At 37.2% G+C, this 555,390-nt stretch overlaps 1 protein-coding gene and 2 long non-coding RNA genes across 9 annotated transcripts; 2 read left to right on the forward strand and 1 right to left on the reverse strand.

Annotated features, from left to right (window-relative positions):
- Positions 1–43,572: 43,572 nt before the first annotated feature.
- On the reverse strand, positions 43,573–261,403 carry TOX (thymocyte selection associated high mobility group box). 3 transcript variants are annotated; one of them, XM_054633558.2, is made up of 9 exons: positions 261,262–261,403; positions 147,934–147,999; positions 131,775–132,017; positions 88,447–88,725; positions 81,656–81,886; positions 69,718–69,798; positions 56,813–57,199; positions 47,708–47,859; positions 43,573–45,834 (listed from the first exon to the last, which is right to left on the reverse strand). In XM_054633558.2, the coding sequence occupies exons 1-9, from the start codon at positions 261,361–261,363 to the stop codon at positions 45,798–45,800; spliced, it is 1,578 nt and encodes a 525-aa protein (XP_054489533.1). In that variant the 5' UTR covers positions 261,364–261,403; the 3' UTR covers positions 43,573–45,797. The 3 variants fall into 3 exon arrangements, with proteins under 3 accessions (XP_054489533.1, XP_054489528.1, XP_077041979.1); XM_054633553.2 differs by lacking the exon at positions 261,262–261,403 and adding an exon at positions 259,642–260,060; XM_077185864.1 differs by lacking the exons at positions 88,447–88,725; positions 261,262–261,403 and adding an exon at positions 259,642–260,060.
- Positions 261,404–261,555: 152 nt separating this feature from the next.
- Positions 261,556–419,224, forward strand: LOC129129845 (uncharacterized). Of its 5 annotated transcripts, XR_013184231.1 has the most exons (7): positions 261,556–261,690; positions 267,411–267,564; positions 267,719–267,806; positions 269,060–269,142; positions 397,812–397,955; positions 398,225–398,445; positions 417,545–419,224. It is a non-coding gene; the product is annotated as an uncharacterized LOC129129845 (long non-coding RNA). The 5 variants fall into 5 exon arrangements; XR_013184223.1 differs by having other exon boundaries at positions 397,812–398,445; XR_013184224.1 differs by lacking the exon at positions 417,545–419,224 and adding an exon at positions 411,509–414,007 and having other exon boundaries at positions 397,812–398,445.
- On the forward strand, positions 354,616–383,185 carry LOC143695196 (uncharacterized). The gene is made up of 3 exons (XR_013184232.1): positions 354,616–354,806; positions 355,135–355,270; positions 383,161–383,185. It is a non-coding gene; the product is annotated as an uncharacterized LOC143695196 (long non-coding RNA).
- Positions 419,225–555,390: the final 136,166 nt, after the last annotated feature.

Consider the following 555,390-nt stretch of genomic DNA (forward strand, 5'->3'; position numbering starts at 1 on the left):
TATTGTGACAGAAATTTCTGCTCAAAACTGATTCTAACATAATGACATCTAGTTCTCCGCTTTTTCTCCTATATATATAAGTTCTTCTCAGGTATAATATTTTGCCTTAGCCATGAGGATTTAATCTTGCTAACTTTAGACATTTGTCCTAGTAAAGAAACTAGTTTTGAAATTTGATACTGTCTTCTAGCTCTCACAGTGGTGAGAAGGAGGTTTTTTTACATTCTGTTGCATCTTGCAAATCACTAATGAAAATACTGAATAGAACTGAAATGACAGCAGATCCTTATGGGTTCTCATTACAGGTCCTCTCCAAGTCTGATTTTTGTAAACAGTATGCCAATTGCTTGATGCTTTCATGAAAATTATGTTTCTTTTGCTTTTTGTTTTAATGGAGCTGTCATGGGACAGTGTCTAAATGATACTAAACTCAAGAACTATGACAGTTACTGTTTCTCTTTTTCTACAGAATCAGTGAAATTGATTGTAAAAAAGGGCATTAGAGCAATGTGAGAGCATCTGTTCCTGACAACCTTATGGTAACTTCTTAATTGTGGAACTTATTCTAGATTATTCCCTGACATGAAAATAAATTTGGATTGCTTTAGACCAGCTTTCCTTAGATAGATGAATTTTAACCTTTTCTTATCTCTTTAAACCTATATAGTCTTTTAGTAATTCAGAGATTGTTTTTGTTAAGTAAATTTCTTTAGGCCCTATTAACTTGATTACATAAAATTTATATAGTTTTTAGCTCATTCCTTCTTTAAGCTGTGTGGTAAGATAAATTAAACTAAGTATCTGGGCACTTCTAATGTATTTCCAGAATTTTTTTTTCCCAGAATATTTTATTGTTGCATTTTATACTCCTTTTTACCTGTCACTCATTTTGTACTGTAGGCTTTGTAATTTTATTCTTTTATTCATATTCTTTTATGTTACCCTTCAGTTATGTCCCCTTATTGTGACTTCTTTCTTCAAATCTTTGAAGAGCTTTTAATGTGATGTTAATACAGTCTACTTAAGCTTCCTTTCCTTCCTTTTGTTCACATCAAGATAGCTTGCTATTGTATGTTTAATTAAAAATGAGTCTATTGTTCTCTGTAGAAAATCTAGGTTAGCTTTAAATGACTGAACTCAGGCCTAGACTGCACAGAAAGGAGGTTAATTAACTCATATGGAATGGCATGCTGTTATGATGAGCCTGCTTTTAGTACCTAGACTAGCTTGATTAAAGCTAGCTTAACTATTTCTACATAACAATGCAATCCATAGTTGGCAGTGCTGACATGCTTTTTCTTCCTCTTTTTCGCAGAGCAGGGAAGTCTATTTTGGTCAAATGTGTCATGATCACTTTCACTCAGTTTACTTTCTGCCTTTAAAATCAAAGTGAGCTCCTCTCTACTTGTCATGCAGTTCCAGTTGGTAATGCCTCCTGTAACTTCCTCTGTATTGTGAAGCAAAAATTCATCGCTACAATACTACAAGAACTTGATGAACATTTTGTGTCCTGCCATATTGTTCTTCAAACTGATATTCAAGTGATTGAAATCCATTGTTATCTCATGGGCAAGCTTCTTGAATACCTTCATTAGTTGCTCAGAATACATCAGAAAAAACCACCAACTTCCTGCTTTTGCGTACAGCTGTAGTCTATTATGGAAAATAGACCTGAATCATAATGTAATTTTGCTTCCTCCTTTTAATTTTCAGCAGGAAAGGTATCTTTTTGTCTCTTCCTGAATTCAATACACATTGAATCATTATCCCCTGATTTACTGTGCCCTTTTTCCCTAGCATTCCTATATACAGCTATCATTCATTATATGCTACCATATCTCTGGGGTACTACTAAACCTTTATTTTTTCCATAGTCTCACTGGATCCATGGCATTTGACTTCAAATTTTTGGTTTCTGGCAGGTATTTCCCATGGTATTTAACCACTAAAGCTTTGTCTTTCAGGTATCTAAAGAGCTTCATTAAATACAATCTTCAAGTGTTTCTTGTCAATCCATTCCATTCTATTGGGCATTTTTAAACATGTTCAGAGTAGGCTTAAACTCAGCTGTTGAAGTCAGTGGTGAAGTTCCTGTTGGGAGTGTATAAAAGACTCCTGAGTGTAGTTCAAGGATTCATCCAGTAATATATTTATTCTGAAAGATATGTCAGTAGCCAACCTATGACACATTAATCAAAGGCAAAACTATTAAAGAGTACTTTAGCTTATTGTTAGTAGAACTAGTCAGAAAAGAGAAACACATTTTTTTCATGGCTAAAAAAAACCAACCTTGTTACCTCTCATTGCAGTGACATTTAAACTATTTAATATAAGTTTGCACTTTTGTAAAGAAAACATTTTTTGAAAGATATGAATGAATAGTTTTGCTTTCAGGAGAAGTTTAGGACAGAATAACTTCTGCAAGAGGAACACTGGCCCTAGTTTTCTGTAACACACAAAGTCTTTTCTCTGTGTGTGCACTCAGAGCCTAGAATAATACATAAATCCTTATCTGGTACATCTTGCTTCTACTACAGTAACGATAATAAAATCAACAGCAATTAGACGTGTCATGGTTTACTTTTTGCCCTGATCTGAGTGACATTCTGGAGGTACATGCAGAAACTTCACTAGATTAAAAACAATCATGTAAAGTTTACCCTCATGATGGAATTGCCAGCTCCATTCTGAACACATTTAAACTAGTTTGTAATCATCTTTCTTGTACTAAATTCTGCTAAGATTTTTTGAGCAAGTTGTAAGTCAATTTATATGCGTACACAATATGTGTTGGATTTAAAATCAATTTTAGTTAAACCAATTTTTATCAATAAACAAATGTGTAATTCACCATTTTCCACGGAGAAAAAAATAATCCTAGAGGCAGATTTAAAGTGTCAACATTTAAAGATGTTGTATAAGTCAAATTGGAAAGGCAAGGATGATAGAAACTTGTACAATTATTTTACATGTCAATTTAAATTTAAGATTTTATGTAAAATAAATGTTTCTAGTGAAATCTTTCTAAACCACATCCATTCTGAAATACAGTACTTGATTATAAATTGGTTTGGTTTTAGTACTCCTTGAAGGATTACATCTCCTTTAGGTCTCTGTACTCCTTTGCTAACATTACTAAGCTCGTTTTCATACGTTAATCTCCCTAGAATTTGAGGGCTGGGTTTTCAGCCACTGGTTTGGTACACACTGTGTATACAGATCCCTGCACTTCATTTTGGAAGCATCCTGAAGAGGACTCATAAAATAAGGCAGAGTGCATGGTAATCCAGAAATAATCTGGTACACTTTTATATATCTGCACTGCTGAGAAAGAAAATAATACTAATTTAGTCTCTTTAAAGGCATGTAAATTTTAAAGATCAGAGACAAATTTGTAACAGAAAAGAATATATTTACTTTATTAAAGCAGATTTGGAACACATGTGAATGATATGGAAAAAACAGCCGAAAGTGTTCATCGAGTAAGATACTCCCACACCTCTTCAGAGTTCCAGCTACTTTATGGAGCTGATGACTTGGCTTCCCTCCAACACCCATACATACTTCAAGTCATTAGATGCATGAGTCACTCTGCTCTGCTGTAGAGCTGCTAAATGTGGTGCCACAAATGTTCATTTGAAAAATGGATGAGCCCTTGAGTCATATTTCAGTATAGCTGGTGTTTTAAGGAAAGGCCTTTTAGTAAACTTGTTACATATAGTCCACAGGACAATGGAGCTGTAATTTATCATAGTAATGAAAATAAACATGGATGGTGGTGGTGAGAGAAAACCTGAAAAGTCTTAGGGAAGGAGGAAGCATCTATTAAGGATAGATATTCTCTGCAAAAGAAGTATTCAAAAAACCTTACAGACTAAACAGCAGTTTCCATTTTATCCACCACTACAACATGTCTTTTAAATGTAAATTTAAAAAGTGACTTGTAATGTCATTGGGTTTTCCCTCACTTTGAATGGGCACAGTTAAGTTGTTGGCAGAACATTAGTTAGCTGATGAATACATGGTTTCATTCCTTTGCTCATGAGCAAGGGCATGTGACTAGATGTCGATGAGTATATGTGTATAAAACTCAAAGGGATGTTTAAATCCTACTTGATAAATGGTAAAACCACAAGTTTCATTTTTTGTGGTCTATGGGTTCAGTGTTCTGGCAGAGAGTGCTTTTCTTGGATATAAGGAAGGGAAAATAAAGCAGAAGAATTGAGATGCAGAACTAAACTGTTTAATTTGCTTACGTAGTTGGCCTTTAAAACACTTAAAATGTTTCAGCTAAGAATATTTAAAATGCCTGTACTTTTTGCATAGGTAAGAGTCCCAGATGTGTTAGGACATTTATGTAGTAGATACTTCAACTCCATGTCCAACAGCATTCTTGCTGCAAAGAAGAACTAAAGAATAATATTCATGCTTCCATTTTAAATCAATAAAACAAATGCATAATTTAGATTAATTTTCAGACATGCATACAAATGAATTATTTTTTTGACATATATTCTTGTGTATTGGTTGACTTTATCCCGCTTTCCCTAAACCTAAAAAGATAAAGAGCAAACCTATGTTATCATAAATCCTGTCTAAAAGCTAAGACTTGTGATCAACTGGGGATATACAAGATCAGCACAGCTAAGACCTGCATAAACAACTTAGACTGTTTTTCATACATTGGAGAACATACAACAAATATATAAAGGCCTTTCCTTCTTCTTTCCCATCTAGAAAACTTGGCATGCTTTGTATGATGTATAGTAGAGAAGTCCTATGACTATATTTCTGAATATAAGATTTTTTTCTAGAGTGGAAAATGCTTTCTCCTCTGTCACCAGTCAATAGAGTTATATATATATGTTTATAGCAGCTGGATAAGTGACAAATGAATACAAACAACACTTCTTTTCAGAGCAGTTGTTTAGAACAGAATTTCTTCAGGAAATAATTGCACTTAAAGCACTAAGGATGAGTTTTTCTCATCTAAATTTAGCCAATATGCAAGTTAAGCCTTTAGTCTAAGGTAGTCTCCCATGCTTCTGCTGTGCATCATGGAGAGAGATGAGTGATTCACTGTTCTTACCTTGGACATCACACCTAAAGGGAATGGATTGCTTCCTATAGGATCTCTGCTCACTCTGGGGAGAGTCCAGATGACTGTCTTAGGTTAGACATTCAGTTTTAAGGTACTACAGCTGAGTGAAATGAACCATCTGCATTATTTGCTAACAGCAACCCCAAATTTGCCCTGAATATTAAACTTATCCATTGCCATATTCACACACATGCAAGAGCAACTTTAGCACATTTTCAGCATTTCAAAATCTCTATGACCATGTCGATCTAATAGTAATCAGACATGCCTGGACAGGCTGGACACCGGGCAGTATTGTGGAGGAAAAGTTCCCTGGACATGAAGCACACTGCTCATATAGCTGTTTTGTAAGTTGTGCTTTTAATTGTGGTGGAAACATATCTGCTATCAGCTGACTGGTTGGAAGGAGAGAGGAAAAGCAGTCTTTTGCATTTTAAGAGGAGCAGAGGTGAAATTTTGGGGTTTTGTGTGTTCTGAAAAATTTCCAAAACCAAGGCTTCGAGCTTCTGTTCAGTACTCATAAGCATATGGTAGTTTTTACAGGATCACATTTAGAATTCCTACTTGGTATGATATGAAAGAGAAAATTCAGTATTTGATATTGCCGCCTCATTATAATAGCTTGACTTCAATAGCCTTTTGTTCAAAGAATTGGAACAGAATAGGGTGTGAGAAACTACTTAGGACTGCATCACTCAGCAATATGCAGAAAATAAATTGAACAGCTCCTCATGCTGTATGCCTTCTGATACTTACATTTTTTTGAAACTCCTAAAGCAAAAGACCATTAATGAAAGAAGTTCAAGTTACCTGATCTCTTCTTTTAAAAGGATATTGGAAAGATGGTTTAGACAATGAAGGAGTATTTGGCTTGTCACTTTAATGGATGGACATTAAAGAGGTTAAAGACATTAAAGAGTCCACCTGCTGCAAAGACATACTTCAAGTACCCAAGAATTTTTAGAAATCTAAAGCAAAAGGCACCTACTCTTCCTCTGAGATTTTGAACCTGAAATCCATGCTCCAAGCATGTATGCTCAGCATCTATAATGGTCAGGCATTAAAGGATACAGCGCTCTGGTTGACAACTTAAGCAATGAGCTTGGTGGTTTGGGAAGACAGGAACAGAAGGAAAAAGACAGAAGTATGGTTTTTTATCAATGTATGGATCACCATATCTATATCCTACACATGGCTGCATTCTTTTAGCCAGTTGTACCTGTGTGTTGGATGGTTTTGACTCTGGTTATTTTCCTTCATCTGACTGTAAGGATTTTTTAACTCTTTATGTAAGAAAAAAGTTATTTCTTTGGGAGAAGGAGCATCTCTTGGTTGTATTTGTATAATATGCGACAGGATATTGTGGCCCATGACACTAAACCAATTACAGCAGTAGAGCTACATTAGTCACTGGTGATGGCACCTGGATGATAAGAAGGTCAAGGAAACCAGCAAGACTCCAGAAGTCTAAATTAAGTGATGAGAGCATAAGCAAATGCCATTACCAAAAGGAAATGTTATGATGGACAGGGTAAGATTCTACTAGTCAATTACTGACAGAATTTGATTGACATTCAAGTTTTCCTCTACTCTGACCAGTGTTTTTCAATCAATCACAGTACCAAAACTTTTCCACAGTTTGAAAGTTTATCATTTAGGAGTGATGTTTTAAGGAATTATATTTAAAAAAATATATTTCAATTTTTTTCACCAGAAAATGCATATATCTTTACAGCAGGTGTTTCTTTGGTCTGTACTGTTATCTGTGCTCTTGTCATGTGTCTCCTGGACAACTGGACAACTTTTTTCTCCCCCACCTTTTTCTCAAGATATTTAGAAAGTCTTAACTTATAAATTAGTTTAGTTATAACTTAGTTTTTAACTTATAAATTTTTATAATTTGATAGGAAAGTCAGAAACAAACCCTGAGGAAGTACAATGAATAGATAGGAAGTTATCACATATTTAAATATGCTGCAGTGTCTAAATATATCAATACTGATTACACAGCTCTCCTGCACTTAGGACACTGCCACCCAACACATGAAATACTCTAGAGCTTTCAATTTTTGCAGGGTATTTCTAACTGTAAACCACAAGCTCTTGTGAAATAGCAACACCACAAAGGTTTGTTCTTGCTTATATTTCACCAGAAGCTGTAACCACAAGTGCCAACTGTCTACAGACGATACAGGAATTAATTTGTAAAGGAGGAGATGCAACAAACTATCAAGAAAATACTTTTACAAAATCACCTGTGGTGCTATTTCTGCTATTGGGACTACAAATAACAAATATGATTTGTAGTGATATTTTGCTCTGCTCTCAACCACCGCAAGCCCTGACAGGCCAGTAACCTTGAAGCTTGTTTATTGCACACCAAGGCATGAGCTGGGACTTTTAAAACACTTCTATTTACTGTCGTGTCTGTGGAAACTCTGCCAACTTCTCCCTTCACTCTCTAGTGTGTTTAGTAAAGTGTTTGCATTTCTTTTCTTCCAGTTCTAGGCCTTAAGTTTATCTGGTGGCTGATACACATCTCTGTCTTCTGGTGGGAAATCAGTGTGATAAGACAAGATAAAACAAACTCACTCCACCTTAAATTGATGCTTCTAAGGTTGTTTCCATCCTAATAAATCAGAAATGTATAATGTATTCATCTTCTACATTGATGAGTGTTTGAAATTTATTTACATTTATTTTAGACAGACAAAATCGGGAAAAATAATTTCCAGAAATATTTTCTTAGAAGTTTACATTACCTGTGCTTGTTTGTGCAAAGTTTGATCACACAATAAGTGGACATATTAAAACCTAAACATTTTCCTTGGTCCATCCATTTCAATCCATTTAAGATTCTTGTTTCTGACAGAGATAGCTACTGCATTTCAGAAAACAAAATAAAGATTGATACACACAGTTTATGACGTCCTTCATTAAAAAACCCTCTATCCAAGCCTTTGGATACCACCGTACAATAAAAAACTGTTATGAGTTTTCACCTTGGAGAGATCTTCTATTGAGTTCTATACAGCAAAGATTTCAGCCAGAGGTGAGTCAAGTGCTTCAAACCTCATAAACCTCATAAACAGAGGAGACCTTGAGGTATCAATGTGTGGAGGAAATTTTGAAACTAACTTTAGAATTTTTACTTGAAAATTTCATTCTTGAAATGCCCTAAATGTAGATGATAAACTGCTTGTGTATCTATCTGCATGTGTTTATATCAAAAGGATAACATCTTAGCTTTCTTTAGATTAAAAATAAAACAAAACAAAAAACGTGGAAAAAATAGGAGTGCTGTTTCATATTTTTGGTCACTTGATGGCACTAAACTAACACTGTATACATATTAATCACCAACAGCATAAGAATATTTCTGTGCCGTTTTGTTTTCTTTTTTTAAGACTTGGCCCGATCAAAGTGCTTTGTTTTGTTGAGGGCAGATTTCAGACACAATGAAGATTAAAATAAACAAACATAAACCCAAGAAGCAGTAGTGAAATCTGGCTGGCTGTGTTCCGTCTGTCTTGTTAAAGTTCATGACATACTACAAATACCATGATGGAATGAAATATGTAGCATTTCCAAGAGAAAAAAAAAAGTCAGTTTTTCAAAGTAGTACACCAAATACCGAACCAAGCTTTCCAATGTAAAATCTGAGAGAAGTATGTGCAAACTTTGGACAGTGACATTTACACCAAAGTCTGTGGCCATCAGGTGGCCACCCACATGAGACAGAACATGTGGGCACCCTGGACTTTTTCATATCTCAGTGTCTTTGGGGAAACTGCAAATATTTCAAGGCTAAATGTTGGGTTTATTGTGTGAATTGGAAGTGAAGCAGAGAGAACTTTGCTTGGATGGTCACAGTCATGTAATACAAAGCCTCTGCTGTGATACATGTGTGAAGAAGGGATTGCAGGACCACTCTGTCTCCTAACAAAGGCATGTCCTCACAGACTGTCCAGCAAACTGTCTGTATTGTATTTATTTGTACTGAAATCTGAGAAATCCTCAGTTAAATGGATACTTTTGGGGGGACTTTTCAGGATCTAATAGAGTAGCAAGGGAGCATTTTTATTTAATTGTTGAAAGTTTTGCTCTTTCAACGTATTTTCCTGTTCTACAAAGGAAACAAACCCACATTTTTCAACAATCGTCACAGATCAGCAACCAGAAATGCTTTTTTTGGCTCAAGGAACATATTTCCTCTTCATAATGCTTTTTCTCTGGATGTTTTTAACTTCTTTTTCAACACAAAGTTACTTGCATTTCAAAATCCAACTTCAGTCCTACCTGGACTTTGGCCCTTGTAATTTTCTCCCTGCTGAACCTCATAATATCCTTGTAGTCCTCCTGAGTTGCCTCCCCTTCTTCCAAAGATCATAAAGCCTAATTTTTTTCCTCAGTTCCTGCCAAAGCTCTCTGTTCAGTCAGGCTGATCTTTTTCCCCACCATCTTGTCTTTTGCCCTGTGGGGACAGCCTGCTCCCTTGATTTCCTTCTTGAAGAATTGATCCCTAGATTTCCTTCTTGAAGAATGTCCAGCCTTCCTGAACTTCTTCTTCAGGATTGCCCTTCAACCTCAAGTCTCTTATACAGGCCAAAATCTGCCTGTTGGAAGTCCTAGGTGGCAGTTCTGTTGGCCACTTTCCTTATTTTGAGAACTGAAAACTTAATCATTTTGTGATAGCTGTGCCCCAGATGGCCTCCAACCATCACATCACCCAGCAGTCCTTCTGTGTTCACAACCATAGGTTCAGTGAGTGTGTTCCCTAGTTGGCTCCCTCATCAGCTCTGCCAGGAACTTTTCTTCCACCCACTCCAGGACATTCTGGACTGTTTCATTTCTGCTGTGTTTTATTTCCATCTGGTAAGTTGAATTTGCCTATGAGAACAAGGCCTAGCGATTGTGAGACTTCTCCCAGCTGCTTATAGAATATTTATTCTGCCTCTTCATCCTGATTAGCTTGTCTGTAACACAGTCCCACGAGGATATCTGCCTTGTTGGTCTTCCCTCTGGTTCTTATCCACAAACACTCAACCCTGTCAGCACCATCATTAAGCTCTAGACAATCAAAACCTGTGCTATGTGTTTCCATTCTTATTACCTATTACATTTTCATCTATGTGCAGTATGGGAAACTTGGATGGAACTCATCCTGAAAGGGAAAGTATCCATGATTTCACCACTTCTGGAACAGTGAAGCATTTATCTGCAGGGTTTTTTTCACTGTGTTGTGGTTTAACTGCTGAAGAGATAAGGCCATGATGGGCTTCACTTTCTCATGTACTCATAAGCTCCTATCTTCAATTATTCTGCAACTACGGAGAAATAGATCACAAATCAAAGAATATTCTGAGTTGAATGAGGACCCACAGGGATCAAGTCCAACTGTGAAGGGGCTGAACCAACAACCTTTGTGCTATTAGCACCCTGCTCTAGCCAACTGAGCTAAATAAATATGGTATTTTCTGGGAGTTTTTTGACCTTACAAAGAGTTCAATTAAATTGAAGATTTTCAATTTAATTGAACTCTTTGTAATGAATCCATTTGTGAATGAAATTTAATGGATTCTAGCCAATGAATCCATTGTCAAAATTTTGGTTGCATTTGTCATCTCATATGGTCTAAACCATGATAAGCTTAAGGAAAGGAGTTGCAAAGCAATGAAGCGATTTCCACAGTATGCAAAACCAATTTCAGCTCTCCTTTCTACTCATGAAAGTTAATGGCTTTCCACAGGAGGTAAATGAGGACAAATTTGGCTATCTTGGTTTAAAAAATACCTTGTTTTCATGGCTATCTGCACTAAATTTAATCCAACTACAACAAATGAATCTGTTCACAAAGTTGGATAAATGCGAGCTAAGCTAATATAAGCCATGTGAAAAGTCACCCTGTTCTATGCAGTATCAGTCAAATAGTATTTTAACTTCATATGAAAGTATAGAAATATACATTAAAATCTTCTCAAAAATAGTAGATGAAAGTGTAGTTTTTAGATGCATGTCTATTTTTACATGATAAATAAAATCATAAGATCTCAAATTTGAATTTGCAAGCTTGCTGCCAGAAAAGCAAAGAAGAGAAATGAGGAAAAGCTCAAGAAAATGTCCTTTCAATATCACACTCTGTCATATAAGTTTTTCATTGTTGCATTTCTTAGTCTCTTGTGCTTCATATACATGTGCTGGAATCACATAGAATAGGGATTGGGATGTGGAATCACAAATCCAAATTTTTTGTATGGTAAAAAATCATCATAATTTTAATTTCATGTGAAGGTTTGATTATAGTTGTAAGTATGCAGCTCAGAAACTGCCCTCTCCTTATGTTGTTTTCAAATCATCTTTTGTTCATGCAGCATACAGTTGGTTCTACATCTATAAATTTCTAAAGGGTTTTAAAAACATTGCAAACTTAATCAGTCTGTAAAAATTTTAATCAAAAATCTAGCATTCAATGGAAGAGCTGCTAGAGGGACTTTCAGGAAGACAGACACAGGGAAACTGAGTAGCTCTGCCTGGTGGAGGGGTGAGTGTGCTGCCTGAATGGCATGAGCACTGCTGCCTTGCCTCTCCGTGTCTTCATGGAACCTTCTGATCCCTATTCAAACAATTTGGATACCATTTCTACCTGAATAAAAAGGGATAAAATGCAGAAATGACTGTAACTCAACCAGAAACATTCCTGGAAGCTCCTAGGAAGACTTCCCATGTCCACTAACTCCATTGCTTATCCCTTTTAGCCCTGATCAGCCATTAGCTACCTAACAGGGCAGGCCCACAGTTCTGCTGCATTCAGTTCTGTCTCCTATCTTATAATTATGTACACACAGATACACTAAGATACATGCATCTGATAGATCTATAGCCTAACTCTTTAGGTATAGGCCATCCTTTTTGGACAATGTCCAAATGAAAAGATAAACCTTCCTTTCACAGAGCCTACTAATTTCCAAAAATTCACAAGTCATATTTTAAATTATAAAAATTTTTTTTAAAGGTATCAAGTTACAGACTACAGACAAATTATTAGTTCGTGAATACTGAAGGCTGAGTTGAGTACAAAGAGAAGAAAATGTTGGGAAGCCAGATGCTAAGCTAATGCAACTTGACATAGTTCCCTTAACATCAGTGGAGTTCTTCTGATTTACACTAAATGAGAATCTGGCCCATTAAAATATAAAAATAAATATACAAGTACCTACTAAATTTGAGCTTTGTACTTTGAAATATAAAGCAGAATTTTTATCCACAGGTCTGTGCTGTCCTTGGTTAAAATCCACTGGGATTAAGACATATAATTTTTGGGCACTGGAAAGTGCTAATATTGTTCACTGAAATAAACAGAAATATGTTGTGAATTCAAAAGAAAAATTAATAGAATTTTAAAAAGTCATTATAATAACGAAGCCTAGGGAGTTCAAATGAATCACATTTCTTCAACCCAAATTAATAGTTGTGTGCATGAAGATCTGCTCAAGAAATCAGACTTAATTTATCTGGCTTCCCTTCGCACTTAAATCTGGTAGAAGGAGCAAAGATTTTCTTTCCCCTCATTGGTAACTGCTCATGCCTCTGTTAGTCTCTCAATTCCAGTCCTGAATAATGTGTGAAATTTTGGAAAGACTTAGTCTTTGACAAAGAACCTCAATTGTAGTTGGGTGCATTGCTGGTGCAGTACCTCGATGATGGCCACCCTCTCTCCAAAGGAAGCCTTTGCAGCTTCTGTGCCTGCCTGTGTCCTGCAGCCCCTCCTACAAGCTGCCTGGGAGGCTGGGGGGTCCTAGAGGACACCATGGCAGAGGGCAGGGGGCAGGGGGCAGACAGGGCAGACAGGCACAAAGCTTCTCTAAAGAATAGAATCATTTAGGTTGGAACAGACTCTTCAGATTGTTGAGTGCAATCATGTAACCCACTTCTGTCAAGCCCACCACCACTGAACCATGTCCTTGAGAGTCCTACCTTGAGTGTCCTGTCTACCTTCAAGTCTTTTAAATAACTCCAGGGATGGAAACTCAAGTATATCCTAGCAAATGTTATACAGACCAAAAGAACTGACTTTCCAGATCAATGATGACAGATTGGCCATGTTTATGAAACCAAGTATAGCCCCAGAATTCAGAGCTGAAAATAGGTGTGGCTTTCCAATTATCGTGGGTTAAACTTGACAAAATGGAAGTTTTGACTTTCAGTCACCAGTGGAAATCAGGAATAATTAGATCGAAATCAAAAATCAAAATTAATGACCTCATTTGGAAAACTGATCAGAGGATGTTCTCACCCAAATAAATGCACACACCCGAATTCTGCACTCTTGAATCACTGGAAGCCAGGGAAGTGTGTAACACACACCTACCCAGCTACATAGCAGGAGTCATAGAGAAACTCACACTCTGCTCAGCCAGTAATCTGCGTGATTACTCAGTAGCCTGCTGGCATGATTTTTTCCTGTGCCAACTGGCATGCTCTACCATAAGATCAGAGTCATATTTGGGGTTTGGAGTCATTAAAGACCGTTCCCAAAAGGGCAGTGTCAACAAGAGTGACGCAACTTAGCTCCCTCCACCCTCACCCTCCTCCCTCAACAGTTCTCCCAAACTGTGCTAGCAGCTAGCAGCTTTTAAACTTCAAACATATCAGCATATCATATCCGAATTGTGTAACCCTAATTTTATTTTCATGCAGCAAAAGCATTGTTTTGGTAAGTTGCAGTGCCTTCTGTATTACAGTGAACAGTGTGAGCCCTCACAAATACAATGATAATTGTATGTTAGAGCCTCAGAGGTACCACACTGGCCTGAAGGAGACCTGAAGGACAGGAGATACCTGGTGCAGACAGGATTAGGCCAGGAGATACCTGGTGTAGATAGGATCAGGCCAGGCCATCTCACTTCAGTGCTAGAGAATGGTCCCTGAACAGGTGTTGCTTGGCAGTTCATCCACAGTCACAACCACTGCAGTATCAGGGACAAATAATGGATGTTGGTGTTGCCAAGTAACATGCCTGTGAACTGAAATGCCACCTGACAGAACACAGCAGGTACAAACATAGGAAAGCCCTTTTTCCTATGCATGGTTTAGGTAACCACATAATGTAAAGACATAAAAATAAGCCATGATATCAAAGTATAGATCTGGCATGTACTTTTCATTACAGTAATTCTTAAAAAAAATATCCCTTTTAAAATAAAATCCTAAATATTTAACAAGCACCTCTCATTGGTATGCTGTATTATGCCTAGCAAACCAGAACCCAACAGTAATAAAACCCAATGTTTTATGTGACAGAATGCATAATGCAAACTTTTCCATCTAGAGATGTTCCTTTTTTTCTCACTGGGATGAAGTAAGTATATGAATAATAAACTAGGTGGTATCTGTAAGAGATCAGTGTTCTTTCTTTCTTATATAAGTTAGAAAGGCAGAAAAAAAAAACAACAAACAAACCAGGAAAAGCATCTACTAACCAAGAGATGGCTATTTTTGAAAACATTAGGTAGGAGTACATTTAAGTCCAGGTGGTCATTACTCAGCTATGCTCACACAATTCTTATTGCCTTAAATGTGTATTTAGTGCTGATCTGTGCACTACAACTTCTAAATATTTATGTTCAGTTATTGAGAGTAAATATTCTTGAGACAGAAAGCTCAAGGCCCACTGTAGAAAATCCACTTCAAGCATAGCTGGAAAAACATTACAAATCCTGGGCCTGGAGAGACAGAAAACATCTCAGCAATGAAGAAATCTATATTCAGAATGGCCTTTAAATTAGTATCCATTGTGATGGACATTCACAAAAAGGATCAGATTTTCTTAGGAATTTGGAATCAATCTGACTATGGGCCTGATCCTCATGGGACAATTTAGCTGAAGTGGTGTTGACATCAATACAGAGTGAAACTCACATTTTGTCAGTGTAAGGACCAAAGCAAAGGCTCACTAAATCTATTAGATGACTGGTTTGGGCAATAGTTTGGCTACTTGCTACATGTACATGTGTAAATGTGCTTAGAAAATAATGAAATTCTGTTTGACATTTTATTTAAGATCTTCTGCCATATTGCACAAAAACTTTCTCAGGACTTCTGTCTACTCTCTCCATCTGCAACCTGCAAACAGCATGGAATGTACACAGAAAAGTGCATAGGGAAATTAAAATTCCTGATACACTTTTTCCTCTCAGGGATAGATAAATAGGTAAATTTTTAAAAAATATTAGCTCCTAAATTTAGGCACCTGAGTAGTCTACTTTTAAGATTCTTGGTCCTGGTCTCCCCAGTGAATTTGAGAAGAATCAGTGATACTGTCTAAGGATTAGATGACTGGTCCTTTATTTACTGGGTTTTTAAAAATGCAGACATGTTTCTCCACTGCAAGATGGCTCACTGTTTTGCAGATTAAGTATTCATAGCAGATTGTGCATTCCTAGCAGATTGCATTTGGCCTTCAGTTATCGATTACAAAAGCATGAAAGCAAGTAAGTTTACGTATATAGGTTTAGCAAAAATAACAACAACAACAAAAATCTTTCTTAATCCTGTATAAGGCAGTAAATGTTAACTTAAATAATTTCCATTTGCCATATGGTCTTCAGGTGATTTGATGTAATTCAAAACAGGCATTCAGTAGCCTAATGGTTTTAGTGTACCACAGATGTGTCATTCCCTTGAAATGTATTTTTAGTTTGCTTCTCAGGCCTTGATTCTGCTGGCATTAGAAGTCCAATTACAGAAGCAAAGCAAATTCCAAATTCAGTCCACAAGGCTACATTATCAAAACTCTCTCCACTGGAAAAATATTCATGTCAGGCTTGAAATACCTTAATCATATTTCTCTTCATTACCCAACACAGTATATGAGGATATGATGTAGAAGAGCTAGAAGCTACTCAGGAAAAACTCTTCCCTGTTTTGTCCAAGTCATTTCAGAGAGCTGTGATTTGAGCCTGAGCTTAGGCTCATGGGGTTGCAGTTTTAACATGATTATGCACATGCATGACTAGCACCCATACTTGAGTGCACATACTGCAGATTTTAAGTCAGTGGTTCCAAACACATCTTAGTTTGTTTTGTTGCTGTGTCTAAAGCAGTAATGATAGCTCTGCTATCATTAAAAAACTGCTTTCTGTGAGAGGCTTTAGGGAAGAGGGGTTTTTTTCCCTTTGCTGTCATTATTTCTCACAATAACAGAAGTATTAGAAACATTTGAGCTCAGATGGGAAAATTCTTAAACCGAATTGTAAACTTTATCATAGATACCTGTGAAATATGTGCATGAACCCTTGGGTGAGTAAGTCCACTTCACTTTGTTCTCATTCAACCATATGGATCAAAGGTTGGTGTAGCAGACACCATAGATGGCAATCCCCTTAGAAAGCATGTATTTTCATTCAGTTGCTTTTCTCAGCATTATATCTGTTACATCTAGTATATACTTCAGGTGATTTTGTTTTAAATTACTGGGATTACTTCAAATGACTGGAGGGATGATGGAGTCACTGGCTCCTTAAAAGATTTTCAGATTCCTTCTCAAAAATTTCCAGATCTACCATTAGGAAAGTGGGACTTCACACACACATCTCACCAGTGGCAGCAGTATATACTAAAGCAACTGCAATGAAACTGAACACTGTTTCTAACCTTTCATTAATGAGATCACAGTTGCTAGTTCAAGGAAGGTGAAGCAATAAATATGTAGTTTGAACAGAGAAAGTTAAATGGTACACAGAACTACTTATTACATAAAAAGCAAAAAATTATATCGCAGACATGTTGCTTCTTGCCAAGCTCTTGTTGATGTTCCAAGAAAATTAATAACTGACCTACTATAAAATGCTATTCTTTTATTACTTTCTTGAAGCTTTCATCAAAAATAGATATCTCGAGTGTCTTGGATATTTCTGGTTCTTTTGAGGATTTGCTGCAACGTTAATCTTCACAGTGCGGTTGTGTTAACACCTTCCTGCTGTTAAACCAAATTTCACCTTCAGACACAGGGGGACTGAATTTTTAGACAGGGATAATCCAGGACTCAGCAGCAGTGGGTTTTGGAAAAGAGAGTGAAATATAACCCAAGCTGGGCTGACTCGGTTGGCAGGCTGAAGCTGAGACAGCTTAACAAGAAATGAGTCTTTAAAGATCCTGTGTGTTGATACATCAGGAGTATGTTACTTTTTCTGAAACTTCCAAGGGGCTTTATGAGGACTAGAAAATGTTATTTCATAGCTGCAGAGTAACAAGTTTTTTTCCTTACAAACAAGGGATGTCCATCACAATCAATTATGCCTCATCAGCTGCTTTGACAGGAATAATCATTGGACGTATTAAAATGTCTGCAGATTCCTCTTTCTTCATGAGTACATAGAAACTAGAGTTGAATGTTTGCTCATGTATTACAAGTTACAGACATTACAGTGCTATGCACTGTATAAGATTGATAGATCGATAGGCATGCTGATAAACGTGGAAATGTTCTCAAAAGTTGATGCCATCAGTATGTGTATGACATCAATTAGATGCAGGTGAACCTCTCCTCAGGCTGCAGTCTGGGTAAGGGATTGCTTGGATGACGCCCGACTATCAGAGCTGCAGGTTGTTCACTAGATAAGAGCAATTCCTGAAGGACACAATGGAGGTGAAATCAGAATTCAGGTATTTCTACAGCTATTGCAAATGAGGGGGGAATTTTGTCCAGTTACTGGTACCTCAGCTCTGGTTACAGGAATAAACTGCTATGGTGGTCCATTGACATGGGAGTGTAACTTTTCCATTCAGCTCTTAGAACAGCTCATTATGCTCATACACAGAATCACAGAATCACAGAATCAAAGAATCACAGAATCACAGAACAAGCTGAGTTGAAAGGTACCCACAAGGACCATCAAGTCCAACTCCTGGCCCTGCACAGGACCATATGTTTATATACACAAATATACATATACATAATACATAGCAATGTGTTCTGTGTCAGCCTCTGCTTGGCAAAAAAGTCTAAGCAGAAACTCCAACTACCAAGTTTATTTTGTGTACCTTGTTTGTGCAAAAAGAGTTCTTCCATTCACTTAGTTTTTGAAATAACAGATTGTCAATTAACTTGAAAAGCTCTTTGGCTATGCCTACCTTAGCAAATATGCAGATGAATCCAGCAGTGGCTCTGCAGACATTTTAATTATATACATTTCAGGAGGAGTTACTTTGGGCTTATTCTATTCTGGTCATATAGGCTGAATGCCTGTCAGTGACTGAAGTGCACTAGGTGTGCTGTGGGAGGGGGTCTCTTTGGTTTTTTGTTTGCTTGTTTTGGTTTTTTGTTGTTATTGTTGTTTTAATAAATTTGAGAAGTATCCACAGTTCTCAGTGTCTAACCATTATCCTTTGAACATTTGATGGGTGGATCTCAAGTAGCTTTGTAAATCTTTGCAGCTTCAGAGTGGTTAAGTGCTGTTATCACATTACAGCCAGGGAAAGCAACATACAGAACTATTGCATAACTTGCCACCACAGAAAGTCTTTGTTTGAACCAGGTGTACATGCCATGTCTGTTGACTACCAGCTAATTTTTAAACCTCTCCTCAGTTTTTAAGTACAGCTTCTTTCAGAGCAACAAGCCACTATAGATTTGTACTTCAGCCTGTGCAAAACACTACTGCTCATCACCTAATGAACAAAATGGGCAAGAAATAGCTAGGCTGTATATCAGATTTGTTCTTTGTGATGATATGATGTGAAAGCAAACGCCAAACAGAGCCAAAATAGAATGGTATTTCAGTCAAACCACATTTACCTTGTGTACTTTGAATATCTATGCAATGGGCAGGGTTATATAAATCAGGCATGCAACTTGAAAGCAAAGCTATTCACCAGCAAAATGTAGCAAGTGTCATATCTAAAATGAATAAATAAAAAAGAACCAGGCTGGGCAATAAAATAACACAGATTTTCAACCTCAAAAGCAGCAGTGATGTACCTCTGATTTGCACTTTTTTATAAAGAAAAAAAAACCCTTTTAAATCTTGTCAATGTTAAAACTATACATGCAGTAACTTTTTGTCTTCTGCCAAAAGCCTGCCCTCTATTAGATCAATGACATTTCCTTTGAAAAGCACCTGGCTTCTGAGACTACAGTGTCCATCAATGAAATTCCTGGTTGTGAAAAAGCAACAAGGAGGTGATATAGCAGGTAAGGTTACTGACATATCTCCAAATAGGATTTCCTCTGCAGCAAATCTGAATAGTCAATTTTGAACATTTGTAAAGAGTTTCACAAATAGACAGTGAAACTTCATTATCTTCAACTGGTGAGGAGATAGAGTATTTTAGAGTAAAATAGATGGCTACCCCATTCAATCTATCATCCTGCCTACATATGTGTTTATTGTCTGATTCTGAAATTGTAAAAAAAAGGTCTGCACAACAAAACAAAATACACCTGGTCAGTTGTGAAATGCTGATTTCCTAAAACGTATTGCTTTCTGACTTATATAAGTAATGTGTTTATATCAAGAAGCATGATGTTTCATTACACTTAATTATCTTAGCATAATTATAAATGCTAATGGTCACATAATTATCTAGATCTTTTTAAAATCCAATCACTCAACTCACTATTTCACTCGAAAAGTCTCTTGGGGCTGTAAATCCCATGCTTTGCATGAAATAATATTTCCCTTAATTCGTTCTTCATTTAACTGCCATTAATTACATCATATAACATCTTCTCATATTTTGGAGCACAGAAAGACTGGGTGCTTATTATAGTTTTATATTAATAACACTACATTTCAGTGCTTGTTTTATAAGTTAAAACCATAAAAGAATACATAAAAACCTAGTGAATGAGATGATGACAATAACAGAAAATAACAAACTTTATGAGCTCTGTTACAACCACTACCTTAAATCATCCTACAAGCATTCCTGTTCAAAAATATGTCAGGTCTGCAGTCAGCCCAAAGTCGAAGTGTATAGGTGAATACTGAAGAGACGAGTCCAGACTTCAGGAATGTATGACAAGCTTGTTCTGCAAAAGGCACTATAGAGAGGTCCTGCATAGTCTGAAACTGCCAGGTGTCACAGACCCCAAGACCCCAGACCATCATAATCACAAGTTGATAGTTAGGAAGTTTTACTCACTCCTCCATTTTAATGTCTCAGTTCTGGACAGTCCTCCTCTGGTACCATTGCAGATAACAGTGTTGCCCTTCCTTCCCCCCCTGTGGCTCCATGACACCACTGCTGTCACCACACAAACTGGCTCATCCTCACAGGTCATTGAAATCATGACTTTTTTTCACTTCAGAAATCTGACCCTTACCTTACAGGCCACTATAGGGTCTCTTTTTTAAAATTAGCAGTACAGGGGCCTGCACCAAGCAGAGCAGGGAAGTCTGCATGCTGTCCTGAGATCGTTTTTGCAGCCTGTGAATGCCATCCCTGCTCTCCACTCATAATAACTACATCACCTCGCCTCTTCTTTCCTGCATTTGTACATGTCAGCAGGCAGAATCCTTGTCATCTCATCCTTCTGTGAGGCAGGGCTCTCAGAAGGCACTTCTGAAGACTGTCAAGGCTGAACTCCCATGTTCAAGTAGTCTTGGCTAGAATAGACTGCCTAAGACCATGCCCAGATGGGTTTTAAATGTCTTCTCTCTGCTCTGCTCTCCTATCTTCTAGAAAGAGAGATCCCATTCAGAAGTTGAGAGTCTATGAGGCATCTGGATGCAAAATCTAAGCGTGAATGCAACAGACAAAATATGTTAGCACAGATTTCATTTATGATGGCTTATTGTTATTTTAAATATGATAAAATGTTTGTGAATGGTTGTGGAATCCATTATGTCAGCTGTAGATCTTGAAGCTTCTGTTTTAAGAAGAATTTGCTTATTTTTTTCTTTGTTTTCATGTAAAGTTGTAACAGAGGAATAAGGAATGTGTTAATAAACACATTATACAATAATGTGTTTATTATTATATATGTGGGAATAACATCTTCCCACTGTGTTCCCAATGTATTTATATGTGTATACACATATCCATATCCACATGCACATTTGTATATACACACACATATATGAATATAAAAGGCATTTGCTTTGTGTACATGTGAAAAATATTGTTAAAACCAATTTTACTGCTTTCTCCCTTTCATCAGAAAAAAATAATATTGTTGCTCTGTACACAAAAACACAGAAAAAAACCAGAAACCACAAAATATGCCCAAGCTGCAAATGTTGAACCAGATAAACTTTGAAATAAATTTCATTGCTGTGCTTTGAATAGCACAAAGAAAAAAGTAACCTTCTCCTGATGTCAAGGAGATTTCAGAAGAGGTATGTAAGCTAAAAATGCAGGTTATGTGGTTAAAATGGGACTAAACAAAATCATATAAACAGCATGAGAAGAGCTATTAAACATGTTGTTGATACAATGTCAATATTGTCTCACTCATAAGTACTTCCTTTTGCATTTCTATATTCTGTAGGTTGATCACTGCAAATGTTGATAATCTTAATGCATTCTCTACAGTAAGCAAATTTTTGACATTAATGGTGTGATCATGTATTATCTGTGACCTCTTCCCAGAGAAAATCTTGGTACTGAGTTGTAAGTTATTTTAAAGAGTTTTGCTGAAGATCATTTTCAGTTCTGAAGAAGCATTCAGCTTTATTCAGAAGTTATGCCCCTGATGCTAATTCTGATTAAGAAATATCTAGTCAGAATGCAAGAACTGCTTTCAGATTTATATTCTTTCAAATATACTCATCTCTCACATAGCTGCACTGGCTCCACTTTTGTTTATTATGTTGAAAATAAGATACTTGCATTTGCCTTCATGACTCTCCAAATTCTCTTGATTTTTAGGCCATTAATAATAAACTGATACAAATACTTTATTATATTGCACATTTCCTCTTTATTATATTATGCAGCTGTGTAAATGTACAGTTTGGGAAAGCCAGACATACAGAACTAAGTAATTTCCAAATATTTGCAAAAAAGCTGGTAATAAGTAATTGATGTGAATTATTAATTGCAAACGATTATGAATATTGTATCCAGTAGTCTGGAAACCATATTTTCCAACTGAAAAAGAAAATCCTAAATCAGTTAAACTTACTTAAAAAAAAGATTAAAATTATCCCTCTATATTTTGTGAAAAAGGAGATATTGCTAGTAATAAATATTATTCATAAACGTTGATTTCTGAAATGATCAAAAATTAAAGAACAACGTGTTTCCTTCTGAAACTTACTAATGCAAAAATGTCAAGTTATGACAGTACTATAGCACTGTAAACAAAGGGAAACATTTCTATTTATATGTATGTACAGTATATAGTGTAGAATGTATCAATGTCTAATATATACTCTCCAATTGTAACTGAAGAATATGTCTGAGAACAGCTGTGGAAGAAGGGGGAAGAGGGTGGTTTCAAATCAGCAGTTTGGTCATCCTGTACACATGAGTTTAAAAGAGCTGGCAAAGGTAGTCAATGAACACGAATGCTGAAATTTAGTCAGTATTGAAGCACTAAAAAAATTCCATTAGACACTTATAACAGTTCCCATTGTATTTTAATAGGCAAGAGGTAACAGTCTAGGCAATTATGGACCTATCAGCCCTTTCCTGTTCAAATAATAAGCACAGAATAAGTAAACCTGAGTGCTAATACTATTCTGTGCTATAGTTCCTTTAAAGTGTTAATATGGTACTAATGAAGTTAACATCAAGTCACATGCACAGATGGAAAATAGATCTGGTCTGACCAGCCTGATAGGTTTTTTCAGGGAAGCTGGGTGTAAGTGTAGTGGTGCTTGACTTTTAGAAGTTTTTGACAGAGTTCAGAGCAACCTTAGGGGTGAAAGCTGGAATGATAGAAAGTAACATGGCACATATAACTGAATAGAAAATTTCCTAACTAGTCCTTGCAAATGTGGGAAACATGTTGGGAAGAGTTACTTCCCACTGGGAGCAGATCTGGAACCTTTCCTATGTCTCTCATTGCTGATTGGGTTTGCAGAAGTAAGGGATGCTGTGGGAAAAGGTGAGTGATGAAGAGAAAGGGATGAGCTGCTCATTGTAAACAAGTTTTATTTTTCTGACAGTCACATATGATGTCTCTCAAATTAACCCTCTTTGTGCAAATGAAATCACCAAGTAGTGAAGAAATAGGTCAGCTCAATAGAAGTGCTTATTGTATGGCAGTAGGCTGCAGTGCTGATGTGATCCTTGGACTGTAAACAGAGTGATCTTAAGAGCTGGAAAAATATATTCCCTCTTCATTTGGCATGCATCTGACTGTTACTGCAACCCTGTGATAATGTTTTCTTTGCAGCCTGAGGAAAATGTTTGCAATTTGGAGAGCATTCCGGGAAGAGTCATGACAGATACAGAAGGACAAGTAAACATACCTTAGAGAGAGAGAGAGAGAGAGAGAGAGAGAGAGAATGCAAAAGTTCTGTCTATTTAGCTCAACAAGGAGCAGTTAGGAGGATGCCTTTGGTCACAGTCTACAGCTGACTGCAGGAGGAAAATAGGTTAGAATAGAGGGTTCTTTGGTTTGGATGTAGATGCATGAAAACATCCAGCTTTGGGAAGTTGAGGACACAAACAGCCCATGGTAGTTGGAGACTTTAATTGTTTACCAAAATCCATGGTGAAGTAATTTGGAAATATCTAAGTTGAGATCACATGCTCTTTAAAGTGTTTTTCATTACAGGCAGGAACCAGCTGTGTGAAGCCCAGTGGTCAATATCTGAATGCTGATCTCTGAGTCAGATCCTACCCCAAGACTCTTCTAATCAAGCATATTTAGTTCACTGCTTGGGAGAAGAGGAATACCAGCCATTTCAGTACTTCTCCTGCACCCAGAGAGCCTCTCAGAGCCAGGAGCTGTTATATTTGTATGGGATAAGCAGTTAGTACTGGAGTCATCTCCTGTGCCATCTGCTGATGGCTCAGCACTCAGGACTGTGCCTGCATTGGAGTGTAGATCAAACAGGCTTGTACCACACAGGCAGGACAGCAGGTTAAGTGATCATAGTGCTCTCTTCTCCTTACATAATTTTTCAGTCTAGTTAAATGAGACTGTGTGGCTTTCTTTAGTGTAACTCTTTAGCAGGACTGTGAAAGCAAGTTAAGGTCCATCAGGTCAGTAGCACCAGAGGCAGCCTTATTAGGACAGTCTAACAGAAAAATAACCTTACACACAACAAAACACTTCATATTTATCTGAGTGCACCAGTGGGTTTTAGGTGCCCTTGCTAGACTTAGTGACTTGAAAACATTTTTCCTGATAACTTTTCCCTAACCTGACCATATCTTGGGACATGATTTAGAGTCAGTGGGCAAACCATTTCTGGGAAAAAATAACCCCTGCTTTTAAATCTTTTCACTTTTATCTTTATACTTCCATTGTATTTTTTTTTTTTTCATTTACTAGTTCCAGAAAGTGTTTTATGTAAGCTTTCCTCTCTCACTGTCTGAGTCCAGTTATCATCACATATGATCTTTGTACAGCACATGCATAATAGTGTTTTGGGCATTTAGATTAAGAATTGCTGCTAGTTATCTAGTCCCATCAAATACGAATTTCAGGGAAACACTTAACTGTTGGAATAAAAGGAGATTTTTAAAAAATTCCTGCTCTCTGAATATTGAGTTCATAGTATTACAGAAGCCTGAATTCTCATCAACTATTTGTCTGTACTGTTGTAAAGCCCAGCTGTTCAAAAGACACTAGAAAATAACATAATGTTGCTTCTCCAAATCACTCAGATACAGCCACAAAGGATGGCAAACACACCTCATTGCTTTAGTAAAGGCTTTAATCTCAGAAAGTTGGAAAGGGATCTCTTGAAAAGTTCTGCTCTTTGGCCAAAGCTGTAAAAAGCATTCAGACTGAAAATCAAAAAGGAAGATTACACTGAATTTTGCATAGTTTGGGAAGGAAGATTAGAGGTAGGTAGAAAATTATGTAAGATTCACAGTCCAGCCTAATTTCCAAGTAAAACTCAGCTGTCAGTTATTGTGAAAATGCTGTCTAATCCCAGAGGTACCTGCACACCTTACCACAAATATTTCTTAGAACTTTCCTTCAGAGTCATCATCTCCACTAAAGGAAATCCTTCAGTCCTGTGTTTGGGACATTGTACAACAATGGGTTGGTGTCCTCTTTGGCAACAGCAGGAAATGAACTCAGGTGTTCTGCTCTCTGGACAGAAGGTTGTTGCTGCTGCTGTCACCTGAGAAGAGGAATTTGTCCCTCCTGAATGCTTTTAGAAAGCTGTTTGGAGAAAACCCAGGGAAATCAGTGAGTGTCTCCTGGCAGCACAGAACCAGTTGCCATGGGGCGGGAGATGGGAAGATGTACCACAGGTCCTCAACTTCTCCCAGTAACTGCCTGAACTCTCTCAGGTTGCTGGCTGCTGTGGAAGCTGTTCTGAGACATAAAGCTTGCCCTGTGATCACACTGAGTGCTTACTGCTAACTCCACTTGAAGGCTTTTATTGCAGGAGTCTAGACACATAAAAAGTGGGAACCTTCTTTTGCAAACTGCTGAGCTTTGTAGTCTCAGTCTTCTCATTAAAAGCACTGTAGCAGAAATTGTGCTTGCTTGATATATCAGCATGTAGTTTTTGTACTGTTCAGGTGAATAAAGTGAAGATGATAATCTGGACAACATTTGTTCATACTCTGCAAGGGAATGACCACAGCACTAAAATAAATGGCCATGACATTTCCTCAAATATATGGAAGTGTGTGAAATCCTTACAGCTCTTGTAGAACACAAAACCTTTCCCTACTGTTTTTCAGCTGGGTAGATTCTTTGCTCCAATTCTGCTTTTTTGTTCCAGCAATTTTCTGAAGCTTTCTAAGTTCTTCAACCTTCATGCTCTCTTCCTTTTTATGGACAAAACGTAGGTGTCCACATGACATCTCACCTGCTACTCATGTTGCTTCTTTCTCATGCTCCTATCAAATTTCCACATCATAGTACAAATATGTAATGAAATCTGTTTTGTGTGATTTTTTTTCTACACTGTGGGTGGGATACTCAGTGTGAGAAATCCTTGCTGCAACCTTTCAGGATGATATAGAGCTCCTTCAAGAAGGCCATGGAATAGATAATGACCAACTTTGCCAGCCCACACTTTTTAGACTACTGTCTACCTCCTAAGATTAGTTTTTATGTTCTATGATGACTAATGACTCACAAACACACAAATTTTTACATTAATTCTTTACCCTTTCTGCAGCACCAAACCGTGTGCTGTGTACAGACCCTTGAGCACAGACATGGTGCAGCACTGTCTCTCAGTAACAAAGCCATTAGTGCATGTGGTGATGTTCCCACTGCACAGCCAGGGAGTTAATTTTTCATTGAAAACTACAAATCTCTTTATTTGGATCAGACTTGGATTAATTTGTCAAACTAGACTCACAGGGCTGCTATTATCCTTTCCAGAGGATGGTGATTAGATCTGTACATACGTTGGGGGTCTAATCACTGTCTTATATAGTAATAATAAATATTATAACCTTCTTTGCTTTATGTTTTTTCTCGCTGTGCAATCTGTCAACCAGTTTATCTTCTCCACTAATTAGGCTGGGGGCTTTGGGGGAATTATACTGTAACTCCTAAATCTCCTTTCTGATTATCTCCATGTTTACCTTTTTGATTTGATAATTCTTACTATTATTTTAATACAGAGGAATATAATTATTAATATCTTAGGAGAGAGGGCATTGGTACCTTGACTGGGTAACAGTGGTGTAAATAGCTAAACCCTTGCTAAGCTTTCCTAGTGTTGAAAGTGGCTCTAAATATCAGTAGGAGAACAGCTTCCCTGTGCTTCCAGTGTTTATAAGTAGCTGTCAAGGACAGGGACTGGTTTTTCACTTGCATTACATTTTGGAAGAGAGTAGAGAAACAGGTTTGTGTGGTAGATGTGTGGATTTATCCTCCAAAGCATTAGCAATGGGGAGTGAAAGTCTTTACTCTGCCAGGAGACAAGTTTTCAGAGGGAGTGAAGGCGCTGCCCACCAGACTGCACAGTCTTGATATAAATGACATCCATCATTTAGCTGACCAACAGTTGGTGATAATGGGAATTTCCCTTTGAAGGGAAGTACAAGAAAAGTTTCCCAAGCATAATTCTTGCCTTCTTTCTTTGGGAACTGAGAACTGTAAGCAAGGGACCACATGTTCAAGAAAAAGTAGAAGGTAGAAAAAGCACTCTGAAAATGCATTCTAAGTTTAAATTCTGGGTTTATGACTGAAAATGTCAGACCACACATAAAAAAACCCAAAAACTAGCAAGAAAGTGCTTTCTATTTTTCAAGGGCAGTGTTTTAATGAGGTAAGGAAAGTATGGGTGTGATAAATAGGGCCAGGAGACCAGCTCCTTTAAAAGGCCTTTGTCAAAGACAGCTCTTGGTGGGGAACCTGGGGAGTCGCGCACACCGCCGCTGCGATGATGATGAGGAGGTTGTCTCTTGGCAGAGCAGGGGCTTCTGTCCTCAGGAGAGTCCTTAGAAAAGCAATATTGGCTCGTAGCTCAGGGATATCCTCCAAGCTGGGTCCTATCAAAATTTTGGTGATGGGACAGAATCCGGCTCTGGTCAAGAGTGGGTGACTTAGTGTGGATCTGGTGGGTTAAAGTCAAAGTTTATGTGCTGGTTTGTTGTTTTGAGAGGGTTCATATAGTTCTCACAGCCTCTCATTTGAATTCAGTCTGGGTGCAAGGCCTCTTGGGAGCAGGGGAGCAGGGGAAGTGGTTCCCGATGGGAATGGATACAAATCCAGGGTGAGACAGAAAGGGGTACAAATGCAGAGTATGATGGGAAGAGATACAAATACAAGGTAAAATAGTAACATCTAACAGCGGCAACTAAAGGCAAGTCTTAGAATTCTAACATTCAATGTTTAACAACAGGCTAACACAGTGTACAAATACAGAGTATGATGAGGAGAGATACAAATACAGGGTAAAATGGTAACATTTAACAGCAGCAACTAAAGGCAAGTCTTAGAATTCTAACATTCAATGTCTAACAACAGACCAACACTTCAAATTAAGACTTTATCAACTTCACTAACATCAACTACCAATTACTACACTGGAAAAGAGCTCTCATCTCCAGGATTTCATTCCTCACATGGGCACCATAAAAATGCCCCTTAACTTAGGAGTTCATGTCCAAAGAATCAATAGTTTTCTCAAATCAAATTACTCTACTTTTTTTTTTTTATTTTAAGAAATCCAGCCCAAATCAGGAAATAAAATACAAACCTACAAAATCTGCATAGGAAAAACTTAAAAACTTGAGCGGAGTGAAAATTACATTTCTCACAGGAGCAATGCTTTGGCTGCAGAAGACATATACAAACTCTTCTGTGTGCTCTTTTTCCAGTGTATCTTGATAATGCTGTGTTGCAGTGTGAAGCAATGTCCTGTTTTAGCTATCCCAGTTTCCCAGGTGTGCCAGCCTCTCCCTTCCCCTCCCCCTTGCCCCCTTGCTAAGTGCTGTCCATCAATGTTAACATTCCAGCAAGTGCATCCTCTGGTTGGTCAAGTTCAAAAGATGCCCCTCAGCCCTGGGGTCTTTGGCCAGTCCAGGTGTCATTGTCCCCTGAGACTGCCCCCCCTCCCACCTGGTTGGTGGCACACCTACCCCTTCCCCTCCCCTTTCCCCGGGCTTACAAAGACACAGGACCATGTGGTCGGGATTCTGTTGGAGCTGTTACCAAGGTTCGGAGATCTGTGACCATGGAATAAAACTCTGGATTAACCCTCTGGCAGAATCTGTCTCCTTTTCCTCTTCACCTCACCTAAAGCCTTTCCCTTAGAGGTAAAAACTGAATTCCTGCTTGCCTGGACTTTTTCCAAGTGCCAGCTGCAACATCCAGCCAGCCAGGGGTGTCTCTGAGGTGAAACACCACAGTTGCTGCCTCTGGTCAAGAGCAAGGGCCAGAAGAGCCTAGGCACGTTCCACCTGGTAATATTGGGATCATATTCCAATAATGCTGTACTGTTTTTGTGTGGTCAACAGCTATATGAAACATAATTCAATTGTATTTGAATATGAATGGTGGAAAGCTACCACAATATTACTTAAAATGCTTGGATTTAATAAAGACCTGAAATGACACAGAATCAGATGAATTGTGACAAAGCCTTTTGAGTGGTGCTAATCTACTTTACAGACAAAGGAAATGTGAAAAAGTTGAGGAGCACAAGATCCGAAAATCCTAATTTGGGGAATTTAGATTAATTTTGAACTCAAAAGTGTGACTAGGGTCAGGTCCACCAGCTGAATGAAGGGTTTGCTCTATCCTAAAGGATACTCTGCTAGTTCCAGCAGCAAGTAATTTTGGTTGGCAGCCTGGGAGGCATGGGGCTCTGTGGTAGAGCCAGTGTCAGCATATGCAGGACACTTAGTGCTGCTTTACTCAAAGGGCAGAGAAAAGAGAAAAAGAAAGGCAGTACCTCAACAAAAGAGTGTTGAGTACCGTGCATGCTCAGTAGATTTTAGAGATTTTCTTCTTTGGCTTCAAATTCTAAAGGATTTGCAGTAATTTCAGTTGTGGCAGCTTAAAAAGTGATCAACAGAGCAAGCTTGGGTGTGGATCGATCCTGGAAAGGAAAGATGAGAAAAGGTTCCCAGGACCAGCTTGAGTGTACTCTGCTCAGCTCACTGCCTGTGGAGGTGGGGAGCCAGAGGCAGTGCCTTCCTGCAGGGCAGCAAAAAAAGCACCCTGGGACCAGACAGGAGCAACAGGACTCTGAGCACAGCAAAGGCACCAGAGGGGGTGCAAGCCAAAAGGAGCTGAACATTCAAAACTCTCTGTTTTACTGCCTTGACCCCAGCCAAATCTAGGGATTTCCAGTTAAAAAAAAAAAAAAAAAGAAAAAAAGGAAAAAAAAAAAAAAAGAAAGGGAAAAAAAAAAAGAGAGATTGAACCACCTAAATCTCAGTGTATGTGATAACAAGATTTTGGATAAACAAACAGTTTTGAGAACTTAAGCTTAGGGCATTAGGGAGATGAAATCCTCAGATTTCATCATAATATGTTTGCTCTTTTTAAATTTTTAATATTATATATCATGTAATTGCAGTGTGTGGCTACTCTTGAATGCACTTCAATAGACTGGCATGCTGAGATGGCCATATGTGGGGAAATAAACATCTTGGAAAACTGCTTGGCATGTGACCAGTATTGAGTATAAATCTACAGAACAAGGAAAGGCAGCCCTTTGTGTCAGAAGATTATTTTGAACTTGAGCTATCAGAGATTACCTCTCATCTTTCACAGTGTGAATTTCATGTTTCTATTGATAGAGAGTGCAGAACAATATGGAAAGCAAGAAGGAAGAAAGGAGGAATTAAAGTACCTAAATCAGCTGAGTCATGGCTGAAATACAAAAAGGATTTCTGAAGGGTTGAGATTGAAACAGTAATAAAAAAAATCCCTCATCTATAGCTATGGGGTTACTTACTACAGTGTTTTTGATGGGCATTATGACTCAATTCCTGGAGACTATCTTGCTTCAATTAATTAAACTCACACTGAGAGGACTATTTCAGCCCTGCAATGATTATTTCCTTTTTCATGGGAAAGTAGGAAAAGTGATTTGAAAAGAGTTTGGTGACCCTTTTTTTTTCATTTTCTGATGTTGGTGGCTTTGAGTGGAAACTAGAACTGGAAGCACAGACCTGAGTCTGGGAGCAAAGCTTGGAAAGAGAGGTGGCAAGCATTGAGGGCCATCACAGCAAGAAAACATGGACAAAATCTGTCTAATAACATCACCCCTCATATCAATTTGTTTCCCTTTCATATTTCTTTTCTATATTCCTACTGCTTTTTGCCTCACCCTGAATTCCTTTTTGTTTTTGAGCTCCAAGTTGCTTTTTCCAAAAAAAATAGAAAATTGTTTTGGTTCACTTATTTATTTTAAAGTTAGGGGAAAGGGTAAGTCTTCCACTCTGGCCATAAAGGAATCCCACTAACTCCAGTGACTGCATGGCAGAGTAATAGCTAACTCATGGTCTTTCAAATGGTCTTTCAAAACAGTCTGTTATTCTCCAAGGTATCAGTTTAACTGCTATAGGAGACACCACTGCCCAAATTTTGCTCCTTTCCCTTTTCTCAGAAGAAAACCAGGTTATTTGGAACTATCTTCCATGTTGAAACAAGCCACTCATCACTGCAATGCTCTCTCTTGTTGAAGTTGGATATGCAGTAGTGCCTGTGGTAAGTATGAAAACACCACTGGGTGATAAGAACCCTACAATTAAACCCATGAGTGATAATGAACAGATGCTTCCCTCCCACAAATGTTTTCTCATATCAAATGAAGTGTGGCTGCAAGATTTTATCAATACATGGTGTTTACTCAACTTGAGAGAAAAATGTGACCTACCTCAATAATCCCCCATATGGTTATCTTTCACCCCAGGGCTTTTTTACCTTTCTGAGTAAGTTTTTATTGCTTCTGTTAAACTGATTTTTCTGATCTCAGCAAAATTAAAAACAAAAATGCATGTGATTCCTTCTGGGTTTACAATAGACAAAGCCAGTGCACATGTACTATCTGATGGTGGATCTTCTTCTGCCCTCTTACCAACCACTCCTGAGATATTTTTCCCCTAATGGGAGTGGACAAAGATAAAATCTATCAGTTTGTATCAGTAACATAGCAAGAGATGCTGGAAAAACTTATTTGTCATCATTTTTAATCCAGGGGTGGCCAGGATAGGATGGTTTCCAGGAACAATCTGTCTTTAACATGTTGAAACTTCACTTTGCCCTCTGGTATTGCCACACTAGCATTTACCATGGCACAGCAGGAGTAATCCCAGCACATGCCTCAGAAGTGATTAGGAGCTTTTGCACTGGGCCCTGTGCAGGTCTCAGGCAGGCTGGGAAGCTGTGGCCCCTGCAGCTGTGGGGTGGTCAGTGTGGCCAGGAGGGCAGCACAGCACTGCCAGCTCCCCGGGTCTGCCACTGCTCTGCTTAGAACCCTGGCCAACCATTAACTTCTCTGTGCACCTGCCTCTTTATTCCTTTTTGTCTGCCCTGATGTTTTAGATGGGAACCTCTGTAGGTGAAGGATGCATTTTATCATGTGTCTCTCAAGTGCCAATTTTGGCTGGGAAATCTCAGCACTCCTGTGATATGAATGGTAATTCCAATAATAAAGGCAAAGCCTGGCCATCTGGCTGCTATTATGGTAATGTGCTGCTCTGTGACAGTGGGACAATCTGTGCAGCTGCTTCTCTGTCTCATTCAGTATTGGAAAAGACTGCTCCTAGGCTTTGGGCTAAAACCCCATGGCTTGGAGATAGAAAAGGCCTGTGGTAATGCCACCTGACCCAGGTACAGAGGCTGAAAAGAACCCCACCATCTGGAGAGTATCACTCAGGACTGTATGTCCTGTGGTACTCAACTGCAAGCAACAACTACACCCCTGGGTTTACCCCCAAAGTGAGTGACAGTCACTGCTCACAAGTGATCAGCTTCTCAGACCATTCCATCCATGCCTACCTAGGCAGATAACTTTCTCTTTCTCCAAAGATAAGAACTCTCCTGCTCTTATTTTATTATCTATGATAATGACAGGAATCTCACTTAGTAAACCTCTTCACCTCCCAGACAGCTCTAGATCTGGCTGTGTACCCTGCCCACCTCATTCCATTTGCTGTTTGCAGAATTGATGCATTTCTGGTTGGCATATAGCAGACCCTTCAGGGCTTTGGGTTTGAGGTATCAGTACAGCCACAAATCACTAAATGAACCAAAACATAAATTTGAAATTACTTATTAACTGCATAATTTATGTTGATCAGAGTTTTCAGACATGGCCTTTTTCATATTATAAGATGAAGCATGACTCAGGATAATAATTCACATGGCTGAATATAGTGCTACTGGTAATAATACTTAGTAGAGAGAAACTATCAAATACTTACCCTTGCTATTGTATATTATGTTCTCCCATTCGCTGTTTTATTTTATTCCATCTGGAGTTTCCTTCAGTTTGCATGCTATGTGTGTCTCAACCTGCATTAAAAAAATGATATTGCATTTACAAAAATATTTTTACCTTCTCAGAGAGATAGCTTGCAAACTCAAAATTGAAAGTAAAACTCCTTTGCCCTTATGTCTGCATACAACTCCAGAAGAGGCAGGGACCTAAGCACAGCTGGGTGAGAAAGAATAATTTTAGCAGTCTTTTCTCCGTGGTGCCAGGGACACCAGTCCTCCATCCTATCCCAGTGCCACAACACACAGATCAGTTTGCATGAAGAGATGAGGATTTTGTAGCCTGTTGGAATATATAGCAAGAGAGCCAGGCTGTGTGTGGGAAGGGAACATCCTTAGGGTGATGGTCATTGTGCAGATAGTGCTGGGTTGGTGCAGTCTTGTTCATCCTCAATGACAAAACCAAAGGGTTCTTGTAGGGAAATGGGCTTAAAACCATATCAAGCCTGGAGTGAAGAGAAACTTCTGGACTTCACCAAGGACATGTCCTTCCTGACCAGCCTTCTACAATGGAGTGACTACAGCAGCGGACAAGGGAAGGCCTACAGATGTCATCTACCTGGACTTCTCTAGGGCCTTTGACAGAGTCCCCACAACATCCTCCTTCCTAAATTGGAGAGATGTGGATTTGATGGATGGTCTGCTTGATGGATGACGAATTTGTTGGACACCCCATTCCTGAAACATTCAAGGTCAGGCTTGATGGGGCCTGAGAAGGGATTAGGTCAGGATGGGCTGAAAACTTGTGCCTGCTCACTGCAGGGGAGTTGGACTAGATGACATTTAAAATGCAAGCTATTCAGAGATTCTATGATTCCAAGAAAGAACCCTGAAGTGAGAGGGTTAAGGAGAAACTTAACTACTTAAGAAACACAGATATGAGGGTCCAAGACTGAGCTGGTGAAATAAGTTATTTGGGAGTGCTGCTACACCTTTAAAATCCCAAAGATGTGCTGAAGTGTAATACAGATTTTTTTTAACTTGTGTTTTTTTATCACTGTTCAGACCAAGCTTGCTTATACCCAGAAATCATCACAGGCTGTAAATTTTTAAATCCCTATGGAGATCTTGCTGCAGCAGTGTCCTCTGGAAGGAGGAAGGTTCTCTTCATGGCCCAAAGCAGGTGAAGTATTCATATGTCATATTGCAAATTGGATGCTTATTCCTTTGGGAGCTCTTCCTTTGTGTGAGGCAAATTAAATCTCTGGCTTGTCTGAGGACAAGGAAGGAAGACTCTATTTTGAGGACAATAGGGAAGTTTTTCTCTCTCTTGAAACACAGCTTCATTCATTTTAAGCATTTGCTTCTGTGCCTTTACCTATTTTATGTTTCCCTTTTGGAAAATAGCATACCATACCAGGAATTAAGGCATCCATTCAACACCATTTGGTGCTTGGTTTCACTCATATATTTCTGCAGGCTATATTGGTTTTCTACTTTTTTATTCAGTTGCATTCAAAACAATGGCAAAAGTCCCTTTTATTTTGATGATAGAGAATGAGGTCTTTCTTGAGGAATACCTTCTTAGGCTTCTTCACTTGCATGTGTCTCTCAAGAGGACACCTTCTGATTTATTTTGGAAAGGGCATGAAAATCTCAAGATCAATTTCTTTTCCAAATAAGATAAGAGGAACCATTTGGAAGGTAACCAAAGCAGGCAAATCAGCTGCAACAGATTGTTTCTAAGATGAGTTACATTGTTTTTCTGTTTCAAATATGTTCCGTGAGCCTGGCTTTTAAAGAGATGAGCTGGCTGCTTCTGGAGATGCAGCCCATTCCTGAATGATTCATTGTAATTCAACTCATAGCTCTTGTGAGGGTGCATAGGTCATGGTTTAGGTCCATTTTCTCTGACTGGATACACATTATTCTTTTGGAACCTGTTTCCCTGGTATAAACATTCATCATCACAGACTCACTGTAATGATTATTTGCTGCTGTGATGAGAGTTCCCTTAGAGAACAGGGAGGAAGGGAAGTTCTGCTCATCCAAAGGAATGTGCTGAAAATTTTCCGTATAATTGGAATACAATTCCATAAAATACCAGCCAGGGGGATGGTTACAATTCCATAAAATACCAGCCAGGGGGATGGTTCTTAGTCCACCTCAGTCTTACATGGCATACAATAGTTAATTTTTCAGGTGTGACTGAAAGAGTTGGCAAAGGCTGATGACCCACTTGACTTCAAAGCACAGAAAGAGGAGTGGAGATAAGATCAATGAAATGCTGGAGGAGAAAGATAAATGAAGATGCAACTCAGTAGCTTTGCCCATCCACCTGCTGCTGTGCTGGTGTGCTGATGCAGCATTTTAGGTGTGGAAATCCCCCAAAATGCACTTATTAGACTCCTTACCAGCCTGTGAGAGATATCTCCTATAGTCTAGGTGTCTGCTGTACTCCTGGGGCTGGTGTCTGCGAGGGCAGGCAGTGGGGCCAAGGCATTATGGTGGAGCAGGGAGGCCAAAGGGAGAGACTGATCAAAAAGAAAATAAAACCATGAAACCTTTACCTGCTGTCAAATGGAAAGCTGAGGGTCATCAGTGACAAAAGGAATTCACTAACTTTTAACCTTGGCAAATGGATCCACATCTCACAGTCCATTGAGGAGCATCAGATGGGACAGTAATTTATTCCTGGTGTAAAAAATCTCTGTGGAGTGGAGGTGTCTCATCCAGACCTTAGTACAAGAGATGTGCTTATATCTGTTTGGATTATTTAGTGAGGAAATAAACACCAAAACATCCCCATTTGCCATTTTCCTCTCTAGCTTTTTATCTTGATTCAGGAGGCAGACCATAAAATAAGTCTTGGATCAGCAGCTATTTCTGACCCATGGATTATTTCATTTGCTTTTGTTTCATATCACAGGGGCTTGTGGCTGTCTTGGCCTGGCTTAGATTTTCCTAGTGCTGTTCATTGAAATGTTTTATTTTCTACCATTGCCTGTAGGCACTGACATGGATTAACCTTGGCAACACCATGCAGGGGGCTTACACACCCTGGTGCTCACTAATTACAACCTCCTGAGCATCCGAAGAGCTGTAATAATACAGTGATGTATATATGAAGTCGTGGCCTGTCAATGCATTGCCCCTGTGGTGTAAACCCTGCAAGCAATATACTCATGGCTGGAAATCCCTTTATTGCATGGAGAGTTTTGTTCTTCTGAGTGGTTTCTATTTACATATGCTCGGGTTCTCTGAATGTCCGACAGAATGTGATACTTCACCAACCCACATCTTGAAGACAGATGGGGAATTTATTTCCTTTCTTTTACCCCTTTTTTAAAAATTGCTTTTGACTCCCTTAACTTCATCTTCCCATAGCTACTTGTCAACATTTTTTCTAGCACAGTACCTGAAGTGCCCAGTCCAGGAAAACACATGGAAGGTTTATTTGTTTGTTTTAAATCTCTGTGTTAACAGTTAAAGCATTTAGCTTGCTAAATATCTAAATACTTGTCAGGGTCTAAATGTGAGTTCATCAGCCTAATTGCTGGAGTGTGGATTGCTGAGTTACAGGTGATGAGGTGCAGTGCAGGGGAAGACAGCAAATTTAGTCCTATGTGAAATGCCTGGACTTCATGCAGAGGAGCTGTCAGAGCTTTTGTCTCCTACATTTCTCCAACCAGCTGATCAACTCCCACTCAGCAGAATTCTATCCCAGTGTAGATATAGGTTTTTAAGGTCTCCATGTGTTTTAGAGAATTAGGCAAAAGAGAGAGGATTTTTTCCTACATAATATGGCCCATGGAGGTACTGATCCTTCTCAGGCTGCAAAAGGAGGCCAGATTCCTAAGAGTGTGCCTCCATCAGGTGTTACTGTTAGGTTCTGTTGTTCTGCAGGACCAATGGGCTGGGTGCTGGACAGCCCTGAGCACCTGGAGAGCCCTGCTGAAATGAGATAAAACAGAATGGAATGTCTCACGTGAACCAGCCATCATGACCATGAAGAGATTCTGGTGTTTCCCATGTTCTGCTTCATCCAGTCCCAAAGGATTTCTTTGAATGAAATAGGAAGACCTCACACACCTAAAATTGCTCAGGTATACCCTCCTAACCTCCCCCTAAAAAGTGTAAGCAGAGCTACATTAATTTCAATGCTAGGGGTAATTTCCTATTCCTAGAAACTGGAGAGGATTTTGTATGTGATGGCAATTAGAGAATTAGAGTTTCCAGTAGTGAAACCCCTCTGGTTTTCACACACTGAATGCATTCTCCAAAGTAATGACACCAAGACAAAAAAAAAAGAGGAAGATTAAGAGTTTGCATCATTATGTTTGACAGAACATATACACTGCTTTTGCAGAGATTGAAATAATCATAACTAAGCTAATGGAAAATTGCAAATACATAAAGGTTGTATGAACAGATGCATAAATCAGATTGTGAAGTAATTTTTATGCACTTTTTGGGACATAAATCCCTTTAGAGGAGTCATTAACCACTTTCTCATATGAATCTTATGTAAGGATGATGATTAAAATATTAGACAGCGGTGAAAACGTCTCCACTTCTAAAAAAAAAGTTATATCTAAGCCTTGAGGCAAAAATGTTAAAAATAGACATTTCTTGTATGAAACAATTTGCACAAATGAAACTAATAGGTTTTTATCTAAACCATCTGGTGGAGGGAAAGCATTAAAATGTAAAGTCACATACTGAAGCCCACAGAGATTTATTTTGAATGCTATATGTTCAAAAATATAAAAAAGGAAAACTGTATATTTTTCTTCATTTATCTGAGGCCTTGCTCTGCAGAGTCCAAGCTTTAACCAGTTAGTTTTGCTTGGGCAAAACCAATGCACTCCTTCTGGTCTTTGCTGGAAAGTTATGCTCCCAATAATGCAATCTAAATTCATTTCAGAAAAGTGATTAGTGGACTAGCATTTATGATTTGCTTGGGAGGTTTTTTAAATAAACCTCTACAGGAAACTCAGATACAAATGGCATTCACTTTTGTTTTTTCTGTACATGTAAAACCAGACTGTGAAACTTCAGTTAAAAATAGCACAATTTACTGTAGCATGAGATGTGTAACAGGAAGCAACCAACTCTCACTCCCTTCCACAATTTGAGGCCAAACAACCATGTTCTGCTGGGTTTCTGTCCCATGTGTAGGGGATTTTGTGTGAAACTGAATCACAGACTAGAACTGGAAGGGATCTCTGTGGGTTTTCTGGTCTATCCTTTACCAGAGGCAAAGCTGGTACAACTTAGAAAGGGCTCTTCAGGGCTATCCTGTTGACTTTTGAATGTTTTAAAGTATGGAAATCCCACAGTCTCTTTGGTCTCCTGTTTCAGTGTTTTCAACCTTCCCTCAGTGGTTATTTTTACCATAATGTGCAATCAGGACTTCCCTTATTTCAGCTTGTGTCTGTTGTCTCTTGGCCTTCATATATGGCTCCAGAAAGATTTGGGCTTTGTCTTCTCTGTAAAGACCCACCGTGCACTTAGAGACTGCAGAAGGAATTCCTCTCCTTGAGACTGGCCAGATTCAGCATTCTCAGCCCTCCACCTCTGCCCTGTCTTCCAGTTCCTGACCATCATGGTGGCCTCCTCTGGATTCACACCAGTATGTCAATGTTTTCCTTGTACTGGTGTCACTTCTGGAAAGGTTCCCACTTCCAGAGTCATGTTCTTTAGTCTGAAGGTGACAACAACACAAGATAGGATAGCCTATTTCTGACTTCTGTTGAAATTGTCCTCAAAAAATTCTCCCTTGAGAGTTCAGAAATACTCAGCCTTGAAAATCTATCAGCCATGTAGTGCAGAGGCACAGCCTTCCTGCCAGGAGCTCACACAGTGGCTGCTTCCAGCCTGCTGGCAGAGGGCAGCTTCTGCTGCGGGCTCAGATGCAGGACAGCCCCATTCAGCTGTCATGGCTCTCTCCTGGTGAGGCTAATCAGTTTTCTTGGTGGCAGATACATGTTTGTGTACTGTGCTCTGTCAGGTCTGATGTAGAAAGGTAGGTAAAGAGCTTCATTGACTCCTAGGCAGAAATTCTGAAAAAAAAAAAGAGGAGAAATAAATCAGTTTCAGGCATATGAATGATATAGTCAAAATTCCAGTCTCACAAGCTTTGATATTTTAATCAAAGATTCCAGGAACCTAGAATCAGAGATTACTCAGATGTCTCTCTCTTTTTATTGTACTTTTTAAAAATTAATTTAGAGGAGTTAAGTTTGAAAATAGCACTCAGCTGTCCACATATGACTTAAAAGTGGAAAACTGCGTAAGACAAATAAAACCTGGCAACTTTCCCCTATTTATTATTTGTAAAATCTCACTTAAGTTAAAACTGCCTCTGTGGATCTGAGCACCACTTCACAGATTTTGAACTTTAGTTGTGACTAAAGCAGAAGACTGTTTTTCGAAACTCTCACATCTCAGCTACCTTTCCTCTAAATTACTCTGTGTCCTTGGGCACATCACTTACGTCCTTTCATTTTCATTCTTTAACAAAACCATGTAGCACGTGCTTGTATGCCAGAGGAGAGTCTCTGCTCATTATTTTGAACTCTGAGCAAAACATGAAGGCTTCCTCAGCTAATTAGGGCATCAGCCTTATTTATTCAAGTGGTGACATGTTTTTGAATGAACTTTGGATCTTCATGTTGCTATCTAAGCAGTGCTACATAGACAGCAGGAAAAAAAAATCTTTCTTGTATCTTCAGTATTTAAAAATATGACTGTACTGATGGTGCAAACATGGATCCAGGTGTCTCACTGAAGAAAGTTGGAATTACAAAAGCAGCCTGCAGGCTTTGTGCTAGCACCCTGTGTGCCCCCCACCCCCAGCCCATATCGCAAAGGTTTTGGACTTTTTTTACTTTCCACTGAAACTTGGCATTATGGGAGCACCAAGGTCACCATATATGCTGTGCATAAAGCTGGGAAATTTTTGACTCCATGTATCAAAGTATGAGAAACTTGAATGTTCAGTGGAGGTTTTTTTCATCTTCCTTTTCTATTTTATTTTTTTGAAGGTATTGGAGCCAGGCAGATTGTAAGGCAGAACTTCTTAGAAAGCAGTTTAGAGCAGCATCTGAAATGTGTGATTCTTGGAGCCTTCAGAGACTTCTGCATTACAAAATGTGTGCCCAGCCTTCTGTGAAAAAGTGGTGCATGGAATCACTTACTTGTATGTTTGATTTAGCTAAAGAACACAGTTTATCAAAATGACAGAGACATCCATCCTTGATCTGACTTTTTTTTTTCCTCAGGCAGTTGTGTATACACCCTGATGTTTGGCAAATCCAGAGTTAAAAGGAAAAATATTTTGGTTTGAGTTTGAACTCAACATCCAGCCTCTGGACATGGCTCTGAGTTCTGTGGTTCTGCCTGCTGTGTGCGCTCGGTGTCTGCCGTCCGCATCCTCACTGCTCAGCTGGCCAGCAGTCTGGAAAATGCTGATGTTCCAAGGGTTACTGGATTACAATTGTTCTCTGCAAACAGAATTCACATCTGTTCTGACAACTTATTTCAGCCTGATGCAACTTGAAAAGGTCGAGATTAATCCCAGAAAATCAGACTTCTATTTGAAAGGCCAAATCAACTTTAATTGTAACACATGGCTATTTGTATTGGCATTTAGCTGCAGCCGTTTATCCTTCTTTCCACTGGTATTATTTGTTTCTGAGCTTGCTACTAAAGCCTACAATGCCAGCTGAAATGTTTTAAGTAATGTAACAAAAATAACAGCTGACATCTTTTCTTTTTACAGGTTTCCACTGACCCAGGGTATTTTGTGTGCATGGCTTTTATGACTTTTATTTATCAACAGTCTGGGTAAAAAAGTCATAGCAGAAAAAGCTGGTTCCTTTTATACAGACTAATGGTGGCTACTATACCCTCCTATCCTGTTGGCTTTACCCATCAGAGCCTGAGGCAATGAACCATGTGCTGGGAAGTTCTGCCTCCTACCCAGTTTGGATCCCAGACGTTCAGGGGTTTAAAGCCCCTTGGCATCACACCGGTTGCAAGCTGTGCTTTTCCATGTCGGTGAGGTGACTGAGAGCAGCACCCCTCCCCTAGGCATGGTGAAACACGTCTCCAACTACCCTGCTTCTCCTGGCAGCTGCTATCAGCTCAGTCGTTCAGCCATCAACTGATAGCTGAGCTCTCAGATCCCCTGAAAAGTGACAGGATGAAAGAGACTGATTTGGCAATACTCTGCTCTTGCTGTTTGGCCTGGAGAAAGATACTCTAAGTGGTAAGATTGTTTAGCAACAGCTGGCAAGCACCCGGGTGTGAGCCTGATTTTCAGACATGACAAGCACTTATAGGAATGTTGCCAGATACAGCTGTTTAAAAGCCTTAATAAACAGCAAGTCAATACTAATCTTTGCCAAATTAATCTTTTCCTTGACAGCCCATCAGAGCAATTATACTCAGACTCGTTGTAAACACACAATTGTCAGAGGGTAAGGATCTTCTCTGCAGTATACCGTGGATTTTTGCACACAGATTGTTTTCCAAATAGGTAGGCTTCCTTTTCGTTTCCTCTTCCTCTCTCTCTTTTTTTTTTTTTTTCCTTTTTTTTCCCCTTCTTTCATTTTATTTTCAGGCCGATTATATGATTGCCAGCTTGGTATTAGCCTGAACAAAATTTCTTTGTAAAGTGTCTATCACAGCAAGTCCTTAATAGAATGTGAAATGATGACAGTCACAGGATCCATGCAGATGCACATTTGCTAGTGGGTTTCTCTAATTAGGCAGTAACTGTGACAGACTCTGAACAAGTCATTGTTCTCACTTGTCCTCTTGTTGGTGAAGTAAGAGCTACATTTGAGATGTGATTTAATGTGCTGCTGGGTAATAATAAAATACATGGGTTTGCAAAGGAAAGCAAATGGTGTCTGTGAGACCTGACACAAAGCACCTCCTGTTCTCCAAGGTGCTCAGCACCTCCTGCAGCACTGCCAGCATGCTGCTATACCCACAAAATAATATTTTATTTCAATACAAAAGGGCTTGAAAGCACCAGAAAAAATAATTAACAGGGTAATGGTTGTTTATCTGTCTGCCTGCCTCTCTATCTAGTCTTTTTGACTGTATCTGTACCTATACTCACCTATCAATGGGAGTCTAGGGGAGTAATTCCTCTATGGGCTACGTAACATCTCTTAGATAATTCTCACAGTATGTGCAAAACACAGATTTTTACCTACTCCATTTTCCCAGAGCACAGAAAAATATCTCTGTGGATCTGCCATGTTTACAGGACTGGGGAAGAAACAGGCTTGGAGATGGCAGTTCAGGATGGGGTGATGCCTCAAAAGGCTAAAGAAGGTGGTAAGAACATGTTTTACCTTCCAGTAATGAGCTCTTTTTGTTTGTTGGGTTGCCCGTTTAGAGAGGAGCCTCACAGGGAATATTTGGCAGACACCACTGGAATCAGGAGCTGGTATTTGGTGAGAGAGAGAGAAGTGGGCATGAATACATTACATTTCCCTGTGAATGGCTGGGGCCCTCTATGAATACATTACTTACTGCCTGTGGATGAGTGTGAGGGGAAAATCCTATGGCAGGCCCATTTGAATTAGAATTTGGCTTCTTTGGTCAGAGGCAGCAGCTGGATGAGATTTCTGCTTGGAACACACGTGAGTCTGGGGATAGAGAGACCAGGATATCTCTTGTCACCAGATCATGGCACACTGAGAGAAGCAGTAAAATCAAAGAGCTTTTCCTTTTTAAAACCTCTGCTTACCTTGTGCAAGCAGATGGGATTTACAACTTGCAGAGTGTATATGTTGCCAACTTTGCATTTTGTCCACCATGTTTTAAAAATAATTTTAAAGTATATTATTTTCAATGAATGGCAAACTATTTCCTTTGGTTTCTATCACTCTGACAGATGTTTTTATTATATTTTCTTGTTATTATTGTGTAGCTTCCATGTGCAGGTTGTTTAGCTCCTGTGTGCTTTCTCATTAACATGGTTAGGCCAGATGGTGACTTACAACCAGTGACTGGGGTGTCTGTGTTACTGTGGTGCCTAAGGCACAGTGCTGCAGTGAAGGACAGGGCACATCTTCACCAATTCCACTGGAATTTCACCTGCTTCCAGAAGGATCCCAGCCATCTATTGGCAATTCATATCTGTCAATTCACAGCCAAAACCAAACAGCAGACTGCCCATGGCTGGCAACCATTTATTTTTCTGAGGTCAGACATAAGAATTGACATCTATGGATTGAAGTTGGATCTTTCTTTTGGTAAAAAATGGTTTCAGTATATCCACGGCCAAAACCTGCTGCTCTTCCAGCACAGTTGTTTCGTCTAACCGGACACAGAACCTCACTCAGAGGATGGGTACCAGAACCACACTGGATGGCTAAAGTGCTGCACAGCACACACACCAGAGCTTCCCACGGTGACAGACTGAGAGACACCAACTAGCCAGAGGTTCATACAGAATAAGTATTTTATTCATGATGTATTTTTTTATTTACATTAAAGTTTTCTTGTATTTCGAACTCTGCTTGGATACCGAAATTAACAACTTTATGTGACTGCGCACCTGCTCTATAAGAAATGAAGATAACACAGTTCTTTTCCATAAAAGAAAAAAGAAAACTGCCTGTCGAAATCAAAGTTGATTTTTCTCATTCTCAGTAATTATCTTTTCTCTTTAGAATTAATATGAGTGGAAAATGTAGTTTACTGTAATATAATAAATAGAAGACATTGGGTAATTAGTAGTGCTGGTATATTTCTAAAGTACTAAACAGACAAACAATAAACTCTGAATTTAATCACGAGTTCTCATACAGTTTCAAGACAGGAAAATTAGAGCTCTCAGCTACAGTTATTTGAGTAATCACATCTGATCTGCATTATTTATTAGTTATTACATGCCAAGTGATTCCGATTGTACATTGCCTGAAATCATTCAGAAGCAAGCATGCCTTTGTTTCTGTTTTGTTTTATAAAGAAAAACCAACGGCATTGCCAAATGTGTATTCTATCTGAATTGCTTCCTTTATTTCACACAGAAAATACAAATCAGTGGTAGTGTCCATTAATGGGACAGGCATCTGGGATAAAATAATCCAGAAATATATTTTAAGCACTATCCCTGATCCCAAAAATACCTTCTTTTGGATATTTTTATCCCTTTCCCTGTGGCTGTTGAACTTACCTTTCATTTTAGGATTTATTTCTGATATACTCCCTAAAATTCTGTAGGACTTTTGCATATATAATAAAATGGCTGAAGCATATTTGGTAATATTTCTTTTGGTAATATGTTTATTCCACTTGACAAATTAACAAAACATGATGAAGTTTCAAGAAGCAGTGTTATGTAGCTTTATTCAGTTAGTTTTGTTGGTTCAAGTCTTAGTTTTGGGCAACTTCCTCCTACAATGTTTTAAAAAGGGAATTACTTAAAATACCTTTTTTTTTATTTTCCATAACAACCAAAGAAATAGAGAAATAGTTCTTGGTTACCTTCATTTTCTGCCATTAAAGCAGGTTTGTTGTTATATTTGTCACTGTAAAAACTAAATAAAGTATTCACATCATCAGTTGTGAACAATTTGTGCCAGCAAAAGTTAAAGCGTCAAAGAAACCTCTTTAAAATGCTAACAAATTTACTTACAAACACCTATATTTATTATTTCATAAATAGGCGCAACAGGTTCCATAAAAAAGATTAAATACAGACACAGTATGAAGAAACAATAATACATAGCCATATGTAGAGGTTATAATTTAGCTGTCTCCAATCTGTTTCTGCATCTAATAAAATATCAGGTAAGCATTTGGCAGTTTTATACATAAAAGGACTTAAATGACGTTTACTAACCAGTACACATAAAGTGATTTTCTTTAAAAAAAAAAGCATTTTTTAGGCAGTACAAAATAAATGTGTTTGCTCTTTATCAACATTAGTTTTTTCTCCTAAGTTTTTTGTATTTATTTCATGAGACAAAGCCAATATTTTTAATTAATATAATTTGGGACTACTTTACTTTTTTTCTCCAAATACTTTGAAAATATAGACTATCAGTCAGTTGTTTAAAAATGAAGTAAAAATATGAATGTTTGCCAATTTTACCCTTATTGTGAAATCAATAAACTGGAATGAGCCAGTTTCAATTACAATTAGCTACAAAAACATTCACATTTTATACTCTAGGAGAGTGTAACATAGATGCTATTTACAAACTTGCTATGACTGCTACATCAAGCCATTTAAAAAGTCTTTAGTAGTTTCATATAAACACCCATTATGAAAAACCAATGGAAAATCCAGGACTTTTATCCGAGACATCTACAGTTGCTAAGGCAGTTACTACCGCAGCACTTCACAGCAAAAACCAACATAAAATCTGAATGGTCCAAGTTTCCTTCAGGGAAGAAGAAAAGCAATGTCCGTTATAGGATCTCAGGGAAGGGGTGGAAAGGAGAAAGAAAGAGAAAAAATGGGGAAAAAAACAAAGAAAAGGAAAGAAGCGAGACTATTTTTTCCAGAGTGGGTGACCCACAAGCTCAAATAGTCCTAAGTGCTTAGCAACTTGTATTTTCTAATAAAATGCAGAACTGCCCTGACTGCATAAAGCAATCCATGATGAAAAGACTTCCCTGCATTCCTCAGTGAAAGGAAAGGAGAGGTGTTTCAGATTTTCAGGTAAGGTAGAGTGCTTTGTCCCTCTGCATGCCCCTGTTCAAAGAGAAAAAGAACAAATGTGACTTTTTTTCTTATATTTGAAAAATTTTTAGTTCTATTCTTCAAGAAAAAAAAAAAAAAGATCAGCCCCACAACCCCACTGCATGTCATTAATTCCAAGCATATCACTGAAGTACAGCTGCATTGCCATGGTAATAATAAGAAAAAGTCATAGTAACTTATAGCAACGTGGAGACCACATCTGTTTTTAAAACTGCCCAGGACTGGGACATGGGTTTGAGCACTGGTTTGGGGTAACCTGCACTAGTGGGCTGGTAGCACTATCAAAATCTGCTTGGAGCTCCAGATTTAGCACAGGTCTTGGAATAATGCTCCATAAGTGGCCTATAAGAAGCAGGCAGTTTCCCTAGAGGCAGGAGAGTTTCATTGCATGAACATGGGTGTCTGCCACTTACTGAGCCTCTGGCATATCTGATTTACTGGTACAGATATACCCAATACGTGCTGGATTGGCTGCATTTGCAAGGGGACAGCAGAAGCCAAGCAAAGATTAAGTTCACATGGATTTGCAAAGTCTTCTCTACACAGGGTGGGCTATCTACAGGCATATGTGCTCAGAGAAAGCTGCTGGGGATGGGAAGTTACACCCACTGCACACCTGGAGAGCAATTCTGGGAACAATGACACATTGCTTTGTTCCAGAAGAGACCAGGAATCAAATCCACAGGTGGCTGTGGCTTGTTTGACAGAGGACAGTTTATTCAGAGCTCAGTGTAAGTGGTTGTAAAAGTCTGTGGGCTGGATAGATTTCAATTAGGGCCTGCAGCACGTCTTGACATGGTGGTAGAACACAGAAGTGAAACTGTTCTGCTGAACAAGTGGCAAGTCATGGGGCAATAGGTATGGGATAGGATGGGTATAGGTATGGGAAAGAATGATGCTGCTGTTCAGACTAGCTAAAGTCCGCCTTAGTGTCAGCAGGTTGTAGCAAAGGTGTTATTTTCAACTAGCAGCCAGAAAATTATTTTTATTCAGTTCTAATTTGAGTTCCAGAAACACTTTAAAACAATAAGGCAAGTGAAATTTTCAGTTTAAGTAAATGTAATGGATGAAACTGGTCTTTAGTTCTGCTTTCTGTTCATTTATCTGGGCTAGATTTGGCACTTTGGGAGCAAGGAAGAGCTTTTATCTTCCATTGCCTTGGGGATTCAGGCTAAATCAAGGGGAGGTCAGGCTGGTGGGCATGTTCACAAGGCACAACATCTATAATTTAAAACTGAAAAGATACCTTCTGCTCAGTGTTAAATGTTTCCAGGCAGTTTGTGGCACAGTAACATGGCTCCACAAAAACCAGGGTGCCAGAAGTTGAAGGACTGAAGGGGTTACTAACCTTATATTGAGGACATAGGGCTCCTACAGGTATGGTGTTTTGTTTCTGGTTACAATCATGTGTTCTTCATGCCATTCTCTTCCATGTATCTTGTATCCCAGGTATCAGCCCTGCTTCTCACTGATGTGGTTTTTCATGACCCAGCTAGCTATTTGCATGACCCAGACTAGAAAATAGTTCACGTCATTTGCCTCTCATTGATACACAGTGATCTTAAAACTTCTTTCTTACTCCTTCTCCCTAAGATTTCAGTTCTGATCTTCTATGGAATGCAAGGTTCTCTGAGACCTAGAAACTGTATGTACTGTGAAAAGGTGACAACGATGTCTAATAAATGTATGTATTGAACAATTGCTCTCCCACAACAGACTAACTGCTGAATAAATATGGGGCCATCACAGATACACTTCAGAAACACTGTAGGGAAACGGGAAACAATGCTGTTTCCAAATTCTCTATCATATACTTGTGTCATGAATGTTGCTCAACACAAGGTGGCATTCACTGGCTGCTTACCCATTACTGCAGTAGTCATTATTCCAGTCCACAGTCTGTGCTGGAGGATTTCTGCACCCTGAACGAACATACTCCATTGCTTGGGTAACAACTTGTGCAGCTGTTGATGTTGGATTGATGATATTCTGATAATCAGGCTGAAGAGTAAATCCCTAGAGGAGAAAACAAGTACATTACAAAGAATGGAAAAAGAGTAACAGGTTGGGTGCATTAAAAAAGTATAAATGCAGACTGTACTGTGCAATGGTAGAGAATACTACTTTTCCAGGTGAGATTTTGGTTATAAAACCTAAAATAGGCCAAAATGTGTAGGTGCTTTCTAAGTTTTAAAATCTTTCTTCAGTTTGAGAAATGAAACACTGCCAAAGCTCTGCTCGCAGTTACACAGTCACAGGATGGAACTAAAGGAGACAGAGCAGAAACAATTCAGAACCAAGAGAACAACTCAATCAGCACTGGGACAAAAAGGTCTGTTTGCTCCTTAGAGCTTCCATTTAGATTAAACGTAAGCATACACACTAGTCACTAATTCCCAGAATATGCAACAGAATCTTTTTGAAGGATGTAGGCAGCAGGTGGTTGACTGTTTTATTAGACTACACCTATTCACGTATTGTTCTCAAAACCCTTTTTCTTCATTCAGTCACAAAGGGACCATCTGCCGCTTCTTTTATTTTCACTTCTCTCTCAACTAAACGGAAATTCAACCAAAGGTTTTTAACAGTTGTTGGACTAATGTAGCGAAAGTAGCAGAGAATAACTTGCTTTTGAAACCAAGGAGATGAGAAAAAAAAGTGGAAGTTACAAAGAGACATCTAACCTGCTCCCTGAGTTTTCTGTCATATGAAAAGTCATAATCATTTTTAGCTCTTTTGATATATTCTGATGTTTAAATATTGTGTTTAAAACTGGAGAACAACTGAAATTTCAAGGCTAGCATATCTATTTCACCCTGTGAAACAGATCATCATGTTCCTGTAAAGTAGGAAGAGCTGTACTGGGTAAAATCATGGGAACGTTGTATTAAAGCAATTGATGTCTACTGAAAAAATCCAGACCAAACTTCTTCCTGGGGCAAGGGCATACAATTCCCACTGAAGTAAACTGGATACATAGCTACTAAATGAGAAATGGAACTTGCACCAAGATGCCTAGTTTGGAAACTCACTCCTTCCAGCCAAAGATCACATACAGAATAGACAGAATTAACTCTCATATCTTTTAGTTAATTCAGTGTTTGTGCGTTGTGTGTGATTGCTTTTCTTACACAGCCTTCATTACAACAGGCATTTTGTGGACAGATGTTTTTTTCTGCAGGTTTAAGAAGGCAGCCACCCTACCTTTTGTCAAGATAAATGAATATTCTCAGCTTTCACTTGGCCCCCTTCATCCATAGAAATTGCCTTCCTTCAAATGGAACATTGCTTCCTTCTTCTCATCTCTCTTCCCTGACTATTCCCTGAGATCCTGCAGGTGTTTTGCCCCACCTCTCATGTGCACTGCCACCTTGCTCCACTCATCCTGATCATGGGTTTTAGTCTAGGCCATAAATGACTGCAACTTTATTTCTTATTCTTTTCCATATGGAGAATACCCTGAGTAACACTTCAGTACCTTAAGCACTCTTGGAAACCTCACTTTATCCCTGTTGACACCAAGAAACAGACCATTAGTAGTGAGCAAGTTCACAGCTGAATTCTGCATCTAGTTGCCATGTTATTTATGTACTGCCCTGTTAATGAGACTAAATAAAGCCTTCCCATGGTGGGTTTTACAGCCATGGGGACTGTAACCCCCACGCTCATGCACTGCCTTTTCACCAGGCTCTGAATCTGTGCAGCGAGCTGCAGAGACCCCCATACCTGCAACAGATCCAAAGGAAACAGTAATTGAGCAGATTTCCCAATGACTTTAATTGGAGTTTTGTGTAATTAGAAGGCTGAGAATTTGGGTTTGTATACCATCTTCATCATTTTTACACAAAACACCAACCATAAGACCTTTTTAATTTAGCTGTAAGAGGAAACCAACCACAGAACACATCCTACCCCCAGGCACTTAGATTTACCTTTGGTAGCAAATCCCCTGATCTATCATATGTCCAAGAAAAACACTATATAGGGACAGTAGCCAGTAGCAAAGCATGCAAGTGAGCAGGCACAGAGACTCAAGTACTCCTAAAATCATAGAATGGTTTGGGTTGGAAGGGACCTTAAAGATGATCTGGTGGGCAGGGACAACTTCCACTAAACCAGATTGCTCATAGGTCCATCCAGCCTGGCCTTGAACACCTCCAGGGAGAGGGAGCATCCACAAAGTCTGGACAACACTCATGGAGCAAGGAGACAGTTCCTCCAAATCCAAGGAAGAAACCATCAGTACAATATCCATTCAATTTCTTCTGGAATTAGGATAAATAAATAGCGTAGGTGTCAGAGAATGGTCCTGGGTTTTAATTCAGGAACTGGGTGCAGATGGATTCTCATATTTTTTCAGGTTTTCTGAGTGACCACAGCCAAATTGCCTTTTCCAGCAAAGCACATGTGCACGTGTGTTTGGACTGAATTGGTAACTCTCATGTTAAGGTTGGGGCTGCAGAGCCAAATTTAATTCTTCTACCTGCAAAATAAGGCATAACAATGCTTTCATCTTGTACCTGACAAGTTCTATTTAGTTTATGGCTGCCTGGGATTGGGCTCTGTTTCTTAGGGCACACTCAGGTGATAAATGCTAACATGATGCAGGGATATCTGTGCCAGGCTCCAGTCCTAGAAGGGTCTCAGTGGTCCCTCTGGGGGGTTGAGGGCTACCAGAATACCAGCACTGTGGGTGATGGAAAGCATGCTTGTTACAGCCAAATCATTTAAGCAACCTCAACTCAGTACGAAGGACTGATAAAGTATGGTACTGTTAAAGATGTAAACAAAAATTACTTCAGCTTTTTTATCAAGAGAAAAAACTCTGAAAATACAGATCTGTACAACAGAGGGAAACAGCCTTGTATCAGGCTTGTGGTAAATATTTGGGTATTATTTATGTAAGCCCTTAACAAACAATGATGAAATAAAAAGTGCTCAGAAAATGAGTGCTTCGAGGTCTAATTAAACAATGCTGAATGTTTTTGCATTGTAATGCTCAAGAGAAAATCACCAACTGTTTTGCAACATGCCTAGAATTTTAAATTTCATTTTCTTGTCCCAGATTGAAATAAAAATAGGGAACTTGATAAAGATTAATTTGATGTCAGGAGGGACATTTGCTCTTTAATTAGATTTCTGTAGCCCTAGCAGTTTCGTTGTGCCACTGTAGCAAGTCCTAAAAAGCCTGCAGCAGAACTAAAGAGTGATCCTCATCTCCACACTTTACTGGGAACTAATTTCATTTCCTGCCTGTCTGGAGAGGTATTTTCAACAGGCATCAATGTTTTTGTCTTCACAACTGATTTATTCATCAATCTCAATGTGATATTTTAAACCTTTAAATTATATCCGAATCCTAAAGCATCTGTTTATTACACAAGGAAATTGAAAATCTGCCTGTGTGATATCATACAAAGATTTTTCCTTAAGGTTATAAAGGAAGTTGACAGATATTAATGATTTTTTTTTTTCTCTTGACCTCATTCGAAGACAAAGCTTAACAAAAAAGAAGAAGAAATCTGGACAAATACGGCAGGTTCCTGAGTTTGCTGCATATAAAATATATACCAGAAAAAATGAGGTTATTATTTTTGGCAGGCTATGCAATCATCTTGCTGTATACATTTATTTTCTAAAGGAAAAAAAAAATACCTAAAAGTAGACTAAAATGAGTTATTATTAAAAAAAAAAAAAAAGTGACATACATTAATCTTCTGGTGCTTTGTTATGCATAGGTACTTGCAGCCATGGCTACTAGACATTAAGAATTTAGTTTTGCTTCCTCTACCTGTGAACTGAAATGGGACAGAGTTGGACATGGGACTCACTATCCCATGCAATGCTTGAGTGCAGGATTTTGAGCAGGGAAGGTGATGCTTCCAGTAGGGCTACTTGAAGGGCTCCTTAACAAGATCTGGGTGTATTAAGGAGGGGGTGAATCCTCAGTCTCATCACTCTTCACACCAAAGAGCACAGTGAACAGGCTGGGTAGAGGTGTATGCTCAGAAAGAGGCACAAATCTCCATGTGAGTAGAGAAAGGAAAGAATGACCTTGCAAGTGAAAACAGGCTGCAGCTTCAGCTGCTGTTTCAGCCTGAACTTTGGAGAAATTGTGCTGATTTGAATGACAAGGGTTAATAATCAGATCATCTAAGGCCAACTGAGTAAAAATTAAACATCATGTCAAACCTAAGAAACAGACTGGAGAGAGAAAACTCTGCATCAGTCAAAAAATTATGCAGTGATAAGATGCTCATATGAGCATTTAATGAAAGAAAAATCACACTCTTCAAATCTACTGTGAGTCTACCTGTGTGTCAAAGGTGGATAAAAGAAAAACTACGTCAGAGTGGATTTTGACTTTGAAAAGTAAAACTTTAACACAGCTCCTCTTAATGATATTTAGGAAAAATATAATGAATTTCAGAATTAGAAGTTAATAAAAATCAGGATCTAATTTTGAACTAAGTATGAGAACAGAGATTATGGTCATTTTTTTATAGTTTAAAAGGATTATCACTGTAAACAAGCATCCCAAAGGTCTACAGTAATGACCTTTTTAAACTTTATTAATTAACTGTTGGAATAGAAGAGAAAAAATGACAAAATAATCTACCTCCAAGAAGTTACAATTTAGATAACTCAAAACAGAGATTGTTTAAAAGAAGTTAAAAAATAATTACTTATACTAGGCATATGACCAAAATGCTAATACTGAAATTTTATATTGCATTTCAGACAAATTTGGATGCATTGCATCAGCTGCATACTCCACAGAGTTAATTGATTTTAAAAATAACAGAAATTGTGCAGTCACTGAGGACTTTTGGCTACCAACACTTCTGCTTTTTTTGATGTTCTGTAGTTTTTGTGGATCCTCAAAGGAGACTGCCCTTCCCCAGCTGGCAGTCACTCTTGATTTGGCAGCTGCACACGTGCAGGCAAGGAGTGCTGGATATGGAGAAGGACATGCTGTTCCCTGTAGAGCTGATGAAGACCAGCTCATTGTCCTGGAAGCAGTGGGAACAGAACTCTCTCCTCAGGTCAGCACTTCTTAGCAGACCCTCCTCAAAGTCTGCATAGAAGAGTTTGTGAATTTCACGCACAATGTTTTTTGGAGAACTGTGTTCCTGCCTGCCAGGACTGAAATCTGGATCTCTTTGTGGTTTTTCTTGGAGCTGGCAGTCCTTCAGACATTCTACAAGATGGCCTTTGATAAGAAACTATCCTCCTTTTCCTGGAGAAAATGACTGACCAAATGTCACAGAGCCAGAGTTCAAGCAGGGGATATGTTGAGAGCAGGGATTTGCAGAGCCTGCTACTGTTGAGTGTCCCACTGGTGAGACATGAACTATTTCAAAGAGGGATGTTTGGGGAAAAAAAAGGACAAAAAAAGAAAAGAAAGAGAAAAAGAGGAAAAAAAAAGAAAAAAAAAAAAACAAGAAAAAAAGAAAGAAAAAAAAAAGAGAACCCACAATTGATGATTTCTACTTCTAACATGCCTCCAGCACAGTCTGCAATGAAGGTGCCCAGCCAGGTGAGCCAACACCTGCAGTAGAAAACTGCTCTGCTGGGAAGCTGTTGGCAGACTTACTCTTCTCTTGCCTTCTCTTGCTGCAGTATGACATGACAAAATTTGCCTTTTTTTTCTTATACTGTATTAGTCTAGTTAGTATGAATAGTGCTGAGGCTTCCAAAAAGGAAAATTACTCCTGTTGCAAGTCACTCCCTAGGGAGTGGTATGTTAACTAGTTTCTGTTCTTGCTACCTTCATGGAGTCTTTGGAAAGGTTTATGGTGGCCATACCTAAGCATGGAGGAAATAAAACAACTTGAGGGAAGTGAAAAAAAGTTGGTTTAAAAGCAACTATTGCTCTGCTTTCTCAGAATTAATATTCTTCCATTCTTCTTGGCTTTTTATTCAGGAGAGTGTTCTACACAGTGCTGTTTGGGACTGAACATCACATCCAGACCTCCCCTTCCCTCCTCACCATAGGCCAGACAGACAGTGTGGTGCTTCCTCTTTCTCCTTACTGCTGTTGACTCTGAGCTGCTGGGAGAGCTCAATTTTTCTCCCACTACATCTTTTCCTCTTTAACAAGCTCTGTGATCAGCAGAGTGTTTGCTCTATTTCAACCAGAAGGGAGAGCAGAGTCCTTTGACAATTGAGCCAGAGAGAGGCCCTTACTTTTAGGTTGTAATCTCTTGACTTTTTGCTATTTGCCTCCTGGTGACCAACCTATCTTCTATGCTCTAACACAGTATGAAATCCTGGTGTTGTGTTTTCTATCATTTCTTGACTAAAAAGGGTCATACTTAAGAAACTGAGCAAGATACCACTGTTCTGTTCTGTTCTGTTCTGTTCTGTTCTGTTCTGTTCTGTCATGGCAAATCATGTATTGTCAGTACACCTCTAGCCCTATAATGTAATACATATTTTGCTATATTTAAATTCAATTCACAAACTCTATAAGCTGTTATATGTTAAAAAAAACCCCAAACAAATATTCCAAAGTGAAATGACACAGATTTTCTCGAGCTCAAAAGCTGCATGACTGTAAAGCAAAAGCAGGAGTGTAAGAAATATAAATTGGCTTGTAGATATTACACAATGATTAAAGAGACATGTAGGCAAAGCATGGCAGTGAAGCATTTCAACAAGTAACAAGTACCCTGAGTGAAACAGAAATATCTCACCACAGTATCTTCATTAAAAGCATCAGCCTTTCTAACTAAGGAGTATGAGTTAGTAAAAAGCATTTGACCTAAAATTTTGTGAGTTTAACAGGAATACAGAAGTACAGCATTTTTATTTAACTGTAATTTTCCTTAGTTAAAAAAAAAAAAAGACTCATTATGATAAAGGTCTACATTCTGACTTCTAGAGACCTGTTTTCTACAACCGAGTGTCCTGTATTTTTTCTTAAGCTAGAAACAAGTCAACTGTGTGCCATATATCTCACAGATGACTGAAAGTACTTCCAAACCATGGATGCACACACCTTATGCTACAAGGCTTGCAACTTGGCAAAATAAAACATTAGCAGATTCATACTACATTAGCTTTTCTTTGGTAGAGAGTTTAAAGTATTGCCTAAGTGTTTATCCATACAAAAAATGATAGTTTATGTATAAATAAGTAAGTATCTAACATCTGCATGATATCTTTTGTTAGTCCCAACTCTACTCTTAATTCACTAAATAGAGACAGATTTTCAAATCTATTCAGTAAATTATGCCTAACAATTCTGGAAAAGACATAGGGAATTCTGCATTGGACGACTAATACACAAGTGACACTGAAGCTGGCAAACAATCTGAACTTGGAAGATTGACTCACTGTGCACTAAAAACTCATTGAAATATAGCTATAGGATCTCAACAGGTGGCTGTCACAGATGTAATTTCTCATGTTTGGTAAATGAACCAGAGTATTGCTTTGTCTCTCACTGCTCTGAGACTTCAGGTTCAACCAGGATTCCTCTGGGCTTGGGATCTCCAGTCAGACCCTCCTGGCTCACCTGCCTAGGACTTCCTCTAGCTGATTCCAGCTGCCCGGGTTTGGGGTCAGCTCCTGAGGTTCTCTGAGACTTGAGCGTGGCTCTCCTGGAACACTCACACTAACTGCAGGAAACCTCCATGAATAGATGACTCCACATACGCGTGGTCATAAGTCTGTTGAGTCTATTTTCTCTGATAGTGACAAATTGACCTAGGAAATTTGTCAATTTGACAATTGAACTAGGAAAAAGTTGTGAACACTTCATGACTTTTCCTTTCTGATTACTCCAAATCACTCCTGAGACTAAGATCAAAGTCTCTGAATAAATCCAAATCATCCTGAGCATATCTCCTGAACAACTAAGTTTATCAGTCCAAATTGCTTTCAACACTTTTGGGGTTTTTTTCTGCTTTGGAAAATTTCTTCCCCTGTTAAATTGTTCTCCTGGCAAGAAGTTATGGTTTGTGTTCAAGTATTCTCAATTCTAAAGACCAATCTTGAGATGAAATGTTTCTGGTTTGGAAAGCAAATGCAAATGCCTTGTTAGCAAAGGTGAATTTTTAGAGAAATATAAAACATGGAGCAAGTTCATGACTATGTATTATCAGCCGGTACTGACAAGTTTTGTGTATACAAATTTTGTAGATTCTTGCACTTCCATTCAAAAAAATTTTCATTTTAATGCCACTTTGCAAAGCAAGATATTATTATTGATAGTCAGATCTCATACAATACAAAAGGAAATTTTCTCTCATGCAATCAACAGTTTATCTGCTCTCTTTATATTCCTCTGTAAGCCTGGAAGGCACAATACCATGGATGGTCTGCATTAAATCAGAATTCATAGGAAATGTATTGAGAATCAACTATCTAAAACATTCAGAGTAGGGAAAAAAAAACCAAACAAAAAAGCCCCATATTGGGATGGTGAACACAGCCCATTTCTTTACAGTAAAAAGAAGGAATATTTATTCATCAAAATGAAGTTGTGAATGTGGAGTAATGTAACACACTCATGTTCACTTAATCTAGTACGTTCAGCCCGACCTGGGCTGCTTTACGTTTCCCCTGACAGTTCCACATCACAGTCAGCACAAGGATGACAGCATAAGCTACAATTATATTTTTTCTAGACATGCCTGCCTTTTGTTTGCAAAGTGTGACTCCTGAAGGCTTTGCATTTCACTATTTCAGGGTAGCCACAGACTTGCAGATGGATGTATGGACAGCGATGGACATTGTCGCTAGCACAAACACTTCTACTGCAGTTTTCCATCCTCTAGTTAAACTCGTTCATTTGTTCTTGCCCTTGGAAGACTAAGCCTATACTACCTTGGTTTTGGAACCTGCAAAATTAAAGCTAATCTAAATATCTCTCATTATGCCAACTTCTGGATGACTCCCCTCCCCACACCCTCCCCAAAAATAAAACAATTCCCGAGAGAACGGAAAAGCCCCAGCTTACTTGCTGCATTGTAGGTGAGTGTAAAGCAGACTGGACCTGCATTGGTAGCTGGTTTCCAATGGACTGCTGCATTGGGATCGGCTGGTGCTGCTGGATGTTGAGATGCTGGTGCAGAGGGGGGCTGATCTGAAGCGGTGGAGGAGGGGACACAGCCATGTTTGCTATGGAAACAGTCACTGGCATTTGGTTGTTGGGCTTGGGCGCTATGTTCCTGGGGATATTGGCATGCATGGCGGTGATGTGAGGATTCATTCCTGGTTGTTGGTGGTAGTGGGAACTGAGGTACAGTGCAGAGTGAGCCTGGGCAGGCCCATGAAACACTGACTGCTTTGAATTCATCATCTGAGGTTGTGGGGAGGCTTTAACATCAACAGGTTCACTGTAGCTCTGTTGGAGAAAACAAAAATCAGAAATTGCTTAGAAGTTACCAAATATGGCTGTTCTACCCACCCTGAAGTCTAAGTGCAAATCATAGGCAAACATTTATCTGGACCATCAAATTTTCCTTGAAATGGAGTTTGGTTATTGCTCTAGAAAAATAATTAATCCCTTTTCACCTTGCACTTTTGCCTTCAATATTGTAAAAAACACAAAAAAAAGTAATTTAGGTCCTTCATTTCCTGGTCTAGCCTGGCATTTTCTTTATCCAAACTTGGAACTGCCATCACTGATCTAATATCTTACACAACCAAGGCAACCAAGCCTGACACATTTTTTCACATAAACAGCCACTATTATTGTCCTCAGATTCCATGGCCTAGTTGAAAGGAGAATTAGGAGGGTGGGTTACAGAAAAACTCTGTAGTGATTTTTGACATGCCTTGTTTTTCCATCTGCAAACCATGGACAAGATTTTCAAGGTCTTTTACCATATACATTGATATTGCTAATAGTTATTTATCAGTTAGTTGACATGATGAAGATGCTAAATCCCATCCTCAGCTGTTCTGCTGCATGGAAAAAATACACTAGCTGCTGTGCTAATGCCTTTATTTTGAAATATTTTTGGTTGGAGTGCTATCCATGCCATCAAACATATTACATAGGCCATGCATTAAAAGAAATAGAAATACTCTGAATAATTTCTCTTTTAGCAAAACATGCTTTATTAATCCAAAAATTCTGTTTAAAACTTATAGCTATATAAATGTTAGCCTGCACCAGATATAGGGAAGCTATCTTTAGTCTAAAGCTAGAAGAATACTACATAGAATATGAGAAACTGCAATCTTCAGAAATATTATGGTCTGTCCTGATTTCTTAAAGTTGCTAGTAATAAAACTTCCCCATGAATGAATATGAATTTTAATAACACTTTTTGTTCTAATATTTATAACTTGCTACATTTGGTTAAACTCAATTTACTCAATTGTTTTCATACATTTATTTTCCTAGATAATGCTAACTGTGTGCTCAAATAAATTAGAAAAAATGTAAGAATTAACTCACATATGCTTATAGGTGGCAAACATAATTTGAAGTTAAGTCATACTGGGATTAATAGTCAGTGAAAGGTGAAACATGCTGGGAAAAAAATGGCAGAAATGTCCCTCTGGAGAAAGTCACTTTGTCAAAACAAGGCTTAAAGAGGAATACAAGCCCTTATTCTGTGATCTCCATGTCATGTTTGCTCAGTTTACAAGTCAGAGTAAGTTTCATGTTACTCTCAGCACTCCAGGGTCAGTGAAGTCTATTTGTATTCCTTCTGAAGGATGCACCATCACCAACAATCTGTTGACATGAGCGCTACTGAAATTGCTTCATTATATGCAATGATGAAGATGAGAATGATAACTTCCTTCTCCCTATGTGTAACTGCAGTTCCATTAGCAAAAAAACCCTTGTTTTCTCTAGTAAATTAAGGAAAATTAAATGAATATGAAAAAAATTAATGCAAATCTCTGTCTCTGTGGATCAGCCTAGCTCTGCTCGCATGTGGGTGTACACGTGTGCAATATATATTATGTTCCTGTTTGCAGGATTCAGATGCAGACATAAAAGCCTGAAAGTAGCTGAAAAATCTGCCATTATTTGGATATTATTTTTTAAACATTGAATTAATGTTCATGAAAACATGGGAAGAATTTTCCCCCCCTCTTCCCAGTTGTATTTTTAGAACACTCCTGAGTGTAGAAGCAATGATGGGCAGGTTTACTGAAATTTCAGAAATTCAGAAGGTTTGTTAATTAGCAGCATGGTCAGGAGACTCCTCTTGGGTGTCCCATGCTTATTACACATTACAGGAGATGCAGGCTGTGTTCTTTCTTGAGACACTTGGAAGTTTTCCTGAGAGCACAGTCCTCTCATGGAAACAGTTTGTCTTTCCATGATGCAGCTGACAGGCTCTCTGTGGTCCAAGCAGGGATAATTGCTCCTGAAGTGTCTAAGGGCAAATTGGCTAAACTAATCCTCCTGGAGAGATGAGTGCTGCAAAAAGCCTTTGCTGACATACTGATACACACTTCTATTTCATTTGTAACTACAAAGATGCTGCCATACACACCTTTAACAAAGAAATAGGGAACCCAAGCCAATTATTGGGCAATTCTGAGTTCACACATAAGTGGTGGATGCATGGCCCACACTGATAAAATTACAGACATATAGATAGTATAATTTGATACTTTAAATGCTGAATTGTGTTAAGAGGAATTGCAGAGTCTTTGGTCAGAGATGAATAACACTTATAACACCTCTGAGAAGAGCTCTGCAAAGTGATCAAAAGGGACAGTTTCAGTTGTCTCAAGCTATGAATCAGCTTTCTATATGTTTCACCACCTCTTGATCCAGTACAAAGCACAACACTTCAGTTTAAGAGCAAGTATTTTGCTATAACTTAGGATGCTTTAAGTCATATGTGATCTGAAACCAAATTGTCCAATATCAGTGGAAAACACATCAATATTATCAGTTACTGGAATCTTGATAAATGAACCCATTAAATGCCATTCTTTAGCATACTGCACTTTCAGCTTTTTTCTGCAGATAGGTCAAAACCACATATTTTGTAAGTATTGCTGGACCTAATAAAATAGGTGATATCAAGTATTTCAGCTTTGTGATATCACTCTCTGCTGTGAAATATAACAAGAAGCATGTATGACACAGGTCACACTATGACTTTGGGCTCAATTGCTGTTCTCACAGACTAGAATGGGCCTTGCACTGGTCCAGTGCAGTATCAGACAGCTTTAGACAAGGAATTTTATTATGGGTAAAAATTGGAATTAAGAAAGAATGGATTTAACTTTCCAATAAGGGCTTCAAATGCAGTTACATTCCCTGCTTTGCAGGTTGGATTTCAGCCAATATTCTCTTGACTTATCCAAGGAAAACAGCACACAACTTAAAAAGCTCTCCCAAACCTCTAATTAATCTGTTCCAAACCAAACCAGACAATTTCCATCACTAATTTATAGGATGAAGTTCTAGGACAAAATTCAGATATCTGTAGTGGAGACCAAAATTACAAATCCATACACACAGGCCACCAAACACTGGGGCCTAGTAAATCCTAAATGCTAAAAAGTCTTCTTCTAGACATGAGGTGAGGACATCTTCCATGACAACTAGCTGGAGAATGGTGGTGCACACCCACCACTAGAGGGTGACAGAATATTACATTTAGTTAATGGCAGGTGGTGGTATTTTACACATCCATTAGTGAACATACAATAGGGTGACAAATCAGTTTTTCATAACAGTCCTTTATGGTCTTTGAGTGGCTTATACTTGTTCTGGAGAACAAGCTGAAGCCTTACTGTAAATCTTAACATTCTTCATAGTCTAGGAGAAGGATTTCCTATGGACCTGTCTCTCCTTCTAACATCATCACTCTTGTCTAAAGTAAACAAAAAAAACCCAAAACTCAGAAGGTGAAGACAAGGCAATGGAATGGTACAGAGAAAGTATGACTGCCCTTTAGGCACAACAGAAATCCCCTTCCCATCCCCTCCCCCCCAAAAGAACCTGTTGTTTTTCTGAAACACAAAGAAAAAAGGGAAGATCATTTTGAAATCCCAACAGAAAGATAATGAAAGTAGAAGACATACAGAAAAAGGGGTGGAACAAAATAAGTACTACTGTAACTCTGATGATTACAAGTATAATTATATTAACTAAAATTACTCGTGGTGCATGATCCTTGGTCCATGAAATTATTTTATTTGTATAATATTTTCAAGGAAGTCTGTGATGATGCAGATGAGTACTGTTCTTAACAGAAAGTGTTCAGGGTGGATAATTTTGCACACCTTTGTTAAAGGTGTGTACGGCAGCATCTTTGTAGTTATAAATGAAATAGAAGTGTGTATCAGTATGTCAGCAAAGGCTTTTTGCAGATGCAGATGAGTACTGCTCTTAACAGAAAGTGTTCAAGGTGGATAATTTTGCACAAAGTTTGGGAAGTGCTGAATCAAGTTATTCCCCATGATTTTCACCAAACTCATGACTTGCCTTCCAATTTAGTGCAAAGAGAGCTTTCCCATGCACCTCTATTCCCCCACTGTGTGCCAAAACTCCTTGTGCTTTATTGCCAAATTAAGGAATTAAATTAGGAATAAGGGGTTAGGCATTGCCCACTTAGTTGTGCCATTCTTTCCTGAAGGGAATAGCCCTGGGCCTAGTGATCATTCTTATCACACTGCACTCAGGCACAGGGAGTGTGTCTGCTCCTTAGAGGAAAGTGACATTGGGATTTCACCCTATTCAACTCTCTCCTGTGGTTGAGAAATGATTTTTGGTAAAGACATCCTGCTCAATTTAGCTGTGATATAAAAAAAAAAAAAAAAAAGCCTAGATGATGCCATTTTCATCTCCATATCTTTGGGATATAATCTGAAAACTTGGAAACAATTTGGAAACTCACACTTTAAGCTCTCACCTATGTATCTGTGTAACCAAACAGCTCTTGAAACCTACACATGGGTATTGGTTCTCTTTCTAAATTGTGTCTGCCTTCTGGCTACTGTTGGAGATTGTAATCCCATTTCTGTTGGAACATAAACATCCATGTGGTTGAAAGTAAAGCAAGGACATGTTTTAACAAGGCAGTACTCAAAGGGCCTGGTCTTTAGACTACTGAATTTAAAGGAAAATCTATTATTAATTCAAAGAGAATTTGGATCACAGCCCAACACTGTTACTGTTACTTAAGTATTAATGTCTGGATGTCCATTTTATTTTTAATGAAAAACAGGTAGGATCTGACTAATAGAGGCTGAGAATCACTCGCACTTGATGATCACTACTTTTGACCTCTGATCCATAAGAAACATGCCTGGAATCTACAAGTGCCTACACTTATTTCCATTGTTAACATGTTAATGCAGTTTTTGTTAGAAATGTTGCCAATAAGTAGGACTACAAAGATGTATTCACAGATGATGTATATGGATATCTTCAACTTACATAATTTATACATGCTTCATGTTGAGAATTCTTTTCTACCATAGAATAATACGTGGGAATTAAATAGATTTTTACAATAATTTCACTCTAGTATGGAGTGCTCAACTAATATTGCTTCTTGCAATGTGAAACTAAAAAGTCAGTGTTGTCCCAAAAGAAACCAGAGGTGTTCTATTTAGAGACGAAAAAAGGGGTTTTTTTTTCTTGTTCTATTGTTTTCAGAAAATTAATGATCAAAGCCTTTCAGTTGGAGCAATATAATTTCAGTTGTTTACAGATGAGATATTATCAAAATGCTTCTTTATTAATAACACCAATTAAGCTCTCCTTTGTAGTAAAATACTCAGTAAATACATTCAGAACATTCAGTAAATGCTCCTGGTACTACTGGATGCTTATGTGTCCTTTAAATATATGCTGAGAAACGTCCTCAAGGACAAAGCAAGCCTTATGGCCAATATGCAAACAACAAACAGTGTAAGCAGCTTTACTTGTGGGCAAACACAATATATTACAAATTCACAATTTTTTTTTTTTTTTTACAAAGCCATAATGGTGTGACATAGGTCTATCTTAAATCAGAAACAGGTATTTCTCTTTAAATAAGAAATGGAGGTCTGGCCTCCTCTCTCTGCAGACTGGAACATGCACTATGTGAGGATTTCAAAGCCTGGAAAAGAGCTAAACCTAATTCAGGTTTTACAGTAATATGTATCATAAACCTACGTGGTTGCCACACTGTTGCTTTCCATGACAATGCCAGACTCACACCTGGTGACTGGTGTCTGTCCTTGAGCCATGCTGAGGAGTTCAACCAGCTTCAGACTCTGTGACCAGACTGAAGGTTACATTCAGGAAACAGCAGTGATTATGTCAGCTGGTACCAGGATGGTCCAGGCTGTGCAGGCTGTGATCAAACTTAGGCAGGTCTGACTCAGCTTAAAAATGAGTTATCTTCAGTACTGTGACATTACAGAAGCAGATAGAAGGAAATTGGCTGCATATTTATGCAGCTCCTACAAAGCTTACCTAAGCTTAAGTTTGCATCTGCTGTCTTTGCTGTCTCTTTGGTGGAAAGAGCATCTTGAATTGTTTATTCCTTCTCTCAGCTTTTCCGTGTTTACATAATCCTGTCTGTTTGTAACATTTTGGACATTTTAGGTGACTTCCAACCCCAAGCCTGTCCTTGAGAAGAATCCCTTCTTCTAGCCTGCGTGGGCTCAGCCATTTTATTAATACCCCTGTGAAGATGCTTATGAAAGAATGACTTTTCTCCAGCACTGCTTTCTCTTCCTGCTTAGCTCTTTAACTCCTACAGAGGTCCCTTTGATTTAACTCTATCCACTCCAGTGGATAACTCATATGCATATTTGCAGCTCATCTGCCTTCCTACCTAAGTCACAAGAGGATCTTATCAAATGACATTTCCCATTTTGTTAATTCCAGTCACCTATTGCAATAACAACATCTGGGACCCCAGAGAGTTCAGAAAGCTTTTTGACACATTCTTGATGTTTCAGAAACAAAGGAGTAAGCCATGGGTTGTCATCTATAATTAGTCAAGGTGGCTCAGAAGAACATCTTCAAATCTAAATATACATTTTGTCATCACCTACAGGGGATTGTCATGGATTCATTTAGGATATGTAAGTAAAAATGGATGTTTTATGAATGTAACCTGGGTACATGTGATAAAGGATATGCAACTTTAATTTGATACAAGTGTTTTAATTCCCCAAATGGAAGCACTAGGCTAATAGTGAAATCTAGTTTTATTAACTCACTTCGAAAACAAACACAGTTCCTCTTCAAATCAAAATCTGGCTTCTATCAAGATCAAGACATTTCTGCCACTTTTTGGCAGAAATTATGTGAGAGCATCTCTCAGTTTCTGCACTGCTGAATGTAAAGCATCACATGATATAGCCTCAAATCAAATTCATGGCACTAACTTAAATATAGTTTGCTCTTTATTTTCAGCTGCAGTAGATCATTGGTTTCCTTGCTAGACAAAAAAAAAAAAAAAGTTTGGACTTGTGTTATGATTAGACAATTCTTTCATAAATATATGTTTACTTAGCAGATACTCTGATACATCACATATTTGCACATAAAGGATTTAATTTGAAAATATCTGACTATATCATAATAATTCCAGAAATAATGAAAGAATGAAGTATCACAGAAGCAAGAAGTACCTGCTTTGGAAGCTTTTCATTATAGTTTTTCTATCTAGTAATTCTAATGGAAAAAGGTAAAACTTGTATGTGTGTGTCATCACTCTGGGACTGGTTTTTTGCTTTAAGAGAAATATTGCCATATGCCTTGTTGCACTTATAGCTACCAAAAAAAATGCATAAAACATAACTGTATTTTTTATTTATTCTTTCTCTTATGCTTTCACTGAGAATAGCCTAACTGGTTCATGAAATTCCAAAAACATCTGCATGGACTAGGTTGAGATATAATGTAGGAAAAGCTGTTCTCAGCAGCAGGTGCCTCTTTGCCAGCAGCAGAATGGATGCTGCTCTCCTTGCATGCAATAGCCAACCTGTTAAAGCACTGACCAGGAGACAAGACAGTTCAGTCACTAACTCTTGTCAAGAGATATTAAGAATTTTATTCCCAAAAGAAATGTCCTAAACCCCAGCAGCTGCTTATTTCAGGAAGGACTGAGCCAGGATAAAGTGCCCCCCTACATCTGAAGCTTGGCTGTTATGAAGCTATGCAGTTACAGAAAATTAACTGTGGAGAGAGCACACCTGCACACACGCATTTATTTAGGAGTTGGGAAATGAATAATCAGGGAGACCTATTATATCTTTTTGCTTTTTTATATGTTAGGCAAGTGCTTTCACACATACATATATGAAATTGGAAACTAATACCAATTTTATAATTTTAGTTTTGAGTTATAGTTGGGTTTTGGTTTTGTTTGCTTGTTTGCTTGTTTTTTTGATTATTGTATTTTTATTTTTTCTTCATCATGGTCTCCATATTGCTTTTTACAAGAAGGTCAAATGTTTTCATTTATGTTCACTGCATTTTTAAGAGACTTGAATTCCTTAGGCTGATCATTTTTATTACACCACGGGCAATGTAACAGATACTTTGGGTCCCTGGAACTCTCTGGTTACAAATTGCTGGGCTAATGGCATTAAGGCAATGTCAGCCTTACAGATATGACCTTTAGTTTGCTTATGAACCACAATTGCAAGATGATGGACTAGGAAAAGCTAACTCTGCCATAAGTTTCAAGAAGCAATTTTACATGTCCAAAGGATTTGCAGTGTCCACAAGACTGAAAAATGTCCAATGTGTTCACTTCAAAGTCAAATGAGGACACCACTTTGACTTAGACACTGCATCAGAGTTTTGAAATATGCCTGACTATTTTGATATTGAATAATATTCCCCTTGCTGAGAGGTTTTAGCTTCAGCCATAGTCACTAATATATATCTTCATGAAACTTGAAATTGTGGAGAATTAAAGATTCATCTAGTCAAAAAGAATAAAAAAGGGACAAAAAAAAATCTTTTTTGTACTACTGAAACAGATACAGTTGTACTGTTATAATTTACACATATATATGTATTACTTATATGCACATAAATATGTTATGCATATTGAATACCTAACATGAATATATTTTATAAATATTTCTATAAATTTTATAAGTTTTATAAATATTCATAGATGAGCCTATGTAGTATATGAAAGTATTTTACATTTACCCATATACATCCATGTTAAATATATATATTTGAAAGATGCAGCAAAACCTCTAATGTCAGCCAGAAAAAAGGCTGGTTAAGCTAGAAAAAGTGCTTGTTTTATGAAAAAAAGTAAAATTGCAATTCACAGCATTTTATGTAATGCTGTACAAATTACCAGATACCAGAGACTGCATTTCTGGACCTGAATAGTACTAAAAGTTGCAACTAAGGGCAAATATAAAGGCACTTGTTTACAATGCAAAGGCTTAGTCAGTACTATAAGCAATATGGCAATCTGCATAGCAGAAGATACAATGCCTTGTTATGTGTTTTTACTTTACCTATCAATTCCTACACACATGAACAAATTCAAAAACACATTAATTTCAAGCAATATAAAAAGGAGAAAATACAGGAAATAAACTTATAAATGAATGGGAATTAATGCATACTGACATATTTATACAGTCATATGTTTACCTTATTTACTGTGTGGTAGGCCTACATGTCCTATAAAGACATCATGAAAGCATTTAAAAGTGTACTAGAAATGGGCTGGCAATCCTATTACCAGAGTTGCTGGTGACACTTCCACTCTTTTCAGCTATGATTTAGTCAAATAACACAGTCTGATATGAGACACACTATGGGTGTGTGTCACCTCTGTGTGTGTGTGCCAAACTCCGAACAGAACTGCTCAGCTCTCTAAACAATGAACGGGGAGGGGAGGGGAGGGGAGGGGAGGGGAGGGGAGAAAAAAATCAGAGTAAAGGGGCAAGGAGCTGAGTGTCATGGAGCAGGCCACTCTCTCCACCTGATGCTGCACATCCACCCCAGAGCTTGGTATGAATACCAGTGTGTCTGAATTTCATTATTCTGCTATCAGGCAGAGGCTAGGAAGTGTCCTGGCAGTAGGAGTTCTACCTTGTTCCTCTGTAATCTTCTACTTTGACTATTCTGGAATCTCAAATGGCCAAGGTGGGTGCCATGAATTCAGTTCCAAGTCTGGACTACTGAGGTAGAACATGGCATATGTCCAGTCCTTGCTTTTCAGAAAAGAGAAGACTTGCAAATAAATGCAGAAAAAAACATGCACAGACTCTCATATGCTCACTAGTTTAAAAACCAGTAGTACTTCATGAAAAAGGCAGCAGAATCAGTGTCAAAAGGATAGGAAACAGAAAAGCAGCTGCTCTGGGAGGTGTAAGGCACCTGCTGAGCTGGACAGAGGGGACCTGAGCAGAACCCCTGCCTACTTATGCCTGCCTCTTCCTGCAGACAGAGACCTCTAGGAGGGGATATGAAAGGAAGTTTGATAACTGGATAACTTTTGGATAGCCAAAGCATATCCTGATGGGATATGAAGCATAATTGAGTATCTCATAGCTGCCACCCCAAAGTCATTGGAGCTCTGCTATGAACATGAAGGGCTTAATATTGTTCAAATACTTTGAAAAAAAGATGTTCCAAGGAGAATACACAAAATTAATGAGAACCTGATTTCACAGTTGTGTTTGAAAATATGGACTATATAAACTTCCTGGTCCCAAGTATTACTGAGAATTCCTTTACACCAAAGCACTGTTGGGATGAGCAGCACAGAAAATTCTATAAAGCAGCAAGGTTAAACAACATGCAGTAAATATAACTCAGGAGGATCCAGGGTGAACACCTGATTATAAATGTGAGGTACCACAGAGTGAGGCACAAAGCACAAAATATAACTGTGAGCAAATCATTAATATGGTAATAAAGAATTTTTGGAAAAAGTGTGCTACTTTTGGCATGTCTAAGCTTTTGATAATGAGGTCTTGGAATCTTAATAATACCATCTAAAAGTAGTTTTTATGGATGGTAATGTAACAACATGAACATAAAAGACCATTTTGACTCCAAATAACCTTAATTATGTATTATATATATTCTCTCATGCTTACAGGCTTGTCTAAAAAACCACAACTCTTCTGGTGCCATATAAATATTTAATAATGATAATGTAGAATATACTGATATTATATTACAAATGGTTATTTTACATCCTTATTCCAAAATGGACTTGCTTTTGTTACATGCCAGCTCTTTTAGAATCACTGAGTGTGTTCATGGGAATAAGCAATCAGTACTCAGCTTCATTTAGTTTATATTTTTATACTTTCCACACTAGAGGAAAACATTACATTATGGGCAGAATTTAAATAATTGCTTAAAAGTTAAGAAAATGCTTCAGTGCTTTTCTGACTAACAACAAATTTGAATATTTGCACTAATGGATTAATGCACTGAACTGATCAAGAGCCTTCCAAATTTTTTTCTAAAAAAATATTTCAGAAAATGCCATAACATACTCTTTTATTGTTTAAAAAATCACATTTTTTATATTGTGCATTTCAAAATTAAGCCACATAGAGTGTTACGTAAATAGTCCATGATGTACTGAATAATGATAGCCAAGTTATCTTCTAAAGTGAAAAGCTGGGTTAAAACTGGAATATTTTGAGCTTTTTAGACCTATCTTTTGCCAATAAGCAAGCTATTTCAAAAAGATTTGCTTGTGTTCACATGGTACTCTTTCTGAAGGCAATGATTATTTCTGGAACCAAATAATCCTAATACAGAAATGGAAGGTAATAACTTAAAGTAAAAACTGTAAATAACTTTAATTAAATGCAGGAGTATTTATAATGGCAGATAAAAAATGGAAAGTTATAGGACAAAATCCCCAAAAATGAATTAGGTGGCAGCCATATTTCAGACTTTTAAATTCAGAACAAACACTGACCAAGTACAGAGATAATGCAGAAGCATGCACGAAAAGTCCTTGCATGGCTAATCATATAGCAAACCCCCTGAAAAATTAATATGGTATACAGAGTATCATTGTGTGCAGGGCCCCAAAAATATTTTGAAACTAACCAAGAAGTTCTTCTCATGTCCTATATGCCAGTCCTTCATACTGTGCTCTTTACCTCTAAAATTGAATTTTATTTAAGTAGGAACAAAATTTATCTAAATTTATTTTGACAGTCCCAAAACAAGTGGTTCTAACTGGTATGATTCTGAAGTTGCTCAATGGGTTTTTTCACATTGACACAGTATAGTTATTTCACATTGTTCTGCATTGCAATAGACATTTAATGTAATAGACATTTAAAACTCTATTACAAATTCTAAAGACTCTACTGCAAAATTATGGGTACTGAGAATGTTTGAATAAATCTATTTAGAAAATTGCTAGTGGCTGTATATTTGGTGTGTTCCAGTAAAGAATGTACTTTATTTACTAATGCCTTAGTGGTGACCTACACCATGCTCACAATGGCCTGCTGGACATAAAATGGAAGTTCACATTTCTTATGAAAACCTGCAGTATCATCTGAGCTTGATTATTTCTGTCATGTGATTGCAAGGTAAAAAGCAGTAGTAAAAAAACCCAGAAAACCAAACCCAGGCATTTTGTGTGTAATATATATTTTTCTTCCTTATTGGTAGCACAGTGGCTGCCTGGCATGTTTGTTATATGGAGGTCTGTTTGCCACTACCTCCTTCCCCTGTTGAACTTACATGTTACTCCCAAACTGAAGTGCTGTCTTGATGACCAGGAGGGAAAGGATGTCTTTATGTGGACAGATGACTGTGTTTATTGAGCATTTGCAACTTAAACACAAGTTTAAGGTGATAATAAACAAGGCTATTTGCACTAAATACTGCGGTGCTCAGCTGAAGATGGTTTGCAATATGTCACTATATAGATGTGTGTATGTATATACATCATGTGTTACCTTGGATACAAGGCTTGCTCTGTAGGCAGCTAACTGCTTCAGATACTCCTTCTTGGCAGCTTCAGTTTTCTTTTTGTATACCTAAAAACAAAGAGTGGCACATTGGTAAATTAATCTGGTTTTGTTTTTATATATCACTCGTGTGTCTCTATGTCTTTCTAAGTAAACAGCCTTTACTCCTCATATTGCTTAAAGAGTGAAATAATAAACATCAAATATTTTAAAGAAAATATTATTCCAACTGTGAAACACCATTTAACTAACCAGCAGTACTGAAAAAACAATATCCCTCATTGCACCTCAAGTTAAATTGCTCAAAGTGAAGTGTAGGTTGCACTTTCAAATGGGACCTTTGGGGATGGGGGAAGGTGGGTGTGACCCTCTCTGCTGGCTTCCACCTGTGAGACCAGTTAAAACCCTCTGAGGAAGACAGGAATTTGCAGAAAGACATTTGAGCTAAATGAAGGAGGAGATGACAGCGCCACAGATTAGCCAAGAGAATTCCTCTCTTCCCTGGGTGAACTGTTGGGGGCAGTCAAAGAAGCTCATGGAGCTGCTAAGGATAATAAATGTTAGTCATTATTCCAGTCTTGATCCCATATCGGTCTAATTAACTTCTCAGAAGCATGGATCTATTTCTGTACATTTCTCTCAACTCACCAAATTATTTTAAATGTGGCATGTGCACAATCTCATAATAGATTAAAGACCTTGGAGAATCACTTCAATTTTTCCCAGATTTCAAGACCAAAGACTATCTGCAGGGTTAAGCAGGACTTCATAGCACTACAGTAACGTGATGTTACAAAAGCATGTGTAGATGACCCATGGAGCCTAGCTAATGACTTGCTGTTAGCCATGTCACTGACAGATTTAGGAACAACTCAACATTTCTGTTTGCAAATATTGTCATGAGTTTCTCATTACTTCATGTTTTGGGTTTTTTCCTGAAGGGGTAGATTTAGGAGTCATGCATGCATCTGGGCTTCATGTAACTAAGCAGGACTGACTCCTCATCTTTCTTGTTGAAAGGAGAAGTTTAGAAAATATCTAAAGGTTTAAAAGTGAGGGAGAAAAATAAAGGGAAAGAAAATTTACTTTTTTATTGTTGTAATATTTAATGATTTTTAAGTCACGTGCCAAAGGTTAATCCACATGTGGACGGACATTTGGGGTTCATAATATTGCACAAAATGAAACTGCAGCTTTGTGTATCTGTTGTCCACTTCTCCAGCCAAATGCACAACCTGGGCACCTGAGGAAAGCCCCCACGAGGAAAGTAAAGATTGTCCACCTTCTCCCTCCCATTCCTCACTGCCTGGCTAACTGGGCTATTGATTCAAAGCTAAAAGACAGGCAAAGCTATTTAGGAGGACAATTTTGGGGTGTTCTTCTGAATTCCACAGCTAAAAGCACACATGAACATCTCCTCCCTAGAAAGATAAACTTTATGGAACTTTAAAGTGTTCTCTTTTGATCTTCCAATGCTTCAGTAAAACCTGCAGTCCTGCAAATGGAGAGGACCTGGCAGCACAGAGTGTACACACAGAGGACAATACAGTTGCAGACAACAAAGGGAGAGTGGCAATGTCAGGCTGGAAGGATCCAGTACAAAACCATTTTTATAAAGAATGTACTCGTGAAACAATTTTTTGTTTCACTAACTCTTTACTTTCAGACACAGAACAAATCTCAGATACAGGCTGGCAAAACTCAGAGGCTGCCTAAAAGGATTAAAGATTTTGCTTCCCAGGGAAGCAAAAGATGATAATGGAAACAGAGAAGTCTCAGGCTTCAAAAATTGTAACTATAAAGACAGAGAGGGGAAAAGATTGGTTTTAGCTGTGCAACTGTATCTTTGCACCCTTGTAATTTCTCCAGATTAAGATAAATACGTAGTGTTTGTTGATCTCCTACTGTTCTGCAAATAAAAAAAAAGGTAGCAATTTGCTTCTTAAGTTGTAATCATTTGTGATTATTAGGGGAATTACTATTTGTTTTGAAAACAAATAAGAAATTAGTCAGCAGTCTGTTCCTAGCTGCTAAAATTAATTCAGCTTGACCTACAGAACAAAGACTAAGTTATACTGCTTTGTATATTGCAATGCCTCTGCATCACCCTGATAGCCAACTTAAAAAACAGAGCTGAACAACAAATTTTACACAGAACAACGTTCTTAAAAGAATCATGTATCTACTGCTTCCACATTGGGTTTTATTTTGCATTACACAAATATAAAAAATAGACACTCTTGCTGTGCTCCTACAGTCACAGCATAATTGAAAGAGTCCTCTGGGACCTGACTTTTCCTGCAAATAGTCATACTGCACAAGGTTAACTCAATAATATGAAACTAAGAACAATTCTGCAAATCTCTACCTGAAACATCACTACTTCATAGAAACATCATCAGACAGTTGTTATTTATTTATGTCCTACCTATGCATCTACCATGTTCAGTGTACACACTGCCTTGCCCTCTTCTTTTGAATCTTTTGGTGAATGAATAATAATCACATGAACACCATGTCTTCCCTGGCACAATAAAATTTACTGATGTAACAGGAGGTCATTATAGTAAAAAAGTCCTTACTGGGTGGGAAAAAGTTTTAGATTACCTCAGCCTGCTTTGATTTTAGCATTGGCAAGAATAGCTCCTGCAGGCTGGCTGGCCTGGAAGGTCATCAGCTCACCCCAGTTTGTCCCTGGAAAAGTATTTTGGTGTGTTCTCTGGTTGAGAGGTTGAGCTCTCACTGTGTCCTTCCCCAGGTGCCCACTGCTTAGGTTAGCATACAAGTAGGCTGATGATCCTCATGCTGGTTTTGGAAATTGATTGGTCATAGCCCAGACTAAAAATTAGGGTAAGTTCTGCCTGTCTGGGAAGTAAACACTTGGTAACATAAACAGCAACAAAGTCTGCTCTGGCCATAAATATTTCTCTCTGAAGGTAAATGAATGTGGCCCTGCCAGTGGTACCAATTCACTGGCTCTGTGCTGGACTGGACTTGCACAGGGGGCTTATGAAGGCAGGGCAAGTGGGAAGTGTCTTCTGCATGTGCAGCAGTACCTCAAACAGGTATGAACAAGTCAGCTGCTTCTTTCAAACTATTTGAAATTTTTTTTCCTGCAGCTGTGAGAATTTTTTAGCCCTCAGGCTTAAATAGTTTTGTGTTGTTGTAAGTATAAGACTTGTATCCTCGCAGCACTTTTGGGGAGGAAAGACTTGTGTCATCATTCAAGTGTGCTCTAGTAAACAGCTGAAGGTCTTTTGAGCTTCCTGCTAAAGACGGTGCCAAATTATCAAGCACATCATATCCAGTAATACAATTAACATTTTTCCTGTATCATAAAGCATGGTTCTGTCTCCTGCTTATCTATACTCTAGAGTGGGAACATTTAATTTTATTTATAGCATCTTAGAAATCTCCTATAAGGTCATTTTCTTGTCCTCTATCAAGCAAGCAACAATTATGAAATAAGTAACTTGACAGGAACATATAGTTATGGAATTAAGTAATTTCCATTTTCGTTTAATTCGATTAACATGATAATTGAACATCAACTGATTGTCACTCAGGCAGCAAAGGCCCATTCTGATTCAGCAGCATATTTGTGTCCTTACACAGTATTTTATTTTCTATATTGTCCCAGTTGTGGAAAAAGATGAATGTTGGCAGAAAAAGACATAATTTTGTATATGCAGGGTGGGTCAGTTTAATTTATGCTTTTTCTCTTCAGCATGTTATAGAAACCCCAAAACACCAAGACTGCCTACATTTATCTATAAATGGAACTTGCTGGCATTATTTTCCTACTGTGCTTCACACATACAAATGTAGACAGCATAATACACAGGTCCCCATTTAATTGCTCTTCCAAGGTAGCTTCAAGTTCCCTTACACTGTACTGCCAACTATGTAAAAAGGAGTGAGCACAAACCCCTACTTTGTGCATATAAATATAGATATATTATGTATAAATATAAATGTAAGTAGAAATAGAAATGGAAATAGAAATAAAAATAGAAATTAAATATATAACATATAATAATACAATATATATAATATATAACACATAATATAATATATATCATATATAATTTTAATTAGGCTACCAGGAAAAATTAATGCCCTGGGCTCTCACAGGTTGGTACCAGTCCCCAGGCCATTTCACCAGCAACATTTAGCTCAGGTTTCCTGGGCTGCCCATGTATGTGGGCCACCAGAGCTACTGCAGCAAGGACTGAACTCTACTTATTAACAGTGATACACATCCCTAAACTGAATGCACCCAATATTCCACTTGGAGACAGAGGGGTGGCAAGTTATGGGACAACAACTCACAAATACTAGATTCACCAAATTAAAGCCACAGTAGAACTTAAGCACTTTTGCTTTATGCTGTCAGATTCTGGTCATGTTTTACTTTATGTATTTTAACTGCTTTTTAGTTCTTGTCTTTTTGGATCATAAATTCTTTGAGGCAGGCTTTATGCCTCCTGTGCTTTTCTATGTGTTCTATAATATGAAGTTCATTACTGGTAGATAGATAGATAGATAGATAGATAGATAGATAGATAGATAGATAGATAGATAGATAGATATAGTTGAAATATACCTGTAAAACATCTTAAGCCAGGATTTTGTTCTGGTTAGCCATTTTTTCACAATGAACTTCCTCCCAACTTGCTTGTGGAGGATTATCAACACGTCACAACACAGTAAGCAGCAGGATTACTACCCTGTCACTTGTGGCTTGCACCCCTATTGCCTGAGGGGAACAGGTCTCCCTTCCCCCAGTCATCACAAGAGCTCAAACAGGCACTCAAATGTCTGCAACCACATCCTCAGTTTTGACTATCAGATGATAATGGAAAATTATTGCTTGGGACTACAGTCCCCTTTGATTCTAGAGATGATACTTGGAGATAGTGAACTAAACTGACTCAAAATTTTAGGAGAAAAAGAGACTTTCAGAATTTGTGTTTTATGGAAGTCTGCAAAAGCTCTGTGGCTCCTAGATGACAAAGCAAATTACAAAGAACCATGCTACTTCCCTGGTTTTGCCTAAATAGATGGTACGAGGATGACAAAGAAAGGGAAATCTTCTGTTTATCTTGCAGATATCTCCTTAGAGCTGAGAGTTGCAAGCAAGTTATATTTGTCTTTTTAAAATGATGTAAAAGTGCCCACATTTGTTTTGGTGGAAGTGTTCCAGAAACCCCACAAAACAGTATATGCAAAAACAGTAAATCAAAAAGCAACATGCCTGATTCTGTATTCTTGGTCTCTGCAGTGTTATATCCCATGGGAGTGTCATTTTCACGGACTACAGTTACAGGAATGTCATCTGATAAAATACAGTAGGCTCCAATCCAAAATTAAATTCCACATTCAGATTGTCATTCCTGGCCCTAAATATTTCGGCTCATAGAGAAAGCTTGTATTTTTTTCCAAGTGGGAGACATATCTCTAGTTTTAATCTCCTGATTTTGTATCAAAAGCACCTGGAGCTGCATACACTCATCTAAAATATGGAGAAAGATATTCCCACAGCAGTCAGAAAAAAAAATCCTCAGAATTGCTTAATGGACATTGAAATATATTACCATTTGATTTTCAATCTAAGTACATACAGTAACAAAGAGGCCCAGGGCTAGCTATATGGCTCAGTAGTCTCTTTGACTGTAGAGCATGGAAAAGACACTGATGACATATTAGAGGCTTAGGGGAAAGAATTCTGTCTTTCTGGCATGTGGGGGAAAGATCACAGGCCAAATTCAGCTCTAGCACAAACAATGAGAGTCCTGGAGAACACTGGAAATTGCAGCCATTTGTGCCAGGCCTAAATAATTTGACCTTACAGTCTTGATGCTTTCAGCTTACAGGAACAGGACTGCACACTTTATCAGAAGTACGCTGGATGAAAGTTGAGTACAAAACAAGTGACATTAAACACATGATTTATCTGATGATTATTTTCACCTGCTGGTAGTCTGTTGTTTTTTTTTTTTGGTTTTTTTTTTTTTTTTAAGGATGTGAGCCTGAATGGAGATATAATAATGGGGCCTAAATCCAGTTTTGTATGCAAATGACATAAAAGTCATGTTCCTATGGAAGTCAAATGTAGGGCTAAAAGCTGGGGAAGAAGAATAAGCTGAAAATTAAGGCTATTATTTATGCACATTGCTACAGCAGTATTTGAAACCCATGGTCCTTTTGACCCATCTGCTTCCAAGTACAATAAGAAAGTGGAGTTAAAGTCAACATTTCATAACTCAGGGGACTTGTGCAATATTTCTGTAGGAGCCAAGGTTGTTTTGTGCTGCAAATGAATGTTAGAAATCCACCCAGAGCAGGGGGTGTCTGATGTTCCCTGTGACTTTACAGAGGGCCTGATACATCTCCCCTCTGACCTCAATGGAAGTTAAGGGGTTCAAGGACTGGCCATGTAGAAGCCAGGGTGGAAAAACCTGAAGATATAAATTTACTTATGCATAAATAGACATGAGTTGTATCTGCACATAGTATGTGCCTCTTATTGGCCCATTTGTGTTCCAGCTCATTAATGATGCTTTCATTCCAGATGCTTTCAGAGGAAAGGAGAAGGAGAATACACCAGGATGAGGATCAGTTGTGTTGAAATCTTAACACCCCAGTCTAGACCTTCAAAGGGTAGAGATGCAATGTCAATAGAGGAGGAAACTGAAAAGAAAAACAGTGCATCTCCCAAACACTCCCAAGATGCAAGACTGGTGAAAGCACATAGGTGCAAGTAGCTGGGAGGAGAGATGTAAAGTTGCTGTCTGTTGTGCCTATTCCAGAATCCATTTTGCTTATATTTCACTTTGGCAGTGTGCACACACAGATGTGCCTTCTCTTCCTCTTCTCATTTACAAAAATAAAACAAAGCTAAACCTTGTGTGGTTGTTTATCTACTAAACTGGAGGTACTTTCTCATCCTCTTACAATTGTGTTAGTTATTCCTTGGAGATTGCTTCATTAGCATGGAGCAAGGAAGGGTTTCTAAAGGGAGAATAAGAGATAGATAAACAAATGTCTGTGTGAGTACATCAGCATGTATAAGGGAAGAAATTGAAAATTTGTTTTAAAAATGCTACTGACTGCTTTGACCTCATGGTGTGCACATCTTCTGAAGCTGTTTCAGCAGCCAGTCCCCTGAGCTGCCTGACATCCTGACACCAGGCACCCCACAGGCACGGCAATGCAATGGGGACACAATGGCTCTGCCAGCCATGGGGTGGGTGATCTCATCTGTCATGTCAAGGGATGAGATGCCATTGGGAGGGAGGATACCCTGGGAGGGAGGATCTAGGTTGCATGTTCCCAAGACCTCTTCAATCTTGGATCCACTTTGATCTGACTTGTGGTGTTTCACATCATGACAGAAGTTCTGGAGATATGAGGTGTTGGCCAGCATTGCTTGTAAATCCCCTCCTGATCTACCCGGTTCATCCCAGCAGTGGATAATGTGCTGCTATGTCTAAAACATCCCTGTGGTCACAAGAGAAACTTATAAAACCCTCTTTGTTATTTTTCATGTCCAAATCAGTCTGGGTTCCTTTAGAGACAAAATAAAAAGCCCTGAAATCTTGGGGGTTATAGGGAAATGGTAACAGCACCAAAAACATTGACACTAATGCACAGGGACTTAGTTTTACATAAGTATTGGTAACATACAATCCAAGTTCCATCAGTTATTAAAGAATAAACTGCAGCTTTTATCTAGTGGGTCTTTGAACACCAATGAGGAGTAAATGATTTGATTTTGTGAGCTCAGAGGATTTGTCAGATGCCTCATATGTATAATTCTGGCTCTTCATATTCCTGCTGCTTCTAATTTAGCAGGACAGGCTCATAATTGAAGCAAATTAACTATTTACACTTGCCACTTCTACCAGGGGAAGAGGACACATCAGCAGGAAAGAATGAGTGGGAAATTAAATTCTTCCCACTTGTGTCAGATCTGCCCTTATATAAACACATTAACAGTAATTTCATGAGGCGTCAACCATAGGAATAAATACTGAGGGATAAAATAATGAGGTGTTGCTATTGAGCTGAACTGTTGCAGCTAATATTACTGTCTATGAATTATGCAGCCTGAAAGAAAGCATCTGTCACAGCACTCAAACAGTCACTTCACCTGCTTCTTCTGATTGCTAAGTTTTGGGTGAATCCCTCCTTCTCCCAGCTGTAGGACCAGGGCAATGTTGAAGCAAACACACAGGAACACATACACACACACACACACAAGTATGCACACTGAACTGTTCATAGGAGGTCAAATTAATTCCTACTAGAATTCCAGTTAAGTCACTGAAGTAACACCAGAGATTAATTCTGTTGAATGTTGAATAGACATTCAATTCCATTTTTAGAATAACAGAACATTTATTAAGGTCTTTGGCTGAAGTTTTAAAGTTACACTAATGTAAACAAGAACATTTTGTTTGTAATTTGCCACATCTATTACAGCTTTAGTAGGACTCCAATTAGAAACTTAAGGTTCATTTAGTACATGCACATCTGGTACTGATTTAAAATTACTTTCCTTTTTCATCTAAGGACAGAAAATGACCTAAATAGCCTTTTTACCCAGTTTAAACCAGTGTTTGGTCTGAAAGCCAATGACTCGACCATTTAACATGCTGATCCCTTTTTCCTAGGGGCTGTTTATCTCCCCTTTGCAGTAAAAAAGTGTGCAAAGGGCAAAGATGCACATAGATAAGCTATAGAAATGGGATGCACAGAAGAATAGTACTACAGAGAAAACAGTGTTTGTGATCATAAGAGAAGAACTGGAAAAGTCACTGAAAAAAAATATCCCAGTGCTATGGCTACAGCATTGAGGAGAATGTACCTCAACACACTACTGCTACAGCTGCCTACTGTTCACAGATTTATTAATCTGAACAATTTTAGAAAGCATTTACAGTGAAAAATGAAGCACAGTGCCTGCTCCTGATCACATTTAATTATTGTACTCTATCCAGAATTTGAGAAGTCCATGACAAAGTCCACCATGACCACTGAGCTCCCTTTAACTTCTAGACTCTGTAGATAGAGTTGGACAAATAGAATACAGGCACACACCAGCACTGTTTGCAAATGGGCTTTTTACATACAGAAATTAATGGGAACATATGATCCAAAAATTCAAATATCTTCATATGATAAAATAAGAGGGAAGTACACTGGTATCTGCTTTAGTCTAATGAATTGCATTATTCTCATGGTGAGAGTATCAGAGTGCAATCCATTTTAAGCATAACCCTCCCCTAACTTCAGTAAGGCACCCACAGTCAGGTAGTTCATAACACCATTTCCTTTTTTGTCATTCAAATCCTAGTTTATCAAATAACACTTTCCTAGTTCTTCACAGTTTGAAAGACAGAGGTGGTTATAGCACAAGGCTTTTCAATATGCCAGGTTATCAAAATTTTGTTGCAAATTCTTGGGCATATATTGCCCTTAGGTCATTATTGTACTGAGTTTCTATACTTTTATTTATTCTGTGGTCAATCTTCAGGAATAAACAAGACAAATTCTATGCATTTCAGAAAAAAATGGCTCAGATCACAACAACAAAGAAGATTTCATTTTAGCATGAAAACATGAAGCTATTCTTCTTTCTCAAAAGCTGCATTATGTTCTACTTTCTGATTCATTTATATTTTCTATTTAAATAGGAAAAGGAGTTCCAATTCAGGAAACATAATTTGGAAATATATTTCTATTTAAATTTCAGAATAAGCATTAGCTTCCAAAACATAAGCCAGAAGCTTTATGATAATTGAATCCTTTTCAGCAAGTATAATTCATCAATAAAGTTGTCCTTTAATGATGTTATTGTTTCTTTATTTAACTATTTTTGAATTTCTGAAGCTCCTTCAATGCCAAATACCAAATGCTACATTTATCATTTGTATTTTTAGAGTCCAATTTTCCTACCAGAGACATAGATTTCATAGCAGTTACTAATGCTCTGGATCTGAAAAATTAAGCCTTTAAAATACAGACTATCTAGTCAGTTAAGATGTCTTGTAATCATTACTTTGTACTATTAGATCCCTAATGGGGAAAAAAATTAGTTTAAATTTATTGTAGAAAATAGGATTGCCAATTTTATTTTTTTAAATGGGAACTATCTTTTATTATTTTTGTACAGTACTAAATTAGAAAGGGCTTCAGCCTGGAATTTTAAAAATGTGCTTAATAGATAATAATGAATAGGCAAAATGAGTAAAAAAGCAATGAAGATATGCTAACACAAACTTTTTAAAGAACTGGCTTAAAAACCATAGTTGCAGCCATTTTTACATGCATGTGTCATATGGATTCCACAATGCATCATTCATCTGTGTTTCAACTTACATTAACAGCAACAAGGAAAATAAATTTTATTCTGTTCTTACATCATAAATTTTGCTCTCAACTATGAATAGGAAATTTAAGGTAAGCTGGAAATTTAGGGTTTCATGCATTTTTCTTACACATTTCTATGGAAGAGCTTTAATATTTTGGTGGTAGTACTGACATGACAAGCTCAAAGGAAATGTGCATTCTATGCATTTAACAGTCTTTTAGGATGGCCTTTGCAGGGCATATTAAAAAAGGGAAAGAAAGACACAACACAAGAAAATAACTCTAATGTGCCAGTGCAAGTGACTTTTCTGATATCTGTGTTCAGAAAGTTACTTTTCCTCCAGCTAAACCTTCCAAATGCTGGCCTTATTCATTGATAGATGAAGATAAAAAGAGGTTGTTTTTTTTTTTTTAGTTAGTCAGTGAGTGGCAAATCTTGATTCTTTTTACACTGGTATATTTAGCAAGGATCTGGATGTACTTACACCACCCTGTTATTAGCAAAGTAACCCTTCTTTTTTTTTTTTTTCCAAGCCCAAATAATTTTACCTACCAATAAATCATTAAAAAGTTTGCTTTAATTCTTAGTTTTTTAACTGTAATTTTGTAATAACAGTGCATGAATGAAGGAGATTCAGTTCATTCCCAGTACTTTTCCACTGTCTGTGCTAACATCAACCCCAGTCCAGGTCTCCTGTAGCCAATATAACTCTCACCCAGCACATTCTTTCCTTCCATATCTGTTGCTTTCTTAAAGTTCCCATTCCTTTATCAATCCAATCCATTCTGTTGGCATTTAGTAAAAATGCAACCAACTACAAGAAGAAGAAGAGCAATGCTACAGTGTGGATCCATGTCATTTGCCAGCTGTCACCACTTCAATGTGATGAGCTTCCAGAGTTGCCCATTTTTACGCAGCTTTGCCTGACTTGGAAGGATTTCTGCAACATTTCAGGCCCAGCTCTGCTGGCCTCGTTGCAGAACCAAGGCCTTCCATGGAAGACAGAAGTAACCTTGGGAAGTGATTTCCACAGCCCACATACATGATAGAGGATGCCCATTTGCCTGCATCCACCCTAGGTCTCTTTGGGACAACACATCACTAACTTCTTTCATAAAAGCCAGGTGGTTTGGGAGCAAATGTGAGCCCAGTTTCACTCCTGGCATCATGGGATCATGGGGAAGGGAAACATCTGCAAGTGGGAGCTCAGATATTCTAAGCTTTGGCAGCAAGGACCCCTTATATAGCAGTTCACATACAGGGCAATGACATTGCAAAATCCTAGGCCCACAGATATCAGCATAAAACATTCCTAAATATAATCCTAAAACTTGTGCCACATCCCAAAACAAGGTAAACTCTTTTAGTGGTTTCAAAGAGATAAAATAAAATGATACTCTCCTTATCTCAGCCTCTTTAAATCATATTCCTGAGATGGCACACATTCAAGTTTCATCCTGGCTAACAAAAGAAGCTGCCTACAGTGCTCAGATGACCCTGATAACACTTTCCTGAAACAAAGCCTCTGAGCTACAGCACATATTGTACCTGTTTTTGTTCTTCTCCTAAGCCGTCCCACATTGAAGCTACAATTTTAGAGACTTCACCAAAAGTAGCATTGGGGTTTTGGCCCTTGATGGCTGCTTGAGTGTCTCGAAAGAATAATGCATAGGCAGACACAGGCTTCTGTGGCTCATTTGGGTCCTTCTTCTTCTTCTTTTTGGGAGTTTTGGGTTTCTTTCCTATATCTGAAGCAGGTCTCTTCTCGCCACCATTGACCTGTAACATAAAATTAGGAAAGTACTATTAAAAAGCCAGTTTAATTCACTCCAACCACTGTTACAGCCTCTATGATGCAAAAACTTTGTATTTTGCATGCAGAAATGGAATTTTTGTTGATATCTTTGATAATCCAAATATTGACACTGTCTGCATTAGTCACATGCATAAAATTCACTATAAGTATTTTGGATAATACTTTATATTTCTCTTTCATATAATTGCTATAATCTCTATCCGGTCATCTTTTCACCTTTTCTAAGTTTTATTGCTAGTGGCTATAACAAGAAAATAATGAGAAAATTCAAATGAAATTAGTTTCTCTATAGCCTGAGTATCAGTTCAACAACATGAACCATCTGCAGACAGCAGGAACACTGTCATTTCTACTTTTTGCTTATTCTCATCCTTTCCCAGAATGACCCCAGACTACTGCTCAAATCAATTTCTTCTGCAGCTGGTGGTACATCTTCCAGGGACTTTGAAGAAAATCTGGTTGTCAACGAAGCAATTCAAGTTACAGACAGTCCCCTACACACTTTCTAATTAAAGTCTGAGGAAAAAAACCTTTACCAGTATAGACAGTTTAAAGCCCTTTAAAGGACCAGTTTTGACCTATCTGGATTTGATGATTAGTTTTATATCTGCTCATGTAAAAGCAAATGGTTTGAGGAAAGGAGTGAAAGAGGAATGGTGTATGGAGGAAAGCTCATGTGCTTTATTTATGCACCACCTGAAAAAAAGCCTGCACATGAGCATTTGTGCAAATGCCAAAGCACCCAATTTTCCTAGTGAAGCTGGTGAAGGGTCTGGAGCTCAAGCCTTGTGAGGAGCAGCTGAGGAAACAGAGGTTGTTTAGCCTGGAGAAAAGAAGGCTCAGGAGAGACCTCATCACCCTCTACAACTGCTTGAAAGAAGGTTGCAGCAAGGTGAATGTTGGTCTCTTGACCCAAGTTACAAGCCCCCCCAAGAATGACAAGAAATGGCCTTAAGTTGCCCCTGGGGAAGTTTAGATTGGATATTAGGAAAAAATTCTTCACCAAAAAGATTGTCAAGCATTGGAGCAGGCTGCCCAGGGAAGTGGTGGAGTCACTCTCCCTAGAGGCATCTAAAAGATGTCTAGATATGGGCTCTAGGGCACATGGTTTAGTGGTGAGCTTGGAAATATGAGGTTAACAATTCAACTCCATGATCTTAGGTCTTTTCCAACCTAAATTATTCTAGGATTCTATGACTTACAAGCACATAAAGGGACAATAACCTGATTCTTCAACACATTGGAGCTCCATGGCAAAGTAGCTTTTCTTGATATGATCACTTAATTTACTGTATCTGTAGAAATGGTGTGTGATCTTACAAGTGGGTTCAAAAGCTTTTTACTTTAGTCGGCATGACCAAAGCACTGTGAATCATAAGCATTTTTAAGAGAAGAGAAGATCAAGAGCATAAATGGTATGCTCTAGGCTAAGGATCTACTAGGCATGACTTCTTTCACTTCCTTCTATTATTATTTTTTAATAATGTGTATCAAGTGGCACAGGAGGATACAGGTGTTCAAATCATTGGAACTGCATGAGGAAAATGGCTGGAAATTCACATTTTGAGAAAAATGACTTTTTAATTTTCCTATATGCCTCAATATGTGCTGTCCAACAGAACCCAAGTGACTACAGTGAACAATCTGAATCTCTGTGGCTTTCTAAAAACAGCAACAAAGTGATGACCAGAACTTGAAAATGAAGTTGCTTGTTTTTTTGAGCATTATGTTACAATAGCTGCAACTTTAATACAAAGTTAATAGACATGCAGCCTACTGTCAGGATTTGGAAAATATGGAAAAAAAAAATTGTGCTACCCTTTATTAAGTTATCCAGCTTTTTGTCTCTTGCTGTTTTTAATTCTACAGGATACACAAAACTAGCAGTTAAAGTATAATTAACTAGGGCTCTAATTTGAGAACATTAGTCTAAACTTTTCAGAAGTCCAGGGCAACTGGAACTCCATGAGCAAGAAGACTTCGAAATAATTTGTTCTATAGTTTAAATTTTACCAGTGTGATTCGCTAACATTTTTCTCCTTTTAGTTGATTTTTCAACCAATGTGATTTAAAAGTTCTCTGTATGTTAGGATATCCCATTACTTCAACTACCCTTAAACTAGGTGATATACTACAGAAACTTGTGTAAGTGCCTTCTGGTAAGCTGTTCTGTGAAGAGCTCTAAAAACTTATTCTCCAACCTTAATGATCAAGAGACTTCGAAAACCCACTGTTAAAAACAGAGTACTCACAGGGGAAATTCTGTTTGTCTTATATGAAAATAACGAAATAAAAAGAATACCAGAATTCCAGTACTAATAACCTTGCAAATGGCTGAGATGATGGTCTACCTTATGCTCCCATCAGTCTATCAGCTTCATAGACTCCACTTCTAACCACCAAAGCAGAGACAGATGGAAAATAAAATAAAAACCATATATATTCTGCTAGGCATAGACTTGTGCCTCAAAATCCCTGGAGGTGTAGTTAGCTCATGGTAATCCACCTCCTGTCATGGCTTATTGCTTAATTATGGTGATGTATTTAACTTATTTATCACAAGAAAGCAATAATCTTTCACTTTAAAAAAGTGTATATTAACCATGTTGCACACGTAATAGATCACAAGAATATCTAGTGTAGGATTTAAAACTATCAAGTAAGGCACATCGTTGATATCTAAATGTCCCTTGAGAACCTGGAAAATGTCTAAAAGCATATTTAAAATAAACTGCAATAGTACCAAAGCCTTTAATGGAGCTAGGAGAGCTGTTTTATGCACACTATCTTGCAGTAATCGCTGTAGTTTAAAATAGATTTTAATCAAGCACCATCTGCATAATAGGCTGAACAGACAACACAGAATTCCACTTATAACTCCTATCATATAAAGTAAATATTGTAAAACCTCTGCCACATAAGGAGAATATGCTGCAGCAGTTCTTTAGTAATTGTATTTCTGTTATTTAATTCTTGCTACTTGCACTCCTCTTGCTATCTTTCCTCTAAAATACATTATTTGAATTTCTCTCATAAGTGATATGCAAATTAACACAGAGGAAGACCCTGTTATCCATCTATGAAGAAATACTTATTTACAAACCAGTAATGCTTCCAGCAGCTCACAATTATGCTTGGCAATAACGAAGTACAAGTTTAACGATTCAACAGTGTGAATTATGGCAAGAATTACATAAATATAATATTCCAATGTTGAGATGGTCAAAATAAGGCATGTGCTAAGTGGTCACTTTGTTTAGGATGTTTTTATAGTTACTTACAACTACTAATTTTCAAGTTCTTCCCTTTTTCTGCTACTAATGATAGCCCCACATACGAGATTTGTAAGAATTAAGGAACCTTAGTGATGTGCACTCTTTGCAGAGACAATATCCTTAGTCTGAGGCTACATTTCACAGTTCCATGGTCTTAGCAGCTCCCTGAATGTATATCCAACCTTACAACTATGCTACAGTTGTCACTGATCTCATGGTCAAGCAACCTCAGCTGTCCTGCTTTTAGAGTGGGAAGGGAAACTGAGCCCTCTATAATGCAGCTCCTTTCCCTTTCTTAGAGCAAGGGAATATAGGACAGTTGAAGTCTGAACAGCCTATATGAAAGAGTTTTTATGAGAATGAGTATTGCCAAATAACAGTTAGCAGCTGCTGCCATTAGTTCTGTGTTTGTTGGATAAAGCTTACAACAATTTGAATATTTATCGTGGAATGAACATCCACGAAGCTCAGTACACGAACAATTACATCCGTTTGTAAAGCTTAATACTGGAATGTGGAACATATATATTGAGCTGAAATGGTCATTTCCTTCATTCATGGAAATCAGTGGTTCATAGGGCAACAATTATAGTTTTAGTCCAAATGTGTATGTAAAGTATGCATTTTTTGCACCTTCCATCACACTCTTTCTATAAATTCGTTCAAAAATATTAACAGGCTATAGAGATCTATGCCTTTTTTTTTCTAGATAGAAGTAGGTATCGTTTTTAGGATCTCTACAAAATATTCTATGAAAAGACCAGTGGCTTCTCTTTCACACATTTCAGTTGGTATAAACTGAGAGAGGTCTTTACCCAGTACTCATGGCAGAAACATCTCTGACTGCACAATGTGAACTCCAACAGCAACCCCATCACTGCAGCGTGTGCATTCCTACCAAAGGACTGGCTAATGAGCTCTGGCCCTGATCTATTAAATAATACCACACATCTGCATGATAGTTTATATATCAAAGAGAAGAATCCAGATTTTGCAAAGTTATATTCAGTTAAAAGACAGGTGTTCTCACAAGAGACAGAACAGTTGGTCTATCTGCTCCTGTCCCCATCCAGTGCCTTCTTTCACTTGGAAGAGGATTTCTGGAGTGAGAATTTTCACAGGTCCCTCCAAAGCAACTCTGATAACATGTAATACTGTTGTATCTGGGGAGAAAGATCTCCATAGAAAACTGATTTATTTTGAGTATTCTTGGCCACTCACTGGCAGCTTCCAGGAAGAGCAATGTGCCAAAAAGATACACAGTGGAGAGCTTTAAATCTTGAAGTACAACAAGACACTCAACTCAGGCTAATTATTCAACCCCTCTTGTCTTTTACAGAGGGAACTACAGAACCATTTCATGGGATCAGGTGTGCCAGCCCATGGCCTGTCTCCATTGGTGGCCAGCCTCAGGTGTTTTCACAAAGCCCTAAGAAATCCCACAGAAGACAAGTATAGCATTATCTGCTCCCCATCAAGCTTGCTGATTAAATCATACTTGATGGAGAAGACTTTAAGCCTCTGTCAATATTAACCAAATGTAATATCCTTTTAAACTTTTCTCTTAGCAGTGAAATTATAAATATAGTTTTAAGGCAATGGTATCTACTTTAGCACACTGGATTTAATTTTGTGTCATGCATTGTGCCATTTGTCATCTTTTTCTGCTTAGACTAAGCATGAGAGAATTTTAAAGAGAATTAAAAGTTGAATCCTATATAAACTGGTTTTCACAAAGAAAATAGTCTGCAGTGCTTTGTATTTCTCTATGAAAAACATTAGCTTCAGATAACTACTGCTTGCTTTAAACCACAGCCCTACACTTTTGTTAGCACAAAGTGCTACAGTGAAAAGGTACGTGAAAAATGTAGATTAAGTAACTGAAATACTTGATAGAAGTAGAAAGGAAATCCAAATTATTTGAATGGATATTTTCTCCAGAAGTTTAGAGCATCTTGCACACTCCCAGCAATGTAAAAATATTATCAATGCAAGAGGAGTAGCAAATAAATTATTCTGAAAAAGTAAAGGCTGCCTGGAATTATTTTTACATAGCTGTATTCTGAAGTCTCCCTCAGTAAGGAAGTGCTCATTTAAAACGTATGAATTATTCAGTAATTTTTAAAACCTAAAGTTTGTGAAATCAGGGGAATGTCCTGAAATAAAACTTTTGAATCAGAATTTGTTCATAATGTAGTAAAACTTATGTCTCCAATTACATGATTATTTTATAGCTGGAGGCATGAAAAACAATATAATGTTAAAACAAATCAGACTTACATTTCTTGACTGGATTATACCTCCTCAGTGACTCACAATATGTTTTCTTCACATTCCCTGCAAGTCTGCAACTTTTCCCCACCAGACATGTCTGTGGCACACACTGCACTGCATGTGGCCCACACTGCACTGCAGGAGTGCTCTAACAGGACTGCTTTTTTCTAGTGACCACAAAACAGAGCTAAGGAGGTCCCCAGTTTCAACATGCTTTATTCCTGGTTTAAGGGATGACTTAGTACAAAGTCCCAGTCTTGTGTCTCAGCTTTTCTGTCTGCAAAATTAAGATAATAGACTTGTGTATTTCTGGGGGGTTTTCAGGATTTTGGGAGATTTGGGAGATTTTTGTACGTAAAACCAGCTATATAGATTGACATTTATCCTTTCAAGAAATTTATTATGTAAATTTCTCTTATCACTTCATTCCTGCACTGACATGAAAATGAAGCTTAAACATGTCATGATGAAGTGTCAGCACCTCTCAAAAGTATGAATGCATACAGGGTCTTCCAGATTTTCAAGGTAAGGTTTTTAAAGTTCATAGGATCTTTCTGTTCTGGTTGCTATGATGTTCTGTTTACACATCCTGTGACCAAGTGGCAAAGACTAGCATATTGCACAGACTGTTCATACTTTTTATAGCAGTAATTTGATCTTTAACTGGGAACAAACATCCCTGCTATGCAAGTGAGAAAACTCAACCCTTATATTAAAGTCCTAAAGGAATGACTATCCTTTCAGTGTTCAACAGTATTCCAGTTTGCTCTCACAAAGAGGAATGATGCAATTTACTCAAGCTGCCTGAAGAATTGTCTGGATATTGTAAGTTCTGTATTCATAACCCTTTATTCACTTCAGTGAACCACCAATCATGTATAAAGTATCACCTTAATAACTGTGGCCATATCATCCATTTAGCAGGTCCTAAAAATATCCACCATTTACATAGCAATCCTAGCATCTAAGCCTACCTTAGAGCTATCTTCTCCTTCATCTTCATGGACTGAACTGGATGGTGAAGGAGTTGCAGATTTGCTTCCAGGTGGAGAGGGCGAGTTGTGAGGAACACTGTTTCCACCCATATTCAAACCAAGCTGTGCACTGAGCTGGGACTGGTTAATAGTAGTCAGCTGCCCGTGCTGCATCATTCCTGGCTGCCTAATATCTGCAGGTTGAACCCTTGGCCTCATGGTTGCCATCTGAGGATGGGAACTATACTGGGCTCCTTCTGTATTCCGTAAATCTTGCATCTACAAGAGGAAAAAAACTGTATTAAGCATATCACTAATAAAGTGCTCTGTTCCTTTAGACCTCGGTTGGCCTGATTGGCTTAAAGGAAATGGCAAGTACTTAAATAAACATGTAAATACTGAAAATAAACATAGTAAGGATATGATTGACATTTGCAAAACACTGACTGTTATAAAGAATTCAGGCTCTAGCCTCAGCCCTTGGAAATAGCAAAAAAAAGCAATTAAAGCTCAGGGTTTTTTTCATGGGGGAACAAAAGGGCACTGCTTTCTGTAACTGTGTGTAGAGTATTTCTGAAATGCTAACAAACAGGGACAGCTTTGCACTCTGAAGTTCAGACCTAGACCAGAACAATAACATCCTCAAAAGTCAAGATAATTTCCAGATCCTGCTTTTTTTAACTTAGGATTTTGGTGGTTTTGAGTTGCAATTTGGGAGCTGCAGGGAATTTTCAGACTCTGAATATCTAGTATTGGGTCCAAATCTATTTCACCTGGTGCTGCCCAATGAGAAACTGGATTTTTCAGGATTCAGACCATTGACAAGAAGGATGCATTGACAGACTGATTAAATGATTTCTGAGTCGATTTACTGCTAAGACATATATGAATGGAAAGCTCAGAAATCGCAGGATTGACAAATGAATCCATTGTGCTATGTGGGTCACTGCTTCTTAGCATTAACGAGACATACTATTTGAATGCAAGCAACAGATTCTGCCTCTGCAAGGATAAGAATTAAAAGCACTGGAGGATAAAGCTCCTTTCTTGTCCAGAGGTCAAATGCACCATACACACAGACCTCAGCAGATTGCCTGTAACCTCTTCTCAGTATTCTCATACAGAAGCACGACAAATAGCAGAGTTTCAGAGAGAAGCTCAGATTTAAGCTAAGATGTTCTGTGGGTGATTTAAAATGGAAGTATCAATTCAGAGCTGAAAAGAAATAGATATGGTTGTCTTTCTGTGCATCAGAAAACATGTGTGTACATATAAAGTAGAATCTGACAGAAGCTACCATTGTGTAAGTTCCATTATGATAAGGACATGTGTTATGGTTCAATATATTAACATAGCCACATTTATTCTACTGACAGTCTTTGTTAGACATGTCATCTTAATTGTCTAAAGATCACTCAGATTTTATTTTTTAAAAATCTTTTTATAGCTCATGACTTCTATAACCTACATCTTGCTCATATACACTCCCCCACATATCACAGCAATCTGTAAGATACCTTTCAACCAGTAACACATAGGAAAAAGTAAAGATAAACCCATAACTGCATCTTTTCTCTTATTATTGACAGTGTAAAAATGTAACAATTTTTGGGAGATATTTTATTTTATGATCTTGAGTATTGATTTTCATAAAGGTGATTGGTTGGCAGTAAATCAAGCTAATAATACCATTAGTTATGGCATACTTACCACTTTATAGGTACTTGTATCTCTGAAAGGCATTTGAATTGGCTTCTGACAATGTGACATCACAATTATACCTGTATTTATGTTATTTTAGAAATTAATAGCTTTTGGTAAAAAGACTTATCGATACAAACTTGTTTTCCAAGTTCATTTAATGACTACTAAAGCACTGGAGGAGATGAGCACAGAGAGCACAGTGGATGAAATCAATTGAAGGCTGAAATTTGAATCCTGGTAGACACTTATATTTTTAAATTACTACTGATTTCTTGGTCCCTTCCCTCTTGCCAAGCATATTAGCCTTGAAAGCTATCATTATCTCTGCCTCCAGCAGACAATCTGTATCAAGACAGTTGTGCCCATGCAGCTGTAACTGCTGCTCAGACACTTTGCTCTGGATCCAGCTGCTGAGCTGGGCAGCAGCTGGGGAAAGTGGAGCAGCACTGGGGGGGTCTCCAGGTTCTCTTAGCCAACATAGGGCAAACAGTAAAGGGATGGGAACTCACAGAGTCCCTCATGTGCTGGGCACAGGGAGGCAAAACCCTCCCTTCACCCTGTCTGCAGCACTCAGTGTGGGTGTGTGCCCTCCCCAGGCACCCTTCACCCAGCAGGGGCTGAGCCCTCAGGTTTTCATGGGGCAGCATCTCGTGGTGCAGAATAAACCCTTCCAGAAAAAGCTGGAAAGGCTTGACTGCTTTTTAGGAAGGGTAGGCATCCTAATGATTTTATGAACTCTAGAAATGTAACAACTGCTACATGAAACTCCTAACTCTTATTTTGAATGAACTTCAAAATTATTTATCTCTAAAAGCAGAGCAAGGGCTACCATATTAATTACTTTCCCTCAAATAAAATATGATACAATTGCTTTAACTGATATGCAGGAAGCTCTACCTGGATATGTGGAAGAACTTTACTGTGTGAGGGAGTGGTGACTGTGCACTGGAACAGATTGCCCAGAGAGGTTGTGGAGTCTCCCTCACTGGAGATACTCAAGAACCATCTGGATGCAATCCTGTGCCATGTACTCTGGGATGATCCTGCCTCAGCAGGAAGCCTGGACCAGATGACCCACTGTGGTCCCTTCCAACCTGACCCATTCTGTGATTCTCTGATTCTGCTGTTATTCAAAAAGATCTCTCCTTTAAGAGCATCAAATATCAGATAGATAATACAGAACATTCTGCGTTTGTCTTCTTTATACAACATTTAACAGTCTGTGATACAATTTTAGCTCCAGTATTGAACATAGGCTCTTTTCAGATAATATAACTGAACAGTACTGAATGTATCCCCATACAAAATACATGTGTATATATATTTGCAAGAGAACCCTTCACCAGGGAAATTCTGAGGACTGCAAATGAAGTGGTGGAGTAAAAAACCCCAGTATTTTTCTTTTCACATGAATTCAGCTTCTCTCCTGAATTTTTAAATCAGATGAATACCAGGCTACCTGCAGAAAACCAGGTTTAAGCAGCAAATAAGCTTGTTTAACAGTACATTTTCTCTTTCATATGCTAAGCCAGAAACCCCCACCTAAGGGACCTGCCTGCAGAGAACAAAAAAGTCTAAGTCCATCTCACAGAGCTGTGGCACTCAGGATCCACAGACGTGATTCACATCTGCTGATGAGGCTTCTGGCTCACCTCTTTACCATGTTTACCATGCACTGCAGAGCCTGCCTGCTCCCATCCTGCCTCTACCTGGTGAAAAAGTGGGATTGTCTAAGAAAATGGAAACTGCTCATTCCTTTGGTAAGAATGGGCAACTAATCACATAAATGTAAAAAGTTGTGAGATCACGCCGTGGAAAACATGAACTTGCATGTTCTTAAAGTATCACCAAAACCAAGAACTGGTTGGTCCCACCTCCTCTCTAGGTTCAAGAACACACTCAGCCATGAAAACTACACACTCGGGTCACTGCCGTGGCATAATGGTGTGTCCCTGTCACAGATGCTGTGACAACCTCATCTCTGCAGAATAGTAACACCAATCAGACACACACTCTCTCAAAATGTATGACCAATTTCTTCTAAACTCCTTCAAAATCTGAAACCTCATATTCCTTGCTCCTCCAGATGGAGTTTTACAAAGCCCAGGGCTGTGTGGCTGTGTTAGAGCCATATTCAGGATGCAGAGGCAATACTGAGAACACGCTCCTGCCGAATGCAAAGCTGAACCGAAATCCTGATGGATGGCACAATGCCAAATGGAAGAACAAAGTTAAAGAGTTTTGACTATTACAGAGGATAAGGACAGTCTTAAACTGATGTCTTCAATGGTTTCTGTGATGAGGTAATAATGATAATATCTGGCACTTTAATATCATTCTCCATCTGTCAGTTCCAGGATGTTTCACAACTTGAGTTATATTCAGCTTTAGAAAATGCCTGGTTTTATTTTAGTTTTACTAATGGGGAAGCTATGATACATGTCACGTCTATTTTTTTTTTCTGTTTGCATTTTGCTTATAAGCAGAAAGTGAGCATTTAGCCAAATAAGTGTTTGATTGCAAGTTAAAAGACAGTGCAAGTCCCTAAATCCAAGGTGTGTACCAAACCCTTTATTGGCACATGGGTAGTGCAAAACCAGAACAGGGCTGTCTGGCTGAAGATGAGCTCCTAATGCCCTGCTCAAAGTTCCTGAGGTACTAAGAATAAGGCTAAAGAGCTTTGAACATCAGACTATTGTTCATCCCATCAGCTTACAGTAAAAACAAAGCAAAGCATACAGTGCAGAATTCAGTGATATCATCCCTGTAAAGAAACATCTCACGGCAGGACAATGTGAGTACAGTATCCTAATCACAGAATCACAGAAAATAGTGCTAGAAGGGACCTCAAAAGGTTATTTAGTCCAACATTATCTCACAGCAGGATTAGCTATACCTAAATCATTTCTGACATATGTTTGTCTAACCTCTTCATAACCTCCCTAGGCAATTCTTGTGCTTAACTATCCTTACAGTGGAAAGGGCTTTTTTCCATAATGTCTCACCTAAATCTCCTGTGTTGTAATTTAAACCTACTACTTTTTGCTTTGCTCCCAGTGGACATGAGGAATGTTTTTCTCCTTCTTTACAGAAAAGTTGTACACACTAGAAGGCTGTTATGAATTTCCTTTCAGTTTTTTCTTCTTTAGACTAAACAACTAAACCTGAAGATTGAAAGACTTTGTTCGTATGCTGTGTTTTCTACACCTCTTATCATTCTTTCTGCTATCCTCTGGACTATATCCAATAGCCTTCATATTTCTTGAAAGACTGTGCTCTGAAGTCCACAAAATACAGATATTTTCATCTGACACAGCATTCAGATAGAATCCTTCATCTCTTACAGAAGGTATCACATAGCAATAAAAAACTCCAAAATTAATTATCAGCCTTTTTGATACAAGCAGGTTAACATATGCAAGATGCAGAAAGAGTCAAATTTCAGGACTCTTAACTAATGTCCCAGAATGTAGCTTTAGGAAGCAAATAATTTTTTTTTCTGAGAAGCATCAGACAGGCAGTTTCAAAGGGAATGTGCTGTTAGCAAAATAATTCACGTTATTTTTCTAGGTATAATTAATAACTGTGAGGCAACATCTCTCTGAAAAGCTGCAGAAGTCCCAATTGTCCCTCCCTATTTAGATTCATTTATAATAAATGTTATCACTAAATGAAAGAAGAAAGACAGGTTGCCTTAACAGATCAAAGTAAATACAAGGTCTATGTACAAGCAAGAAACACTAGAGATAATTCACTGGAGATTAAAACATTAAAACATAAGGAGAAATACACATGGCTTACTCACTGAAGCAAGTAAAGTTCACATATCTCACTACTCTGAGAAAATTTGTATCAAGAAGCAGCAGACATTATTACTGTTATCACCATCAATTCTTGAAATGATTTTTGCATAGTATTCTACAAGTTGAATGCTCTTGTGAATATTTTTGATCAACACTGCAGAAGGGGCTGACAGTTCTTTGCTTCTTGTCTGAGTGGTCAAGGCAAGTTAGAGAGTAACAACTTTTCAGACTACACAAAGCAATGGCTCAATCAATTAGTTAAAAAAAAAAGTAGAAAACCCCAGGGGATCTTAAGTGTTATCTATGAGGATACCCAGAGTGTCCTTCTTTCTTCACTGGTATCACCCACCTGAGTCATCAGGTGCCTTGGACATTCTTTGGTAGGCAGAGGGAGTCTCTGTTAATAGTAGTATTCTCATTTATATTCCCAGGAAACTTGTGCTACTACCTGTGCTGTATTAAATCTGAATGTTTCTCTGTTCCCAAATAACACTACATTAAATGCAGTATCAGTCTGGTTGTGCCAACCCCCTGAAAAGCCATGAAATTTGCTTAGAAATGTTACTGCTTTTATTTCAGGCAATTTAATTATCTTCTACCATAAGCCAATGCACATCTGCAAGATGTTTTCCAGTGACAAAGAGATGTTCATTAAAAAAGAGGGGAAAAAAAGTAATTCCTACATAATCACTGATTCTGTAAGTGAAGGCTTCAAAACAGAAGAAAGAAGGGATAGTGTTTGGGAAATGATTTAGGAAATTTAGGATCAAGACACTTGATAAACCAAAAAGACCTAATAATTTTTTTTTTTTTTTTTTTTAGTGCTACAAAATGCAAGCAATGGTCATCATACAAATGATGAACAGGCTCCCCAGGCAAGTGGTCAGAGCACCATGCCTGACAGAGTTCAAAAAGTGTTTGGACAATGCTCTCAGGCACATGGTGTGACTCTTGTTGATGTTTTGTGCAGGACAAGGACTTAGATTAAATGATCCTTGTGGGTCCCTTTCAACACAGGATATTCTATAGTTCTGTACAACCATACATTCAAACTTAAAAGTGTCTAAAACCACAGAAATGTCAATTTTAGACACCTTTTATTCAGTTCATACAGGTGATCAAGCAATGGTACCTCATGGCTGTTCAATGCACATTGATGGTCAGGATCCTAGATTAATGGCAAGGGAATCAGAAGCAAATCACAAATCATGCAGTTTTATCTGTTGTTTTCCACTGTGGTAATGCTTTTTCATGAGAGAGCTTAAAACTTGAGATAACTTGAACATCTGTATTTATACAGCAGAGAAAAACAAAAAAGTGACCCAAATATTTGGAGATCTGAAATCTGACAGGAAGTTTGAGTTTCTTGATTAGACTAAAACTGGTACTTGGTATGTACGTCCTGTCACGAACAAAGAGTGATCAAACCCAAAGATTCACAGCTTATCAGATCTTTGTTTCCATGAAGTTAAAGGAGAAATCATATTTCCAACCAAGTCTTGTTTTAGCAGACCTATAAGTGAACAAGTGCTAAAGAAAGACTTTTTATGAGAGTCAAGATTACTGTGAAATGACCACAGAGAACCATTCAAAACACATTAAAAGGAATAACTCAAAGCACCACCTAACAGAGGGAGGGGAGGTGTGTTTTCATCATCTCATTTTTATAATTCTCTTCTGTATCAGCTAACTGTATAATGAAAGACTAAGTTTTAAAGTAAGTGGGTATTTGGGGAATATTCTAGTGCTATACACAGGAGTATTTTATATACTAAACCCACTGCATTTTTTAGAATAAATTGAAAGGATCATTCAAAATTTCTTTTGATTAGGAAAACAGTCTTAAAATTAAACAGCACAAAACTCACATGTAAAGAGAACCCTAAATGAAAAATAATAAAACCCCCCACTCCTATTAAATCTACTACACTAATCTTTTCAAAATCATTCTGTTAAAAACTAAAACACTTAAGGCTGTTTTATATAGTACTGGATCTGTAAGTGATCTTAAGCCCCTTTAAAGCTATTATATACTCAAAATCTGACTGCAAAATTTTATAGTATGATCACATAATGACAAAAATGCAGTCATATACAGTTTCTATATTTCTTGGTACACAGTTAATTTGGTGACTATTAACATTCTTTTCTACTTTATGTTTTAATATCCTTTGAGCCACACAGGGCCAAGGTCTCAAAACTAATCATAAAAAACTACCGACTGCTATTCACTCTAATATAATAACCCTTTATTTAAAACAACTTCCAATAAATTTCATTATAAGAAGTTATTAAAAGGGTTAAAAACCTATTAAATGTCAAAGAATTTGCCTGACTCAAACTTCTAATAAAGAAACAGAATAGGCTTTCTTTCTGAATTATTTAAATCTTTACTGACTGTGCACTGAACCATGAAATTAGAAAAGTGTTATTAGAAGTGTTCTCTGGTTTTTATAAAAGTTGTAGCATAGAATATATCAAACCACAGTCTTTAACTAGACTAGTTAAAGAAATAGGTTTTTAATCCTGAGTACATGGTTTTCCCTGATATAAAGGGTCATAATTAAAAGTCTGGCCTGGAAGCTGAAGATAATAAAATTATTATTACAGAAGCATCCATGTTCATTTGGTATATTCTGGATGCATGTTTCCATTTTAATTTGGACAAATATCTTCAATTTTGTTTGATCTTGCAAAGTCCACTAATTTAGACCCTCTCAGCAAACAATTAAGCTTTTAATAGTGACTCATTTTAAAGAATTAATGGTGAATAATTTGTGTTATCTTTTTCTCTTTTTTGAAGTGTCTAATGCTTAACAGCAGGTATAGGTTGACAGCAGACAAATGGAATCTAGGAGGTACAAGGCAAATATTCTACCACACAACTCCTGATAACAGTGTTATCACTAAAGTGGTTTTGTTGGTTTGTTTGTTTTTTGGTGGGTTTTTTTTTTTTTTCAAATTACAAAAGACAAAAACAATTTTCTATTTCAGCAGTTATTTGCATAAGGAAAACAATAATGCATTTCACATTTATTTTCATGATGCTAAAGAACTCCTGAGTCAGCAGTATATTCACAGATTCACTCAAACACACCTGAATCAATAGCCTTTCATCAAAAGAAATGAAGTCAGAAAGATGCCTGAGAGACACAATATTGTCTCCCCTTCTTTTATACAATAAAAATAGAGGCATCCAGGGGACATGAAATGATTAAGTCTAGGAATACAAACTAGATCTTTGGAAATAATGTTAACGGTGAGCTTGGTGTAGGGCAGCAGAGAAAAGGGGATGCAGGCAGCTACTGTTGCCTTTGCAATGCTTTGCTCCTGTGACTGACCAACAACAAGAGAGTCACCAGTGTGAGGTTGCTGTAACCTTCGTTCGCTTCTGCTCTATTGTGTCCCGTTCTATTCTGTTCTGCTCTGTTCTGTTCTGGGCTTTTTCCTATGGTGTTCAGCACAGCAGTGACAAACTCTCTTCCTGCAGTGAGTTGGGCAGTGTGACTATTACCTGTCACATGTTGTTTGCTGTTTGCTGTTTGCTGTTTGCTTTAACACACAAAGGTACCCTGACCACACCACCCAAACCTCCCTACCACCAAGAAAAGGAATTTGTATTGGGTACATCTCAGGTAATGTATAGCAATGTATAGTGATGTCCATGTGAGAAGAGTTAAAAAATTCTCTCTGGTTAGAAAATCACATTAAACCAGCTGTGACAGCTGAAAGGTTGGTACAATACTGGGGTGTCTTGTGCCCCCCATCTCTACAGGAAAACCCTGATGATCTAAACTGATCTCTCATCTCAGTCACAAAAAATGCCAATTCCTTCCTGAAGGAGCAGAACATCAACTAGAACAAAGAACTTTTAAAATACTGTCAATGAGATTTAATCTAAGTTTGCTACTTCTCTGAAACTTTTTTGCAAGGGAGGAGTGGCTGTCTTTTCAGTGTTATCCACCTGTTTAGGCACTGAACAGAAATATAGGGCAGAAGGAACCTCAATGGAACCTCAATTTTGAAATTTCATTTTCAAAAAACAAAAATTTCTGTCACACAGAAGGCAGAGAAAGGACTAAAACCAGGGCCTTCTATGTGCTCTAGAAGATATTTGTCCTCTCACTACCCCCATCATTAAGTTTATGAGAATTCCTGCCATTCTGCACAAGCATTTCATGGATCTTTTTACTCCAATGGGATATGAAGCTGGATTTTTGAACCCATAGTCATACAGGCAGATCTAGTATGCCATTTTCTATATTCTTCCTCTTGGGCACTGAGATGTGGAGCATCTTGAAATTATTTCCTTGAGCCATAGGGTCCTGTCTGGGGTTGTGACTTACAGTGACTGCAAAAAAACCCTCCCAGAGCATCAATCATTAAGCAAAGTCTGAGCGTGAGTAACTCTAGGCATGGCTGGCAAAAGGAAGAGTCAGATCAGTGCCCTGAAGGCCCATTCATAAATTCCACCTCTGTCTAAGCAAACTGTTCTGCCAGCCATTTCTGACCTGGGTAGGATCCAGGGTGCTGTGCTCGCTCTTGCATTCCCATATGCAGCAGTTGCATGAAACCAGAGGAACCTTCCTGTAACTCCCTGCCACCCTGGTACTAATGATGAATGCACATTTTTCATCATTCACCTGAAATCCACAGTCATTCAGATTTTGTTTGTGCATTTTGAGTGTTTCTGGACTAAGATAATTTTCCTTGAGAAAGATATTTTTCTGGCTGATACCAGTAGCTATGAAAAACCACACCATATCCCACATGAATCTACTTTTCATTGAGTACAAAATCTTTAAAAAAAGTAATTTAGACTAATAAAAATGAGTTGAATGGTTTAAATAACATTAGTGAAAGAATCTTTCAACAAATATTTCCGCTGCTATGTTGCAGCCCTGTAAATTCTCAGCATGAGTGATAGAACTAATGGAAGTTGAAGCAAAAGGACTGCAAAATGTTTAACTCAGAAAAGATTGCTTTTCATACATATGATCTTGTTATCAAGTGATAAACTTACTGATATTTGTAATTGTATTGTCATAATTTCCTCTGTAATATAAACTTAATGCCATTGTCAAATATTGTGGGTTTTGCAAATGTTAAGCCCATGTGTTACTGCTGGGCAAGATACTTTTTGTGAGCTATGAAAAATATGCTTGGCTCTCAGGGAAAAAGAAATTTAATGATATGCTAATAAGTCCATCATTCTTCTGTATTGTATTATTTACAATTTTGTCTCTAAAACCTATTTAACATCTCCAGTGTAATTATCCATCTGCATCTTGCCAAGTCCAATATTATAATTCTGAAACAGGAAAAATCTCAATTATTTTATTTTCAACTATGTGGTAGATGAACAGATATCCAGCAGTCTCAAAAGCTGAAAATTAGTAAATTTATTTTGCTTGATGTCCATTATATTGGCATGTGACTGAAGATAATCCAGGGAATCATATTTTTAATTTAGAATATATCTTTATTTTGCTGGTTTGATATTTCTAAATGTGGATATCTTACTTAATAAAGCCTGATCAACTTACCAAAACAACTTCAGAGAAAAAAGCAGAACCCATAACTTCTTGAAAAGAAATACTTTGGGCAATCACAACTTCTTATTTCTTTTTAAACTCATTATTCAGTCTATTCTTTTTGATTATGAAGCTCTTATTGTCCCATTATTCTTTAGAATAAAGCAGCAACCTTGGTTTGGCTGAGAAAACTCCCTTTTTTCTCATTCATCTTACAAATTTGTACTTTCAACTGGTTGCTGAGCAGCCACCAACACCTGGGAAACCAATATTTGATGATTATATATACAGTGATTTAATTCCATCCCTGAATGCCAAGGAAGAACAGTGGAGTGTTTGGTAAGAATGTGCTGTGATATAATACTTGTTCTGCATATCCTAACACAGACAATAGAAAAAAATCAAAGAAAATCACCTGTTTTGTATGAAACCCACTACAATACAGAAAGGTTTCATAGTGAAAATTAGGAAGGAATCAATTGCTGTCTGTAAGGTAGAAAATAGTGAATAAAGAAATTTACAGAACATGAGCTCAGGACATTAAAAAAGCCACCCTGAAATACAAGAACTTTCAAGCTTTGGAAATGATGACTTCATGGTGAAGAAAGTGATGGATACAATGATAACATCACAGATTACCTAGATCCTACAAAGCTGGGCTTTAGAAAGAATTCCTTAAGTTAGAGAAGGCTGTACCCACTCTGTGTTGAGAGTGGTGTTGTCCACAGAGATGACAACATGTCAAAGAAATGGCCCTTGTGTTTTCTCAGCATAGACTCACAAGCTCATCAATGTGTTGAAATGCTTTAGTCTGCATTAATAGTTGTTTCATTTTAAAGAAAATCTGAAGACCTCTAGGATGTATTTCAGCTTTCCTTGTCTTTTTGGATGATGATCTATAGTCATATTATATTTCTAACTTCTGTTTGGACCATCTAACCTACTGTTATCTGGAAGGAAACGTGATGATAGTTGATAACATTCATACAGCACAAAACAGAGCTTCTTACATTTCCCAGGCTTGTGAGCACACCAAGCTTGCTCTGAAATCCCTACATTCTTCTGCTGCCCATAAATCAGATTTGTTGACAGAGGCCTTGGTTCTAATTTTCAAAGTAACAGGTCTAATCCAGATTAGTGTAATTGAATAAAATGAACCCAAATATGAGATGGGATCTATGTGCCAAACTTTTACCCTGCCAGGAGGTAACTCTGGAAGCCTCTCTGACCTGGCAAGTACTCACATGCTATGGAAGAGAATAGCTGATAATTTGAAAGCTTAGAATTCATATAATCCTAAAATGACATGACAGAGGAACATCCCAAGTAACACAAAGGCATTTCTGCAGTCTTTTTTCTTGTTCTCAATGCCACTGGCTGCCTTCATGTCAGCTGAGCTATTCATGCCAGTCTACCATTCAACCACTGGCATTAGTACAGCTCTTTTAAGTTTCATTTATAACCTAGAATAGGGTCATCCTTTACTAGTAATCATGAGTTTTGTAACTACATTACCTTCTCATGATTTTCTCAGCAAAGTAATGATTTTAGTCACTTCATGAAGAAATTTTAAAATGTAATTGCGGTGTGTGCAAAACTGCATCCATGACTGTTCACATAATTGCTGCAATTATGAATGCAATTCGGGTAAATATGCAAGCAGACTACTAGCTAAGTCTCTAACTGGTAATTTATGTGTGCCTTTACCCAATTTGCATGGGCAATTTTCATAATTACCTTCCCAGGTTTAGCACATAGATCTTGGGACTAATGAATACTAATAACTAATAACTAATGAAGGAATTATGAAGGCTGCATGAGCAACTAGTGGAATAAGTAAATTAGAAGCATATGAAAAAAATGGAAAAAATTCAACTTCAGCATATACATTTGCCTTTTTGTACATTTTATTTTGAAAGTGGAGTAATGCATGAGTAATGCAACTAGAGAGGTCAAGTTCCTTCAATTATCCTTCTTCTATCAATTTCCTTCTCCTATCTTCAATAAGCAACATACCCTTTCTGGTAGTCAAGAAGCCAAATGATTTTCAGACAGAGAAGCTACATATGTAGTGTAATTTACAGTAAGTGAAATTGTCATTTTAAGTGTCTAACTCTTCATCTGAGAAAGGCAGACGTGCTCCTCATGAATGTAAGGCCAAAACAGGGGCCCAGTGGTGTTTACAGATAAGCAATTGAATGAGTTTACAAGTGTCCTCCTTGAGTGACGAATAAAGGAAATATACTGCATTCAATTGAGAGGCATTTCAAAAAATTATGTATGTGTTGTTACACTTAAAACCATATTAATAATGAAAATCTTGGCTTGTTTGTTTTGCTTTTTAGGAAGACAAGCAAATAAAAGAAGATCATACCTAGATGCTTCTGTTAGCCTTGATCATTAAGTATAAAAGAGATATGTATGTGATGCATTGGCATTACATTTACATCCTAGCATTTTAAGGAGAGCTGTACCAAAATAAATATAAAATATGCATGTTAGAGAAAAGTATGGACCCTAAAGTGCCTTCTGTAACACTGTGTAAAAACTGCATCCCATTATGGAAACCTTAAAATCAAGGCCATGCATTTAATTACTCCTAATCTTTCATAAACCAATTTTTAAGACTTTTAATTCCTATGTCTACAATATTTAGGAAAAATATTGAAAACTTTAAAAAATATATTTATTTAAATGTAGAGAATTTCTAGATTTATTTTGAAAATTCTGAACTGCTTTTATACAGTGCACATGAACCTCTTATGGTTGGCATTTATGGCTCCTGAAAAGACCACTTTTATTCTCAAAGTTGAGCAAACAACATCTGCCACAAGAAGTGTTGGTTTTTAAGAGAGATTGTTCAGATATGGTCATATGTAGAATACTTGCTTCCCTTGATAACTCCAATTAATCTTTTTAGTTTATTAAATTTTACTCCTGCCAGCACTGTAGAATCAACAAAACCATAGGCTGGTAAGTGGGGCTCTATTTTGCTAAGAAATGGTAAACTGAATTCTTAAATAATTTCTCTGCCAGCTAAACCAATCCCATTCCAGCACAAAAAAGAGATAAGGGCTGAACTTTACAAGCAAGCAAACAAACAAACAGTCAAATCCCTGTTCATAAACAAATAATACTTCTGTCTCTTCAAAGTATTGCTAAAATAACTTAGTTTTTAAAGTACTGAATAATTATAAGCATTGCTTTATATCATACTGTATCAGTGGTATTATATTATTCTGAAAAATAACTACACTTTGCACTGTTTAAATAACAGATGCTAAATCTTATGTTGGAATGAAAAATATTTTGCATGTAAGTAACTGCCACTGCTAGTTAGGAAGTACAACAAAAAGAAAAAAAAACCAACATTACGAAAGGAAACAAAAAAGTAGTGTCTTCATCCTTCTACACTGAGGCCTAACATCCTCTGTATCTGTTGCAGTCTGGAGTCTGACAAGCTGTCCTTGCATCCAAAATGTTTTCCTTAATTTTAGAAAAAGATAGCAGATTTGTGACCGATTAATCTTGATATGTTTGCAAACAACGTTGGTAGACTGAACACACTAGAAGTACTTTTGAATTATATCAATGTGATGCTCAAATTTTTCAGCTTGAAATTAATTTTTAAATTTTGGGACTAGCAAAAATAAACATGCTCAAAGGGGAAAAAAGAACTCTACAAGGTGTTAAAATTCATTGGATAATTTTAATTTCCCCAGCCGGTGAGTAGTTGTGCCCACATAAAAGCCACGCTTTTCAATTTTCATGCTTTTCAATTTTCTAATTATTCTGCTTTAATTCTTTTTTCTGACACCTCATTCCATGCTATTTACTAACACTGATATTATGGCAACATTCTAAGACTGAAATTTTAGAACATGTATGTTAAAATTCTGAATCATCAGAGCATCCCTTTATTGCAGTTATATGCAATTTCTACCCTTACTCAGTGGTTGTCACTTGTGATAATCTTTAAATTCTGACTGGTCCACTGTAGCTGGCAACTACTGTGAAAATCTTTACTGACTTTAAAGAAAATGTTCAGTTTTACTGTCAACAATTTAACAAGAGACATCTTTCTGTTACTGCCTTTAGCAAATCCAGATGCTGTAATTAATATTGTAGAAACTACAACAGGAAATTCTCTCCTTCTCCTGGAAGGAACTTACAGAATCTGCAAAAAAAGATGAAATCAGGTAGCCCTGCATCTGAGAATGGTTCTTTAGAGCAGTCTGTGATGTTTTTTAGCATGGAGATTCTGATTCAGGGACAGAAAAAAACCAGCATTTTTTTCTTTCTTTTGACACTGATGGGATGTAAACCAGGGCTATAGTTTCTTATATATTTAGAAATACCAATCTTAATGAGTTATTTGCACGCTATCTTGTGGACATCTTGTTTTCCTAAACATATTGGTGAAATGCAAAGTGCTCTCCCACACAGAGAAATAAATGAGTTTTTTTAAAGAAGCAGAACAAGTACTGTAAATCTACACTCTCTGAATTCACTTCTTGTAACAATAAAGTTACAGGGTTTTCTCATGGGAGAAATAAATATGTTCCAGTACTTAATGTGATTAAATTAGGGAGATCATCAATATAAGAGAGTATTTAAAAAAAGTTATGTATAGAATAATATATACTGATAGCAAGATGAGAGAGGATTCAACTATATCCCATTCTAAATGTAAGGAAAAACTGTTTAAGAAAATGTTTAATAACTAAATTAAGCCTTGACTTTAACAAGGAATTCAGAAATTATGATATAGGTGTACATTTTAAAGAGAGAATTTTGTGCAGTTACGCTCCCACTTAAACTAGGAATAGCAGTAAAATACAGGACATGGAATTAGAACACAGCTTTCAATTTCTGTGATAACTCCTGGAAACTATTTAATTTATGTAGCAGATGTTCACTGAAATGAGTGCCATGCTACTTAGTCTTCTAAAAACTGCTGAATGAAGCAGCTATTCCTAATTGCTATCCCACTGTTACCTAATTTGTTCCTCCCAAACTGCAGTGTGTAGGCTGACCTGAACAATCTATCCATGTGTCCTTCTCAGAGGTGTGGATACATGACACATGGCTTTGGGTTATTTTCCAGTGGAGCTCTGAGATGGCAGGTCTGGCTAGTTAACTCGTGAGCATTTGCAAAGCTTGATCTCATCTGACACGCTTAAGAAGCAAAGCCTCACTGAACTGCATATGAATCAAGGAGCTAAGCTATACTTTGGCTCCCAAGGCCTCAGAAAGTCAGGATCAGAAAATGTATGAACTGCTATGCTATAACATATCAGGATGATCCCCCAACATAACTCACATTTAAATGTACACATTGATTTCACTGTTGTATATGGCTTCGATTTAATCTTAGTCTAAAATATTCTGCAAAACGAACCCTTGTGTTTTGGACTCCAAGCTGCTGCCACTGGTGCCCATCTCCAGAATTCTGTTTAAAAGCAGCCCTATTCTCACCATCTTTTACAAAGATGATTTTTTATTTTTCCCAAAGCTGATTTTCCTGCCTCTTTGGAAGACTGTGTTTCACATACATTTCACACATTACAGCACACATGAGATGCTAGAAGTGAAATCAGCATCTGGTTACCACTGAGCTTTGTAGTAAAAGTGAGCAACTACAGGTCATGGTGCACACGAATGGTGAAGGAGCAAGATTCTTCCCACATTTCCAGAGGTACCATGTGTGCCTCTGGCACTGTCATGCCTGAAGCAAGGAGGGAGGTGACTGCTCCTAGGGGTGCAATATATACCTCCGTTGAGATGTCTGAAAAACATTTATGCTGGATTCAGCCAGACCTCAGGGGATATGGTAGCACACAAGCTGGAGGTTATTCTTGCCTCTTTTCTTCCTGTCACTTTGTGAATCCATAGTGTTAGTTATAATTTAGCATTAAATGTGCACTTTCAAACAAATTCCTTTCAGATGGACACATTCACAAAACTGAAAATGAAACCAAACCCAGTAACAAAACCCAGGTTTCTACCCCAGTGTACAAATTCTCACCAGTACGGTCTCACCTATCCATTTCTTAATCAAAAGCTATATAAGCAAAAAGATGAATTTGAACAACTCCTAAGTTGATAAAATCTCCCTTGCTTTTAATTTGTCAACAAATCTACTTTGGCAACAGAAAATTATATTTTTTGCTTTCAGAGCAGGAGGTACTCAGCAAAAGAATAATTTTAAGACAATGTAATGTGTATGAAGACTACATTTTGTCTACTGAATTTTGAAATTTAATTTCTTTCTCTAGACCATTACATGAGAGGTTAGATATAATTTTCCACTTATTCATACAAAATAACATCTTCAAAGACATTTACAAAATCTATTAATGCTTCAGTTTGCAATGAACATTTGGAAATGATAATTATAGAACTGTGATAACTAACTTAAAGTTCAAGAAGACATGATTGGCACAATAAATAATTGGTTTGCTCCTACTTAATCTACATTAATGTAAACAATAAATCTTCTCTTAAATAAAGATTGTGTGAATCTTCATTTATCTTTTATGACAAGAGAGCAAAGGTTGTAGCTTAATGAATGGAAAGAAGCAACAAGGTCAGATTTAAAAGCCTCAAAGGTCAAATTTCTGACATCTCTGAACACTGAAAAAAAACCCTAACATGGTAATTACTATTTTGGTCAAGCCACTGAAGTCTATTTTGTATTTCAAAAAGAAAGGGAAAAAGCACTATACTTCAGAAACTTGAGAACCAGCACTGGATACATACAGTCTGTAACATTTAACTTCCCTATATTACAGACTCCTTCCATCATAGGAATAAAATACAGGACACACAGCAATGAGAATTCCATTTGAGACATCACATGTCTATTAAGTAGCCAGTGCATATCCACACCTGGAAAGTGTTAGGGAAAAAAAGCAACAAGCAGTCTCTCCTAGAACTGTGACATTGCCTAACTTTGAATATAAAGTACTTCCAGGGATTCCTATTCCTGAAGCACCCCAGCTTTGGTGAAATTACAAGTAGTTCTGAATCTCTGCAGACAATGGGAACATAGGCACTGATAAAAGGTCCAGAAAGCCACATAATTTTATTTTACATATGCATTGATTTTTGCCCAAATGGAAGATCTCTGTCATCTAACAGGGTTATCCATAGATTCAAAGAGTTGATCGGGGTCATTAATAACAATAGTAAACTGATCATCATTCCAATAGGACTTGACAATGGCTTTTTTTCACAATGGATACTAATGTATTGATGCCTCTGAAGTTCATTACAGCAGTAATAAATCATTAGCTTCCAGAAAATGATTTATAAGTTGGTTAAAATGCATTAGAATGGACTGTCAAGCTACTCCACTGAGATGATGAGGCTGGTACTAAAGATTTTCTTCAGGTTCTCTAACAAAAATGGTGATGACTCAAAGTAATCATATCAAAAAGACAAAAATAAAACAAATCACTGTAATGATTTACTTTAATAGCATGTTTCAATCTTCATAAAAGGGTGAGTGAATTTTACTTTGAACTGCTGGATACATTCCTTTTATTCACTGCTGGCAGAAAACTCTTAACCTACAAAGCTCCAGTACTTACCCCAATGATTATATTTGTGTTTACTTTAACCAAAAGAAAGGTACTTGTGTGTGTAACTATGGTTACTCTGCACGGGTGCCTGTGTAATAACAGTTTATTACAATGTATAAGTAGCTTGTCAGGCATGCAGCTCTAAGCCATAAGATTAGCAATGATAATATCACAGGAAGTATATGGGCCACAACTTGATACTCACAATGTTTATGTTATGCAAATCTTTTACTATATCACATACACTACTTCTAGTTACTACTTAAGTAGCTTAACTATAGCTCAGACCTATCAATATGCAACTCCAAATTTTTTTACTTTCACACACGTTTTTAATTAATACCCATTGAACACTGAACAATTTATTCAGCAAACTCCACGTAAAGTCCACCACTCAGTCTCACAGGTTCCTCTGCAACATTCCTGCAGCCATTCTAAAGGCTCCCTGTATTAAACAGGGTATGTGACCAGTCCCCTCCTTGGCTACCACCCACTGCCTCATTCCCAAGGTGCAGTGGGTGGCACCTTGTGTTCTTTCTCATTGCTGCCTGCTGTGAGCATTGCATGGCCACACAGCATGGGAGGTGTGTGGGAAGACCCACTGCCACACAGGACAAGGCAGGATCACAGTCCTGTCATTTGGAGACGCAAAGGCATTGCTCTCTTTCCCTCTGGGACCATGCCCAAGATGACAAAGATGGGTTGGGAGAGACACAGCTGGTCATGCTGCTCCTTTGACCCAGGTGCTGGTGAGTAAAGATAGCACTTGGACAAGCACAAATGCCACAATGGCTCTGAGTTTCCATGAAAACCTATTTCCACTTTGTTTTCTTCTTCTTGCACCGTATTGTGCCTAAGTGTCAGAAATAAGCCCCAAGTGATTTGTCTTTACCCATTTGAACCGTCCTTGCTTGAGCAAGTAGCTCTTACACAAGGAGCTCTTCCAGAATAAATACATTAAAGGCTTGTCTGAAATGCCAAGAATCAAATAAAATAACGTCTTCTGGAAATACATGATAAGAATTATAACCAACTCTACAGAAGACAACACAATAACATGTTATCCTCTCTCTGTAATTCAATTATAAGGGTGCATTGCATAAGGGCCATAAAACATTTAGGACCAGATATTCAAAAGGCCAAGTCTGTATTTTTACAAGCTCAATTTTGTGTTTGCAGTCTGAAATAGTTGTGCTTCTATCTAACTAAACTGGCTCTCTTAAGGTATCATTAGGGGTAGAAGTACTTTGGAAATAAGAATGCCTACAAAGAAAATAACCAGGTGATCTGAATAGCTTTGAATAGTATAGTTAACAGCACCAATGTTATAAGATAATTTCTCTTCCTGTGTTTACAGTGGAATTTCTACAGGCCAATTCTCCTTTCTCTAATTTGTAAGAAATCCCCCACAGGAGGATGACAGGTTCCTTTGAATGCAGAAAGAGAGGGGTGGGCATGTAGTCAAACTTAGAGAAGATTGGGGGATTTTTTAATTGCAAATTAAAAATGCCATTTAGCACAAAATGGAGCTCTCAGACCAGCCAACAGGGATGGGTAGAATTAAAGCATCCCACTAACAATTTCATCCCAAGTAAGCACTTGGTGAGAACCAGAAAAATATAACCTTAAAATATGATCATTTTACTCTTAGTTAACATTTCACTGATGTATTTTAAAAAGCTTTTCCTCCACAGAGGCAAATGGTAAAATAAGGATGCCAAAAGTATAAATGAACACTTGCACATGCTAACAAAGAAATCACCAACTAAGTAACCAGCACAGAAGTCTTCAAAAAGTCATGAAAATATCCTTAAAATCTTCTAAAATTGAGAGTATCCTATTAGAAATGCCAGTAGAAAATGTTTATCTGGTTCTAGTTGGATTCAGTTGATGTGTATGTTTTGGAACAAACCCCGGGTCTTTTACATGGTTATGAAATTACATCTCACAAAGACTCCTTGAAGTACCCTGAGTCAAGGCAGTACTTTAATATTTGATAAGCATAAATTGGCATAGAACAGAACAACTACTAGTGGCCAACACAAGCATATAATGAGAATTTTCACCCATTCAAGACATGGCACATAACTTGCTGGCCAGGTTTCCTTTAGAAAGAATAAAGTAGTACAAATCACACCAGTCTCTATCTGGCAGGAACACTAGCCAAAATTTGACTTAGTCTGTGCTGCTGCTACATCCAGATACAATTCTACCAAACCAAACTTTCCTCTTGGCACTCTGCTCATGTCCAGTCTTTGCAAATGAGTCTGTGGCTGTTCTCAACTCCTTCTACTGGACTGCTCCTCCAGCTAGGAGTGGATGGTTTAGTGAGCTTATAAAAACATACAGGGACTGAAGAACGGGTACAGTTCTCACCATGTGAGTTATAAAATCTTCACAAAAGCATCTTTGTTCATGCCAGAAAAAATCCCAGTGGCAAAATAGACAACAATCTGCCTCACTGCACAAGTGCCTTCCAGAAACCAAGACAATAAATAAATTATTCTCTTGCCAATGTAAAAGTTCTGCTATGGACTGAAGTTGAAAACTCTACAGTCAAACTAAAAGGAAGCAAAGACATTAAATGCCTTTCCATCCTCATCCGTGTAAAACTTGATAAAGCTAGATCAAAGGACAACATCCAAGGTATGCTACTTCTTGCAATTTTTTGGGTCCACTGAAATGCTACCATCAGGATAAAATCTAAAATTATGGACTCTAGAACTATGGAAATGCAAATGATTTCCTGAAAGTATTGTTTACTTCCTCCAGCAAAAAATATGTATGAAGAGCTCAGTGAAAAGACACCACAAGACATCATCTCCTGGCATAAGGAAAGAGTCTGAGCATTACAGGATGGATTTTGGACAGCCCTCCAGCTGCTCAGAGTGTTCCCCTGCAGGCCACCACTACACTTCTCCGTCATGAAGCAGTTTGAAGGATCTCCACTTTTCCCATGCATTTTTTAACCACCATGTGCTCCTTACAGCTGCCACCACAGACCTGTAGCCCCACTTCTTGAACCATGCCAGCAACCAGGAGGATTTTGTTTATGCTGTCCTAAGCCAGCACACCTCTTGAGGAGGATTCTCTGGATATCACATTCAGCCTAAGGAAAGGAGGGAAGGCCCATGAGCAGAAGTGCATAGACATACATCAGGACACAACATTGCACAGATACACAGAGACACAGCATAAATTCTTGCTTGCTTTTATAGCCCATTCTCTCCACAGGGGAAAATTTTGGCCCTTTATACTCTGTCTATCTAATACAGAGACACTTACCACCATCTCCTCCAAGTGGAATGTGCACCTGCAATTGTTGGGTGATAAAAGACATTTATCTCAATCTGCTCTGGAAAAACTGACAATGAATGAAGATGAGAAATCCTTGATTAAGACCTGGGAAGCAGAGACTGACACGAATTTATGAGTTTTTTTTATAATATCTGTATTGTTTGGTGGTTTGGCTTTTTCCCGTACTCAGATACAATAAATGTAATCCTTCAACTCAAATTCTGCATTCAGGAAGAATACAGAAGCAGAATAGCTTCTGCTTTCTCTAACAAAACAAACAGGTATAAGATTAAGGAAATGCATTAACTTCACAATGAGAAAGGTAAAGATAATTTATTTTACAAGGGATCCATAATACAGGATTTTTCACTAAAAAAGACTTTTTACATACAACATTTTGAATTCCAGGACTCTATTTTACCGCACCCTCCAAACCCTATGTGCTGGCAATGCATACAGACATCTTTTCCCCCATTTCAGACAGAGAAACAGAGGTACAGACAGACATTTTTCAAGCAAAAGTAAAAACCAAGATAAGAGCACTTCTATGCATAACAAAGGTTTAACTCTAAGTCCATGAGAAGTATTGCAAGCCTTTCCAAATATTTTTATGGGATTTGAATCATGACCCAGAAGACGTAAGAGTAGCTTTCTCTGTCAGTCATTAAGTCCTCAATCTGATCTCTTCTTCCTTCGTTCACTTTAACCTGTCTCTAGTTTGGACTGTGATCCTGTCAGAGGAACTATGTGAAATGCAGAGAATGATGCCTCAGGTTTTAGCATTTCTATTTTTCACATTCTGTACTGCTTTGGTGTGTAGTTCTGAGCTTCATATTAAGGGATAGTAAGCTCTCTTCAGAGAGTTGGTAGACAAAACAATTCCTTCACTAGCTGGGGACCAAGGACAACTGATCCAAATCTCAGGCCCAAGAGCATAAGCAAAGGTAAAATGAAGAGAGAAAATCAAGAAGGATGGGACTTCATAACCTAAAGTTTAATAACTTAAATTGGACAATTAATTCCAATATGCTAATGGACCAGAACTTATAAAAGTGTGAAACCCTGTGACTGGTCATCCATTTTGTGACCGTTTTGGGTTCATCTTGGGTGTAGCCCTGGCTGGGCTCTTGTACTGACCAAGATGTATCCATTAAAGCTTTCTAATAATTACCTACTTGTTTCTTTAGCTCCATCTAGCCTTTCTTCTAGGTCAGCCTTCACAAGGCATCAAGAAATGCAATGGAAGCATGAGAACTTCTCTGAAAGATCCTTCAGCAGCTCACCAGAGACATCATGTCTCTATTCTGTACTTGGTGCAGTAGACAGTAAAGCTAAAGGTGGAGACAAACACCAGTTCTGAAAAGATCTTAACATGATTTTTCAGCTAAAGGTAGCTTTCCAATTGCATATGCTTGGAAACCTGAAGGTTCAGGGCTGGGAAATCAGGCATGAAAGACCTCATTCCTTCTTTCATATTAACACTTCATTATTTTTTCCATCTTTAACTGTAACTGACAGATTTTTACTTGATCTTCTATACTAACACCCAAGGAATCATCTCTCCTTTCAGATATGTACACACATTATCATCGACTGTAATGTCCGTATGAAGGCAGAATTTAAATCAGTCATTAAACTTGTAAATTCATATTTGACTGTGATACTCTCCTACTCTGCATGTACATGAATCAGTACTGATGAACACACTGATTTTCATTTCCTAGTAGCTGGATGTCCATTGAACTACCTGAAATGCCACATTTAACCATTAGGGCAACTAAGAAACTTATGCAGAAAAACTTGCTACTCTGTGCACTCAACAAATACAGACTGATACTAAGCTGAAAAATGAAAATACAGTCCTATTGTAAAAGGAAAGGAAATATCTCCCTAGGTAAATGGACATTATACCACACACAACTACTTTCTGTGTTTTGGAATAGCTGCTTTTCAAAACCTGACATGGGCAGTTCCTTTGCCTTTCTCCCCACCCTCTGCCGCTGGCCATTGTGTCAGTTTTTGACACATACTCTGAACCAAGGTTGAGATTTTTTTTGTTTTGTCTCCTTCTGAGGGCTAAACAGGCTAGTCTTTTTAGCCAATATTTTAAAGGACTTGGCATAAATCTAAATAGCAATTGTAGAGATGATAAGAGAAAGTTGTCTTTGGCTAAAACCGGAGGCATTAAGACTTGAATCAGCATATATGTTTTCAAGAATTGCACTGAATAGAAATTTCTAATGATTCTTTGCTTACTAGTGAGAACAGTAAGAATGTATTAGCTGCCTATCTGGTCACTGCCCAGAATTTGCCAATGTTTTCTGGTTGGTAATGCAGCACAGCAGCATTTCTTGGCATGTCTGTGTAAAGTGAGAAGAATATCACAAGGTGGTTTTCTTGGCTATGACACTCCCAACAGACTGCAGCATGTGTCAACAGAAAAACCAGAGTGACATGCCTTCCACTTTAAGCGACAGATACATTACATGCCAGAAACCAGCAAAAATATCCCTTTTAATGTAGCCGCTAAAAAGATATCTAAAATTTGATCTATGAAACTGTTCTACCAAATAAACCATGTTCACTCATGATGTGTTTGACTGTATTTAGATTACTCATTATATAAAGATCATTATCCTTGATATAAAACTGTCACATATTAAAAAAGACCCTATATGAAGATAAAGGTTCCCCAGAGAGCATCTCAAACTCACACCGTATTCCAGAGCTCTGTATCTCATATTTGGGGCTTTTGAGTTAACCAGAAGCCATACAAAAGTACATGTAACCAGACAGCTTGTTATTGACTTTGTTTCTGAGGAGGTTTATGCACATTATTTATTCAGGGAGCTGTAAGAAATAGAGTGCTCTTATGCAACATGCTTCACATTTGATGGATTCACATAAATGTATGCAGTGGTTATGTCAGTGCATTTGGGCAAATCACACCCTGATTTCATCATATTCATGCAAAAAAAAAAGCATTAGGCATGTTGCTCTCATATAACAAATTCTTTTGGAAGAGGGCCACAGTCAAAGCATGGCAACAGTTTTGTGGTTACAGCTATATTCACACACAAATATATACTTTGAGTCCTATTTTGGTGCTGTTTATGTCTGGGCATTTCATAAAATAATCCTTCTCTACTCCTTTAACTTTGCTCACTGTTTGACTGCAACAGTGGTTAGTTCCTTGTTCAATAATTCTTGCTGATGTGCAACATCAGACAGGATTTACTATATGTTCTCCAGCTGGCACAACTGTACATTTTTATAAATTACACAAATATAATTCTTTATATAATGTAGCTGTGAGCAAGAACTGCAGACCTGGAACTCTACCTTTTTCCACAAAGCATGAATAATGATTACTTCTTAGGTGGGTGTGAGCACATTCCTGTTTTATTAGATCAGTCTCACAAAAGAAGGACTGCACTGTGAATGCCAAGATTATTTTTACCATAGTATCAAAACCTGGAAAAAGCAGTGGCTATCTGAGGCTACTAATTTATCACATTTTACCTTTATCACTCCCGAATTATTTTCTTTTTTTTCCTAAGTCAATATCTGCAATGTGTCCTAACTAAAATGTCGGGAATCTTACTGACAGGAACAAATTTATAACCTCTACTTGCCCACCTGAGTTAAAAGACTTGAATATGTCCCTGCAGCTGGGCTGGAGAAAAGAGGTCACCAATTCTAATTTTGTAATACTTGCCAGTCATTTGAGATGTTCAGTAGGACTGCAATTCCTTTCCCAAACTGCTATGAATTTCATGTGTTCATACAATTTTTGACTTTCATACAAAAAAAAAAAAAAAATCCATAAATTAAATCCTCCAGAGGGTACTGAGGAGTGAAACAGAACACGGTAAGTAATATTGCTACTAAATCACTGGAATCACAAGTGGAAAAGAAACAAACATCTGTTCTTCTATACATATGAATGGAAACAATGGAACACAGTAAATGAGCATGAAAATATCTCCTTGAGAAGTAGTATTAATCCACCAGCTTCAACTGAATAATCTCCTTATAACACCTTAATACTAATAAGAAAATAAATTATCTGTTTAAATGGAACATTTAGTCTGCATTCAATACAACCTTTTCATGTTGACACTAGTAAGTTAATAAACAAGTGGGTATTAAATTAGAATACAGGAATAAAATATACACTACTTGAATCATCTGAGGGGAAAATACTTGTTTTCAGTCATCATTTTAAATTGTTATAAACCCATTAGACAGTAAGATCACAGTAAATACACAACTTCAATATGCTCTAATTCTGTGCAATTTATGAGATTTAAGCAAATATCAGTGAGAGTTTTAATTTGGATCTCCCAACAGCTAGACAGGATTATTGTGAGTGTAATAGTTTTATGTTCAAGTGGGATTCTGCTGTATTAAACCCTTTGTTAAACAAATCAGTCAAGCTCTCTCTCTGGAATTTTAATTTGCACCTTTGTAGATGACCGGAGTTTCACTTTTAATGTTTGATTATTAGCACATACTTTAAAGAGGCAAGATCTTACTGCTTAATATCAGTTTCCTTTCATTTTCACTTGAGCGAAATTATATTTTAGTCCAAAAAAGGTTATTACTGTCTGTAGTTATGTATCTCCCAGGGCATTTAATTTGCAGTAAAAAATGCTCTCTAAAAATGTTGCCATGTTGTCAACATAACTAAAATCTGTTTTTTGTTCGGCTGCCAACACTTGCTATCATGTTAACAGCAATAGTTCCATCCTTTCCCAAGAGCAGTTGATAGCAGTACTCTCAGCAGCATCACCAGAATCCATATGGAGACAGAAATACAGGTCGAAAATTTCCATGACAAGGCAGCTCACTGCAAGACTCTTCAATTTTTTCAGTGCTGTCTCACACTGATTCTTTCCTGACAGGTAGGTAAGACATAAGTGAGTCATCACATCCTGATTCTTAGATTTGCTTTCTTACTCTAGCCTCAGTCCAGAATTTAAGATACACTTCTAAGACAAGAAGACTTTCTCTACAGCCCTGGCTTCCCAGATATTCCTCTCAGCTGCCACCTGGACTCACCATGCAATCTGCACCCACACAATCAACAGTTTGGGTTAGCAGAGAAGTCAACAGCAAGTCCATGTTGCACCAAGGACTCACAGAGAGCTCAGGAGGCTCTCAACAGGCCACAGTCTACTGGCTTACCATGCAGGAGCAGGGTTATGGTCCCTTCTCACTCAGGTTTTCAACACAACATTTTCAACAGTAAAATAAGTCTGAAGCCTTTTGAAAGACCTTTATTGAATCGTGTAAGAGGAATTATGACATTGTCTTGAGACTCACAGGAAAGACTAAACTATTAACTGATAATAACTAATCATTTGGGCATTCTTATGGGGTACAAACCCAAAAGGTTAAGCTCTTTGTCTAAATAGCGCTGTGCAGAAGCCCAAGATTTGATCTCATATATCCAGTCAGATGTTCTGGGTATTTTAGAATGGGAAGGTCTCACTCTCTTTTGATCTCCCTCATCTCATGTCCTGACCATGCAGACTTGATTCTCAGAAAATATTAACAGTAAAAGATTAAATGCAGCTGATAGTTTCTCCTTGTCTCAACTCTGGTTTCACTGCTCCGGCATTTTCCAACAAAACCCTTTTCTGCCAAAAATGCTCATCCAACTCTGACTGCTGTTGAATGCCCAGAGAGTCTCAGGGGAAAGTGAAGCATCTCCTCACCGTTGGATGGAAGCCTATGGTGAGCACATTTTTAGCACAGAAATAAGTAGTGAATGCTAGATATGAATGCGCAACCGCTTCTGACCTTCTCTGAGACATGACAACCATACCGTCTGGGAAGAGAGAAGAAAACTTACTTCACTCCTGATGAATCCATGAGATCAGTTCCAAACCTCTCCTTTTTGTCACTGCATATTGGCCAACTGTCTCAAACTTTCTCTCAAAGGTAAAATTGAAGTTTAAGTCCTAGCTAATACAATTCTTAATTAGAAATGAGTAATGACATACCTTATATAAGATTCTATTCCCAACTTCAAAAGGAGCTACCTAGGTTTCCTTGGTGTCTTTACTTTGAAGAAAATGTCTTTTATTACTTATTTTAGTACAACACATTAAAATCAAATATCTCCTGTAGCAAAATGATTCAAGTCTCTGGAACTCAAATAATTTTCTAATAAAAAATGCATGAGACAAATAAATGCACTTTATGTTCCACAAGAAAAGGCAGTTTCAACAGGCTAATGCTCAGAGAAAATTCATTTTATCAACCAGCCATTTCATTCTTTGGTGCTGTTACAAGCTCCCCGCGGTTGCTAAGCAACCATAATTCATCGTACCTTTTAATGGATACTCTGCTACTGCTGAGAACATTAAGGTGAAGAGAATAAATGCCTTGGGTGAATCTTGAAATCTTTCATTATGCATGTCATTCTATTTCTGTAATGCTATAATGCTGAAATGTTTCTGTGGCAGGAAACTGAGTTGTGGTAATTGCATATTCCACTCATATATGTTTTGTAAGCAGAGCAGCACGTACTTGTCTAAAATGAGCTATTTCTAACATGATTGAAATTGGACTTTTCTACTTCTAAAGGTAGTAAATAAATCTGAGGGGGAAAAAAAAGAATGAGTCTGGAGGAAAATGTCTTAAAATTTTCAGCAAGAGTGACAAAATCTTGTGGCAAAAATTGAAAGTAATCAAACAGGCTTGATTGTAACACAGAGTGGTATGTGAATATATAGCAGACAACAGAAAATGCAAAAAACATGATGAAGAAACCACATATCCTGTGCAACTTCCATATTTTTAAAACACATGACATTCAAAGACAGACACGTGTGCTAGACCAGGCATCTCTCTCTGAATTATTAAAGCAAACCTCAGGTTTCAGCCAAATGCAAATGTTCAATATTATGTACATTTGCCACCTTGTCAGTTTGGGCCTCTCCTCCTCCTGAGAAATACCTCTTTATACCAGGCAAGGGGGCCCCTGTATGAGCACAATTTCACAATTAGACCTGTATTTTTCAAATACATAGTGAAGACATTATAAGGTAAGATAGAGTGCTCAGATAGTGCCAATGATGCCTATAAGGTAAGATAGAGTGCTCAGATGGTGCCACCACAAAACCCTAAGATGGATCTGTTTCTTTGGGATCAGCCTGCATTTCTTATCCTGATTATCTTCTCCTTCACACCTATATACGCCATGTGACGCGCTCTTAAAAAAGCCACTATGTGCAGGTCAGATGTGGATTATTTTTTCCTTATTTTGAACATTAATCCCAGATATACACTTCCTTTATGTTAGAAAAAAATACAATCAGACTTGGGGAGAATCTGGTTACTTTTTTTTTTTTTGTATGCACTTTTAAATGCCACTTTTCTATTTACATGTGTGGGCTTGTCATTGGAAAAGCTCAGTGACAAGCAGTATTTTAAGTTCTCTTCCTTGATCATTTACAATCTAGCAGAGGATGGTGACCTCAAACTCATGTTGTATCTGCACAGGCAGTAATCCTGTGTTGTCCAGAGAGGACCAGTCAGGGAACTCTTCTGGCCCTGTTTGTTTTGATGTTGGAAAGGAAGGGCAAAGTCAACCCTTTTGCTTACCCTATCAGAAGTGGTTCAGGTGGAATTTAAAATTTCTTTGTTAATCTGTCGTATTTTTATGTGACCACTGAATTTCTGAGTGTTTTGGCAATACAATTCTTCAGCTACATGGTGTGAAGGTGGATGACCTCTGTCTCTGACAAACCTTTTGAAAGCTGTTCCTCAGGAAAATGATCTGGAGGAAAAAGCATATATGCACACAAATGAAGAGAGGAGAAGTGTTGGGCATGCAGTAAGGAGTCAGAGACTCTGCATCAGCTTACTCTGCAGTGATTGTACTTGTTGAAAAGCAGAAGAGGAAACCAACACACAGTTGTAACAGGAAAACTAATATAGAGTAAAGAGGTTTCAACTCAAAGATAATGCAAAGTTAAAACAAATGCATAGTATGTCAGTACAAATTATTTCTTTCCTTTCCTTTCCTCCTTTACTTGAGTATTCATACAACTTCACTTTTCACTAAAAGAAAGCATACTTTGTGGGAAATGGATTTATAGAAAATACTTGACTTTTCTTACTCTTCTTCCCTTTCCCTTCTTATTTTATCTTTTTCAACTACTAGTGAAAAAAACCAAGACTATATGTTTTATACCACTGCCTGATTATTTTTCAGTAAGGAAAATATTGACTTTCCTCAAACCACTGATGTTTCCTCCAAAAATGTCCCCCAGAGTAAAGGAGCAGTAGCATTGCTGACTCATTTTCAAAGACTTTCACTCTTTGCTAATGCAAATCTCTCCTTTCCTTCACTCCAAATAATTTCTGGAGTGGAATTTCACTAGTGGGGTTACATACACCTGAAAAATGTCCCAAAAATTGTGTCTCCTAATGATTCTTCTTGCTCTTTTCTACTTCTTAGAGGGTGGTAATATCAGAGAGAAGTCACAGCCTGAAAAAGTCTTAAGAGGCTGAGCTACTTATGACTTCATATTTTTCTATGTAGTTTATCAAAATTGTGGGAGCAAATGGTGTTTTTCCACACAGTTAGAGTTGATCAAAATTATAATTCCCAAAGTTAAGAACATTCATGCTTAAGTAACTCCACATTTCCTCTGGTGCAAACCTGCTTTGGCCAGTATCATGCAGTTTTAACAATGGTAAAAAATAATATAATAAAAAAATACAAAATTAATGTTTTAAGCTTCACAGTGAGGTAAAAAAAAGAGATACTTAATATCATGTATCAAAGTAGGAAGGGAACAGGAAACTGAGACCTAACCACTGGAAGGTCACAACCAATAACTTTTCTGCAAATGGAAATCGGTTGCAGAAGCATCAAATGATAATTACTGTTTGCTGGAGAATTTTAATAGAGTTCTACGTCACACTATAAAATGTTTAATTGTAACCCCATTTTAATAACACTATCTGATTAAATGAAAAGACGCCTTGCTGATTGCAATTACAATCTGTCAAACTACATATTTATTTACAGTTTGGTTTCCTAAAACCACAAGATAAAAAAAGGAAACTCTATTCAGCTTGTCAGCAAACTATAATTATTGTGTATCCTTCTGTCAGTTTCTGCATAAAACTTTTGGTTCAAAAATGGATCTAATTATAACTACATCAACATTTTTATAAATGCTTGCTTTCCATTCTTTCCCTGTCCTTTCCTCCATCCTTAGCAGTGAAATCTTTGTCACAAATTCAGAAGGAAAAAATTCTTCTAAGTAAATAACACTTGTTTCTCTGTTTCATCCTTTCGATCCTAAATTGCTGTTAGAATACAGAAAACTCTATTCAATGTAAATATTATTTATGGCAGTGCACTGTCCTAGCACTGTGCTCAAGCAAAGCCATGGGATTAGGACTCTATTGGGTTTTTTCTGCTTTGGCATTAACGTTTGGATATGAGCTGAAAAACTCTTTCCAAGAATATCATGTAGCTCATCTTCTGCAAAGTCTATTTATAGTAATTTATAACCTTTCACAAGAAACAATTTGCCAGACAAACAAGTCCAAATATCTGAACACCAGTGTATGTATCAACCAGTTACAGAAATTACATCTCAGAGAAAGGGCTATTAAATCATCCAACCCATCTCTCAGGCAGTGCAGGATTTTCCCATACGTACATGTTCCACTGCTTTAACACTACCTGGCAGACTATTCTGATGCCATTAAAAGGGTTTTTTCCCTTCACCCATTGTTTATTTTTATCCCATTACTTGCAGTGACATTCCTTAGGTATCATAAACATCTACTCCTTCAGCCTACCTTTCTAAGTAATGAATGATGATAAATAAATAAAATATTTAAAATGTGCACATAAACAATTTCATAAAACAACACTATAGCTGAACCTTCAAGAAGAGTTATTTTGCTCAGTGTAGTTCATGGGCTAATACAGTCTGGATCATGATTATATGCTAATAAGACTTGGGGAAAGCTGATTATTTTTCTACTGTTTCTTAAATGGTCAAGCCATCTATGAACCAAAACAGTCTGAGTTAATATACATCTTCTTGATTATTTATTTCCTAGCTGTTCCATCAACATCTATTACCTATCATACATTCTTAAATAAATATAAATATAAATATAAATATAAATATAAATATAAATATAAATATAAATATAAATATAAATATAAATATAAATATATCTAAAAAATCACACCTTAAAAATAAATAACAGACTATTGAAAATATTAAATGATCCTTATTAACCTCCACTGCCTGCTGGATATTATGTATGGTGATTTTTTAAGGGTGAGAACCTCTATCCAGAGCTTGCATGAGGAGTCTAGATGAATTCTCTGAAAAATAAGTTAGATCTGTCAGAAATGACAAACCTATGGAGTATCCTGCTCTCAGTGAGATGACCTTTTAAAATCCTACCTTCAACTACATTAAATGAGGGACCTTACAGTTCCCTCTGGACCAATTTAGGTGATTTGGTAAGTTACACAATATTATGGCTGCACTGAGCCAGGATCTAAGAGGTCAGGTTACTCATGTGACTTTTTTCTGTTGCACAGCTTTCCTATATTGTCTTTAATTATATAATAATCAAAACAATAAAAATGGTTTCCAAACAAGACATTAGATCATGATTTTTCTCTTCAGTCTTGTTGCACCTTGCACTGATTTTCCACATGTTACAAGAAAAATATTTCAGAATTATGATGGCATTATGAGTGTGGATCATTATTGACAAACAATTTTGTTGACACACCTTCTTACATAATGTGAAATCTAAATCCCCACAATTTATAAAGAAATGAAAGCATCTGTTATAGAGCCAGTTTTATTTCTTTTGAAACTCTGGGATAGCCAGAGTAGGACAGGATCAACATTAAGCCAGAATATTTCTAAAAATCCCACTGAGGTTTTCAGTCAGCCACAGAGCTCCTAAAATGTACTTCAGAGGCAGAGGTCACAAATGATGAAATCAGTGCAACAGTGCCAGCCACAATTAAAATTACATAGGCCAGGCCCGGGGCAGAGAACTCCCCTGTTTTGAGTTTTCCTCTCCCTGCATTCAAAAAGCTGATGACAAGTGAGAAGAAACACATGTGCTATGGAACCGGCCTGTAAGGGCTTGGACTGGAGATCTGGGGCAGTGGAGCATCACACTCTGTGGTTAAACAGATACCTCACTTCTCCCCAGAGCTGACTGCATTTCAAGGACAAGCAAAGCAGTGCCTGCATCTTTTTCATGTCTCTTAAATAAGGTTGCTGTATCACTTCCAGGTTGCTTGAGAGCTTAAAAGTCTCAGCTACCATAATATGCAGTCACTGTAAAAACGTTATATTAGACGTGCAGCACATGGCAGTTAAGTCCTGCTTTTATTACATGTGAGGACATCTGCTAGTTCTAATATTGAAAGCTGACTCTCACCACACTGCTAACCACCTTTGTGTTACTGAGCATCAAACATGAAATTAGCTCCTGGTAACACTTTCATTATTACATGTCCCCCTACATAGTCATTTTCATCCTCCTCCTTTAAGACCTTTCTTTTTCAATTTGGGATTCATTTGTCTTTGTATATGGTGAATTAAATTTTGCTAGCTTTAAAATAAAGTAAGTGGTTTTCTCTCCTACAGTATAGTACTTGACAGATAGGAGGGACTGATATTGTGAACATCTACTCGCACTGTTAGGAGTAAACTACCTTCTCAGCTAATTAGTGACTGCAAAGCACTCCAAGGCAGAAGAAAGGTGCTTCAGAAGAGCAGAGTGCTTTTGGCATTATTTTTCAAATGCTGTCAGTTGTTTTGTTATTAAAATTTATTGTTATTAAAAGTTATTTTACATTGTATACTATCTAAAACTGCAGATAAGGATAACCAGATAAGGACCAAGCCTATTGCACTAAATAGTTTTTATGCTCCCACATAAGGAAAGGGAGCATCATAAAATTCATTAAAATGAGATTCCACACTTGAGTATTGAGGCATGTCTTGGAAACTAAAGCTTAGTTACTGAGTTAATCTCTGAAATTCTTTATGTGTGAATGAAAGTAATCTTAAAATGTATTAGAAGGAAGTTGCATCTCCAAATAAAAAAGCATTGCATTCTCAACAAGGGCCTGATCCTGTAAATACTCCATGAGCAGGCCTTTTTTTGGTTAAGAGACCAGCATATCTAGTTTAAAGGTTTTTTTCTGTTTAGATCATTTTTGTAAGGATGAAGTTAAGGTACCTATAACCCAATGTCGTTACTGTCTGGAAGCAGAATTTTGAAGATGTGATAGGAAGTTGTTTCATCTTCATTTTGTTACCCATTAGGTATGCCATGTCTCACTTTAGCAACTAGGCTACTTCCTTCATTAACTCAATTAGCAAAAGTACCGATTATCAAAGTTACTTTCAGGCACTGTAACCTCACTTATAACTCAGGAATTTGGTAAAAATATTGTATAATGCAGCCATGTGCAGTACATTAATTAAATCTGTTGAATCTAGTTCAATAATTTGGCTCTAGTTTCAGTCTCTGTTAAGCAACAACATGGATCCACAATCTGGGGAGAAGGGGGATGTTGCAGATGCTACATCCTGTCTGCTGCACTCCCATTCCAGCAGAGGGCTTCAGTGATCAACAGTGAGGTACATACAGACATATAGATGTTCATATGTATGTATATAGGGTATCCAGGTATAGATGTGTATGCCAGTATGCACTCTGAGCACTGCAGTCCACTTCAGCTCTGGGTCAGGGCAGGCACACAGAGTGCCCATCATGACCTATAAGATCTCCTTCCACTCTTTTATGTCCCTGCATGTTGGTTGAAAGAGGAATTTTGGATACATCCTGATAATATGTAAGATAAAGTGAAATTTCTTTGTTCACTTTAGATGAAAAGCATTCATTGTGGAGATTTTGTAGCTGAAAGATATGCACAAGCATGCCTTAGAGGTGTTCCCCACTCCATAATGCTTCTTGCTGCCACCCTATACCTTAAGTCCTTTTTTCTGACTGCATCCATCCATGATATGCACAGAAAATGAATTAAGGAAATTCATTTTCGTATCTTTAGTGTACAAATACAGAGGCAACAGCATGTGCAATGTGCCAGAAGTGCAGTTCAAAGGTGTGTGAGTGAGACTACAAAGATCCTGGGTCACATGCATGTGCCTGAAGTACAGCATCACAGGAGCAGTGGAGGTTAAAGATTTTACACACTGCCCACAGGCAATCCCAAAGAGGCATTTACATAGAACAGGCTTTGTACAAATGAAGAGGAGGTGGAAGGGGGAACAGAGAGGCAAACATCCATCTAAAATTAATCTTTATGTTATCAAAAGGACTAGGGAAGAGTAGACATCTTTACACTTTTAGCATTTCTTAATTGCCTTGTGAAAGAAGAAGGGATAAAAATAACAAATGAGTTATTTTTCACTTCTGATTATTTCTTCAAATCTCAAAACACAACCATATAGAATATTTTTCTTCCATTCCTCATGTAAAAAGTCACTGGTAAACTCAAACAATGATACTTAAAACTCTGTAAAAACCACAAAAACAGATAAAACCCCCCTGAGATTATTAATTGGACCATTTAAATTCCTTCAACTTGGAAAGTCAAGAATGGGCTTTTTCCCTCAAAATGAAGAAAAAAATTTGCTAAACATCTATGACTTTATATATAAGATTTAAGAAGAATTCATACTCTAGCAGGTGACAGCTGAATTTCCAGCATGCATGTGGCACCTAGAGTTAAGACAGAACACTCTGTAGTGGCGCTGCTTTTGTCCACACACCTTTCTAGTACTGAACAAAACAGGATGAGATGGTGAATGCAGCTCAAATCCATGAGGGATGTGCAGTCTTCTCAGCTGCTTTTGAGTTTCAAAGAATGCAAATTCATGTATTTAAATTATTAAACAGGTGGAAATAGAGGCTACTCCACCTGATGCACAAAGCCCTCCCTTTCATCTGCACTGTGGGCTTCTCCTTCCTTTTTGTCTTCATAGAAGTATGTTCACAGTTTTTGAGAAAGACATTTCACTTCTATTCCATATCCAGGACTTAAGATCACTAAGATTTTTTTTTTGCCAAAGTGTGAGTCTTCAGAAACATTTCATTATCATGCTGTTCTCGACAACTACATGCAATGTTAAAAGCAGCAGATTAAAGTCAACAATCTCTGCTGCTGAAGCCCCTGAATTTCTGACATTTTCTGAGAGCTATGTTTCCTCTATTTGCATACTCTATTATCTGTTTTGTTTGACACTTGCAGCTATGATGCTGCTTATGCATTAATCACTCCTGTGAGTACTTCACATGTGAGGTGTTGTATAATCTACCACCCACAACTGAAGTCTTTCTCTCTGCACCACATTCATCTTGTCTTAGCCTGTGTCTATCTGGTTAAAGTCCAAGTAAAAAATTACTACAACTAAACTTATTTTTCTTACTTTTTATATGTAGCAAATAGATTCCTATCAGACAATGCGTAACCACTGTGAAAAAGGCCACCAAAGTATTTTCTATCGAAGGGTGTTTTCAAAAATAAGATACATGACACCTTGTTTCTTCTTTAAATTATACTGAAGTTGTTTTCTGACTTGAGTTTGTGAAATATGTGAGCCCCATGGATTCTCAAAAACCACACTCAAATGAGCAGGATGCTGTGTTTCCCAACTGACAGTAAATCAACAGCTTCATTTTCAATTTTAAAAATGAGACCTGGAATTATTCTAAAAAGAGTTCAGATCATTGGTGTACAAATATTTTGCAACAGTTATGTGCAAATATTTACTTGATCTATCTTTAAGGCAAGCCCTTAGAGACTGAGAGCATGACTTTACCAGACACTACTGAAGGGTCAAAAAAAAAAAATGCTCCACAAATACTTTCACAGGAATTCTTGTCCTAGTTGACCTGAAGAAGGTGGGGTCCATCAGAGGCCTGCATCCACAGAGTGCTCTCCTTTACTCTGCTGATGTTTCTCTTGGGAGGCAAAAGCCGCAGAGGTGCTGCCAGCGGAGGTGGTACCAGCAATGTTGCCTCTTCTGTGAATGCATGGACCGATGTTTTTTGCTGAGAAGGCCCCAGGGACAAGGTGACCCATGGGAAGGTTCTGGTCCTGCTGCTGTAGTGTGGGGTCTGTAAGTCCAGTCCCAGATAGAGGACATCTTTTTTGAGAGTTATCCCACCTGAATTTAATCCTGAGGCACAGAGAATCAGCCACCTGCCACAGTACACTACAGCTAAATGGCATATCTCTATCACTGCTAAAAATGCATGCTTTGTTTCACTCTGATTTTATACAGCTGTAATTTCTGACATCAAAAGTTTCTTGTAGCACAGTAAAGAGCCTTGTAGTAGCAGATATGCAATATTCAGGTATTTATGAAACCTTGATAGAATAACATCTTAATCAGCTCCTGTACATATCCTTTCTGTTGTCTGATGACAAAAGAATAGAGCAGACATCAGAAGAAAGGAAAGATAAAAATTATGTCTCAGAGTCCTTGATGGAATAAGTAGTCATAATTCTAGTAGAGACAATAAGGGTTATGCTGATGGACATGAGCTGATCAGGGTGTTTGACAAAACATACATTAACTATTGTAACCTTTTTCCATGCAAGGTTTATTTCAGTAAAGAAAAAAAACCCTGCTCAGAAAATATGGTGTTACTTTTTTATAATTGTTTTTTGTTGTTGTTGTAGTTGTTGTTTTGGGTTTTTTGCTTCTTTTTCTTAGGGAAAAGAAGAATACAAAGTTGCTTAATAAGAAAAAAAACACCAAGCAACTTTAACACAAGATGTTCCATGACCTTAGCTTTATGATTTGGTGGTTCTGATGGCAATAACTCACTGCAATAAAATTTGGGGTAGCAGCAGGTCTGTGTAGCATAACAGTAAATTTTGATGTAAACTGAAGACCAAAGACTGGTAATGAGGCACAAATGGGAAGTATTCACCAGAGACAAAATGAATCTGCTACCACTGGCATGCAATACATGCTAGAAAAAAGTATCCAAATATGATTCAAATCTCAACACTTAGGTTAGGAGACACAAATCTCTTTTTTTTTGTTATGAAAGTCATTCATCTTGTTTATCAGAAATAATGAATTTCTGTTTGACTCAGTAGTTTCCACTGACACTTAAAGGTGCAAGAAAAAAGAATCAGCTGTATAGGTCAGCCCCAAGATGAGTCATGAATACTGAATTTAAACTAACATGTATGAAACCAGTAAAACAAAATCTCTTAAATGCATCCCAGATACAACAACAGTCTCCTTTATTGCATTTATTAGCAACTGTACTGTGAATATGAAATACTAACTTCATTCTACCTGAGATTAAAAATGGCAAAAAATAAAAAATAGCTGTCTGCTTTCTTCCTTGTTACACAATGCCACATTTTGTTTAAGATATTAATCTCTCATGGGTTGCAGATCTAAAAATATAATTAATGAAAAAGTATAATGTAATTGCTCAGGCTTTGATGAATTGGGGCATAATGTTAAATAATTATTCATTGCCTTTATTCTTCTGTCTAAGCGTGCAAAAAAAAAAGCAGCTTTTTATTGCTTTTTTTTTTATATAAGGACATGGGCCTTTGTGACATGCATTTTATTTTAAACTAATGCTTCTATTATTCCACATTTGAATAATTATAGCTGACATCATCTACTCTTCCGTGACCTAGAAGATCTTTAGCTCTAGCACACTGTTACATATTTTATGCATTACATGAAATAAAACACCTCAAGATTTCAAAAATATTTATTTTAAAAACAGCATTGAAATTGTCTGTAATCACATTTTCTGCTCTGCTTTGAAAGCAGCATTATTCAATATGCCAGTGGTCTTTTCCATAAGAGCAACATATTAGAAATTCATGCTGCTCTAATATATCTGAATTCCTTGATGTACTGCACTCCCTATAGACCTAAAGAAACATTTTTGCTTCAGTTTCATATGTCCTGCACATTACCTACTGATGTGGTGGTTGTCAAAACAGTTGTACAGTAGCCTTTGAATTCAAAGTGTGCCTTGACTGTATACTAAAAATGACAATAAACCTAAGTACATACATTATGCTGGCTTTTGTTGCCAGCACAAGTAGAGCATTTGGGAAATCAAGCCCCTGATTTTATTGTCTTTTAACATATTTTTCACTTTAAACTTAAAACCCAGAAATTTGAAGCATTTCAAGAAATTTAAATCTTCTATTTATTTCTTGTAAATTTTCTATGGTATACCATCTTGAGCCACATTTTCAAAAAGATCAGCACAAGATTACAAATGAAAGCATTCCAAAAATAGGTTGGGTTTTTTTTTCCAACTATGTAAAAACAGCACTGCAGTTTTTAACCCTGGTTTCTTGCAGAAAAACCAACTATCTATAGGATACACTAAAGAAGCTAGAATGTCTATAATTTTATTGATACATAGAAAAACCCATTTTAGAACACATCCAACACATCCAAATTCTCACACAACATGCATTTTTTGCAAATGTTAGAAGGGTAATTCTTGTGGTCCTTGAAAATATCCTTTGGGATATTTCAGGAAAACTCACATCAACAGAAAAAGGCTGGCAGGTCAAGCCCCAGCTGGGATCTAACCCAACCTACACAGTCTTCAACTGGTAGGAAACCAGGAAGGGATCCCTATTCCATTACGTAGAAGCAAACATGTTAACAGGACTATAAGTATATTTTCATTAAAAAACCACTTCTATCTATATCAAATTGCATCCAATTAAGAAGCAGGAATAGAAGTCATATCCATTTTGAAGGAGGATTTTAAGGGCTCCCATGACAGGGCTGGACTGTGGGTTAATACCACCCTGACTTACATTATGCACAAATTTTGTAGATTTCTGAAGCCCTGATTTCCAGACATAATGAGCACCTAAAGAAATCTGTATGTGACAGCATGATAGAAATTAATGTGAATGTGCATGTGTATATTCTGTATGTCAGCTAAGAATACAGAAATATACAAACATAGAAGTAAATATGTGAACTGACAGCAGAATAATGAGAAGGAAAAATTTTAGTGGTTTTGTTGTTTGATTTCTTTTTTCTTAAATAGTTGGCATGCAGTATGAAAGTCCAATCAATCAAAAAAACTTCAAAGAAGGTTAATTCCAAATTTAAGACACTGTCAATGGCAATGAAAAATTTTCATCTCCTAGCACTGCAAAATTTTTTTAGAAAGAATTCCCACAGTGTAAGAATCTGTAAGAAGCCAATCCCTAGTATGAATTCACTGAGCTGGTAGTGGGCTCTTATTGTGTGTATTTAAGCACTTCTGCAGAGGAGAATTCTTAGAGAGATTGGGGTAAATCCTGCCATCCTTACTGAAAAGGATTTTATCTGCAGCTTGGAGGGAGTACTGCACAGTATGAAACAGAGACTTCTGATGGGGGGAGATTTGAAAGGGTTTTAGGAAGGGTACATCCTCAATTTTCAATCTGTCCAAAATCACAGAAATCCTCATGTGAAAACACCTGGTAGTTGAGATGGAAGAAAAACACTATACTTAGTGTATGAACTATTTTCTAACTGTTTCTGAGCTCACTGATATTCCTTTCTCACATTTGGCTAGTATTAAGTAATGTTTTGTCTATAAGAACACAAACTGAAAAACATTCACTTGTTCTAACACAGATAAAATAGAAGGTATTACTGCTAAAATACCAACATAGGTTAAAAACTAGCTAAAAAGAAGGATGTTTAAGTAAAATAAAATAACCAAATTCTATTAGAGGCACATTGCAATGCAGCTGAATTTGTCCCAACGTAAGTAAAATTTGCTGAACATGTGAAATTAATTAGGGATAGAGAACAGCCAACAGATTTGCTTCTAAGAATATTTTTTCTAAAAATACCCATTAGTGCCCTGAAAAATGAAGTGACACACATGTTTTCCAAGTACACTAAATGGTACTTGATATACTAGAAATTATATGGAACCAAGGGTTTAGATGGGTTGGAGAAACTTATAAATTATGTTCTATATGAGGCAATATAGGAGTGATTTAGACAAGAACTTGCTAAATGGATCAGAGTTTGATGAGATAGTAAAAAGGAAACTTGGAGATGAGTAATACCACAAGAAAAGAGTCATATTGAAAAAAAGGTTAAATGTTCTGGATTATAAAGATTCAAAACTAAGTAAAGAATATTAACTCTACAAAATCCCCAGTTTTTCTTCATCAGTGCAAAGCCAAAAGAACAATGGGGTCATTCTATTAACTGAAGAAGTCACTGAATTCACTGAAGAGTTAAATTACTTCCCTCAAGTTAATTTCTCTCAAGTTATCAAATTCAAATCAGAGAAGCAATAGTGACAAACAGCATTTGAACTGCATGAAATCGAGGTGTTAACATTGTACCAGTTGTACTAACATGAACTCTAGCTTCACCCCCTGCACAGATAAGCCAGCTTGAGTTCAAACTATTGCAAGGTAAGAGGTGCTCCTGTGCAAAAAGGGCATGCAAGTTAGGGATAACAGCTGACTTAGCACATGACACTCCAAGGATCATGCTTTATTTATTGAACAAGTCCTCAGAAATTATTGTAAAAATTCAGCACATATTTTCTTGACATCTGATTTTCATCTCTTCTGATCTTCACTAAGATCCAACAGCAAAATTGCCTACCTATATTATTCAACTTTTTTGTATTTTCCCTCAATGCGATTATTCATTGTGATGATCTACAGACTCTCAAGGCCCTTTGTTCAGGGCTTGTTGCAAAAGGTTAATGTGAAACATCACAACTTAAAAGAATGCATAGTTCTGAGCCATAACCATGGCTCAAAAGAGGTCAATTCAATGAAATACTGCCTGTCTTGACTAGAGTGTCAAGCATTTCTCTTACTTTTCCAAGTCCTTTCATAGCTCTGATTCTCAGAACCCCACACAAGATTTCACTCAAGCTCTTTAATGCATGCCATCAGCTTTGCAGACAAGCAAGGAAAATATAGGCTCTTTCCATAGAGCATATTTCTATTTCTCTATATAAATCTGCCTCTCCTCCACTCCTCCCATTATTGAACATAACCCTGGGGTCAGATTCTGACCTCAAATACAAAGTGTGCAACATCCTAGTAAATCAATAACAACTGTGCAACATATAAGAAGCCAATACTTGTGCCCCTCTGCTTTTTTGAACATCCTCAGAGGGAATGCAGAGCTCCTCAAAATCAAGGTAGCTTTATTTTAATTAAGTTGCAATGAAGCTGTGTGACAAAGCAGATTTTTGTTGTAAACCAAGTCTTTTCCAGACACCATGGCCCCTGGGTCTGAGCCCTTGAGGGTCTGATGGAAGCTGAACCTGGATCCCTGACTACCCAAACAAATGTGTTGTGTCAGCTCTCAGGTTCCCAGGACTGATTTATGTTTTTTAGATAATGTGGTGGGGAGCTAGCAAGTTGGAAAGCCTAAACAGCCTCAGTCACTAAGTTCAGAACTTTTGGTGAGAAGCCCAGACCCTCTATCTCTAGGAACAATAGATTCTTATCTTTGGCTATTGGGATCTGCAGCTCCTGGGCAGCCCATTTAGCCCACCTAGTGCTTGAAGTGCCCTGGGATACACACAATGTCAGGCTCCATCCTCTTTCATGGGATTTTTAACTCTTTGGGTTAGAATTGTACATCAATGTGAAATCTTGTCTGGAGCTTCTATGCAAGAAGTATACTAATTAATTGTAGAGCCCACTTGAAAATGTAACGTGTACAGTAGCTCTGCAGTTGTTGCAAGCAATTTAACATTCAAATAAGTGATTTATAATATCAGGCTTCACAAGATTATGACCATAATGACTATCTGACAGACTTTACAAGCAAGTTGTCCAGTCATTTCAATTGGATTCTGGCTGGCTAAGGACTGGGAACTGTAAAAAGGCTGTAAGATTTGGCCTAGAATCAGAAATAACATTTGCTGTTTTCCAAACGTGCGGTAAACAAGAAAGGAGATATTAAATTTTTGTACATCTCTCAGCACATGCAAATGAGAATGGAAAGAGCCTCATCAGACAAATACAGAACAACAGCCATCTGGATCCAAACCCTGCTCCAGCAGAAGTCAGAGCCTTGAGCCTCGTTCTGTCATTATTTACATCTCTGTAAAGGATAACCTTCTACCCAAGGTGGCAGAAGGTAACAACACTCTGGCTTTCAGGTTCCCCCTCCCCTCTTCTGGGCGGAGGATTTGACACAAGGAATGCAATGTAACACCCAGAGTCAGGCCAGGGCACTCCAAAATTTGAATGGGGCAGGTGTTGTTCCCCTTGAAGAATTTCAGAGGTCTGTATTTCCATGATTTTGCACTTAGAACAGAAGAGAAAGACTAAAAGTGCTTACCACAGAGAGGGAATTGGAAAGCAGTGTCCCGTCTTGGCCAAGCATGTTGGAAACTGTAATTTCAGGTAGATCCATGTTTTGAGGGTGGAAGGGTAGGAGGCCATTGTGGTTCATGGGATGACACAGAGAGTGGTACCCAGACTCTATCTCATTCAAGTGCACCAGGGAGTGGTCAGGCAGTGATGGAGGAGTTATAGGAGGTATGTTAAAATCTTCACTTTCAAGACTTGGGCCAGGAAAAGACTGGAAAAGAAAAACAAGCCAACAAACAGAAATTGCTATGAAAATCATATGAGCACTGGTCAATAATAACAATAAAAGTCATACAAAACAAACAAAAAGACCCAAACTCCTACTTCTAAGCACAATCTACAATTTAATAAAGAATTTTCAAGACCCATATATTATACAAGTGAAGTTTCACCATTATGTATAGAGGAAAAAATGCCTCTAAGGCATAAGAATCTATGATACTTTTCCCTTAGAAATATTTTTTTAAAAGAAGGTGAACTCAAACAGATTTCAAGGGTCCTATTAAAATTTTCCAAGTGTTCATCTAGCTGAATACCTTTTTCATGGGAATTGTGGAAAAGGGAATGCAATTTATAAAATTAATATTGGCACAAAATGGTTCATTTTACTTCCTGCTACTCAGACTAAGAATTACATAGTGAAGAAAGATACCACTTTTATACTTATGGGAGTGCCATGCATTTACTCAGCTAGAAAGAAAAAGAAACAGTACATGCTCAGTATGAATATGCTTTGTATTTATAAAAAAGCATTTGAAGTTTTAAATTTTTTTTTTCTTTCCTAATCTATAAACTGAATTATGCATACATTTTGTCAGTTATCTGAATTAGTAACTCCACCAAACAACTGTTAGTCTTTTGTTGCCTGCTGCCATTAAGTCATCCAACTCAATCTGATCCAAGGAAAAGCCACAGGCAAAGTCAGAGTAATGCACCAAGGTGGATAATTGCTATTATTTATCTACAGTTTTTGTACAGTAGGTAGGCTCCTTTGTGGGAGAAGGTGGGTATGTGCGTATTTCTAAAAAGGAAAAGGTGAGCATAATAAAGGGTTAAAGAGATCAGTTGCAATGGCTCAGCCTGAAAGCCTGCTCTGCTTTTCTGAGAACAGCCAACTCCTTTGCAAAGTGATCAGTCTTTGCACATCCCATGCCCACAGTCAGGAGATTTATAGCACAGTGACTACTCCCACCCTTCCTGCCCCTCTTCAGCACAGCAGTCCTGCTCTGAGTGCTGCTTTTGTTAATTCTGGAAATGCAAGGATTTAAATACATTCTGCTCCTGAAAAGTATCACCAGAAAGGATGAGTATGAGGGCACAATTTCAAAGAACAGCTATTGGAAGAAAATGTTTTCCCCAATATGAGTTTCCAAATGGAGGATAATACAGTGTATGAATTCATGCAGAAGGACAAGGGGAGAATCAATGGCCAATTATAAACAAAGGGGTTTTTCATTAGTCATCATAGTAATAATGTCCTCCTGATGCCTGAGATTACTCTCTGTATGAGCATGTATACGTAAACTTAAATCAGACTAAAACCAAACTGTATTAAGTGTTTTCAGTGAGCTGGTGAACACAAATAAACCTTCGCTAGCACACACTGCCATGGTTTTGGCTGCTTTGTGTTTTTCCCAAAAAGGTTTTAATCTCTTTACCAAATATCTTAGTATAAAATAGAACAGGAAGTCTAGATTGGAAAGGCCAAAGTAAAATCCCCAAAAATGAAAACAAGAGAACAGGGTTTGACAGTGATGTCATCACTGTTATGTGTGAGGACTTTGATTCTACCCATGCATTCCAGCTGTGTTTCTCACCACCAGCACAGGAGTTTGCTCTCCCTCTGCCCCTGCTTTCTTCTTAATGGCAAGCTGGTGCAGGTCTACTGACCTCTGTAAGTTGAATTTTCCCCCACTTTTACAAGCCATGATGCAGCCATTTCTCCAAGGGGAAATACAGTAAAATGGACCCTCACTAAATGGAGAGAAGGCCTTAAACATGGCAAAGAGAAAATCACATTTACTCAATAGCAATGTATAAATTTTGCAAAACCAATTAAAAGTATTAGGGACAATGCATAATCTAGCTAGTTCCTAATTACTGTTATATAAAATCCATGATGAAGGAAAAGGTGTCTAAAGTGAGTTTAAGATCTAATACAACAATTACTAAACAGCAAAGAAGAGAAATGAAGAAAGGGATAACATCCATAATGCTCTCCTGGACCAGTGCGATCCCTGCAGGTACACTTAGACTTGGTAACCGTAATCCCGGTGAGTTTGGATCCATGTAGCCTACAGCTTCCAGGAGGGATTCATTAGCTGAGAAAAGACGACATTTATGTTCAACAGTGTCTTTTCCAATGTCCCAAAAGACTTCAGGCCTCAAAAGAGTTTTCTCTCCTCTGATTTTGCAGGTAGAAAATATTAACATCTATTTTCTGTCTCTTGCACTGTCCTGTGAGACTTCAGTTTGCTACTAAAAGCAAATATTCCTAAATCAAATATTGACAGGATATTGGAAGCACTTAGCATATCTGCTTATTTTTACACCTCTTTTTGCATGTCACATATGGATGGACCAGGCTTTACTTTTGATTCTTTGTGTTTCAAATGTGTCTTTAAGCAGTAATATTTCAAAAATGGTGGAATCAATTAACTGCCAGCAGGACATTAGCTTCGCTTATTAAGAAGGAAGTATAAAGCACTAGCAGCTCCACAATCCAAGATGTGTCATGTGTAGGTATATAATAATGTTATATAAATTATATGGGTTAAGAATTTTAAATAAATGCTTAATAATGCTGATTAATTACAAAAAAAATATCAATGGTTGTTGCTTGTGTACCATTTAACAGTGTATTTGATCCCACATCACCTACAATATCACTGTTCAGTACACTTAAAAGCTTATAAGTAGGATTAGAATTGCAAAAGCTGTAATGACACACATATAATAACATATAATTCAAATTACAGTATTTCCTATGTCTCTCTATTTTTATTTTTTTTCCTTAAGATATAAACTATCATACTATTTCAGTAAAGATAGGCAGAATCCAAGTTATATGCTCATGGTATGGACAGTTATTCAAAGGCACCTGGAGAGCACCCTATTCACCTTACATTTTCAGCCAATTTGACATTTCCATGCTCAGTATTGTGTGCATGTAATGCATATAGACATAACTTCCTCAGGGAAGTTACTTCAACAGTGATTTGCTGGTATTCATTTGTCTCGTCCAGGAGCTTGGTTCAAATGCTTGTAATGACTTAGCACACTGGCATATCAACCCCAAAATTCCTAGATACATCTGCGGCAAACCCAGCATATCCCAGGAACAAGGCTGTTGCAACTAAGCCTGGAGGAAAGGCACGAGGAATGGGACATGTGCTTGTCCTGTGAATAGCAGCTACAAGCTTCAAACAACACCCACTCCTACTTTCCTGCCACCTCTCTCCTTGCCATTGGAAAACCTATTTTAGTAACCATCTGGGGTTCCCTTGATGCAACTTATCCACTGCGAGCAATGGGCTCTCCTGGAATGTTGTATTGTCACCTTCTTCTGTAAAGAGAAATTTTAGGGAAATTTACCAAAAAGGCGGTCTCAAGCTTGACCCTGCAGCAAGAACTCCCACTCCTAGACCAGCTATCATCCTGTCCCAAACTCTAGGCTGCCTTAGAGCACCATTTCTTCCAACACAGGCTGTTTATCTGGAATTTCTAATTAAAGCAGTTATCTAGCATCCAGTGCATCAGGGAGGGCTGTACACCCTGTACCCAATTACAAGCTATAAGTATAGCTCATATGTATTCATAATAAAGAGTGGCCCATAGTTTCACTTCTGCTAGGTTTTTCTTGGGGATGGGGAAGGGTATTTTCCCTCCACTCCAAGGGTTTTTCCTTCAAAGCTGGTTTTCCTATCAGTAGGACTTTCTCTATTCAGAGAGATGTGGAATAGCTTCTTTTTATTCTACTGGTCACAGAAACCTCAGCAAGCTCACCTTTTGACTTTTGAATAACAGAAAAAAAACAAACCCAAAACTCCCAAACAAACAAGCAAACAAAAGTAGCAGAAATTCTTTATTTTCTTTACCACTTTTCCACTAGGAACTTTGCCAGTGATTTCACCTTCAACTCATGACTATAGGAGTGAAAGAGGTGTCAATCAACTCTTCAGTTAAGGGGAGTTTCCTAGGCCTTTATTACATTCCAGAGAGAAAACCCTCTGCAAATTAACACCATTAAACCAACTGCACAGGACTGAACAGACACAGGCTTAAATTTTTCTTTATTTTAAAGAGCATTTTCATTACATCTGTGTTTATTATAAACAGATTTCAGTCTAGTTCAGATGGAATCTACACAGTGGGAACCTCAGAACTGATTATCCTCACATTTGAGCTATCTTATAACACTGTTATGGATGATTTTTGAATTAAGAATGTCTTCCCAAATTTAGAGGACTATATTTTATGTTTCTGGCTAAATATTTGTGACATTTCTGCTTGAAATTATGTAAACTCCATAAAACAGATGATTGATAGGCCCACTATGAGATCAGGAGGCTTATCTATATGCTACCTTGGCATATCATTTTATGAGAAAAGCTTGCCAAAATAAAAATGATATGAACACTGAAACCTGACTCACTGTCGAACCCAAACCCAAGCTTTTGTTTCTGAAAAAGACCCCATTGGTCCTGTTAAATTTATTTTTTAAGCCAATTAGGCTGGTCAAATCCAGCAACAAGCTATGGAATGCGGGGAAAAACTGGGACACTGAGAGGAAGTGTATGTCAGGAATCAGTTCTTTACTTTGGCAACACATAACTCAAATTATGGCTATGCATCCAGCTGTGCTGATAACACAAATACAAAAAAAAATCTAGTATTTACTTTCGAGGTTACTCATTAGGAAAAAAAGGGAAATGCTGGCAGGAGACACAAATACAGCCCCTTTCCTTAAGTACTCTACAGTGAAAACTGCATATTGGCCAGCAAAACTTACTTATGTTTCAAAATAATTTTAATAGAACTTTAAGAAGTGATCAAAGAAGGCAAATCAAAGGAGGAGGCTCAAACAGACTGACCACAGTAGGCAGCAAGCTTTCAAACATCCAGTGTAAATCCCTCTGGGAAGAGCAGAATTGTTCCTATATGACAGCCCAGAAGACAACATTCACTAAGTCTGATTCGTGTGCTCAGCGCTTGCATCAGTCATCATGCATTTACTCAACAGAATCTCATATTAGCAACAGTTCCTTAAAAATTGGGAATTTGCCTATAGATATTTAATTTAAATGATATGAATGGTTCTGCCAACTATGTAGAGCGTGTCTTAATTTTTCATTTGCACCAAGGCTTCTGCGTCTGAACTGTGGAAAGATGCCAGTTTTTAAAAGATAGATGCTTCAGGCTGTCTCCTCTTCTATTATTGAACACGTTGTTACATAACTGAAATACTTATGAATCAAGAGTAATGTAAAAACAATGAGCTCATTAGAAGGGGAAAAACAGCCACGTACCTTATACAAATTTGAAAGTTAGGATAATATATTTGACAGTGGATATTTCCAGGAGTTTTAATAGGATCAAACTTATCTCTAATTTCTAAATGGAAGACCTTCAGAAGCAAGTGTTTTGTAGCTGCTTTTGTCTCTGTATGAACAAGGCTTGATAGCTTGAGACTATAATGCATTACTGTGGAAACCTTCGGTCTGTTACATAAATCATCTTAACACTCAGCAAGAATTGTCCAACAGTGCCATTGATATGTTCAAGTCAATGATCCTGAAAATAATTTTTTTGTGTTTCTTCATATGGTAGACAACAGCAATAAATCATATTCATTTAAAAACACACAATATACTAATTTATCAAGCCACAGCTATCAAAAATGTATTACAGGGGAAGGTATAACTTTTTTGTATTGTGTTAATCAATTTCTCTAATTTGCATTAGTTAAAGGCCAAAGCCTCAAGCAAAACATTAATTTTCCTGTACCAGATGAATTCTGTTTTCAAGAAAGAGAATGGGCTGACAATTATATTATTAATTTTAAACAATCATAATTTTCAAAGTGTACACAACTATGTAAAACAACAAACTCTTTTTAAGATTTCACTCTTGAGAGTCTTTTCATTAATGACATTAAATGTATGCACATAGTGTAGCAGTTTCTTGGGAAATGTTTTTTCAATGGAGGCTTTAAATTCAAATACAGCTTAAAGATGACAATAAGTAGGAGCACAAATATTATAAGGTAAAGGATCTGGGACCTGCAAACACCAACACTATTATTGAAGCAGTTAAACTTCCCTTCAGACAAGAATACAGCTGTGCACTTTTCCTATTTAGAACTTTTGAATAAAATTTAAAGAAAAGTACAAGTCTTTTTTGAACTACTGACCAACTGACCAAAGCAGTTCTTTAAGAATATACAAGAGCTTTAGGCACAAATGGAGCATCCTTAGCACCCAAAGTGGAGTCTTGTCCCTCTAACCTGTGACAATCTTTCGCCTTCCTTAGCATGTCCCCGGTGGGGATCTAAGCGTGGTCATTGTCCAACACCCTTGTCACTCCTCTCTCCTGAAAAGAAAGGTATTTTCTCTCCCACGATGTCTACTACTATTACAACAACTGCTACTACTACTACAACTTCTACACTACTACTACTATCATTATTATTCTTGCTATTATTTTTGTTCTTATTAATTCTATTACTACTATACTACTACTACTATTACTACAACTGCATTTTAATGAAAGCTAAAATTCTTAAGGTAACTAAGGGTCCTATTTGACAACTTTGGTCTGTACTATAATGCAGGCAGCATCATGTATGGTATAATCTTGAACTCAGCACTACAAGACATACTTCCATAAATCAGTTACTATGTGCGCTAAATATTCTTTGTCAACTAGAGATAAAAAGCATATTAGATATAAAAAACTTTTTAGAGACCTTCTCTGCAAAACATACCTAAATTATGCTCAGTACAAAGCTCTGGGTAATAAAACTAGCAATATACATATTTAATAAGCAAAATTGAACTGAAAAAAAAAATAGAAGTCACATCTTCACAAATAGTGCTGCTTGAAAATATAGATGATACACCACATTTAACCTGTCAGAAGCCTCATTAGCATCATAGCATAGACTCTAAACCAGCAATCAAGACAGTGTGCTCTTCACATGTTTACATTTTTAAATGCTCTTAAAATAGCAGTAGTATGGATTTACATTTAAGTATATCTGTTTAGAGGGCAAAAATTCTGTCTAAATTTCCATTTCCCTTCTGAGAAAGACACCAAAAGATAATATTGTACTCAGGGCACACAATGATGAAGGACAAAAAGGATCCTTTTATTTTTTGTTCGTGATTTTTTTCTCCTTCTTTCTCTTTTCTTTCCTTAGAAAAACTCAGAAACAATGGATTGTTTCTCACTATTCAAGAGGAGAGTGGGTCCTACCTGTGCTACACTACTCCTGAATGACTGATGAAATAGCCAGAAAAAAATCTGACTTAATGTAAAATGTCACCACTTGAGAAAAAGAGGATCAAAACAGAGGCATGGCTATTCTTTGCAATTATGATGTAACTTTTGTTTAGTCCCATGCCAATCACAGGAAAAGCTGAAAGCTGAGGCAGATCAAAGCTCCCAATTCCTACCAGTGGTCCCCCTGGCTTTCACACTTAGATTTCGGACCCAGCACTTTACAGTAAAAAGGCCAAGGAAGTGCTCAGTATATGAACGAGTACAGATTATTTAAGCAAGTAAAAGTGGCAGGATCTGGCCCTCTCTTAATAAAGTGTCATGTAAGCTTGGGACTTCTGGGACCCCAGTAATAAGTTCAATCCTACTGATGGCATACAAACTATCAGCAGCATAGTACCTATTAAGACATTTTTATAAACTGCAAGAAATATGCAAGCTATTACAAGATATAATTCTGAAAAACAGACTTCTATGTAAGAAGCCAATTTAAGAGGAAAACAACATAAACAATAGTAACTTGCGTGCTCAAGTGAAGCATCTTTTTAATTTTGAGTAATGAAGATGTCAAGCCAAATGCTAGAGTAGTTTAACTTAATTAGGTGGCCTATTTTTCCAGGCAGCCTTTCATTTCCCATTGAAAACTCAGCTTGTATGCGAAGCAACAAGAGCAATTTTGTCTGTAATGAATACCTCTGGGACTCCACGAAGTGATCATTTGAATGTTACATTGAAGACTGGTTTGAGTAACTAGTTTGGGCTTGTTGAGATGCCAGATTTTGTAAAACTAACTAGATTAATCAAAGACTGGCATCTTATCAGTTTATTCGGTCAGGGGTCAGCAGGTCAAACTGACTCCACTGTGGCAGCCTTTGCCAAAAGGGACAGTATAATAGTAATTGGTCTAATTTGTAGTTCAAATTCACGTAATTCTTCCAGACATTTTATGGACTGAAAAAGGTTCATTTTATGTGAAGCTCAGATGAAAAATACTGCCTTTAACATTTCCCATGGTTACATCCCATAATTCATCCACGCTGCTGACCTGTAGCGTTTCCTGGAAAGGAAACTACATAACTAAAATATATGATGTCTGTAATCTGTTTTCACATGCTAAAAAAGTTGTACATGAAGGAGCAGAGGGAAACATTTTGAAGGATATTTTATACTGGCTGCTCATTAAACAGAAAGTTGTCTCATGACATGAACAGCAAAAGGCAGTGCTTTTTCTCTTGTGATATGTGAAAAAATACCTCTGGCTTTTGGACAGAGAATTCATCATTTGATGATTGATTTTCTGTTTACCTTTTTCATGGTAAAATAATAGCTTTTGTTGTTTTTACTTTATTGATTTATTGTGGGCCTATCACTGAAATTGCTGTCATCCTGATGCCACAGCTAAGACAAGATGCAATGTTTACTTTAATTCCCTCTCATGTGTAACTCTTTGGAAGAATATTTTTAATTGATGCACGGAATCACTGTGTATTCAACAGGGCCAAGTTCACAATTTTAGCATTACTCTAGAAGTATCTGACATTTACTTCTAAATTCCAAAATTCTGTGTCTATGCAATTACCCTCCAAACCTGTTTCATTAAAAAGTTTTCTGCCCACATGGCTGCAAAGAAAATATAAGTGCAAGATTTTACAGCCAGAAGACAAATAGCATGCTGAAAAATTTGTTATACTTGCTGAGGTTTCTGATATGATCTCAATTTTATAGATCCACGCTAATGATTTTTGAAGGCTGGAGAGGGACACTTTTGTTTATACAACTGTAATTATGGGGATGTTTGCTTAGGATCCTTAGGGACTACATTTTGCCCTCTTTAGTGTTTTTATAGCATGTGCTATAGAATAGGCATTAAATGAAAGATGCATTAAGTTAAGGCATGTTTAAATAACTCATTTTTCAGGGATAAGTAGGTGGTATACATTTCTTCTTCTGGTCAGAGTACAAGTTCCACACCTACTGAACATAACTGACTAAAATGAATTTGAGTAAAAAAGGGTAAAGATATTTCACCTGAGTCACATCTTTAAAGTGAAATTTGTGAAAGTTCTTAAATTCCAGCCAACAGGACCTAATTCTGACTTATATTTTTATAAAAGTTGAGGCATTTGATTACAAAAAAATAATCCTTGAATATATACACAGTACATGTTCATACACTTTGCATTAAAGCTGAAGACACTCATACATAATATATTACGTCCCTGTGGAGAAGGGCTAGGGGACACTGATGGATGACAAGCTGGACATAAGCTGGCAATGTGCTTGCAGCCCAGAAAGCCAACCTTGTTCTGGGTTGCATCAAAAGCAGCCTGGCCAGCAGGATGAGGGAGGGGATTCTGCCTGTCTACTCTGCTTTTGGGAGACCCCATCTGGAGTTCTGCATCCAGCTTTGGGGTCTGCAGCACAGGAAAATGTGTACTTGTCAGTTTGGGTCTGGAGAAGACCACAGAGGTCCAAAGGTTGAAGCACCTCTCCTATGATGAAAGGCTGAGTTGGGGCTGTTCAGCCTGGAGGACATTCTAAGGAGACCTGATAACACCTTTAAGTACATAATGGGGCTATAAGAAAGATGGAGAAAAATCCTCTAGTGGGTCTTTTCTGTGGTGTCAGGACAAGCAGCAACAGTTTTAAACAGAGAGGACAGATTTAGACTGGACACAGGAAAAAATTCTTTACTGTGAGGGTGATGAGACACTGTAAGAGATTGTGTAGAGAATTTGTGTGTGCCCCATCACTGGAAGTTTTCAAGGTCATGTTGGATGAGACTTGGAGCAATCTGATTTAGTGAAAGATGCAACTGCTCATGTCAGGGAACTGGACTAGATGATCTTCAAGATGCCTTCCAATTCAAACCATTCTATGATTCTAAATATGTATGTCTATAAATACACTGCCTTGTTAATGCAACTGTTGGTGTATTTTTATCAGGAACTCTGTTCTTTCTGGATTCTGCCTGATGTTAAGATAATACTAAAAGACTGTGTTTTACTCAAAAGTGAAAGGCAGGGTAAAATTATATCTACCTGTAGCTGCTCATTCAGGATCTGAAAGACCTGCCTGGTATTTTTCTTTCCCTGAGGCCATTTTAACCTATGCCCTTTTTTTTTTTTTTTGTGACATTTAGAGATCACTTCAGAGAAATGGAGGACCAATAAGTAGACTCCCTTCTGTTGATAAGCTATTTTTGAAATGAAAAGATAGTAGATCAGGAAGAGGGAGGTGGAATATGATCCAAAACAGGCCTGGACTGTAGCCAGCCAAGACTGACCAGGTAGCATTGCCTTTTCACTGTGGAGCAACCTCTCAAATAATGAGCTTTTCCAAAGCAAAAGCTTTCCAACTTTTGGGCAGGATTGTGCTAGATTTCAGGTCAGGGTAGTGTGTACCCATGGGACTACGTTGGACCATGAAATGATTCTCCATGTGAGAATGCTGTTTTTTCTGAATCCTTTTCAAGGCAGCCAACTCCTGCCCTGCTCTGCTGATGGAGACTGTTGCAGGCAACAAGACTGACGAGCTGTGTCTTCTGGCAGTACCCTGGAATTCTAGCCTACCTACAGGGAAGGACCAACACAGAGCAAGAGAGGGAAGAAGCTATTAGGTAGCATTTATCCATACCTACTTCACATGAGCCATAGTTATGTCATAAATAATCTAAGAAATTATGGTATAAAAATGTAAAAAGTACATGAGGGCTATGTGTAGGACCATGTGCATAAGACAACATTAATATGAAAAAATCTCTCTTTTGGATGTCAATCCATCCTATTTCACCCTGTAGATGTATAGGACAAAACAGTTTTGATACCCATGATACCCCCCTCTATCAAAGAGCATGCAGATATATTTTAGATAGATCTCCCTGGCATAGCTCTGGGAAGCAGGAAAATACCACCTGTGACCAATCAGTATTCCTTCCTCTGCCTCAGATCTTTTCTTCCCAGTGGGACAATAGGGGTACTGCCCCAAATCATCAGCTCCAGGCCCGTTCTCATCCTTTCCCTTTGGACCTTGCAGGGAATTTGGCAGCTGCACTCATTAACCTTAACATTTATCAGGCCTCAGGAAGGCCACAAATGTGTTAAAGCTTTGTGCAACAGAGTCCTGAATTACATTCCATATTGTGACTAGGAAGAAATGTAAAATAAGCAATATAATTTTATACTGTGCTCTGTGGGGCCCACAAATTACAGGAGGAGGAAAAACATAAAGAGTAATTCATGTCCAAGCTTTCAATTATAGGTATGGGAGAAAACAATAATTGGTGGGAATCTCAAATGCAGATCAGTTGGCATAGTTTTATTTCAAAATGATAAATACTTTCAGATCCAAGTGCAATTAGTACTGAAAATGTCACAGTTTTACTGTGTATGTTTGTTAATATGGCTGGCATAACTAATTTAGGAGATGCCTTCAGTGTAGAGTCCTGTATCACATATATTGTAACCAAAAATGCAGTACTTAGCCATATATATAAAATGTACACAGAGACAACATTGCCAAACAGCCTTTTGGGACGCTTTAAAAGAATATCATTAATTTTTACTGTATACTTACTCTTCTGGCTCAGTTCCAGCACTGGCTTTCTGTTAAAATAATTTCAAGTATAGAATTATGCTATTTGCTTGCAGCAACATCACAGGAACAGTAGTGAGCCATATGTTGCTACTTAGCAACTTGGTCTGTAAGTCCCAAAGCATGTACTGATTTGAAAATTGAACAGAAATGATAATTATTGTTGAGGGATGCTGTGAGGCAACTTGTCTTGGATTACCAAACTATGCAGATGTTTGATGTTATACAGCAAAAGGAACAAAACTATATTTTTTCCTGTCTAATGCCTGAGCTTTTATTTATGTTAGCCTAAGGGGGATAAATTGATTAAAACCTGTAAAATATTATAAGGTGATGTTTTTCTGGATAGGAACACTTTGGAGCAAACAGAAGAACCAAGGTGCTTGTCAGCAGGTATCTGGACCCCAGCAATCCTGCCTCTATGGTCACCTAGTCCTGAAGACAGCAAAGTGGAAACCCCTTGGTCCTTGGTGTTACATACCATGACTCAGTCTGCCAGCCCACTTCCCAAATAAGTTATGTCAGACTCTGAAATTAAAAAATGATGCTCATGCCTGACTCAGCATGACCAGAGCTTCAATAAAAGTTTCTGACAGGACTATGTATGTCCTTACATGTGGGATTCATATTTTAGTTAGCAGATGTGAATGCATCAAGAAAAGCAGAGTAATTTACTCACTTCTCATTTTGACAGGATTCAACCCCTATCTCTGATCTTGTGAGGGAACAGCCAAGTTATTAAGGGTGGGAAGGAGCCTGCATTCCTCACACTGAGGTCATGCAATGGCAAGACTCATGAGCACAGGTGCAAAATAGACACAGGACAAAATTATGATTAGAGTAACTATGCTGTCATCTGAGAGAAACATTTCCTCACATTTCCTCCTCTCTTTTTACATCCAGTAACAGTGACAGGAAAATGAACAAACAGTCCTAAAACTATGGTCAGAAAATATAATTGCATCCTTTACTGTTCCTCTCCCTAGCCCTGTAAGTTACACAGTCTTTTGTGCTTTGTTTTCGGAGCAGGAAATACTTTTTTTTTTTTCCAGTTTTAACCACCAGACTGGATTTTGAAATGGTAGTCAGTTCACCAGTTTTGGCTGACCACCAGATGCTTATGCCCAAGAAAGAAACACACCCCATTACGGTCAGTGAAGACCTCACAGACATTGCCAATGAAGAGTTGTTTGTTTTGCTCCTTTGAGGAACGACAAGCAGCTGTCTATGTCAGGAACAGGTTTGGGAAGGCTCCTCTCACAGTTGTAGGTTCTTGATGAAACATGAGAGACAGGTTTCCATCACACCCCATATTCCTGTTCTCAGAGAAGTTGTTTTGTCTCTTTCTTTTTTCTTCTTTTTTTCAAATACTGTTATTATTACAGGCTTTCACATATGCTCCAGCCCACACAGAGCTGGAACACCTCTTCTGTGAAGGCAAGAAGGCAGGCTAAAAATGCTGGGGTTGTTCAGCTTGGAAAAGAGAAGGCTCCAGGGAGATCTTAGAGAGCTTTCCAGTACCTAAAGGGAGCCAACAAGAAAGCTGGAGAGGAACTTTTCACCACGGCCTGCAGTGATAGGTCAGGGAGGAATGGCCTTAAGCTGCAGGAGGATAGGTTTAGATTAGACATTAGAAAGAAGCTCTTCGCTACAAGAGTGGTGAGGCACTGGCACAGGTTGCCCAGAGAGGTTGTGGACTTCCTATATTTGGAAGTTTTCAAGGCCAGGCTGAGTGGGGCTCTGAGCAACCAGGACTAGCGGAAGGTTCCCTGCCCCTGACCTGGTGGAAGGAACTGGATGATCTTTAAGGTCCATTCCAACCCAGTCCATTCTATGATTCTGTATATTCACTTAAAACCACTGCAACAGTGTAAGCACCAGGAGAAAATCCCAGAAAGAGAAAGGAGGTTGTGACAGCCCAAGGCTGACAGCTACTCTCAACCAGGCACAGAAGGCTGTTTGACTGGTGCACACTTAGTAACAACTTAAAACACTCTGCCTGGCAACTGAGCTGCTTCTTGCCACATGGGTCCCCCAGCAAAAGACAGAGGTTGCCTTTGGGTTTTGAACTCCACCTGGGAGCCAGACATCCCAGAGTTCAGTTTTGCCATGGTCAGATTTTAAGTCTATAAGCCTTTTCTTGATTCCAGCCCTCAGTAAGAATTCAGGGTTTTCTGACATCTTTGAATTTGGAAACGTCACATTTGATAGGATTTTTTTTCCTTGAAGACAAAGTAATTTGCATTTAAAATACCTAGGCCTGGCTCTTAAAAGGTACTATAAGAACCTTACTTTCACTTCAACCAGTCAGTGTTAGATGCCTAAATATCTCTGAGAATCTGGGCCTTGTTAGCACATGTAGAAACCACATAAAAGATTAAAACTTATACTCTTAATTTTTCAATATGCCATTTAAATTATTTAAACTACATGCATACACAGTACAAAAATATCAACAGAAGAAAAATAATTCTGATGCATAATGTGGACTTGCAATTCTTTATTCAAAAGTATTTAAGACAGACATAATGATTCTCTGAAAGGTAGCAGCTGCCTGATAACAGCAATCATTCACAGAGTTTGTATTTCTACTGTTTCAAACAAATTCAATTAGCCCTTGCACTTCAAAACCCTTAAGGCAAGAATGAGATGATACTAGGCTGCTTTAATCTAATAGTAATACTAAAACTTGTCAGTACAGTTTTTGGATTAATGGTTAGAGAAAAATTAATAATATAATTTTTCATTTTTTAATCAAACAGTTCTATTCTAAACTACCTCTGGATCTTGGAGGGTTCTTAGCTGAATAAGTTCAATTATGCACAACTCCTAAATGCAAAGTACTATTGGTCTCTAAAGGTATTTCAGAATGACTTCAACAGAAAGCTGAGAAGCAACATGGTGGAACACTTTAAAGATGGTCTTTTTGATTGAACCATGTACTCATCTCACACAACCTCCTGCTTCTCAGCCCCCAAGGAACCGGTGTACCTGAAGAGGATCACTTCATGAAGACATTTAGTTTTGAATGCACACTTTCCAAAGCTGTTGATTCCTAAATTACATCCAGGTTATCTGAACATAATTACTATTCATTCAAACTTCCCACCTAGTGAGAGTTTTGCACATAAGCCTCCTGGTTTTGTCAGACCAGACACCACTGGCCTGAAATATTGCACGACATAGACCACAAGTCTGGTTATTCAGGACAATTTCTGACACAATCTAACTGATCTGCAGAACTATTCCCACCACTTACTGGTGCAAAGTTAAACTGAAACACATGAAGTAAGTGAAAAATTCCCCCCTGCATATAGATGTAGGAACAGGTAGACAACCCAAAACTTTCAAAACTATCTTTGCTTTTTAAGGAGTTATTACAATTGGAATTCTTAAAAATCCATTGGATCTTTGAGGTCAAGTGGAAAGGTGGAAGATATTTTAATATACATCCAGTATCAAAATTTAGTGTGTATGGTCCCCCAAAAGGAAAAGTGCTCAAAAATACCTTTAAAGAATGAACATCACGTTAAGCCTTTTGGCCTGTAGGCTACAGAAGGTTAAGTCATTGCCTTAACCCCACAGTTAATTGTGTAATAATAACAACATTCCTCAGACACAGGATTAGTGCTAAAAATGCAACTCTTCAACTGTTCTATGAGTGATAATTAAAGATATTTGTGACATGTATAGCTTATAATGATTAACTTGTCTGCAGTCAAATAAACAAATAACCTGCACCTGTAAAGACTTTATTTCCTGAAGGTAAAACAACTGTTTAGGAAAGCTCATGCTGGCAAAACAGCTGCTTGCATTCTGGAGAGGAAACAAGGTAGTATCTTTCAACAAACGCCAACTCTGGTGTTTTATCAGCTCTATCTCATTAACTGGAAACAAGGCTTAAATGCTTTGTTTATAAATTATGATTATTCCTGATTGCAGCAGTTACTGATAGTGCCACTCATTTGCAATGCAACTCTTTGAATTTTTTTAATTACAATTTGAAACAAGGCAGAGAAGATTAATTAACCCACCTGGCTGGCTGGCACGTAGTCCTGGCTTGGTTCTGTCATGCTCATATACATGTTCTCACCGTCAAACTGCAAAGGAAATAATAGTAAACATTCAGCAAACTCGATTTTTTAGCATTGACTGAAAAAAACAGTTGCTATAAAATAATATTACAGCCTGGTTTTAGAGACTTGTAATTGCATGTGTGCATCTTGTCTTTGATGTTCCTGTTGTCATCCTTATTGACCCTGGATGTCAGTGATTTGGAGTAATTAGCGCTCTAGTAATTACAGCTAGCAAGGAAGAAATGAATGGTTTCCTTTCATCTGCAATCTGTTTTAAAACAAAATGCCTCATTTTGTGCACCATGTATACATATTGCTGTTGGTTGCAATGAAGTACTAAGTGAATTGCACACTTACTGAGAAAAGAAAGATGAGAATAGAATCTGCACTAAAATGCATCTTAATGGATTCCAACTTCAGCTTCTGAGCAGAACAAGAGTTGAGATTTCAAAACAAATTAAACCCCCTCCAACTGAAATGTTCCCATGTCAGAAAGTAAGAAATACATTTCCAGACAGCTTTCAGACATCCGAATGTATGAAAGAGTATATCTCCTGTCCGTATGGTGTAAGAGGATAGTTTGCTTGATGTGTGAATAAAGTAAACATTCATAATCAGAACTGCAAAAATAACCATCTGTAAATGATAAATACCATTCCTGGAAATATATAAAACATATAAAAAGCTTATTTCCTTTTCTCCTTTCCTTTTTATTTCTTTTTTTTTGTTCTCTTCTCAACTGCAGTTAAGAAGTAACGGAAATGTCATAGAAAGGAGCTGATTAAAATCTGAAGGTCTAGATGGAGAAAAACTGTCAGATCTGAAGCCTCATCCTGTACCAGCACAAAGAAGTGTAAAACTACTGATTTTTTACATAGTCTGGAAAATGTTCCCACAGAACTCTCATCACACCCACTCAAGTGGCAGTACCAACAGGGCAATGACAGTCCCAGTGTCTGCTCAGGAGCTAGGGAAAATCTTTTCAAACCTTTTAAGCAGAAATGAACAACAGCAGGAATTCCTATCTCCAGTCATGAACCACAAATTTCCAGCTGTTACGAGGTCTGTTTGAAATAACTTGCACCTGACCCCTTGTGTGAATGCTTAGAGTGACATATTTTGGACATCAGCCATTGTTTTGCATGACACAGCAGCTTTTTTTAAGAAGTCCCTACTACAGAGATTGTTCTGCTCCCACAGAAGCTGCCAGTGAAATATTCCATGGACATTTTCTGATCAGTGTTGGGCTTCTGGGGATATTCCATCTGCAAGGTGCAGTAAAATCAACTAGCCCAAGGTGGCAAAGTTAAACTGTGTCTTTGGCAGATAGCACTACCAGTTTTTGCTGAGATGGCTGAAAAGGTTTCTGCTTCCAGCTGTTCATCCTCTTTCTCTGCCAGAGGCTACAAGGCTTCTAACAGCAGCAGTAACATGAACAAGTGCCAGCTCCTGGCACAGCAGCTGATGGTCTGCCCTTCCTGGCCAGAGATATTTAATAGTCACAGACTATCTGTCAGAATAGTCCTAGTTTCATGGGAGGGAAAGGATTATGCCACAGACACAGATCTGCCATAGGGAATAGAGTATTTCCCAATTTTGACAGAATAGAGATAGTTAGATTAGATCATAATATAGAGATTGATGCTTGTTCCTTTTTTGTTTCTTGTTGGCATGCACCATGTCTTTTAGCTTTCTCAATCATTCAAAGTAGAGTTCTGGAGAAAAAAAAAATTTAGTATCTGGTTTGGAAAAAAATGCATTGTTTCTTCTACTCAGATGAACAGGTGAAATTCTGAAGAGAGATTTCACAGCCAGTAGTTGGAAAGCAAGCACTCCAGTGCTAGGCCTACAGGAGCTCAACTTATTCAGCTTGTCAGACGAAAGGCTGAAAGGTGCCTTGATCACTGTGATTGGTACTTACACCCTGGAAAGATGTCTGATAGCAAGGTGTCAGCCTTCCTGACAGTGGTATAATGAGATCTAGTGTTGAGAAATGGAAGTTACAGAAATTCAGCCCTGAAATAAGATACAAGTTCCTACTTTAGGAGGTAATTAAGCATTATGTCAACAGCAAACTCATAATTTCTCAGACATTTTAGAATGAGGTTTGATATCTTCTTTGGAACAGACGCAATCCATATCATATTTTTAAGAAATACCACAGACAGGATAGTTACACTTGCTGGTTATGGGAGTCCTATCTGCCCTGGAAACCATCATTCCTTGAGTCTCCTCTTTTGAATTTCCCTTGTTATCTTCATATATTTGTTGTGATACATTGCAAGCGTTGCTATAATTCAAATACTGTGTTGCAGGTGTTTAGTTGCAGTGAATATGGAGAAATTTCTTTTCTGCCTACTAGCTAGATACAGTCGAGGATCATTTCAATTTATTTTGCCTTCCATAATGCATGAGACTATGATTTAAGAATCTTTATGAAGTAAACTTTAATATAATTCTCTTTAATATAATGCCCTCTTTTGAATGTTTGGTCATCTGTCCTTGCTCCCAAGCTTACAATCACCAAATCTGCATTCTTTGAATAATTTCCCTAAGGTATTTTTCCATGAATACTGAAATTTTTATAATTCTGTGTGTTGTTCTTGGATTATCTGCCTACCTAATCAGTGCCTTGCTATTAGCGGTCCCCCTGGCATGACAGGATCTTGGATCTCAGCATCTCCTGTGTGTTGTTTGTGGCCCTCTATTTAGCTCTGAAATATTTTTTTATTTCTGCCATAGTCTGTGGGCTTTATATGAACATGTTTCAGAGAAATCAAAACAGAAAAAATATGTGTAAATTTAAACTTTGTGGCCTTTTGACCTTACATTACAAATGTACAGGGATTGATGCTTACATGAGAAATGACCTTCTCCAACATTTTGGATTAATTTGTTAGGGTAAGTTTTCAGAAAAATAAATCGATGCATAATGTTTGTAAAATCTGAGTGACCTGTTAACATCTAAAAATACCGAGCAGCTGTCTGATTTGTTACTTAATTTCTTCAATATTCAAGCATGGAATTTAGACACTGCAATATTTAGCATCTGCTTGTCAGAAGTATGTGCAAGATGTTGTGTAATAGGTTATACAGGTCAGCAAGATTTGATGGGATGTGTATTTTTTGTAGTGTTTATATATGCAGATTGTGGACAGTAATGCATCAGCTGACAATAACACTCTTGCCATGTTGGTGTTTGTACTACATTTACTGCTGTTTAAATTATTATCTGCCCTCAGTCCAGTGCAGTGTGGTGCATGGCTACTTGGCAGTTCCTAAGACTTTGGATATGACCCTGAAAAACACCCATAAACTCAATGGATGAGGCATATAAACATGCATTTTGTCCAGCAGGTATTGCCAGGAGATACCTCCTTCACGTTCTCAATGTTTACTAAAATGTTTAAAAAAGAGTGAAAATATGATCTTTGTATATCAGAATAAAACAAAATATTTACTTCAATGCTGATTTGTTTATTCATCATCCCCTTTCCCAACTACCAAAGCAGTGCAAAATAGAGATGACCTGTACATCCCACCCCAGCCAAAAAAGGGTACACAAACCTTCAATAACAAAAAATTCAGAAAAATTGATGCAGCACACATACAACGCTCACCTTGCCCAAATGTGATGATCCCACATCAAAACAATAAACTGAGAAAAAAATGCAAACAATTGGATCAACTGGAAAGTTCTATTCATATTTTTTCCCCATCTGTTTAGAAGCTTCCAAAATATGCCCCTAAACCCCAGAAATTAATATTGAATCATTTCACCTTTGATAGATTGCTTTGTACCATGCAGGCTTTACAGCATGGCACCTTTCAACAAGTCTCCTCCTGGACCCTTTAATTCATGCTATGTCTAGCTGGAATTCAGCTTTACAAGCAAGGTGATGTATGCAACAACAGTTCAAGCAACCTATCTGGATCAGAGTGAGCCTAAAGATGAGCAGATTTGGCTCAAAGATGTCTTCAACTACCAGAGTGTCCTTCCAGGTTATACTCTATGCCTCCAAAATTGTCTTAATGTACTCATCATTCTCAGGTTGGCAATTTCAGCTTGTATTCCCTAAGCTTTCCTGCCACTCACTGTGCTTGATTTCAAGCAAAGAAACTGCACAAGCATCACTTAACCCGTGGATGATTCATCCCAACAGAACAGAAGAAACACAAAGGCAGGCAGTTAAATGAACTGTCTTTTATGAACCTATGAATGATGTATATATATCATATGACATTTCATATAAAGCTTTCCCAATGTGTCTTCAAGATCCCTCAGTATCATTAAGACCAGATTTCAAAATCTTTCATTTTAATCTATTAAATGTGAATGCTAATACAATATTCTGGTGTGTGATAATAACTACTCTTGACAACATTTCTTTTCACATTAAAGTGTAACTGCACGAGAAGTTTGGGTGAGAGCAAACGAAGAGTATTGACTGCATTGTAATATGAAAAGAAATATAACTGGGAACTAGTTCTAATATAAATTCAGGATTGCATAATATTATTTACTTAAATTAATATTATAAATAAAACATACAGACAACACTATGGCATGGTCAGATAGAAGCCCCCTTTAGAATGACCCTTTGTAAGACAAGTTGTAATATTCAACAACCCATATGCACAAAATACCCAACTGTTGTTATTAAATACAATTTACTCATAGAAGTTAGGGATGTAATTACATAAGCACTGGCTGACTGTAACTGATGCAAGAGGTGTGACAGAGTTTAGCAAATGCCCAGAGTGGTAAAGGTGTTTTAAGGGATCCAAGGCTGGCTTCTGCTTTCCATTAATGTGGCATCATACCAGAGTGACACAATGTATGGCCAGGAACCTGTTTTCATCTTCCCATTTAAATTGCAGTAAACTTTATCAGCATTTATAACAGTGATTATGAAGTAGCAAAGCTTGCAAGAATAGTATTTTTTTATTCATTCTTAATGTGCTTTAAATTAAAAACACCCTGCATGGACTATGTCACAAAGATACTATAAACAGGTTGAACAGACAAAAAAATTTCTCATGGTGACACCAATGTAGAGAATGTTTATTTGATCACCTAACTAGACAGAAAGCATTGAAATACAAAAAGGAAGGTGCAAGATGGCAGAAAAAGCTAGAAGGGCTTGAGAACCAAAGAGGATAACTGGAAATAAAATATATTTATATAGTGGTGTGCACATACAGTGATTGTAAATGCAGATTAATATCTGCATTAGCTTCAGGTAGCTTGTTCAGATGACAGCTACCACATAGACATATATGTTAAACAAGCCTTCAGCCTAGCTTCGAGTTCTCCCCTCAACTTAAACTACCTTCCCCTGTACCAAGTCACTCTGTTTTCATTGCCAGGATCACCTGGCTGTCTGGATTACAGGGAGAATGACATTTCTCCCCTCTGCATCTCTCTTCTTGCTTTGTGACACTTCTTTGCTGTTGTTGTGAAATGAAGGGCTTATTTTGCTCCTTTATCATCCAGTTTTTGACTTCTGGGGTATTGCATAATTGCTCTCTCTTTCTATGCATATATATAATGTGTGCCCTAAGTTCTTCAAGCACAGTTATATGAGCTATGGGAAAGAAAAAAATCAAGCACATGAATGTTTCAGCTTTCTCCCATTCATACTGAAGAGGAGCACAATGTGCCAGTACTGCATCTCATCCAGCTGCAGTGTGGGCAGGGAAGCACAAGGAACATGAACCCAAATTGCTTTTGATGCTGAAACATGCTTGGGACAGGGGTGTGGAGGGGGAACAGCTTTGGACAATGCTCTGGGCACAAATAAATCCCAAAAGTGATATCCTAAAATGCAAAGATTAAAGGAAGAGAAGCAAGGGGAGAGATGATTATATTGGTGAAAGGTGCTATGTTTAATAAGTTCATCTTCTGGATAAAGCCACTTGGACTTGACATTCCAATTTCTTCAAAGGATCTTACAGATCTTCAAAGCATGTGTTATTAATCACATAATCTAAATACAAATTTCTCCCATCCTAGATTTGAACTGGAAGATAGATTTAGGTTTAAATATAAACTTTAGTTATATCATTAAACCATAGTTTACCTTACTCTGATGGTGCCCCAGCACAATTTATTATACTTTATTTTAAGGAGTTGCAATAGCATTGTGTAAAACGATTATTTATTTCGAGTGATTTTGTGATTTTACTGCTTACAGGTTATATATATCATTTGTAACTTACATTACCTAAAAGCCACTAATCCTGAAAAATCTTTAAAGCTAGGTAATTTTGTTTATTTTAAACCAAATGCCAAGAGTGGATATTGTCTCATGTTGCTTGATGACAAAGAGTGATATTTTGTTTTACTCAGAGCTGCTGAAAAGACACTAAAATAATAATGGGATACAACATAAATCATCAAATTGCTATGCTAAAGAAACAGTTGATCTTGTTATGGCAACCATTAAAGATAAAACCAGAGATGCTCTATAAACATTACACACAGTGGAAAATCCCTTTCTTGACACGGTTTGGCAAAGCGGTACATTTGTATTAAATTGAAACTCCATTTTGTCTCCTAAACTCCATTTTGTATGCTGTACTTGAACACGTTTAAATTTGCCCAAGACAGGTTACAGTAATGCATTCCAGACAGGCACCCTTCCCAGGAAAGAGGCTTGACACTTCACTGAAGGACTATCACAGGAAAATTGTCAAAAAACAATCTAGTACTATCAACTTTGATTGTTCTGCCGTCTTCCCTCCCTCCTCCCATAAACCTTGTTTATCAGCAGAGGAGTGTACTGAAAAACCATGAGATTGGGTGAAAATGACTGAATGGCAAAAAGAAGTCAAGTTCTTTGCAGAACTGGATGTCCCTCTGTGGCCAAAGCAAGGTGATTAGTGCAGACTGGCAGGAGCTGGAGGAGTCCTGTCCCATCTGGAACACTAGGAGCCCTCCAGGATACAGAAAGTTTGATGAGTCAAGCCATAGAGTAGAGATTGCATGTCTCAAGACAATTATTATTATTAATAATAATAATAATAATAATAATAATAATAATAATAATAATAATAATTCTGCTACTAGTTTTCAGGAAAAAAGTATGAGGAAAATCCTTTATGTCTCCAGTCCTTTCATCTTCTTCCAGGTTGCTGAAGATTCTGAACCAGGAGTATGGGTTATGTTATCTTTATGTGGTCTGAGTACAGTGATGTGTGGACAGGGTAGATTAGAGTTGGGAAGGAATCTGCCCCAGAATCTGCAGCCACAAGGTGTGTGAGAGCACTGGGAGCAGCCTCAGAGCAGGAAGCAAGGGTGCTGCTTCACAAGGAAACACTGTCAGACATTTCCTATCTTAGAAAAAGCCACAGACAGCAATGAAACTCTCTTTGCCCACAGCACCCCACAGACTTGGACCCATTTGGTGTTTGGATCCAAGTGTGATACGGCTTGCAGAGTAGCACCGCCTTTTCTACTACCTGGCTTTCAAAGACAAAATGTTTTGTAAATACACTGCTTGATTCTCCTCAAATGAGACCAATTTTTTCTCATTTTTCATTTATAACACCTGCTATTGCCTCATAAAAGTACAGACAGTGCTGCCAAAGTTTTCTCTCAGATTTTCATGCCTGTGTCATAAATGCCCAATCCACCATTGCATTCCTCAAGCTTACTCACTATTCCCCTCTCTCATTGGGAGAACGGGAGGAGACAGAATGTTTGCTGAGTATGTCCTCATAGGTGGAGAGCTGGCTGAATATCTAAATACACACTAGTAGTTAAAACCTGAATAATGGCACTACAGCATTTGTGTTTTCCCTGCACTTAATAGAGGTTAATGTGAAACTGCAGGAAAGGTGAAGGGGAGTGTTTAGCTTCCCGCTTGGAGCCTGCATGTGTCAATGCCTGACAGAGCCTTGAAGTTGTTAGCCTGCATGCAGAGCACTAGCTGAATGAGGTTACAGTGCTGAGCACAGCAGGCTAAAAGAAGTAGGATCAGACTGATAGGAGGAGTGGCAGAGTCCAGGCACAGCAGAGTGTATCAAAGACAGCCCAGGGGAGAGCGGGTACTGTATTAGTCCTTTGTGTACATTTAAATGGAAGGCAGTGAACATGCAGAGATGAACTCTGAACTCTCTCAGCTGGGCTCCTGCTCCTTTTAACCTTGGCTCTGTAAATAAAATAAAATATTATAAAATAATAATAAAAAAACTAAAAAGAAAGAAGGTAAAATAAAATAAACCCAGCACACTGCGGCCTGGACTCTTATGCTCAGCTATTTTTTGCATATTGAACACTCATTAAATAAACATACTGAGATCAAAGTAGCAAGTGCTTTTGTTATTATTTTACTCAATTCACACTAAATTATAGATGTAGACACCCACTGGGAAAATTGGGTGATAAGGTGGAAAGGTTTGAACAACTAAGATAAGACCCTTCTTTTTCTGCCCACAGCAGCTGAGGAAATTTGTTTAACCTGGTAGGCTGGTAACATTTTCCAACACCAATGGACCTGATCAATTTCATTACAAGGTCTGATCCTGCATCATAGAAGGTGTAGGGAATTGTGCCATTGCCAGTTGGGCAAGAACTGGATCAGGAAGCAGTAGACTGGTAAGGGAATAGGGATGGATCTTCTTCGAGTTTCAGAGTAATTTTTGTGAATGTTCATCTCTGCCTCATTGTGTAAAGTGGTAGATTATGTAATGAAACATGGGAAATCTTAATAAAAAGGATCTACAGAGGGCAAAGAGATTACTAAAAAGCAGTTGTTATATATCCAGATAGACAACTCCTGTGCTGGAGTATAGCAGAAGGGAGGTTCCACGGACCATAGTCAACAAGTTTTGCACAACTAGGACAGAACCACTGCCTTGCATGAGTACAGTTGGAATATTGTAGGGATCCACGGACAGAGCTCTATCTACTGTGTTATTTATAGTGAATGGGATACATATAGTTCCTAAGGGTAAGTACATATCCTTCTGCACAGCAGAATCTTAGAAATAAAAAGGGACAGAACAACATCAACCAAAAAACACACTACTATTCTGAAAATCCTATGAAAGAGGATCTTGAGAAGCAAATAAAGGTAACAATTGCCAGATAAATAAACAACCTTGCCTGAATGAATCATGTTTGAAAGAGTAAGTGGGAAAAAACACATGCATATGTAGAAATTTTTTAACCTATGCCATATTTAAAAATCCAATTTTAAATAGCATCACCTAAGAACTTAAGTGCTCTAGACTAATGCAGCAGGTCATTTGGATCACATGTACAACATATATTAAAATTATCCTGTTGAAAGGAATGACAATGCAAAAATACTTAAAATCAAGCACCCATTCAAATATGCAATAAAATAGGACCCAAGAGCTCAGACATTTACAGAAACAGGAATAAAATATTTAGGAATGTACCAAACTCAGATGGAAAAAATCATCTTAAATTTCTGATAGACCAAATTATTTAGCACAGTCTGATGGGATCTCATTAGATAGAACTAATTCAGACCTGGAGAGAGTGTTAACAGAAATGACTAATTGCAAGGACTTAGGAAAACATGGACATCTGTTAAATGACAAGAGTGTTGTAGGGCTGATATACAATCATAGTTTACCAAAACAGCTACTGTGGCAGCCATGTGGACAATCTTACTTCCATCCACAGTTACTCTGGTACTTCTTTAATTTCAAGAGGATTATTTTCATTAAGAATGTCACACATGTTTATTTCTCTGTCTGCATCAAATAAGGAGAGGGAGCCCCATGAATGTTCATAAGAATAATCTGAACCACCATGGATTTTTACACTTACAGTTGCAACAGATTCAGAACCTTGACAAGGCTTGTAGCTTGGCTAACTCCTTTGCTAAGATTGTCTACAGATCAAACTGAGATACCCTGGCAGAGCAATGTAGAGAACTTAGCAGTATTCTATCCTAAAATAGGTCATTTGGGAGTAGATGGGGTTAGAAATGTTCAAAATATTACTCAAAAGCAGAGGAGGAAAAGTTGTTTTACTTTTTTTCTTACCAACTTCAGTGAAGACATGTCCTTGATGTGAGATCACTTATCTGTTTTCAAAAATTCTAAGTGTTCGCTACACCTTTTAAGATAAAACTTGACCTTCAAGTTCACTTTATGACTAAATTATTCCATGACTGTTTTCATCTTTTCTTTGTATTCCACCAAGTTGCACTCATAATAGATTTTTAAAGAGTCTGCCAGCACTTGATATGTTTTTTTAACAGAAAAGTCCATGGAAATGTATTTCAATTTTTTCTAAGTTTTGAAGGTAAAGAGCTAAAATATAAAGCTACAGTTGTACCTGCCACTTTGTTATCAAAACCCTCTAAAGACAAAAATTGTCCCACCTCCTCCTCCCTCCTGCTTGAAGAACAGGTGCCATGCTCAGCACTGGCTGCTGCTTTTCCCATCAATATACTATGAATCTATTAATGCTGAGCACTCCTCACAACAAATCAGAAAGTTACTCAAACCTGGCATTACCAGCACCATGGCTGTTGTCTTTCTGAGAGGCTGTGCCTGTCAGCATGAGACAGTCACATTAGTGCTGGGAGGAAGCTCCTCAAGCAGGCAAAGCCATCCCCTGAATAACAGCAGAACAAGTTTCACAGAGCATCCACAAAAACTTATTGTCGATTCCTGCCTTACAACTCCAGCAATGGCACTTTCATACATTTTCCTCTTTTGGTTCAAACCCTTCAGCCATTTTGCTGTTTTATCTCAAGGTCTTTTTCCATCCCTCCAGTCTGCTGAGACTAATGACTTCTACCTTTTACTAACCTTTGTGAACACAAAGACAGATACTCTGTCCTCCTCTCCAGAAAGACAATTTAAATTCCTTTAACCTTCTCTGGAAACATGCTTTTTTCCAAGCATTTGTGATCGTTTAAGTGCTTCCCTGATGTCCATTTCACCATCTCATGTGCTGTCCAAAATGAATGTAGTGCTCCAGTTAGACATGGATAATCCTGAACAGGTTCTTTATCCCAGGCTTCATCCAGACCCTGGGTATTCATCAACCTCTTTCTTCCTGTACACATTATTATTTAGAAAACGCTTTGCTTTTTGCCAGCCCTTAATAAACAAAATCTTTGAAAGCTTATCCTGATTTATACAGTAGTATGGAAAGTTGCCAGATAATTAGGGTACATAGCATCTATGACAAATGACAAAAACATCTATGACAAATGGTGAACACCTAAGCTCCATGGATTTTGGCCTAAGCCAGAGCTCTATGGATTTTTCAAATAAAGCATTTTCAAGGTGAATCTTATGATGAAGATGACTTTGAAACATTTACATGAGAAATGAAAAGACACTTTCACCAGAAGAATGTGGCAGTTCAAGCACACAGTAGCACTGTAAGAAACCTGGTTCCAGTCCTGCTCTGCCACTCCTTCACACATCACCTGCACATCAAGGCCATAGGCTGGGTATTCCCGTATCACTTATGTGGCTGTCAACTTCCTAAAAATATGTTGATGAAGACTTGAATTCATCTCTCTCATATCTAGTGCAGTGTTCTCACTCACAAGACATTATTTACTGGTATCAGTCTTTCTAGCTTTAAGCAGAAATAATTTCAGACCCTTAGAAATTCCTCTTAAGAGCAGAAAATAAATTGGCAATTATCATCTTGTCAAATTAATATTGGCAAGACTCTGTCACTTCAACATTTGCAGCATGATTTACTTCAGAAGTCCCTGAGTGCAGTGAAATAAGCTGAATTCTGTTACACTGGCCATGCAGAGACACGAGGGGAGTGCTTCATTTTTACCACTTACCACGAATGGAGCACCAGGCTGGGCTCGCTGCTGGCCAGCCAGGGCTCTGATTCACTGGCAGTGATTCTCCACCTGCAGCTGCCCAGAAAGACACAGGTAGTCCCAACCCCATGGCTAGAAGAGAGTTATGGACAAGGTCAACACAGGCTTCCCTCATTTCAGTTGAAATTAAACTAGCCAGCTCTTGCAAAGTACATGGCAGCAGTTTTGAACTGGACCATGACACCAATGTAAAAAAAACCCTCTTGAAATACAGATAATCCTATGATTCACACAGTGCAGCCTGTGCTTCAGTGCACTGAAATAGAAGCAGAACTCTGTATTTGTTAATCCTACTCTAATTATAACAATCTGTGTTATAACCCCTGCTAATGAGCTAACATAATTTTTTTTAAGTGTGTATTATAACGATGTGATTAAAGCTTGATGGAGCTGTTCTTATGCTTTTATGTATAAAAATGGTTTCTTATTAGCTTTTGATGTTTCATTTTCCCCACAGCATCACAATATCTGCTTCTGTTTTACCCAATTGTATAATAACTGTTGTTTAAATTCAGGAAACTCATAGCCTAGTCAGACTCTAGCCATTTGATAAATCAATGAAAATATTCTATAACAGTAATGCCATGGAAAACATGCCTTATCATTTTAGTGTTCCATATTATATTCTCTCACTTTTCTCTACAAGCTACTGAAATATTAATACACTGTCCTCAAGATTTGATAAAACGTGTGATGAAAATTATGTTGTTTTATGCCTAAAGACCATTAAATTAGTGCACATTAAACTCGAAATAAATGGATTCAGTAATTTTTGTTTAAATGTGTTCTTTTTGTTTGGATGACATGCATGTTGAAATTTTTAAATTTATGGAGGAACCTACTAAAAATTACAGTTTCAATGGTCATGCCTAAGATTATGTCTCTGCTGTACATACACAGAATAAGCTTTCTTGACATAGTCAAACTCATTTCCAAACTAAACTTTCCCAATCTAGAATAACTTAATTCTGTGTTTATTAGGTAAAAAATCCTCCAAGCCAAACCAGTAAAGAGGAAACAAAGAAAATCAAATGGGCAAATTGTACTCAGATTTGCAGATATACAACTCCAGCAGAAACACAACAGCTGCATAAATATTTCCAAACCCATATTTGGCTCCTTCCCTCCCACATTAAAAGGCAAACTCAGCACAAGTTGAAATAATCATGTTTTTCCTGATGGAGCAAAATGTCCTTGATTTGAATGCAATTCAGAATTAAACACCTTTTCACAGATGGTGTCGGTACCAGGACACTGGTCGGGTCTATATTGGTATAATCCAATTGCTTTCAAGACTGAAACTGATCAGTCTCAGAAAATCTAACTCTTATTGAGGTGCAGTTTTCTTTTTTTCTCATTTTTAGGAAAGCCATTACATGGGCTCATGCATTCAGCACACAACCTCTTTTGGTGTCAGCAACAATCTGTTTTGTGATATTCTTCTAGGAGAAGTATTAAGAGACTCCAGGGTTTGGCAGAGGCTCCTGAGTCTTAACAGCTGCATTCATAAATTGCTAGTGATACTGTATGACTGCTTCTTCCTGTGCTTTAGAGATCATTTAATACTCCCCAATTTCCTTTATGTCAGTGCCTACACGTCAAAAGTTCAGAAATAATAATAGAGTACAGATATGTGCCGTCATTAGATTAGTGTTTTGATAGAAAATTAATTTGGTGCTTTATTCATTTGTTTGAAATAGTAACTACTGCCTTGAAAAGTATAAGGTGATTAATTTCCAATATTTTCAGATCATATTAGCAATACACAAGTGTTTTGACACGTCTAGTAGTTGTACTCATAATCAAGATTTTGCAGTTCAGAAATTCTTTTAGCTACATGAGCCAGAACCTTACAAGCTAAAATAGTCAGAACATTGATTTAAAAGCTGGGGAAGTATTTTAAGCACTACAGGGCATCACTGAAGATCTTTTGTTAACACAGACAGCAATGTGAAGTATTTATGTGATTTTATTTCTTACTGTTAAACACAGCTTATTGGAAATGCATAACCAGGTCCTTTTTAAGGATACACAGCAAAAACAATGTCATGTATTATGCTACAGCAGGTAGTTCAGTTCCTTAGATAGGATTAGCCAACAGATTTATCAAGCAGTCTCTAAGGAAAGCAGAGTTCAAGTCTAGGCTCATCAATAATACATAAATAAACTGAACAATTAGGTACAAAGTGGCTATCTTGTCAGACAACTTATTAACCAATAAATGATATACTCACTGCAGACAGTGTAAAAAGGGGAGATATATAAAGATAGGCAAGACCTGAAAAGGGAGAGCAAGGTACTGTACTCCTCAGTGTGTTTGTGGACTTGATAATTCCCTCCAACTCTCCGTTTCGAGCTATGATGTCTGGACAAAGGTGGTTCAGCAACACTTCACTACCAGGAATCACTTGGGGTTTTTTCTGATAGCGAAACACAAATATATTCCTTTTCTCTTTATCCAGTGTTCTAAGGAAAAATATATATAACTTTTCCGGTGCCTCAACTTCAACTTAATCTGCAAGTTTTACATAAGAAAAATTACATAAGTACAGTCATCCCCAGTGTGTAATGTCACCACTGGGCATTGCTGTGGTACAGTCCTACTACTTAGATGCATCAGCTCCTAGAAAGGGTAGATGGAAGCAGTCAGGCTTACATCTGGTTTACACAACCACAGCAACAGGTCTTAAAGGCATATCCATCGTGTTAAATATCAAAATAGAGGACATTTGGTCCTTCTTTACTATCAACAAATTCAAATTATATTTTCTTTTCTGTGCTGCCCTGCACTTTTCAGACAGAAAACAAGAAAACCAGAGGTAGGAAGGACTGTTGCTTTTTTTTTCTCCCCTCAGCCAGGCAAAACAAAATAAAAAAATAGTCTTCTTTTCATTTAGGATCAACAAGTAATCAAACAAACTTAGTCCAAATAAAATCTTTTCATATGCACATATCTGCCTCGGCTCAGAAATCATGAACATTTGAAGTAGAGATTTCAGGATTTAACTCAGAATGAAACAAATATTTACCCAATATGATGTTTTTCATGCTCAAGTACTCCAAAGTGCTTTGCAAATATTGATAAAATTCTGCCTTTTTTTCTGTGTTCAGCACCCCTTGACTCCAGTAGCCATTTTCAGGGATATATGGGAAAAGATGAGTAAGGCCTAACACGCTTTGCTAATGGAAATGCAAATTATCAGTGAAACACAGCCACTTCTGTAGCGAAAAGGGGACATTACCCAGAATACCCTCCAGAGCAGTATAAATTCAGGAATTTATAAATATCCTTGCCAGATGGAAAAGTAATGTGGATGAACTGAAGAAATCTGTGGTGACTTCACTCCATGGCCGTTGTGCCTCAGCTAAACAACATGGACAATTTTAACAATACTCACTGTCATTTTACTCTAGATTCATTTGAGTGAAGAGTCCTTCCATTTTGCATCTGAGTACCTTTGAAAATGCACTTTTATGCCTTGTACAAAGACAGGCAGAGCCTGAAGAATAATGTTCCCCTCCTACTTACAGAGTAAACTAGTTCTCAGACCCAGAACATCAACCCTATGGGCTCCTGAACCTCCTCCTGTGTTCATGCTGGGCCTCCCCAAAGTAGGCAGATGACAGATAATGCAAGCACAGCACCTGCAGAAAGACTGGCATGCAAGCTGGACTAAAGGAGGATGCACACCCAGGTAGGAAAGACCACATCTTTCCCGGGGAGTGAAACAAAAGATGAAAAGAGAAGGAAGACAGGTAATAGAGCTGATTTTCCATCTCTGGAAGCAGGTTTCCATGACAGACCAGCTGACCTGTCTATATGATTTGCATATTTTTTCTTCTGCTAAGAATAAAAGGACTCTAGGGCAAATGTATAAAAATTCAGATGTGTAAAAGTTGTGAGCCAAACCCCAAACAGTGCACACGACAAAGTGAATGGGGTGGTGTAAAGCGTGCATTAACTACCTCTGGGACCAGATGTCCTCTGTGTCCTCCATCCCTGAGGAGCTGCAATGGCATCACTGAGGCATTGTGAACCACATCAGAATCCAGTTCTCTGCTTATTCTGGAGATCAGGGCTAGGGATTATGAAGAACCAATGGGATGATTTTGCCTGCTGTATTAAAGGGTTCCCTTGTCTGAGGGTGACAGTTTTGTACGTGCGCCATTTTTCCCAAGAGCAGAAAATAATAAAGAGTGGGTTGGATTGTGGGATATGGATGCAGGCTTTTTTTTGCAGGACTACCTGCAGACTTAAACTTGAAAAAGAAGTCATGAAGTGAAAAATTTTCATAGTTGCAGTCAATCTATGGACAGGCGGATGGCACTGCAGCATGAAAATATTGCAATCCTGCCCGCAAACGCAACCCATTATTTATTAGTTCAGACTGTTAGCGAAAGAAGAAACAATTTAGCACAATGCTTGGAAGTAAAATGGACTTCTGAATTGCTATGGGATAATTTGCAACCAATTTATGAGTTTTTGCAGAGCTATGAGATGCTTTGATCTGTTTCATATAAAACTTGGTTGAAAATATGTTTCTTAGAGTGAAGTATGAGGCAATAAAAATGTGATTAAGGTGTTCTAGCAATTTTATTTTGGCAACTTTATGCTGTGCCTTTGAATTCCAGTATATATAAAGTTTGGCTCTTTTTCAATTGATAGCCTATCAGCTGAAGACTCTACATGCACAAACATTAATAAACTCACAGACAATAAAATAAAAGCAGTCTAAAACTACATGCTATAATCTCTCTCTTTAAAATAAATGTAGGAAGTCATAATGTATAGTTTATAATTACGATATCCAAAGAATTTTAGCTCAGTGAAGCTAAAGGAAATTGCTTACTATGGAACTAAGAATGTGATAAAAAGAAAATTAGGCACTGGCCCTGAAGCTCCAAACCAAACTAAATCACATATTTCCTCAAGCAGAAAGGGAGTCTCATTTTTCATGGGGAAAAACTTACACAATAATGTTAAAACACAGAAGTCCAACTACTAATCAGAAGATACACATTAAAAGTGAACAAAACCAGTTCTAAAATCCCTTAAATTGTAAACACATTTCTTTAAACCCCAACAGTGATAAGTCTAAAGTAATTGTGGAAATCACTTTCAAATTCTAAACTTGGACTTTTCTTTCCTACACAGAAAATTCACCCCAGTCAGAGTACTGCTTTAATTAATAGCTGACATAAGACAAGATATCTTTCAAAGTTTCTTGTCCCTATATCCCTGTAAAATGTAAATGAAAATTAACACTCACAGGGTTATAGTAAACAAATGTTCAGTGGAGGCAAAAAAAAAAAAGTTTACATGTAAAACTATCACTTTCATATCTGTATGTGTAAAAATACTTTATCCTCTAACAAAGAGCTAATCCATGAAAAGCTTCACTAAACATTTTCTTGTACTATTCACATTTATGTAAGTGATTTCTGGAGCCTTAAGGAAGGTTAATGCACTCTCTGACTCTAATAAATGAAAACAGTGTGATTTACACAATCTATGTTCTTTGTCAAATTTAAGCAGTGTATCATTGCAGAAAATCTTTTGCTGACAGGAGCTTACTGTATGATGGAGATGCTGGAATCCTCCTTACACTGGTTGGTGCCTGGCATACCATGCTGTGCCTGTGCAATGATAAAATTAAAACTTGCAGGACAACCTCAGGCTATCCATCTCTGATGCTCAAACCAGCAGATATAGCTCACCAAAGACATGTAGAAAGAGTTTTTTTCACTGAAGTAAAATGGAATTAAAACAGAATTTGACAAGTATGGGTTACCTCAGAATTATGTTACTGAAACCTAAGAATAAAAAATTCAGTCCCTCGGATCATTACAATTAAATCGAGATTACAGACAATTTGTAAGTTCCTGCCTCCTTTCACTCAGTACCTATACACAAGGACTATTACCATAAGCACAGTGTATCTAATGACTGACCGAGTTCCTTGATTTGAAAATGGTATTAAAAAAAATTTAAGTATTTCACAGAGCTCATCCATTTCCCATCTCTACTAGGAAAAAAAATGAAACCTGTCCACGCAGTTTGTGTTTTCTGGACAACTTTTGCCATCACAAACAACTGCTTGCCCAAGGTGCAATGTAGGTAAAGCAGATATACATTCACAGCCTGACTAGCTTACCTGAAGCTAGTGCATCATTCATACTTCTACATGCCTATGCCAGCTGACATACTGAACCCATAAAACACTTGGGACACCATGCAAACAGAAAAGGTGTATCTCTGGAAAGTCATGTGAGGCTAGAGAACTTTTTTTTCCCCAGTTGCTCCAGAAAATGCAGGATTACTTATGTAAGAAAATATTGTTGTGAAAAGTTGTAACAAGACATAAGAAAGGTTCACTTGGAAATTACATTATGTCCTATTGAACAAATAGCAACTCCTATTAATGACCTTGAAGTCAGTGAATTATGCTAATCTAAGTGATTAAAACATTTTAGTCTAACTAGAAGGAAGCACTGTATATTTAACTGTTCTGCAGTGTATCTGTTACTCTTTAACCAAACCTAAAGGCTGCCATGAAGGTTTTATGTGTCTGCTTGGTCATTTCACTCCCTATTAGAACCTTTGCATGTTCCAATATTCAGATAAAAACAGAAAGTAAGCAGTGCAATCACTTTAGGTAGAAGAAATTCCAAAGTAGGAGATAACTTAGAAATGGTTGCAAAGATAGTTTCTAAAAAAGATAATATACATCTTAGGATTTTAAGCAACACATTCTGAATGATGGGATAAGGGCTTGTTAGAGAGGAGGTGAAATTCTTCCTCTTCTAATCTGGTTAGCATTTTCTGAAGAAAGCCACAGGGAGTACTTAGGTATGGAATTTGCACAATAGGAATTGTGCTATCTGCTACAGCGTTCATCCTTGTGTGAACCATTACACACCCTAAGTAAAGTAAATGAGCAAGGAATCATGGTGTGGTTTTATGGTGGGAACTGAGAATTATTTTGCTTGACACATCTAAACCATTGTTTTTAATCAATTTTTCCTTGACTTGTCTTGACTCTTCATTCCTCAGTGGAAGGCATGTAAGCCTTTGAATTTTCTGGGAAAACTAATTTCCACAAGAACATATTCAGATAAGGACTTAAAACTGAATACACATTAAGTTATATTTAGGTCTTCAAGTCTTAACACTGAAAATGAACTAGTAAACAAGGACAAAGCATCTCCATAAGTTCTACAGACACATGAGAAAAAAGCCCAAATAAAGCTTATGGATAGGGTGGAAGGTTAATAATAATGGTAACAGGAAGGCAAATTATTTTTATGATATAATGTAATGGGTTCAGAAGTTCACTGAGAGAAATACAGCAAAAAAGGAGATCAGACATTCAAACTGATCTTTCACATATCGCACATCTCATGTAAATCTTTGCCATACAGTCATTAAGATTCTACTGCTAGAAAAAGACACATTCTAGAGGTGCACATTTCAGTGGCTCTTAGATCTGATGCATTTCTCCCTCTATTCATCACTGTGTAAGCTTAGGAGGTATGTGTACACACACAAATTACAGGAAATATTTTTCACATTGTACTAATAACTCCCATAGATTTTTTTGGCAAATACAACAATATGACACATTTGGGAAGGAGTGCATTCAATTCCATTTGAAAATGAAGCCCTATCAGTCAAAATAAAATGAAATTTATAAAGGTTATATCATATTTATGCATTTACTAAATATAAAAGTCAACATATGGTGCAATGTTACCATATGCTTGATTTTGTAAGAGCAGATTTCCAATGTAGTAGGAGAGTTCCCCACAATAACAGATCATTAGCTTTGCATTTCCTTTAAAGCACTTCTGGAAAAATAACAGCCAAAAAGTATCCAAGTATAAGACACATGATCTATATGCATACCTACAATAGATTCAAAACACAAAATGGACCCTACAACATTTATTTGCACAATGTACATATAATGTCTATTTATTACTACTTAATAAGCTCTTATTGCTCACAATACAGCAGAAGTTAATGAGTGTTTTCTGATCTACTAGGTGTGTGAATTTGAAAAAGATGTCAAAAGAAACAAAGTTCTGATAAAAAACAAGAAATATGAAAAACCACTTTCAGAATAAAATCACAAGGAAATAATATTTTTTTCTTGTTCACTGAGAGATTATATAAAAGCCATAGTTTGATATGGTCAATTTTGGTTTGGACCCCTGCCATAAATTACCTCTAATGTAGTTTAGATATTCTGCAATAAATGTAACTGCACTTAAAATTTAAGAATAAATTACAAGCTGTCAAATATTTTACAGAAAAATGATGGCATATATCAGAAATCTAAATATTTCAGTGGAAACACTGTTGATCTGCTAGGTTACACTGCTGTACACCTGGTTCTGGTTGCTTTAAAAGGCACCTCAGCTCCTTCTTTCTAAAGAGATAAATATTGCCACTGGACAACCAGTGAAAAATGTGGAAATTCCATTCTTGGTCCTGTTTTTGATTTCCCAGTGTGAACTTAGGTTAAATATTTCTTTATGCCAATGTCAGCAAAATAATATAAAAATACAACATCAATCCCTATTTTGAGTGCTTTGTGGAAGACGTATTTTTAAACATCTCTTGAAAGCTTTTTGATCTCCAGTGCCAAGCTGTCAGAAAAGAAGCCAAATAAATGCCAAAAAATACCCTGTTACTAGTTTTCCTTTGGTGTTAGCACTGTCTAAAATGGGTCTATTTATCTATTCTGCTAGTATTTAGCAATGTCTGTAAAGCATTACAGGTGAGTGCACTGGAGGTAATGTTTGTGGATCCAGCTTGGCTAATTGAAGCTGGACAAACTCAATTTTAAGTGGTGAAGAAAACATTCATTGAGAGATTGAGACATGTATTCTAAAAGACAAAGCAGTAAAACTGCAACAGACATAGAAAGAAAAGCAGTATCACTCTCATACAGAAGCGACTCAAAAGGTGAAACTCGGGCCTTTTCTTGAATGGGTGTCTTCCCTCTATGGTACAGAACAGGCAAACAAGCAAAGGATTCACTCAAGCAAGGACCAGTCATGACTGTAGCACAACCAGAGGCTGTGACAGTAGTTGACTATTGCATATAAAATACCATGAGCATTTTTCAAAACAGAAGAAGAAAAGGCCTTCATCACCCCACATATGCACTCTCACAACACTGAGATTAAGGCCAGCTTCACTTTGGGTTTGTAAGACTAATATTTCCAAAATTATACACAGCCAGATAGACTATAGTCTCCACAAAAGGGAACATAAGGATCAGAGTAAAGATTGGAGAGGCTTAACACCTGAAAAAAGGAATAATAATGGCTCCTGAAAAGTAGTTGGCATCATGCCCTTTGATAGATTCCAAAATGGCCCCTGAGCCTCTCCGTTTGTCTGCACTTACCAATAATTTATTCTACAGATCATAGCTAGAAAGTGCTCCTTTACATCTTGTGTTTGAAGATGTAACATTTGATGATATCGAGGAATAGTCATCTCCAACTTTGTCAAGCTTAACTTTGTTGGCATGACTGCAGATAAGGCCCCTGAGATCTGGATCACCCAATCTACAAAAATATTTTAACCTTTTTTTAGCAAGAAGTGTTCAAATCTGCTGCCAAATGCTACTAGGGTACTCTTAGATCATGAATCTGTTCAATGCTACAGCAGTGAGAAGAAAATATCTCTGCATCTTGTGCATATGCTAAATGATTGGAAAGACTCCCACATTTACTTCTATGGACTTAACATAAAGCCTTGAATGTTAAAGAGGTTAACCAGATTTGCAGGGAAATAGCATTAAACTAATACTTCTGAAGAATGGACTCTCAACAATTTGTTCAGACAAAAAGGATGGAATAAGAAACAAAACAGTGAGAATTTATAGTATGCAGTGAAAAAGCAGGGAAAGTAAATTCACTGGAAAATTATCATTAAAAGGATACAAAAAATGGAAAATGTTTTGCTAACTTCTAACTCATAAAAACTAAGAAATTAATATAAATTCACTCTTCCAGTGAGTTCTGCTTATAACATTTGGCTTCAAATTACAGATTTCAACATTGTAAAATTCAGACATGATTTTACCACCATTCACTTCAGCCACAGACTTGAGTGCAGTTAACTCAGACAAAATCTTACAGAGGTTCTGTTGATCAGTCAACTTGACATAAACCAAAAAACACTTGGCTTTTAAGAGTATTGTCCACAAAGAGTTAATACATACATTATTTGTAGTTTGTATGTATATATATATATAAAAAAAACTACATGCACACAAAAATAGCCACTGTAAAAGCTGTATGGAGTTTTCTTTTCTCACTCCCATGTCACATTTACTCAATTTACCAATCAAAACAGCATCTCTACAATTTCAAGCCTGTAGGGTTAACAGAGTCAGTGTAAAGAAAACTGTCTTTTGTCTTCCTGCATCACCGCTAATGACAATCATTCTATATAATTTTCTTTTTCAAAAGAGAAATAACAATGTTCAAAATAGAATGAGAACCAAAACAAACAAGAAAGTGTAGTGCTGAAAGTCTAAGCCATTTCTTAGGTTTCTTACACCTACAAGAACAATGGATAATAAGTAATAAATGCTATTTGGCAGTAATGCAAATAGACCATGGTGTTCACATTAACTTCACTGCAGTTCCTCTGCAACTCCACCTGGAGTCAGAGGGGCTTTGCTTCCCATCCTGCCACCTTCTTCTACAATGCACACAACAACAGTGGCAAGCACAGCAGGCATATCAAGGACTACTTAGCAGCAGAGACCTTGCTTGCTGCCTGAACAGGCCATTCTCCACCTCCAAGACAGACATGTCAGATTCTCTTTTACATTACATTTTTGACTCAAATGTCATACCTGAACCGTGTCCATTTCATATAATCCTTTACCAAAGGTACCCACACTAATCAGCTCTAACAGTTATAAAGAATAGGAATGATTTCAAGAAAGAATAGGAAAATGAAACATTTCTTAAATAAAAAAGCCATCCTTAAATACCTAAGTTAAACAGCATTAAGTTACTAAATGAGTTATTCAACCAGGCATAAGTTTTACTTGAAGAATGTTCACAGTAATTATTTAGTCAGCAATTTACTCATGTCATATACTGAATAAGACTGCAATAGCTTCTTTTAGTAATGATCACTTTAAAAAGTGTGCAAGGGATCTCTGGATTTGTAGCTGACACTCAGTAGAAAATCTACTGACTGACCATTGACTGAAGCAAGATATCTGTGAAGACACCCAAATCCACTGTATTTTGCTGTCACTAGTCCCAAGAATGTTCACACTGGTCCTTGGAAATTCTCATGACTATATTTAATTACAAACCATTGAAGAAAACATAAGATTCATGAAGTGCTGGCAATATAAAATATGAGTGGCAAGCTCCCTGAACCTGTACAGACTTGTCTGGGTTCACATCACAGACACATTCAGGTTGGAAGGGACCTCAGCATGGAACTTGTCCAGCCTCCTGCCCAAGGCAGGGTCAACACTACTCAGATGAAGTTGCTCAGAACTTTGATCAGCTCAGTCTTGAATACCTACAGCAACCAAGATTCCACAGTATCTCCAAGTAACTGGTTGCATGGGCTTAATTATCCCCAGAGAGAATTTTCTTTTCTGTCTATCCAATAGGAACATCTCATGTTTCTGTTTATAAACACCCTGTCAACCCACTGCACACCTCAGTAAGAACATGGCTGTGTCTTCTCAGAAATTCTTTGTGGATTCTGGGAGGGGGTCGGCTCTTGTACCTCAAATCTACCTCTTATTTGGGTTAAAAAAATCTTGGTCTCTGGATCTCTCTCTGACAACTTTGGTGGCTTTTCATTAAAATTGTTCCAGTTTACAAAGTGTTTCTATACTGATGAGTCCAAACCTGGACAAGTTATTAAATTATTATTAAAAATGCTCTAATTACTATGAAGAAAAAGGAATAAAGACACACTTTGATCTACTGCCAACAGACTTGTTGGTACAGCCCAGTAACCTGTTAGCCTCTCCCACTTCTACAGCACATTGCTGGCTAGTGTTTAGCCCACTGTCCCCATCAGGACCCCCAGATCATTTTCAGCAGCATCCCAATCAACCAGATCCTTGCTGATGAGTCCATAGCCCATACCAATGCAGGGGTTGGTTCAGCCCAAGTGCAAGACTTTGCATTTCACTTTTGTTGAATTCCTGAGGTTCTTGTTGGATGATTGTTCCAGCCTGTGTAGGTGCCTCTGAGTGGTGATGCTGCCTCCAAGAATATCAACTAGTCTTTTAAATTCTGTGCCATTTCCATACCTGACAAGATTGTGTCAACTATGAACCCCCCCAAGTCTTTGAAAAAGATGCTGAACAGAGTAGGTCCCAGAAGGGACCTGTAAAGACCTCTGCTTTTAATGAAACTCAAGGCAGTATGTGGACCAATAACTGCTACACGTGGAGTCTGATGAGCCATCCAGCTCCTCATGCATCTGTCTCCAGTCATTAGGAATCTCTTCCAGCCCCTCAACAACAAAGGAGAATGGCCTCGCAATGCTTTCAGCCAGTCCTCTGTGTCCTGGCTGCTCCCCATCCAATTCTACGGACTTCTATGGGTCAAAATTTCTCAAGAGATCCGTGACTTGATCCTCTCCTACTGCTGGTAAATCCTCTTTTCCTCTAGCCTCAAAGAACAATGAAATTTTGTCAGTGGACACTGAGGTAAAGGTAGCAGTGATCACAGGTTTATCGTCCTTCACTTTTACTATCCACTTTCACAATCAGGATTCAGTAGCACCCCCACATTTTCCTTGGGTTTTTAAAATTTTTTTTCTTTCTTATTGTTATTGCAATGACAGAAGCTCATCTCACTGTCACTCTTTGCCACTTTAGGTGTGTTAAATTTTTCTCAACACCTCACTCGTAACATCTCTTGAGATTTGCAGCATAAGCTCCTAAAAGTATCCACCAAATGCCAGAGATATTCTAGGAAGCATTAAGAATCAATAACATATTCATTTTGAAATTCAATGACTAAAGCTTAGATAGTTCCAAGAGGCTTATCATAAAACTCTTGAATCAAAACTTGTATTACTGTTTTTCTCTTAAAAAACTCAAACCCTTAAACACAAACACACTGCAACAATTGAAATAAATGACAGGTGGAAGAATTACTCTTCAACAGGAGCAAGTTCTCCAACAAATCTCCCTTACAAATGCAACACTGCAAGTCTTACAGTTGATCAATACATCCTGCATGCAATGGTTGTATATGGGAACCCAGAGGCATGATTTGGTGTTAAGCAGCAGGTTACAGAGGCAGTCTACAGCAATTCCACCAAAAGCATCAGGAACTGCTCCCAAATCAAACTGCTCCCAGTGCAAAGAAAGAAGCTGCACATTAATTATGCCATTCTCCTTAGCTCCTACTTCATCTTCATTGCCCTCTCCACAAGCTGGCACTGGATTTGTTTACTTTGTTGTTTAACTCTGATGAGAAATGAATTTTCATAGCAATTTCTCAGCATAAAGGTATTGAGAAGTACACAAACAGATTACTCTTGGATGAAACAAAACTGCCAGATGTACTACAACTGTTAATGAGTGTTAGATCCCTTGGACCAGCCAAATTTGAGCGGATACAAAGTCACACATCTCTAAAAAACATATGTAACAACAAAATGCAGCAAGCCCATGCCTGGTCCTGAGCACCATCTGTTTAATTCCACAGACCTGTTAACCTGCTGCTGCAGGGGTTTTTTAAGCCCTAATAGCTTAATCTACCACTCTAGACTAAAAGCAGTAAAGTTAAGGCACTCTCTTGCCACGCCTGATGACTCTGAAGTCATAGGCTATCACAGAATTATGGATTTTCAATTAAAACATCTCGCTGTTCAAGATTATGCCCAGAAAATATGCATCCCATGCAATTATTCATGTTTTCAACTTAATTTTTTGAGGTACATTTTCTGATGTCAAAAAGCCTGAACCTGCTTTCCACTTAATATTCTTTGTAAAATGGCATTTTGGGCAATGAAAATTGACACTTTCATTGTTCTGAAGCACAGCCTTGCTAGGAATGAAAATATTAAAATTTATTTTAAAATATCACCTCTGGAATGAAAATATTAAAATTTGTGTTAAAATATCACTACTGTTTTTTGTTTGTATGATGAAAATACAGCCTTCCCTATTAAGTTTTAGAAATAGCAATATGACAATTGGTCACTCCTAAATACAGAATAGTATACAAAAAATTTAATAAAATACAGAACCCTATAAATGAGCTCATTACACATCCCAAAGATGCCATGAATCTGAGATGCTGGGACTCAGTAATATAAAATAAATCCTGGATTTAACACTATATCCTCAATCCCAAATAAAAAAAAGTTTTAAATTTTTCATGTAATTATTCATATGAAATAGGAATTCCATAGCAATAACACCTTATGGACATACTCTTGGCAAATTGTATAGATTTCTAAATTTGCATTAACTACTATAACATTTTCAGTTCCTTTTTTTTGAACAGAAAAATTCTATTTGTTCAATCTGAAAAGTATACAATTACTTTCATCATTTTTAATTCATTTTTAATTCATTTTTAAATTGAAATTAAATGACTATGTACTATAAAACACACAGATATTAGTTTTGCAGCTCTATTATTCTGGAAGAGTGTCAAATGTTCGGGGTTTTTTTAATAAATAAAGTGTGAAATGACAAGAATACAAGTACAGTGCTGAAAAGATAGTATTTTCTTACCATGAAGAAACTTTTCACTGCAAGTGGAAACTGGATACTAAACAAAATGGACTGTCAGGACTAAATTACAGTTTGGGTAAATTCAACATGCTCATTCTATCATCAACTCATATACAGCAATATCTTTGTACTTTTGCCACTGCCACACATTTGCATTCTAGTTAGAGTCAGGTAGAAAGACCTGTGCATTTCCCCAGTTTAATACAGGAGGAACTTGCTGCTACAGCTGCTCTGAAAGTGACCCATATAAATGTCTGATCCTCACTTCTAAACAGCCTTTGCAACTGCTAGCAATTCATTTATCGGTTTAGACTCACAACAAAGAAAACAATCCAAAGTTTTGTCAAGAAGGAAAAGAAAATAAATGTTTGTGATGTTAATCAGCATGCTACAGCTGGTTTAAAAGCTGGTATCACAATATTTGTTTAAATTATAAGAGAATAATGTATTTGACAAGCTCTGAGAAGAAGACAAATGGTATTGGAAATTATATCCATGATGATCCCCTTTTGTAGTCTGTAGTCTTGTTAGGACACATGTTGGGCATATTCTAGCAGATCCTGAGAGAAGATACAGAACTACCATCATTTAATGAACTTCAGCATTTTTTGTTAAGTTCATTGAACAGCTCATCATTGTGCAAGGCAGAAAAAAAATACTCAGTTACTTAGTTATGCTACATTGATGAACAAAACAAGGGAAAGAACAGGAAATTATTCATAGCCATCTTTAAGCTCTAATGGTAAAAGAGCCTTGTCTGAATCTAGAACCACCATTCTCACCATAATAGAAAATTGAAAAACACACTTGAAAAGCCAAGTGAACTTTTATCTTGCAAAAATTAATAGTTCTTATTTTATATGCTGATCAACCTGTAAAGGGAAGTGAAATATACATTCTAATACTTTATATGACTATCTGCCTAATGATGAAGACAAGAATTTGTGGGAAGTGGTGAGTCTTAAATTTAGTTGGATCACATTAATCAAAGACTTGCAAGTATTCTGTGCTTAAGTGGACGAATTGCAGTCATAGCTCTGCTAAAAATCAGTTTGCACAAATACTGAGTTATCTCATACATTCATCTACTGAGATTACAGTTTTCTGTTTTCTACAGTAATAATAAACCTTATTAAATGCTCAGCTTTGTTAGCTGGAGTCATGGGAAGATCTCCCCTCTTCTTGGAAGAGAGAACACAAAGTTTGAATGTGAACCTATAGTTCTGGCATAGTCAGATCTGTGACTAAATGTTACTCTTTCAACTTAATTGCCATATGGAACAGCTTCCTAAGGATGGAGCCTGATCAGTAAAAAAGAAATATTCAGGAACAGAGTAAATCATGTCCTACTCAGTCTTAAACACTCCCTTCATTAAACAATTATTTTCAAATATTTTAATCATATTTTGATTGGTTTTATTGGGGATTGTGTGAAACCATGTGAGATTTTTTCATAGAAATACTTAGGGAAAATAATTAACTGTCCAAAATGCCTATTTTTTAGTAGTAATAGAATCATAGACTGATAGACTTGTTTAGGCTGGAAAAGACCTTCAAGATCAAGTCCAGTCATTAACTGAACACTGCCAAGTCCACCACTAAACCATGTCTGCAAGTGCTCTATTAAGACATCTTTGGAGTACCTCCAGGGATGGTGAATCCTCCATTTCCCTCGGCAGCCACTTCCAATGCTTGACTACACTGTCAATGATGAAATTTATCCTAATATACAATCTAAACCTCCCCTGGTGCCACTTGAGACCATTTCCTCTTGGTCTGTTGCTTGTTTCTTGGGAGAAGAGACCAACCCTCACCAAACTACAACATCCTTTCAGGCAGTTCTAGAGAGTGATAATGTAATCCTTGCATCTTTGCTGCCATGGGGATTTCCATTCCCTACCTCCAGACAGCACACCTAAGGATCTCACTATCCCTCTGTCCATCAAACTTCAGCATGCTGCCCCCAAATTTAGCTTTAGTGAGAGAGGTTTTAGCCCTTTCACCCTTCTAATCTAGTTTAAAACTCTCTCAATGAGCCTTGCTAACTCCTGTGCAAAGACTCCCCCATTTGACACAAGTGCACACCCATATTTTGCCAGCGATTTGCTGTCGTGCAGAATGACCTATGACCTCTCCCTTCAGAAAAAAGCGAACTGGAAAAATCACTACAGTGATTGCCAGAGAAACTGTTTCACAAGTCTGGTACAGAACTGACAATCTTAGTTGAAAGATATCTTCCAATATGAGCCAAGGTTGGTGACAACAGAAAGTGTATGACGATAACTCTGGACTCCAGAGTTCTAAGATAAATGCAGAAATGAAAAGATGGATTCAAAGTTCATTAGTTTTAACTTTCAAATATCCCTAGAGCACCATATTAGGGTTTCCAGGCATTCAGTTCTTTTGCAGACATTTTTGATAAGAACAAACAACTTTTGCTGAAAAAAAATTATATGAATACATAGTTAGCTATGTTTATAAAGGCTAATATAAATCCATGAAAGATCTTCTGTGTTACGGCACTGCCATGGTTTAAACCCAGCTGGCAACTATGTACCACACAGCTTCTCACTCATCCCCCATCCTCCTGGGTAGGGAGAATTGGAAAAGAAAAATCAAATGCTGTGGTTTGAGATAAGAACTATTTAACAATTGAAGCAAAATAAAATATTCTAACAATAGCTATTATTGTTTTTGTTATTGCTGTTGTAATGGAAAGAAGAGAGGAACAAGACAGGTAAGTGATACCCAGCACAATTGCTCACCACCCAAAGACTGATGCTCAGCCCATCCCCACGCTGTGATCAGCGGCATGATGTTCAGTGGTTTGAAATATGATTTTTCCTAGTTTGGTTTACATGTCCTGTCCATGTTACCCTACCCTCCCAAGCTTCTAATGCACCTGCTCATTGGCAGTGCATGGGAAACCAAAAATTCACTGCTTTACAGTGAGCCCTACTGAGCAACAACTAGAACCTCAGAGTGTTATCACCATTCTCTTAATAAATTGAAAACAAAACAGTGTATCAGCTGTTAGGAAGAAAATTAACTCCATCTCAGCTGAAACCAGGTCAGGCACTAAAACTGGCACACATGAGTCTGGAATCTGAAGAATAATTTTTCAGCTAGATCTTATTTCAGGGCTTGCTGCTCTATAAGCTCGGCCTGGCCAGGATCAAGCCCCAGCTAATGACAGACACCTTAGGCAGACTGGGGAATGCCTAGCATAGCAGAGGAAACAATTTTTATGTTGTGCTTGTAGGGGTTTGACACTTTTCTGTGTAAAGCTGAATCACATTTTTGCCCGTCTGTCATGAGCACCATGAAGGCTGCAAGTTCCTCGGGGCAAGAGCCTGTTAAACACTTAGCACAACACAGGAGCTCTGAGCTAATAATTACCATTGCTATTAAATACACTGTGGCATAGCTGTTTCAGTAGCCTTACCCTCTTATTTCTGTAAGGCTGTCAGTATAATAATGTTATACTGAATTCAATAGAGAGGTTTGGGGAATGTGAGGAAATGCTCTATCAGTTTTCCTGATCTCCTGCAGTGCTAGGCAGCACTTTTGACACCAATAATCTACAGCCCCACTGCTGTCAAGAATGAAAAAATGCGTTCACACAATTAACATGTGACATCACACGGAATCACCCATCAGGAAAACTCTTAGCTTCTGTGCATATTATGACTGAAAAGCAAAAACATTTGCTCCCAAAATTAAAAGCACCAGATCCTTCCTTGTGCAATTTAACCTCCTTCAGCTCAAACTGAAATCACAATTCCCAGCTCCATTTCTCCCTCATGCAAGACAACTCTTTGATGGACTAATATAGATAGGCATCACCAGATGAGATCTAGGCATGAAATGCATCATTTATACTCAGACTTTCGTCCTGTGTACACAAAGAGGAGAAGTATACTGCCTTTTCCAGAATCATCCATTAGAGCTTTCCAAAACCAGGGCAGTGTGGAGGACACTGGGGGAGCAAATGCAGTCAAAGCCAAATGTTGAGGACCATAATAGCCCTTGTCACATGTATGAAGTAAGGAACTTACACTCATTGTGAAGACATTGCTTGGATGAAAGTACGTGATGTGCAAACTGAGAATCCTACTGCAGAAAATCAAGGATTTTTTAAGATCTCAGGCTTTGTTGCTCTTCAACTTAGGCTTTTATAGGTGGGACATATGGAATTAGGAAGACGTAAAAAAAGTCATTTTAGAAGTATATTTTCCAAACAAAATTTTGATTGGACACCACCTGTACATCTCAAATCTGTGTCATTGTTTTAATACAGAAGTATTATTAAAATTCTAAAAAGCATTTTTCTGTCCTTTGTTTACACACCAAATCTTACTTATACAGATAGACATTCCACACAGAGAACTAAAAATGTTAAAGGAGGCTAATATTTTCTTACATGCTTTTTACATGACTGCATGACTACATAAAGGAACCCCTCCACATATACACATATTGCAAATATGCAAGCTAAAGCCTATGTGGATTTTTTTAATAATAAAATAAAAATTCCAGGTTTGGAGATACTAAATTATTGACAGATTTTCTATTTAAATGTAAATTTGACTTTTGGTTTTAATGGAATAAGTACTATTTCCAAAATTTTTCAGTAACATTGTGAAACATGGGAGAAAGTTGCCAGTATGAGATCTGTCAAGATTTGCTTGGTATTATTCTTAGTAAGATAATGTTGGTGCATTTTCTTTTATCGATTCATCCAAGTTTTTTATCATTCATTTTTGAAAAGAAAATGAAATGCGTTGTACACCTTCCAGGTTAAGTAAAAAAGAAGACAGTTTATTTGTAGATTTTTGTGCTTATGGGGTGGGAAGGAAAGTGGATTTTGCAAAATAATGATCTCCTGGTAGTGTAAAATACAGGGAAAAGCAATGAGAGTTCAAGAGTAACATTATGACCAAAATTCACGATGTGTTTTTTATTATGTCAGAAAAAACTCTTTTAAGAAATGGAAATCACTACATTCTATTGATTCATGCACAGAATCTTCAGGCATAAGTCATCAGTGTTGACACTTTCAAATACATAAAACGTGACATCTGCTCCTACAAACTCACTACATAGGCTGTAAATCATCAAAGAGAAAAACAGTTCAATGTCATTTCAGCCACTGTAAGCTATGGTTTACAACTGAGATAAAAATAGTCATACTGTCTCTATGACATCTAAACCACTTTTCTACTGCAGTATTCTATGTTCTGATTTATCTTTCTGGTTGAACAACACACAATCAATTGTAAGCAACTAGTGTAGTTTGATTCCAGTCAACAGCAATTTTCTCCAGCTTTATCTTTTTTACCCCTCACTGCACTGACTTTAAGTGATCTCCCGAACCCACCTTTTTTCATGCAGTGTTTTGTGGAGACTCTGAGGACTTAAATTCATCATTTTAAAGTGTAAAAGTACAAGAAAAATGCATAACATATTTAATGGTTTCCAAATACTTGTAAAATTCTTTTTGTGTTACACCACATCTGCGTTCACACTAATGAAGAATGTATGTATGCATTTTTCAACACCGATAGCAGGGATCACAGTACAAGGTACTTTTAACATGCACCATTCCTCACCAAAGAAAGCAGTATCAAGTATCTTGATCCTTCCTTGAAAGAAATGCTAAATTGCTTCCTATAGCTACTTTGTCAACCTAATTATTATTCAAACCAATATTCAATTTGCATAAAGTACTAAAACAGTTTTTCAAACCTTCAGTGATTTACTTCATTTAATTATGAAGTGAGAACATGACTATTGCAAGTGGCATATTTTGTTATTATTAGCACCTAAGAGATCACAACATGCATTAGGATTCAAATATTTCTTGAACAAGAAAAAGCCCAAGGAGGTGAAATATTTTAACCACAAGTATTTAGTCTTAGAAGTAGAAATTTAGCCTTTGCAGTAGAAATAAAACATTTATATGGCTAATGAAAACGTAAAGAATAGGCCCATCACCACAACAAGTGACACAGTGATCTTGCAATACACCACACATGGGTAACTGCCAGCAAGCAGAAAGCAACAGAGCAGCACATTATAGAGCTGTAAGTCCAGCATGAGCCAGAAATAGCTTTTTCCATTTCCAGGTTGTAAAATCTTCCTAATGTCCATGAAGACATAATCACATTCCTTTCAATTTTATTTTACTTTACTTACAGACTTAGTTTTCTGGGCACACCTCCTTTTCTGGGAAGGACATGATCTTTACCCTTGGAAGACCAATGTCCAGAATCTCACCTTTAAACTATCAGGCAGCCACCCTAGAATCTATTTCTACAAGCATGCACTCACCCAAAGTATCAAAGAATCCTTCTCACATAGAATTTCACCCAAACAACAACACTAATGTAAAAAATAGTTTTACTAGTGAATAAGTGAACAGTTTTCGAATGACAGGTAGTACAACTAGTTCTTGTAACAGTGTAAATGTGTTGTGAGTTTAAGTATGAAGACTATGAGAATTTTATCATCTTCTCTTCCTGTTTAATGCACTGTTTCTTGAATTTTGATTCCATAAGCTGTTTTTTAGATGTCAACATAACTTCTCACTTAATTCACCACACAGGTGTACATGAATGAAGTGGGGAAGGCATTCCCAACTTTCAAATTTAATAATTACAAGTTAGATACACACACCTGTGAACTTGCAGAACCACAGCCCTCAACAGTTTCCTTCAGGAGTGCTCCTGAAAAAACCCCCAAAAGCCAGTACAGCGTGAGCAGCACTGCCTGCCTCAACCTGTTGTTAGGGCTATCCCCTTTTGTGCACTCAACCTGTAATTAACCCAGGGAAACTCACTGTGTTTTCTGGCTAAATGCACTATCTATTCTTCAAACCATATACTGGTGGCAATAACGTATATTCTGCTGCATTAGTGATTGAAACCTGATAGCAAACTCATTTGCACTATTACATGTATATGCTATCATGCACATACACACCATCTGCTGACTTTGTCTCCCTAACCTGTCTGTAAATTCTACAGCCATTGCACTTTGGTTTTATAAATCCCAGCTTCCAAAACCAGATTTCAAAGATTTGGCTGCAGCACTGTCCAGAACTTATCCCATTTACTGTTTTGTTCTTACTAAATACTATCTTGCACATTCCCAAAATACAGTCTGCTGTCAGCCAAGAAGCCTAGAAAGCTAAATCACATTTCAGACGTTTGCACCAGCGGTTCTTTCCAACTCTCTAACATAGTCATATGGTCTAGCTCATAGCAAGATTAGAAAGGCAACATTTTTTCACACATTTCCACGTAAAATCTTGATTTGTCATGTGCGTGCGCACATACACGTAGAGGAAATGAAGGCGCGTGTGTGTGCACACGCATGCACATAAAAGCAGATTAGCAGATCTTATCTCTATCCACTGAAATGTTTCTTTTCTTTCCAACTGTTCCTCTGCTGAATGCTACTTGATGACATGCAAAGTGTTCTCAGTTCTCACTGAAACTCAATAAAACTATGGGGACACTCAACAGTTTCAAAATATCTGAGGCACAGACACACGTATAACTACATAGAAGAGAAAGAACAGTATAATTTATGGTTGTGGAATGGGATAGGTCTGCACCTGAAAATATTTATTAACCTGATGAATAGTCTGTTTTTTGAAAGCTAATCTAATTATGTAATCCATTCCAAAACCATAAATTATCCCCCCATACACACCATGCCTCTATGCTAAGAATAAAGAGATGTCTTATAATTTGTAACTGGATATTTAAAAACATTAAAATACTAACTATAACATTATCAGAACTAGTAGGAGTACTGTAAAAATTATTTTACTTTCATTGGAAAAATTTACTATATATTTGAATGTTTGTTTCTATATTTTACTGGATGGCAGAGATGCATATTAATAACCCTCTCTCATGAGGGACAGTCCCAATGGCATTTCAAAGAAAAACATCTATGTTTTTTTCAATTTTGTAGTTCCAAAAAGCTTTCCTAGATGGATGAGTTTTGAAAAAGTTTATACATCAGCTTCACCAATTGCCATAAATATCCAGGATTTACCAAAATTTAGCTGCTTCAAGCTGTAAAAGCCTGGTAGATATCTTTGATAGGGGCTGCATGAATTTAGAAACACCAATCCTTAGACGTAGCAGTGATTTTGGAAATCTCCACCTAACACTGGATCTGTGAACACGCAAAAGCATCAAAGAATTCACCTACTTAGGCTACAAAAATAAATCCTCTAACGTCACTGGCTTCCATAGTTGCTTCCTAATATGCAACGCTAAAAATTATCTCTATTCTAAAAATTACTGTATTCACAGAGTAAGGCAAAGGTACTTTGTATTATCAAGTCCCTCATCACTTGCTAACAGTTCCATGGCAAATCCTTCTGCCCATAAAGTGGAAGAGAAATTCTTCCATATGCTGCTCTATTTGCAGCTAGTTTCAACAAAAACTTATATGCAGGAGAAGGGACAGTTGTGTCAGAGAAGTACTGAATGAACAGACTCACTACTTTTTCTCCTGCATGAACTCTTGGAGCCCAGTTATTGAGGAAAACCTCCCCACCACCTTCATTAGGAGAACTTGGCACCTTGTGACAAAAGGCCCATGGGGCAGCCCTCTCCTATCCATGAAAAGTAACAAAATGCAAGCAGTCTCACTGTGGCCAATGGGCTTACCTGCACAAGTAATTTGTTCAATGACAAAATAAAGGCTGAAGAGTGAGCCATCACATACAGGTGATGGGAAATCGAGGATAAAAAGCAAAAGGTATATCAAATGTAATTTATCTAGCATTACGTGTTATCTTTATTATTTTCATTTTGTTGCTGAATTGGTAGAACTAGCATATAACTGGAAAAAAATTACTAGTGACAAATCTATTAGTGTATAAAGGGAGATATTTCTTACAAGTACCTAGAGTTATATACAATCCTAATGCTATACACTGAACTCCCACTGACAGAAATGAAAGTTTTGCACAAAGAGTAAGTACAGAATGCATTCCTCAGTTTGTATGCAAAAATCTGCAGCTGAGGAAATATTTTACCTAACATAGGAAATAGATGACTGGGAGCATCTGGGGAACAGACAACTCACATCTAAAATACAGGAGCGCATTTGCAAAATAATGGCTATTCTTTTTTCCATTCACAACACATGCATTGACACGGACACTATGTAAAAAAACAAACGTTATCAATATATTATTCACAATTTAAAAATGGGTTTCTGTGATTTCACCCCTTCTTTGGATAATACAGAATACTGTCAGTACTGGCTATTTTTTCACCATAAAAATACTTGACAAGGGGATTTAGAATGTGGGGTTTTGACTGAAACAGATAAACTGAAGAAGATCTGGAGTTTATGTGGTAGTAGTTTTGTGCTTTCCAGAAATATACTTCTTCCTTCAGAAATTAAGTCTCTTAAATGATATCGCAAAGAAAAAAGAAAAGCGTACATCCTACACCTAACAAGTTTAACCACTGAATACTTAATTCACCGTCAAAACCATGTGGAAAAATGAAAGATGTAAAAAGTTATATTGTGAGACACTAAAAACAACTAACAGTAAGAAAAGTGTTTCTTTGTTCACTATATGCCTGCAACAGGCTCAAAAATTTACATGTACAGGCAGCAACAAGAGCTTATGGTTTCCAGGGACAGACTCTCCTGAAAGAACCTCAGCTATTTGTCCTTTGCAATTTCTAGCCCATTTTACTCCAAAAAGCCTTGGCATCATCTCACCACATTTCCTCATGAAATCACATATGGCCATGCAAACAGAATATTTCTCTCCTTGAAATCTGCCATGTTCTGTGACTGTGTGTGCAAAGACCTAGGCTTTTTTACCATCCAGCCCAGTTAAACTTCCCTTGGCTCTCCTTGTAGGTGTTTCTAAAAGGGCTGTCAGACACTGAGCTAGGCCAGGTTGTAGTGCCCCAAACCAGACACCCGTTCCAGGCTTCTGGGCAAAGAGCTTCCCTACTCAGTGGCAGAAGTCTTTAACACAGTCCAAACCTTCTGCTCTTTACCAAGTCTGCATTTTGCTCTATCCATCTGTAAAATAAGGAACACGGACATTTTTGCATTTCCTGACTACTGATGGCTGACCTGAAGTATTTCACGCCAAACTACATGGGCACGCTGTTGGCTTCTTTGGCAACTGCTGTTTTCTCTCCTTTCTCTATTGGCATCCTGCTGGCACCAATGAGGTGCATGGAGTTTAATAAAAGCACGGTGATAACACATCTGTTTTGCTTGCTGTAACAGCTCTGCCTAGCTGTCAATACATCAAAAACTTGCTCTTCCTAATTCAAAACCTAAAAATCATACAAGAAACAAATTAAAGTTTTGTATGCATATTACATTATTAGTCAGTGATTAGGCTTGTATATGATTTTGAGGAAAAATCCAAGATCACTTACTAGGGGCTCTTAATGACACTCCCAGTCTCATAAAATGATCATGCATCAGCATATTCTCAACCATACATGAATGCTCAGATTCCATGCAATAAGGTTACTATGTTGCCAAATTTAGGATTGAGTTTATGGCTCTTAATGGGATTACAGATAATTTTGAGACTTTGGGGTATATTTTCACAGTAATGTGATTTGGCCACTGCAAAAGTTTAGTTTAATTCAGTTTAAGACTGCATTCTCATTGGGGGTTTAATTACCTATTGATTTCAGCAGAACTGCTGCCCATCATCATAGTAGACATCTTTTGTGTAAAATCAATAGCAATATTAAGTCTCTTTTCAGTGTAAGGTCTGGACTGCAGGCTAAAGAAGTTTGTTTTCCGTTTCACTGTTCTTACTCAGATTTTTTCAGATATTTCTTCGAGAACTGTACCAGAATCCGGAAGCTGTTATCCACACAAAATGTTCCTATTAAAGACTCATTTAGATCAACAACACTTTTAAATGGGTTAAAATTTCCTACTCTTGACCTGACAGTTTCAGCAACTTCTGGTTCGATCTGTCTTGGGATTTCTACAAAACAAACCTGCAAGAGAGAGGAATTTACCCGTGCACCAGTGCAGTGAATTGTTCCATGCATTTTTAGTGTTTTTATACCATCTGAAGCCAATTCTGAGTAAGAAGCATTCTTTACCTAATCCAATTTATTTAGTCAGACTAAGCAAGAAAAATGAAGTCATCTAGATTTTTTGTGTTTGTTTGGCTTACATGATTAAGGAGAAAGGAATAGAAATGGTATTCCTTTTGGGAGTAAATTCAATTCAATAGTATTGAACAACTTCTGTACTTTTAAGGCATCTTCCAAGAAAGCATTCCTTACACATTTTCATTTATCATTTTATGTTTCTCTAAACCCTCTTTTTTCAAGTTACATTGGGGCAGAAATTGATTTAAACCAAACCCATAACTTTCATGAGGCTCATTAAATGGTAAAATGCATTCTTCACTCTTGTTTGTAAAACTAAGTTTTTAGTACAGGTACTAAATTGTTCTCAGAGCCCACCAATATTTTACAGGATTTCCTCTGTATATAAGCTATGAAAAAAAACCAAGTGAGTTAAGCTATGAAATATTTGTTAGAGAAACTTTACTCCCACAGAGCACTTTTGCAAAATTTGTGATATTCTCAAAGTTTAATGTTCAAAGATCCCCTTGTGTTACTTCTGACTCTACTTTTTCTTACATCACTGATACTCTTGAGATTTCTTGGCACACATATTTAATAGCTTTCCTACTCTTAACTTCCTAATCTTTGAGCAGGACAAGAAAGCAAAACCACAGATTAATTTCAAGTAGGCTGCGATCTCAGTCCAACTGATGGTACTTGAAAAAGCAATAGGAAAAATACAAACATCTCCATTTCATCAGAAAAATAATCCTATTTAAACAAAAAGCTTGGGAAGGATCAGCAAAAAACAGTGGTGAATAAAAGAGTAACTGACCCTGTGGCAGATATAACATTTGTATGATGATGAGAAATAGACACCAGTTAATCTGGGCTATATTCCTAAAATTTATTTTACACTGCTTTTAGGTTTTGGGCTTAATATTCGCTGAATATGCCCAGAAAAAGGCAGCTTGTTATTACACGTAACAGTTGCACTCTATGGATGAGTGGTGCTACAGTACTTAAAATTACACATGCACAAACATGATGGAAATTAGTATTACTGCAGATATCAAAAGCAAACAGACCTAATTAAAGAAATAACTGCAACAAACCCAGATGCAACCCAAAACAAAAAAGGACAACTCCAAATCTAATGAATCCTTTGAATATTAATTACAGAATTCCTAACAATACACTGGGAAAGCTCTCTTGGAGAATTCAGTTTACTGTTTAACAGTTTCTGACTAATTTTATTAACCTGTACATCTGAGAGGATCAACCCCCTCTGGGTTTAATTAGAAGAAAATTCAATTTAAATCTAAATGTCAACAGTGGTTACTAATTATGGCAGGGCCCTGGACGAGACATCCAGTCTGTAATCAGGCAGTTCTCTGCTAACAATTAACAGTTTCTTTCTGAGTTATGAGTGCATTAGGATTTTCCTTTTTCTAAATAAATATGATTCAGCATGGGGCACGACTAATATTAACAGCACCTACTGCTACGTGCAGACATGCAGAAGAGGTTGCCAAATTAAATTACAGAGATTTCTCAAACATATAGCTGAATAATAAGCAGCTACAAAACTAGGTCAGGGTCGCAAGCAGTCAACCACAGCCCCTCCCCCCAACATGCAAAATAAATATACCCACTATCTCTGAATAGAAATCAGTCTTTTGTTATGCCCTTTGTCAGGAATATGTTACTGCAAAATGATATTTATTTCCACAGTCTTCGCAGCTGTGAGCAGTACTGAATTAATCTTTCGAGAACTGATTTCCTCTTCAATTTCATGTTTATGATTATGAAATGTAAATGTATTACTCTAAAGAAAAAATTATAACAAAAGGCATAGATTTAAGAAAGGCAGCTTTATATCCACAGCTTTCATTTGCCCTTTACTAATGAAGAAAACAGCCAACTAACTCTTAAATAAAAACAGACATTGTAGGGAATGTGTAGTAAATGCATTGTAGAGAATGTGTAGAAACATAAAAACTGGGGAGACCCCTAAAATGAAATAATCTGAAAATCTAACCTGAGCAAAAAACGTACGACCTAAGACAATTACCAGAAACCAGAAACATGACCAAAACTAGAGTGAGGTTAAAGGGCTTAGTCATTTAACTTCTAACCAGCCCCCACACTCTCAATGCTGCTGCTGAGGACAATACTGAAAATGCTGATTACAGCTGAGAATTGCAATTTCTCAACTTGGCAATAGCTTTTCACAGAAATGACAATAGTCTTTTCCAAACCATTTCGTTTTGATGACCTACTAATTAATTACATCCATAGCCATAAAATAGTAACCATGCTGGGTTTTGTGGAAGTTGTTGACAAATTTGTGTCATTTCATCTTGGGACTTACCAGCCATCATCCTCAAATATTCCAGGCAAACATATTTTGGGATTTGTTAGTGGTAATTTCTCAAGATGACTATCTATGACAGGGAAAGCAGAAATCAGAGGGTATCTGTATGGAAATACTGAGGCAGTTCTATGAATAGTTTTAGTTTACACAGTATAACCATAGCAATCAAACACGCAGGACTTGGGCTGTTCTTTGCTAAACAGGAAAGCTGTTTTCTTTCTATGCTAAAACCCAAACCAATATAAAATAATATTAATAAAAAAACTCTTTAAACATATTAAAAATATTCATTGGATTTTACTTTTGTCATTTTTTTGCACCATTTTTTGACCAGACGTCAAAAAATGGCAAGTGGCAAATGAACATGCTAGCATCATTGTTGATAAAAGCTTGTATAAAATACCATAATTACAGCTTCAGATACATTCTTAGTAGTAAAGACATACCAATCACTTTAGATGGTGTGAATACAGTTCTTTAATTTATATTTATATAAATTTATATTAAATTTATATAAATTTATATTTTTCAAATTAAACCCTAAACCCAAAATTCCATAGGCATGTGCTTGATTTTAAACCTGTAAACAGTTTTATGTCCCCACCAAGAGTATTCACAGAACAAAAATCAAGTAAATATGCATATATGAATGAAACACTTCTAAACGTGTAAGCAGGTGGTTATTGCTAAGAAATAAGTAAGCACCTCTATTTAAGAAACTACTTATGGATATTAACCACTGCATATTACATATATTATGTAAGGCTTTCCTGAATAATGTTAAATCAAGCACATCTGAAAAATTAAGCATCTTATTTCCCCTATTTCTGAACCAATGTGGCATTTTTTTTCCTCAATAATGAAAGGATTATTCACATTTTAAAGTATAATGGAGAATATGGCTCTTAAAACCTTATGATGAAGTGAGTGGTTGCTGAAGATGTTCTACAAATGTAACACTTGAACCTGACAAGAAAATTACGCAACCATGACTACATTTGGATGCTCCAACTCAGATTAACTGCATGCTCTCCATACACACCAAAGCCTGTTGATACTGGCAGCTCTCTATGCAAGTGAACTTTTGCAGTCAGATTGAAAGTGGGTGTTTTAAGCCTATTTTTGTCATAACGAACATTATGATACCTGGCCTCCCTTGCACTACTGGCTTCACTCCAGCTCCTCTACAAATGGTATGTCTTTATCCAGCAAGAAAAAGGGGATCAGGACACCTCACATCCTAACCTTACTGTCTGAATAAACATGTGAAAAAAGGCAGGATTGATAGCATGAAATAATTTGCAGCTGACATCTGAATTTGTAACTTAGCTCCTGGGGACAGGGGAGGAAAAAGGAAGAAAGGGACTTTCCTCCTTCACTGCTTAAGCTGTATTAAAAAAAAAAAGAAAAAGTCCCCAAGATTAGTAAGGCCATAGATGAATTGCCAAAGGGTAACTCTGCATCTCATTGGGACCCAGGTCCTGGTCTCCCACCTCTTTATTCACTGTCTCCTGCACTCTGGAACAACCCAGGAACTCCAAGCACCAGCACAAATCTAGGATTTATGTGATGTTATTTTGTCTCCACATTTTTCAGTCAATGGATATTTGTTTTAAGGTGAAAAAATCATGTTTTTACTTGAACTAAGCTTTGCCCTCCTCCTACCCCTGGATGATTATTAAATTTCTCAGGTGGTTAAATTCATGCCTACTTTAGTTTCATGTCTTGTATTTCTTCCTGAAACATGTAACAGCCACCCAAAAATACTCAGCTGGCTGTTCTTTCTTATTTTGTTGTAAAGTTTGTGCAAAATTTTGGCCTCCATAAAGTAAGCAGAAGTTTTGCTCTCAACTAGAACAGGGCAGGGCTTCACACTTCATGTTTCTAAAATACTCTGTTTTCAGTTCCTTTAGTATTTCTATTTTAAACTACTATTGCTAAAATTGCAGAGTGTGATAACCAATGATGTAAAATATTTTGTATGCTCAAAGTTTCAACATTAAATCAAGCTAAGGAACAAAAAGAAACATTTCTGTCTTCTGCCATGCCAAAATGTAATTTAGAAAAACTATCCAATCATAACTAACATTAGTTTTCAGACTTCATTATGCAAAGGCAATGTATGTATTTTCCCATCCCTGAAAGCATCTATTTCTTGTCCATGTTCAGCTGAAGATATAGTTGAGATCTTTTTGATAGTAACAAAAAGGAAGTTCTTTTAACCACAGCTCAATAATAAGATGAATGGAAAAACAGTTAGTTTCCTTCTGCTTCAACTGTTTACCTTGATCTATTTTCAACAAAGAGAAGAGAGCCTGTATATATTCTTCATTACATAACAACCACAAGCTACACAAACAAAAAAAAAAACCCAACACCATAAAATAGTTTTGTTTTCATGTTTGAACTCCTACAGTTGTAATTTTTCTAAGCAATACCACTCCAGAGCAAGAGACTTAAGCACTTAAAATTACCATCTAAAATACATGCTAAAGGGGCCCTTAATACCTAGCTATGAGGTGGAGACCTGACGGAAAATCACTGAAAACAAATTAAAGTAAGGAGAGCTTTAAATTGTTCTGTGAGTAACAAAGAGAAATTAGAACCTACAGTTATATGTTTGCGAAATAGAATTTGACATGATTTGGTAGGACTGAAACCTGGTATGACAATTCACATGACAGAACCTTATTAGTGAAACCTAATAGGAAAGACATCCAGGAGGAGCAGAAATGTGGGACTCCACATTAAAAGTGTTATTTACATGCTTAAAAACAACAGGCTAATTCAGGATAGTTGTACGTGATTGACAAAAATATCATGTTGTTTCTAGCTGCCAACACAGATGACAAAATAGAAGGAGCAAGCCTCTAAAAAGTACTCCTAAGTGCCTGTAAATATGTAGAAATTCACACAGGTTTCTGAAGACATATTTTTGATGCTACTGATAAAACATTTTTGAAATATCTAAAAATAACACATCTATTCCAAACGTAAAAAGCAAATCAGACAATTTAAAATCATTCTGTGCTAGATCTCAGTGTGCTAGATAAAAGATCATTGCCTCTAACTGGCTATGCTAGAACACTCACAAATTAATTTCAGCATGCAGGAATTATGACATAGGTTTTTTTTATGACATGACATAGGTTTTTTTCTCTGAAAGAAATCAGTATTCCCAAATAATTTAAAAGAAATTTAAAAACAAAACTGAACATTGTAGGTATTATAATGCAAAAAAAATGCTCAAAATCAAACTATAAAAACTTTGCAATTCTGCATCATGAAAGTAGGAAATTTTTTGGTGAATACCCATCTCAACTGAGAGGAAAAGCAGTTAGAGCAATTTTTTCTCTTTCAAACGTGACAAAAGTGAAAATGAGGAATCTTACAGAAGTAAATGAAAATCATCAGTTTACAAACACAGAATATTGATAATGGAAGCCATAAGTCTGAAGAAGAAAAGTAATTTCTAGTATGATCAAATAGTGTCAGTAACCAATGAAATCTAGACAACAGCACAGCTCTGGTCCCAAAAGTTGATAATGAGATTAACTGTTGTGGTACAGAAGATAAGTGAATCTAATACATATTTCAGAAAGTGATACATTCACCATTTGCAGTGACAACTGAACAATTGTGATTTCCTTTCTAACTATGTAGGATACTAAACACTAAAGTAAAGTGAAGTAAGATATATAATGACAGTGGATCAGAGAGCTTACACCCAAGCGTTTGGAAAGGATCGGCTCAGGAGATCTTGAGCGCTTCCTTGACTTATTTTTTGACTAGATTTTGAAACACTGGAAAAGTTCCAGTGGACTCAGGACAGAAACCATAATACATCAATATTTCAGAAGCATAAATAAGATAAAATACATGTTAGCCTGAATCTGGAATCATTAGACCCTATTAAACAATACAACAATAAATAGTAAAACGGCAAGTGAACCAATGGTATTGAATTTTATTTTACAGAAAAAGGGTCTTCCCAGAAAATCTGTTTGTTATGACACCACAAGCCTGACTAGAAAGGACCAAATGATACAAGAAATACAACTACTTAATGTAGTTGTATTTCTCGTATCATTTAGATTTCAGCCCACATTTTTTTAAATAATGTACGAACTCAATATAACCCACAATATACAGCAAAACCCTGCTAACTGACAGACCACTAAAAATAACTGCAGTTGTGGAAATATCATTGTGAGAAATGCTTCAAGGCATGAAGTTCTCAACCCGATGCTCTGAAGTATCTTTATCTCTCACCCAGTAAAATCTGGAGGAAATGTAAAGAGCTGATGAAGTCACAGATACCAAATGGGGAAGATGAGCCATAGAAAAGCATCTGAACACTGCACTCACTTGAACTGCATTTGAACACAGTTTTGTACATGTTGCATTCATAAATGAACAATGGCAGACTGGAAAATGATTAACATGTAAACTCACCTGCACATGAGCTCCCAGAGTAATTTAGGTAAGAGTCAAGAAGTCAAGAGCAAGAAAACAGTCTACTGTAAGAAAGGGAGTAAAGAATGCTAGCAGCTCTGCAACAAGTCACCAGTAAGACCAGTACTGGAATCCCATGTCCAATTCTGGCATGTCTATGTTTCAAATAATATCCAAAAGCATTAAGAAACAGCTGGGAGCCAAAAGAATAATGCAGTGTCAAACCACATGAATCTAACTTTCAATAATTTACCTTGAAACAATGTTATGAGATGCTTTCAACACAAACTGCAAATATCAACTCAAGATATCTGTGCTACTGACAGTTTCTTTATTGATCAACAGAGGAAGATAAACAGCCAAATGTTTGAAACAGGTAATTCATGCCAAAGAGAAAACACACATATTTGATTGAGAATAACACCTCACAGAAGCAACTTATCTAGGAAAGTGAAATATTCTCCATAAATAGGACCTCTAAATTCAGACTATACATACAAAGCAGAAGTTCTGATGCAGAAGTTTCCCATTGTGGTTGTTTTCTTGGCCTCTGTGTGAGCTTGAGGTCAGCCTATATATGAGAACAGCACCTTGTAATTCTAAAAGTCTATGCCTAAACCACAGATTAGAGTTACCAACAAAAGCTGATCTATTATCCAGGGTGATATGTACCAGCTCATCTGTACTGCTGAGCGTAACAAATTCAAGACGACAAGAGTTTTGTCAGGTAGACAAAACCTTAGCCAAGGTTAGAAAGCTAAGTGTTAAAAGTTGCAATTTGCATCCTTTGAGACTGCACATAAAAGCTCTGCTATTACTTAGCAATGGATCATCTTAAAAAGTTCTAACACCTGCCTTTTCCTGTGACATGTGTAGGGGTGAATTCAGTGAGTCTCACGAGTGCCTGATTTAAACACCTATGCCATCATAGCATAGATAATTATATGACCAATGACAATGCCTCAGTACTTAAACTGTTTGCTCAGAAGTAATGGCAATCTGTGTCTCAAATGATCTCCAACCTCTTTCACTGAAGCAGAGCTAAGTATGCAGTTTTCCACTAATTACCATCAAACCTATTCTAAAAGAAAATGCCCAATAATGACGGAGTTATCACAATATTTCTAAGTATCCTATTCCAGCATTTTATCTTCATCCTTTTTACAAGCTGAGAGTGGTTATTAACTCTCATCTTCATGAGTTAATAATCTAGATCTTTCATTCTTCTTGCCTTTTTTTCCTGGACTGTGTCAAATTTGTCTTCATCCTTCCCTATACTCCAGATGTGTATGAAGAGCTAACTACAGTTGTATAGTTTTTGATGGGAAATACCTAAAGAATTACAGAAATGTGGAGTCTCAAATCCTCAAAAGAAACTTAACATTTACTGAAGTCTCTTGGCACTGGACACTTAATAATTTGAAGATTGAGGGTATGTGAAGTTTGGTCTCAAGAAGTAGTAAAAATATTCCTTTTGAGGTCAAGTCCCAGAATTCCATCTGGTCTCAGAAAAGACCAGAGTGCAAAGAAGCAATTTATCTGTAGAGCAGTTGGCTAAAGTGCTTCAGCTGTTGAGTAGAACTAATAACAGCTTACACTATAAAGCATATGATACATGCTAAACTCACCACAAATCTCCCAAAGGTTTGACAAGGCCAGTTCACAAGGTCCTCTGTCCATTCAAACTTTAAGTAAAAAATACACTCAGGACAATTATAAGGCCAATATTGGGAACAGTTTTTACATAGGTACACAGGATAAAAATCTTTTAAGAAGGTAATTGCTATGCTGTCACTGTGAGCAGGCAAAAATGTCAGAGAAAATGTCCAGTTAGAGAGCCTGAGAAACAAAGGGGTTAGCCCTGTACAACTGACAGATTTAATGTTAATTGTTTTGCTTTGTGCAGGCAATAAATAAATAAATAATAAATCAGACTTGCACAGATTGAGTAGCTTTCAATTGCCTCCTAACACAAGTGCTGCACAACCACAGAAAAACCATGGCAATCAACACCTCTGGACAATCTAGAGCTGGACTCGATACCTGAGATCCCTCTTCAAAATACCAGTGGCACCAGGAAAAGGTGCTCTCTTCCAAGAATGATTTCACGGTACTTAGGCCTGAGAAAGATGGTTTACTCCACACTAGTAAAAAATGAGCCCTTCTGAATGTAAGAATAAGTATCACTTTAGGCAGCAGGGAACTAATTTTCCAGAATATGTAGAAAAATTTGAAAATGGCAGCAGCGTCAAGTTGGGTCCCAGCTTCAGGCCCGGGTCTGTAGTGTTAGGGGGGAGTACATGCAGAACTCCTCCTGTGCAGACCTTCATCCTACTCTGGGCTGAAACCATGTGGTGAAAAGGGTAAAACACATTGGTTTACACCACAGATGTCAAAGAATGTGATACCAGGGAAACCCCTATGCACTTATCTGAAGGATATATTATTGCACTGCTCCAGTTTATCCAGTTTCTGCTGCTCCCTTAGCATATTCTTATTTGTGAAACCACAAACAAACTTCCTGCTAGAGCAAAAATCATTCTTGGGTTTAAGCACTGTGATATCTCAAACTATTTCAATTTCCTTCAGATTCTGAAATAAGAAAGAAAACAGCTTTAATATTTATGTTTTCAAAAGGATGATGATGACTTTGAAATTTTCAGTTAAGGAGCTACCTTGAGACTGTTACAACAGCAAGGAAAAAGAGTAAATTGCACAATCTTGACCTTTTAAAATGTTCTCTAATATATCATGTAAAAAAAAGTACAGTATTAAATAAGAAATTTGTTAGCCTTCAGCACAGAGGCAGGTTTATTAGCAAACAACTAATGGAACAAAACTAAGTGGAACAAAAAATCTATAACCCTGATCTTATTGAAATAATTACAGAATCTTTAATGTCCCAGTAGGCATATACAGAGAATAAGATGGAGCACACAGAAAGAGCACAGTAATGAAAACAGACAGAAATAGGCCATTCATCCTACCTTTTACTTAGTGCATACAAACGACTGTCAGAAGTAGAAGACAACACAAAAATGATTACTGACCAAAAAACAGTCAAAATCTCTTTTATATTACTAAATTTTAGGAATTTGTGGAATAAAATAACAATGAAAATCCACATTCCTGACAAGTAAATATTTTTTCATTTATTTCTATGCCTAATTGGCACTTAAAAAAAAACCCCTATAACATTGAAAAGTCAAAAAGAAATCCATTTGAAAAGTATCTACTTAAAATCAGAAGAATCTCACCATTCAACTATTCTGTATTTTGTCCATAATATATTCAGCAGATATTTAAAACCCACATTAATAAAGTTTTCAAAATTTAACCAGATGAAAACACATAGATATATTCAAATATCACACTGAGAGCAAAAGATCAGCTATCTGGCTAGCTACAGCATGCAGAAGTATGCGCCCAAGTTGGCAAACCTGTAGCAAACTTAACTTTTGAATTTCCTTTACAATTTGTTTGGCTTTGAGTACAAAACTTAATGGTGCAGAGGAACTTTGTCACAAGCCAAAGCAATAAAGACAGTCTGCTGTAGACTGGAAAGCAGAATGTGACTTCTCCACCCTGGGATGGGCTGACAGATCTGAGGTTGTTCAGGCTGGAGACAAGAAGGCTCTGTGGAGACATTTTTCAGCCTTTCAATATAATAATATATTGTTTAATTAAAACTGTTTAATATCTTTATTAATGACCTAGATGAGGGGATTGAGGCTACCATCAGCATATTAGCGGAAGACACCAAATTGGGTTGGAGTGTAAATCTGCTGGAGGGTAGGAAGGCTCTGCAGAGGCTGGATAGATGGGCCAAGACCAATTATATGAGGTCTGACAAGACCGAGGGCTGGGTCCTACACTTTGGCAACAATAACTCCTGTAGCACTACAGGCTGAGGGCAGAGCTCCTGGAAAGAGGCTGAGTGAAAAAGAACCTGGGAGTGCTGATCAACATCCAGATGGACAGAAGCCAGTGTGTGCCCAGGTGGTCAAGAAGGCCATCCTGGCTTGGAACAGAAATAGTGTCAGCCAGCAGGAACAGGGCAGTGATTGTCCTCCTGTGCTTGGCACTGGTGAGACTGCACTCAAGTCCTGTGTCCAGCTCTGGGCACATCAATTCAGGAAGAACTTTTAGGTGATGGTTCAAGTCCAGAGAAGGGCAATGAAGCTGGTGAAGAGTCTGGAGCAAAAGTCTTTGGAGGAATGGCTGAGGGAGCTGGAGTTGTTTAGCCTGGAGAAAGGAGTTTCAGGGGAAATCTTATTACTCTCTACAACACTCTGAAAGGAAGTTGCAACAGGTGGGGTTCAGCCTCTTCCCCGGGCAACCAGCAATAGGACAAGAGGACATAGTCTTCAGCTGTGGAAGGGGAGGTTTAGGTTGGACATTAGGACACATTCCTTCCCCAGAAAGTGTGATGAGACCAGAATGGGTTACTCACTGAGGTGGGGGAGTTACCATCCCTGGAGGTGTTTAAGGAAAGACTGGATATGTGGCACTCAGTGCCATGGTCTATTTGAACATGGTAGTGTTGGGTCATAGGTTGGCCTTGAGGTCTTTTCTAACATAATTGATTCTGTGTGATTCTGCGATAAGGGGGGCTTATAAAAGAGATGGAGAGAGTTTTTACCAGGGCTTCTGGTGCTAGAAGGGACAACAGTTTTAAACTGAGGAAGGGTAGATTTGGACTGGTTATTAGGAAGTGATTCTTCACTATGGGGGCAGTGAAGCACTGGAATAGGTTGTCCAGAGAAGCTGTTGATGCCCCATCCCTGGCAGTGCTGAAGGCCAGGTTGGATGGGGCTCTGAGCAACATGGCCTAGTGGAAGGTTCCCTGCCAATGACAGGGATGGAATGAAAATATTTTTAAAGACCCCTTCCAACCCAATCCAGTCTATGATTCCTGTAGAGCTGAATTAAATGAAGCTGTTGTGGGTACAGACAGCAACTGCTCCACTTTAAGAGAGCCAAGATATCAGCCTCTTCTTGCCCCTCTTTTTAACTTGAATAGCGAGGGAGTGTGGAGGCTTTGTACAAATTACTTGCCACATGTTGCAAAATACACAATGAGATTTTGGTCTATAGAACAGGAAGCCACGTTCCTCATGCTTCCTTTCTTCCAGGAAAAACAAGATACTATGCAACCCTAAAATAAACTAGCTATTTCCCCTTTCCTGTCTTCCCCTATATGGGCTAAAATTAGTTTGGTTTTTTTTGAATCAAACAACCTCAACAATGCTTTGACATAAACCTATGGTGAGCCTTCTTCACCTTCACAAGGAAATCTGTAAAACGTCTTTTACGAAAGTGAATGAGATAAAGGTAAATTATGCCTCAAACCACACTGTGCACTGTGGGCTGCTACTGAAAGCTACTGAAAGCAACTCCCAGTTTACAGAACTCAGACTCCTAGATGTCATTATAATAGAAATATCTTTCCAGCAGATAGGGAGAGTAAATGCTGTTGTGAGGGAAAGGCTAAATTAGACAGAATGCTTCACAGCATAATGCAATTGTAAAAACACTTCAGAAACACTACAATCTTTTATTTACATCTTCAGCATTTCATGCATAGCGGTATCCATTCCCTTCTTTTCTCTCCAGTTGAGAGGAAATACTAACAGTCTCATATGTAAAAGGAGACAAAGAAATATTTTCAGGACAGCTGCCATTCCCTTTACTTTTCCTGGAGAGAAAGAAATATGTCACATTATTGTCTTAGCTGGAATAAAGAAATTTTAATTGTGACATAAGTTTGCAAAGGAAATGGCTTCATTAGGCTCTCCTAATTCTACTAGGTTGAGATAACAAACATGCTAGAGATATTTTTTTGTTGTTTCTCTGCACAGTAAGTAAAGCTACAGTTCCTTATGGGGTTTATGTTTATGACAAATGCCAGTTTCAAAGTCCAGCCTGCTTGGTTCAATATTTTTAAGCATTTAGACTTTGGTGCATTTATTTAAATATGGAAAGTATTTTTCAAAATAATTTAAACTACCTCTATATATTGCAGATTTCAATGATAACACATACTGTTTTCTAGAGATTAAAATCTGCTATTTTATACTAAAAAAGAAATGTGTTTTAAGATCATTATGAGCAAGGTTAGTGCTCTATAGCACTAACGGCCCATATCTAGCAGCCCATATCCTGCTGTTTCAGGAACTATTGTACTTGTTAGCCACCAGAGCCACAACAACTTCTCTTGTTCTTATGCAATTGCTGGTCAGATTGTCAATTTTACTGTGGCTCTTTCACCCTGCACTGCAGCAGCATTCCAAGGAAGGTATGCACCCACCAGTCTTTGCCTGTTCATACTTTGCTTCTGCACAGTATAAACTGCTCCTCCCAGTAGGAAAATACCTGAGGTAACCAAATCACATTACATCTTGGCAGGAAAAAGAGAGGGAGGGTGGTTTGCTATTTATTGTGAAAATAAAAAAAAAAGGTAGCATAAGTTACTTACTTGGAGAAGATACAAAAAAGCTGAATGGGAAATGAACATTATATTTAACCTAGCTACATGACAACTTAAAATTATCTTTATTTATTGTCATATTGCAAATCTCAATGTTCTCTGTAGAGGTGTTTAAATTTATGTTAGAGATCAGAACAAGTTTTCACCATAAAATTCTATGGCTCATTCTGAGTGAGCCCTTTAGCAGAAATTAAATGCTAATATACAAGGTATAATTAGAATACAGTATGCATACTGGAGCTTCTTACTACTTATGAACATTATTTTCAAGGTATGTGATTCCCCTCTTTTGACTGTGAGGGCACAAACTAGAACAAACACATAGTGAAATGCATGAAATTCATTATGCAGCTTCTCAACTCCTCACAATATTCCCATTAAAAATGCATAACAGTGTTCTTACTAAGGGTCAACACTGTGCACTTTGATTTAACAAAGAAAATGCTTTGCTGAATGTTTTAAACATTTCTCTGTGGTGCACAAGAGTAGCAGAATTTCTGCTCTGCTCCTTCATTGTTTTTATTTGGAAGACAGTCCAGTCTCCAGATATGCATGAACAACAAGGCAAATATTTACATGTTAATAAAGACTTAGCTTACTCTAGTCAGGGAGGTTCTGTTCAAACCTGGTGGGGACAAACACCTGTCAGGGAAAAGGATTTTAAAGTGGTGGTGTATGCTCCACAGAAGCATGGAATGAACTCACACCTGGTTCCCATACCACACTCCTTCTCCAGACACAGCTGCTTACTGCAGGCTGCACCATCCACCTGTCAACACACCACAAAGGACAGTCTGCTGCGTCCTTGGCCCTCTCTACCCTTTTCTTTTCCTGCACTTTGCAGGATGCAAGCCTCAAACAGTGTGCCTATAGTCATTGTCACACAATGAATCATCCACAGTTTACTAAGTTTCAGTTAGACCATCTCCTGCATACCCAAACCACATGCATCTTTAGATAGGAGAGCCTCAGATGCATCAGAAACCAAAATAAATTGCTATAGATTACTAATTTTTTTCAACAGAGGCTGAGACTCATTATGGATAATGCTTGATTTTTTGATGCCTCAGAAAATTATCACAGGTCATAATCTATCACCCAAAACTAACAGACAACTGGTTTTGACTGGGGTAGAGTTCATTTTCTCCATAGTGTCTGGTGTGGGGCTGTGTTTGGATTTGTGCTGAACACAGTTGATAATATAAAGATGCTTTTGTTGCTGCTGAGCAGGGCTTACACAGAGCCAAGGCCTTTTCTTCCTGCTGCCTCCTGCTGCCACACTGGTTAGGAGGCTGGGGGTGCATGGGAGGTTGGGAGGAGACACAGCTGGGACAGGTGACCCCAACTGACCAAAGAAATATTCCACACTATAAGGCATCATATTTAGGATTTAAAGCTGGGAAAGAAGAAGGAAGGGGGATTTTTGGAGTGATGGAATTTTTCCCAAGTAACTGTTATGCGTGATGGGGCCCTGCTCTCCCAGAGAAGGCTGAATGCCTGCCTGCACATGGGAAACAGTGAGTTAATTGCTCATTTTGCTTTGCTTCTATGTATGGCATTTGCTTTCCCTATTAAACTGTCTTCATCTCAACCCACAAGTTTTCTAGCTTTTATCATTCTGATTCTCTCTCCAATCCTGTTAGTGGGGAAGTGAACAAGTGGCTGTGTGGGGCTTGGTTGATAGCTGGGGTTAAATCACAATAGTAGATAAGAATTAGTAAGGTTTTCCTGATTTGTCTATGAACTGTCTAATTTCCTTTTACCATTTAACATTATGTTTGCAAGAGCAAATACAATCAGGACACAGCTGCTTATCATGAAAAGTGTAGGTGAAGCCTGAACCTCCACCTGTAACTTAACTGGTTTTAGCAGAGCTAGCCCAGAATTAGTTTGGACGGCTGCCACATGCCATGCAGCCTAGATGGAGCTCATTAAGAGACAGATTCAGTTTTCCTTCACTAAGGCAGCGTGCAGTGACATGTCTGCAGCCACCTCTTCTCCATGGATCTTCTCCAGGGCAGCCCAGTGACCTCTGTGAGTAGCCCTTCTCTCCCTCACTTGCTGAACCAGGATGGGGAAAAGGACAGTGGTTGCGTGCCACAGTCAAGGGATGAATCTTAATCCTAGAGAGCTCATGCACCTCATGCATATTTAGGGCAAGCTAGGTAAGGGCAAAAACCAGCAACTGAAACCCAGATGTTCACCTCATCTCAGGCTGTTGCCTTGCTTACCAAATTTTCAGGCCACTCACTTAGCTGTTGACTGTGCACTGACCCTTCCTGTATGACTGCAGTGAGCCAGACAAAAGGTTGAGCTCCCCAGACTTGCTCTGAGATGGAGTTGGGACCAGTCCCAGCACACAAGCAGCTCTGGGAGTCAGAAGTGTTTAGACTCTCCCAGTTGAGCCGCCGTCTTTGAGGATCAGGTTCCTAGCCATCAAACATGAATGGGTGGAACAACCAATTATGTTGTATTACTTTGGCTTCCAGCGCAAGCTAAATCAGTTATAAGATCATGTGCAGCCTGTTCTGAGGATTTGACAGCTACTACACACTTTCAAGTTGATTCCTACCAATTTGGAGCTTCTCAGAAACAAACATGGACAACCTGCAGAGAGAGAGATTCACACATTTGGCAGAAGAGCCTTCAAAACTGAAGTTTGTAAAGAGAGTGCTAGTATTAAAGCACTATAAAAAGATACTATGAAATAAAAAAAAAAAAGTAGAAACAGTTTGACAAATTATAGCCCAAATTCTGAAAGCAAAAAGTTGCTGAAGGTATGTAAGCCTATATAAATGTAAATAAATGTGTGTATATATGGGTATAGATACAATATGAATGACAGATTGAGGCATCTGATCTACATACCAAAATTTTTTGAGCAGATTGTTAATTTATTTTAAACTGCATAGTAACACTTCTAAAATGCACTAATCACAACAATGTAAATACTCCTTAAGATTCATGTAACATACATATTTAGCTGATTTCATGTTTTCAGGGATTAAAAATGCAGATATAAAACCTTTTTATAATTTGATGTGCTATCATCCATGAAAAAGATTGAATGCCATCAGGAGATCCAAGCATCCTTGGCAAAGAATCCTATATGTATTCTTGAAATATGAGATAACATTGCATTGTCTAACTGACATGTTATCCTTAAATCAACTTTAGATACTATTTTAATGATGTAATTGTCAACTGCGGAAAAAAATATAGTGAGAAATGAGATTTTGAGGATCAATAGCCTGATCATAGTTAAGAACTGTGCTACATACCCTTTGGGTTTATTTTGTTGGCAGGAAAAACATGTCAAGGATCATGCAGCTCATTTAAGTCCAGCAGGAAACGTTTGCTTTTACTCTTAGCTTTATTTAACTTTGAAATTTGGGGGTAATTTAAAAAGCATTGTTTAATTCTTCAGAAACCCAGCCCACCTGCTCCCAGTCAAAGCTGCACTTCTTTCTAAAGATTCCTTTTGAGACATGATGATTTATTAATTTCCAGATACTGAAACACACTCATAGACCCTCGCTCTCATCTTGATATTGTATGGTCTTTCCTCTCAGATTTTCCTTGACTAGGTCTCCACTTTACTGCTTAAAAAAATTTGAGAAAAAATGTTCAGAGAGCTGGAACATCATGAATCAAGTATCTAAAATTATACTTATATAGGTTTTTAAACAGAGATGCCATTGAGAAAATGTCTACTCAGTTCATGTCTAACAATGAGAGTTTAGGTATCTATTTATTTTCTGATAATACCCAGATGTGTAGTACTCCATCTTTGAATACAAACAGAGCTTCTTAAGTTTCATAAAGAGAACAGTTTATCTAATAATTCATGCATAGTTCTAAAAAGTCAACAATCAGTAAGTCCCTCTGCTTAACACATTGCATCACTTCACTTTTTTTCCTGGATTAAGCCAAACACTATTTTTGTATGAGAAAAAAACACTGCTAAGCTGCCATTCCTTATTTGTTTAGTAGCACACAGTCATTAATGTCCATTTTTATTAGACAAGAGATCTGAGCTTACTACATTAGTCAGCTACACAGAACCAACAATTAAAACATCCCGTCTTGTCATTTGAACTCAAGAAGGAGTTCATTTTTGCTCTCACATTCTGAAAGAACAGTAATAACCTAAATAGGAAAACACATTCCTGGATGTCACAGGTTCTGCCCAATCTATCTATATGTGCCTGTTGCATGTACAATAGAATAGGGAAAGAAAGCTGCAGAACCCCTTCATCTATTCAGGTTCAGCTGGGTCTTGCCTAAGTTTCAAATAGCGTATTCATATCCAAAGTCCAAATGCAACCTGGCTACCACCATGCCTACTGCTTCCTCCTTGCCAGAGACAGCCCTGAGAACCAAATGAAAATGTACATAAGAGGCCCTGGACAACCAAAACTGAAATATGAAGCCCAACTTAACACAATTCCTTAAACGGAAAATTATTAGGCACAGGTCTGCATTTGTCAGCAAGGCAAATTCACAGTGCTATTCACTTAAAGCATTTCACCGTACCAAAAATCTTCACCTGAAATAAAAGATCACTTGAAAGAACTATAAAATCAAAGTACATAATTTGCTTCTATGTAACTATTGATTTGAGAAAAATATCAATAAATCCTGTAAAAGAAGTATTTGATTTTGAGCTAATAACAATTACTATTAATTTTGTATTTAAAGAAGCAAGAATAATGTTCCAGTTCTTTGTTTGGGAAAATATTTTGATAATCAAATTAACTAATGGCATGAGTATAAAACATTATTCAATTTTCACAGCCAGGAAAACAATCTGTATCAATGATTTGGAAGAGTGATTCATATGATTTTTTTTAACTAGTAGAGATATTGAACATTGTCATGTTTATTTAATTAGATTATTTTATTTTGTCTACAAAGATTGAATTTCCAAGGAAATTGGAACTATATAACAAAAAAAATCTGCTTTTAATAAAAATGCATCTGCTAATTATTAATTTTTAAATTCATCTATTGTAAGCTTTAATCTTCTCAAATTTATGCTTAGGAAATGTAACTGAGTATTGAAAAAGATGGGTATACAGGTCTGTTGTAGTTTAACTCCAGCTGGTACCTAAGTGCCACCCAGCTACTTGTTCACTCCCCTTTCCCCCCCAGTAGAATGGGGAAGAGAGTTGGAAATGGTAGAACCTGTTAAGATAAGAACAGTTCAATAACTGAAACAAAGTAAAACATAATACTACTAATAATAACAACAATAATTTTAATGAAAAGAGAGATAATAAAAAGAGATTGATAAACCTCAAGAAAAAAAAATGGTGCCCAATACACTTGTTCATCATCTGCTGCTTGATGCCCAACCCACTGCCCCGGTTTATACACAGGGGATTAAATTGGAATGGAACATCTCTTTGGCCAGTTTGGGTTGGCTGTCCTGGATATGCTCCCTCCCTTCTTGTGCACCTGTTCAGTGGCAGAGCATGGGAACCTGAAATATCCTTGACTTAGTGTAAGCACTGCTTAGCAACACCTAAACATTAGTGTGTTACCAACATTATTCACACACTGAATCTGAAGCACAGCACTGTGACAGCTACTAGGAAGAAAATTAATTCCATCCCAGCCAAACACAGGACGAGGTCCCACAGTGAAACCCCAAGTTTCAACTGAGTAGCCTATTCAGTCCCTAAAATTATGAAAGTCAGGAATGTGAGGATGAAATTCAAAAAAAAACTCAATATTTTCATAGATTAAGCAGAAATTAAAAATTTTTGAAGTCCTGTCTACAGTTAAGAAGTTGCACCTGTGGTCAGGCAACCATTTTTTTCTTCTGAGTTTATTTGAATTAATGGTGTGGCTATTCCAGCTTTTTGTATCATACCCTACAGTAAAGATTTCCAAAACAGAAGTCATGATGTACAAAGTGAAATAGGATATGACACCCAAAATTACCTTTCTGAATGCAAAAGTTTCTGTTCTGTTTCCTAATGGTTACAGCTGTTAACCAGGAGGGAGCCTTGGACCCTGTCCCTTAATTCAGGAATATGTTTGTTATCCTTAAAATTGAATTAACGGGTAAAATATGCCTAGGTTGCAAACCCTGAGCAACCTTAAGTAGGAACAATGTGATTTTTCAGAAGTAGTTGCTTTTATGTCTACAAATAGGACAAGAATGGAGCATCTCCCTGTGCATTTTCAGATGCTACAGATGCAAAGTGTCTGGGTGATAATTCAGGGATTCTTCATGGAAAATGTAGTTACTTAAGTGTCTGCATGACTGTAGGCTAAGCATGGTACAAAACATATAACCTGGCATTTTTACTCTAGTAACCCCTAGTAAGCCAAAGCAGATCAGTTATTAGAGATGTGGTGCAAACAATAAACAAAGTCTTGGGCCTGAAGATCTGCAGCATCTATGAAGACCAACTACAAAGCGTTGGTGTTGTGAAATATCAAAAGAGTTGAGGGAAAGCAAAGGGCACTAGTGACAACCACTGATTACATAAACTATCTGCATCTATAATAATGTATTCTTATTTGTACATATCTAGGATTTATTGTGATAATAATCTGCATCAAACACAAACAAACCCAAAGCCACTTAGAGCCATCATATAAAAAGCAATCTGTAGATCTGAGCATTTTCTCAAACCCAAAACACACTTCAGTCTCCAGATCTACCTATCTATCTCTGAGTATCAGCCCTCACCTGGAAAACATGAAAGTCAAGGTTATTGGTGTATTTAAGTACATACATAGAGATCACAAACTCAGGATCTATTGTCAAAGGAGAGAGATGCTTAGTCAAATGCACAATGCCTATACTGAAAATGTTAGCAAAACACTTAAAAGTAAAACTTTTGGATTTAGCTTTAAAAAAAAAAGTTTGGTAGGATGTATTATTATGCAAAAGCAAGATATTATTTTTCCCCCTGCAGATTCATAAATGATGTATTTGAGAAATGGAATGTTTACATAACTACAATCATGCATATATTGTGCCTTTAGCAATTTCAGTAGTATAGACAGAAAATGGAGTTATCTTCGTTATGAACTTCATATGTACAACTTCATAAGTAGCACTGCAGTTAGATAATAAAATGAAATAAAGATAGCACTTTAGGCCATATTCAAACCTTATTTCCATTTGCAGTGATCAAGGGTATAACAGGCTCTTTATTTGTAGACCATACAGTAACTTTACTAACTCAACTATGCATTTTTCCTCTAGCACAGTTACATGATCCACAAGCTTCCAAATAAAAAATGTGTTTAGCTCTTCAAAGTTATTTCTTATGGCTAGTTCCCAAAGTTGAACCACATGATAATATCAAAAGATACTTGTTATTTACTGTGTCTCTCCACCACTAAAACCCTACCAGCCTTGGCAAGAACAGCAGTTGTTAATATCAGAGTGGGAATATAAAGTAATTTGACTATACTAAACTGCATGTCAAAAAGAAATGAGTACTATAGTTATCAGCCATTTTCCTAGTTATCACGTGTATTCAATATGATAAGCAGAGAGTATCTTAGTGAACCTTGAACTCTGCAGAGATGTAGATGTATTAGAGCTTTGAAGAACATGCTTTTTTCTTATCAGCATACAAATAGATAATAGCTTGTTTTTGGCAGGGATTCTTTATAGCTAAAGTACTTCCCCCTCAGGGAATCATACTGTCATTTGTTTTTATTTTCAAAATGAAAACAAATGGCACTGTAACTCCTAAGGGTGAAAATGACTTCAGTCTACTTTTTCCCCTGCACTCCCATCTATTCATTTTCAGTTAGATGGAATATAGATATAGTTTTTTTCCCCCTTTGGCTTCCATTGCCACAAAATGTATTCACTAGCTGTACAGTAATTAACAGTTCTTGACTGGAAAACTGCCAACATGTACAACGTGACACTCTTCCTTTGAACACTAACAAAGTGCATAAGTAATTTATGTTGGATTAAATATCCCTAACAGGGACCCTTAAGTAACCCAATCACTTTAAACAGGCTCCACATGTATGCTCCTGTGCAGTGAAAATGTCAGACAGTGATAACCCACTAATAGCACAGTTCTAACTATATTCCAGCCATTAGCATTTTATGACATCAATTCTCATTAAATCTGGCAAGGAAAAAGATACTAATGTTTCCCAATTTTGCAGCCAAGGTGGAAGAAAAATTGAGCAAATGTAGACAGGTGCTGTCTCCCAAAAAGGATTAACATTTTTTAAAATGTAGTTGCAATTTTCTGTTAGTACCTTTGTTTGTATTGAAAGAAAGACAACAAAGAGGTAAGGGCTACAAGGACCTCAGTGGATTCCAGCCAAGAGTGAAAGAAAAGACTGGTATTTCAGCCATTGTGCTCCCTGCTAAAGCACTGTGCCAACTCATCTTCCAAGCCATTATATGAAATTTAATTTAACCTGCTATGCAATTAATTCAGATGTTCAGCCTATTTTTCTCATGGCAGAATCCCTCACACAATGCCTTATTTAAATATTAATCAGTCCTCTTTCAATTAGGACTAATTTGCTTCACAGGGTTTCTCTCATCTTCTGATTGCAGGAAAATGGAGGTAACTTGCAACGTTTGAGGATAATTAACATGGTATTTTTATAATACTGATACATCAAATGGGACCTTAATGAACCCCGCTGATTCCATTTAGTAAAGCATGCCTCAAAGTTATAATCAAGAGGAAAGCCATTGCCATCTGTTTAAAATACTAAGGAGCACAATTTAAACAGAGAATAGTTATTTCTTTAAACTGTCTATTGCAGGGGTCTGCAAAAGTCATTTTTTTCATGGAAACTAATTGTACAGTATTTAAATGTGATCTTTTTATAATATATATGCAAACAATATCTTCCTAAAATGTAGAGGGCCCTCTTAAATGTTGACGAACTCAGATATAAGTAATGTTTGTTAATGTTAATTTTCCAAACATGCTGTGCATTTGATACAGAAGCAAACAGTCACATTTTACTCTGTTGTAAGGAACATAATATTTTCTGCTCAAAACACAACAAACCACCCCCCCCCCCAAAAAAAAAAAGAAAAAAGGAAAAAAAAAGACCTGTAGCCTTTGCAAAATAAAGGCATATGTTGTTCATTTGTTGGTTACTAAGAAAGGCAAACAAGTTAACATTTACACATGACCAGTTGCTCACAAAATGTTCCATCTGCTACAAAGAAGGTCGAAGTTCATCTTTCTTATGTTTAGAATTGCTCTACTGTTCCTAGGTAACCTGTAGTCAAAACCCATGTGACTGAGATATCAGATCCTGACTTCATCATGAAAGAAAAGTCCTTAGTGTGAAAAAACAACAGTGAAACACAGATCAGACCCCTTACTTCATTTTTGCTCCCCTGTAAATTTTAAAAGTTCATGATTAAGTATTGACTGAGCTGTAAAACTTGCTCTTTCTAAAGTCAAAAATATTAGTACATGCGACCCATTAAAGATTCGGTATTTTGCTTTTCTTGTGTAAATATACTCTCCTGAATATGTGACTATGAAAAAGGAAATGTCATCACTCTGTAAATGTCAACAATTTACTATAAAAGAACATGGTACAAACCCAAAAGAATTTAGTCACAGCAATTCTGAACTTCTCAAACACGATTTCTGGCAGCTCAGCTCTGTGTGGATTCTCAGGCACCAAAAAAGTATGTTTGTGCCCTCATCAGAGCATTTTTCAGTAGTTGCAGGTCTACCAACAAACCTCTTCACAAAAGCACTGTGTACTTTCACAAAACTTTGTATTAAGTTAATGATTTTGAAATTTCATTATGCTTGGAACAGGCTAAGTCTTATTGGGAAAAACTGTTAGTCAGGCTGATAGAAAACCCGAAAAATTAAAAGCCATGCATAATTCAGAATGGATCAAAACCTCAGCTCTGCTCACTGGGCCTCCATAAATTATAGCAGCATTGTTAAAAACTGCCCAAAAAGGAAGCATGGACAAACTGTTGTTACTGGTGGTTTTCTACCCACCCAAGGCTAGAGGGGACATCTGGGAGGACATGAATACAAGCTAAAGGGAGCAAAGGAAGAATAGTCAGCTTTCTAGCAATCTCTTTCTAAGTAGTGTCATCTCTAGAGCCCCTTTTGAGCCAAACCAAACTTGTATTGTATGTAAATTGAACCGTAGCCATCCCTGGGGACTGGGCTTAAGCCAGATAACTCTCCCGTGTGGATACACAGAAACAAAGGTATTTTAAGCAACCTTCATATGCCTATGCTCAAACTTTCACTACCTGGAAAGCACACTACAGAACAGATTTTTCTGTGGTACATTTGTTTCTTTCTATATATATTTTTTTTAAGGCCACAGATGTGTTAAAGTCTACCTAAGGTCTGCTGTTGATAGAAGTGATATTCTTTATGAACTCACACACAAGGAAAGGTAGAAATATGGAAGTATGTTGAATATAACCTTGGCCTGAATGTGACGGGTGACTAATCCTAAATCAACACTATGTCCAAGCATAGGAAGAATGTTTATTTGCAAAAATCATGAGACATTTACTTCCATTCTATACTCTTTTTTGGGGTTAATTTTAGCAACATTTGAGTAATCCAGGTCACTATTTGCTTGAATTAGATGTGTGGATCTGAGTACTTCAAGGCATTTAACTTTATGGACTATGTAAGGAAGCTCTTCAGTTGCAGAACCATTTCCCAGTAACCAAGAATTACTCAGATTCTTCAAAGCTATCTTTTAATTCACCACTGCCTTTATCTGGCTGAATTTTGGCAACCTTCTTCTCCAAACAGTTTTTATTTTTTAAGGTAAGTTTAAAAAAAAAACAAAAAAACCCCAGCAAATTCTGATGTCGCACTTCAATAATAACAATAATACCTTCTTAAGAAGGACATCTGATCCAAAAGGGTAAGAGACTCTTGCAGATCGCATAATCTAGACATTTGGATATGCTGGACCGTTGCAGTTTGTTTTCATCAGTGTTAAAGAATCAGAAAATACTTGGCAGTAGAATTAAAACTTGTAGTTGTGAAAATCTCATAATTTTAGATCTCTCTGAAAGGCAATTTGTGATCTACAGCAACCATGTGTGGTAGACAGACTAAATAACTTATTTCTCTCAGAGCTGAAAGCTCCCTAGGTAGAATGACTATAAACACTTTAACATGAACATGACTAAGGCCTCACTTTGTATAGCTAGTGCCTTTCCCACAGTCTAACCAGAACTAGTCAAAAAAGAGCTCTAAAATGTCAAATTTTATCAAAAAATTATCCTGGATGCAGCCTACAGCTAAGATAATTCTAGTTCTCTGCTTTGGAATTATCCTGTATAAATCTTTTTAAGATACATTATCACAGACTATTCTGTAGCTTCTCTTGTAAAGAGTAAAGGATTTCTGGGTTACATCAAAGATGTAACAGACTCATAAAAGAGTTTCTTGTGCTCCTGGTAGTTAGACATCCAAGTGTGTCTTGTGTCATTCAGTTGGCTGTTTTCTGCCTTCATGCTTCATCTGGCACAACTCATCCCTGTCTATAGAGGCATTCAGAAAAAGAAGGTGACAGGCAGCCACTGCTGTGAGGAATGAAGACTGCAGTGTTTAATCAGATAGTCCATGGGGTGAGTCTGTGCTTGGGTGAGATTTATTGCTACACTGGACACTCAAAAATTTTGCTGGGTCCATGAAACTTCATCATCATAGATCTATATTTCAGAAGGAACAATGAGAAAATTCTCACTTTGTAAAGAAATCATAAAAGCAGATCTATGCTTTTATGAATTGCACCCTTGAATGATATAGCTAAGGTGAATGCATTCAACTGAAAGACTGAAAAACTGACTGAGATAACTCAAGAGGAAACCTTTGAGTATGTATGCCCATTTATTAGAATTATTACCCAGATAATTTTTAAAACTTTTATTATTGTGGCTGTAGCATCTCCAGTTCCAGACTTAATGGCTGCTCCTTAAGTTCCATCTGGAACTTGTTCAGTAATAGGACAGAATTTTTACCACTCAGTTCCTACAACTGACCCAACTCCATTTTCACTTATTAGCTGAGACATCTCAAGGAATAGTAAAACTGAATGTACAGAAAGAGGTCTGCATTTATTTTAGATTCAATAAAACACCTGTAACAAAACAGTAGGGCCAGTTAAAAGTGGAGTATGTTTCACTTAATTTAAAACATAAGTCTATTTTCAAGTATGAATTGTGGTTTACATGTATGCTAACAAATTTAAAATGGAAAAGTAAATATATCATAAAAAAAACAGGAAAAAAGAATCCCACTGTAGCATTAGAACAAAATCTACAACAGGAATAAATACAAATACTTTAATTATCAGAGCAAGTTTAAAATTCAAGAGTGCTTATTTTACCAAAATACACATTTACCAAAATGCCCACGTTGGAAATTGTGTGACTTTTTTGAAGAGCAATGTGCTATTTCCAGCCCTCAGTCCTGTATTCCTACCTCCTCTCTCCTGTGCTAAACATGGGACCTAACACCTGTTGGAGTAAGCCATAGTTTACACAACACTACATTGTTTTGGGAATGTATTATACTTCTTCTTCCTCCTTTGTTTCCTGAGTCCACATAAATTTTGTAAATAAACATTGCCTCTTACAAGAGAGAAAAGCGTTTCATTTTTTTTCTATGACTCAATTGCTCACAGCACAGCACTAGCAAAAATTTTTTTTATAGCATAAGGAAATATATAAGTAGCATGTTGGGAAAATAAAGCAGATCTAACTATTTTGGTGCAAATTTCAAAGAGATTACATGAAAAATAGTGAGTTGAATGTATTAAAAATACCATGGCACAGTCTTAGAGCACGGAAAGCAAACATCCCCTCGTTTTACATAAGGCTCATCAAAAAAGATGGACTGCAGCCATTAACACTGCCAGAAGTGTCAATAATTAACAGATTTGAAAATATAAGTAGCTTATGCCAATCACACACATTTGGCAAAGGTGGCAGCCACATATTTGGCAGTTGTATGTGTTACCTGGCTACTACATCCTCACTCAGTGTTCCACTTTGGCCAGAAAAAGCAGTTTTGAACTCTGCTAATATCACGGATGAAGGGCAGGTCAGGGCATCCATATGTGCAGCAGGACAACGTACATTCCTGTCAAAAGTTCCATAAGACTAACTGGCAGGTAACTACACACAACAGACCTGCTCACTCACTCCTCTGCCCAGAGAGATGGGGAGAGAATTGGGGGAAAATTACATAAAATGGGTTGAGATAGTTTGATAGGAAAGAAATAGATGTGGGAAAATTAATAATAAGAGAATAATATAATTGTAAATCTGAAAAAGAATTATGCACAATGCCACTGCTCACTGGGGTCAGCTTTCCTGGCTGCATTTCCTTCCAGCTTCCTGAGCCCCCCTGTCCTCCTTGCTGGTGGAATGATAGGAGAAGCTGAAAAGTCCTTGACTAAGGGTAAGCACTGCTCAGCCATAACTAAAACATCAGCATGTTACTAACCTTATACTCACTCTACATCCAGAACACAGCACTGTACCAGACTAGGAAGAAAATTGTCTTGGCCAAACCCAAGAGAGCTTGTTATATCATCTCCCTTCCTTCCCATAATTACATTGATACTGCTGTCACCACATTGGAGGGGATCTGGACCACAAATGAGAACATTCCCTTTTGGGAAAGAAAAACATACACAATTGCTTTAACTAAATATTTGGGAGCTCACTGCTTTTCAGTGAATGGAGACTGACCAATACTTCATCAATCTACCTGTGCAAAGAGTAGCCAAGTCTCCATTTAGGCATTGCCTCAATTTGAAAACATTTGAAAGAAACATGTACCATCTCTGAAATACAAGGCAAAAATTCAAAGAACAACATGAAGTGGAGGTAACTACCAAATTTCATTATTTTGAGCCTGTAGCTTCATTTCTGAATTACAGAAGAGAAACATTAAATCAGAAAGCAAATTATTTTGTCTCCAGAAGCAGAATGATAAAAGCAGACTGAAAATAATTTACTCCATTACCAGAGGGATGGGGGTGAGTTCTACAAAGGCTTAGCTTCCACTGGGAATGAATAGGGATTGAAGACACTGCCCTCTTCAATCCCAGGATATGCTTCCCAGCTCTGGATTTGCCAGTCTGATGCACAGAGTTGCCAGCAAGAGATCCATTATCAGATCCCTGGGAATGAGACCAGAACAGCTCCTGGTTGGAGCCATTTGCAGCATTTTGCATCCAAATCCCACTCATCGTCCAAATGCACTACACAAGAAGAAATGAAAGGTACCACTCTATTTTTTCACCATACTCTCATTTCTATTTACAGTGGCTGAATCACCCTAAATAACAAGCTCTTTCTACTTCATATTTGCACATATCATGTTGCTGGACAACGAAAATAATGCCTAGAAAGAACTGCTGGAGACCCAGATTTACAATCTGAATGAGAAAAACACTCTGCATCTGCAGCTACATTGATACAGAAATTATTTTAAAATGTTAAACTGAGAATTTTGAAGAACTGGTAACTTCAAGTCTGAGCATTCCAAAATAAACAGATTAAAGTGTCATTGCTAAAAGAAATCACAGCTTGACAGCATGGAGAAAATAAATATAAGTGCTTGCAGCAATACTTTGAATGAATAAGACAAATATCTGACAGATGACACCTTTTTCTTGCCCAGTTCCGGAACTGCCAACAGGTTAAGCTCTAAAGCAAATTCAAAATCATCTATTATGGCAAAATTTTTTCCTACTGTAGGAATTTGTCTGAGTTATTTTTCAGAAATGTTGCCTGATACAAGTATTCCAGTAATTTTTGCAAATGCAGTTAAAAAGCAATAAATTTACAAGATCATGCATTAGAAGTATTTTCAGCTATAAAGTTTCAGAAAATAAAATGTAAAATGGAGGCCTAGAAGTATTTTGTTAAAAAAGCTTTTGTGATAAATTCACAAGGAGAACAAAAAGAAAATAAACACTTTTTTTCCAGCATCTCTGGGAACTTGATCTTTGAATTACAATAAAATGTGGTTCAAGATCAGATTTACTATTCTTGGGAAAAAAACCCAAAAAAACCTTATATTTTATTGGTAGTGTTTTTCCACAGCCGGTATTTCTTTCCATTGCTAGTTCTTCAATGTAGTTTTCATCTTACAAAAAAGCTTCGATTTATTACTACTTAATGACTTAGAAAAGATCCTTGTTTAAGGTGGAATGTAGTCTATGTATTGTGGATGTTACATTTCGAAACTTCCAATACTATTAAAATAATTTAGCTTAGGATTAAAAACTGTGATGGGCAAAATTTGTTGCAAATGCTTAGTTTTGCTTGGATATCAACCCTCACAGGCTATTTCTTTGCTATGAGATCATCTTTGAAAGGATTTCAGCACCTGCAGGAATCTTTCATTTTTGGAGGAAGAGGAAGCCAGTGAGTAAAGGCAGGAACAAGGTGTCTCATACTTGATGAAGGTGAATGAAGACATGCCAGTGAACGAGAGCGCACTATAAATCTACTCGGCCAAATATAGCATGGATATGGAACAGCTGGCTATGCCTGCCACTCCCGCTCATATTCTGCTACATCCACTGACATCTAAGTACGTACTAGTTATTACATGTTAAAGTCTGCAGAATCCATCCATCACTTCCAACTATTACTCTCAGCATATGGCTCTTTGGTGCACAGATGGATCCAGTTCTGCAGCCTATATTCTGCGTAATGATCGTGAGTAGTATCCTTGGACTTCACTGTGATCTCGTGCAACTTTAATCCCACTGACTCTAACAAAATTCCCCTGATTTACGAAACTGTGAAGAAGCTCTGGACCCTTGTTTTAGTGACCTCAGTCACACAGGCACTATTTGACAAGAAAATGTTTATGTGATCATAAACTTTAACATACTGAAATATTAAATTGAAGATGAACACATTATGTGCAGTATTTATCAAGAAAATTAATGAACCGTTAGCCAGTGAAAACAACAAAATACATTTTATTCGGCTCAGAGAAAAAAAAATTGAATTCTGATTCTCTCCAGAAGTCTTGCTGGTTGCATATTGTTTTGGATTTTTTTAAGTTAACTGTTTAAAAGAAAGGTAACTCTGGGGGATACAAGGCAATCTAAACAGTTGAAGTTTTAACTTCAGAAACACAAAGCTTCTTAAAACATATTCAGGAAAACAAGCTGTATGTAAGCTGATAAAATTGTATGCACTGATAATTCCCCCGCATCTCCACTTTACTACAAAGTGAAGGTATTGTTATGTTAAACAGAAAAATATTTTTCAGCAATTCACTGAAATCCTATTTCCCAGCAACTCTTTCATGACAGGCAATTGTAGTATTTTCACAATGCATGATTACAGAACTTGTTAACAAAAAAACTGAAATGAACAAAGAAGTCGGTAGGAAATGGCAGGCATGGCCATCTCCAGGTCACCAGTACTGAAAGGTTAACAGATGAAAGGGAAGTTGTACTGTGAATTCACAGGGGAGTAAGAGGCTTTTGCCCCCATTAGCTCTGGCCAGCATGAGCTCTCATATCAAAGCCAGAGCTTGTGCTCACACCATTAACGTGGCACCAGACCACCCAGCAGGATCACTGTAGCATCTCAAGGTAGACCTCAAATATGGCTTTTTTCCCATTCCACTGGGTAGAAACAAATGTGTGAAATGTCCAGAAAAGTGGACAGACACCAAAGTGGCCAAAACACTCTTGAGCAGCATCTGTCATCTGCTGTAAATGCATGTCAAGGAGCAGTTGGCCAAGGAAATTACTTACGGCCTGTTGCAGAGTTCCTACAAGCCACGCACACCCCTGGAAGAAATGTGTTGATGTTTTTGTCTAGGTTTGCCCATGGTCATGCATTTAGCAGCCAAGCAGCAAGACAAAATTTTCATTCGGTCAATCGAGTATTATCTACAGGCCCTAAATGTACCTTATCAGAAATGCTGAACATTTGCAATATTTGAACATGGGGTCTTATAATGAAGATATTACACATGTGGAAAGATGACACTAAGCACATTGTGCTGTTTAACATTTCCTCAGAACCACAGACTCCCCGTGAGGACTGGAGTATTTGATATGGTTATATACAAACATAGAAAGTCAAAATGTCTTCATGTATTTCAGCTAAAGAAAATTAAATGCTTACTACTAAATTATGAAAACTTGCATTTCTCCTGTAGTGCTAGCTTTCAATGGAGAATCAGTCTTATCTGTTGCCTTCATGAATACTGAAATAATTAATTGATTAGTCAAATGTTAACAATTGTTACTGAGGCTGTGCCATGAGATTATGTACTCACACTGAGAATCAATGGTAATTAAGTAGTTGATCAATGTAAGCACCTTTTCAATGTGTACAAAGCTCCAAAATACCAGTCCATTTGGAAAACTAAACATGACAAGTGAAAACTCTTCATTGAAAGTGAATTTTCTTTACTGAAAACTATTTTCTCTTCAGTGTACTGCTCAAAAAGGTATTTTCCCTTTCTGACAGGGAGTAGAGGACTCCATGACATTGACAATGTGTACAGTTTAGACTTAAAAACAAACTCCTCTATTAGGCATTATACCCTAGCATAGATAAAATCTGACTAAAGTGACCAAAGCAGACTGGAATTCAAGCAATTCTGGTGACAATTGGGAAAAAAAAAAAAGTCAATGGACATACCCACTTATCAGTGTCTTTAAACTATATAGTATTGCAGAGATCACATTGAAGCATTTCTGATGTCCACTTCTGTAATGTACAACAGTTTTAAAAAGACTTCCAAAAGTATTTCTAACATGATTCCTATTTAAACTCTTATGTCATGTCATAAATTCTCAGTTGATCTGCCTAGTCATGAACATGTCATTAATGTGTTGTACTACCCCAATTTTACACATACATGCACACACAAGACCACACACATAAAAGTGCACTAAATTGACTATAAAATGAGATGTACCTCATTAAATCAAGAAACTTATGTTATATAATCTAAACCGTACACTTATTTAAAAATATTTTACAATTGATTAACTTTGTAATAATCACCCCCCTTTCACTAGTAAATTGTGAAAATATTTACAAAATCCAAAGAGGTATTCAGAATTTTCCATACTTGCAGTGATTCTTACTGTAACAAGTTGCAGTGGATACAGTCATAACCAAAAATATTATATAGGTAAAATGGAGTCCTAGGTGAATCTGAAGGTTATTAATTTTTTTGTATGATGTGAACATTCCATAACCTGTTCCAAGAATGATGTCAACCTTTCAAAATAAAATCTGTATCAGCTCTTTAAATCTAAAATGAAATGCTATATAGCTCATAACAGCTGATATTCTATCTTGGTTGGCTTTTTATTTCATCATAACAGAAAATAAAATTTTGGTTTTACATGATTACATGGAACACTTGAAACAGACAGAAAAGGACAGCTCTAGAAAAAGTTTCAGAGAAACTCTAGGACTTAAAATGCTTCTTACTTATCTTTGCTACATGATCCGAACTCTATATTTTATAGCACGTAAATACATATAAAACACAACTCTGTGAAAACCAACATTTTCCTTTTCAATTAACTGTACTGAATATTTTACTAGTGCTTCCTCCTCCGAGTATTATGTAAGATATTTCTGCACAAATGTATGTATAAGAAACATGTATAAATCTATTTGGATGCACAAATATAGTATTTTCATATAAATATCAGTATTTTTCTGCAAAAAGACCAAACAGGACTTTAATACTACAAGTTTTGCTCTTTTTGCATACACATAGCTGATATTGATGGTGAGGAGAAAAACCAAAACCAAAAAACAACAATCCAGAAAAGCCTTGAAGAAAAATGATTTGTAGACTGAAGAGAATTTATCCAGTGTTTAAATTAAAACACATAATGCTCTGACACTGAGTAACTTTAATTCTGCTGAAATACAAACACCATAATAACATCACATAATCTCTGAACAAACTGGGACAAATGCCTGTTCCTCCTCATTTCTTAATATGTTTTATTTATAAAGATAACAAGTCATCTTTTTTTTCTGGAAGTTCTCATCATTAGGCTAACAAAAAGGATAAAAAATTAGTAAGAACTTGGTATAGGTTTGCAAGCTCTCTAAAATAACCATTCTCTTAGCCTTACTGCCTGGAGAACTTCAGCAGGTTTGTCTAAGAAAATATATTGGCCTGTCATGACTAGAAAAAATATAAACCATAATTTTAGCTGTTGTTTTCATTCCTTTTATACTGACCAATAACTCAGTTTTCTTATATCTGGCAATGCAGCCTTTATAACATAGTTTGGTTTGTACTGGCATTTTTTGACCATTTTTCTTTAGGTGTCATGTATCTCAAACAGCTTTACAGAATGAATTACTGTGTTCGAACAAGCATTTCTGCAGTATGATATGAAGCACATGGATCAATCGGTAGGTAGTAAAAAGAGAAGGAACATGATTGTTTGTAGTTGTGGATTAACCTTTGGAGTTTTCAGATATGGAGCTCAACAACCACCAACTGAAAGAAAATCCCAGCATGATGGTTTAAATGAAGGATAAAATCTGTAACAATACAACGTCACCTAATCGAGTTTGCTCTGAGACATCTCTAACTCAAGCCTTAAAGGCATGATGTAGGTCCCAAACACACAGCCTTCTTCTCCCACCTGCACTACAAGCAATTCTACAAGTCTGAACTTCTGGATGTTTACAAAGATGGAGTAATAAATGTTTGAGGCTGAGATATAAGAACTGCTATAAGCCAACAATCACTGCTTTTGAGCATTTTCTAAGAGTTAATGAGAGCTACACAGAGGACCCTGAAAGGACAAGTCCAATATTTAAAATCTTATATCTCCTAATTTAAACATTATTTCTTTATCCTCCTTTGAAATGGGACTATACAAAATGATGTCTACTTCCAGAGCCATTGGGTTATTAGAATATTTGTAATATCATGATTGCAGATCAAAGTATTGAAAAAAGTGTAAAAAAAAGTAGACAAAAATACAGACTTCTACAGACAGGCCAGTATTAAAGTGACTATTAAAAAAGCTTATTTTAATGATTAATCAAATAGCTGTATTATAATAGTAATAAATGATCTCAGATGTAATTAACTCAATTATAAACATTTCTTATAAACATATAAAATATTGAAATTCATTAGCATACAAAAACCACTACAAGTTTTGGTCTATAAATACACTCAAACAAGACTTTTAACTGCTGAAACCAAAATGCACAATATCATCCAGAATTCATGAAAGCCAATACAATGATATCAGGATATTCCTTCTATTTCACTTAGTCTTTCCAAGTAGCAATCTTATCATTATAGCTCATATAATTCCTGCTTTGATATACTATGAGCTATTTTCAGTCTCAAATTATCTCCAAAAGCCCAGCTACCATTTTCCCAGATAATATTTCTGTTGACTTCAAAGTTTCTCTGGTTTACATACTGCAACTCAGGCAAGTATAAGATCAACATATTTATTACAAAGTTTTATTGCCTAAAACTAAAGTTAATTAACTCCTTTAATGCAAAGTGGAGGACACCACAAGACTTATTGCTTCAGTAAAAGACCTCAGTAGTATTTTCAGGAGAGGGAGGGAAGGAAGAGAATAATTTCTAAGAAACAAAGAAGTTAAAAAAAGGCAGCATGAGAAGCAAGTTAAAAGTGGAAGAAACACCATGACCACAACACCAAAATAGTTTTTAAAAAATGGCAGCACAAGAAAAAGAGCAATATTGGACAGTGCACAGCAAATGAAAGGCATTATGAAAACTGCTCACTCACACTGTATTTTGTTCTAAAAACATATGGAATTCATGTTTCCAGTCTGTTAGTATTGAACACTATAAATGGCTTTAAATTTCAAAAACCAGTAACATTCATGACATTGCTTGCTATGACAAAAGTTACGTATAATATTATATATTAAGTATGAGCATGAAAATTTTACTGTTACCAGCTGTGGTATGTAAAAAAACAACCATCTCTAACCCATCTCTATCCAGTGGCAGCAGGCAGCTTGCTTGCACAGAAGGCTGGAGAGGTGCTCTTATAAAATCCAAGCATAGGATTCTGAACTTGTCAGGAGTATTTACATTGACTTCAAAGCACTGATGATACTTCACCTACTTAATTGTCTTCTCCAGCCTTCCAGAATTAGTGATTCCATACGTAAGAGATCTAGCACCTTAAGGAATTAGCACGTATTTAATGGAGGAAAAAAAAAATGTGTCATTTAAAAATATCTATAATTATTGTAGTAAGAGGAATTAATAGACCTACAGACATTACATACCCCTGGCTCATTACAAAATGTGAATACACACCAGAGACATTATTTTTCTTCAAGTTCATTGAGTATGTTTTATAAATTTAACATTTGCTGCTATTTATGATTACTGAATTCAAATTAAGGCTAGAAATTAACTCAGCCCCTTTCTGCATGTGAAGCACAGTGCATAGCTGTGAGATGACCAGGAAATAAATGCTTATTTAAGAATTGCAGCTCCTTTCTGCCTCTCCCACAGTTTAAGAGTGGGATAGAAATCAGTGAGAGAGAGACTTGGAACTTTTTATGCCCTCCTTCCCCACAATGGGGCAGCCCTGGTTCCTTCCAACAGGATGGGGAAAAACAATGGCTCCTGGAAGCTTGCTTTCACATACTTCAATGGCTTTCACATACAACCTTGTGCAATGGATAAACACTCATGCCAAGAAAGGGGAGGGAATACACTGCATTTCTTTCTTCTTGTCAGCAAACGCAATTTGCTCCCAAGCAAAAACCATCCTATTTCATTCTGTAAACTATCCCAAAGTGAAGTATCACATAAACAAAAAAGAAGGCAAAAAACAACAAATGTAAACAGAACACCTCAAATTAAATTAAACATAAGAACTACTCACTAATTACCTAAATGCATGAGATCTATTTAGGATACATAGAATTAAATTAGTGTGAGAAATTTTTAGAAATTTAAGCAGAGGAAGAAAACAGAAGCTGAATTACACATAATCATGCCCTCATGTCATCTCTAAGTATATGTCAAATTAGAGCGCTTAAGAAAAATGCAGGAAATCTAAATGTGGTCCTGGACGGGCTAAACCTGGGCTCCATTTCAAAGGACTTTTTCTCCAATTGTCTGCTGCCTCTTTTAAACCTGATAATAGAGACTTGGGTCTGGTCAACTTCAGACTGGCATTTGTCTTTGATGACTTATTTCTTCTGTGACTGCATATCTCTTCAGGCAGCTAGTTTCTGATAAAGTTTACGCTAAAAAAAAGTCTAGTAAGAACAAGCAATTTGAGACCAATCTAAGTACATTTACCCTTTCCAACATTAACTTTCAAATGATACAGACTAATCAGGCCTTTGTAATTTGCAAAATCTGGAAAATTCCAGAGCTCCGTGAAATAATTATTCAAATGGTGACAAGTTTTCATTTGTGTTCAAGGCACTGTCCTTTATTGACGGATGCCCTGATGGCAGGGTAGTGGATTATGAAGGTTCTGCTGCTTGAGTTGGTGATAAGTTTTAACAGCTGAAGGTGATTTGTTTGGGGCCTCAATCTTGCAACCTCTTCTGCAAGCATGTTTCAAATACTGTTTTTCACTAGTCTTTCTGTAAGTGAAGTATACTGCAGATAAGACGGAGTCAGGGGCTTGATGTTATCTGGGGAAGCTGCTTTTCAAGTCTTACAGCAGATCCTTGGACTTCTATGTGTTTTTTCAAGCTTGATTTATGTGAATGCATATGAATTTTCATATGAATATGAATTTCATAAATATGAATATGAAAAAGAATTTCATCTGCACTTTAAAACATATTGTTCATTTTAGAAATACAGAATACACTTTTCTAAATTCACCAGGACATTGTGATATGATTTTCTGCTCAACAAAGAAAACCACTGAGACATCACTGTTAAACTGATACTGTGAAAGTGTGACTTAACAAAGCTCATAATCTAAGGGCTAAATCAGATTCCTTCATGTGAATAATTTTAGTAAAACAAGCAGTCCATACTACTGCAGACAAATTTCAGCTTTGGTGCTGCAAACTGTTAGCTTTAAATGCACATGACTGCATTTGTGTCTTTAGGTGACATTATTATACAATACCAACATCATACAGAATGCGACTACACTTCAGTGGTACTGCAATGATTCCAACAGGTAATTTCCAGAACTGTTGTGTTTTCCACATAATAAGCCTGAACTTAAAATGTTCTTTTAGACTGCATTGTACCTAGAACATGTGACTTTTTTCTGCAATCCAGCTGATCTTATCAGCCAAGTCGAGCTAACCAAGCAATTGGTTAACCAAGCAATCAGCACAGGCTTTACTGCAGAAAAAAGATCATGATCAGCCTTACAGGAAAAGAGCCAAGACTTGCAAACCAAATAAAAATTAGATAGAAGGATAGATAGATAGATAGATAGATAGATAGATAGATAGATAGATAGATAGATAGATAGATAGATAGATAGATAGATAGACAGATAGATAGATAGATAGATAATACTGTAGCTATACCTCTATCAGAAGAAAAAAAAAAACAACCAAAAAAACAAGTCCTATAACTGATATGAAAATTTAAATTATATGACTGCTATATGTAGGACACCAATCTTAAATTAGAAAGAAAACACCCTCCCAAAGAGTTCAGTGCTAATTTAAGCTTTTTTTCCTAACCATTCAAATGAACAGGTGCATGGTTGTGAAAAGTGCTGTTGAAGAAGTGCTCTGTTTGCCAGAATTCAAACAGAATGAAGAAAAACTTCCATGAATGCAGTCATAAAAATGTCTAAAACTTAACCTTTAATCTTCTTTAGCTAATGAATGAACTAAATGTAAGACAGAGACTTTAACAAGACATATTTACAGTGATTGACTTTTACCATGTAGTGAATTTTTGCTTATCAGATAAAATCTTTAAAAATAATATTATCCAGTATACTTAGTTTTATACCCTCATCAACTTTCATTTGTTCACAGGCATATGAAAGCTGATGAGTGGAATTTAAAGGAAAATTATAAAGGCATGTAGGTGTTTAATGGTTCATGATATTTTTCCAGTTTTGTAACATAAAAGCCAATTATTTGAGATAGGGCATTAGCTGCCAATTGAAAGTATTCATGTTTTCTTTTTTGCCCCAATCATTTTAAAAGCCTGAATTACCATCACCAGTTCATCATATTGCATAGAGCACTATACAACTCACTATGAAAAATGAAGAGATTATCCTACAACTTTTCTTACTCCAAGATGAGAAATAAAAGCCTTAGAAAACAATAAAACATGGTAGAGTGAGATCAGGCTTTTAAGCCCAACCACAAACAATCTAGGTACAAACTGCACAACCCATGAGAATTCCTATGCAGCATCATGCTCCAGACAAACTCTGATGCCTTTGTTGTCCCCATCCTAACACAGTGGCTCATTGTAGGAATCTACAGTATTTATCACACTTCACAAAAGCTGTGCTATGTTCTCAGGACTGAAAAGGCAACATTGCTCACATTTAACATGTTATGAGTGGTCACTCTTCTATATGAACTCTCCACCTGTGAAGTTTCCATCGCAGGCAGAAGTTGCTTTCACAAGTCACTGATGAAAAACACAAATTGCTGTTGAGCGTGAACTTCTGTTGTGCACACAGAGGGTCATTTCTTCCCCAAATGCAGACACCCCTTGCTCTCTCTGGTTCCTCTCCCTCTACTCTGCACTGTGGCTGAGTTGCTGCAGCACAGGGACTGAGACCCACTCTGACCCAGCCTAGGGGGAACTTGCATGTTGAAGATAAGCCCTAAAATGCAGCTGTCAGTCTCCCTGTTAATGTGCTGCCATAAAACTGCAAACTACACAAGAGTTTGTCCTTCAGGAATCAGGACACACAGGGTAGGCAATCTAAGCCTGGCTATCAAGGCTGTGATGAAAGCCTGCGTATGTACATTTTGTTATTGATGATATCTAATTTGCAATTATTTGTAATAGGAGGAAATGTTTGAGGGGAAAACACATAATTGCTAGCTGTAATTAACTCCATAGCCTTTGCTATAGTTTACAATGAGTTTTATTACTAGAAATATTTTAACATTATTACTAAAAATTTACAAAATATCCAGAATGCTAAGAGTGAATGTTAGGTTATCCAATAGAGAACATAGACCTGTTTTTTCCAAAGCTGTTACAGCTGTTATCATGAAGACCAAATCATTGGACAGCAGTTATCTGCTACACTTCTACTTCAGTTATTTAGATAAGAAAATAACTGTAGTACTGGAGATGCTTACCAAATGGTGTCTCAAGTTATTTTTAAAATAGAGTAGGACTAAAAGTCATGAAAATTCTTGAGAATTACTGCTATCAATTTTTGAAGTTAGTGCCTTAGTGGTACAGATACTGAGCATCCTGCATAAATTAGAAGTATATGATGTGTAAGACAGCTGAACCCAGGCCCTTACAGGTAAGCAATGGTGAAAGCAGATTGTAGTAAAAGCACAATTCTTCAGTACCTCTTCAGAAGTCTCTAAAAATACCTTCAGGATTTCTTCTTTTGTAGAGGCAACTTTCTGAGAGCTCTCCAGGAGCTGTGGACCTTCTTGAACAAGTAAGAATGAATGATGGGTTTTTACAAGCAGAGGGGAAAGCTAATAATTCTTCACAAGAGGAGATAAGAAAGAGCATATTTTTTTGCTTAGCCCTTCTACTACTTAAAAAAGAAAAAAAAAAAAAGAACTTTAAGGAAAATATGGATGACAAACAAGAAGGTTAAACAAACATAAAAAATAAAAACATAGAAGTTGAAAAGGAGGAAAAGGAAGAAAATAAAGAAAAACATTAAAAGTATTTCTGAGCCCTTCTGAGAACTAGATCAGAAAATTACATGTCAAACTACTGTAATTCTGTCTATTATTATGTCTTAGGGGACACTGATAGTATTGCAATGGGAGTAATTATTATGCATACACAGAAGATGCATTTAAGGGGATGGGAAAATACCACCACTTTAGGAAGTTTTACTAATTACATGACATTATATTCCACTAAAAATTAGAATTATAACCATTTTTATCTTACTCAAAAATGCATTATGCTTTTTACCTGGTAATATTTAAATGCACTCTTACCATGCACCGTTCACCAAACTGACCACTCACTAACAACTAAAATTATTCTATCATACTATGGTAGAAATATTAATACTGTCAGGAACGTACAAGGCTCTGAAATGTTGTCAAAACAAAGAATATTGATCTTCTTAAAACACTGCAGTTAGTATATAAATCACACAAAAATGATTGACATTAATATGTGCCTTTTGTGCAAATGCACTTTATCATGTATCTTTTTGACAGTAATAGCAATTTATTATACTGCATGGCACCTTAACATACTGTACAGACAATTTTTTCAATTTGAGAGTTTCCATTAAAAGACACAAAAAAAAAAGAAGTTGTTGAGCAAAAAAAGAAAATTAACTGTCTTCATTCAGTTTGATTTAATACCTTGTCAGTTTGGTGCATTTTTTACGATTCTTTGTATAAATAAAAAGTTGAAAAGAGCTATTCTAATGGTAATTTGGATCAACCTTACAAACATATGATTCCAGGTTTCTAAAAGAGGCCCACTTGAGGGGGCTTTAAAACTGAACAAAAAGAGCCCTAGGGCTCTACAACTCACATTTAACCTACTTACATGAAAAAGGAACTGCTTTGGTTAAGAATAAACTTCCACAAGCTCAGGTTCAAACCAAACATGCCAGCATATTAGTGAGGAAATGAAACAGCAAATAGTAACTCCTTTCATACTTGTAAAAGAATACTGTATTTATTTAAACGCTTTGGCAGAAATTCTTATTTAAATTAAATTGCATTTAGTGCAATAACATTTTCATAATTAAGAAAAAATAACCAATTCATTTTAAAGACCTATGAAAAGCACAGCAAAATAAAATATATGGAGAAAACATGTAATTGTGTGAATAAATCTGTCTGACTAACATGGGATATGAGTCAAGAAAAAATGATAGTCTGTTTTTTATGCTGGGCATGCCTATGCAATGCAGTCACAGTAACTCAAAGAAATTAACTTCTGTTTGGAAATCATTGTAACCAGTACACATTTTACAACTGTGGTTGCATTGGATGCATTTTTTTCCTTCTAAATAAAATTTCTTGCTCCCATCACGCATGTTTTTTCTTTATGTCCACTTATCAACAAAAGCGCTGGACTGTACTTTAGAAAAGAAGATTTAATTTATTTCATTCTGCTCTACAAAATGTAGAGAAAGAAGAAAGAAGAGAAAGACACTTTCTTGTAAGACCCCTGTCACTGGCCACTACATCACAGAAATCAAAGACTGTCTATGAAGGTTTTCTTTTAGCACTTTGTGTAGCAATGAGGTCAGAGACAGGGAAGTGGTTTCACTGTCAACACGAGGGTGACGACATACATTTAAAATAATAGAAGCAGCTAAAAACAGAACAGAACAAAAAGCTAATTATCCTTCCATGAAATGGTCATGATCATTCAATCCACGTGCTGGCAAGCTACCTTAGTTTAAAACCTATGCCTACATTCCTGAGGTCCTCATCATGGGGATAAAATATATCAGATCAGTTTTAGGCATGTGTCATTGATTAGTTTTAATACTTATTAAGAAACCTTTGGAATGGAAAAAATTACAAAGTCTACAGTAACACTTTCTATTTTTCATGTTCACCATCCAACTGCTTTATCATTTCAATCTCATCCTTCACCAGGTCATTCAAATATACATTTATTTGGAAACAATAGTGCAGCTGCTGCTTGTTTGCACTGTTTCTAGAGTTACTCAGCAATTTAACTAGTTCACTGCTTGCAGAAAGGAAGAGAAGGCACAGCAAAACTTCAGGAAACAGAGGCACAGAAGCCAATGTCTTCAATTTCATCTGTAAAGGCCTTGTTAATTTGCTCAACATTACTCCAGCTGGTCAGGCAAGCTAGTCAGGCATCCATGTTCTGATGACTGGAAATTCATTCGCCAGCAGTTGATAACTATTTGCCCTCACATCAATATTGTTCTTTCATTTAAATTGCTCTTTTCCTTCTCTAGAGTTTTTCCTCCCTCAGATAGTTATGAGTGAAATAATCTCCTCCCTCATGCTTCTTTTTTGGCAGACTAAACAAACTGAGATGTTTCCTGCATGCCCCTGAGCTCAAGTGTCAGGTTCAGTCTAGATGTGCTCAACCACTTTCTGTGCAGGGTACACTGTCTTGCTCAGGAACCACAACATGTCCCCTGATCATCCTAACAGACCTTCCCTATACTTGTTTCATTCAAACTTTGTCTCACTTGAATACAGGTGATCAGATACAAGTGATCACACCAGTGTCTCACATAGCACCTTATCCATCTTCACCAGAAATCTTCCCCCAGACAAATCTGTGTATGTTTGCTGTAATTATTGTCATGGCTCATGTTGGCAGTTTTTATCCTTCAGCAGGTGGCCCACTCTTCTCCCTGCTCCCTGCAGCCAGCTCTGCTGTTCAGCTGGGTGCAAGCTGAACTCTCTGGGCCCACCCTTTCACAGCACCCCCTGACAGTCCAACTTTTAGTGCCTCACACTTCTTGATATCCTGTGACTTTTTGTAGCAATGCTGCCTCTCCATTTCTGGTTAGCAGCAAAATTAAGGCACTTTTATTTGTATGACTCATCATAGCATTCAATAAGAAAACATTCAATAAGATCTCAAAATCAATCCAACACGTCCTGTGATTTCTTTCACCAGTCCTTTCAGAATCCTATTGACTTGATAGACATAACCTAACCTCTCTTAAGATTATTATGTACAGCAGTGTATTTCCATACTCCTCTACCCAACTACTTAGTATTATTTTTCTTGACTGAATATAACATGTTCTGTTCAAGAGTTGAGATGCTTCTAAACAACTTCTACTCTCTACCTATCTGTACTGCACGGCTGCTATACTTCTTTCCTTGTTCTGTTTTCATTTATAAAGTTGAAAAACCTTGACTCTTATTCTTCATATCATTTGCAAACTCTAACACGTTTTATTTTTTAACCATTTTCTCCTCCCTAACAAGACTTCAATCCTTATTACTTTTCCTAGTGGCATTAGTCTTCTTGGCATGACTTGGGAAGGGCCTAGAGAGGAAGCCATATAAGGAGTGGCTGAGGTCACTTCTTCTGTTTAGCCTGGGGAAGACTGAGGTGAGACCTGGTAGCAGTCTACAGCTTCCTTGGGAGGGGAAAAGGAGGGGCAGACACTGATCTCTTCTCTTCTCAGTGATCTCTTCCCAGTGACAGGGCCTGAGGGAAGGGTCTGAAATTGCATCAGGGAAGGTTTAGGCTGGATATCAGGTTCTTTATCCAGAGGGTGGCTGGGCACTGGAACAGGCTCCCCAGGGAAGTGGTCACAACCCCAAGCCTGTCAGAGTTCAAGAAGCATTTGGACAATGCTCTGAGGCACATGGTGTGACTCTTGGGGATGATGATTCTTGTGGGTGCCTTCCACCTCAGGACATTCTATCATTTTACGATTCCTCCATCAGGCCCAGACTTCTCAGAACTTAAAAATTCCTTTTTTTAGTTTCTGCTTTAGAAATAAAGCTCAATGTCTACATCTTTGGCTGCAAAATGTCTCAGTTTCTGTTTAACTTAATTTTTCAATTCACAGGTCTTTATTTTGAGATGTGTTTTAAAGACACTACAAAACACTATCTTTCTTCTATCAAAATGGGAAATGAGAACTCCTGTCTCCACATACTTCTCTTATTCAAAAAAATCCTTGCAACAACAGTGTTTCTTTCTTTAGAAAAAAAGCCAAGCAATCCAATTTACCAGCTTATAACTGCTCAACATACTGCTTTGCTTTCTGCTTCTCTGGATTTTCCTTATTGCTCCTGGCTGCAATTGTTCTTTAGCCATGGTTTGATTTCTTTTCTTATCAATCTTCCCATTTCCAAATTGGAAAAAATAAATTCAGGAATAAGACTTGAAAATAAGTGTACAGAGGTACATTAGGTGTATGTGTATGTGTACACACAGACTACTATTTATACACAAATATAGGCTATTTCTTTGTAGTTTAATCTCATTCTGCAGCAAAATTTCATTGGTTTACTGGGTTTTTCAAAGTTTCTTTAAGAAAAAAAACCCTCTTCTTTCTCTGATCTCTCAATTAAATTTGACTCTACCAATGATCATCCAGTCAATACTGCTGTTCTACTGAAATGTTGTCTTCTCTGAGATTTTCCCTAGACCATGGCAGGGATTTATGGCAGATGACAGCATTACCTGTCTCAAAATGAATTCTAGTCTGTAGATTGTTTTTAGCTCCTCTGGTGCCAAATGCATTGATTCTTTTCAAGAAGGAACATCCAACTGCATGTCATGCCTTTCTCAGATGCTGGTGGAGATCATCTAGCAGTCTGTAGCTTAGAGTTTCCTATCTTGTGCAATTTCTAGCTGTTTCTGGCTCCCAGCCCCTCTATTATCTCAGTCTTGCTTTCTAGAGATAGTATATCAAAAAATTGCTGCAGAGCAGCTATCTTTTGACTGTTCATTTCTCTTCTTTATTTCCAGCACACCAAGTCCCTATCTTAGTTTTATTCCTTCCCCATTATTAGATTTCTTCCTCTGCTTTGCTAGGGGGTCATTCTTTGCAACCAGAAAATCTGGTCCCTCCAGATACATTTGCCCATTAGACACATGCAGATCTGGAGATGCTCATGCAACTTAACTCTCTCCCTTTTTTTTTCATCACACCTTCACATCCTCATCTGAACTGCCATGCTCTCAGGCACGCACTTTCATTCCTAATCTCTTGTCTTTCATAGGTTTTACAATTAGGAGTTTTCATTCCTTTAGACCTTACTTTTCAGAATGCATGTTTAATTTATTCACTGCTAAACTAAAACTGAATATTCAAATGTTCAGACAGAGGAATGTTTTAATTAGCCAATACATCCATCTGATATTTGTCTGATGTGTTTTGGATTTTGAAATGTATAGTATAAACTACAAAGAAAATCAAATTACACAAATTCACATAGAGAATGAAATATGATTACATAAGGTCTCTTAATGCCTGAATGAGCATACTTCAGATTCTCTGTACAGCAAGTTGCCTTCCATTTCTATCCAGAGAAATAATGTGCTCAGTCACTTCCTTTATTTATTTGAATTATCACTATATTAAAGTAAATAATGCAATGTCCAATGTTTATTTAATATAGAAATAAGAAGTAATTTTAAAAATGTGGTTTTCCCCAACAGGTATGCACTTAGCAAACTAAAATTAAGACTTTGGTTAATTAAGTTACCATGTATTAAAGAAAAAAAAGTGGCTTATATACTGTATGTGAAAAAAAAAACCCAGCACAGGGGAAAATCATTAAGTCACATAAAGCCTTTTCCTTTCACTTTTAAAGTACTTTCTTTAATGAAATTTTCTTCTGAACCTTGGTCTGTATGTGGTATGAGATCCTGACTGATTCAGTCCAGCAGTATTTTGTTTTCAGCTCTGGCTGTCTGCAATTCAATCCCTACTGCCTGGCAAGATGGCGGCTCTCACGTTTGCAAAATTCAGAAGCTTGCACTTCACAGCCAATTACTCAGATGTAACGTAGGCTCAAGTGTGCTTTTTTACAGAAAGCACAATAAAAGATAAATGGCCTTATGCCCTGAGAATGGGTAGTCTCACCTGCTCTTGGGTGCTCAGAGACTGAGTCATGGGGCATGAGGCACTCCCTGTTCCACGGCCATGTGCTGGCAGAAGGCCACAGCAGTGTCTCCAGAGCACCCTGGATGTGAAGTGTCCCAGGCATATTGCAAGAAGAAGAGCCAGAGTCACAGCTGATCCTGCCTTGGACCATCTAAGGCCTCTACACCATTGCTACCACTAGCATAAATGAGATCAGGACAGACACCAGCTGACAAGAACTACTACATACCCTATTCCTTTTTTCAAATTGGAAAAAGTGCTGCGAATATTTTATGACATATTTAGGACATTATTAATTTTTCATTTTCTATCAAGGAATGAGTTAAGAAAATCATTAATTTACAGACAGCAACTGATGTGCTTCTCTTACATATTGCATTTTGAGCCTAGACATCATGCTGACAGTACAACTGCAATATGAAAGGAATGAGAGGAAAGTATTCATGGAAAAATTGTTTTTACCAACATTCTGACATTTTATTATATCCTCCATTTCTGTTAATTGTACCAAGAAAGCAGACACAAAATTACATGCACTATGGTATGCGTGACCCTGAGAATTCAACTACCTCTCTACAGCAGCAATAAATACCTAACTATGGACATAAATAAGAAAGTATAGTTCAGGAGAACTGGTGATGAATGAGCTCATCAGGGAGAACAAACAGTCCAGAAACTCCCAGATCTGATCAGTTTAATCTGGGGTACAACTGCAAATAGCAGAAGGCCAATTTTACTGGGTACAACAAAATACAAAAGAAAGTGTGCTCCAGTGTTCATCTAAGTGCAGGCCCTCAAACATGGCCTGACATCAAGATGGAAAGACAGATGAGTGTCACCAACTCCCAGCTTATGGAATGAACCCGTAGGGAAATCTACAGAAGAGAGGGGAGTGGATCTTCCATCAGGTCTCTAAAGCATGAACCGCGTCTTTGGGCCATCCTTAGATATGCTCTCTCTTCTTTATCATGTGGAGGCACAAAACAGCACGTAGTGATTTTGCCACTGGCTCTCCAGCTTATATGTTCAGAATGACCCCTCTCCCAAACTCCAGGCAAACTAAAAACACAAACAAAAATGGAAGAACTCAGTGTAAGTTTTCACTCTCAAACATTGGTGGCCAGTAAAGGGCATCTAGATGTGTATAGTTTCAGTCAAGGTGCAACATTCTTATGCAAATAACAGCCATATCAAAATGTACAGGAAAAAGTAATGAAATACCATCTACAAAACTTAATTTAAATTTATTCTGTAGTGCAAAACAAGGACAAAATTATTCCTAAGCCACCTGCAAACTGGAATAAACTTGGAAAATCACTTCTGCACCAAAAAGCTTGTAGGATGTTTTGAAAAAGGATGGAATCTCTCTCTGCAAGCTATTGTGTCACTTCCTTAGCCACTTCTAGCCACAACAGGACAATGTGAAACTAAATCAGTAGCTTATATTGCTGAAAAAATAGTCATTTTAAATACAGGTTATTTCAGGAAAAAGGCATGATCAAGAACTGCCTTTTGTAGTGATCGACTTGGTGCTGAAAGAATAAAAGTTAAAAAATATAGAGTTTATCTTCAATGTGATGCTTTCTCCTACACTATTCAAAGTGACTACATCTACAATATAGAGCTCATACTTAATCCAAGAGGCTATGCAGCATAATCTATCCAATACCTTGGGCTATCAACTCTGTCCAGCTGGTCATTAATCCCCAGGAAATAATCTGCACCTCAATTGTTACTGCTTAATTAAATGTAGCGATCCATCTGACATACAGAATAAGGATAGAAAGAAACCCTAATAGAAGGTGACTCCTCCAGAATTGGAACTCACTACCTTTCCCTTGTAGACATAATGTAACACAATGTTTGGTTACAGTTTATATGGGTTTCTGTATATTAAATTACTTTGGAGATGCTTCCTATTGAATGCAGTGTAAATATATGTCAGTACACAAATTTAACCAAGAAAACATAGAGAAGGTCAGATAACTCTTCTGTATCTATTCTGATCTTTTAAGTTCCTGAAAACAAGATCTGCTTACTCATTTGGATCTGCCCTATGCATACTATGCCTACTCTTGGCAAAATCCTGTGATGATAGGCTTTTAGAACTATTAGCAAAGTTAGTACAGCTTGGCAAGACAGCTTAGAGCAGGTTTTCACTTAACAGTGAAAGAAAACAATGCCTTTTTACTTCAGAAAAAAATATGAGAACATGTATGCACTTCATGGAGATGAAGAATTACTTGACCTCTGTATTGCCTCTTTAATATAAAGAAGATAAAATCTTTACATTAGATCTTTCTCCAAAATTAAAAGAAATTACGATTCATGTGTTTCTTGATTTATCAGAACTATGTAAATGACACAGCTTATTACATCAAAGCTGATTCTGTAATGACTGTAGATCTTCTGCTAACTTTTCCAGTATCATCACCATAACTCTCAACTCAGTATTTCATTATTCACTCAGCTTAGGAAATAATATTTGATTGTCAAGCAGCCGCAAAGAAAAGCAAACATTTTGCATTGTAAAACATGACTAAGATAAATGAAAAGAAGTGGGTTCAACCACGCAGTGAACACAAGCTAAAAGGTACAAAAGGAGACAGGGATCCATTGCTGCCCTGGTACCTGAAGATAGAGCTGATATGGCACCAAGGTGAGAACTGAATGCAGAAGTCCTTTGAGCTATGGATCAGAGAGAAGCCGAGAGAAACAGAGAAACAGAGCTGCATTTACTACTCAGACCTGATGGGGGCCCTGTTAGGGTATGAAAAGACAAATTCCTATGCCAGCCCACACATTCATCAATCTTGTTTTTAGTAAGATTATTGACAAGGAGAAGGTCTACAGCAGTGTCAGTGACAGGTTTTAGGATGTGTTCAACTATCTACCCTGGTGAATTCAAAATCTCTAACTATTGTCATCTGTATTATAGGCAAGATCTACTCTTACTGCTTCCTTACAAACCAGAGTACAATTCAATCTTTGAAGTGCATATCTCAATTCTTGCTCTTCAATTTCTAGAACTACTCACAGTTCTTTCAAATGCAAGAAATATAAGAAATATTTCACAATTGTTCAAAATTCTTTTAGCAAATTCTTATGTAACAGACCTACTTATTTTTTTCATGCATCCCCTGTCTAGTATTTATTATGGATGTTGTTTTCATTTATAATATTGTTTGCACTGTCATTAATAAAAGATGAAGCAGCATAATTATTTCATTTTCTTTTCTTATGTTATTCTCTGGTAAAGAGTCTAGAAAATTCAAGACTCATTCATTTTGTCAGAAATTATGTATTACTATAGTTTGAAAAATACTCAAAGTGAAGTACTTGTATTAATGAGAACTGATTCATAGAATTCACCTCAACCGACAGTCTCACATTAAAGCACCATTAGGATATAAGTCATTCTCCTAGAGAAAGTGAAAAAGTCTGAAGCAGGTATCAGACTCCTGTTTAGAGTATTGAAAAGTTAGAGTTTAAATATTTGGCCTCCTGGCTGCGAAGGCACTCCTGACTCACATTCAACTTGCCATCAACCAGGACCCTCAGGTCCCATCCCTCAGTGCTGCTCTCCAGCCTCTCATTCCCAGTCTGTCCATAGATCAAGGGTTGTCCCATTTCCAGTTCAGTCCCTGACACTTACCCTTGTTAAATTTCATACAGCTGATTGCTCAGCCCTCTAATTTGTTGGGGTCTCTCTGTACGGTTTCCTTGCATTTCAGGGAGTCAGCAGGTCCTCCCAGTTTTGTATCATCTGCAAACTTGCTTAGTATCCCTTCCAGTCCTGCATCCATGTTGTTTATGAAGAGGGCCAGACATGTCTTGGGGTGCCTGAAGCACTGCACTGCCTGCTGGTTGAGGGAGGTGATTGTCCTGCTTTACTCTGCACTGATGCAGCCTTCTCTTGAGTCCTCTGTGCAGTTTTGGGTGCCATAATAAAAGAAGGATGTAAAGCTACTAGAAAACATCCAAAGGAGGGATCTGAAGATGGTGAAGGGCATAGAGAAGAAGAAATACCAAAAGTGGCTGAGATCCTTTGGCTTGTTCAGCCTGGAGACGAATACACTGAGGAGAGACCTCACTGGAGTCTACAACTTCCTCACAAGAGGAAAAGGATGGGCAGGCAATGATCTCATTTCTCTGCTGACCATTGACAGGACCTGAGTGAATGGCATGAAGCTGTGTCAGGGAGATCTAGATTCAGTATTTGTTAAAGATTTTTCATCCAGAAGGCCCCCCCCCAGGGAAGTGGTCGCAGAACCACCCTGCCAGAGTTCAGGAAGTGTTTGGACAATGCTCTCATGCACATGGGGTGATTCTTGGAATAGTCCCATCCAGGGCCAGGAGCTGAACTTCCATCATCCCTGTGGATCTCTTCAAACTTTCACACATTAAGTAACAGCTTACCATCAGGAAAATGGGTCCTAAGGATGTTTTTTTCCCCTTCATAGGTCCAAAACTCTATGTCTGCATATTAAAACAATACCAGACCTGATGTAACTTAATATTGTTACTTACTAAAACAAAACTCTGTGATACAGTCACTGGTAGAAGGCTGTATTTAAAGTAGGCAATTTATAAATCCCTTAAAGGGTGAGATACAATGGTCCAATCTTCTGCAAGAAGTCAGACATGCCAGTTTCATCTATTTGTCTTTCATGCTACATTAAGTTCATCTGTGAATAATTTAAGTAGAACATAATTTTTCAGGTGATAAATAAATTACACCATGCTTTCATATTCTCAAACTTTCTATCCAGGCGTCATTTGCTACCAAATGAACTTTTGGACTTATTGCATAGCTCCCCAATGCATTTTTAAACCGTATGCCAACCTGCAGGCCAAGTTCAGTCACCAACTCAAGCTCATAATATTTAAATGGCCACTTTGGAGATGCAACCTCTCTTCCTTGACTTCCAAGTATTCTTGAAGACACAGTTAAATGACAAAAGACAGGTGGCATGAAATGTAGGCCAGTGGGCATGTAATGACGTCCACATACTGTCAGCTCATGAGTCTGCCCACAAGTCTGGGGGATGCCATGTTTGTTTTTCACACAGCAAAATAAGAAAGAAACTTTTTTTTTTTTCTCTAAGGGGTAATGTAATAACAATAAAACAAATTGTAAGTTGTGCTACAAAAAAGATGCACAACCCAAAACTATACTTCCTGATATTTTCAAAATTAATAGGTGTCAAGCTGGGAGTGTCCTTGTATCAGTTTATGATCATGATTTAATGCTTGACCAGTTTACCATAAATAAATAAATAAAATGTTGTTACCATACTTGTTTGGAAACCCAAAGCAGTAACAGCTTTTGCTGCGGTGAAATAAATCTGTGTTACTGAAGTACTGTAAAGCACAACATATTAAAGATTCAATCAATCCACCTCTCACAGCAGCCTGTAGCAGTATTTCAGCTGATTTCAGTGAGAGCTGTCAGTCTCTAAGAAACCTTTGCGCATGCTCTCTGCTAACCCTCCTCCCCACCCAGACGAAAAACACTGAACTCTGCTCTTGTCTTCTGGTTCAACATCATGTCTTTCCCCTCCCTCCTTCTGCTGTAATAAATATTCCCTCTCTATCCCTGTTACTGACAATAATGTAGGTGAACTCTGCACCACATACATCTGTCATTATTAATGACCACAGTGGAGAGAAACGATAGCTCGCTCTTAGGAACCAAAAGGGCAAAATGCTTCAGAATTTTCCATTCACATTTTCTTTTTTAAGCATACTTGCTTGGTGACTTTCCAAAGTCATGAGCATGACTCGAACAAGAAAAATATCTCAGTGCTTAACCTTTGCATAGAAAATTGTTTGTTTAAACAGAGGGCACTTGTTACTTGGAAAGTCTCATTTGCTTATAATAATGCTATACACAGTATTTTACAGAATACACCAATACAAGATGACTTAGTCCACATGGTAAATAATTTTGTTCCTAGCAGCACTACATTTCTTTCAAACAGAAGGCCTTAACTGAGATTGTTTTCTTTGCCATTCATTTCTCTACCAACTCTGCCAAACTAGAAAGTACAAGACAGCATCTGAACTAATTGCAAAAAGCGCTGCCAAAATGGCTGTGATCATAGACTGGTAGTGTACCCTGAACTCTTTCAGAAAGGCTGTCCTTATAATAACACTTTACTGGGACTGAATGTAAAGGCTAGTTCTTTACAGGCAGCTGATGAAATCTTGAATACTTTTTCTCTTGAGACAAGAAACAAAATTTGAGATGCTACAGCAGTTTAACTGCATTGCTGCATAAGCCTTTGTCCCTAACATAATGACCTACTCAGCACACCAGGTGCTTTCCATGTAGAGAACACACTGCATAAAGGTTCTGCACAGGAGGGACAAAACATTCATCTCTAGTAAATTTAGTGTTTGGAAACACTACATCTCACACAGAGCAGGGGGTGTTTTATAACACAAACTACCTACGTTACTAGGTTTTTTGCTCAACACATATAGGCCCAGAAGTCTCCTCTCTCCTCTAACATTTGCACTGTAAATAGTTCCAGATATTTTCCTATCAGATATTCTAACCTCAAGTGAGACTTTGTAATAACCATTTGTTAGTTATGCTAGGTGTGCCTGAATGGACAAACATACTTAAGAGCAAATGTAGTGTTTGTAATGGCAAACATGCACCAAAAACCCCGTGTAAATGCTAGTCATTATGAGGTGACAAAAATGTTACCTTCTGCTTTTCTAGGTCTATATTACTTCATGAACACATTTTTTTTTTTTGCAGTGGGTTAAAGCTCTTATTTACATTCCATGTAAGCTATATGCTATACATATCTGTCACTCATCTTTAGCATTTATGTTGATGAAACTTGTCATGAAGGTTATTGTGACTTGCTAGAAATGGGCCTTTTCAGAACATAAATTTTAAGGCTTAAGCAGACACGTGTTAAAACCACTAATATGTTCTGCTAAGTCTCTCTTGTCTTCACTCAGCCTCCTTACAAGGTTTTAAGCAGTTTTATTGACATTTGAAATTCTGAAAATGTCAGCTCTTGGCAAGTGTCACAGTCTAAAAGTGTTATTAGTAGTTCTCTTAGGAAGTGTAAAAGAGTATTTTAAAAGAACAATTTTGTCTTTCAACAAACCTTTTGGAAATGATGTGATAACCACAAATTCTGCACAGAAAAGAAAATAAACTGTAGATTCCTCAAACCGTATTTAAGAAACATTTTTTTAGAAAAGTTATATTATTTGGTGACTCAATAGTCTGCATTCAAGTTGATACAATCAACACTTCCCAAAGTATTGCTAGGGGGAGTAACACACTGAGAAGGAAACCATTCTCACAACACTCTGCCTCCTTTCTCCCACCATCTCCCATCTGCTAGGAAAGTATTTGAGGGCTCTGACCCCAGATCTTCTCTAATAACAGTCCCTCCAGTCATTTTATGCTCGTTTGCAGCCAAAGAGTCTCCTGAGTGTTTTAGTCCTGTAATCCATCTCCAAGGACTCCTATCCTTCTAGTTTGAATGACCACAGAAATGCCCCAGACTGCACCTTCTCCCTTCACTTGTGCACACCATCGCTCCTTCTGGAAGCCAAGTTGTGGTCGGGATAAATGTACACCACAGGTGACTGTTTTTTTTAACTGTATGAGCAATGTATTAAAGTCATCCCAGGCAGAGGGGGAAGAGATTGGCATCACACACCTCAGGGAGTTAAGCTGCATGTGTGGGTCACCAAGTAGGGAAATATACTGGCACATTGCATTCCAGTGCTCCATCTTTGAAGAAGCAGACTCTCTAGGGTCGGGGAAAACCCTGTGACTCTTGCTGGTCACCTCATCTTACTTCAAGTTATTTACAGCCCAAATGTCTCAATGTGTCATGGGGCTGGAGGGGAAGATATGAGAGGAGAAGCATCTCCCTTACTTTGTATAGCAGTACACTTGAATTCTGATGCATTCACTCAAAGTCTGAAAGAGTCTTGCCTAATTTTCAAACCACAAAAAATGCAAAGATCCATCAGTAAGTATCACAGGAACATAAAAATCCTTAATTCCACAAAATTGTTCTGAAAGATTAGTGTGAATCACTTTATCCTTAAAACTGAGAAAACATTGTGGTTTTAAATACTCAGTATTATCATCCAAGCAAATTGGCCCAGGTCAAATGAGCAAATCTAAAAAATGAGATCACTAAATTTTCTCAGCTTGATAGCTTAGTAATAAATAATGTGCTTCTATTCAATCTGTACATTAAGTCTTTTATGTGGCCTTAAGGCACAGTCTTATGGCCATGGCCATTACAGGGTAGCCATAGAAACTGACACATTTATTTCTTGGATTAGTGTGCCATTGAAAATATTAATATAATGCAGTAAATGGGGATTTGATCTAATCTACTGATGCTAGGCTGAAGTTACTAAAAGGTTGTATGCTCTTCCAGTGGAAGAAGGATTATATTTGTGGAGTACAGCTATGTTTTGGTTACAAACACCATTTAAACAACCTATCACATTTCACATACTCCACTGATTCAAAAAGGTTATATCAAACATGTAGGTATATCCACCATTAAGGTACTGGTTTAATATCATAAACCTTTCTTCTAAAGCAGAAGTGTCAAAAGTGGAAGTCATAAAGGAAGAGAAAACATAGATGCTCTGCATATTGTGTAAGCAGGGCAACTGAAACAGCATCTCACCCTGCAAATATGCAGGGCTGTACTCCATGGATACGCTGTTAGCAGCAAAGCCTATACCCACAATACTATCAACATTTTAATAGCATTCCATTATTACTTTCACATTAAAAAAATGTAGGGAAAATATTTTTTAAAATCTTAATTCTCGGTTTTCTTAATTTGTAGGTCCCTATCAGGTCTCCATAAATATTAGGGTTCCCATTTCAGTTTCTTGTAATGTTTCATAGTATTCAAATTCTGACTACCCTTTACACTGCAGTATACTACATAAATTCAGAAGATATATTCTGACAGATGAAGCATTGTTGAAAAGCTAAGTACAGCACTTTGTCCTTGAAATGTTAACATGTAATGCCATAAAGTATTCAAATAATAATTTACTCAATCTTTCAGGGTAATTAATTAAAACGGTTTAGGTGTTAGAGAAAATCACCTTGAGCTTATAAAATTGGAATGCCTCCTCTTTTCTTCTCTGCATGCAAGCTGTTCCAATGGACTTACCACATGCTTTCCCAGTTATGGTTTTTGATTTCAGCAGATAATAAATAGCCAGGATCTAATTTTGCCATGTCAAAACCGATTATGTTTCACAAGAAAAGGTGGAGTGCTCACCTACCAGATGAAGGTGAAACATAAAACCACTTTTATTTATGTGAAGTGTCCAAATTCAACTCAACCTGGCACTAGGTACTAGGAGTATGTAGACTTTAACTGTCATATGAATTTATGCATCCCTGGAAAATGTCAAATATAAACATAAATTTAATCAAGGAATGGAAACCTTTATTATCAAAGAAATAAACACAGTTTTTGACAACTAATGTAAATTTTCTTAATCCATTTTTCACTTATTTTTCAGAAGGTCAAAGAAAAGAACAAGAAACACTGAACAGAGACTTGGCTGATGAAAATATTTCAAGCAAGTCCCAGTCCAATTATTAATGCTGATGTTCCAAAAGGAATTTGTGCTCTTTAGCAACAGCATTGCATTCACATGTGAGAGTTCCTTTTCCCATTCATTACAATGGGATAAAACAGAAGGCTTACAACAACAGATAAACAAGCACTCTGTATTATTCTGTAGTTTTCCTCAGTTGAGTAGTCTTTGGACAGCATTTTAATGGCTGAAAAAAACCCTGCACATGATGAATAAGGATGCCATTCTCAATTAACATGGACAAAGGATCATAGCCATATTTGGCAAATGAGGTAGCTGTGGTGTAAGAAAAGCAGGAGTATTCACAGACATTGCCACATACATCACTGTCCGCAAATCAAAACAAGTTAATGACATTTTTGTACATCTGCCCAACTACATGACTACACATTAGTCTGGCAAGTACTTATTAGACCCAAATTAAATAGCACAATGATTATAGTTCATATTTACTAAATATAGTGTTATTAATTTATACAGCACTAAATATGGATACTACCAGCATATAAATAAATGATGAGTATTGAACCAAAACGGCCAAAGTTACAAAATATATTATCTTCATTAGATACGTCTCAGTACTATGAATCCCACTATACACACAGTGTCCAGTAAAATACATATACTACTGTGGAGGAACTGTTATCCATTCTCCACAACAAATGCACTGACAACACACTCAATCCCAACAGCTCCCCTCTCAGTCAGCTTCCACATCGTGCACTGCTACAAATAAAATCACCAACACAGAAGTAGCAGCATCCATGGAACAGATGGTGAACTCATTGGTGAACAGTGGGGCAAAAGCCCCACAGTTCAATCCATATCCAGTAAAGAATGGGATGTTACAACAAGGAACCTCAGCCAAGGAAGACCAGTAGCACACACCAGAAATCCCAGGTGTTTAACATTAGAAAAATCTTTGCTACACATAGATGCCTTCAATATGGAATTTATGTACTATTGGTTATGCACAAGCTTAGCATACCATGCATAAACTTCACCATCTTTTTAATAAGATGTTACATTAATTTTAGATGCTTGGCAGTCACAAACTAAGGCACACTGGCAAGCCAGATGAACAAAGAAAAGAATACTTTGAGGAAACAAATGTTACCTATCTCTACTGCTAAGCCATCCATGCCAGTTTTATGGAGGATTCCTATCCCAAAGCTTTGCCTGTACTTAAGCTTTAGAAAACAGACCTTTGGCACAATCACACCTAAGTCTCTATTTAAATATTAACGTAACGCCAAGGCAGTTTTTTGAAAATTATGTGAAGATTGAGAAAACTGATATCTCATTTCTTTAACCCAGAATTCTTGTTCATCAGTTGTTAACAACCTGGATTCTGAACAATATCACTGCTAAACTTGCATATTTCTTTCTATCATATCATTACTTATTTGCCGAAATTTGTGCAATGTAGAACTTGGCCACATTTTATTTCTGTTTCATAAAAGATTTGGCTTTTATCTAATTTTTTTCTTTTAAAGATCTCACTTTTCACTTTTATGGGATCAGTTTTCCAACAATTGAGCTTATCAGCTACATCTACACTGCTAGTAATTCAAAACCTTGGCATATTTATTGATTCCAAAAACCTATTACATGATATCGCTTACATCCCTGTATTAGATTAGACTGAGTTATTGGGGGAACTAACAAAAGATTACTCAGAACTCAGCAGAGAGCTTATACAGATGTCATCTTACCTGACATCTAAACTATTTGCTCTTGCACCTTTATTTTTAAGTGTTGCACACACAGAACAAGTTTTGCACAAAACAAGTATCTGAGGCAGCTTTACCTCAATTTTTTTATTCCACCATTAAAAACCCCAACTATAAGAGATAGGTTGTAGGTATAAAACATTTATCCTCTTCTTTCAGAGAATATTGATGAACAACTACAGAAAGTTGTATCGATGAGTAAGATGTATTATGACTGAACATCATCCAAGTTCAATTTAAACCTGAGCTATATACTACCCCTGAATATAGTATGTATAAGATATTTATATATGAGTATAAATTATGCACTTCTTTGGACAAAAAAATGCCAATAAGTTTAAAACATGAATATGTTAATTAGATTTAAATTCATCCATTATAGAAAATATTTTGACAAGTATTCTAAGAATAGTGTTTTTAAAACAGTTCAATGCATTAAATATATGCAAATTTTGACAGTCAAAAATGCATACTGCATATCTGAGATACTATCATTCTTCACAATCATTGCAGCCTCTAGCTAGATACAGACTTTTCATGACAGACAGAAACACTTCCTTCTGTGTATCTCATATTCTCAGATTTCTACTTCAAAATGATTCCTGAAACACTTTTAAAGCCAGACTTAGAACTACTGCAAACTAGAATGGTTGCTATACACTCCAGTTAGCCAAGCCTGCCAACGCTGAACCATATTCAATCTCACTTTTTAAGTAGAACTGCTTGTCATTGGAATCACATCCACGGGTGAATTTTAGGATGTTTCATTCTTGAATTATCTGCACTAATAGCGCATATATAGGTTCTTTTCAAAATATGCCTAATATGCCTAAGGTACACATATACATGGGATTTGCACACAGAAACACATGAGCACCCATATGAATTTGAAGCATATCCTCCGTTTTGAAAAATCCCCATATAACTTTAGGGTGCAGTCTCAGAACTGGCTCTAATCCACTTTAAATTGCAACTAAATGTGAATTCTACCCCTTTTTGCTTGGTACTCTTCCTGCAGACACATGACAAACCAGAGCAGATCACCAGTTACAACAAGAACTTAGTATGAAAGAGCAGAAAGCTGTAATGTCCATTTGCTTTCAAAGCAGTGTCGTTCCATAAAGGCATCCTGTGTGGGCATGGAAGTATCTGCATGGAATGCTACTCTACAACAGGCAGAGTAGCATAAATTCACATCACCCAGCACTCAACCACACCCACAGTCTGCTGTAGATCACAGCAACAAAACTGTAACACAGAACAAGGTCAAGAAAGAGATCAAAGGAACAGTGAACAAATTCCCTGTATCAGGAAAATACACTGATTCTTTAATTTCATGTATCTACTTATGCAAGGATTTTGAATTTTGAAATGGGGATTTAAAGGAAACATTAAAAGCAAATTTTTACAAGTAGTAACAGTTGGTCTTCGAGATGTCCCAGGCAGGTAGCAGCCTGAATCACACTGTGAGAGCCTCACAGCTTAGCGTGAGTTACAAGTTTCTGAAAGATCCGGTGAGAACATGTGGATGGAAAGATGTGTAATTATTTTACAACAAAAACAAGATTTCTGGCATGAGTTTTCCTCAGCTACTGAAGTTAAGAGCAAGTTCCCTTACAACTACCAATACTTTTTATCCTACTTACCAGGAAAAGGACCTGGAGAGAGTCCTACAGGGACTACTGCAGATAAGCAGCAGGTTTGTGGGTTTGTGCATTTGCTTCCTACCCCAGATGCACAGCTTGTGTGGGCTTCTGTCTTACTAATGAAATTCCCTTTGAATTGACCCACTACACAGGGAAAATACAACTAACATTATTTTTTGAGGAAAGACCAATTCAAATGAACTTCAGTCACAGTTTTGCAACTGCAGGAGGGCCAGATAAAATGTGATCTTGTAAGTGTGATAGCTAATACTGGGTTAATGTACTTAAAGGAAAAACAATCCTCAGTAGAAAATTAATTTAATGTTCTCAGTAAGATTTCTTTAGGGTCAGTAAGTATAAAATGCAATAATCTTGACAATTAACCCCAGGTGTATCATTTTGTTAATAGAAGAAATGTGCAGGATAGATAAACCACTAAATTTTATGTAATGTTTTATGCAGGGGAAAAAGGGTTCCTAAGACAGGGCTATATAGCCCACCAGAGGCCAAATTACAGTCCTTGAAGAATGCAAAACTCCTCTGGACATCAGTAGCATTTTTCCTAGGGTAGAAGCTGCAAGGCCAAGCCAGTCACTGAAATACTCTGATACCACAAGGCTCTAAAAGCCAAAGCAGTGATAATGGCAGAGGAGCTGTTATTTCTGTACCATAAAAAGAAATTTTCCAGAGATGTTATTACATTTAAATGTATTCTGATATTGCATTCTGCTTCTCCATCTCAGACACTGTTCTATCTGAACAAGACGGACATAACATAGAGCACAGTATTTTCTATTAAATATAGTTATAAGGGAAGAATAACAACCTTGGAATGACTCACTTGCAGGACCAATTCATAGGTTACACTGAGTATGAAAGGCAATTTCAGTGTAGTGGTGGAAAAAAAGGAGTTTTATAACAGAGGTGATGCAAACTAATTTGGAGACTCAGATACACAGAGAACTAATTTGGAGACTTGGATACACGGAGAAGTACACAATGTACTATAAACACTTCAAGGGAGGAAAGAATGGGGACTTTTCCAAATACAGTGGTATCTGCAAAAATAAAGTCCAATTCTGTTCAGTAACAAAATCATTAAAAAGGATGAAACATATTAAAAATTCGACACTAAAAAGGCAGGAGCTTTGTACTTGTGCTGCACTGAGTCTAAACACAAGATACTAAGAATGGGGAGCTGTATTAAGGGCAGGACTGGTGACAGACGCTGGCAGTCCTATACAAGTGGTGCACACAGAATGTAATGAGATATTCACGAGTGTATTTCAGCCCATATAACAAAGCACCAAGAGGGTAAAGTTTTTCACATGGTGGCATTACTTCCTAGGATAATGGGGAAAAAATGGTAAGAAAATACAAGATTTGTTTAATTCTTTCGCAAACATCTTGTCACAGTTCTGTATCCTATATGATACAAATCTTTGTCAGGACAAATATAATGAAGTTTATCTTGTAAAATCTAATGCTACAGACTAAGCACTACTTCTGTGTAAAAGCAGTATCTTCTACAAAGGAACTGTACCATAGAAATTGATGCTCATGAAATGTTAATATAATCTAAAACCACAAAGCAAGGAAATTCTTTAAGTTAAGAGTTAAAATGAAACTTCATCCTTAGCCCACCCAAAAGTGTTTAGATATAGCAGGGTTTGCCAAAAAGTAATAATCCTATATACAAAATATTTTGCCATCACTAGAAATTTCAAACTAAATATGGAATTCCAGCTCTAATTCTTACCTTTCTCTTCTCTACTTTTATGGGTATAAACAAGACCTTTCAAGTCCTTCAGCACTTGTGTGGTTAATAATCTTAGGCTAATTCTTTTTAACCATTTCTGTGTAGCAGAATTTTTTTGCCAGTTTCTCAGCTAAACAGTCAACCCCAAGAAAAGGGAAAACCAAAATCCAAATAGTATAATAATTTTTATGGAGTACTGTGGAGTGGCCCTGAAGGAAAAAGAATTCACATATCTGAGCGGTCTGCTTCTTGTACTTCAAACTCATCCAAATTATTTTTTTAAAGGGCTAGAGGCATAAGTTATTGAACCACCAGATAAGGACTGAAATAAGATGTTGAGGAAGAAAAAGGTTCTCATCCAAGTTATGAGATAACAAATTACAATGTGGAGAAGAGTGATTTTTTTCAGAAATGGAGGAGGAAGGGGTGTGGGGAATGGGACAGGAGATGACATAGCATCTCATAGTGTTTCTCTAGTTCTACTCCACAATTAAATTTGTGTTGAAGAATCTCTACATCCATTTTTGGAGACTGCTCTTTCTGCTCTTTCTCTCACCATGATCCATTTTTGGTTATACTACTTTTCCCCATTTCTCTTATGAGATCTCATCTATATAATGGCCAAAAAAAGGATTTCCTTATTTTTTGGATTGTACCTTCTTAAAAGAAAGTTCCAGGTAGGAAATGGTAAATCAGTCTCGGTTGCAGGAGGTCAGGACTTTCTACAGAACATGAGTGAGGAAAGTAGCAGATGAATGCAGCAGTGGAATAGCTAATATGACATTTCATGGACTAAGACAAAAAGCACTTCCCAAAGAAACTCCTACAGCATGGGGAGTTTATCCCATGAGCCAGCAAACATTGCCTAGAGTCATGCAAGTTCACAGAAAAAGAAATACCTATACCACAAATACTTCTGCAAACCCACATGCACATGACTTTTAACATCATCAAGCACTACTTCAGCTGATTTGTCCTGATCCTAATAGCCCTGTTGTCATTTAAATCTGAATTTGGCTGTTTTCCTTAAAGCAGACATGTTGTCACACCAGATCTGTGAACCTGAGATTTTTGATTCATCCCAAAGAACTAAGAGTGAAAATTAGTCTGTCTGGGGCACACTCCACACACCTCTTCTCCACTGTCAGTACAGGTACTTCAGGACCCTCTGGTGATGTCCCTACTCATCTAAGAGTCAGCTGGTCAGTTTTTCCTGGAGATAGTTTAGGTGTCCATACTGGTGGAAATGGTATCCAGGTTTAACCAGTCAGAAAGTCTTCTTTCTACAGAAGATCTCCATATTTTATTCTTTTCTAGTATAAATTCCTAAGTGTCCAAGTGACAGATATGCTATAGTTGCAATTCACCTGTCTTTTCAAAGTTCAGCCTCTCTGTAGGGTGAATACTCAAAACATAAAGGGAGAAAGGAGGGTCCTGGCAGAACAGAAACTGGTATTCAGTAAGGTGAAATACAAACGTATTCTTGAGCCAGCATGAAGGACCACAGATACAGCTCTTTTGCTTACATGAGTTCCTGAAACACTCAGTGCTCCCTTTCTCTGCTCTCCTCTCCCACACTTGACTGAACACTCACTACCAGTGTGTGTGAAAAGCTCATGTTTCCTCAAAACATTTCATCCTTGCCCAAGATAGTAGGACCTGAAGATTATGACACTCCCCAATTCAGAATATTCTGTGATTTTTTTTTTTTTTTTTTAACTACTGATCTTTGTACAGGTGCATTACAAGCTCAGTAGTAATAAGGAAAGATTCTGATGAGTGGAAAATGGTAGAAAATTAACTTCCAGGCCTGGTACATCAATGTGCCCTGTTGCTTCAGAATATGCTTACACCTCTACAAAGAGCTTCCAGCATTGCTAGAATCCAAGAGAACCATGTAGGAAGCAGCAGGTTAAGGGCTCTGTAATAAACTTGTTCCTAGAAAGTCTGCAGTCATCTCTCTAGCCAAAGCCTTCTAAACTCCTCCTAAATCCAGAACTATTTTACTTTGCAGTAAATATTAACATTTAAATTTTGAATTTCTGAAAAGAGTTAATAAAACCACAGCCAAGTTTGAGAATGCTACCTTAGTATTTCCACTGTAGTGTTCTGTTTGAGAAAGTCCTCTGTCTGAGAAAGCATTCTTAAAAGGGCAATGGATTCTGCTGAGTAACATATTTTTCCTTCTCAAAAATATTTTTCTCTGAGCTTTTATTATTATATACATGGACTCTTCTCTATCTCCAAAAAAAAAAAGTTATAGGATGAGCCCTAATGATTTTCAAGCTAAATCCCCTGGTTTTACTAGAATTGAAATAATTTATACAAATTTAGAAAGTTTAGTATAAGCATATATTTAACAGATACCTCTTTAATTATTTCCATAAGCATAGTAACTATATATATGATAATAAATACATGCACAATAGGCTTTCTCTTACTTACAATTGTAGGTTTAACTATGTACATATGACTGCAATTTTGGTCACAGTATCTGTACTTAGAGTTGGAGAATTTTTTGCCTTAAGGAAATTCAACCAGCTCCATTATCTGCAGGACATCTTTTGAATTCAGGAGAAGAAAAGATACTGAGATAGAGAAGTGCCTTTTGTTCAGAGATAAAGTTTAGAAAAAAGTAAGGCCTTAACTTATGCTTGAGTTCCTCATCCCAAAATGGGGGCATTGTGACATAATAATAACACAGGTACTCTCATGCTCAATCCAAAACCCATAGAATGTAATGCATGAGTCATGACAGCCTGCACAAAAGTATCAGAAAGAAAGGATTGGTAAGAGACAGCCCAAGATCTTCCTAGCCACACCAAGACTTGGTCCTCACTTCATTCACCATGACAAAATTCTCTCTGCTACTAAAATGGAATTAACTCTGCAGCAGAAAAATCTGTGTGGTAATGCTGAAAAGACTCAGACACTCCTAAGAGACAATAGGAATGAATGACATGGGCATGATCAAATGAATCAGCAAAACACACAAAAAATTTCTTCTGAAACAATATTATTTGGGCTAGAAAGTCATGTGATCAAAATGTAAAAATGCAAATTTGAGGCTGCCTGAAAGTTTTACTCTGGTGCAATTTGCAACTGCATTAATGATAAAGTTGTAATGGATGATCATTCATCCCACACCCTCTGTTTTGCTCAGATTCCTGCCAATGATAACATACTAAAGAGCAAAATCAAGATGTCCTTAAATCTGCCATTCCCAGCATTAAAATGCCTGACTTTGTAACCTAACAAAGTCCTCAAAAATGAAGTCCTGATGACATCAATGTTGCAATTTTTTAACTTTATTTCAAGGGCTACTATGGTGATTTACAAAAATGGCTCTGGTATTTAATGTTACAAAATCTAAGTCGATTCTTTCCTCAATATTGATTAAAAAAAATTTTAAATTCTTCATTTCATACAGGATTAAAGTTTCAAAATCTGGAATTTTCTCTTGACTCTTGTGGACCTGGTGCTCTATTTTTTACTCACAAATCTTGACAACCTATAGCAGTGTCAGATTCAGGTAGATCCAACCATACATCAATGTCATATATTAAGTTAGAAGTGATCTGCTTCATTAGAAATAAAGTAAATCTCACTGATTTTCTTCTAAAGGTGTTCACTTATTTTAAGCACTCTTGCAGATTTACTGATGTTCAAGATGCAGTTGGGTGAGATACACTTTAATCCAGCAGAGGAGAAAATAGCTCTATAAAGGTGCCAGCGTGTTGTCAGACCATTTGATGTGCCTTCAACAAGTGGTGAGCATCCTTTCTTCCTACACTTTTTACACAAATATAACCTGAAAGTCAGAGTTGGCCTTACACAAAAGGTGAAAGAGCAAAATTTGCTTTTCATTCAAAACAAACCAGGAGAAAAGAGGAAAGAAACTTTGTTACTAAGTAACAATTCCTTCCCAGGGGTCCTCACAGAAAAATGCAACTGTCATCCTCCTTTAGATTTTCATGTCCCTGTACTTGAACAAAACACAAACTCAGCTAAAAGTTCCTCACAACTGTCTTGTAGCTGTGCTTTCAGTTGCTGATGCTTTGTGAGCTTTAAAAAGAATACAACCAATACTGTGGTTTTTGATGCAAAATGAAACCTGGAATCTAATTTAAGATATTGACATATAATTATTATTCATAATAACAAATATTTGGCTTTGATATTTTTATGTTCTTGGTTATGGAAAATAATGAGGTCTGTTTAGCAGAGTTATTTTCTAGTGATGTATCATTTACTGTTCTTAAGGAAAAATTATTAAAGTTGCATTACAGTTGATATCAGAACTTGGTTTTAGTATCAGACTTAAAACTGAGATCCTTCAGTTATAAATAAATCTCCCCCTAAATTAACAGTGTTGCCCCAAAAAGTGTGCATCAAATACACTATAAAGAAGAAACCCCACTAGCTCTCAATAGAAATGAAAACTCCCATAATTTCCCCTTGTCTCTATAAGGGGACAAGACTCAAGGGCAGCCTGCCTCAGTAAATTTTTCCACTCACTTTGCTTCTCTTTTTTTAAAACTGATTTTGCTCAAAGTACTCTTGAAAACTAAAAAAAAAAAAAAAAAAAAAAAAAGAAGAAGAAGAAGAGAGAAAAAGATAAAGTCACTTCTAGCAGTCTTTGGTCAGTGCAGACTTGATATGAATTTACATCATCAAAACACCTCTTAATTGTGTTAAAAATTTATTGCACACATTTTTCTTCCAAATTCACAGGAACCTTTTGCTTTACAGTGCCTTCTTCACTTGTATGCCCGTTTTCTCTCTCATTGGAAAATATATCAATTGCTTATTAAAAAAAGAAATGTTTTGGCATGGCTGACCTGTAGAGATACACAGCTAAGCAGAGTCAGTGAATCCACTCACTCTGATATGCACACATGATATGCAATTAAAATCTCCATTCACATTCCTACAGGGTTGTCAATCAAGAGAAAAGCCTTTTTGACAACATCCAGTGAAGCGTACCAACTAACTGCTGAACAGGAACTTAAACAGTAACAGCTTTTGTTACTAGCAAGAACGGATTTTACCAAGATTGGGCTCGGTTTCTAAAGAAATAATTATGTTAAAATTTTGGGGGCTTTTCATTAAAAATTAAAATGTGTCACAAAGCTATTGTGTGTGAAGCTATCATATTATGTAATACATGAGGGTTATCAGATATATGTGAAAAAAAAACCCTCTCTAACCCTTCTTGGCTGTAGGAAACAATTTATCCTTTCATATTTAGAACAATGAACAATGATTACAAGCTGGTTTTTAGTGAGAAGAGAACATTATTCTAATTGCATGTTGTCTATTTGGTAGGCATCGAATATCTTTTATAACATGACATTATAAGCTGCCCAGACACAAAACTAACACTGAAAAAGGTCTGCTACTGCCAAAAATGATACTGTGAACAATTTATTACTGATACACTGGAAAATAATTATAGGTATTTGGAACTCCGTGAAAATATCCTACCTTTCAATTTACAGAGAAAAACAGAGGAAAAGTCTTTGATAAATATTGAAGATGATAACATTTACTTTCTAATACCCAGTCACGTAACACAGAAGTTGTAAGAGCATTAGAGTACTTTCAAATCCACTCTGTAAAGGTAAAACCAGTAAAAATACATTGATCGTCAATAATCTGATGTTTGTGTTTTGAGCACTAACCTTGAATTACAGTTTTCAAACATGCTAATATTATTAAATATTGAAATATTTGCCCTCTTGCTTATCACACTCCATAACTGAAGAGAGAGCAGATGCATCCTGACTATTAACAGTCATGACAAATTGCCTTACTAATGAATGTTACACACTGAAAGTGCCATAACTGATTAAACTACAATTTCCCACTACCAGATAGAGAGAGACTTGGGAACTCCAGCAGTGGACAACTCTGATGTTCTGCCAGCAGGCCTTCAGGGCACAGTGTGGTATTTAGAAAAACACACTGTAAATTCCATATGAATATATTCTAAAAGACTATGTGTATACAACAGGTTTTAAAGAACATTAGATGAAACAGCTTAGGTTTGTAGCCAATGAGCCATGCAAAATGGATGTGTTTTAACAATTTTAGAATCATTACAAGGCTGCGTTAGAGAATATTTCTGTTGGGTTCCTCTGCCCCTCTCCCCACCTCCCCAAACACTGCTTGTGCTTTGCTTTCACATAAAATCTTTCTTTTGTCAGTCTCTTTGTCGGTGCAAAATTGGCAGTGGTTCAAATTCAAAGTACTCCTATTCATTTACTGACCATTAAACCAATGTCATTCTAGTTCACATCAGCCAGAGAGCTAAGCTCTAAAAAACATAAAAGGCTTGCTTCACCACTGACGAATAATGTGTACATTTTTACAGAGCTTAAACCTTAATGCTTTGCCTGAAACTAACAATACAGTATACCTTATCATTCCTTTTTCACAAGCAGGCAGCTGCTGAAACGCTTGCCACTTCAAAATATCAATTGCTTGCCAGAGTTGTCCTCAACACACCCTGTCAAACTCATGTATATTGTGCAATGAAAATGGTGCAGGACTGAAAGCTAGAAATTGTGTCAAATTCTGCTGTAATGGTATGATGTGCAAAGAACAATGTATGACAACCGTAGAGACTACAAACAATAGCAATGGAACCAAACACTACATATATCACAACTGTGCCTGTACATATTTTATTGTATGTATTATATATTTAAAGCATGACAAATGTGTCGCTGAGGCTATGTGCTACCCCAAAAAGAAACCCTTCAGCTAGTTAAGCTTTTTCATTGCTCTTGATGGAAACGTAGTAGTATTTTTCTGCACTCTAAACATTTGTTTGTAAATCACACAGCATAAGAAAAAAAAATCAGGTTTTCAAAATGAGTAACAGATAACAAAAGACAATACTACAAGATGAGAAAATGAGATTTTGTTCAATTAACACTTTTGCTTTTCTCTACAGACACAGAATCAGGCTACGTTAAAGAATATCTGAGGCTATACACGACAAATACAATATCACTACACCCATAAATTACAGTGTACCTAATTTTAATGTAGATAAGTGCTGGCCTATTGATTTGCATGTTTCCCTGGCAAAATGGAAATCCCATGTGAGTATGTTCTTTGTCTGTAGAAAATGCATTTTAAAAAACCTTTATGAATACAGCAATCTATGCTAAAAAGGAAAACATAGGTAACTAGTATAAAATTATGCATGGAACCAAGGGGAAGTAGTGCTCATGTACATACATGTATACATGCATATCTCTGTGCATGCATGTGTCAATGTCTGTTACACAGTCACATAGTTTTTTAGCACACAGAATTTCTACAAAGTGTCTTAAGTCATGAAAATTCAGCCTCTACACAGAATCTTAAATTAGCTGAAGAAAAAAAATGAAAACTGCCAAACTAAGTAACAAAGCAAGTTAATCATAAGGTGACCATGAAGTGTTAGTGTTCATGCTAGTCTTCAAAAAACAACACAAAGTTGTGATGAAAAGTGTTTAGGAGGAAAGATGAGTGCAGCAGCCCACAGCAGCATGTAGGTTGCAAAACCTGAGCACACAGTATTCCGTGAGGGTCATTAACTGATATAATCCTAACCAAAATGAATAGATACACCATTAAGGTGTTAATAAATATTTTGGAAAGAGAATGGGTGTTTTAGGTGCTCAGGGTTGCTGACCTTTGCTGTGTTTATTAGTGGGACAATGATGCATTATTAACACACAGCAGCTGTACCTGAACTGCTGCCATGAACATAATAGCCTTTTATAGCCATCAGGGGAGTGAGATAGGAGGCCTTTATTAACCACTACACATGATTAGCACATTATGTGAACTTTAGTAGGCAAATTATCTCTTATTGAAATATAATGTTGGTTATAACTAATTGTAAACATGATTTAAAAAACTTCTCAATGCAAAACTAAGAGTTTTACTGCCATTTAGCTAATAAGTGGCTAAGCCACTAAAAAAATAATTCTTCTTTTCCTTTGTTCAACCTGTAAAAACAACTGTGCCTCACAAAAACCTATTGCTCTATGATAAAAACACTGAAGTGACTGAATGACTTTCATATCTTGAATATTATTTTTCAGAACCATAAAAAAAGCACAGACATTTCCAATACAATTAAGAAAACTGCTGGTGAAGAAAAAAGAACTCACATTACATTTTCCTATAAAGACTACAAGGAGTTCCTAAAGAATCATTTTCAAGAGTTAACTTGAAAAAATAATGCCATGATTTACTTCAAAAAGCTTAGTTTTGGGTAAGATTATCCCATTAGCCTTCGCAACTGAACACAGCACTGAGAGTCCATTATGAGCAGTCTTTTATGCCCTAGCAGAAAGTCATTAACATAAAATAAATCATTAGCTTTGATATTAAGCCTCTACTATCTGCAGGTTTCTATGACTAATGTTCACAACTTTGTCTGCCAAACGATCAATTATATGTTTCTGAAAGGCTATCATCCCTTTTCACCATTATTTTTCCTTTTACTATTTATTATTACTTCAGATCGATGCAAACACGATGATCATAGGAGAAACAAATGTTTTCTCTTATTCATGAACACAAACCTACCCACTTTTGGCAACTGTGACCAGAACATGACTTCAAAGCCAATTACTTATAGTACAGGATAGAAATTATGCATTCCCAGAGTAAGTTCACTTCTTTCAAAGTCAGCAATATATGTAATGAAGCAGAAATCTACATGTGTGTATATACGTACAGAGTAGCACAGATACAACAGAAATTAACATGTTTACATAATCTTCTCTTCTAGCAGGAACTGTCTAGATAAATCTTTTACTTCACATTGCAGGCTTCATACTTCCTTTACTGACCCATTTCCGTAAGCACAGGTTATCACTGCCTGATTTCAGAGTTCTGAATTCTTGCATATAGAATAAGAACTGGAGTTCACTGCAGATTTTCTTAATATAACAAAAATACATACCAGCTACAGTAACTTCTATTTAACCTTTAAGACCATATAATCATCAACAACAATAGCAGGAGACAAAAGTACTACCACAGCAGCTCAATTTCCATGCTTAGACAGCAGAACCTTTGAAAAAACCAACTCGTGCCACTTTTGATTGGTAGAGAGTGGTTTAACAGTCAAGAATGTGAATGCTAAAACATTCTGACATTTCCACTAACCTGGATTTGTCAGATGCTCATGTAATTCAAGTATGTTTTGCAACTTAGAAGGCAGTGTGTTCCTTGGGAGGAAACCATTCAACAAGAGTCTGTAGCAAATCAAATAGCAGCCCAGTGAGAAATATAAATGAACAGCTCAAGAACAGTGTTAGCATATGTGCAATTGAAAGATAAGATATAAATATTATTAGAGCCATATGAAATTCAAATGCTAAAAATAATTTGCTGCAAACACAAGAAGCAAAACAAAACCACAGACATTACAAATGTGGGTTGCACCAAGATGCCTGCTGAAAAACAATTTTAAGTTTGAAGGTCTAAATCAAGAGCTAAACGTTTTATTTGCTGACTTACCAACTGAAAACTCATTGCTACCAATGAACAGAAATGGCAGCTACTCCATTAGAAGGGGAGACAAGAGTTCCTTACATGCACTCACCGCTTTGGAGGGGCAGACTTTGTTGCTGCTGCTACAGCTACATAATCTGTGCCTAACCATAGAATAAGGCAATGCTGCCATTTTTCAACTGAACACTGTAGGGAAAAGCATTACGATCAAGAAAATCTCATTTGGGCTGATGTGAATTCCATGCCTCAAAGTATTTTGGAAGCATTGCTATAATTAAGAGTCATTTGGCGAATCTGCTATAAACCATGTTTTGAAGCAGTTTATAACTCAACGCTTTTAATGAGAAATCATTCTTTGGGCAGAAAATTGGTATGTAGTTGCGTAGCTAAAACAGCAGAATAAACTATTTCAGTTGGAAGGGATCTACAACAATCACACAGTCCAACTGCAACAAAAAAACATTTAAATTTAGGTTACATTTAAAATAAGTATTTTATTGTATGAAATCCATGCTAGACATTCAAAGAGCATGTGTCCTCTTCAAAAAGATAAACAAAGCTGCCACTAATTGCCTCTGCTGTCAGTTCCAGAAGCCAAGGTCTGCACTGATCCAGAGACTACCCTCTCACCACGCAAAGTGGTGCTTTCAGGTCACTCTTGAACAGTGCTGAGAGTGAAGTCAAAGGAAGCTTTTTTACTTCCAACATCTAAGCTTTTTTATATCTACCATCAATAAAGGATTTAAATATCCAAGATTTTTAATCTAAATCCTACCATGATTAGGACAATTCTCTGCTAAAATATAAATTGTGTTTTACACACAGTCCGTTTTTCAAATGTTTCTGTACGTTTTTAGCAAGACAAGAAAGTCTTGATGATGTGGGAATCTGAGGGCCAGAGGGTGCTCAGTTCTTCACAGTAAAGTGTGATCATCCCCAACACACCCCGAACTCAACAGAAGCTGGAACTGCATAGTCCTTCACAGTATTGGCTTCTCAAAATCAGCTCCAGCTCCTCTTTGGTTTAATGTAAACACCAAAGGTACTGCATGTGCTGTAGTGTTTAGTTGATTCAGCATTCTTAATAATTTACTGGTTTCACTTCTCTTTCATAAGACCTCGTGATAGGCTGATTGAGGGTAATGCTGTAGAGATGAAACACATCGTTCTGGTATGAGAATAAAACATAATTCCTCTCCGGGTACTGATATTTGGCAGAAAGAAAAAAATAAATTACTGCAAATGCTTTGGTTTATAGAAATCTTTGAGAAAGATTTCTCAAAAGCACATACATAAATCATTTCCTATGTTCCACTAAAATTGGGACCACTTCTTTTCTGAAACACTGGAATTTAAGGAGGCACACTTGAGACTTGCCCACAATTCTGAAACTACATACTAAGATATGAAAGAAAAGACCATTTCCGTTCTTCATATGTGGTATTTTTGAAACTAAAAGACTTAACACTTGAAAATCAACAGTCAGCCCCAATGCAACTGTTTAATCTCTCCTTTATGAAACAATAACAAATTTCAAGTATGATTCTAAGACAGTAGAGGACAAGGTATTTTTTTTTAAGGGCGGGGGGGGGGGAAATATGTTCAGGATAAATAATACAAGCATAATCTAAATTGCTGTCAAAACAGTAACATAGTATTTCAGCTTTAGAGCTGTCCTTCAGAGAGCCTGCTCGCCACAACTCTGAGTTTGAGATAGAGACTGGACGGAAGCAAGCCCCTGGAAATAATGTACACTTTGTAAACAGCCATGGAACATTTTATTTAGAGTAGTCTCTATGATAGGGTTAAGTTTACACAATAAATTACTCCAAACGCTGAGTATAAATAAATGCACTTTTGCTCCATGGAATTCTGATTACAAGCAGGATTGTTACCTGCTTACAAAGCATTGTATTATATCTCCTTATCCACTTCTACCCAATGTCACTCTGCTTTTTTCATTTGAAAGGTTTTGCTTCCCTCTCCCTCCTTTCTCCTCTTTATTCCTCTTTTCAAAAACAACTACAGTCTATCATTTTACCTCTGCTGCCTGGCTGTATTTTTCCACTGTACTGACAACTATCAGTGAATACAAGAAAGATGAGTTGTAGGCTCCTGTATTTTTGAACAAGGTAGCAAATCACAGAAGAATCCAGTGCATAATTCTGCAAGGCTAACCATTGGGAGCAGTAAAGACCATTATTTTCTGCCTTCTGATGGCAGAGGTCAGCATCCCTGTCATTAGCTGTGTCAAACTACAATTATATAACTGCACTTTATGTGAGCAGATATCTGAAAACACTGTGAAGTTGCAAATATGAAAATTAAAATATACCTATCCTTCTTACAGTACTGATCAAAGTGGTCTTTGCAGGTGACACTTTAATAATAGAGAAAGCCACAAGACTGTTATTTACTTCTTTCTACTTAAATATTTAAACTTATCATCCGACTTCTTCCAGCAGCTTGAAATCACTGGCTGATCATATTCTATTCTAATCATCATATTCTATCAAATTAAGACACTTGGATTATCAAAGTTATTTCTTTTATATAATTCAACTCAATTACAGAATGTGACGTTTCCTAAAATAAACTTCAACTGAAAAGACTACTCACATTAGCCTGAACGTATCTGAACTGCAATTATGCTTCAAGTTTCAAGGGGTGAACAGTACAATCTCAACCCTAAATCTGTCCAGCATAAGAAGCTCCACTATGTTATTTCAAAGGCTGACCTATATACCAAAGCATACCGTCCATTCTGTCTGTTTGTATAAGAGATACCTCTCACAGTTGTCATAACCAACATTGTTTGCATTGTTTCTTCACTTTTCTCTCTCCATGGGTAATGCAAGAGAAACAAGGAAAAGCCTGCATAACAATATATGCAGAGCATAATGAGCTTTCACAGCAGATAAAGAAATATTAGGCTAAGATGCTTAAAATGCTATTTTAGGTTTATAAAATAAAGATCTAAGCAGTCTTCTGAAACAAAGCCTGCCAACTGAAAATGGTAAGATAAGAGGTGATTGTTTGACTCCACATTATTTTCCTCTGGCTACAGAAAAATGCACAGTCAATGCCTCCCATGCATGTGCCTGGGAACTCATATGCTACAAACAACCATCTGAATCAGGGAAAACAACTAGTACTAACAGAACAACTAGAAAACTTAAAAGCCTAAGTATTTGTGGAATACATTCTAAATTACCAGCAGCTCAAGCAGACTTCAAATGTAAACAATCAAAGTCTGGAAAATTTGTAAAAGGAAAAACACCACCGAAACCTAGATATGAAAAATAGGGTCAAATCCGCTAGTAAGTGCCAAAAGTAAGTCTTAACTAACTTTACAAGAAACAAGAACCCAGAGGATCTTGAATGAGTTCCCAATGAGTTTTGCAGGTAGATTCCTAAGGAAGACCACCATTCTGGCCCAGAACAAGGATCCATCACACTCCAGCCATCATCTCCTTTCCTGGGAGAGTTTAAAAGCAAACACTCAACCAAACATACTGAACAGAAAATTCTGCAGGCCTCCCACCCTTCCAACTCCCTAAATACACACAGCCTGAAAATGAGTGACAGAGCAATACTGTAACATGATGACATGTTTAGAACAAGTCAGATAAGTTTTCACAGCAATGTTAATCATGCTGGGCAAAGGGAGAGAGTGAAGGGGTGAAAAATGAAATGTTCACTAAATGTACACCTCCAAGGGGCCTGGCAAATCTACTCTGTCCATTTAATGTTATCAATGGTCAGTGGTAAAGACATTTGAGGAAGACACTTGTTCTGTACTCGATATCTTATATTGAAACATTCCTGGTAAGACTTTTCCAAGCATAAAACATATGTCTTATGACTGTGCACTTTTAAGCGCATTATCAGTTCAGGCAAAGTGAAATAGAAGAGTTGCAACTTGTCTACAGAATGAGTGTCTCATTTGCATTTGAAAAGAACAGTTTGCTCCCTCATACATGGCATGACTTGAAAGAAGCTTTAACCAGCTAGTAAAGAAATTCTGAAAACGACTTTCTAAATTAATTTATTCGATTTGGAGTGCAACACACCAAAAATTATTTAAGGAACTTAATTGGAAAATGATTTAATATATTAAAGTAATTCCTGATTTTCCAAAGCATTTAACTTTTAAATTAAATCTGGCCACTATCTCAAGAATGATGAGTGAAATGTGTATTCAAGTCATTACCTTCCTTCTGAAGCTTTAAATCATTGATAAGTTTAATAACGTTTGTCCAGTTTCACTGCCAAACAGGTCTTCAAACACTTTGGTTCTTATGGCATTAATATCAGCCCAAGCTTTTCACGTGGCAACATTTCACTGTTACAATTTACAATACTGACAATAGAGAAAATAACAGCAAACCACAGATGAAAAGTAGCAGTAGCCTCATGATTACTCAGAGTACTAAGAGAAAATTAATGAACACATAAATGCTCCTTTGCATTTGAACTCTTCATGCTGAACCAAGTTCACTCCTGGCACGAACTTCCAAAATATAGCGCACGTTTGCCAGATGCTGCAAAATAGTTACTTAAAACAACGCTAACAGTCATACCTCTGGGATCTCTCTTGAAATATCCTGGGGCATCCACCACAAAGGGCCCGATTTATCCCTGGATTCTATAACTCCATTGAGTATATGTGAAATGCAGCCAGGATGAATTTGGTCCTTTCTGTTGTGATTGGTAGATGCGACCATGTGGGAAACCTTTCCTGAAAACTGAGAGGGCTTCACCCGGGCGCCGCAGCCTCCGCGCCTCAGCACAAGCACACTCTATTTTGCTGTTTATCTCTGAATCGAGGCAGCTGCCCGGGATGAAAGGGACGGCTCGGAACGTCTCTCTGACACGTGAGACCGTCACGACAATAGCCGGGCGCGGGACCGGGCTGTCCGCCGGGATGGGCCGGGCCGGGCCGGGCCGGGCCGGGCCGGGCCGGGGGCCGCTCCTCCGCGGCAGAGCCCCGCCGGCCACCGCGCCCCGCCGCCGCCCTCCGCACCCGCGGCCGGCCCTGCGGAGCCTGCGCACGGCGGGGCTTGCGCTGCGAAAAGCCATCTGCTGCTGCTGCTGCTGCTGCTGCTGCTGCAGCCCGCCACGGGCTGCCACGGCGGGCTTCCAAACAAGAGCCCGAGCGCGCAGGTTTGAACACATCGCTCTCTCCCGGCTTGCTCCCCTTGGCCGGGCTGTGCTCTGGGTAACTCGCATTTTCCGATCATTTCCTACGGCCAACGTTTTATTCACATGCAAAGCCCATTCCGTAACAGCAAAGAAAGTGCAGTTCATACATAAAGCACCAGCTGGCTCAGGCTACAGCGGCAGTAACAATGAAGGAACCCCAGCCCCCTTCCTCGGCAGCAAAAGTCACGCAAAGTGCTCCGGGATCGCAGCACCAAACTCTCGGAACCGGACTCAGGATTAGGGGTATCCTCTGCGGTTCCTTCTTCCCCAAGGCTCGGGGACCTAAAACTTAGCTCTCCTCAGATACAGACACTATTTGCAGAGGTTTAATCAAGTTACAGAGAAATTGGGAAGGCAGTTGCACAGCCGGGACAAAGTGGAGCCGATGTTCTAAACCGACTTGTAAACACTATGCAGACTTATTATGCACACAGAGAGATGTGTATGCCTCTGTGTGTGTGTGTCTGTGTGTGTGTGTGTGTGTGTGTGTGTGTGTGTGTGTGTGTGTGTACACACACATATGTCACACACACACACACACAAACGTGCTTTTCGGCTCTTTGACACATGAACTGCGGGGCAGAGTTTCTGCCCGTTTGTGGCGGACGCGATCTTTCTCATTAATAAGCGCCCTGGAAATTCAAGTCCCCCGCACCAACATCCCCGTCCACGCCGTTTCTCCGAAAAGATGTTATGGAAAATGCCTCCCCCACCCACCCCCCCGCTCCAGCCGCCCGCCCCCAGACTACTCCGGGGGTTTAATTTGGGGTGCCTGCGGGGGAGCCGGTGTGTGTCCCGGCGGCACCGCTCCGCGGCGGGCGGCACTGCGCTCCCCAAACCCCAAAGCCCGGCAAGTGCCGCTGCCCTCCCTCCGCCTCGCCGGGGAACTTGGTGCGCGGCTCGCCAGAGCGCAGCGCCCGCTCATGCAACGCGCCGCGACAACAGCACACACCGACAGCACAGATAAAACACCTCGCACGACACAAAACACGAGTCACCTTGTTGCAATAGTAGGGGTCCAGGCAGGGGGAAGGTCCCAAACAAGGCGTATCAGGAGCGGCTGCAGGCTGAGGAGGTGGTGAATAAAATCTTACGTCCATTTCACTAAAACATCAAGCAAACTCCTTTCCTTTTCTTTTGGTCGTTAATGTAGGTGCAAAAAGGGGGGTGTGAGAGTGTGTGTGTGTGAGAGTGTGTGTGTGTGTGAGAGAGAGAGAGAGAGGGAAGGGGGGGGGGACACACAAGACTGAGAAGAATAAAAAAAGAGGTGCCTGACTTCAGTAGTCAAACACCTTCCCTGCCTCACATCCGTTTGTGGTTTGTAAAGAGAGAGAGGAGAGGAAAAAAAAAATCTCTTCCAAAAAAGCACCGGTCTGCAGATGTCTGCAAGAGAACCCACGAACCCTCCTTCTTCTACGGCAGGGCAGGTAACTTCGAGTACTTATTGTTTCCCCCGCGCATCGGCACCGGGGCGCTCGCTCCGTGCGTGCCGCTCTTTATGGGAGTCTCGGAGTTGGTTCGCTTCTCCCTCCCTCCCTCTCTCTCGCTCCCTCTGTTCTTTTCCCGTTCTTTCTTTCTTTCTTTCCTTTTCTTTTTGTCTCTCTTTTTTTTTTCTTTTATTAATATTGTTATTATTTATTTGCTTTGGTTTGGTGGAGTTGTATTTTGGTCGCCCACCACACCGAGGGCCTTGGGGGGGCTGAGGGGGAGGTGGCGACAGCAGCCGGGCCCCCCGCGCACCCCCGGGGGGAGCGGGGCGTCCAGGCGCTGGAATGGCCGCCCCGCTCGCTCGGCTCTGCTCTGCTCTGCTCGGCTTGGCTCGGCCCGGCCCGGCCGGGCTGGGTTGGGCTGGCGGCGGCAGGGGACGCACCGCGCTCCGCCGCGGAGCCGCCGCTCCGAGTGTGCCTCACACAAAGGGGCCGGCGAGGGAAGAGCCATTTGCGGCCGCCGGGGCCCGGAGCCGCGGAAAGGGGGCGCTCCCGCGCCCGCCATCCCGCCGCCGTCCCCGCCCTCGCGCAGCGCCCTCCGCCCGGCCCCCGGCGCCGCCCGGCCCCCGCCCGTTACTATGGCACCCCCTCCGCGCCGCGGGGCCGAGCTGAGCCGGGCCGGGCCGCAGGGGTGGCGGGGAGGGGGGCTCGGTGCGCTGCCTGGGGTGGGTCGGGCTCAGAGTGCCGGTGTGGCCGCGGGCAGGTCTCTCGAGGTGCCTCTGTGAGACCCTTGGACCCATTTCTGCGGACCTTTGGCAAAGTTGGGGTCGGGCGACCCCTCCGCCCTGGCAGCCCTCTGAGGCTAGTGTGGGTCGCGCTGTCAGCAGAGCCCTCGTCTCCAGTCCCGGCAGAGTGGAAGCTACGGCCCAGAGTTTGTGGTGGCACACATAGGCTATGATCCATGAGCGTGTCCCAGAAAACAGGAAACAAGTTGAAAGTAAAGCGCACCCGTGAAATATCTCGTCATCTGGGGTCTACGCCATTAATGGTGATGCTCAGGCCTGGGCACACAGGGTGACACCAGGCACAGGATGAAGGAGGGACATTTGAGGAGATGGCCGAACTGTGAGGGGAGGAAGGAAGGAGAAGCGGATGGGGTAGGGAAAATTAGGAGGAGCTCAATTAGGAGCAAACAAGGATGCTGACAAAGGAAAGTTCGGAATCCAGTGGGATGCGGGAGAGGGATTGATGAGCATAACAATAACAAGGTTTAACAGGCAAAAACAATGAAAGAAAAGGTGACTTCAAGACACCACGAGTAATTCCACTGGGTTTCCTGCTGAGTCTTCAGTAGTCTTAATCAGGGCAGAAAGGATGGAAGAGAAAGAATACAGGAAGGACACTATGCTGAGCTTAGATAATGCCCAACAGAGGAATTGTGTTATGAAAAGAAAGGAATGTCTTTTCTCCTTTAAATAAAAACGAATTACTGAGTGCCACACAAACAAGCTGAGATTATGATGATTAACAGGAATGGTTACATTTATCAACACTCATGACCATTTCCATCACAAACCAGTTAGAATCTTAGAAGATTTGTAATGCATGGTGCCACACAAAATTGTCTTCTCATCACTGAAAAAAAATTCTACAGTAAAGATTTCAAGGCAACTCAGTATTGTGGGGGAGCAATTGGCAAATTTCAGGTGAAAAAAATCACTGTTTGTGTGAGGATATACACATACATATATGAAGATATATAATCTCCACCTCAGATATTTTGATATTGTAGAGTCCTTCAGGATTGTGTTAAGTCATGACTTTCTTCCATGTCTAACAACCTGCTTTCATTAAAGCTTAATTATCTGAAAAAAATACGTAAGTAATGCAAATGAAACTCTAGAGAAAACACGTTTGAAGCAATATTCCTATTTCAGGATTATTTGATCAAAAACATCTCTGAAGATACTTGGTTGTCAGTTCAACAGAATTTAGGTTTGATGGCAATAAATGTTTTTCTTAAACATGCAATTACAAAAGGATCTGAGTTGCTTTCTTTTTAATAATGTTTGAAACCCTTCTGGCCTTGGAGAAAAGCTTGAAAACATGACCTAGAAAAAGCTCCAGAAAGCAAAGGAAAAGAAATTAACATATTAAAAAAAAAAAACCACACAAAAAAGCCCAAACCCTCATGATTTTTGGCATCTGACTCATTATTTTACATGTTTGGGATTAGACATTTTGAAAGTTAAAAAATCCTAAAAAAGATTTTCCTTTGCAAGAGATGTACTTGACGCCTGACAGATATATCACTGCTGCAAATGGCTGATATGTGGACCATAATTTGACAAAGTGAATGGGAGACAGATTGCAAGCTCCGTATTGAAAAGCTGCTGTTGAGAAACTTGTTATTCATGGACAGTGGATTAGTTTGCAGCCTATTGTGGAGAGAGGTGGTAGAGATACAGCAATTCGAGATGAGCTGTTCTAGGCAACCAGTGTGTGCAGGTGCATACAAGTGCATGCAGGTACAGAAACGCTAATGCAGAGCTGGAGATGTCAATACCAGAATGACTAGAGTGTCTGATAATAAAAAGTAGAGAATTGGCTTTTTATTTATGTGAAATATTACTGACTGCTGCCTTAGGAAGGGCTTCGGGTTCCTTGGAGTCTGTAGGAGTTTACAACTGTACCGTTTGCTTTGCGCAGCACTTCAAGTTATTTTCAGTACTTAATGATGCAGGCCCTGAGAGTTATAAAATTTTTCCTGCTACTTACAGAGATGATTTAATCATCAAGATGGTAAAACACCTGAGATTTGTGGCACTTATCTGTACAGTTGGTAAAAATTAAAGAGCTAAGTATATATATTATTCTGTTAGAACATTTTCTGTTTTGTAGGGAACATGTTCTCTAGGGTTTTCAGAATAATGCGTTTGTGGAGACCAGAACTAAAATTGTTAATAATATTGTAGGTTTTGCCTTTATGGACTGAGAAAGCAAGGGCCTTTGCAGGATAATTCAATGGTATATCAAACTTGGCCACTTTAGCTCATGGAAGTGCATTTTCCAGAAAAAGAAAAAAAAAAAAAGTTAAAACAGATTTAAAAGAATGAATCAATTTTTAGAAGCTCAAAAGGAAGGAACATTTGTTCAGAAGGGCACTGAGTTTTTAAAGCCATTCAACATTCAAGTGAATGTCTCCAAAATAGTCTTGAAAGAGGTTGCTATACCAGCATATGAGAAGAGTGTTATTGCCTTTCTCATATAAATAGGAACAAATGCCTTGAGGAACATGATCTTTATCTGCCAATACTAAAAAAGTTATTCTTTTAAATGCTGTCTGCTGGAGTTAGACTGTGCAGTGTAAATACTCTCCACGCAATGGAGAACTCGTATGGCATTCCTTGCCAAACAGCATTGTGGATGCAAGAGGTTTACACAGCAGACTGGAGACCTAAGAAGGTCGTTAGATAGACAAACCATAAATGGATCAGTAACTCCTCTGAGCTGAAAAGAGCTGGAGGTAGAGGACATGGAAGTAGGTAGTGGCAGTATTTGCCCTCAGTTTGGGCTGTCACGTCTAGAGCCGTCACTGGAGGCAGAGTGCTGCTCGGACACACCCGCAGTCTGAACCAGTCTCATTTGAGAATGCACAGTCTTTGCAGTGGCCAGGTGAACAGAATTCAGTGGAACAAGTAACTGTGTCTGATATGACAGGTTATTTTCTTGTGTATCCTACTGTCTGACCCAGCTGGTCTGTCTAGTGTGTTGGGGGGCCATCAGCAGACATAACTAATGTACGCAGCCAAAGAGAAATAAAGTATTTTAGTTTAAAAAACAACAGTCCAACATCTTTTTGTTTAAATCTCACACACATATAGCCAGTTTTATTTGAGAGCACTAGATATCTGATCATGTATTACAAAGAGCAGACTTCCTGGTCTTCCTAGAAAGAAGGAAATGTGAGACTGTGATGATGGCTTAGTATTTATTATACTTAGGCTAGGCACCACAAGAATCTCTTCATGAGGCTGGCTCTTCTTTAAAGAAAAGTTTTTTGCTGCATATTTTTTAAAAGAGTTGGATTGGAAAATCATTTTGCTTCTTGCTTTGGTAGCCAGGAGGAATAGATAAGCTAAAAGGGAACCAATGAGATTTTGCTAAGAAAATCCCTCCTGCTGAAATTTTTGATTTACTGACTAACTCACAGCACTGTTTACCATTCATAACAAAGGCCAATGCTCATCCATTTCTAGATAGTAGTTAATTAAATAATAATAGGACAAAGGGTCTGTCTCTTTTGTGTGGATGTCCTGTTTCATGTTCTTAATCTGGATATGACACTTGGATCTGGGAAGATGCAAATGATAATATATTAAGATTGCAGAATATTTAAAACAATGTAATTAATCTGGTTATTTAATCAGAATGAACTCAAATCCTTTAAGAAATTGATTCATTTTAAGTGTTGACATTCTGTGCATTTACAAGTGAGCATAAATCAATGTGAAAAAAGAGGTCTTCAATACAGTATAAAAACTTAATAGGTGTAATATATATTTCAGAGTATTTAAACAGTTTGTAAGGCTACCTGATAGTGTGTCAAACAAAGTGTAATGAAAGAGCTAGATATTTTATTATTTTAGCTATTGCTCCTGTCCTATTTCATTTGTTGTGGTGAAAATGATGGGCCCCAAATTATCACACTTGTATGAAAATAAATTGTCCTCTATAAGGAAGTACAAATCACTTCTAAAAGTTAAAGAGAGCCCCTGACTTCCCTTTGCTACAAAGCAGAGAGAAAACCCGAGTATTGCCATATCTTCTTAGTCCAAAAAAATCATACACAGACAATTTAACACTGGAGGAGGAATTGACACATGGGTTGAAGCTGAACTGTGTTTTGCATCTCAGAAAAGATTCTTACAACTCATCTGCCATTGCCCCCAGTAGGAATTAAGGACAAAATATCTCAGAGAATCAAGAACTTAAATTACCATGAAAGAAATATAAAAATGTAAAATTCACCTTGCATATTTGCAGCTTTGATCCATTCCCATATGTCTCAAAGACACTGCCAGCTGGTTCAATTCAAATTACCAAATTAAATGTGGCCTTGCAGACATGGGGAAGGTAGGCCAGTCTCAAAAGAAAACATTTTACTGGGCTTTCGATTATTTCTCATGGTCAGAGAAACAAAGGGAAACATGAAGTTCCTTTTATTCTTTTACTGTATTATCTATCTTATCAAGGTTTTTATATGAGCTACACTGTCCACATGGTATGAAGGAAGGAAGGCTCAAAAATACATCACAGTGTGATGTATGCTAGCTCTCAATTTCAAGATATACTCAACTGCTAAGGTTGCCAATTTTCCACTCTTCCACTTATCTTGTTAGATCAATCATGAAACACCCAGAAGTATAGGGAATCAGGAATTTTTGGTTTTGTGCTGTTTTTTTTCTGAAGTGTACTGGAGGCCTGTACTTGTACTTAGAGTTCAGTAACTTAGATTTTTTTTAAAGGAAAGTTACATTTTCAACAATTTATTTGACGGTTTAAAAGCTGTCTAAAGGCATTTTGGTTTCTCCTCCAAAAATTGAGGATTCATATAAGTTGTATAAATGTTATCTGGAGACTGCATCATATACAGATGTCTTGAGGACAAATCTGTATTCATGGTTGCTACCATTAACAATACCCATCTGTATTTGCAGGTATTTTACAAATGTACATATTAATATGTCAGCTGAATAGTCAGGAGAAAGTAAAGACTGAGCAGACGACTGGTCACCAGCAGAGGAAGGGTCTGTATCACCAGTTTACCCATGGCATTCAACAGGGAATTCTCATCTGCAAGACAGATGCCAAGTAGGTGATTAATCAGTTTTCAATTCAGAACAATGATGTCATCATTGTCCTATTTGATAAACCCCCAAACAGAGTTGAATTGCCCCTGCATGAGCTCCCCTGACATGAGGGTATCATTGCAGGCTTACTTAAAACCTCTTCTTTTCTGTTTCAGATGTCTTTTGCTAAAGAAAATTTTCATTTTCATTTATATTCACAAGGTCTCTGTGAAGAGAGAGATGTTTCTTAAATCTCTGGGCAAGGTAGGTGTTTCAACAGGAGGCTCCCACCCCAAAGCAGTGAGGCAAAAAAGTAGTCTAAATACATTCTTTTACGTGAGTTTAATTAGTAGTTTAATTCAAGCTCAGAATTATAGATGTTAATAGAGAGAGGGGTCCAAACTCTATTCTCTCTGAATACATGTAAGTATAGTAAAGTTCAGAGAGTAAAAAAATTATTTTTTAGGGCTAGAAGGTAATACAGTTTATCTATTATCTCATTTTAATTTTTTAGCTAGAGAAAATAAAATTACTTGCTTGAATCTATTTTTCTCCCTTTGGGATTTATGATTGCTGTCAGAAAAGCACCACAGAATGGGCACAGTTGGCATTTCAAGTGTAAAAGGTTGTGACTGAGGTACAATAAAAGTATGTTGGGGGTTTCCATTAGAGCTTCCTGTTGTAGCAAATAAATCCCATTCCATTCACACTTGATAGGCTGAAACAGATATGTCATCTGCATGTCATCTGCAGTCAGTTTTTAAGGGGCATGATATACTGTTAGGACTGCTGACTTGAGAGCAAAATTTACTTCCTTGCTGAGATTTTGGCATTTTTCTGGTGGATCTCTAGGAACTTCAGATCCCCTTCCTTATAACTGTTATGGGTTTTTTTTTTCTCGATGGAGTTGTCACTCTTAAGTCTAATAAAGACTCTCTGTCTTCCTTTTCTGGGCTTTCTAGTTTGACAGTTTTGTGTTATAACTTTGTTCCACAATAAAAATAAAAAAGCTCTGGGTGTTAAGGAAGTCCTTGGAAAACTGTAAGTGATAGAGTCAGCATTTACAGAACATATCACAACAGGTCTGACTGACCTTGGCAGCAATAGGAGATCACCATTTCTCATGGATGAGCTTTTCTTGAATGTCTGTCTTTTATGCTGTATAAGGCAGAAATACCTTTTCTAGGTCAAGGCTACTGTTTTCTGTTTCTCTTACTCTTTAACAGAGATTGTCTACTACTGTCAAATATTATCTGTTTAAGGAATTTCTCTCAATCCCCTGTGTCTTGTTCTATGGTATCTTAAGATAAATCTACATCACTGGTATTATTTTATAGTCTTACACTGTTTTGTTGAGGATTATTTGTTTGAGGATTTTGAATGGTTTACTTTTATCACAGTCAGACTGCAAAGATTAATGTTTGTGGACGTCCTCCAAATCATCTCCTTTACTCTGGCTACCAGAGTGTAATCAACACTGTTTTCTTGTTGGAATGGCCATTGTCCTTTTTTTTTAGCAGTTGGCAGGAGTACCAGTTAGAGGGAATGAATCGTCTACGTTGGCTGTTCATCTTTAAAAATTGACTCTTCAGTAGCATGTGTAAGTATAAAAGAATTAAATATACATATTTATCAGAATCTATGAAACACGTGGAGGGGAACTCCCAGGCCACATTTGAAATTATCACATTTCTAACAATTTGTTGAATGCATATAGATTTATAGATAATAGCTGCGTGGAGACAGTTGCCTGACTGCATAATACGCTGATAATAATTAAGTAAAAACAAATAATAATTTGAAATAAAAGAGCATGAAAAGAAACTCAGACTCATTTACAGTTGTAGAATATAGGAAAAAAAACCTCCACCATCCTCCTAAGATACCCTCCCCCTCCTCACAGTGGAATTTCCCTGATTGAAGTTATGTTGAGAAGACACAATTTGCAATTTGCCCAAGAGGTCAGCAGGTCCAAACTACTGTACCACAGTGTAGGAGGTGGTTTCAAGGCTGACAGCCCCCTGGAAGGAGGATCTGCAAGCATCTTACTTTCTTTTGAATAAAGTGTGACCTCCACTGGTCGTTGTTGTATTCAGGAAAATGGGAAAAAGTCCATCATGGAAGAAGGCCCCAAGACATTTTGTGGCACAAAGTCTTGCAGTGTCAACTGCAAGGTTCCTACTTAGTTCACTGGAGAAATATGTAATAGGTATTTACATATGTTTAAGGGGAGCTGCAGGGGGGCAGGGAGAGAGCTGAAGCATGTGCTTGCACTTGCTGAGAGTCATGCATGTCCAACATCTGCCTGCCTGTCTCTCGTGAGTGTGATTTGTAAGGTATGTGTTGAAAAATAAAAGCAAGAATATTTGGTTGCCAAGACTAATACATACATACTTTTCCTTCATTTTTCTCACATCTGTGTTTCTGTAATGACTTTAAAAAATGAAATTATTAAAAAAAAACCAACCAAACAAACAATAAAACCCCCCAGACTGTCCAGGGCAGAATTCAATCCACAAAGAGAATGCAAACTGAAATAACCTTAAAATAGAAAGTACCTTTAAGGAGAAATGTAACATAAAGAAGAGGTTTAAGGAACCTGAGCACAAGTCATTTTTGCTACAATACATAGCCACACTGAAGAGAGTAAAGGGTAGGAAGACACAATATTTCTGAATTTCCATGTCTTTGTGGGTTTAAGTCAGACCCTTAACCTTATTTGAATATAGTATTTTTTTGGTTTAATACATTTCATACAGAATGTATAAAGAAGATTTAATAACTGTCTCTTAGCTGTGGTTTATCTCTACCTCAGAGAAAGCTAAAATGAGTTTCTAGTGAAATGGCTGAAAGAGCATACACAGTAAGTCTTCTATCAAATTGTTTCCAGTCTTGCTGATTTGTAAAAGATTTTTTAGAAAGATTCTGGCTTTTTATATAGAATGTTAAAGTTTGATTCTGTGCCCAAAATTTATAAAGCAAACCACAAATAACCAGTGGAAGTCTAGCTTGCCATGTTCTGTTTTTTGAAACTCCTGAGATTACTTTGCTATCACGTGGAATTTGTGCTAGTATTTAACCCAAATTTTACTCTCAAAAAGAAAATTGTATTATAGTGTATTACATATTTCTGGCTGTAATAGCAATTAAATATCTTGGAAGAAACTAATCAAATCCCCAGGCTTCTCTGTCTTTTTTGTTTTTCTCTTTCAGAAGTGCATCACAGATAAAGGACTAACTTTGTGAACATACTCCTGTGGTAGAAAGGACAAAAATGAACAATTCTTATGTAATTAGTCACCCGACACAAGTGTTCTAGGATAAGATCTTCTGAAGTATCATAGCAGAAATATAAATGGAACACTTAGAGTTGCTGTTGTCAGCTGTTAAAAATGGAAGTATTTCTGCAGCATTTCAGGTTCTCGGGATAGTTGTACATCAAACGAAGGTATTCTCGTGGCATTGAACTGCACAAGGGTAGTTAACTGCTTTCCTCCTGCCCCAGAAGCCAAACAGCCCACTGGCACCAATTTAAGGCAACAAAATCAGGCTGGACCAGGCTTGTGTTTGCCCTGCTTCCCTATACTTTTGTCTGTCTTAGGTGGTATAAAGGCATTTCTTACATTTGAATGTGCTGCAGTGGTTATTCAAATAGATGCAGTTTCCTAACATTCCAGCTCAAACACTGAAGTGCAGTAAACTTGAGCTGACTGGGCATCAAAAGGCATGAACCAGCAGTGCTAATACAATCAGTCTCATGAGATCACTACTGCTGAAAACTGGGACTACAGCACATGGGTATTATTGTGTCTCTTCCATCAGCTTCTCAAAGTGCTCTCCATGCACACCCAAGAAGGCCAGACAATTTCTCCCTTAACGTATTGGAAATAAATTTGTTGAGGTACACATGTTTTCACACACAGCTTAAGGGATATGCTCCCATAATTACTAGCACTGCTTATAAGTCAGGAGTTAGTGCAGGCACAGCATCCAGGTGTAGGGTGTTATTACTGGTTCTGCTTTGGAAACATACTCAAGTGTGCCTCTCTGCCATCTGGCATTTCTGATTCAGGAGAATATCTGTATTTTCTTGTCTTCCTTGAACATTAAAATCAAGGGTCAAGGTCTGCTTTTTTCTTTTGTACAGTTTGGTTCATTTGGGAGTTGTTCCTAACATAACAAAGCTGTGGTTTTGCAGTAGGCTTCAGCAAATTTAAATCTGTGCTGCTGCTGAAGATGGTGGGACAGCTCTCTTTCCCTTCCTGCTCCAGCTGTATATTCTGCTGTCTCCCTAGGGAGAATGAGCATACTTCTGGCTTCAAGGTCAGCTGTGACAGGAACCATCTGAAAATTAGTGTGTGGCTCAGATCTTAGGTGGATCATTTTGTATTTTTGATCTGGCTGACTCTGAGGCAGCATGAGAACTGATAATGAAATGAGAGGAGTATTTACCTAGATCTGAGGAGAGGAGGGGGAGGGAGGTGGTGAGTGGGCCTGCCTCTTGGCACACTCCATACTTAGGGTAGCTTAAGCCAATAATGAAACAGCACCTAAGAGTCTGCTTGCTAAACTCAGAGGTGAAATGTGCTTCTGGTATTAGGGAAGACCAAACACTGGAAAATTCCAATGCTTTTTTTTTTTTAACTTTCTGTGTAGTGTAATTTCCAGAGAGCTTGAAGCAAAGCCATCATGCAGGAAAAATAAATAGTAGATATTGAGTGGAACAATAGTAAGAGTTAGACACCTCACATAGACCCAGTTTTCCAAATTTTTTTCCATATAACTCCAGTAGTTTTCCCTAAAATGTTCTGTGGTGGGGAGAACGTTAAAAATACTCTGAAACACACCAACAATTATCAAAAAGGTACACACAAAGTTCATAAGCTTCAACTGGGATGAAAACTTATTGAAATAAATTTTTTACTAACCTGTTTTTTTTAAGCAATTCAATCCTTCTTCCTGAAATTCCTACCTAGACAGACCCATGAAAGCTGTGGTACTGGAGAGGAAGTGATGTCTCAAAGTTACTCAACATGTGAGTTGGGTAGGGAGCAGGGGGACTGTGAGGGGAAAGGAGGGGGAGTGGGCGAAACATGGATGGATGGATCTGAGATTATGCTGCAGCTGAGATTGAAATAAAATTTCACCTTAAAATGGGGTGGCTGCTGCTTCTATAGAAGTCTTGGGGATAATTCATCTACCACTTGATAAATTGGCAGGGTTTCTTTCCAGGTTCTCTTTTCTATTCTCCTTTGTGCTTTGTATGTGTATACATGTGTGTGAGGTATGTGTATGTAATTTTCAAGAGATCTGGCCCTCTCTTTCTCCTTGGCTAACTTCTGAAATAGAGCTGTCAGGATGATTCCAGCATTTGGAGCCATATTCTTCCTGACAGAATATAACTCTTTTTCACAGTTTTCCTTTTTTATGGCCTGAAGTCAATGGGAATATTCAATGCAACCTAAGGTCAGGTTCCTGAATTTTAACACAATTTCCCATGAGAACTAGAAGAACGAAAATTCCTTTAAGACAGGGAAGAAAAAGTGGAACGGTAATGTCAGGACAAAACACTTGTTATGTGGCTTTAAAAAAGCAGCTTGAAGAGATTTCAGATCTAGGGGGAGGTGAGCTTCATTTAATCTGTCCAGGAATTTAACAGCAGTCACAGAGTTATCAGTCGCTTGTACAAAAGGGTTGAACTCTCATAGCGACTGGCTGTGCTAGCAATCTTGAAATTCAGTAGGCCAGCTGCAAGAAGATTCATCAAGTTAAGTAATTTCAAAAATGTATTGAAATATAACATATGCAGCCATATAAAATATATGATGTGGCAGGATTTTAAGCAATGCCTTAGCAATATAGCTGTATGTATAGCCATGGGCTAGACAGAAATACAACCACTCTTTTCTAGAAGACAGAAAAAGGGTTGGTTATGAGCTGAACAGGTTTGACTGATTCATTTATGTCTGATCAATGATATTATTTGATGCCTTGGAAGGCAGAGGTTGTGCACATTCAGTCAACAAAAAATTTTGTAATACTGAAAAGAAATGGTGATGTTAATTTATTTTCTGCAAAGGAAGAGGTTTCATGCCTGTGCCCACCTCCACAGAGTGGAAATTCACAGAGACCTAGTTTTTATCTAGGCAGAGTTTCTCATATATCAGTGGAAATTTTAGATCTCTCTAATATCAGTTGTACTTTGAAAAATCTAAATTTTCTTGTTTTACATATTTCTGATGTCAAGTCTTACATATTGCATTAGTGAAATAGGATGAGAATGAAGGTGTTGCTATTTACAAACTCTTTGAAGATGTAAGGTGCTGTATATATATATAAATCATCCATTTCATATGAATTTGGATGTGCTAAAAATGCTGTACATTTCATTGGTGATAAAGCATCATGATCAATGAAGAATCTGAATATTAAAGTTAGAGGAGAGTATTTTATTTTTACAATGTCCCTGTATATGTTCCATTAAGAAAGACAAAATATGCTTTATTAATGTAGTATTCCAAGCTCTTTTTGCTTCCCCAAATGTCAGCTCTTTTTGCTTCCCCAAATGTCCCCAAACTTTGTTGCCATCCTTGAGAACAACTAAAAAGTGAGACGTTTTTCTGTTTGGAGGCACTTACCTTCCAGTAATAACCCTATCTTACCAATGGTTTAAAAAAAAAGGTTTTAAATTAAAACATTGGCTAAAAATTATATCATGATATCTTTTGATGTAGAATTGCAGAGATTAAGATAAACTCCACAGAGTAAAACATGCTGTAGGTAAGAGAAGTGGAAGCAGTCTGGCCTGTGGCAAGATGAACTACGAAAAGTCCAGTTTTATAAATTATGTCCAATTACATTTAAGTTTTTTAAGGAAAACCTATTCTGCAGAATATTTAAAGTCTTGAATGTGCCCCTTTGATTTTGTGCTCTCTCTTAATTTTTTTAGTCTTTCCATAACAGTTATTTCTATTCTGTTTTCAGTCTGCTTCATGTTCCCTTGTCTTACCTCTCTATCCCTTTCCCCCTCCTCCACATCCTTTCTCTCTTTCTCATGTAATCTCAGAGCTGTTAGAAAAAATGCTGCTTTTTTTTTCTGCGTAATGTTCTTCAGCTTTAGCAATTTTCCATTTCACTTCTTTCTTGTTATACTGTTTCCATTTAATATTTTGGGAGAAAAATCATTCTATTTTAAGTTGAGCCAAATACACCATCACAATGTTTTGGCCCATGTTAGTTTTTTTTTCAAATATAAAGTTTATTTGCAGTTTCCTGTGCTCTCCATTTGACTGCTATTAAAGGAGGAGGAGGGGGAAAAAAGATATTAACTTTTACCATCAGCAGAAGGTGTATCTTTACAAATGTCACTGTTTCTCGTCCCTGGTTTGTTTTGTACTTGTAGTAGCATGGAAGCTCTGCAGGATTGTTTACACAGCCTGGGTCTGACAATAACATAACTTGTTTGTAGGATGACATTGGTCTGGAGCTAAAATGATTACAGTATGTTTTAGGGGATGATGCACTCTGAATGAGTTCTAAGGAGAGAAATAAGTTGAATTATGTACTACAAAAAATTGTTAGGACAGTGTAGTGTTGTGTGGACAGCTGTGGGTTATAAGAGCTGGTTTGGAGGTGGAATGCAAGTGATTTTAAGTACAGTCCAGGATTTTTAAAATCAGAGGTGCTTTTATCAAAAAAGTACCTTCTACTAGTAGCTACTGTATTTTCAGAATAAATGAAGACTGAAGGAAACAGGATGATTAATTTTACTACTGATTTCTGTTTATTGCTGCAGAAAGCATCTTTGCATTTAATCCATGACTGTTCTGTCCTAGCTGATACTTTTTTAGAGTTTATATAAAAAGGCTGTATAAAAGGGGACAAAAATGATGACACCACTTATGATACAAGAAAGCTGGCAAATAACTATAGTACCACAGCATTTAGGCACCATGGTGATAGGTGCCTTAGAGATACATGCAAGAGAGACAAACAGAATGAGTCAACGTATTGCCCAATTTGCATAAAATTTTTCATAAAATAACTTGCAGTATTTGAGAAAGAAAATAAATATTTGGTGTTTGGGTTGCTATGGTGTTGTAGTAGTGAAAAAAGCAAAACTATGAACAAACAGTCTATGCTGCATTATGAGTTTACTAAGCAGACAGGCTTCTAAGTAACAAAGTGAATACGAAAAAAGGCTTTAATTATGTAGAGGTTAGTTGTGATAACAGCTAGTGTAATGACAGCTTTTTCTGTCCTCTTCACTTAGGAAGATCTTAAACACTGATTTCAAGAAACTCTGAAGAGGGTTGTGCAGCAAGTGCTGTGAATTTCTGTATTTACTCCTTACTTTGATTTACTTCTTTGGACTTAGTGATAGAAACAGCAGGTTTTGTCAGCCTCTGAGAGCATTTCCTGCTTTTCCTTTCAGTTGGGATGAACTGAACTGAACTCATATTTTACTGTGCTTCTTTTTAATTCAGAAGCATTTTTAATAGATTTTTCAATCCAAGGGGGATGAGTGCTCTCTTTTGCATGCTCTTCTACACTAACATCTGGTTTCAGCAGACCTCTTAAACACATTCCTAAGTGCATCCTTAAATATTTGGTTGGTCATATGCCTAAGGGAGTACAGTAGTCACATTAAAGAGCAGGATATTCTTAAGTGCTTTTTTGAATAGAGACCTAAATGGGAATGAAAAGACAATTATGTACTTTTAATTGCGTGCATTAATTAGCCAAGTATATGTTTCATTTACTAACATTATCTTTTGTAGTTATATAACTTTAAAGAATACAGAAAAGTACTTAATCCAAATTTTGTTCAATAGATGTATTTTAATAAGTATACTTACCAGCAGTATAATTTAGCTGCAAAGGTGTTGATAAAGAATAAATGGTTGCTTCCATTCAGCACACATATTTTTCTAGTAAATGAACTTGCAATACTGAGAAAAGGGTTTAGGGGGGATAAAGAAGAAGGAAAATTGAGAAATTCATGGTAACTTTTTGGAAGGCGCATCAAAGTTTAAGAATTTTTTGCCTTTGCTACAGTGTAATTATTTTTCAATTGTTGCTTCTGACTGAGCAGGCAATAACCTAGTTTTTTCTGTTAGGCATGAACGAATGAGCAAATTTAAGAATTAAGTACCCACACAGAATAAACATGTCATTTTGTAGTTTATGAAACATTTGGCTCTGATAATGCAGCTCAAGAAAGTCATACTCTTTTCTAATGAGTGAATGGCTTGAAATGGGTTCTGTATCACAGTCTGAAAAATGTAGTTACTTTATCTAATTTGCAGTCCTTTTGCTAGGGGCAAGGGTAAGAAATTTAGGGATGAGTTAACATATCCAGCCCTCTTATGGAACTGCATGGTACTCTTAGAAAGGAGGGAAAAGTACTGAGCAGAAATGATAGCAAAATTAGACATCAGTATTACACTAGAGTTACTGAAATTTAAGCTCAATAGAATAGTCACCTGAAATATATTTTTTAATTCTGCTTAACTTTTTCTGAAAACTCTCTCAAGAATGGTATATTTTACAATATTTTTCCTTGCAGATAACTTTAAATAAAAGAAAGCTATTCCCCAAATGCATACTTGTGTAAGCATTTGGAATGCAGTAAGTGTGTTTTCATTATGACTGAACAATTTCAGCTGTGAGCAACTATACAGCAAGAAGAAGAAAAAATGCATCTTTGGAGGTAAATTAAATTGCAGTACCCAAAGAATTGGGATCTGCCTTTTATAATTTAGACATGAGAAAACTAAAATAAAACTAAAGGTTCAAACTAGATTCTCCACTGCTTTTGAATGCCTTCATAAAAAATGAAATTGAAATGGAGTATAGGGAATGACAGAACTTAAAAATATTTTTCTCTGCATTTTCAACATGTACTCATCAATGTGTACTCTGTAAAGATTCTGTCTACAACTCAAAAAGCCTTTCTAAATGAAATTCAGCAAAAAACAATGGTCTGTCTAAGCAGAAATGATCTTATCCAGGCCAGTCATTTGGATAGTGTATGGCAGTGTATTTGTGTATATCTATGTCTATGAAGACAATTTAGAAAAGAGGGAGGGAAAAAAGAATCCTGATAATATTATTTGTAAAGTATCTCTCCCCTGAATGATATTTCACCATCTAAAAGACTAATTAGATTGCATGATTACATGACTCTCCAGAGTTTTGCATCTTAGCAATAAAATCCCCACAGAGTCATTTATCATGTCAAAGGGTCAGTGGTATTTTTTGGGGTATTCATCTGGATAGATGAAAAACAAACACTGCAGTTTGGAAATTTGTAGATACATAGACATAACCTGTGAATGAGTGATCTGCAAGATTACAGACTGGATGCTCTTGAAATGGAAACATGAAAGGCATTTCTGTGCATAAATGCTAGATGTCTTTTTTAAAGTTCAAGATACTTTTAGTTACAGCCAGCCCTCAAACACTTCTGGATGCCTCCAAATGCAGTATCACAATGGCAGTCAAAAACATATGGAGTGAGTCCACAAAGGTATAAGGAAGTGGATTTTGCACTTCTGATTTTTTTTTTTGGTGGTTTGGTTCTTTTAGCACAAACCAATTTGTGTTGCAGGCAGGCCAACATGTCACTGCTAGTGTCACAGTTATATTCAGCAGTCTTCTTGGCTGAAGTTTGATAAATGTATCTTTGGAAGATCATAATTTTTCTAAATGGTATGATTTTTTCAGTGAGGACTTTGGTCTTGAGTCTGCAAAAATCAACCCTTTTGATTGACTTTAAAAATACAAACAGTGCAGTCCTTTGGGAAAGACCCTTAATTTCCAAAAACACGTCAGGCTGGACTCTACAGACAGACTTTTATGCTTAGTACTGTGAGTGCTTATCTTGCCTAATTTCAAAATATCCCAGATCAGCTGCAGGATAAGGCCAGGAGGATTTTCATCCTGAGTTATCAATGTCTTCAGTACAGAGACATGTCTTTTTTGGATAATGCCAGGAGAAATGCAAATGCTTTAACCATGCATTGACCATGCAGAGCAGAGTAGTCTTTTACATTCAAACTCTATTGGAATTCTCAAAGTAAGCATTCTTTTCCCCAGCTAACCTATATAACTTAACTGGTAGCTGTTAGTGGTCTATCAATTATATGTGTGGAAATTTTGGCCTCCAGCATTCCCACTTCAGAAAGTTTCCCAACTAATGGTTTCCTGAGTATGCAGGGATAAGGGACTGCTAAGGGCTTAGTAACTATGGCCTTCTCTTACAGAAAGGGAGACTTAGTTGTCTTTTGGGTATAAGACATTTAATTTTGAAAAGTTTACTGTTTTATTTTTTTAAATCAATTGATGGATCCTGGGTCTCTCCTGCTGCAGGCTGTAATTCATGTCACTCACCTTGCTACCATCTTACTTTCTCCATCTTTCCTAATGAAATTTTTTGGCAGGACAAGAGCTGGAAAATACTTCTGCATCTGGTTTTCTTTGGGAGGAAAGACTTTGTGAAGTGTGAGGTGTGAGGAAATTCCCCTTTGGATTATGAAAGCAGTGCTTATAATAAAACTATATGTTGTGACTCTTCAGTGGATGGAGGTCTGTTCTTCTCTGCATGCTCAATGCAACATAACTGTGTAGATTAAGGACTTTTAATAGTCCCTTCCCTTTGATATTCCCAGTTTCTCCTGAGTGCACTGACTTTCCTAGGTAATTTCTGTTGTGTGCCATACCTAGGTCTCCCCAGGACTTCTTGAGAAATTTTGCTAGCTAAGCTGGATGCCAGGAATTCTATTAAGTGGTAAATTGGCCTGTCCCCTCTCCTCCCTTCTTCCCCATACCCCAACCCCCCCTCACTAACAAAAGGAATGTCTTTATATTCTAAAAGTTGTTATTATAAAGTGCATTACTGGACTAGGGAAAGACTGAAATTGCTACTTATACTCATTCTTCATTATGTGAGTGACCTTTGGTAATGCAAAATCATTCAAAAGTACTGTTAACCAAGAACTTGGCAATAGAGCATCCTGTGGGCAGAGAAACATCTTAATCCCTTTCTTCTTCAGAATTTCAGAATTTAAAAGCTTTCTTTATATTCAGTTGGGATTCCCCTTTTTTTTTTTTTTCCTGGGTTTGTCTTTAATTTGTCATAAAGTACAGATCACAAGAGAGGAGCTGGGAGGTGGAGCAAAAAACATTGGTCAGAGTTACAGGGAAAAGATCTTCCATTTTTTGAAGATGCATCCAAAAGAAATTATTTTTAGTCTGTAAAGTCTGATGCATCTCACCTAGTTTCAGGTGCCCCTGGTAAGGGGCAAAAAGGAGGTCACCCTGAATTTTTCCAATTGGATATGGAAAGTGGTGGTCAATTCCAAATAGCTCACCTCACATTTTCTTGGTCCTTCACCACTGATTGTAAGGCAGAACAAATTAGCTTGCCACTTAGGAAATAGGTGTTTTAATAAGGTTAAAACTCTGGCCTTAAAAATCATATATCCTATGATATTTTAATCCTAAAGAATGGAAAGAAAAAAGACTGATTGGGATTTTCAGAAGACGTTTATCTTCCATTGATTTCAATGGGACTATATGAATACTTTGGAACTTAATGAGGTTCCTGAGTACCTTGAGAAACTGTCTCTACAAACCTGAGTTTCACTGAAAAGAAATAAAATTAAATATATTAAAAGCTATGTCATACAATAAAATCAGAATTTGATGTTTTAGACAGTTCAGTAGCTTTTAAAATATTAAACTTTTGCCCACTCATTTCCTAATAATTGGATCTTCAGTTTGTTTAGGATGGTCTGGATGCACCATAAGATTCTATGAAGAAAAAGATACTTTATAAAAATAAACAAATTCAGTCAAGTCTTGTTGGTAGTGGGAAAAGTTTAAAATGTAACTTAATTTTTGCCCACCTGCTTGTATCTTTTTTTCAGACATGAGAGATTAGGAATGGATTTTGCTTTAATAAAGTGTGCCTGCTGTGATGTTGCTACTGTTTCTAAATGGGATGTCTCATTCCTTGTGATATGAAACTCCACAATTCCATTTTATTGGGCAAGCAAGGCAATCCTTCATTAGCTCAGAGCTCCACTGACTTCAAGAGGGTGTAATGCCAAGGTGTAAAGTCTTCCATATAGAACCCTGCATGAAAAATTTAGCAGGGTTGAGCCTGAACTTGGCTATATTTGTATTTCTTGCAGCTGAAATATGCTATCCTGTGATAACAGCATCTGTAATCTCTTAGTAGGGTATTACAGAAAGTGAACAGCACTATGTTTATAATAAACAGGAAATTGTATACTGTTAGTTATTAATTAGCATAGAAGGACATGTACATAAAAAATTATGAACTAAAATGGAGAGCATGTTCTGATGTAGTGCATTTTTGCTTGTTATGTTGCTAACATTTGTATTATTATGCAAATAAGCAAATATGTGTAGAAATCCTGTATTTATGATTTAGCATTATTAAACAATTTCAGAAGGAATAGCTGGCACCTCCTTTCTTATTAAAACACTTGTGTAGTCACTGGAGTGATAAATTTTTTAAATTATTTTAATATAATAAATATAATAATTAATATAATTAATAAATGAAATAAATATAAATAATAACAAATAAAATAATAATATAATAATTTTTTAAAGGATCATACATATATTTATTGTTACTTTAGTTTTTCCCCTATGTCATTTTTAACAGCAGTATGGAGTGACTTTAGTATGTTTCAGCAGAATATTTCAAAAATAACACAAATCTGTTGCAAAAGTTACTACTTGAAAAAGTTCTTGTACCTTATAAAGTGCTACTTATGAATACAATAAGTGACATAAATATGCCAATAAATCTGACTTGATCTGAATCACCCTAAATCTAGGTGACATACCCATCTATAAAACACATCAGAAATGAAGTACAGGTGCATCATGAAGGTGAAGTTAAGGAAGTTCTGTAGTGAGGTCTTTGATAAAACTTTATTTTGTTAATTATAAGAGGTGAAAATTAAATAAATGCTAGCTTCTGCAATGAATGAAATAATTTAATTCCAAATACAATAACTGTAAACTTTGCATACCTAATTAATGTCTTCTTTCTATATTCAGGCATGATCATTAAATTTTTAACTAGCTTACTGCTGAATTAATTAATTCCAGAAGTATTATTACCGACATGTTATTTGGCTAAAGCAGACATCCATCTATACCTTAAAAGTATTTTTGATACATTTACAAAAAACAGTAACTTTATATATTTTTTCCTACTACTGTGATAAAGTGTTGATTAATTTAAGTAGCGTGTGTTTGGTAAGCATTTTTTGGTTTTCTTTTTTTCAGAATAAAAGAAAAAATCTCTATTGAATGTGCAATGGAAGCAAATGTTTTTCCAGTTCAGCAGTTTCTGCTGAATTGTAAACAATCGGGTTGTTTCACAAGGAGAGTAGCATGGTCTGTAACTCTGACAGCTAGTAGTAGTTTAGTTTACTGCTTCTACCACCTGCCTTCTGACTTAATATTGGAAGCAAGAAGCATGCAATTAAGTATGAGGAAATGAAAATAAATGACACTGTTCATTGCACATTACAAAGTGCCTGGCAGAAAGAATACAGCTTGGACCTGATGACCCCAGGGGAAAACATGTCTCGTGCCTGGGAAAGCGCCAGCAAATCAGACACTGACCCTGACTTTATCCACTATCAAATGCATTGGGTTCCTTCTTAGCAATTTGAAACTTTTTTTTTTTTAATTATGATTGAGTTCTGTAAAGCAGGGAGATGAAAAATGTACTGAGTGTGTGGTACAAGCTACAGGACACCAAACATGCAGGAGTATTTTCTTTATCATTTCTTGAGAAAAGTTATTTGGATTACATCCTGAATTGGACTAATTTGAACTGGTTATTAAATTCTAAGGTTTCTAGAGGTGAAGAGGTTTTTGAAAGATTACTTCCATCTATGCCGCAATATTGCATTCACTGCAATATTACTGGGTATATAACTCAAAACCTTACCTCATTCCAGAATCTGAGTGCTTAAAACCTGTTTCATTTTAAAATGTCTGTTTTGTGAATGCTTTACTCTTGTTCCTATATATAGCTTATACAGTGGTTAGAACACAAAGTAATAAGTGTATTTATGTCATTTGTCTTAAATTGTCTATGCATCTTTACATGGTAACTAAATGCTATTCTGATAGCATTTACCTGAAGAAACTGCACCATAGAGAAATCTGATGGCTCGCTCAGAACACGTAACACATAAAACAGTAGTCGAAAGTGAGATGATCAGTTGTACAAGAAAATAAAGGTTTTCACACAAATCATGTTCTTTTGCTACAGAAGTCAAATATGTCTTTTTTTAGATGAATGTAGGTGCATTACAAATGAATTAACACATTACAGACTACTGTAATGCATTAATTCAGCACTACTGTCTGATTTAGATGGCCATGTATAAATAATGGGGAAACTTTCATAATGAAAGCAGAAGCAAGTAGGGATTTTCATGTGTTCATGATCTGATAAAAAGCTAGAACTCAGATGAGATATGCCAAAATTTGTAGACTTTTCAGTGAAGCTAAATAGCCAGAAAATCTTATAGAACAGATAATTTCAGGTAGAAATAGTGCCAAGACTTGGTGGTTTTTAATGATTTCATCTTGAAGAAAAGAGCATCTTGGTAGCTTGATAGGTATTGTTTTGAGTATAATTTTTTTCACCCTATAACCCAAAGTAAAACTCAAGGGTGCAAATTCAGAAGGAATTGAAACCTTTTAGGGAGTCACAGACCCTCTATTCCAAAACCACCAACTTTCACTTTTCTGGCTGTATGCAAGTACATTACATTGATCTTCTTTTTCTTAAATATTGTATGCACCTCTGTAGAAGGATTTTTTTCATATTTCCACCAAATTTTAGGGAAGTTCCTCACATTCTGTGAAAGATATTCTTCTTTACTGTACTTCTTCATGGGGCTTTTTAGACCCCAGTAGGCAAAAAAAAAAGGTATTTGGATGTCAGTCATTGAGTCTCTGTGAGTTAAAAATCATGTCTTTCAGAGATGCTTTCTATCCCTAGTCCTGCACAACATGAAATATGGTTGACAGCTATATTACCACACTGCAGATTGCAAAGCAATTCACATTCACACTTCTAAGTGCCTCTCCTTTCAAGACTTATGGATGTATGCCAAATTACTTGCATTGTGGTATATGGCCTTCTATATGTACTTTATAGAATAGGTCTCTGGTTTCCATTAAAATCAATGAAGTAGAGACCAAAAGAGCTTTTCTGAAGTGTTTACTAGATGTCAGACAAGGTTAATAATAAAATAGTTCATGTATAATATGCATCTTCAATATATTTCAGTGTTTATCTTTAAGAAGATATTTTCTGAATTTAGGATGGAAATTCCTCAGCTAAATTTAAATGTTGAGTAGCGTTAAGTTCAGCTGTCATTGTTTGCTCCCCATTAATGTCTCTGTAAAAAATGAATATATGATTTCATAGCCTATTTAGGGAAGTGCTTCCAAACATAATGGACCAGTAGCCATTTAAGGACTCTAAGGTCTTGTGCTAACAAAATCATTACGGTTATCTCAAATGAAATGGGAAAGACAGAAGATGCCTCCAATGCCATTTCTTCTAGAAAAATTAGTGACTATGCCATGTCATAAAGCCTCATTCTTAGTCACTATTTCATTACAGCAATTCTTTGTCAGACAAAGAATTGATCAGTAGTGATAGTATAATAATACAATTAATTTATTAATAATCATTAAAATATTAGTGTGATTGTTTTCAGGCATATTACTATGCTAAATGAGGCAAAATGGTGGGGGTTAAAAATAAAGACCTGTGACAAACATTACAGTGACAAACTTAATTTTGGGGGAGAGAAGAAAAGAGAGAGATGCTCTAAAGTTATCTGAGTGAAATATGGACACAAGTGAATTTAGTCAGTGTGATGAAAATTGACTTAAAGTGGGAGGAAAGACATTAAAATGAGTGTATGATGGTGGAGGGTACATTTCACCTTTCTATTTTTTTTTCAATTATATTATTTAAGTTTCCCTTAGGACTACAGTACCTAGAAGAAAAGAGCAATACATTTTTAAAATTGTCTTGAGATTTTGGGGGTGGGGGGAAGAAATGCATGGAAGTCATTATCACTGGCTTGTGTCAGTAATCCTAAATGCATTAGGTTTTTGTTCTTGTTAAAGGATGTGTTTAACCGCAGTGGGAAGTGTATAAGTTGGGCTAGTGACTTGTTTTTCCAAATAACATTGTATTTTTGCAGCCCAGAGTTCAACTAAGTTGTGTTCTTCAAAGGATAAATGAATTGTATGCACTGTTTTTCACTTGAACTTTACCATATGTGAAAATTGTTGGTCTGTACTTCAAAGATGTTCTGTAAAATCATCTGCTGTGGTTGGGAAACGTCAGCATGTCCATTTATCAAAATAACTTGGAAGAAAATATAGTGAACAGGGACCTAAATGTACTGGAGTAGTTGCACTAGGTAATTCTCCAAAAGTAAATTTGAAAGTGAAGCAAACTGATGCCGTTTAGAAAAATACTGGTCTAGTTAGTAAGACAGAAAGTTTGCTGGCTAATTTCAAAATACAGAAAAGAAATTTCTGTATATTCAATTTAGTTTTTAAGAATTCCTGTACTGGAGCACACTTCCCCTTTGTCTCTGAAAATAACCCATGGAGGGTAGCAGTAGATTCCAGCAAACAGTGTGAGTACAGCATGGTCTTTCATTTGATATTCCCGCATGCGCTCGGCAGTTGCTTCTCGTAGCCCTAACCTCCATGAGCCTCATCTAATCTCTTGCAACAACTATCAAGTGTGTCACAGCAAGAAAGTTTGTCCACTGAAGTGGCAGAATGGAAAAACAGAATCTCACAAGTGAGAAATATTTATGCTTCCTTCACCAAGCTGTAAAGAGTCAACCATGGTTATATAAGCCTTGCCTGCAGGGTTTCAGCAGCTCTAAACATCCTTAACTAAGGTGACAAAAATCAACAAAAGTACCAAAAAATAAGATGTAAACAGCATGAAAAGAAATGAAGGCAGAAAAATTAAGCTTACAAAAAATTTGCAGACATCCTTTATATTAAAATAACTAAAATTAAAAAAAAATAAAATAGAGGTGTTCTTAGTTCTTTGCCCAGGCTTTCTCTTGCATTTCAACCAGATACTGGAGATGAGGAAAATGTGGACAAATGAGATGCCTGAAGTGGTTTAAAATGAGCATTAATGTAAGATGCATTTTTGAGTCCATAGGAAGTTTCTTGGTAATAGCAGCGAACATAGAAAAATGAATTTTCACTCAGAACTACTGATGCTAAAGTTGAATCCTGCACAGATTGCTGGAGAAAAAACCTTTCTAGAAAATATAGGAAAATTATGGCACAACAGTGACTGCCACCTGCTGCAGTCCTGAGATAAAATGAGGGTGCCAGGATGTTATTTCCCAGCTGTTATTAGCTCATTGGTGGTTTCTGTAAATGTGCTCCAAGACAACTGCTCTGGAGACAGCTAACCAGATTTTCAGCTCCTGACAAAAAAAGACATTATGAGTGTGAGGAAAACATCAAATTCTCGCTTCAAGTCCCTGGTCTCCTGTGCAAGGACCTCATGCCAAAATATTTTCAACTACCTCTTTAATTTGTCTATTTTTGTCCTATACTGTTAGCCCAAAAGACCGCAGCAAACCCAGAACTATGGTATAATAAAATCCAGTGTTTCTTAAAAAATACTGAGAGTAAGCTTATATACTTATCCAACAGAAACATTGGAGACAGCTTTCTACATTTTTGGTTTAGCTTGAAAGCATAGACTGAAGCTATGGCTGCTGGTCCAGAGCTGCAAAATATAGCAAAGCCAGCATTCAAACGTGGCTGGTAGAAGCTGAGGATGCTCATATTTCTTCACAGTACACATGTAAGTGTGGTCTAGTATGATGTCAAGTCTACCACAGAACATATCTTGCCTTTTTGGCCTCAGAATTTTATGGAAAATGAAGAAGTTGTTGTTGGCAAATGTGTATAAAACAGTGTTGAAAAAATAATGGGAGGTGGTGATTTTTTACAGTGGAAAAGAAAAATCTCTTCAGAAGACAAAAAAGGTGATCTATTAGCATAATAATGTCATCAAAGAGCAAGTGTTATAGTGTTTTATATTTTTACACTGCTGTTCCATAAGCATACAACAATAGCAGGTTAATATATCAAATGTATACGTAAGGTCTTCCCACTGTGCATAACTGTTCCATATATTATTGTTATATCTTCTGAGATTAAGTAAACACAGAATGTAATGTACTGTACATAAATATAGCACTACTGAATCATAATAAAAATTTAAAAATACCTTTTTACCATGAGAACTGTGTCAGACTCTCTCAGGGAAAATGTTGGTTAGCTGAAATGAGAAGGCTTTTTTCTTTTACCAGAAATATACCAATTTCAGCATAACTTGAGTTTCAAGAAGGATTTCTGGTTAAGCCTGAATAAAACCTAACATAGACAACCAGCCAATGGATGTCTGTGAACCAAGAGGGAACAAAGGTCAGTTTGTTCTTCTGTCTTTTTTACATAAGAGGCTTGAACCTGGCTTTTCCACTTAGGTGAATGCCCTCTCTCTTGCCAGTAGTTTCAGTTTCCCCCAGCAAATGTGCTCCCATCATTTTAAATCTGTAAGTGACCATTTGAAAGGTGGAGCCTCAGACCGATTCTAGCATAGCAACAGGGGAACTCAAGGGGAGGAAATGATGTTCATGTTCTCAGAAAACTTTTGCATATTTCCAAAATCAGGGTTCTGACAAATTTGAAAGTAACAAGGGTTTGAAAGTTTAAAAAAAAGGAAATTTGAAAGATATTCAAATTTCAATAGGTAAACACCGCAACAGTAAGCAACCTCACTATTTACTGTAAAGGAAGTAGCACTGCATACCAGAATGTGGCCCACATTTGTAATCTGTGGAGACAGTGACAACTTCTGGTTATGGCTAAGAAGAGTACAAATTCAATACTTTCTACAGACTTCTGGAAAAGCACACTCCACTATGCCAGCTCTGGCAGGTCCGCCCATGCAACAGGCAGCCGAATGTCAAAGCCAATTGCTAATCCACCAAAGTGACAATGAAGAGTTCAGGGCTGCATGGGCTGAAGACAACATGAAAGAGAAAAAAAATGAAGCCACTATATTTACTTCTGTGGCCTTGTATGAGTTTGCCATATTACCTTCTTACCCTGCATTCATTTCACTGTCAGGCAATCTCCTGAAACATAATTTCTTTGCTTGTCCCCTTGATAGAACATTTTACTTTATTTAAAATGTTTGACTCTATTTGCAAAGGCAGCATAAAAAAGCATTTTATTTGTGCTATGAAATGAGAGAGTGAAGCAAGTTCCTGCAAGCAGGCTGCTTTGTTGAGTCAAATTTATACTCTCATTTTGAGTGTGGAGCTTATACCATTCTTCACTTCTCAGGAAAAGATACGCTTTACGCTAATGCATAGTAATCTCTGTACAATCCCAACTCACTTTCTCTGCTTTCAGCCACACCCTAGTGGGAAATTTCTCTGAGAAATTAACATGGGAATCAGCTTTTAACTGCATTTTCAAATATATTTATTGGTTAAATTTTTTTGTAGTGTTATGACAAAGAGATTTTCCTAATTAATGCTAATAGGTCTGTGATAACAGATAAAAGCCAGACACTGGAAAGTGCTACGCGTGGACCGTTTACTTTCCTGGAACATTTTGAACATGAAATAAGTTAAATTGCTGTTATTTTCAAAACACATTATAAATTGGAAAAGTGGTGAGTGAAAAAAAAAAGGCATTCACCAAGTATTAACTATTAAGAGTGAAGTTAAGAGTTATAGATGGTCTCACACTGTTTTTATTTTCTGTGATCAGTATAATAGAGTGGTTGTATATAATAGATAATGCCAGCTATTTCAGTATGGGTGTCTTGCAAAAGCTAAATAAATAAAAAGTGACTTAGCTTTTATTTACCTTGCAGCAGGTGAACAAATAAGGTGACAGTGAAATAAATTATTTTTTCCTGCCAGCTAAGCATGTCGTCAATCCTTCTTACTAAAGTAATGAAGCAAGGAAAAAATATTTTGTTTTCTTTTCACTGTGGTGGAGGAGTTCTGCATCAAAAAGGAAGATAACCCTTCAAATATGAGGATAGCTGTGGCGTGGTGTTACTGTCTGCCTTCTAAGTACTGATTTCTGTTTTAAAAAAATCTGAAATGGCTCTAGACTATCCTGTCATGAGTACTGCCTCCTAGAAATTGCTTGCATAACATGTAAAGAACACATATGGACAATTTATTTGGGTGTCAGTTTCACTCTGTTGTGGAAATTTTGTTTATGTACTACACAGGATTTCTTCAAGGAAATGCTTGTGTCTTCTGCCTAAATCAGATGCTCAGAATTTCTTGTAAAAGTGGGACTGTCAAGTGCAAAAGAAAAAAAAAATCCTCATTTATTTCCTTCTAATTCATTGTTTCACTTGGGAATCCAGGCTTCAGTTTAAATTTCAGGGATGCCATTCAGAGCAAAGTATTTGTAGAATTTTAAAAATGGCCTTTTATAAAGGCAGCAGTGAAAATGGTGATCTGTTGTTTACTTTCCATGGCAAAATTGCAGGGTGGCTTTTCTCCATGGGCCCTTTGATATTAGACTATTAAATCCACTTTCACTACTAGTCCTGGACTTCTGAAAACTTCTAGACTACATACATATGACAGCTTTGAGAAGCAGTGGGAGGAACGTGAAAGACGGTGCAAAACTGAATTCTGTGGCAACTGGGCAAATTGCCAGTAAATTCAATGAAGCTTTTCATTAAATTCAGTGTGTTTTACATTAAAGCTGAATTTGGCCCGCTGTCTACAGCTATTAAAGTTATAGAGATTTAAAAAGTTACATGAAATTTAATGCACTTGAAAAAATTCAGTATAATGTTGAATCTATTTTAAACCAACTTGACAAATACTTTTAAATTATCCCGTTAAGGATTCATATGGTGTGTGGCTTCTCTCTTTATTTTCTGTCTGGATGGATCAGATGAAACACATGGTCATTGGTTCCCAGAGTTTTCTGTATACACTTGGCAGCATCAAATGAAAATATGCATGCATCTGTTAATAAGAAAATTCTTCTGTTGTTGTGAGATTTTTTTAACGACCATCATAGAGTGACAGATAATTAAGATTGTTCTCTTTTCTCCTTGACGTTTGTCTTAGATTGATGTTATAATAATGGCCAGCTTGTTGCATCAGTAAATGTCCAAAAGTTAAGGACTTTAAGAGCTCTACAAAGAAAGACATACTTTTATGTCCTAAAGGAAGTGGAAAGATAGCATTCTTTTCCTGCCCATCCTAAGGAGGTATGAATAGAGAAGTTAGAATAAGACAGATCAAATAAGTCAGTGAGACCTGCTTGCAGGATTGCGGCCCTATTTAGGATCCACTATTCTAGCTGTGCAACTTCTGTCTAAGTACCAGGAGATGTTTGCAGACAGGGAGTGTTATTAGTGATTTTTTTGATGGAAAGTCTTTGGGAATAGTCTGGGCAGCAAATAACATGGTGATATGTAAGGAGATACAGGGAAGAGATCAAAGCTAAAATTTCCTGTTTGCATGCAAATAGCAGTGAGTCTTGCAGTGTACACTTTGCTTGGCTGAGAAAGTTATGTTCATTAGGTCCTAACTCTCCAGCCAAACCCAGAGGGGAATGCAGTTGAATGCATTAGGTACATTCAAGGAAATTATGTAAATAGAAATGTGTTTTCATAGTGAACATTTCACAGCTACAAAGCCTTAGGTCATATATTTTAATTCCACGCTATACAGTTCCCAGGTCAGAAGGCAAAATTCCTGACCAAAGACTGTGTGCTGACACTTTTGAAATAAGCAAATATCATCCATTTATTCCCTTGTGTCTGGGTGCCATTTGCATCTGGGCATGTTATGACCAAGAGGGTCATAACTACAGGTCCCTTAGTACAGAGGACAAAGTTATATTCACGGATATTAGATCACTAATATGTAAATTATCTTGTAAATTCATTCAGGGACACCAGTTTTGAGTGTTGCCAAGTTAATTTATATTGACAACACATCTCTAAGATAAAGAACATTAGCAGGATTTGGCTCATAACCAGACAGGTACCGAGTTATCCCAAAACACAAGAGTTGGCAGTTACTTAGGGTGGAAGTCAGCACATGATGCTCAAAGCACTGCTCAGGGGAGTTCAGCTGGTTTACCTCCTACCTCACTGGGGTTTTTTTGTGTGTAACAGGGTGGTTAGTCCTGCATGAGGCATGAGAGGCTGTTTTTCCAGCAGCATTCACAATCTTCAACCCAAACTGCAAAAGTGACAATGTTTTCTGTGAGCCTGCTCCTTTTCCTTTTCATAAGTTTTTCTCTCCATATTTTGGTAAAACTCCAATTATTTTTTTTTTAATATATCCAGTTACTTAATTTTCCCTTAATGAAATTCCATTCTGTTCATTTCAAGAACACCTTTTCATTGCTGGCCTTGGTGACAGTAAAGTGACTTTTGTCCTATATTGGTTATGCTGCATCAAAGTCTAATTCAGGCTTAAAACTGCCCTCTAGCAATTACTCATTATTTGAATTTATCCCTGATTTTTAAACTAATAATGGAATAACCTCAAAAACTCAAGAAGAGACAGGCAATAGTGTGCAATTCTTGATGGTTTTTATTTTTATGTTCTCCTGCCACCACAAAGAGTATCCCTTAATTATGTATTTGAATTATTGATGGTGCTCAATTGTAGAGAACCCTATCATCTGAGTGCCTTTTATTTGAATTTCTATCATTTTACTCTGCCAAATCTATATAGAAAAATATAACATTTACTGTAGTTTACTGTACGTTGTCAGTAAACAAATGAAGTAGGACTGCATCTTTCAGTGACAGGAAACACAGCTGAAAGAGGAAAAAGAAATTACACAATGACAAGAAGAACTGTGAGCCAATAGGAATATAAAACGTGTTCACCTTCTTGTTATCTCACAGCATTCAGATGATCATAACAGTTTAGAAAGCATACCGCCCACACCACAGGATCTTGCTCCTCTTTAATTTTCTCTAATTTGTGTAGTGAATAACCAAATACTCATAATGCAATTAGAAGATAATCAGGCTTGTAATTATGTTAATTGCTGGAGACTTACATCAATCCTCCAGCAAAGTGATAGGATTTCAGGGGAACTATTAACATGGGAAGAGAGAGGAAGCACACATGAGAGAGAAAGAGATTGGGGGTGTGCGTAAATTGATGAACAGCTTAGGCTTGTATCATTGAGCAACAATGAGAATACAATGGTGCAACAAATGAAAAGGGCCTCAAGGGGAGAAGCTCAGAAAATGAGGTTTTAGGTACCAGAAACTCAACCTCTTTTGTCTGTTTTCTTCCCATAAATAATCATGTTGTGCATCTATATTTATTGTAATAAGCCCAATTCAGAGAAATCGGATCCATAGCTGAACAGAGAACAAAGGGGAACTGTTCAGCTATGCAGCAGTTTGCCATGTCTCCCACACCACTGAAAGAGCCACTGTATTACCTTCTGTCCTCGACTCCTGGGGGTATTCTTTTCTCATGGTGATGTCCGATATTACATTTAAAGCCATAATACTGCAACTGCAATGGGCTGTCTCAGGAATGTCATGGATCAGTCATAATCTCTGAAGAACATACAATACATAGTGGACTGACAGAATTTATAAAGTAATCCACAGTGGAAATTGTTTTTTTGTGTTTTTATTTACCTTTTTGTCAGTACCTCATTGAGGTTGTAATGATTGCTTAAGTCTTTTGAAAGTGAGTTTTGTCAGATGTAGTCTGATATAAGTTGTAGATGATGACTGTACTCTGTTAGGGTGGCTATTTCTCAGTTTACAGAACAGTTTTCTGTGTTTACACTACCTGTCAGTAGTAGCGTTTTAAGCCTTAAAATAAAAATAGATTTTTTAAAAGAGTATAGTTATTGTTACTAAGTTATTTTTTGCAGTTTAAAAGTTACTTCCAACATGGAAAATTAAACTAGTAAGGATCAAGAAAGATAACCCTTAGACTAGTAACCTTTTTGCCCACAGCTGTCATGATAAAGATAATGAGTAAAATCAGTTGTTTTCTCTTTTGATCTGTATGTTTATACATGCAATTAAACTAAATGGCATTTTGCAACATTTGATTTACTCCAGGAATATACCTAGATGTAAAAATACATTAGGTTTTGCAACCCCATGGAATAGCACATTTTGTCATATGTATTTTAGTGGGCATTAGACTATTATTTATGAACTATGAGTAATGATCTAAAGAGCTGAGGGGTTAAGAGAAAATATTTAAACATATTGAAGTGCCCTGTTTTGAAATATTTCCTATAAATGACTTTTTCTGTAAATTTGATTCAGGTTCAACTATCAAGTGTCATCGGTCATTCCTACCATATCATGTCTTTAAATTCCAATTAAGTTTGATTTCTCAGTTCTCAAAAGCCTAGGAAGTATCAAAAGAAACTCTCTTTCAAGGGCTTCATCTACTAGAGATTTCTCCCTCATTGTTTCTTCAAACAGATGAGTGCTGCATACCTTGACTCCAGCCATGACAACACAATTCCCATGAAGCAGCCCTTAAAATCACTCTGGAGCTCACACAGCAGGAGACTGAAGAACATAAACCCAATGTAAGCCCAAGCTTCCTTACACATAATTCCTCAGCTCTGTGGGGCTGCATGCCCCTCTTTGGCCCACCCTGGTGTACCCTTGTTGCAGGAGTGTGGCAAATACAGGGGCTCTGAATTGATCCAGGTCTATTCTGGGCCTCTGCAAGTGTCTGAAGGAACTGTGTCTGTCTGAAAAAAAGATTGAGCATGTAATATGTTCAGAGGACATCTTCAAATCTAAACAAACTGGGTGAAAAACCAAAAAAGGGAGCAGCACCTTTTTCCTTCCGTATCCTGCCCACATAGCTGTACACAGCACCCAGTGCAGTGGGGAGTGTATGTGCTACTCAGCAGTCCTCCCCATCAGGCACATGGCAATGCTCAGTTTACTTTATACAGACTGACACATTTAGGCCTTCATGGAGCTGTAAAATTTCATTTTACCTCAATGACACTTCCAATGTTCTGAAAATGAAGCTTTGAATGCCAGTTTTCACCCAGAAAATGATGTCCCAGAAAATTTAAGTAAAACAGAACAAAACATAACCTTATATATTTGCATTTGCTTCTTTTTATTTCTTGCATGAAAGGTATTGACTGGCACCTCTCTCCCTTGTTGGTAAGCTTCACTGTGTGTAGTGTACCTAATAATAATCTTCACATAAATGCAGTTGTGAAGATATCACAACCTTATTGGTACTAATTTTTTTATAGATATTGTAATGAGCAGTAAATTATAATTTAATTAAGTACTCTTGTAGATGTGCATACAGTTTTAAAACACTTTCACACCAAGCTTATGTATGATCAAATTTTACTGTATTTTTTTGAGCTGTGCTCTGGATTCCCAGCCAGTCTTAGGGGAAGAAGATTTGGGTTTGCTTGTGCAGGTGGGATAAGGGTTTGAGTTACAAATCCCAGTGATGGTATCAAGTGAAAAGGTCTCTTCAGAGCCTTTTGGCACTTTCTGTTGGTAGCACAATAACTGTATTTCATGACATTGTCCAGGACATGGAGCCCAAGCAACAGATAAGGCATTATTATCCACAACCTCCCTGTGCTGGTTCGATACCCTATTTCTTTTCACCACAAAATATCTGTTCTCCTGGCTGTCAAATCTCAGGATTTTTCTACAGATTAGATTCTAGATTTCAGAGATTCTTGCCTACCACTGTTGCTATAGCTGTCTTTTTCCAGTTCATTCACAGAGTGTCTGTATAATTGAAGGCCTTGGAAACTGCTGCCTGACCTGCCCAAGGTTATCCAGCTTATGTAACATTTCAAGGAGCGTCTCAGACCTGAAATAACTAAAATATAATCAGTGGAACACAGTGAGGCTCATTGTCCTGATACCCAGTGCCCCCAAATGCAGCAGGTCCCAGCCTCTTCTCAATTAATTGCATCTACCATACTTGCAAGGGTGGTATCTGAGAAGTTGTTGTACAGGGATGAAATAGAGGCACACAAAAAGACAACAAGTATCAATATCTGCCTTTGTCAAGATGTCAGGGAGGAAATTTTCTTTCTTCTGTGGAAGAAATGACTGTACCTTTGGTAGCACATTCTGTCCCAGCCTACAATGTAAAGCAATAGCAATCCACACAGAAAGAAATGAAAGGATCATAAAAAAATTCTGTGAATTGAATGAAGTTCCCACCACAGATCTATGTACCAGAATCAGCAGCAGAAAAAGCAGAAGAAAAGGATTGTCCCCCCCCCTATGCCTCTTGGGACTCCAGCTGGAGTACTGCAATCACATCTGGGGTTCCCCAACATAAGAAGGACATTAATCTTCTGGACTGTAAGAGCCAAAATGAGGGATGCAGGACTCCAGGGGCTCTCCAAAATGCAGTTTATTCCATCCAAGATGTTACAGCAGTCCAGGGTTGTGGGCAACAGAGCCTGTGCCTACAGCTGCCAGTGCCAGCTGCAAACAGGCCTGGAGACCCTTTGGTTTTGGTTACATTGCATTATATACTTTGCTGAACACCTTAATACAGTAGAACCAATCTGTACCTTAACTTTTATCTGTAGCCTATCATAGCTACTATAATTACCATATTCATGTTACTATTCTCCAATCACTAAAAGTTAGTACATTACAGTTTAAGCTAGAAGTTGTTTTTCAGTTTCCTTGCAGTGGAAAATTTTGAGATCTTTTTTCTACTTGCAACATTTACTGACTTGTTTGCCTGTGCTATCTTTCTGCTTGGTAAAAACATCTTGTTTGAGGTGGGTTTATCCTTTGCTCTAAGTCATAAAAACCCCTTGTAACTAACATACCCTTTGCCTCCTTGGTTATCCAGTAAAACTGGCTCAGCAATTCTTTTCTTCTATAGCAAAACTTGCTTCCATCTCTATTCCTTCATCAAACTCTATATTTAAAAATCTTTCTGCTAGGCATACATATCTGTGAGACTTTCTTGTCACACTTTCATCCTTCCCAACACTGGACAAAGTCCAGAGGAGGCCACAAATGGATGGAGCACCTTTCCTATGAAGACAGTATGAGAGAATTTGGGTTGTTTAGCCTAGAAAAGAGAAGTCTCTAGGGAGAACTTAGAGCACTTTCCAGTACCTAAAGGGGCTACAGGAAAGCAGGAGAGGGACTTTTTACAAGAACATGTAATGACAGGACAAGGGACAAAAGTGACCGAGGGCAAGTTTAAATTAGACATTAAGAAGAAATGCTTTGAAGTTTTCAAGGCCAGACTGGAAGGGGCTTTGAGCAACCTGGTCTAGTGAAAAGTCTCCCTGTGCACGACAGGGGGGTGGAACTAAATCATCTACACAAATCAGTCTGTGATTCCATGATGTCATTGAAAACCTATACATTTAAAAGAGCTTCTTCTGCAAATAATTTCAAATACATAGTTAATGGTAAAACAGCAAAACATCATTTTGCCCCATTGTAACATCACGCATCTCCATGCCCATGACTGGATTCATTAAAGGAAATATACATAATTAAAGGAAATGTACATAATTCTTATTTTCAGCCTTGAACCTACCCTGAGCAATGGTGGGGGCGGGGAGGGCCTCAGGTTTGAACCAGAAATGGGATGGTTACTTTCTTTTTTTTCTTTTTTTTTTTTTTTTTTAATTAGGAGAAAGTAAGCTAAATTCAGCATTGAAAATTAAATCACATCAACAATTGCCTTCCAGCCTCTGTTATCTCAATATTGACAGTTTCCTTGTCAGTATAGAATTTGTCAGCTGCTGCCTTGTAGTGATTTGGAAGAGCTTGCTTTCAGATATCAGCAGTCCCTAGCTTGTGAGTAGGTGGACATATCCTTGAGTATTCATGTGCCAGTATGGCAGAGGGTCAGAGGCAGCTGTTCACACACTCCATTAAAATTGTCTCACAGCAGTTTTGGAAGCATTTCTTATTACTGTTTATTAGTCAAAATGATGTTATGATATCATCATGCTTTTAATTGTCCTGCCACAATCTTCTCCCAGCATATGAACAGAGAAAATGCAGAGATTGCAATATACCGAGATTTCCCAGCATTTTCCACATATGTATCTGTTCCCACTTTTGCTCCATGAAAGATCCACACTGTGGCATTCTTATACAAGTGTCCAGTGATAGTGGCACACATGCACCCCCAGGGACAAGCCCCTTACTCTGTATCCTCAATACAAGTGAGTAAATACAGCAGCACACTTCCTCTGTAACAGAAGATGATGAGAGGCACATGTGGATGCACATCTACCATGTGTGGGACCAGCTGTGCCAGCTTCTGTAATTACTGCCAGTGGAGGATCAATACAGTACAGCACAATTCTATTTTGGTGAGAGCAGTATCTGAGAGAAGTAAGTTTGGAGTTTATATTATTGCTTTTGTAGAAAGGGCATCAGCAGAGTGTGAAAAATGATGCCCTAATCATCCTGTTAAAGATGTTAATTACCAGTGCAGGTTGGTCATTGTTTTAGGAAGAAAACACATGGATACAAATCAAGCTGGTCTACAGTGTGGATGTCCATTTTTGTGTTTTAAAACTAAACTACGTATCACTGAGTGCCTTGGTTGAGGTAAGCTTTGCAATGAAGAAAGGGCTATTTTTTCTAAATATATATTCTTATTCTAGGATTTATATGAAAATCCCAGTAAGGCCAAGCTATGGTAGCACCACTAGTCAGTCAGGAAAAAATGCAATTAATTTCTTTGGGGAGTGGGAAGTGGACAACACAGCACAAAGTCTTTCCCAAAACTCTGGCCATACTCAGGAAGGTGAAATGTATGAGGAGAGTTTGGGATGAGAGATATGGGTGTAATTTCTTTTTTTCTGAAGGAGTATTGTACATAGAGGGAAAAAACCAATAACAATAACAATAAAAAAAAAAAAAAAAAAAAAAAAAAACCGCCCCCCCCAAAAAAAAAAACAAAAAACAAAAAACTCCAGACATTTCAAGATTTCAAGGAAGAAGGTGGAAGAAATCCAAGGGCAGACAGAAAGGGGTGAAAAGCTCAAAAAGAGCTAAAGAGAGTATATTTGGGTAAATCATGACATAAATCTGAAGTGTGGGTACTTGGTTCTGGTTTTGTTTGAAACAAAATATTGCACACATTCTTTGGGTAGACAAATAATTACATGAAAGAGCTGCCTGACTTCCTCAGCAATTCTCCAATATGCAAGACACTGATTTTAGCTAAGTGCTTATTAAAAATTAACACTATTTTCCATTGGCTTGTGAGAACATTTACTGAATTTAGTAAGACTTTGCTTTTACTTTGTTATTAATATATCCTCAGATATTCTAACTCATATTATTTGCATTCCATAAAAAGATGCTTGTAAAATTAGTTTTAGAGCCATGTTTTGAAACAAAGAGTTTAGAGATAAATAAATGAAAAAGTTTTTTTGTGCTTTTCTGCAGAATGGTGTCTTGGCACACAGCAGAATAGCTTGCTTTCTTATTTGGATTTACAGCCTAGAATGAAAATGAAAGAAAAGCTATGTAGAATAGAAAGCAGAAAAGAAATAACTTCAACAAAACTGGAATGAAACTCCTGTAGATTTTGCCAGGTCTATTGTCTCAGCTGCCAGGTTTCTTCATCTTGTGCCAGGTTCTCTCTCTAGATGCTGGTTAATTTTTCCATACATCAAATGCTTCACACCTGATTAGATTGGCTTTTACACTGCTAGAAGGACAGGACATTGCTAACCTGCTATGAGTAGAAGCCAGACTGTCTTTTGAAACATTGGCTCTGTTTGGAGGCTCTCTTAGGGACACCTTGTGGAGAGTAATCAATTTCCATCAGGACAGGAGTTCAGCCTCTCTCTGGTGACCGTCATAATATAATTAAAAATTATCCTCAAGAAATTTTACTGTGTATTTCCACCAGCTGTGCCTGACTCCTTTCATTCTGCTTTTTTGACAGCAGTAGTTTTGCCCATCTCAGATGGTCTCCAGTGAGCTCCTACATTCAGAAATGCATTGCCTTTTGTTTTAAGTGGGCTACCAAAGCCTCTCTGTCAGTGTCCTAGTTTCTTTTCCATGCACTCACACATTTATTAGATTGGCTTCATCATGAATCATTAATTACCAAACACTTTTTTGTGGCTTTTTTCCTTGGAGTTTTTTGTAATATTAAGAGGTTTCTTTTTCACTCTTCTCAAAATGAAATAAAGTCTAAAAGTTGTGTGACACATTTGTGCTTGAAGGGAAGCCACTGGGTCAGTGGTGACTACCTTTTACTCAGCTGCTTTTTGCTTCCAGTCCTCGCTTTAGAGAGGGATATGGCAGAATTTATTTACCATTGCCCCTCCCTTGGAAAGTTGTCCTGAAGGAATCCAAATCTTATGCTATTTCCTGGGCCACCAGGAAGGCAGTAGAGGTGAAAAAATGGTCTACTATCTCTCTTCAGTCAAAGTGGAAGACTTTTCAACCAAAATAGAGGAGTTTCTTGAGGAATTTCAAGATCCAAGAATCCAGTTAGACTAGAGAGGGAATGTGCTGCTAAACCAGCAATAAAGGCATCATTGGGATATAGTGTACATTTTAAGCAGATGAAGTAAGAAATATCAGCATGTGCTGCACAATTGGATATGAGAGAGATTGCACCACTGCCACCGTGCCATTAAGTTACATAAGCAAGTCCTTCCAGGAAAATAAGGTGTGGAGCTCAATACGAGTCTCAGTTTTACACACCAGGCTTAGTTCAGAATTTCTGAGATGCCTACACTGCAAGACTTCAGACTCACTCATCCAGTCACTGGCATTTTGTTTTGACTAGACGAGGCATCTGGGTAATTAGGTGAGTCCCATCCCTTGGCACCAAACCATCCTTGTCTATTCAGGAAGAAATTTGATTACCCCACAAGCTCAGCAGCCTCTTCTGCAGAAAGGAGTTCTAGCTTGCCAGTTTGAGGATCAGCTCCCACTCCTGGACTTGTGACTGTCATCAGCCTACTGTGGGGGGATAGAATGTAAGAAAATAAAGATGCAAAAGGTAGTCTCACCCCTGAGGAGTTGCAGCTGTGCTAATCACCAAAGATTAGGAACAGGCCTGCCATTAACAGGCCACAGCTATGGCCAATGAAGATGAGTGCTATAAAAGAGTGGGCTAGCGGGAGTTTGTTGTCTGTACTGTGGAGAAGAAGGAGTTAGTGCTGTGAGGAGCTGCTTTTGAGAGCTTACCAAGAAGGTATAGATCTTTTGTAATAAGATGATAACAACTGGTGATCCTGTCATGATTCTGACATGATCCTGTGGTGGTTCAGGAGAAAGGACTTAAATATTAAGTGATGTGATTCCCAAGGTGATTCAGGAAGATGATGGCAGACCTAAGAGAAATAAGATGATGGAGTCAGGCAGACCAAGAGCCTAAACCTGGGAGCCTAGAAGTCTGGATGTGGTATGAGATACCACCTCCAAGAGGAAGAGTGATGGATATGAGGAATGGACACTACACACTTTGCACTTTATTTGGTGCATTGGAGTGAGCCCCGTGCCCCCTGCCAAGGTACGGCCACAGTCCAGAGGGGACCCAGGACGGTGCTGGGTTCCCCCTGAATGGCAGTGTGTGCAGCAGGACACAGGAGTGATGTGACAGAAGTGGCAAATGGTATGGCCACAGCAGCAGCCGGTGCCTCGGCAATAGCATGGCCCCTGAGGAGCACAGGGAGAGGTTTGCTAAGTTGCTGCTACATGAGCACTGGAACAAAAGCAACGTGGAGCTCTGAGAGACAGAGTTAGAGCTGCACAGACAATATGTAAGAGAAACCCTCTAAAACTGTATAGTGGCCATCTCCACAGTAACCAAACGTGATTCGGGATGGGCTGTAGGGCGAGATGGAGCCCAGTGTAGCACTGAGAGCAGCAGGGGATGCTGCCTGGTCTAGACCTGACAGATTTCCACACCTGGAGTACAGGTGAGCTGCTGCGGACGCAATGGGAAATAACACATCAAGTGAAGAACAGATCGTTTCATCTACATGGAAAACGAATCAGGGCAAGAGAGGCTTGCAGTGACCAACTAATACAACAAAAAACTGTAAAAGGAAGAAGAGGATTATTAAACCAGCAGTTGGAGCTGAGGACAGAGTAGTTCTGTCATTCAGTATGGTGTATTCATTTGCTGATGAAACATGTGCATTTTGTTTGTGAATTGCAGCTATTAATCTTTGATTAGGCATAAGTGTAAAAGTTTATATTCCACAAGCATAAGTACATTTGACAGATACTGGATCAATGTTCAAGTTGGATAGCTATTGATAAATTTATCTAACTGTTGATTTGTTACTACCCTAATATATAGCCTTTAACTTACTCTTGTGGGTTGTCTTTTAAGGTTGTATAGCTATTGATATTTTCAATATTCTAGAAGTGTAAGTATAAGGGTTTCTGATGATATGTAATGTAAGTTTGGGTAATGAATCAAGGTCAGCACACAAACACATTCCAAATTTAAATAGAAATTATACAAAAGATGGTTGTACTGGGTTTACTATCTTTTGCCAAGGGCCCTGCAAAAGATAGTGAACACAGCATTAGTTTATGAAAAGCCTTAGTTTGATGTTCTAGACTATGAAAAGCAAGATTAAATCAGAACTTAGAAATGTATACCATTAGTCCTAAGTGAGATATGTGAATATGTTATAATATCAATTTACTCAAACATAACTTTCTAGAGATGCTGCAACTTTGTAAATTAAAAGAAAAGGGGGAATTGGGGGGCGACAGAATGTAAGAAAATAAACATAGTGCAAAAGGTAATCTCACCTCCGAGGAGTTGGGAGTTGCAGCTGTGCTAATCATCAAAGATTAGGAACAGGCCTGCCCTTAACAGGCCACAGCTGTGTCCAATGAAGGTGAGTGCTATAAAGAGTGGGCTAGCTGGAGTTTGTTGGCTGTACTGTGGAGAAGGAGGAGTCAGTGCTGTGAGGAGCTGCTTATGAGAGCTCACCAAGAAGGTATGGAACTTTTGCAATAAGATGACAACAGCCTACTGTGAAACAGCCTTCAAATACCTCCTCAGGCCCTCCCCTGCTTTGCTCTGCAAAACTGCATTATAACTCAGACTCCAGACCATGGTACTCACCTGAGCTGTGCTGAGGCAGTGTTTCTGCCTGGCCACAGATCTCTGAACCCAGGATCTACTGCCAATGATTTCCTGACTCCACTTTGGACCTGCCTCATCCCTGTGGATCTGTTCAGTGATCTCCTTATAATCCCTGACCCTGCTCTACTCTTCATATTGTTATCATGTTATGATATCATCTTCATATTGGGAACACCTATATGTTCCCCTCTATACTCACTTTCTTTTCTTTTTGGCTTACCATAAAACTTTTATTTTATTGTAGAAAATGCATGAGGTTCAGTGTGGAATTTAGCATATTTCTTCTTCCTTTCAGTGCATTACTTTCTTTTTTAAATTCATAAGGGCATGGAATTTTTATAAGGTGATGGGCATTAGGAGAGAAATGCAATTATATGCTTAGAAATGAAACCTATGGACTGAAAGTCTGAGATGTTCAATTGTTCATTGGTGTTCAATACTTCTAAAGCACTGATAAGGTTATTACATTAATATAAATAATGTAGAAATTTATCTGTCTCTCTTTGTGTATCTCTATCCTTTTACTATGATTCCATGATTGCATAGTGTGATGTAAGCCCTTTTTCAAGAAAGACCTCAAGCATGTCTTCAGGTTCATTCTATTCAGGAAATCACTTCAACATAAATTTCAAGGATATCCTTGAATACCTCTTCTGCTTTGTTTGCTTTACTGGGCCTACTTTGGAAAGTTTGAGTAGTGTGACTCTGAAAAAGAGGGTCACTCCTAAGAATTTACATTGCTGGTAGATTATCAAGGTCATCCAAAATGTGTGCATAGTGTTGAAATAAACACAACATTCATTCTATAATATATATGGGGTTTTTTTCATACAGATTGACACTTTGAAAGCATCCAGGTGTTTCAAAATAGTTCGTTCAATTTAGTTTTCTTGTTGCAAAAGTCAAGAGCCTGTCAGTTGCTCTTTCCTGAAACACCAAACATTCACAACTCCCTTCTGAGTCAAGTCTCAGTGAAGGGTAAATGGATATTAGGAGAAAAATTAGTCCAGAATTTTTCAAGAGGGAACTTTCAACTGTTAAAGATGTTCTTGAGGCTTACTTTACTCTTGAGAGTAAGGAATTTGCCTTCACACCAAAGGTTTGGTGTAAAGTATAATGGGGGTATAATGTACTCTTCTGCAAAACTTCTAGACAGAAATCCAAGAAGGTTTATATATATTTATAAATATTATATATATAATTAATATTTCACTAGCAAGTTATATGTATAAGCTTTAGCAGGAGCTGCATCTAGTATTCTAATATAAATCAGTTTTTTTCTTGGAACCATTTATTACCTGCAAAATGCATAGAAGAAACTGCTTATACTCTGTATTCCTAAAGCATATACTGTGTATATGGTTTGAAATGGAGGACAGAGAAAAATCTTAAAATTAAACACATGCAGTGGATCAGTAACATTAGATTAAGTGGGACTTGGCAGTTACAAGTGATTTCTGTGTGTTTCTCAATGTGTTTTTTGTTCATCAATGCACACAGTCACACATAATTCACCATGCTCAGGGGAGCCAGACCCTTGCTAAAATGAGATTTAAAAGAGAAATAGTTTCACTCTAACCTCCAGTTTTCTTTTTACTAGCAGGCAGTGTTGTACACTGTTCTGCCCTAGTAGCTGTGGCTGCTCTTTGTGAAGTGCACGTGGCCCAGTCCAAGTGCATTTCCCAGACTTGGACTGTGTATTATGCACATGATGCAGACCTCCCTGTGTAGAGGTGTCTGTGCAGAAAACTTTTCCCCTGCACAGGGCAGCCTGAGGCTGGTACTAAGTTCCTCCCCTCTCTTTACTTTTGAGATGTTTTAAATACATTACAAGACTCTAGTACATTTGTGAGGTTTGGCAGGTGACGGGTAGGGTGAGGAGGACTGATGAACATTGCCGTAGATCAGTCCTGACAAAAGGTCATATTTTGGAGGCCTCCCAACTCTAGGACTTCTCCTGTGTCTAATATTTTACACAAATGCTTAAATAGGCTTTAGGAAAGAGAATTTGGCTCCCTTTGTGTTCAGTGTGGGATACGGGCACAGTTGCAGAGAGCCAAACCCACCATGGTTCTGAGCATGGCCTTTAAGCCCTTCCTTGTTACAAATACCCCCAGCTGTTTTGTCAGATCTGTTCCAGGGAAATGCTTTTACTGTGTCTGCCAACCTGTAGGACATTACACATTCAGCAGTGCACAGAAAGCACTGTAATTTTCATGTGAAGAAAAACAGTAAATCTCTCTGTAGACTAAATAGAAACAAGAAGAGAAGCAACAGGCAGTCAGACTTAAAATAGTTGTCCTAGGTAAGCAGAAAATTGCTTTATGAGCCCAGCACGTACAGCCAATTTTCTACTGTGCATTGAGAAAAAAAGCTTGCATACATGGGATTTCTGGCAATAGAAACTTGTCTAATATAGCAGGTCAGATACATGTGAGGCGTTTTTATCTGCATAATGGTGCATGGTGGCAGATTACTTTTCTTAACCTTATATAATTTTATTGCAACAGTAATGAGGTATAGCTTTTAAGGGTGAAAGGTATAACCTAATATCATTTGAGGAGGGAAGGACAGACCCAATCTAACCCATGGGGATGTTCTTCTAGATTATTTGATATAATATGCTCTTGTTTCTGTTCCAGGAAGTTACTGTAAATACTGCAAAATTTGTCTACTTACATGGAAGTAGCACTGCCCAATCAATACAAGTAGCAAAGGAGAGGGGCAGTCCTGACCAACTGTGGCAAGTTTAGACCACTTGTGACACCAAATTGGGTAGTTAAAACAAATGTGCATTATCAGTGATCTGGGAAAATTATATTTTGTACCTCTTTGTAAGTATTTCCTTCTGAGTGAATTTTTAAATAGTTCACATCAATTTCTATCAATAAATATAGTTCTTCTCCCATGCTGTCCTAAACACTCACCCTGATATCAACTTGTCCTAAGTAGAAGTATAGCCCTGTGATCAATATGCCTCTTAGAATTAATGATCTTCATCGTCTGCTAAGAATGGTCATCTTAAATGTAGTGTGTTTTCAAGGTCCAGTGACACATTTCAGAAGTATTTGATACCTTCCTGACCCTCAGCTGACTCCTAGACTTATATTGCATAATACTTGCTCTGTTTTGGATGCTGTTCAGCTTTACTAAGATCAGCCCTCTTCCTAGTCCACAAGAGACCAAGAGATCTAGTCCACAAGAGACAAGAAAAACCAAGGACTTCAACTTTTTTGGGCATCCTAGTCAAATTCTACTTTGTTCTTAGCAATCCTCCCTGCTGCAGGTATTGGAAGAATATAATTTCCTCAGTCCTCAACAGAAATATTCGTAGGTCTTTTAATAGAGTCAAACTATAAAGTCAGTTTTTCTATCCAAATTTCCAAAATCCCTCACTTAATGTAACTGCTTAACAGGCCAAAGCCACATCTATCAAAACTTTCATCAATAAACCTTTTTGTCAAGTGATTCTTGTCTCCATTCAAGCTTTTGGTCTTTTAAAAACCTAATGGCAGATCTAGATCTTTCTTCTCCAGTCCTCTGAAAACTAACCCTGGCCCCAGTCTCAGACCATCCATCCAAAAGTCATCCAAAATCACTGATCATTCTGAACATGAAACCTGACTTATAGGGGGCCCTTGCTCATGACTTCTGGTCAAATGAGAGTTATGTCTGGATCACTGTCTATAGTTGTGCTAGATTCCCCTTTCAGGAAAAGAAGAGATTTATTTCCTTGCATTCAGGAGGCAAGAAACTAGGATGAGAGCTGAAGCCAGCTAGCTGTTAAGAGCTAGAATTTAGTTAAGGACCATTTTTGTCACAGTGATTCAACCAAGCGACTGTAATCTCTGCTCTGTCAAACTCTTGTCATTGCATCCTAGTCCCATGAGCAAGCCATTTGTGCCAGGGACCTTACAAAGGGATATTTCCCATCAGGAGCAGCACTTATGCTAGAAATGAAGATTTCTTAGGATTTGTCCACACACCACATTGTATTTGCACTCTTCACCACAGACTGAGCTGTAGGGTTTTTTAATGCTCATTGATCCAAAGGAGACACAGAACTGAAAAAGTGTTTGGCTCTGCTGGCAGTTAGGTCTGTGGCCTTGAAGATTACAATTTCAATCTAAGTCTGGAAGCCCAGCTCTCCCTGACTTAACTGTAGCTGCTTGATCCATGTCCATGAAGAACTACCTGTTTAAGTATTTGGCCCTATTGAAGAAAGAATGAGCATTAAACCTTGTGTATCTGGAATAATGATGCTTTAGTGTGGTCCTACACTGGATTATATGATCAGGTTTAGTTCTGGAATCCCTCTATGGCAGCCTGAATAGCCTGCTCATTTTGAGCAAATCACTTAGCAGTTATGCTCCTTAAATTGTTTGGGTGGGGACAGATGGCTGTGACAGACCTTGTATATTCTCCTCTTCACAGCTTCTCCAATAGTCCGTAAACCCAATCTCCAACACCCTAGAATTTCAGTTCTTGGCTTTGTATCACCAAAAATTGCTACTGTGCCAAATTTGGGAAGCAGAGTAGGTTTTGAAATATGGAGAAGTATCCAGTAGGGACCATGCTGAAGCATCATATTCATTGAACAGATTATAAACCATATTTAAAACTATTTCTCCATGGGTTAAAATTGGGTTCATTAACAAAAGATTTAAGTGTTCCCCATGCCTTTGTCTTGGTACAGCAGAAAAAAATTCTCAAAATGTGATAGCTCTGTGCTGCACTGAACAGAATAAAATCTTTCATGTAAGTCAAACTTCAGTTCTCTACTAATAAAATCCTACATGCCCCTTTATAGCACATGTTTATTCTGTAGTGGAAACGACACAAATCCTTAATACAGCATCAGTGCTGCCTATTGAGCTTTGTATTCTTATAAATGTTCCTGTGGGAAATCTGAAGTTTGGCACCAGTAGACTGTATTTTTAAAATATCACAGATGGGGTGGAACCCAGCATCATGTTGCTTATTACTCTGGTGATCTATCTAAATGGTATTCTTTGCTGCTGAAATCTAATAAAAAATAACATTTTTGAACTATTAGAGATTGGATTAAAGCTCCTAATTGTCTCTTTCATAACCAAGGAAGGTCCATATTAATAATTCTTTCCAGAGCCATTGAAAAGAAGACATCTGTTTCAGCATACATTGTGAAACTCAAATCTGTCCAGTGCAGTTTTATTCATTTGTTACTTTCCATGAACAAATGTGACTGCACATTTATTTAAATCTTTAGAAATGTGGATGAACAAACAGAAGACAAAGTAAAGTTAAACCTGAATTGGAGACATGCTGTTATGGAAGAAACATTTCCACCCACAGTAGGTGGTTTCTGCCCTTGCAATAACCCACTGCAATAATTCTGATATAGTCAAACTGTGCCTCTCGTATTCACTGCCTCAAATGGATGGACAGTTCCAAAAAGATTGCAAATATCCCACTTGTTCAGTAAAAGGTCATAGGAAAAAGAGAAGAAATGCCAGGTGCAGAGATTGACCTATTCAGAATATAATCACACCTTTCTTTAAAAAGACATATACATTAAAAAGGGTAGATATCTTACTGCATACTCCCTGATTTTCTAATGCAGCTGCCATGTGTAAAACTTTCAGAACTGAAGAGGGTGTAGCATCAAGTTTTATTATTCTGCCACTGTTTCTATTTATATTATTAACAGTGTGCAGAAGTATAAGAGAATTTTATTTTTGGTGTGCTCAGGCAGCAGTTTTCTGGATTTGAGCCCTTGCTAAGATGAAATGAGGGTGACAGTCACAAAAGTGATGCCCTCTGCTTGCTACAGCTCCTACAGAATGAGCATTTTCAATATCCCCAAGCATAGATTTGGCAACATTATGTCTTTATGACTGAAAAAACTAAGTTAATTTTAACCCACAACCCCCTGAAAAATACAAACCAATCAAAGGAAATGACTGACTGGAGGAGAGGACATGGATCCAAATAAGCAAAGGAGAAGATGACAAAGTTAGAAAAAAATACGTTAAATAATGCTCCAAAGTGACAAATCTGGAATGTATGCTCATCTTGGCTTTGCAGACAATGGTAAGAGAGTAGAGGCTCTGCTCATGTTTTAATAGAGACCATATATTACCTAAGCTGAGAGTACAGAAAAATTACCCTCCTGTTGATTTCTTGATGTCTGTGCCCCTGAGGGGCAAATTTGGGAGCAAAATAAACCTTAATTTAAGTGTAAAGATGTGTGTCTTATTGCTGTAATAGCAGAACACTAGAGATTTTTTTTCAATTATCTATTTATATTAGGAGGAAAGAATAGCAGCCCTGGTGGAGTAAAGAAGAGCTTACAAGAGCTTCTACTAGGTAGACTGTATATTGGTGATGATCCTTATTTTCACTTAATAAGTAAGGTTTACAAAGAGACCTGTTCTTGGAACATCAAATCTCCAGAAAAGTGCAAATAATTACGATAATACTGTTTTAATTAGGTAGCAATTTTCAGCAGCCACTGCCATGAAACTAATCAGTATTTTGTACCAAAAGCCTGGCACTCATAGTTGGTGTCTCCGAAACTGTAATAGTCCTTTACAATTTTACACAGTGTCTTCCACCCCCAGATAGCTTTTGCATTTTGTATGTACACAATATCAGACCTGGTAGGCTGTCTGGAGGAGGCACTTAGCAGGCAGCTGACCTGAAAGACCCTGCATGGAGTACAGAGAAAAAAAAGCCAGTGTTGCCTGTTGGGGTTCCCTAGCATATCTACAGTGTTACCAGAAGGTTCAGGAAGTTGCATCTGTCAAGTGTGAAATTCTTAAGCTCAGAAAATGCCCACTTGGAGAATTAGGAAACACCTGGACATTTTCATCCGCCAGAATGCTCTCATCTCTTCATCATATGCAATAAATATAGCCTATATATACATTTTTTCAGAAGTGTTTTATTGCCCATTTGTTTAAATCCACATTTTATGTTTATAACCTTTCAAAGGTGTGAAAGCAATACTTGTTCTGTATTAACAATATGTTTATTTATTACCAATGCAATACTTGTTCTATATTAACAATATGTTTATTTATTACCAATGGTATGATTTTTGGCCTTTTAATGCCAGTGCTCTGCTCTCAAATGTTACAAAGTTGTATATGCTCTATTCTGTGTTTCTATAAATCTCAAACTAAGATGACAATGAGGGGTTAAATGCAGGTTAAAAATTATTTAATAGCTTGTTTCTCTGATGCTTTAATTTGCAGCCTTGACCGTGATCAGGAGAGTAAATAAATTTATTACAGCTGTGGATGAGTATTCAGCACTGAGACCTGAGTTTTGTATTCAAAGGGTTGTGTTGAAAGTTAAACAAACTCATCAGAGTCACCTTAAGTACATGAACATTGCTGCATTTTGCAGTTACACAGCTTGGTCCAAAAACAACATCATGAGGTTATACAATAAGACACTGAAACAGCCAAGGGACACAAAAACACTGTCAGAATCACTACAGTGCAGTTACAGAGCACTTTATAAAGTAATATGAGTAATTGCATGTAACAATTGCCAATATCCACAAGTACTAACCACGTCTGTAGTGCAGTAGGTGAGGAATGCTGTGGCAGACTTTTAAATTATGATCGTCCTCTGCAATTCCAACCTTGACATTTCCCTGCAGAAATTTCTCCTGCATCTGACCTGCACTACTGAAAGTGATTTAGTAGTGACAAATTTTGTAAAATTGAAGTATTTTGAATCATCATTGTTCTAGCTAATGTTCTGTTAATGTTTTTCTGATTTACAAATATCTCCACAGACTTCTTTTAGCTGACAGGCCCCCAGGTACTGTGGAGATGGGGTAGGGAACTTGGTTTTGTTTTGTTTAACAAACAAACCCAAGATAGTGTTGGAATCAGGTAGTGGTGGATTTTCCATTAGTATTTATAAGAAAAATGTTTTGGAATAACCTCAGTATCTAGAGCTGCCACAAAGGTCTACTGTCATTTCCTCAAAGGAGTTTCTCAGAGTCAAAAGCTGTAAATTGCAGAGAAAGACAAAGAGGATCCTTTTAGTCAATTAATTAACTGCAAGTTCTGTAAAACAAGAAAAAATATAGTAAGCAAGTTTTTGATGCAACAGCAAGAGTCTTTAAATACTTGCTGTACCCTTCCTCTAACTTGAAAAATGGTTCATTCTTTCTCTAAACCTCATGCTTTATTCCCAGAGGAGTATAGAAAATCATAATTGGAATACTTAAGCCTTTTTGCTAACTAGAAATAAAACCGTTTACTGACACTGTCAGATAGTCAAAAGGATAAACAGTTCCAAACAGAATAGTGGTTGTGTGCTTAACCCAAAGATGGAAGGTGGTGGGTGGAAAACCAAACTATGAAGTCCAACTTTTAGTGCCATAGTGACTCCTGAATTGTAATGACAATCACTTTGGTCAGTGATCTCCAGAGTGGAGGAGTACTGGACAAGAATTTACTAGCAGCTTAAAAACAAGCTAATATCTGAGGGCTGGTGGTGCAGATGGAAAATTCAAATTCATGTATCAGTGACTAAGCTAAGAAGCCAAGCATTCCATTGCAGAATTTCCCAACTAAATGTTTGGTAACTGGTGCATTTCACCAGTAATTCTTCATTTTGCATAAAAGTACATTTTCCAGCTAGATACCATTCATTTAAAAAAAACCCACCACCACCACAAACAAAACAAAACAAACAAAAAACACCACCCCAAATTTCAGCCAGCTTTATTTGCCAGTAAAGGGACAGACTGTTATGAACACACACAGGAAAAAAGAAAACATGTCTAAACATGCTACTGCTTGAAAAATGGTCATGTCAATTGAGGACACTGGGAAAAAAAAATTCCTTACATATTGAATTGTTAAAGCCAAAAGATTAACTAGATGTTGTTCATAGTCCTTTTTTTTTTCTTCCAGGGATAATAGATAGAACAATAAATAATGGTACAAATGAGAATAGAACTTTTTGCTGTTTGACATAAAATACACAATAGAAAACTAATATAGTTACAATAATAAATCTTTTAAATGTAGAGAATTCCCTCACTCCAGTGTTGTGTTATGAATTCAGTAGCATAACACTTTATGTGACAGTTGGTAGCAAAACTTGAACTCAGATTATTAATAACCTTTCCACAGCCTATCATTAATGTCAGTGGGTGCGGTTTAGGAGTTTTATTTTGGCAAGTGTAATATGTTAACATATTAACTGACTGCTCGTATAGTCAGAGCAGGGATGTTAACCAGGGAAGGCATTTCACGCCACTTCTGAAGGCACTAAAAATAAACTGCTACTTACCAACTCAGACAACTTGGTAAATGTCTGATTCCCTCAGCCTCTCAAGTGCTACATCAGCACTTAGTCTAGAGTTTAAGACATTCCTTTCAGTAAGCATTTACACAGAAGAGGACAGTTTGGCTACAGGACATTTGCAGCAGACAAATCATGTCAGTGATATCTTGTCAAGTTTAACATCCTGTGAAGGCAACTGGTGTCAGTATGTGCTGCTGAAAGAAGAGGAGGCTGAGATCGGTCTGTGGAGCTGCTGCCTGTTGACCCAGACCAAGGGGCACAGATTCAGATATTTGCATCTTATGTTAGGCAATGGGGACTGCTTTTGAGTGATTCTGTCACATGTAATACCTTTGCTGCTGATCCAGTTGGTACTCTGTAAGAGGGCACTGCATGAGCTTGGAATGGCATATAAATTGAACTTCCTGCATGAAAAACTGGATGAGCCCTTCAAAATTTGCTCTGAATTAAGAAGTGAGCACAAAAGTAGACTGGTAGAGGTCAATTACAATTTCCCATTGCCATTCTTTGTTCTGGAAAGAATTAAGTTCCTTTGCCCTCTTTGCTGTACAGGTACCACAGGGTAGTCATTATTCAAGGCTGTCCAAGACTCTCCTAATTCATAAGAGACATTACCAAGGGAGGGTGTACACTCACCCTTTTGGTATTGATAGTATTGATAAATCTGGAGATAGAGAGAATGTAAAAAACTATGCTTGCAAGTTACCTTGGAGAGGTCTTGTTCCTTCTCCTCCTACTAGCCTGGGGATGCACACGTAGACCATTGCTGACAGATGCTTACTAAAACTAGTTTTTAAAGGGCAGAGGGTCTCTTAAAATCACTGTGTTTCACTCTTAAAGGCTGGTCAACTATTTTAATACTAGGTGGAACAATTTTTTCATCTCCTAAGAGCTGCCATAAATGTCTCGTGTTACAAAGATTATTATTTCTACTGCTCTCACTGGATACATAGAAAGTTGATCACTGTCTTCTTTATATTTATTAAAAGAAATATCACTTTTCAGGCTAAGAAATAATTTTTCTTTCTACTTTTCTTTATGTCATACTTTTTACTTCTTTTATAATTCTTAATTGCTGGATTCATATTTTATTAATTTTCTTTTCTAACGGGTGATGAGATTGCTGAATTATTCTTGGTCTGTCCTTGCAGTTTAATTTGTCGAGTCCAATTTTTATTACTTTCTGTCTCGTGGTCTTTTCATCTGGGTTATCTTTTCTCTTGTGTGTTTATAAATGCATTGTTTAGACAGTTTTAAAAGCTTTACCTATAACAAACCAATTTAGATCTATTACTTTCCAACAACAAAAAGAGCAATTTTTCTCCCACAGAGAAAAATCATACAGGCTTGACATGGTACTTCCTCAAAATCTGTGTTTCTTGTCAACTTATCCTTTTAACATTTAGTTTTGGATGGATATTGTGTAAGAATAATGGCAGTAACAATGGTTGTTGTATGTGTTCTAACAACTGTAGACACTAGTTTATCTCATGAGGAGTACCCTAAAACTGCTTCATTCCCTTTGCAAGTTGAGTACTTTATTTTACTGAACATATATTCTCCCATGTGGAATCATTCTGCATCTCTAATAGTTGTTTTAGGTTTTTTTATATTCTAGTGTTCTAAATATAGAACTTCAGTGCCTTTACTTAACCTTAACTTTTCTGGGTTTAGTCTACAATTTTCCTTTTCTGTCCTGATACCTTTCCTTTTGCTGAAGTTTGGTGGCCTGTCTTTTCATATTTAATCTCTTGTTTGGGCAAAATGGCACTGGATAGTACAGTCTGCACTTCTTCATAGGGTTAATTTTCTATTAACAAATGGACCTGATTTGCCTGTGTTTTTCTTTGACTTCTAAAGGACTTTAAAATCTCATTGGAGATGCAAAAGTCTATGAAGGGAGATCCAGAAGAAATCATATTTGATGATTCAGTTCTGTTTAATGTTTTGCCTGAATTCAGAGAGACGGGATAGCTATAAAAAAAATTGTGTAATTAGTTGGTACTGCAGAAAGTATGCTTAAGATATATAATGGACATATCATGGTACTGATGACAACTTTCACCTTTCCTCTTTACAATCAATTACAGGACCTTGTAATGTAATTCATTTGATAGGACTCCCGTTTTCCCAATACCAATATAAAGACAGCACAAAAATAAGAACTGATATTAAACATTTTTTATATAGTTGATATGATCATACTGCACTGTTAATGTTATTAGGCTAACTGGATGGAGTGATATTACAATAAATAATGTCTTGCAATAAATGATGTATATTCTGAAAAATTATTTTCATAATGACATTCAACTAAATGACAAGTAATTTTCCCAATTTTCACACCATACCAAATGCTTTTCTCTATGCTCAGATCTGATTTCAAAATGTACTTGTTTTGAACTTTCTTTTGAAACATAAAACTTCAAATTCCCAAATGCTTAATTAAATGGACTATTTTCTTAAATTGTAAATGGACTATATTCTAACACTGTGTCCCCATTTTAAAGTGCATTAAAGCATATTTAAATTATTTTTTCAGCTCTAATAATATTTTTTTTGTGAACAACGAAGTGACAGACTGAGATTTGGTTACAATTGCAAACACTTCCCATATTCCTAGTTCAGAATTTCTGTACATCTGGAACATATGAGTTTTACTTTCAGTGGTACAAGTTACCCAAGGCAATTAAAGACAATGAGATAGTTGAAAGTCAAAAAATAAATGTGAAGTTAAGGGCAATAAATAACTTCCTATTACTTTAATGCCACTGGACTTTTAATGAAGATGTTATGATAACATGGAAAATTCAAAAACTTCTTTTTTTAATGTCCTCCTTAGAGATATTTGACTACCAAAATTTGATTAATTTTCTGAGTCTTAGATGCAAAAACCCTGCCATTCCCTTTCCCTCCTGATAGCTGGTGAGAAAACTGCCAGAAATCCCTGATTTTTTTCCCATCTCAAGGCCATACATCTGCAATATACTTAAACAATATTAGGACTCCTCAAGTTTTGAGTTAGTGGGACATGAAAGATTTTTTTTTCTTGATGTTATTCCTGGAGTATAAGACATAAGGATAAAAAATTACATAATAGGCATCTCAAAAATAATGTAGACCTGTAGGACATATATCCCTTATGTCATGCTGTCTCAATGCCAGGCGGGTTGCAGTGTGCACCCAGGGCTCTCCCCTTGTAGGCCCTATAGAAATCCTGAAGTAATTATTAAAATCTTTTTGTTTGACACAGAAAGGCTGCAGGGTACAAAGCATAAGAAGCTAAATGGATAGAAACAGGTAGGCTGTGTGGGCTTTTTTGTCTTTCTTCCCTCTGAATAATATATCCAGCAGTAGATGTGTAGCCATGCCAAATGAAATAATAATATGATTGTTTTGGAATTAGGAAAGCTCCAGTTCTAAAGAGTGAAAACTGACAGAAAGACAAGAAACAGAAGAAGTTGTATTATTCTTGCATATAATGTTCACTTAAAAGCACAAAGAGTTAATCTTATCATCCTACACATGGCTGCATTTATAAAAGATAAAAATCACAAACAAGTAATGCACAGTTACTTGTTACATATTCTTCCCATTACAGTTGACAGGTTCATTAATCATAGAGTGTATTTTACTATTAGAAGCTGTAAAGAAGATCAAATCTCCTGTAATTTTTCTTCTTCTTTTCCATTTGATAAGTGTGTTGTTTCAATGTGCAGATAAAATATAATGTCAGTCACAAACTGTCCCAAGGGAATTGCAACTCTCCAGTTAGAAAATTCATCCTTATTTGCAATGTAAAATTCCAAGGAAAATGCATCATTTCCTTTTTAACCTGACCATCAGACTGAGTAAAATGCACATGCCTGGGTATTCACAAAAGAAGCAATCCAGAATGTAGTGCCTGTGGATATGAGCAATGTTTAACTAATAGAAATATTGCTTACTGCATGTTGAAAGCATTAACTATGAATACCCCTATTCATAACATCACATTGATTCATAATTAAAGCCCTGTGAAAATTATAGAGAAAGTTGACATGTTTCACAAGCTGTTCATGGCAAATGTAGCAAATTTTACAGTTTGTTGTGACTTGCCAATAAAGAAATCTCAGGAAGAAAGATTAAAAAATGATTCTACAATAATGAATCTTAGCAAGTGTGACTAAAACAAATGATGACCTATGTATAAGCCTTAGACCCATTTTTAAAAAGAAAATTATGAAAGCTTCTATTTTAGAATAAGCAGTCTAACATGTCTAATGAAAAACATTTTGGTTGATGTGCAGCAGTAAATTCTCACCTATGTAAGAAGCCGGAAAGCCTCAAGAAATAAAAATAACTCAACCTTCTCAACCAATGAAAGTGAAACCAAGGACTGCAAAGCTGTATGAAACTGTGAAGGTACATACTGAATTCTTGCTCTTCTTTCCTTTTTAGAGAGGATTAATAGTAATTCTTAGCCGTTCTGATTTGTGTGACATTGTAATGTACACATGGTCTGCTTCATGTTAAGATTTCCACATCAGATATCCCACTAAATATTTAGAAAGAAATGTTTTGAGCTAGAATATAGTAGATGATATCCTGAAGTGGGTGGGCATCAAGATGCTTTTCCACAAAACTTTTCAGAAGAATCAGGGAATGTTTGAAGAGCTCTGTTTTAAATGTCTTCATGAAGGGAGAAAAAATACCATATGGTGTGGAATATCCCTTTGTTCTGTTGGGGTCAGCTGTCCCAGCTGTGCCCTCTCCCAACTCCTTGTGCACCCCCAGCCTCCTCACCAGCGTGGCAGCATAAAAAGTAGAAAATGTTTTGGCTCTGGGTAAGCCCTGCTCAGCAAAAACAAAAACATCTCTGAATTATCAACAGTGTTTTCAAATAAAATCCAAAATACAGCTCCACACCAGACACTATGAACAAAATTAGCTCCATCACAGCCAAAACCAGCGCAGGGAGACCTAAGCTTGCTAAGGTAATTTATTAAGTGAGTGAATAGTTTGAAGTAGTTAAGGAGGAATGTAGGGCTGCTTTACTTTAGAAAATGAGATTAAATGACTGCTAGTCACTTGTATTTTAAGGTGAGATATGCAAAAGGGCTGTAAAACCACCTCCTAGAGCAGTTGTGAAACTGGAGGAAGCTCAGTAAAATTAGGAAATCAAGATTATTAACTACCATTAAGTGTAACATTGCTGATATCCCTTGACTTTTTTTCTGTTGGATTTTCAATTTTTAAAAAAATGTATCCCTAAAAAGAAATTGACATGTCAAAGTCTAAATTGGGAGTGCTTAAAATAAAAGACATATTTGGGTAAGACATGACAACACTTAGATAATTGTTAATTGTTAATATACTAGTTGAAGAGGTAAAGCCAAATCCTATGGTTTTTAAGGAGACATATTTATGTGTAAAGCTATAATCTTACACTGACAGTGACAGTCTTTTTGAATTTAAACTGAAGTCTTACCAGTTTGTATAAGAATGTATTTAATTTGCACTCAATACAAATGAGTATGTGCCGTGTGTTCATGAAAAATCAAATCAGCAGGCTTCTCAGCTGGTGACATAGGAATTTAGCTGTTGGAAGCTTTATCTGTGGAAGGCAAACCAGCCAATGATATTTGAATGAGAGAAGGTGGGAAAATGCAGCTGAGCTGAAAAAGCGGTAAAAAATTACTTCAGCAGATGTGAGCAAAACATCATCTACAAATGTTAGGCAGAGCAGTGAAAAGTATCCAGAGGGGACATTTCATGAAAGTGATGTTACTTTTTTCTTTTCTTTTTTTTTGTGTAGCAGTAATGATACCATTGATTTCAAACAAAAACAAGCTGTGACAAACACTATGAGAGATATTCATGTAAGAGGTAGATGCAAGCAGTTGAATCTACAGTAGGAAAGAAATCTTAAGTACAAAAGATGGTGAATGATTTTCTGTGAGAAGAATAAATCACAGAAAAGTTTACAGATTTAACAGGGCTTTTTGCGCTGCTAGTGTTTTACTTCATGTTCTGCACAATCCTACTATGAAAATCTACTGAAAGCTTCTTGGGAAAAACATAACATATGCTGGTGCCATACCTGGTTTAGATCAACAGTAGAAAAAAACTACTTACCAAGCCTTCTTGAAAGTCATATGAGACTGTTGCTGCACTGTTTCCATTCAAAGACTGCTTGACCTTTTGGGAAAAAACTCCACCAGTCTATTTCTCTCAGAATATTTCTCATGTACAATCAAATAAAAAATAAGTTAAACTTAGAATGCTACTTCTTGTTTTACATACTTTGTTTTCATGGTTATGCACACAGAAAAAAATGCAAGTACATTTTCTAGGTTTGTTCCCTGAATCATTTTGAGGAACATCTGTTGATGGTTGTGACATAAAGGAGTTGAAAGACCTCTCTGAGGGACTGTCATGGTTTTTGTGTATGGCTAGCTGATGCACAAGTGCTGATACCTTTGTGTAATCAACACCTTTCATAGCAGCACCATCTTAGTCCTGTAGGAAAAAAGAATTACAGCTTTGGCAATGGACTCAAGCTTTTTAAATCTCTTTTAGTCTCTTTTGCTTTTTCAGAAAATATCAGTTGGGGGAGGGGGTGAACATTACATCCTTGCAAGATGCCTCTCCTGAAATTTGAGACTTTTTTTGCATTGGCTGAATGTTTTGTTTTTCCAGTGTTAACTTACTGAGGTAGGGTGCTTTGAACACAGCCAAGCCAAATTCACTTTGTATCAATTTGGTTTTGGAATATGATTCCTGTTTTAAAGAAAAGTTATTCATAAGGATGAAGTTCAGTGCAATTTATGATGAGATACCCAAAATCAAATTGTTTTCCAGTGCTATTATTGCTTTAAGGAGTCTACTTGTGCCTACTAGGAGTGTAATAATTCTTTTACTTACAAGTATGTTTTTAAGAATGATATAGCAGAGAATCAGGAAAGGCAAACCCTTTCATTTTTTCCATCATCATGAAAGTTTCATTTCAGACAAAAGCACCTGTTGGAAGGGACCCACGAGGATCATCAAGACAACTCCTGGCCCTGCACATCACCATTCCCGAGTCACACCATGTGCCTGAGAGCATTGTACAAACACTCCTTGAATTCTATGAGTCTTGGGGCTGTGACCACTTCCATGGGGAGCCTGTTCCAGTGCCCAACCACCCTCTGGGAGAAGAACATTTACTGAGATCCAGCCTAAACCTCCTCTGACACAATTTTAGGCCTTTCCTTCAGGTCATGTCACTGGTCACCACAGATCATTGTCTGCTCCCCCTCTTCTCCTTACTTCTTGTAGGCTGTGGTGAGGACTCCCCTCAGTCTCCTCTTTTCCAGGCTGAACAGACCAGACATTCCTTATATGGCTTCCCCTCAAGGCTCTTCACCATCCTCATTGCCTTCCTTTGGACCCCCCTTTTGAGAAAATAAGTTGAAGCAAATCTGCTGAGTAGTTCTCTTTTTCTTGGCTATGACAACCTTCTAGGAAAAATAATATTACTGTCTTTGTGAGATTCAGAGGAATCTAAGAAAAGTGTTAAGCTGTAGCTTATTTCTCAATGTATGAAAGAAACTGAAAGTATACCTATGTATTTATGTATCCTGAGGACAGGATTTAGGTATTCTGAGGACATGTTTAGCAAATCCTCAAATATTTCGTGCAAGTATAAGGAAATCTCTTTTCCTTTAATAAACTAAAAAACATTTGAAAGCACTACTGTGCCATGAAATATTTTGACATAATTAAACAAAATAAATTAAATACAATGATAAGCACTCTGTATCAACAGATTTCACTGCTCTGTTGTACTTTCTCTGTTGTTCTGTTAGCTTCTTGGAGTCCAGGGTACCGCTTCAGGGTGAAATATTTATTGTGAAGAATACACATTGCAAGTTATGCCAGTAAGAAATTGTTATATACTGCAATATTCGCCAGAAAAAAGACCTGGTACTGACAGGCTTTTGAGTGTCTTCAGGGAGTCTAATTGTGCATGAACAATTCTGCTTGTATTTCTCTTCTCTGAGCTATTTAGTGTTTCTTCCACCATGCAGTCTAAAAGGATATCTTATGAAACCTGACTTACCCCTGCTGAGTTCTGCTGTCTTCTCGGGGTTCTCTATGTTTTGTGTGCTCCAGTGGCTCATTATTTATGAAATAGATAATAGGGGAACTAAAATATTACATTCAGTATGTATTTTTGGCACTTTTCTGTCCAGTTAGGTTATCTTGCCAATAATTACCCTTGCAACTCTAAAACCACCATGGTTCCCCATGTTTTTCTTATAAAGGAAATCAAGTTTCCACCTAACATCTTCATATTTCCACTTATTATCTGATCACCCTGACAACTCTTAATCAAGTGCAACTGCTTCTTAAACAATCCCACTCAAATATTTCACTTCAATGAGAAGGGGAGACCCCTTGTAAATACCACCAGGTACCAAATTACCATCTAATATCTACCCCCAAAGAACATAAAGTATCGTTTCACTTATGAAATGTTACCTTTCAGGTAAGAGGCACTCAAGTTATTTACTTCAAATGTCATAAGTATCACTTATATCATTAGTTTAAGAAAAAGAGAAAGAACTTGTATGGTGGGATATTTTCTTGGTAATCTCTGCCTCCCTCTCTCCAGTAGGGACTGAAATAATTTTCTGCCAATAATAATGACAGTAAATTAATGGACTAAGAATCTGCTTGTCCTAAAACCAAGAGATTATCCAGAAACTCCTGAAGTTGATTGTGCTTAGTGAGAGAAGAGGGAAGTACCTCTTAACAGTGCTTTTACTGTTTAGCTGCCTTAATTTGTCATAGTACAGAAGTCTTTTCTATTGTTAGGGGTTTTTTTCTTCTTTTCAGATAGGATATGTAGCATAGGATATTTTCCTCTTGGGAGTTAACAAATGTTGTTAAAATGTTTATTGTTTTTCTTGAAGTGGGTATAATCTCCAAAATCCCTTTTGTTAACTCAGTCTTTTATTGATGTTATTAATTTTTAAGAAATTTGGAAAATTACAGAAAATTTAAATGGAAGGTATCCTACTAGATTATGTTCTGCTCTGACACATACATGTCCCTTTAGAATGAAAGTCTATTGGAGGAATCACTTCTGGGGGCAAGTAACCAAATTTTAAGGAACAATTATCCAACTGGATTTAATTTCTGAGTATATGACTGACTGATCCTCATCTCTTTTTTTTGTTGTTGTCTTTGTTCGTAAACACTGTTCATATTATCCAATTCTTATACTCTTATAAGCTGATTCTCAAGAACAGCTTGTTCTTCAATAATTCTGTGAGACAAAATAGGAGAAAAACCCAAGAATGTAGATTAACCACCAAAAGACAAAGCTTGTGCTTGCGTATTGAAATAATTTACTTCTAATGAATGGATGGTGTACAATTAATTTACAATTTTTTCCCACAACTTTGTCTGGAAATTTTCCTTAGACACTCTTACACATCTGTAGTGGAATTGCAGTTATAAATTCAGTATTACATTACTTAGGGAATTCACAATTTTATTGGCACACCTCCTCCTGCTTTAAAAATAAATTATTTTTTGATCCATTGTGATTCTTCTCAAATCAGAATTACACCATCAGCAAAATTTTTGAGTTACCATTCTTTTAGCTGAATACACAGGTGCTTTATTCTGGCATCCCAATGACTGATGGGAAAATTTGTAATCTCTATTATTAATGAAGAAGGCACTTTTAAGGAGAAAAATAATACTAGAGAGAAAACCAAAGGAGACAATATTGTTGTGCTTCTCCACTTTACAGCTGTAGGGCCCTTGCCTTCAGGGGTCTCTTTTCTTCTGACTGACTTGTGTGAGACTCAGTATGGAAGCACAGTAGCCACCAACAAGTAAGAGAATGCTTTTATTAATCAGGCATTAATCTTGGAGTTTGCAAAGCCACTTGAAGCTATTGTACCTGCCTGATAACCATTTGTTCTTAACAACTCACAAAAAACCCCTGTGTCTGATGAGAATGTGCAACAGACCACCTGCTTCAATTATCCTGGAACAGACTGTATGGAAATGATCCTGAATTGGAAACATTTGGATCTATTTCCTTGTCTAAAAAATCCCCTTGGAATTAGACAACACAAAACAGCTAGGACTTACAGGTTACCTGTTACCTTGCACAGTCAGCTGTTGTCTCCTTCTTTGTCACACTGTGAATTTTATTCTTTTTAAAGGTCTGGTTTTAATGTAATTTTCAGAGTTACCTGTGTGACTTGTGAAATTTAACGTTATAATAACATACGCGCAGAATATTTTTTAGAATAAAGATGTAATTCTGGGTCAATGTATTCAGCATGACATGTTCTCATCCTATTTTAAATTGCTCAGTTGAAATTGTCCTAAGTCAACAGATTGAATTGCCCAAATCCTATTTCTCTTATTTGAAGTAAAATAGCTCAGAAATTTTTACCCAGTGATACATAAGGTTCCTATAACTGCTGAGAGGGTATTCTAAAATGATTGCGAGTTGAAAATGTGTTGCAGTATAATATTTATGATGTTCAACTTGCTTAGACTATCAGAAAGAAGATCAAGAAGTGATTTGATTTTGGTGTGCAAGTATCTACATGAGGAAGAATAACTGATCCTGAAGGCTCTTCAATCTGGGACAGAAAAGACTCAGCATAATAAAAGCCAATTGGTAGTTCTTAAACATATGCAAATTCAGGGAAAAAAAAAACCCATTTCACTCTATTTTAACAGGAAAAATAGCTAAATATTGGAACAAACTATCAAGGAATATTTTAAGTACTTCCACTTCTGAAGCCTTTATAAATCAAAACTAGGTGTCTCTGAGAGGAATGTTTTCACAAACACAAGCTTTTGAGTTCACTTTGATGTAAGTATGAAATTTGATTGCTCATGTTACATATGAGGTCAAGTTACTGGTACAGTTGACTGCCTGGCCTTAAATCCTGTGTGTACATGAATAATTTAATGATACATCTTTGCTTTTTTTGTAAATTCACCAACAATTTGTGTCATAATGATTTCCTCTCAAAAATGCTTGTTGATTTGTTATATCTACAACTGTTTTCCCATTCTTCTTTTTCTACTAATATGAGAAAATATTTGTTTGTGTTGCCTGCTTGAATTTGTATGCAGATAAAAATTTAGATCAATTAAGACAAATAATAAAATAGTCTTTAAAATAGTACTGATAAAATTACTTCAGGCCACGTATTCCTTCATTTACAATGCTCTTGTTTACTGCAACTTTCTCAAGGCTACATCCTATTACTGTTATCCAATCAAAGCTGGTAAATGTTGCACTGACTTATCTGATCTAGACATTACTCAGTTCCATTTCATTTCTGTTGTTTGTTTCTTAGTTTTTTTTAGTTCTTTCTTATCATGTCACCATAATGGATATACAAAAAGCCTTGGAAGTGTATTTTTCCTTGGCTCCTCAGTGCTGCTCCCTGTGGCAGTATACCAGCATAACTGGGTTACCTGTGGTGTAGCTGTCCCTTGCTTTGTACTTTGTACCATTAGTTGTGCTACACCAAGTACCTGCAGGCAGTACTCTCTTTATAATTCCCAATAACTCTGATTTTATATATAAATAAATAATATTTTTTACCTTTGATTAGACTTTAGGCATTGGATTTCCAAAGATGGACTGTTTGAATATCAGATTTAAGTTAAATTCTCTGTTTTGCTTTCAAACCTTAAAACAAACTTGTCAAAATTTGAGTCTTACTAACAACAGACTATTAAAGTCCCTTGCTCTTGCTAAAACACGATCTCTAAAATCCATCTGTAAAACACGCTGTTACAGAATAATACAAGAGAGAGATTAACTAACTTTCACAAATGTCACATTGTCACTTTCACATTAGTCACATTGCAAAAGGCACTACTGGGAATGTAGGGATACCATTAATGAAAATCAATAAGAAACATGCACTGTTCAGACCTAAAGCTGTCTGAAACTTTACCATGCAGATTCAGGGTCTGTCTTAACAGAATCCAAAAGCACAGAAGCTTCACAGCTTAAATGAGCATTGCATTCTTTAAAACTATTATTTTTTTCCTTTGTCATTAAAAGTATTGTTTTATTATATACTGTATACTCTACTGCATAGTAGCACTGAAATGTAGCACTTAGTCTTCTCCAGAGCAATACTTACTCAGTAATGGTAACAGATAATGTGAATTGTCAATTTGGTTACTTTCTGTTTTGTGCAACTACTTTTATTGGGTAAAAATAAAAGTAGTTGCACAAACTACTTCTTCAGGGTAACCCAAGAAAAATGTATGTTGAAAGGCTTGCATTGTACCTTTTTCTTATAGAAAACAGTCATCTTTTATAGAGCAGATTTGATGAAACCTCGAATCCTGAGAGAACAGATTTAACTCTGATTGTTTTGTTTTAAGGATAGGGCATGAATTCTCTGTAAGAGAGCAGGCCAGGCAGTTCTTGACTACAGATGATTACCCTCTAAAAATGGCAAGCCTAGAATGAGTGGTTTGTATTAGTTTTCTTTTTTGTTATAGCTGCTGTCATGAGAACAGAACCATGTTGTGGCAGTTGATATTCTCTTTGCAGATGCTGTCACAAGAGAAAAACATGAAAGTATGAATAGCTACCCATGCCCATGAAGACATCTGAATGCCAGTCTTCTTTAACCTTTTATAGGCTTAGGGTTGTGACTGACGAGTCATTCCAGTAGGCATTCCTCCTCCTTCCCCAAAGTTGTTGGGCCTGTACGTGGGAATCAAAGAATGACAGATAATCAAATGGCAAAGCACAGTAAAGGGCAAAGGTAGTGAAATTTATTCCAGTCTTTTGCTGCAAGTATGGGACTTTTCACATTTACAGCCTATGTAGGCAAAGGCTGCAGAGCTAAAAACATATCAGGACTTGAAGATATTGGAACAATTATGATTATAATGATAATAGTGAAAATTATCATGAGCCCCAGGCACCTCTTTAAAGTGTCTGCCTTTAATAGAGTAAGTTCAGCAATGCTTCCTTCATGCTATATTTCAGGGTAGAACCTGTCCAGCAAAGCTGTTGAAATATTATTTCTACATATTCTTTGTTTTTTCTCTTTGTAATATCACCAGCTTCATGAATGCCTTGTTCTCTGTGCTCTCACATATTTATGCCTTTGTAAAATTTTTGAAAATCTTTTCCATGAATCCTTGACACTGGTCCAGAATTGACACTTTTGAACTCTCTTCCTCCCGACTTGTTTTGCTCAAATGTTGCCTTTTGAATTCAGTTCATGGTGATTGGGCAGCTTGGCCATTGTCTTGGCTGAGGGGTTTTTTTTTTTGGCTTTATAATCCATGACTTTACATACTTAATTTCAAAATTCTAGAATATACTCCAAATAGAAAGTTGTGCAGGAGCAACGAGCCCCCAGTTGCTTAATGAGTATTGCAGTAGGAATTGTAAGGAGTTGTAGCATTGCAGAATATCATACTAGAAATCATGAGGAATTACAAGGAGCATTACCTCAGCACTGCTACTTCTAAATATATTTTTTACTCATAAGAAGTGCACATTTCAGGCTCTTGGGAAGTTCCAGCTAGATCAGATATCATAGACCACTCTGTCAAACAGAATGTCTTAGAAATTATAAAATGTATCCATCTATGAAATTTGATTTACACATTGCAGAAGTATAGAAACAATTATTTACTTTACCTCTTGCCCCTTGAAAGAGATGGAAGTGTCTGGAGGTTCTTTCAGACAGGAGTAACTTAAGAATTTGCCTTTTCTTTTTGTGTCCTAGTGGAGGGTTGTAGTCAATGAAAGCCTCATTGCATGAGTTCTCAGGGAAGAAAACCCTATGCCTCCTCAGAAAATAAAAGTAAGTTTCTGATAAAAAAAAGCTAGAAACACTCTTTAAAGACAATAAAATTATATTTTTCAGCAATTCAGCCACTTATCACTAAGGTCTTATGCTGTAAATACTTATGACTGATCATTACTGCAAGCTTGTAAGTAAACCTGAGTTCAGATTCTAAGAGGACAAAGTTATACGTGTGATGTATATACTAGGTGACCTTTAAAGGTCCCTTCCATCCCAAACCACTCTATGATTCTACATGAATAAGCATTTCAAGCATAAAAAGTGTCATTCCAAAAATATGGGAAAGATCAAACATTTGTTGTCTGACACAAAACTTTTCCAAACATTGTTAAGACAATAATATAAAAGCAAATCTTAAATTGAAAGCCTTCAAAGTACACTGTATAGTGGTATGCACACGTGATGCAATATTTCTACAATTTTTATAAGGCCAGTTGATTAGTATACCTATCAAATATTGCCCAGTTAGACAAGCAGATGGTTAGGTAATTTTCCCCCATGTACTGCCCCATTGGAATTGGTCCAGGGGCTTCTTTGTCCCATTTATTTTTGTGTCATCTCGGATTCTGGCTGGAAAACAAAACGTCCCTGTTGTAGGTTCTCGTCTTGAAAATAAAACTAAGCAGTATTTCAGGAATGTGTTAGAAGGTTAGCACATTGCTCTAAAATGTAGGAAAAAAGGGTAGGAAAAATACTAGAAGCTACAGCCAAGTGTTAGCAGTCTACAAAGCTAGAAATATATATAAAATATATATATAAAACTTAAAAATATTTGGTCAGCATATTCACTGTTCCCGTTCTTTATAAATGTATTTATTCTTCAATTGAGAGATTTTTTTGCCACATAAATCTCTAGAAATGAGAAAGATTGGCATTTTATAAAATACTGTAAATAAACAAAAATTTACAAAAAAGAGAACAGTAGCATAAGTTAGGTTCGGGTGACACTGCAAAATGGAGAAGAGCACCACAATATGACTGGGAAAAAGTCTGCAATAAATACGATGTACCAAATCAAAATACCCATCCAAAAAGTCAAAGCCTCAACAAATTGTACCTGGAGGACCATTTTCTTTAGTAAAGAGGTTACCTGTTGTTTTCCCTGTCTAATTTAATGCAAATATATCGTGAATGACCTTTCTTTCTTTCCTTTTTTCCCCCCTCGAAATGCTTTCTCTGAAATATAATATCAAAACATCTGGTTTACACTATAGCCTTTTTTATGTTGACTTTCTGCTCTAGGGAGATCTTTGTTATGTAATACAATCATAATGTAGTAACCAATCTTTTCATATTAGCACAACAACATAATACCATTGGTGACATTCAACAGATTTGCCTTGGTAGTGATGGGAGTCAGATAAAGCAATAAAAAACTCAAAATGCAATTGTAAATTTATTATTTTACATACTGCCCATTTATTTTTGCAATTAATTACATTGAAATACCTAAGCATAATCTTCTCTCATAAAAAGTCTTCTTAGCTGGTCTACATGTCAATCTAGATATTTAGAATACCATTCTCTTTTCTGCACGCTTTTGGAAAAACTAAACATTAGCTAAATATTTTCCAATTCTTGAAATGTGATTTTCTAGGAGGATATCAAAAATAAATATGCAGAGGAGTTAAACAGTCATATTTAAAGAAGCTATCTTTTGTGATTTTGAACATCTCCCCTCAATACTGTTCAGTCTAAATCCATGAAACCAAACTTGTATTGCTTCTAACTTAGAAAAAAAAAAAAAAACTTGTTCTATTTGAGATTGTGGCTTTTTCTTTAAAGACACTCAATTGCCTCAGCTTTACAAATCTGCAAAAAGTGACTCAGAGGCAGAGAGGAACACAATGGCTGACATCTTATAACTGTCTTGGGAGCTCACCCTTGACACTGGGTTTTCTGTCCACAAGGCTGAGTATTATCATCAGTCTCAATGAGTGCCAGGAACTTGTGTTAGATCTTACTTTTCCTATTATGAACATCCAGCAGTAAGTACATATTGAAAACAAAGCAAGAAGAACAAGAACCTTACCAAACCAGAATGTCAAACTGAATGCCTTTCTTTGTCATGGCAAGGAAACAACAGGGACAGTGACACTCACAGGCAGTACTGCCCTGGAATGCATCTCCTGCAAAGTGATAAAGAATTATAATCAGAATTTTCTGAGTTGGAGGGGACTCACAAGGATCATTGAATCCAACTCTGAAGTGAATGGCCCATACAGGGATTGAATCCATAACTTTGGTGCTATTACCACCATGCTCTGATCAGCTGAGCTTATCTCAGGGCCATAATATGAAAACACACATGGAAGAAAGTGATTTCACAGAGTTTTTCATTGTAACCATCATTTGCTCAACCACTACCTTAAGTGGTACAACTGAAACAAGCTGATAGACTTTACTGGGCATTGTTCTTATTACAAGAGAGACATTAATTTCCTGAAAAATATTCCAATGTCTTCTGATTTTAGCAGCCAAATATGACAAACATTTTGTAACAACAGATTTTGCACAAAATCTATAATGTTTTTACAAACCATCTAGATAATTTTTGCATTCTATAGCATGGTAGCATGTCACAAACATACCCTGCATTGTCTTCAGGAGAATTATAAGCATTGATAAATATTTATCTGCTACTACTTACTTTAAAGAAATTGTCATAGGAAATTTCTTGCACAAACTTCTTTTCTTTCTTTGGCCTAACAAAACAAAATGCAAGCTGTGCATCTTGACTGTTATTAGTATTTTTGGTCCTTCCTTCCTTCCTTCCTTCCTTCCTTCCTTCCTTCCTTCCTTCCTTCCTTCCTTCCTTCCTTCCTTCCTTCCTTCCTTCCTTCCTTCCGCCACTTCCGCCACTTCCGCCACTTCCGCCACTTCCGCCACTTCCGCCACTTCCGCCACTCCCTTTTCTTGGTTTTTAAAACTTTAATGCAATTATCATGTTTTATACTTATGGTACCAAAAAAGTAACAAAACAAAAAGTATGTCTTTAATAGAAATTTGTTTCTCTACCAACTTCTGCTATGAAGCCTGTAAAATATTTTAAACCTATAAGCTGTTTCCATTTTTTAAAGAAAATGTCAAAGTGACTTCTAGTAATCAGCATGTTATGAAGAATTTGATATTTCAATATTTTCTCACTCAACCAGAGCAGAATACATTTTTAGGACATCAGGACTGCCAGAGTCCTGGTCTCATCATGTGACCTCTTAGTGTGACCCAATGACCTCACCTACAGCCTCACAAGCCTTGAAAATTCTCTGCCTTTGAGTTCCAAGGAGTTCTAGTAAATGTGTTGAAGTCTGTGGGTCAAACTCTATATTCTTTCCTAACAACAGGTAGGAAAATTACCATGTTTAGTTCTGCTTATTTGGGGATTGAGAAGGTAACAGCAACTAATTTGTAGATGGTATCAAGAAAGAAGATGGAGAAGAAATTTCACTAGTATTTTAAAATAAAGTAGGAGTACCTTGAAGAAGAGATTTAGAACAGAAGAAATAAGATTATTTCTAAGTTCCCTCTTGTGGAATAAAAATATTTTTTAAATTCAATGAGGAATCAAGAGACTGCATATTTGCTGTGTTGAATTATTTTATTTCAGTGGTGTCAAAGAATTATAATGAAGTTAGAAAACTTAAATTATCTAGTTCAGCAGTCTCCCATTGACATTTTTCCCTTCCAGTACTTTGATTTCAATGAAAGTACATTTTCATAGGAAAAGTACAGTTCCTCTCACCTTACTTTGTTCTAAAATAGCCCAGATTTGTACCCTTCCAGGTCATGCTGTGTAGTCTTTTTTTCCCTTGGGTGTTTGAAAATGAGTTGGAACTGAAAGGATAAGAAGTTATTGGAAAAAGAAGGAATTTGATGTATTAAATTGCCTGTGTTATCAGCAGTGGTGGTTATATTGAAATTGCATTTCTATAATTAGACTTTATTGTGATACATTTTTTAACTGAAATGTAATGTGCACAGTCATAGGAATTATGAATCCTTTCCAGTATAAATGTATAACTATTTCCAAATGTACAACTATAATATCTAAACTAACAGACAACACTTACTGGTTGGAGTCACATACCACCTTCTGGATCTCTGTTGCACCATCTCAAAAAAACAGGAGTCAGGTGCTGAATTTCTGCAGCTTTATGTAAGTCTGAAGCTGTGGATAAGTGGCCTAACACTTGGGCTGGCAGAAATGCAATTATTTTACCATGGTCCACAATTCCCTATGATTTTCTGTAACTCATTAAGCCAGCTTGTTATTAGTTGTCAGGAAAGGCCTGGGGTACTTTGCAGCAGCAACAATGCCAGCCCAGATGCAAAACCAGAACATGCTCTCACCAGTGGTAGTGTGTGTTTCAAAGGTACAGCCACATGGAGAGTATTCCTCACTAGGAAATTGTTTGATGGACCCAAGTATGGTGAAATGAAAGCAGGGAACCACGCCTGTGGGGGCAGCATGTTAGGAGCTGTTGTTGTGCCTGTGGAGCGCCAGCTGCTGCTGAGCCAGAGCACTTCTCTGCCTTCTGATCTCATGGCCTGTGGCTCACAAACCACACAGAAGCCTCATGATCTTTACATGACAAGGCAGAAGTGTGAAACAAGTCTATATTTTTGTCAAAATATGTTCTGTTAAAGATATTGACTGGGCTTGAAAAAATCATAAAAGCTGTGAATAATACCTGTTAGGTGGTACCAGAATTTGAAGCTTTGCTAGAGCTTTCCAACAGCTAAGAGCATCATTACTAATAAATCATTGGAAGTACTTAAAGGGAAAATCAAAAAGATGAAAGCTTATTACAGAAAACGAACAGGCATTTTCAACTGTTTCTGCAGCAGAATCTTGTTATCTATTTACATACTATTTCTAATATTAATATCACTGTGGTAAGATAAATCACTCCCCACACTTTTACATTTTTAATTACATTTTACTGCACTTGTTCTTTTGTTTACAGTTAGCCAATAAAATATTTATTTTATCTTATATATAGGATGAGGTTTCTGTATTTTAATCAGATTTTCCACATAATCTTCCCCCCACCTTCCTTTACTGTCTTTTTTTATGACCCTAAACACCACAGGATGTTTTTTTGTAGAAAATCTCATTATTTTTTAATGCATGGCTATTTATTAATGTATTGTGTATATAACACACTATGCATTTCTTTGCATTGATGAATACATTTACATCCACTTGAGAATAAGAATTCCCTTAAGGGCTAATCTCACAATTCTCTGAGTATGGTGCCAAAATATTGTGCGTCTGATGTTTTTCTGGTTTTTTGTGGTTTTATTGTAGTTTTTTTAAGAGGCACAAAGGGTTCTGTTCTGATTTGCTGAGAAGATCTTTCTACCAGTAGACAACGATCATTATTCATTTTCTGAATGTTGACCTGCGTGTGCTGTGGCAGAGATTACCAAAAAAGGCAGTCATATCTCAGCTGTGTTCTAATAAAAATGCTCTGATCTGTTCTTTCTTACTGTGAAAGGGGTAAACTGCTCCCACATCACTCTGATGCCAACACTCTTGTTTTGCAGTGACAAGTAAGCATAGTTTTTTGCTAACAGCTAACAAAATTTTAAAGAAAATATTTGTCTGAAGGCACACCTTAATAGCATTAGGCCTTAAAAAAATCCTACCAAAACCAACATGAAGTCATAGGAATTCATTATATGGGAACCAAGTGGAAGACATCCATTTGTGGGAATACAAATAATTCATTTTCTGCATTTAAGATAACATGCACTGGATACAGTTACTAGTGGGGTACCTCAGTGACTTTAATCATAATTGGGAAAATTAATCTTGATTTTTTTATTTTCATATTTGGACTTAGTTTTTTTCATACATTTTATTCTTCATCTTTGCTAAAAAATGAGCTAACTTCAATTTTTCTGGCAATTAACTGTGCCAAAAATATTATTTTAAAATAATCAAAATTTGTTTTAAAATATTATTTACCAAACTCTGCAGACAATTCCTACTTCTTTTAATTTTTAGAAAGTAGTTTGGTGTGAATATTTAATAGCTGAAATATATTAAGTCAGCTGTCTTAACAGTTATCTGCAGGAACTTTTTACCCCAAGAGAGTCAAGCACAGACAGCCCTGCATCTCATGGAACCTTTTGAACAGTACCTAATGAATCATCAAGTTTTCAACACTCACTGCAAACTCCACAGAAATTCATACTTAAAGCTAGTGAGCAATAGCAGGGGCCAAAATAAAGATAGTAGTTCTGGAGACTTTGTGTCTCTGTGACTCAAAATGGTCTTTTATTTTGGGGACATAAGTCTACAGTGTAAATGAAGAACAACATTTTCTCCACACTACATGCAGAACTCCCTTAAGCATGTGGTGGGATAATTTAGCATAGTCTGTTCAGTTGGTTTGAGGTAGCTGTGAAGGGTAAGGAAAATGGTTCCCCCACTGCTTTTTAAAAACCAAACCAATGCGCATGTGTAAATATTTTCTTTAATCATCTAATGCACTCAGATGACTCCAAACCAGATTTATCCAAGATGTTATTATGTCCTGAATCTCTGTAACTGCTCTGCATGGAGCCTTTATGGTCTATTGGGTAAATAATACACATTTTTTAAATGATGCAAATACTTACATACTTGAGAAATCCTAATGTTTCCAATGGAGTAGTTATGTTGTGTAAATAACATGCAAACTTAAAATTGTCCTATTACAAATTTATGCATAGTGTATCATATGTTTGTGTTTGTGGGAGAAATTAAAAAAATAAGCTGATTTGTTCCTGATACATTCCTCTATTTTTCAGATGATTTTCATTTGATTTAGCTACTAAACACATCATTTTTCCTTCTAGATATGTTTGTGTATTTCAGAACACTTGATACTGTGAGTGGAAGAAGCAAACAGAAAGTTTATGATGTTAACCCATACTAATTCCAATTTTGCAAACACTTGCAGATGAAGAAATATATAATGCCACCTTCTCACACGAAGACCCAATAAAAATGAGTCCAATATTTTAATGTGGTTCAATTTATGCATCCGAGAGAATTTTTTGGGTGAGTAGACTTCATTTATACCACCTCATGCTGAAAAGTAACAAAAGTAGATGGAGTAGCATTTACACAATTTTTTTTCTGTTCCTTTTCCTGTTAAATAGTAGGGAATTATTGTCATAACCTTAAAGAGGAAAAAAACAGACTTGCATATGTGTGACTTTGATTCGTCCTCTGCATTTTGCAGGCCTGTCTTACAGTCCTGTAGAATGTAAGACTACTAATAACTTACCTAAACAAGAACATTTTCTCAATTCCTCTTCAATATTCTTCTTTCCTACTGCCAGTCCATTAGCTCTTTTTTGAGTTGTTTTCTTCGTTCATAATGTTATCTCATTGTCATTTGATGCCTATTTTACTCTCTTGAATCTTCACTTCTCTAAATAAGGCTCATCAAATTCTGCCAGCTCTGGCAGCAGCAAGCTCTTCGATGGCTTTTGTCCTTGAAATCAAACAGGTTTGGTGAAGATGTGGGTCAAGTGAAGCCAAAATCCTTTATATGAAAGTATAGGCTGTAATCCACCAATAGAAGGACGTAGCATTCCACCAGTCCAAAGTGAGTATGTAAGACTGATTTAGCTCCCCCCTTGCAGGTCTGTTTCTCTTGAAACCTGTAACAGGAGAACCAGATGATACAATACACAGGCATCACAGATCTATGAGGCTCCTTTTTTTTCCTTTCCCTCTTTTTAAAATAAAAATAATTTGGGGATTTTACAATTTGTTAATTTGGTGGGGTTTTCCATTTATTATCAGGATGTTTCCTTTTAAGCCAGTATTTACTGTAGCTAATAATTCATTTATTAGAACTTCTGTGGGCTAGATACTTTATCAGGATGATAAAATATCTAGCCCACAGAAATAGCATTAAATACCAAATAGGAAGTTACACACTGGTAACACCCAGGTTTTAAAGATTTGTAGAGATTATTGTTGAGTAAATAAACATTAACAACGACCACATCAATGCCTCCAAAGCATTTGGGGAAAGTTTATCTGAGATAAAAATGCATTGCGACATAAACTATATTCTTAGGAAGATTGCTTAGGCTATGATCTGAAAATTATTTTTATATTCAGGGCACGAAGCAGCAGCAGACAGAAAAAAAGGACTAGGGAAGATGGACACATACATGAGTTTTCAAAATGAATGATCTGGAACCAATATTTTTCTTCCTGTCAACACACAGTTACTTCAGGAAATACAACTCACACATGTTTCTGTAATTAAATTTCTAATTTCTGCAGATTATTTTTTAATTATATGCTTATTCTGATTTCACAATTATTCTGCATGAACATTTCCTATTCAGTTCAATCGGAGTGTGTATGATGGGTCAATAAGAATATAGGGATTATTAGTCACTATTACACATACACATGGACACATTTGCCCATGCAAATAATTGGATATATCCAAATAACTAGTGAGGTTGAAAATTATTGCCATTTGCTTAGTCTGAATGTCATGGCATTAGTGTGCATTGTTCCAAACTACATGTGAATTCTGCCAAATGAGTAGCAAAACCTTGCTCCAAGACAAATGGAAAGGCACAAGCAGGTAACTATAAAGTATGCTACAGAACAAAATAGCATCTTGTCTTCATTGTGGCAGTGCCTCAAGAATGGGTAGAGTCTAGAATTTTTTTGAGAAGCAGAGAAAGAGAACTTTGCATACTTTAGCCAAAAACCTGGTACATATATTCATACATGTAATAATAATGAAGTAAGAGTTCTTCAAGAAAACTCTCATGATCATGGATACATGTTCAACAGAATAAAAACATTTCCTTAAGGATGTAACATCATCTCTTCTCCAAGGCAGTCTCACCAAGTTATAACAGCATTCTAACCATTATGACCATGGTTACAGCATAATCTTTAAACTGGAAGATGGATTGAAGGTAACCAAGTAGACACAGTAAAATACTGACATTTCATAAGTTGTCTGATCTAAAGTTCTGCCTCTTGATGGGTATAGAGCACAGTAAGACTTGACCTTTACCATAAAAATTCACAATCTAAGCAAAGTTGATTTTAGAAAATCATAGTAACTGCAATTTATTGCCCGAGATCCCATAATCCAGAGGTTCTCACTGGATTTGAGTAGGCTTCCATCTTGTCAACCCACTAGCGCCACATAGAAACTTATGGACCCAGAATATCTTCATAGGTGAGAGAGAGAGACAAGATAGTTTGAGGCATGGTTACTTTCATCTATACAAAATGCTGAGTTGAAGATTAAATAAATTACTCTGTAGACAAGCCTATTTTTCTACATCGTTGACAAAAGGAATCTGAAATGTCTGGAGTTATCTAAACTGTCCATGTCTATAGTTATGCCATGATTTGGTCAGCTAAATCCAATCCTAAGTATTTTTTCTCATGGTCCAGCTGACTTATTTAGCCATTATTGTTTCATCTAATTTACCCAGTCTCACCCATTTTTTTTCCTTTTAAAGAGCAGTTTACTCTGCTTCATCAGTGACAAAACAGGCACAGCCAGGGCAGGAGGAGTTGCCATGTTATTCTTGAAGACTTTAACCTCCTACAAATTCTTCAGTACAGGACAGTAGCAAAACTAGTATTTAAGGAAATGAACAGACTTCCTTCTGTTGTTTTCAGTGATAATAAATTATTTAGGAATTTAATCTCAAATTTTTCATGCTTTCATTCCATCTCCCACTGGAACCACTTAGAACCTGAACCAAAGCTCTTCTAAAGTTTATGTTTCTAAAGAGTTCAAGGCAAAGAGAATTTTATTTTTGCATACATAATTTCTTTTAAAAATTCTGAGAAATAAAAATGAATTTTCCTACATAAGGGTGAAAAGGAAAATGAGGATCAGATGACAAAATATGTAGCAACTTTAATTCAGCGAGTACACTTTGATAGCTCTGGTCCTTCAACTGATAATCAGAAAAGGTTATGGACTGTTCTTTTAGTTTCTTAATCCCATTTGTAGATGGATAATTAGAGAAAAATTATTTCTTTATATCAATTCTCATCTCTAAAGTCCAAATTTCAACCTTCAATTTTGAAATGTGAATGCAATTTTTAAAAACTAAGTTTTCATGTATGAAACGTGAGAAAATGTCTAAATTCCTTCCACAGACCAAGAAAAAAGTAGTTTGCCTGCTTGTCCAGCTAGTAAAAGAATCGTAATTTCTCTCTAAGAAAGGGAGGATTTCATTTTAACTGCCTCTCATATGACAACTTTCAAGCAGACCCCAACCCAACTGAGGTCTGTCTAACACACTATTTGACACACATAGTATAATTACTTTTTGTGTCCCTAATTGTGTGTAAGGACTTAAAAATATATTGCTGCTTGAGCATAGTTACAAACTCTTGTAATCTACTGTATTTTGGCTTTATTGCATTGCTCTGTGTATTACTTCATGTTCGGAAATAGGGAATCTTTCCCTACTCAAAATTAAAAGGCAAAACTGAAAAGTGCTTTCTTATCAATGATATATGCTAAAACATATATCATTGAGGTGGAGAGATATGAGGAAACTTTATTCTCATTAACTTTATGGTGCAAATGATTCTCTTGACAAAATCTTTTCATTTGATGCAAAATTAAAAATGTATAACCCTGTGAAACTCGCAAAGATTTTTCAGGAGAAAAAACCCACCACCAAACACTGAAGGGTATTTTATGTTATGTACATTTTGTCTTGTTTGTGCAGTTCTAGAAAAACAATTAAAAAAAACCCCTTTATAAAAATTCTTTGACCCTGCTTTTTGCCAACTGAATGCTCATGGTTGATTGGAAAATCAATGAAGTGCTGTGAGAATTGTACCTCACTGTTGCAGAAAAGCCACACAAAAATCCAACTTTTCACATGAGTTGAAGATTGCCTTTGGTTCATTTACTCTCTTAAGACACATTAAAATCAAATCTATCACCCCATTTGGCCATCTGTCAATTCTCACTACACAGTAAATGAGTAGACTTTGTTCCTTGATCACCAGAAATGGAGGATGTTTTGTTGTTGTAATAAATGGTCTCAGGCCTTAGAGACAGAAATAAATCAATGCAATTTATAAAGTTGGGGTGAAAATGTTAGATCCAGTTTTCTAAACTACAGAGAATTATGTATGGATGAATTGCAATAAATAAAGCACAGCTTTAGCAGCTTACAAAAATAAATAATAAAGATGAAAGAAATTAATGTGCAGTCCTTTATTTTGAAACCTTTTAAAGCGTAAAATAAATACAAGAATAAGTTGCACATCAAAGGTGCATCTATATACACATTTCATTCTATCTGGTCAGGCAATAAATAAGAGAGTTCATTTTCTTCTTATCTTAAATAAACTTAGTTTTCAAATTACAAAATACACTGGTAACTAAAAGAAAGTCTCCACCTTCTTACTCAATAATTGTTAACATGCACATTAATTATATCCTAGGACAAAGTATAAGTTTCACTGTAAATTTAACTTTTGAGGAGTAGTTTCTGTTGAATTGAAGTGCTTCTGGAATCATTGAGCTTTTGGTGTTAGAGGCTGATGCTCCAAGAGTCCAGGTGTTGCATTCACTAAAAGCTTGGTTTCAAGCTCCAATCAGCACAGTATCTTTTGGCATACCATCATTTGCACTCTATTCTTTGTTTCTTGTCAGCAGTCTTGTAAAACTGAACTAGCTTGTAGGTAATTAGCTCCAAAACAAAATGTATGAAAATACAGAGACTAAACATCTGGAGACAGCCATTAACAAAGCCATCAATTCCATATCCCAGCAGAATACATTAGTACAACAAAGTTATTTTCAGGAAACTAAACCATCAGTTCTCAAATGATGGTCTGTAACAATAAATAGTCTTCAGTGGTTTGCAGAAGAATACCACCTTTGTATTGTTCAGAATTAAAAGTATGATGGCAAATGTATAGTTCAGAGATTGAGAATCACTGAAATAAACTATCAAAGTCACAGGTTCCAAAACAAACTACTGCAATACCAGATGCAGAGCTTTTTTCTTTAATGTGTGAATTTGCAGAAAAAAAAGTATAATTGTTTAACAATACATATAAATATTTTGAGGTAATTTCTTTTTTTTTAAATCTTTTAATGTAAATGGAAATTTAGGAATTGGGTGGAGCACTCAGTTTGCATTCTGCAACAGTACAGATTTTTGAATGTTGCTAAATACGCAGATACTGATGAGTCCAGTTACTTCTTATTCTAAAATTTAATTATCTTATATTGCTTATATATGCTTACCATATTGCTTATATATACTTATCTTGTAAAATTATATCAGAACTGTGCAAGTTCTGACTCAAGATGCTTTCTGCAGAAGTTGCAGTGGTCGAAGTGTAATATAGAAGCTTATCACTTTCAGCTTTGCAGATAATTAACACTCTTGCTCCTATCTAGTTGAGATAATCAGTGTTCAGCAGAGGCAGCTTTTCAAAGTATTTAAATCTTCTTGGAAAGATTTTGCATATGATACCAAGTTCCAGGTGGTCAGATTGTGGCTGGCCTGCCACCCATATGCAAGCTAGCAAGTTAAAAGCAAGCTGTGACTTAAGGGTAAGTCTTTACTACACAGTTAATCCAAATTGAATGGGATTTTCAGTCCAGCCCCATTTTACATAAACAGAGAAATGGCTATAGGTACTTAGAGTAGTTTTAAGCATGGTTTTTATTTTCACATAGCTGAACTACAGTCTAATCATGACTGTGTCAATCCTCACAGTAAAAAAATTACTTAGGTGTCTGTAGTCTCCCAAAAATAGTACTATGTTTTTCATGGTAGGGGAACAGCTTTGCAGAGTGAATTTATTATTAGGAATTCCTGAGCATCTCTGGGTAAGGAGCTGAGAAACATGTCCCCAGACACATGAGAAAATGTAAAAAGGAGTGTACAACAATGTAGATTGAACTCCTTTGGAGACAATGTTCCTTAGAAAAGCTGCTGATTACTTGGGCTAGGCAGGTGGTCTGTAACTAGCTTTCAATGTGAGATTTAAAAATGAAAGGCAGCACTAGCCCTTGGTAAAAACCAGTTTGAAAATCTTTATACCACCCTACTGTTCAGTACATCCACATGTGATAGAAAAGGGTCCTTGTAATGAAGAAACAGAAATGTGACATCAAAACTAAAGAGCAGCAGCTCAGAGCTTGTTTGGGAATGATGAACTTTACACTGTTTGCCAGCCTGCTATTGTATCACTTAAACTGTTTCTTTTATTCTTTAGAGATATCATATAAAAAAATAGTTTGACTAACATTCTTCAAGAAATAGCTTTTGTTCAGAGTGCTCAGAGCATTTTATTGACAGTTCAGTCAAAAGGAAGACTGATAAAATAAATAATAAAGTACTGGCTTTATTTTATCAAACTAACAGCTCTTTTTCTTCTCTCACTTGAGCTCTCACTCTCACAGATTTTTAACATGGTCAGTCTTCCTATTAGTCTAGAGCTGACTGGCTAGTTTTTTCTCTTGCTGCTCTGTCAGCTAGAATAGGACAGGGCAGAAGCTATGACCTTATCACTGAACCTACATTTACTTTCTAGCCAAACATAAAATCTTCATTCTCTAATTTTTTGGTGTACCAAGGATAGCTAGGAATGGTAAAAAGGCATTGTGCTACAGAGGGCTCCCCTCAATTTTTTTATAGAACTGGGGTTTCTGTTTGTAATGGAGCTTCATTAAAACACTAGAATGTAATGTGTAAACAAGAGTCTGCTTCCAGCATTTCCCTTAAGCTTTTATTTTGTTCCTGATTTCTTTTTCTGTTGGTTCTGCTTTCGACATAGAGTCTGAAAATCCATATTGTGACAATACTCCCTGGGAGAAAGCAATGAGTTGTTCATGAGAACTTACTTTTAATGGTGTTAATGTCATGAGACAGCCAAGCATTACATTTATCAATGCCATCCCCTGATGGTAGTCCAGGAAAACAAGGAAAAAAGCAGAAAATCAAAGCAGCCAGTAAAAGCAACGCAGAAAGACACAGAGGAATCCTTTCTACTGAAAACTCTTGTGTAGCTGAAAATTGCAGGATGTTTTTCAAGGCAGCATTAAAAAAACTTACACTGAAAGCTTAGCAAGAGTGAGCATTATGTGCAATAAGAAACTCAACAGTGAAGCCAAAACACCCAGTTTTGTATTTCATGGTAGGAAACTCCGCTTGCGTCAGTACTTGTATTAACTTATTCCTATGGTTGCAGCCCCACAGATGTGAAGAAGTACAATCCATTGTGAAGAGCTAGCATGGGTACAAATGGATTAAAGCCATCAGAAGGACTAAATAGCTAAAAGCTTGCAATAACATTAAATAGCACTTTTGTGAAAGCAGCATGCAATTGTGCTCATGAGCTTGTGGACTTTTAAAATGGGACTTTACCTTTACAGACAAACTGATTATCTTGGAAGAAGAAAAATATTCTGTGCAAAGTGAGGTGATGAAGTACAAGCAGAACAGCAAAGCTTTGATGGTTAATGCCAACACCATCAAACATTAAGAGATAACAGCCACTCATATATGCTTATATACTCTGACATTCTCAGAGGTTTCCAATGACTCTCATTCATACAGAAGGACTACTGGAAGCCACACAGAGCCTTTATAAATTCTTAGGCCTGTTTTAGATTATTATTCTAACTCATGACAATGACAATTGCAGGAGACTGTAAAGAAGGCATGCCGTAGTTTTTCCTTTTGTCAGAGTACCTGGAAACTGTTCTTTGTCTGTGCTGTGAACAGACCAGTGCAAACACACACAGGCCCATTGCAGCTATTATAAAAGCAGGAGTCAGGATAAACATAACAGTACCTCTGCTACAATTCTGCTTGCTCAGATTACCTTGGCAATGTTTTCAAAATACAATTTCTTGCTTTCTTTTTGCATACTGGAGAGGAAAAGTGATGTTAAGGGGGCATTTTTACATCACTAACATATTCCACAGGAAATGTGTGGATCCCAGCTGAATGCTAAAACATCATTAGATTTACTTTTTCTCTTCTATGTGTTATGGATGTGCTATTTCAGACTTATGTTTCTGTGCCACTTCCTCAGTTGGTGTCAAAATCTCCACAAATTAGCTATTGGCGATGCATGCATTCAACACAGAAAATCCTCAGGTATATATTGGGTTCAATATTACAGTGGTAGATTTCTCACTTGAAATCTGTTTGTAAAAGGATTGCTTTAACTTTGGCAGAAAATTTCCTTTAGATGACTGGCTAAGGCTAATCATCAAGTTATTAACAGGATTAGAGACAGCTTTACAGGGGTTATTTGTAATAATCATTGGTGTTTTTAACCTAAGTCATTATATGATCCTAATTGTGTCACAGAACAACATGGTGTAGAGTTAGGACATTGGTGTGCAATTTCCCATAATACTCTGATTAAACATAAGTGATGTTGGCAGGGTACTTCTTCAGCAAACCACAGATGGGCTTCATCCAGAGCCCAGGCATTGAAATCTGCACTAAATGCTGAGTTGTTCTTCCCAGGGGAATCTGGCAAATTGCTACTATATCAGTATGAACTAAATTTTTTAAAGAAACCTAAAAATATTGAAAACCTACAATATTAAGTATTAGCTATGATTATAGTAATAGAATTAACTAAGCTTATTTAATTTGAAAGTCACCAAGCCATGATGTGTTAAACCAACATTGTGAAAACAAGAACTGTCTGTTATAAGTTCTCACTTTAAAATCAAAGCCAAATGATGGAGATGGAAAGTAAAAAAGTAATTGTAGTGGCTACTGAAAAGACGTTTGGTGTTTCAATATTATGTCATTATATAATAATATATTGGTGAGCACTATGAGAGAATGGTACAGAAACAGTTGTCATAAAATTGTTATTTTCCACTTGACACAACCACTTGGTTACATATTGGGCATTTAATCCAACATGGCTTTCCAGAAGAAACACTTTTTCCTCATCTAGCCAGAAGTTTGGGTTTGCTGCCGGGAGTACCAGGTGGCTGAAGTGATAAACAAAAAGAACTGAAATGTTCACAGTACTTATTTCTCGGTTTATGAAGTCATTCTATATCTTTATGCCTTAGTTTTCCTCCATGTGTAATGGAGTAATATAATCACATCTGCCCTTTTCCAAGCATATTAAACCAATTCGTATATTTTTGAGCACTGGTGCCCAGCCTTTCACAGACTAAAATCCTCTGAGAATTTCCTTTCAAGCAGCAAATACAAAATATGCTCTTCTTACTGGCCAAATGGCTAAGCAGCGTGGTGATTTGATTCTTTGCAGCTATTAGTACTGATACAGGAAGAGGAGAATGGAGTTTTTGAAAAAGTGTCATTGAGCTCCAGGCCTTGCAAATCTGTGCTGAGCATCAGAATCAAGTACCAAGCGTGGAACTGAACACAACTAGAAATCATATAATCATAGAATATCTCGAGTTGGAAGGCACCCAAAAATCATGTCACAGGCATGATGTGAACATAGCACAGGCTGTATTTAATTATCTACATAACAACTTTTAACTGAATATGTGAGCTGCAGTAGTTTGTCTCACTCATGGTATAACTTGAGAATATATAGTGTTGTTAGCACTTGTGTGGAGGCTAATGTTATTTTTCAGTAGTCTTACCAGATCTGGACTAACACATTTATATATATATATTTATATTTTTGTTTTGTTTTGTTTTGTTTTGTTTTGTTTTAATATATATATATATATATATATATGTATATGCATATATATATACACACATATATACACAATTAGGTATTTTGCATTTAAAAAGCCTTTTTTACTAGAAATTAATAATGGACAAAATCTGGCAAAATCTGACAAAATTTTTTAAATTTTATTAATTTTTCCAGGTTTCTTGTCACTAAAAACAGGTGAGGAAAAAGCTTCTTCTAACTACTGCAACATAAATTTTAACTAACAATAGGATTGATAGCTTACATGGGTCTTTTATAGGTCTGTTGAAAGGAAGAGCCTTGAATTCTGAAGGAAATATTCTTTAATTTTTTCATCCACTTTCCTGTAACTTTTATTGGATTATGAGTGTGTGTTCCTAACTTACTTTTATTATTACATCTGACATTCAACTTTTTTGTAGGACTACAGGGAAGATCTTTGCCTGGAATTTCCTAGATGGCTCAATTACAAGCACATGTAAATGGCAGGAGACACATGAACTCACCCTTGAGTGTTAGGTAGCCTTATTTGAAAAAGATTATAGGCGGCCAAAATCCCAACAATTAAATAAAGTATTGTTCTTCTGAGCTGGTCACCACAATGTTACTGTGTATGTAGGAACTGTATGTGTCATATTTAGAAACTGCTGCAGGAGTGGACAAGTTGACATGGTTTTATTTCTCAAAATTAAAATAAACACAGGACTCTGGTGTCAATTTTTAAATTTTTTTCATCTTCCTATATTATTATTTGGAGTGTATTGATAACCCTAAAAAAATGAAAATGTGCTGAAAAATCATTTGCAGGGCTGTCAGCATAAAAATAATTATCAGTTTTGGAATGTGGAAATATTTTCAGTTGATTCAGAGTTAATGCAGCTGCCAGGGCACTACATAGCAGCTGTGTGACAAAAACTGCCTTCCCCTTTGTGGTTCTGTGGCCTGGGCTGTACCTACAGTAAGGGCACCATCAGTACAAGCTGATGAGGGACAGCAATAACCCTTGAGGGATAGAGTCTTCCCCAAGGAGACAGGTGGGTAAGATACAAGTCACAATTTCCCTGTAAGAAAACACTTTAATTTGGTTTTACTTTGGGCAAAATACATCTTTTATTGTGGCAAATATTTTTGTTGTGGAAATTCCAATTTCCACAGAACACTTTGAGAGAGGATTTCCACCCTGATGAAAGTTTTCACCTGGTGAACCAGTATGCCTAAGGACAGCAGTCTGTCTGAGTGGGAGCCACTTAGTAATAACCCAACCATTCATCGAATCACAGAATCATTAAGATGGAAAAGACTTCCAAGATCATAAATTCCAACTGCTAACCCAGCACCACTATGTTCACCACTGCACCATGTCCCCAAGGGCCACATCCACACACCTTTTGACCACTTCCAGGGGTGGCGATTCCACAGAGGGACCCCCAAGCTGATAATGGGGCCCCAGCAAGGCAGTGCTGGTGTGTCAGCCTGCTGGTGACTGGTGCACTGCTCCTCCATGCAGTGAGAGACAGACATAAGAATCTTCATTTTCAAGGTGAGGTAAGATTATGAGAAAAGGGAGAGCCAGTTGTTCTCTAAACAGGTCTGGAAAAAAAACCACTATAGAAGCAGCAGAAGGGGAAAGCAGAGTTCCTGCTGGTGACACCATGGGGCCATTCCATTTTTTCAGGTAGGCAGTGCTAAGGAAGTGGCAGCCTTCTTCCCTCTCACACATTAGTGAGGCTGAAGTAGCAGCTTTCATTCCTCCCTCTGTGACTTGGCAAGCTGGTGTTACAGCTGATGAAAAATGAACCAGATCCTGGGGATGTGATGAGAATTGTCTGTGCTGCACACTTGTTAGTGTTTGTGCTTTGCTGCTTGGATACTTTTATTGATGAAGTGAAGTACTGCATACTATTAAATTATCATTTCATGCTACTTATGATAATAGGCAGAAGAGCATGGCAGATTATTATTACTTTCATTTGTAACTGATTAATGTGTATTGTTGATAGCATGCATTCCTTCCTTAAGGAGGGTGGAGAGGTGTGAGATTTCAATTTGAAAGATTTTGTTATGTTCCTTTATAGAGTCAGATTCTGTAAAAAGAAAAAAGAGGAAAGCAGAGAAAAGAGGACAGAGTGAAAGGACAGGGATAGCTGTGTTAAACAAGCTGAGATGATGTTGTAATAATAACTGTTCTATGTCTCTATGCATATGGTGCAGAGCAGAATGCATTGATTCCCCTTAACAGTTATGTCTTTATGTGTGCAGTCCCCCTGCAGTTAATAATCTATTGTACCTGCTCTTCAAGACACCTTGCTATTGAATGAATTACTAAATAGCACAATATGTAGCCATTTAATGAGGCTGAGTAATTCTATTATCTCTTCTTACTATTTATTCACCAGCTGCATATTTTCCACCTCCACCACAGGTAAAGTTAACAAAATTAATTCTACCATCAGTTTGATAATCCTGTCATCTGTGTGTGTGTGTGACACGGATGTGCTGGAGATCCACCATCCTGTGGTTTGTCTATGTCCTACTGTACTTGAGGTAATTGGAAGACAAAATAATTACTATAGGAGTATTATACATAATAGCCATAGAATGTCATTTTACTTGCCATAATATTGATTTTCACAAAGAGTGAAAGGAGTTTATCTCTCCTGTTGACCACATGCCAAAAGAGAAATTAGGGCCTGTTGTACACAAGGTGAAGGTTGCTGTGTCATGGTAGAAAGTGAGAAGCACCAAAGACAGACCAAGTAAATTGCACAGGTGCTGCAGCCATGACACAGATCCACACTGAATGAACCTGCTGATTGCTGAAACTAGTATGTTACATCAAATGAAGCATATAAATCCTTTTTGCTGCCTTCCACACTCTTTGAACCCTTTCAGTGTCATTATTCCCCACCAGCCATTGACACTCAAATTCCAAAACTGAATTAATGGGGTTTTTTTGCATTGTGTTAAGTAACTATGGCAGACATATTCAACTGTCACATGAACAGCATAAACACACACATCACTACACAAACAGTGCCACCATGTTATCCTCATGTATGGACTGAACACACATGATGAAAGAGGAAAGCTGAAGGTTTGTTGAGGTTGGATATGAGAATGGCAGTCTGATAGTTTCTCTAGATTTGGCATGGAGATCTCTGCTATCTACCAAAGTGCTGCTTAAGGCAACTGAATTTAGTAAACCCAGAGCAAGATAAAAAATTAAGATAAAATATAAATTACTGTTGAGGATATTTTTATGGTGTTACACTGAACTGGCCCTTTGCCATCAGATTTTCATAGTGGGCACAAAGGATACTGTGAATGGACAGAAAAGTAGGAAATTATAGGTAGTTTGTGAAAGAGACAGAGAAAAATTTAATGCAAAACCCTGTTGTTGGCTCTGTTTAAATTCAGACTTCTGCTACTGATTTGCCCTCATAGCCATAGCTCTAATACAATTTAAGTTGCTCATCACCCAGATAAGGTACTGTCCCTTATCCCCTTCCTCGTGTGGATTCAGTTTGGGGGCCAACAAATTGCTGTGTGTAGTCTTAAGATTTACTTAGAGTTTTGCTCAATAGGATGCAACACTGGCATCCTTTGACCTCTGCCACACATTTATGAGCAGAGATTGTCCTCCTGAAGTCTGTAATAAAATGGGGGACACAGCTGCTTCAGGCCCACAGAGCAGTGCTGATGGACCAGAGTTTAAAACCTATTCCACCCCCCACCAAAAAAAGTACACAAACCTAAAAACATCATTCATGACATCAAGGTTATTGTCAATCCCATGCAGATATACACTCTGTTGCTCAATGATAACTAAAACTCAGGGGCACTGAAGCTTTAAAAGTATCATTGAAAAATATCCTTCTGTTTTAGCTAACTGAAAAGTTATACTGAGGCAGAAAAACAAAAAACCTGCAAATCCAACCTGAGTGCCTTTTTTTTTCTCTACTTCTTAGTCTTTCTCTTGCTCTTACAGTTTCCATTTTGTTTGGCTAGTCTTCAAATTTAAATGAGATATTGAGGTCAAAAATCATCTGTTTCTATCTCTCCTCTTGCTGTCTGTCCCTGAGAGACATGTTCTCCTTTCCAGTATGTGAGAAGCCAAGAGTTGGATCCCTTCATAACTCAAAGAGCAGGTCAGTGCTGCCCATGGAGGAGCTGCCATGCTTGGCTGCAGCAGAAGGGAAGGAATGGATGGAAACAATCCCACATTTCAGTGAGTTTCTGCCAGGGAGCACGTTCCTAACAGCAAAGCAATTGCACCAAAGCACTAGGTCCAGCTGGATGTCAGACCCCAGACCATGGTGGCATGTGGTACTGTAGAGCAAAAGAGATTGCTGTTATAGTGCTATAGATGAATGACTGATCTGGATACTGGAGAGGAAAATGTGAGGACTAGCTCTATCTTATAAAACCTTAATTTATTAGTACATGTTAATCTAGTTTTCCTGATAAGAGAATTGTCAGTTCTCCACAGAAATATTTGGAGAATTTGGTCTTACCTCCAGCATGAGCATCCCACATTCACACTCAAACAGAAACTCTCATGATACAGTGGCCTTCTGTTTTCTCTGACCTGGCATAAGGGAGGTACAGGCATGGAAAGACGTGTGCTCCATGTCACCATTTTGGTTGAATTTAATAGGATTCATATATTGTCCTGTGAGAAATTTTGGAAGTCAAGAAGTAGATGCTGTTGTTTCCCTCTCCCTACACCCGTAGTAATTATTTTATCCAATCTGCTTATTTGTGACAAACTTCTCTCTGTCCATAAACCATTGCAGCTAAATCCTAATTCAACTTATTCATGCTCCTTTTACACTACATCTATTAATGTTTTGGAAATTAAAGTAGGAAGTTATATTGTAGAGGCAAGAAATGGAGCATAACAAACCTAATACTGCCCAGCAGTTTAATATTATTTATGCAAGTGGCTAACCTCAGTTCCTGTTAGAGGTTTCACCATTTTGGTTCTCTCACATAAAACAGCACCACTAGAAAAACAATTGTGGCACCCTATGAAACAGTGGACCAAATGTTTCAGTACCACAAATCACGTGAAAACACACTGAGAAAAAAAAATTCATTTGATCAAATTATAGACATATGGACATAAGCAGTCTTAAATTGTGCATTGTGACACCTGTCCAGTTACAACATTTTCAAGGAAATGAGCCCAGATTCAGTGAGTTATCTAAATATTAGGCATAATTTTAGGCACATTATTAACCTTTGTGGTCTTGCTGAGTTATGAATGAATTTGAATTGAGGAACAAATTAAAGTTGATTTTTAAAACTTGGTTTTTTTTCTTCTCTCAAATGCTCATCCAACCATAACTGTCCTTAGAAAGATAAAGTAGCCATTGTCAAGTACTGAAAAAGACTTTTTACTAGTCCTTAACTAGAAAGATGATGGTAAAAAGAAGTTAAAAAGGAACAACTTCCGGACTGAGTCAGAGATCAGGAGGACTCTGTGAAATAGTGTTTCTCACCATGGTAACTTTGAGAAAATTGCACTAAAAGAAGAGCACATGGTTTTCCTTTAAGCTAAAGAGACAATTATCATGTCTCTCTTGTTCAAATTAAGTGAAAATCTGAGATATGCGCAGCATAAATGAGGAAAGCATATGGCCCTTGCTTGGTAATTTAAAGGGTAATTTGGTTAAGAAATTGAGAGTAGTTCAGACCAGAGTACTATTATGTAATATCAATGCAAAGCAGAAGCCTCCCCAGATAATCAGGTCCTATTTTTCTGACACATTTTTATACTTCATGATTCATTTCCCTTACTTCTCACACATCTTATTTGTGGTTTTTAAAATATGTTCAACTTTTTTAACATAGGAAATGGTGCTTTATAGAAAAAAAAGAGATGTTGGAGTTAACCTATATAAATGAAAGATAGAGAAGATTTTTCTCTTCAGTTTCAATCAAGTAAGAAAGAAATAGTCATCCTATTCTGCAAAATGTTTTGAGTTTTACTATTTTGTATATACCTACAAGAGAAAAAGATTTTACAACATAGGATTTTTTTCCTATGGAAAGCTAGAGTTGGAACCCCTCCACAACAGTCAATAAGAGTGCACTGGGATATCTTTAAAAATCTTTTCCAAAATGGGCAGAGCAAGGACTTTTTGGTAGTAAATTAAAATTTGTGCAGGTTAATTCTGCTTTGAGCCAGCCTTCTCTAAGTGCTTAATGAGAAATATATTCTTGACTTCCCACTAAAAATTTAGTCAAAACTGGTGAGAACTTGTGTGTTTCCCCATGAGCAATTGGTTAACAACACTTTAACCTCAGAGATAACCATACTCCACCCATGAAGATATTACCTTCTTACTTGGGTCAGTGTAATTTGTATTTTATTTTTCATTATATCCTTACAACCAGTGTAAGCAAAAGGAAATTTGTGTCTATTGGTATTGTAGACATAAGGATATGCATCTGATTCCACAAAATCTCTAATTACTTTCCTAACTGCAAGATCCCAAGTATTTCCAAGGGAATTGAGTATACAAATGTTGAATTCAGTCAGAAACCTTGTATCACCTAAAAGTTCTTTGTATTCTGCTAGATAATCCATGATTTAGTAAATTATATGAGTGTGCCCATAAATATTTCTTTTTATGCAAGCATACTTAATTTCCGAACACATATTAGTGACTTACTGAATTTAGGCCCAGAATTTGCAGGTTTATGAAAGAATTATTGACTTGTGACAAATCTGTGCTGCAACCTTCAGAGAAAGCCAGAGCTTTATGAAAGCTGAATTTATGGTTCATTTATGTGACTAGGCACTCCTAGGGAAGTCAGTAATTTTACTTCAGTGATATGCTGCCATTAAGTCAGAATCAGCCCAAAAAGATTTTTGGAAGCCATTTATGTATAAGCACATGAACATGCAGAGAAGCAAATACTTGAAGTAGGAACCCCACAAGATATTCCCTTAAGGGGAATATTTCCTGTCCAGAAATAGGAAGAATATTTTCCATATGCAGATATAATGCAAATTCCCTTTCATTTTTTAAAGAAAAACAAAGAGTCAATTTTATTACTTGAGAAATAAAACCATCCAGATTTTTTTCACTACAAAAATGGTAAGCTAGTTAAGAGTTAAAAAGCATGGATCGTAACCTTTGAAAGTTTCCCCAAAGCTGCACAACTACTGATGGGGTGACATGAAAAGCCATTTCCCTTATAATGAGATACCAAGCAGATCTGTCTTCTTTTAAAACCTGGCATTTAAAAATACATTTACCTCTATTATGTACTGGCCTAACCTGCACAGGCTATTTCTTGTGACATATTACCAGAGCAGATGTTTTAGACAACCTGCTGGCATAACTGCAAAGAATGAACAATGTTTTTTGTTTTTTCTTTTTTAATTTTGACAAACTCTTGCAAAAGTTTATTTTCCAGTATTTTAACACAGGTTTGTCCAAGGATTTCTTATGTAAATTGCCTATTATTTTTCCCCTACTGTGCAACTGAGTAGTGTAATATGAAGAAATGGGAAAAAATGGACACCCTGATGACTTTTTTTCACAGGACATCTGCTCACCTTACCCAGATCTTTTGCAGCCAATTTGTCTAAGACCATATGGATGAGATCAAATTGAAGAGAACTGGGGGGAGGGGAGAATGCAGAGGAAAAAACAGGGGCTAGAAAGGAAGAATAAAGGAAAATATAAGAAAGAGATGAGTTTGATAAAATGATATTTTAAAGAAACAGCACCCCCACACACATTCCCCCACTGAGAAAAACATCACTGACAGAAAATAAAAAAGAAGAAAGTTATGATTTTATGTTTTTTAGTTACTGCATATCAGCTCTAGGTTAAAACTTCATGTTATTATTGAATAACAAGATACTTTGTTCAGAGTAGCTATTGCAGTCTTTCTACTGTCATGACCTTTCCTATAGCTTAATAACAGGATCTCAAACTGAATCTCTTTAATATTTCATTAAATTGTTTAAAATATAAATACAGAGCATTATGCTACAGAATATATTTGTCCTTTTTACCAAGAGACGGTATATTTCTGTATTCATGAAGAAATGACCTTCAGGATTTGGAAGAAGGTCTTCTCTGTTTCATAGCTCCCTATTCCATTTTATTAGGTTTTTTTCAGGCTGTACAGAAATATGAAATTCATCTCATCATCTCTAACAAATGTATGATCAATCAGGGAGATGCAAAATCATCTAATGTTTATATTAGGTTGCTGGCACAAGCAATCACCCTTAATGACTTAGTAATGCCACAGTAAGCTGTGCATATGCTCAAGTATTTTCATGTGTGTTTCTGATATTTATCTTTAGATGGTTATGGACCCAATCCTTGGGATAGTTATGTGGGTTCTTAGACTGAAACAACTTGGAATTCTGTGGCCAGCTTAAAAACTTAAGTATGTGCTTTACTGTTTATAGAACAAAAGCATGCCTTTGTTTAAGATGTATCATAGATATAACAGCTGTGTAAAAGAAAAAGAATCAAGAAATATTTTGACAGAAGAGGAAGAGTTTACTAGGCAAGAATAATGAAAAAATCAATGCAGAGGTTTCAGATTCCCATTGAAATCAGGTTTCAGTTCTTGGTAGGACATGAAAAATGATTTTAACATTATTTTGCAAATAATTAAGGAGTGCAAAGATGTGTTACATTAGTTTGCTTTTGTTTTTTTGTTAAAACTGATCTAACAGTTAAAAACACTCAGCTGCTGCACAGCCCTGTGTTCAGCTGCAGTACTGTCTTTGTGTGTCTAATGCCTGAAACACAGCTCTTGGGTTTTGAAGGAAGTAGAGTTCTCAAAGGAGAAACTACCTAGCAAAGCATTCAGGTTTATGACGTAAGCACACTCTTGCCACTTGCAGTTGTCACCTATTACATCAGTTGGGCTACTGGAAAATGTAATATTGAAAGACTGGCCAAAAGAACTACCCAATATGCTGTATAATTAAATTAATCTCCTGGAAGATTTCTTGTAAACAAGTGTGATGGTGTCCTGGCCTACTAAGCAAGATGGGTAAGGAGCACTGTTTTCAATTGCATAATTTGCTTATCTCGTTTTTTGATTCATGCTTCTTTATGAAGAAAAGCAGAAGGGACAAAGTGATCTTCAGGCTTCTAAATTTTGTACTTATTTCAACTATTTTCCAGCCATTTTCATCTATTTGAGTTTTCATTTATTAAAATCACCAGAAACTGATAGCAGAGGGAAATATCTCCAATGGAGGTCTGCTCCTTTGCAAAAAAACTGAAGACATGACTCTTTTGACAAAGAAAAACTCCTTTTCCAGGTTTTGTACACAGGCTTCTTTTGGCCAATACCTTCTTTTTGTTGGAAGTTCAGTGTTGGAAGTTCAGCCCCATCTACCTTGGGGCTGGCCAAACTTCCACAGACTTCAGCAGCAGCACCAGCTTAAACTCTTTCTGTCCACGTTTGTCCTCCACGTTTGCCCCTCATCTTCTGTTCCTGCCCTGCCCCCTCTCGAAGGGGAGCAGAGCTGGAAGGCCACTTAGCAAGATGATCACATGGGGAAAAAGGTGAAAATAACCTGGTAATTTTAACAGGCACCAATTCTCTGGTCTGGTTCACTGTGGAAACTCTTGAGATGGAGGTCTGTGTCTTCTCCCAAGTACAAGCAATAGGACAATAGGAAAAGGCTTCAAGTTGCTCCAGGGGAGACTTAGATTGCATAATAGTAAAATTTTCTCCCCCAAAAGGATTTTAATCATTGCAACAGGCTTCACAGGGAAAGTGCTGAGTCACTGTCCCCACAGGTATTTAAAAGACACGTAGATATGGCAATTAGAAACATGGTTTAGTGATGGACCTGGCAGTGTTAGGTTAATGCTTGGACTCTATCATCTTACAGGTCTTTTCCAACCCAAGTAATTCTATGATTCAATGAACAGAGGAGGCATCTGGGAGGAGGAAAAAACAGCTGAAAGTGGGGAGAGAGCCAGAATCCACTGAGCAGGTGTTGATGCTAATAGAAATGACCCTTGAAAAAGGCTTTCTTCTCTGCCTGTCTCTCCACCTTAGTTCTTATAGCCAAAGCAGTACTCAGGCAAAAAATCTTCACAGGGCACCTGAATTTCTGAGTGACATTGGATTTGCCTTTGTTCTTTAGTAAAAACAGCTGCTTAACTGTCTTTTAGAGCTATCTGAAAAGGGCTGTGAAGAAATCTTCTAAATTAATCTTATATGAGAATGCTTCAAGAGAATCAAATAACAATTAGAAATATGTTAGGGCTGTCTTTGAGTTTTTGTTTAGCTTAATATCATTCTGTAAAGTAGATGCAATACCAGAAAAGAAAAATAAAAAAGAACAGTTTTCTTATCTAAGCTCCATAAATGTTCATGATATATATTGCAAACATGGGTTTAGATGACTGTATAATCAATACATTTCAAAGAGAATGATACAAGAAATTGTGCTTTTTCTAATTGCAAAAAAGTTTCCTTAACCAAATACAGTATACAGTATGTTATACACACTGTACATGATCAAATGAGCAAATAGGAAATATGATCCAAAAAGTGGGATGCCGGCTAGAAAAACAATCAGACATGAGAATAACACAAGGAACCATTCCAGCTGTAGGGAAATGAGGCTAAACAGTGTTTTGGGCAACAGTGGCAGCTGAGGGGATTTTTACAGCTGTGTTCAGATTGGAAAAGTGTTATTTATCACGTGATAAATTCACAGAGGGTCTACAAATGAAATGTACTAAACCTTATGGCAGCTTTAACTCCTTTTCATAAATGCACACTAACCATTAAAAAAGAATTTAGGGAACAAAATAGCACATTGGTTAATTAGGTGGGGGTCCTTTTCCCATCTTCCATAAAGAGTAATTTCTGAGAGTTGCAAACTTCATTGTCATATGCTGTGTTCACGTTACTAAAAGAGGGTGGTAGTGAATGCAAAATACTTATATAGCACAAATATATTGATAGAAAATCACCTCCAGACATTCCATGCAAAATAAATACACTGGTGGACTGGTGTGTTCAATAGGTCTTTTGAACACAGAATTAATTTCACTGCATAACTGGGTATTTTTGTCAGCTGTTATAAATGATCAAATCAGAAGCCAAATTTATAAGAAAATTTAGCAAAGATTTATTAGATCGTCAGCAAAATAAAATTTAGAAAAACAACCACCACAGCCAAGAGTCAGCGTCGAGCCTGGGTTTTGGCGCTGGGTGAACAAATGGACCTGACCTTCCGAATGTCAGAGTCTCCCCCTGTTCACCCCGACTGCTTCTTGAAGGGAGCTTATACACAGTTTATTCTGCCTGGGTCAGAAATGACCAAATGTTCCTTTGTGTCCCTTCACATGCAGAACTGGGGCCATACATGTGCAGGGTTAGACAAAATCAGGTTCCAGGTGTCTAGATGATGTCAGAGCACTCTGGAGAAGTTGGTATTCACATGTAAAGGGTGGCTAAAGGGTGGCCCTGGTAGTAGATGCAATCTCCAATGGGCAGATCACTGTTGAGTGGCACCGACATTCCAGGGAAGTCATGGCCCAGGAAGGTTCCATTCACACGTTAACAGGCTTGTTATTATCTTAACGTTATCGGGAACTAATTGAATGAAAATAAGACTCTGCTCCCAGCCGGGGTGGTCAAAAGACATAGCTTGGATTTTACAATATTTTATACATAAATAGCATGAATTATCTCTACCATATACTACATCAGCCCAAATACTTATTTAATAGTCCCAAAATAGCCTAATGAAAAAGATTTTGAGTCAAATATTACTTCCTCTTGATATTCAGCACTAAATAATTAGACATTTTAGAAATACCAAAGGAAGATAGTAGTAAAAACTTGCTGATGTGAGTGGGAGCTCCCCTATTTGTTTGAAAGGACTCAAGACAATTGGATACTTAACATTTTAAAAGTGTGAACTGCAGCTCCCACACACCTTCACTCCTTTGTGGACAACATGCTTTTGAAAAACATCACCATCTTTCATCTTACAGATGCCAGTTTTGTCTCCTCCACCCCCTTAACTCCACCTGCCATCTTCAATTTTTTGTACTAAAACGATCAATTGTTTAGACCAATATATTCTGAAATGTGTTTAAAGCTGTCAGAACCAAAATGCCCTAGTTGCACTCCATGGCTCACCAGTCATGCTTTTTATACTGCTGGGGTGAATCCACTGATGCAACTTCTGAAAGAGGTTGGAATGGCTCAAAATATCATTATTGAAAAGGCATTTCTGTCAAGAATTCACTTCCTCTACAAAAATGTGGACAGAGTTTGATAGATCTGCATAAAATTACTTTGGAAAGTATCTGCCCATTCTGGGCTGGAAGGAACTGCAGCTCAAAAAGATGTTAGGGAAAAGCAAGTCTACCAACAAAATAGCTGCTGCTGTTGGACACCAAGAAAGCATAAAGCAGAGCTGTGGGTGAAATCCAATTGACTGAAATATTCTGAAATTCAGTATAAATTGTATGTAAATTAAAGACATAATTTGACTGTACAGGGAAGAGAGGAGGTCAAGCACTACTTTCTGAGTATTTGTGAGGGTTTAAATCAGTGTTTCTCCATAATGGTAACTTTTTGCCCTCTCATACTGTTTTAGGAAATAATTCAAACTACAAAACTACTCTGAAACTGACATGCAGATTTTAGAAATACATATATAGCCAGCTAACATCTAACATGTCCTTCCAAGCTTTTTGTCTCTGCTAGTATTGGAATATTTTTCATTAAATGATTTTTCATAACAGTAGGAATTATTACTGTGTTTATTAGCTGGAAGATAGGTAGATAAGTAGTAGTGCTATTGGGTAAGTATATAAAGTGTTTGTGTCATCTCTTGATTCTTGCTTCTCTACAGCCAGAAACTGATTATTAATAGTGCACAGGGAAAAGCTGCTGAATGTTTAAATCTACCCTATCTGATATGGAGAGACTTTAAAATTGGACTGCTGAAAACTCCAACTGAGTGGCAGTAAGCTGCCTTAACTGTACAGTGGTACAATGGGCTAAATATCAGATTTTAAACTCTTGTAGTCTTCTCTACACCTGTACCTAAGTATGTGTCAGGCTTCCTCAGCTGTTTTGGGTCTTCTTTTTTTTGGATTTGGGTTGATTTTTTGCTTGATGTTTGCTTGTATTCCTTTTTTTCTGTTTTTTTAGAGGTGTTTTGTTGTTGTTGTTGTTGTTGTTGTTGTTGTTGTCGTTGTTGTTGTTGTTTTGGTAGTTTTAGTGCATTTTTTGGTTGTTTATATTTTTTGGATGGTTGGTTGGTTTTTTTGGATTTTTTTTGGGGGGGGGGTGTTGGTGGTGGGAGAAATGTCTGGCCTCTGTAGAATTTGTCAAAACAGAAATAGCATGGTAAAGTTTCCTCTTGTTTTCTGTAGTCAGGAGAGCTGCCAAAATGAGCTGACACAAGTACAGCACTGTCTTCTCCCTACATATGTCTTGGGTCATGAGGCATAGCAGCATTTGAGCTTCAGAATGGTGCTTGAAGAGCATGCTTCACGGGGACATGAGCATGTAAGTAGGATGACTTAATTTTAGTGCATATGCAAGAGTATCTTTCCTCCCTTGTGAGCAGTTTTTCATTAAAGGAAATTATTAGGTTCTTATTATTTATACATTGTTTTCCATTGCTTAGGGAGATTTTTCTGTAATCTGCCTCACACTCTGAAGGATTGTAAAATAACTTTCTGTCCATTAAGTAATTGGCTTAATGCAACAAACAGAGAATGAAAGAAATCATGTGTGCAGGAGGCTCTCTGTTGACTTTTATTCTCTTTAAATTCAGACAACAATCTCTTCTGGCCTCATTGCTGTTTAAAAGCTTTTGAAGATTTTTGGCTGGAAAACAAAAGAAAAGCAGGAACAGGGAAAAAGAGAGCCATGCAGTACGTTTTAAGCTAATGGAGCACCCCAGGGAGCTTGTTCTAGAGAGACTCTCCATAAAGACAGCAGCAGGGATGGGGAGAATCTCTGTCCATCTCCCTATATCCAGTTGGGTTTACATGATGATGGCTTGATGATAAGCTAAAGAAGGGTGCTTTTGACCAATTATGTAATATTAACTCTACATATGACTATAAGGACTCAGATTTATTCTAAAGTAAATGGCTGACCGTAGAATTTTTTTTTCAAAATTCATAGCAGACACAATCTTACCACTTTATTCAGGTCCAGTAGCACCTAACTCCTGGAAACCAGTGGAATTTTGTGTTAGGTGAGATAATAGTTGAAAGATTGCAAAATAGGAAACTAGCTCTTACTGAAAGAGGCATTTCTGCCATCACCCTACCCTAATGTATCTCCCTTACTGTCCAAAGTGTGACTGAAGGTTGAGAAAATCCTACACAGGGGAGGTGTTATGGCACAGACAGCTCATGCCTTTGTGCCCCTGTCTAGTTTCCACATGACTCAGCATCTGCCTGGTCATGATATGAGTTTGAGTCCTTAAAAATCACTTGCATGAACACATATTCAGTTTTTTCAATCAAGTCATTACATCCAAATTGTATTAGGACCATTGCTGCAATAAAATTTCTTGCAGAATTTCACCACAGTATGTTCAATCTGGATGCTCTATTTGAAGGCTATTCTATATAATAGTTATTAAAATGCCTGTACTACAGATAAAAAGACAAGAAAATATTGGCTCACGAACACTGGGATAGAGCTCTTGATTGTGCAAAATACAGACTGCAATGTGTTGTTTTTTTAGGTGTTCTAAAAAAACCCAGGAAAACAGGATGTATTGACAATAAAAGTCATTTGGGAATTTTTAATGGAATATTTTTATCTGCAAATGCAGATTTAATGGTGTTAAGGAACATGCTGTTTCAATGATAATTTCATCAAATAGATACTCTCATTTAGATTTAAAATGAATATGATGTTAAGAAACAGCAACAAAGATAATAATTTAGTCCTAGGAGCCTGCTTTCCATAAAATGTCATTAGAAATGGACTTTTATAAAGGGTAAGTCAGAGCAACAGCTCAACACGTGTGCTTTAAAGACCTCAGCATCTTTTTCCCATGGACACAGTAATCAATAAAATAGAGAACAAGGCAAAGATGGAATCAGTCAGGAACCTCCAGTCATCCTGTGCAACAGGCAAGTATCCTAACCCTGCTTATGGGCTTGGTTCCATTCTGTTAGCTAGTTAGCTATTCAAATTATTTTACTGGATTCAATTGGTAGACAACCATTTCCAGAACAGTTCAAAAGGTTACAGTTAAGTCAGGTATTTGTGAAATGAAAGGCTAAAGATCAAGACTTTAGTTTCAACAAGGAAAAACAGTGTGACATCAGTAATTTTGGCTGGTTGTTTGAGCCTCTCACCTCCTGAAATGACTTCTGAAATCCCTTTTTTTTTTCTGCTCAATAGGAAAATATTAAAATTTGTACAAAATCCTTTTCTGTTCCCTTTCTCACTTCTCTTCCCTACCCTTAGTTTTCACTAAGAAAAAAAACCTTAACGCCTCTATGTAGAGATAGAGCAGATTTATGAAAGTTTTGGGTTTTTTTAGCTTGATAACTGCAAGTACAATGCATGTCTCTGGATTTATGTATGTGTGTGTATCTGTAGAGCTGAAGCATGTAGGAACTGAAAAGATTATTTTAATGAACAGTTTCTCACATTTACCATTCCTCACAAAACAACCAGACAATGAAATACCATGGAAAGAGAGAGTGGACTGAATAAAGCTGCCATTGTGTTCAATAACAAAAAGTTTAGAGTAAGAATAGTTACAGTAGAAAGTCATGTCAAAGAATATAAGGGACACAATAGGTAAAATAGTGAATTGTACTGATAAGAAAAAATGAAATATTATTTTTCTTGTAGTAAGCAGGAAGCGAGTCTGAGACCAAAATCTTGCATGTATTAAGACTCTGGAATAGATATTTCCAGCTTTTGGAGACCAATTCTACCTGATGTACTAGTCTAATTAAATTCTGAAATCCATAAAATACTAGAAAGTTAAAACCAGTAGCGAATTAGAGCCTGGAAAGTCTTCCAGAAGGGATCTGTGTGCTTTACAATAATAATAATGACAAAAAAAAAATAATGTTACACAGTGTGGAACTCTTTGATCTCTGGATACAATGAGTGCAAGACACGGCCAGTGGAGCATCTAGTCACTACTATGAAACACTGCACAATGGTGGTCACAGTGTCTGACTGGCTGTGGGCACTACAAAATTATCTGTGAAATGCAGAGACACTCTTTAAAAGATCTTTCCAGACAAAAATTATTTCAATCCCTTAGATGAAAATTGGTTAATATGCTGAAAGCTAGCATCTTGTTCAAATTAATATTTTTTTACCAGAGTAACTGTGGACGTTCTCATTACTCAGATAAAATGTCATCTCTTTTTCAAAAGCTCTTAAACTCCTGAGTGCACTGATATTTCATGACAGCCAGTTCCACAGGTTAATTGCAGATGGTGCAAAAGTGTACTGCTTTTCTAGTTCATCAGAACTTTTTGTTCTTGCATTGCTAGAGGATGAATAGAAGCTTCTTATTGACCTTCTTAACAACATGTGTTGTTTTAGCTGAATCAAATATATTTCCTCTGATTTGTTTGTTTGGGAGGTTTTTTCTGTTGTTTTTTTTTTTTTTTTTTAATTAAGCAGATCAAACAACCTTGATTTCTTCAGTTACTTAGAAATTGCATGTGGTCTGTAACCATTTTCATCATCTGCCTTTGAATACTATTTATTTCTTCTAGAACCATAACACAATGACCGAGATTCTGGTACCATTATCCCAATATAAGTTCTTGACACTTCATTTTTGAGGCCAGATTTTTGCCAGTGGTACAAATAAGAGACTCTATTGATGTTAAAACATCTTCTAATACTTACTTTTGTCTCTTCCCTGAGGCTTCTATTCCTTTGAGAGGGTAAGGTGTAATTGTCATTAAGCTTCACCATCTCCTTCAGGATATTTTTGAATCCATCAGTGAGTACAAATAAGGTAAAGAATTCCTTCCACTAAACATTATTTGCCATTTCTCACAATTTGCATGAGTTAATACTCACTGCCCCAATGTAATATTTTTTCTGAAGTTTTATGTGTTTATTTATGGACTGTGAGCCCAGCTTTTTTTTTTTCCTTTCTCTTTCTCTTTTCACTCAAAAATGTATTTAAAATCTTCCAAATATATTATTTATGCTAAATTTTGTGGTTCATCCTTTAGCCAAAGCAAAACTTGCCTAATTAACTAATTTTTGTTTTCATTAAAAATCTAAGTCATGCTTAGAAGTCTACATTTTAACTAGCAGACATTTTTAAAATAATAATTTAATAACAAAATAATTTGCATAGTCAACTCTAAGTTAAAATTCATTGTGTTTATTTGCAAATACTGCATGGATTTGTACTCAGATAACTGTACAAGTATGTGGGATTTAATTCTTTTTGGATAAGTGTACTAGATTTGGCTGTAGTGGAGATAATTTTCTTTATTTTAGCTCCTACTATGAGGAGGAGTTTTGCCAGATTGCTGTTGCTCAAAATGGATGTTCATCTACCAGTAGTGAGCAACAGATTTTTGTGCCCCTTGTTTCTTTCTGTTTTGTTTTGTCTTTTTTGAGTATTAAAACATCTTAACATAACACATGAGTTTTCTCACTTTTGCCCCTCCTATTCTCTTACATCTCACTGCAGAGGGAGAGAGATAAAAGCTGTGGTGTTTGGCTGCCTACAGAGTTAATCCACAGCAGAAAGCATTTCAGAAAACCCTACAATCATCAGACTTGTAAACAATAAGTTACAGGTATAAAATGTGGGTGCACTGCCTATCACTTGTCATGCAGGGTTGCTTCTTGTTTATGAGATTTTTAGAACCTTCAAGGCATTAGGCAATCTTCAGAATAAGCTGATCAAATAAATGATGGTTTTGTTTTACAGAAGTAAAGGAGACAGACATGTTACAGTGAAGATTTTCAAGGGTGAGCCAAAACATCAATTATTACTGTATCTGAGTGTTAACTCTCTCTGAAATCTACTTTCTTTAAAGGATGGAGCTTAAGATCTGTCCTCAAAGCCTAAGCCATCCAATATTCACTAATAATGGGAAATTTGGGGCAATTGGCTGGCAGACCTGTCACAGGAGTTCTGATCTCCTTGTCCTTGGTTGCATGCTATCGCAGCGATGTGGCTGCCATTTTATCAAAAGATTTCCCAATTTCAAGTGGCTCTTCAGAGAGCTCCTGACTCACTCAGAAAGCAATGAGTGTTACCCGGCCAGCCCACAACATTTCCTTCATCTTCACAGCCACATCTCCTCCCACTCTTCTTTTTTTTCCCCTCTCTTTTTTGTCTTTCCTTCTCTTAGTCTTACTCAATCAAGATGAGCAGGTCATCACAGCACACGTGACAACAGCTGCATGTGCATTTATTTAGATAAGTATTTAAAAAGCAAGTTCATCCCATGGGTTCTTTCTGTCTGTTTATAATGTATATATGGGCAAAATGTAAGAGTATTTTAAATAGCATAAGGTATAATTTCATATGAAAGCTGATAGCCGAGACTGAACGTACTGTGCCTGTTTTTTTCACAGGACAACCAGTTTGCTCAATACCACCATGTTGCCAATTGTACTTTAAAGAAGAAACTGCATAAGACTATCAGATATTTCAGAAAATATCCTCTGATATCAATAAATGGTTCCTGAAAAGCAAAGGCAGCATATTGCCCTCAGGGTAAATCTTCACCTGATAACAATGGTCCCATTATCACTGGGTGCAGCTCAAGAGTGACGGGGTAGCTCCTATGTCAATGAAATGAATTCCACATATTTTCATATCTTTCAGGAAGATATTTCATATATAACTGAACTATTGAGCCCTCTCCTGCATTGTAGACAACACATACTGTATTGCAAATATATCCTACCCTTCACATTCCAGCAGAAAATGTAGTAATGAAGTTTTCAGGAAAATATTTATTTTGTGTACTACAATGTATTCTGAGAACAAGAGATTTCCTGAGTAATTCATTATATAAGGAGCAGTCACCCAGAACCATTTGCAGACAATTGGTTATGGATTTCTGGTAGCTGAATTGCAATCTCAAAATTTTAAAAGTGCCTATAACACTAACGTTATATATTAGTCTGATCATATAAATTACTTGCATTGTATTTTAACAACATAAACGAAATTCTCAAATGGTTGCAAAAAGCTTACATTATTAAATTTTAAAGAATTGTATGGATTTAATGAAAAATGAGAAGCTAGAAAAAAATTTGAGTTACTAAATTTAATTTAAAGCAAAATCACAGGTAGGCTATGCATCTGAAACTTCTATTAGTTGAATATGTTGAATAATAGTACCATAAAGCCTATGCAACTGCAATGCAAACAATAAAATATGATCACTAGTTTAGTATTCACTGTTCTGTAGTTAAAATATTGTTAGCCAAATACACACATAGTGGAAGGAGAGGAGTTCGCTCTTCCAAAAATGCATTCTGCTTGTTCTCTAAAGCTGCTCATACTTCATAATGTCAGAGTTTATATATATTGCACAGTTAGAACAGAGGATTGAGGGCAAAATGGTCCCAGCTCAGCTTTGCCATTGGTATACTTCTCCAAATCAAGTAGAGGTTTCTACAACCTATAAGTGACAATGATTTTTGGTGGAAAATATACTAGACAGGGTGGTGGAAAAAAAATTAAAAAGGGCAGCTTGAATTCTAGGGTCATTTGTTAAATTTTGAACTTGTTTTTGTAACTCAGCAAGAAATATTTAAATACTCTGAAAGGCAAGAGGGCTTATGTTGCACTCCTGCCACTACAGTTTTAATATCTGAATTGGGACATATTTCAGGACTACAAAAGAAGAAGGCAGATGGCCTTCCTCTTTTGTTTAACCTGTACAGATAATGGGTGGCTTGATATGCACATCTTAATCGTTCAGGAGCTGGACTTGTAGGATCATCTAGGTTGAGAATTTGACTGGACTCCATCAAAACACTTCTACTGCTTGCATACCCATCTTCCCTATCCAGACAATCAGAGCTCAGGGAAAGGGTGATGTATGGGACCCCACCACTAAATGGAGAGGGATTGGAGCTGAAGCTTCAATATGTAGAGACCCAAAAGGCAGGAAGCAGTTCTGGGTCCTTCAGCTAACATATGTGCATTATGTATTTAAACGTGACAAGCAAAAAAAGAACAGATTTCAGTTATTGAATCATCCTCTTCAGGTGGTGATAACGTGGTGAAGAAATAAGATGGTCACATTCCCATATTGTCCCATATAAAATGTATGTGAAGAAACCTCTTCCTTGAGTTGTATGGCTCTCTTATGACTATGGCAATTTTATTTAGGGAGTTCCAACTAGACCTTAGGCTGATGAAAAAATCTGGAGAAAGAAGTATGTCTTCAGAAAATGACTCACCTGATCCTTGACAGTCATGCAACAGAGGCATACCATGTGCAGTGATGGAGAACAATACAAAATCAGATATGCTGATGTTCATACAATTTCCTTGAAGAGGGTTAAGATGATTATCTGTGAAGCCAAGAAGTGACTGTGAGGTTGAGTCATCAGTGTGAGTCCTGAGTAGAAAGTGTGCCAAGAGAGAATTCACCAGAAATATGTTATGCCATATTTACTTGAAAGCAGATCAGACAGGCTTGTTGCCTTTGAGGGTGATGATGAATCTATTGTATCTAGAAAAGGTATGCTGCTGAGGACCATTCTCAGAACTATTGAAGTAGAAATGGAAAGACAAGAGTTTAAACAGACTTGATTATTTTTTGAATGATTCTTATCATAAAGCTGAAAACCAGAATAATATGATTAAGACAACTAATTTGGTATATAAGTTTTTTTGGGGAAAATACAGTGTGTTAGAGCAAGATGGTAAACAGCGCCTACTTTTCCTAAACAACTGTCATTCAATGAATCTTTGTGAAGCAAATTCAGCCGAAAATGGTACCAAAGCTGTTGCTTGTGCTGGCATAGTGAAGACTGTTTACAGTTTGCTTTGTAACATTCCAAAAAGCCAAGACACCCTGCAGAGTCACACTGGAAACTCCCTGCAAGGGCTCTCTGGTGCAGGATAGACAGATTGTGTTAATGGTGACTGATCCTTCACAGCTCGTTTTCCAGGCATCAACACAAATTTAGAAAAGCATTTAGAAAAATCTAAAATTAAAAATGACTAGGACATGGAAGGAAGTAGATGAAGCTATGAAACAATACTCTTGCATGTACAGCATGCTGGTAGCCATTAACTGAAGGAACTGAATGATTCAAGAAATACTTATGATGCAGAAGTGGAAAGTCTGCAAAACTTGATATGTGAACTGGAAATCATAAGCTACAATCAACCAAAAAAGCTGAGTATTCTGAGCTACAATCAACCAAAAAAGAAGAAATAAGTTTCAGATTAACACTATAACTGACAGAGGAACCACAGTTTATTTCATTTATACATATAATCACAGTTTATTAATTAATACACAGTTTATTTCAGTCCTTCTTAGACTGTCACCCACCTTTTCAGCTGTTTGTGGAAACCTTTTGTGGTTTTCAAGACTATGTATTTATGGCCTGTATTGAAATTTTACTTCTCCAGAGCAATTTGTATGTGTTTGAGCTGAGTCAGGAACTTTTTCGTCTTAAGGCAAACAAAGTCAATTTTGGAGTGTGTTATCATGTATTTTCACATAGTTAGACTGTGTGGGATTTTAAAAAATAATTGATACAGATACCAGTTATTTTTTCATACATTGACAGCCACAGCTGCATCTCTTTACCGTCACTGAGCAAATTCATCATCAAAAGCTCTTACACTTGCAAGTTAGTTCAGGACAGATTGCATTATACTAATGAAACATTTTTCCTGAAGAGTGACATAAGACTGAAGTAAAAGATCAAATATAGGGCCTTAACATTTCCTTTTCTCTGGCAGCCATGGAGACCAAAAAAGTGATGGTGATGGTAGAGCACAAAGGCAGATGGGATCATTTGGGTTTTATCATGCTAAATCTGATATTAGGTGAACTTAGGGTCTGTAATGTTGAAACTTTGAGACAAATTACAAACATAGATGGGCCCAAACATGGCCCTGTCCTCAAAAATATACAAAAGATTGTCATAAAGAAAAGAGAAGAAGTTGGTTCTTCTACACAGGAAATAAATAATTTTTGGTAGTTTTTGTTAGTGGGGAGCCAGAATGTTAACAAGGAAGAGAAGGGAAGTTTTTTGTGCATATAAAATGGTGAAAATGCATGAGGATGGCTCTGCCATCCTAGAAAACTTAAAGAGCTTGGAAATATAAACCAAGATGTTTGTCTACTTTTTTTTTTTAGTTCCTGAAATTAGGATTCTAAGTACTTTTTGATTCCTTCTTTTTTGCACTATTTCTTTTTACCTCTCATCATGTGTTTTTCAACAATTTTACTTTTTAACTGGCTTATTTCGATACTTTGGTCTCTGGACTAGGTTCAAGTCTTCTGGACATTTCATCTGACCCGAGCCTACTTCCATCTGTGGAATACTTAAAGATGTCTTGGCCAACCTGCATGCACACGGTGTAAAACCTGTGCATCTCCGTGGGCATCTCAGATCTGGGGCTGGGAGGTATCAGGCATGCTCTTCCTCATGCAATGCCTGCAAATTGTTGTTTCCATGGCTCACAACCCTCATGTATCATTTAAAAAACCAAGTGGATATGCTGGTAATATTTAACAGCAGTGGCCTAACTTCCGGCTTAATTCTGTCTATAGGTTTTAGTGATTGCCTGGTTAATTTTCCCACATCTATTTTTTTTTCCCCAAAACTTCAAAGAAATGCAATCATCATGCTTTTTGATTGAGAAATACATAGCTTATATGTCTTTTCATCCAACAAGATGTTACTGCTATGATGACCAATAGCACCCACAAGCCCATTCGTGTTGTATTTGGGACACAAAAATACTTTTATTTGTCTTTTTTATATGTAGATACATCTTTGACACGAGTTCATTCTAATTATAGCTTCCTAGTCTTTGTGATATCATCATTACTCCTAGTTCCTTTGTAATAAGGATGTATCAGAAAAAAACATACTTGTCCTCCAGGAAACAGATTTCTGATTGACTGAGCTACAACAGTAAGGTCTTTCATTTGGTGAGCATTTTGATCTGCACACTTACCATTCCACTTGAGTAGAGATAGCCTTGAAGGCAAACAAAGATTCCCCTAGTAGATGGTGGCAGATGCGATTTCCAACTGGCTTTCAAAGACGCTTTACACTCTGGATCCTATTTAAACATCAACCAGTGAATGTTCTGTGGCAAAACCTGGGGTTCAGACTTTTCCTCTACCAGTAAAGATACTAATAATAAGTAAGGTAAAGACCCCTGTCCTTTAGCTTGGTCTATGCTTCATTCAAAGGCTTCCCTTAATTATCTCAGCCATGACCTGGCTTCCTGCTCGGAAGTCAGAAAACCACATCCTCACTGCAGGCCCTGCTAGTTCTGCACCAAAATATTGTGTAACAGAGAATAGGCAGCAGTAAGGACTCATAGTCCTCTTTGTTATTAAATCACTCCATACAGTCATAAGACATTGTTGCTTATTTATTTGACAACTTCTATGAATTCTGGTTAATATTCTTCATGACAGGTATCAGCCCCTTATGTGCTACTCTTAATCTACAGCCAAAACTGCTGTTTTATCCCCAAAGCTGCGACTGGGGAAAAGACATTGCTTTTCACTGCTGTCAAGGCTTTCTCTGGTGATTGAGAGCCTGGGACAGTGCTGGAGATGGCAACAGAGCCACACATTGAAAAAAAGGCAAAGAGAGTTGAATAGCTCCTTAGTCAGACAGCATCTATTCTATGAGAAATATCACAGGTGATATTGTAATTAAATACTATGTCATAGACACAAAGGAACTAATTGAAAGCTTTGTAGTCAGCTAACTTGGAGCTGTAATTTACCTTACTTTGAAAAACTATTTTTTAAATATAGTTGTGTGTAGTACATCTTCAGTGAATGACACATGCAATTAATTTAATAAATCATCATTAATTCTTTAAAATGGATATACCGAAGAAAATTAAATATTTAGTTTAGACTTGGCAAAACTTACTAGCCTAGTTTTAAAAGCCACTAAAGGCTTGTATTTCTCAGTTAATAGGAAAGATGAACAGTCAATGCCCATCAGCTTTTCTTGTTTTCTATTAAAAAAGCTATGTTTACATGGATAAGAAATGCCATAGTTATTAGATGCTTCTGACTAGCCTAGAGCACTAGAGGAAATTACTCTGCCTGGAGATGAGTTAAAGTTTGCTTTGAAGCCTAATCTAAATTTCACAACTGAATCGCCCATAGAATTGGTTAAACAAAATCTCAGTGCAAAAAGCTATTTATTTAGCTAAAGTTATTGCGAGGCCCAGAGAAATACAACTTGTGGTCTTCTCCATATCTAGTTGTCCAGATACAAAAGGCCTTGTACTGCATGATAAACCACACTTGAAGTCTTGCCAAATAGTTAATTAAAATATATAAACTTCATAACATACATATTTTTATATACATTTTACTGTGCAGTGGTTTCAATTTTCAGTTAAATTAAAGAATATTAAAAGATTCAATAATATATTCATATCTGAGATAACTGAGATTTGTGCAGACTACCCTAATCTGCAACTTCCAATCTTTGTAAATTTGGCTGAAGACTAGTTAGGTTCATTATTCACAGCACATGCATCTTTATGAGTCCTCAATAATCAGAAATGCAGTGATGGCTGAAGCCTGGAACCCAATCCATTGATGATGCTGAATATTCTTTCAGAGATGAGGTGCTATTAATATGAGAAGAACTATCATGGGTTACAACCTGCTTATAAGAAATACCTCAGGTCCTTTTGGACTTTCATATAGTGATTTCCAGAAGAAATTATTTAGATTACAACATCTAATTGTAATCTATTTGATTTTAAGAATCTGAGAGTCTTTATTTGCAGTGCATGAAGGGTGCTGTGTTTTAGAGAACACAGCTCAACATTTCACATCAAGGCTAACACCTTTTTTACCTTAAACACAAACCTAAAATGGTCTCTCAGGGTTTGCTTAGCAATGATGACAGAAAGCCAGTAGTTAGGCTAGTGATTTTCTGCTTGAGGCAGTGCAAGCACTTGTCAGTGAAATGTTCTAAGGGGACCTTTTCACAACCTGACTCCACTGGTTCACAGGCTCTCACAGGCGCAAGGCCAACTCCACACCATTTGATCATGAGCATACAGTTCATGTGACTGGGGAAGAAATTTAAACAGCTCTTTCAGTGAACATTTGGGTCAGAACTTTTATTACATAAATAGGCACCTGCTGCACAGAGCTGTGGCAGTGAGCATTGTAGGCATATGCTGCTATTCCAGCATCTCTTCTAGGGGAATCTCTGACCTGGCCCCATACCTGGCTGCTTCTAGCATGTGTCTTCATGGAAGACACTGGCACTGTTTTAAACTTTACATGCTTCTTTCTTCCTCCTAAAGAAGTTTAGTCAACATTTTTTTCCTAGAGCTGGAACATCTAATACAAATTATAAAAGCAAAGATCCTGCAAATCCTTTGGTGAAAATGATGGCAGCATTCCAGGTAAATATTTAAAAAACAGAAATATAATGAAAAAACTTCAGACATTTCTATTCACACTTGAGTAATTTCTTGTGCTATGGATATGATCTTGTCACATTGCAGCTTGTGTTGGTGTTTACAGTCTACCCTATGAGGGCATATTTTAATTCTCCATAATTCGTGGACAATTGACCAGACAGGTCATAATGTGACCTTGATTATTTAGTGAATAGTATTGAGAAATACTTCAACTTCTGTATTATTGACTCAATCAAAAATTTTGACTCTTTATAATCACAATGGTCATTAGAATCAACATTGCTAGTGGGAAAATAAATGATCAAGTTTTAAAGTATTTTACCATGCGTATAAAGTAACTATTATTCTAAAATAATTAACTTGGTCCTGAACCATTGAACAACAATCAGAGATGGAAAACAGGCAAACCAAAGGCCATTTAGCAAATTAATGTTTCCTGCTTCTCTTCAGGATTTAACTCCCTGAAATCTAGTTCACGTGAAGAATCTAGCAGAAAAGTCAGTTTGTCCATGCTCCATCACTAAGAGAGATCTGCCTCAGGGACATTTTTCATTTTGGCTACGTCTGTCTATTGTGTCCTCATCATGTCCAGGTGATGGCATGAGCACACTTTAATTTGGAATTAGCTTTGCAAGATGCAGGCGTGGCAACATATTTGTACTGTATTTACTTGTACATATTTATACTGTACATCTTTTGGCTTGTCACATCCATGGGAAGGAATAATATTTCATACAAACACATCTCTGGATTTGAAGATAGAGTTAACAAATTAATCATTGCCTGCTCATCCTTTGATCATTTTAGGGGCTGGGCTTTTGGGTTTTTTTGGGATATCTTCCATTCAATGAAATGGAAAAAGGATTTATATTTTTTGGCTTTCATAACAAAGATCTAAAGACACTTGAGACTGATGCTGTCTGAGACCTGTGCAGCAGCAGCCTCCCTCCAGAGCTAAACCTGCATCAGGTTTCTGGTTTTCCAGGGCTGATTTTGTTGTTCAAGGCTGGGAATTGAGCACTTTGGCCCATAACCACCATTGCTGCTCCCACATTTCTTGAAGCATTTCTGATGCCCTTCACACAAACTCCCAAAGCCTCAGTTTGCTGTATGCCCCCACTTACAAAATAAACAAGTGTCTCCCACTCAGCTACCCTCTACTCAGCAGGCAGATAGGACTAAAGATGTATTCTTTTAATCAAGGATCAGGTTAGCAGGAAAAAGTTATAATAATAATAATATAATAATCAAATAGAATAATCAAAAACCTATCTGTTAGCAAAGAGGTAACAAAAACTGCTCACCACAGATACACCAGAAGCTACCAAAGTTCTCAGAAGGAAATCTATTTTATTAATTGCCATCAGGCTAAATCAATTTCATTACGTCTAAGAACTTAGCTCAAATATAGCAATAGGAAAGGGATGTAGAGAAATAAAAAAATATATATTTTATCCAAGAAAATAATAAATTCAGGAGAAATCAACGTATCATATGTGTTCAGCAAACCATTTTCTACTTCAGAACAATCACCAATAAGTACAGAGAAATATCACATGATGAAATACATTAGTAAAATTTATAACTGGCTTCTTCAGTAAAGTGCAGCTTGACCTTGCACTAACCTTGAAATTTTGTGAGCAGGAGCAAACAGTCATTAAACTATGAACAGCTTGCATAATATTTAAGTAGCAAATATTCCCATGAAAATTAATTGAAGTATGAGAATTATGAACACAATCACATATTTTTAGTTTTGTCAAAGGTAAATTAGATACTGTTTTTCTGACTATTCACACAGGAGGCAGCAGGAAAAGAGGCAGCAGGAAAAGAACAGCGACCTCCCTAACTTACATTTTCCTAAAGATTTTAAAAAGAGAGACCATCTTAGTAGGTCAGGTTTCCAGGAATGTGAGAATGTGTGTGTACCAGTATCAAGTTCCTAGTGTGGATTTATTTTTGCACCTTGGTATTTTTGTACATATATGCTGATCTAGACCTGTTGTGCATGCAGTCTTCGCAACAGCCTGCTAAGATACTGAAATGCTGACTAGCCATGAGCCCTAGATGATGTTCATGCAGCCCATTGGCACTAGATAGAAGCACCTTTGGAAAGAGAGTCTGATGATTCTGAGGTTCTTGACAGATTAGCTAGTAAATACTAAATCACTGTGTGATTTTCAATAATCTCATCTAAACCAAATAATATTACATCAATATAAAACTGCAGTAATCACTAGCTAATTAAGCCCTTTGAACAATTAAAACGTATTTATAGATCTTCTAACTCAAAGAGATCATACCTGGCAGATCAATGCTAGTGTTAAATAAGTTATTAGCCTCTTCAAAGATTGCACACAAGGTCACTGAATTGTGATGGTGGAACATTTTAATGAGCTGAACACTTGACCTATGGGAAGAGAACTGAAAACAATTCACTTGGGTGGAGAAGCTCTGCATGTCTGAAAAGCATCAGATTGTCTCTCTAGACCTTGATTTCTCAATCAATGAAATGGACACCATAATTCTGCAACATAAAAAAAAAAAACACTGAAGGTAAGTAATAGCACATGTAGAAGGTTTTTAATGTTGTTATAGCACATAAAAAATGTGTTATTAAGGTTACATTTTGTTCTCACATTATTACAACAAGAATTTATTTTACAACTATTCTCACCTTACAATATACTATGGTTTAAAGAAATACTAGAAAACCAAAAGAATTATGTTACTGCTGAAGTGAATCTGGCACACTTCCAAAGGTCAATGAGGAATTTTTTCAGGTTTCCTGAAAACTTCCTGGAGTTTTCTAGGGCCTCAAATCATACTTTCCTTTCCTACCTTTTTGGCACTAAACATGACAGTATTGTTTAGCATCTATTTGTCATCAACAGTGAATGACAAATCTCTGTGATAAGATAAATGTCCTTTTACTCATAAAAAAAACCCAAATCCAACTCTGAAAAAAGAAACAGAAATCTTTGCCAGCCCAGGACAGTATCATCAGTGCGAATGTTTCACTAATATTTCAACCTGAATTGGAATTACCTTCTCCAGTTCATTGGTTCTAGCATATCTGTCATCTACCTTCTAAAACTTATAAGAAAAAAATCTAATTGCATTTTCAACTTCATTATTGGACCCCTGACTTTAAGTTGTAGCAGTGGAACCATTCCTCACTTCACATCTGTTAGAAGATGACATCAAGCATGCCTTCTGTATCATGGATTAGGTTTAATCAGCCCTTTGATTTTCCTATTTCAAACCCTAGAGCTATTATATTAACAAAATCTAGCTTTTGTGCTTTTCTGTCACTGCCTTATTTTTCCTAAATTTTCTATAATATGGTTTGTTGAGAGAAAAGCTTAGCCAACCATTCATACTTGAATTGAGAATTCAGCATGATTGCCCTGTGAGTGTGTGCCTGGAGGGAAGTAAAAATAGGGTTGCTACATGGAAAGATGAAGTGATTGAATTCGGTGCCTGAGGCCACAAACCTCATTTTCATGACTGTTAATATGTAGAACTAACTGAAAGTGAACTTGTGAGCTAGTTCATGCTTTTATTCTTGTTCCATAAAAACTAACATTATGTGTTCTACCTGGGAGCTTTATTTCCACTCCTGTAAAAAAGAATGTCACTGAGCTAAGCCTACAATCTGGAACATGATCAAATGGTCTACTGCTACAAGAAGCTACTGAACCAATAGTTTGAAATTTTATCTAATGTACTTTTCAATGCCATGGATATCCAAAAAAGGCACATTGTTCAAGCCCTTGAAATACTATTTGGGATCCCAGCACTAATGGCACAATGGCTGAAGATGTTCATAGAACCAAAGAGTAGTTGTACGTGGTCTCATTGTGAACATCACTCAAAATTGTGTTTTGCCTTGATACCATCACAGCAACTCCTGTTATGGATGAACCTCTGTAAACATTAGTTTAGAGGTAAGTATTGTCAGGGCATTCAAGAACAATTGAATTGTACAGAGTTATCGTTTATAGACATTGCTTGTGGAGTATTTCTAATAAGTAATGTAAACTCCAAGCTCCTGCTAGTGATACTTATCACATACAGAAAATTCATCACATGTTGTTGGATGATGCATCAGTGCTCTGTTAAAAAATTCAATCTACCCCTGACTTTCAAAATAGGTTGGCCATATCACAACAGTGATGTCTGGCCATTTCGCCAGGCTTCAGTATGTTACTAGTGACTGACTACTGGGCTCAAGTTTCTTTAATGTGTCAGTTTGACAATGGGCTCTTAAAAACACAGTGGGAAGTCTTCAATGAGACAGTCTCCTAGACTCTCCTAGATCAATAGGTGTCATCTTCTCAAGCCCTGACTATAAAACATGATAGATGGCATGAGCAATAATAGATCAAGCAGGCCTGGGCCATGGCAGCATGTCAAGTGACTTGAACAAGGGATACAGCTAAGAGTAAATGTGTGCTCAACAATACTCAGAAGCTTTCTTGTTTTGTCACTTTCTAAGAATTGTTGGAAAGAAAAAAGCCTGTATCTACTTGTCCAAACGAGCTGAGAAGTAGTAGAGCACAACTTAGCTATTTTGAGTTGGATTTGTAAATGTCAAGGACTGTTGGTTTCAGGGAAATCAGTTTGTCATGTCTAGAGGCACTATGATTCATTTAGAATAGGAAACATTGGTTAGTTTTAAAATATCTCTTAAGCACCACCTCATTACCACAGAACTCTGCCAATGGAAAAGATTGTTTTGCCTTGTTTTGTTTTGGCCTTCTGGGTTGCTGCAGTGATAGAGTAGTCCAGAAGTTAACAAAAATTAATTTCCCTACCTCCGGGGAGGTTGCGGGCTCACCATTTCTGGAAGCGTTCAAGAGGTGCCTAGATGTTGCACTTGGGGATATGGTTTAGGGGTGCTAATGTTGACACTGGTTGGACTAAATGATCTTGAAGCTCTCTTCAAAACTTGATGATTCTTTGGTTAGTACCTACAAAAGAAGAAAATGTGAATGATAATCTAGGGTCAGTTCTATAATTATACCTGTTTGTGCCAATGTATTCCAATCCTGATTCTACAATACTATTTTAATTTTTACCATCTGTTGTGGAACTGTTGGATTTATGAACTAGTGGAGAGGTGGTCATTTTATATGAGTCTATGTCAGTGCACACAGCAGATCAGAGGTAGGAAGCACCACCAGAAGAACAGAGTTGTTCTGCAGCAACGCATTTTCATTTACAAATACTCAGATGCAAAGCAGAGGAAATTTTGTACTTTAAAAAAAAGCTTCAAAAACAACTTATCATACTATTGGTTCTGTTTGCTTCTATCTGAAAACAAATACATAGTTAATCAAAACTAGCATCTTACCTCGTTGCTATAAGTCCTCTCATATGATCATGGCAGCTGTTTTACCATCTCTATGGAGAAGTCTCATCTAGTTTAGCAGCTGATTTTAATCTCAACATGAAGTATGGATTAATAAGTGAATTATGGAATGGAATGATTGACACAGCAAGTAATATGGTATTAGAAAGCAGTATTTGAAAGCATTATTAAAGAATGCAATGAGTAAGTATGAGCATGATGATTAATAGTATAATGTAGCAGAGGAGAAAAAAGTTGTTAGCATAGTAGGAAGGGAAAACCTTGGCCAGATTGTCAGCTTGTGTACATTGCCCAAACCCAAAGGAAATTAGAGAAGCTCTGACAGTTTATGGCAGCCAGGAATCTGGCCCCAGGAGAAACAGACTGAAATTAGGAAAAAATTAAACTTTAGCTAAATATCTGAATCAGAATCCTGACAGCACGATCCCTTTAACTGAGACACAGTCTCCAATGGGAAATGCTGAATATTTGGAATTAGACTAGGCAAAGCATTGAAAAAATGTACTGTGGGGACAAATTGGTACTGGAGAGGAGATGAATTAGACAGCCAATAGGTAATTTTCACACATTCTATTAATTACTTAAAACTGATTGTATAAAGAAAAGAAAGAGCTTGGCAGTTTTTTTGCTGGTATAGTTGTCCACTGGCCCTGAGAAAGTGTTCAGTGAGTGTCATATCCAGATGGAAACATTCCATTGCTTAGGATATAGTATTTATCATCTTCAGCTGGATGCAATATTTATTATGAATAGCTTTTTTTTCCCCTGCATATAATGAGAAATAATGAGAATTCAAAGCCATTAAATGGAGATGTTTCTGTGGATGTCAATGGGATTCGAAAGTTGCCCCTGAAATAGATATTTTTTTGTTTCCCTATGTTGTTGTACTGGAGTCATGTCAGGCATAAGAAACAGAAGGCATGTTTATCTTAAGTTGTAACTGAGAATGTCCCTTCTTTAAATTAAAAAGGGAAGTCTAGGCTGTAAATGAGAAAAATATAACATCAGGCTCCAAAAAGCCACTTTCATTTTCATATAAATATGTAACCATCATTTGTTTAACTCACACCAAGCTATCAAATTTTGTGGTGGGCTATAAACTTGTTGAGTCATTAGCCTGGCTGCTTAATGGAGGAAAACTAAATTTCTGTTCCTGCATAATGACACTTATTCACTGTAGACATTTGCATCACTTGGAAACGATAAAACCTCATCCTTCATAATGAAGTTCTGAGCTGACAAAGAGGAAAATATAGTGTTGTGGGACAACTATGAATATAAAACAAGCTTAATAAAGAAGTAGTGACAAATTATATTATGCAAAATGCAATGCAATAAAAAAATGTTACTAACTCATTGGAAATGCCATAAATAATCGAAATAGTTTTTAACTGTCAAAGCCTTGAAAAATATATTCCTAAAAAAAAATGAGGTACAGAATAAATGCCAGTTTAATTGCCACCATATTTTGACAAGCATGGAGAACCTTGTATCCAGTTTATTTGCTGAATTTAGCTCACTTGCCTAAGATGAAATTATGGGGGGAGCAACACTATTCTGCTTTTTCAACTCAGTGATGTCCCATCAAAAACAAACTACTTCAGCCATTTTTAAATATTGATGTTTTCCATTTCAGATCAACATTTACAGTTTGCATTACAATCTCAGGAAAACTGATCCTTATAAAGCAAAGAGAATTTCTAATGTGGATGTTTATTAAATGCATGTATTGCCTTCTTAAAATCAACATTCTTTTTGAACAAGTAAATACACTGTCTGCTGTATCCGTGTGGGTCAGCAAGTGTGTGAAATTCCACTTGGACATCTCCTTGTAATATAAAAGTCTTTGTCCAGTTTGTGTGCCCAAATTATTGACTTTTCACTCTTCCAAAAATTTCATTTTATTGAAACAAAAAAGACACTAGCATTTCAAGAATTGCGGGAGGCTCAAATAATGACTTAGATACTATTTCTGCTGAAGTTTCATTGATTCCAATAGTCCCAGTGACTTGAATAGAAGCAGCTTTGAGGCTTGCATAACCAGAAGCATTTCTATTCATGAAAACAGTCGCAAAATTAACTGCTAGTGTGATCAGATCCTCACTTCAATGGAGATTTCCCTGCTGACAGAGGCACTTGTTTAATTATATGCTGCTCATACTTTTAAATGTAAAATGTTCAAGATTCTTGGTACCAGCTACTATGTATTCTGGAGGCTGGTAGGGACAAATGATACATTTAACGTACTGTTAAGAGATCTGCTGAAAATCCTATTGCCTTGAATATACAAAATTTGACATGTTTAGTTATTTTGATGTATTTAGTTTTTTATATGAATGACAGGCATCAAAATTTGGAAATCCTACTTTGTCTTTTAAAAGTGAGACATCTTCTCCCAGGGAAAATGTATTTTGAATTTGCCCTCTGTTTTTCAGAGAAAATAGTACTCATGTCTTCACACAAACACAGAGGAGTTTCATCCTAGATCAAGTACACATAAAAAATTGGAGCTATTTTCAAAGGAACGTGGGGATTTTTACCCTTTGGTTGTTATTATAGTGCTTCATTTCAGAAACACAAAACTCAAAATGAGCAAGTTTTCACATGCTTGTGAGCCTAGTGTGACTTTTACCCTTTCACATTTGGAACTGGCTATAAAATATTTTCCATTATGCAAGAGGATTTGGAGTCTCTCCGGCAGCTGTGCTCTCTTTGGTCATGACCAATAACTGATGTGTCCAACAACTCATTTGAATTTCCAGCTCTCCTGGGCAAGGCACCAGTCATTGTGATTATCTCTAAGGCTTGTAAATCTTCTTCTATTTTGAAAGTGCTTCATTTAGCACATTTAAGGCACAAACAAGCATTTACAAAACAAAAATTAAGTGATTTTTAAGCCTGAATTGTGACTGCAGAGATTCCATCAGAGAAGAAGAGGATCCAAATTGGCCACAGTTTGGCTGCTGGCAAATGAGGAAAACTTTCCTGCCCTGCTGTTTTTGTCTTTTAATAATATGGAGGCGAACCTAGTGTTTGTTGAATTTTTTCTAATTCATTTTGTAACAGTAACTTTCACTTCTATCTAGGGACTCTCCATCCATGCAATGCCAAAAAAGAAAACTACTCCAATCTGATAAGAACTCTGCTAGAGAACAGAAAGATTAATTACATTTTTCCCAGATCGTATTCCTTGGACCTTTTGTGGAGGCCATAATCAGCTTAGCCTGCAGACACACTCCATGGCCAAAGAGGATACATGACAGTGTTTAGATGGCTGTAAAATCATCTTTCATACCTGTTGCCTGGTCAAAGATCTATCATAAAACTTGAAACAAGAAAAAAAATATTTGAAGATACTTCCCAAAATGCCAAATGAAGGGGAAGGAGATTAGCTGTACCAAGCTATCCTGTAATTTACTAGACATGCAGGACAAGACCTGCTTGGTCTGAGTCAAAAGCTTGAGACTGGTTGCCTACAAGCACAAAAGACTTCTGTCATTGTTTGCAGGTCTCAGTTTTTACTCTTGCTTTTTGATGTTGTAAAATTCACTGGTGGAAAGAGCAACAGATTGAGAGAGTGTCAAGTCATTGGTTTCAGTACAGGTTCCTCACTGACTCTCAGAAACTCAATTCTGATTGTCCTCCCACAAAGAGATTTTAATCTGCTGAATGGATATTTTTGGGAGAAATAAATTAACTTTTGTAGATGCTAGAAGTGGCAGCTACAAAAATGTAGTTAAGAAGAGGCCTGGTTTATTGTTGCTTAGCTCACTCTGCTCTTGCCTGTGCTACAGTGGTCTCCCACTCTGGCCTATTTCAGGGCTTCAGGGCAGTGAACCACAGTTGTTGATGTTGATACCAAGCTTCTTGTGTGAGAAATTTCAGTATGTTTTTACTATTTTTATTTCCTACTTTTTGTGCATCATAGAGGAGGTTGATTAGAGACTGAAATATTGGGGGTTCTACTCTTTGCTGGGAATATTTTGTGCTCATGGGTTCTGTGGGACCTGTCCCAAATTTCCTTCTCAGTCCTGAAGTTGGATTGGATCTCTTCACAATGGAAACAAAAGTAAGAATATTAGTGTGACTGCTAGACTTTCTCAATATTCAGTAAGAAATTAATTTTTGGAAACCAGTCATCTGAAGAGGTCTTCTTTTTGCCTGCATTAACCTTTACATCATATTAACAGCACTATGTTATATAATATGTTTGTGTTTCAGTCATCTGGAAAGGCCTGTGGTGATGTTCCTCTATCCCAGAATGACAGAAGTACAAACTGTACCAACTGTACTGGCAAGAAGGTGTCATTTTTGTGTTTTTAGGAACACTCTGGACTTGAGCCTTTACATCTGCTGATCATCCTCATCTCCCATTTCATTTTGTAATTTACTGTCTCTTTACAGAATGTTTAATCTATATAAAGACACAGATTTTATGCCAGCATTTGACATGTCAGTCTTTTATGTATGCCTCTGCTTTTCTCTCAGTCTAAAATCTACTTGATTTGGCTTTTCTCTGTATAAGTGAATATTTTTTCACAAATAGAAAAATTAACCCACTAAAAAGGCTAATTTCTGAATAAATCCTGCTGTGAGAAGGAAGTTATATTCATTTGAGCATTACTTGGTGATAGCCATCAGTTTGGTTGTAAAAGCACTCTCTCAGTGTACAACACCAATTCAAGGTTGTTTTTCTTTGAATAAGCACTGAAGTAGATCTCACTGGTTCTATGCATTGCTTCTACCCTTCAGTTATGATTAGAAAGGCAGTAGTAATTTACTCTGCTGTGACTGCTATTCAAGCACACAGATTATCTTCACTTCCCTCTGGATCAATGTACATAATGGCTCTTCTCTCTGTGCTTCTGGACTGCAGCTCTGTTGCCCACATGTCATACTGAAACAGTAAAAACATGTCTGTGGCTTCATTTCATCCAGCCAAACGAAGGTACCTAGAGAAAACCCAGAGAAATTCTCTAGGTTAAGCTGGTAATTCCATGTCCTCAAAATAATGAATTTGTAGGAGAAAATAAATAATGAGGAAAGATCTCTGCACGTACACACGGTAGTACTTCTCCCTGGCCTGAGAAGGAGCCTTTGCTTAGCTCAAGCACCCTTAAGTCTGTTGTTGAGTGAGAGAAGACTGCAGCACCTCCTTCACCTAGGGCTTGCCTTTTCAGGAGCTGTGGATAATACACTTGGGCTGTTCCCATAAGACTGGCATAGCTTAAGCCTACCCTCCATTGGCACTAGACTGGTGAACGTCATAGGATTAAGTATATAAAATGTAGATATGAAGTGCACATGTAAGGCTTCAATGAGCAACACACTCCTTTGGGAAAAGCTTGTATAAACAATGCCTTCACAGGCTTATGGAACCAGACGATGCCCAAAAAGAAGCAAAAGACTTGACTTTTAGTTTGTTTAAAGGAAAAATAAGGAAAAGAAAAGCAGAAATTATATTTCCTTCCTTTTTCCTCAGACTATATGCCAGTGGATCCTTCCATCCCTCTCTGTCTTAATGCAATCTGTTGTAGTATGTTCTGGTATTATTGCTAATTTTTATCCACTGTACAGGTGATGTTTTTACTATTTCTGTTCATGTTCATAACTTCAGACATAACCTGAAATGCAGAATAGCAAGGTTAGTCAGCATGTTACAATTCAGGTGCTACAGTATTTGCAAAAGAATATGCAATCAAAGAACATCAACAAAACATAATTGACATCACCCATTGCATCTCATTGAATCAAGAATTATCCTCTGATTGATGCACAGTAATATGCAATCACTTGTAATTGATTGGAATTCACTCAGTATAGAATGACATGTTGAGTAATTGCTACTGAGAAATAATGACTGGTTAAAGCAAAGAGGATGGGCTTCAGCCAGGCCATATATTCTGGATTTGTCTCCTTAAAAAATTTATGAACATCTTAGTTTGCAGCTTATTGTTTCTGTATACTGGACTTCAAAAGTTGTATACTAGCCGTGCTTTCAGAATTCATTACATAGAGTTTTATTATATCTTCAGGTTAGTAAATGAAAAAGCTAGATGAGATTTTCTAAATGCCTTGAATCTTGAACAGATATGCAGAGAGAGCATAAAATATTAATGCATGTCCTTAGAAAAACCTTTTGTGTGTGTTCAAAATGAATAAGGCAGGATTTTCTAACAGATAGAGTATACTTAACACAATCATTTTATTCTTGGTTTTCAGAAAAAAATATTAATTCACTGAAATCAATGAGTTTACTCTTTCCTAATGTAATGATTTGAATCACCTGCAGTTTCATAGAAAGTTTGGGAGAGCTAGATACAGTAGGTAAGCAATACAGGGCCAAACTCTTTGTTAGTGTCTCTGGTGAACTAATTTTCTCTTCATATTACTTATAACAGTCAAATCTCAAATCTCAACAGGTTTCAGACAACATATGGCAAATTACTGCGCCAAAAGATAGAAATTTAATTTGTTTTTACTTCATTTTGCATAATATGACATATATACTATCATATTTACGTCTTTTATTTTTTACCATAATCAATTTCTAGCAAATTTTCATTTAAGATACCCTTACTATATGTGTACATGAGGCAATTTTACCACAAAATCTCACATAATTTTACTGCATTCTCTAATGTATGTTTATCCCACACAACATAAATCAATCCAATACTCTCTTCCACAGAGTCCTTATATATTCAGCACCCTATAATAATCTAAATAAGCATAAAAATTTTCACAAGAGAGAGATTTCTTTTTTTTCAATTAAAAACATCTTTCAGAAATAATACCTGACCAAATGGTAAAAATCCCACCATTTTTATACTAAAAAACTCTGCATGCACTCTGTTTCAAGTGCCTCACCTTCTATGTTCTGAGTTTAAAGCTTACAAAGAGAGCTGTTTGCCCAAAATACACAATTTTCTGACCAGAAACCCCCAACAAACTCACAAATAGCTTGCCTCTTTGTCATGTTCCCCATTGCAAGGCCAACATTCTCCTTTTTTGTGTACTGGCAATGAACACTCAGAATCTAAAAATCTCTCAAGTTTCTATGAAAATGTTAGCAGAAAAATTACACTCTTCTGAAGCTGGAGACAATACAGGGGCTGAGATCAAGAGATAATACTGAGAAAGAGATCAGGCTGTGTTGCAGTTGCATTCTGAATAGGTTTGGCACAAGTGAACCACTTAAAATTTTTGCCTGAAACAGACAGCTTGAATGGACCAGAAGAGGAATGTGAAGCTCAATGCCCAGACAACACAATTCACTTCTTTGACTGTCTCCTTTTTCCCCCTGTAGAGATGAGTTTGATGTGGACTGAGACAGAAAACAAAGGGACAAACAAATCAGTTCTGCCTCAAAAAGCAAAATTCCAAGGTTTCTAGGAAAGGGACTCTTTTCCTACATGTAGGACAAGAGTGTCTGGTGCACCATGGAACAAGGAGTATGGGAAGGGGACACACAGAAGTCATCTCTGGAAGGGGCTTTTGAGGAGGTTCTTTAGTCCTTTGAAGGCTAGTGTAAGAAAACTGCTTGCCAATATTTCCTGCTCTTAACTTAGTTATGGACTATCCAGTAGTACTGAGATGCAATTTATTGAAGTCTAACAATTTTTTACCCTCTTTGTACCAAGAAAAATTCTTAAAAGAGATGAAAGACACTTTAACTGATATTTTTTTCTGTATTTCTTACAGTTTATGGGTCCTGTCATTTATTATTACCAGTGATTTGATGACTGGCATGTGCTAAAAGGAGTTTTCTGTTTCCTAACATCACATTCAGATATTTTTGGCTACTACTGTAATTTCGAGTCAACTCACTCGCGCAAATTTTTTATCCATAACTTCAGGTTTTTGTTTTTAAACTGAAGTGTTAATGCTACTTGCTTTGAAAACTTGTGGAATAAGGATAAAGTAGTAGTTTCACCATGATTCCAGTTTTCCACATGACATTATTTATCATTCCATTGTATTATGGAATGATAAATAATGTCATGTGGAAAACTGGAATCATGGTGAAACCAGGCCTCAGTAATTTGCAAATACAAGAACAACTACCATTTGTACTTGCATATAAGTACATAAATTTATTTTCAAGCTGATAGTGTACTTTAAACAACAATAAAATAGTTGCTGCCTCTTTATGAAGCTGATAAAAAGGTACAGTAAAATTTATTTGTGAAGAGCCCCTTGTGTTCCTGAACGCTGGGTTGTGTGGCACCGTTTTATGTGCTGTCCCAAAGGGGGACACATTAATTGAACCAAATGACTGTGACAGCTGTGAGGAGTTCAAAAGTTTTATAACTGGAGAGAAACAAGAGTTTTTAAGGAGCTGAGATTTTCAGTTCCTGTGAATCGACCCTTTAAGATTTCAACATGAATTGTTCATTGGCAGCCTTATAATCAGATATTTTCTCATGTCATAATAAGCATTATTGAATCTCTAACATCCTATTCATGTAGAGCAGGCACTGGCTCTTACCTTGTTTCTCATTGATGCCAGGTCCATACAGCTCAGGCTCTGATGCATTGTGCTTGCAATTCTATATACTTCCACTGTAAATGTTTCTGAGCTATAAATCTCTGAAAATGCTAGGACAAGGCATGTTTTGGGTTTTATTTGTTAACCCTAAGTAGTAAGTGGTGCTAATTTCAGACTACAGGACGATTTCTGTGGAGGTATCAGAGCCAAAAGAACATTGTATAAAACAAATTCACTGGTGACATTTATCAATATTTTGTAAATTGATTTTATAAAGATGCTATGACTTATTTTTAAATTGTATATGACTATGTATTGTATATTTTATAAGTGAAATTAAATATTTATTTATAGTGTATTTTTCCCACTTGGTTGCTTGCTTCTTTGTACACTTGGACATTGGAGCATATAAAAATTCTCTCAGTTGATTTGATTTAGAAGCTTACATGGCTTCAAGAAGAGAATGGATGAATTTAGGGATATTGGTCATATTTTATAAGTAGCATCAAGCTTTGAAAGCCCTAAGTTTAAGAATGAAATGTGTTAATGAATTATATCTATTATACACCAATCTCATTCTCTTTCCTAAATTGGAACAGGATGTGGGACTAAATGATCAGTGACCTGATCTACTCTGACCCATCCCATATGTATTTAGATCATCTTCTGATCTCCAATGGCCCACTAGCTTTATAGACCACAGAAACACTGTTCGTTTTACTTTCCTTGCTACACCAAATTGTTGAGATGCAAAGCAAGAAAAAGCTTTAGAGGAATGAGTAATGAAATATGAGGGCAGCATGGTCATAGAAGTATTTGTGTACATAAAAATATTTGTAAGTAAAAAAGGATTTTTTTCCTAAAAATCTACCATATTGGCAACCCAAAGAAAAGAAATGAGAAAGAAGGAGAAAGAATCATAATAGATTAGTAGTTGTAAACCCAAATATTGACCTCAGTTTCCTTCATTCTCTACAAATCATTGAGAAATCTTCAGGCTTTCTAAATTCTAAATAAATTTATAGTGTAGGTATGAAGGAAAAGAGTATGTAATATGGTATATTTGCACCTTGCTACCACCACATACATCACCTTTTTAGGATCAAGATAGTGCAATGCAGAAGGTATCTGAACAAATTATAAAGTATGCTAACATTAGCAAAATATCATTAAATGCAATATACAAAAAAAACCCAAAACAAAACAAACCCAGCTCTGAATTTAGTCAGCAGATGCTGTTACTTCCTGCTGTGTAATTTCTCCCTTTGCACATTATCACCAGCATTTTGAAGGACTATTCAAACATGCAATTCCCATAAATCTAGACTACTCTAAGAGTTTCCTTCCAGCGTAAAAGGTTCTCCCACACTGAAGAGCTCATTCCAGTTGCAACAGAAATAATTTTTATTGTGAGAGTTCAAAATGACTGTGGAGGTTGGAGGCAAGGAAACTGAGCCTTTTCTACATCTAAACATAGAGCACACATAGAGCAATTGTAGGTGCCGTGTGGTGGTTTAGGAATCAGCTCACTGAACCAACCTGGCGTGGGGTGAAGCCTACCCAGAAAATGATGTCCTCAAATACAGATCTCTACTGCTCCTGCCCAGCTTCAGTCAACCGGATGAATTTCAGATGGGGTAGAAATACAGTAGCAGTAGACAAAGTTTGCCTTGGCAGCTATTGCTGAGTTCACAGCTTTTGCACCACATTTGAGGAAGGAGGCCAGAGGGTGAGAGAACAGAGAGTGGCAACTGCTGCTTGGGCTTAGGTACAGAGAAAGTCAAAGAGTCTGGTGCAAGGCTACATGCTCAGCGAGGCCACTGATGACATATGAAAACAATCTAAATTAGAAGGGAATAAACAACTGTTCTTCCCTCACCCATTTCTGTTTCTCTTCTTTTTTCAACATGAAGAGAATAAACCAGTTTAAAATATGTCCATTGTTGGAGGAATGACATACACAGATGCCTGAGATCATATGGAAAATGGAGTTGAGGAGTCACTGGCACATGTACAAGGCAAACAGGAGGTCATGGGCATGTCAGCAGGAGGGGAGATGGTTCTGCTCCTGTGCTTGTCTGAACTGGGCAGAGGGAGGGGCTGGTTTATTGTGGGCATGTACGATATGTTGTAGGATAAAAAATTGCCACTCCTCTGCTCTACCTGTCCTGCTAAGTAAACACATTCTCAGTAATATCCCTGGGTGGTGTGGGTGCATTCTTGAAACCATCCCACCCCACCAAATTTCCTGGTGACTCTGCCAAATGAAGCAAATGACTGCCTGTTCATTGGAAATGTGAAATGCTGTTTGATGCTTGCTCTCAGCTTCTTCTGTTTTGGCTCTGTGTGTGCTGTTTGGTTGGTTGGTTGATTGTTTTGCTTTGGTTTGGTTTGCTTTTTCATGACTTTAGCAGTTTACTACCTATGCATTAATTCTATTTGCTTCCACATGTTCTTCCTGATGTGCAGTTGGCCTTGCCAAGACATATGTGTATGTTTGGTACTATGGAGAATGCATCCTAGTTTTAGATTAAAACTTTATATCAAGCAGCATTTTTACATCAACAAGCTAGTTCCATATTTTGGGGTTTTTATATTTAATTTAAAAAAAAAAGATTTCACACCTGCAATTCTCAGGAAAGAAATACAGTTTATGCTATAGAAGGATGAGTAATGAGGAAATCTTTTTTTGTTAGTTGGTGAGATGATACTTCCTGAAGCATTTAAACTAGATACAGCTTATAAGCTTCATGTTGGGAAAAGAAGAGAAACAGAAATGGGGGAGGGAAGAACCTCTGAGCTGCAAATGTGATTCCTTGCCTCTCAGAAAAAAAAAAATCTGGAATTGTTTTATCTTCATTTTTATTTTTCTAAAGCATGAGTAATGATATAATAATTCCATGTGGGCAGACTAAACAGTAATCATTATGGACTAGGTTAAAGGAAAATACCATATTAAAGAAAAAAGTCTCATTTTATATAACCAAAGAAGTTTCATCACCTAGAGACAGTTTACACACTTAAACATTTCTAAATGTAATGCTCACTTCTAATCTTAAACTCAATTACTAGATTTTCCTCTCTCTCAGATCAAGGATGAAAACAGACTTTCTTCAAAGTGTGTTTGAAGTTCCCAGAAAAGTTGACTCTGCTGACTTTTTCTGTTCAGATTTTCATAGTAATTATCATAAGATATCTGAAGTTTTTTCTAGTTGTAACTTCTCTATTTTCTGACAAAACCAGATGTTTAGCATTTCAATTATTTCCCTCGTCTTGGTTAGCTGTTATTATTTTTCCTTCATTGTTCCTCAACTTTCTAAAGATTTTCAGTTCAAAGTAAAAAGTTTTTCCCCAGGAATGTGCAAAATATCTAATCTTTCATTTATCAGATATAATAGAAGAAAAGATCTTAGAAAATAACTCCAATTATGAGCTGCTTGGAGGCACAGTCTCTGAAATACATGTACAATAAGCTTGTGTGTAGGTTGAGAGGTAGTCAAGATTTTTAAGCCTGCTAGTCTAGTGCAGTTTAGTTAAGTGAGGACATTGTGCCAAAAATGAGGTAGAAAGAAAACTACCCCTGTTTGCTCAAGTTTGTGAAATGAATGCTCACCAGGAAGGACGGCACTTTTCAGTCTAGTTGCACTACTTCATATGCAGAATTAATTAGCTCCAGAAAATTATTTTTCTTAGCTGGCATTTCTGATGTTCCAGTGGAAAATCCTATATTAGAAAAGGTTTTTCTGAAGACAAAAATAAGAGTGCAGCTATGAAATATTAGTCACTCAAGAATATTGTGAATTACATTGCTGGTTATATTCCATGTTTGGTGGTCTTGCCACAGTTCTAAAGCAAAGAGCATGCTGGGAAAATATCTAGCTTTTAAACTACATGATAACAAAACACCTTTATTCTCATCACTGTATTGGCCATCAAATATAGTAATATCCTCTGACAAAAGGCCACATATGGCTGTTCATTTCACAAGTGAATTAAATAATCCCAAGGGAGCAGATGGAGCTGACCTGCACAAAGCTTCAAGGATTACCTACCTGCCATGTTTCCTGGTTCAGAGTGTGCCTGACACATGATGTGTAACATCATAATCAAAAGGCAAATTCCTCTCTCTCAGGTGGGGTTCTGTAACCAGATAGGTTAGAGAAAGTGAAATTATAATGGAGACATATAACAGCAGGGTTTAACAGTGTCATCAACTACAATGTATTGACAGATATTGCTCCAAGTTATTCCATAGAGAGGGAGCCTTCTTCCAAGAACCATACACTTGTGAACAGGTGGATGAAGAAATGGCAGTGCAATCAGGGGCAGGGCAAGAGACTTTGCTGTGGTTCTCCCTGTCTCACTAAAGCACATGTAGTAAAGTTGTAAGGGAGGCATAATTTTAAAAGTTTTCATGTTTGCAGGAAATGGATTATACCTGATGAAGTATGCTTAGAGCATAAACACACTTCTCTATAACTTAACTCAGCACTGCCCACTGTTAATGCCCTGTGAGTAAGCAATAAATCTATTGGAATGCTTTATAAAAAATATAAAAAGCTATTTTCTGAGTTTACACTGTGTGGGAAGCAAGAGTAGCTGTACCAAGATCTTCTCTTGCGCTTCTCATAGTTTCTTGCCATACCTCCAACTGTGAATAGCAAAAAGTTAGGTTTTGCTTAATAGTCTTTCTCAGGATACAACTTCATTTACACTTTTGCAGCACAGTTCAGTCCAGATCAGTCAAACAAGATAGAAAATGTCCACCACCAAATATGTTGCTGTCTGGAAGGTGGCACACACTGGGGCTGGCCCTTTTCCACTTTGCATTACCATAACACTAACAGATGCTCTGCTGAAACTGGGATGATTTACAGCAGACCTGCAGCAGCCTGGGCTAAGCAGCAAACAAAGAACAGCTGCTGATTGCCTTTACTTTTATGTAACTACTTATATCCTACTTTTCCAATGTAAGAAGTTCAAGGCAAACTCCTGTTGTACATCCATGAAGGTCCACTGACAAATTCATTAATGTCAACTTGATATCAAGGATACTCTGGAGCATCTACAAGCCCGTGCTGTTCTGCCAATGAGTGTAATTATATGCAAGGAACATTGAACTTTACTGCATGTGCTTATCCATATTCTTTCTCTGTTTCTGGTAATTTTGTGTGGCATAAATTATTTCATCCACATGTTCAGTACAATGTAATTCTGCAAGGCATGGATTGTACTGTGTTTGTTGCACATCACTGAGTTTAGCAAAGCCCTCCCTTGGTCCCTCTGTAGATTTGTTAGACAACAATAATAATTGTCATTGATCATTATAAAGAGTGTTTGAAAGTCATTCTAACAAACATAAGCTCTTCAGGGAAAAAAAAAAAGCAACCAAAACCCAAACAACAACAACAACAAAAAAATCACAAACAGCACCACCACCCCTCCCTGCCATGAAAACCCAAACAAACAAAAGAAAAAAAAAGAAACCCAAACACACACAAAAAAAACCCCTCAACAACTGTGCAACAAGGAAGCTTTAGATGAATTTGAAACACCCTACTCCAAAGTTCATGCTCTGTCCCTTCATTCCAAGGTCGTCCACTGGAAAGAGGCAACAGTGCTAATTAACTGGGTAGCATCTAATCAGAACACAAACATGACTGCAAGCTCAAAGTGAACATCAGCCTCACAAGTCCTGTCTGTGATGCTTAATTTACTACTTTATTTTACCTCTAGCAAAACATGGGTTTTGGCTGAAAATCTTGAAAATAGTACTAGGCATAGAGGCCATTTCCATTTTGTGTGAAGATAGCAATAAGGCAGAGATAGGGATAGTTTCATAAAAGGCTAGTTTTAGAGGCCCTTGAAAGGAGTTTGAAATAGGTACATGGCATACAGTTATCAGAGTTACAGACTAATCTCTGTCTCCCCTGTGGGCATTATAATTTGGTTTTATTTTGGGCACCATCAAAGAACTATGGAAATTCTGAGCTTCACATTATAAACACCAAAGTAGCCATAATTCTTCATTTATTACAACTCCTAAAATTTGTTTATAGGGACAGAATGGAAAGTTTATTAAAAATGTCCCTTTGATGCAATGCCTGGCATGTTGGACATGCTATTAGTAATGATGAATAATGATCAGTGAAAGTAGTGTTCAAGAGTAATGGAAACATAGTCCATGCAATAATATTTATACTTAACATTATACTGACTGTCACTTGTATAGAAACAGCTATGGTAAAGAGTTACTTTCAGAATGAACCTTATTCCTTTCTCAAGACAGATAAAATGTAGGTATGACACAAGCTTAAAAGTCCCCTGTGGATAACTGATTTAAGCAAACCTTCATATGTTCACATACAGGAGATTTTTTGATTAAATCTGCTGCTCTGGAACATTTAAGAGAAAGTTACTTAAGCTCCCTGTGGGAGAGGGAAGCTGGGAGTTTTTTCTTGTTCACAGGTGTGCATATATGCATGGGATTGTGGACTTTGACAGTATTTTGATTTCATGTTGAAATGAAATTTAGTTGCACAGCATGGCTCCCTTCTCCCTGTCCCCATACCACATCAGACTCCAAGCCCTGAATCTCTGGTCTATTACTTTTCCTACTTCACTTTTGATCCCAATGACACTCTCTTGTTTCCAAATTGTTCTCTAGTAGTAAATTTCAAGCTGCCTGTGTAAGGAAGCTCTTTTATAAAATTATTTAAATAGATGTTCTGATGGTTTAATCATCTTCTCTTGTTCTCATATTGAGGGTCTGCAAGATTAGTTCCACGTTCATCTTAATCCCTGCTTTCAGGATTTTGGAAACCTCTTATCTATCTAAGACAAGTCCCTCTTGTCTTCAAACTGAAGAGTCTGGCCTTTTGAGCAAGGGGAGCTGCTCTTCATCCTTGGTCATTTTATCTGACACCTTCTCTACCTTCTTAGTCATCTTCCTTCCCAAGATGCAAGAGTAAGAACCTGAAGTGCACATTGAACTCAAGATATGAGTTCATCAGGTTTTTATGCAGTAATAAAATTATGTTCTTTCTTCTCAAAAGTCTTCTGGATGATGCAAAACATCTTGTCTCCTCTGGCTACTCCTGCCCATTTAGCCAATGATTTCAGCCAGTGAATGTCCTGAATGACTATAAGATCTCCTTCCCAGTTTGCAGTCCTACTACATTGTGCTAGAAATAGTTTGGAGTACTTTTCTTAACTATTTTTATCTGTATTGAATTTCATCTCTCATGTTTTATCTCACTCAGTCTTATGAAGTCCTGGAATTTCTTGCCATTGCCACAGCACCTTACTTCCCAGAAGAATTTAAACTCATCTGGAAACTTGTCATATTCACACCCCTTTTCTTTTAGGTACCTTGGGAGAAATTAAGAAAGATCCATATGGATCTCTGATACATCAGGGAGATGGGATTTTCCTTCACAGAAGCTACACTGGTTCTTGCTCAGGTAACCATAACTGGCACCATATCAGTGCTCCTGTTCTTCAATATAGACTGAAAATCCTTGATCCCATTCTTTGACATATACTCCACCACCTTTGCTGGTACAGATAGCATTGCAATTCAGGATACCTTTCTGGGCCCTCATTCTATAAGGAACTCATGGTGGCACTCCATCTGCCACCATAAGAGGGGCTGTTGTAGCCTCATGGCCACATGCCTGGGTGACAATTCTGCAGCTTTCCATAAAGTTCAGCCTTGGATGATGCTACCTGGACTGGGTGGCTTACTGACTTCCAGCTAATCCATTTGGTCTTGTACTTGAGTTAGAATTATTTCAAATATATCTATCTTCTTTCACTTCTCTGCAGCAAAGACCATTTCCCACAAAGTGTTGCCTTCTACAAGGAATTCACTGAGCTTTTCTGCTGTGGCCTCTGTCAGATGAGTGCTGCTTTTACACACTTGTCATCAGCATTCCCACCAGTTCTACTCTGAAGTATTTAAAGAACTTTTGTTATCAGTTTGAAAATCCTTTATAAGTTATACTTGAAATTATTTTTAGAGCTCTCAATTTCCTGCTTATGTTTAACCTATAATTTTCTTATGGTTTCTCCTCATTTTGGCAAGCTCTCGTTTTCTTAAACACTTTTCCCTGAGATTGCCTTTGAAGCTTTCCCACTGATCCCATGGCAGCTTTTTCTGTGGTGCGTTTTTTTCTCTTTAAATGGTGGTGTGTATTTCACCCTTCTCCCAATAAACTATTTCTTACAGACTCCAGGCACTTTAAAGTGTCTTACTCTTTGGAATGTTCCCTTTTGTATTTTGGGGTCTACTCTTTCTTTTTGGATTTTTTTTTTTTGGTTGTTGTTTGTTTCTTACTTATGTTCTTTTTGGGTTTTTTACTTTTTTTTTTATATAATACTTTTTTCTTGACATTGCAGAGCCACATAGTGTATTGAGCATACTTTTCTACATAGTGCTAAAGCTGGCACTATCCCACTGGCAGTTTTTGAGGTGTTGTGTGCACTACTACTACTACAACTACAAAATTCATAACTGCATCTTTTCCGGGATCCTAAGACTTAATTTTCTTGTGAGTAGCCACTCACTTCATTAAAAAACGTTATTTCTACATTTCCTCCTAATGAGGCATTGATCAATATTTGAGTAATTGTTTTTCAATAATTAATACCTGATCTGATACCTGTTCTAGTACTTAAGATATTCCATGTAGGTCATAGTGCCAATTGTTATTCAACTCAACACAAAAAGCCTGACATCCACACTTTCAGGCAGGTAGAAATTTAAGTGTTTTTCTGTGCTGAGGCCAAGAACAGCCTATTACATCCCTAAAGATTTTAATCAAAGAAAAATTATTCTTTTCTTTAAATACATCAGTCTGGGATTTTCTGTAGTTGATATATGATCTGGTTGTAGACCATGTTTTGGGGTACTATTAATTATGCATTTTGTGTGAAGGATAAAGTCTTACACATTGTTTGAAATTGCCAAACTATGTTGACATTTTTTTACTTCTTTAGCATATAGAAACAATTCATTATTTATAGCTCTGAGATGGCATGCTTTCAGAATACTTCTGAAACAGAATTCTCCATTTCTTTTGTGTTACAGTAAACCTTTTGTCATAAGGGTTGTAAACAGGATTTATTTCATTTCACCATTTAAACTCAAAATCTCACTTTGCCCTTTGTATTTCCTAATTACACAAGGAGGATGGCTTTTTATCAAAGTGTTTTATTTCAGAATGAAGTTCTTTGTGTGGCATCAATGGGTAAGTTATATTTTTCCTGATGTCAGATAGCAATAAATTAGCTTCCCATTTGGTCTCATTCTTGTCAACATGAGATTTATTTAGCCAACACATTGAAAAATAAGAACAAAAATAAGTCTCTGTGGGCTTGAGTAATTTAATATCAAACACAGGACTGAGCTGTTAGTGACACTTAACTTCCTGCAGCTATTATTTACCTGTTCAGGATATAGAGGAAGCCACAAGAGAAGACGGAGCGGAGACAATTCTAGGATCTGTAGTGCTGAATGCAACCACTTCTACCATTATTTCCTGCTAGATTTACTTTCACCCTGAGTGAGAATAGTGGAAGTTTTGGATTTAGGTGAACTATCTGAAAAGAGTGGTGTCTCTCAAGGCTCTGTTCTGGGACTGGTGCTCTTTAATATCTTTACTGATGACATAGACAACGAGAGCAAGTGCACCCTTAGCAAGTTTGCAGATGATATGAAGCTGAGCAGTGCAGCTGACACAACAGAGGGGCAGGATGCCCTCCAGGGGCATCTGGACAAACTTGACATGTGGGCCTGTGATAACCTCATGAAGCTGGATAAGTCCAAGTACAAGATGCTGCACCTAGGTCTGGGCAATCCCAAGCATGAATACTGTCATGGGTAACACAAAAGGTTACTGTGTTCCACATTTACCTCTGCCCCAAAAATTGTTACTGTCTCTTTAAGACCCAGCCCCATGACCAGAAATGGCATTTCAGGGGGTACATGGGATTATTAAGGGTTATTTTTTGGCTGTTGCTCTTTCACTTGTCAGAAAACTGGGATTTTTTTTCACTCATAGCCATATTTCATTTCTCTTTATTGGTGGAAAATGATTGGTTGAAACTAAGGGGAGGTAAATTGTTTTAACATGTCTACCTCTTTAAATTGTCTTAAACCAAGACAAATACCTATTGGGAGAAGTACTCAGAATCACAAAATCACAGGTTAAGCTGAGTTGGAAAGGACTACAAGGTCATCAAGTCCGACTCCTGGCCATGCACAGGACGCCCCAAGAGTCACACTGTGTGCCTGAGAGCCTTGTCCAAATGCTTCTTGAGCTCTGGCAGGCTTGGGGCTGTGACCCCTTCCCCAGGGAGCCTGTTCCAGTGCCCAACAACCCTCTGGGTGAAGAACCTTTTTCTAATACCCAGCCTAAGCCTCCTCTGACACAACTTCAGGCCATTCCCTCGGGTCCTGTCACTGGCATCATGGAGAGGAGTGGTGTGCCAGGCTGCACCAAAACAAGTGTGACCAGCAGGTCAAGGGAGTGATTCTACCCCTCTACTCTGCCCTCATATGGCATCCCCTGGTATACTGCATCTAGGCCTGGGGTCTTCAGCACAGGAAAGATTAGACCTGTTAGAATAATCCAGAGGAGGGCCATGTAGATGTTCAGAGGTCTGGAAGAACCTAACCTGTGAAGAAAGACTGAGAAAGCTGGGCTGTTCAGTCTGGGAAACAGGTAGCTCTGGAGAGATCTCATTGTGGCCTTCCAATAACTTAAGTGGGCTTATAAAAAAAAGAGACTTTTTACACAGGCAGATAAGGAAAGGGGGAATGGCTTTAGAGAAGAGATTTACATTAGATGTTAGGAATGAATTCTTTACTCAGAGGGTGGTGAGACACAGGAACAGGTTGCCCAGAGAAGTTGGGAATGCCCTACCCCTGGAGGTGCTCAAGACCAGGTTGAATGGGCCTTTGGGCAACCTGGTCTAGTGGAAGGAATCCCTGCCCATGACAGGGGTTTGGAATGAGGTGAGTTTTAAGGTCCCCCAATCTAAATCATTCTATGATTCTATAATTCTATTATATTCTACACATGTCTAAGATGAGCTTGATAAGATGGTAGTGAAATTAGAGGATATCTCTCTCACATGATTTGAAGAAGCTTGTCTATCTGCATCCTTTTTACTTCCTGCAATGTAACATCTCTGTGTCTTTCTGACTGTCCATGTGGTGGCAGCCTCAAAGTATATTTCATCTCCTCTTGGCAGGAGAATTTTAATTAATTCTTTAATAGGTATTTGATTCCTTATCAATTGAGGAATGGGCAAAATAACCCACTGTGAAAAGACGTGACTCCTGGTAAAACCAAGAGAATACTTTGTTGTGTGTGACTTCACTGCTGTTGCTCAGTAGTGTAGATAATGTCCACTCCCTTGCTCCACAGCTGTGTGGTGTGGCACCACATGCTTCCTCATGCTTACTTGCTTACTTCTCCTCCTTCCTAAACAGGGACAGCCTCATACAAAGACTCTGCACAGCCATTTGCAGATCTGAGACATTGTACTATTTTGAGAAAAAGGAGCTGGTGCAGTTCAAGGCATGTGAGGAGGTATGCTAATGATTAAATGCTTCAGAAACTGTGGCTAAAACAGTGTCCGCTTCTCTGTGACTGAACAGCCTTCATCATGCCTTAACTATGGACATTGGCCTTATTTAGTGGTACACAGCAGAGGAAAATCCCATTTTGCTTGTGAGGCACATTAATTTCTCATTAAACTCTAAGAGGTGTGATCCGGTTGTTTTGTCCTTTATGCATCCTTGTTACTTGAGTCATAATCCTAGTGTGACAAGAGGTCGTGCTGTGGTGATTGGAGTAGTTAAAGTTTCCAGTCCTTCAATGAAGATATGAAAGGGACGCAGTTGCAATGGCATTTTCTCAACCATTGTGCTGAGTTCATGCCTTTGGAACTCAATTTGCTGCTCAATTGTCAGAGTCCTACAGTGCTGTGAGAGTCCTCTGGCTTTGTAGGCATAACACATAGACATAACAGCTTGAACTGGAACATGGCATGGGTGAGAGAGAATAAGTGGCTTCTTCAATTTGAGATTTTCTATGTAAGTATTTTCTAGAAAATGATGCAAGATATGTATTTTAAGTACAGGTATGGTTCCTACAATGGTAGATGTATGCAATTTATAAAGGAAATAACAAAATCTAAAAAATTTTAGGAGGTGAAAAATTTCTGTATTTTTCTCTCTGAGTCTGAAAGACTGTTTTCACCTCTTTCAGGCAGATGTAAATAAATCTTTTGTCTGTTCACTCAGCTGTATTTGACCACTAAGAGCTTTAAGTGATTTTCTGGACAACTCAAAATGTTCTAGTGCAGATTGGAAGCTGAGAAAAACCAATCACACATCCTAATGTAAGTGGAAAAATAACCATAGAAACAAAGCAAACAAATATAAAACCCTATGAATAGTATTACTACACAGGGAAGAATCTTGATGAAGTGTGAAGTATGATACAGGGCAGCTTGCTTGGGGTTTTACTGGTATGAGTGGTATGCCTCTTAGTTTATTAGCCAGGAGTAAAAATAAAAAACCTCTGAGGTGAACAACAGGGAATTCAAGTCACACTTTAAATATAGCCACTGAAATAGGAATTTAATTTAAAAGTTTTAAAAGTGATCAGGTTTTAGAAAAAACAAATTGTTTCCAGAATGTCTCTATTGAAATTCATCAGCTACTTAATTAGGTACCTAGACATACAGTAAACATTCAGTGAAACCCAGTGGACATGTAATTTGACAAACAATATTTTGTATAACTAAATACATCACCATATGTTTAATTACTTGGTAAGTCCAGATTACTATGTGTGATAAGAAAAGATGTTTCAGAAAATTATTTAGGACAAATCAGAGAAGATCAAAACTCTTGCAATAACATACTTTTACATGCTGATAAACGTGTACGTATGACCGCAATTTACAACAGTGTTCAATGATTTTGTCTGTCTCAGCCTTTAAAAGACCCTAAAAATGGACCCCATTTCACAGGATAAATATTTAGTCTATTCAAAACATCTTGCAGAAATCTTAGAATGGGCATCCTGAAATGCGTATGGCCATCATAGTGTGCCATTTGTTTTTAATCCTGGTAATAATCTATATATTTTGCTGAAGTCTCAGTTCATGGTCAAGCCACAAGTAAAAGAAATAAACAATAAAATATTTTAAGAAAGATGAGTACAGAAAGTAAAAGATACACTTTTCCTGAAGTGAATCTGGTGCTTGAAAGATGACAGGAAAATGACCTAAAATCCTACATCATCTGTAATAAAAACAAATTTGGGATATGATTAACTATTTCACATTTTCCTCTCTTTTGAAGACTCAGCTTTGATCATTAATATTTTCAGCTCTGCATATATAATCATCTTCTATTTTTCTTGTGCAATTGTAGCAAAGGTATCACATTTGAAGTAGAAACTCACCCACTGGGAACTGGACCAGAAACTTCTCAAAATTAAAGTGACAAAAAGATATGAGTACCATTGCCTGGGATAAATACTTTTAAAGTATTTTTAATTTAAGCTGCTGATGAAAAAAAAATTCTAATTACGAAAACCAATTCTTTCTGGTTTGGATTTTGTCAGCTTATAATAAAACAGAAAGAAGTTACTGCTATCTGTTCTGTCAGTGTCAATATTAGGTATAGGAACACAACAAGGATGCTTTAATGGAAGGGTACTTAAATGGTAAATTCCAATCCAGACATGCATTACTATGAAATTTGATCTGAACTTTCTCATTGTCCTGGCCTGCTTCTCTTAAGGAATTTTGGAGCTATTCCCCCGCCCCCTCATCTAGTCAGCTGTACATATGGCATGCAGTGCTTGTCTGCCTGGGCAAGAAGAATAAGCCTAACAACGCTTTCTGCTCAACAAAACTTGACCAAAAAAATGACTATTTACTCTGCTTCTGAAAAATGTGACCTATTTATAATGGCCTCTCAAGGGCTAGGTGCCCACAGAATTCAAACATCTACCCTTGTAGGCTTGGCTGTGAATTGCACTGGAGGTGGGTGCCAAAGTACTTTATGAGCTTGTCTCCCATTGCTTTGGGTCAAACGCAAACCAGTCAAATATTCATATTCTTAGTCCTATCTTTCTGTATCTTAACTTTTTGCCTGCATTGAAGAGAGGTGAGCAAACTATCACTGTAGAGGAACAGATCCTTAAGAACAGCTGCAATTTAGAAGTGTCACGTAGTCCACAGAAATCTACGCTGCTCAAAAGAATTCACAGGCTCTATGGAAAACACAGCATCTGTCTTAGTGCTCTTTGGGGAAAAGGAAGCTCCTACAAATATTACAGCAATATTTAGAGAAATAAAATGGACCTGGACAGTCATTCTTCACAGCATGGGAGAGACTTAAATGAAAGGGAGATGCAATGGATGCTAAATTGGATAAATTAACCAAACGTGTGCATGCAACAGGGGAAGGAATAAGCAACACTGAAGAAAGGGAAGATGAAACAAAGAGATCTATGAACTGAGACAGAGTGTTGATTTTTAATGTTGAACAAAGCAGGAAAATTAGAAAACAGAAGCCATTGTACTCTTGCTGAAATTGAAAGTATAGAATTGGACAATGTGATGCTTTGTGTTCAAATCTTGTTCAATTACCTTTTTGAGCATAATAAAAAAGCCTCATCACATAGTCTAAAGGACCAAATCTGAGCTCTTCTGAGACCTGACTATAGTGTTGAGATTCCAAGATAAAGACTTTTTTAGTCAAATCAGGAAATACTGACATGGGGCAAGAATCTCTGGCAATCAAGATAAGCAGTTGCTCTGTATCTGAATCAGAGTATCAAAATCCAATAAACACAGAAAGAATAAAACTCTTTTAGAGTTTCATTGGTAGGAAGAAGGCTAGAGCATGCAGAGAGGTATTAAACTACTCAAACGCCAAAGAAGGTCTTCCAATTCTTCTCAAAATTTTTGAAATTCTGCAGAATATTAATCTCTTTCAGATTTTTAAATCAGTTTGGTGCCTTCCAAATAAACCCTGAAATTTAGGACAGTGTTTAAAAAAAAAGTTGTATATTCAATGTATATCTCAAAGTATATTGAGATAGGTGATTAAATTTCCTCTTTTTTAGGAGTTGTGTATCTGCTGAAAATATTTTTTAAAGCAAGCATTACTGGTTGACATAATTATAGATAGCCTCCTCATTCATTTTGTTTATTTGTTGTTTTGGTTTTGGTTTTTGTTTAGTTTCGACTTTGTTTGTTGGTTTGTTTTTTCTTGCTGTGAATAGCATATTGCCTTTGAAAAAGTACTTCACTGCTCACAGGTTTGAGGGCTGAGTTGGGGGAGGGGCAGGATTTAAGGTAATATCTGAGAAAGAATTTTGGAAAAAAATATATTTTTGCAGACAGTTCTCTTTATAGAGACATTTCTTGAAAAAAAGTTGCTTTTTAGACACCTGGCATTATCATTCTGAAATGATAGTAATACTATCTTGTGTCATGTTGCTGTTTAACTTGGTTTAATAACTGTTTCATGGAACTAAAAGAAAGCAAGGTATATGAAGGAAATAATGGTCCTGCAGTTCTGATTTATCCTATGGTGGGAATCTTCTCTGTAAGATCCCAGCATTGTCAACTACTCAGGTGGTAGGAGAGTCAAATAAAGACTTGGAAATAAAGATGAGTCATTTACTTGGGAAGTATTTGCTGTCTCACAGAGCATGGCCTGAAAACAAATTGTCTATGCAGGTGTGCAGCAGTAAAGGACAACCTTTCAGACCCCCTTATGTGCTCAGTACAACCTACCTGAATACAGTCTCCTCAGTGCCTACATCAGTGTCCCCTTGGGTCTTCTGCAACACAGCTCTGTTTGGCTCTCTCCAGGCTTGACTTGTTGCCTTGCTTATTATTATCTCTCCTTGTCCAAAGCCCATTCCTAGAATTTCCTCTTTCCTCAAGTCTCATCAACTGTTTTTTCAAATTTCTAGTGACTATGTATTTGATAAGATAGTTAACCTCTACTAGAAACTGTTAGATCATGGTCTTGGTATTTCTTTACTCGTCTTCAATTTCTATGTCTGGCTGTAGACCATCTAAAATCCTCAAGTACTCAATAGGCAAAAACCTCTCTTTAAAGTTCACCTGTTTGCAATCCTACTGATGCAAAGGAATCATCACAATTTTGTACTTTCCCCATAGTCACTGACTTAATGTGTGGGAATCTGGTTTGTGCCTAATCAACTCTATCAAAAGATAAACCACTTTTACCTTTCCTTAGCCTACCTCCTTATATGGCACTAAACTGTTAGAATACTATACTAGGACATGACATCCAATGAAAAATAGATTTCCAATACTACACTGTGCACTGCAGTCATGACCAGACCTCCCAGGTTTCAGCTGCCCTGAAGGGTAAACTGAACTATGTTGTTTTGGGACTTTTGTATTTGAAAGGTGGATTTGCCACTGCTTTACTGTGCACTTCATTAGAGTTTCCTAACCCACTACTTCTCATTTTTCTTTTCTTTTATAGAATATACTATGAAGATAAGCAGACGTTCCTACAGGATTGTGAAGATGATGGAGAGACAACAGCAGGGGAGGGTCACATTGTGGCTGGCTTCAGGCGAACATCTTTGGCCAAGTGAAAACACTTTCCTCTCTTCTCATTTTTGATGTGAGCTTGCCAAAAAAAACAGTAATGACATGCAATTTCCAAAGCTAGTGTTTTATTTAAACAACAAAAACAAACTACAGCAAAAATGACTCACTAAATAGGGGAAGCCCCAGAAGAACTGAGTGAGACAGATTGAAGATGTTTGGAAACAAATCAAACTCCTAACCATTATGTCCTTGAAGTGTATACCTTTTTTCCATAATCAGTAATTTTCAGTTCAAGTAAAACTCCAGTTTTTCTCACTACAGATCATCCTTTTGACTTTTCAGGAAAGTCTCTCACCTGGAACTCCCATGACTGGATTTGGGACTGCTTCCCTTTTTAGACAGGACACTTTTTTTGAATATCCCATTTTCTCTCTGCCAGTACCAACACTCCAGAAAGTTTTCCAGAACCCATCAAGCTCATTTGGGCTACTGTGGAAGTAATCTTTCTCTTCATCCTGCTTTTCAGAAGAAAATGCTTCAGGAAGTGCATTGACTCAGACAAGGTAAACAGAACACTTTCCTAGTCCTCTGCACAACCTTTTTACACAATATAAATCAGACAGCATCTGGTACAATGCAAAATGATTGAATTAAATTGAAATAATTTCCTGACACTGTCTGAAATTTCTATCTTGAGAGTCTGTATCACTCAAGGTCACACCTTTTTCTTTAGCTTCTTTCCTCCTTCCTGGAAAGCTCTCCTACACACACATGCATGTTTGTTCCTTTTCTGTCTTGAGTAGCTGCAGTATTGTGATTGCTGTTCTGATTCTCACTCATCTCATGTTTTTGTCTGGTTTTTAGGGCTTTCTGTACTGTCACTTGTTCTCAGTGTCCCTCCATTCCTTTTCTGGCTTTCATTGATGTCATCCTGTTCTTCACACTGTCATGTGGTCTTCACTCTCTCAGTGAGCTGAGCTCTCCCTGCCATTTGGAGACCTTCCACCAGAGTTATGATTCTTCTGCCCACCCAAAACCTGAGAATCATCTGCCCCCTGTATGAACTTCACTTTTGACCTGCCTTTTTGAAATCCCAGGAGCTGCATGTGGGTGCCAGAAATCTGAACTTCTATAATGCAAATATTTGCTTCAAGATCTATGTTACACTCACACCCATGAAAGAAGTTGACAGAAGATGAGACCAGATACGAACAGCTCTATGCATTGTTACGTAATATGAAAAACAGTTAATTTAAAAATTAGTCTAAATTTAAGTCACATTGTTGACTTTAAACTTACATACCTCAAATTCCCATCTGTAAGCTTCTTGTTGCATAATGAACTCATCTGAACTCTTCTGGTTTTGTGCACACAAGTGGATTCCTATTTGAGAGATATTTTGATGATGCAGGAAGTTTTCCTATAGTAATGTTCCAAGGGAAAAAAAAACCAAAACATTTCTTAGTGCTTTATTCATTACATACATAGATTTGGGCCATAGGTGAAAAGAGAAAAACAAACAAATAAACAAATATTGAATACTTATTAAATGAACACTGTCCAGCTTATGTAGAGAAGGGGGCAAGAATCTTGTGGAAAGCTCAGATAGATAGTGGTCAAGTAACTAAATATGTTATTTCCAACATGTTAAATGTGAGTATGTTGTGTTAATAATTACAACTAATACACTGGGAACTGAACGGAGGTTGTCCAGGCCACTGTAACTGTGGCATTACCTAATGTGAAGAGGAATGACTTAAAACTTTGGTAAAGTTCTTTTAACACAGGTTTTGTGTAAAATATCAGAAATGCATAAGTGGCATGAAGAGGGCTGGTTTTCCTCATGTGGAGTTAGTCTGTTAATAATCCATGATGACACTAAAAAAACTCATCCTATGGCCAACTATAAAAACAATGTTGAAGTAACTTCTCATAATATTACAACTGAAGTTAATACCTCTTGAAGAAATCAATTCAATCTCTATTATCATTTTGACAGTGACTGGTTTTGGCTTTCCTGTTCTACCTTTCATCAGTTTATGGGAACTAATCTATTTGTATAACAAATTGTACATATTATGGCATTTTGGTTGTTATTATGTGCAGTAATTGCTGACATATATAAACTTATAAACAGCAGATATTGCATCTTGATGAGACCTAAAATACATGATCCACGTATTCATCCTTACTAAGCTCCATAAAATTTAAGAAAGAACAAACTATTTTTACTAACTGCTTGTTTGGAAATAGTCATTAAACTATTTATGGGGCTTGGGATACTCTATTATTTCTCACCATTACCTTTCAACTTTTGAAATTAAATATTTTGTAATACTCAAATAACTTTTTAAGAGTTTGTATACAAAAGGGAAGCATTTAACTCTTCTGGGAACCATTCTCAGTCTCCACAGAGTTGGATGACATTTCCTGTCCCAATTTTAATCTGTATTAATAGGAATTATCTCCAAATCCTTCTGTCAGGTTGGCACATACACTCTGAAACAGCTCAATAAACTAGATCAGAAAAATCTATATCAAGATCTAAAACTACATGAGATATTCCACTAGATTATACTTGACTGGAAAACAGCTAAATTTCATGGTTCATTTGCAGCCATTACTGATGAAATTATTTGAATGGGAATACTTATACAACTAAATTAAGCTGGGTTTGGTCCATTATGATAGTAGTTCATGTTGAGAAATTAAGTTATTTTCATATTTAGAGTCAACAATGAATGTTTTGAATCAAATTATTTGGGCATATTGTTACTAAATATATATATATAGTAGGAGGAATGGTGATAAAAGACTAATTGATAGGCATTCTAATCATGTCAGTAAAATATCAAAATAAGCCTCACAAATTGAGACAATTACTTCAGAATTAGTGAACCATCCCTCCTCTTTGCAAAAAAAAAAAATCTAGTATCAATATGCTTGCCAGCTAATATATGTATTGCCAAAGTGCCAGTAAATGTCAGTGAGTGTATGACTCAAGTAAAACTTAGGCAATGTGGAAAGCTTTAAAGGTAAATCCAGAGAAACAGAGAGGAAAAAATATATTTATAATGAAGAGTTTGTTCTTCACTGAGTTATAAAAAAGCTGTATACATTCTTGACAAGAAGTCATTTGAATTAAAAAGGCTTAGGTAAGAGCAAAACTATAAAGCTAAGTAGTTACTGTCATATATGGAAAATGGAATTCAAGCACAAAATTTTATTAGTATGCATATATCATAAATGGAGTTCTGTAGCGTAAATTGTTATAGCTCAGCTAGAAAGTCAGAACATTTTGGTGCATTACAAATTTTATTCCTGGAGGTGATTTTTGTCCATATAGTTATTGAAATATTGCCAGGAGAGACCTAGCCATATAATTATCTAGAACTTTAGCAGCAGGTAACCACAATAAACCATTGTAAAGACTTCTGTAATTATATTCTCCTTGATACCCAGAATGAGACAACAAAGAAAACAAAACCACCTCTGAGTCAAAAGGTGAAAATTAATGAAATCCACTTTGTCAAAGTGTGAAAATTTGCCTTATGGGAAACACTGAAGTTATAATGTTGTTTATTGAACATCCTTGTTGTTCTATCAAATACTGTGAGTTTGTAAAGGCAAATGTAAGCATAAAATGTCCTGCTTGCATCTACACTGAATAGTCACCCTGCCTTCCCTAACCTCCTGGGTACATTCTCAGCTGATGTGAATCTGGATAGCTCTTTGTTAACTCCAGCTTCTACTCATTAGAGCCTTCATAATCCTCATCACTAATTTCCAGTGTGATTCCCAGAATAATAAGCAGTGCTATGGGCATCCATTTTACAAGCACATGAAGTGGAATTTATACTAGTGTAAACATGCAGCACACAATTCTTTGCAGTGTTCAGAGTCTTTCTAGGCCCTTGGAAGCAAAAAGGATTAGACAAAACAGTAACATGCAAAGAAAAAAAATATTCTTTTTCTATGAGTGGATGTTGAAAGCCACAAAGAAGGTAAGCCAAGAACAAAATGTAAGGATCAGCTGTGTGGGCTGTAGATATTGGTTGGAAGGATTCTGCTTCCCAAAGCCCTCAAAGCTTTATACAATGATTTTATGCAGATGGAGCAGATTTCACCCAAGGGGAGAAGCCAGTGCAATGCATGGCTTTCCAAAGAGTATGCATCAGCTTTGCAAGCTAAATATCGCTTATCAATTATTAACATTCAGGAAAAGGTGACTAAAGTCTATCTGTGATGCTACAGTGAAATTAGATGAGAACTCAAAAAGCACTTAGGATAAATAATAGATGATTAACATGTCATATAAATCAGTGTATCATGTTATTTTAATTTGTTTTCTTTTTCTTCTTCTTTCCTTAGCTTATATTCTTACTTGTTTCATAATACTGTTAAATTTCATTCTCTTATGTATTAGGAGTAACTCCTGTTTTATTTATGGGCTAAGATAGAGTATAGAAATTAATAAGAAAATTGCTAAGTGTTGTAATGATGTATCATTCTACTGCTGACATTTAAAAACTGAAGAGCTGTATGTTGGGCCTGCCTTTTCCTTATGGGTACCTGACACTGGTCAATTAATAAAAATGTATGCAATAAATCTATTCACTTAATTAAATACCTACAAATAAGGATTGAAATACCATTTAATAAACTTTTAAGAACAGAATAGAGAATATTAATAACAATAGTTAATAATGACATTCAGCAACTCAGGAGAGGTTTATGGGTCTTCCTTGAAGATGCATGCATGTATATTCTCAATGATTTAACACTATATACGGTTAAAGTTTTATTTCATAGATCTGTCATTTTCTCTTGCTTATTTACTCTCTTACCTACTCTATCATCCATAGCTGGAGGTCAATTTTCTCTTTTGTATCATGAGACCCATGTTTGATAGTCCTGAAAGAGGAATGTACAGATACCTAACCGTGTAAGTGCCTTCCCAGCAAGAGGCAGAGCCCTGGCAACAGGGCAGTGCAGAGCAGCACAGGCTCTGTCAATGGCTTGCCAATATCCATGTAGTTTGCTATTACAGCTGTGAAAACCTAGACTCTAATGGTTGGAACGCCCTGCTGACATGCAGTTGTGACACTCTGTGACACTAGGATTTAAGATTTATTTCTGCTATGGTACTTGATTCTAAGTGGCTGTGGGTAACATGTAGGCAGAGGTTCTGATGCCTACACTATTTCTTGCCCAGCCTTAATAATTAGCTCATGGAAGCTAAAGTCCAGCTCATGAACTTGGCCATGGAAGAAAACTAAAGCATTCAACATGTCAATACCCTTCTCATGAGCCTCTATAATTGTATTTTGTAGCTTTTATGTTTTTCCAGCTAACATTTGCTAGGAGAAAATGTGCAGATAATAAAATGTAAACATGTCAGTGTTTATTTTTTCATATATATATATATTTTATTTGGAGGGGGAAAAACCAGTTGTGTAACAAAAATACTCTATGAAATTGAAATTAAAAATGCAGTCTGTACCTATCCTCAGTGGTGTCATAAGCCACACTTTCTGAGTTTTGGAAGAATTTTTATTTTTTCTTTCACGACTCTGTCTTGTATACATCTGTTCCCAAGGGGAGGATATTTGGTTTTCTCATGATGCTGTACTGTATTTTTATTTGTTTATTTCTTATTGGCAGGATGTAAACAGAGGAGGAATTTCTTAGATTAACTAGACCAAGGTTCAGACATCACACAGTAACTGATTTCGCACATCTTTTCCTTGTCTGTGCATTCTGTTAAATGTTCAGGCTGCATTAGTGCCCATGATTTTCAGTGTATGTGAAAGAAATCTATCCTTATGCAACTTTAATCTCAGTCAGTTGTGATGGACATATGCCTGTTGCTTGAGAGAAAGGATTTCATATATATATATATATGAAGTGTGTTTATGCATCAATATAAAATTTTTGTAGGCATGTCTACTACATTTTAAAAGTTTAAAACACCTTAGTTAATGAAGCATATAAAAATCTGCAGGGCCTTTTAAACCAAAAAAAAATGTTGCAAAAATATGAATTTGACATGAATGAGATGATTGATATGTAAAGAACTTTAAATAATATAAATTCCAGGTCCAGCTTTTTAACATCGTGGAGCTGAGAAAAAGAAAATTATACAAGTGTGCTCTAGCTTCTTTCAGTGACTCAGAAACAGGGATAGGATTCCTTTACAGCTCTCCATTACTTGAAATTAAATGCTCCTAACCTGGGAGCTGTGCAGAATGTAGAGCATGACTCCTGACTTGATATTCATCTTCACGAGACTAATGCAAAACCCTAATATAAAGCTTTGTTGGTATGTGAGGTTCCCGTTTCAAGAGGGCAGAATTGAAAGAGTAGCACCTACCTGATCATCAGTTGACACATTGATGGAGAAAAGCCAGGCAATTGACTACAAACCTCCTGTGTCCCATGGTACAAACAATATCAAAGTTCACTTTATTTCTTTGGGATGTCTTTATACAAAACTGTCACTTCTGTTTCAATGACTACTACAAGGCTTTACAATGGAATACTGGTTTTGCATATTTTCCAGGCACAATTGCATATGGTTTCTGTGATTGGTTTAACTTAAGATAAAGTTAATTAAAGTGTGAAAATGAATGATGTGTCCAGGGATAAGTTTAGTTGTGAGCACTTGTTTGAAGGCCACCATGTTTGTTGTGTCTTGTTCTTCATGACTTTGAATATTCACTTGCAGTATGGAGGATTTCTCTTAACCACAGATAGTCAGGTTTAAAATCCTTGTAAGGACTCCTCAAGTAAAAACCACTATTTTCAGTATTTTCTATGCTATCCTGATAGGTTTTTATATTTTCAACTCACCCCAGCTCCAAATTTATGTCCAGGGACATTTTGGTCTTTAAAGTAATTAGAAAATTCATTGATAAAATCTGTGTGTATTTTAACAATTTATTTTCAAAATTTTTCATTTTCTTTTTCCTCTTGAAGATTACTACCACTGAGGTTATGATCTTGCATAGGTGGTAGATCTAATTGTCATTTACAGCAAGGCTTCTTTTATCTCTTTTCTAAAGAGACTTTAAAATGGATGCAGGCATTAATAATTCACAATTTTAGGCCTCTTTTCCAGAAAGGAATAAAAACTGCCTTTGAATTCAGGAAGAGAAGGTTACCTTAAGTTATATGGTTATTTCTTATTCAGATGTATTTAAAATGTTTAAAATAGATTTATTATTAACTTCTTAAATAGGAAGAAGGGATAAGTATGATTTAATGAATGAATTATTATAATTGATATTATTTCAAGGTAGAGAAACCCTACAAGGCTGTAAATCTCCATTATCAAGAAGTTAGACCTTCACCTTCTCAAATTACTGCTACATTGACCTAACTTAGAAACATTTTTGCAAGTCAGCATGAACTTTCAGCACAAAAGGAATAATAATTATCATTGTTACCACTGTATATTTTTAAAACATCTCATGAGCTCAGAGTAATACTAATTAATTCTTACATTGCCCAAAGGGAGAATGATAACTGTGATTTTCATCTTTAAAATGAGGAACCTGATTGTATTTTCATTTATGTTAGCATAAATCATAAAGCTTTCTACTCAAGTAGATGGAATTGCACTGCTGGGAAATCAACAAGAAATTGGTATCAGATATAGGGAAAAATGTTATAAAGGGACTAAGTACTTTCCTAAAAGAATGACTCAGCTTCAAAGCTATTCAGAAATGTTAGTGATTCCCACCTTTTAGTCTGATACTTTGACCATTAGAAAGCACTGTCTGTCAGTCCAAAAAAAAAAAAAGTGATCTTTGAGATTAGTAACAAGATACTTCATTGCAAGTAAGAGTGATAGTTATTCTGCAATAATTTTATGAGTTTAGGAGTTCAGCAGATGCTTTTACTTATATATTTCTAGGAAAAGCATTACTAAGAATGCTTATGAGCATTATCTGTATCAAGGACTATGGGTGGCTGGGTTGTTTCACAGTGTATTTAAACTACAGGGTAAATTCTTTATGAGTGGTATTCAAAGAAAAGGTTGGGTTGGAAGGAACCTTTAAAGGTTGTGTAGTTCAGAGCATCTTCCAATCTGACCCTGAATGTTTCCAGGGATGGGGCATCCACCACCTCTCTGGGCAACTTGTCCCAGTGTCAATCTACCCTTGTTAGTTTAAAACCATTATCCCTAATCCATTTTATATAATAATTAAAAAAAAAAAACCTCAAAGAAAAGAATGTTGGAAGGATTGATATTTCTGTTTAATCTCTAAGCTTTGACTGAAGGTAGCTGCTAAATGATTACTGTCAAATTAAGAGAAGTCAAAACAGCATATTTTCTAAAGACTGTTGATGGTACTGAAGACTGATGTATTTTGAGGACTGAAATTCTCTTCTGGTGATCTTTGATAGTCATTTAAAAAAAAAACAAAACTGGTTTTTAGATAAAGTCGCTAACACAATGGTGATAGGTTCTAAGTCAAGTTGAACTACAAGGGGGAGTGAATCCATCAAAAATATTATACACAGACACTATCTCATCGGTCCAAACCTCTGTGGAGATTTAAACAAATATCTTTGGAGAACAAATACACACACAAAAAAAATCTATATAGCACATATTAAAATCTGCAAAGTCAAGTTCACTGCTGTTTTGAGTTTCTGATTCATTCTACAACCAATTGATGATGTGATCTTGAACAAAACACATCCTTAAACTGAGTACATGAAACTATATTTTGGCTGCTGAAAATGATGAATTCAGACTTTTGAAAGTGTTGAATATTTAAAGGATATTCATTTCAAGAATGGTCCAGCACCATTATACAAGTATACACTCCAAATACATGCTTGTGGCTCCTGATTCCTTCTGTGGCTGTCTGGAAGGCAGAAGCTGCAGATAAAATTTTTGTATCATGAAGTTTCATGTAGTTCATAGGGATGCGACTTTAATGCAAGTCTGAGAAGACCACACAAAAGGGGGAAAATATTAGTGAAAGACCTGCATTAAAGCCTGAGCAGTATGTACATAGGACATTAAGGGAGAATGAGGGGTTTTAATAAATTTAGTAATTATTTTCTATTTATTAATTCTTTCAGGATGTTGAAAATTCAACATGATAAAACACTTGTAATTTTACTGTGACTTGCCTATCTCCTAATGTCATTTGTAGCAGAGACACAATGACCTTTATATATGGCTACTTTTTGTTTATAGCAGGAACTCAATATAGCAGTATCAGACACCTAGTGAGGAGAGGGGAGTAAATGCTTTGGCCTATTACCATGGATCACATGGCACAGCACTTTCAAGTCCCTCTTCTCTGTTTGCACTGAAGGATAATTTTAATGATGTACACTTTAGTAAATGTTCACTAATAAATATAGAAGTACATGAAATTGTTAGATTATTTCACTGATAAAAGACAAATCAGTGCAAGCATTTATTTTTTCTTTACATTAAGCTTCTCAAGACCAATGTGTGTAACATGTTAGATGAGACCGATATTCATTCCCTTCAGTCTTATGTTTCCAATAGATGTCAGTATCAGCTGTCTCCTTAGAAATGTCCAGAAATTATGCAGCAGTCAGTATTTAGGTTCAGAGAAGCTCCCACTGCCAACACATAGGCTGTGTATCTCTATAGTATGACTGGTTTTATCCTCTGCAATTTTCAGTTTGTTTTCATTTGAAAAAAATTAATGCAAAATCAGAAGATACATGTGTTCTTGTGGTTTGGGAAATTTGATACTGTAGTCAAGTTAATATGTAGATTCTGTATGAAATCTCTAATTTTCCCTTGTTGGGTTGAACACAGAGAAATGGCTTCTGCAGGAGTTCTTCATATGAAGCTCTCAGCACAGGGGTAGGAAGGGAGCCCCAGGGCCCTGCCCTGCTTTCCAGCAGCCTACAAGAGGTCATATGCCATAGTTTGAGGCATGAAGTTCATATGACTGGTCTACTGTGCTGTTGAGTGTGATTTTTCCCAAAAAAGCATGTGATTTGCTTGAGTTACTGCTATGGTTATTAATCTTAGAGCACAAAGAAAGGGGGCAATTGAAAGACCGTCATTTAGGAGAAAACTAAGGCATCATTACTGTGGTTCCCACATGGGAAAATCTCATTCTAACATATCATTATGGTTTCTAAGAGGATTAGAAATATTCATCTTCTGAATATACTTTTTTTTCCCTGTTGTACTTTGCAGTAAATATATCCCTTGTAGTGGTGCTTTGGCTATTCCTAAATTTGCCAAGTTAACTATAAGCCTCGCAGAGCTGACTCTTCATCTGTGTCTTTTTGTCAACAGCTCTGGCAAATTCCCCAGCCAATGCAACCTGGCCTATCTCCATGAAAGTCAATGGACACCAGCTGAGAATTTGGCTCTCTCAGCAGCTTTGGCTGCATGTGCAAATTCATCGGCCCAGTGGAGATAATGAATTCAGGCATTGATTTCAGTGGAATTTTTTTCTGGATTCTTTATCAGCAAGGTAGAGAACACACCAGAAATTCCCCTTGGCTTTCACCTTTAGGGTAAACATTTTGGAAGAGCTCAGGAAAGCCATATAGTTTTGCTGCTGTACCTATCTGCAGAATTAAGCTATAGTGTAACAACTAAAGAATATGCATGTGTTTGAGCAAACTTGGCTTTAGCTGGGTCCTTTGGGTTCTAAAAATCTAAACATGGTCTCCAGACGCCTGAATAGAAAAAAGGTGAAATTGTTATTATTGTTAGAAATATCTCATGGAGAATATAATAGAAACCTAGAAAATATATTTTATGATTATGTTTCTTGCAATTCTTCTACTCATAAGACAGATGAGATATCTGTGTATAATAAGACAAATGGTTAATGAACTGGTGCTGCATTCAAGCCTGAATATGTGACAGCTATTTACAGTGTCTGTCTGTGCTACCAAGTCAAATATTTTTTTTCTTAAGGAGGCCAGCTGGCTGCCTCTATAATGCTCAAAGGCCTGCCTATTCAGAGGTTTACTTCCACACTACAAATCTCTTGCTATCCAGAGCAGGGTGCATGCAAGCTGCCCTGAGCACCCTAACTCACAGGATATGCCTGAGAAGATTGACTGGGGACTACTCAGTTGACCAGGACCAGTACTATGCCAGGACTCTAAAAATGCAGCAATATTTACTGCAGTTTGGTGGTCAGGAACTCCTTAAATTGCTGGTATAATCAGAGCCTAAGGCTCAAAGCCCACCAGAGATGAAGTTTGGGGAAGGCGTGTATGGTCATCACCACTGAAGCCAGAGCAAGACCCTTCTCAAACATCTGTGGTTCTGTGCTTTTCTGTCTGTGAACATCTTTAAGTGCTCAAAAATAATATTCTTTGCTTAAATACTATAAAAGCTTTAGTTGTCCATATGACTTGATTTTTTTCCCCTTAATCCTTTACTCCACAACATTCATTCCTAGTCTTTTTTAATAGGGTAAAATCTCATACTTTTCATTTCTGTGTTGTTCTCATGAATGGACCTAATTACCAAAGCAAACAGGGTGTTTACCAGAGTAAACAGGGCGTGGAAATCTTCTAGTTTCTTGGTAGATTTCACAATCCTATGACACATTCATTCTCTTTCTGTTTGTTAACAGGACTTAAAACAGGTTTACATGTGATTTTTAAAAAAGCTAGTTAAAAAAGGGCAATTATCTTACACCCTTTAAAAAAATCTACAAAATTTTCACCTTTAAAATTACCACTTCATGTGTTCAGCTCTCTCCAGACTCTTTAAAGTCAAATATCCTCATTAGTCAGTTTATCAGTGTATGGCTATTGGACGACAGCTTTTGAAAAGGTGGTGTTATTCCCAGACCTTGCCTTGATAGAAGTTGAAAAATACTGGCTCTGGTTCTAAAGAAACAAAATAGCTTCTGGGCTGGATCTTTGTAAGCATCTGAAAATTATACTGGATACTTGTAAAGAAGGATCTCTGAAAGCCTTTCATTTTTAACCTTTTCTGTTTTTCTAGGGGGGGTTTTTTGGTAGTTTTTTTTCTAGTTGTTTGTTTGTTTGCTTGTTTGGGTTTTGTTGGTTTTTTTTTAAAGCTACACAGGCAGGTTCTTTCAGGAGCAGGGACATTCAATCCTACAGAGGTTTGTGAGTTTTTTTCCATTATTTACTTGGCTTCAGTATTTTTCCAAGTACCAAGGTAGTCTCAGTTTTTTAAAAATGAGAAAAAAACTAATGTTGTCAGCATCAATAAATCAACAAACAGGAAGAGTCACTTCCTATCAGGGTTTCAGAAGTGCTTCATGATTTTCCGATCTCCTGTCTGTACTAATCATCTCTGATGTTTCGCATATGCATGGTATATGATGCCAGGTTTTAAAACATAGCTGAGGAAGGAAATAGGGAGGGAAGGAGGAAAGGAAAAAAGGCAAGAAGAAAGGAAGGAGGAAAAGAAAGGAAGGCAAGCAGGAAGGCTGAATTATCTGTTTATAACTATATAATATCCTATTATATCTGGTGGAGGACAGGATCCCTCACAAGTCAATTATAGCCAGACACAGGCTAGTAGCTGAGAGATGGACATATAAACAAAAAAAAAGAGGAAACCTCCCCTTATTTGTTGCATATAAGTATATATGCGTGTGTATTTTCAAAAATGTATAAAATAATCACACAGTAGTCAATATTCCAATATTTTTACTTGTATTCAGATCAATATGTAAATGAAAAATGAACAAACCTAATCTATCCTTCTGGCTTAAAGCTGTGGATGCTAGAAAGCTGCCACAAATACTGCTGCCATCTGCAATGCAGTTGCTGAAAAGTGCTGTCATTTCAATAGGAGGAGAAATTGATATAATGCCAAGTTTTCCTAGATGTTCACAAAATCATTTGACATTAGTTTTCTTTTCACTAGTTAATTTAACAGATAGATATTATTAATAGTACTGATGGTTGGTTGGTTAGTTGGCTGGTTGATATTTTTGTTTAGAAAACCAATCTTAAATGGTTTTCTAAACAGGTTACCAGTTTGGTGTGTATGTGTTAATTTTGAGTGTGGTGAGGATATGGCAATGTAGCAACAATATTCATTTCAACATTCATTTCAATGTAGCAACAATATTTCATTTCCCTTTCATTGCAGTCAGCATTGCTTTAATGAAGTATTCACAGTTGTGTTGCTCTTTTTTTCCAACTTTGGTTTTTATTTCAGAAAATTTATGGATAATGTGTTACTTGTGGTGTTTGTTTTTCTTGATTCTTGAATAGGAAGACAACATATTGCCAGCTTTTTTAAGGTGAGTTCTAGCTCTGGAGCTTTTAGAAAAAGCATGAGAATGAAGAGCAGAAGACTTGAAAACATGGAAGGCAAAACCCATTACTCTTTTTATGAGTAGTTAAATTTCATTACTTCATGTGGGAAAAGGGGTCTGTTACCGTTTCTCAGATGCTGGAAGTTGCTAAGGATGCCCTTGTTCTGCAACTTCATCAGTTTATGCTGTTATTAAAACGGCCATCAATACCCATAAAATTTCTTTGGGGATAATATGCTGATTTTTATAATCAGTAGGAGTCCAGAAACACACACAGGACTTTCTGAGGATGAGACTTCTATTAGAAACTCACCAAGCTTCTCTTTGCTTTGTCCATACACAGTCACTCAGCTAAACCGCAGAAGAGTTAGGAGCACCGAGAAGTGACCAGATGGAAAACCCCTCTGAAACCAGAGAGTGGTGTTGAAGGGAGGAACAGCCAGTGTTCCTCCCTGTGTACACTTGGACAGAGCTGAAGCACGTGCCCCAGGGCCTGGGAAATGCTTCTGAGAGTGACTCTTGGAAAACTTTTCTGAATCACCAGCTTGTTTGCACTGCATCACCTCCTGAAGGATGTCTGGTGGTTATTGTCCAGACTCAAGCCCATGTAGTAAAAGCCATCTTGCTTTCTGCACAGTCTTAACAAATGTACATCATGTTTATAGAGTATTAGTGTCACCATTGACCTTAGGATACTTTCTGAGGAATTTACGCCTTGATGCCATGAACTGCTCTGTAAAAAATATACACAAAGCTGTCTTCAGGTATGGTAAATTGGTTCAGCAGGGCCATCAGTTCAACTTCCAGCGGTGCTTAAGCAGTAATTTTAAAACTGTTCAGACTGTTTAGCAAACTATAATTCATATTGTTCAGATGCCATGGTACTAAAAGAAAAGTAGAGAAAAATCTGGAGAAAGAGAGAGACGTGTTTCCATTAATATATACACCAGTGCCCCAAAAGGTTTCTTTCATAGGGGTGTTGCTTGGAGTGCTGAACACCAGGAGCTAATCCACTCAGGTCACACCAAAACAAAACTGACAGGAGAAAGAATCGAGGCAATATGTGAAGATGTAGAAATAACTTCTATTAGCATTTTTAATGGTGCCCTGTGACTGCCAAAGAGGTAATATAGAAAAGTGGTTTTAATGTAATGCAGAAAGTTGTAAGTGTTCAAAAAAAATCAGTTGGGATTTTGCCACTGGCCTCCATGGGAGAGGGATCAAGGCCTCAGAGAGCTACTTTGTTGGCTTTTAACTTTTAACAGGCGAGACAAATTTATTATTCACGTGCATTACAACACCAATTTTGAAACATGAAGGAACAGCGTAAGAGAGGAAGTACTTGGTTTCTGTGGGACAGAGTGAGAAGTGTTATACAGATAATTGTAGAAATTAGCTGAGTACACTACACACTTTGAGCACATGACATGACTGAAACATATAGCTGTTCTAGTATGTCATAATTTTTCACTTCTTAAAAGAAGTGTTGAACCTGATGAGGAACAGCTTGCTTTGGGTCCCACTGATTTAATTTGTACATACTGTAATTTACCAGGCTGCAGTAAAAGCAGTCATTTTGTAAGGCTATCATAAGCTCATTAGAAGCATACTGAGAAAGCTTAATGGCTTACAACCCACAGCTTCATGCATCCATTTTACAGAGATCCCTTCCCAACAGAGCCTGACGCATGATGTTCTATGCTGCTGGCAGTACAGTAGTTTTCAAACACACTCCAGAAAATTAGAGGTATTTGTGAATAACAAGATTAAAGACAGAGCCAACATTTCAGAAGCACTTGGAGTGCTGCTGGGACAGGGAAAATCTTATGTATTGTTAACCATGGTGAGGCTGGTTAGCTGTTAAATACTGTATAGTGTAACTAATCAAAAGCCCTAGCATCTCAGACAATGGAACAGAAATAATTAGTCTCCCAGAGCTACTATTGTTTCATGTTCAGCCTTCTCTGGACTAATAAAGGGTTTAATTTAAATTGTGTTAAGAAAATACCAGTATTAAAAAGAACTACAGCATTCAGTTGCTCTGAACACAGCATCAGGTAAACTGCATAATGGATTTAGACATAATGGCCCAATGGAGAGTGAAGTACAAACAAACTCCTTTTCCATCTTCTTCTCCATTTACTCTCTTTATTAACCTCCAATGCTTTAGGATACAAAATAATAAGGGCACTTTGCCAAAAAGAGAAGGGAAATAAAAAGAATTTCAAATAAGGAAAAAGGAGAGAGAAAATGAAATGCATAGAATGTTCTGCATCCAATTAACTGAGCTTAGAGACTAGTAGGTTTTTTAGCATCAAGTGGACGGATGCAGTGAGCTAGTCCCTCAGCTGAAAACATAGAAATCAGGACATCTCTGTTCCTATAAGTGGGGCTGCTCTGATTTGACACCATCTAACGTTAAGATTCATATTTAGAAACTTTTGTCTGTTATTCTCTTCCTGAAAGGAAGAGCATGCTAATCCTGTAGGACGCACTGGTGGCTGGTGTCCAGAAAAGCACTTTAAACACATGCATGCTCTCACAGTTGTCAGTAGACCTCATCTTCCAGTGTAGACCAGTGTGTGTTACTGGATTTGACCTACAATTCTTACTGCTCAGCAGGTTTGAACATGTGGCTGCATCCATTACAGATTGTAGCTATGTGAGCTCTCTCTATTGAGAATAAATTAATAAATTGCCAGTTCTCTCACTTTGTCTTGTTCAAATACATTAGTGTGGTGGTTTGACAGGAAATGTGTTTTTTGGGATGCTGTGTTTTGGGCCAATGGATATTCAGACTTTAATATTGGCATTTAACCTAGCCATTGGGACATTGGACACACCTCTGAGAACACGGGGTTAAAAGCAGAGCTCTCCCCTGGGAGGGTCCTTTTGGGTTTCCGGCGGGAAAGAGTTCGGGTCTCTGCCCCGGCCCAGCTGCTGGCTGGGCAGGGGGAGGGGAAAGTCATGTGGCCGGGAGAGGTAGGCCTGAGCCTGGGGGTGGAAGGGTGGAAGAGAGAAAGAGAGAGACACCAGGAGCCATCAGGCAGCCCCCCCGAGAGACAGAGAGAGAGAGAGAGAGAGAGAGAGACAGAGAACCGCTGCCTGAGACTGTAACCTTGAAACTGGATAAACATGGGCCTGTGCCGGCAGCACGGCTGGGACGGAGAAGAAGGGGGGAGAATGAGAACTTTACAGATCATTGACCTCTCCTAGAAGACAGAGTGGAAGATGAGGAAGGAAATGTGCAAGTGTGAGAAAGGTCTGGGTGAATGAGAAATAGTGGAAGAGTAGAGAAGAATCCTAGTGGGAAGAGATGATGGAGTGGCTTTTGCTGGACTCTTTCTGTACAGCCATGGACAGACCCATGTTCCTTGTGACACAGAGACTGCATTCTAGGGGGAGGCAATGGCCACAGAACCAAGAGGGTTCAGTGTTGGTGCCCCTCGGCCCCAGGGGGTGAAAAATATGGGGGGGGACAGGTGTCCCAAAGGAGAGACTGTGCCTTTTTTGGATCGGGACAGAGCATCCTTAAAAGACAACCCTAGAAGCAGCTCTGGTCCATGTTCAGTGGTGAGAGCACTGGACATGAAAGGAAGAGGTCACAACGGCAGATGTACTCCGGGCAGTGCCACGAGTGACACGGAAACACACGAGGCTTCAGCTGTGTTTCCAGGGGAAGCCCATGGTACAAGAAGGACTCCTCTCCTCTTGATGAACTGAGGATTGATTGTTTGAAGGGTGGTGCTGGACCGAGAGTTGGTGATTTGAGGAATAGATGCATTGTATTGGAAATTTGGTGGGGGGAGGAGGAAATGTATTTGTAAGGTTTTCATTTTCCCTGTGTGTGTTCCTTTTATCTATAGTTGTAGAGTAGTTAATAAAGTTCTGTTTTCTTTTCTTTCCTAAGTAGGAGCCTGCTTTGCTTATTCCTGGTCACATCTCACAGCAGAAACCAGGGAGAAGGTATCTTCATGGAGGCACTGGTATTGTGCCATGTGTCAAACCATGACAATTAGAAAAGGAAAAATAACATTATTGGAGTACAACGCTATTACAATAAAACCCTTTTTTTTTCCTAGAAATATATTTCCTTCAATCTTTTTACAATATTTTGTAATCATGCTGATGTCTCTTAGTTGCATAACTGAGGGTTAAATGGCAGGTTAATTCTTCTGAGCAGCTGACTGAAAATTCAAGAGTGCTGGGCAAAGAGCAAGGACCTGGGGAACAAAGGCTGACTCATGGCAGTAACAGAGAGAGTTGAACGAGTGGAGTAAACCATTACTTGCATGCTGGAGAGCTGAAATTAAAATGCCAATGTGTGCCAATGTGGGCACATTGATGCCAATTTCAAGTTTGTTTGGATGTAAGTTTACAGGTTTATTTTCATTAGAGCTGAGCTTGTAGGTGATCAACACCCACAAAATCTGTTACCTTTTCTTTATCAGAACTTGGAAGATGTCTCTGCATTTCTGATCTCATTCTACAAAGACTGCCGCCAAAATACTGTGCTTCTGGGAACTGCTAGACTAGAAAATGCTGACTGCTTGCACTACAGTTAGTTTTGTTATAACCATTACTTTTCAGATGAGATTAATATTATGCAGTTGCAAATGGAAAAAAAAAAGTTTGGTACAGCACTTTTATTGTAGCTCTAAATGTATGCTCTGGTTATAGTAAAAAAATCACACTCAGCACAAGCCCCCTATTATTAATTTATTCCTTGTCCACTGCATTCCAAATATCTTTGTGTTATTAAGTTCAAAGTATTTGTGATTTGAATTCAAAGACTGGTCTAACCTTTGAGGTCAGCAGAAGTAATATATAATTTCCTAATCAGAACCTGTTGCATGCTTCTATATATAATATGAATGTCTTTTTCACAAAAAATAAAACAGAAAGTGGCTGAGGTTTTCTGAGGTTGATATCTTTGTTTTTGAGCCAGACACTTCTTTATCAGTTTGCCCAAGGAATAACTACCTTAAACAACTTTTTTTTCCCTGAAATATGCCAGAGTTTAGACTTCATTTAGGGCTTCATAGAGAAGCTTGTTCAGCAGGGGCCTTTGATCTGGAGAGTTCCAGAGACAACATGGGATAAACAAAAGATCAGGTCCTAAAATCTGAGATTCTTAAAATTGATTATATTCTCTGTTGGTTGTTCTATTTCACTTCTCTCTGGGACACTCAATTAAATGAAAAAGTATGTTTATGTCTGTGTGCCTTGGGGTTGGTTTTTTTTTTTAATAAATAAGGGAAATCTAGTTAAACTCAATTTAAGAATTTACATACAGATTTTTCAACAGTGAAATAAAGAGCATTTTAACTTTATGTATTTCTTCTTTTTAGGATTTATTTCACCATTCTTTGACCTAAGACAATCCTTGACTGGTCTTTGTGCATGTAGTTATTTGGCACACTGTGCATGGCATATTCGAACAACTATTTCACACAAAAACATCAATTACAGACACATAAAATTTTTGTGAACTGGGCTGTAAAATTTCTGATGCAGTAGTCTCTATCTAACTTGACAGCTGGTATCTGATCCAAAAATAGTGTCTTTTTCCTCAAATGCTAGTCATCCTGTTACTTTGCACTGCATAGATATGAACACATATATGGATAAGAAATAATCTGGAAAAAAGTCTTCTAGAACAAGGGTAATGATGTGCCACTTTGGCATGAGCACACCCTTAGTCCATGATGGTCTCCTGGAAAATGTATTCCCAGTGCTGTGTGTGCTTAGCAAACCTGTAGATCAGAAACAAACATCCTGAGCCAAATCTTGCAACATTTATTCTTTAAAAGGAAAGTCTTCTGTGAATTATATTCCTAAATAAAAGCCTGAGAATTGAACCTCAATTTTGCATGTGGAGGAACAATGGATATAGTCGATGCTCTGCAGCACTCCAGAGAGGATGAGCTGGAGTAAAAAATCTGAGGAACAAATGCTCTTGCCAGACAATGTCAGATCTGGGAGCTGTGGTGTGCAGTGTCTGCTTTCTCTGCCTAGATAACAGACCTGATGTGGTTTTCATTTGCATTCCTGTGCCAGCCCAAGCTTTTGCTGACACGTTTTGGGTCTGTGCCTGGGTACAGAGGCTCAATTTTCACAGAATCATAAAATATGCTGTGTTGGAAGGGACCCACGAGGATCATCGAGTGCAGCTCCTGGCCCCACACAGGACAGCCCAAGAGTCACACCAGGTGCCTGAGAGCATTGCCCAAAAAGTTCTTGACCTCTGTCAGGTTTGGTGCGGTGACCACTTCCCTGAGAAGTCTGTTCCAGTGCCCAAAAGCCCTCTGAGTGAAGAGTCTTTTCCTGATAACCAACCTAAATCTCAACTGACTCAGCTTTATGCCATTTTCTCCAGTTCTGTCACTGGTCACAAGAGTGGAGACATCGGGACCTTCCTCTCTACTTCCCCTCATGAGGATGCTGAAGACCACAACCCCTTCATCTCCTCATCTCCATGCTGAACAAATCTCAGACAGTCTTCATAAGATTTGCCTTTCAGATGCTTCACCATTCTCGTGGCCCTCCTTTGGACACTCTCTAACAGCTTAATGTCTTTTTAATATTGTGGTGCCCAAAAATGCTCATAGAACTCAAAGTGAGTGCACAGCAGAGAGGGACAATCCCCTCCCTTGCCTGGCAGGTGATGCTGTGCCTGATTCCCCCCAGGGCACACTTGGCCCTCCTGATTGCCAGGGCACTGCTGACTCATATTTAGCTTTCGATCAGCCAGGACGCTCGTTTGTTTTACTGTGGCAGTCACAACACCTGTCAATTATAGCAGATCTAGAAGGGGGACTGCAAGGTAGTTTGTAACATCTTCCTGGAGAGATGTCTGCCCTGAGCAGTGTTTTCCTGTGGGATATCACAGCTACTCCATCTTTTTGAATTACAGTGGTAGGACGGAGAGCTGATGACAGGCTGAATCAGCACGGTGCTGACCAGCAGTTTGTACAGTCTGGGAACTGGTCAGAGAGGCCACTGGTCCAGTGCAGGATGCTGGCTGTGGTTGCACTGAAATGACAATAGGTGATTTTCTTAGATATCTCTCTCACAGTTGGCTGCAGTGAGATGGAGACCAGCCTCAAAGGGAATTTGATTTGGATCATCATAATTAGTAATGCTGTTGTGCTGTCAGGGTACCCTGCATGTAAATCATGGAAAGCAAACTGATTATTGCATTTTTCAATTTCTTTCCAGCAGTTTTTCTTCATAATTACACAAAAGATGACTGCTGAATACAAGGGAATGGGCAACATTATTTCTGGTGTGTTTTGGATTACAAAATGTCTGTTTGAATTATGCTGAAAGAATGTATGTGTTTGTTGCTGTAAAGAGTTGATTAAATAATGTTCTTGTGGATAAGAAGAGTATGGGATTTTATAGATCAAGAAAACAGTTGTAAGAAAAGCATCTACAGTAAAGGGTGGGAGAGGAGCTGAAGAATAAAAATAGCTTTCTGGGTCATAAATATTCTCCATTATCACCTATGCAGCATACCCCACGTCCTTCTTTTTTCCTTCTCTCTCTTTCCTAGAAAAATAACTTATTTCAGTCTTTTTTTTTTTAATTTTTTCAATTTAAGGATTGAAGGATTAGGGCCATGAAGCCCTATAATTGCTCATTCCCTTGCTTTCCTACCAGCACGCCTCCCTGTGAGGTAAATCCCCCCTAGCAAACCCTTCTGTGAAGCTTTGTCAGTGACTGCCAGCCTAAGAAAGAAGATGATGAAAATCTCCATCCCAATAATACGTGCAAACAAGCAAACAAAGCCACTCAAAGCTGTTTTGAGATTGAACTCTTGGAGCTACTTCATGTAAAATTTTTTGTTTAGTGTATTTGGAAATGAATGTCCCAGTTCTTCAGGGTATGAACCATATTTTCTTTGTGCTGTTTCTAAAGTAAGATGTATAAAATACATTCCCATTTTGCAGAAGTTGGAAAATAATGTGATAACTACCTGTATCCATCTACATCTATCTTTCTGCCTGAAAGCCCAATAAATGTAACTGTTATCATATCTACCTCCTTGTTACAAATAAACTCTGACACTGAAAAATATCACTGCCTCCTCTCACAGAGCATCCTCAGCCTGTCTGTCTTCTAATCTGCAGATTTCTAGGACAAGGAATTTTCTGATCCTGTGAAAATTCATGAAGGCAAATGCTCTTCCAAGCTCATTAGAGATTAAAAAAAAAAAAGAATAACATTCCATATTTCTGGGGAATCACAACAAAAGAAACCCCACCCTATTGATTCATATGAATGAAAATGTTTTCCTGGTTAGTTTAAAAAATAATTTGAATTTATATTTTTTTTTCCTTCTCCTATGAGTTTTCAAAAGTGACAGTTTAAGCTTGCGATTTAACAAGAAAAAAAATCTTTATAAATAATTCAGATGGGATATTTTGACAATTTCAAACATTCCCTGTTCTTTTTACCAAGCAGAAAATTGGCTACTGACAACTCTTTCTCAGGAGATACTACTTTCAAGAAAACAACACTTCTCATGTTGCAAAAATGCTGAAGGATTCTGCTCTGCCATGCAGGTCCTCCTAGCCTTAAGGCCACGTATTCTCCCCACAAAATACATCCATTATATCTCACTTCTGCTTTCCATGGAGCAATCTAAGCAGAAGGTGACCCACTTAGTGGATTAGGGAAAGACTGTGGATGTACACCTGGACTGTAGTAAACCTCTGACACTGACTCTTACAGCATTCTTCTGGACAGACAGGTTGCCGATGAATTGGACAGGGTGCACTGTTCACTGGATGAAAAATTGACTGGATGTCCATGCCTAGGGAGTGGTGGTGAATGGAGTCAGACCCAGCTGGCAGTCTGTCACAAGTGGTGTCCCCAGGGCTCAGTACTGGGGCCTGTTTAACATCTTTATTGAGGATTTAGAAAAGGGGATCGAGGGCTGTTGCGGTGTGATGTCATGGTTTGCCCCAGATACCCCGGGTTTCTCCCTGTAGATTTCTTCCCCAGGTATGTCAATCACCTCTCCTTTACACACCCTGACCCCTGATGAGTACTGTCTGTCAGTCCTGGCATTCCAGAAGGGCATTGAGTGATTGGCAGAATTCAAAAGATGCCTTACACCCCTGGGGGACATTGGGCCATCCAGGTGTCATTTGTCCCTTAAGATTTCCCCCCCTACCTGGTTGGTAGCCCTCTGTGCCCCTTCCCTCCCCCTCTCCCTGGGGTTAAAAGGAACAGCAACCATGTGGTTCGGTGAGTTCTGTTAGAGCTGTTGCTGCATTCAGAGGCCTGTGGGCCAGGAATAAAGCTCTGGATCTAAACCCTCCATCAGAACTGACTCCTTTCCTTCATCCTCGCCTTAAAGCTTCTCCGCCTGAGGTAAACCTGAGCTCCTGCATGCCTGGACTTGTTCCAAGTGCCCAGCTGCAACAACCAGCTGGCCAAAGGCGTCTCTGAGGTGAAACCACCACAGTTGCCGCCTTTTGGTCAAGCAGCAAGGGCCAGATAAGCCCAGGCACATCCCGTCCGGCTATATTGGAATTTATTCCAATACTTATTCCAATAGAGGGCACCCTCGTGAGGTCACGGACACACCAAGTTGGGTGGGAGTGTCGACCTGATGGAGGGCAGGAAGGCTCTGCAGAGGGATCTGGACAGGCTGGATCAATGGGCCAAGGCCAGCTGCGTGAGACCCAGCAAGGCAACAAGTGCCAGGCTCTGAACTTAGGTCACAACAACCCCAGACAGAACTACAGGCTGGGGGAAGGAAGTGTTTAGGAAGTATTTGTTCTTTTGTTTGGTTCTGTCATCTGTTGGCAGAATTAGGTTGAGCAGTTCCTCTGATGGCTTGTACATGCCCAAATGCTGATGCCCTCAATCAGGTTTCATCAAACTTTGCGTTTTGTCAGACACAGTGGCTCAGGAAAGATACTATAACCCTTTATCAGTCTCCTTGCATGCTTGTTTATTTGCTCAGAACAGCCAAGAGCTAGGTCCACAGAAAAATGTCCAAAAAGGACCAGAACCACTTGACCCATTCAGGTGTTTCATATCCCCATTCAGACATAATGCAAAGAGAAAACAGCTTGAAAGTACCTATTTCTAGTCCAGCTCCCAGGTAATTATATTCTGTCTCTGGATTGTTCTAGAAAAAGTACCTTTACAATATTTCAAAAATGTCCATTAAAAAAATAATTCTCAGAATTTTCTCAGAATTGCTGAATTTTCAGATGTGTTTCAGGCATGACTGTGGTTCTTAGAACTTGCAAAGGGATGCACTTAAAGTAAAACCTGAGTCAACTGCCAAAAATCCAGCCAAGGTGCTAAGCCAGTAGAATGTATTTTCTCTGCTATCTGTGTACTCATCTGTTTGCAGTCTCCTCTTACTAAGGACACTGTCTCCATGAGACAATTAGTTGAACAGAACATTGATAATTAAATTGCTCATTGAATCGGTCCTGGATTTTAATTAGTTTTTGAAGTTTAGCATTAAAATCCTATTTTTAACAAAACTAGACACAGAGAAACACTGTGAAATATCCAGCGATTTATTTTAGCATAAATAGGCATGTATGCTATCATTACCAGCTTTTCAGAAATTTCCAACTGAATTAAAATAATGAATAGTTGTTTAATATGCTTGCTTTGATTAAGTGTCTGGTTTATGAGGTTTCACACAGAAGCAGACTTTATAACAGTTAACAGCAAATGCTGATGGAGCCCTTGGTCATTAATGCAGTAAGCAGACCTTCAGGTTTGTTGTGTACCTAGTGACTTCTAGGAAAATCATTAAAAAGTCATAAGATCTTTAAAAATGTACCATATACTGCATGAATCAGGACATAGTTCTTGAGGTCTAAGTTGTATTTTTCTTATCTTGAAAAATTGTGTTGCTGTAACAACTTGCTCTTTATTCGTTCATCTATATTAAAGGACTACCTAAATTATGGGTACTGCTTTAATAGACCTACCCAATAAAATACAGTCCTTGCCACAGAGTCTGCAATTTCAATAAACCACATACAAGGGAAAGGAAAATTACAGTTAAAAATTGCATTGTCTTTTTTTTTTTTTTTTTTTTGTCAAGGAACTGAGACATAGCCATCACTTGAGAAAAGTATTTATATTCAGGCTTGAAATAGTGCCTACTTGAATAATTCTTGAGACTTTTAATTTGTCTGCATAGGGTAATAGACCTGCAAAAAACAAGATTGTGCTGGACTTTGAATTCTGAGACTTATAAACATTTCTCAGTTAATGCAGCATTAAAACATAGCATTGCTTATGACTGAATCTCTTTATGCAGCCCTCATCCTGGCGCTGAGCAACTTTCCAGAAATTGACTTTGCAAATGTAATGTTCTTTTAATAAGCTTCTCATATGTAATCTAATACCAAAATAAAATTTTAAAAAATCGTTAATGCTGGCAATGCAGTCTTTATAATTGGTTAACTTGTCCTTCATTTACTTAACAAGGCATTTACTTGTTTATATTAAAAAGCTGTATCATGGCAGAAGACAGAAATCTGAACCCCAAGCAAAATGAAGAGCTTTCCCCTACTGGCCTCACAGAGACCAGGCTTCCCACAACAAAATTTGAGATTTAAGAAAGACATGAAAGTATCAAAATCAGAGATATGTCTAAGATATTTATTTGAAAAATCTCATCACTGCTAAATAAAACAAACAAAAAAAAAAGCAGAGAAGGGAGCAGAGAAGTCTTATATTTATAAAAAAATATTCCCTAGAAGTTTCATAAAATAAGAAACTTTGATTGTTAATGTGTTTTCAAACTCATTTAGAGATGCAAATAGATGGATTTTTTTTTTTGCTTGAAACTTTTCTAGATGTGCATACCCGTACCTATTGGATGTTATTTAGTGCTGTTTGAAAAACAGTTCTGGTTTTGTCAGACTGGATTTTACTGAGTTCAATACCCCTTCTCCTAGGATCTCAGAACTTTCTTGCTGTAAATGGATTAACTGATAATATTTAGAAAAAATCTGCAAAGTTCAATTTCAGACACTGTTTCTTTGTATAGGACTTTATGATCACAGTCTTGCAAAAAAACAAACATACAAAATCAAATAAAAACAAAACTACAAAAAAAGAGACAATATTGAGTGGTTTTTATCTCATTCTCTCTTGGTCGTGAGTGATTTAGAAAAGATGAAAATAGTAATAAATTACTTGGAAAGGCAGTGAAAATTCCTCCTTGAACCCATGGAGAGAATTGGGCTAATGGGGACTCTGTTTTTTTAATCACTCTGAGTGTTAAAATAAAATAAATTAAATAAATAAAATAAATAAAATAACATAAAATAAAATAAAAGTAAGACCAATAAAATGAAGCTTTTCTTTCTCGTTGCTGCTTTTAAATATGCTGGTTTATAGCTTCTAGTGTCTTATGTTGGCAAACTAGAATGTAAGGGCATGTAGAGATATAGGCCATTGGGGAACAGGATAGTAACATTTTACATGAAATCCTGAATGCTGTGAAATATTCTTATGGAAGATGCAATATTTGGACTACATGACCTTTAAATGTGTCTTCCAACCCAAAGTATTCTATGACTCTATGTTATTTTTGAGGTGAAGCTTCTCCATGCTTCCCCTCCACTTAGTATCTGATAAACAGCTTCCCTCTTCCTTGTCTGAGTGGGATAGTGTCTTACAAACTCTGAGTTATGCTTTTCCACCATAACTTTTCACCTCCCACAGGCTATTTTTATTTTATTGTGAAAGAAAAATGTTTCTAAGTATCATTTTTCTTTGAAATGGGAGTTTATCTCCAACATTTAGATTGGCAAAAGCATTTAAAGAATCATGTATTTCTTGTCAAGCTCAATTTTCATTTCTTTAAAGTGTATTCTTCTTGCACCCCTGTTCTTCCTCATATTTTAATACATAAATAACATCCCGTTGTAATTCTTTTTATCCAATTCTTCTGTTTACCTCCTGCTGCATGTAGAAATCTTAGAAAAAGACTATAGAGTGGAATATGGTTTTATCTCTGTACCATATTTAGTGCAATAAACAGTGGGAGTTGGGAAGAGATCAGCAACAAATAGAAGATTTAAAAGAGAAGCAGAGTTAAACTTGTCACTTAAATAAAACTTTTGCTCTCCAGTGCTTTAATGAAGAGGCTCTTTAAGTGCATTATTTTAATTTATTGTGAGCAAATGGCTTTAAAGCTGAAGTCAGATAGTTCTGCTTTTGAGCAAATAGCATAGAAGTGTTTACAAAACCATTAGCAGTTTTTAAGACAGCTTACCCTTCTCCAGGTTAAATAATTTAGGATCATTGTGGGGAAAGTCCTAAGAACAGTTTAAGAAAGGGCTTACTCTTCTATGAAGTGCACATGACAAAGGAAGAGGTTGTGAGAAGAGAAAAAAGCCATGACCATGATAAGGAGAGGCTTGGGTAAGGAGATAACAGGCAAAATGTTTGAATGTGGTAGTTTTTGCAACATTTGCTGTTAATCGAAGTTCTTGTGACAAACATCCCCCTTTTAGCCTTATTCTTTTATTTTGCAGTGATTTCCTTCTTAGGCAGCGCTGGTATTTTAACTTCTCTGTGTCTACAGGGTGTGTAGAACTTTAAGTTACAAAAAAATCTGGAAGCAAATATGCATCCAAGTGTTTCCTGAGTAACAGTGCTTATCCAGACTGCAGACAGCTGGCAAAAAAAAACCAAAAAAACAACAAAACACCCAACCAGAAGCAATGAGCCCAACCCAATCTCCCACATAAAGAAAGATCTAGACTTTTAAAATGATGGTTTAAGTCTGAGGTGACCTGGGTCACTTACTGGGTGTATCCACCTCATTCCATTTTTCTAGTAGAAACCTAAAGGTAGGAAAATACTAATTTGTTTGTACAATTTAAGTGGATGAGAACAGGCTTTTGAGTGTCTCAGAAGTAGAAGAAATGTTCAGAATCATTTCAGAAATGTTTTGTCTTCTACACATAGCCAGGGACTGACAATCATCACCATAATTTGCATCATGTAATTCAGAGGTTGCATGGCCACCTGATTATTACTACAGTTTTTCTGTAGTATGTTCTATGTTGCAAATTTTGCTATCAGAAAGGTTCACACCCATTTTCTTTTCTTTCTTCTCATCTGCTATTTCTTTTTTCCTTTTTCTCAGTGCAACTGCTTGGAAGCTTTCTACAGAAAATGTAGAAGTATTGAGGTGCTTACTCTTCCCCACAGAAACATCCAGCATGAGAATAGAAGACATCATAGACATCCCAGATTGCTGGGATAGAGCAAAGGATATATGATCACTGAAAATTGCTCCCTAGGTGCCCTTGGCATACTTGTATCCATGGTCTACTGACACACAGCACAAATAATCTCCAAATATATGTATAGAAACAACAGGAATTCAAATGTGACTCATGCAGTGCTACTAAAAGGCTGATTTTCCTGTCCTGTATGCTGCCCATTTTTTCTTTATTTGTTGTTTTACATAATTTCAAAAGAAAGTAATTTAGACTTTGCAATGTGTACGTTGTCCTAGGTAACCTTTGGTAGTGAAAACACATCAAATCATAACAAAGCTTTCATGCTACATAAAAGAGTTTAGAGATATATCATCTGCAAAACCAGTAATGGAAAATTTAAAACCTTCATATAAAAATACACACCAAGCAATTTTATTAATTTGGGGTCTTTTAAAAGAACAGTTCAGCTAAATATGTTTGAATTCAGAGGCTTTAACTTTTTTTTTTAAAAAGTGCATATTGCATAACTGATAGATCTGATCAAGTATTCCGGGGTTGAGGATCACAAAAGGGAACAGACTGCATTTAATCCCAATGCAAAATACTTTCTGTGGGCTGTGCAATAAATACATTTCCATTTTTTCTGATAGAAAGACAAAGAGAAAAAAATCCAGAAACCTTAACAAGTAAAGACAAAGTGCCTGGAAAATACACTGGCAACTAGCAGCAGTATGCATGATTTTATAGAGGATACCAGACAGAAAGCATGGAAAGTTTCTATATGCTGGAAGAAGAAAGTTGAGCTGGGATCCCTGAAAATTAAATACCATGGTCATTTAAATCCAAAGTAGAGTGAGAGGCAGACTAAGCTGCAATAGTTTCCTTGAGCTCTTTCTTACTGTTACATAGCTTAATATCCTCCAGAATGTTATTCAGGATATATCCACATGAGAGCGAGGGAAATAATAGTCAATTGGAAAAGTGGCAAGATAAAATGCATAAGACAGAAAATTGCTCTAAAATGTTCCTCAGAAAATGATTTTTAATATCAAAAGACATTTTCAATCTATATTTTAATTCGTTTTTCTTCTATATCTTGGGCAATTGGGATGAGGGTTTTAAGATTTGCACATCTGTTTTAAAAATCATCCAAATATTGTTTGGAGGAGAATTCTCTCAGGTGCAGAGGGTCATCACAAAGTCTTTCTATCATTCATGCCAACATCTACCCGTCGTGTTTTAAGTGGTGTAGGAAAAGACAGGCAGGAAGAAGAATTTCATTCAGGAAAATTATAGCAAAGCATCTAGTAAGGCTTTGAAACACATTGCAACATAATGGTTCCTTCTTTCTGAATGTATTTGGCTGTATGTTTTTCCAAATAAATTATTGTAGATGACATTAGTCATGCTTTGCTCAATAATGCTGAACTCAATACAACACAGACCTTCATCTATAACATTTTAGGGTTTCTATTCACACTTAGTTGTGAATTTTTTTCCTGCAATGTTTGTAATGAGATAGCACAAAAAGGCAACAATTAATTAATCTTTGAATTAAGGGACAAAAAGTGGTTCCATATATCACCATTTTATGAGACAAGAGGCATCAGGTATTATTAAAAGAGAGGACAGTGGACAGGTGGGAACTTTAATTACAGATGAAATTCTGTCTAAAAGGAAATTCCATTATAAGCTCTTTAGCAACACTATCTTACTCCATTACTGCCACTGAGGTTTTGTCACATACCCACCATAAGCAGATGGGTCCTGCATTTAGACAGAGCAAGGTGTTGGCACATGGCCAGAAGATTAAAATGCCCCAAGGTGTATCAGTTGTCAGCATGGTGCCCAAGTCCAGAGGATCACATGCTGCTCTGGACAAACAGCACCTCTCCTTCACTGTGTCATGCAGGTGGTTAGATGTTATTCTGCAAAACATCATCAGCATTTCTGATGGGCTCTCACAGGCAAGGATGGAAACTGCCACAGTGGGAGCAACTCAGAGCAGCCTGCGGACTTTGCCATTTGTTATCACTATTTTGGTGTGGATACACTTTTTTTTCAGTGCTTTCATTTCCTCTCTTTGAAGAAGGGTACTGCTTCTTGAGACTCAGTGCTTTCAATTCCTTCCCTTTTCAAGGGAAACTGGGAGTGATAATCCCATATTCTATAATGCAATTCCATTCAAAAGCAGCAATGGCTTAGACACCTAGAAAAAGGAATTTCACCTCTACTCCAAAACTGACAATCCTCACCAAAACCTGAGGGGAAGAGGGTTATCCCATTCCCTGGCATGCAGTTCATTCTTGGGAAATTTATTCCAGATTCTTCCAGATTTCTTCCAATTTACTATCTGCTCACTCAGGAATGCTTAAAGCTCACAGAAGGTTTCAGAATTTTCAATTAGGAGCAAAACATAAGATGTCAAAGCTGTAATTTCTGTTTAAATTTCCTTCTGTTTATTCATGTTAGGGCAATTCATACGTTGTCTGGAAAATCAGGAAAAGGCCCTCTCACCATGTAAAATCTCCTGGGACATGCCTTATAAGAGTCTGTCTATGGAATGTGCTGAATTTTCTGCCATGTCAGAAAACAGAGGCAGACCCTTAAAGGCCATAAGTAATGTTCTTTACTTAGTGGAAATTTTATGTGTATTCCAAACAGAAGATCTGAGAATCTCCAATATAATCCCAATTCATAAGAAATTTAACTTTAAAAATGAGACAAGTCTCAAGCATATGGTTTTCCAGATGAATTTTTTTTTTCTTTCATTCTTTCTTTGCTTCCTTCAAACTGCAAAATTGGCGGATGGGTGATAGCTCGCATTTGCACCTAGAACTTGACACAAATAAGACTTGAAAATGTAGTTAGGCTCAAAAAGAAAGACTGTTCTGAGATCTGAAAAGTGACCAAAAAAACAATAAATCCAAAGTAATGATAAATGGAATGCACTGAGTTGAAGAAAGTTTAGCAAGGCACAAGCAGGATTGTTGACCACTGGAAGTTATTTATAATTTTTGTTAAGTTGTTAGTAGTCAGGTCTATTAGTGAAATTCAAAGACTGGAAGAAGTTTAAACACCTCAGTGGCCAAGAAAGAATATATGAGAAGCACTGTGTTCTGTAACTGTATAAACAAAAAAAGAGAAAAATTAAATTTGGCCTAATGTATAATAACATTTGGCAGACGTAATGCAAGCATGTTCATTTGATGAAGGAGACAAACCTGGGAAGTAATAGTGGTGCAAGAAACAAAAGAGATGAACTGTGGGCAGCAAAGTATTCATCAGTTTGCAATGTGTAACAGCTGCCAGAAAAAGGGCAGTGCAATTTTAGGCTGCATGTACAAAGACATCATATGGTAGAGGAGGCAAGTAACAGTATCTTTGCAGCTTCTATGTCATCCCAGTTAAACTCCTGCATGGTAATGGGATTTTTTTGGCTGCACATTATCAAGAAAAGATACCATGAATCTGGAAAGAGCTGTAAACAACAGCACCAGACATGGTAAATTGGTTGGAGGAATGGGCATCTTTGGCTAGAGAAGCTTACTTAAAGAGATGCCAACAGCCTGAAAACTGCTTAGTTTCAAAAAAAGAATTAAAGTAGCTTAAAGTATTCTTACTCTTTCTCTAGATTCACCCTATCAATTATATTTTGTTTTTATTTAATTATTTTTGGGGAATTTTTGGGGTAGAATTTATATTTAGTATTAATAAGTACATATGTGGCAGGACATTCAGCGAAAAGTTTCTCTTAAGACAACTTTGTCTTCTAGAGTATATAGTTTAATTAAATCATAAATAAAAAGAAAATCGAAATAAAATTAAATCATAAATAAAAAGAAAACAAATATTTTATCATCAACACAAGACTTAAACCCAAATTATCTAATTGCAAGGAAGCATAATTAAGGGTAATAATATGAAACTGAGAGAAGGGAATTATATTTGTATACCAAGACCCCATTCTCACTGCAAAAGCTTTTGATATAAAAAAAAGTGCTGCAGTCTCAGAATCTGATAAAACTGAACTGAAGAAATTATATGAAATGTGCTGTTAGGATTGATCCTCTAGTCTCAACAAAGTTAGTATGTCTTAAAATATCTCTCAGTTTGTCTACGATTTTTGAATCTTGGTTATTTACTTCTTGGAGACCAGACTTCCTTCTCATGCTCTCACCCACACGTGCATACTGTTACACATTTAACATCTGCAGCAAAGTTTCCAAGCAATATAGCAAATGTAAACATATGTTATCCATTGAAAATAATGACGTGTATGCATTTAAATTAATATTTGGCTTGGGATAGATCAATATCTATGAATTTTTTCCCCCAAGCAAGACTTAAAATTTAAAAACCCTATAGTTTATCAAAAGTATAAGTACCAAAAGAATAAGTGGTCAGTAGAACTTAATAGTGTTCTATCAACAAACTATTTGGCTTTTTTCAGTACTTTTGCTTTTTTAATTTCCTTTCAAAAGAGATAACCAAGATTGAGGGACTGATAGCTGTCTCAAACACTAAATAAAAACTTTAGAAGCTGTGAAAAGTTCTCTAAACAGAAAATATATCCATTTTCATTGAGGAAATACAGTATGCACATTTGCCCCTACATATTATGGGATGAGCAGAGTCCGGTCCAAATGATGAAGGAGCTGTGCTGTTTAACACAAGAGTTTTGGGGAAAATGATGACTGAAAATGATGAGTGAAATGATGCCATCAGTCACTGGTGTCTTGTTACTATGGCAAGAGTCTTCCATGTTCGTCTCCAAATTCACATTAACACCTCAAAGCAGTTCATAATCATTCATGTCCTTTCTTATATTCCTGTCCCATTATCCACCTGCTTAACCACAGCATTTCAAGAGTCCCTCCCTTCCTCTCTCTGGGTTTTGTTCTGTACTGAAGGTCTGACTGCTGAGCAAATGAATAAGGCAGCTGGTCAAACTGGGTGGTAGGAAAAGCTACAGTCCTAGCAATTACTTTAGTTATGGATATAAATCTCGGGCAACTTTAATGAAGAACAATAATTTTTTGTAGATATTATTCAGATTTTGATTGTGTTTGTTTCTCAGAATATGTATGTAATTATTTTTTAAGATGGATACTGACTGTTGCTAAGCTTTGGGATAAAAAGATAGGGAAAATAAAAACAGATATTTAACTATTTTTTGTGAACAGTTCTAAAAATTCCCATTAAAAATTACATTTCTCTTTAAGAGTTAATGTTTCGGATTTAAAAAGTCAGTCTTTAAAATTATAAAAAGGGGGGTTGTTTTTTTTTCCAGAGGTAAATCTCAAGGCTTCCTCTACTAATCAATGGCTTCTGATATCTCCATAGCGTAGGAGGTAACAGAGTGAGATGTTATTTATCCTCTGTCTTTCTATATACACTTCAAACATATTGCATAAAATAGCACATGCACACAATTGTTTGTGTTTATGTATACTTTTACACACCTACAAAAAATGTGAACACATTATCTTACTTTTTTTGCATATTGCCTATGATATAGGTTCAGTAAATAAAGTATTATTTAATCTGCATTGACCACTTCTTCAATGTCAAGTAAATAAATGTTTCTAAATTATTTAAATCATTAATGTGATTTTTCTAGCTAACTATCTACTAGTATTATGAAGCATTTCCTGTGAGCTGCTTGGTTTGCACTGCTCAGGTAAAATGACTTGGCAGCATGGTGTCAAGAATAAACTTTAAAAGGACTCTCTAAAAGTAATGCTTGGAAGGTATTCATTTGACCTTCAGTGACAGAGCTTATGCCTTGCAAATTGATTAATACAGATACAATATCAAATCATTTTTCATACAATTTTTTAATGTTTGTTAAATGCTGGAGCAGTATGTAAACAGAGTATTTGGCATTTTTATTAGGCTGCGGAACTCAGTCATTTCCTTTGCAACAACATCTCATAAACTATTTTGACAGTCTAATAAACTATAAAAAGCTGTGGTAAAAACTGGCTCTGAATGTTATAACCGTACAAAATGGAAAGAGCAAGAGAAAACATCTATCACTGAGATTATTATCACTGTTGCCATGGTAACCTGGTTGCAATGGCAATATCTCCATGGTTCTGCTGTTTGTTATCATCTTTCTTGATTTTACATCATTGAAATTGTAGTAATTACACTCTGCCTGATGAAAAATGCATGCTGTCATGGCAACTAAGTCAAATATTCTTAATCATTTCACCTCTTCAATCTAAAATGTAATTGTTTGTCAGTAAAATAGGTTATATGGAAGGCTTCTATGGACTTATGATTGCCTTAAGTGTTTTGCAAAAATTGTACTTTTAGGGTCAAAACCTTAAGCTAAACTAATAGTCTACAATGGTAAACAATGACTCATTAGAGAAAGTAATCAGTTCTTACTAATTGTAGAGTAACTGTTTAATTTAATAGAATAATGAAGTATAAAACATATTACTTGAAATCAAATGTACCAGAGAACATTGACAATATTGCTGGAATCTTGAAGTAAATTGTATGTGATTCAGATTCTGTATTCATTTCATTTGAGCTCGCTTGCCACTTGCATCTCATGAGGATCCACCTAAAACTTAAAATACTTTTATTTTGTAATACATGTTGACTGCTCCCTTACCTCCACTCTAACAAATACTTTTTTCTGTAAATTCAAGGCTGGAGATTTAAAACATTGAAGACAATCTAAGGGAATACAGTAATAAACACATCAAAATTTTGAGCACTATATTTACATTCACATCTCTTTCTTTCCCCTCTGGTTATGTACTGTGCATCTTTTCAAACTGACTGTAAACCAGAATTTCAAAGGAACCTCTGTCTAACCCGATAACTGAGCTAGCCATGTTGGTTCTGCAACACACTACAAACATTATTTTCTGAAATACCAGCTGCAGAAACCAGTGATCAAATTCATAAGTTTTGCTTTCCAGATTATGCCCTCATCTCACAGAAAGCCTTTTGCTGGTCTATCACTTAGGCTGCAGTTAATTGTTACATCACTAAACTCTGGTGATTCATTGCAGGGTCAAACCTTCTGAGGAGTTTGTTGTTTTTTTTTTTTTTTTTAATTGGATCTGTTTGCCTGTTCTTGAGTACATCTGATAAATTTGTTCTTGCCACTTTCCAATGAACTGCACTCTACTGGTACTTACTCATCACCTGGTTTTGTGGACAAACTCTGCTTTGTGTTTTTTTCAAGTCTTTTACTACTGCTCATGCACAAGCAGATGGTTCTTGTTAAGTTGAGGCACAGCCTCAAAGTTGCTGCTTCAAGCACAATTGCTTGTCCTATTGATATTTTGTATACATTGAGATTTTTTGCCATCTGGGGAACATGGAAGAACACTTTCTCAACACTCTGAATCAATTAGGGATTTGTTTTGTTTTCTTTTGTGCTGGGAATAATAGTGTGCACCCAGGCGCGCAGCCCTGAATTATTTCTTCTTCAGTAAGTTCTTCATTTAAATACCTCACAAATATTAATGAACTCTTCAGAACACTTCTGCAAGAGAAGGAATCATTGCTAGTACATAACCAAGACACAGAGAAATAAGGAGTCTTAATCACAAGAGGCTATGAGATACCCTGCAATCAAACCCAGTTTCATTAATATCTTACCGAAAAGATCATTCTTGTTTGAAGGCCAAACCATGAACTGTTCACCCAAACATCCTCGTACCCAAAACGTCCTCATTGGAATGACTGAGACCTTCTCTCCTAGATGAATCCTCCTGTAATTCCATGGTTACTCTGTTATGGGTGGAATTAAGGGAATTTTAGGGAAACTGTGATAAAGTGACATGCCTACTGAGAATATGCTGAGCCCCTGTAATTGTTCCCCAGCAGGGAGTAGGATTTCTCCCACAAAATTACTCAAAGCTGGGTAGAAAATTTGTCCTTTTGTGAGAAACATACTGCTACTTTTAATTTAGCTGCTCCTTTCTCCAGAAGAAATTAAAAGCCATTTATGTCCAATTTCCCCAAGAAGGAATCACGCTGTCAAGACCCATTACCATAGGGAAAAGAAACCAAATTTAAAAAACAATTGAAAACTAGCCACTAAACAAAAGAGAAATTTTCCCACTATACAAATAACTGTAGCAATTTGAAATTGTCTACCAAATGCAAATATCAAGCTTTAAAGAACAAAAGCCACAGGCTACTCAGTCAGTGAAAACAAAAAAAATGGGTCAGATCCCAAAGAGCTAAAATATCACTCAGCATTCACCCTGTATCAAATTTCTGGCCCTATTGAACTTGCTGTCTTATGAGACATAGGGACAAAGTAAGAGGGCAAGATGCATAATCATCTTCTGGTGAAATTATTTTTTTTTTTCTCTTGACTGTCCTAAGACTTCCATCTCAGACTTGGATAAGATCCTGTCAGTTGTCTCACATTAATTTCTACATCAACTTTCTCAGTGGAACCTCTTCAAATTTATTGCCACTGGTAAGGTCCATTAAATTACAGATGTTGCTCTTTTACTCTTAGGAGCCCTAGAGCCTTCCTGCTTCTTGCTGTCATCTAGGGTTTTCAAATGCTTCTACACAGTCATCTTTCCATTGACTTTAATGGATTTTGCACCAGGCCACAAACTCCCGACTTTAAATTTTCTTTAAATTTTCTTTAACTAGATGTGCACTCAGGGTGCTGCTGCCTGAGCCTTAACACCAACAACTCTGCCTGGTGTCCTGTGATGCCTTTCAGCTTCCTAGCTCAGTCCCTGTGCCACTGTGCTCAGCACCAGTGTGCATCTGCCACATCTTTCATTGGTGGCCCAGCTTCCCTACCCACACCACAGCCTGGCTGAGGTCTCCTGCTCTGCACACCACCTGGGTGGTCTGCAAGACCAAGAACTGCTTGCCTGTGACTTGAGATCAGTTTTGGCCTCAAGGACTGGAAATCCTGGCATAAGAAATGCAAATGTGATAATTTAAGTTATGAATTAACACTAGGCTGAAAAAACAGAATAGCTGATCAGAGGGGCATTTCTTGAGCCTTGTTCAACTTTATCTGATCAACCGATGGGGTGGGAAATCTTACTTCCATGCTAAATAATGCAGCAAGTTCCAGGTGAACATGCAATTACCAATAGTAGAAATTTAATCAGAATGAATAAAATAATTTAATCACCTAATTAATACTTCATGTCTGCTTTCTTTTGCTTCTCCTACTGTTATGTATCATTTACCCTAAACAACTTGTCATGGCTGTTTACACAAAAGAAGATGTGGTCTCTGTGCAGAAGAACTTGTCACATTTTAAGCTTGACCTGGGCTGGATGCAGGACCAAGACAGAAGGGTTAATACCAGTCCTGCATCTGTGCCATAGGCCCTATATTACTAAGAGATAATGGATTTTTGTTTGCTGACAAGGGAGAGGTTTGTACTGTGACAACAAAAAGGTCAGCCTTTCCCATCGAGTGCAACAAAACAGTGTTTGTGGAATTTCATGTGGTTAAGAATTTCCTCATGGTTTTTGAGATTAGAAAATATCTGTGAAGTTTACTGTGCACAATACAAACAAGAATGTAATATTGATAGTATAGACAAGCTACAGAGTTTCACATAAGGTCATTTGGTCGGTGACTTTGCTAGCTATCTGTTGGGATTACTCTTATAAGTACTAGGAATACATTCTGTGCTCTAAATAGCATCTTCTGTTAAGCAATAAAACTTTTCACTTGTTTTCCTGAAGACAAAAGGCAAGGAGTTAGGTTTTCTTCCATAGTGAAAATTGCTGTTATAAAGCAGATGCACCCTGGCTCCTCATTTTCCATCCCACCTTCTAGTGAATGAATGTGCCATTTGCAAATAAACAAAATTTTAAAAAATAAAAACAAATTGGAAGATACTTTCAGAATATGAAAACATTTTATCAGAATATGCTTTGTAATATCCTCAGTTATTTTTGATCAACAGGGCAATGTAACTGCTCAACATAAGATAAGTAAATATGTGCTAAATGAGGGCATAGAGCATGAAGCAAAAGTAGAAAAGAAGAAACCAAATATGTTTCTGTATTTCTGGTATTTATGAAACCAGACAGATTCAGTAGGGCAATCTCCTGCAATGTATTGATAGATGAATTTTTGCTGCCCCTACTTTCCTCCTGCAATTTTGGTCAATGTTATTTCTGCTGTTGCTTTCATTTTTACTGACTTTTTGCTGTTTTATTTGTATTTATGCTCAGAAACTATAAAACATAGAAGTGGTTAGATACTTTGCCATAGAATGTCTTTGTGGTTACTAAGGAGTTGCACAGGCTGCTGACAATTGTTTGTTAAGAATAAACATTATGCTACAAAAGGTCATATTGGAACTGGAAAATGTCCAGATTATAGATATTTTGTTTAAGAAGACATTTAAATAACTTTTTTGTCATGATAGAAAACAGCAAAAAAAAACTTCCTTAAATCCTTAAGGCAGAAATACTGTTAATGTGTAGAAGTATGGGAAAGAATTTACATGTCACTTTTATCTCAGTAGGTCTTACATTTCATAGTGAGACCTGAGATATGAATTTCTATTCCTTCTTTCAAAACTTTCCCATAGTAGCCTTAAGGCTGGGTCTAATAATTCTTTTAATAAAAGTGTGCTCTGTAATGTGAATCCGGAACATAAACTTAGTGAAAGGTGCCTGGAGATATCCATCAATTCTTACTTCAGACAATGAAATATTATCTTATCTAAAGATCTTCAAAATCAGCCCAGTGGGTTGGGACAACAATGTTTTGCTGAAGTGATGAAAAATTTGCTGCATGGGGAAAGGTTCTGGAAAAGAAGATCCAGTCCATCATGTGGATTTTGCAGTCAAAGGTATCAGTAGATTCTGCTGAGTGACTACACATGTAGTATGCTCATAGTAGAAGCTGACATATATACTTTAATTGCAAAAAAAAGCACAGGTCATATCTCCTCAGAGCAAATTCCTTCAAATCAAGAAAGTCCAAGACCCATTGTACTAATCCCACCTAGAAATACTTGTAAGGCAGTTGAAAATCTCAAGTGGAAAGGCTCAGAATATGAATGTGTTTGGGTTTTTTTGTTAAGCAGCAAGACTAGAATTCTTATGGGTATTTTTTGTAGAGCAGAACCTTGCTTGAAGAAGGCTACACAGAGATTTCAGACTACTGTAACATTGTCCTTCTAAGTGCTTGAATTGTTTGGATATGCTGACTCGCTCTTCTGTTTGGAATTTTAGAAGCCAGATGCAGCAACTTGACTAATTAACAATAATGTTGGCACTTCAATAATTTGATTTATTAAGTAGGCCCTATGAGGTGGGTTCAAAGATAAGTTGCAGTTTCTTGTGCTATCTAAAGAGCTACTTCTCATAAAAAAATAATATTTTATTTGAAAAATTAAGGGCCAAGGAAATAATAAACAACAAGTCCCTGAACTAAATCCTAAATTTGACATTTTGCATTATTTTCCCTGTGACTTGCTGGGTCAATTCCACCATACCCTGAGCTTTCTTGAGTTTGGAGAGAAGTTGAGGAGATATAACGGAGTATTTCTCCAGCCTGCTCATACCACTGCCCACATTAGTTTTCAAAGAGGGATCAAAATAGCTCAATGCAGAAGAGGTGATTGACCTCAACACCCCATATGGCCTTGCACTCTTGGTCAACCCTGCTTTCTCAGCTATGGTGTATGTCATAGTACACTTTTATTTCTCTAAATATCTGTAAGAAATGTATGACCCATGGAAAATCTGACTTCTTGTCTCTCCAGGGGTGTGTTTTACTAAGTGTAGTTACTAGAAAAAGTACACAGAATTGTTTCTGTAGCAATAGGTATAAGTCACCCTCACTGACCAGCTGATGGTCCTGGGTGCCAAGGGTGTGAGTGGCACTTACATGTCTTGGCCCGCTGTCTCCTTCCCAAGGATACTTCATTTGGACAGACACAAATCCCTTCACTTTCAGAATTACCTCTGTGGCCCTACACAGACTGGTTTCACTTTACCTACTTCTCAAGGCTAAGAAATTTGGAAAACAAAACTAAAAGAAAAGCATATGTTTTTTCTAAGCAGACCAAGTTAGTGAGTCTTTCAGTATGTTTGGTGTTTCAAGACAAGTTGTTTGTCTTTCCCTTTGCATCTTTCAAGATCTGTGAGATCACCTGTAATTAACCAGAATTTAGCAATGGACTTAGCACACTAGAACCAGTATGTGGGCAGGTAGCATACTCTACAATAACAGGTAACATACCCTCTTCAAGATTTAAGCTTCTCAAAGGAAATAATAAGACACCGGCAGTGGATAGTTTCAAATTACTTTTCCTTTCTAATTGGCAATTAGATCTAATTAACTTTTAGTTATTATTCAATGATTTCCTTTAACAAATGGAACCCTGATGAGATCACATCTGTTAAGACCACTTGGTTTGTGTCTCCACTTTCTGTGTATTTCTGTAATTTTAAATTAATTCAGCTACAGTCTAAAAGAAGATCATGTATCAGCCGGAATGAAAGTATGCATTTATCTAAAGTTACCATGAGTCCAGGAAACAGTAATTTGAAAAATAACATTGGTATGTAATCCTCGGGGCTTGGAGAGGAAAACTTGTAAAGATCAAACTGGAAGTTTGAATGTATTCGGGGTTTCTTTGATATTAGCAGGATTCTCTTTGTGAAATAATTTAAAATATTGCTTTTATTCTTAGACCCAATGGAGAGAAATTTAAAGGGTCATGTCCTCAATTACTAGCTTCAGAGGAAGAAAAAAGACAACTAGATAAGTACTCATTCAAAATAAGCTGAGAATTCTGTCTCAGTGTATATATAGTAAATATATTTTGCTGATTTTGTATCTTAGAAATTAATGTTAAGATTTGAGTCTCCAGCATAAGTAACTGGAGATAGCAGATTACATTATATTAATAAGACATGAACAAGCAAATAAGTATGCTCAAGTCTTTAAGGAACTCAGCTGAAGAATTTTATCCTTACATGGACAGTCCAGCCAACAAAAATAGAGCTGTTTGCAAGAGCACAGAACATTTGCCGCAGTAAAGGTTTGCAGGACAGTCATTAGGCACATTTTGTTCCCTCAGCTTTCTAGGCACTGATTTTATACAATATCTATTTTTGTTTATTGCTTTTTTATTTTCTCACATTGCACTAATATGTGTCATGACTGGATTTTTTTTGCTACTTACCCCATGTTTTTCCTTCTGTTTCTGTCCCACTTAGAGTTTGTTCTGTTCAATTTCTCAGTAAAACAGCCTGCAAATATATCCTTGGAGACTGTCTCTATTTTAATCCTACTGATTAGGAAGACTTTTCTAACTCAATTTTTCATCAGTTAAGTATTTAATAATTATATGGGTATTGCTCATCTTACATGAATTAAGGTACATATTGACCAGCAGATTTTCCTCAAATAGAAATTCCTAATTTCTATTTGAGGAAAATTCATACTGTACAGACCACAAAATCAAAGTTTGGTTATGGCTGGTTGTTTAGGTCTTTTTTTTTTTTTTTGAACATCAGATTCTATTTCCTTCACAAAAAAACAAGAACTTTAAACTTTGCTCGAAGAACCAAAGCAAAACAAAAATGTCAGTGTGCAACAATTTATTGTTAAAATGTGGTTCTAAACTTCAAGCATGTAGCAAACAAAATTTACAGTTGTGCAAACCTACACAGAGAAGCTGGATGGAAATAGCAGAAACCATTATTCTTCGTATAAACATCTTATATCAGAAAAGACTTTTTTTGGCTTAAATATACGGTTGCTATGTATCAGACCTCTGCCACTTCATTTTTGATACTCAAGATTGATTTTTTTCCTGTCTTTTGAATTGAACTTTGGTTGTTTGAATGCAAAAACTGGACTTTTGTTACAATCAGCAAAGAGTATTACTTGCTTCCATCACACTACCTAATCTGGATCCCAAATTTGACTTCTCCCTTGGCTATGATAGGCCTGGTTCAATGTTTATGTGCCATGGCTCATGCTGTTGTGAGTACATTGATGTTGTGGAATTATTTCCAACTTTTATCTATGATAGTGAAATAGGAATGATAGCTGCTCAGGCAGCTGCCAAACTTTCTGTAATTTAATCTCATTAATTTTCAGAAGGCAAGTAAGACTTGGTTAGGTGGCATCCTTCCAAAAACAACCACACAAATACTTTGGAAAAGAGTAACTATATGATATTACATTGGATGCATTTTTATCAAAAGAAAAACCAAACCCCCAAACCTAAACCAAAATTTGAATTCCTGTTTTGATATTTAAGAACACTCCACAGATTCAGTATTTCATTATTTGAAGGAAGGTTCTAGCATCTTAGGGAAATGTAGAATATGATATGAAGATAGGGTTGTTAATTAGCCCTCATGCTTTACCTAGAACAGGCTTTTGTTAATTATATATGCCTAGGTTAAATATTAATCGTTAGCATTTATAAAGAGCTTTGCATTTTTTTTAAGTACTCAGCAAACATAAACTAATTACATGTCACAATATCCTGTCTAATTAGATGACTGTGTAATTTCCCCACAAGATACATTATTTTTCACTTCCTGTCACTGAACTATTTTGTAGTATTGCTTTACATTGCTAAATGGTTTCTTTCCACTCCAGGAATGGTTGAAATATTAGAAAAAAAAAATCAAAAACCATTAAATCTGCTTGGGAAATTTCATTTTCTTATTGGAAAATTCTAAGCTCATTGTTTACTTATAGGAAAAAGTCTGTCTTGCTGAAGATCCTGAATAGAAAAGATTAAAAAAGGTGATTTCTTTGTACAATGGGAAAATGTTACATATGGTGCTTTCAATAAGAAAGATTTTGGAAAGTCTTTTCACTCCAAAAGTTTGGTTTCTTTCTACTAAATAAAAAGGAAACACACCTTACATGCCAAACTTTGCAGGAACCTTTTGAAATCTTTCATGCTTTGGCCCAATCTGCTTTCTGCTGCTGGGAAACATTTCCCACTTTTGGTACGTTTAGCATGAACAGATCTTCTGAGCATTCTTGTAGATAAAATACATGTTGTCTTGGCTTTTAACATTGTTAAAACACAGAATATGTCTATTTGTCTGTTTTTTCATGTTTTCCATTCTCAACATTTCTCAAGGCATCAGTTCTGAGATCAGCTGGAAAGTGAAAAATGAAATTTATGCCTTGTAAATTCATGTGATATCCCTAAATCAAGAGTATCTTATAGTTAGAATACCTTACATAGTTTCTATGTGAGCTCAACTCTTTTGGGAATGGTAAATTCTGCTACATTTGCTCTCCCTTCAATTTGTCACGTGAAATGCTGAGATATGTACTGGGAAAACTGATGACATCAATTTAACGGCAAATTGCTTTGAAAATACATCAATACACCTAGAGTGACTTAAAAATAAATTTCAAAAATTTTGTTCTCCTCTTTTCTGTAGGATGAGGCCTCTCTCTTAAGAGATACCTGAATGATACACCCTGCCACCAAATTGCACCTTGGTATTTACAATGCAATCTTGGAGGAGCTTGTCTGCTTCTCTTTCTTGACTCACATGTCAGACCCAGAGTGTGTTAGTATATTGCTAATGCTACTAGATTTGCTTTTACTATTTCTTATTTGAACAGGAAACAGCTTGAGTCAGGACCTTTCCTCTTCCTACAAAGCAGCAGCTTGGATATTGGGCCATGAAAAGCCCTTTATGGACCATGGGCAGAATGAACAGCCGTTTTCCCCTAATGCTTGGCAAGGTTATGAAGTTGTCAGTTTTCGTTGTTGCTCACAGTTGTCAGTTTGCCCAAGCAGAACCTTGGCACCAGGAGGTGACATGGCATTTTTCACTGAGGCAATAGCAAATAAATACATCTACACAAGAATTTTTCTTCTTGAAAAAAATCAGTAATGGTTACAAATTCCTCATCTGTGATTTTTTAGGAAGAGCTATGGGAATTAAGTTCTCAAATCACACTAAAAGTCAAACATATAAAACTCTCAGGCACTTTAATGTTAGGACTGACTGTTCCCAGACTTGACAGCATAACAACTGTTTTTCAAATTACAAACTGTAAAAGTGAAGCATTGCTGAAAATTAGTGTTCTTATTTAGGAATTCAGAGAAGGACTGAACTGCAGTGGCAACTCTGACTCTAAAACACTTAGATATTTTAATCATAATACTAAAAAAGCTCATCTTAAATTTATGTTTCTGGTAATATTGGCAATGCAGTCAAGTCACCTTTGCCACTCTTTCTGAATAAAAAAGAGTTATTTCAATCCTTGGGGGTATTGTGGTGAACATCAGGTATGTAATGAAAATAAAAAGGAAGGATTCATCTGTGCTCCTCACACCACCAGAAAATGAAGAATCGTGATTATCTTATGTTTGTGCTTAAGGAAAAAAGTAAAGAAATGTGTTCCAATCCAACATTTTATGTTCTAAGGAGGCCTTTCTGGAGTACTTATGCAAACCTATCTGTTGTCTCTCTGATTTAGATTTATTAGAGCCATTGAGGAAGCTGTATGTCTTTTGAGGAGAAGTGATAGCTCTTGAGCTGTTCAGACCCTGCATCTATTCTCATCCAGCTCCTATTCATGATATGGAGGCATTCACCCTGCCTCTAATTCATAAATGATGGATTCCTGAGGTTGTGGTGAGGCACAGTCGCTGAGCAAACACAGATATTAACATTCCCACAGCTTTAGAAATATGGTATTATAGCTTATGGAATTTAATAGAGTCCCATGCATTCAATTCCTGTATCACTGATGTTATTATATATATGTTAGAAATCCCATCTGAGAAGTATAGATTACTTCAGTGCCTTTTGTTCATCACTAACTCTTTAGAAACCATATGGAGTGGGATTTTTCAAAGAACTTTACCATGGACCTAACTCTGCTCGAGTTCAAATCAGAGAGTTTTATCATTAACTTCAGTGGAAGCTGAAGTAGGTCAGTGCCAGTTTCTGTAGAAGATCCAATCCTTTAAGCTTATTGAAAGAGCTATAAAAGAGGAACTCATTCTAGATCCAAGTCAATGGAATCCTGAGTATGAAAGAAACTCGTGGCTGGCTCTTGTGTAAAGAACAGGACCTCATCAACTGGACTTCACAGAAGTCCTTTGGTTTCAGCCATGCATTCATAGATGCTGACATAGGCTTCTTAATTCAATTTCCAGACACACATGTGCTGTCTCCTTGACAGTCTTACTGCAGGATTCAGTTCTGAAGGATGGGGTAGGCTCTGAGAAAGCTGGTCTAGTAAAAGGTATCCTGCCCCTGGCAGGTGACCTTTAATGTCCCTTCCAACTCAAACCATCCTATGATTCTGTGATTCTGTGGTTGTATGTTGTAAGAATGAGCTCAGTGCAATTCATTTTGAGTTCTGATGCCCACGCTTCAAGATACCCCACACTGTGCTTGTAAGTAATGTTTAAAATGTCAAAAGCAACCAGAAGTGCTCAATATGTACCTAAAAGCTAAGATTCTGCTCAAGCATAACAAAAGTCAGGGCAGGCAAGTGAACTCTTTCAAACCTCCATGGACTACACAGGATTTATAATAACAAAAAATTAAATGTGAATCTACAGGACATCAACTGCTTTTGTATCTCAGAAAAACCTTTGGGAGATTGTAAGCTTTTTTGGAAGTAATTCAAATTCACATGTAGCCCTGATATCAGAGTGCATTTTGAGTGCAAAGTAGGTCTACACCATTTTACTGGCCTCTCTTAGCTATTATAAAGTACCTTTCTGGGTGATAACAAATTACTTAAAACTGATTAAACAGTTACATCCCATTTCTAAATGTGCTGAAGAAATCTAAAAAAAAAATCAATTTAGATAAGAATCAGGCACTATCATTTCAGTCTGATAGCATTTCACATCACTTGTAGAGCTGAACGACTAGAGAAGTGAAGGGTAATAATGAACTGATACTCTGCTTCAGCTGAGATTAAATTTTAAACAAATATCTGTATATAGGTGGAGATTTATAGAGGAGTCTAAGGAGAAAAACCTTAATATGAATTAATACAAATATACTTTTCAAATCTTCTGCTTAACCCCAGACCATATACCTCAGGTAAAGTATATTAGTATTTAAGTGTATCAGTATTACTTTCTTTGTTATTTCACTCCTCTTCCACAACCTCCTGTAATATATATTTTCATGGCATTTTGTTCTTATCCTAATATGTCAATGATGTGTTTCCTTTATTTCCCTGTATTCTACTCCTCCTCTGTGGTTAGCTTTTGGAGGGCTTTTTAGGCTTTCCTGTGACAGTGAACCAAGAAAGCCTGGGGACCTGGTGATGCTATCCTTATATGATACTTAAAGATCTAAAACATAAACATCTAAAATTAAACAATATACTGTCTTCTTTTCCCTTCAATAACCATCTTTAACTTCAGTTTTCAGGTTACGTAGGGCTCCAATAAACATTTTCTGCACAACAGAATATTTTGGGGCAAATCTTGTCTGTTTTCTGGCATCTTGCCCAGCTCTCAGAAACAAAGGGTAGGGGCATGTTCTTCCAGGTTTCTAAGTCCACAATATTCCTTCTGGATAGATATGGCTTGTATTTTGTGGGGCAAAATGCTAGACTTAGTCTGAGCTGGGTCTGGGGGGAGATATGTGTGTGGGGTGTGGCCTACCAGCCATCACATTTAGCCTCTATGTCAGTCTTGGACCATACCTAGCCAAATAAAGTACCACAAGAAAATCTAAAAGTAATTACAACTCCATGCAGTCTCTCTGTGACAGAGATGATGGTGAAGGTTTGTATATGACCCTAAAATATAAATCAATGTTATGCTACTAGATTTACCTTGACAACAGAAAGCAAGTAGTGCCATTATTCCAGCACTGAATATTTTTTATTTTCGTAAATTATAAATATTACTTTTTTTCTCTCCACCTTCAGCCTTAAGAATGTGGTTTCACATTTCATTTAATGTTAAATGGTTCATTACATAGAGTAGCAACTTAGTTCTCTTATTATGGTGTTATCTTTCACTTTGTCAAAATATGTCTACTTGATAAGAAATCTGACAGAAGTTGCTTATGATGGGATCACTAACAGCCATCAGTTTCTCTCTAGCAAATGAAACTGTAACCATGGAAACGGCCTTTTTTTGCCAGAATGAAAATGAGACAGCACTCTGCTGCAGCCATTAGTAGAATACACAAATGTCCCTCAAGGCAAACATCTAAAGCAAATGGACTGCAAAGTAAGGAGCACTAATTTCTATTTATTTAGGATTTGTAAACCTAGCAGAGCAAGATATTAACAAAGGAACAAACAAAAGGAGGTTAAAAAAAGAGATGTTTGTATTTTTCTTTCCGTTTACAAAACTCCTTATTTTAAATAAAAATTCTTCATTCTGGTCTTATAAGTATAAGCTTAAATAGTAGTATGACAATGCATTTAAATAAGGCTGTGGCCCAACTGTGCCTGTTATTTAAAGAAAATTATATAAAAAATACACTAGAAGAATGGTTGGGGTTTTTAAGCTTTTGGAAATCCATATTTAAATGCAAAGGTATTAAAAATACTGACTGTGAGACCTTTCTTTCCACGCTGTTTAATTTTCAAACAACCATGTTCATACTGATAAGATACACCAGGGCTGATAATAAGTCTATTCTAAACACTATCAGCAGTCAGCCACAGGCTGTCAAAGACCTTTCAAGTGTCAGACTCTTCTTACTATCCTCTTTATTCAGTACTACGCCCCTCTTGCTACAAACTGCTTATTGAATGCAGAGATTCTTTTGACAGACTCAGATTAGGTGAGGGGTCTTAAACGGTCTACGATGTACATCAGTAAGATATATCTTAACTTGTTTGCCTTCTCCTTTCACATCAAAAATCATAGTTACACTGGGAACAGCAATGTCTACCTCCTGTTCTATTTCCAGCTCACTGAATAAAGCCAAGATACAATTTTCCACTAGGATAATTAGTTCGTTAACCAAAACTGTTTAGATATTTAATTCATAGCTAGCTATGGATTGGAATCATCATGCCAATTACTTACAGATACCTTGGGGTGCTTCAAATACCTGCATGCCTGTAAATATGACAAAGTGACATGCTGTGGCAGCCACTTTCAGAGAGCTGTTTTCTATAGTGTGGTTAGAAATACCCACCACTGTTCTGATATGTTTCACATGGGTCAGGGTCAGACATACTTATGGAAGTTGTTTCTTACTGCCAGTTTGTTGTTTGTAGATGTAAAAAAAAATAACAGGCAATGACAGGATAGGAAAAATAACCTGAGTTAGTTTTGACTCTAAAAGAAGTGTTTGTAAAACACTGCAAGTGTTTTACAAACTTGCAGTCCATGACCTTTATGGTTTTTCAAGTGTTAATCATGTTGGAAATGAACCAACTTGGGTAATTAAAATGGCATGACTGAGACCACTGCCTCACTGGAAAGTTACTTATCTATCCTATCTGCAAAATGCTACTAAAATATTCCCTTTTGAAATCAAAGGTACATGTTAAAATAAGCATAAAAAAGGAGAGGTGTCTTGGTTTTTGGTTTTGCTTGATATTGTCGTTTAATTGTCCTAAGCATATGTTCAGCCATATGTGTGAGTACATATGTATACTCACATAGATGCACACATAAAATAAAAATAGTTTATTAACATTGCAGGTAAGTCTGCAAAATGCTTTTTCAGTCTTAATTAGCTATCTTCCAGAGTAGAAGCATGCCTGGTAAAAAAGCAAGCAAACCAGCAAATCTTTATATACTGAAAAACTAGGGGGGTGGTAGGAATACACAAATAGCTTTACTTTCTTTATTCTACTATAAGAACATAGGACTTTACCGGTATTCTAAGGTAAAGAACACAGACAAAGTGCTAGTTAAGTGCAGTGCTTGCTTATTCTAGTAGACATAACAGCTAATTAAAATTGGCAAAATTTCCAAGTAAATAGGGCTGTTATTGGCTGCTGGAAGCTGACAGCTGGAGTTGCAATTCTCTTTAGTCCAGACATCAGAAAACACTTTAGCTGGATAATACTAACCTAGTCTGAAACTCCATTTGAAGCAAAACAAAAAAAGATCAGTTAGCAGCTGAAATGTCTAGCATGAAAATACATTTGATGTGAGAGGACAGAGGACAGACGATGTATATCACCACATTCTAACTATTTTCATTACAATTCATTTCAAATTCATTCACCTCTACCATCACCTAATACAATATCTTTGTAGTTTAGGGTACAGACCTTTAGTGGTTACCTATGACTTGTATTTTTCTCTACAAGACGGTGAATTTTATTTATATAAAATTAAACAAATATATGCAAAGATTATTATGTCTAAAGTAAATTTGACAGGGATATTCCATTGCTCAAGTAGTTTTCTGTCCTGTATTATTGCCATGCATTCAGTGGAGCTTATGTACTGGATAATTTGCTTCTCCCTTCTCAAACAAGTAATTATATTGTCCCATAATCCTGAATTGATCCAATCTTCTCAAGGCAACTAAACTGAGAGAATACCTCTCCTAGGCTTCTTCAGTATTCAATGAGATGAGGGAAGCTCACGTAGAGAAAGAATCAGCCACCTAAAATCTAAATGATATCTTGGAGGTTCTTATTTTTCCCTTTGACCATACAGGGAGCTGTCAGCTGAGTTCAGGTAGTGCTTAAAACTGAGTGGAGAAGTTTCTGCAGAAGCAGAAGTTGCCTCATATCCAGAAAAGAACAGATCAAATATTTTAAGTCAGTCTAAAAATGCACAGGCTTGCAGCACATTTTGTCACAGCAGCAGCATCACCATTGATATTGCTGCTACACCACTCCTTCTGTCGGAATAAAGGCAAGAGAAAGAGGAAAATGAGAAGGAAAAATCAGGTCACCTAGCAGGAAGAAGAGAAATAGCAATGTTCCTGTTAGCTGTACTATGACATTTTTTGCCTCCTGATCTGACTCTGAAGCAAAGCTGACTGTGCCAGGAGAGACTGGTAGGGCTGTAGCTGCAGCAGCACTCCCAGCCCAGACCCAGCTCTGGGATCCATAACCTCCAGCAGGCACCTGCCATGCAGCAACCCAGCAACAGCCACTCACTGGAGGACAGGTCACAAACAGAGCTGCTGGCACAACAAATGCAGCTTTACCTGTCCTTATTAATACCCAGTGGGTTCTGTTCTTCCTCAAGTAAAATGGACAAGTTGAAATACATCTTAGGAAAGCTTCTAGATTGATTTTTTTCTCCAACATATCATTCCACTCTGAACTGTATCAGACAATACTACCAATCACCATGGGTACAGTGCACTGCTACATATGGCTATATTGAAAAATAAACTTTATGTAGATATTGGCCTCTGGTAAGCTCAGTTATTTCTGTCCTGAAGAGATTATTGTGTCTAGATGACAAAAAAGAAATGCCCTTTCATGGCTACAGAGTCAAGTTAATTTAAAACAGATAATTCTGCCTCACAGAGAAGTGATGAGAAAAGTTACAGGTACCATGTGCTCTTTGCATTAATAAATTGCTAGTTTGCATTTTACTATTTTTCTTGGTCCTGATGCTGACCTCAGTGATGTCTGTAGTTGTTTACTATTTGATTCTTATAATTGTGAAAGAATTCTACATTATAAAGTATAAAAACTCTTAAAAAGAAAGGATGTGAATATGAGTCCATGTTTCAAAGTACAGGGGAGAACAGGATATTTGCCACTTTAAATAAGTATTTTTTAAAGATCTGGGTACCTCGTATCATTGGTCCATTTCCTTTGGAGTATATACACAGTAACTTTATATGACTCTAGTGTCTCAACCCTCTTAGATGAACCACACCTCATAGAAAACCACCTCTCTCAGCTGTGCTATAGACACACTAAACATTTAGCTTATTTTAAAGACTCACATTAGTTCAAATGTGAGGCAGTCTGAAAAGCAAACCTTGACAGAGTCAGATTGTTCATGCTTTTTGTCCCTTCCAACTAGCCAATTTCTCCCAGACTGAAGGACCAGGTTAAGAGCAAAGTTTTTGCTACATATATGTATGCAACTTCTTTGGTTTCAAATCTGATTTCAGTTTTTGTGTTGGCAGATCTTACCCTGGCCAAGTACATAAGACAAACATCTGCATCATCTGAACCATAAAGGTCATAAATTGCCACCAAAATGACTGATGTTCATTAATTTGCATACCATGACTACTTCAATGAGTGTAACAGTATTCTGCTGACAGATCTTTTTGTTTTTCAGTATGTTTTAGACATCTAAAACTTCAGAAGCTCTTCTAGCTGTTGTAGCTTGGAGTATTCTGTGCATCATGAAAGTCTTACATGTTTTCCACAACAGCTGAAAGCCCCCTCCCCCACCCCCACCAGTTATCAAATAAAGAAAAAATTATAAGTAAGCTGGACCTGCATAGAAAACACAAAAAATATTGATCACTAAATCTGGTAACTCCTAACTGCTTTATCACATGTATTTGATATTATGTTCCCTGACACAAAATATACCTGGTTTCAAAACACTAGGATACAAACACATTGTTTCAATTGCTATGAGTATTATTTAATGTAATTTTAAAAACCTTTATATAAGAAATTAAAGGAGTAATCATGTGAAAAATCTAATTACAGGGGAAAAATAAGTCTGAAGATCTCCCAGTCTAAAATATCTCAGGTCTGTACAGTTTGATGCCTAACATATTTTTTAGTCCACAGTCAGCATGTCTGTAGGGATCTGATCAGGATAATCCTTGGTTTGCTTCAAATAAACCTCTGTTCTCCTGTACTGAGCTGTGCAATAGCTTTTTCCAAGAAACACTGCCTGGAAGGAGCACATAACAGGGGTCAAGTCCAACCATGAACTTTATGAATTGTTTAGTTGCACATTAAAGGACAGCATCAAGTTCAGTTATAAGCTTTGAAATGATCTTATTTCTAGCCTGTGCAGGTGGATGCTTCCCTGTACATTTGATTCACTTGGTCAAGATTTAACCCATTGTCTCTTGCAGCTCTCCCTTATGCAAAAGTCTTTGCCTTATGCTTTTATCACTTTATAAGTATTTAAAAAAAAAAACCACAAGAAAATTGGGTAAAAATCTGGACAGTGTTTGAGATGCAGGGATATTGGTACACACAAAGCTGCTTCTTAGCTTTTTGGCTGCAGCCCCAAGCTCAGGAGGAAGGCTCTTCTCCCCAGGGCTCTTCTAAAGCAGAGAATCCTCTCAGTTCCTACAATGACACACAGGGTGCTTCAGGCTCAAACATAACAAAAGGAAGACTCTTGCTTTATTTGGTGTTAAGTCTTTCAACACCTTGAAGAATTATAACAGAGTTACCAATATTAGGGACTTGCAGTTACAGGTAACTGAAACGTGTGGGACCTGCTTTGCCAACTTCTTCAGGTATGTACTCTAAAAGTAAGACCAAAAAATTCAATCTTTCAGTGCCTACTTCCACATTTTCAGTGCTGCTACCTATCTACCCCAGAGAGGCTAAATTCACCCTTGAAAAAAGCTCTAAAGCCAAGGTCCATCTGAACCCTCATGGAAGTTTCAGCATGCTTGCTCCCCGAGCAAATTCAGCTTCACTTCCATATCATCCTTAGAGTACAAAACTGACCTCTTATGGTGGATGTGGAACCAAACAAACAGGATAACAGTCAGGACCTCATTAACAGAAATGAATAAGTCAAAATCCACTTTCTCTATATTTAAAATTCATGTTCTGATTCATTCTTCAACTTTATCTGAGAATGTTGTGCGAAGAAGTTTGCATGATAGCAAAGAGAGAAGAGCATGACCCGTGCAATACAAACTGGTGGGTGCCAGTCATGTTGTGATAGCAGTGTAATCCCACAGTGCCTTACTGTATTGAACATATTCAGTATATCCATATAGACCATATCCATGCATATATTTTTTTCTTCTTATACAGTTACTTATTTTCTTTTTTTTTCCCTGCTATTTAACTTTTGGCAAAAGGAGGGATGTCAGAAGCATGAGATTTATCAGGACTAATCTGCTGCCTCCATCTACTGCTATTGCTGATATATCATTCCTCCTCAGATAAGACATATTTTCTGGTCCAAATCTGCATTAACATTTATAGAGCAGTAACACCAATGCTGGAAACTTAGACATGTCTCTCATGTGTATCTAATGGAGCTGAAAGGGTATTGAGGCTTACAGGAGTGTTGGAGGAAAGCTGTGTGACTAACTGAATTTTTTGATCAGTTGGATAAAAAATAATCAACTGGGAAAATAATTTCTACATTTTTAATATTCCCAAAGTAAAGAGATCTGAGACTTTACTTTCAGATTGACCAAAATATTAAATATTCAGGGGAACATCTAAAAAGGTGCTAAATTTTTCTAAATGAAAAGTTGTTTTGAAATGAAAAAAATCAAAACATTTCACTTGAAAATGTCAGAGTGAAGTGTTTTGACTTCTTAAAATGTTTTTGCTGAAAAATGATAAATTATACATGAATTTTTGAATTGTTTCATCATCTCAAATATGCTTTTTAGTTAAAAGAAAGTTACAGCTCCCTTCATAGTGTTAGGGTTTTTTTAACATCATGTCTCTGGCCTAAGAAATCAAGTATTTTTTCCCAGTTTTTGGATTTTAATTTGTTTGAAATTTAATATATTTAATGATCATAAATCTCAAAGACTTGAACCATGTGGATGTGGTAGGAGTATATCTGACTTCACTGAAAAGAAGTACTTACAGTCATAGACACTTTAATACACATGAACACACCCAAAGAGAGGGACAATTTCTGCTCTAAGTTACAATAACTTAGAACTGAATAATTACTCAAAATTAGATGGAGTTATTTCAGAATCCAAACTATAAGACACTTAGATCATTGTGCTTATTGGAAATTGTAGTTATTGAGAAAGCTGTGATAAATCATGGCATAAGCTATTGAGTGCTCAACAACATCTGAATAATTACTGCAATGATTGTTACAATGCTCTCTGTATGGTATTACATGATATAGTTTCTATGATAGAAATTAAATACTGTCATAATATTATATCTGTTTTCAAAGAGTTGTTTGGGCTGCTAGGGAAATGAGGTAGCATTCAATTTTAGGTTTTAAGTTAAAATACAATTGAGATCAGTGATTATTAAAAATCATTACTCAGATTGAGCCTGTTATTTCCTCCTGTATTTCTTAATTTATCTGATTTGTATTTGAGTAAAATCAAATCCTGAGAGGAATGATTTCTGATTAGATCATAGCTGTTATTTAGTATCTGTGGAGGACTTAATGTAATTGCTGCTAATTCTTGAAATTTGGCCAAGTGGTAGTTAACATCCTACAGATGCGTCCGAACAAAATACCTTCCATTGTCTCTGTACAAAATGTAAATACAAAGACTTAAAAAATGTTATATCCTCTTTTGTTTATAAAAAGTATTTATTTTTTTAATCCACTTTATTTAATACATCTTTTTCCGTTATTGCCTATCAATGGTATTTATTTGAATTGTTCCCAAAATTGGTTTAGATAAAATATTATGAAGTGTTACTGACTAATGTAGTTTTAAATTATAAGGAAATCTTGCCATTCTTTAAAAGCATTAGAAAGAGAAAATAGAAGCCACAATTCATTATTTATTTGCATTCAATGTGAATTATACCTGTGCAGTGAATTTTCTGTCTCTTTGGATCTGATATAAAGATAATTTTTATTTCAAGCATAATTGCTGAAAACACAGCTGTTTAATAGTAGGAAATGAACTTTCTACCTTGTGAAGTCTTTGGGATATGACCTCTGCTCTGGTAAATGGCTACAAGTAAGTGAGGCTCCTCCTCAATGTTCTTTCATTTGTTTACATCAGCAGAAAATTTGGGGCTCACAAATAAATACACCATAGGATCCAGCTGAAATGAATGATCAAAAGGCATATCACACTGAAATGAAATTTCACCATGTTTTTTGTTTTTCTGTTCTGAAATGGAAGAATGATTCAAAAGAAGTATCACATCAAGCATTGTGATGTGTTTGCATTAGCTGACATTTTCCTAGCTATTTCAAATTGCTCTTAAACAACCGAAAAGAGCCTCCCAGTAACTCGCCTGTATCAGATGTGCTGGGAAGACAAAAGCTTCCAGGCTGTAATCTGGACAGTACTGAAATCTCTACACTTTCCCTTGAGTGTGAGTGTTATAAATAGTGGCAAACCGCAACTTGCAGACTTCAGAACAAGGTTTCATTTGCTAGGGACTTAGTGTGGGAGTGTTGTTCATACAAAGGTGCAAAAAAAACCTAGGACAATTTAACAACAGCCTAACTGGTCCCCGTTGTTTAAACTATTCCCAGGAAGTGCAAACAGTCTGGATTTCTAAGCACAGCTTCAGAAGGACTGGAAGACATTTCTGGAAAAAGACATATGCCAACAGAGTTTAAAGCAAAGATGATAATGAGTTGAGGTTTAATTTGGCATTCTTTTAGCCTTCATATCTCTTTCAGATCTCAGCATTACTTCCAGATTACTTGAACTTCAGAGTACAGCTATGTTAGGTAGAACATTAAAAAAATAAATAAAAGGTTTCTATTAGACAACGGCAATATTTAGGTTTTTAAAAACACTACCATTTGCTTCTCTTCAAGGCATATCTATTTGCTTCTGTACTGTATTGAAAATATTTCTGTTTAACTTGATTACATTTACATTTACCTTTCTCTCAATATTTGGATTTATTTTGCAGTAAATATTTCACTAACATGAAGATATTTCTGAATTATTCTGTGTTTCTATCAACAGAAATGCTAAATATAGTCTGCAGCAGTGGCTGCCTTCATTAATATGATTTCAAAACAAACATGATGCTCAGTGCATACTTTATTTCTGCTAGGAGACATCACATTTCTAATTAAACTCAAATCATAACTGAATGAAAATACATGGAATTCAGAATTATTATTTATATTGTACTCTTCATCATTATTACTTTTTTTTACCAGGCAGAAGAAAAAAAAATCATAGGACAGAGGATGACACTTGAAAAAATATATTTTCTCTATGAGCTGTCTTCACTGTCACAAGTGCTATTCTGCCAATAAGATCTTTAGGAGAATTCTGTTTGTATCACAACATGTACTATTCATCAGGAATTAGTAAATTCATCAAGGAAAAAACCCAAAAGATTTTTTTGCTATAGATGTCTGTAGTACTTCTCAGGAAAAGTCTTGCTATTTTAGTCCATGGAGAACTTCTTTGTGCTTAAAATGAATAATGAGAAAGAAAGATTTTTTTTTTTTCCAAAGAGCACTAAGGAAGATGATGGATTAAAGCAGATGCAGACTGTTTGCGGTTATATAAGACTATTAGGTACCCTGCTTGTTCTGGCTTTTGTAATTTGTCCATGTCCTACTTTATATAACTCAATCCATTGTGAGCAAAAACATGAAATACCAGAATAGTTCATATTTCATTTTGTCAGCAAATTAGAATGAAAAAATATATAAAAACAAACACAATAGACATCATATTTGCTGAGTATAGAAGTGAGTATTTTTTCGTATCAGGAGAGTCTGAAAAGAACAGAAGGTTAAGAAGATTTCTTTTTACAATGAGCAGATGTGCTTGTTACTGTTGATGGACAAGCTTATCCATTTACATCAATTAATATCAACAGCAAGCACATCAATATGGAAGCTTGTCCTGACGCCTTGATTTTTTCCCATCTGACAGGTAATAGTAGGGCTGGGAAAATGTCACAACAATTTAGTCATGCTTCACTGGCTTTAACTAGTTCAGTGACAATGGGAATGCATCATGCTAAGATTCCTTATGATTCATAATGGTACTGCATTAGTCGGCTATTGCAGAGGATTTAAACTAGTCTTTGTCAATTAAGGGTTTAAGGTCAAATCCTCTTTATGGTTTTTTCATTCGTGCATTAAGTAAAAGCAAGTTAAAATATTTATGAATGGCACTGAAATGTGGAAACTTTCTTTAGGAACCTGTCTTTTCATATTGAGTCATAACTGAAACCAACAATGTTTGACAAAGAAACGCTATTTCATCACATGGCATGGCTTATCCCTCCCTTCTCTAAAGGCCCGAGCTACAGTCTACTCTGTTTTAGAAGGAAAACTTCTGTGGTTAGGAACCTGAAATCATAAACATTTTAGGCGCTGAGATGAAATTATGCCTCAACACGCTTGACAACAATCAAGACATGATATTAATATTGCTAAATAGTTTTTTAAATGTTTTGAATGCTCATCAAGCCAAGAAACGTCCAGAAAAGACCAGAAGAGAACACTGCATATGGGTCAGTAAAAGGGATGCAGGGTGAGCTCTCTGCTGCCCAGCTGGAAAACCATAACAAGGCCTGATGAGCCTGGACAAGATGTGTTGTCCCTGTGGCTGCAGTGGGTGTCCAGCCCACCATCTGCAGGCTGCCTGTTCTGGCTTCCTGGGGCCCACACGTCCTACTTTAAGGATGGTTCAGGGAGCAGGGACAAGGAAGAGTTGCTGGCTTCACCCCTGGAGCCTCACCTGCTGGTCAGCCCATTCAGCCCAGGGGGACCTCTGCAACTTCCCCCTTTATTTCACAAATTGAAAACTGCTGAATATCCATATGTTTTCTTCTTGAGGAGTAAGCAGTAATGGGACATCTTTTGCTTATTTGTTTAGATGCTGCCTCACTGTTTTCTGTGGGTTGCACCAGGGTAGCTGAAAGCATGTCATATCCAATATAAGTATATTTTATTGTTATGCAACTTTTCAGGACTTTGGGCTAGAAATGGCATCATGAATCCTTTTACATAGAGACACATACATGCACTTGCACGATTTTCCACTCAAATATTTTTGACTGAAATATCCACGTTTTCAGACGGTTTCTTTACTGCTTATTCCTTGCAAAGGGAGGTATACTTGAATTAAGAGGGGATTCAATGTCCAGCTATAAGTCATTGATTTAACCCTTCTGTCATGAGAAAAGTAAAATCAACTTGCTTCTAATATAGTTAAATGTTTAGTTGTATGTGAAACTAGATCTTTGGAAAGGATAGGAAATTACATTTTCTATAATCAATCAATCATTTGTGAAGAGAAGTTTATTTAAAGTGACTCCTTTCTGATTACTTCTAGAAGAGATAAATAGAAAATTATTCATAAATAAATCAATATATTGATAAGGTGACAGCTGAGAGGTTGTGCTGTTCAATGTAGATCATTTTATGAATGCCTGTGGAACAAGACAATGTTATCTAAAGAAGCTTATACTAATGGCATATGTATATTGGATCAAGAGCCTGGTTAGAAATTCAATAGCAGTAACTAAAATTTTCTAGTCATCCTATGACAACTATATGTAAAATATCAGCATGAAAAATACATTAATTATGAGGATATTTTTACTACTTTGTAAATTGACACAATAGGTTATAAAAACAGATAATAGAGCTACATATCCAGAGAACATTTCTTCATATGCTTTCCATGTATTAACTCTAAAGCTTCATACCCCCATGGCTCTGCCCTGTCCCTGGAAGCCATATTTTGTAGACATGAATCAAAATCTTCATCACAGAACCTTGAAGAAATAGCTTTGTGCCCATTGCCTAGGTGATGGGCATATAGCAGAATATTTTGGATGAGGAAACATGAGAGAGATGTTCAGTCCATAGGGAAAGGTATTTCTTGAGACAGAATGATAGTCTGGGAGAAACTAATGTGAAGGAAGTTCCAGAAATTATCTCCCAAAATCATGAAGGTGGTGTGTTTTTTGTGTCCAACTCCTGTGCTTAGTATGGCTCTGAGAGGAATAAAGAAGGCTTTGAAACCTCTTAAACATCATTAGTTTCTCCTTTTCTTCCTCATTCTGAGAAGCACCTTTTTCTAGAATCCCTAAATGTATTTGGCCAAGGGAAGAATGGATAAGTCATTAAAATATTGAGTATGAATGTTTTTAACCAGATCACTTAGTGCTCTATTCTTTGGTCACAAATTTCATCAGATTCCTAATGTGAAAAAGCTTGGTTTTTTCCAAAGATTAAAATGGTAAATTTAAGAGAAATAAATATTTGCCTTCAGAAACTTCAATTTTTCTGAAAGATCCCTTTGCAATACACAGACCTCTGCAACATTGTTAAGAAAAGCTCTCAGAAAAGTCAAGATATGAATCCTATCTCAAAGTAGTTAAAAGATTGCATATTGAACTTACTGGAAATCTCTTTATCAAAATCAGGAATGATTTGGGCCTTTTTCATCTTCTCATGTTAGTTGTTTGTGGTTTTTTAGATTAGGCTATTTGGTGATTTTGATGTTAAGAAACTTAGCTCTTTACATTTCAAAAAAAATCGTCTTATAACACTCTATATATATCAAGAGTATATCTCACGAAGACAGCAAACTGAGAAAATAAGTATTAAAACGTTAGTATAAGTTTCTTCAGATGCTTTAAAAAGTTCTCTTCTATTACTATGAAATTTTTGGGGCAGTTTTTGAGAACTAGACAGGAGCCAGCATGCCAGTGATGGTGAGCAAAAATAGTGAATATAGATCTGTGGTAATTCCTGATTTATGAGGTGATCACCCTGCAAGAGCTCCTTCAAGCATGATGCTTGGTACTTAGAGGGAAGTTGAAAGAGGTGTAGTAGAGAGCTCTTAGGTTTCTGAGTCATCCAAGGGAAAAAAAAATAAAATAGAGAAATAAAATGCACTGAAACCATGGGATTCAGGCACAGGTATTGCCCAAGAGATTTTTAAGAACAAGTCACCCAAAAAGGCACAGACAAACAAAAGGCAGGTTTTGTTCATTTTGTTCACTGTAAGAATTTATTTCTGTTCAAAACCTCAATTCTGATACCTACTGATGCCTCGCTTTGCTTCACTCTGACATATTAAGGAGATATTGGAGGATACATATTTGGTCTAGAAAGAGTAGTCCTATGATTTGTATTCAGCACTAACACTCCTACAGAAACTAGGTTGATTTTCCCTTAGATGAACTGATCTCACCAACATCATTGGCCAGTTATCGGCACAAGCCCAGATGGCAAGCCGCTATTTCTAAGCAGTGTCTGTGTGTGTGGCCAGTAAGACCTCTGCTTTGGCAGCACAGGTCTCCTGGAAGCAACTTTCTTCCATTTCCCTAAGAAAGAAAATCAAGGGTTTTGCTGTTCTTGAGGTGCTGCAGAAACATCTTGAAATGATCATGTGATCTGTTCTACAAGCCAAAAGAGGTGTTTCTTCAAGGCTTTTTTAAACCGAGATATGCTTCTGCTTGCTCAAACCCTCCCACATACAGATGAGGACATAATATAGGGCTATGTCTCATTATGCAACCTACCTCCCACACACATGTTCTAAAAGAAAGCACTGAACAGCTGCACAGCACTCCTTGGGGCATGAATAGAGTGTTTAAGACCATCTCTGAAATGAGAGTGATTAGTGCTGTTGTTGGCACACGCAGCACCTGAGCATTCATAGCTCAGTTCAATGCAGCTAATAGAGCATCCTGATTTTTGAGGGGAAAGAGCTGCCAGATTTCCTCACAGTGACTTATAGTCCAGGCATTACTGAACCTTGTGCATGGAACTCTGATTCCTGCTGTCTATGGGATTAATGTCACCCCTCATTAATTAGCAGCTTATTGTGATTGTTTTGCAAGAATAAAGTACTGGGGCAGTGTTACAAGTTAGAATAACTAGGATGCTACTGGGCTGCCACTGCCAGTACCAGAGTGGTGTGTGAGAGCTCTGCCTGACCCACTCAACAGGCAGAGCCCTGCAAATAGCAGTCATGAGAGGTCTGCATCACACACTGAAGAGAAGCGTGCTGTTGTAGATGGATATGCTCTCTGACAGCTCAGAAAGAAAAAAGAGAAAGAGATTTAGTTGTAAGCAAGGACGGTATACTGGTAAATTAGTCCTATTTATATTCCTTGGCAAACTGAGCACTTTACCCACCCTGTCAGGATGACTGCCTGACCCCAAAAATCTCAGCTGAAGGAGGAGGACTGTAGAGGCTAGTAACAGGCAGCGTGAAAAATTAATACTCACAGCTCATAGCTCATTGCAACAGGATTATTTATTTATTTAGATTCCTGCAAATGTTTAGATTCTCCATATGGCCTAAATGCCATTGATGTAATCTGAAAATACCTCCTGATAGAGCAATTTAAGAAGCATCTCTTCCCATACTGATCCTCCCTCCCTGCTCGATCAATGCTCTGCTTTTACAATGGCCATTGTATACCCCCATTTTCAAACAGAGTGAAAAAAGATGAGCCTTGCAATATGCCCTGCAGGTCAAATTCAGGTTATATTAAGTCAGAGAAGGGGAGGAATCCATTTCAATGCTAGTGAGGAGTGGATCTATTTATAAGGCCTTTTTAAACCCTTGCTTCATTTCACAGCATGTATGACAGCTGATTTTCTCCAGCCCAAATGACTACGGCTGCTGGAGTATCATCTTCTCAGGGAAATTAGTCTATAGCTTTCTTATTCCTAGAAACAGAATAAAACAAATGAACAAGGCAAAAAGGAAAGAGAACTGAAGAAAACATCAGCAGATTTTCCTCTAGTCAGCAGAATATGTTATGTTTTTATTTCTGTTGCTATTAAAAAGTTGTGACATTCTTTCAAGATATCTAGTGTGGCCTTTAGCATTGGGATTTTGTTCAGTATTCCAGCAAATAAGAACATTAGGAAAAATCTCCTGCCTTAGTGTTCTGTTCTAGTGGTAGCAAACAGTATTTGTGGGAACTGAGCTACACATTTCTTAATACCAGAAGTCCAACCTTTGCTATCTTAAGATCTAGCTTTTGCAAATACTTAAGCACTCGATGAACAGTGATTTCATTAGTAAACACACACCTCTTAGGGTTTTTCAGGATTAACCATCTTTGTACAAAAACTATTTTCACATGCATTTCACCATACATTATTTTCAACATACATACGTTATTATTTATATTTGCTATCCCTGCAAAATATCTATTATAAAAATAATAATATTGAAAAAAAATAATGATATACAGATCAATCTCCACCTTTTATATTGCACTAAACAAAAGGGCCATTTAACAGTGTCCGAATACAAGACTTGTTTCTTGCATAGGCTATGAAATATCTTCAGTTTGAGTAGTAACAGAGGATCAACTCTTTGCCTTGCTAAAAAAAGAAGCTTTTGGAGCCTGCCTAATAAATTGCTTTGTGGTTAAAATAATTAGATAAATTAGTTTCTAGAGAAAATATTACAACATGAAGCTTTTAAATCATCATCTCAGATAATATTGCAGGAGTTCTGACCATTACCCTGGATTGCCCTTTGTTCAAGAAACAGCTATCCTTGTATTAGAAAAGAACATTGAAATCATGAAGGTAATTTCCAGTCAAGGATTGCCTGGCAGAGAAGGAGAAGAGGTGGTTGGCTTTGATTTATTTTTTATATCACAAATATGTACATTTTTATCTGAACTACATAGAGTAGATACCTGTGTGTGGAAAGGGTAGAGCATTTTTGCAAATCAGAATCAAAACCTTCGCAGTTACACTTTGGAACATTCAATGCTCTGAGAATGGTTTTCTGCTACAAAGGTCTGATGGCCATGTCCTGTTGAGTGCTGGTCTGGTGTAATAAGGAGACAGGGTGACCTAGCTTTTCTCAGAGTGACAATAAACTCTGTACCCACTCATGCTACCGCAAATATGGCACTTCTTATATATTTCCTATTGAGAAAATAACAACAGAACTTCCTCTGGAATTAACCAATTGTAAATAGAAGTCTTAAAATACTTATGAATGCCTTTTTTCCTGATGGTGAGTCAACTGAAGGTATCTAGTCTTCTGTATGACTCACCAAGAAGTCTCAGAGAGGACAAGGTGTACCCTAGTGGTGAGTTTCCCCTACTTCAGCAATCTAAAAGATAAGCCTTCATTACCAGATTGTTGTCAACATTCTTTTTATGGGAAGTGGGAAAAACCATAGCTCAAAAAGAATATTTATCTTAGATGCCTGTCTTATATTTGGTGAAACAGCCCCTGGAAATCCCTATATCTGTCTACTAATTGTGGAGGTAGACAAGAGTTTTCAATACCCAAAATCAAGAGAGCAACTGATATATTTTAAAATATTTAAAATTTCAGTATAATATCTCATAAATTACTAGAAGTAATTACAACCTGTTAAAAAAAGTAGAGGCACTGACAAGGTGTAGAATACATACACTTGACTCCTCTTGCTTTATAGTTACAAAGAAATATTAAAATGCATAAGAGTAAATTAACCTTGTAGGGTTAAAAATGGGGGGTTTTAATATCAAGAAAGTGAGATTTTTCTTATTTAGTTTGGCAAATAGCTGGACAGTGCGTTACGACAACACTGTTTGTTCTCAGTTCTGAAGGAGTATTTTCAAACTGTTCCAGCACTTTCAAGAAGCCACTTATCACCACACTGAAGGATAACTGAAAGTCTGTTCTTTACTTAGAACTCTTTGTTTAAGGACTTTCTTATACTTTTGTAATCCTTGACGCTGCCACTGGAGATGTTTGTTGAATGGCTTGTGCAAGTCCCTTCACATCCGCTTGCCCCATGTCCATGCCTTGAGTGTAGCAGCAGTTGCTATTTCTTTCAAATGTTTTGATCTTTATGTCTGAAAAGTAGTGCACCATGAGTAAACTGTAAAAAGAATGTTGCAGGAGTATTTTTGTTAGCATCATTGTGATTATTTCTAGCATTAGACTCCTAAATCCCCACACTAACATTGTCTAAAGAGGATGGGTGTAGCATTTCAATTCCAAAAATCATTTTAAATAGATTTCCATTTGTTGGCCAGAGTTCGAAAGTTTTCAAAGCTGTTTGAGTAAGCTGTTGAGGTGGATTACAACCTCACAGAGTTACTTTCCCCTCACATAGACAGATCAGTGTGTGAATAGGCACAGGCATTACTGAATAACTGGAAGGTGATTTGATAGGTGTTTACAACAGATCCGATTTTTATAGCAATGACGAGAAGCGAAGGGAGAACTATTGCACTATTTATGCTGATATCAAGTTTCACTGACTACCCTGTATTGTACTACAGGTACAGTAGTTTTCACTTCCAGAAACTGGGAATAATTCCAGAGGAATGCATCTGGATAACATTTGCCTGTTACCCTCCCCAGAAAAGAATTACTCACCAAGGGCCCTATTCATAAAAACTAATTCAGGCCCTTTCCACATGAATATCATGTCTTTATGTGGAAAAAGTGTGGTGCATGCTTTTATTTCTACATAAAGAATCCTTTTCTGTGATTAATGGAGTTATTTCCTCCTGTCTGTAAATGGACACCTCCCTGATTTGTTAAAGAGGAGATTGAAGCCCATAGCAGCAGTGGGAGTGGGATGAAGAAGAAACTCCCGGCTTTTAAGGGTATAAATTAATGGTGTTTGAAAATGGTTACAGTATAAATGATTTGGCTGCTTGAGCAACAGAGTGCTTGAAAATGTAGAGGGAAAAGTGGTCAGTCCTTCCTGAACACAGATATTTTTATGAACTGGCATAACATTTTTCTTAGGGTTTACAGTTTCCTATTAACTTCTCAGTGTTGAGGAAGCCAAACCTTCCACTTTGTTTTGCATTTTGCAAAATCCTGCTTGCAGCAGCAATGAGTTAATCATAATCGTGTGATAGCTTTAATCAGCCCGCAAGGTTGATAAATTGGATTGATTGGAATCACATCGTTAGCATGTGAATTTTGGTGGTATTTTAATAGCCACCAGGGGTGCACAAGATTTATGGCAGAGTCAGCTTATGATTTTCTTTTGGTTGAATGCTCATTTTAATGTCCTGTAACATACACTAGACCTTGCCTACTCTTCAATTTGTGCTGTGACGAAGGGTTTCAACATACTGTAAGTTCAGATCATTACATTTCATGTGCGATACAGTATATAACTAAAATATTATGTTTTACTTCAATCACTCCAGGGAAAAGTATAGTTTTATTGAAGACATTTAATGCAGTTACAACTACAGCTGCAGAACACTTGAATGAGCCTCACATGGCAGTGAATATTTCTGGGTTTTGATGGATACAGTCCCCGTCTTGGTTTTACCAAGAAAATATTTAGAGAAATTTGGGTAGGAGTCTCTTGGATGTTTATGACACTCCCCAATGTCAGTGAAATACAATGTATTACATGCATTAAAGTTATGAGAAATGAAATGGAAAGGACAAAAGTTTGAGTTAGTGGTTCAGACTGTGTGAGTGTACAGATTGAATGCTCTGAGTGAAGATGACAAGGAGGGTAAAACAGATTATTAGGGCTAACTTGATCCATATGATAAACCCTGATGCCAGTAGATAGAAATAATGTGATAATGTAACCCATGTGAAACATGGAGAAACAAAATGTTTCCTGTCATACGACCTCAGCCTTCAACTTGTTATGCAGTGATGTGTACCCCTTGCCTATAAATTAGATGTGTCTGTCAAACAATGATCACTCTTCAGATTTTACATAAAGCATAACAGAATTCTCAACTGTAAAATTTCCATTCATTCAAGGACAGTATAGCAAAATGGCACCAGTGTCTTCTCCATTGTCCTATTTAATGTGGAGACATTGTAACAAAATATGCAAAAATACCAAATATCACTTCAGACTTTTCTTCATGCAGAATTTTCTTGTTTGGTTGGGATTTTTTTAATGGAGAGAGGGTGTTTGGTTTTGGGAGTTTTTTTGGTTGCTGTTGGGTTTTTGTTATTGTTGTTGCTGGTTTTTGGCACAGTTTTACAATATTATAGCCTCAGATTATGTTTCATAAAGTTAGGACATTGAATTCAGGAAAAAAATAATTTAGAAACAAAGGATCCTGAGAACTAAAATTCCTGAATCATCCAATCCACTACATCCAATCAGCACTGCCACAGGGCAAAAGCCACAGAACTAAGAAAATTAGAGGCTGTACTAGTTTTTCAATGTTTTGCTCTTTTTTTCTTCCTCTGATAAACTAAGCAATTGACTGCACTTGCAATTGGCTATTAGCAGTCTTTTCAGGTGCTAGAACCAAGTGTTCCTTATTTTGGCATCCATTGGTCCATTGACCATTAAGCAACATAATTTAGAAGTACAGTCAGTTATCACTGTTTTGCTGGAAGAATGGCCCTCTGAACTTACATTTCTGATTGCACAGAGGCTCCATACTGGAGGGCATGTTTAGTGATCATTTTGTAATGGTATAAAAACGTTAGAGACACAGAAATAAATGGAGCATTCTTGGGCAAATTAGATTAGCTTGAGCTCTTTCCACATGTGATTTGAGATGATCTAATTGGCCTGTGGCATTAAGTAAGTTATGCTGAGTGTTTGAATATAATGCATGTATGTTTACTATAATAAATGCATTAGAAGCATTTTTATTGTTGGTCTCTCTCTTAACATACTTCCTGTTAGCATGAACTGCACAATACTTGCCATGGCAAAATGAAATACTGTTTCATACCAGCATAAATTATTTTCCTCTGCCTGCAATTTCACCTCTTCTTGAGACCTCTTCCTAATCAAAGGACTGATTTTTCAAAGCAGAACGTTGTTGAGGAGCAGCAGCTACATAGTACTGCACTGCAATTGAGTAATATATGCTATATTCCATGGCACATTATAAAAAGCTATAATCATTAAACATTTGCTATCACTGATAATAGATAGATAGATAGATAGATAGATAGATAGATAGATAGATAGATAGATAGATAGATAGACAGGCAGATAGATTATTAGCTTCTTTCTACATTGGCTGGCTTCACGCACAGATCATCTGAATTTAGCTCCTGTTCACACTTGGACATGTCAGTGAATAAGCAAAGAGCATCCTTCCACAGCAAAGAGACAAGGTAGTTTCTACAATAACATGACTGGGTTTGTATGGATTTGTTTGTAACAAGAAGTTCCAAGTCAGGCAGCCTTACTCTACTAGCTTTGTATATTGCAGAGAGCCTTAGGATAGCCACCACACATGAATTCATGACCCCACAGACTTCTTTGGAGTTTAGCCAGTGAGGCCAGAATTTCCCTCTGCAATGTACAGTGGTTGAAATACAATTTGTGAAGACATCAATTAGATCCTCTGAAGACTAAAGAAATACTGGTTTTGTTTTTTTTTTTTCCAGAATAGAAAATAATAACTTCTAATAGGCCAGTTTTGTTATTATCCTGGAAAACCATTCATCTACCACTTTTCATAATGTTCTTCTGATGATCATGAACACAAACAACTCTAAAAAGATAGATAGAGGGATGATAAGCAAGCAGGCTACAGGCAACATTAGACACAGAATCTGTTTGCTCTGTAATTCTTCCCTTTTAGCCAATGGATTTAATTTTGTGTTGAAATGAAGTAAAATACTTGACAGTATCATCTCAAATATATACTGTTATAATAGTATTTTTGAGCAGGAGAAACTAGCATCCAGGAAAAAAATTTAAAAAAGAGCTACTCATATTAACCTTCTCCAACTGTTCTCTATACCCCTAAATCTCATTCAGCTACATTATCTGCTTCGTATAAACAATAAGCCATGACTGAGTGACTCTATTCAAGTTACAACAGGGATAAATTTGGCTGTTGGTTACAGAGAGCTTTCTCTGACAGTGACCTCAACCCTCAGTTTTCTAGGCATTGGGAAGTCTCAGGTTCATGATTACAATTTGGCCTGCAATAAGGAGAAAACAAATCAAAAAGCCCAGTTCTACACCATCACAGATGTCCTGGTCCTGACAGAGTTTTAGCCTAACTGCTAAATGATGTCTCCTGTAAAAAAAAGATTCTGAAAATTTGTGTTAATCACATGCATAAGCAGATACAACAACAACAACACAACAACAAAAAGCCCCTTGAAAAAGAAAAAAAAAAAAAAAAAAGAGGTGCATTTCTCACTTCTAAAACCCCTAGAAAAGTATTAATGCAGAATTTATTCCTTTGTCTAATTCTGTTTACTTCTCCACTACTGGTTTTACTTTTTAATTTCTTTAAAGACTCTTACCCTTATTAGTAATAAAGATCACTGCATTTATCATCACCAGTATAAGAAGCTTTCTGCATGTCTGACCTGAAGGAAATTGCTAACTCATTGTAAGGAATTATACACACAGCACCAGCTCCCAGAGACAGTACACTTTTTGCATTTCCCCTCTGCTGTACTTTGTGCGTATGTGCAACATAATTTGAGTGGGAGATGAAACTTCCTCTGAAATGGTGTCTAACTGCCAAAATACACAGAAACTTTCAAAAAGGAATACCTCCCAAAACAGCTAATACAGCCCTAGCAGACCAGAAATTTGTTTAATATAGTTAGACTTCTCTTCATCTCCTTTCATCACTTGTATCCCTTTTGACCCGAAGGTAGCTGGTGGGGCCTGGGAGGGAAGTAAGAGGTTTGAAATTTGTTTTCTCCTCAGGTTAGGACTTGCATTTCTGTGCATTGTGCCATCTGTTTATTCAGGTTCAAGCCTCTGTAGACAGCAGGGATGAAGCAAGGGAAGCCAATGTATTTCTTCCTTCTTCCATGCCTTTTCTTCAACAGGTCTTTGCCCAGAAGTTTTTCCAGTCCTAGCTGTTCCTCAGGTTTCTGCTTCATATCTGTGAGGCTTCCTGTTGACTGCTCTGCACTCTTCTGCAGTGTATCTGCTCTGCTCTTTTACATCCAACCCCTACACCCACCACCACCTTCTCTGCACTTAAATGGGAAATTCCCCTTCAAACAGAGGTCAGTCCCTTAGTCAGTTTACACAAGGCTTGTTCAGATTGATGAATTCCTGTTGTTTGTACCACTCAGAAAATTTACTTATCTGTTATATTCTACTTATTATGGAGAAAACATTGTAGGTACTAGCTTCAAAAGGTTTCATCAAGCCTGAATGACACTATATTAGGCCAAATCACAGCTCTCCACATTTTGTCACTGAACTAGAAAAGGATACTTTTTCTTTTTTCCTGTGTGTGTTTGACTCCCATCTCCAATCCAAGTTCATATCCATAGATTTTGCAGGAATGCAGGTAAGGTTCTTCACAAAATTATATCCCTTATGGCTCTTACTAGTAATCTTACTTATCTAAGAGGAGTTTTTTTAAGAGAAAGCATGAGACAGGTACATGTGCTTAGACCTAGAACTTGTTTCTAGCACAATCACTCAGTTTCTCTATCTCCATAATGTATGTCACTGCTCCTGCTCCTGAGTGTTTCAGGCTTTTTGGGAGCATGATCCTTATCTCTGTGCAGTCCAGTTCAGATTGCTCCAGAACAGTAAAAAAAGGTTTCATCCCAAACCTTAGCTTTGTCATGGATATAGTTTCTCCTTTGTCAGTGTCCTACATTCTCATTTATATTCTCATACAAACAAGAATCAGGTCCTAATTTTCTAATGGGATTCGACGTTGAAAGAACACTTCACATCAAAGATCTAAATTGGCTGCTTTTGAATTCAATTCTGAATTAAATGGAAAGCGGCTTTGTCTCTCGGTATAAATCTCTAATGGTATCTGGCCTTGCTGACATTTACAGGACTGCTGCTCTATATTTTCACTGATACAAGCACTCTCTCTGGGGAAAACACCATCAAACTGTAGCTCTTCTGGCAGCTTTCTTCAGTCAAATTTCTTTGCATCCACTTCCCTTCTCATTATTTTGAAGTGGAAATCCCACGGCTGTAAACTTGAAAACACATTATATCAAGTCAAATCATGACTGTAGTTACTGGATTTTTCTAGCTCTGGTGTCTCTGTGTCTAATTTAAACTTCATGTCTCACTTTCTGCTTGATCCAAAATTTTCTCACCATAAAGAAAGGCAGAAAACTAGTCAGCTTTCTCTAATTTATTTTCATTTCAAAAATGAAATGATTCCGGGGAAAAAAAATAGAAAGAAAGAGCAGTATGACCATTTTCCATTTTTCAGTTTAACATGAGAGTGTAGTGCAATGCCCAGCTCTATACATCTGATTTGAGTCTACCGAGGCTCCAGAGGGTGATTCAAAGAAGAGCCTATATTGACTGCATGTGAATGCTGCTCAGGTATGAACAGAAACCCAGGGACAGAGGGACTGCACACCAAAATATGTCACTAGCCCACCTATCCAACTTTCAATTTCCACTAGTAACCATATCACATCCTTCAGCTGATTCTTATCTAAATACAGGAAATCCTGAGGTAAATTGTTGGGAAAAAACTATGTAGCAATGAGAGTTTCTTAATTAATCCTCAATAAATATTGAGGGTTTGAATAGCTTTATCTTAAATCTCACCTTTAGGTGCTCAGTACTAAAGCTGTTACATGTTCAGCCTTATGTGGCTTTAGCAAGCTTTTCTAAAAAGTATGCAACAATGTGTTCAAAGGGCCCATTGTACATTCTCTGAAAAGGATTTCATTTTATTAATGTAAAACTCACTGCATTCCAGATTCTGTATACAACTTGTTCAGGTTCCTTTCAGGACCATCAGTCTCTGTCAGTTTGTAAAGGCTGAAACTCTTATCTTTGTGAAAGCTGGAGTGCAGGTAAGTACAGGGCTGTTTCATAATCAGGTCACAAAGTACCTGTGCTTTGTTTGTGGGTTTGTTTTTATTATTTTTGAAGGGTTTTGCTCTTTTCAAAAGAAATTATTCTAGTGCTGTCAAGGCAGAACCATGTTCTCAATTTTATTACCCTTACAACTATTAGAGAATTTGAGGATTCAGCAATATTTTCTTCTCTTCCAGCTTTCACTGTTGTTCATTCTATGGATGTTGTTTATGAATGAAGAACAGTTATAAAAGGAGGCTTATAAAGCCTCATCTAAAATCATTATCAGCAACTACTCCTCGGGTTTGGGAGTACAATAAATGAATAGAGTACTCTGCACTTGAATGCTGTTCATCTTATATAACGAATAAGCTTTCTCCAAAGTGCCAAAACTTCTCCCCTGAATATTAGTTGGTCTTAAGATGTACCAAAATTTAAAATAACTTATTCAACAGACACACTACTCGTTCTGATTTGTTTAAAGCAAATTTGCATGAAATGTAAAATGTGACTTCTGTTGAGCTATACTTATCCTCCCCTGCATGAGATTTTAAAGGTTGTTTTAGGATTAAAAATTAATTCAAGGTCCCTGGGCTAAATTCTGTTCTCACATTTCACCAATGTCAAGCATTACCTGGCAAAGAATGAAGTGTCTCTGGGTTATATCATTATAAATAGGTGTGCAAATTTGGGTCCCAAGTTACTATGACAATAATTTCTTTTTACTCTGCAAATGTTCATAGACAGTTTTTAATGGTTTTGGCACATATTTTCTACTTTTGTTCCAAGGTAAAATGTAATAATTTCACTGAAAAAACACAGATTTTGAGGCAAATACAAAAGTTAATTTCTGTACTCAAAGATTTGCTTCCAGAAGTATTTTCATTTTAACAGGACAGCAAGTTTCTATCAACAACAACAAAAAAAAATATTTTGCCAGCGCCAAACAGTGAGTGACTGCACAGCCCCACTCAAATGCTACAGCAGTTAGTTGCAGAGGCAAAGTCTATATTGGGCTCCTCTGAAATCTTTAGATTTATAGCTACTAGTTTTTATTGACAATTCTACTTCCATCAGTCCTGTTAACAGTGAAATGAAAATATTTTTCCATATTCTTGATTTTTTCCATACTGTTTATTTTGTCATCAGTTTTACCACATAAGAAGAACACAATTACAGCAAAGATTAAAACAAAAATATTTTTCCTAGATTCATGAAATTTCATCATTAAAAAAAGGTTTTTACAATTAAACATTTTTTGGGAAATTTATGTTAATTTTTTAATGGGAGCAGTGAGTGAATTTATTCAGTTTGACTCAGTTTACTACAGTGTCTGCATTTTACTTGTGGCAAAACGAAATGGTTTTGCTTTCCTTTTTTGATGGACTATATGTATTTTCACACAACACCCATTAAAAAGGAATAGCATTTATCCTATATTTACTCAGATGAGCAAATTTAATTTATTTAGCATACATCATTAACCAAAAAGGTTTGTGACACATTTCCAAGACTGTCTTGAAAAAACATTCTCTGTAAACCTCAAGTATTACTTTAACAAGCAATTATATTATTTTCCAGCATGTAAATATAAATCACAATGAGACTGCATCCTGAAGCATGGAAAAATGGGTGGTGAGGCACTGGAACAGGTTGCCCAGAGAAATTGTGGATGCCCCATCCCTGAAACTGTTCACAGCCAGGCTGGATGGGACTTTAAGCAACCTGGTCTACTAAAAGGTGTCCCTGTCCATAACAGGGGGATTGGAATTGGATGGTCTTTAACGTCCCTTCTGGCTCAAGCCATTCTGTGACTCTATAATTCTGATATTAGTTGAAAAACAAGAGCAGATTAAATGATTCAGGTTAAAGCCCTGGATCCAGGTGTCTCTGGCTTTGGTATACCAGAGAGATCAGCCACAGTTTTTAACAGATCTCTTCTTAATTTTGAACAAAACCTGGAGTGGAATTTAGGCTCCTTGGGGTTGTTCAGGGGATTTTTTGGGAGGTGGGAGTTTTGTTTTTTTATATTCGCAAAAGTGAGTTAGGGATATAATAGAAAATAAAATGTCTTTGGTGACAGACATTTGTAATCTAAGTAAATAATACTCAGGGGAAAAAACCCAACAATATGACAGAGTAGAAATCAGATATTTTGTAGTGTAATATACAGGACAATGACATATAGCTATTGTTCTTTACAGCCTTATTTTTAACAGCTCTTTGTGGAAAGGCCTGGAGTTGCAGGTCACAGGGAAAAACCTCGTGTTTTAAAGAAAGCTTAAAATTGCAGATCTGAGTGCTTTATCATAGATCGACTCATATAACAAATCCTATAGTATTCCTACCATCATTTAGTGATGGGATTAAATATGATGGCCTGGATGGGCTTTTGTCTCAAGGAGACCATAAATCATAAGTCTTTCAAACTTGGAACAGGAACGATCCTTCCCCACAACCTCTGATTTTCACAGACATTTCTCTAGCCCTCTGCTAGAGACAAGTTAGATAGACCTTTGATCTTATCCTCTATTAGCCTGTGCAGTCTTTGATTATCATTCTATGAAAGTTTAGCTTCAAATAGAGCCTGTTCTCACTGTGTCCTGATTCTTTGTCTATCATTCTTACTTTTCCTTACATTCCCTCATGTGTAGCCAGCATTAGCAAAGAATACCACCTCGCATGAATTTTATCTAATACTGCTTCCTATGGGGGCTGGATGTGAATGGGGAATGGCATTTGATAATCTCTGACTCCATTGTAAATGAAATTTAAATTAAAAGCAGCTGTTTCTTTTAAAGTGAAAGACACATCTGCATTAAATATAATACAACTTCATCTGGCTTGAGCTGCCAACACTTCAGTGAGTGTCAAATAGAAGATTCATATGGTTTTGGTCCTGTCACTGAGTGTCATCCATTTTGCTAAGCCTTTTGATTTCTTTTCAGAAAGGTGGGAAGGAATTAATTTAAGTAGCCTTTAAATAGTTAAATAATGACTTTCCTTTCTCTCCCTTGCAAAGTAGGCAGCTTGATGAATTCGGGTAGTCTAGTACTAAGGTTATCAATGTATAAGTAGTGTTTGCCTTTGATGGTGGGGACTCATGAACACTGGATTAACCAAAAACAGCAGAGGCAGTTGGGAACCAGGCAGCCCCAAACTCACAGCCACTCCTGGGAAAGACCTTTTCTGGAGGTTGGCATGTGGATGTTGCAGCTGTGAAAGCTCAGCAGATGAGTGGCTACAGGTGTTGGCTTCGTTTTTACTCCACATATATTTGTACGAAAATGGGCATTGGTGCCAAGGACAAAGAAAGATTGAGCCAAGCTGTTATAAAGAAAAAAAATTTGCTTGTGACACAATACAATCTGTACTGCTTGTATGACAGCTATATGGTGTTCTGGAGAATTCTGTTTATGAATAATAATGGGGGTTCTGGCAGTGTTGGTGGCAGCACTCAATGGAGAGTGAAACAAAGGGCATTTTGTTTCATGGTCATATCTTCTGTAGTCAGGCATTTTGGAATCCTGTAATCACAGTGTTTCTCTTCCTAGTTTCAATTAGGTTCTTCCAGTCCTGTACACTTTTTTCCACTGGTTTAAGCAAGATTATCTAGCAGTGTTTTAATTTAAATGTCCTTAAAATTACTCATTCAATTGTGATTGATTAGGTTGCCAAAACTGGCTCCATCTTCTGACGGGTGGGGAGAACAAAAGAAGAAAGGAATGAAAACAAAAAGGAAAAAAGATGGAGAGGAAAGCTGTCTAGAAGGACTTTTTGTACAAATGTTTTATCTGAGGTGGAAATGAGGATAACCTCCTATCTTTACACTGTACTGATAAACTGGCAAAAGCCAAAAATTCAGTAGGTTGAAAGCAAGTGCATTCCTTTAGAACAAAAAAAAAAAAGGTGACTTTTTCCAAATCAAATGTCTCTTATTGTGGAGAATGACTCCAAAATTTTGAAACTGACCTTGAAAACTTTTACTTCCTGAACAAATTCTTGTGACAAGGAAAAAATATATTTTCTTCTTTGTCCCTTTCCCTACCATTTACTTCTCTGCTTGTTTGTATCCTGGTGGAAGGAGAAAAAGAGAGGCATGGTGCAAATATCTGACTGGCTCAGAAGGAGTAGGCTGGAGGAGATGGTACTCTGGAGAAGGGAGGAATCCCCTTCCCAGCCTGCTGACCTCCAACATGGTGGTCATGCAGCACCACTGGGACCTTGACATCCATCAGATGGTCAGCTGCTGATGCCCCTTCCCTGGGATCCTGAAAAGTAAAATCGCATTGAAAGACAAAATATTATCCTCTCTGGTACAATTTCAAACTATTTCTCATTCTTTTTGGACCACTTTCCTACTTGTTCACTTTACATTTTAAAACCAGATCTTAGAAAAAGTCCAAAAATAGCTCATCAAAATCATGTGTCACATGCAGGAGCCTGATTTATGGAGAATACTGTCTTCAGAGAATTTTGTGGAAGTTGCATTCCTTTGCAGACTTTTTCTTTAAGGAAACAGACAATACAAACAGTGAAAAATTGAGTATCTTTCCAATCCATTTTTCTATTCCCAAACACAGATCTTTTCTTAAAAATAAAAGTCCTGGACCTCAAAGAGGATAATTCTGCCCAAAAATAGCCCCCCATCTGTCTATAAATATCTATATATGTAATATATATATTACACATATTACATGTATATGCAATTTGCAATTTTTTCTCAGGCAGGACAATATTTTACTTGCATGTTTAATAGGCCTGTTTAAGTAACATCAAACAAAGTAATTACAGGATTTGTGGGATTTGCCACACTAGTGTGAACTATACCTGATTTTGGATTTGAGAAGGGACAGTGTCTTACACTTCTCAGCAAGAAATGAAAAGAAACCACAAATGCAGAGTAATCTACCTATCAGCACTGATTTTCCTCCTAACCTAGAAATATATTTAGACCTTGAAGCACATATATTAGTGTCACTTGCAGGTTTGAAATTATGACAGTTCAGGAGATACTAACAGGAACAAAACCTTTATTTCAAATGGCAACATTCTTACTGAGGACCAGTTGGAGCTACTCAGTTAGGTTTTGGGTACAGTAAGGTCTTGTTTATTCTCTATCCCATCCTGGTAAAGTAGTGATCCTTCAAGGGTATTTTTTGATGGAGAGGGAGGGGGTTGTCTGTACACATACAGAACTTTTTGTTATTTGTTTGGAAAGCAAATCAATCTAATTTGTAGGATTTCTCTATAAAGGTTCTCTATATTTGACCTACAGTTTGGCCTTTACTTTAGGCCTTTAAGTTTTCTTGTATGATTTCTCCTCACTACTAATAATTTGTCAGGTGATCATATCCCAGATCAGCTTGGTAATCCCTCCTATTTCTCCCACTGCTTGAATAGAAACCCTAATAATTCAGCACATTGTCCTAAAGAAATTCCAAGAGGTCTTTGAATGTATATTCTCAGACTACTTAGACAATAGAACTCGAATTAATCAATTGGCAAAATTTTCCCTGGTGAAACTGAAAAGCAGCTTTCTAGACTTGACTTGGTTAATTCTTCTTTTTAACATAAACTAGGGTAATTTCTGCTTAGCTCAATGCAAGGTGTGGAGGCAGTGGTCTCTCCTCTTTGTGGTTCCATGGCCCCCTGTGAAGGAAGCAGGATTACCCTCCAGTCTCTGTTGAAGGAGCCCTGGCTGCCCCATCCCCGCCCCTGCCCCATTCAAGGTGGTGGGATGGGGTTCCTGCCAGTGAGGCCACTGCTTCAGACAGACTTGTCGTGGCACTTGGATGCAGTTGCCTGGCTCCTTGTCCTGGCCAGCCCTCACCTGCCACTAAACAACCTATTCCTGCTTGTTTCTCTTCTAAGAGTTTTCCCAGGATAACTTGGACTCAACTAGATTATGATTCTGTCTCACTTTATTTCTTTACAATGTCTCGTATTACTAACCATTTTTCTGTGTTTTGATTAGTATTAATTGGTATATCAAACCACATTCCTGCTACTCAGAGTTTAAGTAATATGTGAGAAATAAGTTCTGAGAAAAGACACTTTCTGACACGTGTTTTAAATTTTACATAGGTCAAGAAACTTCTCATTGCTCTGGGTTTTGCTTTTTTTTTTTTTAATCCTTTTGTAAAGTCAGTTCTCTGTTGTGCCAGCTATGCTCCAAAAGCAGCAGACTATAAGCCAACATATCTATTACCATGGAGCTCTGTCAGAAGCTGTGATCAAGCCAGTGGGGCTCCCTGGGAGCAGAGCAGAGCTGCTGTGCTGACCCACAGCACAGTGCTCATGCTTCATGCAGATGTGCCTTGGGAAAGCTGGAGCCCCATCCCATGGGAGACTGGCACACGAGACTGCTCAGCAGTATCGTCTCTCCTACCTGTGTGAAACTGCTGAATCACCAAAGAAACATCAGTGGGATTTGCAGGAATAAATTTTATCTTATAACATAATGGGGACACCATCAGTGGACCCATTTGTGTTTTGATCAATAGCAGAGCTGTCTCACATTGTACAGATGCTTTTTGAGATATTTCTCTGTGTCATCCTCTCAGATGACAGGATATGCATGCCATTTTTAGATTATATACATAAAGCATGTTACTTAGCATATGACAGGCAAAACTAAAATGTTAAGAACTGTGAAAACTTGGGATAAACTTGAATATGTATGACCAGTAAAATGTGGAAATTTGCTATGTAAGATAATAGAAGCACTTATTTCCTTTTTTTATTTAATTCTTAAGAAAATAAATGAAGAAGGTGAGGAAAGAGATTGAATCACTAGCCTCTTGACCAGAAAACCATCAAAAGCTTTTGTAGTTGTTCATAGGCAGATTATTCCCAGAACTTTGTATTATTAAGCCACATATTGAACAATCATATATTTCCCAGCATTAAACTCTGAAGACTTCTATGGAGCTGCTTCTAGGAAAATGCAGGAAGGTTAATTCTAGTCTAATATTAAAGTCTAACAGGCCAGTTGTTCAGTCAAGAATTCATGCCTCTGCATATCGTGGCCTGGCAATGTCTTTAATTTTGTAGGTTAAAAACAGCCTTATTCTATTCATTGTGCCTTACACTGAACCTCTCCTACTGATATGGATAACCAGGAACATCTAGAGAATAGTCTCTTTAATTATTTAGAGATTTTATGGGGCTTTAAATATAACATGTTGCTGCAAATAGTTATTCTTGGCTTGTCAGTGAAAACAAATATCTCTATATATCTCTCTTGACTCCTTTCTGCATTCCTCTCCCACAGTACTGGGCGAAAGTGTTCTCTCAGCCACTGCATACAAGAGTCAAGGCATATCCAGATTTTCATACAGAGAACACAGAAGTAGTCAACTGTTTGGAAGCAGAATCAGATGTTTTGGTCTGGAAGAGAAATATGCCCTAGAGTACAACGATGCATTGCACCCTTTTGCATGTAAATTCTTGGGAAATCAATTGCGTCACTGTGATGTGGCCATATGTCACATAAAGGGATACATGTTACAAACTCTAACAGCATTCTGATCCAGAATCTCTACTGGCAATGGAGTAGAGCATTACCACTCAGAGATTTGTTACAGAAGCAAACTGCAGACTTGATAGTGGATTCCTCATTCCAGGATGTACTGACTACATTTATTTCATGGAAGAAATTAATGGAATGTTTAAACAGAGATTTTGCAACCTTCATCCCTGTTGGTAGATGCTTTTGTCTTTCTGTCTTAACTTGAAGCATCATGTGTCTTTCAATGGAGCTACTTGACAGTTGACATTTTCTGCTTTTACTTCTACTCCAGCTGCTAATTGCATATTTACAATCCTTCAATCAAGAGGAAAAGAGAAACAGATTAGAAAAATTTTCAGTCTGTCAAGCAAACCATACATATAATGAAACATCCACTCATTAAATATGGAGAACTTTTATGGCTTTAATAATAAGTGTTATAAAGGGCACAAAGGTATTATTAATTCTGAAGGAATGCAGGGCTGGAGAAACAATAAGTCATTTTGACAGTTGCTATGAAGACTATTACCAAATGTTATGTTTACTTGAATAGGTTCAATTTATAAAACAAGACCCATAAAAAATCTACAGCCTAATCAATTGAGATGCCCTGTTACAAACAACAGCTAATGGAGTAAGGTACTGATATATTGATTAAAGACTGAATTGTGATCTTGGATTTTATAAAATTAAGATAATTGGTAATGTGTGCTGCTTCTGTACATTAAATTAAACACTGTGGCAATTAATTGAATTGCTATAATAAAAATTTAACACGGTAAATGTTTTTTTCCTAAGTTAAGGAAGTGATTTTTTTCTGAATGTGTGATTATCTTTCTAAAAGGAATCCACAAATGTGTGTTTATTATGTAAATATAGCAAGATACAGGAGCTTTTGTTCCTGTGCTGTAATCACTGATTAATTCCTCCATATATCTCCCATGAAAATTAAATTTGGGGGACATAATAAATTCTCCTTTGTTTCTGAGTATGCTGGTTGCAATCCCGAACATAATCAAGCAAGCTGACAGTATGTATGATTATATATGATACCACTCTGCAGGAGACAGTTCCAGTATTGTATCTCCACTCCTCCATTCATTATTGGCAAACATGTGCCTGGAACTCACTGCAATGTTACAACTGGCATTTTGAAATACTGTGATTTCTTTTTCTTCTAGCCAGGACTTGTATTCCCCATAGGATTTATGTACTGCATTGTATTATTCAGTATATGTTCATGACTTCCACTACTATTAGGAAAAGCTATGTGTATACATTCAGAATAGAATATATCTCATAGTGGATTTCAGAAAATATAACACATGGTTACTTTAAAACATGAGGTTAACAAAATAAGAACTGAAAGACAAGGAAGGGAAAAAACAAGCAATTTAAAAACCATTCACCCAGTACGTTTGATCCTGTACCCACTCTTTCCATAGTAAATCATTAGGTACTTTTAAAAATTCAAAACAAGCTGGCATAAAGCTGGTAACAAATCAAACTTGAGACTTCCCTGCTTAAAAACCTGAAATGTGTTATTCATTTTAAAGGAGCAATTGCCCTGAAAACTGATAGACACCTTCAAACCACTCACTAGCCCAGAAAATACTTTTTAGAAGACCTTAACTGAGTGTGGCAATAACAGCACCACAACAGACTGTGGCAGAGCTACAAAGGCTAGCTGGTGCTTAGGCCACTGTAGTGGGGCTTACAAGCTCTGATTGCAGTTGTGCCAAAATACTATCAGCAAGCCACTTTCCCTCTCAGAGGCTCTGTCTCCACAAACTTTAAGTGAGGATAACTGATCATGTTAACAGCTTAGAGATCTACAGTCAAGGAGCAGAAGGATTTATATGAATACAGTTTAGCAGTTCCATCAGTTGGATAAGGATGTAACCAGTGGAGCTGAGCCAGCTCACAGAGAAGCACAAGTTTCTAGTAAGGCCAAATATCTCTGTAGATCCCAAGGCATTCACAATCACCTCTTCTACTGTTTCTGTCTATTCAAAGGATGTTTTTTCTCTTTTTAAGAGGTAGAATAAAATCTGATTTTCTAGAGGTAGCTGCTCCCTCACTCTCATTAAGTAGAAGATACTATGTTCACCTGATTCCTCTGCAGGCAGCTGCAAGCTACCTTTGGCTCTGCATGGAGCAGACGTGGTCTGGGCACTTCCAAAGGCAAATCTGAGAAACAGTGACTAATGCTTCTGTCAACTGGGTCAAATATGTCAGGGCCATCTCAGGTCTATCTAACATCTAGTCAGGGCAGAAGACCATGTGGACATCCTGGGAGCAGGGAGTGCTGGTCCCCTCCAATACCAGGACGTGCCCCTGTACCCAGCCTGTGTTGGCCTGCTCAGGGAAGAAAGCACTGGGCTTGTTCTTGCAGGTCTCTCGAACCAAAATCTCAAATATGGAAAGCTTTCGGTTTTCCAGATGCTTCCAGTAGATTAATGAATAAAGATGATGGAAAAAATAAAGGAAATAAAAAGCTACAAAATGAAATCTAAAATAAGTCTCTAACTTTGTACCCAGCGCCTGTCAGAAAAGGTCGTCTGTTTTACAAGGCAGGAGATGCAAAACAAGAGCATCTGTAACTATTTGTAAATAGTGTCAAATTTATTGAGTTGATTTGACATGAGGAAAAAATATCCCTGGAAGAGACTTGCAAAACATCCAAAGTAGTTTATTTTGACATTTTAAAAACTTTAAAAAATGTTATTCTGCTTAAAAATTTATCGAAATTTGCATTTAGACCTATTTTGCAAGTAAACGAAGGACATCAAAGTGAAATAAAGCATTTCATTTGGGTTCAAACAAAATGTTTATTTGGATCCAAAATATTGTCTTCATTTCAGCCAGAGAGCTGAAAAAATATGCAGCTATTTTTATAGCTTTTACTGTATCATTTTTTAATTTTATGTTTCCCTATTTCTCATATTTTCTATTAAAAATACTTGTGATTTTTTCCTCTAGTGAAATGTAGAGCATTTGATTTTTCATAAGGTGCTTCTTTAAATCACGGTCATTTCCCTTCAATTACATTTTTACCTTTATATTTAAGGTGGAAATGACTGATAGCCAGCAACAGCAATGAAATTTTTCACTAGCTCTGTTTGGGGGAAATTTTTCAAAATGTTCATTGAATCACTTCAAAATTTAGAAAACTATTAAAAGCTGCAGGTAATGACCAAAAAAGAAAAAGGTTGAAGTTCATAAAAACTTTTTGAGATTTTTTCCTTCTTTTAGCCCTAGTTGTCTTTTTCTCCTATTTCCTTTTTCTAACACTTTTTTTCCTTCTCTTTCTCTTTCCTTGTAGGTCTGAATCAGAAAGGTCTATCTGCAATTTAGATTTATTGGAATAGAGGTAAAAAAGAATAAGAGCAACTTTTCACTGTCAGATTTGTACAAAGAAGTCAGCACAAGTGAAAGCCAAGTTCTTTCCCACTTATCTCTTACTCTTCTTTGTCTCTACTCACTTTCTCTATTTCAATCCTTTCCACCCCTCTTCCTTGACTTTCTTTATACTTTTTTCCTCCCCTCTATCCCTACTTTTAGTTTTTTTACCAATCCCTCACACATCCCTACCTATTATCCAGGGACCTATTCAGCCACAGAAGTCTTGAATGTTAAGCGTGAGAAAGTGAAAGAAACTGTTGCAACGAGCATGATGATAGATGATTTCAGTAGGATTTTTGGGGTTTTTTTACTGAAATGCTTTAATATTTTCAGCCAAAAGTGTTCCTATCCTTTCAATATGTTAAAAAATAACCCCTGAAGGGTTGGTGTTGGTAGTACATATTACTATTGTTACAGAAGCCAGCCAGAGGGAGGAAATGACCTTTAAAATGAGAAGAAAATTCTCATTCCTTCCTGACTCTTCTCTGCTTTCCGTTTGCTCTGCATTTTCTCATTTTCTTATTTTTACATCCTTCTCTTCTCTCCTGCCAGTTCCCCCACACTTTTCATTTTCATTTTTTGGTGGTTGATGAATATAAGGCTTATAAGGCGCTTGAAATCCACCTTATTAACCTAATTTGAATGCAGAGCATAAGCCAAAGGTGACATAGGCTGTATGTATCTAAACTCCACAAAGCCATGGGAGAAATTGAAACAAGAGAGAGAGCGTGGTGAATGTAGCAGCACGTTTACCCTCCAGGCTGCTGTCTCACACAGGTGCAGTTTTTATGCACATCACCACATCCACACACTGATTTCAGAATTTCAGGATGCTGCTGGGTGATACCACTTTATCTTCGGAGTCACACTAAAGGATTTCCTTGGTGTTGTAATGGCTGACATGAAGAGGAGTGTGCTGTGGGTTATTGCTGCCTCCTAGAAGCCCCTTTTGTCCCCTTTTCTGGAGGCAAAATCCGAGCCACTGCACGCCTGCTCCTCTAGGACAAAACTGGTCAGGATGTGACTGGAGCAGACAGAAGGGTGCTCTGCTCTGCCTTGTCTGTATCTGAGATAGAGAGGAGCATCACCCAAGGGTTTCTGAGGGGGTCTAACTAGACCAGCACGTGGAACCACATCATTTCAATTCCCCTGTCAAGTTCATACTTTGGGAAGAGCCATATGTGCATATAAATGTCCTGTGCACTGCAGCAGCAAAAAATGTAGACAAGAGATTTAGTATAACAGTATCTATGTTGCAAACCAAATCAAGAAGTGCTGAAGAATCTCTTATAAATACACTTCTTTGGGAACAGTATCTGCAGAATGGATTCTTTGAAAAAAGATTCAGACATATGCTCACTCCTCTGCTAAGTGCCCTGAGAAATAAAGCTTCAGATGTCAGCAGGAAGTTAATATATAGAGTTGGGAAACCTTAGAGGAAGGTTGTGGAACAAATTCCTTAAGGAGTTTGACCTTATATGAGCTTGTATAATGTTACAGGAGAAAAATGAAAAAAAAATCAAGGTAAAAACATCCAAATAATTTTTATCTGTCCAAAAGAAAAAAGTCAAAATTCTGTATTTATTTAATGTTTTTTATTTTAAATAAGTTTCAAGAAAGGAAATCTTTGCTTTATCTCCAGATCTTCTCACATATACACAAGAGAAGAAGACTGAGAGGGGATTATTTGCCTTTCTTTTAGATTTTGTTTGTGAATGATCCAGTGAAGTAGCCGATTGTCATTCACAATTCCTGGTCCAAAACTGTTTTACTCATTGTAAAAAGTGCTGCCTGGTTATATTGCTGTGACCATGGCCAAGAAACTAAGAGCAAAACACATCATTTGAGATGTTTGATTTTCTGGGCTTCATTATTAGTTTTAAATGTTGGTACTTCCCTGCCCATATGAATTTGGGAACTTCACTTTTCATAGCTGTTGCTCAAACTGGTCTACTGAATTGACAAAATCCCATCCTCACAATTTTACTTGAAATCACCCTTAAAATTGAAGCCTGGATTTTTGGGATGTGACTCTTTCATGGGCCCAGTTTTGCACCTCATGCAGGCTGACACAACACAGAAATGGGCTCAGCCCAGATTTAGCCTGGAATGACCACAGATGTCTGAAGAATATTGCCTTCCTTGCAGTTTTACATAGTTAGATGCAGATGCTCTCCTTCTTTTTTGAACCCCTCGCAGTCATATCAGAGTCAGATTTTGATTTTGTTTGTTTGTTTTCAAAAATTTACCAAGTCAGACTGTTCTTTTCCTTGAAATGTATTTGTCCTGTACATGAAAGAAAAAGGAGAGAGGAGGAGCTGGCTGGCATATTCTGAACTACTATGTATTGCAGAACAGGCTTCCAGTTGTCAGCGTCTGCACCCTCTAGAAGTATGGTTTCAATTTTACTTTTGAAATCTGAGTCGAGCAATGTTGCCAACACATATTTTTCCCTGTCAAAACATTTCACTTATTCCTGAGTCTGTAGACAGCTTTTAGGTTACATCTTTTCCCCAATCTTATTGAAACAGGATCTTCACTTCTTTTGAAATCATTTTTCATTAGTGTGGGAGCAAAAAGTAGATACTAGAGCTGATAAGTGGCAGCACCTGGCTTAAAGATGTTCCATCAGCTCTTAGTTTCTGTGTGATCACTTCTGATAATTGGAGGATGAAAACCAAAGCAGCAGTCACACTCAAATAATGATAGGTGAAGACTTTATCTTTCTTCTCTATGCCCTTAGTGCTGCCTGTGCTCCCTCTTGTTCTATAGAGCCGAAAGAAAATGCAAAATGCAGACTTAAGGTTTCACATGTTGCTTCAGCAAAAGATTTTTTTGACTAATTTGGTCATGAGGACTGACTCACTGTTCAGTTAGGCTTAAATTAGCTGAAAAAGCATATAATTTTGGGGTTTTATGAAAAACTTATAAACTTATTCACATTTGTAGTTGTCTTCATTATTTTCAAACACATGCACACATTTCAGTTGAGAGGGTTTATGCAAACAATTGTTTCAGTTGTTTGCTGCTTACTAGCTATTGCTCATGGCATGTAGCAGAGTCATATGAACTACATTGTATGATTCCTGCTTCCTACCTGGATGCCTGGCAAGACAATGAATAATAATTAAACAGTAACAGACAATGTCATTTCACCCCTCCTTCCCCCCCAACCCCCCCCCCCAAAAAAATTCTCAATTCAGATTATAAATTCTTTGTATTCAAACTAGTGTATGCTCTGGGAACAACATGTCTGAGAATTTATAAACTCTAGAGGCAAATAACAATTCCCTTAACAACTATGAAACAGGATTCCTTACATTAAAGCGCAAAGATATTCAGAATCAATCACTGTTTGCATTGTTTTCCAGCTGTATTTACTGTTTCATTCATGTTTCTGGATTAAAACCATCCCTATTTCCAACACCAAACTCCCCAACAATCTGAGTTTAATCACTTGCCTGACATCAGACTGCAAAGAAAGAGCAGATCTAAGCAGTATAGAGGGAAGATGACACAGTCTTGAAAGCTTTAGCTTTTATTTCTATCCCAGATTCCTAACAAGATGAGGATCAACAGCTGTACTGTTTGCAAGTCTGTGCATCAGCAACAGATTAGCCAATAGAAAGACAAGACAATAGAAAATAAGGGTAGCAAGAGAGCCCCAGAGTTCATGTAAACCATTCTCCTTTTCCAAGGCATGAACAGCTTTTCCTGAAATAATTCCTATTCAGCTGAGTCTAGCACTGTCTTAAAGACTTTCTGTAATGGCAATTTTTCCAAGCAATCTATTGCAGTGCTACATTTTTCTAGTATTGAAAATATTTCACATTACCTTTGCTGAACATTCCTTGATGCAATTTCAGTCGGCTGCTTTCTGTCCTGCCCAACTAAGACCTGATTTTTATTTTAAATTTTTTCTGTTCTTCCTTTTTTTTTTACCCTTTTGACATTGGACATCATGCCCACCCTTAGGGTCTCCTTTTTATTCAGATAGCATCACCTGCTCAGTGTTTCCTTGGAGGCTGTGTTATAAAGATTGATCCTTCATTTTCCTCTTTAGATTTTCTTCAAACATTTCATAATCATCTTAAGGTGGAGAACATATTTCAGACTATTCTATATTTCAGAAATATTTTACAGGAAATATTTCTATTTATTCAGTCTGAAGTGTTGTTTGGTTTTCTTCATAACAAAGCACTATTTAGGCATTGTGATAAATTATAATCTATAGCTCTTCTTTTGCTACTTAGCTGTTCTTCAGCTTGCCTTTGGGTAGCTGATTATTCTTTACTAAATGTAGCATTTTGCACCTGTCCCTGCTGAATTTCGAGTGAGCTCACCATACTAACTTTTGAACCTGTTGCTCAGTCTCAGCTGAACAGACTTCTGTTGGCAGAGCTCAACTGACACTCAGTAATTTCTGACTCAGTTTGTGAAAACAATCAGCTAGAGGGGGAGAACATCCCCATGGAGAGGAAGGTTATGATGTGAACTTGATGCTACTTGGATGCCAGCAACCCAGTACAACATGACTCTGAGGGAAATTCAGCTTCATAGAAATATTTGTTTTAAAATTGAAGAGCTGTAAGGTTACTCATGTACTTGCAGTCTTATGTCAGATAACTACTCTGGGGTGTTTTTCCTGTCATACATCCATCAGCTGCTAGAGAACTTACCACAAGGCTTCATGATCCTGGGGTTATGCTGACTGTAATGCTTGGGTCATTCCTTGGGTGATACAGACTCCTGGAATTTAACTGAGAGATCCAGTAGAGGAGACACCTAGTAGAGAAAATTGTTTTCTAAAATGGCTGGTATCATTAAAGGGCGGTTTTGAGAGCACAGTCTCACAGGCTACGCCTTTATTAAAGTTAGCAAGGAGTTAAATCCTCAGTTGCATTTATTTTGTGAACAAACCTTTCATGGTGTTGTAGCATCATGAAAGCTCATTAAGTATTGAACTTCTGAATTAATAAAATACAGAATACCACTTGCTGAAACCACAACAGAAAGAATTTTTACTCCACAGTATTTTGGTCTACGAGACAAAAATTGGTACCTACAGCTATGAGAAAAGAAATAGGCAATTTCTTTAAGTATAACATCCCTGTAATGTTGACGAAATGAAACTGCACATATTAAAAACAGAGTAAAGACAGGAAGAGGAACAGAAGAAATATAAAGTGAATTGGAAAAATAAAGATCTCTTTGTACATGACCACTATTCCCATTAGTTATTGAATCTCAGCAGAACAACACACAAAAACAAAGACTGTAGTTCAAAAGTTATAGTCAAATACCATGATATTCTGCAGTTACGGTTGGCTGAAGAACATATAATCAATATGATTGTCTTTTCATTATTTCTACTGAGTTTAAGAAAAAGTCATATAAAAGAATATTACTGAGAAAAAGACTGTGAAAATATTTCCCCCCTGTTGGAAACATATAGCATTTTATTTTGGGGAATGTTTGCACTTTTAACTGAAAAAAAAAAAAAACAAACCACTGAAAACAGAAGATATCATATTGACAGGTTGCTTGTTAGGGGATCCTGAAGTGCTGATAAAAAGAGAGATATCTGTGAGGAATTACAAACCATCCAAAATTATTTTGTCCTGGAATACAGATTGATGATGAATTTCTGCCTATTTCTTAGTCTTGATTGCCTAAGTGAAAACATACAAGCCGATTGCAGTGCAAGAAAACTGAGGGAAAAATTGACTGACATATGATAGGATGTTGAAATGTATGATTTGGGGATTTTAGATCTCTTTCTTCTATTTGAAATAAGAAATTTAATCCCATGAGAATGTATAGAAAACAGAAGTGCGGTGGCTGAGAATTTTCTACTCCCCTTTTTCATTGACAGAAAAATGCATTTTTGATCAAACAGGTTTTTTTTACAGAGTTTGCCTTCCTTTAAAATGCAACTTCATTTCTGTCTGAAAACAGAAATTCATAACTTTTATAGCACAAAAATGGATCTAATTTTTCTTTTTAATGTGTTAATGAAGAATCAAAAGAGTAAGCCAAGCTGCTTTAGTTGCCACTCTATTTTTGTCTGTGGTAGTAGAACAAGAAAACAGAAAAAAGGTGAAAAAAACCAGGAAAAAAATTACTTTTTAAATTAAAAATAATAATAAAAAATCAATGGAATTTAAAAATAAACTTGTTGCGTTAAGTGATAGAAATACAAAAAAAATGAAAGTTTTGAGCAATGTCAGCAGTACCATGACTAAATATAAGTGACAAAACATTACCTCATTGGTTTGTTCTAGTTGTATCAAAATTCTTTTTTGCATTCACTTTTCTATTCTCCTCAGTGTCCATAATAAATATCCTCATAATAATCCAGCTGCTAACATAATTTTACATTTGGTCAGCTGACTATCACGCATATACCCCAATTTTAGGCTTAAAGAGGTAAAATTAGCCTTTAGAAGACTATTTTCCTTACATTTAAATCTGAAGATGGTCACCCAGTTTAGCTGGTTATACTGTGTTAATGATGTCACAGTTGTAGGTTTGATTCCTGTATGGGCCATTCACTCAGGAGCTGGACTTAATGATCCTTGTGGGTCCCTTCCAGTGCTTTGTATTCTGCGTCATTCTTTGTGCCTCACCTCTTTATCTTCCCATTATCCTGCCTTTTCTAATTCTGTCAATGTCAGGTGAATGAATGGATAAGAGAGCTGTAAATAATGCAGTATAATATGAAGTGTAAAAAGGTTCTGATTGCATGGCATGGTTGGGAAGGTCCATGTGTTTTCCTGAGAGTGCTTCTCTGCTACCTTTGGCTTGCAAAAGGGTTCTGGATTGGGCATGCCAGAGGAGACACATGCCCAGCAATACCACATTTACTCCTGGAAAAGCCACTTTAACATGTCTCAGGGTAGAGCTTTTCTTTGGGCTATCTTCCTATGTGCTCGTATTTGGAGTGTCTCGTCCATGAACAATGCACGGACATGCCAGTAGGTAGAGGCAAGTTTAAATAAGTGAAAAGCCTATATTGCCACAGCAGGTAAAATTCTGCATTACAGAGGTGAGTCATTGGGACATAAGCAACACCAAACAGTCACCATTTGCTAGGGACAGTCAGGGCCCTATACAACAAAATCCTGCCTTGTTGCTGCCTGTTCTCTTACCTGTATTACTAGGTGCTCATCATGGCTACATCCTTCTTCCTGTTGGAACCCTGGATGCTGAGAATTTTAAACTTTCTGTGCTTAAAGGCACAGACCCACAAGAGAACATTGCATTTGACTTGAGGCTGTGAAGAAGGCTTCCAAAATTGATTGATAGTACTGGGATTATGGGTGTGTAGTTGGTTAGAAGTGTGTAATATCACAAGGTGGAAAACTTAGAGGTTGGGATTTTAGAATATAGAAATAAATATGAAGCAAGATGGAGGTTGTAGGGTGGAGGCAGGTTATTCTTCTTTACCTTCTTCCTTCTTCTTCATGGGTTTGGGTGATGTTTTGCAATTGGACAGAAAACTCCGCATTGCAGGCTTCCAGGGATCAGCTATTGGCTTAAAAGGGAAAATAATCTAGGTGTCCTTTCTTAAATGGATAGTTTAGTCTTACAAGACTTCGTAACAGAGATAGCCATTTTGTGCCTTGCTAATAAAAAGCTGCCAAACTCATAGTTGTGAGACTGTTTTATTGATAAGAAATAATAGACACCTGAGTCCAAACATGAACTACTGCCTCAAGTGCCTTCAATCCAAAGCCAGAGAAACTGATACTTCCTTATAATGGGAATGTTTTAGATGTAGTGAGGAATGGTCATCTTTCATACTGAGAGCAATCCCAAGGTTTCTGTGTCCATCTCTCATCTAATTTGGAAGAAGTAAATGGATGGAAGAAGTAAATCCATCACCAAGTTGAGTGGCTCTTCTGCATGAGATGGTATTTGTGTACGTGTACAGTGTATTTTCAAGCGTTATCTCTCTTCACCTTAAACATCATAAACATGTAAGTGTACAGTAATGTGAGTTGTTTCTCTAGAGGCAAAAAAAAGTACTTAAAAAATTTAAGGATTTATAATAAATGTTTATGCCAAATAGCCTTTCACGTTCTAAACACTTTCTAACCATTGCAGGGGTTCTTGGTAAACAAGATGTTTATAACTAGGCCTCTGAGGCAGCATCTAAACCATAATCCCTTTTTCTTACATCTATGACCAAACAAAAGTTGAGACAATATCCACTCTGCCCTCCTCTTCCAAAAACAATCAGCTCTTTCTAATTCTTTTATCTTTGTCCTAAAAAGCTTCTCATGATGAATGCTCACTAATTGTAATTAATTCCAATGCATCATTACCTTTAGCAATGCCTAATTTGAATAGGTTTTGATGCAATGATCTATTTAACATGATGTTATGATTTAACCCCAGCTAGAAAAGCATATTGGCTTTTCCATAAGTAGATTTTTGTCTTGGGTCCTCTTTTTCTTTCTTTTTCTTTCTTTTTCTTTCTTTTTCTTTCTTTTTCTTTCTTTTTCTTCCTTTTATTATTTCTCTTTTTTAATTTTTTAAATTGTTGGGTGTTTTGTATTCTTTTTTTTTTTTTTGATGTTCAGTACCTGAGGATCACACTGTGACTAATCTTGACTCTACTTTGTGTGCATATAGCCCTTTGGTGTGCTGTAGATTTAAGAAGAAGAGCTGAGCAAATCCCAACATAGTCAGAACACTTTCTCTTGCCCTTGGGCTGGAGATAGGCCAGGACAATGACTTCTACTGAAGACCAGAAATATAAAATGTATCACATCTTTTGAACTGACATGTAGAATTTACCAAAATGGAAACCACATGTTTCTAAAAATTTAAACACAGAGGTGGCTGCACTAGCATTATACACACATCTGGAAGTAGCCATCCCTCACAGAGGCAGCTTTGTAAATCTTTTTGGGGGGCATCCTCCTAAAATTCATTTTGCATGGGCTAAAATACAATAAGATACACTAAAAAACATTCAGCTAATGTAGAAATATAATATAAAGAATAGACAAGGACAAGAACAAAAGGACAGACATTAAATGGGAGAGAATGGAAAGCAACTTGTGTTATTTCAGAAAGAATTGTGAGTGTAACTTTTGTTTTTCCTTCTCTCCATGAATGCATTTGACAGAAGGGTATGATTGTTATCTAGCTTGTCTTTGTTCAGTTTGCAAGTGTATGCTGAGAGTGACCAAATTAAATAATAACCTCTTATTCAAAATCACAGTTTCCTGCGTGTACTCAAAACCACATAGACTTTGTTGGCCGAAATAAATTCTTAGTACATTTTGGCATAAAAGAACAATGGGAAAGAACTATCTGCCTCGTGCATCATCTGCAGGATTGCAAACTGCACCCAAACTTCACCCACTTTACTGCTGGTGGCATAGAAGGTAGAAGCACTGTGACTTGACTTTTATCAAGTGGATCTGTATAAATTTAGAGAGGAGTACTGCTTTTAGGCATCTAGTATGGAGGAGTGATTCATTCCTGTGGCAACCAGAATGAGAAATTCTCCAGCTTCCAGGTTGAACTGAAGGTAGGATTTCCTGATCTTCATCAGAGGATTCCCTGGGCCTCTGATTTAGAGAACAGGGCTTGGGTATGTGGGCACAAGGGAGAAAAACATGTTACACATTTCTCTTTGAGTCTTAGTTGCTTTGTTGAAGAGATGCCTGGTGTGGAGGTCTCAGCAGGAAGCAAATGCCATATGGGTTTGAGCTCTGTAAAAGAGAAATGGATATATCAAATTCTGCAATATGGAATAGAACCATATTTTTATAAGGAGTGTTGACAACATTGAAAAGCTAAGCAGAGGGCCAGAAAAAGATTACCCATGCCCTTAGCTGTCCCTCAGAAATGTGTCCCTCTCATTAGACAATTGGGAAGCTCCACTACTGTGTAAATTTCAATCGTAGTGCAAGAATTCAAGGGAAGCAAGTTCCAGTAGGGTCACACAGCTCTTCAAAGAGTTGAAGGTGGGTAGCTCTTGTAAGTAGAAAAAGGGCTTTAGCTTTTCTGCCTTCTCAGCTGTTGGAGACATATTCCTGCCAAAAGAGCCAGCAGTTGGGAAATGGCAAAAAAATAGAAGTTATGTGCTCCTTTCAAACAGGTGCACTATGCCTGCAGCAAAGAGAAAGACACATGAGAACATGCATTTGCACAAGGAGGCATTAGAATAAAAAAGGCTTGAGCTGCAGAGACTGAAATATCTTTACAAGATGGCAGGCAGCCAGAAAGCTGAAGAGTGGGGGGATGACTGCTTTTTCTTATTTTTCACATTTTTGATTGAAGACACTTGATTCTGATTTCAGCTACGTGGTTACATATTGATGCTTAAAATGTGAAATCAGCTGTTATTCAGAAGCTGATTTAACAAGCTAGGCAGGAATATCTGCCAGCATAGCTAAGTTCAGAAATCAGGCACAAGTTTTCTGCCAAAAGAATTGGGAACCAAGAAACCATAACAAAACACAGCCACATCAGCCAGTATATGTTGCTACAGATCAGACCTGTATTAAAAATATTTTCTCAGTATAACAGGAATATTTAGGTGCTTCTTAAAAGATTTTATTGAGTTTAAGGTAACACAGTTTGCATTTTGCGACACAAAATGCTGCAATGTCTTTCAATGTATGCCTCTATTTCTATCCTTATGTGCAACTGAGTTCTTTATGCCTGCAGAATTCTAAAGTAACATAAAGATAGCTGTATATACCAAATATCTGTCAAAGGATTTAGCCTTTGTTATAACAGCCATGAGTTTGCAGGATGTACATGTAGCCATCTGTACCTTTCCCTGAAGTGCTTATCTGTGTGATCCTTCAAAAAATTAAACCTATTCTTTCAGTCACAAAGATACATATTTTTCACTCATATGTAATTGGTGTTTAGAAAATAAAAGCTGTTATTCTCAGTTCCCGTCTCTCAAACAATTTAACATTTTCTAAGAAAATATATACTTTATAAGTGAATCCAAGATCCCTCTAACTAAATATGTTCCATTTTCCTCACATCTTGAGAATTTTATTCTGCTTCTTCATTGACAAGCATAATGGAAAAAGTGGCACAGCAAGAGCTCTGCTTATTATTTGCTTTGATAGGCATAACTGGAAGGAGATGTTCTAAGCTCCAAGTATCTTAGGTAGCCATTTTAAAACATACTATTTACAGTGGTTCTCTGAGCAAGAGAAAAGCCTTGCAATTCAAAACTACTGTCTGATAACATCCTGTCCACTCGTTCCAGTTTATATTGCTGAGGCTTTATATGGTGATACAAAACAAATGTCACACAGCTGCAATTTTTAGGCTCAAAATTTTATGTCTGTTCTCATTGCCTATAGTATCAAATTCTTCAAATTTTCTGACAATGCATATGAAGGTTTCTAACACAGAATCAAATTTTTTTGTCATCTTTTTGTCATAATCTCATTGCTGTAATATCATCACCTTTGGCAATCATGTCTGACAGTTCATGAAAATGTAGATTGCCATCAAACCTACAAGGAAGGAGCCTTCAGATGCCAATGCATCCTTAGGGCAAAGAGTCAAACTACAAAGTTTATTGCTCTTCAAGTGGTCACATCCCTTTGGCATTTTTTCCCAGTCTTTCTCTTCCCTGAATCTTACACCGAAGAAAAGAAAGAAGTCATACAGCCAAATGAACATTATTATACAGATATTTTTAGAAACTTTGATTCTGGATTTAGATGAGCTCTAGGTGGGTAAAAAATTGCACTACCAATTTCCATATCTCTTCTCTCAAATAACATATTTTGTTCAGATTTAAACTCTGCTTCTATTTGTTTTTGTATTCTGACTGTTATTTTTGAGGAACTCTAAATTAAGAAATATTAAATAAGTTTAAATTATTTTTTTAATAGATGGTGGGAAAAAAAACACGCAAAATAAATAAAGCAAAACTAGAGTGGGCAGTGTCAAGAGTTGAAAAATAGGGATATTTAAATTCATTTGCAGTATATAAGAATCATCTATGCATATTATACAATTGTTAGGTACTCTAAGGAAATAGCATGGTCCACAGAGCCTATCTGAACACTAAGAAAAATAGTTGTCTGACAAGGTCTACCCTGACCAGACATGAATTATGCCAAAGAAGACAAGAATATGAAATCTATAATGTACACAGGAACTACAGTATAAAAGTCCATCTTAACCCACATGAATTTCCCAATAGCTTTTTGTCTGAGGCTGAAATAAATCAACCAGAATTAAGAAAGATTCAGTTCTATTTGTATTTTTCTATATTCACATGGGAAATATCTTCTACTCCACTGAAAAGTCAGCCTTAAAAAAAAGGAACAACAATCGATTTTTGTGTCTTGAAGACACATAAATTCCAGTGACTGATTATCACAGTGTGTAAACACCAAAAAGCATAAGATCCATTAGGACACCAGCATAAGAAACATTTCTGAGACAGAACATAGAAAGTCACTGAGGACCAAAGGTAGAAGTTACTGACAGGTATCTGGTAAAAAACAAGATAATCCTGTCATCTGACATCCAATTGACTACATTCTGTTGTATTAATTAAGTCTTCATTGTTGAGGGTTATTCTTGGAGGGTGCATTGTGTTTAGAGCAGCTCTTGCAATGTTTGTCCAATGCAATAGTGACTCTATGACTGACTCAAGTCTGTTGTTCACTGGCACCTTGGAGTTTCCTAGGAGCAAAGTTAAATAGGGTTAAGCTGCAAAACAGGGCATGGAATAAGAAAATTTTATACCAGAGATACCAGAGACAGATGACAATCTAAAATCACTTAATTAATTAATTAATTATTAAGACCAAAAAATTTGTGGGAGGGTAACGAGAGTTTCAGAAGAAAAACAATTAAGCAAATACTAAAAAATTGCTTTTGAGATTAAGAAAAAAAAAAACAAAACAAAACCAAAAAAAAAAAACCCAATTCATATTAATCATCATACTGTTGAGTATAAACATGCTATTTGTGCATGACCAGAGGACAACATGGACTCCAAGGTCATTAGAAAAAAATTGGTAATGAGCTGAATTCTGAGTTACAGAGCTTATGCCTCCAAACTAAATTTAAACTTGCAAAATGTATTGCTGTATCATAAAAAGGTACACAGCAGACTAGGAACATACCCTCACACAATCAGGACCTGGATCACAGAGCCTCAGGAAGATCAGAGCTGATCCCATCTGCTTCATCATTCCTCAAATTGTTGAAGTCCTATCCTAATGCATGCAGTAAGCTTTTTCATTCCTCTTAATTCTTTTACTCTTATGAAGTTCATTCCAATCACGAATATTTGTTGTTGCAACCATAGTGATAACAGATAGTTACTGGAGACAGTACACTCAAAGTATTTTCAACAACTCTTTTTTAAAATTTGACTATATTAGTGTCTCTCTGTGGCAATGCTGCAATAAAGATATGATGTTGATATAATTCTTACATCAGTTTTCAGTTATGACATTAACAACTGTTCTGTTTAAGACTATTCCAGAAGCTATGAAGAGAGATCATTCTTTCATCTCAGCATTTCCCTGGAAAATACAACTTCTCTGTATTTTCTTCAGAACTTCACATGTGCCTAAACTCTTCTGGGAAGACATCTACAGCCTTTAACACACTCTAAATGTAGAATAAATTTCCAATGTTTGGTTTTACATGACTGAAATAAGTAAAGAACTTTTCTTGAGGGCACATTGATATAGGCATAAAGTAGAATTTGTACTACTTTCAGAGAAAATCCATTTCTTTCACATGGCATAAAAAAAGACAGGAAAAGCAAATGAAGTGAGTAGAGAAGAGAATAAAAAAACATGAGGAAGGAAATAATTATATATATTTTCCAAATAAAATTGGGCAGAACACATTGTTATGGGCCCAATGAGATTTTTGGGTGAGATATGTAATCTAGAAATATTAAATAACTCTTACTTCTATTTTTGTATATTAGGTACTCATATATTCTGTAGCTTGAGTGTGTCTGTGTGTACATGTACATGCACATATACTTGTACATGTATAGCACAGACACTTCTCAAGCTGTTAAAAGCAGAACATATCCACCAGGAAGTGGAGCAGATCCAGAAAACAGCTTTCCTAGTTTTGCAGTGTGCCATTAGTATATGACAAGGAATAAAATAGAGCTGCAATTAGATCTGTGCAAGTAATGGAGAACAGATTTTAAAACTAGTCATCAAATTAATCAAGTAACTTATCCAAGGAATTATTTCAGCAAAGTGTGTGTGTTTAGTATGAAAAGGTAAGATTGAAATTGTCAGCAAAGAGGGATAGAGAGCTTTCTTGAAAGGCATAGCAGGGTTAGTGGTCCCTTAATTGGGCCCTTGGTAGGAAATCAGAGCAGAGAGATTGTTTTCATTGGATGTGTGAGAAATTGTGGAGATGTAAAATCAGTGGAGCATTAGAAGTTTGAATTTTTTAAAGTATAGTAAACCTGTGATCTGGCTAAAGGAAAACACAGTAGGAAATATCCAACTGGAAGTTTTAGCAGAAAAGGATTAAGATTGAACCTGACTTTTCTCTTTTTACTCCTCAGTATTTAATACACTGGAATTTCTTTGCAACTCACTTTACCAAGTGAGTTTCTGCGTTTCCTGCTCATGTATACAACTGGATTATTTAACTTTTTTGAGTGAATAGACCAAGTAAAAGCATCACATTCGAATTTATTTACTCTGCTGTATCTGAAAAGACAAAATCCACAGATTTAAAATAAACAAAAACACAGCATAGCATACCTTAAAGAGGAACAACAACTCAACAGTATAAGTGTATCACCCTCTCCAGATTTCCCATGGCATTTGAAATTAATAGGAATTGTTTAAAAGTGGAGAAAAATTAGTAGTGTAAAGCAAGAAGAGGAAAAAATAATCCACTTGATATATCTCAGTCTGGAGACGTGACATTTTTTACTAGGAAATGCAAAAAATAGTTATAATGTAAAAAGACAACCCCACAGCCTACCCAATCCCCCAAACTCACAGTAAATTCCTACGATGATACAGGCAGAAAAATATTTCTAATAAATTTTATTTTATTCACTGAAAAGATAACCTTGCTTGGGTTTTGGGCTTTTGTTTGTTTGTTTGTTTGTTTGTTTTAATTTTATTTAAACTAAGAGGGAAAAAAAACTGGTATGCAGAATTTTTTTCCTTTTAGATCTCCAAACTGACTATATTCTGATATGGTGGTAATAAAAGATTATCATCTGGTTTATGACCTATGTAAAAGACACTAAGGGGTTCAAGTCTATGTCTTCCTGGACATGTCACAAAAGCAGCTGCCCTGTACAGAATTCTCACCGTGAAAAAATTGCTTAAGTGGATCCCATGGAAGTCAGTGGGATGATGAAATCTTTCCAATAAACTTTCCTGCATGGATCAGTGCAGAAGGGACACAGTGCTGATGGCCTCTCAGATTTTCACTTAATCATTCTTCAGCCATTTAGCTAGTAAATTTTTAAGAGGAGGAAAATCAAAACCTGGGTGCAACCACAGAAAATGATTATTCATTCTGGCACTGTGAATGAATATTCGGATAACAAGACACATATTTCAGTTCTACTCCCACGATATTAACTCCCTGGTATTTCTGAAACCTGAATACTGTCTCATGGCAAATTCCCTGGCAAGCAAAGTTTCAACTCTTTTTTGTTTTGTTAAATGAAATAAAAATGTTTGCTCAGATTTTTCCTAAGCAGTTGTTTTCTGAATTTGCCAAATATGTCAGCTACCTCTGTGATTCACATGCCAAGGCTGCTCAAAAACCACCATGGAGACATAAGTAGAGCTCAGCAGCTCCTAAGGGGTTAAACTTGCTATTCTGAGCTGAGCCAATTTCACTTTGTATGTTCTGCAGTGCAGTGAAAGTTAATTCATTCTAAAGCACAGAGCTTTCCAGCAACATTGTTAATATTATAATGTTCCTTTGCTGCACTGTCCTAGCTAGTTTATTAGATGAAAGAAAAATACAGATGTGCTGACAAGCAGAGTTATACCTACCCACACTGGAAAAATTTTTATTAAAATTACTTTAAATCATTTTTATGCAGAAGTATAAGCTCCTTTAAAATTCCAAAGTAGTTATTTTGATTTTTAGTAGTATAACTGATTACATTTGATATAGGCCTGCTGTTTGTTTTGTTTTAATAAAAAGGCATGCTTTTCTGATTGTGTGAGGATAATTTTTCTCTTTTTAAGCTGCAGTAGAATTTCCTGAATTAAAAGGTAATTGGGTTAGATGGGTGGTATATTTACAGATATAGAAAAAATTAATACACCAAAATGGTAACACAAAGACAGACATTATGTCTGTTTCTAATAGGAAGGCAAAACAATCCAATAGTCCTAGAGGGATTTCTGGGGAAAATAGAAAACCTGGTAGATCCCACATGCAATAGCTATAGTGAAACAAGCAAACAAAAAAATGATATTTATGTGCAGAATGGAGTGAAGGTTGACAGCACATTCAAAGTCTAATGCATTTATTGGGCAGTCTCTTTCCTATCTGAGCTCTAGCAGTCAGATAAAGGCAGAAACAGTTTGTTACAATGTACAAAGGGCTCTAAGAAAGTCATCTCACTGGTTAAAGTTTAGCAGTAGACAAACTGTGAATAAAGGCACCAAAACAAGATTTAACACCTTTTCTTCCATTTCACTCCACACAACTCTGAATTCTGGTGGCTTTTGCATTATTTAAAGCTTATTTTGTGCCTGTATCTCGTTGCATGTTTAGATCCCCTTTACACATGTATGAGACAGTTGATTTTGCTTTCATTTCAAGACCTTGGGTTCTAAACACACATAGAACAATGTCATTACTATGGCATTGATGCACCTGAAAATCCACGCAAACAACTGACATCCTTCCATCCCTGACAGACTGTCCATGACTGTCATCACCTCCAAAAGCTGAGCTCTTTGTAAAACCCACTGCTGAGGGCAGTGCAGCACAGCCCCTGTGCTGTCCAGAAGCTGATTTGAAGGGAGAGCAGGAGCACAAACATCAGCGTTTGGAGAGGTGGTCTCTGCTCAGCACTCATTCCACTTGAGGTCAGGCCCAAATTCAGAGCTGGCTCCACAGGCTGAGCTATGAATTGGCTGCAAGGAATCCCAACTGGAAGAAACTTTGGACAGTGAAAGGTGTTGTGTTCATTCCTGTTCTTTGTCTCCATTAACTTCTGACAGTCCTGCTGGACATTAGTTTAAAACTATGACTGTCCTTAGAACATAGTTCTCTTTTTCAGTACCTCAAAACCAGCTGAGGACCCATTCTTCAAGACATACTTGTAAAATAGCATTTGTATATTCCTTTGTTTCAGATTTTTAGGGTTTAGCCAGATAATTTGATTTGACTGCTCATGACACAAAGAAACATTGGGCCATTTCACTCAAGAAAAAGTTCAAAGATTTTAAAAGCTTCTCATGTGCATAAATGACTCACATTTCTCTATTTCTGATTTGATTCTAAAAGGGAAAGAAATGTTAAAAATGTAAAACTAAAAAATGCAATATTAAAAATAAGCATGTTTTTAAAAGTAAAAAGGTAGTGAAAATCAGATATGTTGTAGAATCAAATAGCTTACAGTTTGAAAGAGTTATCTTTTCCCTGAAAGAGATACAAAAAATAATTCTTTATCCTCAGACATTTCTAAGTATGTTCATACAAACAAGCAAACAAGCAAGTGCAGCGTTTAGAGGCAGAAGAGTAACATGTTTCATTGCATGAGGAAAATAGGAGAAACTGAATGAACAGCATGTCTTTAGATGAAAAGACAGAGCAGATGATAACAGACACTCCCATAAGGAAGAAAGTATGAGATAAATGACAAGTAATTAGGAAAAGAATGAGGAAATCCAGAAAGGGACACATTATTGATGTGTTGAGGGAAAAGCACAGAATGATGTGTGTGACATTTGAATATGAAGATACTGCATCTAAAATTTCTTGTGTTCCTGAAATTTTCCTTTTATTTTTCCAAGTTATCTCAGGACTCACTTTCTTTTCTAGAACTTCTACAAGTTTTTAGAATTATCTAGGTGCATCTCAATCTCAAAATTATTCAGTTTGTAAAATTAGCTGCCTTGCATGTATCAGAGAGAATGGTGATTCAAAGATGATACAAATTTGATCTGAGCTGAAGATTTCTCAAATTAATTAACTGAGCTAGAAATAAAGTTGACTAACAAACCAGGCCCAGAGCATGAGAATTTAACCTTGGTGAGAAACCGTGAATGGCTAATTAAAACAATACTTACAAGGATCAATCCCAGACAGGGGAAGTCATGGGAAGTCATGGGAAGGCATGGGAACACATGGGAAGGCTAGCAGACCAGTACTGGGTCTTTGTAAGTGTTTGTTAGGGAGGTTGGAAAACTAGAGGACCTTTAAAGTCCCTTCCAACACGAGCCATTCTATGACTCTGTGATTCTATGTCCAAAAATGAGGATCTGACCATGTTTTGAAGCTCCTGGGCTCACCACCCTTCACATCCCCATATGTACACTGTGGTATGACATATAGCTGCTGCTTTTTGAGGCTAGAGCTTTCAGAAAAAGGATACCAACACTGTATGGACCAGATGAACTTCGACTAAGCTCCCAGTAATCTGGAAGTATTTTATAGTCCAATTAGACGTTACTGCTTTTCTGTTTGTTCCAGTATGAGGTTATTGGGGTAAGTTGACCCTGGCTGGACTCCAGGTGCTCACCAAAGCTGCTTCATTACTCCCCTCCTCTGCTGGACAGAGGAGAGAAAATAAAATCAAAGACTAGACTCTTATCTTAGAGATAAAAACAGGGAGAAATCAGTCACCAAGTACTGTCATGGGTCAAAACAGACTCAACTTAGGTAAATAAATTTAATCAATTGAACCCTTTCCATTTTCCAGAGCTTGGCCTCACTCATCATTTCTCTACATGCTCCCTGCAGCAGCACAGGAGGATGGGGAACGGGGCTATGGTCAGTCACAGGTTGTCTCTGCTGCTCTTTTCTCCTCACTCTCTGCCCCTGACTCAGCACGCAGTCCTTCCCACAGGAGACAATCCTCCACAATCCTCTCCATGGTCTTTTGTATGGACTACAGTTCTTCAGGAACTGCTACAGTATCAGTCCCTTCCATGGGGTGCAATCCATCAGGAACAGACTGCTCCAGCAGGAGTTCCCCACGAGTTCCTCCCCAGGAACCTGCTACAGCCCAGGTTCCTCACTCCACAGATGCACAGATCCACCAGGAGCCTGCTCTAGCATGGGTTCTCCTCAGAGTCAGAACCTCCTTCAAGCACATTCCCCTGTTCTGCCATGGGGACCTGTTCAAGCTGCAGATGGATCTCTCTCCATCATGGACCTCCATGTGCTACAGGAGCACAGCTTCCTCACCATGTGTTGCACCCCTAGCTGCAGGGCAATCTCTGCTCCACCACCTGGAGCACCTCCTCCCCCTTCTTCACTGACCTGGAGATTTGCAGAGCTGCTTCTCTCACATATTCTCAGTCCTGTCTCATGACTGATGTTGCACAGCAGTTTCTTCCCCCCATTCTTAAATGCATTACCTCAGAGGCACTACTGCCATCACTGATGAGCTCAGCCTTGGCTGGCAACAGGTCCAGCTAGGATCTGGCTGGCAATGGCTCTGTCAGACATGGGGGAAGCTTGTGGCAGCTTTTCACAGAAACCACCCCTCTAGCCACCCTTGCTATCAAAGCCTTTCCACAAAAAGCCAATACAGCTGCATGTGTTTCTATATGAGTATCATTTGTTGGCAAAAATCTCAACATGAGCTGGCAGCCTGCACTCATAGCACAGAAGGACAACCATATCCTGAGCTGCATCTAAAGGAACATGGCCAACAGGCCAAGGCAGGTGATTTTCTCCTTCTATTACACTCTGGTGAGACCCTACCTTGAGTGCTGTATTGAGGTCTGGGGTCCTCAAATCAAGAAAGGTTTGAACTTTATAGATCATGTCCAGAGGGGGACCACAGAGTTAATAAGGGGGCTATCATCAGCTTTCTTCTGCAGACAGGCTGAGAAAATTGGGGCTGTTCAGCCTGGAGAAGAGAAGGTTGCTTGGAGACCTCGTAGCACCTTCCCATATCTCAAGGGGGCCTACAGGGAAGCTGGAGAGAGACTCTTCTTCAGGAACTGTGGTGTTAAGCCAAGGGGCGTGGGTACAAACAGAAACAGAGTGGGTTTAGATTAGATGCTATGAAGAAATTCTTCACTGTGAGGATGGTGAGGCTGAGGCACTGGAACAGGCTGCCCAGAGATGTTGTGGATGTATCAGTCTTCCAGTGTTGAAGGCCAGGTTGGATGGGGCTTTAAGCCACATGGTCTAGTAAAAGGTATATGCTTGGGGCCTCTCGCTGGTCAGAGTGACCCTGAGATAAGTTAGAAGGTCTCTTTTCCCAGCCTGGTGGTCAAAGAACTCAGAGCTCTTCAGTTCTCAGTCTCAAGGTTGCTTATTGTTCCTTATCTATGAAATTTTTTCTTCTGTCCAGCCAAAGTCTGCTCAGCAAGACAGTCAGAGGCACTCTGCCTGCCCCAGGATGGTGTTATCTTTTTATAGTAAAAACTATGTGTTCAGTATTTAAAATTACTTTCCAATATCTATCACATATGTTAGACAGTGAGCTTCTACTCTAAACCAATCTAAAAGTGCCAACATCACAGAAGAAGATGGAGGACAAGAAGAAGAAGAAAAAAGGCTGGACACGCCCAGATTCCTCCATCTTGCCCCCTTGTCGCAGACATCTTTTCACTAAAAATCCTTTCTTTAGGATTTTTCCTTCTGAGAAGCTAAGAGGCCTCAGAGACAGAATGTAAACAATGGTTATCTGCTCCTGTGGAATGCAACAGGTCCACCTGTGATTGGCCCATCTTAGATGTTTATAATTAATGGCCAATCAAAGACCAAGCTATCTCAGACAGAGTCTGAGAGAGCTGCCTTTGTTACCATTCTTTTCTTTTCTATTCTTAGCTTAGGTAGCTTCTAAAGAAACCCTTTCCCTTCTATTTCTTTTTAGTATAGTTATAATGTAATATATATATCATAAAATAATAAATCAAGCCTTCTGATCATAGAGTCAACATTCTCATCTCTTACTTCACCTGAAAACCCCTGTGACCACGGTCACACCCCCTGAACCTCCATTCTAAAAACCCCAAAAATCTAGTTTTCACCCCGTGATAAATTCACTATCATTCTACTGAAACTGTTGTGGCTTGCAGATCTTCATATAAGGTTGGTAATTTGCTCCATGGGTCATAATCAAAACCACAGGCATTTTGGGCTCCGTGCCAGGGTCTCTGAGCCCCCTGGCAGAGGTCTTGGCAGTCCAGGACCGCCAGAGGGATGTCCTGAATTCTGACAGTATACTTGGCCATGGCAGAGTGATTCAAACTAGATGATTTTTAGGGTCTCTTCCGAGCCAAACCGTTCTATGATAGTGTGATTCTAATTTATAAATTTAATACATTTTATTTTGTCACTATACTGATAATATTTATGTTATGCAGCAGTCGACATGTGATCTCCTGTTATTTTTTAACCACCATAATTTTGCCCTTGCTCTTAGAACATGTTGTTTAGATGAAATCTAGGCTCACAGACATACTGGATGAGAAAGATTTTTTCCCAAATATTGTTATTTTCATAGACCTAAGTGCAAAATGGCACATTCAGAGAAAAAAAAATTAGAGGGGGAGCCAGAGGACAGATACATATACTGTAAAGCTGTTAAAATATAGTGGATACGTGGTTTCATATAAGTTTGTAGGTGTCATGTTGGAAGAAAGGGCTGTTTATGACTCTGGATAAATAATGAGAAAAGTAATTAAAATAGTCAGGTGACAGCCGAGTGTACAGTTCCACTGAGGTTAATAGGAAACTAATCCTTAATTCCACACTTCATAAAATTACTGATATTGAAAAGGCAAGATTGGAATACAAAAATGTTATAGGTCCTGAGAAGATACCTCACAGTGAGACATTTAGAGTCTGTTTTATTCACTTCAATAAAGAGAGAGTTCAAAGTTCTCGATCATAGACCCTAGTACTGTGTAGAAAACAGCAGATACTAGAAAGTAATTTAATCTAACAGAGAAAGGCATAACAGGAACAAAAGGGCTCAAAGCATAAGGCAAGCAAAATTCCAATTAAAAATAAGGCACAAATGCTCCTGAATGAACATTATAAATTGTTAGAACCAAACCTGAAGAGAAATTGTAGTTTTTCTGTCCCTGCATGTCTTTAAACAAAAACCCAAAAGTTGAACAAGAAAGGTATTTTAGCAAAACACAGAACTGTTCGGCTCGATAGGGGGGAAAGCTGAATGAAACTTAGTGGCCTATGATTTAGAAGAGGAGGTCAGACTAAACTATCTAATAGTCCCTTCTGACCTCACACGCTATGAATCTGTGAAGAAATCTCTGAAAATGCTATCATCACCACTTCTTTGAAGAATCACCACTTCTTTGCAAAAATCCATTTTCTTCTTGCCTCTAAGACAAGGTAGGTCCTCCAGTGCTTTGAGGGTAAATTTCTGCACTGGACAAAGCTGCCTAGGATCCATGGATGCTTACTACAAGTTAGGCTGTCTTCTTGCACTGATTTCACTCTGGCTAGTTGTGTCATGTACCTGTGCTGGTAGCTGTCGTGGTTCTGGCAACTTCTGGTTATAACACTAATTGTGACACCATTTTCCCTTTTTAGATGATGATTGGGATTGCACATCTTCTTACTGCCTCTGTCCTGTGGGCCACTCTTTGGTCTCTGTCCTTCTTTGAAAGCAGGTACCAAAAGAGTTGTATAGGAACTGTCTAATTCTGACCTTATCAGAAGAAACTGTGTTGATTTTACTGCCTGAAGAGAAATGCAGATAGATAGAATCCATCCAAGCCAAACCCTTAGGATTCTGATAGGAAAAAAGCAAGCCTTTAAAAGTAGAAAAATGGGCAGGATAAAATGAAAGCGAATTCTACCTTAATTCCAGACCCATGACATTGTACACAGGTGTTTATAGAAGAAAAGAACTCTCTGAACAGAAGATTTCTAGGGAATCTAGTCAAAAGATAAAAATAGTGATAAGTTTTAGAGAGAGAACTCTGTAAAGTCAAAAAATGAGCAAAGATGGGCAAGAAAGAGGCAGTTCTGCGATAAAGAGGCTGCACTGTATTTTTACCAGGAGGGTATATTTTAATTTCCAACAGGAATGTGGTTGTTTTCCACAGAGGAAAGACTGAAAGTCAGTACCATCTGAAATTTGCTCTATTCTCTCAGGATGAATCCTTTCTTGGGATACGAGGGGCAGGCAGCTGATTTGGAGAGATATTACTTATATATCTATGAGCTGGCTTTGGTGTATGGATTTTTTTGGCAGGTTCCTGTGTAAATTTTACAGCAGTGTATCACAGTTTGTTTAGCAAAAAAGTAATAAAGTTAAAACCGTATCAGTAGGAAAAAAAAAACCTCTTCATATGCCATGATTCTGAATTTGTGTTTAAGATCTTAACACCTCTATATATCCTGCAATAATGATTTTACTTTTTCTTATGACCAGTTCCAAACCCTCAGAGTTTGGTGGTTTTTTTATACCCCAAAATATCTTCCTTTGCTATTACAGAATATTAGTTACAAAAAAGAGGGAGATATTAATCCAGTAAAGGTCATATCATCTTGATTACAGCCAGTAAAGCAGACTGCTTATCTCTAGCAGAAAGGAATGGTATAAATCTGAAAAGTTTTAATTTCATTTTATAAAAAAAAAGAAAAGAAAAAATATTTAAAAAAAAATATTTCCATTTCTTTACTATTAATCCCTACAAATCTGCACAGCTCATTTTAATGCCATGCAAACTAAATGGAATTACTTTGACAATGCCCATCCTTGAACCTCCCACCTCAGGATTTTGTGAAGTTTTTGTTTCCCTCATCCTCCACCTTTTATTACTTGAAACGTCTTTTCTGTGCATTTGTCTACAGGCAACCTGAAATTTCATTTCCTTGCAAATTTCTGCATCCTATAGTTAGGTAATTGTGCTGTATTATTTATCAGGAGCCAACTGTCTGTTCACACTCTGCAGATGTAGACAAAGACATGTGTCCTGCCCTGAGGAGCTTGTAGGCTAATTCAAACACTCTTATACCATGAACAGCATACATGTTTAAGATAAAATCGGCAGGTCTGGTGTGGTGATTAATCTCAAACATGGCTTACAAGGTTAGTATTATTGATTTCAAGTGTACTACTTAAATGAGTAAATTGTGAAGTGCAAAAGTGTTTGCAAATTAGGTTCTTTAAGAGCTGATTTTTAAATGGAGTATGCAATGACTATATTATATTTGATAAATGAATGATTCCAGAATGCTTGGAAAAAGTATGCTACAAAGAATGGAGCTAAAATATTCATCTCAAAAAGGTGATTTGCTACAGTATCAAAGAAGGTGAAGAATCAGAAATTTGGATTTTTTGATGAAACTGGGATGTCCCACTACCAGCTGATTTTCATATATTGAAATTATTTATTAATTCAATTGTCTTCAATTATCAGCATTATTATGTAGGTAAGACACTTCTAGTGGAAAATTAACAATTAAATTTGAGTTCAGAATATGGAAACTGGCAGGTGTCCATTTTATCTTACAGTTTCAGTGGAGTGCAGGGGTGGGAGTGAGAAGGGTGTAAGAATTTGCCTCTTTCACTCAGTGATACAGAGTAATATTCCTTACAGGTGAGATGAAGAGGCACAGAAAAGCAGGCAAGGAGGTTGTTGAATGTGGAGAGGAAGGAGCCCTCCTCTTGTCCCTCAGGCACTAATCTGCCATGTGCAAGCCTTTTGCAGCAGTTCACAGGGCACCCAGCCACATTCCATTGTTTCCTGGGTGTCTCAGAGGAAAGGCAGGGAGGATTAGTGGTCCTTGGTCTTGCCTAGCACAGCTCATGTTGGAGAGAGCTGCTAATGGTTACGAACCACCCCTGCTTCCTACCCCACCTCTCTTCAGCTCTCCATCATCTAATGCTCTTCCTAACCCACAGACATCACAGTTCCACTGCAACCCAATGCAGCGCCAGGATCCAGAATCTCGGACTGAATGAGTTCTGTTCAACGCTGGAAAACATCCAGTGACAGCTCTGCACAGGAAGGTTGGGCTGAACACCATTTTTTGGAGGCAGTGAGCACCTTGCTGCACATCTGCAGCACCTTACATGTGCACTGCGATTCTGAGCACACTTTTGTTTCTGCAGTTATCCAGCCACGTGATCCCACAGTATCACAGAGATCTGGTCCCTCTTTCTAGCAACATGAGGGAATCTAGACTTCACTACCTCAGCATTCTTTGCTCCCAGCTGGCTGTAGTATGTTTGCACTGACATTTTTGTTCATTTTGAACAGCTTCCACCAAGTGTTTTGACTTTAATTCTGGAGAGAGTTCATGCAGCTGGTTTTAGCCCTTGAAAAAATTCTATGCATCTTTCATTTTTCTCCTGAGCTATTTTTTTACAATGTTTGCCCTGGAATTGCCCTTCATGTGTTTTAATACTTCTGTTATCTCCAAATAACAGATCACAAACCTTCACTAACTGCCTTTAGACAACTCATGTATGACTTTTTTTTTTCCCTAGCATCTCCAGCAATGAAAAGTTGTAGAGGTGGTGTCAAAGTTAAATGTGCTATAGAAGCACTACCTGGCTCCTCAAAAGACTTAATGTTAAAAAAAAAAATACATGTTTCTTGGAGATAAAGACAGTGCAACTGTTCAATATGAGGCCTCAGGCTAATAGAAGTGTCCTTCTCAAAAATAAGCATATCCAGGTAAAGTTCTATGGTTGGAAAGCCCAGGCCATAGCTTGCTGCTCTGATGGTTTAAGTAAGCAAATTTCTTTTGGCTAGCGGAGACTCACTCAATTTTTTTGTTATTTGTTTTCTCCCTCTTCAAAATTATCTGCTGCACTCAAATATCTGTACCACACCTACTGTTCTTCTTCATTTGCTGGGTCTACTGTACCTTCATTTCTCAGATTTTGTCCTGAAATCCCAACAGATTATTTCTGCCTAACCAGCTTCTACTAGGGACAGTCCACTAAACAAGGCTGCTGCTGCCCAGCTTTATGCAGCTGCTTCTCAGGACCACTGTTATAACCCAGGCTGTGGCTGGAAAACCAAGATGTTGACATTGCTGCTGGAACTGGCACCAGGAGAAAGAAAATTCCTTTGGGTGTGCTGCTGCTGTCCTGATTTACTGCAATATTTCTAGTGTAGAAGGGTAAGGGCTAATTTTGGAATAGGAAAGTGAATTAAATGCATAATTTCTGACCTGTAAGTAGTACAGAAAATCAGCCCAGCACTGCAGGGGGGATACCTGTCTGCTATGTAAAAAGAATCTCTGTAAGTGGTCTCACCAAAAATGTTCTTTGCTCCTATATGGGGCCTCAGCCAGGCATATCTTCAAAGAAATTAATAAGCTTTTCCTCATGAGGACAGACTCACTTCAAGTATGATTTCAAGTGGGTACACTGAAGCAATTTTAAATTATGTGTATTCATCTAAATAAAAAGTAAATAAAAATAGTGCAGCATGAGAGAGTAGTGGAAATATTTCATCACTATGTCAAAATAAAGCTAAAATGTAAAAGTACAAGGGTGAAATGAAACAAAGAGGAAAAAAGAGCAAATCACCTCATAATAAAACATTGAGGTGAGTAATTGAAATGAAAAGACTGAAGCAAGATGGGAAAAGCAAAACAAAAAGTCAAAACCTCTCTGGGGTCACAGAATCATAACAAAAGAGAGAAGTGAAATTGCTTCTATTTTTAATCATGCCAAAAACTTCTTAGTTAGAGGTTCGCCAAGTTTATCCTTTTTTTCTCATATAAATTTCCATAGGTTTTTGCAAACACAAATTGAAAAGGCTGCTTTAATGGTAATCAGGAAAGACTGCACAATAAGACATAAGAATGCAAAAAGTAAAAAAAGGGATGAAGGAACAAGAGAGGAATCTTTGAAAGGAAACTGGAGGAAATGTGGACATGTCAAGGTATGTAGGCAACACAGTGCCAGGCAAATATCATTTGGTTTGTACTGAAAGAAATGTTGCAGAGACCAGGTTTCTCAGGGAAGCAGCCCTAATCCTGCAGTAAAAGCCCTTACTGGTGTTATTTGGTAACAGCAACCTGGACACAATGTGGGTATCTGATGTGTTGAGCTGCTAGGCCATGATGCCTTAGTCAAGAGTAATGAAGGAAAGATTTTTCTGCATGAATAGCAGTATGCACAGGTGATTATAAAGCTGAAATACAGAAAACTATGTCACAGGCAAGACAGAAGCTTCTACTACTCACAGATTTTAGCAGCAGACATGGCAAAGAAAGTAAAAGTATTAGGAATGTTGTACAAACCCATGGCTTTGTTGTAGCATATTATGGTGTCTGCAATCCATCACTTTGATACAGACATTTGCTTTTCAGTCTGCAACTACAGAGCCACTAGTATTTGCTATATTCATTCAGCATCCTGAAGAAATAATCTCTTTTGTGTCTGATACAGCATTCGCTCTTTTCACTATTAAAGTACATGTGCATGGGTGAAAAGAGAAGAAGAGTCAAACATGACACTGGTTTCACAGGAGGTGTGGTAGCTTTATATTTGTTCAAGGAGAGTTAGACAGATTTTATTGTACCCTTTTCACACAGATTAGCAAACAGGGTTTGTGAGATTTCTTAGAAGATAACCATGTAAAGTAATTGTGTATCAAGTCTACTGAATTACATCTTCTGAATGATGGCACAGTTTTGATTTGTTGATATATAATAAAATGTAAGTGGTGAAGCTAACATTTAAAGCACTTTTTCAATTCTTTTCAGAGTTCTAGCTTTTGTATGTCATAGATTTAGATATTATAATATAGATGCCAAACTTATAGCTTTAAAATATACTTATGCAAATCCCACTGAATAGTGAAATGAGCACACAGAGATATGAAGTACAAGCACAAGGATGTGGCAAGGGATGGACGTAAAAGTGTTGTAAGTGCCACATCTGAAAACTGGCACAGCCATCTGCTGGTTTCAGACAGAGGGAAAAGCTTGCTTCATGTCTCTAACACAGAGCAATGTATTCTTTCTGCACTATTCAAAAGCAGCTTGCTAAACATGAGTATGGTGAGTAGTAGCAAGATTGTTGCCATGAATATCATGAATTTTTGCCTTCTTACCCCTCTTTTGTTTTGCTCCTTTTTACAAGCAAACCCCAAACAATGCTTTGTGGTGGGTCTTCCCCAGTATTAAAAATGTCCTAACTATAGTGTATCCTGCCATATTTGTTTGTAACAAAACCACATATCACTTGCAAAAAATCAAGGCTGACTGGAGAAAGGGTCCAGTCCACTGAAAGGAGAATGGATGCCTGTGATGTTTGCTGGAAGGGCTGTTACCCATCACAGGTCTTCACAATTCCCAACTTCAGTGTCAGCCAGTGGAGAGCAGGGCATGGGCTGGTGGGAACAACACTGCTACTTGGTGTGGGAAAAACTTCTATGCTAAAGGCAAATGGAAAGTATAGCAGTAGGTCTGTCTGCCTTGGGCAACCTAGACTTCCCCTTTGCTTCAATTTCTCCCCCTGCTTTTCCTCCTGCTTGCTTATTTTCCAGTTATGACTAGACACAAGATGCAGAATTTTCAGGCCATTAAGACAAGTTTAATTTTTCAGCTGGTTAATTTTCTTTTTAATTTTTTAATTTCCTTTATGACTTCACCTTCCCTTCCTTCTGTGCTACAGCACTGCTGGACTTCAATAAAGCAATATTGAATCCAAGTCTAGACAGTTATATTCAGATTATGAACACTCTGTCAAAAATTTCGCTAGGAATTGATAGGTTGGTTAACCCAAAAATTGAGATAATATTTAGTACCTCTAAAAGCAGGTATTTGAACTCTGTTTCTACCCAATCTACTGCATAATAGAACAGGTCGAACTGGTACCTTTTTCTTTCTGCACCTATTCACATTGCAATTGTTCTCTCAGAAAGTGATTTGTTTTGTGCTGCTTTCCATTCACATCACGACCCAATCAAACCACGGAATATAGGAAAGATCAAAGTAGTACAGCATACTCGCCTACAGTAATTCAAAGAATATATGAGGCATTAAAATTTTCATTCCTCATTCTCATAAGAAAGACTATAAAGGTAACAGAAAATGATGCAGAATATGAATTTGTTCTTGAGACAATGATTATATCAAGACTGGGAAACAGTATAAACCAACAGACCCTTTCTTGTTACTATCTTTATCACACTGAATGCAGACCTCGCTCGTGTCATTCACAGTTTTATTTCTTTTCCACAAGCTCCTGGTATATCTTTCTTAAACAGAAAGCACAATAGAACAAAAAAAATCTAACACACCTTTGCAGAGGGTAATAATTTCTCCTTTTGAAATGTCTGGTTTTACTTAGACAAATTCTGCCTAGTACAAAATAGAAAAGAGGTAGACAGAATGGATAAAATCATAATGAAAATGGTTTAACACACTGTCCTGATCTGAATTACATCTACAGACCAGATCTTAAAATGCAAAAGTCTGGAATTGGAAATAAATGGAAACAGTCAATGAAAATTCAAGTTTGGTAATGCTTCACAGAGACATATTCTGCAAGATCTAAATGGGCATGTTTGAGGAGGTGTACAAATATGAAGGCAAACCTAAGAAAATATTTACAAAATTGTTTCATAATAGATTTTTTAAGTAATTGATGCTCTCTTTTTCTCTCTTTCTCCCATTTTAATCTGAACGTGAAAAGCAAGTGTCTTTCAAGTTTCTGGAAGATTTTCATTCATTTCAGGGGATTCTGGCTTGCAAAGGAATTATACAGAACTGTGATAAAAGAATAGCAGACCACTGGATCATGGAATCATGGGCTATGACATTTCAGGTCCATGCCACCAGTACTTGAAGTGCAGCTCTCTGTATTAGCACTGGGCTTTAGAGATTGTTCTTGCAGAGCGCAGATCAATTTGGTCTTCATTAGACCAAATCAATTTAACACATGTTAATCCTTAACTACAAGGTCCTGTTTAGTCATGACTGCTGCTTTAAAATGATTCACAAACCTGCTCATATGAAACTCCATTGTGAGGTCTGGTAACTATTGTTGTGGTCTATCTGTCCCAGAGAGTGCTCAGGTATGTCACATTTTTAACACCCTCTTGGCTCACTTTTATTTGGCTACTAAATTGGCTGTTTGGCTACTAAAACTCATCATCATATCACTCTGACTTCAGAAGCTATACTCCGAAAACAAATTGCCTTTCCTTGGACTCTAAGTCTCTAATACAGATCTATTTCAGGTACACATGTGTTTGGGGCACTTAAAGTGCACTTCATATGATTCTTATTTCATAAATGTTACCTGGTCACAGTCAAACAAGCATTTATGCCTCTGTTTATCTAATGTGCTCTGTATAGCCCCATGCTTATTTAGCAACCAGAATTCCCCACTTCCTTGTGTTCACAAAATTTGCTCATATTAGCAGAAAATAAAGTTCATTGTGTACATTCTTCTTTGCAGGACAATACACTTGGCTTACTTTGAATAAGTCTGCAATCAGGTGTCCTGCAAAGACATAATATGCTTTACCAAGTATGCTAAACTTTAAAAGCTATCTTATCAGAAGTCATATTGGTAAATCTTTTTCTACCAACCAGAGAGAAAAAGCTAGATCCACCATATTCAAATGTCTCACGTGATTTGGCAGTATGCCATCCAAAATTCAGCTTGTTAGACTTAACTGAGATGGCAGTTTCCAGTAACTGTGGAAGGACCAGCTGTTCACCTTGAGAACCCATATATCCACCAAGTATTAAAAACTAAAGAAATGTCGATGTCAGCAGAACACTTTACCAGTGCTTCTTTTCTGAATATCAATCCAATAGAAAGCATACTGGTAGAGATATTAACCCACCTCTCTGAATGGGCTTTTACCTTTATATCTTTAGATATAAAAATACTGAGGAATCTTGAGGATGGTGTTGCACATATTTTCCGTCTACTTTGGATCTGGTCTTACTGTTTAGGACATTTGCTTCTCTTACAAGTGTTCAGGCATACAAACTTGTTAAAAAGGACCATGTGATCATCAGCTGAACTGATGTGGTACTTTCACCTAATTTACTTTGACTTAACATGGGAATTCAGGCAGAGTTCAGGTTTCTGTCAACCTTGTCCAAGCTGCAAAAGAGATGTAGGAGAGAGATAGTGTCCATCCCTTCAGAACAGGAACTCAGTGAGTAAAGCTGACCAAGAGCAAAATGCAGACGACTTCAGCTAGTAACCAAGTACTGGTGGAGATTTGTGACAAGTATGTTTGCTGTTCTTGGAAAGGAAACAGAGAGATTTAGGCAAGAAGCAACTCATCCCAGTTGTAAGAGATGTTTCATGGCAGATAGGGACTAATTAGCAAAAAACTCTTGCTAGCATCTAAAAACTAAGAGGTAATATGTATCTTATTACACACTTGTTAAACATCAACAGAGCAGCTAGTATATTGGCATTTCATTCACACATCTTACTAAACCTAAATTAAATTCTTATTTGAGAGGATTAATTTACAGTATTTTCTCTAATGAAATACCAATTTTTTTTTCCCACATCACATGTTCTAATTTGTGCTCTCAATGATATCTAAAAACCTAGGGATACAAAATGTGGTTGTACCTCATGCCTATCATCTTTGAGGTACCATAAATATTCTTTAAGCTTTTGCAGTTCTCACTCTAAAAATGCAAGTTTATAGCAGATGACCCAAACCCCCAAAATGAGTTTATTGTGATGAGCACAGTGGATAGCTCTAGTTAATCTGTCTGGAGACTCCCTCCTCCTCAGGTAAGATCAATCCCTATTCTCATAATTTACAAATTGTTTCCAGATATCAGACATCATCAGCCTTGTTATTTTCATACTGCAGTAAACACAAAAGGACAAGGAGACATAAAAGGTATAAGGCTTTTTGTGACATAAAAGGGAATGCAAGGTTGATGTATCCTTTGCTTGTGGTATTTTTTGGCAAAAGATACAATAATGCAAGTATCTTTCTGATTGATTAAAGTATTGAAGCAGATTCTTTGCTTCATAAATAATGCTCTATTACTTTTCTTCAAAGACAAGTAAACCTTGACAGACTGACCTTTTTCAGGGCAGAGAGTTGTTTCAGTGCCATAAATTATACTGTAAAACGAGTGGAAATGCTACTGAGAAGTGTGTGACAAAATAAGATTAAAGATTACTACACACAAAAGATTGTTGTTTTATTAATGGAGTCCTGTCAGTAGGATGAAAAATTCTCAGTTTTTTACTGGATGCTGAGATCACGTCAAACAGAAAATTATGAATGCATTTTCTAAAAGACAACCAAATGTGTCAAAATAAAAATATACTGATTAGTTACCCTCCCCCTACTTTTATGTATTCACTTAAAACCATTTCAGGGCTTTTCATATAAAGTTTAAGTGCTGCAGTTCAGCTTGTAGTTCTAAAGGATCATAAAGCCTGTTGGCCTGTGTGCAGGCAGGTGTACGAACATTACAGGGAGAAACTTTCTTAGAACAGAAGTTTAAGCATCTCCTTTGTCAGGATATATTATACCAAGAGAAAGAGCATAGAGTATTTTTAGACCCATTATTTTAAACAGTAAACACTCAGTTTGAGAAAGATATCAAGAATTTGAGAAAGAAAGGCAGAGATATCCATGGAAAAATCAACCTAGCTTAAATAAGTAGCATTATGCTTTTCTTCCATATAATTTGATAACTTGACAAATGGCATTGTCATTCCAACATGTAAACCCTAGTTAAAATGAAAAGAAGGAACACAGAAGCTCATATAAAATGGAAGAGTTTGATGTGTTTATTTATAGGAAGCCTGTGGATTTATTTTGGTCTATGGTTTTTTTCTCTCTTTCAATCAATTTACCTGAAAGTTCTGGTCAATGACTTTTGGATCAGTGACATTTATTGAAATGACAGATGATATTGGGAAGTCAAGGAAAATGGAATACAGCGTGAAGCCTAAGTGAACAGTATAGAAATCAAAGGTTTTCCTGATGTCTGAATCAGTACAATTCACTCAAATAACAATTAAAAAGCTGTAATAATGCCATGAAACATACCCATGCTACACAAAGTCATTATGAATCACTACTCAGTACAGAGCATTATTGGCTGATTGGATAAGATGCCCATGTATTGGCTTTCATTATTGTTAGCAGCAAAGGCCTGGATCAGAATTACCCCTATTACTGTAAGTAGCACAACAATGACAGGATGTGTCAGAAGCTGTAAACACATCTCAAAAGACATGACAATTCTTGGATGCAAGAGCTAAAGGCTAAAATAATGATGGGTTTGCTCACAACTCACCATCTAATGCAAATGCTGTGTGGTACCTGGGGCCAGCCTTGGGCACTGCAGGAACTGGCCCCTCTCCTCCAAGACCACTGGTCTAACTCCTCACATTTCTCTTTCTTTCCTTTTTGTTTTGCCTTCAAATTTCTCATTTAGCTTAACCTACTGAGATCAAATATCTTCTAAGAAATATTTATATAAAGCTTGCCATTGTATATGACCTTTCTGTTGAATCCTCTTTCTCTTTATTTCCCACAGTCCTTTTCCTTTCTGCTAATAGTATATCTGATCATACATTGTCCATCCTGATTCTTGATATTTCCCTTCAGATTTATTCTTGTGAAAAATAAAATGCATTCCTCTTTCTGAATTTCACCAGCTATCTCCACCTTCTGACTCCCTCTTTGTTCAGTGCTTTCCACACAAAAATCCCCTGAGTCTTGGCTCTCCTAATGTCAGCTATTCCTCCATTTTCCCCTTTGTAGATCTGCATGTCAGCACAGACCTGGTATTTTCCAGCACTGGCAACTCCATAGCACATGATCTTAATTTTCTGAGCAACATGCAAACAGCTACTGTTCCCTTCATCCCATTGCTCATCATGTTTGTTCACTCTCCTTCCTAGGAAACTCCTAGATAAATTAATAAAGAATTGCACCTAAGTTTGGGAACTCTACAGGCCTTATTTGAACACACAAAAAAGATCTCACTCTTTATTTTAAAATCACACTGGTATATTACTGCAAATTCCTGCACAGCTCTGTTGATTGGAGTACCTCTCAAATACTCCAAAAATTATTACACACCTTTACTTGATTGGATGCTTACTTTATATGCATAAATTCTAAGTACCCTGCCAAACAGTATCTCCATTCACAAGCATCCCACATGATATGACAATTCCCCACAGAGACCCAACCCCTCATTCACAGGTTACCTGCACCACACTGAGTGTACTCCCTACAGGAAAGGTTTTCCTATGAGGAAACACTACTCTTCCCCCTCCTCCTGCTGAACAGTGTCCTTCCACAGAGTCATGGCTTGCACAAATCCCAGCTGATTTGCTGGACAACTTGTATGAGCAAAGACATATGAATTCTAGACTCCAGGTCTCTTGCCTGAGTACACTGAGCCACCAAGGGCTGGGCTTCATCTGGTGACTCTGAAGGCAAAAGAATGCAGACAAGAGGCCACTGGACTGGAAAGGGGATCTCATGTCCCAAAACAGGGCTACAGCATGGAGAAGCTTTAGATATAATAGACTTAACAGTGTGACTTTGAAGACCCTTTCAAGAAGGATACAAGCTCAAAAAATTTCAGCTGTCTTTTAAATTGGATAAATAATGTGTGTTTATTTGAAATCAGATATTAATTTTCCAACATTTGGAATAACATATTTAACAATGCTTTTTTTTTCCTATGTTAACCAGCTCTGGTTTGTTTTTCTAGGCCATATGGTTTATTTTCCCTCTTTCCTTCTGTGTTCTGCAGCCACATGATCTGTCTGTAGGGTGGAGTCTCTTTATCCCAGATATTTAGAAAAAGACAAAGACTACTAATGTATTTACACATAGAGGAAGCTTAAGACTTGGTGGTGCGTGAGCTTCACATTTGCTGTTTCAGAGCTTCTGTCATTCCCTGCAGTTACATATACTTCCAGCAGTTATTTGGAAACCATGAGTTCTCACACAAGGGAAACTCCCTTTCTATGCCAATTAGCAGTAATCTGTTCATCCACGTTAACTATGAGCTGTTTGGACATTCAATTGTAACATTCAAACTCTTATTGTTGTGCAGCATTTATGACTCAGGGATTTAGAGTACATCTTCCACAATAACCATTGTAAAATTCATAGGCACAGCAATGACTCAAAGTGAAGCTGGGAAAAGAACATTGCAGTAACTATATTTACAGAATGCAATTGAGTGGGAAAGAGGAGATGCTACTTTGATAATGTCAAGCACTGGAAATTTATTCATTCTGGTTTTGTACACAACAGACTTCAACATTTTTCAGAAACATATATAAAATTAATTTTTTAATGTTGTTGAATTCATAATCATTTTAATGGCATTTTAATGCAGAGACACATGCTGTCTTTCCCTAATGTTTCTCATGTTTTACAAAGAGTTGACGTTTTTCTTCTAACTTAATTGCAGGTATCTAATTAATGTACAGAAATCTTTTATGTGTGCACTTAATGGTCACTTGTACTCCTTAAATTGATAAATCCTTCACATGCTCCACTATGCTGTCGAGTACATTAAAAGCATAGAAACAAATGTCCTTTCACGCTGTGACTTGCTTAGTCAATGCTGACTTACTTCAATAGAAGTAATGACATAAACACAGGAGCCATCCTGCTCTCTGCAACTCATACAGAGAGTGCAAGACAATTTTCATACTCTCAAATTCTTACTCATATAAAAAAATCACAGTTGCACTCTTTACAAAACAAATTAGAGAAAAATATTCACCCAAACTGATCTCCACCAGAATGAAGAAAGAGCACAGATGAATTTTCCCCACTGAATTTTAAAATCAGCGTGGTAAGATAATTCTAAGTTGCATAGCATTTTATGATTCCAAGAATTGCATTCTGACTTGGATTTGTTTTGAAACATTATGCCAGACTTCAGAGCCAAAAGGTTTATAAAAGGGATGAGAATGCAGTAAAACGCAACTTCATTTTATTATTCTATCAGCTTAGCTTGACCTACAGCAACCATGCAAAGGGTTCCTATTAGACAGTTCTCCACTTGCTAAATAAATTGGACCAAAGATGATTTTCTTGACTGAGAAAATTCTCTCATGTTGACTAAAGAATTTCAGCTCTGTCTATAAATATTAATGTTCTTAGTAATAAATTGCACACATGAATGGCACTTTATTACTTCAAACTAAACTATTAAAAGCCTTATTTAGATTGCACTGAAAAAAAAATAATGTAATTAAGGTCAGCTAAGCAAGTCCAACATACTAATACTACACATACTAAGTGTCTTGAGCAAAATCTGGGCTAAACCCCCATCTCTCCACTCATAACCAAGTGTTTTCCCACACCAAACTGCTTCAGCTATCAACACAGTATTCCTGCTGTGTCTTTTTCTCTTATAAAGCATTTATTTCTGCTCACTCACCTGGACCTTTCATTCCTGCTTCTGATTTACAGTTTGTGAAAGGACTGTAAGAGGAAGTGCTGAAATAAGTGTGCTGAAAAGGATTCTGGGATCCATATGAAATCCAGAGATATCCACGCTGCATGGCAGAGAACAATCCCAGAGAATCACTGTTCAGAAGAATGGAAGAACTGGAAGACTGATGGAGAGAAATCTTAAAAAAAACCTGACAATATAAGTTCACTGCTGACTTTATTGTGAATGAGGAAAGCACTTTTAAGCACCATTTGAGTGCCTGTGTGGAAATGTGGCACCCTAAAATCCAGCAGCACAGACGGCTCTTTAAGGTCTCTCTCCAAGTAATTAACAGAGAGGAAATGTGTCTTATAAAAAAGAATTACATTGCTGTAAGCAGACTTCCTTACTTTGCCTATTAAAGAATGTTTCAGCATAATAGTTACTAAGTATGTCACCATCTGAATGTATTGTGCTACTGTGTACTTTTCTAGTTTCATCTGAGTGAACAACACAGACAAAACATGATTGGCAATATCTTATTTCTTGAGCAGCCCTATAAAAAGTCCTCATTCTGTTCCAAAACTAGGCCTAGGGCCATTTCTGAGCCTGCAAAACCTTCATTGCTTGTGATGGACAAAAAAGGAACAATTCAAACTCGCTCTCAGACATGCAGCTGAATTTGAAAGGCTAAAACAGAGGCTTCAAAGAAGAAAATATGTTTTCACTGATGACAATTTAGTTGAAAGCAGTGAAGAGTTAGAGTGCAAATAGATGCCCAGCTGAGTTAAAAAAAAAAAAAAGATGCTAAAGTGTCTCATCTAGCAGGAACTCAGTCTTACTTATATATACTATCAAGCACCTCTCTGCATCTTTGGGATCAAAACACCTTAAAACATAAGGTGTTAAAAAATAGATCTTATGCTTTAAGTCAACACTGCTACTGATGGCCAAATATTCTACAAATACTTATTTGGGTCTGTGATAGATTGGAAAAGTTAGTTGTTATAAACCCCTAAAATAATGAATCTACTCCAGAAAATAGGATGTAATGCAAAGGTTGAACAATTTAGTATACTTCTGCACATGATAACACCAAATTTCATAAGAACATTTCCTCTGTATCCAGAAGTGTGTATGTACCAGGTGAGAACCATTTACATAATGTTTTTCAATAAAGACCACTCAAAAAACGTTATTGGAAATTGAATAGCACTGGGGCTCACTTGTTCTTCATTGGAAACACTGCATTTTTATTTGTTCCTAAATTTTTGCTTTTAAAGTTTTTAGAATTGCCTGAAAATGAAATTAGATTATAAAAATGTTGGCAATGAAATGTGATGACTATGAATGTTTAAGATGATGATATATCTATCAATATTCACAAACCAAAATACTCGCTGAGCCTGATAGACTTAGGTCACAGAGTCAGATTCCCTGTAGTAGAAAAACTGTAAGAGAAAAAAGAAATAGCATATTTTCTTCCTTGTTTCTGACAGTTGCTTCTGTTGAATAGGTGATTTCATCTTTTCCTTACTCTGCTTGTAATTCTAGGACAATTGCCAATGACACATTTTCACAACTATTCAAAGGCATCATTCAAGACTTGTTTACACAAAAATTGCCAGAGAAAATATTCACCTGAAATACAGTTCCTCTTTCTCTGTGGTCAGTGCTACCTATCAGAAGTGCTAGGATTTTATTTTTTTTTTCAGTAGCAATTAATAGGAAATTGCCACCATCCATCATTTTTTATACAACTGATATTCATATCCACTAGGGAAATATATGAAAGACAAATACCCGAATTGCTGAAGGTTGATCTCAAGGTCAGTCAAAATGATCCACAGGAAACATTTACAGGCAGCTGAAATTGCTTATAATTTGTCAGTAATCTTTTGGAGCAGTCTATTGTAGATAAGTTGTGTCTTGATAATTTGGAGTGGCCAACATGAGTTTTGATTCAAAGAGACAGGCTTTGAGTAGGTTAAATGAAAGAGAATGCATTTATGTAATCTTAAGCTTTCCAAGGCAGGGAGATCAGTGGTAGACATCTCCCAGTGGTGCTCTCTTACGCTGTGTGGGTTGATGCACTAGTTTGATTTAATACCAGATTATAGAGCCATAACCTTGTACTTCTTTTTTGTTTACTGAACAAAGAAAAAAAAAACAGTGATTTGAAAATATGTCATTTTTGTGTGTTTACAGAAGTCCTGTCAATACAGCACGTTTGAAACAAATATCTCAGAACAATGTCAAAACTGTAAATTGGATGTTCAAATGTTTTTAAATATACATTTTGAAAATGTCACTATTTCCCTCATCAGAGATGATGACCCACAACTGCAGAAGTTTTACATGCAAGAAATAAGACACTAGGTAAAACAGAACCATTGTATCACTATAGCATTGAAAATTCAGGAACATAAACTCCAGGAAGAAAAATAAATATGTAATTTTTGTTAGGCTCCAGAGAGAAGCGATTTATGGATCAAATCACCAAGGGAGTCAAAAGAACAGTCAGAGCAAGTATTAATGTAGTGGAGCAGTCATCCAATGTTAAGATTAAGGGAAGAGAACTAGAGGGCATTTTCATTTTTTTAATGTTAACATTTGTCAGCTATAAAGAAGGATAATATCAGATACAGTCAAAAAGATTCTATGATTTTGGACACTAAACCCTCAGCACTTGGAATTAACCTTTCAAAATTCAGTCCTTTGGGTTGTTTTTTTTTCTCCCAAATGCTTTCTTTCACCTTTATCTAACTGTGCCTAAATATTAAAGTACTGGGTATTTCCAGGCAGCATAAATGGGAATATAGAGGCATTTATAAATTAACATCTTTTTTCTAAAGTCAGGAGAAATCTTGAAAAATGCTAGAATTTATTCATATTCTTCTGCATAAGCGAGGCTGCATATGCTGAAGGAAATTAATCCCTGTGCAGCTTTCCTATAGATGCTTTTCCATCTTCGTCTGACTGAATTCCATCTGAAGAAGATGAAAAGAATGTGATAAATTGCCCCATTTTTCAACACTTTAATTTTTTGTTCATCTTGCTTAAAATTCCAAATTATTTTCTTCTTACAATTTTTAATGCATCACAGCCTCCTAGGAAAATCCTATACCGTTAACTTCTGAGAAAAAAACGTCTGTTCCTCTCACTGCCATGGTAGCTGTTTTCTGCACCTCTGCTAACTCTTACTGCCTCTTCTGGGAAATGGAAAGTAAAAATTATATGCTGGATCTGGTGCCACCAGTGTCTTGTACAGCATCATTCACAGCTTTTTGTTTCTACTGGAAATACCTCTATTACTGAATGCTACAATTGCATCTGTTCTATTTATTTAACTTGTTGGTTTACATTACACAGTTTTGGCAACTGAGAAACATCATCTGGTAAAGTAATTCATCCAGTCCTTCCTTCAGGCATTTCCACGTGAGGACTCCTAGTTCTCAGTGCTTGAAGTGCAAAAACTACCACTTCCTATTAATAAGTATTTTCCCGTTGTTATTATTTGAATACTGGGGATCTTCTGATGCTTTCTAGCACCTCTTACCTTTGCCAGCAGATTTCATCAGCCACCTCCTGGTCTTTGTGCCAAAGTCATTAGTGAAATTTTATGTCACATTGCTCCCAACACTGAGCTGGTGGGGCTCCCACTGCTAATTTCCCCCTGGCCAATGCTTGCCTCTCATCAGCAGACTCTTGACATCCTTCCTAGCTAGCTCCTTAGATATCTCATGATCTTTCCATTCTGCCTGCTCCAATGTTACTTATAGTTTTCCATACTGTACCACATCAAATACTTTATTGCATTGATACTGCTGAGATCTCTCTCTTGGAAAAATCTGCTGTCTCAAAAAGATGCCAATTTATTCTGACACAGTATATTTTCAGTAAACTTGCATTTCATTATAAATACATCTCATCTCATTGCCATGGTTTTAAATGAGTGTCTTCTGCAAAACTTTTTTCCACAGCTGGAATAAAGCAAATGTTTAGCTGAGAAATATGTGATAAGCCAGGTAATTTTCCTTTTCTCTTAAGTACAGAATGTGTGGTTTTTATTCTCCAGTTATAGAAAGCATGATACACATGTAAGGATAAAGAATGTAATAAAAATACTGATGGCATTTATTTTTATTTTGAAATTAAGTTTGTAAAGACTGAGTTGATCACTTTCTCACAAGTATAATGCAATTTCACCTCAGTATAAACAGCAACATTTTTAGCTGCCTGTACACTTCAACGATAAAACAAGTACAAATGAAACAATGTGTAGACCTTCTCTCATTAATGATATGACTAAATTTTTTTGTTACTGAAGTATTAGAAATTTGGCATGAAGATTAACAGATCTCCCACAAATCTGATTATTCAAGGCATAGAACAGCTTTTATTTTTTCCTTGTATACTGATTATTTTTTTTTATATTTCATTGTTATTTAGATGCTAAATTGCACTTCATGTTTATGTTTATTCTCCATTATAATTAAATATTTCTTAAGCAATTGTTTTGAAGCATGATACTTTGTCTCAGAAAAAAAATCCCTTTCCCTCTAAAAGCTACAACAAAGCTATTCATTTCTTACACACTATTTGTTAGCATATAACAGAGATGAGGCTGCCACAGCTCCATCAGATCCCTCCCTTTCTCTGCCTTTGGTTCCTCACTAAACCCCCTACAGCACATCTTGTGCTACTCCAATGCCCTCTTCCCCTGTGTCCCCCGGTGAGTCCCATGCTCCTAGGCTGTAACCCCCAAGTCAGAAAGGTGCTCCAGAGACCCCTCCCCTTGTCTCACTGTGATGGATGCCAGACCTGGCCCATGGGCTGACCACTCTCTTTGATAGCCCTGTTAAGGTTTGTCCCCCTAACAGACTTCCATTTCCACCTCAGCTTGTGCAGCAGTGCTCCTTTTTGCCCTCAAAGACACTGTGGTAGGAAGGAAAGAGTGCTCTTTCCTAGACTGTGGTAGTTTCAGGAGCAAGAAAAGATTTCAACATGCTTCTTTGTATTCAAAGCATGAATACATGTCTCCTGAAGATATTTCAGATTTCACCTGGACTGTCATCTCTGCTGTGAAGGCTATGAAACTGCAGGCACATGATGAAAGACATGCGCATGAGATACTGAGGTCAAAATTCATAATTAATCTAGCCGTAAGTGATTGCTCTCTGAGCCTATAAAAGGTCAACCCAAACTGAAAATTTCAGAGTAAACCAGACACCACTCTGAAGATTTCCTCTGTTTCTAGGCATGAAGGGCTCTGATAACCTGTTTTAATACCCCTTGGCCTTGTTTCTGCCCTCCTCTTCAGCAGTCTTCCTTTGCCAGCTTACTCTGTGTTTTCCTTTCAAGAAGACATTATTTCCATCACAAAGATCAGAAAAGCAAATCTGACTACCTTAAAAAAAGAAGTATTGCCCTCTGAACAGTCTGGGTATATCCTTCTGTAAGGGTGGTGAGACAGTGGAACTGGTTGCCATGGTAAGTTGTGGATGTCCCATCCCTGGAAATGTTCAGGGCCATGTTGGATGGAGTTTGAGCACCCTGGTCTAGTGGGAGGTGTCCCTGTCCAAGCAAGGGAAGCTGGAAGTGGATGATCTTTATAGTCCCTTCCAACCTCAGATGTTCTGTGGTTCTATGGTCTCTGCAACTTCAAGAAGCCTTTTAGTAGTTGTTCAGTATCTAGCACAAAGCTGTGAGCTCAATTTACATATTCACTTGCAGAATTTCCATCTGACTTTTGTGCCTGCTCCCCTGATAAATTTGGACTCAGCTACATGCATTTGGTTCCACACATGTTTTCAGAAACTAAGTCGAACTATTACTTTGGGCAGGACCAGGACTGAGTAAAAGACTGAACAACGGGTAAAGAGATGGAGAAAGAGTGAGAGAGATTCAAAAGACTTCAAAAAACCTTAGGAAATCTTACAAGAAGAGAAAAATATCAGTCATTTTTTTAACCTACTTTTACATTTTATTTCCATTCATTTTAACTAGAAATTCTCTGTTTCTTGGCAGAACAATTGGACAAAAGTAGGTCTTGTGTAAGTCTCCAGTGGTGTTATAGTGAGTTATTGCACATCTGATTCTAACTTGGATAAAACTCAATGAAGTGCTAAATAAGTCAATGGTTTCTACTTCTTCCTAGTAATATTGTCATGAAATCCTTTTATAATTGTGATAAGACTTCAGCAGTGCCTGTCAGTGATCAAATAACAATTTCTCTGGGTAATGCAGCCAGCCATCAACGTTTAATCTGATCCACAGCAATATAAAAAAAGAAGCAAGAATACCTTAACAAATCTCACCTTGTAAGGTTTTACCATCTGCATGGAGTACATTTAAGACATAGTTTCTGAATTCAAATCAGGAGAACAAAGAAAAGAAAGCAGGGACTTGGCCTGGCAGTTTCCAGATGAGATTTCCAAGGTGAGAGATGGTGTATTTTTGGCATTCACCTTCGGCAAGCACATGGACTTCGGTTGCGCATGACCATCTCCTTCCACCACTGCCACCACTGATAAATAGGGAAAACCACATGGAAACTCCTGGGTAATTCTGAGGTCAGAAGGTACCATCTCAGTAGTGAGAGAAAAGGATAAAGGATGTCTCCTGAAGATATTTCAGATTTCACCTGGATTGCCATCTCTGCTGTGAAGGCTATGAAACTGCAGGCACATGATGAAAGACATGCACATGAGATACTGAGGTCAAAATTCATAATTAATCCAGACTGACTTTTAGCACATCTCTAAAAATTATCACCTGGAACCACAAATAACGGAATAATTTTGGTAGATCAGACAGGTCCTAAAAATTCTTAGAAAAATTAAGTTTCCAAATAAAGTGAAAAACCATACAAACCATTGCACGAAAACATCAGAATCATATAAAACTTGCAAAAAAAATTTAATAAAATAAAATTTAAGTATTCCTGTACCTATATTTTGCCCTTCATAAGAAGTTTCCAGTTGAGTGCTACTCCTCTTCCTATATTCCTGATGATCAGTCCCTAAAATTTGGATCTGATTATGACTTCAGTGTTAGTGTACTTGTGCAAACTTTCTCTTATTTTGATAGATTTAGTTCTTTGTATGTAACCTCAAGCAAGTATCTCAGCAGCTCTATGAATCAGGATTTTGATATGATATGAGATTAGGAATGATTTTCTATCTCTCAAGAGGCTTGCAAGGATAGTCACTCAACATATAAAAAAAGCTAAGTAGTATTAATATCAGTTCAGATGGTAAGAATGAAATACTGACATGAGAGAAAATTAAAGTAAAGCTTCCATTCTGAACTTATAATGCTTTTTTTTGCTGAATATAGAATATATTATTGGAATTAAAGTAAATAACATCAGAAAGTTGAGAAACAGACTGCACCATGAATTAGGATTACAAGTGTTTAAGTGATATTTTTAGTTTTTCCCCTGTTAGCACAAAATACTTATGATTCCTAGTTAAACCACAACTCACATTTTTCTTCTGCTGTCTCAAAAATAAAATTATTTTAAATGTTCATGTTGCAATACAGATGAGGTTAAAAAGAACAGAATTAGGTAAAGAAATCTTTGGTTTGAGCAACAAAAATAAGAAGGCATACCCAATGAAAATGTCCTGGTATTCTCTTTGGCTGTACAAATGACACATCTCTTCTGACTGACTGTTGTCAATTACTTTGCATAAATCAATCTTGACAAAACATGGTACATCTTAACATTTCATTTCTTAAGTGCTATCCATATTCTGAGTGTTAATTGCTTCTGCACTAGCTAGCATTTCTTCATGTATTTGAGTTAACGCATTAATATTTCAAATCATGAAATGACAGGACTCTGTTTCTGTCTTTCATAATTGGTACACTGTTGTTTCCAAACAGTGCCTTTTATATAAAGCACTATTTCATACAAACTGACAACTTGATCACTGTGATGCTGAAATATTAACTTATATTTTGGCAGGATGACATTTCTTGTGACATACATGCATTGTATTTATTTTGATTTTATTCCTAATCCAAGAAAAGTGCAGTGCAGTTCTCTTACCAGAGGAAAAAATAATGTTTCATTAGAAGCATGCTTCCTAGAGATGTTATTTAAGAAATAATGTACTAAAATTGCTCATTACCTCCAAATATAAACATTTAGATTAGAAAGATAATTTATAAAATAGCTAGAATTTCCTTTAAAATATTATTACAAGAATTATTATTATAATTATAGACAATATTGTTTCCTTTAACTAAAGCTCACTAGAGGTAAGGTGATCATTAATGATGCTATTTTCTTTGGTGCAGTTGAATATGTTGCTGAGCAGGTACTTGTACCAAATATTCCTATGCTGCTCATTCTGAAAATTATATCTGGAGATCTGATTGCCCTTGATGGTAGATACATTAACAACTACACAGCATAACTGTGACCATCACAATTTACCTTGCCAAAACCATGCAGATCACACCCTTTAGCCCTTCTCTTGAGCACTTTCTGAGTATTAACTGAGGACTGTAAAGTAAGGCAAAAAATCCATAGATTTTACCTTTCCAAAGAAAACACCCCTGCCTTAAATGAAGAATTTATTATAAAAGTTTGTTATAAAAGTTTCCCATGGATCATACACACAGTTATGCAGGATATTGCTTTTATTTTTTCTTAAGGGTCTTAGTAACAGTCACAAAATTAGCCTGACCAAGATAAATGTGAATCTATAGTAATTTTGTAGGCTAACAGGCTACAATCCTGAGAGCACACAGCTTCCATTAGTGCCACTCAAACCAGGACTATATTGCAAATTGGGCTATTCAATAGAAGGATAAATAGACAGGTCTATACAAGAATAAGCAGTTTCTGCCCTTCCAGTTTACAATTTGGGTAATAACACTCACAAGTAACCTTGAAGCTCTTTTTAACTGCCTGAGCTAACTGCAAAAATAGAGCTGTGCTTCCCAGCCCTTAACAGCAAACCCTTACTGACTGTGGCTCAGTAAATGAGAAGAATCTCCACTTTCCTCTTATGCTTTGACCATTCATAGGTAGAGGACAGGCTTGCATTACTAAGATGAACCCTTAGACTATCTCATATTTTATATCATCTATTTTATAAATCTTGTACAATTCCACAACCATTACTTTCCCTTGGTTTTAAACAGAGAGGTAATTTACTGAGACCCTATTTAACTTACAAAATCTGTCCAAAACACACCCAATGTGTAGTTCCTCCAAAGAGTGCATGGCCTGTCTGTATTCGCTGAGACAGAAAACGAGGTCCCCCTTGTGCTGTGCCTTGCTTCCAGCCACCTACTGCTGCAAATTCCCTAAAAAGAGATGTGAATACTCTAGTCCCATGGAGTGATACACTCTCTAATAGCAGGTGCTGACAAAAGAGGTTCCACTTAAACACTGCAGTGGATTACACCACCCATCCCTTCATGAAAAACTGTTAGAAAATATGCCACAGACACTAATAATTGTTCATTAAGCTGTCAGCTACTCCTCCTGTGTAGCTATCAATTTTGCCTCTCTAGTAGAATTGAGAATGGAAAAAAGGAGGCAGTGTTAAAGGTAACAACAACAGGAAAAAGTGGAGCTGTATTATTGCTGAGCAAATATTTCACAACGAATTATTTACCTAACCTGCTTAACCTCCAATTCTGTTTGTGCAGTATCTGCAAGCAAACAAAAGGCTTTTTCTCAATTAACTCCATTTGTTGCTCAAAATTAACCAACCACATTTTGAGACTACATTTTGTTTAACTGCAGATCAAACACAGAAAGTAGTTTGCAATTATTCTCTGTTTAATAACCTCTATTTTGTCAATGTTAGCTAGTCATCACTTATTAAATAAATCATGTGTCATTGTCTGCTTCCCTATTACTCACAACAAAATTTGGTGCAAATGTTTGCATGTGGAAATTTCAGAATTGTTTTAATTGCATTTGTGTCAGTATTTTCTCCTTAGCCTAACGTTCCTTTACTGATGGAAAATTAGTACAGAAGAGGTTCAAGAATGACTGGAGCAAAATCCATTTAAAATGTGAACAAAAACTTGTGGGGCAAAAGTAGCAGTGTAGTTCCACCTTCTATTTAGCCTGGTTAAATTGAAAAAAAATATAATACAAAACAGTAAGCAGGCACCTGTATTTTCATGCACAATGTATTTTAGACACACAGCAGGGCATGTCAGTCCATACTATATTGATGAGACTTAATGAAGAAAGAGAAATTAATAAAATTAATCCATTCATGAAGAGATACCAAAGAAGTTACAAAAACTGAGCATGATGGGAAAAACTTACTGAGAGGACACTCTGCTTAAAAAACATGGTACAAACAGACTCCTTTTATGCTACAAGAATCCAGCCTTAAAAAAATTTCCTGTCTTGGAGATCTTCATCTTGCACATAGTTCAAACCTGTGAAGCCAGTATGCTAAAAGAACTACTGCCTGTAATAATGAATAAAGAGGGTGCCAAAACCAGGAGAATGGTGAACCTGCGTTGCTTTCTAATTTTGGTTGCTTTAGAAGAGGAAGATACCTGATTTCACACACCTCGTGTACACTCAAAATAATTGGCATCCTTACAGGGAACTTGTCTACTGCATGGTGTACATTATTTATTAAGAATTATTTCTCTCTCTCTAGTAATTATTAAAACCCCAACATTTGCTACCAGAGGCTATACATTTGTCATATTTATATTTATTTATGCCTTACAAGGAAAACATAGTCTTTTACATAGCATTTTAGTTCTTTATTGGCAATGGTTATCATAAAATTATTTACATTTCTGAATTATCTAAAAAGAACACAACAATAAAGTAGAATTTAAAAAAAAAAGCAAAACAAAACACAGTTAAAATATGTCACAGACAGATTTCTGTATAACACCAAAAGCAAAATGTGTTTAAGTCTGCCTTACAAGGGATGGAATTTTCCTAGAAATCAAGCTGTTGGCATGAATATGCCTGTGTGAAGAGGAGCAACTTGTCTTGTTTTTTGCAGTATTGCACACAAATCTGAGCCATCCTACTTGAAAGGTTTGCAAAATTTATTACCTAAAGATACTCAAAAGGTTGGCAATTCTTGAGGTGCTGAATCCAAGGGTAACAAAAGACTTTTATGGAAAAATCATTCTGGGTGACAGAGAGTGACCTCATCTCATACACACTCTGCATTTTCCATTCTGCTGAGAACAGATCATCAAGCCAGGCTAATTGAAATAATCAAAGTATTAGGAGAGCTGAATATCATACCAGTCCTGCTAATGCCTTCCACAGGTCAGCTCTAAACAAAGATGAGTCATGCAACCACAAGCATTTATTCTTCAGTTCTGCCAAGCCACAGATGACTTTCTATGGATGATCTTATGAAATATCCTTTTTTATTTCTTTAGTACTTCATTAGATTTGACACATTCTAGGTGATTGCTTTGCACAGAACTTAAATTAACCTTTCTGCAACATGAGAAGGAAATTCAAGGAAAGGAAATGCATATGGAATTGTGATGTAGTTCACCCAACAAAGCATCTGGAGCAGCTGAAATTTACATATTCTGATGAAGAACAGGTATAATTGTTCCCTGTAGGCAATGGGGGTGCTGTCAGTAGTTCCTTTCACTGAAGTATTGCTGCCTATATTTGTGTCCCTCCTTCATCTCTCCTACACAGGATTTATGCAATGATTACTCAGCATTACAACTCAACCTGTCCCATGGTTAGTGGGAACGTGCATACTGTGCAAGTGCTGGGAAGCTCAGAATTCCAGATCCTGGTGTGTCTGCTGGCCCTCAGCTTGGTTTAACATTATTTAGATGAAGCTTAGCAGCTTCTCCTGATGTTTCTCATAATGTATGTTTTAGCAGTTTCTCATCTGTTTCTCATAATGTGAAATAATGTGTCTGACTAAACTAATAAGAGAATGTGGAGGATGCTGAACACAATCTGCCAGGCCTGACTCTCCTCCCACACATCACCATCCTTTCCTCTTGAGTGGGTGAAAAAAAATTATAAAAATATTAAAAATCAATTAAGAAAATAAATTAAAACATTTGAATCAATGGTGTGTCCAGCGTTCTTCAGTAACATTGCATATGTCTGGTAACTGGTTATACATTCAGCTGGACTCACCAACCTATGAAATTGCTACATTTAGTGACATCCATCCACTACATCTTCCATTTACAGTTTGTCTTCTCTGTCTCATACACTGAATTCAAATGTCTGTGCTCTGTAGGAAGCTCAGCTCTAAACAAAGAGAGACACCAGGAGACAGCTGCATGGCTACAGACATTTCCTCAAACAGCTGTAATCACACAAGTGGGCTACCTGGTGCAAATCCTTTGTTTCATGTAGTTTCTCCCCTGTCTGCCTGTCAAACACCAAACTCATCTACTTTCCCACATGGGTAAACCACTACATGGAAAGAAAAGGCTGAAGACTGGATGACAACACCTTCCTTTTGATTCTATATTTTCTACTCAATTGTGTTACAGTGGTCAAAGCTTGGAAATGGCACTTCTTAATTTTTCTAAAGCATAATGGTGTGATAACAACTTCTACAGCACTGTGCTAAAGCATTTTGGTTTCAGTTGCTTGTGTTGCTTGTTCTTTCAACTTGTAGGGTGGTCAAATGGTATGTGATAGGGGTTGTCCAGTTATGCAATTTTACTCAGTCTTTAGAGACCTCTTCCCCTGGCTGACCAACAACAGACACTGCCAAATCTTGCTCAGGGCTGAGAAACATTGCTGAAGTCCAAACATGATTGAACACAGAGAGTTTGAAAAAGCCTCACACTGCAGCATTCACATTCTTCTTAAGATAGAAAAACACTGAAAAGACAAAACAAGAGGAAAGAGCAAATCACAGAAATAATTGGGAATAGGATACAACAATTATTTGTAACCTGCAGAAAGGAAAAGAGCAAAGAAAGGGAATAAAGCACCTCAGAGGAATAAATGACAACTCTGAATCTTTTGAAGACTGCCCATCACTAACTCAGGACAGATTCTTTTTCAAAGACCATAACCTCAAGCAATGCCAAAAACTTTAAGGCCAGGCAGAGGTAGGCACATAAATCAGTATTGACTTTTAATTTTTTGTCTGTCAGAGGAGATGTTCGGGATATGGTTGTAAGTGTTCATATAAGGATTTGGTTGTAAGTATTCATACTAAGGGCACATCTTCCTTGGAACAGAGTGGTTTTAGTGCAGTGGAGTCTGCATGTGCCACCTCTATCCCTCTGGTCCTTTGTAGATCTTGTATAGAAATCTTCACAGAGGTTTTAAGGGTTGTTTGGTAGGGAAGAACCCTAACTCTGGTATCTACCCAAACTTTTTTAAAAATGTCTGAACTGCTGTATAATATGTGATTTACCAAGTTTAAAACACAATGGGAACCAATATCCTCTCTCTGAAGGAAGGTGGTAACAAGCAAAGCGCTACACAAGCTAAGGATCTGACAGCTGGAATATTGGTGACAGTCACCACTGTCATCATCATCACCACATTTAAAGTCTCTGAAGACTGAAGAGTGATATGTAAAACCAAATTCTATTCTATTTTTGTATCATTAGTATTACCATTAAGGAGAGTTCTTAAATTACCTGCATTTTCTGCATTATTGAAAATTATTTCCTTGCAGATAAAATACAGGGTTTGAATCTGGCAATACAAAGATGAGTTTTGTCCATTGAAGCAATCAAATCTTAAGTATCTATATAAACTGAAAAACTTAGAAGCACTGTCAACACAAACTTTAAAAACTAGATGAAAGTAACAGAAGTGGTTGGGAAAAGTCAGTCTTTCTATTCCTGCATTGGTTCATCCCTAGAGTTAACAGCCAATTTCCCTAATTTCTGGAGAACAAGTACACAGCTGGCAAAAATGTGTTCATATTTGAATCAGCCTTCAGAGACTCTTAGAAGAGTTTGTACTTCTGTTCTTGCAGAGATGTCCCTACTTCAGTGTTTGTGGGGCAAAGCTGTAGCTCACAAAGATTACTGGGTGTGTGAGTCAGTAGAAAGTCCCTGCACTCATTCTTTGAAATGTGCAAGCTGAAAAAAACTTTGTCTTCCTAAATTACATACAGCCAACAACCAAATTCTTGTTGGATAAGGTAAGGCACAAGAGTCTGTGTTGGGGCTTTTTCTGTACTAAAGGGTTTGCTTCTTGGTAAAGGATTGAAAATTTTCTTTTTGAAAAGATAAGAATGACTTCCTCACTTTACATAACATAGATTTTATAGCTAAGTAATCAAATCGTATTCATTTACAGTGCTAATAATATACTATGGGCCGAAAAAATATTATAATGTTGTGGTAATACTGAAACAGACTTCTAACTTGTTAAATGAAACACTCTGACTTTTCAAAACAGAATTTCAGTTTTCAGAATTACTTTCTATTGAAACACTCTAAATTTTCACAGTCCATCAAAATTTGAATTAAAACCAAGTTCTGAAATTATGATCTGGTGGAAGGAAATTTGTTTGGGTTTTTTCTTATGTGAAAGGGAAAATCCTTAATCACCACAAGCCACCAAGCAACTGTTTAGCTTATCTTAGTTTGACAGCTCAAAAAAACCATCTGCAGTCCCACTTATTTCTTACACCAAAGAGGGAGCTGAGAAAGCTCATCATGATGATAAATTTTCTGACCTGATTCTTATCCTGCCTCTGCCACTGACCCTCATATGGTAACCCAGCACTAAACCATACACTAAAACAGGCGGTGGTGCTACAGCAAGAAGTCTGTCAAGGACTGTAGTAAGTGACAATTTGGGGCATAATTTGTATTACAGATTTAGCTACCCTTGTAGTCAGATAGATCTTGTGTATGCAATTATGTTTGCAGTCTTGCATAATACAGTTTTCCTTGTAATTGTCAGCTTATTTGCTCAGTGTTTTAATTTTGCTTTCTCCCAATTATTTGCATGCTTCTTAATTGGAAGTCATTAGCATATGTAAATACTCCATTTCCATGGTGTTTTGCAGTATGAGCTCATTGTGTTAAATTAATTTGCTAGCTAAATAGCCCAAAATGTTAAAAGAAGATAAATGTGTACATACAGTGTATGAATATATATCTAAATGTACAGGAAAATTGTACACAATATCTTTTGTGCATTGTTTAAAATGAGTTAAATGGAACCTGTCTACCTTCAATACTTTTAAAATATATTTACTTTGTTACATAATTGACTACTGGAATCCCATTCACACACACAAAGAATCATATCTGAATCGCTTCCTTTTCAACAGAACTAAATTACTTTCATATTGTAACATATATTACTGTTTGGCAGCTGAAGAAGATACTTAACAAGTCAACATTTACCAAAGGTTAACACAGATGCCTCCCATTCAGAACTGAGTGAAAAACTACTGTAAAAAAATGAAATCTTGATTGAAATAGGACTTTCTAAAGGAAACCACAACAGAACAGTTTAGCTAATGCCTCTTAGAGCTAATGGATTAGTTTTATTTTCTTTTAATAGAACATGTGATTCACTCTGACAATTCAAAGTAAGGAAAAAACAGCTAAATTAGCCAAGGTTTTTTGGTTAAACTCATCATTAGCATTATGTGCAATAGACTTCCTGCTTACAGGGAACTTTACATTGACAGGCTGTTTCTGAGGGGTCCAGATTAGTTGGGACTCAAAGTGCTCTGTGAGCGTGTGACCTTGGCATGTGACAGCAGAATGCAGCTGAGCTGCAGAATGGGCATGAAAATATAAATGGAAATGCTTGAGAAATTCATTGGTTGACTTTGCATAAGGAAAAGCTTTAAGATGTAGTTTATGAGTCTTTTGATAATGCAGAGGATTAAGACTGGCACAAGAAAAGCATCACTCACAGATACCTACATAGACAAACACTCCACAGATCAATGGACATATGGCAGCATCCTTACTAAATTTAAATAGCTTTCCATGAGAGAGGAGAGGAGAGGAGAGGAGAGGAGAGGAGAGGAGAGGAGAGGAGAGGAGAGGAGAGGAGAGGAGAGGAGAGGAGAGGAGAGGAGAGGAGAGGAGAGGAGAGGAGAGGAGAGGAGAGGAGAGGAGAGGAGAGGAGAGGAGAGGAGAGGAGAGGAGAGGAGAGGAGAGGAGAGGAGAGGAGAGGAGAGGAGAGGAGAGGAGAGGAGAGGAGAGGAGAGGAGAGGAGAGGAGAGGAGAGGAGAGGAGAGGAGAGGAGAGATATTCACTTTGTTATTATTCATCTATTTGGCTTTATGAAAAAAACTGGGTTTTGAGGAGACTTTCCTCTAATCCTACCCTCAGAAACTGCTTAGCTGTATTGGTGATTTAGAGGTAGTCTCTCTGTAATTTGTATACTCTGATGAAACTCAACTGCTCCTGGCTGAGGTTTTCATCTATCAAAATTTGTTTTGGTAGAATGGAAACTGACCACATCATTTTTTATCCTGTAAAACAGTGATAGTATGATTGCATTTACAGCTCATCCAGCTTCCCACACACTCTTTGAGGGGGGCAAGACAAGCTACTGAATCCTGCCATCTCTAACATGCTGGGGAATGATACCCACTGGTTTAATACATTAGGCTTGTTTCCTGATATGCTTTCTGTAGGAAGTACACCTATGCCATAACTGCTTAAAGAGCAATGGTATTTAAAGGTCTACCTCATAAAATTTCTCCATATATTTTGCATTAACCTTTAAAGATTTCCAAGATTTCCCCCTACCCACCTCAGTTATTCATCCTTGTTGCAGCCTAGTTGTTTGCCAGGTCTAGTCACACAAAAGTTTTTCACAATTCTCCTAACTGAGTCGAAGAAAAATAAAGCAATTCAAAAAGTGAAAAAAAACCTATTTTTGATTATTTCCTAACAAAACTATCTGCATAAGGATGGTGCTGGCATGTGCTACAAAATTCAAAGCAATTGTTTTATTATAAATAGTGTAGAAAATTTGCTATATTGTGATATTTCAAGGCACAGAACTCTAGCCCCTATTTGCCACCATTCCAGAAATAAGGTGTGGGGAAAGATTTTTTTCTATTTATTTATTTTTAGACAGATAAATAGCACATTGTTCTATTAATTCTTCAGAAAGTGAATAAAACATTTCCAGAGCTTTTTTTTTTATTTGTTTCTTTTGCTATTTCACTTCACTATGCTTATTAACTTATGTGTTTCAACTACCTTAATTTGATAAGGTTTTAAAGATTCTTCAAAGCTTTCTATTCATGACCTTCTTTCTTCTGTAACACCCCTTTCTGACTAGTTACAGGACTCAACTACCAGTTCTGTAGTCCTCTGATGTCAAATTAATGTTTTATTTCTCTTTGCCAAATCCTGTCTCTAGTCATTCACTGGAGCCTCCTTGGCTGTCTCCCAAGGCTTTCAAACTGAATATCCCAACACTATCTAAAACAGACTTTATTAAAATGAAATTATTTCCCTTGCTTCACCAAAACTTAGCCTGCCCTTTCCCTTTTCTCCTATTTCAAATACATTTATGATCTTGCTGCTCAGCTTCAGCTTCAGCTTCACAAATAGTTTTTTGCTTGATACCTCCTTTCATGTTTAGTTTCAAGCCTCAGTTTTCTTCTCTCCAGTATCTCAAAAATTTCTGTTTTATCTTGTTGCCTGAATATAGAGTTGGAGTCTTTTTCCAGAATTTGTATTAATCAAGATAAGAAACCACTGATCACTCTTTCTTTAGCTTGTAGCCTACATTCTGCCTAAGAAAGGGTTTTCTTAGCTTTATTAAGGTAAGGAAAGGCTTCTTAAAGCATCCTTACCAACAGGATGGATTCTACCACTTCTCTCTGCTGGATTTCTGGGCTTTTAAATGTCCCCTCTACCTCACCAACATTTCTCCTCTTCACTTTGCCTTTGAAACTCACCACATCACTCCTTCACAGTACCCTCTTGTCTTTTCATTTTCCCCATGTCCTCATAACACCCCTTTCTGCAAGGACTGAGTGCCCACACTTCTCTCTTTGCACACCTCTTTTAAAAGTGTTCCAAAGTAGGGATATGAAAATTATTATCTATCTTAGCTTTCATGGTGGGCCTGATTTGCAATTTTTTATTTGTATTGAAAAAATTTTGAAAGAATCAAGATGATGAACATACTCCATGAGTTTAAAAGCACTTAAGATACTGGCATGGCTTGACAAGCAATTAATTATTATTTATATTTAATTTCAGAAGCACCTAAATAGCCTCATATAGCTCAAACTGAGGGGTGTAGTACTGAATGTGTAGCAGCAAAATTTTAAAATTAGAAGATAAATAAGACTCTCCATTATCATCTAGATAAACCACAAAAAAGTAATCACACAATGGCATAGCCATTCCATAGAAGTGAAAAAAATTAATTTTAACGTGTTATCCACATTGTCTCAAATTTAAACAATGCACTTCAAAATCTGTGGAACTGTTTTCATTTTTAAGGGGAATTTCCATTTTATTCCTCAATATAGTTCCATTTTGTAGATGATTTTTCTTGCATCTGCTATCCATCTTTCTTTTGATCATTACCAAAGTGTGACCTTGATCAAAATGTAGAGATTGGGCAATTGTTCCAGGACTGTGTAGTTTAAACAGTTAATATTATATTCATCTCTGTAAAAAATCCCAAAACTTTCATGCAAGTGAGGTTGCATAAGCCAAGAAATACATATCCCCACTACTTTCACTTTTATGATCTTGGAAACCATTAAATAAATAAAAAAAAAAAAAGAACATTTGAAATGCAGCCAAGTAGTCAAGAAAAGAGGACTCTGTGTCTTTAAGCTGGGGAGAAAAATAAAACCCAATCATTCCAAATGTATTGCTTTAGTCATCTGGTTTCATTCTATTAATGACCTTTAACATCTGCAAAAATATTGTGAGAAGCTAATTTTGTTTGTACTGAGGTGGTGCAGAACAGTTTCTGGCTGTCAGTCTAGGATGTGCTATAAAATAAAATTGTCTTTCTGGGAGTCTGACAAAAACCTACTGTACAGATTCAGTTTATTTACAACAGCATGAAATGAAAAGAAAACAGAATTTTACAACACACCAACATTCAGAAAATTAATACTACTTACACATTTATATATATTTTAGTAATAAGTTTTCAAGATATCCACTGAGATTAAGGGATCTATTTTGTATTTTGTGGTAGTCCACAAAAATTTTAACCAGAGCAAAATATTTCTCTGCAAATGCTCTTCTCTAGAATTGTAATAACCTATTACCTTGATTTTAAACAGAACCCTCCTTAAAACCCAGAGTTAGCTCAGGCACAATAGGCCTTTAATTAAACAGAAAGCCTTGCAGAGAAAAAACGTCTGTCTCATGTCTTTGTATCACAGTCATAAAAAAAGGTGCAGCGTGGTAGAAGGGAAGTAGTGTGAGACTGTTCTGGCAGACAGGGAGCATTCACCTCCTCTCCCTCCTTCTGAGTCCAGAAAAGGCTCAGGGAGGAGACAGAGGAGGGGTTGAAGAAAAATCAAAAATATCTTTTTATCGTTCTGTACCTTAAAGGGGCAAATTGCAACAGGTATTGCTGCAGATGGAGATTTGTTGGTGCCTCCTCACTCCCTCACAAACACACACCCCACTGCCTTGTCCCACCAGTAAGGTTGGGGTCTCTCAGGCAGGCTCAGGTCCTGTCCCCATTCAGTCTGCTGAAAGAGAAACATAAATATTTGGCTGAGTGAAGAAAACTACATTTTTGCTGGCCTGGAAGTGAAACACAAACTCACCCACAGGAAAACTCCTTTTATCCACTGGAAGAAAGAGTCAAAACTAGTGACTTCAAGGTGGAAAGGGTGGTACCCCAGTAACAGTCTCTAGGTCTACCCCACATCAAGCATTTTATCTGAGCTAATATGGTAAAAACACATTTTTTTTTTTTAGGGAAGGATATTCATTAAGACATTCGGATGACTGCAACACTCTTTTTTTCTTACTGTTTAAAAATTACCATAAAGTGTCTGTTTGGGGGCAATCATTTGCATGAGTGAGATGCATTGAGAGCCACCCTACTGGGAAGGTTTTGGGAATTCTTGTGGATGAAATCCTGGACGTGAGCCAACAGAGTGTGCTCACAGCCCAGAAAGCCAACTGAATTTTGGGCTGCAGCAAGAGAAGTGTGGCCAGGATGTCAATGGGGGGGATTCTGCCCCTCTACACTGTCCTTGTGAGATCCCACATGGAGTGCTGCATCCAGCTCCGGGGTTCTCAGCACAGGAAAAACATGGATCTGCTGGAGCAGGTCCAGAGGAAGGCCACAAATATGATCAGAGGGCTGGAGCACATCTCCTACCAAAACAGGCTGAGAGAGCTAGGATTGCTCAGCATGGAGGAAAGATGGCTCTGGGAAGAGCTCATTGGACCTTTCAGTAGCTTAAGAGGGCCTATAAAAAGGAAGGGGAGGTACTTTTTAAACAGGCCAATAGTGAAAAGACATGGGGCAACGGTTTTGAAAGAGGGAAGGTTTAGAATAGATGTTGGGAAGGAATGTTTTAGTCAGAGGCACTGCCCTGGAAGAGTTCAAGGCCAGGCTGGATGGAACCCTGGGCAACCTTATCAGTGAGTGACACCCCTGACCACATCAGGGGGATTTGTATTAGATGGTCTTTAAGTTTTCTTCCCAGACAAACTATTCCATGACATCTTGATGCATTATTTTCTGTAGGGCTGACTACAGTCTGAGGACCTCTATGGACAATATATATCCCCTTTGCCTTTAGACCAACCCAGTTCTACTCGTATTTCCTCAAATTATCCAGAAGTAAACAATAAATTTTCTTCTCAATTCATAGATTGAGCAGAATACTAAATACCAATAAAGGCAAAGAGGCACAGTAAATTGCACAACTTGGTAAATAGCAATGGCATAGCATAACGTAAACACAAAACCAGCACTATGCAAGGTCTGTGTTTTTCAGCTGAATATTATTCATCATCTGAATTTCACATGAAATATTAAGTCAAGAACCAATTTTGTTTTTCTCAGTGCATAATCTGGGGATTCATGCTTAAAACCGTGTTGATGCTTTCTTTACATATGACTTTAGTGAAACTTATACTGGAATCCTGTGTTGTCCACAAGTTTTGGAGAACACTGAAAAGCTTATTTAGGAAGCAGAAAATCACTGCAAAAAATTTGATGCCTAGATAAATTGTCTTGTAGTCAATGTTTTAAAAGTCTGATTAAAATAAATTAGTAATAATGTTGTAGTAATTATGGTATTTTTTTGTTTGTTTTCTGGTAGAGGAAGAAGTGAACATGAATTTCTTTATACAGAAATAAAGGGTTGGCAAGAACTAATGGCCAAAATTTCCTGAAAAAGAAATTAATATTGGTAATTTTTCCAAAATATGCTGCATTTAGATGCTTGGAACAAGAGAAATTGTAAACTTACCATTTATTATGTCATCTACTCATCATCATGGAATTCTAAATAGGCTATTTTTGAACTATTTGTTCTAAGTAGCTTTACCAAAAACATCCATATATGGCTTATTTCTTTATTACTATATTCTGCAGCTTTTTATGGCCTGTGCGTTATTCTGTGAGGAGGAATTAATTATGGTGTCTTGTTTACTTTGAAAAAGACACCTTTCTATGCACTTGAGGTATCTTATTTTTCACCTTCCTAGATCAAAATGTCACTAATCTTTGGCACAGCAAAATCCTTTGACACAGTAACACTTTGAATAAATGGCAGATAAGGCCCATGTCTGCTAATTAGAGAAGCAGATGCTTTCAATATCCTTGTGTTAGCCTGGCATCATTTTTCTGGGATATTGAATGTAGCAGCTTCTCTAATTAGTACACTGAGTTGATTATGTAGATTGCATGCATCCCATCTTGTTTAAAACAAGTTGTATGGACACATGTAATCAACAACTTCAGGGAAAATCATTCTGATCCAATAGGATGGGTGGCGAGCACATAGAACTTAACAAACTTTTGCTGTCTAAAGCAACAAAAGCACAAAACACTGTAGGACATAAAAATGAGAGGTTAAAGATGGGAGCCTGGAGTTAAGCAAATCAAACATAAATGTTTCTGGTGTAGTTTTCAAAAGATATATGATAAACAAAAGAGACTAAAATTGGAAATATATGGACCAAAATTGTTATGTCAGAAATCCATCATAATTAATGGGGAAATAAAGACAAAGTAGTCTATTTTATTAATTTCATTTCATTTTGCAAATAATGTCTAGGGGAGGGGCAAAGTAAGAAGTGAATTCTAGCATCCTTCCCACAGATGTTAAAGTGCACCATAATGTCCTCATTCCTCCATCACACTGTTTTACACAGTAACTCTGTCCATCCTGAGCTACAGAGAACAATCCAGAGAGCAGTAGCACCTTCTTGGTGACTTTAGTCCTGAAGAAATTTCACAACATAGAACTGGTTCTCAGCTGTGGGGATTTTTTTGTCTGCTGTTTAGCCTAAGTCTGACTTAGTGATCTAATACATCAGTAGCATGCATAAATTTATGAATAAAATGACACAGTAACAATGAGGTCCTTAAATAACCTCATGATGCTATGGATTTTGCTAGGTATAAGAGCAGTTAGCAAAAACCTATGCTATTCTGATTAGATTTTCAGGGGGTAAGACTGAAAAGTTAAACAGAAAACCAGAAGCTAATATTCTCTTTACAGCCTTGGTTATTCTTTTCTACACCTTTTGCATTTGTTCTTCTCACACTGCCTTCAGGACTGTAACATCAATAAAGTAGAGAAAGCCTGAATGCATTTCTCTTTTCTACAAACCATCTGAAATTCTGTAAGTCAAAGGATTTTTCCTTCAAACATTCTCCACTTTTGAAGGAAGCAGGAATAAGGAATTATTAAAAGGCTTAATTACTATGTTACATTACAAATACTTTGTCTTTTGTTCCTTCTTTTGTATAATATTTAACTTTGCTTAAAATACTTGTAGTGGTAATTTTATACCATGGAACTAAAGAGATCAGTTCTTCTTTAATTAAAATTTGAATGTTATTTGATTATTTAGTGATCATCTTGTAAATACTTTTGAAGCCTCTTTATTCCATCAAAATCAATACAACAAAACATTTTCAGAACTATAGAGAAATTTTATCTACTTCTCCTATGTTTCAAACCTTGGTCTTTGCTTCTTACACTTTGCTTTAGCACAGGACATAAATAGAACATAATCTGTTTATGAAACTCTTATAGCTGTCAAAACTATTTTCTTTTCCCCAGAAATTATTTTCAAATTGAAAAGCATGCTATTTTACAGTATTCTAGTCCAGTATCATTTCCTGAATAACTTTGTGTTATCTGAGCAATTAGTAAGAAACTGTTCTATACTTTCTGCCAGTCTGCCAAATATGTACTTGCTTTGCACATTCTCTCAGTGGTTATCTCTAGTAGCTTCCTTTTTGAAGATTCCTTCACAGACTTCTTGACAGAGCTCCCAGGACTTCAAAAAACATATTAATGAGTCAGTGTGTAGGCTGAGGAAGACAGTACAACTACTCTTTCTTCATGTAACCTTTCTGGTGGCTTTGGCAGCTCAGATGCATCCAGTTTCAGACAATCATACTGAAACACTAAATGATGGGACAGAAAAGACCACAAAAGATAACCCAGAGACAAAGGTCAGTGGGGTTGCCTTTTTAGTCATTTCCTTTACTTTGGATGCAACACGCCTGCAGAGGCCTGGTTAATGCACAGGTACTGGTTGCAAGGCCTAACAAAAAGAAAAACTGTTGATTGCATGTAACTTTCATGCTTCTCTAAGAGTTAAATGAAGATCATTCTTTAGATAAATTATGCATTACCTGCTTCAGTAATACTAGTTTAAAAACAAAGGTAAACATATAAAAAAAAGATGAGGGAAGACATTCTAAATATAACAAAATAAAATATAAGATCAAATATCCCACCATCTGAATGCTCAAGGAAGAAAATATTTTAAAATACATAGAGTTAGTCTGTATCTATATCCATGCTCAGATCCATTAATGTAACTTTATGGACTTAACCAACTACTCATTTTATCTCTGATATTTTGTATACTTGTGCTGAAAAAGATCACAATAAAGAGTCAGACTGAATGATAAGGCAGAAATCCAAATTTCTATTCCTTTGGGACCTGTCATCTCATCTTTATAGGCATGTCTCCAGAGAGGCAGCATGACATGTATAAGCACCTATTATCAATCAAAAATGACTGCCATATGGCTAATAATGTTCCTGTCCTTAACCCCATCACTTAGTACCACACAAGATTTGTCCCTGCTCAGCCTGGCTGCTCTGTAGCCTGTAGGCAGAGATGTCTCATCCTGTGTATCAGTCATCTCTCCCCTTTGCCCCTGGGAAGACCCCTCAGAGCAGCAGTCCTGGAGCTGCTGGCTGCCAGCCTGGTGCAGTGTATGATCCCTGCGCAGAGCTTCCCTCCCTCTTGGGTCTTGGCTGTGGAGAACATTCCCATGTCTGAGGGTCCCCTGTCACCATGAACCACCTCCAAATGTACTGATCCACTGTGAGGGAAACATGGAAAACCCTCCAGAATATCCAGATGATCTTCTGCTCCAGCTTTTGTTTCACTTCCGTTGGGGAAAAAGAATTCGGCAAAAATAGGGAATACTTCAAGGAAATAACAAGGAAATGTAGACCATTTTAAAATAAATAAATAAAACAGGAAGCTTACTAGCTTCTTCTGTGAAAAGGGAAGCATGAGGTTTTTCAAAGAGTTGAAAACAGAAAAACATGCATTAATGTTAAAAAATTCCCTTGTGATCTATGTTGGCCCTTTAGCTCCCCTTTCTAGAGGCACCTTTTTATTAAAGTTGCAGCTTGGGTAAAACCGCAGCACTTGGTGATAATGGAGGGGAAATATGGAAGGTGATAGGTGTGCTCCACCAGGGGGGATTTCCACCCTTCTCAGAGTCACTGGGAGTGGGCCCCTGCAAGACACAGAACACAGAAAGGAGGGCAGATGTGAACCTGTCCCGTTAGGCTTTGCAGATATTAACTGAAGCAGCTCTCCCACCCACTCATGGCTTAACCTGCTGCCAGCTTTAAGAAGAGGAGAGAGTTTTCCCACAAATTTAGATGGAAATGACCTTAGGGTTTCTCTACAGGAGGATCCTTGGGGAACTTTAGCTAAAGAAAACTGTCCTGGTAGGGGCACATAGCAAATATTCCCTTCTGCCTTCTTCCTGAAACACAGCAATAGTTCCAACTTTAGTTTTCCAGTTGTTTTTAAAGTTGTTATAGGGTGGTTAAAAATGGCTTGCAAATGTTCTGTGGATTCTTGACTGTGTATTTACCACTCATCCAATAGCTCCCAAAGTTTCTCTAAAGCTAAGAGATCAATCCTGATTTCTTGAGGAGGTACAAAAGGGCAACCCATGTGGTATGACCTTTGGGAGGGAAAAAGTAACACTTAGATGTCCAGATATGCAGACCATATAGGTAGTAACATTTTTAGGAATATTAATATTTTTAGGAGGAAAGCCCTTTCTTTCAGTCTGGTACAGAAACATTTTCAGGAAGATCCAATAGGAGTTGGAGAGGTCATTCTTTTTCTTTCTGGGGAGTTACCCAATTTTTCAGGCCAAACTAAAAGAACTTGTTACACCTACAGGCAAACCTCTCAGGAAACTTGATGTTTAGATGTCATTTGCAAAGGGTTTTTCTCCAGTGCACCTTGTGTGGGGTGGAGACATTCAAGATAAGTGGAAAAATGAAATGGACCAACTCCACAATGACAATGACATTTTATACTAAAAACAAGGAGAAAAGTGAAAAAAAGCCTATGAAAATCTGACGCAAAACTCAAATTTTATGCTGTTTGTCAATTGCCAAAGGAGAGAGGTGGGAAAGAGATGAAAATTTTCCTCAGTAGCCTGAGAACAGCTGAGCCAGCCCTCACAACCTCTGTAACCCTGTTTAACCTTTCAGAGATGAGCTCTTTCTTCCAGTCCCACCTCCACCCTGTAGAGAATATCACTATAAATCCACTTAGTACAAGCCTCATACAGTTTCAGCTACAATTCCAAAGAAACAGATGAGGAGATTTCCCTTGGATCTGTATGCTCTCATGTGACTTGCTATTACCTGCATAGGAATAGAATGCTGCAGGTCATAGACCATGATGCAAGAGGATAATTCTGCCCATTTAGGCCAAGAAATTTTTGCCATTGTTTAAATGCCCAAACAACCCACTGTCATAATTTATTTACTATTGCAAAGGAAGAGAAACTTACAAGGAAAAATTTCTAAAAAATGTTAAGATGTATCAAGGATCCCCTTCACTGACAAATCATTGAAACATTTTTTAAATAACTATTTGGGGCTTGTAGTTAGTCAGAGCATCTGTCATGGCAGCTGGAGTGGCACACAAAGTGGGTAAGTGAAAACATTCTCCGGCTGAATAATATTGGGAAAGGAAAAACTAATGGGTTTTAACTACAGGGATTTGTGAAGAGCAGGACAGGATAGGCAGGAAGATTGTCCATGTTCTATTGATAATGTACGCCATAAGAGGGATTTTTCTGTTGGTTCATTGAAAACTATATCTATTTTGCCTATCAGGGTGTTTCCTAGAAAGCCAATCAAAAATATCTATAAATCAATGGAAGAACTGTCACAGGCTTCATAACTAAGAGGTCCAACTCTGAGGGCCATAATGCAACCTATAGCAACACTTACATGATAAAAGAGAGAAGACACTTGGGTACACTGATGGTACTTAGTTCAAACAGAAAAGTAAATTGTGAGCTAAGCAAGACTTTGATCACTGATCTCAAGGATCAAGCTCTTGTAAGCGTAGTGCACTGTTTCCCAGGAACTGAGCTCTCTTCTGTTTAAATGGAGCTTGCCATTGTGATAATCTTTTACAAAGCCTATTCCCAGAATCCTACCAATATTTTTTTTCAAAGAAAGATTCTACTTCCACTTTTCCCACACCAAATGAAAAATTAGAAAATCGTTTATTTATAATTTTCAGGTTTTCACATGTGCTTGATTTCCAACAGGCACCGAGCTTTCAACATTATAACACTGATAATTTCTGACATTTTAATTATCTGTGTTATTAATTCTAATTGTAATGCTTTGATGATTAATATTCATTATATACAAAGTCATGCTGCTTCATTGGGGACAGGAAAGGAAGAGATGGAAAAATCTAGTTGAGAGTTTGGTTTCTGAGAAACTTTGTTCAATTCCCAGCAGCAAAACAGTAAAAGGAGAGATTTGAGGGATGTATATTGGACATTTCCTCCTTCTGTGTGTTCTTCAAATGTGAAGACTCCTTTTCTGTCATCTGCATGATGAGCATAGTTCTGAGTGACAGAAATGTAGTGGATTTTATTGCCAGAAATCTTGGTACCTATAGACTTCCAACAACCTAAGTTTAGACTGGCTGGTAGTGAGGTGTCTAAGCACCTTGATCGATTTAGTCCTTGATCATGGAGATAATGTTTTCCTGGCAGTGTCATACAGGCATATCCAAATGAACTCTGAGGCAGATTAGGAAAGAGAAACAGAACAGCACCCTTGAAACGGTACTCCTCTATCTCCTCCAGGTATGAGTCAACACAGAATAGTGTTAGTCTAAAAACTCAAATAAACTGCTCAACATTATCCTGAACGGACAGCAGATTCATCCTTGCAGATGTGATATTTGGAGCATATGGAAAAAGTACAAATGATTCACAATTGATTTTCTGTGAACAAGAATAATTTCTGTGCCACTGTAGGCAGATGCAACCCCGGGAAAAGATGCGGGAAATACCCTTCTGTATGTAGAAACTCTTCTGTATGAAGGAACATTTTTTTTTCCAAATGTCACTTGTTCATTTTGTGGTCACAGTCCAAAAAAAAGTTGGGTGCGTAAGGGTAAAGTGCAAGCAAGGTACTGAAATAATCATAGGGGTGTTCAGGTGTCATCAAAATTCAACTCCACACGATGAATATAGTACATGTGAATACATGGCCCTTGTTTATTAAAATCTTGTGCCCATAACATGGAATCTGTTTCTGTGTCCAGTAGAGCCCTTGGGATTGTACCCAAGGTACCCTCTAGCAGGCTCAGATGGAGACAGATATATTTTCTTCACAGTATCTCCTCTCTTGAGCCATCTTACTTTTCTCAAATGTTATTATACCTTTGTTTGGTTTATGTTTTTCTTCAGTGTGTGTCAGAGTAAGGCCAACAGTGCTTTTTTAAATGCTGAAAGTAGTGGATTTCTCTCTTTATTTCAGGAATACTTTTCATCAGCTCTAGTTCCATTTTCCAGTTCGCAATGAATACGATTTTTCAAACCACATGATTTTTCCAGGTAAGGAGCAGATGAAGGTGAACATCCTGTAAAGTTTAGTTATTATTCAGGTTTTTCCTATGTTCTCTAATCTTTCATATTCTGAAAATAGTCTGATAGTCTAGTGCTAAAGATATTAATAACTAGCACTTCTACTGTGCTGCCTCTGAGGCTATCTCAAAATCAATATCAAATCAACACATACAACTTAATATTAGAAACAAAATACTGCTTTTCTATGAGTTTGGAAAATCAACAGCAAGAAAAAAAGTTAGGCAAGTTTGCTCCTAATTTAGATGTTGCAAATATGCAAAACATATTGATTAACTAGTTAATCTAATTTATGAACTTCAAAAACAAAGGTGAAAAATACATAGAAAATAAGTGAATAACCTGCTGTTGAAAATCTACATCAGGACAAAAAAGTCCGGGAATAAATACCAGTCAACCCAACTTCTAGTTCAGTACTTTAAATTAGAAGACATTTCCCTTGGATGTGCAGTGAGGACAAACACACTTGGATATTTTTATGTACAGTGCTATAGTTTAACCTGGATTTGAGTTTCCAGTAAATGTAATAGGCCAAGAGGTTTCACATCCAGCACTCCATTTGACCTATCTTTGATGGCAGCCAAAAGTGATGGCTGTAAAAGGACCTGTATGATAGAAATTCACAGTGCTATTCAAATCTCCCGTGGATGAATATCTTCTTCACAGCTATGACAGGTGGTGTTGGCAGTCTTTACAGATGCATCAAAGATTTAATGACATGGAAGTTACACCATTCTGGGGTTCTGATGCGCTGGCTAATGAGAAATCTCTGTTGGAGCTTGAAACTAAGTGAGTCTTTAACAGGCAAAGCAACAAACAGAGAGCTTGAAAGGCAGAATGAAAGAAACATGTCTGCTCTCCTTTTTCTGGTAATGAAAGCTCTGACTCACTAGCAAGACTGTGCCAATAAAGCACTGCATAGAGTGTCACCTCTACTCAAACAGCCCTGAAAACTGGATCTCTTTACAGTTAATCTTTTCTCTAAGGTGGAGACATGATAAATTTTGAATACTCCTTGGATAGCTTGTACTCTGAAGCTCAATCCAGACATTTTCAAATGCCAGTTTGGATCATCAAAATGGAACAGCTTTGTTAGAAATTACCTAATGAAAATGCCATGAAGATGAAGGCATCTTACATATACGAAAGTGGAAAGCCAAAATATAGGGATTTCCAAAATATTATTCATTTATAAATTAATTTCTATTTGTCTCTATAAAAATTTCAGGAGCAAATATTTTTCCAAAATGCCTGATGTTTCTCTTTTTTCTTCAAAAATCAATTGCAGCATAGTATTAAGCTAGTAACAGCATAAGTGCACAGTTGTGAATTTCTTTTTTGAATTTCTGTGTGTTTGGTTTATAAGTATTCCATTTTGGAATAAAAGCGGAAAAAGTTGTTACTAAAAACGCTACAGCAGTCTATTCCATAAACACAAAAAGCTGAAATATGACTTAAAATCTTTGGTCTCTGCTCATTTAATGAAGGAACTCTTAAATTTAGAAGGCATAGAGTTTAGGAGACATGTCTGACCTCAAGGAGCAATATTTCACACATTTCTCCTTATTTTTAAGATCTTCTTCTTTGTATCTATAAAATACTGCTTCTAATAGTTCTCTAACTAGTCCAGTGAAAATTAATATCATATAGAATCATGGAATTGATAAGGCTGGAAAAGATCTCTAAGATCACGCAGTTCAACTGCCATGTTCACCACAAAAACATGTCCCCACACACAAGTTTTCTGAACAAATAACCTTTATATGGATATTTGTTATAAATATATATGTATATATGTCTTTTAGAAATCTTCTGTGCTATAAGTACTAATGGATTCTAAAGAATTGGCTGCAGAACCTTTTAAGTTTATGTAGGATAATACTGATACAAGTCTGTGTTCAGTAAAAAGTGCCTCAGCTCAAAATTATGATCTGAAAAAACCTCAGTAAGCTACCACTGATATCAGGGGTGCCTTCTCTTTCTCTTCCATTTAAAATCCCCTTGAAATTAGGCCACAAGACCTGCCTTACACTGAATAGCTCTACATCTAGAATCCTCTTGTTTTAGAAACTGGAGATTTCTCTAAGTCTCCTGAAAATCTTCACTCCAGAAGTGTTTTCAAATTAGGACAGATAAGCCCAAAACATTTCCTAATTAGTGTTGATTTTGGTTCTTCCCATGGTACACAACCCACCTGAATTTCAGCCTTTCAGCCTTGTTTAGCATGGCTTACATCTGAATTCTCCACTTGGTGCTCACTCTAAGTCCACCTCACCACTCACACAGGGTAAAATTATACCCTTCTACCATGCCTCAATATTCCAACAGATGTTTCAGTTAAGAAAATATACTTTTTTTCTGTGTATAAGTGTGCACTAAATGATGCAGAAGAGAGCATTTCTTCTGAGCTAGACCCTTACAGGAAAACTCTGCTCACACTACAGCAAATTTGTGATTTAAGATGCTACAGATTCATCTTTGTCAAGAACGGGGATCCCTTGCAATTAGAGGTCCACAGCATTCAGACACACATGAATGATACTCCAGCTAAAAACTCTGTCACAATGTGTCAAAAGCCAAGTCACAGTGCTGCTGTAGCTAGAAAGGGTCTTCAAAGGGAAAAACATTGTGTTATTGAGAATGGGATTTCTTGGAGCTTATTCTTGTGCTGCATTAACTCTTAAATGCTTTTTTTCCCTGACAGCTGCAACAATGAGGAATACTTCTGCTGATACGCAGGATTTTTAGGTCCTATTACTCGCTTATTGAAATGAACTGCTGATAACACAAAACCTTAAATGTGTAACCAGTACAGGGTGACCTAAAGCCAGGATGACTCCATTAGGTTGCCAAAAATTCATATTCCAGTAATGCTTGTCATGTGTTTGTCATGGGCATGAAGAAGATAATAGTAATTAAATATGTAGAATTGTGGAACTGATCATAGAATGGCAGAAAGGCCTGGGCTGAAAGGGTAACTTAAAGGTGATACAGATCCAACCCACCTGCCATGGGCAGGGACACCTTTCACTAGACCAGGTTACACAGAGTCCCACCCAACCTGGCCTTGAACACTGACAGGGATGGGTCATCCACAATTTCTCTGGAAAACCTGTGCCAGTGCCTCACCCCTTTCGAAGTAAAAAATCTCTTCCTAACATCTAATCCAAACCCAAACTCCTTCAGTTTTCATTCCAGTTTGTCTTGTAAATACCCTTGTATACAGTCCCTCTTCATCCTTCTTGTAGGTTCCCTTCAGGTACTGGAAGGTCCCAGTTAGGGGTCTGGAAGGTTTGTCTGAGGATTGTGTTAGAGATATCCCTAGCAGATTAATGTGCAATTAACTTTCTTTTCCTGTATGAGAATAATTTTCTGATAATTTTGCTTGAATTTGACTTTGCTATTAGTTTTGATAATAAAAAAAAAATGCAGATTTCTTCTCTACCACAAAATTTGTCTTACAGTCTTTTTCCCACTGTCCACCTATGTCCTGACCCCAAGTTTCACCTTTGTCCAGGAAACAAATCTTTATGCTGGCTGGAGTTAGCAAAATGTTTTCAACACAATGACTCAACAGAAAATGCCTTATTCATACATATTTTATACTCTGGGTAGAAGGATAACACAACAAAACAGCTCAGCTTCTATAAAAATAGTTTGAGGACCTAATTTTCCTCTTTGATAGTCCAGTTTTATGCCAGTAGAATTTCAGTAGCGTATGACATGAGTGACACCATGGTGAATCAGTCTCTGTGATTCAGATACACTCTGTTTGCAGATGCACTGCCTAGGAACTCTTCTATTTTCAAATCATTTTATAATCAGGTTACCTAAGACTGTAAGATGAAACATTTGCAATATTTCCAGTAGCCTATACATGCACAAGTAGAGAGAAAAAAGCTATGAAGCACCAATAGCACTGATGGTCTGCCTCAACCTTTTGAATATGTGATGTTTTGCTTAGTGGCTCTATTTTACACAGGTTCTTAAACTATATAAAAGAAGTAAGCATCCAGTAAAATCAGAGAACCAGATCTTCAATTAATGGGATTTATCTATGAAGCAAAGCAGATATTTTTTCCTCCTTTTGCAGCTGAAGGATAGTTTAAGCATTTAGCAAAAAAAAATTAATAAACTATCTTTCATCCCAATCCTAATGGTAATGGGGCAGAAGAGGGTAGATAACATGCTTCATTTTGTAAGAAGAAGAAACAGTCCCCTTTTATAAAAGATATTAATTTCACTCTTCCATTTACAAATATTTCATAGTAGAAACACTTACCATTATGCAAAGATTAGGAGTATTATATGTATACTATGATAAAAAATTAATTAGTAAGAAAGGCTTCTCTGCCTGCAGGCAGGAACTGATAAGAATCAGTGGCTGGCTCCTACCTATACCTTTCAGCTGATACTGATATGGTAAGAGCTAGCCTAAATGTTAAATATTTGTCTGTTGGCTCTGTTTTACCTCATTAAACTTGTTTATTTTTTTTATTACATGGAAGTCAATGCTTACAAAAGTGGGATTTATTTTTTGTTTGTTTTAATTTGTGGTATTTTTCACTTTTTAAATGTCTATCAGATGGAAGTGACTTACAGAGCAAAGACTGGAGAACAGTGCACTCCAGAAGACCTGGAAGCTAAAGGGAATAAGGTTTTGTTCTCTTTTGAAATGCATAACGAGTACTGAAATTCTGATACCTCATTCTTGTGAAAAATTGCAATAGTCACCAGATATGGTACCTATATGGTAGAGCAATCAAGTGAAACCAAAAAGTGACAACCTTCTTCCCTGGAGTGAATCCAGGATAACAACTAGAAATTATAACAAGTTTTGATGCCAGTTGTAGAATTCCAGACATCACCTGGAAAGAAAACCTGACACAGAAAAGCAGGCAGGAGGACAGAAGGAAGGCAAGCATAGCCTAAGCTCTTGTAAAACTGAATTTGCTTAGAGGAGCTTGCAGTCTATCCATCAGCCAAACACTCAATTGTGTATCTGAATGAGGCAAAAATCTGTAGCCAAACATTTCACTGAAATGCCAAAACCCAAACTTAACCTGAAATGTATATGCAGAGGTTTTTGTTTTTCTAGTTGCAGTTCAGCTTTCTTAAGTTTAGTGGCTGTATTGCTACAGAGAAGTGGTTATAGGGTAATATTTTTGAGGCAATCTGAAGAATGGTACCTCTATGAGGTTTCAAATATGAAATTTAAGACACAGAGATTTTACCTGGCCTGAAAATGACAAGAAATTAAAAACACTTTCATCAATCAGGACTAAATACCTATTGCATAATTATGAATGCTTGCCAAGAGATAAATTATCCTGTGGTGAAACACAGAATTGGTTGAAGAGGTAAACCTTGCTATGGCATAAGAGTAGAAATATGTTTCAGACAGCATCTGGTCTTTGAATTGATTCAATCATGGGAAAAAAACCAACTGGTTTTGTAAAAGCAATGACTTATCTCATCTGTGATAGAAAAAATACTGCCACAGCATTTAACATGATCTTGCATAAGAAGCTTTTAATTGTAACATGGTGAAATAATTGCCATTAAACAGATGAGTTTATGTCACTATCTAAGCAATTCTGACATAACTTGAAAAAACACAAGCATTTGGGAAACACAGGGTCAAAAAACTCTCTGTGCCTCAATTCTCACTGCAGCCCATTGCTCCCCCTTACTGCTATTAGGCTTTCATAATGTAAAACATTTCATTTCCAACAGATAATACTTTCAGTCGAAAGGTAATTTTTGAAGTCTATTACTTGCATTCTTAGTGAAGAGCACAATGTAGCATTTTGTTCTAATATGCCATTGAAATTGTTTGAGTAGACACACCATGGAATCAAATACAAAATGTCAAAATGGTTTCCATTAACTATGCACATTTGCCCTGCTTCAGTTAATGGGCATGTTTTTGTTCTTCTCCTTCATCTTTGCATCTATAAGACAAAATGATTCAGTTAATGTAACTGAAAAGTACATTGAAAAGGTAGAGCAAATTACAAAAGCATCAAACCACAATTCCACCCACGTACTTTATTTTATAATGAAGTTTAATAATGACTAAAATTGCCTTCAGATTTAAACATCAGTCATTTCTGCAATTGTGGTTAATGTGAAAAATCTCACCCACGGTAATGTTTTAGGAAAACATTGTAGAAATGTACATTATATTTTATACTGAAATGTCATAATGAAATCTTAACTAGATATCACTGAAATATATAGTACGTTAAAAGTAATTTGCCACAATGGGCAGGACTGAAACAGGGACTGTGCTCCCATCAGCATGATAACAGGTAGGGAAAGTTCTTTTATATTATAAAAGCTCTATTGTGCTTCAGCACCATTATGGTGAGAGAGTCTTTGATACTATCTTTGATAGTAGGTATCATCTAAAATACTGCTATAATACCCAAATTACTTGTTTTGTACTGATAGTGTCATAAAATAGTATTTTATGAGAGTGAGCATCAATGAAAATATTATTTCCTCAGAAAGACACAAAACGGATTAATCTTCATTTTGAAACAGAAATAAGATATTTTTGAGTGGTTGCCTTTCCTATCTCTGCTTTGTGAGGCTGCAATATGCCACCAAATCCTTATGTCCTGAGTGGACCACGTGTAGGAACAGGATTCCTGGGAAGGTCACTGGGCCGCTTCCAGCACCCAGGCGAGGGTTTCAGCAGCACCAACTGACTGCACAGTTACAGAGGTTCCTGCTGCAAAGAGCAAAACAGAGGAGAAGAAATGTTCTCACACAGCTCTGTGCCTCGTTCAGATAGGGCTAAGCATTGTCCTTCCCTGGCTGAATGAATTTTTAGACGTTGAAATTTAATTTGGGTCAAAGTTGGATTAACTGCCATGGAAACTGTATTTAAGCCTCTCTTAAAAGAAAAAAAAAAAAAAAAAAAAAAAGAGAGAGAGAGAGAAACCCTATGGTCTGAATATTCAGGTTCTCTTAGTGAGTGAATGAATGAGCTCTCCTGATAATTAAATTTAAAGCCAAGCCTGTACAGCACCACTGTAAGGAGCTGTGGGCGAGGAGAGGCAGCCTGGGCTCCGGGCTGGGAGGGAGAGGCGGCTGTGGATGTGTCCCTGTCCTGGCAGCTGCCCGTCCCTGTTCTCTCCCCCCTTCCTCACCCACTCACAAGTTAAATCCTTCACTTGTTGGGATTTGGGGCTTCCTCCTCGAGGTTCAATTTCCTGGCAGTGGTCACCAGATGGCAGTATGATATCATCAACCCCTCTCCCCCACGGACCCCTCAAATCACCAGGAGCGAAAAGGGGTTCAAATGGCCCATGGCATAGGATACAATATCCTATATATCCAATATATAGGATACAACTCAGATACAATTAGTCTCACAGCTGAGCTAGAGAAGAGTCAGGTTTTTCCCAAGACTGAGAAAGTGCTGCTTCCACTAAATTTGATGGTGGATGTGCTAAATATCAGGAAAAACCTAAATAATTCATTCTACCTTGATTTATTTACAGTATATATTACTTCTCCAGAACATAGCTTTTTTATAGAGCCCTAAGCATCTGAATTTTGGATGACCTAAGGAACCAAACACTCGATTATCTTGTCAGCTGTCTGCTCAGACTCTGTCCCAATGCTCTTCAAGTCCAAGTTTCTTATAATGGACTTTTTCTTTTCCAGTAGGCTGTATGGTTAACTTCCTCAATAAATTAAAATGTACATAGTTCAGATGTGCTTAAACACTGTGTGAGTCATACACAGAGTCTGAGATGATGATGATGCAGTATCCTCTGGGGCCACGTTGTGACACAAAATATTTACTCTTCCCTTTTTTTAGACATGTGGCCACAACCTGCAGTTATTTTGTAAAGCATCCATGTCTTCCTCTGCCTCAGTGCAGTTGCAAAAGTCTGCAAGCAAAAAAAACCCAAAAAACAGTGTTCTTTCTTTATGTGACAAGCATCAGATTTAAAGCCCTCTGTTTATTCAATTGAATGTTAGTTTTAATGGAAATGTCTGGGACTGCAAAAGCAAAGTAAAAAGACAAGCAGTCAGATGGCCTGCAATCCTCCTTATGTGATTCCTCCAACACCATCACTATGGAGATATAAGTAGATCATCTGCTGCCAGTGATATTGGACCATCAATACTGATGCTGATGCTTCTGTTCTGCAGGTCTATGGGTTTTTTTCAGGCCAGACAAAGATCAAAAAATTACAAGACCATCATTTCCAACATGTCACGCATTGTATGCTTCCTTAAACCCCGTGAACATAAGTTGCAAAGATGGGTAGGCATAACCTAAATTATCTGCAACCCTTTGGTACGAGAATCCCGTCCTTTAAAATATTGTTTTTCCCTCTGCACAGAAGAATGTGACACTGTGCTCTCTAATTATCTGGATTAATTATCCAAATTATGGCCTAGTTCTATTAAGTCACACCCACAAGGTTTTGTCTGTACACAGGCACAGAAAATAAGACACTGCTAGTTACTCAGTTCTCACTGTATCCTGGAAAAATTCCTTGACACTGCAATCTATGGGTCACAGCTATTGTGCTCAGGTCACTGGTTTTGTATACTGCTATAATAACTAAAAATACTCTATTCAGGGCTCAGCACCACATGATGAAAACTGGTCTGGGCTGCTATCAGCTCATCCTGCTCCCCCCAGGGAGTTTGTGTCAGTTAGAAAGGTGTATTCCATAAAATAAAAGGAAGTAATTTGGTTTTCTAAGAAGTTTAAAGGTCAAGAGGGAAAATTCAAATGCAAAACCTCTTATCACCATCCCCTTACTAGATGCAAACTAGAGCCAGGTATAGGTGAGAAAAGAAATAACGATGATTGAAAGTAGCACCCTTTGCAGGGAGTGGTACCACAGGTGCCAGTTACTGAGCACAGACCAAGATTCAGATATGCCATACACTCCACACACACAAAAAAAAAACTAGGTCTCCTTTCCCACAGATATGCTTTGAGTAATGTCTAATCTATCAGGTATAGTAAGAGACTGATATTTGCCCATATCTAACTCAGTATCACAACATAGCTAATATCATCACATTAAAAATAGGGTAAAATTGATTGCTTTTAATGCCCCTGAGTCACACCATTTATTATTTACTTATTGAGCAGATCTATACGGAACAAGAAACTTGTCTTTGCCCCGAGGAGCTTGGTATATGTTTCGCTGGAAAAGCAAGTAGTAGATCTAGGCATTATTAAAACCTATTCCCTGCTACAACATGAAACAATTAAGCAAAGCTGGATTCAAGCTAAAGGTTCTGCTGACTTACTTTTTTAATGCAGTGATGCTTAGGAATCTTTGTGGGTTTGTTTGGGTTCTTTTTCTCTGGTGTACTTATTGGAGCTTTGCCTTCTTATCTTCAAAACACAATAAAAAAGACAGAAAAAGAGAGACAAGTGTAGTAGGATTTCTCTCTTTGATCCTGACCAACAGCTGAAATGTGACTGCACATTTCCATTGGAATATTCTGATTTGTTTTTTCAGTGTATGAATAAAAGCTCTGGTAGATAGGTCTGGAGATGGGTGCTCTAAGAGGGACACGAGCAAAGAAAAGGTAATATTTTCATGCATAAGGCTGGGAAACCACTTTATTAGTGATCAGTATAAATAAAAATGCATGAGGGGGAGAAGAATAAAAATATGTTTTTACACCTAAATGTGAAGGTGGAGATGGAGAGAAGCAGAGAACTGGTAACAGAGGGACACAGCACTGCAGCAGAGAAAAAGAGACCTACATCTTCTGCAATGAATGGGAGCAGTGGGAAGATGTGGAGAGGAGACGGCTTCATGATGGAGAGTGGATGTAGCATTAAAAAATTCCCCTCTTGCCTTTCATTAAATCTGTTTGGCTCTGTTAGGTTTTTGTGCTAATAGTTGTGCTATCAGAGAGTCTGGGGAACCTCTGTCCCCCCAAATGTTTAGAGAACATACACAGAGCACTTTTACAGTTCTGAAATATATTTGCCAACACATATTTCTGCAATGGTTTGTAAACATAGCTCAGCACAAGGAGGAAGAGTCCTTCTGTATCTAAGGGCAGTCCTTTGCAAAGGTGAGTAGAAAGTTCTCATCTAACACACCACACATGCAGGCACAATCCTCATTTTGGAGCCCAGGCAGACTTTACACTCCTGGGTGCTTCTTAGACTCCAAAGATTGGGCATGGAAATCAGTTAAAGTGCAGAAAGGGATCTATTTTAAACATATGTCAATCAATCCCATTTGCTGTTTGGAGTCTGTACGTGGATTTTTCATGTTATTTCTTGGCTGTTAAAGTTGGTGCCAGAGTGAAGGCATTTGTTTTTCTAACACAATGTTCTATATGCGTGAAAGAGAACTTCAAAAGTGGAACAAAGCTCCTGCTGTCAGAACAAAATCATAACTCTGCTGAGGACACAGAAGAGAATAACAAAGATACCATTGTTACTGCTCTATATCAAATGAAAATCAAATTTGGAGACTTCAAAGCCCTCAAAACATCCCATTATTCTATTTTTAAAAGGAAATTAGATGACATCTGCAAAGGTTTTGGGTTTTTGCTTTTTTTCTGAGTTTTCCCTCACTCATTCACAGCAAATTAAGCACGTGCACACACATAATCAAAAAACCCTAAAATAGAAAAAAAAAAACAGAAAAACCAAACCAAAACAAAAACCTACAGTGTGGAAAGTGACTCTTCATTTTAGCTTACATGGTCAGGTCACATATTCAAAATCTAGTGACATCAAACACACTAAGCAAACATTTTTCTTCTGGGTCTGGGGGCTGGTGATTGTAAAAATGATATTTGAAATATTAGAATAATGAAAAATCTGACAGGGTGCATCATGTGCCAAATGAACATTAAAGGAAGATTAATAAGCCAGAAAATATGCTCCATCTTTTCTAATGTGACCTAATTACATTGCCATAATATCGCATATGAAATTTGAAAGAACTGTAAATTTAGAGGAAGCTGACACTTTGGTTTTTTCTTTCTCTTTTTTTGCTTTTCCAGGACCCTTCAACATGTTTTTCTCTACCTATGTTTTTCTCTACAATTTGCCTTTGATTCTCATGTCTCTGGAGCAATTCTCTTGTTGAGCAAGTTTTCCTTATGATTGGCAAAAGAAGTTTTTCTCTCAAGCTAGTTTAAAATGCCACTAATGATACAGTAAAGATTCTTCACTAGTAAGAAATCTGACAGGAGATTTTAAGAGATGTCATTGTCATATGGCTTCAGCAGCATTCATATCCACTCCTGGGCAGCTGTGTAGGTGTTTTAAGAAGAGCATCTGCTAAGTGTACCTCTACATCAACTTCTGAAGACCATTAAAAAAATAAATACAGAACAGGAGAGCTGACTCAGGGTCTGCAAGCCTGCCTGGTTAAAGAGAAAATTTCATAAGTGCTATTTTTTATGTAAAGATGACTATTGAAATAGTTGTTATGATCCTTGCTCTACTAATGTTGACCATTCAGTGCAGGAATCTGCTTGAACATAATCATAAAGTAGAGAAAAAGCCTTGGAGTAAGGGGAGAGGAATAAAAAACAAATTACACCTGTGTAGTACAGTCAAAAATAATCACTAATGGACATCCTTCTTACAATACAGATTTTGTGAAATGGTGGCAATACTCCTATCATTTATGATTTCCTGAAGAATGGACAACTATTTATAA

The sequence above is a fragment of the Agelaius phoeniceus genome, chromosome 1 (genome assembly GCF_051311805.1).
Source record: "Agelaius phoeniceus isolate bAgePho1 chromosome 1, bAgePho1.hap1, whole genome shotgun sequence".
Lineage (NCBI taxonomy): Eukaryota > Metazoa > Chordata > Aves > Passeriformes > Icteridae > Agelaius > Agelaius phoeniceus.

What these genes read in the sequence shown, in the direction of transcription:
- TOX (XM_054633553.2), bottom strand. Translation starts at nt 259,785, where the DNA reads ATGGTCGCATCTACCAATCACAACAGAAAGGACCAAATTCATCCTGGC. An exon ending in TTTCAAGAGAGATCCCAGAG is followed by an intron (nt 148,000 to 259,641) that starts GTATGACTGTTA and finishes TTTCCTTTGCAG; the next exon opens with TTTGACGGTGAGAACATGTA. An exon ending in ACTCACCTACAATGCAGCAA is followed by an intron (nt 47,860 to 56,812) that starts GTAAGCTGGGGC and finishes TTTCTCCTCTAG; the next exon opens with GGATTTACTCTTCAGCCTGA.